At 38.7% G+C, this 405111-nt stretch overlaps 6 protein-coding genes and 1 long non-coding RNA gene across 31 annotated transcripts; 3 read left to right on the top strand and 4 right to left on the bottom strand.

The window, feature by feature from the left end:
• Positions 1 to 402: 402 nt before the first annotated feature.
• Positions 403 to 67415, bottom strand: PARVA (parvin alpha). 2 transcript variants are annotated; one of them, XM_083837369.1, is made up of 13 exons: positions 67049 to 67415; positions 25288 to 25377; positions 25118 to 25188; positions 24376 to 24478; positions 21998 to 22138; positions 19929 to 20044; positions 14426 to 14484; positions 13363 to 13382; positions 11950 to 12011; positions 11200 to 11268; positions 9253 to 9354; positions 8421 to 8493; positions 403 to 5338 (listed from the first exon to the last, which is right to left on the bottom strand). In XM_083837369.1, the coding sequence occupies exons 1-13, from the start codon at positions 67182 to 67184 to the stop codon at positions 5262 to 5264; spliced, it is 1119 nt and encodes a 372-aa protein (XP_083693495.1). In that variant the 5' UTR covers positions 67185 to 67415; the 3' UTR covers positions 403 to 5261. The 2 variants fall into 2 exon arrangements, with proteins under 2 accessions (XP_083693495.1, XP_083693496.1); XM_083837370.1 differs by lacking the exon at positions 67049 to 67415 and adding an exon at positions 35950 to 36244.
• A 5005-nt stretch (positions 67416 to 72420) lies between these two features.
• Positions 72421 to 235003, bottom strand: MICAL2 (microtubule associated monooxygenase, calponin and LIM domain containing 2). Of its 17 annotated transcripts, XM_083839911.1 has the most exons (38): positions 234869 to 235003; positions 231572 to 231733; positions 228564 to 228593; positions 225543 to 225665; positions 208691 to 208864; positions 174284 to 174637; positions 155432 to 155639; positions 154633 to 154749; positions 153430 to 153531; positions 151624 to 151779; positions 150645 to 150745; positions 148769 to 149026; positions 147864 to 147979; positions 146538 to 146664; positions 146216 to 146306; positions 145976 to 146123; positions 143591 to 143790; positions 143095 to 143207; positions 138936 to 139007; positions 138203 to 138352; positions 136935 to 137039; positions 135215 to 135433; positions 134850 to 134951; positions 134122 to 134253; positions 125468 to 125654; positions 124307 to 124395; positions 123973 to 124072; positions 106318 to 106504; positions 103326 to 103498; positions 101279 to 101353; positions 96178 to 96275; positions 92612 to 93956; positions 87057 to 87151; positions 84542 to 84634; positions 82564 to 82657; positions 77626 to 77725; positions 76646 to 76719; positions 72421 to 75738 (listed from the first exon to the last, which is right to left on the bottom strand). In XM_083839911.1, exons 6-38 carry the CDS (start codon positions 174545 to 174547, stop codon positions 75554 to 75556), a joined length of 5676 nt encoding a protein of 1891 aa, XP_083696037.1. In that variant the 5' UTR covers positions 174548 to 174637; positions 208691 to 208864; positions 225543 to 225665; positions 228564 to 228593; positions 231572 to 231733; positions 234869 to 235003; the 3' UTR covers positions 72421 to 75553. The 17 variants fall into 17 exon arrangements, with proteins under 17 accessions (XP_083696037.1, XP_083696036.1, XP_083696028.1 ...); XM_083839910.1 differs by lacking the exons at positions 208691 to 208864; positions 225543 to 225665; positions 228564 to 228593; positions 231572 to 231733; positions 234869 to 235003 and adding exons at positions 127092 to 127172; positions 127602 to 127709; XM_083839902.1 differs by lacking the exons at positions 208691 to 208864; positions 225543 to 225665; positions 228564 to 228593; positions 231572 to 231733; positions 234869 to 235003 and adding an exon at positions 197280 to 198415.
• On the bottom strand, positions 234869 to 237700 carry LOC310901057 (uncharacterized protein). The gene is made up of 2 exons (XM_083840032.1): positions 235862 to 237700; positions 234869 to 235004 (listed from the first exon to the last, which is right to left on the bottom strand). Exons 1-2 carry the CDS (start codon positions 236212 to 236214, stop codon positions 234941 to 234943), a joined length of 417 nt encoding a protein of 138 aa, XP_083696158.1. The 5' UTR covers positions 236215 to 237700; the 3' UTR covers positions 234869 to 234940.
• On the top strand, positions 235229 to 262415 carry DKK3 (dickkopf WNT signaling pathway inhibitor 3). The gene is made up of 7 exons (XM_083840018.1): positions 235229 to 235795; positions 237709 to 237846; positions 238337 to 238420; positions 254816 to 254908; positions 256674 to 256818; positions 259263 to 259419; positions 262045 to 262415. Exons 1-7 carry the CDS (start codon positions 235574 to 235576, stop codon positions 262286 to 262288), a joined length of 1083 nt encoding a protein of 360 aa, XP_083696144.1. The 5' UTR covers positions 235229 to 235573; the 3' UTR covers positions 262289 to 262415.
• Positions 262416 to 265119: 2704 nt separating this feature from the next.
• USP47 (ubiquitin specific peptidase 47) lies at positions 265120 to 316746 on the bottom strand. Of its 6 annotated transcripts, XM_083839921.1 has the most exons (30): positions 316558 to 316694; positions 309599 to 309747; positions 303887 to 303946; positions 300638 to 300841; positions 299675 to 299788; positions 298427 to 298565; positions 296234 to 296330; positions 295419 to 295564; positions 294514 to 294593; positions 293550 to 293699; positions 289489 to 289584; positions 289241 to 289393; positions 288370 to 288537; positions 285849 to 285980; positions 284632 to 284708; positions 284295 to 284350; positions 281762 to 281874; positions 280775 to 280879; positions 279809 to 280016; positions 279287 to 279402; positions 278159 to 278278; positions 276036 to 276807; positions 274216 to 274391; positions 273959 to 274039; positions 272753 to 272868; positions 271261 to 271379; positions 269416 to 269546; positions 267571 to 267618; positions 267350 to 267480; positions 265120 to 266570 (listed from the first exon to the last, which is right to left on the bottom strand). In XM_083839921.1, exons 3-30 carry the CDS (start codon positions 303941 to 303943, stop codon positions 266396 to 266398), a joined length of 4080 nt encoding a protein of 1359 aa, XP_083696047.1. In that variant the 5' UTR covers positions 303944 to 303946; positions 309599 to 309747; positions 316558 to 316694; the 3' UTR covers positions 265120 to 266395. The 6 variants fall into 6 exon arrangements, with proteins under 6 accessions (XP_083696047.1, XP_083696046.1, XP_083696051.1 ...); XM_083839920.1 differs by lacking the exon at positions 309599 to 309747 and having other exon boundaries at positions 316558 to 316746; XM_083839925.1 differs by lacking the exon at positions 303887 to 303946.
• Positions 316618 to 378759, top strand: LOC310901058 (uncharacterized protein). The gene is made up of 4 exons (XM_083840033.1): positions 316618 to 316955; positions 318055 to 318106; positions 327293 to 327358; positions 328398 to 378759. The coding sequence occupies exons 1-4, from the start codon at positions 316782 to 316784 to the stop codon at positions 328439 to 328441; spliced, it is 336 nt and encodes a 111-aa protein (XP_083696159.1). The 5' UTR covers positions 316618 to 316781; the 3' UTR covers positions 328442 to 378759.
• Positions 323180 to 326615, top strand: LOC310901060. Of its 3 annotated transcripts, none has more exons than XR_014585556.1 (3): positions 323180 to 323662; positions 323869 to 324006; positions 324841 to 326615. It is a non-coding gene; the product is annotated as an uncharacterized lncRNA (long non-coding RNA). The 3 variants fall into 3 exon arrangements; XR_014585557.1 differs by lacking the exon at positions 323180 to 323662 and adding an exon at positions 323705 to 323756; XR_014585558.1 differs by lacking the exon at positions 323180 to 323662 and adding an exon at positions 323710 to 323752.
• Positions 378760 to 405111: the final 26352 nt, after the last annotated feature.

Raw genomic sequence — 405111 nt, forward strand, 5'->3', positions numbered from 1 at the left:
GATAATTTTAACATTTCACTAACATTTTCTTAAATTTTAAATAACAAAACTACCCTGAAGAAAATTGCATTATAACCAGCTGAAAAATCCTCCCTAAGGAGCTCAACATAGCAATATCAAAGCAAAGGCATGCTTTGCCATTTTGAGTCAAATACAAAATTTTCCTGACCTGCTGCTGTTAATCATTTTGAGCATATGCTTACATGTCCGTTTCTGCCAACCCACTTTCAGCTGTCACCAGCCTCCACAGAAAATAATAAACACCGAGTACACCCACAAGGAGGTAACTGAGAATGGCTTAGATGCATAGAGAGGTCTGGAAGTTCTGGGAACATAAAACCATACAGCCTTCCTAGCTTTTTTCATATATGTCATACTTTGGCCCAACAACAACATACAGTGTTGAATTTCAGGTGCAAATTTTATTGTGGATCATAACAAAAGTTTCAGAAGAAAAAACAAAGGAAAAATCAGCAGTGGAGTGTCACTTACTTACAGAGTACATAAAAGAGATTCTGTGAAAGCTACTAACTCTGTAGTTGAAAACAACACAGCTTAATTTAAACTAAGCATTATTTTCAGATACACACCTTAAGAAGTGAAATTTGCAAATATTGTTTTTTCTTGAAATTGATCTTAAGATTTGGAAGCAAATATTTAAATGACACTAACATTGCTGCTGTGTAGCACTGAACTATTAAACAGAAAAAAAAATTAATTATTACTAAAAGAAATAGGCACACAGAAAATATTGTCAAAATACGTAACATTAGCCCTAGTAAATGTCAAATGACTCAAAAAATCTTTGGAATATCTGTGGTTGTTGAGGTATGCAAAATTTTTTGGAATTTTCATGCTACTATCTCAATTTTTCCTGTGATACAATAAAAATCATACTTAAAACTAATTATAACTTCCTACAGTTGATTTCTTCTTCCCTTACTTGTACTTTAAAGAGAAAATCCACATTCATTCTCATAGTAAAATGGCAAAGGTAACACTACAGAAAATCCTGCAAGAGGTCTTTCAAGGGCACTGTTCTCTTTTTGGGTGTTTGGCATACACACAGGCCATGCATGGTGGCTGTTGTGCTGGGAAGACAAGAACAACATAATCTAGACCTAAAGCTAGTATATAGTGTATTAAATATCATAGGTATCTTTCTCTAATGAAATGAAACTCATCACTTCTAAAAGGAATTCTGCTTTACAATATCGTGAATTGCAGTAAGGTATCTGCAAAATTAAGCTCAGACAGGAATTTAAAAACATACTTCATGAAAATAAGTAAGGATAAAGGTCAACCAGGTATCATTTATGTCAATCAATATAGTTTGCCTGAATGCAAACCATTCCCAAATACTGTAACCCTCTGTAAAAAGAGAAAGGAACAAATGCTCTGTTCACCTAATGGCACTGATTTACGTGCCAACAAGCAACTTGGTCCGCTGTCAACAGAAATAGATGAGGACCTTATCCAGCACTTGCTGGTCCACTTGAGCTCCTAAACTATGTAGCTGCAAGAGCTACTGCTCCCCCTGTAATAGGGAAATATCTACTGACTAAGAGATGTGAAGAACTACATATCCTGCAGTCAGCTCATTCAATAGGAGACTCAGTGAGTCCATGCTTCATCAGAAACACAGAGCACTACAACTGGGCTTGATGTGTGTGTCTCAGGTAAAATCATGCAAGGATTTCTTTGATACCTTCTTCTAGGGCCTGTTCTTTATGGCAAATAAAAGCCAGTCAGCTTAGAAAGAAACATGGAAGGAGCTGATCTTAAGATATTAGGATTTTAGATAATTATTTTGACATCTTTTTGATATACTCTAAGAATCTGTAGCTCCTCTTTGAAAAACTGATTTCTGTGTGGTTGACAGAGCATAAAAGAATCCATCAATAGGGAGATGTTGCCCGCCTGTAAACACAAAACAAACCCGGCTACCATACTACTGCGATGGCAAATAGATGGATTAGAAGTAAGGGAAGCACAGAAAAATGTTCTTTTGGCAGTTTCATAATGCCCCATGAACAGAAATGTTTACTGTCTTTCAGTTCCTCACATCAGGCTAACAGCTTCCTGGTTTTCAAGGGTCTCAGCAACCTGTGGGCCTTCAGATGACAGAACACTACAGACACAATGGCCAGGTGCATGAGACCCAGATACCACCATGAGATCTTAAAGGCAGCCCAAAGTGCTGAGATAGCACCCTCAAGATCAGCGGCTTCCTCTGGAGTCAGAGAAACATGCTTCTCCAGGTGACTGTTCATATTTTACATAGGCTAAATCCATTGATTTGGATCTATTTAAGCATTTAGAGTCATTATAAATAAGACCAGGATTGACCTAAAACTTAAACAACTTCTATCCTAACATAAATTGTGAAGGCAATTCTGTAGTCATTTGTACATTGACATACATACTGTGTAACGAGAATACAAGCATCATAGGTGTGAGCAGAATTTGGCCCAACTAACGTAACATTTTAGTTCCCTGCAGGAAGGCGCTGGCCTACACTGATTGCTGAAGAGCCAACTACCTACAGTAGTATTCTATATTTCTATAATATTCTGTATCAAGGCAATAAATATTAGATATAATCTGTATATTAGATTTCATATTTATTTGATAGCTATTTAAATCTATACTTTCAAAATATAAGCAGTGAGCCACTCCTACCTGGCAGCATACACTATTTGTGTGAATGTGTTAAAATTATCACATGGGCCTATATTTACACAGGGCACTCTTGATTATATAGCACTTATAATTTACGTAAATTCTTACTACAGGACAGATATTTGTGTAGAGGTTGGATGTTGTTTAAATGTTTCCATGATTCTGCATAATTGCATTTCAGCATGAGGATTTCACAATTCTGTGTCAGCTTTATGTTTTTTACAGGTGGAAAACTGAGTCTAAGAGACTTCAAAATCTCCAATACTGTTACACCAATATAACACAGAAATACATGTTTTCAAGTCCAAGCGAAAAACAGTTTCACTGTTCCTAACCTTTTTCTTTTGCATACATAAATCTCCTCTTTAAAGAAAGTGCACTCCTGGAAACAAGGACAATCAAAATATTTTAGCATTGCTAAGACTTTAAAGAGTGTTTCAACTGAGGAGGATCTGCAGAAAAAAACTTCATACATTTGTTAATGAACTACTACAATTACCATAATCTAAGTCTGCAAATGGAAAACTTACATGTCAGACATTGAAATAAGCTGAAATTGCAGCTGGTATACGTGAGAAGCTCCATCTCATTTTGCTCAAAAAATACTTGGTTAACTCCTATTGTGCAGCTTCTCAGAAAGATCAGTAATATTAAAGATATAAAGCAAACGTTCATTTTGACAAAGGTCCAGTTATTTACCTATCATAAAAGGCAAATAATCATTTTCTGTACCTCTAACTTCAGAAACTCAGTTAAAAAAACATAGAGGTAAACAAATATTTTAATGAAAATATTTAGAATGTATGTGACAACAAGATATCAACTTCTGAGTTCAGAGAATATCCTGATATTATCCTTTGAATTAAGTAATGACTTTTCTTTGCAAAAGTTGGTATTTCCTTATTGAGATTTATTTATTTACAGAAAAATTTCTGTAGCCCTCCAGCAGAAGTCAATATCATCTTGATATTTAACGTAGTTTATGTTCACCGAAGACAGAATGTAATTGCTTCTCTTCCCTTTATACTAATGTTGCACTGGAAAGCACTAATTAAAAATAGAAGCCCTAAAAACTGAAAAATACGTTACGCTTTGTATAATAAATAACATACAGCTGTTACATACTGTTCTTGCCAGCACTACATTTCTTCAGACCAACAGTCTTAAGAGCTGACAGACTTCCTTTCCCTTTCACCTATACCAGTTTTGCCATAATTGGATGACTATTCAAAAGTCTCTCTCCTGCACTAAGTAGTCCAAAGACTTCTAAACAGTAGGCCAATAATTTCTGCCTAAGGATTTTTTTCCTTACTCTGTAACCCAGGATCCCAAGAATCTTTGATTGCATTGAAACGCTTCTATTAGAAAGGTATCTAAAACTAACATCAAGACTTCTAACAAATGATTAATTTACTCCTCAGCTTATACCAGTGCAGGTTTTAACGATTTATACTCATGCCAGGCAGTCTCTACAGATTCTTTATGGAAACATAACTGGTGCTTGACAGCAGTCTAAGGGAAGAATCAATTCCCATTTGTCTTTTATGTCTGTTAAAAATAAAACTAAAACCAAACAGGTTAACAGCTTACGTTTGGTCATGATTAGAAAAAAATATTCTTTATAGCCATATAAAATGACCAAAGAATCTTACACTGTAACAGAATCTTTGCAGATGGGAGTAGTTTTGACCTAAAAACAGTGCTTTTGTATCTGAAAGGCTATAGGAATGTTTCTGGAAAATATATATTATTCTTTATGTTGGACATTAAGCAGCAAAATACATTAATCATAAATTCAATCAAAGGAACAGATTCTAAATCTTATTTAGCAATAAATTTAGATTTAAAACCTGGGAATCCTGTGTTCCAACAATTAAAAGAAAAACAAGTCATTCTTTTACTTTCTAATACTATGCTAATAATACAAATAATATAGGGAAACTGTATTATACAGGTGTGCTATCCTGAAATGTGTACTTTAGGAAAAAGAGAGGAAGAGAAAGATCTCTTCCTTGAACAAAACTAAGTGAACAAGCTGCAAAGTGTATTTGGTGGAATGTTCAATAATACATATTTAAAGCAGAGTATCACATTATAGTAAGTCTGAAAGAATAAGTAGCAACTTCAGTTTGTACCCATAAAATTCAAACCTAACTAAATAAATTAATCAGATTAAGTGCTTGAGAAAGTCTGTTCTTTTTAGCTGTGATGTGAACAGTATTTTACTGTTTCTCGCCATGCATATGTGTCATAATTAGAATACAACCATCTTACCATGGAGAGTAAATATCCTTCCCCTCCCCAGATCAGAAAAGATATACGTAAAAACGTTAAAATAAATGCTTCATACAGAAACTTCCTATGTTTGACTTCAAAGTCTAACCTGAACTAAAGTTACTAAACACAGCCTTAGCTTTAAACCTGCTATGAAAATAGATGTGTGAGAATAGTCAATTAAAGATTCTTCAGATAAATGGTTTAGCTCCTTTTAGGACAAAGATGCAGAGAAATACTGATGAAAAATACGCTAGTTATGACGCTTTCTTTGTTAAGACTCCTTTACGTCCCAAATTAATTCTTCACTCCACGTTCCTGTATTTGGTAAACAAGTTGTATAGTACTCTTAGTGTAGACTTCAAGTCACAATTTACAATATCTAGAAAAAAGACAAGGAAAAAACTATTAGTAACTTTATAAGCCAAAACTTTATAAGCCAAAAAGAAGTGCCCCTTCTCTATTTCCTCTCTTTGCTCAGATTCATATCCATAAACATTAGAATCACAAAGACAGTAAAAAAGAGTAGAAATATAAGCAAATAACATGTAAACTGTCAACTCAAAAATAATTTTCTCAACCACTTTCAGTTAGGGAAATAAATGGCTAATGCTGATGATGTAGAAATGCAACCAAATTGTAAAGGCCCATGAGACAACTTGTACATAGTATCACACATACTGACAGGACTGAATCTTCAGTTAGTTGTAGCCAAAAAGTAACAACCTCAAAAATAAATAAATAAATAAAATAAATAAAAAAACAGGCAAAAACAAATTGAACTTTTCTGTATAGGGATTTTGCAGGTCTTGGCCCATACTGGGCTGCAACTTCCTTTATTAGGCCTAATTTTGGCAAGATAATTAGATGCAAGGTTAAAATCTGAAAATTTCCAAAGGATCTAAAAAACTAGGTATACAAGTGCCCCTTGAAGACTTTTCTGAAAATGCTTTAGGTTAGCTGATGTACATGGCTGAATCAGTTGTTAGACACTCGACATCTAAAGTAAATTATTTATGTGAAACAAAAAGCTAATGAATACCCGCTGTTTCCAAGGGAAGTTGTTGAGAAAGTCAATATTATTTCACAAGAAATCTATAAAACAAACTGACATGTACTACTATAGCAGTCTACATTAGTGCTTCAAGGGATATTCAATCTCAAATAGGGACTTAGAATTGCCCATCAGAAAGGCTCCATCTCTTTCTGTTGACTGTATAGGAACTCAATCTCCCAACTTTGGTCCTTGGAATTGGCCATGAAGGCAGAGGGCAGATGGTGTGCATACTCCCACTGTTCTCAAAGCCTCCAAGTAAACCTAGTAAATTGTGTATGTAATCACCAGGTGGTTTTGTCCGTTTTGCCATTATATTTATCTATACTGATGCTTCTCACAGATTGCAAAGGGGTTGTACTTTGAACAATACATCCAGTCACAGCTATGCATGGTGTCCTAAAGTATGCTAACTGAAGGGCTAAAGATATTAGCAACATGGCACACTGACACCTATGGACAAAGTGAAAACAATCAAACCTAGATTTAATGATTAAATTATGCATGAAACAATGGTTTTGTGACTCTTAATAAACCAGATCAAAAATGCTTACTATAAAATGAAGAGAAAATGTTAAAAGCTACAGGAAGGGCATGTTGCCCCACAACATCGTGTTACACTCTGTATGTAACACTGTATATATCTCAGGAAGTTTCCTCTTTGATGCCAACAGCAAGCTGCATAACACTTTCATTTACTAATACAGAACTTCAAATGAATGAAGAGATAAATTGACAGGTATTTGCCAAGTCACCATAAAATTCCACCACCACAACAGAATTCCACAGAAAGGTCCACACTAAAAAGCAGTGTGCTCACATAGGAAGATGAGTTATTTCCATTGCTAATTGTGTTTGACTAACGTAAAACATTTTACCAGTTGAAATTTTCAAAATGAGAAACTTAAGTTTGGCTTTGATGTACATGTTTCAAGAAGTAATCTGAAAAAGCTCAAACTGCAAAGGAATTTGTTATAGACTCAGTAGATTAATGTTCTGGCAATTTTTAAAGTAAAAGGTCATGGAAAGCTTTTTAAAAACCCTTTCAATTATATTGCAAACAAGCCAAATAAACTGTTGACCCCATAAAAATCATTGGTTTTCATACTCATTTACTTAACCACATTCTTTTTTCCACTAAATATGTTTTTCATATTCTGAAGCACTTTTCAGCATTTTTTTTTCCTCAAGAACCTCAAAGAAACAGTGTAGGAATTTAAAGAGTATTTAGTATACACTTCTGGGGTAAGATCCTTTTCAATACTCTTTTGCTCACTGGAAATTTTAAGTGTGGGCATTGTGCCCAATGTAACAACACATAAAACAGATGTGTTTTTCCATTCACATTGGGCAGGAAGTTTCATATTAAGTATTTCAGTAATTGCACAAGAAATGTCTTAAATATGCTGAAATATCCTTATGGCTTGATTTATACTGGAAAAATTAGCTGTCCCCTAGAGCAATAAATACCTGAAAAATTAAATGCCATAAGAATTTTAAACCTCCATGGGGAGTAAGGGATCACAAGTACTCTCTGTTTTACTTGGATCCCCAGATTTCACTATTTCCCCCGTCTCTTTTTGACTTTTTCAAACATAAAAATTTGTGACACAGCCACCACTGGTGTAGTTAAGCATGATTGTGGATAAGAGTTCAAGCAATCAACAGAAGTGAAAAAATAGGCTGAGTAAGTCCAGATTAAATGCACAAGCAGCATAGGCTTACTCCTGAGACAATTTTTGTGTGTGCATGCCTACTGTTGTTAAGATGGAACACGTACAGTGAATTAACGGTCTTATATCCAGCCTGAAAAGTTGGATTTAAACCTTGCATTTATATGACTGAGGAGGAGTGGAATCCTGGTCCTGCTAATGTCAGCAACAAAACCTTCACTGAAGACATGCTTTACTTTCAGTTTCTAGCTCTAAATCTGATTTAAAATATGCATGATTAGGTCCTGCACTCAAAGACAGCTAAGTGAACATTTGAAATTTTTCTTCCACATCTACATCTTTTAAGAAAATCTTTTAAGTTACACCGGAATACTTGAGGTTTAGTATAAAGATGTGGGACAGGGGAAAATGGAGCAATTGGAGCAATTCATATTTGCAAGTGACACCGTTCACAATTACTTTCTTCTTCTTTCATTGGATATCTGAATACTACTGCATGTGTTTGGTCAAGCAACTCTTACCCTGGTCACTCAAGAAATCAAGCCTTGCAACATTTGAACAAGTGTATCTATCAGTCACATAAAATGCAGCACTACCTGAGCACTTCAAAATGCATCTTGCCTTTCTCTCTTGTATTACCATTTTAACCTTAATTTATTCATATCACAACCTCATGAGAAAAGGTCTGGATCCAACTCAAAATTTTAGAGAGATACCACGAAAAGTAGAATAGATACCTTCTGGTCTTGGCTTTGGTTTTTCCAATCCACTATCTTGCATTAGCTCAAATGCAAAGGATACATTGAGGACCTAGTAATGTAATATAAGAAGTCATTATGATGATCTATAAACAGTATACTATAAATGGTTAAAAAAAAAAAAGATGCTTGGAAGGGGAAAAAAATAAAAATCAGGGCTCCATATATCAATCCAGACAATCCTTTTTTTTTTTTCCTGTGTGGTGATGGTGGTTTCAAAAATACAGAAATAATTGAAAAATAACATCTGAACTAATATTTCACATAGAAAAAAAAAACTTAAAAATAAGAATAACCCACTCCCCCAAGTTTAAAAATTAGAACGTGATGGCTCATGGAGTGCTTGTCTTGAACAGACATTGGAATTGCTTGGATAGCAACAGACACTGCAGTAACGGTTGGTCTTAAAATGATGCATAGTACATATATGCCTTCATGCTTCCAAAAAACATTAAACCTTTGAAATGTCAAATTCTTTGATTTTTAGACTCAAAAAATCAGTTCTGTCATCAATTCATGTGTGTAATTCTTTACACAATTAATGGACAGTAAGTCTGGCTCAATGACAGCCTCACACAATGGTTGCCAAAATTAGTTAATATTTGCTAGACACCCCATCATTAATATAATTTTCCCTTTTATTCTGAATAAGCCTTAACACAGAGATCTGAAAAATGTCTGGAAATGGTTACAAGTATAGCCCTCTTCTGATTTCAGCTATTTACATGAGGCCTATGCAGGAAAGTTTGTATTGTCCTTGTACTACTAGACATTATTTTTTTTTCTGTTAAAAACAAAGAAATATAATTACCTTTTGTTCAAAACTATCAGGAGTCAAGAAAAAGCTGTGGAGAGGAACAAAATAGCCTTCTAGGAGACCCATTAGCAGGACTAAATACACACCATCTGCAAACTGTAGAAAAGATATTTCTCAATATATTTTCTGAATACACATGCAGAATAAAGTTCCTGGAGAGAGCAGTGGTCAGTGGGTTTGATCTATGCCTTTGCTTTTTATTCTGCTGGTTCCAGGCTATCAGAAAAGACACCTCTCAAGCTATCAAACGGCACGCACTCCCTGTGCGGAAGGAAGCAGAATGAAGGTGCAATCTCATGACCACACAGAAATTCAGTTTGTTGAAGGAAATAAAGGAACAAAGAATCATCTTCTATGTTTTGCAAGTTTGTGTGAATCTATTTTCAGTGTATGCAATTACGTATAGAAGATAACTAATTGCTATGATACATGTTCATATCAATCTAAAAATTAGTAACATCTCTAAGACTTTGTTAAAGGCATCTCACTCTTAACCTTGTAGCATCAGGTCTATCAGTACACTGAGATATTCTCATAATCAAAAAAAAAAAAGCACCCTTTAAAAAAAAAAGATGGAGAGCAACATTTTGCTCAGTCAGATAATGACAGGACAAGGGGGAATGGTTTTAAACAAGAGGGGTGATTTAGATTAGAGGTTAGGAGGAAATTCTTCACCCAGAGAGTGGTGAGGCACTGGAACAAGTTGCTCAGAGAAGCTGTGGATGCCCCATCCCTGGAGGGGTTCAAGGCCAGGTTGGATGGGGGCCTGGGCAACCTGATTTAGTGGGTGGCATCCCTGCCCATGGCAGGGGGGATGGAACTAGATAGATGACCTTTAAGGTCCCTTCCAACACGAGTCATTCTGTGATTCGATAATTAGTGATGGACTTGGTGGTGTTATGCTGACAGTTGAACTTGATGATCTCAAGTGTCTTTTCCAACCTAAATGATTCTATGATTTGGCCTTCCTGAGGTAGCTCATTTTCTCTCAACTGATAGAAATAGTCTCTCATCTTAGAGAATGTTGTTTCGGATACACACTTAAGGTGTTTCTCAGCACTTTTAAATAATACATTTTTTTTTTTCCAAAAGTAAACAATGCAATATGCAGGCATAGTGACATCTTTCTGAAAGCCCTTACACATTCTTTCCATCTAAATCTCAATTTTACCTTTGAAAAATCTCTATCAGAGTGATAGCTATTCAAATTAACCCTGTTCGTAATAACATGAAACATGACATAAAATAAACCCTGTCTTGAAAACACCATTTTTTCTGATAGTGTGGATAGCATCCTTCCTGTCTGATCTTGTAATTTTCTTATGGTAACTGCTGCCAATTGTTCATATAGGGATTTATTAAAACCACAGAATAAAATTTTTCTTTTAGCTTCTTTCCACCCAATTTAGCAGCTTAGAACAAGAAAGCAGACTGTGTACCACATTATTTCTGTGGTGCAATCAAGCCTGCAGACCAGCTGTACAGCTGCCTATACACTTGAGCAGCTTTAGTCTCAAGGATGTATCTCACTAAATAGTCATTGCAATCCTATGGGATTACTGGCTTGTGTAAAGGTAGGCAGGAAACAACTGTTCTGCTTGAAATTGTATCAAACCAAGCAGACAGAGCCTGACCAAAACAAGCACAGGTTCTCCTAACAGCACTTACCAGCACCCAAGAGGTAGCATCTGCTAAATAATTTTTATGCTAATGAAAGTGAAAAACTGCTCTAAGAGAAATTTAGCTGCCCTTATGATTTCCATGCTTAATTGTTGAGGGTTTTACTCATATGAACATATTTAAAATTGAAGGGCTTCCCAGTGAAGTAACATCTTAGAGTCCTATCAATAACAGGTCAATGGAATTTGTGAATAAAGATGGAGTCATAGCGCATAACAGTGCAAGCATCCCTCCCCTTCACAATAGGCTATAAAATCCTACCTGGGTCTCCAGTTCAGTGACCTCCAAATTCAATTTATTGAGATGCTTGTTCACAAATGTGATGAGAGTCTGAAATGTGAAAATAGTTTAGTGAAGGTCTATTCAGTAGGGCAGCAGTTCCTTGCATGGAATGAACTCCACTCAGAACAGAACCTGCATGAGCAAAGAGACTGCAATACAGTATTTTTTTTTTAAGTTTTAAAACTGAAATACTACATTAAAAAAATCTTTTGTTGTTTTTTGTTTTTTTAAGAATGATGAACAGAAATAAAGTGAACATGATGTATATAAATAAAAAATTCAGTTTTGTAACAGAAATAATAATAATTCAAAAAAACTTGTGGCAGAGTGTAGGGAAGTGGGTAATTGGACTCAACTCAAATCAGACAGCAACCAAAATACTCTAGGTCAGACCCCTGGCAGTTGTAAACTGTATAACTCTTTGGCAGCAGTGAACTAAATCAACCCAGTTGAGTTTTAATCAGCACATACTTTGTGAGAACTCACTTTTGATGAAAACTTTGATAACTGTATCTTTTTCTGCATTCCAAAGTTAATTTCAGGCTGCTAAATATTTACAAAAACTAACATTATATTCATGAATTTGTATTTTTATTTTCAGCATAAAGCTTAGTGGTATTTAATGTATACAAACCATGTCAATGGTATATTATATACACGCACATGCAACATATACTCACACAAGCATGCAGATACATATTATGTATTTTAAAAATAAATATTTCTAACCTTTTTTACTACATTGAGCTTGTCTGGAGCATGGTCAAATAAAGTGTCAAATGCATCTCTTTCTGAAAAAAAAATCAGAGATGTTAATGTACTTAGCAGCAGTTGTCCAGATGCAGGATAAACACTTACTAAAGCACATACTTATTTAAGACAAGAGTCAGCAAAATGTTTCAATATAGTCTCTTTGTATTCCAAGTACCATATATTTTGCATATTTCTCTCTTGCTCTAAGTTGCTATTGTTTAGGGAAAGCATCGTTTTCAAGTATGACTCGGATTAGCTAACAACCTGTTTCTCAAAAATGAGAAAAGGGTGGAATACATATACATAAAACCCTGAACAGCCAGATACTGGGAGTTAGGTAACCAACGTATTTTGTTCAGAAGAACATGAGTTTACTTCTGGAGTCACATCTACAGAGGAAAATTTTCCACAGGGGCCACACTGTGTATGTATCACTCAGGGGATTGCATTGTGGAGTGCTACACTGTATTAACCACCTCAGGCAAGCTTACAATTATACAGCTGCAAAACAATCTTTCTTATAGATGTTTTTGGACCATTCTGATAATGCAATTTAGTACATGATTAGTAGGACAGGCAACCTAGGGCAGAATGACTGCAACAGTACTGCGGTTACCTTCTGAAGGTGAAAAAAGAAAAAAAATAACCTTTTCAGAGAAATTTCCATTTGGACAATCTGAGTGATAGAGAATGACTCCAGAAAAAGCTACGTTCATATTCCTCAATGAAAACTGCTGAAGTACATCCAAAGGTTATTTGTAGAAGGGTGACTTTAAAGGAAGTAAGACTGCACTGGGATATCATGGGAAAAATGTCATGCATGTAGCTTTTTAACTCAGCAGTAAAGCAATCATTGAAACAATATAAGAAACAAATGCTAAGTTCTTGGTGGGACTCCATCTAAACTCCTCATATGTGTTTTCTGTCGGCCAGGCGTTTGGCCAGTCTCAATACTAATCATGAAACATTCTAGGCAAATGAACCTGCTGAATAAAAACCCAAAGTCAGTAAAGTGTAAGTAGGTAACATATGCAAGAATGCCAACAAGTACAGCAGTTGGTTTACCATAACACATCATTTCATATTATGCTGTGAGCTTATGACCATTAATACCATTACAATAATGCTCTGATGTTAAACCATAAAGCATCTGCAAATTAACATGTGCTGAAAAGTACTGAAATGCGTTTTAAAGATGGTCAGACTGATTTTAATGCTTTTCTCCCTTTGTTAACTGTCACAACAGTCTGTGGCACATATATTCATATATTTGCCAGGTCAATTATAAATTCTTTACTTCCTTGCAGTTTGATCAAATAGACCACCCGCTGCAAAACTAATGTCTACTCTGGATGCCTTAAGAAAAAGTTAACAATCAAATGAACTTACCATGCCTTCCTGAAAATGCCCTATGGAAAAAAAAAAAAAAGTTATATATATAATTCTCTTGCAGACATTGTCCTGCAAAATGAAACAGCATATGTGGCCAGATCTTCAGCTTGGTGAAAACTGGAGGAGATTCATGGAATTAAGAAAACCTTCATTAAGTTACTCCAGATGAGACTCCAGATTTAGTCTGGAGATCATCAGCATAGTATCTCCTGGCTTCACAAAAGTTTCATGGAAAGGCCAGATCTCAGGTTTCCCACTGCTGAACCAAATCAGCACACCTTGCCAGTGAAGAATACTTTTTCATGTTAATTTTCTGAAAACTTTCCCTTTGCTTTAAAGATGCATTTGTCACATCAGCTGCAATACAAATTGCAGCCAGAACAATACTTGGACTACCTTATTAAGAAGTACAGCATTTTGCTCTAGTTGATCCCTCATACAAATATTACACAAAAAAATCCATAAAGGTTAATAAAATCATTAGTCTGGATTCTCTCCAATCTATAAGAAACTAGGATATTCTATGATTGCTTTCTGTTGGTTTGGAATAACTTTTCTGTTACAAATGGCTTGATGAGATGACATGTACAGGGCTTACTACTGTCACTTTACATCCCCAAAGTCCAAACAACTAAAAAATAGTCATATTGCACTCCTTTTTGACAGAATCAAGTTGTTCTTTATCAAATAAATACCAACATAAAAGAGATACATCTTGTTTGTTTGTTTGAAGGCATTCTGAATACAATAATACGAAATGCAATAAATGCAGAAATAAATAATAATAAATATAAAATACAGAGATTTTGAATATCTTCACTCTGTCTTCTCTTTTATCCTGGTCTCCTGCTTTTAGTCCCCTAGCTCTGAATTTCCACATCCTTTTGTATTTTTAGATGCATGTTTGTAGCTCTTGCAAGGACTGAAATACAATCACTGGCTGATGCATCATCTTCCTTGGAACCCCAATACCAAAATCTAAATATCAGCAAATGCTTGAATTTCTGAGACACATCTGTGTTCAATTACTGAATTGCTGGCAAAAGTGGTGTTGACATACTCAGTGTTACCAGTTATTTCCTCTTGAATTTGACGAGACTGGAGGATTCCTTCTCGTTTCTGGAAAAAATAAAAAAGTGACATTTTTCTCAGTAAGGTTTAATGCTTAGGGTACAGTAAAAATGTATTTGTGATCTGTTTGATTTGTATAAACGTAATTAGATACGAAATCTACAAAATAAGAACTTTTTAAAACAAACTTAGAGTAATGTATTATTTCTCCTTTCAAGTATTTCAAAAAACTCTCTTGTACAGTAACAAGAAACTTGAAACTCCACCTGTAGAAGGAAGTATTTCTTTTCCTTTCTTCATTGTTCTTAACTCACTTTTCTTTTAAGGGCCCCAATTCAGCAAGATATTTGAAACACCTAAACACATATGCAAGTCTTTTAGTAGATGTATATCCTGGTGAGTTGAATTATTATTTCAATGAATATTGTGGCAGAGGGTGCCCATACTTCATCTTTGGTGAAATCTTGCTCCTAGGCTACCTGTTCTTTCTGCCCTGTTCATACACTTTTTTTTTTTTTTTAACCTTAGTGTTTTCCTTTTCTGACTTCTCTCAACACAAAGGGCTCTCTTTGCTTGTGATGGAAAACCAAAATGTAGGATAATCCGTTCACTGCATGCTCCAAAGCCTGGCCATCTTTATGTTAACATATGCATTAGCTCCAATGCTCTTCCAATGCAAGAAGCCCTTCATACATGGTGGTTAGCAGCCTGTGCATAGAAGTTGTGCACAAAATGGCAGAAGCCAACTCAAATGGTTGCAATTTAAGTCACAAAACGAAGGAGTTGAAAAGTGTGACATTGTTTCCAGGATGAAGATTACAGTCATATGGTGGTGGTATACATACCACACATGTTTTGCCTCACTTCGTGTTCTTTCTGTTAATTCTATTCACTGGAATTAGTAAAATTTTGCAATACAGAAAGAAATGCCAAGCAAATGCTGACGGCTGCATATAAAGTCTAGACATTAGGCAATTATTCATGATTCTTCACTCCCTGTCACACAAGGAAATGAGAAAAATAAATTTATTGTGGTCCTAGACTTGCACTCCATGTAGAAAAGAGAAAAGCAGAATAGCATTTTGGAAAAGTCCTTCATGGCATGTGAACTGCAGCTACTGTTCTTCCCTGCTTTGGAGAAGATAATACATCCCTCACCAGAGGCAATCCTGGGTGTATGAAGCGCTAAGAATTTGGCCAGGCTTATGTCAATTACTTCAAAACTGCATTAATAAAATATATACAAGGATTAAGCTTACTTTCAGCAAGAAAGTCACACATAGCATCCTCTCAGGTACTTCAGAGTGGCACTTAGAACAATCCGAATTGTCCTTTTAGACAGATGACAGTTTCAGGGGGGTTTCTTAATATTTTTTAAAGCCCTGTTACTAATTATCTTGCATATAGTTAAAACACTTTCAAGGAGGAGCTCTAAACATTATAAAGACAGAGTGGTGTCCTGTGTGTTACATACTGAACGGAGCATAGATCAGCTGCTGACGCCCCTTCTGTCATATGTCTTTAAAGTTTGAAGAAAATTTGCATCATTTAGGGCTATCTTCATCTCCAGGTTGTGCAGACAACAAATAAGCATTTGTACTTGAAGTTACAGTCTAGTTCAAGTTAAAATTACACTCTGGCTTTTTTTTTTTTTTCCCTCTTAGCTGCAGGGTGAACGGAAGATTTTATTCCTTCATGGTGATTCTGATGAGCCAATAATGCTTTCTGGAGCAAAAGCCCTATCACTCCGCTCTCCTAGAGGGGGTGAGCATCACAGCAATGGCAATTGTATTTCTCAGTGCTCAGTCTGCCGATATAGGGAAGAAAAAGGCTTCTAATACTCTACCTCCACTCTGCAAATGTGCAACACGGCCTAAAACATTCTCTAGTATCAACATAAAACATATTTCACTTTTTGATAAACTGATATTAATATGAATAGGAATTCTGAACCTCTATCCTATTGTTGACAAAAATGGAATTTCCACATTGCCCAAACAAAACATGCATCTGCTGGACACCAGCCTGTGTCAAGACAGGCTTTCCTATGCTTTGTACTTGGAAGATGACTGGTGAAAATGTCCCAACAACATGAATCAACCTCAGAAATACTAGTCTAAGTACCTCCTCTATGCAGGCTGCTTCCCATACGTCTTTTTCACTTTTTAAAACTCTTAAACTCAAAATTGACCCTAACACTGATATCACTTGTTGTGAAGTTGTTTTAAACTTGACAGAGAATGACACAATATTCCCCAAAATAGAAAGAAATGCTAGTGAGGAGTGAAAGACTGCTCAGCAAAGTTCCATAAAGATGAAAGGGGCTAGAACTGAAATAACAAATGACAAAAATGAACTACTATTTGAAACATACTGAGAAATAAGGCATGAATTCAAAGATTCCCTGTTAAATGGAAAACCTGGACACACATTCCAGTGACCACAGAAGACTTTATTCGGATAGGCTTAGCGTTTTGCTCCCTCATAGCTGAAAGACTGCACTAAAGGCCAAGATTGTCCTAATCACTTATTTTAATTTGGCAACTATTCCTAGAATGACAAAAAGAAAAATCTGAAAGCTGGGTAGCATGTCTAGACATGGAAAGGGTCTCTTCACCTCTGTTTGCATCAACTGTACATCATCAGTTTTCTATAACTGAGGGCCAACTGCTTAGTTTCCCACACGAAGTCCCACTTGGAAAATCTTCCCGATGTTTGAATGGGTTTTCCCTCTGTACTGTTGCTACGCATTTAATCTGGTGGACCGTGTTTTATAACTGCCCCACCAAGACGAAGTGCAGAACCATTCTGGAGCCTGACACCATTTGTCATAGGTTCAAAAAAAGATTTCCTGGGAACCTGCAGGCAGTGCTGCTCAGAAATGATTCAGACTCATTTTCAGAGAGGCTGTGGGACCAATGCTATCAGATTAAGCTTGTAAAATAGACCTTTCTCTGCTCCCATTATTTTCCTAGCTTTCCTTTACAGTGGTTTGTGCACCCAAGAACTGATTTCCCCAATATTCAGAATATATTGAAGCCACCCTGACTGCTCCGCCATTGCAACTTTACATTCTCTGACTTACAGCTCTTGCACAAAATCTGTCATTTAACCATTTGAGGATGGCAAAATAGAAAATGAATAAAAGAGACAAAAATGACAGCAAGATCCAGCTCTCCGCAGAAACCCTCTCTTGTTTCAGTAGAAAAGACCAAACAAAGCCTGGGCTTTGCTCAAACTTATTCATTCTATCAGTATGGAAGGAAAGAAAAGCAATGTAGCAAAACAGCTATGAAAGGTCCAAGTATCACAATTTTTCATAAACAGCTTAACACACAGATTTCATAGGACTCTCATCGCTAACAGCTTTTGTACAAAACAGCCAAAGAAAACAAGCTTTCATAAGAACTGTGCTGATTACCTGTTGGGCATCAGCACATTTTTTATTTCGGAAATATCTTTGTATTTCAGTAAACTACACTCAGCCAACACAGCAAACATTTCTGGCATTTCTAGACCTAACAAAATCTTAATATAAATTAAGGCAGACTTCCTTAAAGAATTCCTCAAAATTATTTCTTCTGTTACTTTTCTTTCTTTACCACTCCCTTTCTCAACTGTATAGAATAGAATTTAAAACCAGCTACCAGAGTCTGTTGAGCTTCCCTAGGCATGACCTTACTTTACAGAATGGGTGAGGGTTTAGAACATCAGGTGTTTAAGTTTGAACACTAAATTAGGCTTTAGGTTTTTGATTAAAAGTTTCATTGAGATCAAAGGGTATATGATGAATAATAAAGAACCAATCCCATAGGATATGAAAGACAGATTTAAAAAATAAAAATTAAAAAACACCCTTCATTAAAAAAAAATGAAAAATGTCTTAAGTACAATTATAGCAAGAATACTAGCCCCCACCCTCTGTTAATGGGAATCAGCATAGCCTTGGAGTTCCACTGATTGGCCTTCCTCAAGGACTGGGTCTGCAGGGCGAAATCTTCAACAACATAACTTGGATTTTATTCTGGTACAACTGCTTTCTCTGCAATCCACTGGCGCCTAAGCTACAGCTGTGTAGCTAAGAGGCAAAGCACTGAGCCAGATTCTCCCACTACTTATTGTTTTTAAATTGGTTTATCTCTACTGACTTCAGTGGATTTGCTGTTGAACTACATTAGCCTATTAAACAAGAAGAGAATTACGTCCATTGATTTCAATGGGAATTTTGTCTGGACATACGGAGAGAGAGCAGAATGCAAGATCTGGTTCTTTATTTAAGGACTGTGTTATTGTTCTTTTTTAGTTTCTTATTCCGAAGATGCCCTGACTGCTGCACCCTTTCTTTCTTAAGCTGGTTTTGGTAGAACTTTGACATAAACCAGTGTAATTAATATATTTAAAATATCTAAAGGAAACTGTTTGAGAATTATGTTCCTCCATAGTCTTAGAGGCATAACTGCAGATTTTCTGGGGTTATCTCTCACGCTCTGAAACCCACCAAGTAAAATATGACAGTCAGTGAATTGATTATCAGATGTCACTGATACATGTACCAGAAACTCTCCTTCAAATTTCTCCCCAAATTACAAAACTCGTCTGCTGTGAATGCAGTAAGAAGTGGTTACTTTCTCAGATCTTGCCCACATTTTCAGTCACGCAAAAACTGAGTAACAGCTCTTTGCACAAGATACTTAGGGATAACTTCAGTTAAAAATATAAATAATGACAGTTACAGGGCGAAACAGAAAAGCAAAATTAGTTGGAGAGAAAGAAAAGAAAATTAATTGGGAAGAGGCCAAACAAGATAGAGCAAGGACAAGTCCAACAAAGTAATATAATAAACAGAATAACATGAAGAGTTTGGATGGACGTGGCTCTAATGAGGAGACTCACTGACAAAAAAATTTAGTTGTAGGGGTTTTTTGCATGCTTATGAGAAAGCTAACACTGTAATCAGAATAAATTAGCATGCACAAGGCTGGAAAAGAATATTTAGTCACCTAGCGTGAATCTGAATGTAATAAACAGTGACAATTCATCATTCAGTGCCAAGAATGATTTGAATCTCTACACAAGTGAGAAGACTGTCAAAAATGGGAAAAATAGTAACTCAAGAGATGTATTGAGAGATAAGAAAACGCATTCCAACAATAATAATGCTTCATATATTTTTCATGTCACAGTCTGGACACTTCACAATCAAAATATGATATTCTGAACCACAGCTCAATCTGGCAAAGCATTTCTGCCTTTTTCTGGTTGTAGCATTGTCAGCAAAGAAGACGCACGTGTGTTTCTTGTCAGCCAAGGAGAGAGACACCCGTGTGTCCAGACAGAAACTCTAGACGTCTTTTTCAAAAAAAAAAAAAAAACCAACAACAAAAAAACACCAACACCCAAAACAAAAACAAACAAACAAAAAACCCACCATCAACAAAAAAACCTCAGTCAATTTCTCAACGCTGCCAGAAGCTGTTTAATACCTCTCTTACCTGCACAACAACAACCTGAATGGACACGTGATCTGGGAGTCTGATTGGTGCTCGAAAATACTGTGATAATGCAACCAGAAGATGAAGTATTGCTACAAGACTTTTAGCATGAACAGCTGAAATAGATATTAAAAGCACAAGTTACAAACTGCAAGCAACTAGGGCACATATTTTTACTTTTTAGATTGTAGGGATTATACGACTCTCCTCCTCTTGCCACCTGGAGCCAGGGGCACTTTTAAGGCACCTCTCCTTTATTTGTCTCCTCCTGCTCAGCAGGCCATGTGGTAGCTGCCCAGTCAGTAATACACATCAGCACCAAAACACTAGTTTTTGCAATATATCTGGATGCCATAGGCTTCATGGAAACCTACAGTTAAACCAAAAGCCAGATTTCATGTACGACAGCTTAAGTGATCTCTATGCATTTTCCTTGCCTTTCTTTTTATTCCCTTTATTTCAATAAGGATATGGACTATCAGAAAGATATTTTTGTATTCATAGCATGCGCTTGTTCATTTTTAAGTTTCACAAAGTCTGCAGGATGATAAACGAGCCTATTTTGGCAGAAGCCTTACGCAATAACTTACTAAACTCAATGACTCAAACATTCCTCATGAAGTTGTTATAGTTCTTGTTATTGAAGCCTTTTCACAGCAGGTTTCATATGGGTAGTTAACACTAACATGACTTACAAGATATCAAAAGCTGTACTGTAGGAAATTTTTAATCAAGTATCAAACTACTGGCATCAAAATGAATCCTAATTCTACTTCTTATTACTTTTTATTTTTTTTTGATTTTGCACTCATAGCCTTCCGCAGAGTAGTATTCCAAAACAATCTTTGATAGCTACAGTACAGCGAATTTTACGTATGAACTAACCAATAACAATTACCTTACTTCACTGTACAGCAGGATCAGATTCACTAACATATCCTTCCTCATTATTGTCCACTGCAAGCCTCGACTATGCAGTAGAGATTTCTCCACCTATCCATACATATAAAACGTGACATCACTGTCAAATTTTTCTGGGGTGCCACTGGTAGGAAAGGAGGCGCCTTAGCAGAATGCTAAAAAGATGTCTGTCTGCCTAGCATCAATGTGTGCTACAGCTGCTCCAGCTGCTGCAGCCTATCTTTACTTTAGCTCTAAAAAACGTGCAAAACATTAAATGAAAACTAGAAGTTAAATTATCAGACTGCTCCAAACACCCTGCATCCAGCTGTGTAACAGAAAATGCAAAAAAAAAAAAAAAAAGGGTGGGGGGAAGGTTGGAGAAAGAAGGATGCAGGAAACTCAGTGGAGCCATACAAAAACGAAAGTCAGTGATGCCTAATGTTCATTCTCCCTCCCTGGAACTATTTTTATCCCTATCGTAGATTTGTTGTGGACAGAACATAAGACACAAAACAGCTCAGCTCAGGACAGGTATAGGAACTGCTATATACTGTTCCAGGTATCCACCAGGGCAAAATGATTCTAGATACCAAACAGATCAAGAGGCCTGATTTTCTGTAACTGTTGATAACCTGCTTTCTGCAACACATATCCATTAAAATGTCTTGTGTTGGTCATTTCTATGTAGATATTATGATGTTCATTTCTAATGAAATAGAACAGGAGGGGACAGTCCTAATCTTGATGAGGGTTTTGTAATCAAAATCAGTGGCTCAGATTTAGTCTTAAACAATCAGAAATATTAATATCTATGTTGTACATCTTAAACAAATGCAGAGTCCGTGAACCTAACTCTCCTTCAGCCTAGCTACTACATTTATGTACATACTTACCCCTTTCAGGAAACCAATTTATTAACAGAAAACTTAAGCTGTTTTGCATATGGACTTAAAAGTTTATTTAAATTGGAGATTGAGCAGTAGGAAAAAGGGCAGAGTGTACTCTATGCGTTCACCCTTTTCTTTACCTCCTACTGAAGAGCAGCTCCTACCATAAATACTAGGTTTCAGCTCTCCCATAGCATTGGATATTTACATATTCCAGACTGCAACTACAAACTCTCAGCTGCCAACTAATGGGAACAGCATACAAAACAAGCAACTTACAGTCAACGTTCCACTTAATGCTTCTTGGCGGGAGTTTAAGGGTTTCATTGATCTTCTCAAGCACTGTCTGCAGCTTCTGTTTCTGAGCAATTTCAGATTGAGTAACTTCAGCAACATTCAGCTTCTCACTTTCAAGTTTCTCTGAAGTGATAATAGAAGTAAAAACAGCTAGTCCATGAGGGACATCCATGAGGAACACAAAAACATTGCATGCAGCCAGTTGTACATTCAAGAGATATCAGACTTCCTGTTTTTAAAATTATCTGCTTTTGCTTCCAGAACCACTTTCCTGTGCTCTTCTGAACTTCTAAAGAGACAGTCCTTTATTTCCCCATTGCCAAGGGGAAGGCCAGATATTAATTAATTCCACAATACAGGCTAATAAAAGTTTGTTGCAAATCCCTTTACGGAACATCAGACTGAGAGGTAAGACCCATTACTTCTATTGTTACCGGATAAAGAGTATTCTGTGTGTAACTGACTTGCACAACAGACAATTAAACCTGGGAGAGACAGATACCAACTTTAAGAAGATCTGTGTCATCAGTCCAAGCCTCATTGGCTTTTCGAGATGTACAAAATTTACCTGGCTTACTTGTGATAGAATTGAACTGGCACCACATTCACAGAGGTGAAAGAAGCAATCAAGAAATCTGAAGAAATATTTATGGATGAATGAAAGCAACTAAAACCTTGAGCAATTGATTTCCATGTAATCACAGCCCTTTTCTGTACTCAAAATTTGCAGTAAGTTTTGAATTATTTTACAAATTTTTTGTTAATAATTAGTAGAGATTGCTAGGCTTATGTAAACTCAGCCTAGATTGCTTTAACCAGATTTCAGAAAAATCGATAAAAGTCTGGCATGAACTGTATCTACACAGTAGCATGTAATGGTTTAGATAGATCAATTGAAAAGTAGTATCTTTTTCAAACTACAGAAAATGTGAGCATGAAAAAGGTTTCAGTTAACTGAAGACAGATTCAGGTGTGCAACAAGAAAACACGTAACCTATTTGCACACGGAGAGGGAAGTATGTGATGTTTGCGATGACTCAGAAGGACACACCCTGCTCCATGGATTTAACAGAGGTGTAAGAAGAGAAACAAGCTCCATTATAAAGAGTATAAAAGACACTGCCACTGTTCCGTAAAACTGTCACGAAACTCATAACCATTAACTAGGAAATAATGAAAATTTGGTGATAAAGGTTTCCTCACAACAACACAGAGACAAAATGCTTGGTCACCTATCAATTTTCTTCTAGAAAATAATATATTATCAAGTTTGGTAAAAGTTGACCTTGCTCTCACTGATGTCAACTGAATATCTTCCCAAAGACAGTGACTCTGGGCTATCAGTCTATGTATCTTGCCTAAAAAGCTGTTATTTCTATGGATTTCTTGTGTCTCCACAGAAATCAGTCTGTGCAGTCTCACAAGACCAAAGCCTTACATATTGTAGATCCATATCCGATCCATAAGAAATTAAGGATAATGGAAAGGATTCCACTGAAATCAGTAAGTGCTGGATCAGTATATACATATTTAGCGTCAGGCTGTAACAGCTATGCATTGGGGGGGGGGGGGGGTTAGGTGAAGTCACCGAAGGTCTGCCTATGAGAATCAAATTGCTTCATTCCACCACCATATATCCAATAGCTTAACCATTCATAGAAGGGAATAGTCTACGTAGTCTTTATTAGAAGTGCTTACATGATGTTTCAACATTCATTTAAGATACTGAAAAGAAATTTACTGGAGACTTTACGAGCTGTAATAACTAAGAAAGTGGCTTCTAAGCCAACAGTTAAAAAACCACATGCCAGCTCTGCATTAGTAGTTTCTTTTCTCTGTTTCTCAACTGAAGTTCAGTCTGTGGTCCATTGGGTATCATTACCTCAGTAATGTTAAGAGACAGACCTCAAATCAGAAAGAAATTCCAACTTTCCAGAGGAACTCCAAGATGTGAATAAACTACAGTATGGAACCAGCACAGATTAAAAACATCCACCATTGTACTGAAAATACCCTTGCTTTTAAACTTACTTTCCACTTGTAACACGGTTAAGTTTTGTACAGCACATATGCAGATAATAAAATCAGAGTGAATGTTGTTGCCAAGACAAGAACCCCAGCACTCTCTAGCACCCCAGGTAGGCTTTATGCTGTTCTCATCAACTACAGAGCACCACACATTGCACTGTGGCTATGAGGACTGTGCATACAGCCTATTGCTCAAGGGTCTCGTAATACAATGCTATTTTTATGTCACTTAGTGGCATAACTGTAAGATGATACCAAGGCTCCTAAGTAGGAACAAGTGAACCACTTACTGACAAAGTGTCCCGACACCATGCATATATATTTTTTCTTACCAAATAATTTCTGCAATACTTGTCCATCATACAGGTCTTCAGCTAAGTCTTTCACAATAATCCTCTCTCCTACCAACACATCATTAATCCAGTCAATTAATACCTACACAGGAAACATAAATTTGGCAGAATTATACACTATTCATTTGCAATTTAAAACACATGTCATTTTGTACAATGCTGAAAATATTTAGCAGAAGGAATACCAAAGCTGCAATGCCTCAAAATACAATCAGTCTGAAATCCCATCAGAAGAAAATAAGGAGGACTCAGGAAGGACTTGTCTGAGGTGGCTGCATCTATATACCACAAGGTCTAGATGAATGTAAGATTGAAGCATTGCTTTCTGATGTGAAATCTGTCATTTGATTTCAGTAGTATTTTAACATTTTATTGCGTAGCTAAAGGTTTTGAAGCTGACTCTAATGAAGCTTCCTCCTGTAAGTTGTAACCCCAAGAATTACAAAGACTATGAAGGAGGTCAATGTGATTTTACACTGCAGGGTGGGATAGGAGTAAGAATCAGAACTCAGGATTTTAATTCAAATCATTAGTTTTTTTGTGCCTTGTCTAGAGAAAGAGACCCCAAAAACTGACCGGCACAGTTCACTGGGATATATGCACCATGTAGTTTCATTTAATTAATATCTAAACAAAGCTTTGAAGCATGCAAATGAAAGAGGCAGGGACAGCATTAAAAATAGTTTCACTTTCAAGAAAGTGTTTACGTGCTTTTCATTACCTTCATTAGTTCTTGTAATTTTGGGTCATTTCTTGAATTTGGATCAACCATTGTTCGGACTTCATTTTCCTCTGGAAGGTTTAAAAGGAAGATATTAGAAGCTATTACAGGCATGACACTTTATTTTACATCAAGCTTTTATGTTGAGATGTAAAATTGTTGTGAATTACCTAGCATAGTGTCCTCAGGGTCTAGTTCGAATGGAATCGGACTGAGAGGTAAGTTAATGGCATTTATTCCTTCTTCCTGTAATTCAGATACTAGGAAATAAAAAAGAAGAGCTTGGTCAAATTTCAATTCAATTTTACTTTTACTATTTCACTCTCACTAAAAGTAGTATTAATTGTATTAATTTCTTTATGAGAACATGAGTCTATTAGATAAGCCACTGGGTGTAATTACAGCAATAAAATACAGCTAACAAAAATGGGAGGCCCAGACAACAAAACTTCACTTGTTCAAGCAGCATGGATAATGGTACTGGAATCAATGTAATTTCCTCAAAGCTTTCTCAGGAAAAGGCCCATTGTCCTCAAATTTTAAATGCCTCGCTTGCGTTTTAATGGCCCTGACATTTTAACACTAATGAATCATTTTAGCTGAGGGAAATGATTATTGCTCTCAGCTACGTCACCCTTGCTCTGAAGGTGCTTCAAGTTTAGCTACTTAAGAAGAGCCAGGTCTGGCTATATATCCACACGTGAGCTGCCAGGCTGAATATCTATTTAGGACTGAAGGTGCAGTCGCAGCTCGTTGCTCCAGGAACACAGCCCCCTCCATTACTCAGGTCAGAGACCAACTAGAGCAGACTTGTGCCCTCAGGCTTTCTTTTGCAGAAACCACAGCAACAAGACACAGGGGGAAGATGATGAACCCTCAATAGTACTGCCTTAGTGTAGAGTCCAGACACAGGTTGGGAAAGAACCTGGACCTAGGAACGAGGAAGTAAACCAAAATCCCAGTTTGGACACTGCCCACAACTGCCAGGAAATATGGACGAGTTCTTACGCAGCCAAACTCCCTTAATGCTGCAAAAATCAACGCCTTCATGATGCATGCTCTGAGGACATAGGAACAGAGAGATCCAGAGAAGTAATCCTACCACTAGTTCTTTACTGTAATCTGTTTTGGACCTGGTACAGTTCAGAGCAACTTCATTCATGCCTCTGGGTGACCCAATCTTTAACGGGTTTCAAAAAAAACATTCCTTCACTACCCAAAAATGTCTCTAGAACAGAAGATAGTAAAATCAAACAAGTCAATACACTGATCCTACAGCTATGGAAGGATGCATAGCACCATGCATGGAGGGTGCCCACTTTGGTGATCAGTCAAGATTGCTTCTACTTTGTAACCAAGGAGTCAGTGCAAATTTGACTTACAGAACCAGGAAAGAGGTTCACTGTCTTCTGAATGACACGTAACTCAAGTTGCTTTGACCACTCATTTTGCAGTATACAGATCTCTTCAATAGAACTGGTTGCTAGTATAGCTGATTCAGTCTGAGTTCAAACTTCCTACATGTGTCCTAAAGATTCAGGTGGCTGTACAACAGCCTCTTGACATGAACTAAAGTACATTATTAATGTGCAGATGCAGATTCACTATCTAACATTTCAGTTTTGAAAATGACACAAACACACACACAAAGGTTTGGAGAAAACAGAAAAGTAGAAAATAACAGTAGAGATCCTATGTTTTGTTCCTGGACCCAAGACTGCCTAATAAGTAAGCTTTTGGAAAATGGATTTACCTCTCTGCCTTAACATCTTGTGTGCAATAAGTATAGATAAATTTCACATGAATGTTGCAATAATGAGTTAGATGGTGTGATAACAGTACTTAAAACTTTCTAAATATTTTCTACACTTTGTGAAATGTTTTGTGCTCTGCCAGATGAAATGCCTATGTGCATTTCAGGAGTCTCTGCAGCTGTATTCAGGCATCTGTGTAAGATTCATAGCAGTAATGGCTGTTAGAATGCTTATTACTTTTAATAATATGAAAATAACGGAAAAATCCACTACCTTCAAAACTAAGACAGTTGCTTCACACACTCACCCTGCTTGTGCATATCTAAAATGCAAATACTGAGCAGCTCTAAGGAGTAATAAAATAATGTTGACAATAATAGTCCCCTAGATTGTTGTATATCCTCTAAAACTGAAGGCTGAGAGCAATGGACCAAATTAATCCCTCGTGTAACTCCACAGAGTTCCGAAAAGCTATAGCAAGGATGAATTTGGTCTAACATGTACAATCTCAGAACTGTTTACACTTCATGGCAATTTTTTGAAGTACTAGCACTCCTTGGAGAAAATCACGATTGGTTTTATTATCTACTTTGATTTTTTTTTTTTTCATTTTGGTTCAAAATTGTTAGGTACATAAGAACATCAGTGGATAGAAAACCTCCAGGTGGAGGTCTTTCTGTTCTGAAATGTTTAGTTCATGAAGGACAACTGCACAAAGGTTCCCTAGGCAGAAAGCTTTTTTTCACATTGATCCCCAGAGGGAGCATAGTAAATAAAAGCCTTTCAAGCCAGCTGGCTCCACAGAGTTCTCCTATCCCAAATGGCTGGATGCTCTCCTTGGGCAAGAGCCTGGAGGAAGGAGACAACATGTTTTCCTGGTGCAGGACTGTGGAGGAAACTTGTGGCTCCTCTCGAAGAACCACTGGCACAGCTCATTGGCACTTCTCCAAGGAGACTGAGCAGACCTTTCAGGGCTGAATGTTTTGTAAGGCATTCTTTACAAGGTGGTCACCCACTGACAGCCCCTATTTTTGTCCTCCAACATGTACAACTACTACATTCTACTTCTAATAACGTGACCTTCGTCATATAATCAGAGTTTCTGATAATAAACAAAAAACCCCATGTCTTTGCATGAAAAGGGAATATAAAATACAAATAAAATTGTAATAAATACATAGGGGACTCTAATACATTGATCTGTTCTAGAATGCATTGCAAGTGCTGCATGTATGGTACATACAAGTACTGCTTTGCAGTACACAGGGATGCACAATTGGTGGACTTGTTCCCCTCAGATGCTCACCCTGATTGCAAATGTTTCTCGTGCCTGCCTGTGCTATATGCAGAACCTACCCAACCCAGTGCCAGATGATGAAAGATCCCAGGTAGATTGTTTGCCAAACAAACAGGACAGTGACACTCCCAGCTCTCCTCAGACGCTGACTTCTGCAGTGCACAACACATGCCCGAAGCTGCCATTAGTCCTGCAAGAAAGACCCCTCCTGCCCTCCCGCCCCCTGAAAGCAGAAAACATGATGGAGAAACTCCGACCCCAAGAGAATCTTTTTCATTTCTTCCCCAATACTGAAACGACTTACCACAGATTAAGAGCACTACTAAAAGAAGCAGGTAAGAACGCATGCGTTATATTAAGTTGTACATAATGGGAGAGAAAAAGTATTATGTAACGCAACCTTTCTTTCTAAGAATTTCCATCAAAAAAATTCCATGACAAACCACTATTATACACTTAGGTGTTTATAGAGGAACCACAAAAATGCAGCTAAGGTTACAAGCTTGCGTAACACAGTTTCAGCAGAAGAATCAGATTTTCAGCTGTTTTTCATTAGTTTTAATTATTTTCATCAAAATCACTTAATTTACTATTTTAATCATATCATTTTTTGAAATACTTTGACGAGTGACTTAGAGCCTCAGCAAGACTTCCTCTCTGAGTCTTACAGCGCAAAGACTCAGACCCAGAAGGGAGGAGGGGACACAGCTACAGTGGTTCATCTTGACCACACCAGTCACCAGGAGCCAAATCAGCGCAGGGGGACATGGGGCAGCTCTTCTGAAGGAGAGCATCCACAGGGCTGTCCACTTGACATCAGGTCTGCTTGGCCACCACATGACCCCAGCAATCAGGGGTGACAGTGCTCTTCTGTTCTCACTTGCCCTGCGGCCCACATGCAGCCCAGTGCATCAGCTACCTTGGGACCAGTTGTGCTACTTATACTGGCATGATTAGGGGCTTTATATTTGTGGACCTCAGAGGAAAATCCACTCTTTCTTTTCTCTTTTTTTTTTTTTTTTTTTTAAATGACAGTGCTCAGCGGTTGTACTTTTAAAGCAAGACCCTTAAAAGCAAGGGATTACTCAAGGCTCAGACAAACCTCTGTGGACTAGCAATGGTGAAGGTCCCAGTTTTTAACTCTGGATAAGGAATGGACACTTTTCTTCTAAGACTTCTGATTAACTTCCACGTGCCAAATCTGTTATGATGTAATCAAGCACGACTCCACTGCTATCAACTGTCAACAGACTTCCTCATGTCACGCCAGCACCAAATTTGGCCCCAGAGCTGGGGAGCCCACAAGCTTATATCAACAGCAACTACGGCAGCTATTTTAAGCTGGATAGAGTTCTTACTGTTTTAGATGCTCTAGGATTACAAGGTCATAAACCTATGCTATCAAATCCACACGGGTGCTCTGAGCCAGACTTGGCCCTTTGATGCACGCATCCAACTGCCATTGAAACCCTTGGAAGCTGAGCACATCTGAAAGTGGAGTACTGCCCATACGGTTTAAATTGGCTTAATTCCTCTAGTACATGCAGCCTGTTGCTCCACATTGTATTTATTAGACAGTTTCATTTGGGTTTTTTACTTGTTTATTTTGTGTGCTGAAGGCTTTTTGCTGCCCTGTTTAGTATTCAGGGCTTAATGTTATTCTGATTTGAATAGAAAACATATTATTTAACTGAGCTCAGAAATGCCACATCACCCAATGCACTCTGTGGTTTAGATGTATTTTAGCATATCTGCCCAAAGAATCATAAAATAAATACAGCAAGATGTAGTGTTAAATGGCTGAAGCACTCGGAGGAGAGACCATGTCTTTCTCGTTAATTGATTCCGTACTTGTAAAACTAAGATTACTCAAGTTCTGCAACACTAACGGATCGATTCCGAAAGTTTGTGATTACCTAGAATTGAACACTAATGTTGAGGGAGCCCAGTGCCATAGGACTTCTAACCTCAATCTTTAAAAATAACGAAAAAAGATTTAAATATATGCATATACACCACATAACTACATTAATCCCCACTTCTGCAGATCTTTAATTGCCTTTTTTTTTTTTTTTTTTTAATATAAAGCTTTTCCATTCAAGGTCTTGTCTGCCATTTTTAAGATTGTAAATAGTTGTTTTTTTGTTTTTTTTTTTGGGGGGGGGGGGGGGGGGTGGGGAAGCTGAGGTTTGTTGGCATTCACATTACTCCAGGAATATAAGTTTCATATAAAAAGTCAAAGGACAAACCACCTGATTCGTAAACTACCACGGCAGACTAACTTTAAGTGCAGTGTCTCTATCTTAAGCCACTTTTTCCTGAAACAAGCACAACTTGGAAGGCCAGCTACAGACATCACATTGCCAGAGTAACACTGGATATTTGTATATATACACCCACATTCAAACATGCATGCACATGCTACACACATTTATGTGGCCAGAAATAACAGCCAGTTTAGAAACATGCTGATTTCCAATAGGAAGTATCTTTGCTGCTCTTGTTCAGAGTGATCTGTTCAATTATAGTTGAGCGAAATTTAGATGAATTGGTTTTGGTTTCATATTCTCTTCACTGGGTACAAGTTTCTGATAAATGCTCATGACCTTGATGCCCTGCTTTTGTAACCACTTGTACAGAAGAGCAGATTTACTTCTACTGACTTGAGAGTCTGCAACACAGACCTGTGTAAAAGAGTTTATCTGCACAGATTTCCATGGATTTATCCTTTTTACACTAACTCACTGGCTCAGTGTGATTCCTATTCCCCCCCAACATACTCCACTTTTATACCCTGATATAACTCCAACAGAGTAATTCTGACTCTGTACAGGCAAATATGAGAAGAGATCCAAATTACCTAAGATGGTCAGAGAGAGAAAAAAAGACAGTGACAACATTTTCAGAAAGTCCAAGTTTAAGCTTTTACAGAATGATACTGTTTTTTCAAGCAAACGTATGCAATTGCTTTCTGGACCATCCGAAATGTTATTTTCTAATGTTTGTGTGTGTGCATCTTATAAATCCACAAAGGGAAAAGAAAATATTAATCTAAAACGGTACTGCCTAATTTTCTTGAATACATAATTCATCCAATATGGATTTTGGCAGCTCAGCTTTAACTCCGAAACAAAAGAAATCCACACAAAAGACAATAAATCTGCATTACACATGGTACTAAAATGATCCAATTGATTTATAGATGTTTACAAGTTTGCAGAGTGTGACACAACGTCCACCAGAAATTCAATATTCACAGCACAAAACATCATAAACATATGTCTGCAACTACAAAGGGACCTTTTTATGTGGGGATCATTGTTAAAATTGTCTTCAGAACATAAACCTTAAGTTGTAAATGCTACTCCCCATTTATTCTCCAAGACATAACAAATGAGGAAAGAAAAGCAGAGATATGTTTGTAATTGAAAATGTTTCTCAGGAAATGATCTGTACAGGAACATCATTCTCATTCCATTAACTGCTGACTCCAAGCCAACCATTTGTAAAAGTAAATAAATATGCAAACTGGCTGACAACAATGTGCCTGCCTTTAATGTTACTGCATTAGTACCCCATCTCCAAAAAAGAATCTATTTTCTTTTCTCATTTCTCCATTAAACCAAACACAGCATATACACAAAAAGAATGGGAGAAATGCTCTTCACAAAAAAGAATGGGAGAAATGATACAATTTTATTTTCATGTGTGCAACACAAATTAAATGCTTATTGCCCTGAACTTCCCTGAAAGTCCAAAGCAGCTCCAAAGTACTTCAGTGCCTATTTTGCTACACCTTTCTTTTTTCCAATTAGCAGGAAAAACACCCTCCATAGACTGACAGATCTCTGGTCTGAGTAGGTAAAAAACAACAGAATAGGGAGTTAACCCAATCCTTTTAAAGAGTACATGTGATTTTCTGTGCTTCGTCACAAGTAGCTTCCTTAAGCCTTATGTGCTTTCATATTTCATTTAGGATGAAAGTTCTTTCTCAGAATTTTCCTGCAGTTTCTAACAAGTGGTGTGGTGTTAAGCTAAAGCAGATGCCGGTCATTCCATTCATTCCTTCAACACATCCCCACAAAACATCTTTTAAAATACATAAGCAGCATCTGCAGATGTTTTGTAACGACTCTCCCCCTATAGAAGTGTTTTAAATACGACTGAAAAAAACCCACAAGACTGCACTGTGAACAAAGGCAGACAGGAGTTCAAATGACTCTGCTTTTCCCCCACTGAAGAATAAACCATGCCCATGAGAAACACTGCAACTGTTCCAAGCTCTTAGCAGTACATGCTGTGCTAGATCTGATCCCTGCCTGAAAACTCCTAAAACAGTCTCAGATACACTTGTAGGGTCCTTGATGCCTGCAAGTTGTTACCTGGTCTGCACCCTGTAACCCTAAATCCATTTTTTTAAATTGAAACAAGTCCTCTGACACCTATGACTTCCAATTTATTGAGATACTGCACATCTCAAAACTATACAAGGTGGTTGGGGTTACATAAAGACAGAAGGGAGCGTGTTTGTACCCTCCACAACAAGTCAAGTCATTGGTCTATCTCGAGTTATGATAAATCTGCAGCTAGCAACATCCAGAAAAGAGTCAGAGTCCCCCTAACCAAGGGGAGGGGATTGTTCATCCTGTAAATTCACCAGCTTGCTGCAACAGTTTTTTCAAACTATGGTGGAGCAGAGAAGCAGATTTTATAGGACTGACTGTTGCCTCATGTTCTCTCAATCACCAACCAGCTAATATAGTAGCTCTTCCAACATCAACAAGAGGCGCTCATGCAGAAAAGACAAAACCAAAGATCTGTTCCAAGAAGTCTTTCCCAGCTCGACAAGTTCTAGCTATTCCTAAGAGAAAACCCAAAAATAGTCCTTAGGAATGTAAGGGCACACTAGTAGCAAGCTGAGGATTTCCTGAATTTCTTCTTGTGTGTGTAAGCCTCGTTTCTGAGGGAGAAAAAAGTGTCAGACCCATAGCATCTCAATAACCTAGATGACTACTTTTTCTTGGAAGAATTAAAAAAAAAAAAAAAGACTACATTCACTGGAAAGTTGAAGTTCTTTTTCAAGGACTGAGAGTTGGTTTACTTATCACACATGGCCATAATTTTCAAGCTGTAATTCCTACAACTGCTTGTGTTTTAATATAAACATCTGGTCATCTTCAATGAATGACTTTGTGACAAAGGATCAAAAGATTTGTAGTAAGTGGCCAGGTATTTATACATCCCAGAATGAAAAACAAACAACAACAACAACAAAACAAAACACACACACCTTGATTTCTTCTATGAGTTTCTTGTGCTTCGCAATCTTTCTTCAGTGTCAAATTCAAAGGTAAAGTTTGAGGGTGATACCAAGGCAGGACAAGTAGAAGCAAACACAAAGAACATGGGATAAGAGTGACCCAAAGAAATTAAAATTTTAATGGATACAAAAATGTAGATTTATTACATTTTTGTGTAATTTGTAGCTTGCAGTCCATGCTTGGCTACTTTCTGCATCAATCCTGAACATCTAATGGTGGTTCTCAGATTCAGTGCAAATGAGAATTAAGTGTGGGACCTAATTCATTTCCTCCATTCTAAAAGTTTTAAATTTTCTGCTATATTTAATATTTGTGCCTAATGCACAGATGGTTTCTAAAAGTCTATGCAGCGTGTCCTAGGAAATTCAAGTTTCTTGTCAAGGACAGAATCAGGATCTAATTTGGGAATAGGGATCTAAAGACAGGCCTTCAATGTGAAAATAGTAAGCTGTGGCTTTGACTGAACCAACAGAAATACTGCTATATTCATTAAAAAATGGACTGGATTTGATGGAGTGCAGAAAAATGAAACCTTAAAATGACAGAATTATATCTGATAGCATATACTGAAGAGTGAAGTGCCTCTTGGGGTTCTCTCGACCAGTGTGGAGGTTGGTGTGCATTGACAGCAGAAAAACTTTAGGCTTAGACTGCTACAGAAAAGACTACAGAAAAGGTAAAGTTGTTTCTGCATCCTTATTTCATTTCAGTGTACATCATCAAGATTGGATCCTTCAGGTGATCCCTTTGACATGCAGAAGCTCTGATGTCTGACAGTCCCTGAGAAGATGGAAGTCGTTTGAGGACCTTGGTCAGCTTGCCAAGCATTTCACCTGACTGTATTTTAAGAGAATACCACAGCCAACAGTGGTGTGATCAATAGCATGGCTGTGGCATTCTCCTAAAATGTAGATACATAAAAGTGCAAGATAATGATGCAAGACAAGATTTTGGTAGCACAAACTGGAAATTACATTTGGCTTAGGAAAGCACAGGTAGTTAGTTCTCCATTTGCACAGGAAATCAACCAACTCCCACAGTCTAGGTTCAAGTCCCTTACTCCGAATTAATCAGCTGAATATCCCACCAAGAGAGGAAAACAGCATTATTCCTACTGTACAGCATGGAAAGCAATGCACTTCTAGATTAAGGGATACACGTCTCCTTTCTAAAGGCACAAATTACACTTGTAAAATGGAAGCTGGGCACTTAGAAACACAGCCTTAAAAACCCATCTATAATGTTACAGGAGGGCAGAAGCAGAATGGACACTAATACCCATACCTCTTGATTCCCAAAGCCATGCTGTAGCAATGAAGTCATCCTTCCTTTCATAAAACCAGCAGTAATGATTTTCATCCAGCCTTGGCCTTGCCCTTCAAGGGCACTGCCTGCTACCCTCCTGTGCATTCCTGATCCTGCTCATTTCCTTATAAAACTCAAACAGCTGCTCCAACTTCCAAAAGCTCCATCTTAAAACAAAAACAAAAAGCAAAACCTTACTGACCTACTCATCTGATTATGGTGTTCACATGTTTCTTATCACACAATGAGATGCAAGAGATGTAAGCACCAGCACTGCAAGGGTAAACCCACAGCTTTGAACTGCACATGCACTGAAATCATCTACTTGCTACCACCTGTCAAGCACTGGCAGACAAGAGAAACACATCTATGTAGTGTTCCTACCCGTGAAATGTATTCCATGGATCCCTAGCACTACCAGGTTATCAATTTCAACATGCAAAACCTTCATACCAGTAGTAGCTCTGGTACAGCATTTCCCACTTTGCATGTGAACACAGGAAAAAATGCAATTCAGGTACCCAAATAACCTTATATGGATTTTCCTTTATAGCACCAACACATTTCCCATAAATACCATGCAGCCTTCAGTTGTTGATGTCATAAATGATCTTATGTTACTATTCCTATTAAGAAGTGTTTATTTTTTTATGAAAATAAAATTTTCATTTTATTAAGCATGAGTATTAAACTCACCTAGTGCATGGCACAGCGCATTTGAAAATTCCTATCTCAAACATGCTTTCGACTACAAATGACAATTTTCCCTGGGTGGAAATTCAGCTGATAAAAATCACTATTTTCACACTGAATCCAGTACTACTTAAGGACTGAATTTGTACCAAACTGAATAGAAATGCATATTCACATAAAATACCACTAGGATGGAAGAGTTAATTAAATTACTCTCATATTGCAGAAATATTTTCAAAGAATAGCATTCAAAATGAACAAAACACTATTTTCTTCCTATACTACCCAGGAAAAGTGAAGTCTGACAAGGGCAAGAAGATGATAAACTCACAGTCGTCTATTCAAAATATTACAAAACATAAACAACTATCATTAGCAAAAATACAAAGTCAGAAGTAATACTCCCTAGGTATCACAGAAACAAAGAAAAAATAATTGACTGAGTCAGGTCTAGTCTCCTACCTTTAGGGCAAAATGCTCCACAGCCCATCATAGGGTTGCCAGGCCACCCTCATAGTGCATCAGAAGGAGAACTGCAGTCTTTCAGGTGTTTGAAGCCCCTTGCTCTGCAGGCCCCTTTGCTGCTGCTCTTCAGAGAAGCTGTTTTAGCTTTAGAGACTGTTTTCTAACAGAATGGTCCAAGCAAATCACAACTCTCAGCTCAGAGCATCGCCTCAGAACAAGTGGCTGACTGCCTATATAATTTAATATGATGCCACATGAGACTCATAGACCATCTGCAAAAGAAGCTAAATCTGCTTTTTGCAGCTTGGTAAGTTGCATTCTGAGTGCTGGGATGCAGCTCTGTGTGCTTTTGTTATCTGTCATATAACTGAACAAAATGATCAAATGGCATGTATAAAGCACACGTTTTTACCGATCTCGTAGTCAGCTTCTACTGTAGATAAGTTGTTATTTACAATTCCCCTTAAAGCATAGGAAAGGTCTGGGCACACAGATGACAATATTGCAAGTGATTTATTATTTTTTTTTTGAAACAAAGGCTGGTTGAAGACTGAATTCAACAAGAGGTACAGAATCCCTGAAGCCTGTTGTTAGAATTGAGATGCGTGCATGAGGTGAGCAAATTTGGGTCCTGATCACAGTACTCTTTTCTCTATAAATACTTCCCTACTAAATACCAAATGATTAGAAGAACTCAAATGGAAGGAGATTAAGCTCTAAAATGGACAAAAACATATGAAAGAAGTGGAGGAAAGGATAGGCACAAGCTATTGAAAGAATAATAAACTACTGGTAAGAGATGAACTCGTTTATGGGCTATGAATCCTTCCAAAGAGGGACAGCAATCAAAAGACAATCTAAAGCAATTACTTACTGAGGATAACAATCAAATTGCTATGAAGTGGTCTACAAACTAAAACTTTTCACAAGCTGTGAAATGGTTAAGTGTCTGTTTCAAACTAGAGCCTAGATGAGGAAAGTGACACATCCTGGCTCACTTCTAAACAGCAGAAAGTGGTTACCTTTCTAGTTGCCAGCTTCACTTAAAATACCAGTTGCAAAAGGCAAGTATGGAGAATCATGAGATACTTAATCATCCAGGGTTATTCAGCTGTGCTAGACAACAATGCTTCCCCTGGTTTCATTTCACACATGATCCCCCGAAAGAAAAAAAAAAAAAAAAAAAAAAAAGATACTGAGCTCTCATCAGGGTCCTGAAACCCCACTCGCTGCCAGTTCTGGAAAGTCTCCAATACACATTGATCTGCAGTTACCGGGTCACTCCTAAAAGTGACTTTCCCTCGCCAACAGCCCTATTCTATGTTGTAGTAGTTATGTATTACTCACAAGTAGTAATGGGGCTCCCCACTCCGACTCCTGGAGTCCCACTGCTTTTCAGCACTGGGAAACTGGATTGCTGAACTGCTGAATAACAACAGCATTCAATTACAGGACAATACAGAGCTGGCAGTTCTTTACCAAGCTTTTCTTCTCCTAATTTCTGAATAGAATCCTAAGTATCCCACATGCCTCCCAGGCAGGATTGCCATAATAATGTAAGTACAGTAAGGAAAAGCAAGTTCCACTTGAAACCATCAAGAAGGATGCTGAAGATATAAATATCTGTGTAAGAAAATTCACAGACTCTGAACCAACAGCAACCTGCATCATCTATTAAACTTATTTCATAAGTGACTAATTATAAAGTGACACTTTTTTGCATCCACAAAAAGCTATTTTTTCAAAAATAGTAAATGAAAGTTGTCTTTTTTACAAAGAGTTTTTGTACCTACAGTAGTAGCCTAAATACCATGCCCATGTAACTTGTTTTAATAGGTATAGTTTCAATAGGGTAAGAAAGCTCTGAATTAGCTGAAGGAAAGCTGCTTTCTCAAAGGTCATAACCTGGTGAGAAGTTGACAATAGCAGGTCTGAAGCGCACAGTTTGGGGACAGGAACACTGAGGAGAGGAATTTCTGATCACACTCTCCACAATCCATTTTCACTTGCCACAAACATAAATCCAAGTGGGACTTAATTTCTAACTCCCGTAATCTAACAATAACAACAGCAGCAACACAATCATCATTCCAAAAGTCTGTGCCTCCCCATTCCCTCAGCAGAGATCACTGCAGAGAAAAACAGCACATTGGTAAGATGCTTTGGGCCTAGCGTTTCCCAAACTGCTCCTAAGGGTTCACTTTCAACCCCACAATTTTCAGCCTTGTAAAACCAGAAGTATAGCCAGGGAGGACTGAAGTCTTTTTCAAGTGGTTTTGGCCATCAATACAGGAAACAATTCAAAGGCAACATGACACTGATAGCTTAATTTGTGAAAATGGATAAATACCATATCTGCCACATAGCACATTAACCCATGTAACAAATAAATACAGAAATAGCACTGCAATGCTTGGTTAAAAGGTTTTGGTTCACAGAGGAGGAAATTTAATTAAAGCATGTAATGTCAATTACTGTCGTTTGTAATTTTATTTTGCTTCCCTAGAAACAATACAGATGCAGGATTCTAAAGCTACCTGAATGTTTGATGCAAATGGGATAAAATTATCTAGCTTCTGAGAAAATCCAGATAGTAGTAGGAAAAAAATGCATTTTTACCTAACCTCATTCATGGATCTTCTTCAAAGTGTTGATTACATGAGGACTGACATGCCTCCAATTTAAACATATAAGCCAACAACCCAGACTGAAACAAGACTTTTATGTTTAAAAAATTGTGTTAAGTCATCAGAAAGGTTGGGAGGGAAGCGGTGGCCTAATTCTCAGCTCCTGTAAATGGGCACAGCCTTACTGAAGCCAACAGAAGAGCATTGATCGATATCAGAAGAGAATTTGTCTTACTGTTTTTACTGATTGATTTTAATAGGAAAATTACAAGAACAGATCCTTAATGCTTCTGTCTCTTTCACTCTGCTCTGAGAGTGAAAAAGTGACAGAGACCTAGGAGCTATGTAGAAGACTCCAAGTATCTCACCACCACAGTAATAACCATTGCCAAACCTCTTCTCAGTCCCTTTTCTCCTTTGCCATACGCAATGTGCTGAAGTGTCAGCATCCACTTCTGTTTTTATACAAGCTGCTTTTCAGCAGTAAAGCTCAGGGCTACACAGCAGTATGTTACCTATACCATATTCTCTTGAAGTTAGGAAAAAGTACCGGAAAAGGATGAATGAAACTTACTGTCGGTGAAACATTAGATTTATTTCGACCTTGCAGAATATCATCTGAGCTACCACTAGCATCAGCAGGAGAATATCCACTGTAAAGACCTCCAAGCCATTTTCCTTTAAGTAGGACCACATCTAAATATGGCAAGCATGCCACCATTCAAAATCCTACTTTCCTCAATAGTGTAGTACTACAGTAAAATGGTGATTAGTATTACAGGAAAGAGCTAACAAAAGAAAGAGGAAAGCAATCAGATACTTTAATATGTCTCCAAATGATACACATAAATTGTGTCTATCAGGTTTCCCCAGGCTATTTTAGGAGTATGCAGAACACAAAATGATGCAGATTCATTACAAAAGTCTAAATCTAATCTACTTGAATTTAAAATGCCAGGAATCACCTACAGGAAGGATGAGAAGGCAGAACTCATATGTGTAACAACATAAGCAGAAAGAAGAGTCCTACAAACTGGGCGTCACATAAAACGCTCAGTTACCGAGAACTTATGGTTCAGATCTCTTGCAGTGCCAAACTCTATCAGTACGTAACTCCAGCGAGGGAAATGATATCTCCAAACAGGCTTTCTGCCTTTCCCAGTCCTCACTAAGATGATATGAGGCTGGCATCTGGGACTTCGGGGGTGGCTTTGGGGTATGAGTGACACCGTTTTGTCATTGAAGGTCTCAAAGGTCTGCTACAATGTTTGAAATCCAGCTATTGAACTCTCTGAAATATTCTTTGATTTTCACAGTCCACTTACATGAGGACACATACGATATAAAACTTTTTGCATGCTGGGTCGACGTTTCACTATGCTGAGGAAATCCTCTGCTGTTCCAACAGGCCTGGTTTAAGGTCCCTCCACATCACTTTCACAACCAGCACAAAACCCTACAAAACAAAGCCAAGAAGCTGCCCTAGGACAAACAGCCCTCTTTACCAGGGCTAAAATCCAGAAATGATTCTCTCCAAAACAGACTCTGTAACGCAGAGGGGTGTGGAGGGTGAGGGGGTAAATATCTGAGTTGTATCTTTAGATGTGCGAATTATCAAACTGTGTTCCTCCCAGATAACATATGGGAACACTGGCAAATGTCTTTCAAAAGGGCCAAGTCCAGCTAGACCTAGGTGACAACTGCAAAAAATTAGACTATTGATAAAAACAAAATACCATTGACAGATTTGAAGATACCCTTGAATACCATTGAAGATCCCTGTGGAATAACAGCTCCCCCAGCATGTTACCATTATTTATAATGCACCTTTGCCTGGTGTGAGTGTTAAGATTTTTTTCCTTAAACACACAGGAAAAAGAGAATGATGTTATAGCTATAAATATACACATTTCTTTATACCTTGTATCATAAACAAAACCCTTACTACAAACGTGTGCAAAGAAAATCTGATTATTTGGAAGGCTCAGTAAGACAGCCTCTCTAAGAGGTTTCATTCCCTGCCATCAAATCAGGTTTTACTCAGGTCTAAAATTTTCACCTGGAGCCAGACTCGCTGTTATATGCTCACATTTTAAACCAAATGCTGGAATTACTTTCCTTTCATTTTCTGTGTAAATTATGCTGGATTGAAATTTGAACTCAACAACACTACTGAAAACAGAGAAAAGACTTCAAAGTCAGCAAAATATCAGCACACAAAGCTCTTATGTAAATCATAACTCCTGCTGATTTCTCTCATGACACAAAAATATTACTCAGCAAAAGTAAAGGCAGCAGAATTAGCTACTGAATAGTTTGCTCAGTGTTATGATATAGTGTTCCCAGTGAAAAACTAGTGAACTGATTTACAAGGATGTCCAAAATCAGCTCAAAACTTGTGCCAGAGCGCGGAAAAAAAATCCTTATTTATAGACCTGCATATTAACAACCCGCTTTCTTTCTCTTGTCTCTGCCTTCCATTTAAGTATTCACATTACTTGAGTTGGATTTCCTTTAGGTCTGGGTCCTGTTCACTAAACTGCATTAATACACCAATTCCATCTCGTGATCTCCTTTTCTAGAACGTTGCCAAGCTGGCAATATGGTTCCTGCAAGACTACTTTCCCTGACATGCAGTAAGCTATTTATTGACACACCACTGTTCCCATGCCGTTCTGCACCTAAGCAGTGAACTGGATAGCAGTTCCATATGTTGGAGCTGTTACACTTCTATAGAAAATTGTATTACTTTGGGTAAATAAAAAGCTAGGAGCAGCAGGAAAAATATCATAAAAATGAAGCCGAATTTGTTTCGTCCTGCCTCCATCAGCAAATTTGGTCTATGACCTCTGCACATGAGTCATGCAAGCACTTTAAAACTTGCAGTGATTTATCTTTTCAGGATTGGAAGTTCAAGGCTTACATTTCTATTCCCCAACCATACATTATTTTTCTCCATACACAATTTCTTGATAATTATCTATGAGCTAAAATACATAGGCATCTTTTTTTGCCTAATTTGTGGTGCAAATTAACCCAAATCATTCATCTCAATAACCAGTCTCTGTGTTCTTGGCAGAATATAGCTGATGTGTAGGTTATTCCTGGAACCATACTACATAGATGCTCTCATCATAGTTTTAGTCATGGAAACAGGCTTCTACCAGGCATTGTTTGTGAAAAAGGAAATTCCCGGCATATCTATCAGAAACAAGTAGTAGTACAGTACACCACTTTATAAATAAAAGTATCTAAATTTTATGCAGCGCTCATAATTTTTAATACAGACCACAGATGTTCTACAAATCAAGTAACGCTTGTTCGAGCACAGGGCTCTCGTCCCACTCCGAAAGCACGTTCTCTATTCACAGTCCCTCTACAGCATGGCTCCTCTCCTCCAGTCCTACATTCATAAACAGATGAAGAGCAACAAGTCAAAACACCATATAGGCACCAGCAAAACAAAGATCTCCTCGTCCATCACATGCATACAAACTACTGAATTTCACTCTCAGTACCCTAACTTACACTCATCTGCAAAGCTAATTGAATCTTGTTAGCATATACCCCACCATTTGGTGCTGTCCTGGCAGTCAGCACCACTGCCTCACTTCACTGAGACAATCCCAAATCAAGCAGGATTGTTTCTGGACTTCTGCAGGCCATTACAGAACTGCATGAAGACATTTGTGAGATGTCTCCAAGAATTCACAGTGCTTCCATTATGTGGGCATACTCTGGAACGGTGAGATAAAAGGTAACTCTACAGCCCACTGTCAGAATTTGGTATTTCTTATACGTATTTGAAATCTGAATTTTAATCCAAGAATGTTAGTGTCAGTGTTCAAAGCACACAGTCCATTTGAGGAGCAATGTGACAGTCAGCACTTGGGAGACCTAACACTTCACTGTGTGGTCTTACTGGGCTCCTACTTGAATTCATAGTCTGCTTTGAAGAGACTACTTTTCAGTTTCTGTACACGTTATCAGTTGGGGTGTCAGGTCCACAAACCTGTGTTTTTCTGTGTTCTATTTGACCTCTACCATAACACTTGAAAAACAAGATTAAGAGGAAGACCTCATAGTAAAGGATAAAAATCAAGCTACTACATCAAGATCTGTCATGTTGACTGTGACCTCCTCTTTTAGATTACCCTCTAGGGACCATGTTAGGAATTACTGTAGTGGTTATAGCTGCAACTGACTAAGCACTCATTGCTTCCTGAAAAATTTAACAAATAATCTCTTCAGTGAGAGAAGATATTAAAAATAAATAAATAAAATCTATCACTACAGCTAAATTCTATAGGGGCTATATGTTCTCTGCATATGCCCCTAGGATATTTTATGACAACAAAATCAAACTGTCTAGCATCTAACTCCTGACTGTATGGGGTGCCACTGTTCTTCCCTTGTTCTCTCTTCAGATGGCCCTGCACACATAACAAGAATGTTTCCCATCTTACTTCTCTAGAGTACTAACAGCGATCAATATTTCTGGTTTATCTAACGGGCAGTCTCTGGGCTCTTGCAAACCACTTGTTGGCAGCTTAATTTAGATGGAAATCTGTATTCATCCTTAGCTTTGCTTTAAAATTCCTTTCTGAAATGTACAGACTTTAACCATCTGAGTATTTTTTTCTAGTCTGAATGAGTTAAAATGCAGGTGAGAATCCCCTGCTGAATCAATGATCAGCTCAAGCACAAAATCTAATCCCTCTGACAGATCTGGACTCAGTTTTAGAGCTCTACTACAAAATATTACATCTGTGAACAAATTAATCTTAGTTTTTTTCTGTTAGCTCTCCGGATATAACCAGGGACCTGAAAGCTTCTGTTTTTCTTCAAATATGTCCATTTTCATTAGTACTACAGAGCATGTCAGGCAAACGCTGCCCTTCATTACTTGTGCAGACCAACTGCAATTAACAAGTATGTTATAGTAGCCAGGACGGTGTCTAAAGCCTTTTTCCATAGCTGTGCTTGCTCTGTAGCATTAACAGGAAGAAGGTAAGAGGTAAGCATCTGTTGACTCCAGGCACAAACAAGGGTCAACAAATCTCTGCTGTTAAAGAACTACAGTGGCATTACAAGCCTCATGATATCACTCTCATGTAGATAATGGTCATTATCACTGTTTTATGGATAACAAAACAGACAGAAACGAGAATTTGCCTGCACCCTCAGAACAGAACCAGGATCAGCACTCCAGGGCTGCTGGCTCCCAAACACAAACTTAATCCATTTCAGCACCAGTCAGCCCCCGCCCCTGCCTGAATAAGCTTCACCAACATGCCATGGCACCACTTTCATCTCACCCCCTTTACCGTGATGCAAGCTGGATGCCTCCTGAACACGCCTGTCACCTTGTCCATCTGTCCGTTGCCCCCACCCCTTGTTTGTTGTCACCTTTCCACTCTCCCACCCCAGTGCTGCTGCTGCCACTTCCTCCCCACCTGTGCTTTTGTGGCTCCCCCTTCTCCACCATACAACCAAAGGCACAGAGCCAGAACTGGTACGTCCAACAAATCTCCTTTTCCAGAAGGTCCCACAGGGAGCAGAACCAGAAATTAAACAGCAAAAAACAGTGCCCTGTGCTGCCAATTCAATTTATCGGATTTTGAATGTAGGTATTAAAAAATATTAAAAGGGCTATTAAGTCTCTCATGCCCCACTTAGTGGCACCTTAAACTGAACAAACTTTCTGCCTTAGAAGCCTATTTACTCCTCAAAAGGAAGACGAGGTGACCGCTGACTTTACATTAGCAATGACACAGGTTGTGTGGTCCTCAGCGTAATCTCAAGCCTCCTGTGATTCCTCTAAAATATCTTTTCCTGACCATTTTTTTTAGAAGTATTAAAAAAAAGTATTCAAAAGACAACTTGCTTAGTCTATGCTTCTAGAAACCAGTGCTGTCAGAATTAGGTTCAAAAGCACTGCACTGGCAAGAGAAATACACTTAGATTGATCAAGGCTTCAATGAAGGCTTCTCGTAATAAAGTGAAGAAGAATAAAGTTACCTTTAACAGTAAGAGCAATCTACCATTTTGTTGAAGAGTACCCCCAGTTAACCCATTTTCATGAACAAACAGGAGATTTCCAGTTTCCGGGCCCTCACACAGTAAACCTGTTGGTTTATAATTACTACTCTCTTTGCTTTGCCAGGGCAGGGGGAAAAGGGCAGGTGAGATGTCGTGCGCTACCACAGTAGCACCTGCATGCAAATGCAGAGATATCAGCTTAGGGTCTCCGAAGGGAGCCACTTGCTCTAAGTAAATGCTGTTTGACAGCAGCTCCTAATAAGAGGAAGGAAATGAGAGAGAGAAAGACAACTGATAGGAGACAAAAGGACTTTACAAAACAGGGCTTTATTGCTTTTTGTCTGTAGCATTTTCTCTTTGTTCTGTTTAAGCGCTGAACCTTCCAATTCCAGATACTGCACAAAAGAGATACCTGTCTAAGAAAGTTTATTTCAATCTGGAACTGTCTTGCAAGATGCCTCACAGACTCAGCAGTCCATTATTAGGAGTAACAATGAACTACCTCTAATTAATTTGGCACAGCCTTTGCTTCTGATACCAATCAAATCAATATTAATGGGGAGTTTGTGCTCTCTCATTACAGCACAAAATGGGTACCAATCTTCTCAGGAAGATTTTTGGACAGTAAACTGTGTTTGAGGTCAGTGTAGTTGGCTTCTTCCCACCCACCTCCTATTTTTTAAACAGGATGGAAAAAATATATAATGATGTGCTATTTAGTACCTGGATAAAAATCTACATTCAGGCTGCCTACAATGAAAAACTGAAACTAGTTCAATAGGAAGAAATCTCAGGCTAAGAAAATAAAGATTTTAGTAGCTCACAGAGCTCAAATTAAACACTTAAATAGGTAACACTAGATATTTCTCATGCTGCCTCACATTTCTCTATTTATTTTTATCTGCAGGATCAGGCGTTAGAGAGGGAGGCCTGGTAAGAATTGCCTCAGCCATCATTCTTGGTTACTTACATCTGTGGTCAATTTTCCACACTTTCTTCCATAAAAGGTAAACGAGGCACTGTACTTGCAACAGGATAATCTAAACAATATGAACAATGTTACTGTTAAAGACCATCTGGCTCATCAAGCACAGCTCCAGACTTTTAACTCCTTGAATAAAGTGTGGAACCCTGCAGTGTATTTTTCTTTTTTCTTTTTTTTTTTTTATCTAAAAATCATTTTTAAAACAATAAAAGTAGAGCTCCTGCAGACACATGGGATCCGGAGCGCAGGGAAAATTTTTCTCTTTTTTATCCTTCTTGTATCCTACACATGCTGCAATCCAGGCTAGAGACAAACATTCAGACGTCACATTTTTCTACAAAAAAAAAGCTCTCTTAAGTGTTTTGCAAGAAAATTCTGTGTCTAGCTGGTATGTGTGGGGTTGCATTTCAGATGGGAGACAAGAGGGTTAAGTATTTCATAATTCACTTCAACTTAATGGCCTGATCCTGCCACTTCTTAAAAGGTAACAAAAGTCAAAGAAGGGTCACCAGAAATTAAAAGAAAGAAAAAAAAAATGTGGGAAGGGTAAGGGCGAATGCAACCAAAGAAGGCTTTTAATTGTGCACAATTTCTTATCTGGTAGATAAATTAGCAAGTGGCTGGTCCTGGGGAAAAAAAAAATGTTAAAGCAATGCAGGAACAAAATATCCTGGAAGAAGGCAAGCTGGCAGAGAGAAAACTTAGTCCCCCACAAAGACTAAAGCACAGAGAAAGCCGGGGCAAGGAAGTGCTGGAGCTGACTGTACACAGGGTACCAGGAAGCTGGGTCATGGCTGTGTGCCTCAGTTTCCCTCAGCCCAGGAGGACACTGCCAGGACTCACTTCAGCTCCGGGAAGCATCCTGAAACACCGAGAAGCCACGTGCCCGGTACCTTGGAGCAGAACAGCTCCACAGACACATAGGAGTTAAATATCCGTACACATTTAAAAGTCTACACACTTCAAAATGCACTTTTTCAAACTGAACAACAGCTGGAATTAAATTTTGTCATCAGTCTTTGTTCAGTTTTCTCTCAGCTCTAGCTCTGCAATTACCGTGCATGGGGTGGGTTACTCTGCAGCCCCCCATTGCTGGGCTCTAACAGAGGGCAGGGCTTTGGTCCTCAAGAGTTTTTTTCCCCTTCCAAAGAAGTTTTAGTGGCTTTATTAAAACAAAAATTAAAACATAACTGTTTTCTTGAAATACTTTAACGCTTTTTATTTGATTTCTAAAAATATCTTTAGAAGGCAAAGCAAAGAAAATGAAATAGAGCATAGTTGTATTCCTTTTAGGGTAAACAACACAAAAATTAATTTTCATATTCATTGGTTCCCTGCTTTAAATTCTGCTTCTTGCTTTAACCAGAAACATCACCCTATCTGGTTTCTAGGTAAAGCGCCCGCATGACTGAACCTTCCCCTACAGTCAAAGTTCTTCCAGCCACTCCCAGAAACATGTGCCCACAACCTTTTTTCAAAGTCAGAGTACTCTAATTTGGATCTAATTTTCATTTAAGCTATTTTATCATAAGCCCCCTGCAATATGTACTGACATACATATGCTAAATTCTTAGCTTAAAAAATGTTTTTAAAATGCAGTCAGAGCTTTTTTTTTTTTATTTTTAAAGAAAATGTATTTAAAATATGATCATGACTCATCATTTAAAAAAATCTTTGTTACAGTAAGCAAGATAGGTCAGGCAGTTTTATGATTAATAGGGTCAAAAAGCTAGAATTCATATTTAAAACTTCAGCTGCTCATACTGAAACAATTAACCCTCTAGTAAGCACCAACTATACACCAACCAAAAAAACAAAAGTAAAGTCTCAGAGAGAAGCAGTTTCATACAGCAAAACAGTTACTCTGGTTCCCTAAAAAAAAAAAAAAAAGTGAAAAAATCTCTTTATTGATCGAGAGGTTTTCTGGGCATAACTTTTCCAAAATAAACCTTGCTTTTAAGCATGATATGTTAGAGCGCAACATGGATATAAGACATGTCGTAATGGCTATTTTGCTGCAAAACTGCCTGTTTTCTTTTGTACCAACTCTAAAACCCCTTCTCGCTACTAAAGCTAATACTAGGATTTCCAAAAAAAGAAAACAGAACTCATTTGATCAACACAGAATCTCTTGTCAAAACCACCATATGTCAGTGATAACATGAGTTACAAAAGCATCTACCAATTATACACTATCTCTGAGAAAAAAAAAAAAATTTAAATTTCTTTTTCTGCTAACTTGACTGAGAACTCATGATAGTAAGCATGAAATGCAGCTCATGATAGTAAGCATGAAATGCACTGTAAGTAACTACTGGACTTTAATTAGGAGCATTCCACAGGAATACTACTAACACGTGCTGCGTGGTAAGTGTATATGTGCTAACACCGTTCTGCAAAGCCTTAAATTACAAACTTCAATGCATTAAGTTTAAATCTAGTAGATACTGGCACCAATTGCTGGGATTACAACTTTCAACTAAATCTAGAAGTAGATTACTGGATTTGAAACCATTTCTTTAAGACACACCTGTCCGCTAATCCTCCCACCACATTCACACTCAAGCCTTAAAATTTTTCATCTAGAAAGCTCACATGGACTTTCAAATGGAATTCTCAGCATCACTCCTTTTCACCTATCTGGAAACTGAGGCACACCACAATCAAGAATCCAAATCTAATGCAGAAACTTGTGCCATTAAATAACCACTGTTTTGAAAGAGGTATCGTACCTTGTTCCCAGACTTGTTGCTCATTCTCACTCCCACGTGCTCATCATTTCTTGCACAAGCATTCACAGGTCCTTATGGCAAATTACATCAGGAAAGAGTTTCAGATTAAAACTCGCCAACCAATCAAGAAAAAAGGTTACTTTTAACTTATGTCAGTTCCCTGATCCCAATCATTCCAGTCACACAAACACCTGAGTTGGAGCAAGGCAGGGGACATCTCAGGATTTACAATCAGACAGGGAGACTCCATCTTTCACTCTGAGTGTAAGATTAATGTAACTATAACAGGATGAAAGTCGTCCTGCTTTCTAATGTCCTGCTGTGCACATGAAATCACACATCCTCAGGACCCTCAGGATCCTTCAGTAGAGGAGGTGAACAGGGAATAAGCACTTGAAAAACAATATTCAAAAAGATTACAACCAACATCAACAGATGGATCTTCAAAAAGCTCATGGTAAAACTGAGAAACTCCTTACGCAGCCCATTGAAGGTGTCAAAAACTTCATGCAGTTAAATGCCAGTTGGGAAAATTCACCCAAGAAAAGTATTTGGAGAGAGTTTTAGTAAATGTACATACAAAGAGTTGCCAATGACAAATTGTTGGAGGCTGGCAAAGCATTCTGAAGAGCCGTCACGTGTTTCCCCTCTGTTCATACTCCTCTCCAGCTGTACCTCTCTGAACAGTAAGTGCTGAGCTACTTTGGCCTTTGTTAACCCATTTTTGTGTTAACTAGAGAGACAATTGTTATTTTTAAAAATGCTAGTTAAGTGAAATATTAAATTAACAAAAGGAATCAAAATCTAACATTTCTATTTAGATGACAGCCATCAGAAAAGTGCCAGATAATTATACTCATTGGTGTAATTCAGCTTTTCTTTCAAGATCTGGAACAGTAGGATTTCTCTGGAGCCTTTTCCTTCTCTAATGGAACACCCAAGCGGTATACCTGCCTTCTGGTCAGAGGGAATAGAAACCATTCTGGGTCCATACATGTGAATTAATACAGTTGACTCTGTAGCCACTATTTAGGAGCATGCTCTAGGTGGGCACATCTCAGGTAGGGATTTTCAGAGCCAAATAGTATACTTAGCAGCAGAATGTCTGAGTAAGTGCAGCAAAATTCTCTAGTTGGCTTTGAAAATATCTGTCATAATGTTTGCACCTAATTGAAGAAAAAAGAAAGAAGGAAAAAAAAAAGAAAAAACAGAAATTGTTTCCTCCACATCCAGGTCTATTCTCTAATTGAAAAAGCGGTTAATTGCTGTTCTAAATTATGTTAAGCTTACTCATACTAAATCTCACCAAGAAATATCTGACCAACTTTGTATGAATTTTATATGGTAGTATACGCAAGTTGTCGTAAAACCTCATTCCCATGCTCCAGGCCAAGCCAGTGCTGAAGAGCTGCATGGCTGCTCTGCAAGGTGGAAATGCAGTAGAGACAAAGGGAGAACTTAGACGTGCGCTTTTACACCAGGAGTACTGTGTCCCGTCCTGGGCCTCCCAGTACAAGAGAGAGTTCAGCAAAGGGCCAGTAAGATGAAGAATAGCCTGGAGCACCTCTCATATGAAGAAAGGCTGAGGGAACTGGGACTGTTTAGCCTAGAAAAGAGAAGGCTCAGGGGAAACATCTGAAGGCATACTGTAATAAGGTTGGAGCCAAACTCTTCTCAGTGGTGTTCACTGGCAGGACAAGAAGCAGCGGGCGCAAACACGGAAGGTGTTCTGTCTGAACATAACGAAATGCTTGTCTACTGTGAGGGTGACCAAGCACTGGCATAGGTTGTCCAGAGAAGTTGTGAAGGCTCCATCAAGAGCCATGGAGACCTGATCCTGGACAGTCTCTTCCAACCTCACCCATTCTGCGTTTCTGTGACTTCAAGTACACAGTAGCTCAGCAGGGATGCTGGCATGAACAATTGTGAATGAACGGAGACATCACCTGCCTCCTGTTACACTGCCTGTATAAGCCCAAAGTCCCAAGGCCCACAGTGATTCTCCAACTCTGAAATGCTCAGGTGGTTCAGCTACTGATAGAAATTGGAGAGCAGTACAGTCACTGCAGGAATAAAGAACTAAGCAAAGAATTCACCAGGCTATCCATGCCCTCAGCCATTATTTACATGAACAGACATCAAGTAAAATATCTCACATTAAGGAAATCTAAGCCATATACAAGAACACCTTTTTTTTTTTTTTCTTGAATTCCTACAAAGAGTTAGATTCATTTAGAATCCTGTTACTAAGTAAGAGTGGTGTTGCACAAATATGGTCTGGGCATATTTGTTACATGGTGACAAAATATAGAGCACAATAATATGGAGCACAAATATGCTCTGGGCATATGATTTGTTAAAAATAGAAACTATTAAAATTATTTCGTTTTCTCTTTCCTCTTACCTAATGTTTGATATATTTCGTTAAGCATATGAAAATCCTTATACACACCACAAAGTAAATGACATGGCTCCTTTAAGAAGAAAGCATGAAGCTAACACAGATCACTTCCGAATAAGAAGCAATCCTCTCCTTTTGTGGAGATTGAAGTTACAAAAACGAGTGGCCCACACTCTGTAGTAACAGCTATGAAGCAAAAAATAAAAATGCTCATGTTGCTGCTTCCTCTGCAAAGGTGTCAAAGATGGTAACAACAATGCACACTACACTTCTAAAGCCTGGTAAACTAAAAGACAAGAAGGACTCTGCTAAACATAGAATCCACTATAGTGTCTGGATGAAACAAACGAAGAAAGCTTCTGTAGCTGATTGTGCTGTCTCTAGATTTTGGCATTCATTATTTAAGTTCAATGGAAACAGTTCAGCCTTGATGTAGACTGACTCATCCACTTTAACTTCCAATTTCCTGCAAACGATCCATTAGTTTTTGGCAAGTTTCATAGTGCACAGTACTTCCATGAAAATGGCAGTTCTCAAACTCCTCTGGTTTCTACAATGCTTTTTGTAGAGTTTTAATAAAGGCAGAATTTGAAGATACTTATGTCCTTACTGAATGTTATTCTTACCTGAAGGTGTCCAGCACACTATTATCAAGGGCAAATTAATAACTTTGTTCCTAAATGTTCTCTTCAAATGTACTTGTTGGGACAAATCCTACTGGGCTATGCTATACTCTGCGGAAGAAACAGTGGGCATTTATTAGAGATCAGAAGCTGGGTTTAGATGTGTTGAATTTTATCTGACCAAGAAAACCCAAAAATACTCGCTTACCTTCACTTCTTCAAAAAGTGCAGTGTGTACTCTTGCATTCTCTGGGTTTACAATGGCTGAAGTGAGCCACATAATAAGCAAATGTTACTTCTGTTGTATGCAACTTCAATTGTTTTTAAGTTTACCATTCCCTCCAAGAATTTTGTCACCAAGTGGTATCTGAACTATCTCAGTAATTCAAAATGGAAAATAACTGTGGTATCTCCAATGCCACCATTTGGTAGTCATAGATGAATGTGGTCTAGCAAATGGTGACTAGTAAAATTCTTCTTCTTCTATCCCCAGGATATAATTATTTAAAAATGAGAAAGGAGAGTAAATCATTAATGTATATATGTGAAAACAGCTTTCAAAGTACTCAGTAGGATTCCAAATCCGTAGGTGCTCTATTTCAGCTGATATAGTAGAAAACCTTTGCCCCCTAAAATTGTTTTACTGAATTTGTACACCTTGCAGCGTGTTGGGCTGGAGTCTTGTGTTTATCCATGCTCTAAGGATGCTACAGCAAACAGCAGCATGGATTTCCTCACCTCAGCATATCGTATCTTGATCTACACATGGCAATCATAAACAGGTTGCAGTTTCCATGTTCATTCAGTTCCCTAGCCCTCTCTCCTGGGACTGTCAGCAAGCGCAGATAATTAACTGATATTTGCAAGATAAGATATCTTCAAGACAAGATATCTTCATAAGAACTATCCTGATCTCATGCACAAAATTTTACTTAAGTGATACAGCCATCACATATGAATGGATTTTTGGCTGCTATGGGAATGTTCAGATGCAACAAACCAGGCAAGATGGTCTAGTAGCAAAAGAGTTTTATAGAATACAATAAAGCTCCAGAAAGTTTTGAAAAGCTTGTTTTTACATGTTTAAAAGTACCTTGGCATTAGACTAGCTGGGGATTGTGGGAACATAAGTATCTTTTTAGGCACCTAGATCCAGTATGCATTTGGGTGTTCAGAAGATACCTACCAGCTCTACAGATGCCTGTATCTCAGCTTGTAAAGTCCACCAGACATCTAATTCCCTAGTGCTGGACGTGAAGACAGCTACTGAATTCAGACAGACAAACCTGTTTCAGAAAACAGGTGTTTGTTTGCTGGCCTTCTATCTCAAGCTAGTCTTTGCACAAGTATTTCCACTGTAAACAAGGCATAAAAAGAAGATGACAGACCAAAATTAAAATAATTACTACCTACTGCAGAGGGTTTCCTTACTTTCTGCACAAGCAAGGTGGAACTGGATATTTCAGAGCAACGCTAGTTTTCCTTATTTTCCTAGTACGTAGGTTACTATTGTTGAGTTCAGAAAGACCTCTCTACTATCTTGCTGAAATCACTGGGAAGCATCCCCAAAGACTTGTTAAATACTCAAACAACTAACATAATCTAACCCCTTCCTTCCTTTTGGGAGGTGGTGGAGGTATACTCTAATTTACATATTTTGAAAACATCTCATTTCTTGCAGCTATGCTTAAGGTTCATTGTATCTGACGGATCACCTTCACTCTTTGTACGACATTTTCAAGCCTTAATATAGCATGTACCTGTCCTTAAGCTCTGTGCTGTCTGGGTTGATCCATATATGCACCTCTTTAAGCACATGAGTAGTTTCTTATCTACTTGACTTGTCTACTTGAACACTTATTGTTAAGCAATGAATTAAGTGGTTTATCAGATTGATCCCAAGTGCTTAACAACTGAACAGCATGAATTTTTACTCGGTTGAGTAAGATAACTTTTCCCAGAGCTTCATCTCTATCCATGCTAGCTGCCTACACAGCAATCTACTTTCCTGACAAAAGAATAAAATACAGACATTATCTCTCTGATAACTCTTTTTGTTAATGATACTGGAGACCACTGGTTTGAACTGGGGATCAAAATGAAACAGAGCTGGTATACTAGTCATCTAGGGGTTAAGCTAATTTGTTAGTGCCCTTGCTGTTTCTTGCCATCAGCCACTGTGCATCCACTCTTCAAATTCTGAAAAGCACACCAACCTTTAATCTGTGGTATTAGTTCCTTTGACAAAATGGAAGATTATGTCTTTTTCCCACAAGCCTTCATGCAAAGCTTAGCCAGCTTCCATCTGGTCTGGCTAATTAAATGTAAGTTAACATTAAGTTAAGAGCCAGCTCCAGCCCACAGACCTTCTATTCTGCGACTGCAGATTTATTAATTGGCCAAACTATCTGAGTATTTAATTCCAATTTTTGATTGCTTCTATTTTCTTTACTCTCTCATGAAAACAGGGAAATGTTTTTGAAGCCATATTTGCATAATTTCAACTCAGAAACACAAAACACGAAGACATGCTAATAAGATTCTGAGCAGCCATAAAATTGTCATTTTTTTTTCTCCTCTATTTGACATGTTAATAAAGCACTGTCATAACAGTGTGAAGGATCTGCCTATTATGCACAAGACCTGGAATCACTGGAGCTGTACACTTTTAAGCTGGCTGTGACCCACAATCTGGCCCTATATGTACTAAAACTAGGGGTAGTTGTTGTATTCCTTATTCAGTCAAAGCCTTCTTTGACCTTACGGGGCGTTCTGACTGAATGAAGAACAAGGGTTTAGATCTAGTACGGGGAGTTACTAATTGTATTCATGCCCATAGTTAACTTTTGGTAAAATTAATTTGGAAAATTGAAAACACAGAGGAACTAGTAATTCAAAATGATGTTTTGCACTATCTTATTTTTAATATTAACTTTAGGTAGTAAAAGTAATTCTAGATAACCTCTGTTGGTGTATTTAACATCAGGTTTTAGAGAGGAAAACTACAAACTTTAAAACTTTTAAAATAAATAATACAGCAAAGTTAGATTCACGAATTTGTTTTAATACCTGACATTACTTCAAGAAAGATTGTTATTAAGTAGAACAGCTTAAACCTCTTAACCAAATCCTCCTCCTTTTTAACAGAGGCAAGAAGCTAATTATAAAGCAACTTTTTTTTAATATATTAATCTAATATAATGCCTGCTGCAGCAATATTTAAAGCAAATTAATATATATATAACCCAGAAATCTCCTGCCTTGTTCACACACACAAAAAAAATTAAACACCAGATGAGCTTGTTTTAAACAAGAAAAAAATACACTTAAAATTTCAGTTTTGTATAAAAATCTAAACCATATCAAGACATGCAATTGAGACTTAAAAAACAACACAATAAAAACAAACAAAACTAAAACTAACCACTGAAATTGGGAGGGAAGACTGCTCTGTTTACATTTCTTAACCTGCAGAATATCACATAAGCAAATCGCCTCATTTAATCTTTTCCTGCCTCAGTTTCTCCATGCAGACAAGTAGGGATAAAACAAGCATTTCCTCCTTCCTGTTGTCATTCAAAAATTCTCCAGTGTTTAGAAAGGCTCAGACAAAAACATTCTATATAAGTACAGACTGTCAGGAGCTATTATTATGCTGGAAACAAAAATGGCAAAATAATTCACTTCTAAGAGACTCTGAAAACAAAAATGCTGTTGTTACAGAATGCAAGACCAACAAGGGACATATTTTTGATTAAGTTTGGTCATAATATGGGATTTCTAATCAACTTATTCTGCTCTCTCCCTCACCTATCAGATCTTAATGACCTGCTTGCTAAGAACCTCTCACATGAAGCTTTGAATCTCTGCTTTAGTCTCTGCCTAGCTTATTTTACATTTCTGTTCCACAACTGTACACACCAGCTTTCTTTTCTCTGTATTTCAGCCCTGGAACGATGGTCTTTACATCATCGTTGTTACCTTTTACTCGGACAAAAGCACCTTAGCTCAAAATGTCTGATAAAGTCCACTGGGATAACTAGTTCAAAAATGAAATAGGAGAAGGAAAATGCAATCTAAATTCAGTAGTCCTACCCTAGGGCTAACACGGTCTTCTTCCAAAGACCCGTTAAGATTCAGATCATATACAAAACAGCAGACCTGCAGTACAGCAAAATGCTGAGCTTGGTCCTGCCCCTTGGAGCTGGCTGCTATGAACCATTCGCAGCAGTTACTCGCTCGCGCCAGCTTTCCTCGTGAACTGGAGCCACCTTGTGCCCTGCAGCGCACCTGCACCCTGATGTCCGCCTAGGAAAATGCTTATTTACAAAACATGCTGGCATCCTGTGCATGAGACAACTCTCCAAGAATATTCATTCAGATTCTATATAAATTGTTTCATTTGGGGGTAACTGCTTCAAGTCAGTTAAACATCAAAAAAATAATAAAGATGTAAATCAGCTGGATGCTATTTTTTTTTCCAATCCAACACTGCAATAAGTTTTTAAGAAGTCTGCAAGACAGTAAATAACCTTAAACACTCATGGTATAAAGAGGACCACCACCACTATTTTCCAGTTTATTATCTGTTTTTACCTATAATTCAGAATTACAACAAAGCGGTGACAAGAATCTGAGACCTTGAACTGTTTTGTTGCATGTTTTATTTTGCAGTAAAACTATAAACTCTCATCCTCCACAGTAATGAATTTGAGTATTTGAGTGCACAGCATACAGCCTTTAAATGCTTACAAGTACTACAGTTCAGATTTGGCCTCTAGCCAGAAAATTCAAATCCAGCTTTGAAACATCCCCAAAACTCGCAGTTGATTTTTTTTTTTTATCTACAAAATAGGAACCCCATGCATCAAATAGATCTGGCCTTATTTCCAGAGGCTACTGGGACTGCATTCTGACTCGAGGCCAAATCTACCATATTCACATTCTTATATTCTACTTCTAATAGGATCAATATCAAAAATGTTGAGGGTATGAGAGTACTAAGATGATACATATTTCCTTCCGTTCTTAAAGTGAGGATAAATTTTCCTGTTCCGAGTGGGGAGGACGGACGTGATCACACCGTCTTGTAAAATTAATACACATCATTTAAATGCCTGAGATCTGACATTTCTTCTTAAGCCTGAAAGCAAAGGCCACACAAAAACCTGAACTACATAGTTACAACAAAAACTGTTCTTTTACCATTCTTCTTCTTCAGGCACTCTGACGACAAGTTAGGCATATCATCTTTTGAATCCAGTACTGCAATACATTATACTGCATTTACGCTGAGCACTCTGACATTATCATTATCTTCTTTTGTGCCCAACAGCAACTGCAGCTCCTGTAATGCCATTATTGTAATTAAGAACAATCTGAACCATTGACAGCATTGCCTCGTTTGCTCTAGAATCCCCTGCATATTAGTGTTCTTCTAAACCAATATTTCATTATTAATAGTTTGCTGCTTTAGAACCGCCTACAGTTACAAGAAAAAAAAATTATTAGGCCTTAGCCTAACTCAATGGTTGAAGAAGAAACTTGTTAAGAAAAAATAAATGAAAGGCTATACGCTGGCAAACCGTTACGCTTTTCTTTACACACATTGAAAATGGATTCACACCCTGCCAACCTATTCAGGCTGTTACCCAGGTGAGGAAGCTTATTTTGGCTTGCTTCAAAAGGGCCACCTGTACAGATACAAAAGAAAACATCTCTCTCTTCTCCTGCTAAATGTACCCAAAGTACTTCTCTGCCTAAACTCTCCCTTTCATTAATCCAGCTCACAGTTGGGTAAGTAGGGCACAGCAATTTAGACATTCTTGTCTGAGTAATTCTGCCCTTAACACCCACATTTGCTGCACACGCGGTCTGTAGGTTGCCTGTACTCTTGTCCACCTATTGGCCAAGTGTGACGCCTGCTTGTTTGCTGAGCCCCGAGGTGGTCTACCATAGCCCTCCGATTGTTCAGTACTCAAGTCTTAGCCTGTGCGCAATTCCAGGGAAACAATCAGTCGCGAGCTCAAGTAGTGCAGACATAACTGGCAGCACCACGCTGGCACAACGACATGCAACTGTTAGGAGCTAGGGTCAGGAAGCCTATGGCCAGGCATCGAGAAGCACCTTACATTGCTCCTCTGGGGTAAACGAGAAGCTGGAGTGTGAAGTCTTGGCATAAAAGAAACCAGCAGTCATTACCTGCACACTATCTAAAAGAAGTCTGTGTTGAAGTCTATCTATTGAACGTCACTGGTAGCATGGAGCTCCACAGATTTTTATTAGACCTGAACACACAGGAAAGCACTAGCTGCTATCTCCAAAGGAGAAAAACACACACAAAAGTATTTCACAGCTCCCTTTCTCCATCCCATTCCTAGCATAGTTAACTCCACCTGTATTAACTGTTTGCTTGTGCACTGGTGCAGACACGGAAGCCAGGAGGCCAGCTCTAATTAGAGCACTTAAAAGTTCTCTTACCCCCCTGGCAGGCAAAAGAGATACAAGTACTGCATGCTTCTTCAGTACAAATACCAGAGCTGTGGGGATTAATTTTTCGGATTCTGAGTATGCATTCTATTAACAAGTAAAAGCACCCTGTACTTAAGAAACATTCAAGAAACTATAACATTTAGACTACATTTAGGATTTGGGATGCTTTCAAAGCTTTTGCACCACCAGATTCTCTTTTCATGTCTGGGAAATCTTTACCGGTCAGGAGATGGGCAGCTACTCCTCACTCTGCACTCCATTCAGTCTCTGTTCAGAGCCTTTGAGGGGAAGCACTGGTCACTGACAGTTTCTGCACCCCCTCTCAATTCCCTTTTTCCAAGTGGAACTTCACAGGTTTCACTACAAGGGAAGGTTAATCTCACCCACCCCTAGGTCAGTGCCACACACCGCTCTGCCAGGCCACACAAAGGGGAGAAGACAGAACCAGCTCTAAGCTAAGCAGAAATCAGAGGAGCCAAAAGGACTTAAACATGGCTACAACTACCAAGAATGGCTCACAGAAATATTCTAGGAATTTTCTGTTGCAAAAATAATCTAGAAAAACAGTATCAGCAAGATATTTGTGGATAATATGTTGGTTAATACAAACAGTAATAAGAAGTTGTAAAGAGAAATGAAAAGACTAAAAGAAAAGCAATATTGCAAGCTTATAACCACCATGTTCTCCTGAATTTTATATTAATTCCACATACATGATAAGAATGTTTTACGGCACCACATGAAATTATTTCACATGGACTACTACAAAACTAGAAGGAAAGCAGAACATTTGGGAGACTATTGAGCCTTCTTACTTAACCCTGCAAATATTTAATATTTTGAGTAAGATCATCACTTGGTTGAACAGTGGCACAGCCTAGAGCCAGGTGCAGGATTAGGGTGAACAGATGGTGGCTAATCTTCCTAATACAGCTCTGCCAATACAACACACTCTTGACCAGTCACATCCCTGTTTTTCTTTTTCTTTTTTTTTTTCTGGTCCTTGGTTTTCTCTGGCCTGAGCACAGGTTGTCAAGGGATAGTTGCATGGTAGGCTAAGGATTCACATAAGGCTGCTGATTTGATTTTGCTGTTGGTCCAAGACATCTTTTGTTTGTATTTCAGTCCAGTCACCAACGTGAATTAACTCACTGGCTCACTCAACACAACATACACGCCCAATCCCAAGAGGGCTAAGGATATTAAAACCAAGAAAAATTATCTATTAAGAAGAATTAGCACAGCAAACATAAAATGTATGACAATACTTATAAAGGGAAGGGCTCTAAGAGCCCTTTCATAGAGCTACATAGTGAAGAGCAGCAGGTTAGAAGTCTTCCACTCCCTCATGCAGCGACATACTCAAAGAAGCACGGGAGCTTATACAAGCTGGAGAAGGCACAAGGAATACACAGAGAGCACTCTAAGCCTCAGCCCCACCCCATCCTGCATTTAGAAGAACTGTGCGTGAAGCTGGAAAGTACTGCAAAATAGCCTGCCTTCCAGCTCATCCTCTCTCATGCAAAATGGCATCACACTGCTTCCAGCACAAGGGAAAGCAACAGTGCTTTAGCTACACGTCAAACACTGCTTTTGTAAAGCTTCACTTTATAAGGAACCGTGCCCCTACATCTACTTCAATCTTTTTTACCTTTCATCTAGATAATTGGCATGCATCTAGTCAACTACAGCAGAGACTGAAAAGAACTGACAGAGGATGCTGTCACCATGCCTTTGCCACACCTGGCCAGTCAGAGGCACCAGCTTGGTGAACCAGACCAGTCCCACTTCACTCAGTTTAGATCCTGAACCATCCAATACCTGAATCTTTAGACGATCTCCAGAGACCCCTTCCAGCCTCAACCATTTAGTGAGGCTGCAGCCTCTATGCCAGACTCTATGCCAGCATGGTCCAACTGGCAGCTCGTGGCCCACCACCCCTTCCCCACAGAGGGGAAGCAGCTGCTGCAGCAATAAGCACTGCCAACACACTGAGCACCCCTTACCATACCTGCTCACAGCACCCTGAAGAGCTCAGCAGTGACTGCTGCTGCGACCACGGCAGTGCAAGGCGAAGGGGCTGCCAAAGAGAGGGGAATGGAGAGGCATAGCCACAGGGGCAGATCCGCTCCCTCCCCCTGCCCTGCGGCCCTGTCCCTCTTCTCAGCCCCGCATCAGCCTGGTGCTCCCAGCAGAGAGCAGCTGCTTTCCTCAGCCAGTCCCTGCTCTGCTCCTCTCAACAACCCCCATCCTCTAACCTGTTAAGTGCAGATTTAGTTTTATCCTGCATGAAACCTACAGAATTGCAGAGAATTAAGAAACTGCTGAAATTGAGAAAATAAAGGAAATGCAAGGCATATTTCTGTAGCAGCTAACTCACCCACATAATCTAAATCAAATGCAAATAGAGAGTTCAGTAGCTGGATGCCCACGTGCAGGTGTTCCGAGAACAACTCAATTAGTGGCCATACTGGGTCAGCACAGCAGATCAAAGCCCAGGGTCCTGGTCCCCGGCAGTTGCCAGAAAGAGATTCTAAACAACACAAACAGGAAAAGGCAAACCAACAGACCTTTCCGTTGGTATACCTTCCTGATATTCAGGGATTTCATGATTAGGTTTTAATGATTTCTGAATCTGAAATGTCTACCATGGCCCATGTGATTTGCATGTAGGCCAGTGCAGACATTTTTTTCTTTTGTTTAGAATCCACCTAACACCATTTCTGTCCCTCCCTACCCCCCCAAAAATATACATTTCTGGCATGCAAACCATCCTGACACAGTGAGTTCAAGAGTCACACATGGCATAAGCAAAAATCCTGTGTCTCTTTAGTTATTTCAAAAGCAGCTGGCACAACTTAATGATTGAGGGTGCAACAGGCAGGACAGCCAGGCTCTGCATCCTCTTCACGCACACACACGCACGTCACCTGCTGCATGCACAGGTCCTCCCAGCTCTAGCCGGACACTGCCAGGTTGGTGGTGCTGTGTCAGTCTCAGCGCTGTCAGTGCATTTTACATAGCCGGTGTTTTGCAGACCTTTGTGATCTAATCCCTTCACTGATGTTTGCACTTGCTAGGGAATACTCGCCTACAGATAAGCTCAGTTCTGCCAGGACAGCAATGCCTCTGGACATGGACTCAATAACCTCTCTGGCAAAAATGCAGGTATCTGGTGGACACAAATTCATACTTTGAAAGCTGTAGGTGATGCACATGGATCAAGCATAATTGGATTGGGCCCTACATGAATATCTGGTTAAAGCAATGACATTTTTTAGAACAACTCGGGGATTATCTGTCACTTCCGAATGCGTTTCTGAATCTCAGAGGTAATATTTCCACATCTTTCTCTGAACCTCCCATAGCCTATTAAAAAAAAAAGAAAAAAAAAATCCGAGTCTCTTGAAACCAAAACCAAAGAAAAAGCACTAGATAAAACAAAATTCCCAGTGAAATCACGATGAGTCCTTGCACAACCGAAATGCCAGAACTGTTGAGATGCAGATTATAAGAGGAAAAAAGCTAGAAAAATATGCAATATATACAGATAAAGAACTCTAGGTCGTAAATTATCGTGCATAGGGGCTCTTTCCACTGATTGTGGAAGTACAGTGCCTGAAATAATAAGACCTGGCCCTCAATTTAGCCACGTATGAACAGTAACAAATGCTTGACAGTGTCTTACAGATAACAACTAACTGTGCTGATTAGTTTCTGTTTCTTGCTGAGAGCAGTGCTTGTGGAAAGAAGAGGCCTAAGAGGCAGGAAGGCAAGAGAGAGGCAGACCCAAAAGGTACCAGAGGCTACTGCAGTTGCTCTTGCACCTGCACAAACCCAGCAGAGTCCAGTGTGGCTGGTGACAAACAGCTTCCAGCGTGTCAGGGCTGTCACACATACAGGCCCATCTGGAGGGCTACTGCTATGGCAGCACAAGTAACGGGTTTTCTGTCTACGCTGACAGAGGCGTTTCAGAGGTCACGATCTTCCTTTCTACCGAGCAAGCCCTTCAGCCATCAGAGCAGAGGCCTCCCAGATAGCCCCTGACAATTTGGTTTCAAAAGATGGAAACAAACACCCAGTGCTCTCCTCCTGAGTAGTTTCTTCCTTTCTTTCCTTTTCTTTCTGAGTACTGCGGACGTGCTTCGAAACACTCACAGCAATGGAATGACAATCAACAAGCAGGTCAGTCTTCCCTCCATTTTTCTTTCTGCTCCCTATGTTCCTCCCACTTAATAAAAATATTTCATCTGCTTTAAAAAATTTGTTCCAAGGCAATAATTATTTCAAGGGCGGTACTAACAGGTTTGTCCAGAATCAGCTACGCAGCTGGCTACCATGCCTGTGGCAGTACAGCCAAGGACGCAGAAATATGAAGCACAGTGTAAGGGGAAAGACGATTATAAGCACATTTCAGTTGCTATGCACTAAGGTTGGAAGTAAAAGCGCATTATGTCAGACATCAAAAACAACAGCTATTCTGATGGCACAAGAAAGACTAGGGTTGGTGTACTGATATGCTGCAGTAAAAATGGGAAGTTCAAAAGTACTGCTGGAAGAGTGATGATAAAGCCTTCCCCATGCCATTTCTTCCTCAAAGAAAATACTACATGCCTCTCTGAAGCAGCAGGATGAAATTAGCACACAGTAGCCCATTTTCTTTATTTGTGCTATTTCTATCAATTAATATTGATATTAACAAGCATGACAGTACAACATATCAGTTCTTCCAATCTGCAATTTAAATACAGAATCAAATGAGAGCAGCAGCAAAGAAACACCTACAAAGCACTTAAACTCTCTCTCAAAGCATCTCTCACACAAGAAACAAAGAGATGAGCAAAAGAAGTTTACTGATATAAAAGTACCAGTACTACTCAAAAAGAAGTCACTGAAACAGGTCCAAAGAAAATAATTCAAGTATCTCCGTTAAAATTCTGCAGAATACTTCTTGTGTGCTAGGAAATAGATTTATTTGATATTTAAGCACCCATAGCTAGATCAAGGCATGACCTCTTTGTTAGCAAGTCACAAGGCATTTTAATCATGAATTCCAGAAAGACAAAGTTTTTTACTTTGAGTACCTCAAAAGCTTTAACACCCTGTGCCTAGTCTTAATTTGCATGTTTAATTTGTTCAAATTTTGTATTATTCTTTAAAAGAAAGATTAAGAAATTGAAGAATACTATCAAGAAATAGCAAAGACTACAGTATTTTTACACCATTAACATACTTGTCCCTTAGGCACACAGAAAAACACAGACTACTGTGACCTCACATACCAAAATGAAATCAAAACAAAACATACAAAAGAAGAAATATCCTAAGTGGAAGCTAGAAGAAAATTCATTCCTTCTCCTGCCCATCAATGCCAAATAAACTAGGAAGAAGAGCAGTAAAATTACTGAAATTGATGTCATATCAATTGGAAAATTGACTGAGCCCATACAATAAGCAGTAATTGCTCTCTACGCAATTCATGGGCCCAAGCTGTCTGTTTCCCATCTGCTCCTATATAATTTAAGCAATTCTGAACTTTGCTCTCCATTCCTGAATGTATCACATATTTATTAGCATGTCAGGGGCCAATTCTTAAGATTCTCTACTAAGGTAAGCTATTATAAAGAGTGAAATTTCTGCGCCTGTAATTGCCAAGCCAGGAAAATTCAGGGAGGACAATCACACATGACCTCACTGAACCTGTCATGTAAAATTCATAAGATAACATAACACACACCTCCACATCTAAAAAATTAGGTCATTCTGTTCTCTCCTTGCAGTTGTACAAAGATACGCTTAATACACAATACAAACTACTATACGGGGCTTACAAAAAATTGTAATTTGTGGTTGGTTCTGGCTAACACAGTGAGCTCCATCCCGCACCTTACCTCCTGCTAGGTAAGGACTGGGATCCTTCAGAGGTATGTACAATGTGGCTCAGTCTTTGAATGTTTTTCAGGAATGAAAGGGACAGAATCTCACTATAAACTACAAACCATTTTTGCATACAACAGTTCAGCTGTAAACAGGTCATCAAATATTGCAGTAGTATCTCAGCAATTTTTCATAAGACAAAAATCATTAAAATTCCAAACACGGTTAATCATTTGTAATTTTCATTACTTAAACAAAATTTAAATACATTCTAAAGTTGCAGCTGCTCACACTCTTACAGGAAAGACTAAGCTACAATGTTCTCATTCTTGAATTACAGCAGTGGAGATGAGATACTGTAAATGAAAGCCAAGCTAAGACCTTACAAGGCAAGATGATATGAGCAAATGTAACCTCCAAATTTTAGATTTTATTAAATATTCTATAATGTTTAATTAAAACACACTTTATTTTACATCTTAATGTACAACTAACATCTGCTTACATCATCTGTGGTATCTCAAGTAGTGGTATCTCAGGTTTTGGTCAACAACCTGTACTGTGTTATCAGAGAATTTATTTCACTTGTCTAGAACATGTTCATCTCTGACATTGGTGAAATACTTACCACTGCCAAGAACTTTGAAGTTCATAAAGAAATGCTTGCTATATAAAGAAATACTACTACTACAGAAAATCCTTTTTATTATTTTTACCTACTATATTATTTTTAATACTAATACTATTTTTACCTATTATTACCTACTTTGCTACATTTGAAACTATGCAGGCTTTGCTCTCTATAGTCTACATTACTCCTCACCATGTCACTTCAGATCTTAATGGATTTGATTTGGTGAAGCATTTCAGGCACTATCTCTGTTGTTGCAAAATATAAAAAATATGGTTTTGACAGTAATTAAAAAGCCTGTTGATGGCACAAATGCAAAAACTATATACCTATCATATATCATCTACAACAATTAACTACATATATAGCACAGATAGTGCTAAAATGTATTAGTATACTCCCTACAACAGATAAAATATTTTTGCATTTTTTTTTTCCAAACATCTACAACTTTAACATTTTTTTAATACATTGTGTGTGTTAACAGCTTAATAACCACATACATGCCTGTGACCAAGACCTGCCTCTGTGGCGAACCAGTCATTAGAAAGTTCAATTAAAGCAGGAAAACCAAAGAATGTTGTCTAGATCAACAAGCAATCTGACCTCCTATATGAAGTCCACGGTTTGACTTCAAAGGCACCTGAAGCCCTACAAACTGTGGCAGCACAACTTAAAATGGAACCCATGTGTGTCATAGCCTACAAGAAACAAGGGGTCTCATGAACAGTTTGCAAATCTGTATTTAATTCTAGTGGAGGAAAAGTTAGGAAGCTTGAAGAGGACAAGCTTCTCAGGAAGGATTCAAAGCCATCTGAATCTACTAAAAGCAAACAACAACAACAAAAAAAGGAAGATAGCATGGTATCAATCTCACTAGTATATGTGCTTCCACTGAAGAAATGAGACAATTAAATATATGTGGAAATAAAACAGATATTATTAAATTATAAAATACTTTTTCTTCCATCAGCAAATAAACTCCTCACAAAGTTAAAAAATAATTTTCCAAACTACTGTTAGCTTCGAATAAATGTTAGAAAATTGTGAAACACAAAGGACAAGGACAACACCAATGTCATTCCAACCTTTTAAAAGGGCAAATATTAACACAATGAGATAATAAAATAGCAAGTGCAGGTTTTAATCAATACATTTAATATGGACAGAGAACTTCTGAGAAGAACTACAATTTCACAGAATACATCTTCTTTTGTAAGATTACAAGACTGTGGATAAAAGTAACTGATGTCTCTAACAACTTCCTGGAAAGACGTAACTTAATGCTATCTTTCACTGAGGAAAAGAGCCTTGTTTAATATTAATACCACGTATACAAAATTAACTACAAATAGGCTAAATTAAAGATCTCTAAACATACCTACAATATGGCCTCACCACAGATTTTCTTCTATTTCAGTGCCACTAATATTCATCAACACTAAAAGGATAACATAAGAAAGTGGACAACTAATGTAGTTTGCCACCATTTACCATTTTATCAACTTAGTCCATCCACAAAAAACAGAAAAGGCCAAATAACGTGAACAGTCATGCAAAACGCATCTCAGAAAGAAGACACGGTAGTTGCAGAATAAGGGGCTGTACTGTCCAAAGAGGTATCATCCTTGTCTGCAGCACAGGTGCTGCTCTGAAATACTGTGCCTGAAGCAAGGATCTGTTGAGCATAACGCCCTTCTCGCTTGCAAGCAAGGAACTTGCAAAATTGAATACTGTTTAGAAGCGACTGCTACTTTGGTATCTTATTTAAATTAACATCAGCTGTGAAAATGATGGATGAGTAACACTAAATTCCAATTCTCTGTCTCATGGGATTTTAAACAGGCAGATTCAGAAGGGGGTGGATATTAATTCACATGTATTAATTCACAAATAACCAAACCAGTTGCTCAGTGTTCTTCAGAGCTCCATGAGGCAAAGATTTTCAGCACAGCATAATAATTATCAGATCTAATTTTAACCTTTAAAGGAATGAGTACTATTACATGCTGCGTGCGTTACACTGTTTTCAGAGCAGCATGTTTAGAGCATGCTGTACGCCAACATAAACCAACACCTTGCAAGTCACTGATGGTACACACATCAAGTTTTGGGTGTTTTTTGCACAACTTATAAAGCACGTACTCCTGGCGGGCTCCGAGGCGTGCAGCGTCCACAATCAGGTCAAGCCCCAGGCCCGCAGGCCCTGCAGGCCGCCATGGCCCTCGCCCAGCCGCCGCGCTTCACCCACGGCGGGGAAACGCTCCGCTCCTCCAGCCCGGGCACCCCCGGCCGCTCTGCCCTGCCCCTGTCCCGCGCTACGAGCTCGGCACTGCCGGCGCTCGTTGGGACCGAGCCCCGCAGCCCCCCAAGCCCGCCCGGCCCGCAGCGGGAGGAAGGGAGGCATCAGCCGGCCGGCGCCCGCCCGCGCTGCCGCGGCTCCCCTCCCTGACGCGCTGGCACCGGGACTCGGCCCCAGGGCCTCCGCCCGGTCGCGGCGCAGCCTGGGGGCGAGGCGCGCTCCTCCCTTCGCCGCCCGCCTAGTCCCCCCCGCGTCCTCCCCCAGTCAGCCCCTTCCTCCCCCTCCCCGGAGCCCTTTCCTCTCCCCCCGTCTCCTCCTCCCTCCCCCCCCCCCCCCCCCATTTTAAGGTAACTCCCAGGAAACATGCACGCCCGTGATTTTTACCTTCTTTAGCTTTTTTCCTCCTCGCCAGCGTGCCGCCGAGCTTGCCCAAGAAGGAGTCATCTTTCTTTCGGGACGGGGGCGATTTCGGGGTGGGGGACTTAGGGGAAGAAGGGGACTTCTGGGGGGAAGTTGCCATGACGGCCCGGCCAGCGCTCGGGGATGAAGGAGACGGGTCCGAGGCCCCAGTGCCGTGGGAGGCTGCTCCCGGCTCTGAACGGAAGCGGAATTATTTCAAGCATTTGAGGCAGCTCCTGCTCCGCTCTCCCGCTCCTGCCCTGCCTCCCGCCCGCCCTCCCGCTCGCTCGCTCGGCGCCCGTCGGGGAGGGCCCGCTCCCCTCACACGGCGCCCGCCGACACCCGCCTGAGCGCAACGGCCGCTCGCGCCCAGCGATGCCCCTCGGGCCCTCTCGTCCTTAGCGGTCCCACTCGGGGGGTTCAGGCCTGGCGACCTCATTTTACCAGCCTTTTGGGGATGGCCAAGGGTACACTGAGGTGTGGGACAGGACCTCTCCCCACAGTCCAAACTGTCCTCACACCACCTCGCAGGCGAGCTGGTCACCAGCTTAGGCTGCTCTGTCAAACGCACCCATGTATGTGACCTCACACGTGGAAAACATGGGTTAGCATGGATGCCAAAAGTTAAGCACAAGTGCAGATGTTTCCACACTCTGTGATCAACACTGATGGAGAAGAACTCATGAAGGACTCAAGTGCCACCAAATGGTTTTGTGCAACTTCAAGCTAACACATGCAGTTCAGTCTTGAGCACATGCTGCAAAGCAGCCTGTAGGTTACCACTACATCTGTCATCAGAGGAAGAAGACATGATGATGTCCATTTCTACACAGAAAAACAATGACAACAACAACAACAAACAGTTGTAGTGAGACCATTAAAGAAAGGAGTGGGAAAGAAAGATGACCTAGCACAATAGATTGCCTATACCAATCCTTTTATTTGCAGATGGGTAGCTTAAGAGAGAGGCATCTTTAAAACAGCTAATTTGCTCCAACTGGTAGCTAGTTCATGAGGCATCCAGGAACAGTGTTAATGTCATCTGGATGCACTACTTTCCCTTACCACTTAATCACTCGATTAACAATTCAGGCAAAAAGCCACACACACTTCATGCAAATATCTAGCTATCCATTAGGCATAATAAGTGAAATGAAATTACCGTGAGGATATTTCTAAATCAGCTAATAATTGTTGTGTTTTTACAAGCTGGTAACATTGGTTAGCTGATGAGGGGTAGACATCAATGAGTATTTGTTGTATGCAGTTAGTATATGCCTTGGGGAAAAACTTTATTTGTCTGTACAGACATCAGTTAAAAGCAGGAATGAACCCAAGCCACTACCACTCTCATGTTTCCTTGCATTTGCACTGGCTCAAAGCAATGACTGCATCTCTGGACTGTTGTCTCTAGGACACTCACCAAATTTCACACATTACTCTCTTTTTACAGATGTGCTACTCACATACTGTATGGATTAGGATATGAACAGTTTTGAACATTTTTAAATAAAATAATATAATATGAATAAAAAGATTTTTAAGAATATGTTAAAAGAAAGAAACCAACATGTCAAGTAATTTGTTAGATGCATGTGAATCTGTCGCATTTACAAATAGAGAAAAAAACCAACTAAATCTCCATTTGGACCCAAATGAATACACAAAAATGTCAATATAGGGTTTTGTGGGCACAGCAGGAGAGAGAGCATTTTGGCAAGCATGAGTGTGCTTGCTTTTGTACCACTAAATTTTGTGTTAAAGACAGAAAGAACAAACCAGACACACATGAACAGGAATGGGAGCTGGGCTGCACAGCACAGGAAAGTCAGAATTCAACATGCGCTTGCCAGGTCTCACACAAAATAAATAAAAAGACCTAACATCTTTCTTTTTCTGTTTCCTATTTCATTACTCTCAGCATATGTAAATTAGATGTCAAATGCAATACTACTTATTTAATAGTCCCACAAGCTATGGGTAAATGCTTGGCATCACAAGGAGGAAGTAAATTTCAAATGAAATTTAATGTTTAAAATCAACTCTATCAGATCTGGAAACATGAATGCTGCATGCCTTAAGTAATAATGCTAAGGGATCAGAAAAAGAGACAGACCTAAGTTTACCTTTTTTTTTTTTTTAATGGGTTCCTTTCTGAGTTTATTTGCAGTTCTCTTAGATATAATATTGCAAGGTTTTTCCACTTACGATGATTCTCTTTGAGGACAGTTACAACATTTTTTTTTTAATGTATCTTAAATTTAGAACTACATATGCTACTTTTTCTTTTGATCTGGGAATATATGTGGACATATAATCTTCAATTAATATTGCATTCAGCACAAAGGTTCTTATAGATATGCATGAAGTCTAACTTATGGCAGACATGGGAATGTTGATTTTAAATATCCAACTCATCTTTAAATAGTATTTTAACCACAAATAAAAGCTGCAGTAATATGAATTTAGTGGGGATTTTCATTTGGCTAGGTTTTTGTTCTGCTTCCCATGTGGCAGTTGGATACTTTCATAACCATGCTCTGTGATCCCATGCATAGGACAGGACAGCATCAGGCTGCCATTCAGGCTGGCCCTTCTGCATCTGGCACATAGGAATCTGGAGCAGACCACAAGGGCTCTCACCGTGCTCCCTGTCAGCACCTCATTCTTACAGATGAGCCAGCCAGTAGCTTAAATTAATTGTATCCTGATCACATACATGCTATTTCCAGACAATAAAAGAAGGCTAAATCACTATACTTTAAATGCATTTTTATTCACCTGCATATCTGTCTATGCACACCTGTTTTTTATTTCTTTCACATTTCTTTCACTACAGGACTCAGAATGATCAGGAACAGAATCTTGTTTCTGACTGAGGTGGAAGAGACAGGATACATAATAAATATACCCACGATGGGCTAGGTGGCTAGGACAAGAAAAAGCACTGTGTCACCTGAAAGGATACTATACACTCATCATCTGAGATGGCTGTCTCACAGGAGAGAGGTCAGCGCTGATGTTTTATGTGGTTTTTGAAAGTACTCTTTTTTTTTTTTTTTTAAATAATGAACACACAGGCTTAAGCCAAGCTGGTTAAGGCCATGCAGTAAATTGTTTGTTTGTCTTGGAGTTCAACATTTGTCTCCTAAGTGTACGTCCGCACTAGCCTTTTAACTGCTTGGTCATTTTTGGTCATTTCAACAGTGGAAGTGGTATTTTCAAAAATGCTCTAGTGACCTAATGCTCTTCCTCTAATTGCTTACAGCCAAACTCTTCACTGACTTCAGGAAGAACAGAACTAGACCAAAGTCTACCCTTTTTATTTTTTTACATAGTAAAACCCGGCTATCTACTGACCTGCCAATTCTACACAGTTAACTACTGAACATGCCCGCCCTCCCCCTCGGCCCTGAGTAATAGTTAACAGCATTTTAAAAGAGGCTGCTTAGAAGCATAACAAAAGATAATGTATTATATACAACTATGGAGATTAATTATTTGTAAAGTTTCAAAGGAAATAAAGTGGTTTTGAAACTTCTCAGTGAGATAAGAATATCATCATGGCATTTAATGCTTCTGGCAACCTCTGGTTCTGTCAATCAGTTACCTATACATACAAGTCCAAGTTTATATGCACTTACATCTGACCTTGTTGAGACAGTTTTAGAAAAAATCAGTATCATGAATTTTTCTTAATGAGCATCACTTGTACCACACACTTGTGCCTGTAATTTTGTACATCTGTTACAGAAATATTCCTGCAAGAACATTGCTGGCATGCAATGCCACTACATCTCTTTCAGTAGTTGATTGGAACCAGCAAAAGAAACTACCTGGAAAAAAATAAAATTAAAAAAAAAAAAGTTCATAAATTCTAGGGGCAAAAAGAAATCCAGTCAATATCCTACACATTACAAGGCATTTGCAAAGATGTAGGTTCATGAGATGCAGCTGCTGTGAAGACTGAGGGGATAGTACTCCCCAGCTAACATGATAAATCCATTGTGCTGGACTATGTAAATAACTGTATGATCCATGCAATGCTCAGCAGAGAAAGCCTTGGGCCTTCTTAACAGTAACAAAACTTTAAAAGATATACAGAATCTCCAATCTACTAAACCACATCCTGGTATGTGCTTAAGCAGAAAATAAAACAGTATTTCTCCGGAAAAAGACTGCTAAACTAAAGCGAAAATTTTATTGGGAATCACATAATCCTTAAGCTAAAAAGCAAAGATTTCAAGGCACAAGTCCTCGAAGTTTGTTGCGTGGGCCCAGAGAAAGCTGTCCAAATAGCCCAAAAATGTGAGGCATTCCTTTACCTTGAGAGCAAACAGATTGATCTTGAGGCAAATAATGGCTTACAAAATCATTTCCCTGAACTTCCTGTCCAATTGGCTTTCTTTAGACCTATAATCTTTTGAAGAGGGGACAGAGGGAGATGAATAGCAGTAAATTCCTTTACTGAGGGCATTTCTACCCATTTCCTGCTCTGGGCCAGCAGGGCCCCCCAGCTGATGACCTGCTGACTGAAAAGTCAATGTGTCTGTAAGGTTTTAAACACAGATAAAAGTTTGATGTATTATTTCCAATAACCCAGCAAGTAGGTAATTCCTGTGCAGTCCTGAGAATTTACAAGTGGTATCATCAGTGGAGTCACTGCCATACCTGTCTGCCTCTCAGGCACACAGGATTGAAGGGAAAGGACGTGACAAAAGAAGAAAAACCTCAGTTCAAATGTGCCAAAAATTACCTTGAGCTCTGAAGAGAAGCTGCCATCCGTCTGTCATCTTACGAGGAGGGAACTATCTATCAGTTCAGAGTCACTGAGCAGAGGACAACAGTACAGATGCCAATATAAGCTGAAATCTTGCCTATCTGCTTCTCTCATCTCAAGCAACACACTGTCTTGCTCTGTAAGGCTCTCCCACTGGCAGAAAGCAACAGAACAAGAAGACCTAACGTAAGTAAAGTTAAGATTTAAGTTAAGATTTTGATCACCAATTCTCAGTGATCCAGTCAGGGACACTTTTCCTTCAAGTCTTCATAGGCTGTTATTGTTTGTATGTCATATCTTAAGAAATTAGGTTGTCAATTCCTGTGTAAGAATGTAAGGAAGTCATTGATCTTATGGATTTCACACCTCGTGTTAGAGTTGAATACTGTCTAGCTTCAGGGTGTCATTATTTCTAAACTATAAAACGCATCTGTGAACTGCAAGACAGTGTAATTTACTTACCAGTATATGAATTCAGAAACTGATACTTCTTCTTACCCACAGATTTTTCTTAGACACACATTATTACACTGTAAATACCAAGGGAGGGAAATTACTATGGAAATGACTCAGGGACTTCAGAGAGTGAGATACAATTTTATTTCTTCAAATACAAAATTGCTCACATCTAGTCCATTTAGACACGGCCAATACATTCCAGCACATCACATTATACCCAACAATGACAGTGCCAAGGACTGAAAAAAAAAATCCATAAATCCATTATACGTTAGTGAGTCAATTTACAGAAGATTGAGCAGCAAGAGCACTCATAACCAAACGCTCTTAAATACATTTGTAATACAAGTCAGCCATATTAAATTGACCTGTGAACAGTGCACATAACTTCTCATTCTTTTTCCTCCTTTACTCTCACAATACATGAAGATCTGCTTTAAGTTGCTGAAGAGTGTTTTTTTGTTGTTGTTGTTTCTTTTTTTTTTTTTTAAATCGCCTGCATAGTTCATTTTTGGATCTAATCTTGTGAGGTACACGGTATCAGTCAGGGTAATGGTAGCCTGGCAGGTTTTTACACGCAGGAGCAGACACACGAGACTTTCAGTTATGGGTGGAGCATGTTATGGCATGCAGAAAAGTAACTTTTTAGTAAATAATATTTTTGAGGTCCATAAAATGCTTCTGGCTCTCAGCTCCTGTTGACTTTAATATTCTCAACTCTCAATGGCCAAACAAGGATCTGCTATAAGGTGAAGTCTCAGGGCCTGCCTACAACGTGGAGTGGCCTGAACCTGGGCACCTGCAGCGTGGCACCTTACCTGGGCAAGAGGATCAGACTTTGGCAGAGGATCTGCCCCTCAGGACAAGGTGCTTCATGTTTCTCTGAGGCTGCCCTTCCTTCCGCTCTCTGTACAGCAGCAACAGGAGGATGAATGGGCTTTTCTGAGAGTAACAGTGAGGTGAAAAAAATAATCCTTGATTGATATAACTGAGGGCTTCTGTGCTGAATTACCATCCTGTGCAAAGCACTAAGAAAAATGTTTGCTTTAAAACTTAAAAAAATTATGTTGAAAGTACTATGACTCTCAGTTTTCTACAGAGAACAACAATGGATGATCTAGACAGTATTAATCTACTGGACTACATGAGGCTTCTGGGAACAGTAATAAAATCCAGAAATTTTCTCCACAAAACTGGAAATGCCAGCAGATTTCAACAGAGAAAATTTAAATATTTATTGCTGTCCTTCTTGCTTCTACTTTGCGTCAATCTTAAGTAATAGAGTTGGTTTAAAAATCACTCACTGCAATCCATCTCAACAAAAAAATGTAACCTGAAGATCAAAGTATTCTCAGCATATGAATGACGGAAGGAAAAAAAAAACTGATAGTAATTTTGAAACATATTCAGGGATTCTGCTGTTTCTTTCCAATATGAAAGACCAATTATATTGCTAAGGTCCTATAAGTTATATTGTAACGGTATCCCACTAAGATATTGCTGTTTAAATCTTAATTCATATTTTATACTAATAATTACCAAATTGATAAAGCTATCTAGTCTACTATGCAGACCTTTACCTATAAATAACTGTTAGAAATACACTTTTATTTATGGAAATTGCAGACAACATTCAAACTAGAAAATATAATGAGATGATCCTCTTTAAACCGGCTAATAAATAAGTATAAATACATAAATATTGCAGAACAATAGTATGTTCCTTGCACCAATAGAGGTATATTGTAAATCTGTGGTCAATAGTAAAAATCTTTCTTTTAATTTTAAAAAGGATATTTTAAATTTCTTACAATACAGAAAAAAAAAATCATTCATAAATTATTGTGACAGGATTCAGTGTCTGTTACCCTACAAGTAGCTACCAAGAGTTTTTTTAGCTTTTTTTTTTTTTTTGTAACAAGAATGCTTGTAGCTTTGGCTGCAAGACAAAACTCTTGCAAATAAGCACCGTTTGTGAAATAATGTGAACATCAAATCTTAGTCAAAGCATGAGGTAAAATGATATTCAATAATAAACAAACTTTCAGTTTCTCCTTGTTTTTTTTTCAGTTTGAAAATGTAGTGCATCATACATACAGTTGGGAATGTTACCAATCTTAAATGGCACAATTATCTCAGATTTAAGAAAGTACTTAAAAGTATGCTGAATACTAATGAGAATTTCTGCACATTTGCTATGCCAATGTCTATACATGCATGTACAAAAAAAGATAGCAGATACCTCCTTCAAGCAAAAAAATCTCCATATATACTTTTGAGCGGCAATATAAATGTAATTTAAATATACTCACAGCATTTTCTATTAAATGTTTCCATTACAAAACAATATTTTTTGCAAATGTTTTGATGAATTATTCTAAGAGAGATTTGTAACTGCTACACTACTCATGACACCCTATGATACTATTTGTGATATATTTTATGAAACAACTGTAAAATCTACCCTATAGATGCTAATCAGGTCTGGATTTTAAAATTATCATTCAGCATATTTTAGAAAAGATCTTTATCTGTGCCATACAAAAGCTATTTTGAGCCTATAACAGTTTTAAGGATAAGTCACCCATTTGGTGATCCCTTACCATTTTACAAAATGCAGGGAATTAATATTGTTTCAACATCTTGTTCAAAAATACACAGTATTCTAAAAGTTAGAAATACCTGGAAAATTAATTTCTGACATTGCATTTACAATAGTTTTAATGAGTGCTTATACGTAGTTATTAGTCAGAAGACTCTTCCTCCACCAGAAATAAAAACTAATTATTTATTATTAAACATAATTTTATACAAGAAGCTTGCTTTTTGGCCTTTAAATAGTTCATCATTGCTTGGCTGTGCCAAAATATTCCCAAAACCACATACAGAGTCAGACAAACAGATGGAAAGTAATGTCATCTCAAAAATACTGGATGATGTCATCATGTTTCTCAGGAACTCTATTCTCAGCATTAAAATAAAATTCCATGAAAACATCAGAGCTCTGATTTCCCTTTTACAGACCATGATGCCCATCACACAGGTAAATCCAGTCCCATTCTTTATTCTTGCAACCCTTGAAGCTGACAGTGAAGTGACTCACTCTAGTGTAAGCAAAGAAACTGCTTAAGATAACAAGATGACCTTTCCCAAATAAGCTGACTTCAAATTTGAATTCCCTCATAATTCACAAGATAGTACCTCTGTGATTATGAATATTGCTGAAATCATGTTTATTTACATATGGCTGTTTAAATCCCACTCAGCTGATAGCCTCTAGATAAGATAATACTTTCAAAGTGCTGATCTTCTGCTTTTTCTTTCACTCTCTGCTCCTCTAAGGCAGACACTAGTTTGTCCCTTTCTTCAACCACTTTCATCATCTCAGTAAAAATTTCATCCTCCTCATCTAGATCCATCTCATCTTTAAGGCTGTCTAAAAGATCACAAAACAAGAGGTTAGAATCTAGATCACTACGTTGATATGCTTTGCATTTTAACTGTTGTTGTGCAGCAAGAGTTAATATTAGTCATCAAGAAATGAAGACAATGGCAGTTAATATTTTCCATGTTTGGGTTCAGGGACAATTTATCCTGCATTTGGGCCATTTAAGGTTGCCCATTAAGGCCCCTAAATTCTATAGTAGAACTTTTAGCAAAGCTTAGGCTGTGGAATTAGTAGTAAGAGCACTATATACTTACAAAAACATTTATAAATGTTGCCTAAATGTTACACCACAATTAAAATGTTATATGGCAGAAAGCACCTTACTATATCAGGAAATAAACTGTAAGGTAACAACATTTATGTTGGATTTTAAATTGAATTTTTAAAATTTTAAAAGCTCAATTGCAAAATGCAGAATCTGTGAGAAAATTTAAAGCCTGCCTGCATTCCTACTCCCCACACTTCATTTTCTAACAGTGAATGAAAGGACAAACCCAAACTGTAATCCAAAGTACATAAAAGCAGTTCCAAAGTACTGCAGTAACTGGTAGCATCACAGTTAACTTAACCTCTCTTGCATTTAGGTGGTTGAAGAAATTACTTTCTGTAGCTGCCCGTCATCATGTTAGCTGGATGCTGCTGCAGGCACAGCACAATCAGGGGCATTAGGTGTGCTTCTGATGCAATCCAGTGTAAAATTGGGCAGGTTAGCTCAGCTGTCTTCATTCTAAGTCAGGTGAGAAGATCTTACAAGTTGGATGTTGCTGGCTGAGCTGCACTCATAGAAGAGCACAGGAGGAATAACATCAGCCACTCTGCTCCTCAGAGCAAGGAGGCACTCGCATGGACACAGTCTATGGCTGTAGGCTGGAACATGCTCCCTGCTTTGACTTACCATCAACGGCCATCTTCTCTCTCAGCTTTTGTTCCAACCTGCTTTGGTGGTCTTCCAGTTCTAGTTCTTGGGCTCTGGATACAATAAAAAGTACATTAAAGTACATAAAATATATATATAAAATATATATATTTAGTAAAGACATACATATATTAGTATTATTTCAACCAAGACTTTGTGTATTGTTTATCCGGTAAGTTTCTCCTAATTGGCAGTCAAAGCTAAAAGCTTAGTCTCTGCACAGCAATGCCAGAAGCACCAATACCACCTTTTGTATTATGTATTGGATTAAGCTCCCTCTTACATCACAACACTTGGGGCTTTGACCAGCTGTGCCTTGTTGGTGGCACTCACAACAAGATTCTGGACGAGCCTGAACCCTCCCATAAACTAAGAGCCCTGTCAGAAGTGAGTAACGACTGCTGCAGCTCTAATCACCTTGCCACATTGACCAGAGATAGTGGAGAAAATATCTGGGAGTCGCCTATGCCTATCTGCTGAGCCTGTTTCAGACAAAGCAAGGTGAGAAAACTACAACCACAAACAGTGGCACTTGAGACAGCTCTTTACTGTCTTGGTGTATATACTTTTTCATCTCTGTAGTGAATTCCTTGATCTTTTCTCCTATGTCCAATGAAAACTGAGATAAGCTTGTCAGACTACTTTTCTTCCACAGGACAAAGTGCCCAAGTGTTCATTAGGCCTACATAATTAGACCCACACTACATAAAGGCAGAACACCCATATGCTGTAGTGGTTTAGAGTATCTATAGGATTGAAATAATTGAACCACTGTGTGAGGGAACGACGAGGAGGACTCAACTGAAAATCTGTGATCAAAACAGACGGCAGCTACTGCGGATACATTTATTCTATGACAGTTTCAAACTCCATCACACAGAAGGGTGAGTAGATGTCATGTGAGTACAAGTTCCTGTCTCCCCATTGCTTCTGTAGTACTAATGCTCATTCTTACTTACACAATCAAAAGCTCAGACTCGTAACGCATTAATTTATTCTTCTCCAGGACCAGCTCAAACCACTCATGTAGCATCTGAGTTTCATCCTGCGTACCTGAATCTGTTAAAAATAGGAGAGTTGAATATGCATTACTGAGTTTCCTTCCAATGCTTTTGCCACTTAAGGTCACTTTAAATAGTCCTCATTTATAAGGCTAGGTGAGCTCAAATGCAGATTTTTTTCTTCTCTGTGCAACTAATAACAGTAACATCAAACATAACATTCCTGTTTATATTGTTATGCTGTAGTTTATTGCAGTTAAAGATGCATTAGCTTTAAAAGCACTATTGCTTTGGAAGTTAGCTTTTTTTCTTTCAAATATATATATATATTTTAAATATAGTCACTCACTTTCTTTTAGTTCTGCCTTTGATAACATAGTTTCTTTGTTGACAGTGGACTCCAGAACTATATTTAGAAATGGATATCCCACTAACACAGTCAGATTTGGGATATACTTGCTGACAGATATCAGCCTAGTCCCTGATTCCAGTGGGCGTCACATGCACAATCTAATCCACTAGAGATGTCCATTCCTTTGCCAACTGACCTCTAAATCTGTATTTGTTTTAATCAGCAGGAAAGGTTGTGGTATGCAAAAAAATCTATTATTTTGGGGTAGCTTTGGAACAACTGGGGTTAGGGCATCACTGCTAGACATTGTACAGATACATAATGAGATGGTTTCTCTCCCAAAGAGTTCACAGCCTGAGTCCATTTTGCTAAAGAGAAGGACGAATTCCTCTTTCACCAGGTAAGGGCCTTTATTGCTCTAAAACAGAGCCTGTACAAAATCTTTGGCAATGAAGAACCCCTGGGTATTTTTCAGTGGCAGGTCATAGTGTGTTAAAGGGTTTGTGCCCTTTCACATGACCCTTCCCAAACATCCTCCTTCAGGTCCATCCCATATGCTTGCAGTGAGTGTTTGTTGCATCAACAGGATGTAGTTACTGGAGGAGATAGTGACTTCCCTACCTATATTAATCAAAAATGGATTTTTGATTACATATTGCTCTACTTTTCTTTTGCAAACCTGTGAATGTGTAAGCTCATTTTACCAGCTGTATTCCTCACTCAAGCCAGTCAAGAGAATATCTAAGCCCAATGATATTCCTAAACAAGTTGAAGCTGTCCACCTTCTCAAGTGGACACAGTTATGGATTTTTCTCGCAGTTTTTAACATGCAACTTAATTCATGCTTTCCATCATTTTTTTTCACAAAACAAAAGCACTCAGCCACCCTTCAATGTGACCCCAGTACTGATGCAGAATTACAGTCAGGCACTGTCATCTCAGAGAGCCCAGGTCTCCTCCTGCCAGCAATAGAAGTGCGTGGGCCCCTGAGCCAAGGACGGGAGTCATGGTGACTTGTACACTGTTTGGTGATTTCCCATTGGGATTTGCTTTGTTACTGTGAAACAGGATGGTAAAGCAGCAGGAGAGAAAAAGAGCAAAGAAATCTTGGTCTTATTTCTGAGTGATTCCAATAAAGCTTGGCCGTAAGGGATGTGTTCCTAAGGGATCTTCCAGGTCAGCAAGTGGTGATAAAAATGTCTTCTCTAAGTGACTGCCAGAGCACATCTGGCTGGGACGTGTCAATGGTAGCTCATCACAGATTCAGCACAGGGATATAGCGGTAGTATTCAGAGCCTTTGGTCTTCACATGTCATCATCAGAAATTATCATCTGGAACTGATTTGTCATAGAGTCATTAAAAAATTTGCTATTGCAGGAATGTGTATGTCCTGCACATACAGAGGTGACTATTCCCTGTTTGCCGTTGTCTTGATTAGGCAAAAAAAAAAAATATATAATTTTTAAACATTTCCTCTTTACACTTTAAAACCTCTAATAAAAGACAGTGTATCGTAACTTGACTGAGGTACACAAACAGGAATGTGCTTGGCAAAGACGTCACTCAGTGGAAGCTGAAATAAAAATAGCCTTTGTTTTCTTACTTGTTCATCTCACAGAACACTCCCCTAGTGTTCCCAGGGGCACTTTTCCTTGAGCTTTTCAAACGTTTCATAATAACACTGTTAATAGTTATTTGAGTCTGATGGACTGCTTTATGCCTTCCAAGGGCAAAACAAGCCACTGAAGCGTTTGGCATAAGGTAGTAAGACAAATATTTTTTAAACGTTAAAGGAAAAACCATTTGAGAGTCTGTTTTGTGAGCTATGCTGGCTTTTTGTTACAGCATTATTGAAGCAAAACTTTTCTTCTGGTTCGCCCAAATCTCTTGTAACCAAAATCCCACTTGAAAGTTCAATGTTTTAATTACATCATAGCTATTTCTATATTAATCACTTCTGAGGGAAAGACAGGCTGTAATGAGCTTTCACTGTCCAACTTTCATTCCACAGAGCAATGCTATACTATCCCTATGTACAGCAGTTACACAGTAAGGGGGACCCCGAGAGTTTGCTCCGCCTTAGGAACTTCTAAACCTCATGTTCCTTATTCATGTAAGTTGTCAGCTGATGTCTTTGGACTCCGTTAGAAGTTCTGAGAAACCCTGGATATGATGCTTATAAATCAAAAACTACCCACAAGATGTACAGAAGTTTGTTCACCTTCCAAAACACACACATGTATATTTATTTTGTTCTCTCAACACGGAGTTTCTTCTTCACCACTATTCTTCATGATTTGTTTAGTCAACTGATAGGTTATGCTAATTTCAGTGGAAAACACGTTAGGAGATTTTTATTTCTGTATCTTCTTGTAGGCATATCATCTCTATAAGCCTCCACAAAAGTCAATGGAAAACAAAGCAGTTGTACGTTAATGATTTATTATTTGGTATTTAGAATCAAAATAAAGGGAGTAAGGGCCTTGAAAAAATATTCATAGAACTGATATTTCTTTTTTTTTTTTTTTTCAAATGCATTAATTGTTGTCACTACAATTAGAAGATCATCAAAGCCTCATTTTGCTCATCAGTCTTCATGGCAGTTGTTTCACACCCATGCACGTTCTCTTCTAATTCAGCTAAAGAGCAAATGAATAACTCCCCCTAACAAAGGGGCCATTCATCCCCTGCTTACAGAATTATTAGAGGAGAGTTGCGCAAATGTCACTGAAGACTAGTGTTTGCAGGCCTGTCTCTAAATTTGGTTATTCACAACCTTTCCAGCTCAATATTATTGCTGAACCGTGATCGTTTTCTAATTACCTTAATAATACCTATTAAACCACTTGAATTACATAAGCACAGACCTACTTAAATACAACTTAACCTAATAAACACTGGTCATTCATTAAACAATAACGCCCATTATTTTTAAGAAGGTTGAATGGAACATTATACTCACTGATTCTTGCATCATTACATGTGTGTTGTTACAAGCAACAAAGCACTCATGTTTTGTTTGGGAAACTTATGGCTTCATGCTTTTGCACCATAAGAGTTATTGAGACACAGTAACATCCTACATTTCAGTAGCTGCCCTATTTGTAACTGGCCACCTACACGCAAACAATCAACAGGGAGAAAAAATAGTACTTTCACCTTAATGAGGGCAATCCAATTACTAAGGATGGGAAGAGAATGAGAAGCATCAATCTCTTGGCAGACAGCCTTCTTTAGGAAATGCGATTGTCAAAACAGCAAAAACAAAAAGTATCTCTAGACCATTTATCCTGGTATTCTGCATCTATCCCATGAACTAGAAATCTCTTGCCCCCCATATTTTTGAGGTCTTCATAAACCAGCCACCTGTAAAGAAAAAAGCTAAAACACCAGATCCTCAGTCTCTTTAGGACACTTTCTCATAGGTGGTAAAGTGGGTGTTATTTATATATATATATATATATTTTATATATATTTATATATATATTTATATATATATATATTTATATATAAATCATGTTTTCATTTAAGGAAAAAAAATGATGCTAGCCTTTTAAATAACATTTGAAATACATTACTGCTACTAGTTATAGGAAATCTGTTAATAAACGTAGAAGGTTGGACAAACACTCTGTTGTTAAACTGGTTAGTTTGGTGTTAGAATAAGAGTGATAACTGCTAAGAAATATGGCATTAAAACAGCCAGCATGTAGAGATTTTGCTGGGTTGCCTAGCTAAGATGACAAGATCAGGTGCCAAAACATACCTATGTTTGCAGTGTTGTGCAACTGCCTGTCTCAAAAGCATGAGGTTCAGCTTTCTAAAGCAGGGGTAAATAAAGAGACATTTGCAATAGGTCTGTTGGCTCCCCGGAACCCTTTTGGCACGGAAACATACGCTCCTCTGAAGTCCCTCACACACACAGGCCTTTCCCTCACCCCCTTTGTCCTGTTCCATCCTGCTGCAGGAGGTCTCCCCAGCTTCACCCCAACAGCACTGGGAGGACACTATGGACCAGGGTGTTGGCACAGTTGGTTCAGGTGAGTGAAAGCTTTGTCCCAGTCTGCAGCCAGGACAACGTCCCTGCTCCATTCCACCCATCCAGGCGGTGGGACTGCAGGCTGCTATTGCTATATCATGGCCATCACCCTAATCAGATTAATGGCATTTTACACACTGGGAGAAGTCATTAAGGACTCTGTTACTAGGCATGGTAACTGAAACACAGCTCCTGGGAACCATATTGGTTCCCTCCCAAAGATGAAATTAAGCTCAATTTTTAAAAAATGGGGTGTGGGGGAGAGAAATGCAGATTCAATAGCATGGCAACTACTTCCAAATCTGTGACAATCAACAGAATTTTATAATGTTCAGCCTAAGGGTTCTTGAACTAATGGAGTTTGAGGAAAAGGGTAAACAAGGATTTTTGTCATTCCAATCACTTTTTCATTTCACATTTTGCACTGAACTATTTCTATGACAATGATAAAACTCCTCTTATTAAAAAACAAAAACCACCACCAACAAGCACTGTGTCATTTACCTGATTCTCCTCTGAGTTCTCTCTCCAGTTTAACACCAAAAATCTCCAGTGCTCTCTGTCTTTCCTCCAGTTCTTCTAGTTGCCGCTGGACTGCCTGAAAAATTATAAGGTTATAAAAGCTGCAGACATAGTTTAAAAATTCAGTGACAAAAGATGGCCTCAGTGGTTAGAGAAAGAGCTTGAAAAGGTCTCTGAGGAGTCAAGAGATCTGCAAACTCATTGAGTGTATTAGGCACATAAGCAATTTAATAATTCTACTAGGTATCTATCCACATTTTTGTGTGGATAAGATCTCAGGTACTAAAAGAATGTCAGTTTTTGTGAACTCTAGTCTTCCCACTATTGAATGGGAGACAATACCATTTCTGTGTCTTGCAAGGTGTGAAAACTGAACACCTTACACTTCCAGAGGTGCATATTCTAAGATGCTACAAGAATAAACCTCACATAAATATCCAAGGCTTACAGCTAGAAATCTTTGCTATTTTTTTTTGCCCATAGGTTTTTGCTGTTTGTTTTACTCATATTTCACAAGCTTTTGACACAGGCAGGGAAGGGTCCAGTAACTAAGAAGTGACAATCCAGTGGTACAGAAATGACATCTAGATTCAGTGACTCATTCCCTTTGGCATAAGATTTTTTAGAAGTGCCTTATAAATAATGGGTATGAAATGCCTTTAGAAGATTGAATCATCAAATGTAGATGCTCAGCAGTTTCCACTTCAGGCTGTGCTAGGGCATTCCTAATCATACCTTCAGAACAGCCTAACAGACAAGAAAGATTGTTCAAAAAGTTTGGATTTGGTTGTTTCCACAAAGCAGTAAAAGAAGAGAATTTTACATCATTTACATTGCTCAGAATAAAAACTAAAATGTTAAGTGTTTTTTTTCTTTGGATTAGGTACATGTTGTTTTTTTTCTGTCACTGATTTTATAGAAATTGCTAGATATTAGCATTTCTACTGTCTGGTTCAAACAAAAAAGTTCTATCCTTTTCAGTAATATATTTTGCCAAAGGAGTGATGTCTACATAAACAGATATTTCAATTTCACATCTGAAAAACAACTCAATAGCTTTCTTTTTTAAATTTAGTATTAGTACAGAAATAGCAAATAGAAGCTCCATCCAAAACTATCCACCTGCCATAGTAATAAAACAGAGGATGATGGACAACTTTGCCTTCAAAAAACATTTGTTAGCCAAAAATACCCTTGCTATTTATTTCATTGCACAGGAAAACACACACACAAAAAAAAAAAAAGTTAAACATCACATTGGAAACAGTGCAGACAACCCAAAATCATCAGTTGATTTCTTTGGAAAGACAAAACTCTACTCTGCAGTCCCTATGGCATCCATGCTGCAATGCAGAGACTGAGCTAGTTCTGATCACATTAGCTCAGGTATTATTAGCAGCTGAGAAGGAACAAGACAGAAATCAGTATGGGGTAAATTTTTTCTTGGGTTCAGATCAAGATGCTTTTTCAGGATTTTTCAAGGATCAGGGCCCTATATAAAGTGAAGTGACTTTGCAACACTGAAAAACAAAATGGTTCACTTTCACTTTTATGGCAGAGAGGACAAAAGCCATCACTCTATTTTGCCAGTGTCCTGTAGTACACTGGGGTGATAGCACAGCTTCTTGCATTCTCAGGGGATGATATTTCCCCTTTCTCTCTCTTTCCTTAATGATCAATGTGTTCTACTGCTATTGTCAGTCACTACTTCTCTTGGTCTTGCGTTTATGCATAATTACAAAATTGTGACTATCTACTGGGGCACACTTGGATTTGTCACACACAAAGATGCAAGGCCCTGCCACAAGCATCTTACTGCACCTGACATTTTGGGTGGATTTTAATGAAGAAGTCAGTGAGTCCCAGTGAGGAATGAGGGTGCAGGGGCCACATTCACTACCTCTCTCCTCACCAGGCACTCCTGGGAGACAAATGGGACATTTGCAAGCTACATTGTCACCTGTGCTTTGTGAAGCCTCTTCAGCTCCTCTTGTTTAATCATTTGCTTTGTCTCCTTCTCCAGCTTCCTTCTCCTTCTAAGAGACATTTTTGCCTACCAAAAAAAGAAAAAAAAGGAAAAAAACCAGCAATCAGTGTACACATATGATATTAAATGTTTCCACAAGTCTTCCCCAAAATGACAGAATCATTCAGGTTGAAACAGATCTATGGAGACTGTTTAATCCAACTCCCCTGCACAAAGCAAGGTGAGCTGCTGCATGCTGCTTTGGGCAACCTCACTGAAATGAAAATATTCATGTAGGAATGTTTTCATACATTAACCTGCATTGACTTTGAATCATTACAAGGTCTACTGAAATACTAAGTAAACATGAACCATCTCTATCGATAAAAAGGTCACCAAACCAGTTTAGGAAAACTTAACTCATTACTAAAACTGCTTGAATTGTGAATAATTTCTTTGATGTTTAAAATGGGTATTATCCATAGAAATTGGTCTTCCAAAAACTAGTTGGTTTGATCATAATGCACACCCGCGCAGTCTGGCTGAGGGCGGGAAGGAAGAGCAGCTGGCATCAGCTGTGGTTCCAGCTCAGCATCGCCTGGCCTGGCTTCGGGAGAGCCCTTCTTCCCTTCTGCCTGCTCCAGCTGAGGTCCACCCCCACTTCCAGCAGCAGCTCATCTGGGCTGCTTGTATTATGGGAAAAGGGATATATCTGAAAGAAATGGCCACCAAGCACCACTGCCAGGAACAGCAAGGAGCATGTGCTGCGGGGCTGACTGGGGAATCTTTTCATCTAGCTCTTGACCTAAACTCCCTGGAAGTGTTGCAAGGCTGTGGTTTTCCCACACATGAAGAGACAGATTATATGAGTACAGTAGACAAGATGATTGAAAACTGACAAGCCAGGAAGCCACTAGATCTTTTCCCACCCGGTTTTGCCAGTGAAAAACAGTGGTAATGGCAAAAAAGAAGTACTCAGAGATAGCCAAGAGAGAGACAAGGGGGAAGAATGCATCAAAAAATGAGCCACTGTAGACACCATGTGTGTCAGCCCACCCTTTTTCTCACCCCTGTCCCAGCAGTGCTGCCTGTCTCTGCAGCTGGGCTGCACAATGGGCAGTTGCTCCTCTTCAGCTTTCTCCTGTCTCTCATCTCTCCCTTTTCTCTGCCTTTTTTTTTAATGTAATTCACTGTAATATTACGTTATTATAGACCACCTTTCCTGTAACACTTCCACAGTTGACAAAAAGTCTGTTTTTTTTTTGAATCTTTTGAGCTCGAAAGGACCTAAATATTGATTACTCTATTTTCTCCCACAATTTCAAGCAACTGTATTTCAAACAATACATTTTTTAAAGCATATTATTTGTAGGGTATTGTCCAAAATGGCTAAGCAGATGAAAGACTTACATTTGGCTACATGGTGGATAGAAGAGAACTAAAAATGACAATGTGCAATGAAAGCTTTCTCCTCTGGAGCCCTTTTCTTAAAAATAAACTAAAAATGCTCCAGGGTAATGAAAAGATTAAATGATGGTTGCTTCCACACTTGTTGATAACTTTTCCAAAAGTGCTGCAACTGCTCTGCCCCAGAAGGCTTCTGCAACTTCAGCAAGTCCTTATCCAGCAGGGCTGGCAGGACATGCAGCCACATGTTGCTGCACTTCCCCTCTTGGTGCTTCACTTGGTCTGGAGCTGCACAACTGCATTTCCATTCAAAGCCCCACTTAGGTCTCAGCTTGGCTTTTTATAGTGTACTGGGCAGCCTCTTGACTCCCCCCACCCGGCCTCCCAAAGCAACAAATCAAAAGGCCACCTTGCACTATTAATTCCACTTACTGATATTCCCTTTACGGGAAAAAGGTAAACGTATTTCTGATGAGCTATTCAGGCAATAAAAGCTCTTCAATTCTCTTCAAATCAGATGGGTATCAAGAGCTCGCTGGTGATTTAAACCCACTGCTCCAGTGAGACACAAGAGCTGAGTCAGGGCTTGGAAATGTCGGTGTGCAGCAGGCCCTTCCAATGTATGTGATGTGGGTGCGACTTCATAACTCATGCAGCCATGCTGATTAGGGTAAACACAGCGTTTTCCATGCAATCTGCTTGTAGTACCTCACAAATGAAGTTGTATTTCCCCATGGGAAATCTGCATCTGTTTGGTTTAATTTTTTCAATGGTTTGCTTGTTGGGCTACATATTAAATCCACTTACGAATTCTGCTTCACAGTGGTTTCTGTACAACATGTCTATTTGTCCAATTAAGACCTCCTCTGTCAACACTGGTGCAACCAGGGGGAATTACGGATCCAAAGAGGAGAAAGAAATTTTGATGTTCATCCGTCATAGTTTTAATCTGTTTTTCTATCCAAGACACTTAACCTCTACTGAAAAAAATGTTCCAGTCCCCATTTTGAGAAATCATGGTGTGTTTCAGATCAAAGTTGATGATGAATCTTAAATATAGTCCAACTGTGAAAATGTATTTTTGCTTCAGACTAAATGTTACCTTATGTGTTAACGAAGGCTTCGATTCAAATTCATCATCGGAGGAAGAAGTAGAATACTCGGCAGTCTCTTTTCTGACAGTTGGATGTTCACATCCTAAAATGAAGGAACAAAACTATCAGAGGAAAAAAAAAACAAAACTGTTCTTTAACTTATACAGACTCTTTGCACCTGCCCTGAGTTCCACTTTGCAGCACCCAGAGCAATTTGGAAATTTGGTCAACTGTGTTAATTAAATTTTGGTCACTGTCAAAAACTCTGCCTGCATATAATTGATTTTTTTTTCAGGTATTATGGACAAATAAATTAATTCCTTGAGCCCTCTTCATGTAGCATGGTGTTCTGAATGCATTCAACATTCATTAAAATGTATATCTGAAGTTAGCCATATTACCCAAATGATTGTATAAGGCTCACTATACAGTGTAATTGAATGCAAAAAGTCTGAGCCAGCTCTTAAACAAATTACCCTTATGTGGCTTGTAGCATCTGGCACCCATTTTTACTACATGACATCTGCTCAGTGTAAAATAGTTGGCGTCAGAATGTCTGGTCATATAAAAAAATCACAAATGTAATCAGAAGCAAATGGACTAAAAGAACAAGGCTTTATCACACAGCCTCATGCAACATAAATATTTCATTAATTATGTCTAAACAAACGTCACTTATTTTTCTGCTTTAGGAATATTATCACATCATTGAACTGTTGATTAAAATGCCATAATAAGTCAGGAAAATCCATACATCACAACAATGCACTCCATAAGGAAAACTCAAAGGCTGCCTTTGGAAGAAGCATGTTTTCAGAATTATAAATTAAATTACATTTAATTGAAGCAATTTCATCATGCCTGTTTTCCCAGCATCTTGTTTCAACTGTGTGTAAATATTTGAATTTCTTCTTAATTTGTCTAATTCATAGATTCATTCTCTTTATTTAAGAAAATAAAACTGCCTATGGCACATCTGTCTCTATACTTCAACCTGCTACAGGGTTAATGATTAACAGCTGGGCAACATCTTGGAATTGTACATTATTTAAAGCTAACAATGCCATTCTTCTTTGTAACTGCTAGGTAATGTTTGGCTTTCTATGTGCAAGTTGTATTCAGATTAAAATCACTTCCCATTCTTTCAGTGTAAATGTTTCTTCGTTTCCTTGTACTGGATTGCAGCCCTGAAACAAGACTTCTGTCTTAAATTCTAATTTAAAACCTGGATCCAGGAAACACGTTTATTCCAGGGGGTAAAGCAATGAAAGCAAAATGAAAGTAATTTGAGGCAAAAAAATCTGGTTTTAGAAGCACCCAGCCCTCATGCTCAGTGAAGCTGCAAGCTCAAAGTGTCTTTTTGCGGGATAAGCAGGGACAGCCAGACTCAAAGCCTTTGCCAGTGCACAAGATGGAGGAAGGCTTGGGGGGGTATCACAGTCACTATTTCTTTTGAGGAGTAAACTTACCTGCCTTGTTTCTCCCCACGCAACCAAACATTTGCGGTAAGTACCCCGTGGTCACACCACCGGTGAAATCAAATTCCATAATATGCAGTCTGCAAACCTTCCAGGGAGCCCCAGCAGGGCTGGCCACACAAGCAATTACACACTCCTGTTCTTCTCTCAGCTCTGGGAATAAATGATTGCTTCCCTGTGTCCTCCTCTTTGAGCAATATCAATAATTTAAACAGCATTACAAGGTCTAGAAGAAAAGCAGCCTGCTGTAACACGAGGGCACCTGCCTCCTCCTTGGGACTGCAACTCAAGAGCTGTGTTCCTTTCGGGAACTGAGAGAGGGCCACTGAGTTCTCCAAGGACTTCCAGCAAGACCCATCTCACGAGCATGAGGAAGCCAATGTCAGGGCATGGAATTGAGTTATGTCCACAGACCTGCCAGTGCCTATTGGCTATGGAGAACTAAGCGTTAGCACCTTGTTCTGCAGAGAAAAGCCATTTAAATTGCTCCAAAACAGCTCAACAGCCTGTTAAGGGATGCTGCACACACATTTCCAGCATACCTGACTTACAGCTGTCAAATCACAGGGAACTGAACATTGGTATTGAATCTGACAGCATTACAGAATACATTTCAAAGTAGAAAATTGGAAGAAACCTCCAATTCTTGATATTGGGGCTTGGTATCTTCACATACATATGTCATATAAGATAAATTGCATCTGTAAACTACAGTTCCTCACACCTTGGTAATCTAAGGGTGGGTCTCAAAGACACTTTGCCTTGGCCTAATAGCCTTGGCACTGAATGCCATCAGCAGTAAAACCCTCACTGCATTCTGTAGGAACAACTGGACCAAAGTCCAGTGCTTTTGCAAATCCTTTTCAACATATAAATCCAGGCTACTGGTTTTGCTAGGAAACTTGAGATCCTCTGAACAGAGAGGGAGGTGTCATAAGGAAAGGTGTAAAAGGTTACAGCTTCTGTTGGAGGGAAAAGCACTCCTGATTGTCCTGGAGATTTAGAGGAAAAAAACACCTCTGGTGAAACTCTGTACATCACAGCTCACCTCTGCTTCCTGGAGTGGTTTTGTATCGCAGTAATGACTGCAGTCTAAATACACAGAAATTCTTGGAACAGGAACTATTTTTATAACAGCATTTTTATAACATGATGTTACAATAATCTGTTGGCTTTGTCTGTAAGTGTCCGGGATTGCATATTTTTATAAGGTTGGTGGAGTTAATCATTGCCTCTCTGAGTACTTCAGTGTTTTACAGAAAAGAAAGGCTAAAGGACATATCTCTTAGGGCACTGGTGTCCCAAAACAGACAAGAATTTGCATGAAGTAGGAGTTGAAAAGAAAGGCCTGCAGAAATCAATTGGCTGTTTGGTTCCATATCTCCACTTTTCCACAGATTTTTCACGTGGTCTTAGGCATGCAATTTAATTTTGTATTGTTTCAGATCCCTAAAATATAAAATCACTGAAATAAGAGTGTCCTAGATGACATGAATACTGCAGTCACAAAGATTTTCAATGGTACAAAGATGCAGTAATGGGAACCATGTACAAACCTAAAATATTTGTAAGCAATCCCTAAAAGTGCACAAAACCAGCAAAGCAAGATCATAGAACATCTGATTTTCTTGTCATCTAAACTGGTAATTCTGCTTAATAAAATGAGCCATGTAAACAACCGCAGTCATAAATCGTCATAACAACTCTGATCTACTCTAAGGGACAATTCTAAAAATGTATTCGTGTGAATTCAGCTCAATCAGTGACAAAAAATATTCCTTCTGTTTCTTCATGACTGTCAAAAAGCAAACCCTGAGTCACAAACAGCTACCAATAAACCACCACCTTTGTGAAACCACCACCTTCAGAAGGTCTGTCTGTGAGTCAAAGCTAACCTAAACCCTGGATCTACTACTGCGGCTCATTGCAGATGTACCTTACAGCTGGCTACCACATACACACAACACTAAGAGAAGGCAGACACTAAGCTGACTGCAACTCTCTCATGCAACCTGGTTTGGCTCTCTTTAAACTGTTTTGTTTGTTTGTTTGTTTTTTCCTGTGGTATTAAAGATTTTTAGTACTTGTAAGTAAGACAGCTCCTTGGCATTTTTATTTTTTTAATTTCAAAAGGGCAAGATGGCTTAAGTGAGATCAGTTAGTCATCCGATTGATCAATTTTATTGATATTTTTTATTTTTTTTATTTTTAACTGCAGATTGGAACCCAAAGGTGGAATCAAGCAACAACAACAACGAAGCCTCAATGATATTTCTGCAGCAAATCAAAAATCCAGTATTGCACCTACAAACCTCTGTATGGCTGTTTGGGAACACCTGTGTATTCTACAGGCAAACTTACATAGGATTTTTTTCAAATCAATCTCTCACTGAAATCAGTGCATAAACCCCCACTGCTTCAGTAAGAATTGTCCTAGGTCCTGCACAGGCAGATCTCTGCACAGCCCCAAATTTCTAAGCAGCGCTGAGCAAAAGCCAAGCATGGGCAAATGGCTAGATCAAAGCTGTATTTTTTAATTTTTCACAGACTTTGCAATGCCCATATTCTATAACTATAGTAACTTAATAATTCCTCTTTTGGCTTGCACAGCAGAGGAATGCAGCACATTATTAAATCATCCTTTGTTCAAAATTTTTAAAATCTAAATAAAGTATAATATTATTCAAACCTAAGAACATTTTCCATTTTAGTAGGAACAAAACATATCAGTTGTTGTAATACATTTACTTAAGAGCAAGTCAACTTGGCTTAGTCTACGGGTGATGTTATAGACTCAGAAAAAGCCTTTCGTTTGAGACCATAGTGCGAAAAGTGTGAACACTAGCAACTCTCTGTGGCTTCAGAGCAGTCCTTTGCATCCTCTGGCTCAATAGGAAAGCCTGGTTTTGCAAGTTGTTGGATAAAGGAGCCTCCAAGAACCTGATCCAAAAGTTCAGGAATGAGAGCGGGAGTTATTCTATTTATTTCAATGAGTTTCACATCAAGTTCTGAAGCAGAAAGGTTACAAAAAGGATCTGGCAGCTCAAGGAGAGCATTTCAGCGACTTTGCTTACGCTCCATTCCTTGTACATGCATTATTTTATACACAAATTGTTATTTTAATGCTGAGTTTGGGTCATAATTTAATAAAGTAAGGCACAAATGGGTATGCCAATAAAATTCAATAGGTTATTGAGTTAAAAAACTGTGCCTTTCTGTAGTGGGCTTTTGGAAAGATGGATTATAGAGAAAGACAGGTGGGTGTCTCTCTCATACTTCATATTTTATACCTTAAACTGTGCTGCACTTAATTCTTTCTGAGCCTATGCTTAGATTAATTTGGTTGCGCTTTGTATGACATCAATATTTCTTAGACTCATCTGCAACTTTAATATTAAGCTTGCTCTTGCAAGCAAACATGAAAATCAATACCTTTTAATCACTGCCCAAACAGACTCTCAAATCGGTTAGAGCAGGTCGGTAAGGTGCTAATTCCTTGCAAACAAAAGAACAAGGGGATATCAGTGACACCACATAGCTCCCAAAAGCATGCCTATAGTTCGGTCACTAAGGCAGCAGGCAGAACTGAAGAGACACCTGCTGAGAAAGCAGATACACAAAGCAAAGCTTCTTCCTACTGCAGCTTTATTTCTACAATATCTGAACTTGTCATGGAGAGGATAGCAAACATACTCCACATGGCACTGAAGCTTCCAGTGCTAATCCTTCCACTTGCCTGCTTTTCTCCCCTTTTCACAATGCACTCAGAGTCACAGAAGCAACTGCTCTGCATCCCTTTCTGCCCCATTGCTCCTTCTACATCAGCAAGTATGTTTTCCTGTCCCAAACACATTTGAACATTAGTGAACAGCAGACCAAACTTGGGTCCAACATGCTGTCTGTGCTCTGCTCTGACAACATCTTTAATTCCTAATTCTTAACCAAAGATACATTTATTAAATCTTCATATGTAGACAGTAACTCTAAGTTAAACATAAAATACAACAGAAATGGGGTTGCATGATAGTACATCGATCTTTTAAATGTTAAATGCTTGCAATAAACAATTCCATTCAGGTCCCCACCTGCAGAAGGAAAATGTAGCCTGTCTTCTGCAGAACGGTCCCTCACGAAAGGCAGAGATGACACAAGGAAATTCCCTTCTCTTTCACGAACCTTACTTCTCAGTCTATCAAAAAGTGACCCAAGACTACTCTTCTGTGTGGAATCATCCAGATTGTCCCTGGGAGTGTTCTTGGATTCCCGAGATGAAGCAAGGAGGTACTTCTCGTTACAGGTAAATACATCATCCCTGGGAGCCACTGGAGGAGTCTCTTTAAAGGTAAACTTTTCTAAGAGTCCTGGGACATCCTCCATCCTAGTGCAAGGTGATTTCTGAGGTATACCAGTGGTCCTGGAAGGCCTGCTGTGTGGACTGTAGACTGGGAAGAATAGCTCCTTGGTGTATTCACTTGGAGATATTTCTTCAGAGCTGACAGAAAAATTAGATGGAGTTGAGAGAGAATTGCAAGTAATTCCTAAATATTCTCCAGCCTGCTTCCCAGTTTTAAGCTCCTGTGGCTGACTGTTATTTGCTCTGTCGTTATTACTGTTCCTTTGGCTTAGGGAATAGCCAGGAGTACTGGGGAAGCTGAAGTAAACTAGTTCTGAAGAGGCTTTGGATTTGCTGTCTGAGTCCTGCTTTAGTCCTTCTGTAGATAAGGTTAGAGGCTCCAAAATGGACCTCTTGATTGCATTGGCAATGAGCCTCAGTGGTGATTTTGGCTGGCCAGCTGTAGGCGCCTTGGCAGCTGTGTCTGGATTCTTCAGAGCACCTTTCATGTCAACTGGCAAAGCTGGTGGTACATCATCTGCAAATAAGAGAGGCAAATGACGAGATTGTTTGAACACACCTTTTCTCCAGTCAGTATCCTTCTCCTCTGAAATCCCCGGCACTCCTTTGTTTTGATACTGCAGCCTGGTTCCACCTAAGTCTACCCCATTTGACTCATACAACATAGGTTGCTGTTCTGTGCAAAGCACCAGCCTCTTTTTTGCCTCCTTTAATTCTTGCTCAAACTTTTCTTCTGGGTGCCTTGTATTTTTCTCATCTTTTTCTTTCAAACGGAGAGATGGCAGCACTTTGGCATTCCTGTTAAAACCTTGTGATTCAGAGGTGTAATTCTGTTTGTTTTCATTCCAGCTCTGGCCTGTACATGTCCCATTGTCACAATCTATATCTTCAGGCTCCAAAAACTCATCAGCCAGCTTCCCATTACCACAAGGGATCTGTGGAGAACCTCTGGCTCTGCTCTGAAATGGACAATGAGGCACGTAGAGATGGACATCTTCACTCATCTCTCTGACTTCTTTTCTTTGAGATACTGGGCTGTAGGTTTGGACATGTCCTCTTGTAACTTCTGGTGGTTTCTTGTAAGAAGTCAACCGTCAAGTGTAAGAAAAAAAGATAATTGTGGTGTTAGAAAAATATAGTTTACTGTATCTTTTATTTTATATAATATTTTAATCAATTTCAATCTTAACATGATACTAATAATCATAATTTTTTATATATAGATACACACACATACATAGATAGATGACAATACAATAAGAAAAAAAAAGAAAGCTTTTCTCCCTAAAGGGATAATATTTACCTAGGAAAGGAGATCTAATATTCTACGGGAAGTTTTAATAGTCTGCAAATAATGTAATTCATACTAAGAATCTGTCATATCTTTATGAATCACCTTTAATGTTTTCCTTGGAAAGCAAGAGTCCTATCTACAGGAAAATACACAAAAGTCAATCTGCTCCATTCTCCTGTGTACATTTCAGTTGCATCATGTTACAGTTTACAGCAAGCACAAGAGGCCATAATCCATCCTCTCCAACTGCTCTTATAATATTGTATGCTCACATGGTGCAGGTACAAATGAATGAAGTGACCCAGAAATAATGGTAAAATGCAAGATGGTAGTTTAAACAATTCAATTAGTTCTCTTTTATGATTATTTTTCCTTTGGTGAAGATTTAAATTAATTACTCCAATCACTGAAACATTCTGCTGTAGACAGTAACAAGAATAAGCGCCCACATTACCTATCCAACAGACCAAAACTACAGGTTTTTTCCTTCTTAAAAGGGGGCATTTTATCCTCAATGCTATGAGATAACAGATGGCTAGAAGATTTAATTCCTGTTTCCACTTCTACACCAGATTCCCAAATTCAAATGGGTAAAGCCATTAATCTGACTTCTCATTTCCTAGATGCATAGCAAGTCGCATAGGAAGTAAGGTAATAATGATTACTCTCTGCTTAGTAGTTGTATTTGATGACTGAAATTAACACTGGCCAGGATCTCAGACAAAAACATGAGAAACACCAATAAATGAATAAACACCCACTTAATGTTTCTTTAGAGTAAGAGAAAGGCCACCAAGCGATGTGTGTCAAGTGGAAATCGCAGCATGGCCTCATCTCTCCTTGTGTACAGCACAGCCAGGCAGCATTGTGCTGCTCTGCTCTCCGGGGACGCTTCCTTCCTGGCCCTATTGTCCTGGACCGGATTTCAGCTAGCACCATGGATGTTGAAGACTTGATTTTTTTGGAAGGCAGACCCTGAGGTCAAGCAATTTTTATCACTTTAACCCAAGGGCGAGGACAGCAGGCTAGGACACAGAGGACTTGGCCTGGCTCCGAGTCAGGGGGACGGACTGTGCTCTGCTCAGGACTGTTGGTCATGACTTCTGCTACAGTGTCATGCTTGCAACAGGCCCACCCTTCCTCATCCTTAAAAAGCAGAAACTACAAAAGGAAGCCTAGGACTTGTAGGAACCTGAAGATGCTCCTGAGCTGTGGGAGGTGTAGAGTCAAGAGCTTGCTGTGAATTAGGAACAGAAGTCTTCTGCCCATTGGATGCTAGTGGTAAACATCAGATGCACACATACATCTAAGGGCACTAGCAGCCTAAAATCTCCCTGTCTCCTTTGCTAGGTTTCCTCTGGCCAGTGCTATGCAACTGCTTACTTGACACCTCACCTCAGCTCTCAGATCTGCTCTCCAAGACCAGTGCTCGCACTTGCCTCTCGTCCCACAGCTAAGCACAGCAACAGAGGGAGCATTTAAGCCATCTGGATGTGATACCCTCTTACTGCCCCCGTGCTGACACGTGTCCTTGCCCAACACACACCACCTGAAGACCCACCTCCCATCCAGACCTATGAGCATATGGTTAGACCAACAGCTAGCTCAGGAGCACCAAGAGCCAGAGATCTGGGGTTTGCTCTCCATTGAGAAAAAAAACTGTGGCACAAAGCAAATGCCAGTGGCAACTAAGCCCTGTGCTGTGAAGGAAGCCTACATATTGGCTGACACAAGAGGTTAGTGTCCAAATCTCAGCATGATCAAAGTCTTAGTCTCACAGAACGCAAATGTTACTTAGCCATGTGATTTGGGAACGGTTATACCAATCAGAGCATCAAAGTCTCTTTCCTATGTATAACACAGGCATAACTCCAACTTTTGCTGGTTACTGAGAGGACCAAAACTATTTAAAAGAGTAGAGGATGCTCAGACAAGCCTGCTACAAGCAGACAAGTCCCAACAGTAGTAGTGCTTGTGCTACTCTGATCAATTCTCCTTCATACCTGTGTTTGGAACTGATCCTCTCCGAGATCACATTGACAGCTGGATGAGCTCTCCTTCCATTGTAGCCCAGGTTTCTTGTTAGAAAGCAGAGGGAAATCTGCCAAAAAACACCACCACCACATTTTTACTATCATATTCACATTATTATCTTAAATAAAATTCACAATTAAAGAACGACAATAAAAAGTTAGAGTCATCTGGATACAGTTTTACCCTGAAGAGCTGACCTACAGTAATGAAGTTTATAGCCCCACTTACATATGTATGCACACTATACAAAACACATACTGACATTTTCAGCAGTGAACCTGAATTTATTCTACTTTTTGTCTAAATGAAGTGAAGCATCTTGTGAGTTACAGGAAACTTTCTGGAAAAAGCCTCTTTAAAGCGCTTTCAGACCTTAAAAATAGAGACGGTAAAAACAACCATCTATTTCTGAAGCCTTAGTTCTGAAAAATGAAGAGAAGTGTATGGGTTCTGAGAGGGCTGGCTAAAGAGAAAGAAATGAGAAATGCAACCATCTACATGCAGTAAAAACAGAATTAATTCCCTTCTCTTAAATTGGGCTAAGGGGCAGCATGCTGTAGGATCTTCAAGGATGAGGCAAGGTAATTCATTACTATAGGCCTTGAACCAAAACTTAGTTGCTAGAAGAAAAAGCAGGTGGATAACTTGCACCTGAATGGAGTCAGCAGAACTCTCTAATATTTGTGTGTGAGAGAATTGGACATAATAAATAGTATTTGGATGAAAGAAAAGTACACCTCAGCCAAGACATTACCACATCAAGTTTTGACATGAGAAGTCTATTTATAGCTGAATTATCAACTCCAAAACCCAATTAACAGTTCTGAAACCCACAAAGGTTCCCAGTGCAAACTCTGCTTCTTCTATACACAGATAAAAGCTCCAACGGGACAAAAGCAACACACCGGAAAGATGGAATTCATCTCCTACACATGGACTTTAGAAAAGGGAAGCCAGGGAAAGGATCCTATTTTCCTTTCCTCTCACCCTTTTGTTCCCAATCTTGATGCAATTTGTTACTCTTAGTCGAGAATTGAGGGAAACGATGAGCTGGAGTTCATTAAAGCACTCCTGTAGGAAACAGTACTGAGGGGTTGAACTGAAACAAAGCCAGCTTTGTCACTCAGTTAAAAAGGACATCACAACTCTGATCTGCTGCTGGTCTTGCTTTCTTTTTCTTTTGGCAATGAGTTTTCAGGAAGACAGCGAGAAAGAGAGTGAGAAAGAAAAAGCACCCTTCAAATCATTTCAGGCACATTGAGAAAGTCCAGTAATGGTCCTCTAAGAAAACGTCATCAAACTTGAGCTCTTCCATCTTCACTTTCACAGCATACCTCACCCTCCCCCAGTTCTCACTCCCAGTACCAACACAACTCCTCTCCCACTGCCACATGTCCCAGGCCGCCTGCAGAGCTATGACATTCCCACCCCATCCCCAGATCACCTGGCTAACACGGGAGGACTCTGATCCAGCCGAAGTTTCTGAGGTTTTCTGCAATTCCAGAAACAACTATCTCATAGTTCCTCTTTTGCTGTGATACCTCTGGGGCGCACAGCGTGCGGATGGAAATCCTCCTGCAGGTCCTGGGGTTGCTCCATCCAGAGGCTGCCCTCAGACCACAGGGGTCATCCCTCCCCCCTCCCCCCGCCCCCCCACCCCCCACCCCCAGGCACCTGGTAATGAGACTGGGGGGAGAAGCAGCATCCCAGCGTGGCCTTTCCATTACCACGTGTAACAGAGAAAATTACTTTTTTTCTTCTATGCAGCCCCAGGGGTCTGTGGGACAGCAGCACACACCGCGGCAGCTCACAGGGGTGCATTACTGCACAAGGACAGGGCAGCACAAGCGAGAGCAGCACTTAGCACAAAGTCCCAGCGTGTTGCCTTGCACAGAGATGATTGACTTATTCCAGCTGAGGCTCTGAAGCTATATTTGCAGCTTCACGTTAAAAACATGTTATTAGGAAAAACAAAACAAAACAAAACAAATCCTTAGGGCATTACCAAAATCTACTTGGCCTAAAAGCTCCTCGTGGTGACCAAGACAACAAATAAGAGCGTGGCGCTGTCTGTGGCTGCAAGACAGGAATTACAGATTTTGAAAGGCAATATCCTGCCCTGAATCTTTCAGCCAATATAGAAATGACACCAATTTCCTTTCCTTGGCTGCACACCTCATGCTGTTTATGAAACATACGTGTTTTGGGAAATAAGTCTGAAAAGGACACAGATTTTTCTTTAATGTGATTGATGATTATATGAGTTCTTGTAACTAAGTGGATTAAATACAGAAACTAAGACTTACAGTGTTCCTCCAGAGAGTAAAAAATGCCTCTATTCTGTTCCCAGTATATGCTGAATGTACTTTACACCTCATTTTAAAAGTATACTTGAGGTTCAGACACATTCATGTAGCATGTAGCTTTCCTCTCAAAGACTTCTAGCTCCCTCTAGAGCCCTTCGGAGGCGTTAATAAAATGATGAGAAAATTAATTGGCAAACAATTAAGTAATACACTTGCTGAGAACAAGCTGAAAATTAATCGAAATTACGAGTTACCCCTGGTCTTTCCTTCTTTCCTTTCACAGTCTGTCTTTTTTCCCCTCATATCTGGAATAAGCACCATTTTTGTTGGATTTTTTAAGAACTGAGATCAACTAAGGAACAATTTTAAATCTAAGCTTTCAGTAAATTCAACACTTGATGTATACGCCAATCTCCACAGTGTTTCACAGTGCTCAAAGACAGCCCTGAGGCTGACAGATGCCACAAGATTTTTTGAGAGCACCCTGCCCTGCTGGCCCATCCTGGGCAGAGGACAGCCCTCCTCTGGGGTAGGACGCCCACCTAGCTGCTCCAGGGAGGTCCTGCAGAGAGCGGCGAGTCCTTCTCTGCACCTTGGAGGTACAGCCAGTCCCAGGGAATGTCGCCCCATCAAGGCCTTTCTGCCTGTCCATCTGCCACAGCTGCCTCTCCGAGGACAGACTTCGGGGTGTGATGGTTTGCTGAAGTCCAACTTGGTGGGAGCATCTTCTACGGACCATGAAATAGCCCCATGTGTCCTCTACTGATATTTAGTGAATTATCCCAGATGTGGCAACAGAAGCCTTTAAGGGACCATGAAGTCCATTGTGAAAGTGTTCGTGTGCAGCTAAGGGCATCTGACATAGTTGTAAGGCTGGTGCCAAGACAGAGGGATGCATCTTGCCCCCTTTTTTGAGATATATAAAAAAAAATCTTCCTATAACGGATACTTGCAAATAATCTTGAAGCTTCTTTCTGCAGTAAAACCAAGCAAGCCAGGATACCTCTGCTTGAACATTGGTCCCATAATTAGCACAGGCATCCTATGAGCTCTGTCCTGAAACAAGAAACTTCTCCAAAGGCAGCTGAGACTCTGAGCAGCTACAGAAATCCCCCACAGAGGGCAGAGTTGCAGAGGGAAGCTGAGGTGGGGCGACTCTCACCACCGGTTCCCAAAAGCCAGCTGTCTGCACGCCTAGAGACTGTGGCACTCAGTCACATGCACAAACCCCTTCTTTCCACCGCTATGTATTTATGCTTTATACTTATGGGCTGTCAACAGCCCAGTCTAACAGATACAACTGTTTCTGAACAAGTTTTGGGAAGACTTGAGGTGCTGGTAAATGCGCCCAGCTCCACACCACTATCAATAATCCTGCAAGTACCAGTGAGTCCCAGGGGACTCAGGAGAGGTGCAGCATGCAGCTGCGGAGGGGCTGTGTTGAGGCGGGCAGGCAGCCATGCTACAAGCAGCAGAGGTGTGACTGGGAACACATCTGGCTTATCTCGGGGACACAGCTCAGGAGGAAGATCACTTTGACACCACCCTGGCTGCGAGGAGTGACCACCCTGCGTTTTGCAAGTGAATCGCGCACAGACCTGATCGCTATTGAGCTCAGTACATTCCTGTTTGAGTCCCTTGGGCAGAGATAGGTCAGCCTAAATCAAATGAAACTGTCAGAGGAGAAGAACCAGTAATGCTCATTTGGGGAGGGCTGTTAGTACTCCTTCCTCTTCAGTAAACAGAAACATCACCTGTTTTTTCAGCAAATGGTAGAGGATATGCAAATAGGCACCTCCAGAAGCACGTCTGGTATGCAGTGCTCAAAATATTAGACCTATTGATACACTGAACCAAAAGCAATCAGTGCACGTAGGTCTAAGGGCAGAATACACGCTCTGTGATATAAGCACACCTTATTGGCTGAGAAATTAGAGCTTAGCATACACAGTTATGGCAGACATAACTTGCCAGCACTACTCCTTTTGCAGATGCCTATGCAGGGCCACGACCAAGAGCACATTCACACAAGGCCCCACAGCTCCCGTTGTGGGAAAGAGAATTGAAATGCCACTTCTGAAACCCCACCAGTGCTGAGCTCATCCAACACACGTGCACAGATAGCACCCACACTGGAGAGGGAACAGGAGAACTCGGCACCCCTAGCTCCTGCAGCCCCAGGCTCCAGCCTCCCGGAAGACAGCTGCTGGGGATGGGGTGCCTCCACTCGCCACCTGCCTCTCCTCGCCCACTCTGTGTGGCCACAGGCTTCAGACTGGTTTGGGGCAGGTGCGTTGAAATGGCAGTGTTTGCATAAAAGCGCACATGGACATATATACAGTATTGTGAGGTTTTGTCTCTCCTGTACAAAAGCCTGGATTACATAGAGTTGTTAACTTGTCATAGAGTCATTGGTGGATTTACTTAATGGTTTATTCTCTGGTAGCTATGGTGGTAAAAGAGTAGGAGATATAATAGGAATTAGATATGGACAGATAGATGATGTATGGATTACCTTATTAGTCACAAAGATAGGTAATAACCTATGGAGCAATCACATGAAAAAGGAATTTGATCCTTTCAGGACAAGAAAGTGAAAAAAAGAAAGATTTGTTGTGTTTTAGCTCTCTTGTCTCCTTACCTCATGAGTCAAAATCACAAAAACTTTTAAAGAAAAGGACAGGGAGAAATTGACATTTAAGGGAAAAAAAAAACAGGAGACAGTGCAAGTGGAAGATGCAATCTCTTCTTGGGCTGTACTCACTTGTTTGGATTTTTCTTCTCCAATTCTGATACTTAGTTAACGCAGTGGAGTGAAAGCTGTTGGCTCTCTGTAGTGCTAAACAGAAACAGGAGAGAGATGTCGTTAGCTAGCACAGCACAAGCCAGAGAACAAAACCATAGCTCCCCATTCCCTGCCAGGCTGCGCAGCGCCCAAGCACCATGGCAGCACCAGAGCAGCCCCAGGAGTGGCTCCCCTCATGCTGGTGCTGTTTTCCCATGTGCCTGCCCGCTGCACCTCATGTCAGCAAAAGCGGGACAGGAGAAAGCCAGGGCTGGGTCGTAGCGGTTCAAAAGTAGCGCTCCAGACAGATGTTCCGAGGGGAAGCGTGCCTCTGCCTTTGAAACAAGGCCTTTTTATTCAGGAGTCCATTTAAATCGCCTTGTAAAACCCCCCTCTTTTCTGTTCCAATTAGAAATGCATAGAAGGGCATGGGGGTAGTGAGGGACTGGAAGAAATGAATGCTGATGGCTCTTCATTGCAGCAAAATCATTTCTCAGCTCTTCCATCACTGAGGCACAGCCTGGCAGAAGGCTCCTTGCACAAGGAAGGAAGCCAGATCCTTACAGCAGCCCTTTCAGTGCTGTCCAAACCTCATGCCAAGGCACTTTGGGTGATGATGAATCAAAGGACTTGGACATTTTAGCACCACATAGACCTCTTGTATAAAAATCTGCCAGGAATGCCTAGAACATTGTGGTGTTTAACATCACCCTTTTATTTTAAATATGAGATTAAGTCAGTATACCACATTGAAATCCAGGAACTCTATTCATGTCTAACAGGCTTTGGAAACTCACCCCTGTTCAGGCACCAATGAGATCTGAAATAAAAGCTGGTTTCGACAAAGCCTTTTCCACACAGAGAGGAGTGATAACACCAGATGTAATTAACAAATGCAAAATACCGTCAAGTTTCTCAGAGTCCAGCCATAAGCTGTCAGCATGTGGGAGGATCTGAGAATGCAGACATAAATCAATGCTGCACATAAGGCTGCAAGCAGAGAGCTTTTGGGGGGAGAACCCCAAAAAACAGTTTTGCACATCTGCACACACCATCCAGACAGCTGCTCCCTTGCTCCACCTGCATTTTGTATCAGCATGACTGCTCTTGCCCAAAAGCGCAGAGCAGCTTTAGTGCAGGTCTGTGCCTGTAGCACCACAGCTGCCAGCTCAGGACACGCATGCAGGCCCACACTGCTCTGCCTGGGGGAGAAACCCAGCAGAGCATGAGCCTGGCAAAGCTCTGGGGATGCCTTCTGAAGCAGAAGGTCCACCATAGCTTCAACATGTCACCATGTAGTCCTAAAACATGGCAGTCCTCGCTTCCTGCAGCTGCACGTCTTTGGTTGTTTTTAGTCCACCTTTTAGGCCTGACTTCCAGCTCCAGAAAGGAGTTTCCAGTTGGAGGCAGACTGCTCCTAAACCTCTTGCTGCCTCCCTAGCAGCTATATCCTTTCCTCAGTGTGCTTTCTGTAGACACGAATAGCTCAAGCAGCTACTAAGTATAAACTGAACAGAGCAAAGCACTCCAGTGCTTCCAAAAATCACCCTTAGCCAACGTCACAGATATTGCACAGGCTGCTAATAACAGTCCAGTGTTTTACTGGTGGGAAAGCACCCACCTGGCACTGCAAGCTGGGCAGGAAGCACAGCTCCTCCAGGTCCCCGTGCAGCATGACACCGCTGCATCAGCCAAGGTGGGCAGAGCAAGGCACTGCTCCGGCAGCTGCCCATGCCACAGGAGCAAACCACCCAGCAGTGCCTCTGAGCAAACTTTCACTCTGAGCATTTTAGTGCCACCTGCTGCATAAGTGTTTAAGATTCAACCAGCGAGTAAAGAAGAAAGGAGCTTGTAAAATACTGTTACATCATCCAAAAGGCAGAAATCCCCCCAAATGAAGACACTTAAGAGGTAAAACCTGGCCACATTGCTGGCAGCAGCCTCCAGTTCAAAACCTCCCCCTCAATGCTGACTTCAGCCCCTGGGAGAGGCCACGGGCATTCCCCTGGGCAGGGATACTGCTTACCATCAGCAACTTTGGATGTTTTGTGGCTTTCCTCTGGCACCACAGGGCTCCTGGAGAGTGATGCCCACCACCGGGGGGGGCTTGGACAGGCAGGGAGCTCCAGCAGCGAGGTCTCTCCTTCACCCACCTCAGAGTTGGAGGAATCACCGTTAAAATCAGACTCCAGCTCAGAGCTACGGGGAAAAGAAGGAGAGATGGGAAGAAAGTGGGACATTTCAGAAGGCACATATTCCTGTAAGATTTCTGCTACCCAGATTCATACCCATGATCACTGTGTTCAGCACAAAACCTGAAGTCAACCTGCCACAAAGAGAGCCCTGGCTTTCTCCCACATGCCTGGTGACAGGACGAGGGGGAATGGGCTAAAGTTGTGGCAGGGGAGGTTTAGGTTGGATGTTAGGAAGAACTTTACCGAAAGGGTTGTTATGCATTGGAATGGACTGCCCAGGGAAGTGGTTGAGTTGCCATCCCTGGAGGTCTTTAAGAGACGTTTAGATGCAGCCCTCAGTGATATGGTTTAGTGGAGGTCTTGTTAGTGTTAGGACAGAGGTTGGACTAGATGATCTTGGAGGTCTCTTCCAACCTAGACGATTCTGTGATTCTGCGAAACACAGCAGTGAGCCACTGGGACAGCTCCTTGCACAGCAAGTACAAGGAGAGACCATAGATCACCACATAGGCAAGTTTTGGAGTCTCCTTCCTTAAATGTAATTAAACGCATGCCACAAAAACACATACTCAGAGTAACACATGTTGTGACCTTGCCTCTGGGTGGGAGAATAACCTTTGCAGGTGGTTATTAGTCCTTTTTTACGATAATAAGGGGATTTCTTTAAAGGCCAAACTGTAAGGAACATGCACTTTTAGCCTTCTGATGTGACCGCATTCCCAGTGTCATAAACAAGTCTGCCACCATATGACTTGGCCCATTTTTAATGAAAACAATACTGCTAAACCAATTGATAGATTTATTGTGATGATTAATAGCTCTACTTTGAAAAGAGGAGCTTATCCTATGAGTAGTCCTGTTGGTGTGGCAGGAGAAAGCTGTGTCACATTTACATAGTGCTGCCTTGTAGAAAGTACAGATTCATTGTAACAGCCACAAGACAGAGACACACAACAGGAGGAAAAAGCGCTAAAGGAAAGGCAGTGTTTGGGTACCGCTGCCTGCCAGCAGGGGCTGGAATAAAATCTCTCAGGTTATGCAACAAATTTCTGATGGCTTGATTTTGTGCCTGGAGCAGGGAGTAACCCTTGACCAGATCAGATGTTGGCTGCAGACAGTATAAAGCTAGTGCACGTGCCATACACGTAGCACTGACCAGTCCTGTACCTCTGCTTCACCCAGCTCAAACTGGTACTGGGAGACCTTGGACTTAGTTAGTTCTCTGGTTGCGGTATACATACATTTATATATATATATATATATATATATATATATATATGAACTCTTTGATAGTTGGGATCACTTCTGGATTGCGATCACACGGAGGTTGGGCAGAGTGCCACACAAAAGAAAAAGACATGCCATTAATACTGATAGACACATTTCTGTTTTAAAAGAGCAAATGTTTATTTCCCTTGGCTGGCAAGGATGTAAGTGCTGCAGGATGAGGCTTGTCCTCTGATCACTGCTTGATAGGCAGTCATTATTCACAAGTACCTAAAGCATGAATTGAAAAGCTATTTTACCGAGCTAATCATTTTTCCTGCCCCATGCTCACTCAGACCTTGCAATATCATTTGTCACTTGCTATTTCGCTCATCCCCCCCTTGTTAGGCGATGGCTCACCAGCAGGAGCAACACAAGCACATGGTCCCCAAACGAAGGCAGTGAGAGAGGCTGGCACAGGCTATCCTGGTGACAGCGGCAGTGTCAGCTGGGACAGGGACCGGGGCCTCTCTGTGAACATGGGACTGTCACAGCTGGAGGAAATGGATCTGATCCCTCAGATCAGGGGAATGAGCTGGCTCCCATCTCTGCATGCTGCCCAAGTGCAACAGGCATGAAGAGCCTCAGGGCATTAGCGTGGGTAGGAGCAGGCACTCTGCAGCAAGCCACTATATGGCAGCGAGATCTCTCCAACAGACAGGAAACATTTCCCCAAGCTCTCCTTTCCTTGCAGGAAGGAAGGAGCCCCAGCAGAGAGTGATCCTGTCCCCAAAGAATATCCAAACACATGCGGTGGAGCACAAATGTTATTTAAAACCTCCCAAAGGGAACAGCATAAAGTTTAATTTCAAAAAGTGTTACCTTCCACAGCCTATACACAACACCATGAATAGGTGTTTGAAGGGCTTCAAGATTCTAAGTGAGTTTCCTCACATAGTAATAGCTCTCTGTTTGCAACAGCTGGCTTTGGGTTGGCTTTTTTTTTTTTTTTTTTTTTTAATTCTCAGTAAGGAAAACTACTTTACTTGAAAGACACCAATCTAATCATTATTATGGCTGGAACGAACTCCCACAGAATCCCACCCAAAAATACCTAATATATTCTAAATTTACACAGAGATCAGACTTCCTTGGACAGCTCTCCAAGAGTCACAGGATTTTGGATGTCTTTGGGATGGGCAGGCTATCAAACATCCAGAGAGGCACTCGGGTTGTGGAGCTGCCCCGTGGTACCCAGGTAGCAGGCAACCACACCACAGGATGCACCTTTGCCACAACACACCCACTGCCCTAATCCCTGAACTGACATTTTTTGGAAAACAAATAGATGAACCTGGGTTGATTGGGGTAAATATTTTTCTCTCTGACTCAGGCCCCTGTGTGGGATGCAAATGTTTGAAGATTTCCTGCAAAATGAGTCATATGTCTTGGGGGATTTATGGTTGTGGTAAAGAACAATTGTTTTTTTCTGAGAGGTTTTCCTTTTTTCTCTTCCCTCCCTCAGCTGTATGTGCTATACTTTTCATCAGTGCTGCAGAAAAAAAAAAAAAAATCAGGCTTTTTTGTTTTTAAAGGCCTATTTGTAATTTCAACTACCTGCTTGCATCACTGGTGACTATGACTCGAATAGCAAGGAGGTTGTGCTCTGTCATTTCCTCCTCAGGGATGACCCTCACGGTGGTCCACTCTGGAGAAGGTGACCAGTTTTCCAAGTTGTGGCGCTCCAGGATGCTCTTTGCCTTCTTCAGAGAGGTGGGCTCATCGGCCACGGGCTGGCAGCAGCCTAGGAAAAGTACAAAGGTGACAGCAGCGCATTAGGGGTGAGCCAAAGTCAGGAAGCCCATGGGGAAAGACCTTGGCCTCTCCTTTGGGTGGTCCTTGGCCACTGGCAGTGGTTTCTGGGAGCACCAGCAGCCCTGCAGGGTGAGACCAGGTCTGAAAGTTGGGCTTTGTGGTACGAGCCTGCTGGTGTTCACCAACTGGGACACAAATAGATAGAAATGGAAGCAGGACAGGAGGCTTGGAGCAGTGATTCCCCACCCATCACTGCAGCTCTCCCTGGTCTGCTTTGGAGCAGACGCATTGCAGCCACACATCCTGCACCATACCCGCTTTGACCTTGGCCAGGTTGCTTGGCCTGTCCCTCGCTGTCCCCTCCCTCTGCTGAGCTGTGACACCAGGTCTCCAAAACAGGCTGTGGCAGCAGGGCTACACCTTGACTTTGCACAATTCAAGCAGCCACCAGTCTGTCCTGCCTCTCCCCCCACCACCAAAAAGAAAACTGGTGCACTTAGCTTCTGCATTTCTTCTCTCTCTCTTTTTTTTTTTTTGTGCTAGCCCCCTTCTATATACAAAAATAACGACCAGCACCAGAAGCCCAGCTGCTAGTGGTGAGGGTGTCTGCTGTACAAGTACAGGTCTTGCTGTGGCTGGCTGAAATTCCCTTGCTTGTGCTCACAGAATGAGCAAAATGGCTTTGCAGTGTTGTTTTTTTTTTTTTTTATATTACTGTTTTACTGACTATGCTTTTCCCAAGCACCACAGAGCACTGCACTTTTCAAAAGGCTGTGGTGAGCTCTGGTTTTTCATGCTTCATAAAAGCCAATGTACTTTCTTGGCTTGAAAACTCCTCAAGACTTCACTGCTCACAGGAGGCTCTCTTTAATTCCCCTACCGGTGCGTGCGAGCAGCCAGGTGGGCAGGAGGAGCAGCTCACCGCTGCACCATGAGGAGAGGCTCCTGCGCCAAGCCCCCGGGGTGCAGGGGAGCTGCCCCAGAGCTGCTCTCCAGGAAGAGATCCTGCCAGGCAATTTGTAAAATACAGGCCTCCGCATGGCTCAGGGTAACCTTCTCCCTAAAAGCTGCTGCGTTAATGTGAAAATCAGAGCAAACAAAACCTAACAAAAGCTTGCCAGCTGTACCCATGATGGCAATAAGCAGTGCCCGAGGTCACAGCAAGTGGCAATGGAGAGGTTTCTCTGTTCCTTCAGCACCCATAGGCTGTTCAATGAACTGCCTGCCAAGAAACTTCTTGCCATTTGCTTGTAGGCTCAGCGTGTGTTCCCTCCCCCATCCCCTGTATTAACGGTTTTCCCCCACCACAATGCCAGGAAAGAGGATAAAACATTTTTATGACTAACGCGCACAGCTGTAGAACACCAAAACCCATGGACAGACAGACAGACTACCCAAACCAATTACCAGCACAGTTCCCGAATACGTACACATTCCAAGTTAACCAGTCCCTTTGCAACAGCCTGCCACACACCCACATTGTAAGTGACAAGCACAACGGACATGGCTGGTGCAGGACCTCAGGACGTTGCCTGGGCCAGCTGTGCCTCAAGCACCGTCAAATGGGAACCGTCTGCTGAGGGAGGTACATTTCTGTGCCACCTCTTCTAAGGCACCGCAGTGCTCTCCAGTTTGAATTGTACAGCAGAAGCTGGTTTTCTCAGGCATCTGCTAAATGGCTGAGTCCTTTGTGAACACAATAATCTTACATTTGTAGCTGTACTAATCAGATTTAAGATTAGCATCCTGTCTTAAGAATCAAAACCACTCCTTACTAATTTATTTAGTCAATGTTTGCACTGTGACATATGAAGCTGAATAAACTAGGTTGCAGTCAACCCCATAAACCTGGGCTGTCTCAGCGCTTCCGTGAACAGGACACCCACTTGTGCGTGTTAACCCAAACACTGGGTTACAAACCCCATGGGACATTTGAAACAATGGGAGCTGCTGCTGCAGTTTCACACAGCAGGACTGCTCCTTGGGTAACCGGCTTGTATAAATGCAGAGGGGCCCTAAATGTCCAAGGGTCTGGGGCTTTGTAGGTTCTGATGGCACTACACAATTTTACTGGGCTCTCCTAAAACATAGCGCTTGGGCCCTGAACCTTGCCATGACAAAACGCAGCCGCATGGAGTGCTTGGAGCTCTTGCACAGGGCAGATTTCAGTCCTAAAGAACAAAAAGGAACTGAGTACAAGCGCCAGCAACAAGCTGTTGGTGGATTCGTGTAAACACCACAGAAGGAGAGCAGTGGCCAATTCAAACAAAAGCCTGGACACTGCACAGACCTGAACCCACATGTTAATTATTACCAGCACTGCCACAGTAACACAAACAAATCAAATGGGGCATCAGCTCCACCACTGAGGAGCTGTTGCTGTCATTAATTTTAAAGGTAATTTTAAAGGAGTATCATAAAGAAGATGAAAATTATCTGATACAAATGAGAAATTTAAAAATAAATCTGGAACTTCTTTAAAGCACTTTTTTTTAGGGGGGGTGGGGGGGTGGAAGAAGGTCTGTGTGAACAAGTTTCTCCCAAGTCAGCGCAAAGGCTGAGTGTTTACACAAAGGTGAGGCACACACTTGTGCTCCTGAGCAGATGCAAGGTTAGCAGCAGCAGCCCTCCTTGTGGAGCCTCATGGGAGGTTAGCTGTGCTCACTCGGGAGATCAGCTGAATTGTTCAGCACTTCTGGGCTCACAGCAGCCCCCCTTGTGCTCTGGGGAAACTCAAGTTCTTGCAGAAGGACTGAGGTAGACATTCAGCTCCCAATTCCAAAGTGAAAATTCCCACGTAAGCCCCTGGATACCTGAATTTGCTAGTGCTTAAGTCCTCTCAGAGACCCACGCCTGTACATGCCACGCTATCCCACTTCTTCACTAGAAGAGATTAAAATGGCCTTACTGCCGTTCCCAAATGGAAAGGGGCATGGGGGCAGACTAAGCCCTGTGCCTGGGGCAACTGGTGAGGCTGTGGGACCCTGTGGGCTGCCAGTGCTCCTGCTCAGGTCAGATTTCCTCCCCAGGACAGGAGACTTTCTACTAGCAGCTAAAAAACTGAGTCAGAAGAATTGAACTTTATAAGATAAACACACGCAATGCAAAAGCTAAAGGGGCATCCGGTCTCCAGGACGGAAAAGGGCACAGCCCCCACTCTACTGCCAATGTCAACTGGTGCTGTGCCACTGACCTCCATTGGCTGCACTAGATGTTATCAGAGAGAGAGACAAGTCGTCAGGGAACAGACTCTCAAAATAGCATTCACATCAGATCTGACTTCACTTCCATCACACTTACTTTAGATTTCCCAACATCCTTCCTACTATCTTCTGTTTCAGTGTGGCGAAGACCTCTAGCAGTGAGCATGCATTCTCCACAGTCACAGTTTAAGCTGTAGCCCTTACTAATCCTTTGTCAAAACGTTTAATTAATTTATCCAGGGGGTTACAGGCAAGCTATGCACGTGGAAGATGTTAATCTTGTGCTAGCGGACACCAAAGCAAATGTATCACATGCAGGGACAGACAGGGCACACCACGACTGGCCAGTTACAAGTGGAATTGTCCTACTGACTCATGTTAGAGTACTTTAGGTGGTCAAATTCCCTAAACTAGCCAGTGCAAGCAAGCCAAGGAGCTAATGTGCTAATCTCTAGCCCCTCACATGCCCTTCAGTGTTTTTCTGTGAGGGGGCACAGACAGGCAAGCGAGCAGGACAGTGCTCCTGCCTCCGCTCAGCGAGCAGCAGCAGGTGCTCTGCAGCACGCACGGCTGGGTGCTTGAACTGTTTGATGCCCTTGCACAACAGTAACTTGCTGCCTGAAGGGCTGCTGGCGTTGAGAGAATTTAAGTTTTCCATTCCTTATGCTACTGGCATCCAGACAGTGCTGTCCTGGCACTCTGTTTTGTGACACCACCACCCTTGTCATTAACAAGGGCAATGGTACTCATCTGTGCAGTTTCGGAGGCCTGGGACACCTTGGTGGCTTGACAGCTGGTGGTACAGGAGGGACCTGGCCCAAAGCAAGGGCTTAGAAGGGCTTTGCCTGCCACAGCAATGAGAGCAGCTCTGTGGTATCATGAAACCGGCCCACTCACACCTTCCTTTTTTTTTTTTAAAACAGCAAGATGAAACCATATGCCTCAAGTCGAGAGTGGAGCCAGCCTTGGCTGAAGCACTCAGGCTGATGGCTGCAGTTTGCCACCAGCCCACAGCAAACACAGAAGATGAGGCTGTTCTCACCATTTACTGAGGGAATCAACTACTCTATGTGCTGTGGATGGCAGTCTACTGGGAAATGTGTTGCCCACCCGGACAAAGACTGGAATGGGTTTATTCACTTCAGTACCAAACTGAAGCCCAGCAGAACAAAAGCAATTTTTTCCCACTTCAGGAAAAACCTGACGCTATGCTCAGGTGATGTGGATTCAGTTTCTCAGTTTTCAACTTTTCTAAACAAAACAAAAAAAGTTATTTTAGAGGAATTTTCTAAAAGATACAGAAGCCCAAGTCCAACTCAAAACAGTGAAACATCTATTTTAACTTCTCTATCCACTGCTGTCCCTGTTCACAACAACAATCCTCCTTTCCCTGCTTTTCCATGGTTGCCAGCACAGAAGGCAACTGAAGGGTTTGGGAAGTAGTCCTTTATGCTGAGTTACAACTAGAAAACACAATGCATTGATCTAAAGCCTGTCTATATGGAAAAGATTTTGCAATGCATTTTATAATGCAGAACACCACTCAAAACCAAAACACTGGCATATTAACTTCAGCAGTAAGAGCTCAATTCAGATAATAATCCCCACAAAGAGTTGGCCAATTTTAGCAGCTTTGTGTCCTGGGAGCAGCAGCATCTCCACACACAAGCTCTACCGTTGGTGTCCTCAGTGCAAGTGTCTCTCCTCAGTCAAAGCTTTTCTGATCAGAGCTCCTGACTGACTTGCATTGAGAGTAAATAACATGGCTGTAGCGCTGTTGTTGTTTTAAATACAAATGATGGAGACTAGCTGCCTTCAGTTTTTTAAACAATAGTAATACAGTCAGCAACTGAAACAGAACAATTCTACATTCATCTGACCCTCCCACTCCAACAGGATGAAAAAATTGGATCAACAATTTCTCCTTTGTCTGTACTTCAAAACCTCCCTCATCATCCCCACACTGGGAGAGAAACAAGTGTTTTCCTTACAGTGAAAGGATTTAGCTAAATTGCATGGTAAGTGAGCCATGTCCCCACAGCTTGTTCTGAGGGCTCACAGCCAGATCAGTGCTCACTGGAAGGTCAGGGCTGTTTAAAACAGGCTTGGCCAAACAGTCCATGCAGACCCTATGGACAGATTCAGATCTCTTTCCAGAAAACAAACAAAAAAAAACACTTCTACTCTCCATTAAGTGTCTTGCCAGGTTTTCTCAATTCCATGTTTTTCCAGTCAGCCAAAGGACCAGCTCACTCTTGCATTTCAAACAGCCCCATCAGTCTCAAATGAGTCTGTACAGCCGGTGAAGGACGAAGACATCACAGTATCTCTGCAACACTGGAAGGTTTACAAAACGTGGATAGAGGCTTGACTTTAGCTCCACAGGAGTCAAAGGATCAAGGAGTACAAATACTTGTTATTTTCTCGCAGCACCAGTAATCCAAACACCACAACCATTTACTAAATGAGGGTAAATTAGTGATAACGTTTTGACAGTATGGCCTTTGACAGTTTGACCTTCAGAGCTAGTTCAGCCAGCTACTGGCTCCAGGGTGGTGGATTTGCAAGAATTCACCTGTCAGACCATAGCGACTGTGGCTAAGCAGTCAGCAGGGCTGGTTCTTTGGTAATGGCCTGTTTCTAACTGGTTATCAAATCTGAGGAACAAACTGCAGCTTGCTTATTGCTCAGCAATAATTACGTTCCTCTAATCAGGAACATAACAAAGCTTTTGGAGGTCCTCATACGCAGCAGCACTAAGGAGAGCCATCCCGCCATGCCACAGGAGCGACCTCCCTGCATGCAAGTGCAGCATCACCACAAGATCACTGTGACTGCAATTCTCCCCACTACAGGCCTAAAATATTCAGATGCTTACAGAACAACATCCAGTGATGATGCCAGCACCACATCCTAAGAAACATTTTTGCCTTTTTCAGTTGCTTTTTGTAACAGCGTCCCCAGTGGCCTGGAGGGTTTTTGAAAACTCAAATTTCAGAGCTGTTTACTGCTATTCTGTGACCAACAAAAAAACTGAGAGTGGTCCAACCTCAGGCAATCTCCCCTCTGCTACTGTAAAGCAGGTGAATGAGTCACTGTGTTTCTCTTCCCAGTCACAAAGGCTGTGCCAACACAGCAGCGATTTCCGTGTGGTGGGGTACTGAGTTACGTGCTGGTGTCTCAGCCATGTTGCGTCAGCTCAGCTCTGCGGAGAGGCACAGACAATTGTTGCCAGACAATGCCAGCTAATGGTGCATCTGCAGTCAGTTTTGCTTAGCTGAGGGAAACACATCAGTCCTGTGACAGGCACACATACGGAGCCCCTGCAGAAACCTATTGGGAACTATGTGCCACCACACACAGGGCAGAGGAGAGGCCCCTTCCAGAGGGGCCATCTGCACCCTCTGTGACTATCATTTATTAAGGTGTCAATCACTCCAACATCTGAGTGTCCCCACCAATAAAGCTGGGGCCAACAGACAGGCAGCAGCAGCAGTTACTCACAGTAGCATGTCCCATCTGACAAGGCAGCCTGGCTCTCTGCATGGGCTGTTGCTCCTGAGCCACCTGTCAAACTAGCAGCAGGCAGAACGCATTACTGCAACTGACAAGGAGATGACAGGGGCTCAGGGTCCAGCCAAATTTGGGCAGAGCCAAGCACCCGCTGTGGGTAGCTGGGCTGTACAGGCCATTCCCTCTCCCTATGGAGAGGGGGCACATACGTGTGCCACTCACAGTGGCACAAAGCCCAAATAACAACCTCCTCCCCACAGACAGCACAGGGCCAGCCGCCTCAGCCACCAGCTGGCTGCTAAGTTTTATCGGCTTTGCTTCAGAGCTGCTGCTTTGCATGTGCCTCTGCCTGTGTTGGACAAAAATGGTCAGATGCCCCACTGAACCCATCTGAAAAAAACACAAACCAAGCCAGCTGCAGCAGCCAGCAAATCAAGTCAATGCTTTTGTGCCATAAGCAACTGAAAGTGTTCATGTTTATCCACCCTCCTCATCTTCAACTGGTCTTAAACTGTGAGAGGGAAATTCATTTTTAAGCAAGATATGGTGGTATTTCTCAGCTAAGACAAGTCAGACCAAATGAGAGTCATGCACAAGCAGAAAGGGGGAGTAAGCCTTACTGAGCTAACCAGAGTATAAATATGTCAACTAATACAAACTTGGGAAACATCCCTGAAGGCAGATAAAAAACAAAATACAGAAACAGAGACCGAAAAACTTCTAAATGGTATCAACCTCTCCTCTGGGGGCACAAAACTCCCAGTATGCTGGCGGCCAGCAAATAAGCTCCTACATGGAGCCTTGTCCAGAAAACACCTCGTGATTGCCCTGACTGCTCATATCCAGAGCAGTGATATCTTAGAGCCCTGCCCATGTTGTGAATCTGTGTGAGAGCCTTGTTTGGGGAGAGGAAGGAGGAAACCTACTGGAATCAGGTGTCACAACCTGTATTTGGGATATGATGTATTGGCACCTCTGACACATCACGTGTTTGTGACTCACTGAAGCCTGTGGAACAGGAGCAGTACTTACCCAGAGCTGTCACAGCAATTCAGTAACGGCAAAGGGCTTTCAAACCTTCAGATGAAAGGCACTAAAATCCCAGGTGCTGCTGCTGTTATTGTGCCGAAAAGCACGAGCTACTGCTGCACTCCTGTGACAGGGACAAGGTTTGGATGAGCTCAGCTGTCACCTCGCCACCTGGCTGCCAGCCCTCCCAAAGCCAGGGCAGTAGTGCTCAGGGAATAGACCTTTCTCTCACTGAAGCACAAAGCTAACAGATAAAACCCTTCACTGAAGAAGTAACTTGCACTTGCCCACTCCTCCTGCAAAAAACACCGAATCTCAGCTTGCTCAGTGCCTCCCCCCCCATAGGACCTCAGCCTAGCTTGCTGGCAATCCTGAGGCTTTTAGCCTGCCATTAAACTGTGTCAACCTATAATTCATTCACAGGATGAGAGGACTCTGCCTGGCCTTGTATGGAGCTGCTGACTAAGGCAATGACATGAATAAATAATTTTGAAGTGGAGTTACTCATAAACATAGGCAGCTCCGATGGTGAAAGCAAATACCAGTTGGCAACAAAAACTGACATTAAGAAATTCAGTCAGCAGACCACAAATTGATTTGTAGCACACCCAACACACATTAACTGTCTCTCTAGCTTCTTACTGTATAATATACCCCCCAAAATCATTTATGGGTCCTGCTTAGAGTACATCAGTGCTTTAAGCAAGCTGCAGGGGCAAAAGGAAGGTGTCTTCAGTACTGTGGAAGCACAGTTGAAATGAACCAAGCAAGCACAGGGATGAGATACAGAGAAAAAAGTAGTCACCAGGGAAACCCAGCCCATGTGGGACTGTGAGATGGGAACACAATGAACTATGACACCTTCAGCTTGCTTAAGCCTTCGTCTTGCTGTAATACGCTGGCTACCAGCCCACAATGGAGCAAAACCCCAGCTCAAGCCTATTATAACCTCAGCTGAGCCCTGTTGCCTCTGCTTCAAAACATGCAAGGCTGAATGAGAGCATTGCCTGCATTAGAGCTCAAAACCAGACACATCACATTGAGGTATTTCAGATCCACCCTAGAGGGCTATAGGGCTTCTAACAGGATTCCCAGACTCATGTCCTGTATTTATCAAACTTCGATTTTTCATCACACCCAAGAAACCACCAGTTAGACTGCCGTCCTTGAAAAAGGACTTCAGTAAGAGTTATGTTTGACATTTCACAGGTTTCAGTTCTTCCCACCTGTCTATTCCTTTTTACTTCTGCTTGTTTCATTTGTCTATAGAATTCAATTCCATGTTATTGCGTCTAACAAATGGCAAAAAACAAAACCAGCCTGCTCTCCTGTTTCTGTGGAGGGGTACACTGCTCTCAGCGGAAGCGGGGCCATATTACCTGCCTGGCTTCCAACCACTGCTACCTGCAAATGCTTTTGTGCTGCCCATCCCCAGGCCCTGGGGAAGAAGGGGCTTTTCCACCACCCTCTCCTCCTGTCCCCACACCAGCAGCGCATCTTCTCCTCTTCCCCTGTGGACCCAGGCCAGAATCTACACATGTTCTTCAGCATCAAAGCACTTTTTCAAAGCATCCATTACTTACTTGATGAGCAGACACTTCTGAATTCAGGAACAAAATATAACCAGGGAGCTTGAAGTACAAAGCAAGACAGAGCCCAAAGAACACAATGTTTGAATGCATCCAGGATGGTGCATGTTAACACTAACACAAACTATGCAAAAATTAATACAGAGATAAAGGAAAAAGCAACTAACTGAAAACCTATTAGATATATTGAATTTTTATATTTATGGAAATTTGCTTCTCAAAAAAAACCACACAACAACACTACTGTGATAAGATTTTCTATAAATTTTAGAGCAATTGTATATTTTATCAGAGCAATCTGTGTTAGTCTGGTATATTAATGCATATTATAATTGCAAATTCAGAGCACAGCCTCAATGGTGTAAGTCTCTGGAGTGATCAGCAATTTAATGCCTGCTAAAATAATATTTTTCTTTACACAAAGATTCTAAGCACCAAAAACCTTAGAATAAAATATGAATTAATTCCTGCAGAACAAATGCTGAAAGAACAAATGCAAGAACGCAGTAGCATGCAAATTGCTTTGTAATTTCACATTTCAGAAGAACATACTGGAAATTCCAGCCATTTCAAATGGGTTTGGAGCCCACCACCTAATGAGATGAGATCAAAGCTTCTGTTCTTTTTATGTTAACACAGATCATGAAGAAAAGGAAAGAGGCTTGCGGAAATATTTATATGACTAATATGTATACTTGGATCAAGCCTTAATACATAATGTCTTCTGATCTTCAGTGACATGATCTTCCAGGAAAAAAAAAAATCAAGTCATCTGCAAACATGTCATACTTCAAAAATCATAAATATTGATGCAGAATTCAGGGCATTTCAGAACTAATTGTTTTGATTGAAATGTGAGGAATGAGTGAGCAAGAAGTGAATTAAAGCCAATTATAGTAACTAATTGCCATAATGTTGTGGGAAAACACAGACCATAGCCCTTCCTTGAGGCTGGAATACACAGAGAAGCAGCTTTCACTGGCCTTTTATTGCTGCAGCAGTCTAGAAGAAACTGAGAGGAACAGAAATTATTCTTCTTGGTAGAGTTAATGAAAGACTGACATTTGAGTCCAAGCCATTTTAAGAAGTTTTGTCTGTACTTTTTCTCAAATAAAGTATGTTTAAAAACAGCAAGATCTTTTTCATTACAAAGTATTAGCATAATTATAATAAAGGATAGTTACCTTTACATAACTCTGGCATGTTTGCTTTTCATTAACTGATATCCAGGCAGGTAATGCTGTGATGCTCTACAAATGATTAGTCTGGCTTTTAAAAAAAAAAAAAGCACACCTGTGCATTTATTTCCAAATCAAATGGCCCTAGTGGCAACAGAAAAGTTCAGAACTGATTTGAACCAGTATAAAGAGGAAAGAGTGCACAATTCCTGAAGCTGCCAGATACAGCAAACGTCATCTCTGCAGTTTTAGCACTACAACAGTATCTATAACAAGTAGCTGTCAAATCTTAGAAAGCATTGACTATGTCAAGAGGCATCAGTATCACCTGCTCCAGACCCATGGTTTTTGGAAAGGACTCAGCTCAGTGGCAGCTCGAGATCAGAGGAGCAGCCCATTTGCCCTTCCACTAGGCACGGCTGCCACTTTCAGCTACACGCCAGGGCACAGCATTACTGCGTTGGGGGTGTGACTACAACAGCATGTGCTTGCTGGAGACTGGAAGCACCAGAGCTTTCGGAGAGCTCAGCAGAAGGGCAGTAGGAGGAACCAACCCTCCCATTCACAGGGATGAATGGCTGGAGGAGCAGAGACTCCCCAGAAATACACAAATCTTGAACTAGGTTTGTTAAATTCGCTCACAGTTTAATCTACCAGCCCCTTCCTCTAGCAGCATTACTAGGAGCAAACCAAAGAATACTTAGTTTTATTGTGTAATGATTTTGACTGAGAATGAAGGAACTAACAGGAGCTTGCTTCCCTCACCCTGCTCATTTTGTGAGCTTTATTCCTTTTCCATACACTGTGTCCTGTCCTGTCTGCTAGTGCTTCAGGGCATGGACTGTTTATGACTAAGTATATCCCTCTATAGATAGGATTTGTTAGTGATTTGACTTTTCTGGCCTTCTCCACCACCACAAAACAAAACACAGTTACAACAGATCCAAACTCTAACGTTACCCCAATTTCAAGTTATTGTTCTGTTATTTTAGCAGGAATAAATGAAACAGTTTATGAGCACAGCTTGAACATCTGATGCCTCTCAAAGCTTCAATGCCAAACAAGTCATCAACTTTTGCAGACATAAAAACCTCTTCTGACGTTTCCATGCCACTGCCTCTGCCCAAGATTATCAAGATGGAAAAAAAGAATCTGCCATGAGACTGTAATTTGTATGAATAGTATATTTACTTTTATCTGAATTGCTTTGTCCATTGCAATGAAGGAAGTGCCAAGTACTGCCTTAAATGACATTTCCTGCACTGTGTTTTCGTTATGCAAATCATCTCCCCCTGGGACAGCAAACTTTCTACTGTGCATGGTGACTTTTTCTTTGGCAGGACAGAATAGTTCATTGGGAATAACATTTGTTGTTCTTTTGTAATGTTGTCTCTACCAACACTTTCAAAAAAATTTATTCCTATTATTCAAACCAATCTAGTGAGGCTCAGCTTAAATTGACTTAAAAAAAAACACAACACAATCTTTCCATTAAATAATTGGGACTATTCTTTCTGTCATTTATTTCTCCCTTGAAATACAAAGACAGAAATGCTAACTTAAGAGCTGAAGGGTGAGCAAACAAAAGAAGATGATAGGGAGCAAAAGCTTAGAAAAGCTGTTTTGGAGAACCTGCTGTTTAAAAAGTAGAACACCAGCGTTAAAAAACAATAAAATTAAAAAAATAAAAATCATGATAGAACAAAGGAAAGAAAACGGAAAGAAAAACGGAAAGAAAAAGGAAAGAAAGGAAAGTAAATTAAATAAATAAAGCAAGGCCACTGTTATCAAATAATAAGTCACCATTAGCTGCAGCTTCCAGGGCTCCAGAAGATAAAGGGAACTTGCAAGCAGCACTCCAGAGTCAGTAACAAAAATGGAGTTTTTACCCCCAGTTATTAATTGCTTTTCCTGTATGTGATACAAGATTCCAAATGAATTTAACTTATTAACAAATGCCATAAAAGTCATGCTATGTAAAATCAAAACTGAAGGGAAAAGTAACATAAGGAAAAGTAATAGAAGTCAAAGAGAAGAGGACTAGCGTTGTTCGTGTATGCAATACAAGCAGCCTCCACGCTCAGCAACACTGACTTATCATTCCCAGGAAGGATAAACCCCAGTACCAGGCACCTCTTGGTCTCAAGCGGAATAACTAGTGCAGAATATCATAGTCAGGGAACCCAGTGTGAAGGAACACACGTGATTATAATATCACAGTGAGACCCTTTGGGTCAGACCAATAAAAAGGTACTACAACAGCATCCACCAGAAGAGGAATTCGTAAAACAAGCATGAAGTCACCAGGAAATATTTTTAAAAGGAAGAGATGAAACAAGGAGACTTATAAAGAACTACATTTATTTTTGTTTACAGCAAATACCATAAATAAAGCTAAAACAATTTTCACTGTGTGCAAAATACAGAATTTCCATGTGAAAATTTAAATACAGCATTAAAAACTTTAATAAAAATATTCCATTAAGATTGTAAAGTGAAGTCAAGACAGAAGATTTAGGAGGAGAAGGACAGAATCCTCACTGGCCAGGAAGAGCTAGGAAGACTCTGCAACAGACAGTAAAAAAACACAGCAATGGAAAGTGATTTGAAATGGCAGACCTCTACATTACGACCTTCATCTCAAAGCATGCTGAGCTTAGCAATAAAACACATGAAATCTGTAGGAAGCCATGTCCTAACCATTTTTCCATGAAGTGATGCTTAGAATAGAGATGCTTCTGGGTGGGCACAGCAAGCAGACTTTCAAAGTCATCAAGACATTTTAGGTTACCCACACAAAGAGATGCTTTAGTTGTGCAAGCATACAGGTCAGCAAGATCAGGAGCACGGGGCTCTTGACCCTGCAGCTCTTCTACATTCCTGACTGACGTGTGTGAATAGGACAAGTGGCACAGGACGTCTGGCCCTTCCTGCAAGTTGCTGCTTAAGACAGTTCCCAATCACCCTTCCCTTTGAAGGGCATCCTCATCAGGAAAGGCTGCCATGGGTCATGACCATATCAAACAAAACCACAGAGCACTTGCTTTTCAGACTAAGCCCTTGGTTCTTCTTTGGATGCATTTCTCCTTTTAGATTATCATGTAGTTACACATACTGGATCTTATATGCAAAAACACATACAAAATAACTGCACAAATTTATCATGGAGAGTATTGGCAGCCTCTCGTGCAGCAAGATAAATACATTAATCAAAGGGCAAATGGGGCCTCATTAGAGATGATATTAATCAACAAAGCAGCTCAAACCAAAACACTTTGGTTACGTAAACTTGGCATTTTGACATTGAGGACTAAAAATAGCATACATCTATTTCTGTTAGCCCTGCCCAGTATGTTATTTGGGATGGAGGAATGGAACTTGTGTTGCTCTGGCTGCTTTGTTCAACAGAACCCTTTTATATCACAATTTTCCTTTATGAAAGAAAACGAGTGCTTAGAGCCACCCTACTTAAACATTGCTCGCTCACTGAATATTTGAGCTCAATGGAAATTTGCTCATTGAGTGTTTGAGTACAGTGGAAGAAGGTGTTTATGCTAACCAGGAGGAATCAGCTAGCTCTTCTCCTGACCTTATTTTAAATCTTTCCTTGAAAGAAATAAGGCTTTAACTGGTTCTTTCGAGAATGAATTTACTTGCCTAAGTCGCCTGAAAGGCACAAGAAAGTACATGCACAGACACAGAGAGGAAAAACATTCTCTACAGAGAGAACAGACATTATGTTTTTTAGAACTATGAAATCAGCAACAGGTTAAATGATCATGCCAAAGCTCACATCCATTAATATACCAGACACACACAGTTTGCTCTAAAATGGTCTTAAAATAATACAACAAAACCCAACACAATGAAATGCTGTCAAACAACAGTGTTAGTTGCACAATTTGGGAACTGGCAAGCGGAAAAATCACCTGAGAGCAGAAAGGCTTCAGCCAGTGAGCGGGTACAACACCGGAATGATGAATTGGACTAAAAGTAATGAGGGAGATTGACAGAGAGCAGAAAAAAAACACAGAACTTAGCTTGGTTATATAGAAAAGCATCAGAAAGATCACAAAGAAGAATTAGCCAAAATGAAATTGCTTTTTTCATTAAATCATGAATAAGGACAAATAGCTATTAATCTTTCTAACAGAATATTAAGATAAAGAGATTACAAACACATCTAACAATTAGATTGTTATATTCAAAAATCAGCTGCAAAATTCCAGTGGAATATGTAGTATAATTAAGATCCTTCAAGAAAATGGTTTCATTTTGCATATCTTTTTCTGAATTCTGCTGTGGGAATTTAGGGATTTTTTTCTCCCCATTATATAAATCTATAATATAACCATTGCCATCTTTAAAAAAGAAAAACGAAAAAGCTTTCTACTAGTAAGATTCACTTGCTTCAAATTCCTAGGATAACAGATTTTCAAGTTTTTTTTTTTTTTTGTTAAGTTTCTTTAAGTTTTAACTTTCTTTAAGTTTACTATTATGCTCATTCTGCTGAAAAGCAGAAAATTTCCTGTAGTGAACAGCAGGAGAAAACTTCAGGAAAAAATGTTCCATGAGACTGTGCTATTGACAAACTGAAATTAAAATTGATGGTGAGTCTAACTTTATCAGTTAGCAGTTTGTTGTGTTGCAGGAGTAACACAGTAAATCACACTGCAATTTTTTTTCTTTTTTAGAGTGAAACAACTACTGTCTTTAGCAAATAATTAAAAAGTACAGTGTTCCAAAGTAGAAATTTTAAAATGCTATAAAAGAGGTACAAATAAATTTCCTTAAATACATATAGATGCTTACCACGTTACTATAATGTTCACTGTGTCCAGTCTAGCAAAGTTTTTACATGTTTGAGCATTAATGGCAAATGATTTTAAACAAATGCTACCTTATAACTAAACAATTCTTTCAAGCTTTTTTTTCAAGTTCTGTATACATACTTCACAATTTTTCCCCAGACAATATAAGGACTATAAAATGTGAAAAGCTTTATCCTTGTAGTTGAAAAAATTAAGTCAAAGTATCTAGAGGAAAAATCCAGTTGTCATTTATTTTAAACAGAACACACATTTCGTTTTAACACCTATGGAAGAAAACAGCTTTAAACTGTCTTTTCCCACATTGTGTTAAAACAACCAACCAACCAAAAAAAAAAAGAAAAAAAATAAAGCAACCTGCCAGCTCATAAGTAGTACAGTTATTTAAGACCACTAAAAGGTCATCCTCAAACTTTGGTACAAACTCAATGTAAAATTATTTCCTATTATTTAAGCCATATTATTTTGGCTAAAAGTACATACTACAGATGCTTTTCATTTTAGGCTATTCATATTGTCATATTTACGTATTTATCTATTTCCTGTTTAACATCTGAACTTAAAAGGACTTGTTAGTGTTAGGTCAGAGATTGGACTAGGTGATCTTGGAGGTCTCTTCCAACCTAGATGATTTTGTCAACATTCAAGTATTTTTGAGGCATGGAGCCTGCTTACCTCACTGGCTAACCAGGCTGAGAAAGCAATCAGAATTTGGGATGTTCTCAGTGTCTCCTTGCTGTTAAATAAATGTACTTAACCTGCCCCTGATATCTTTTGATGAAGGTAGACCTTGATAAGAGATACCTGAAAAACTTACTTAACAACTGCTCCAGATAACAGACTTTAATCTTTTTGCCATCAGCTTTACACATTGAAATGAACTAAATACTTGATTAAGAAGTAATATCCTTAAAATAAGTTTGTAGGTTTTTGTAGTTTGTTCAAAACTTGTATTCTTAAAGGATTCCAAATACAACAGGACCAGTGCCTGTCTGGAGGCACGATAACCATGATTTCAGTAACATATGAGTATTCCACAACTTGATATTCCTTGAATCAGCTACCTAATGAGGAAGCCTTGAATTGAGGAGTAAGTCATGTCTAGTTACACTACCAGTTCCTTTGGCATGCAGTTTCAATCAAGCTTTCACTCAACTGAGACTTGCTCTTCAGATTTATTTCAAAATGTTAAATAAATTAGTATTACAGATTATACCCACTATCAACAAAGGGTATTTATCGCATGTGAGAAATGTAAAAGGCATGACCAGGAGCAATATGAATTAAGTACGTGGTTTTCTTTTCTTTTTTTTTTTTGAAACATCCATGCAAGTTATAAACCTCATAACCCAGAGCAAAGATGAAAACAAGAAAAAAAGGGATGTGCCATATTCAGGTTTCAAAACCCAGTCATTTTTTTCCATAAATATTCCCCAAATATCTGAAAGAACAAACATTCTTTCTTAGTCCAACAAAAAAAAGAAAGGGGGGGAGGCAGGGAGAAGTGGACGAGAAAGGTTTTAAAAATGTACCTGCCCCCAACGGTCTTATCACAAACAGGACAAAACAGGAAAAGAAAATCTACAAAATATCCTTCATCCGTCTCTGTGTTCTGGAAATGTGTCTGGACACTGCCCTTCACACTCTAACATACAGTACATTTTATATTGAAAACTTTGATTGCACCTAGCTTGTATCAGAAGGAATCTATTGTTTGTTTTAGTCGCACATTAAATTGCAAGAAAAGTGAAAAAAAAATCCTCAAGAAAATAGTGAGGCTGTTAATTTTGAAAATCTGAAAGGCACAACTGAGCACGACACAGAAAAATTTAAACCCTATAGATTTTTTTTGCCCATTCAAGCACATTTTCAAGTGATAGCTCTGCTTCCCGGTACATATGAGTAAGTACCTCTAGAAGAGCACAGAGGAATGGCACACCAAGGCTCAAGAGTTCATACAAGTAGGTATAGTTATATGCATTGTCCCTGAAATGAAGATTGGTAGCGTGCAGAAAACCATGCATCCAGTTAGACAGGCGTCTGGGAATGTCAAGCAGATCCCTTGTCACCCGAAGGGGCCAACTTAGAGTGCCCCTAAAGAAGGAAGTCAGGATACCTGGGGACCTGTCCTCTGGACTGCTAGCAGTAGTTAAAGTGCTTTCTGTGGTGGTCTCTGTAGATTTGGGTTCTTCTTTCTTCCGTGCTTCTGTTGCCTCCTTATAGAAAGCATTAAAAATATATTAAATATACCTCTAAAGTGGAAAATTCAGTTTCTGTTATTGTCTTCAAGTTTTTATATATATTTTCATTTCCAATTATTCTCAAGTTCAACTTTATTTTACAGAGGAAGACCTCGTTTCATTTGAAAACCAGACTATACACGTATTGTACCCTGCTCCAGATAAAGCTGCCTCAGTATTTCTTGCATTAGTAACATAACCCATACATACCTTTCCCTGGACCTGTAATGTCGCTCTTCTCTTTCTGTGTTTATTACTGATTTTGCAGTGTGTAAAATGAGGTTTACAGTAAAATTTACCTAAAAGAAAAAAGTAAACGATGTGACTTTTTACATTTAAAACCACACATTGAAAACCCACTATTTTGTCTATTAAAGATGAAATCAGGATGTTTAATAGTTGGCCAGCAAAAGGAATAGAAAACTGGCCACTGGCTCTGCACATTGCCTACAGCTTTGAATGGGTTTCTTTTACAGTATGCAGTTTTGCACATTTGTTAAATAAGGTAAGGCCTTTTATTCACCTACCAAACAGGTTTAGGATTAATATATAGCACAAGAGCAAAGTTCTATGAATACCAAGCCATATACCAATGAAAGACATTAAGCAGCAAAGTCAAATAACCAGTTCAAGAAAGTCTTTGCTGAAGACTCTCTGGACTGCAAAAGAACCATCCTTGAGATGTTAATCCTTCTGTGGAAGGAGATCAGGTTGATACTCAGATATACTCAAATCATTTAGAAATAGCAAGAAAATTTAAGTACAGCAATAATTTCCCTCTAAATAAATAAAAAAAGCAACCAAACAAAACCAAATAATCCCCCGTCCACAAGCCCTAGGCCACAAGCCCAAGATCTGAACCTCCTGCCCTACAGCTGACTGGAATAAATGGCACTGCTGCTTGGCCCACTACTACCGCTTTCACCTCCTGAGCCAGAACATCTTGAAAGAAAGAATATTCACCCGTCTAAGTTTGCTACTGCTCTGACCTGTCCTTATCAAGTCACTTTATTTAATGGCCAGTAATAAGTGAGAGATGAGGATAGCCCTGTATTGTTGGCAGTCAGAGAAAAAACACCTTTCCACCCCTACCCCCGATTTTGACCTGTAATTGGACAAACTGTATTTTTGTTCCTGGACTTAGTTTCCACTGCTGATTTCTTCATTTAAAGCTCAGGTCTGTCCCAGCCGGCTTCTTTTGAAAGACTAGAACTGCAAGTACAAGGCCTCAAAGATCAGCATGGACACAAACAACATACTTGGCTGACCTCCTCCTGACTGAACTACTTGGCCAGGCCTTTTGCCTCCAGTTCCATTAAAAGCATCAATACTCAGACATTTTAAAATATTCTTAAATAGCTCCTGTATTACCTTCTTCAACATCAAAGGCATAAATTCCTAAACGGAGTGTTGTAGAACATATTTCACACTTAAAGCATTCCCTGTGAAAGAAGTGGCCTTCTGCGCTCAGCCGCTCCATAACATATACCCGTTTTTTGCAGAAATAACAAATGTCACTCCCCCCAATAGACTGAGGGAATTCTTTTCGCAGAGATCCCTGTTAAAAGATAAAAATAGAAATGCATATGAAGCCATTGCACGACGCCCAGATAGAAATTCTTATTAAAGTGGGCAGCTGCTTTAGCTGCCTGAAGTTTTATGCAGCCCCCCCACCGCACATACAATTACAATAAGCATCAGTCAGCTTTTTTATTTAGTTATTACTTTCTGGCTGCAATTCCGTAGCTTTACACAGCAACTCATAAATCAGACATCACAAGGACTTGAAGGGGTGAGCTTGTAACTGGACTTGCACCTCATGTTTACTCAGGTCCAAGAGCAGCATCAGCCCCACACGCTCATTCAGCAACCTGTGCCATGCCGTCCCAGGCACTTCCCCTCATGGCTGCAGGCAGCAGTGCTTCTCAGACAAGGGCAAAGGCAGACCTTGCCAGTCTTGAACAGAGATTCGTTTGAAGCTAAGGAAGCCCTGAAGGCTCAGTTCAGCTCAGTAGTACCGAGCTCATACCCCTGAGGAAAACGTAGGCTTGTGCTTTAAAAGTCAAGAACGAAAAACGTGACAGTCTTTGATACTGGTGTCTGAACCACCACCATGTCCATCACCTGCAGATGTGCTTCCTCCTCTCAGCCATGCTTCTTTTGAGACAACAGCCCAAGCTAGGGCTTGGTTTATTTTAAAAATCAGCTTCATTCCTACCATGGACTTTCAGCATACTATAAATACATTGGATTTTAAAATATGACCCGTATCAACAACATGAAATATGTTCAAAGTTTTTGTTGAATTTGGTCAGTTAACTTGATTTTCTTTTTTTATTGCAACAAACCTTATCTTTTGTGGATAATAATACATGCAAAAGACACAGAAAAATGAATTAAATAGACTAGACACCATTGAGCTTCCCCTTTCTTATTAGAGACAGGTATGAAGAAGTTATTTTGCATTATGTATTCTGCTTGGGTATAGGTCAGTACAGATGAGCATCCTGGCTCTACCACAGCTGCCACCACCTCCCCTTCTTCTCCTCACTTCGTGAGGGGTGCCATGCTTGGGAAAGTGGAGGTGCAAGCTTGGCAGAGCCCACTCACATACAGACACCAGCATGCAGTCCACACAACTCATCTTCAATCTGCCAGCAAAAGAAGGCCTCAGAACAATTTTTTAATGTTAAGTGTAAGTCACAATTATCGCTGTCATGAGTCACACTCTTGTGCTTAAAAGCTGAGAATCCTAAACCAAAACTACCTTTAGTAATCTCATTTTGGTGTGCTGGATCATTCTGGAGCATGAACTACACAACTTTCCAAATCAACAACCATGCAAGTGAAAAAGCATAGAAATGCATTTTTCAAAATATGATGTTAACAGAACAGGTCAAATAGTTACAGTAAAGTGGAAGCAATCAGAGTTTAGTGCTGGCTAACATGTAATTATCATCACTGCAACACATCACCTTACTTAGCTTCCCAATACCTGACATCTCTGAGCAGTGGATGCAGGAGACGGACAATAGGGAATGGGGCAAGAACCTGAGGCTCTGTCCAGAGACTGCTTCTGAATTTAACACAGGATAGCGTCAGAATATAAAAATAGCTTTCTTCAAAATGAAGCATGGTGATTCACCATTTGTATGTTAAAAATAATTGCATAAACATGCACTGTACAAACCTTTCTTTTAGAAGCCACCTTGATTAACAGCTACCTTCTATTACTAATTGTACCAGTAATTACATTTAATAAACGTCTCCTGAAGATTTATTTCATACAGACAAGTAATAAAAATATAAATAGAATATATTGTGAGCAACAATTCCAGCACATCCGCACATCAGCATGTTTTGTCAATATGCATTTGATTTCTTAAGTGTTAGACTAAGATATAATGCTTGAGGTGCTCCACAACCAGGGTCTTAAGTCAGGATGACACTCTGGAAAACACTGCTTTTAAGTCAAGTCGTTGTTTCTTTGTGGGTTTAGCCTTACCAGTTCAAGGGGGGGAATTTGCGGCTTAGGTCTGTGATCATTCACATATAGATTGACAAGAACTTCTGCCATAGCTCCAATTGCACATGAGACCTTTCCTACAGTCATCTAACCAGAAAAAGGAAGAAGATGAAGAACTGAAGGAAGAGCTTGGTTATTCAAGAATTTAATGAGAAAAAGACGAGAACGAGTTGAAAACATGCAAATGAATGCAAGCAACAATAGAGACAGGCTCTGAGAAAGAGCAGAGACAAGTCCAGCAGAGCACAAGCGTGTTCATGCACGATCAGCACGGTCTGGCTGGTGGCCACAGGAGACTTCCAGGCAGCCCATGCACTTCTTGCAGATGATGGAGAAATAGCTACTAGGAGCCAATGCTGCTCCCACAGCACAAGGCTTCCTGCTGTGTCTGCAAAAGGCACACAGCAGCTGAGCTGGGAGCTACTGCCTGGCTATCAGGGATGGACTATCGTGTTAAATTAAAAAACAAATGAAACCACCACCACCACTTAGAATTTTTAGACCTTTGGTGTTATAATTCAGAAAGTGAGGTGAACTCAACTTCATAATGACAGACTTCAAACTGGCATTTCAGGAAACATTCTACAAACTTCTAGTCCCTCGCAGAAACAGTTTGCTGATGCTCAGAGAGGAATCTTTCTCCTCTTCAGTGACTCCTCTTAGCACCGAGGAAAACTTCAGAAACTGTGCTCATGCAGGGAAGACATCTCTTTTAACCTGTTTCATCATACCATTGCAGCCACTATTAAGTTAGGCTGTTTCTAACCAAATTTAACAAACGGGTCTGCAGGAAGATAGCAGTTCCTTATGCTGTGGCTCCAAACACTTCTCAGACAGACCACTGACTGTATGGGCCAGGTTTTCTAGCCACAAATATGCCTGGGGGCTGGAAAAGGAGAAAGCTATGTGTACATGTGTGTGTGTGGCAGGTGGGTACTCTAGTTCTCTGTTCATGAAGAGACTGTGAAGATTTCATAGATTTACATTAAGATTTGCTACCCTAATTCAAGTTTCCTGTAGTGATTTTGATTTTAGTTTTTTAATCAATATCCCACAATCCCTCTGGAAACCCAAAGGCAGCAAGAGCCATCCTGGTATGGCCAGGGATCTGATACTCTGCTTCTAAAGCCAGGACATTTTCCTTCCTAGAGGACCCATGATCTCACATCTTACACTCCACTTGCCTCCCACTGAGCCAAACTTTAAGTCTCATGCTTCTCAGTGAAATGAGTTTTCTTCTGCCACCACAGTCTTGCTAATGGAAGGTTTTTAAAATATCATAAAGTCACTCTGAAGAAAGGAGAAAAATATAAAATGCAAAGAAATGTAAATGCAACTGTATTCATGACACTTTTTATTAAGCTTAAAAACAACACCGTGGGTGTTTTTTCAAAAATTATGGTTAATAAAAATATTCATGCTAATAAAAAATTTAAGTGCAGGGACTTGGGAACATGTCCAGCCCCTTACAGCTCCCCTTATCTTTTGAGTGGTGTAACATAATTAGATTTGTCTTAATATCCAGGCAGACAAAGGATGTACGTGAAGACAACAAAAGCCATTTAAAGGACAAATTTCTGTACTGTTTGGTTTTGCTTAATATAAAAAACCTATTAAAATATTGTTTAATACCTGCACAGCTTGTAGGAAAGTGGCAGAAAAGTAAACTGTTCAGTATATACCCTACCTCTGTCTTAAGTGGTATATTAATTTAGAAACAGATAGTAAAAGTGACATTACTTGCTACTATAGGAAAACTAAGTTCTTTTTTATTATTTAAGATCATAGAAGAAAAAAATTTCCTCTCTAAAATATGCACCTCTGAACAACTTTTAGGCCACACACAACTTACTACCACAGGCTCCTAGGAAAAAGAAACCATTCAACGTCTGTTGAAGCAGAAAGACTACCTTGAAATAGTGAAATGCTGCAGCATTCAACAGTTAAACACTAGGGCTACACTAAAAGTGCAAGTACTTGAATTTCAGGAAAAGTATCCTGGAGCCTGAACTAAACCTTACAATTCGTCAGGTTGGTTGATTTCTGTTCTCCACCCATTGGAGCAATCTGTGTCGACATTAAGGCAGTCAAAACAAGAAAATTGCATGTTTATACATACTTCTAAAAACATTATTAAAAGGAAATGTTCATGTAATGACTGAGTTCACTTTCCATGTAAAAACAAATGGGATTTTAGTTCAATATAGCAACCAAATGATTGCTGTCTGCTCTTGTCTCCTAATCAACAACCACCAACACGAAGATTGTTGGTGCTGACCAGAAGGAAGGGCAGGAAGCAAATGGACTTGAGGACTGATTACATCTCACTTTAGAGAAACTGGTTAATAAGGACACATTACTGGGAGAAGATTGCTACTGGTTTTCCTTAATGAATCAGAGAAGTGGGTAGACGAGAGGAGATCAATTTGCAACAGTTGCAGCAGTGCACCTTTTAAATAGCATTCAATGAGGAAATAAAAATAGCAGGGCAGGGCAGGGCAAGAATCTATAGGGGCAGCCCTGTGAGCACCTGCCATGAGGAGAAACCCACAGAGAAACACAAGGCCAGGGAGCACGAGAGCAGTGCTGCCTTGCAAGGCTCATCATCAGCCCTTATATGACAACAGCACCACCACCAAGCCACCCTGTATCTTCTCTCAACCTCATCCAGCTTATGGACAAGGACTTTGATGACATTCTCTCCCCTTCAATCACCCAAGTGTAAGAACTCCAGTTGCAGAAGAGAAAGTCTGACCTCACATTTACACACCAGAGGCACATTCCTTTAGAGAACTTGTCAACTCTTACACAGCTTAGCTTTCTTCAACTTTCCCCGTTAACTCATAATTCTATATGAAATATGACAGATGATTAAACTTAGAAGGGAGTTTTGATTATTACTGACTAGCATATACTGCCATACAGAACTTAATTCTTAGTAGGTTCAAATGACTGTGTATGTTATGGTGCGTGTCTTTAAAAGAAACTGGAAGAAACAGCATGCATCCATAGAATTCACTTTCAAATGCTCCTTTCAGGATTGAGGCTTAACAACGTGTCTCTGTAATAAGATTAATATTAAAAGTCCTAAATAGTAAGTCTCCTCAGACACCATACTTAATACTATGCCAACAAAAATTCAACAGATACAAAGGATTGTCTTGTCTGGTAACATAATCATCTCAGTACTCACTTGAAATTGAAATGACACTGCTATTTAAATGACAGGAAGGTGCTGATATTTACAAGTCATATCTTACGAAGTCTTACCAAAATCAAACTTCTATTATCTTCTGTTCTTCTGCTGGGAAAAATAAGACAGGCAGCAACACATGGGAACTCTTCCTGTTGGTTTACCAGTCCTGAGGTCCCTTTCCATACTGAAGTCTACACTTACCTAGTGATATCTCTCAGAACAGATATCATACAAATTCAGAGTCCTACAAACCCATCCTCAAGGTAACATGAACACAGACAATTACTAATATATAGTCACATCAGAGAGGTCCAAACACATTATTAAGCTAGCACGCGCACTATTTGAAAGTGCAAGCTGTGCACCTGAAATATTATCTTTTATATACATAATTTTATATATACACACACATCTATGTATATATAATACTGCACATTTAGCTATTGTTTTTAAAAGCACAAGAAAACTTTCACGCTCTGAAAACTGTGCATTCTTAACATACAAAATGCAGGGACATCAACTTAATCATGCAAGAGTACGTACAGATTGCCTGTTATGAAATCAAGACAGCAGCAGGCATTCCTTGAAGATTTCATACTCTTACAGGAAAAATAACAGTAATAAATCTGCTTCTTCAAAATATTTTGCTTTAGAATCAACAAAAGGTAAGCCAAAATGTGGCCTGTGTAACTCAGAGACACAGAGCTGAAGTTAAGTTGCCAAAGAGAGGTAAAACTAAAGTAATGGGTTATCACAGGACTGAATTAGTTTCATAGCAAACAAAGAGGATGAAGAACAACAGCTGGGCACATCCATAAACATCATCACCAGCACATCACTAACACAAAACCACAGTCATGGACATAGGCCCAAAGGGCTACTGAGTCCCTCCCCTCTCCTCAGGACAGGATCAACTTTTACTCGTTTAGTGTGAATGCACATAGGCATAACTTGCTCTGAAAGTTGTCCCCCAGCACCCTGCTCCTTACATTCAAGGGTCCCTTATCCGAACACCCAAGCCTGACCCCAATCTCCCTTTTCATGGTGACCCTTTATCATACCTAGCACAGGCATGAAGCACAGGTACCCGCTCCTTACCTGCGGAAGCCTTGCCCAGCATCAGGGCTGAGTGATCCTGTGCACCCCTCCTGCCCCTGTAAGCAAGTAACCCCTGTAGCAAGGGCAAGACCAGCAACATCACTTGTGTTCACTGGCAACCTTGGAAAAAAACCTCAAGGGTTGGTGTTTTTTTGTTGCTGTTGTTGTTAAATTACTACCTTTCCCACTAAAATATTTACAACAATCCATCATCAGTTGGGGTTCATTTGGATCAGTTTTCTATTATCACATCTGCCTCAGAGTGGGGGAAAGTAAATGCTAGCCTGTTAATTACCAGGCTACTTGAAAATTCTCAACTATGCTGTGCTGAATGCACTATATTTAGACATGTGCAGGGCATATAGTATACAGGAGGACCCGAGACTGTACAAGCCTGTGGAGCAATATACTAAGCATCAGCATGTCCATGTGCGTAGGTATACTAAAGACTAAATGTAGTCCTACCTAACCAAGCAACAATGTACCAAATAAAATGAAGGTACATCTACTGTGCTGGTGACAGAACAAGCTTTTCTAGCCTTAAATGTGCTTCACCCTGCCAAAAGCAGGGTTATAAGCACAAGTATTGCTTGTAACGAAATTAAGAGCCTAGTTCTCATTTGCTAAAGACTAGTTCACATTGATTTTTACTCTTTTTGTAGCACCACAATTTTACTCCAAAACAGAAGAGCAACAGACCCTAACATTTTGAAAACCATTACTTTGCTTTAAGTCCATCAAATATTATACCTCCTAGGTCATAAAATTAAGAGGTGAATCTAGGCAAAGGAATGATTTTGAGGCTGAAGGGGATTAGAGGATTATAGGAGTTAGGCACCTGCTGGGCTTGCAATGTCCTTGAAGGGCTCGTAGCCTATATTTTCCTGGGGAATGAGGGAGGAAGAGAGTCTTTTTGATATACCTCCTAGCATCAACAATATGGTGGAAAACAACCAAACTAACACACCAAACACACAAACACAAAAAAAAACCCACAAAATCCTACAGTGATCTAGACTAATTCCACTAAATAATCCTGCTGAACACCCATCAGACAGGAAATCACCTTCAGCCTTGACTTACCTGAAGTTGGGTAATACTCATGAATATTTCATAAAACTACTGTTATTTAAACACAAGAGCAGGCAGAATGCTTTGGCCTTTCTCCCAGTAAATGGAGACAGTACCCAATTTTGCTGAACAGCACTTCTTTTGTGTGTCAGACAGCAAGGCCACCAGCTCCAGCAGTGCCTATGCTGGGTCACAGCAGCCACCTCCAATGCTTCTAGAAACTTGATGTTTCCACCCTGATGTCCACTGCAAGTCTATTCAATACTGCAGTGTTACCAGCCTGCTGCTACATAATCTGGGTGAAGTAAAGGGAACCTGGGCCTTTACTGGCCCTGAAAAGCTGTAAGTTATTCAACTTTCCTCAATTAAAATCCTGAAACAGAGGAGTTAGAAGCCAATGGCATCTCATCTTTCGCACATTAAAACAACACTGGCATAAGTAGTAAGAGCTGAATACCTCTGATTTAAGTATTATCTAATTGCTTTCATTAAGCATATGCACATTTCCTCTGTGTGAAGCCTGCTGTTACACGGAACTATGTTCTGGCAATTAATCCTCAGAAGCAAATTTAAAGTACAAATAAGCAAACAAAGAAAACAACATTAAAGTCTGCCTGTGCCAACAAGCGCTCATACAATTCTAACACACATCCTCCATTTAAAATAAACCGTATGATCCAGGTTCTTCCCTGCAGGCCCAACTGATAGTATTATGAAAAGAAAAATAACCCACAGCACAATTAACCAATCCCATAACATCCAGTTATATGCACACAACATGGAACTCACTCTCTCCTAGGCATATCTGTGGTATTATCCAACAACAGATAATTGCTGTTTATAATTTTAACATTAAAATAAGCAGTGATGCAAAAATTTCTGAATTTAAGTAAAAGTTTTCTCAAGTATTTACCCTGTTCTTCAGCTTTATACCCAAACTACTTTTAGTGTTGACTTTCCTCTTACAAACATGCAAAATTAACAACAGCGAAGAAAGTAAAGTTTAATTTGTATGTGAAATACAAACTATCCAATAGATCCACTGTGCAAAGGCAGCACCTTCCATCCAAGCTATTTCTCAAGCAACTTTAGCACAAGTTTGGATTTTACAGGAAAAATCTGTTAATAGAGTACCTGTCTAGAAGGAAGCGCAGGGGAAGTTGAACCTACAGATGACGGAGGACAGGCAGCAGCTGAATCATGAGGTAGAAGGCAACAGGGAGTTGGGGGCTGAGAATGGGATAAGCCTTTAGTAGGTAGCTTACTCTGTGTAGAGCAGAAACAGAGGAGAGTTATCCAACAGAGAGTGACATTAGCACAGGTTAAGAGAGTAATTCACAGTCATGCACCAAAAAAAAAATAAAAAATAGATAATGACTACGATTTTCCACCGTTCTTTACTTCTTCATAGTGAGGAGCCATGGAAATCATCATGGCAAAACCTTCACATCAAATAGTATTACTGTACTCAATTTTCTTGCAAAATTGATTGCAGCGGGCACCAAGGTAACATAGCACTGGGAGAAAGCATAACAAAACTCTAAATGCCAAATTTTGCTGAGAGCTACTGCTTACCAGTTCCTTAGAAACTACAAGCTACCTGTGTACACTTACATGCAACATGTGGTGTATTTTAAGTACTCTGACTAGTTCTATGATTTAGATTATGTTTTACCTCAATTAAATTATGCAATAATATTTAAAGCTTTTTAGCAGTTTCAGTAGAATCCAAATGACTCTTCAGATCTGCCCAGGATGAAAAGAAAATTAAAAACAAAACCATGGCAATCTTTTTTCCCCCATGAATTCTCAGATATGTCTTCTAACTCAGCAATTCTGCAGGTGCAAAACCTAATATTCACCTTTGGAAACTCCATGTATCCAAACATTGAGGCAAGATGTGCTGCTTTCTCTTTAATGTTCTTTTTATGGAATTCTCTATTTGCTATGGTCTGAGCTCTTTTCTGCAGTAAGAGCCAGGAAAGGAAAGCCAAGTAGAGGAAAGCCAAGGAGAAGGAGAAAGCGAAGGAGAAAGCGAAGAAAGAGAGAGAGATTTCAGTCAATGTTATACATCTCATCAGAATACAGCAAGTATGCAAGAAGTGTTTTTATTGTCTTAATATAACCTAAAATCAACAGAGAAAATGCCAGCATATCCAGGGAAAATACAGTATACAGATTAATATATGTGGTTAAGAGAGAGAAAGGAAAAGAATTTGCTTGTCACCTGTTTCATTTTTTCCTCCAGGTTCTGAAGACGCTTAAGCACTCCAGAGAGTACAAATGCAGTGGAACAGGCAGATGCAAGATTTTCAGAGGTTTCTGACAGACTGGGCCGGGTATCTGTTTTTTCTACAGTCTTTGGTCTCCTGGCCATATGATCAGAACCATTTAAAGACTGTTTGGGTTCCCTGACCTCGTGTTCAGTTCTAGCTACCACCTGAAACTGGGAAACACTTGAAGTGAGAAAAAAGTCTGCTTTCTGCACTACCATGCAGTATATTCAGCTTTTAAGGATGCTTCCAAAAGCGCAGCACAGTCATGCACTGAACAAGAAATGAGATGTTATCCTAGATCTCCCTGGATCCCCTGGATCTCCTGGATCCTGTGGATCTCTCCACACTATCTACTGCAAGTGTACTACTCATGTCCATGCACTGAAATACATTGGTGCTACATAACTTACAAAGGTCTTCACATCCTTCTTGAGTTTTGCCTCAGTTTTTAATGAATAACCCCAGACAGCATTAGTGGAGAAGAACGTGACAATGTCTCATTCTAGGGTTTTGTTTGTTTTTAGAGCAAACTTCTGTTTTAGCATCACATCTACCTGAAACTAGTCGATCAAACTGTAAAAATACCAACAGTAGTCCCTGGCATAATCCTTGATCTAGTGTGGCATGAGTTGAGATATAATGCTTTTCAGATTTGGAGCACTTTCTGAGGAGCTCAGAATGGGTCTCTGAATTTCTATCTTTATATGAAATAGTTTTTGAAGTAAATAAAACAGCCGGACCAGTTCAGCTTTGCTAAATTCAGTCTTAAAAACGACCTTCCAGTTGTTTTTTTTCATAACAGTTTTCTACTTCATCCCATTGGTCCAATTCAAATCAATACAAACTTTCCAAAATCTTCGGAATTAGAATTAAGAAAAACTAATTCCAATCAACTTGCAGTGTGCTCTTGATGTTACAGAACAGCACATCTGCCTTTAAAATAATAATTCTCAAACAGTTCATGAATATACAGTTTTCATCAAGCTGACCTGGAGATTTCCACATGCAATACAGATGCAAGAGTAGTCTGCGGCAAAATGAGAAGACCACTACAGAATATTTACTGCAATTGAAAATTTTAATTTAAAGTGATTATCAACATTATTTGATACAAGATTGCTTGCTTTAGAAATGCTAAGAGGAAAAATTAAACCAAGTACTCAAAAATTTTGCCCCAAGTATATGATGCTGCACAATGAAGTAGAAAACCTGGGCATTAATACGAGATTTTTCAATGCTCAAGCCTTTAGCTTAGACATTTTGCCAGTTTTCTCACAGTGGAAAACTCCCTTTGCCTTATCATTCATTACAACAGCACAAAGCATCAAGTACATGCACAGAAAATTGTCAGCTATTGCTGTACTTTTCCTGCATGCTAAACACAATTTGGATACTAGATGTGATAACATGGAGATCAACACCTCTAGGTTTTTATGGTTCTTTCCATGCAGCTACTGATTCTTGCAAACATTTTTCTCACCTGGTTAAGCAGGTATAAAACAATGTTAAGCTTTAATGCAATTTTCACAATTCTCAGCTAAATGTATCTGTTAACTCCGCAGATTATATCCAATTATCATTTTATAGATTCTGTAGTAACACAATAACATTGATTTCCCAGCAGTAAGAGGAATGATATGACTGTGAGGTGTTATCTACATGAGTTCCTACCTGCCTTTTTGGTTGAGGTGGAAGAAGATTTGGATCCTTAGGTTTAGCAAAGCGAGGATTAACAGGAGAGTCAGAAGAGACCAGGGCTGGTCTATCTATTTGCTCCTTGTAAAGCATTTTTAAATTATGAAGACAGAGTGGGAAAAAAAGAGACAGTAAATAGGATTCTAAGATCTTCTGAGGCAGAAAGAAATAAAAGCTGCTTTTAAAGAAACAGTATTACAGAGCTTAATCAACATGCTTTGCAGATTTTTGTCCCCTACTCATTTTTATCAACCCTTTTACCATCAAAGATGTACCTAAAATTCAAAAAATTCAGTGTTCATAGAGAGGCTATAATCGGAAGGTAATAATGCGACAAGGTTTCCTTGAACATGGACAAGCAAAGTTCTGCTCAGTTATGACATGCAGAAATCTCAGAGCACAGACAAGTAGCTGGAAAGAGTGCAAACAGCAACGGTTCCTAGACTGGGAAAGTCACTTGACATCTATAAAGCCTACACTTTTTGAGGACTTAAGTATGTAAACAAACAAATGCATACAAGCACAAAGAATTAAGAAAGCCACCACCCTTGACAAAACTTTGACACCTTGCATATCCTTCCTTCAGATCTTTCAGGTGACAGATCTGAATTTGTTTGACTTACCAAGCCAACTCATTGGCTTAAGTGTGATTTGGGGATTATCATTGTTACCATGACAGCACAGGATTATTTTAAAACAGCGCCAGCATTAACAACAAACCATGAAAGTGCTGTGAAACGTTCAGACATATTCTACTATGCCTTCCTTAGGAATGAAAATAAAAGCTGGACATATCTTCCAAAGGATGAGGTTCCCTTCCTATGCTTTCTTTAAATGTTCTACAAAGGAAGAGTCTGCAGGGTATTTAGTTACCTTTACTCACAAAGTACAGGAAAAAAAAAGTTCTTCTGCAATACCACATACAGCCAGACTCCTACACAAAGGAGAAATCCTACAGACTGGTTTACAAGAGATTTCCAGTCTCTGCAATTCCACACAATATTAATATGCACTATAATACAGCATATTGAAATGCAGTTATCTATATATTATTTAGTTATATTTGTTCCCGCAAAATTAAGATGAATACCCTTTAATTTGCATAAAGAATTAAAAACAAGGAAAGAAAACCCTATCCAAACATCTAACAGATCCACTTTTTTTCCCCCTGAGATCTGCATCACGTTCACAAGGAGAGACTACCGTTTAATTTCAGAAATGACTTATGTTCATCTATTACCTACCTGCCTCCGAAAAATTGTATTTGGAGCATTCTCTTCAAACTTGGCCAACAGCTGAGTTGCCATTGATTTAACTTTATTCTGGTTCATTCCTTCTTTGCTATCATTCTGTTCTTTCCCAGCACTTGTCGCTTGGCTTGAAAAGCCTGAAGCCTGCAAGAAAACAACAGACTATGTTTTTCCTCAAGTTTACCTATGAGGCTCGTGAAGAGAGAAAATGACATCCTTACAAGCCAATGATGAAAGGAAATATAGTCCACAGCATATTAAAAATGACACTGCTTAGCATGCAAAATTCACTGAAAAATTATTTTCTTTGGTCCCAGAGCACAGTAAAAAGGGAACATGCATCAGTAATAGGGATGACAAAGCAGAGAGTCAAAAAGGTAACTAAATCAGAGAGAGTGGACAGAAAATACAAGCTCTTCAAACAGAAATTGTTCAAATAACTGAGTTGGAAGGAATAAAACAAACAAACACACCTATACCTTACACATTCTTGGGTCAGAAAAAAAACTGGTGTGATTTACATAATGCTCTTATCTCTGCCAAATTATTTCAGTATGTTTAGCTTGTTTTCCACACACAGAACAGAGCATTCAAAGTTTGAAGGTGACAGGCTTTTTATTCCTACCAAGCACAAAAGGCCAAGTCCCAGCCCCCCAACTTCCACTGCCTCCTCAGCTCTGGTGCTTATCCAAGAACTGGGTATGTGTAGACACTGCTCAGCACTAACCTCCTCAAAGACACCAAAAAGACCTTTTCGACGTCTTTTGTTAGTCTCATTTTCTTCTGTTTTCCCTTCAACCTGAAACAGTAAAGCAAAACTAAGTATATGCATTACTATAACAGCTACCAAATTTATTCAATCTGTTCTTTCCCAGGCATTAGATCCACAACCAGGTAAGTGTGGTCTTGTGGTCTGGCCTCTGTTAAATACCATGACCATGGGTGAGCAGTGCCAGTGCACCCCTCGTTAGGCCCCCCAGCTCAGCAGGATCGCTCCTTGCACAAGAAGCCCTGCTGGCAGTAGTCATGTATGTAACAGCAGCCCTAACTGGGAGCTCCTACTGGGCTCTGCTGGGGAAAAACCTACACTTTGTTCAACAGAGGACCTGCAAGCCTTGTGTTTGCCTATTCCTCCTTAAGTACCGATGACTTCGTAATTCATAAAGCATTAGCACACTCTTGAAGAAAAAGGCATTTGAGCATCAGTTATTCTGTGAATTTTAATCTACACTACATTGGTTTCCAGATAAATATGACAATCCAAGAAAACTCACTCTTCCACTATAGCTCTGCATCTCTTTCAACTCAGATATCTGCATGCAGACCACGTTTTCATAGTGCAAACATGTCCTTTTTTTTGGAGCAATTGTTGTCTGCCTCAAACGTCCATCTCTCTTGCAGGGTTCCCCTTCCCAACTCTGGTTTTACACAGTAGTACTTAAGCAAGCAACCAGCCTATTTTGTGCTCAAGCTATGTATGAAGCTATGCATGTATGCCGTCATTTTACTGGAAATTACACAAACAAACAATATTTCACACTCAGTTTGCATGAACTTGCAAAATAGTCAATACTTAAAAATTTGTGTCTTTCCTTATTAAATTCAGTCTTTAAGAGATGGCACAATTTATGTAGTTATGACATGGGGGCTTTTTGTCTTGTAAATGTCATGTTAGTTTATATTTTATGAACAATAAACCACATTCCACTTATTTGCATTTGCCCACACTGCAACTCAATGACTGCTCAGCTAATTAAAACAACAACAAAAAAAGAATAAGGAGACAAAGATCAAAGAATACAGGCTTTCTTTTTACATATACACTGTTTATAATAAATCATTATGCAGTGAATAGAAGTAATCTCAAACATCTTCTGGGCAAATACCGAAAGAATCAGAGGACAATATTTTGATTACTTCACATGCTTTGGTACGCTGTCTTTCAAGCACCAGCTCTCAGTAATCCAGTTTTACACTACCTATGATCATTAGTCTACCACGAAAAAGTGAACAGCATAACAACACAATGTATTCTGCATAATAATCTGTACCACATAAAAGCAGAATTTGTCTAAGTGAATGAAGTAAACAAGATGTTGCCTTTCAGAAGCAACATAAAGGACTTTTATTAACTTATTTACAAAGAAGTGAATAACAAAGCAATTTAATTGCCTAGCAAAACTCCAAGAAAGAGGATTGTGCCCTTTGTTGTATAAACACCTCGATTCATTTCTTAGTCCGGAGCACAGGAAATCTCAGTTCCTCGCAAACTCTGCTGACACTGGTAGGAAAATGGAAAACATTACCGAGACCTGTAGAGGCTGCCAGGGCGGCTACTGCCACACCAGCTCCAGCCTCCGCTTCCTGTTCTCTCACCAGTCACACCCAGATAAGGATCCCCTGTCTAACCAGATAAAAGAACAAACTGGATGGTGCAGAGAGTTCAGGAAGCGACACATGACACTACGTTACCCCAGGTGGGTTTGGACTTTCTGTGATACACGAGTGCTCTCCTACTGTCATACCTGGATAGTGCTCAACACCACTCTGTGCAGGGCAAAGAACCACAGCACTGAAGCCACAGCCATACTTTAACTCACACAGTTGCTTTCCAAGGAGCCTCATTTCCCAGATAGTTTCTGACGGTTATGGCATTTGCAAATCTCTGTCCGAACTTGATCAGTGTACTTCTTGCCAAGCTTCATGTCCCGCCCATGACAAGGCTGCAAAGCCTCATATAAAGTAAGCGGCCTTGATAGTCTCACTCCCCAAGCTGATTTGCAAAATATTGCTTCCCCTTCTCCTTTCAAACGAGCCCCTGTGGTGTGAAACCAAAGGGGCCCATCAGGCAAGTTACCTCATGCTTTCATGTAGTGCCAAGAACTACACCTCCTGTTATGAGACAAGACATATTTCATGACAGGAGGTTAGTCAGAGGGCTGTATGCTTTAGTAATGGAAAGCTTTCCCCACTACCAAAAGTCTATTTACTTCTGCAAATAACTCAGAGAAAAATAATAATATTGTGGTCATGAAAAAAAAAGTTTTTCTTCTAAAGAAGTCACCCACAAGAAAAGGCAATGTTTATTTTGCCTATTTAGTTTCTCACTGCTTGGTTAGCTGGGAAACGTGTCACTTTGTTTTGTGTGTATGTGGGTGGCAGGGAAAAGTTATTTCCTCACAAGGATATATGAGGTTACTGGGCAGCTGACTGTCCATTGGTTTTGAAAGTATGTTTGGGGATGGAAAAAATTTGAGATGTAAGTTAACTCTAGGAAATATTTGGAAATTCTCAAGTAGTTTTTCAGACGATTGAGAAGAACAAAAACAACAACAACAAAAAAAATCAATCCACATTTCTACTGCGACTGAAAAGGTAAGATAGCAACGAATTTAAAGAGCAACATATTAAAAACATTGAGACATGTAGTACATACATGTACACCTGTAAGGACACCAAACAAAAACGAGTAGGAAAAGTGTATTTTTGCAGGCAAAAATTAAGAGTATTTGCACTGACAAATACTGAATGAAGGAAACAAAGATCAACAACAACAACAACCCACAACAACTAACTTAACTTCTGCATATCCCAGGAAACTCGAAACCTGGAACAGTTTTGCATTAAGCTGTATTTCAGAAAACACGCAAGTTAAATTCATTCTGGTGGAGGAGTATGGGCTGCTGTCTAACTCGTGTTGGTTAATCTGCATCAGTTGGATTAGAGCAGTCTCAGAGAGACACTGCTGCCTCAGAGGCAAGTTTTGCAGACACTCCCCATTTAAAATTAAGTTAAAATGAATGTAGGTTTGGCTGTGAAAGCGAAGCCCCTCCTTAAGGTCTCCCTTCAGCAGAGGCCCAAGTTAATGAATAGACAGAGTGTGAAAGTTTATTACTGAATAATTTAATTACAGTAACTTTTAAATTAAATCATACAAAACTTTTGAAGTTATAATCCATTCAGAAATACAAAAACAATACTCCCACTGCACACAACCCTATGTCAGAAAGTATTAATTCCAGTCTCCATACCCCTTCAAAGCCCTGTAATCTTTAATTGCAACATGTACAGGCATGGATTCGTTTCATACAAGGACATAAACAGGGCATGTCAGTAAGTTTTCATTAATATGTGACAGGGAGAGAAAAGTACATGGGTATGTATGAATAGATCATTATCTCAGTCATGTTAGTCAGTCTTGCCCATTGTTTGTCACCCTTGCAGGCTTTATATTTATATATCTAGAAGAGTTTGAAGGGCTCTCAATAGCCATACCCAGGGAAATTGCAGACTTTCTTTCAAAACAACCAGAAAAAAAACACCCCCACAAAAAAATATACACTTAGCATCTAGCATTACACAAAACCTCCTAAAATGCCTTTTGAAAAAATTCCAGAAAGAAAATACAAGAGACAATACAGGTAAGAGAGCCAAGATCTCAAACATTTAAAGTTGAAAACCGCAATTTATAAACACACCAAATAAAACATCCTCCTCCCCTTCCTTTTATCTTCGCTGAAGAAGATTGACATGGAGAATTAATACAATTTCTCCCCAAGTACACAGAAATTCTCACTGAGATTAGAGAAACTTGCATTCACAGAGAATGCTTAACTGTGTTTATTATTAATGCTTCAGCAATTTGACACTGACAATAATTCAGTTTTATCATTACAAACACCATAAGGACTGAGTACTTGCATGTGTGTTATTTTTGTTTACTCTGGAATCTTATTTTACTTTTTTTTAATATGAGCACAAAATCTCCTTCTACAGGTCTTTTAATACTAGGATATATAAAACCCCCTTGTTTCTGAACCTGAAAGTTTATTTTCGTCTCTTTAAAAGACAAAAAGATATAGGGCAAGCCTTTCTTCACAGCTTACCTTCGGTACTCGTTTTCTTGGTAAAGTTAAATTGATGTAATTATTAAAGATGAAATTTGATGATTTTGCTGAACAAAGATCATTATTTTCTCCATTTCGCTTGTCCCCAGCATCTGTTCAGAAAAAAAAAATCATACAAGGTGTGGGGTGACTTTTTAAAAGAGGAAGAGAAACACCAAGGAATGGACATGACTTAGGCTGTCATCCTTACAAGAGGATGACCTGATACATTAACTTAATGATTTCAAGCAACAGTTATCCAACTGCTTCTGTTCTCTGAAACCACCAACGGCCTCCAAAACCCTGGTCTCCCATCAAGTTTTTCCCCTCTTTCCTTTTCTAGGGGCAAGGTAACTATTGCAGACACGTTCACGTGCCAGAATCACTCAGCTGGGAAGGGGCTCTTGGCTCAGAAGCAGTGCCTGTGAGCAGCCTCTATGAAGTGCTCCCATTCCCCATACCTGGGAGAACTCGGTGCCGTCTGGATTCAGCTTACCTACTGCCTGCAGAGGTGTGCCCCTGAAAAGCTCGTAAAACTTGGAGAGGTACATGACCATACTGAGCTTGTCGGGCTCCCCAGCTGATCCCACCTCCTTCCCTGTAGTCACAGGGGGGATCCCAAATTCCCGCTCAGCAACATCAAATGCCAGTTGGTTGTTTTTGACAACGTCTTCTTCATTCAGAGCATCAAAGTCTCTGTAGGGAGAACACACCGGCATCAGCGGCCGTTTGCTGCCTGCTGACCTTAGAAACACACAGCGCTTCCTTGCGTGTTGGAGGGGTGCAGGACAGCACCACGAGAGAGGGCATGGGTGTTTCACCAGGTCAAAGCTACAGAGTCTAAAAGTAAGAGCATCAATATGAGTTTTCTTATGAAAAAGCGTAGCTTTACCAAAAGGGTCATTTAAAAGCTATTTCACGGGACAGGATTTTGATGTAGTCTCAGAAAAAAGGATTCCCTTATTTATGAAAAAAAACAATTCCTCCTCTGAAGTGCTAATAAACCTCTTTACTCTCCAAATACAGCTGTGCTACTACAAATTTCACCTGTTAGCAATTGGTTCTTCAGTTTTTATTAGTTCTATAAAGCACCAAAAGCCATGAGTAGTAAATTTACACTAGCATTTTAGAAAACAAACGTGATATACGTGTGTGCATGTACACACACGCAGGCACTACATTTCTTTTTAAGGCATTACACACACAGTTTGAACGAGGAGCTCCTGTCTACGTCAACCAGATTTATTAGTGCACTAAATAAGTATCACACATCTGGAACTGCATTACCCATTCTCTAATCCATTTTCTATGGGACTTATTTTAAGACTCCAATCCCTTGAACAGCTTCCAAAATTCATGATTAAAATAAACACGTGAATAAAGTACAAAGCTCCAGGCAGGGTAGTTTCTCTCTCCTCATAAGGAGTGTGAGCTTTTGAACCCCCCAAAGAATCTCTCTCTTCCCACCACCCCTCAGGCCTGCTTCTGGAGCCAGGGGGTGCAGGCAGCCCTCTGCCCCAGCACTGCCTCCTGCCGGGCCTGCCTGGCTCTCATCTGGCCAAGTCCTTCAGCAGTCCCGTTTAACACAAAAAGCCAATGAGACCAAACACAATGTTAATAAAACAGCAGGATGTCTGTTAGCTCAGGAAGATAAATCTATCAGCTTTCTAGAAAGCATTGTTTAAGAGGCATACTTTCCACACACAAAGATCAATTTGCTTTCTACACTGTCTTCTGTGGCAACAAAACCATTCATAACCCTCATTTTTTAAAAATAACCTGAGGAAGAAAAAAATAAAGAAAACAACCAAGAAAATTTTCTTACAAGGCTAGCACGTCCGCACGTCCTCAGGCAAAGCTATACAAAGAAGTACCCTGGGCATCATTCCTTTTTTTTTTTTCATCCCACACACTATCATACCTCATGAAAAAGTTCAGTAATTTCTTTCATTTATCCACTGTAAAGGGAGGCTGACAATAATTCATCCACAAGTCCTAAATCTGTGGGTGACTAACCTATATAGGAAGGCAAGAAAATGCATCCAGTGCATTTTGGAGACCCGGGACAGGACAGAAGAGTGGCCTCGCTATAGATATCATCAAGCAGGCCCAGTAACCCACTGCCAGCAATGGCCATTCCTGCCATCTGTTACACATCAACCCTCCTGTATCTAACTGAAAAACCTTGGAAAACATTCATATATAAGAAGTCAGGCCTTGTACAGTGAGGACCCCTGAATCACAGTAAAAGGGCAGATGCTGGCACAGGTTCAATCCCTAAAGCAGTTAATTTTCAAGGGCCGTCCCTTGTTGCACAGCACTCTTCTGGATAGAGAGCTGTGCAAAGCTGCCACTTCCCACGGCACCTCTGCGGCCCAAGGTTTGTCTACACTACTATTGTCGCAACCACTACAGCTCGTCAAGGACAACTCATTTAAGACTCATCCAGGTATTTTTGGAACTCATGACAGTGCCATTATGGCTGTGGTTTTAAGCATACCCTAAAAAACAGTCTTCAGGGACCTAGGAATACAATTCTCACATTCTGCAAGCATTGCAATTTTTGTTTTAAATAACCATGTGACTCCCACAAACATGATCAAAAGTCATAAGGTTCAAAGCCTTCCTGGCTTTTTAAAAGCATATATATTTCATTTTAAATGGCATGCAAGGACATGCACAGAAAAAAAAAAAAGGCAAAGCAAAACCAACCCCATTTTCCTGTCCCCCAAAGCCAGCCATGGGTGTGCATTCCCTTGCAAAAAAACAAACAACTGAAGGAAACTGTAGACTGTCATTGTTATTCTGGCTGCTCTTACACTATACTTCGTTGAATACTTAATATACACTACACTTAACAAAATCTACAGATGCCACTTACATGAGGTCAGGTCTGAAGTGATGGATAATTGCACACAGTGCAAGGCCACTTTTCCAGGAGGTAGTCAGGTCTGTGACGCTAACATTACGGTACCCTTCTGTCTGTTTCTGACACCAGGTCAACAGCTTGTTAGGCCGAATATCCGACTCTGCAGTTAGTTGAGATCAAACATTTCAATCAGTTTTTTTATGCTCAGAAAACTCCAAATATTAAGCCACACAAACATGAGATGTCACATACCATGTCTTGAGAGATTCACAGATCTTCTAATGGAGCTTACTCTTTCAAGAGGACATTGCTGTAACTCATTGGTAACAAATAACTGTCTCACCTACAAATAAAAGTGATTTGTAACACAACATCAGAATTGCTTGGAGGAAGAAAAAAGATAATTTCTTTCTAGGTTAACTTTATCAACAGATGGATCTGAACTAAGGAATCTCCTGAAGATCTTGTTTATGCACTACTTGTGGCTGTATATCTCGTGGGAGAATCAAAAACAAAAACAAACACAAAAGAACAGGCATCTGTGATTTTACAAACAAGCCTTTTAAGCACTGACCTGGTGAGGTCGAACACAGCTTGAGTTCAAGTTCGGGTATCTTGTTCCTGGGTCAATGGTATACTGGTCAAAGTTCTTGTTAATATTTTCAGGTGTGGTCTGAGGCAAGAGTCGATAAATGCTTTCTCTTATAAAGAAAAAAGATGCAAAAGATAGTGATTATAACATATTTATTATTTTATGAGTATCTTATTTTTTTGCAGTTACCTGAACCTTTATTTTGAATTCTGCCAGGACAAGCATCATGCACTACACGTATAATGCATCCACACCATTTCTTATCCCTGCTCAGCAAGAGAAGGATGCCAGACAGAAAAAGGACAACAAAAAGACAGACTTAGAACTTATACCCATATTTTCCTGAGGCAGGAAGAGAGCAAGAAGAAGAGAAAGAAGAAAAATTTAAAAGGAGGTTACATCATACAGTCATCTGCTTTTGCTTTAACCTTCACCCAAGGAGTAACTTCTTTACCACATAACAGCACTAAATTCTACAATTCCTATAACCACCACAGCGTTTTTTATTATGCTGTTCAATTTCCCATTTGGGACTATGCTGTGTTTGAGTCATCCCACACGCTTCTATCTTAAAACTCCTCAAAGAACTGTACTTAGTAATGCTCCTACTTGCATTACCACAACCATGACTATTTCTACTGCGTATCTGCCCCTAAAACAGCAGGGCAGCTGCCGTAAGGACCCAAGTCAGCAACTTCAACCACTGACCATGGCCACACCAGGATTACTGGTGTAGTTAACAACAGGATTTTGCTCTGTTCAAAAAGACATTACACAGAGAAGCTTATGATTTGGCATTAAAGCAATTCATCTTTGCCACGTATTTATCAATCAAAATAAAGAGGGTGCCAATTGCTAAAATGTAAAGTTAAAATGACAGATACCATTTATGAAGGTCATTGGTTTTAAAGTATTTGTTTATACATGTTTCAGGAAAAAACATTTTTTTCCTAATTAAAAATACAGGTGCTGAGATGGTTGAGGGATTAGTGCTTGACAAATAGCTTTGATTTTTTCCACTCAAGTATTATACTTAATTCTAGTCATTCACAATTTAAATTAGTGATTTAGGCCCACATCACACACATTGCTCAATCTCTGTATCAGTGTTCAGGAGCTTACGAAACAACAGCCTAGCGCCATCGTAAATTGTTAGTAACCTAAAAGAAAAGGTAATTTCAACCCGATGCCATTGCAGGGAAGCAAAATATTTCTCCTATTGGCATTTCATCTTCCACTGCCTTCTACCAACACTACAGCTCCTGAAAATGCTTTGAAAGCAACAGAGAAGACAAAGGCAGTACTCACCGTTCAGCAAGGATTTCTAATGGGGGTTTTCCTTGAGCCCAGCTCCGCACCATCCATACAGTATCAAAAGCAGCTAAGAAGCCTCTTGCACAGCCAGTACCCATTGGCCAGAAGGGCTGTAAGAAGCATTTACATTTTAGTTCCTTGTATTTCTTGACGTCTTATTGCAAAAGTAACTTGCCATGTGAATTTGGAGCCTAGGGTTTCATACTGTCTTAGAAAAGCAGGCCAGAAAGAGTTAAAATAAAATCTAACCAACTCTTTTAGTTTTTAGAGGTTTCTCTCCTTCGTGTCTTATTTAAGAAAATACTTTAAAAATATGCTATATTTAAAAACAAGTTTCTTAACTTCATAAGGTAAAGGCTGGGGAAAAAAAAGACTGAATAATCAAAAATCAGTTAAGCTAAAAAAAAGGGGGGGGGAAGGAAGGGAGAATGCTTTTCTTTTCATCTCCTAATGTTGATTTTAACTGATCTTTTCAAACACTTCAGGATGTCACCGTGAGTAAAAGAAATATATATACATTAGCTGTAACATACACTTTTCACTTCAGAAAGAGAACGTATTGAGGCAAAAAGACTGCAGTAAAATTTGGATTAAGTTTTTCCCTCTGATTGAAGTCAGGAGAGTTACACCATGCACCCAAGCTGAGGACACACAGCTCATAGTTTTCAGACAGAAATAAAACTTGGATAAAGCAAAAAAATCTCAGCCAGAGACTGCCAGCCAAGCATTAGTTATGACATGAACTACGGCAAAGAGAAGAGAAAAAATCCTATTCCAAAGAAGGTACCATTGTTTCAGAACATGTAAGAGAAAATAAAGTTTATTTTGCAAGAAAGAAAGAATGCCTAGATTTTAAAAACAAAGAAAAAACACTATTTGGAAGATACCCCTAAATATACCTCAAGTAAACTATCTCCAACAAGTGCCACCAGGAGCTGATGTCTGTGCCTCTCTCTCACCAGTGCAGCATTCTCAGATGCGTACATAGAGGTAAAATCAAACATTGCTACGTCTGGTTGCCCATAGTGATTAATTGCAAAATCCAAGGATGGCAGCTGGTAGTTGGTTGCAAAGTCAGCAGCTTCGCGGGCATAGGACAGCAAATTGCTCTGGTTCACGTTGTCTCCACAGAGGAGCAATTCAGTATCAATATAGTCCTGCAAAACAGAGGCATGCTGAATTAGATACTCCAACTATCCTCTCTGAATTGCAGCATTGAAGTCTCATAGCATCAGAGTGGCAACTGTACATCTCCTGGTATAGAGAACCAAGGGAAATTTGTTATCATCTCTGAGAAGTTAGTACACAAACACAGGTTATTGTACTACCCCAAACAGGAACTCTCTATGCCAATACTGAAAAGCACCTTTATTTACAATAAAAGACGATAGAACCTCCCAGCTCCTCGACTACGGGTTATTTTCATAACTTCTGTGCTATCAAAAGATGTTATCACCATCACCACAGTGCTTCTTCCTGTGTGTGTGCACCCCACATATGAAACCACATGGGAGCAGAAATACCTACATACTGATGTAATAACATGTTGGTCTCAGCCTGAAGGCTTGACTTAATATTTCAGTAACACCACATTTTAACATGGACTATGGAAGTTTTTCTGCTCTTCTGTTTGGGGCTGTTGGTTTTTGTTTTGTTTTTTTTCCAGACAGTGTGGTAAAGGACCCTGCCTTTACAGGTCATTCTACTTAAAGCCAACAATTATTAATAAGGCAGTTTCTATTTACAGCTTAATTGTGGATGAGACCCTAATCGCAGGGATGATGCCACAGAACTGCTGTTAGCCCAGCTGTCTTTAGGCAGATTGTTTTCTTCACTCAGACATGAGTGGCTCAGGGAAACAACTTGCAAGGCCACAGCCCTTCCTCCCCAAACTTCTCACAGCTCTCATGAGGCTATGCCTACCTACAGGCACCAGCCCTTCAACCCCAGAGGCCACCTACTGCTCTCCCATCACCTCTGGGGTGGCCGTCCTTCACCTCTCCCAGCCTGGCTGCTCTATCCTGGAAGCTGGCATCCTCCAAAAATACTGAAAATTGTGGCACCGAGTTAAGTGGTCCCATCAGAAAGAAACCTTTTGATAGCTCCCTACAAACACTTCCTCTGGGAAATTATACTTGACTGTTTTGGCAACATCTTACTTTGCAAGAAAAATTGACTACTACTGCATTTCCTGGAAGAGAAATTTAAACAGTGCCAAAACACTTTCTAGAAACAACAGAAAACAACCTCCCCATCTTAGAGAAGGGAAAAAAAATAAAAGGAAAAAAATGCTTTTCAAAAGGCCTCAGAAATTCCCAAGTACTTTTGAAAGTTCAGAACATTGTATTTATGGACTCTATGATGTTTCATCAACTTTGGAGAATTGGCATTTTAGCCTTGTGTGGATCTTAACACTTCCTTGTTTGCCTCATGAACACTGGACACAGCTGTGCTAGGTTAACCTTTAAATAAATGAGTTTTTTATTTTCTGGTGTGATGACCACACCATGCATTTCCAAGATCCCATTTCGGTCAGTTTCAGAACTGACAAATTTAGGAAGTATCATTTTCAGTTCTCTACAGAAACTTTGTGCTGCCTGAGGGGAAAAAAAAATGTCACTCAACGGAGTAAGATCTAAGTGATCTGAGCTTTAATTAAGTGGCCTAGTAAGTCTATAAACACCTTCTACAACATGTGGCAACATTTATGCAGATGTTCACACTTAGTCTGTGCCAAGTAACTAAAGTGAGGTTTTACCCAGTATTTTTACATACCTTAATAATCACTCCTTTGTCCAGAAGACTCTGTTTTTTTGCTGTCATCACAAAATAATGAGTGCTATCTTTGTAGTAAACAATATTCTCTAGGTCAATTCCTGAAAGATAACACATTTGTTATGAAGTACAATGCATTTTCTGTGACATTTACTAACAACGTGACTGATGCCCACAAATTCCTTCTTGGGATACATTCATTTTCCCAAGGATATTGGTCTTAACACCCAGGAGTTTATCCCCACATAATTTAAAGATATTTGGCATCCTACTAAGAAATAGTTAACTGCAACCTTACTAATCTTCTGAGGTAGAAAAGGAGAGTAAAGGAAACAACATGCTTTGTAGGTTGCTAGAGCTTTGGCATTGGCTCTAACTAGGAGTTTGAGTGTCAGTTATAACAACAAAACTAACAGATCAGTTGTAAATCAAGAATGGAGTTGCTTGTACTGCCAGTAGGTACATCTGTTCTGAAACCCCTTTTCATACAGCTATATTTCACAGTTTATATTTTAAGTATCTATGGCAGACTCCCATCTAGTTCTTTCCAGTTTATCAGACTTACACATCAAAAAGCAAGAACAAACTCCTCCCAGAAGGGCAAAGCCCTTTTCACAGGGTTTAAAGCTGTTCAGTATGTGAACAGATATAAACAAAACAAACTAAGTCTTAAGGGAAAACTGTGGTCACTGAAAACGCTCTTCTAAAGTTGGACATCGCTGACATTTTTACAGTTGAGAAGAATTTAAAAATTATAACAAGCTATGATGTGGCAATACCCAAGCTAAAAAAAATGCTACTGTACCATAAACAGACACCTCCCTTGGCAGCATTCTGACATCATTAGCATTTTATTATTTGCTTTTAAATAAAATATATCCAAATTAATGCTAATAGGAATGGGAGGGTGGGCCTGCAGATAAAGACTTCCTCTACTGTCTCTTATATTTATTTGTCAAAAAAATGAGGATCCACCCACCCGTTTCCTCTTTAAGGTCCTGGAAGAACTTCTGATTGAAGATGAAAGCAACACCACTAATTTCTTCTACCTTGGCTTCTGCAGTTGTATTTCTGTTTATAAAATTGGCAGTGATAGCTATAGCCAGCTTTCCACGAAACTCCTTTCTCCTAAAACCTGGTAAGAAAAGAAAATAACTAAAAACACTGGAAACTTCACATCAGACTTCGAGGCAGCATCAGTTGAAGGCAACTCAGTCTACTCCAACACTTAATCAAACAACATACAATCAGCACATTTTGTTTTTCCTCCAAAATTCTCTTGAATGCAAGAATTTTCTCCCCAACCCCAGCTGCAAAAGTAGAGCTGTACCGTATTCAACATAGTCTTGTTGAAAAAACAAACAAACAAAAAACAACCATTGAGGTTGGGAGGTGAACTATGGGAAGAAGTTGAACATAAGAAGTTAAGTACAAATGATGACTAAAAAACCAAACAAACTGGAAATAGTGAAGTAAATTTAATGGGGGGGAACATTTTTACATGCTAAATAACAAGTGGATTTTTTTGTTGGATAGGTGGTAAACATTGTATGAAAAAACATGCAAGAAACCAGTAGTTAAAAGCAGCAGAGAAAAATCTGAAAAAATAGAAACCTCTGTAACAGTGCTTAGCTGTACATGCTACTAACTAATGTGGCTTTTCAAAGATTGAGGGTTGAAAAGTATTCAGTGCTTTAACTTTTATTTCTAATGCGAGCAGTTCAATGTGAAATTACGTGCATTCTCACTCCATCCTAGTTAGCTTCCCTTCCCAAAAATGCCTGCTAAGCAGTAATCTTGCAATTTCACATTCAGTTTTTCGTTCTGTGTATTCTCCTTATCCTTAAGTAAATTGTGAAGTAGAACAGGGGGTCCTTAAGAGTATTTTTAGCCAATTGCAGATGGCTTTTCAGAGAATATGCACATTTTCTAATAAGAAATCAATCACCTATAAAATTTTTTCTTTGTGCTTTTTGGTAAGTTTTCGTTATTTCATTGGGATAAATTTAACATGAAAATACTGGCTTCTGTATGTAAACAATCTTTAGTGCACCAAATAGTACATTGTGTTTGGCAGACATAAAAATAAACAGACAAACTATGAAACTAACAAAAAAGGGAAATGGTATATTTAGTGACCTGAAACTAACGTGGATATAATTAAAGCTACAAGGAAGGTATATAATTAGATAAACAAGTTTGTTCATGTGATACAAGAGCAGCTTAACCAGTGTCTCACTAACAAAGACAGCTCAGGCGGTCCAAATTCTCAGCAATGGCTCAAGCTCATGAAGGACATGGTTTTGTGGTTTTTTTTCCCCTTACAGTAATTTATTATCTTTGCAAATTGTTTCCAAAGTAGCTGCTTCTGAGGTTAAATCATCTTTACACAAGACTAATACCTGTGATGCCTTCATTAAAGCTGTCACCTTTTGGTCTTTAGATAGAACATGTAGTGGAAATGTATGGCACAATAGTAAAGATAATGCATTTTGTCAGCCCCCTTCAAGTTAAATCATCATGTAATTACTTAACATTGAAGCAAGGCAATGGCATCATGATATATTTTCAAGGCAATACAGATACAGATGGTTTTGAGGATCAGTAATGATATTTAGGTGATTATTCTGAAGATAAGTAGAAGGTAGCACATTAAAAACTAGTTTTCACAGATATTGGTGTATTGAAAGGCAGCCTGTTACTTTTCGTTCTCGTCTGACTTTCAGGTCTTCCAATGTACCCTACAAGAAAAAATTAGTATGGCTAAAAGCACACATTCACATACCCTCTAATGTGTTCCTGCGGCCATCTGCACCAATAACAACATCAAATTCATACTCTGACAAAGGGTGATCCACAGGGAGAAATTCAGCCCTCCAACCTATCTCTAAAAACATAAAGAATAATATTTATTCATTCTTCAGGAATACAGTAGAGAAGTGTTTTCAGAGTTTGAAGAATGGGCATCAGGATAAATGGTCCATTTCTATTCAAACGGACTCGTGTTCTGCCTCAGATCAGTGCAGGGAAGTTCTGCTGCAGTCAAAGCTATGTTCATGCTGTATTAAGCAAGGCGTCAAGCTCGTAAGCTGACAACAAAAAAGAGGCCTTTATTTGGATCACCTAATGCACTAAACTTCCTTTAAAACTGATATTACCAGACTATACATAAAACACTTAATTCTCACAGAATGTCCCCCACAATGACCCTATTAGGACTGTAAACATGTATAATAACACTAAGAACTGGGCTTTAAAAGAAGAAAAAGAGCATCCTATTCTTAATAATTTTAATTCTGTCTTCTAAATGCAAATTAACAGAAACATACTAATGCAGCTAAATTTAATCTTTGTATTAACACAAAACATTGTCTGAAAATGTTTGTATTGCCCTATTTAAAAAAAGCTATATAATATGCTTTAACGACTTATAACATTTTGTTTGTTCTACCATTGCTACATGAACATTTACAGATAAATAGCATAGTATTTTAATGAAGTAATTAATAAATCTGTTGCTACTACTCCCTAAATTCTAATTGAGAGAGATTTTTCTTTATTTCATAAAAAAAATCTGCATAAGATGGCTGATAAGACTCTGTGCTGCAGTGGGACTATATTGAATGTGAAAGCAAAATGAGACCCTGAGAGCTTAATCCATTTTCAATAACTATATTATCAATCAAGAATTGTTTTTGCAAGAAGATACCACAAAACCAGACCAGACTCCCTACAAAGCCTCAAACACCTGCCAGAAAGCGTAGTGCAAAACCTCAACTTTTCAAGTTGGATCGTATTTTAAGAATTATCAGAGCACTGTCACAATGATACTTATCATGCCTACAATTGCATGTAGCAAACTTCGCTAAATAAGAAGGGCAAAAGATTCCCATTTCTTTATGCAGAATTCAACTATCTTGAGTGATTTCACATGAGACCTGACATAAAAAGAAGTTCTGTGTACAGAATCACATTATTATCACAATACTTTGATTTTCTTGATCTTCAGGAGGTTCCAGGACTTTCACAAATTCTAGATTCACATGAATTTCAACTCCTAAAATAAGTGCAACTTTGAAGAGGATAAGTTGAAGTTGTCGAATACCTGCAAACAGTGAGAAGCAAAGATGTATTTAATATATAAGCAAGCACAGCTCATCAAGTTGATACTCATTGTTAAGAAAAGTATATAGCATTATTTCCTATATTGTGATGAATTCAAGTATAGCGATTGCCACAGGATGTTCTCTTCTGTCTCAGTTTCCTCTTCCAACACAGTCTCATAGGTAATAAAACTCACTTCTGTGATTTTCATAAGCTTTTTTTGTTTAGAGCTTGCCTTCTTAAGGATATTTAAAGGATCTGCATACCCAATACACTGACCATTTTAAGATTGAAAATTTTTACAGCACATAAAAATATTTCCCTGTAAACTATCACACTTCTTTCCTCATTAGATTAAGGGGTGCATCTATCTTTAACATACCAGAATGAATATCAAGATTCTTCATACAGTGGTAATAAAAACCTACTGTTTAGCAATTCCAGTCTAACAAGCTGCTCCATAAGATTGTCATTTGTCCAACTGCCATTTTGCTTGAGACTTTTTTTACTTTAATGAGACTTGTTTTTAAGAAAAAAAGTCTCCTTTTTTTTTTTCCTCCTCTTTTCTCAATGTGCATACATGTTTAAGGCAGATGAGCTTTCTGCCAAGTCATGAAAGTTTCCATTAATCTGATCTCTGTGCTCCTCTTATCTGAACGGGGTCCATGCCCTCAAATACTTACTGATGTGATCAATAGATCCTGCACAGAATTTCCCATAAAATTTCTTTGCTCCCAGTCCCCGGAGGTCATGGATTGTAAATGGCCAGAGATGCAACACATTGTTTCTTGAAAAAGTGTCCCGCTTCTCCACAACGACGACTTTGGCTCCAAGGAAGGCAAGTTCTATGGCAGTCCGCAAGCCACATGGGCCACCTCCAATAATTAAACACTACCAAAGAAAAGAGGGAGTTTTACACAAAGTTTAGTACTGATTTCCAAATAACTTCTAACTTATCTTATTCGTATGACTTGGTATTCAGTCGGACTTATGCTACCAAGAGTGTCTTCAAGTCAACTATTTAAATCAAACATCCAAATTTGTTCACGAGATGTGCAGACAGTTTATGAAAGAGGATAAACTGTTCTTCATGCAGACACGAGATCATCCAACAAAAAGATATAACAAATGACACTACAGAAAGCCAAACACCTTTTAGCATCTGCTTGTACATTTCTAACTCAGATTTAGCATTTCAAAAGTGCTTGCAGTAAACAGGATTACACCTACATAAAAGGGAATGGAAATAAGTGATCTTGGTGCAGGCTTTATTTTATTATTTTTTTTAAAGAGGGAATTGGTGCACAATTGCTGGAGTTGCTAGATAAGCTAGCAGTTTTATGTCATTAGTTACTCTCTCCTTAGAGCGAGGGAGCATCCTGAATGTAAGAGCTTAGTTCAGCCACTGCTGTAAGGCAGGGCATGTCAAGAGAAGTCAGCAGACTTCACCAGAAGCGAAGAACTCAGCATGCCTTACTCCATTTCACACAGTGGATCCTTACCTTCAGGAAGATCATGTTTGTTTCAGGAGTTTAAGTCTAAGTTTGGGCATCCTCAGAAGAGCAACTTAAACTACTACAGAGAATTCTCACTTAAGTTTTAGCTGAGAACTGTAACTTTTCACTGATTAATAAGCAAAGGATTTCCAGAAAGTAACCAATTTAAATCCAAACATATCTAATGTTTACATTTTCCTGACTGATCACTAAAAATTTAGTGGAAACAGTCTTAGAAGATGGACAACACCCGCTCCCCCTACCCCTACCCCACCCCACTCCCCATAAAGCACACAGGCTACACAAAACCTACACCCGTTCCAGTAACAGGCTTGGGCCAGGGAGAGACGAGGTGGGCACAAGCTGAGGGGTGAGCTCTGGCTACCAGGCTGAGCCATGCTGCGTTGCAAATCCGAGGCCGTTATCTCAGAGCCCAGACATGCTCCTGTGCACCCAGCACACAAAGCTAGACGATTACAGTTTCCAAGCAAGCACAGACTGTACCTGGAGGCTCATTAGATACAAGTCTGGTTCCCATTACATTTCTTTCATAAAATGGGATCATTTATTTATCTTGGTTTGTTCATTTGTTTTCAAGTTTAATATCTTAAAAATTATCTGGTACTGACTTTTGTCCAACCAAATTGTAAAAGCCTTGAATTAAAAATGTTTTTTAATTCAATAATGTAAAGAACTCAAGTTCCTGATAAAAGAAAAGGTTCTGCAAGGTGCTTTTGTTGTGCTTTAAGCAAGTGTCTTGTTAACTAGTTATTTAATAAGTCAAAGCTAGGTTGTCGCATTAGCCATGTCCTTGGCTTTCTTCCTCTTAAAAGAGTGTATTTGATTCATAATTCCAGAAGACTTCTCACTGCATGCTAAGTAGTAAGGAAACATCAACAGATGCAATTATATAAAGGAGGAAAATAGAGTGCAGATGTTACCCTGACTGAAGAAGAGGATTGCTGGTGGAGCCTGGGTAAGCTCCTTCTGAACATACTTGTTGTGATTAACATGGGAACTTCGTGTTCTGACAAGCGACTGCCTTCACAGCTACACAAATTTCCAGCAATGTTTAGCAAGCACTTGGAAACATTTTAAAAATAAAGACCATACATGGTTTGATAAGGGCTTTTTTTTTTTTTCCTTTTTTTTGGCCAATGAAGTGTATTACATATAAATAAATGTAACTTATTTTCTTTAAAGCAGTCTTTTGAGATTTAGTCATAGTGGACCTTGCCAAGTAATAAAACCCACACAGAAAGTATTGCTCGTTCCTCCTGGTAATCTACATCATGGTATGTTAAAATTTAAGGAGGATTCTGCCCTCTCCCCTCCTCCTATCATCATTGACAAAGTACCTTCCTAATTGCCTAGAAACACTGTGAAAAATGGTTGTGTATTTGTCATCACATCCATGGTTACCTACCATAAACATCTTTATGTATCTCAGAAGTATTTGTTCTTTATTAGGGATGCTTCCTGCTGATGTAGAGCTTACATTTGGCACTTTGTGATTTTTCTTGAAGCTTTTGGGGTCAAAGCCAGAAGAAAACTGTTGCAAAGGTAATGCCTACTGTGCTCATGCACCTACCTTTATTGCATAGGGAGAGGGGCCATACCACCAGCCAGTCCCTGCCCTTCCTCTCCAGCTCTCCACTTGCAAATTAAGTCACAGTTTCTCTGTCCTGTCTTGTAATCAGCCTAGAATAGCTTTGTATTTTCAGCTCCTGTTTCCCCAGTCTTCAGTTCATCAGGGGCTGCTTCTGAAATTAAATTCTTGCAATTTAACACAGAGCAATATCCTTCCTGACAAGTGACATCACGTAAGCAAGTCTGAAATGATCAATCCTGACATCTAACGAACACACTGAAACAAATGCCAACAGTTTCTTGACATTCCTATCACCATTTGCAGGTCAGCTGTCTTTTAATGGTGCCAGATCACCTCCAAAAAAGGTAAAGGTTAACTTGACTTTTCAAACTGTCTTCTGCAAATTAATCAAAGTAACAGTGGCTGAAGGGAACTGATGAGGAGCTTTTGTATAATTTGTGTTCATACTGGAAACAAAGAGAGAAAGACTTGTATAGATTACAGGGCATCTTTTCCCAGAATGAGATCACAACCAGACTTCTGTGACCTGCCTGAAAAATCAGTATCGCATTGGATGTTAAATACTGTTTTACTACTGAGAGTATGTCATGTAGTACAAGGTAACAGTAGTGGCAGAAGACCTATATACTATGAAGTTTCAGTGAGAAAAGTGTGATTTTCTGCTTGCAAATGTATGGAAATACTCCCTGTCAAATGAGAAGCTTCATTAAATTTAATATCTTCCCCAAGAACAGGGCTTACATTAGAAGACAAGAGCAGGTGAAGGTACAGAAAGAATAAATGAGAAGGGAGAAAACAACATGGTTACTCATTATGTAACAGATTAAAGTACTGATTTAAAAATGCCTAGTTTCCTCCTTTATCCTGTATGAAAATAATGTATTCTTTGCACATATTTCTCTCAAAGATCTGATAAATGTTTAAAATATTGAACACAGCCTCTTGAAGATGAAATGCACGCACTGAGAAAGGGAGCCAGCCGTGACAAAGACCCTAGCCTTGCCACAGCCCAGCACCGTGCCCAGGGGTTCCCAGCCCAAGGGAGGAAAGGTGGGCACCACACACACCCTGCGCGCACTGCATCAGCGGCTCCCCCCGTTCAGTCACCCCAGCACCTTGTCCGCACAAGGAGCAGGTAGAGTTACGTGTATTGGATTCCCTGCACCAGCTGTCTAGTCCAGGCACACGGTAGCTGTCTGCATGGAGCAGACTACCCATAAGCACTAACTCCTGAAGGCAACCATCAACACAATCGCTTTTCATGACAATTTAATGCGAGCTAAACTCACCTACACTTCTTACAAATATCCTGGGTATGAATTATACGGATTACTGATACGACAAATGCAACAATGAACATTATACAATTATGATATGAATTATCAAACCAGCATGCCCATTTACTTACGAGTTAAATTTCTACTAGAGCATTTCTAGAATATTGGTTACAAAATTCCCACTGAAGAGCTCTAATACAAATTTACAGACCAGTAACAGCTGCCTGGTGACAAACTTAGGCCTATTTCAGTTTAACATTATAAATTTTAAGTAAGCCATAGAAATTCTTGTATTTAATAATGAAACACTAGCAAGCACATGTTTATTTTATAAAACTTGACTACGTAAGCTGCTGAGTTTCTATAGTACTGTTAAAAAGTACTGCATTTTTCTGTAAAGCATAAAGCATGGATTGTTTTCCAGGCTCAATTAAAAGGTATCAGAAAGTTTCCCATATAATATGAACACATACAAGATGTGCTAAGTCTCAAGTTTGATTCTCCTCAAAGAAGGTCAGTCTGACAATTAGGGATGCTGCTTGCTCTCTCTCAGTGTGTTTTAGGATGACAGTACCTGAAAAGCCTCCAACAAATGTTTCAACACTGTGTAAGAGCATGTAGTGCTGAGCCTAATGACAGCATGAGTTACCTCTTCAAAGGCAGAATGACTTGTGTGCCAGGCACAGGTTTTTAGTATGATCTCCCATATATTACGTACAAAATAATGACTTACGAAATGGGAGGGGAGGAAAAGGAAAGAGGAAGGATGAGGAGTAGGGGCCTCTTGCATCCCCTCCCGTCCCCCACTACTAAATCCTCAGCCTGAGAATCCAGGCACCTATATCCCATTCTGGAAAAACCATATGCAGCTCAACAGCTGAGAATTTGCAGAATGCCTCCCTCCATCGGTTTTCACGCAGTAAAGCGAGCTTAAAGAAACAACAGATTTTGAGAGAAAGGAGGGAGAGAGCAAGAATAGTAACGTTATGTTCAAAAACAAAAACTACACCAACACTTCAGAGTGAGCTATCCAGTCACAAAAATCTCCCCCACATCAATCTACATAGTTCACAGTCAAGCAATCTACCAGTTGGTAGCAGTATGTGGGTGGGGGAACACAACCAAACAGCATCTCTTTGCACAGTTAAGAACAGACAGAACCCAGTGTAGCTCAATACATTACATTCATATTATCCAACTCCATTACATTCATATTATCCAACTCCATTACATTCATATTATCCAACTCCATTACATTCATATTATCCAACTCCATTACATTCATATTATCCAACTCCATTACATTCATATTATCCAACTCCATTACATTCATATTATCCAACTCCATTACATTCATATTATCCAACTCCAAATCCCTCATTCCTCTCCTGCCTGAGGTACCCAAACACTAAATTAGTTCTGGAAAATAAACCAGTGCTTCATTATAACCCCTCTCCCACCCTTCCTGAACGTATTCCTGAGAAGAAGATGGAAGTTACAGTCACACCAGGAACTCAGAATTTTCTCATTTCTACCTTCCAGCTAGTCAGAGGTGAAAAAGAAGAGATTAATTTGGGCCTGAGTTCAACTGCAGCTTGATAGACACAGAGAGTCCTTTTGTTCCAAGACACACCAGTCAGAAGCACCACTTCCACTCTTCAGTAGAAATGTACGCACATGCTAGCAAGAAACTAGTGAAAATCTTCCACCTAAATTATTTAACTTCTTTTAACTTATCTGTAATATTTACCCAAATCACCATTTGGAAAGCAAAACCCCTAGGGAAAGACCTTGCTGCTAGAAACGGGCACCAAGGGGGGCCTTTCCCCACACACCTTGAAGCCACTGGCTGGTGCCACAGGTGCCCCCAGCAGTCACGGCCCCCACGCAGTGAACGGAGGCTCTGCCCGTCCCCAGTGGGGTCTCAGGTGCGTTCACTGCTGCCGAGAGCAGGTCTGGGACCTCACATGGCCTCAGCCTTCGTGCAACATCAAAGATGCCAGGGATGTATTGAGGATTACTTTGACTGACTCCCCAGGATTACATGCTACATGGATTTGAGCAAGTGTTTATTCATGATAGAGCTAAATGGGATGCAACATGAGATAGCCATGAAATTTAATGAAACAACACATTTTCTGGATCAGCAATGACTATTTCCTTGGAAAGGCTCCAAAGAGAAACAGCTGCATAAGCATCTAAGGCAGTTGGCTACCAGAAGCTACAGCAGGAAGCTCTCTCCACCACAACACTTTTCACTTCATCCGCTTCACTAGATAGGAAAACGCTTCAGGCAAAAATAGGCCTGCTCAGTAGGACATTTCTGACTTACAGTTCATCTCACATTTGTAGTCTCAGATTTTATCACATAAATTTGTTGACAGCCACTGGATACAAAAGTGCACTCAAACACACCCTGAATCTACTGAATAGTCAATAGAGTTTTTAAAATTTGAGACATTATAATTCAAGTCACTTAAAATTTTATATACCACTTAGACAACATTAAGAGTCGAGAACTAAAGCTTTATGAAAAACAAACAGGTTAAGCTCACTTAGGTATGATGCATATAGGCATGATGTGTTTTGTCAGTCTAAACCATTGAGCCTAGTCTCACTGCAGCCCTGGTCAACCAAAGCATTTCAAAATGTGGTTGCTCCCCTAAATCCAACAACCCTATTCAGTTACTCACTGCTTCTCTAGACAAAGACCCCCAGACAAAATGCTTGCCGTCTCCCTTTCTACATGCCAGCCCAGACACCGGCACCAGCAAAGGCCACGCTGCTGTAGAAGCTCAGGTACCAGGCGCGTTACAGCGATGCAAGCGTGGAGCTCTCAGCAGTCCCATGCCCTGCATTGCCAGAGATGCTTGCACTCGTTGCCTGTTGCCCAACTCGTGGAACACTGCCATACCTATACAACTGATTTTACTAAAAGGCAACAGAACGTGACTCTATCAATAACAGCAATGATAACTGTAGATAAAGATGGCTGATTTGGAACGCGTAGATTGGACTAGATGTATAGCATATAGTCCTATATATAGAAGATGACAGCGCAATGATAAAATAATTATTTTCTTTGTTTTTTTGAGAAACAGGACAGATATCAAACCCCAAATTTCTGTGATTTACAGATCTATACTACATGCAAACATTAAAGGAAAAAAAAATCACTCTTCCATCAAAGTAAATGGGGAGTGTAGGAGCTAATTAAACCTGCCCTACAAAAATTAACATTAACCTTACTAATGTTATAAGGAGCTCGTAAAACATAGCATGATAGAGGAAAATACCCTTTTAAAGACTTTTTCATTTAACAAAAATAATATTTAGTTACACGTACTTTAATGACAGGTCTTAATTCTCCAAAGGGTTATATGAGCACTATATTTAAATGCACTACAGATATTTCCAAAATCTACCTTAAAAATACTGTTAAGACTAGCTGGATCTTGCTGAACAGACGTTTTTGGACACCACAGAAATACCACTGTTGGGGTAGTTCAAAGGCAGCTGGGAACAGCAAGGCTTGTGCACCTCTGATTGCAACCAACCACAGCAACAAAACCTCGGCCCGGCCCAGGAAGCCCAATGTCGCTATCCATTTCTGCTTTCAATCCCCCCAGTATTTTCTTCTCTCTACCCTCAGCTGAGCACTTCATAAATACACAGTTCTGTTGACTTCTGCCAAAAGCACTTGTATCAGTCAGTAACTGGCAAAAATGGAGATGCTGCTATCTTTTTCCTTAAAAGACTGCGATGTGGATTGGAAGCTACCTGATCAAGGCTGATTTGGGGCAGAGCTCTCTCCCTCAGTGCTGCGCCCTGCAGTTGCTGCACTTGTAGTTGGACACGGTGCAGCCCAGGGATCAGAGGAACTATCTTGATTGCTCAACATTTTTCTTTGGACAAAATGCCAGACATGAAACATTAGAACATTTATTGCATTCATTTGGCTCATCTTTACGAGGATTTTTGAAAGATAAGCTTCTGCATGGAAAAAAAACACATGCCTTCATTTTTCCTGGACGAATTCAGACATGCTTGTCCATCCACCCTCTCTGTCTCTAGGATATACGTACTAATATTAGATTTGTGCATAAAAACCTGTTCATAGTTTGAAATTAAAACAATGGTATGAAAGACATCTGAAACTTATAGCCTGCTATGCAACACACTACTGAGAGTCTACATGCATTCAGTTTACTGGAATTTCAAAAGTTGCTTCACTGATGCAACAAAGCTGACAGGATTTTGTTTTATGGAGCTATTCTGAAGAGCTCTCTCAGGACGCCTTGGTTGTATTTAAGTATCTTGACTTTATCTCAGAGCTTTTATAACAATTTACAAAAAATAAATTAAAAAACAAACGCAGCTGTTGACATGACACAAAAAAGTATCTCTAGAAACTTTCACTTCCCCACCAAGACACTTAAGAGTTTCTGAAGAAAACCTGCATATCATCTGACAAGAAACCTTATACTGTTTTTAATAAAAGGATTACATACCTGAAGTCAGGCAAGTGTTTTAATCCAAAAATTTCCTCAGATTTTTGCACAAAATAAACCCCTAACATCCTTTGGAATTAAGAGTGTATTTGCTGTTTTCTCACCTGTATTTCTCTGTAATCAAAACAGGGGAAAAAAGGAAAAAAAATAAAAAGAGGAAGAGGTGGCTTTCCTTTCTTTTCTGGCAACTTTGGCTAGTTGCTTAAACAGTCAGAACGAAAACAAGATAAACCTTGCAGAAAGAACATTGTCTGACTATCCTGGACACGAATACAGTTCACAGCATTTACATACCCTGCCATTTTTGTAGGTTTACGCTTGTAACATTGAGATAATACTTTAAGGCTATCTTTAAAAATGTCAGAAAAAAATATGAATCTAGAAACAGAGAACTGGAGAACACAGATAAGAAGTGGAGGCACCAACAGCCTCACTCCGGTGCACAGCAAAGACTTCAGCAGAGACCAACTCTTCGAGTCCTGCGAGCCTTGTGAGCACAGACACTAGTGAGATTGATAGCAAAAGAACAAGATGAATCCTCTACATGGTTTCAGAGTTGGGGCTTAATGAACCGTCCTGACCAGCCACTAGATGACTTGTCTACAGACCCAGAGGAATGGACTTCTCATGCTTGATGGCATCCAAAGCATGCACACAAGTTGGTCAGCAACCATGTAGCTTTGCTGCAGGATGAAGTTGGCAATATACTTAAACGACAAAACAAAAACGACAAAACAAAAACGACAAAACAAAAACGACAAAACAAAAACGACAAAACAAAAACGACAAAACAAAAACGACAAAACAAAAACGACAAACGCTAGTCTCGTTTGTCTACAGAGCTGAAATATTACACTGAACCTATACATATATTTTTTTTTGACTAAACAACAACTGCAACAATCTATGAAATCAGCTAAGCTTCAGCTTCAAAAATGGCTTTTTGATGCAAGTGGTAAGCCAAGTTATTTCACAGAATATTTTAAAATATGTTCTAAAATTCATTTTTATATTAGGCAAGTTATTAACCAAAACCCAATTAAGACCTGGCTTTCAGAAGCCAGGACTGGGTAAATAAGCTCACAAAGGAACCATTAGGTCTGGGTTAGAATCCACATTTATTTACTTATTTTTAAAGGGCTGAATCATTTAATTCCATCATTTCTAACTTTCCTAAGCAGAATGACTGTACAGCAGTGTATGGCAGCTCCAGGTAAGCACAAAATGTAAAGCTCTAAAAGTAGCCAGCAATTCTGGGTTCCTAGAGCCTATTTTCTTTCAAGTCATCATCATGCAGTCTTCAAAGACCTTCATTTTCCAGTGCTAGCACTCACAGCCACTTAATTAGTAAAGCTAAATACTGCTTTAACTGGTCACTTGCACATGCCAATTTATCATAGGTAAACAATGCTTTTTTATGTTTTTATTTACAATTTGCAAACACTAGGAACTGATCAACCACCAGCAATGCTTAGCACTGTATTACCTGACGGTGTCGACAAGGCAGATGGACTGGAACAGTTTGCGGAATTAGAAAATGCATCCTTACCGTAACAACTTTTAGGAGAGTTTCCAATAGCACAGAACATTGACAGCACTCACGCAGAAGCTACGAACCACCCTGGTGGCAGGATATACACCACAAAAATTAGGTTTTGCCACCCCTAGTTTTTATTTCCAGAATGTCTTTAGCTAAAACCAAAGGCCCATAACAGGGCTTATTACTGAAGGAAGGAGCCTTGCAATATAAAATATTTAAAAGGTGAAAAAATATGAACAGGTATAGGCCTTGAAGCGAGGGGCAGAGTTGAAGACACGACACTTGGCAGCAAATGGCACCTCATGAGGTCTAAAAGTCTGTTTTACACCAGCAGCCAGTACAACAGAAGGGGGGAACAACACGCAGAGCAGACTGGTGTTTGTTTACACAGCTACTTATTAATAACTGTTTTCACACTCGAGTCTGGGTGACGTGCAGACAGCAGCACCTGCCTGAGCAGCACCGGCTTCGCTTGTTCCGCTGCTCCTGGTGCTGCCCAGCCACGGCCTGCCTGCGCCAGCCACCACGACCCTACCATCACAGCAGCCCGCACTTGTTGGGAAAGGCTTCCTGCCATGCGCAGCTACTTCCCATCCCACTGCAAACAGATAAACAAACCAAAAATGACCTGCGAGAAACGCCTTTGCCTTCTACCCAGCACTCGCTGATCAGCATAACTTGTTATGAATGGTTTGGGTGTGGAGCCCTGGGCAGGAAGTTCACTGCCATCCCCTGGCATGTTTTCTAATCTCAGCTCAGTCTCCCACGGGGCGTTTTTTTATCTGCACTGTAAATCCAGCAGGGGTGGCAGGGAGCACAGGCAGGAAGGACAGTGGGCACTGCCCATGGAGGGGAGCATTTGCTGTTGCACAGGTCCTTTTAGAGCTGCTCTTGTAACCCATTCAGAGAGGCAGTGGCAGTCAGCAGCATGACACTAATTCTAAGTGTGGCATAACCACGTTTCCTTCTAAATTTGGATCTTAGTCAAATGAACAAATCCAGAGAGTGATGCAAGATGAGCCAGGCAGTATCTCTTGGTCAGTTTCTTTGGCAGAAACAGGCATGACCTTGGGAAACACAAACTGTTCTCCAGTACTGAAATAGGAGCAGCAAACATCCAGGGCAAAACGCAAGTTTTGCAAAGCCAATCCAAACTGATCTAGAAGCATTAGCTGGACTATTAGAGAAGGTGAGTCACGTAACACTTCGGTTGTACCCTAAGTAACTGTAGCAGCATGCTTCGGGTCTTCTTTAACACAGGTAAGTGAAGGTAGCTAAGCTTCTCCCCAGGCCACGCCCTCTAAGCTCAAACTTCCTGCTCTAATTTATCTGCCGCTTGCCTACAACATGTACTCCAAATTGGGCAAAATATTTTAGCTGGGGAGAGACCTGCACCACCTAGAGGGGAAGGAAACCAGCCTAGCTCTCAACATGCCACTGGCACCCAAGGTCAGCTCTCGGTGTGTTGGCACTACCCGACAGACCAGCCTCAGTGTGGTACTGTAAGCGGCAGGTCCTTTTCTGCCCCATACACCCACCTTTAGCTGGCTGTTCCATTCCTTTCCTAGTAGTGTCAGAGTTCTACAGTGGCTTTTAGAAATTGTATCCACCTGATCACAGATAATTTCAACTTTTCAAACTCTTAAAATTCTGATCCTGCCTTTCAAAGCACCTACAGCTCATTCCAGCTTGGCCACATTGGCACCCCCTCAATCCAGCACCGAAATTTTCATTAAATAAGACTAATACTGGTCCAAAACAGGAATCATTGAAATGACCCTTAATGCATTTCCCCAGCCTGGCAGCAAACTCTTGCTAGCACCGGTGTAAAACTGGTTCTCCGAACAGACATGGGAAACTCAGAAAGGACCTGAACTGCAGGAGACATGAAATTGCTTTATTGTCTGAGATCTGGGTTTTTAGCAGCCAAGTGCTTAATCACTTCCTGGTAGAAAAAGTTATGCATTTCCTCACTTATCGGTACACAAACATTGCCAGAGCAGAGCTGGAAGCGTTGCTAACAACAAACCCGTAACAACCAAATCTGGCACGCGGGGCCCTCTCCGGAGCCAGGAGTTTCTGGGGCCTGACCCAGCGTGGAAGGGCTTGGGGGGCTGCGTGGGAGCACCCCTCACCCGACACACAGCTCTGCCTGGTGGGCACACACGATGCAGCTGTTTCACACATGCAGATCCAAAAGCACTACAAAGCCCCAGCTGCGGGAACACGCCCTGCCATCCTGCCATAACCTTTTGTTTCATTCAAACTTAATTAAGCCACTTGCCGGTGACAACAGCCGTGTTTTGTGTGAAAGTAACTGGGTGCCACTCCCAGTGGGAATCTTTACAAAATATCTAGGAAATCAGGTCAGGGCGGGACAGTTCCCTTCTGCCGATTCCTTGCAAAACCATTAGCAAGTGACAGAGGAATAGCATGCTGCTGTTAAGGAACAGATGTAAAGCTACTGTTATCCTGCAAGCAAAAAATCTTATTTAGGCGGTCTGACTATGTTACTTTGGCCAGAGTTCACTGTTTTTCATGACTGATTAATCTGAAAAACCGTGTGTTTGTGGAAGTGTCTGTAGGATAATAAAAATAAAGTGATTTCATTACCAAATCACATGCCAAACGTTTGCCTTTGCTGACGCAATTTGGCCCAATCTCACAGTTTAAAACACTGCTCAAGGAGTCAAATATTTTGGTTTGTTTTCAAAGAATGCTGTCTGCTGTGTCCTGTCATCACCCGAGCTTCCCCATCCCCTCTCTAAAAATCCTCAGAGAAACAAAGAATGTGTAGACAGTGTTTAACAACTGTGGTTTCGCTGCACAGCCAAAGGTGGTTTTCTGATTTTAACCCCCACCTCAAACCAATCTTCCTTACCTCTTATTCACATTACTCCTGTATCTTCCACTACTTTGAAATATCTGTAAAAGTTGCTTGTTAAAATTTCTAAAAATAAATTTACATTGGAGATCCAGTGCTAAACTTTAGGTGCCCTGTCCTAAAAACCAAAAAGCAAAGAAGCACAATTACCAAAATAAGCAGCTTATCTTAGTATACCAAACACCTGAGTGCCACTTCAAGGCAGCAGAATATGTGGCACTTAATATCCCCAACTGCTCAATAGTCCTGGATTCTACTCTCTAAGCACTATACATTTATATCCTGGTAAGGTTTAATACAGAAAAATCAAAATAACTGCCAGGAGACATAAGGCATAAAGGCGAGGAGGTTGCAGCTGAATGTGGTTTTGTGATAAATCACAAACTTTCATTCACTAAACTTCCTATAAATATGGTACTCAACTTCTAGTTTCAAGTTCTATGACCTTCAGAGGAATGCATTTTTATTATGATAAAGGAGTTAGCGATGCTACCTAATAAATCTTATCTAAGTTTGGTGTGTTCATTATGAACCCTGATTATCAGGTTTGGAAATCTCCCCATTTTAAATTATTATTCTGAAGAGACCAGTATGTACAGCAAAAGGGATGTACCATCTGGATCTTTGTTCTTTAAAGAATAAACAGGTTGAAGTTTTCATTATAATAAGGATATTTTTGAGTTGGAGCACAGCTGGCACTCCCTTCTTTCATCTTACAGTTCAACTACACTTTTTAGAAAAAAAAATATTTGTTGCAAGGGCCACAATCACAATGTTTGAACACACAACCTCATTGAATTTTGTACCACTATGTACAGCACAGGAGAAACCTGGCTGAAATTGCGAGTTATTTCTGAAGGATTAACAAATGCCCGTGCTTCAGAAAAAAATGTAGGAAGCCACACTACCAGCAGTTTTACACATGCTGGATGATTTGATTAATGAAGAGACAAGTATTTGTTTAGCACTTCAGAATAAGGTGGAGAGAGGGGAGAGGAAGACATCCAGCAGCCAACCTGGTTCATTCACTACCAGGAGCAAGACTACCAATTAGGATGTTTGTAAACTGAGGACTGACAGAAAGCCAACTTCTATTTAATAACAAGGAGAGAATCTGGTATCCACTCCTCATCCTGCTGCTTAGCCTACAGCTATGTAACACAGCAGCACCCAGCACAGCTCGGGCTTACTTTTTGCTTTCCCAACTCTGTGGGAAGGAAAACACCAGATGAAGTAGGTTTTATTAACTCCCAAAGCATTCATCTGACAGTCTTTGGAAATGAGAACAATATGAAAAGGAACAGAAGAGGTTTGGCAGATAAAGACAATCCCATTTTATCATTTGCGGGTGCACCACCATGGTTAGTACAGGGAGACAAGGCTCTGAGCTAGCACTGAGTCAGGCATGAAACCTCCATCCCCATTTCTGCCCCGAGCTCCTTCTCAGCTGACTCACACCCTGGCCCCCAACTCCCCTCCAGCCACAGGCTCTCCTCTCTTACACCTCCTCACTAAACCAGCACCCCACCAGAGGAGCCCACAGAACCTTCCTGCTGCACAGCAGAGCTGCCAACACCACTGAGGCTGGGAAGGACTGACAGCACATGGCACTACCTGAGAAGAGCCACTGTGGTTTTATGCAAGCCCTGGAACTGTAGTCATAAGTAATTTTTGAGTCATTCTCTTGCAGTAAGTTTCCCAACAACAGTTTTTGGACAGGAACACAATCTATTATAAAACAAGATTTGAAAGACCACATCCAGGAACAAGGGAAACTACTGAAGCCAGCAGGGACTGAGTTCAAGATTGTTCCATCTGCTTTGCAGGAATATGCGTGCTATCTAAACACGTATCCACACGTATACTTTTAAATGCACACACATACATATTTATATACACAACACTTAGAAGTTCCTAGCTCAGTTTTATTTACTTGCTTTATGCTAACGTTGCCTACTTAGGCCTTAAAACCAGCAGCTCAAATTGTACCATGCTCTGCCCAGATAGTGCCCAACGTGGGGTCTGCAGCACTCAGGGGCCCAAAGCTGCACACAGGAGCCTGCTGCTACCCCATCCACATTCACCACCACCCAAAACTGGGTTCACCCAGAGACAAATGCTAGAACCTATCGAGCCAACTGATAATTAAACAATAGCTCCTTAAACAAGCCTTAGTTCTCCTCAAGTGCAAGCATCTGTTTTGAAAAAACAAAACAAAAAAACAGCATATGTACTTGGAGCAGAGGAAAATAAAAGACAACACCACATCCACATGCTTTAGAGAATCAACACCTCCCTTCAGTGCAAGTCTGGGATGTTTTCACATGCAGTGATCTCAGCTCTTCTCAAGCACAAACCTGCAGTCATGGGAGAGCCAGAATTTCAGGTGCACAGCATAAGCCAGGTCCTGCCCTCTGATACATATGCATACATATCTAAAACATCAGCTGAGGGCCTGCTTTATATGCACATGTTCATGTCTGTATCATTTACACAGGTAAACTGCCAGTATACCAAGTGTTTGAAGTAAAGAACCTCCTCCATACAGAGAGGTTCAAAATCAATGTTTAGAGCCCATGTTAAATGTTATATGACTTGAAAAGGCTAGTGAATACACTCTGCAACTAGCTGGATGAACTCTTGCTTCTTACCGTATCACTTCTTACCATATCACGTTGTATACGTTAAAAAATTTAGAGACATTTGAACTTCTAGAACAGTGAACAACATTTTTTTCCAATTGTCTAGCTATGTTCTACTTCACAAAGAAAGAAATAATAATTACAGATTCTGAATGCATTCCTCTGAATTTACTAGTAAAAGATGAAAATGATGGAGAAACTTTACCAGAATAAATTTATGCTCTTTTTCCAGATAGATCTGAAAAAGTACAGAAGGATTTCTAGTTTTGGCTACCTAGCGCAGATTTCTCTTTTCCAGTAATATTGGTGAACTGTGCAAATGCCAAGTCCAGAAACAGCAATTCAGAACAGTATCAATTCCCATTCTACATGTTTGTCATGGAACGAAGTAGATCTATGTATGTTAAATGTTTACCAAACAGGATTCCTACAGCCTCAAAAAAAAAGTTCCTTTTTGCCACAATTTTCAGCATGCTTTTCTGCATTGTTTTGTTTTTGTTTTGGTTTCTTCTACAAAGAAAGAAAGGAAAAATTAAAGTCCACAATAAGTCAACTCTGAAATAGCAGTGGGTTTGAACTTCTTGAAAATTGTTCAACTGTTTTTACTCATCCAGCTTAAAATCATATCATTGTAGAAACTCTGAAAACTGTATTTGGCAGTGTTCTTCAAGAGCAGTTAAGACAACGGCTTCTTGTTATTTAGTTGAAGTGGAACATTCTGTATGTAGGAAACTTGTGTATATTGTTACTCTAATAAGAGTAACCTAAGTGTAGCTGAAGAGTTTACAAGCAAAAAAATCAGGAAGTACAGCATTTTGCTCTTGAATACTGTGCAAAAAGTGACGAGCTACTGGGTAAGGCAGCAGGTTCTTGTTTTCTGATTTAAAACAAACAAAAGACAGCAGACACACACCACAAGGAGTAGTTTACATTCTGATTGTATTCTGATGTCTCCTTCAAAGATGGAGAAGATTGTAAGAAGTCAGACTGCAAAACCATAGCTGAGAAGAACTGTGAGCTGCACAATCAGCTACAGCACTCGTGGCCCAACCTCATATAAAGCCTTCAAGTAATTTTTTAATTTTTAAATGATGACTATTAGCTTGGCTGTTTACAGAACTGCAATTGCAAAGAGCTTATTTTGTGATGCTGCTTTAACAATAAAGATTTTTACTCCAGCTGATCACTTCAACCAGATCCCAGCAACTCCACTGGTGAGGTGAGCACTGGGCCCAGCTGCCAGGATTTTATCTGCTAAATTCTTGTTTGCCTGCTCCTCTACTAAAAATGGTAGCTGGCATAAAATGCAAGAAAAAAAACAAACTGAAAATCCCCAGCTGCACCAAAGGAAAATCGTTCTGTGCATACTGTAGCCTAATGTCTTTGCACTGCTTTTTCGGTTGGGTCTACCAGCATTTCTGAGAATTCCTTATCTGCAAGTGGAGCTGTCAGTGGACATCACAGCAATGTTCAGGGAGTCTGCTGCCTTCTTGCAACGTGTCTCCTCTCATTCATGTTGCATACATAGGCTTTCACAGTAGACTGTGATTCACGTGCGAGGAATGTTTGCTAGATATCCCCACAGAGCCCACAGACTGTGGTTACTGCTTTCATTTGCAGCAATCTGAAGATTCGTGTTTCTCTCATTAAATCAGTGATGACACATTGAAGTGCAGGTCCAGGCACAGACCACATTCACAACGAACATCTAGGTATTTCACAGAACATCTATATGCGTACTGTTCATACACAGACATTCTATATTCATCTGCAATTTGATCATACGTACAGCATAGATACGTCCATTAATTTCTGCAAATATTTACACCATGCCACTAAAAATAAATCTTTACTCTCAAAGAGCAGAAATACCATACTTTCAACACTGCTGGACGTGTTGATTAGCCTCTTACCTGACAACCTTGTAAAGCTTTATACAGGCTATATTTTATGCACCATGACTTCCATGAGTCTTCTCACTATATATAGAAATTAATCACTTGGCTGAAGGACTTTGCAGAATCAGGCCCTGGCTTTGTGATGTCACACTTGATTGAGCAGGGTTTCATTTTATACTTCACATGGATCTTAAAACTGCTTTGTGTTGCAAATACTTCCTCAAGCTAACCATGGAAATTTGGACTTGGGACTGTATATGCAGGTGAGGTGTATGTGGATTATCTCCTATGATTTGTTAAACATCATACACATTCTCATTCCTCCCCTTTCCTGTCTGTTTTTATCACACAGATGCTCAATGACATGTTAAAGCCTTTTCAAAAGATCAGAAAGGGAGGGAGGAAGCACAGATCAAAAAGGGAAGTGATGGGAAAAAGAAAAGGAAAAAAACAGAGGCAGTCAGGAAAGCAGTGCAAACAGATGTAATGGCATACTTTGTTTTCTAAAGAAACATGCTGTACAGATATTACATTATAAAAAGTTAATAATAGATTATTAAAAATGAAATATATAAAAACAGAGGCCTCTATATGTACAGAAAATAACATGGTATGCTTCTCCCTGATGCTTTTGGGTAGTCTCAATTCAATGACTCAAACAAGAGAAATCTTCATCACTGTCTACTGATTCCATAAAATAATACTTTAGTGATAGTTCAAACTAAAAAGTCTGGTTGGTGTCTAGGTACCCCCCAGGGTGCCCTTCCTTTCTCTTCTACTGCAATACAGTCAAGTAACTTCTTAAAACCAGACCTTCTTGGAGCAACTTTTAGCTATCATTTCATAGTAAATAAGTGAACTGCTCTCAGACAAAGCTATTAAGAATGATCAGTCACAGAATAGATGGAGTAAGATGGCATGAGCTAAAGCATTTTGTTCCGTTTTAACAAGAGTTATACCAACTTTCAGTAGTCCCCTATCAAAATACAGTATTTTCACGCTCTGCTGAAGAGAAGATCATTTCCTGTCCTTTTCACCACCAAGCAGACCACCTCTTTCAGTAACTACCAAGTACCAATCATCCACACTGTGTTTGCTAAAAAGCATTTACATGCAAGCGTTTAAATCCTTAAATAACGCAGGATTTTCTTTTCCTGTTATTTAGCAACTAGAACCAATGCTAGGTGACAAAGACAGATCTCCCAAAACTCCATGAAGCAGCTTCCAAAGAACAGTTTAGTGCTGTTGAAACACATTTGATCAGCTCTGGTGTCTTACAGCATGCACCAAGCAGCAAATGGGGGAGCCTGCTGACTATGTCGTGACTGACACCTTGCAAAACTCTGTTTAAATGACGCAAGTAGTTCTTGTGAGCCTGAAATGAATGTACGCTATTGACTTACGAGCTTACATCTCATGGCTGATCGACGCTGATGTCTAAAGAGGCACAGAAAACTTGTCTGCTGTGACTGAGGTAGACTGTAAAACAGGGTGCTTTTAGGACTACTCTGACATGCTGTACGTTTCCAGACTAAAAATATCTGAAAGCCTGACAAAATTGTTTGGTATTGGTCACAGTTTCAACAAGTATATTAAGGGGAAACTTTGCTTTTGTAGATAACCGAGTTTAAAAGGTTCTAAATTATGAAATCTAGAAATGACCTTTTCCACTTACCTTAGTGTTCATACAAGATTTTCCACGTTTGTACTCTTTGTGACTTGCTCTTTTATCAAGCTTGTTCCACAAAGCTTTGGCCTTCCATGTGGTTACTCTTGACTTCAGTTTGGTGTAAAAGTTTCTATTGTCCAAAGGATCTAATTCAAGTTGGCGAGTGAGAATATTGAAAGCCTGAATGGTACCTTTGCATGTTGATGCTTGCACAAAGTTTTCAAATATCTGTCCAGCTTGACTGTATTTTTCATCATCGTTTTCCCCCATGTTCTGGAAGAAGTGTTGAAAACGATTAAGCTGGAACTCTCATAGGGTACAGGTAACCAACACTAGCAGGTACTTCCAAGCATGTTATGCCTAGAAAATACAAACATAGGTCATGTTAAAGCAGGTTCTATGAAAAATTAAGCCCGTAAATTGCATATCCAATGCGAATAAAACACAGCATATGACTGTTGGACAACAAGGTACAAAAGGTTAGCAAGGGTATTTAAGATGTGCTACAAATAAACCTACTTGCACTGTCATGACAAGTACTTCATGAAGACTGTTACAAAACTCCTACACACAAGTCTATTTCAAAATCAACCTGCTTCACCTGAAGTCTGAGAATTACCTTAATTTTTATTCAGTGATAAATGCTAGCTAATGGATTAAGAAAAAACAAATGGTCAGATGCTTTTCCTAATCAGAATTTAAGCCACAGCAAGTACATCTCTAGCAACATTTTGGTCTTTAGAATCCTTAGAAATCTGAAGCCAAAAGTCAATGCTATTTTAGGGAATTTTCTCCTGTTGTACAAGCTAGTGGCAAGAGCACAGCTTAGCCAGAGCAATTCAGAACTGGCCCAATCACTTACCACAAGCAAATGCACACAACAGGCTAAGCAGAAACATTATCACAAGGTACACCAGAACTGATGAAACAGTATACAAGTAAACGCAGAGAACTCCCCTTTTTCTAATTCTTGCCAAAATGAGAAATGGTTTGGTGCTGTACTTTATGGAAAGGAATTTTATCTCCACACACTAAAACCCAAGTTATGTGTTTGGAGTCTTACCCTGTCATGTGCTAATGATATAAAGTAATGATGTCTGGCCCACTAAGTTCCACTGGCTTTTCCGAGTAATATGATCACTGTCAAACTGTGCCTCATAGTCCAGATAAATACCCTTACACTCTGTAAAAGCAAAGCTATTCTAAATTAACATAAGTTTGCAAGAACTGAAATACTTTCATTGGGGTACTCCCTCATCCTTCCTTAACCTTGCTCTCAAGTCTCTAATGGGGAGTGTCTTAAAGTCAGCCACAGTCCAAAGAAAATATCCAAGTGGATTTCACATTTTCCAAGAGAATTATTACAGGTTATGTATAAACTTGTTCTCAGAAGAGGGTCTACCTGAATTCAAGTCCTGAGATTTAAGTCATATATTCTTTTTCTTGCTATTAAAGAATTATCTACCAGCCCAAGCAACCAAAAACTAAATCAATGCTTGCCTAACCTCCCACATAATTAGTTATTTTGCTTGGAACATCATCTGTTGGCTGATAGTTTTAGAACAAATAGTTAGAAGTGCCTTTGAAGTTACACTTTTTAACACTGTTCACAAACTACTCATTCTCTGCTCGCATTTCCTTCAAAGAAGAAAAGAGAAAATATAACCAGTATATTTAAGTAACGCAGAGACCTACCGTGTCCATCTTACAATCCTCTAATACAGAAAAATACTATGCAACATATTAAAGAGATTCCATGGGGAGATATAAGGAAGCATTTGGAACACTCACATTCCCTGGCTATGCTCAAAATAAATAACCTTTGTGTGCACATCAGTCTGCTGTTGGTTTGTGGGTAAAACAAATTGGCAATGTTAAGAGTTTGTACATTTTCTTAGAACAAATGTCATGATTAAATATGTAGTGCCAAGAATAAGTCAGGAAATTTTTGTTTTCCCCTCTGAATACTTCATTTATAGTATGCTCCGTGCCCTTTTCTGAAGAGTTTCATGAAGTAAAAGTACAAAAAAGTACAAACATTTTGTATGCTCCAACTTCCAGAAGGTTTAATTTTTCAAGAAACTGAGTGCATTGACTCGAGAGGAGTTGAAGATGTCCAGCACCTCTCCAGGTTCAAGGCCTTGATTAATGAGCACAATCCTCCAACAACTGCATGCTGGCAGGAGGCAGCCTGGCCACCAGGACACATGGGCAAGGGGGTCCGGGTGTGACACTCACCAGTGCTTGGGAAGGCAGAGATACATAGTGGCTTTTGGGTATATAGGTACCCCAGGATTTTAGAACAATTAAAAAAAAAAGATAAAACACTTATTTTATGTAATTTCCATATCTGCTGGAGAGATTTTTAACAAAAAGCCAAAGCATTTTTCTTTTCACTTCAAATAGTTACAAAGAGCTTCTTCCTGACTGTCGAAGTGTCAGTGAAATGCTGCACTATGGACAGTTCAGCCAAGCGTGTGGCAGCCAGATTAGGTTTTCTTCGTGGCTTTAAACTTGCATCGTTATTGCCTCAGCACTACAAGACTTTGACCTAACAGCCATAAAACAATACTTCCTCCCCACTGTTTTCAATAGCTCACCACAAGATTGTTATCATGCTCATGTAACACAAATATCTTTAAAACTCCAGCATAATTGATAAGAGTTCAATCACAAACTCTCAAATTTAATTTCTTTTCTGCACACAGAAAGGAGACTTACAGCCTCAGCTGTTTCCACCCAGCAAGGAAAGGGCCGGGGGGAGCAGGAAGAGAAAAAGCTAAAAAGTAGAGCCATATCTGAAGCAACCTAAAAGGAAAAACAGCAAGTGCCAGGGCTGGTGAAGAGGAGAGAGCCAGCAGGAGCGACTGTGGGCAAAGTGAAGGGCAGGGAAACATTTCTAGCTCGATGCAAGCTAGTGGAAGCATGTGGTGCATAAGCACACAAATGCACACAGCAGGCCTGGGCTTCCCCTGCCTTTCCTCTGGGGGAAGAGAGCAGCCAAGAGACCTTCCCCAGGCTTAAAACTTTCCTCCTTCAACACTGCAAAGCCATGACTGAGGCTGCTTTTGATGGGCATGAAATTTTCTCCACGTGAATTTCCAAAAGGCTCCCATCTTGTCCATACTGAGAAGCAGCAACTCAGCAGACATTTGCTCACCAGCTGAGCATTTCTCCTTGCTGCGTCACAGGTCATGTTCTCCAAAAAAGCCTGTTTGTGGTCAGAATGGCCAGATGACACAGGAGACTCTGGTTACTGGAGTTTCTGGTTTGCTGGAAATACCACTTTTTTTTTTTTTCCGCATTAAGACTGTGTTGACAGAATGACAGAGGAAAATGGTGCTGTAAGGATATGCAACTCATGGAAAAGTATATGCTTTCTTCTGAGGAGTCAGCGGTCTTTCACTGCAGTATTGTGCATAACTCACTAAAAATAATGCAATGAGGACCAGAAGTTGAATGGAGTAATTAACTACGGTAAGTTTTGTGTTCCGTAATCAACTCAAACACTTAAAGTGTAATACATAAGCTGTTTACCTGTAGTGGGAAAAAAGCCAAAGAAAGAAACAAACAGAAGTGTTTGAGGAAAATACAGGAGTTCTTAAGAGGACCATCATTCACCCTTTTTCCTCCCTCACCATACAGATCATTCATGTGATGAAATACAGGTCTGAAAATCTCATCAAGGTGAGTATTGAGGCTGAAACCACAACTTACGCTTGTCAAAGTGTCTGTTGAACTTCTTCTGGAAACACAAACCAAAAATATAGTAAGTTAATCTGAAATTTTACTCAAGTACTGCAATAAAAAATTAGACCACAGAAAAGAAGAGAATTAGAGAGCAGGAAAAAGAACTGTTTGTCTAGATTATTAAGTCAGAACTGAAGCATCCACATGCTTTGGTAGTTTTGGGTTAGATTCACAGCTAACAATAGGTCCCATGCATGATGCATTAAGTGCATATGAGAATTTGGCCTTCTACAGAGCTTCCCATGCTATTAGGAAGCTCTGGAAGGCTCCCAGACACGAGCTGCAGACACTGAGAAGCAGAAGGGTTGCATTTTTATGATAAGTTATCCCTTTCTGCCTCCAGTCAGGGAGGAAACAGGAACATGACATGAGAGAACTTGACAATTGCTGTTCATCCCTGGTGGTTACCCAAGGAGAAAGTTTAAAAAATTGGAGAAAGGACAGAAAGAAAGTGGAAATTAAAACAATGGTGCATGTACAGACATAAATGTATGAAAGCAAATGCCTGCAGTCTTGGCTAATGCTTCCTTTTTGTGGAACAAGCTCTGTTGCTACAGATAATTTTGAGAGTAGCAAACAAAATGTTAGGATAATTTCATGAATTATCACTCCCTAAATTGATGTACAGAGCTAGTTCACACCTGCACATGAAACCCTTCAGCATAATACAGCAAACAAAGTTGACATACAGGAGTCATTAAATGAAAACGACTAACTTTTGACAATAATACCATGGTGAAGCACTTGTCAACAGTGTTTTGAGGCAGTATGCTCTCAAGCTTTGTTTTTTTTTGGAGGCTTAGTTGTCCCATTGGAGAGATAAAGACCACTAATTTTAATTCAAACTTGCAGCACATTCAAGTCCTTCTTTAGTCTCCTAGTGCTCTTTGTCTAATGCTTGAGAACAAGTTCCTCAGGGAGATTGGAAAGGAATTAAATTCCTAGCATTTCAATACTACTAATCCTAATTCTGTTTTCAATACAGCCCTAATTCTGCTATGTTTACTGAGAGCAAATTCTTTTAAGACTAGTTTGGCATGCAGGCTACAATATGTTTACTGTTTGCTTAAGGTTAAAAACATCAACAGGAATGAAAGAGTGGATTCTGCAGCATCTGTAGTAATTGTTTACTTTGGCGCTTCTTCATCATCAGTGAAAACTGCAGTATTTCTGCTCTCTTCCCTAATACAAATGTCTAAAAATCTCAGCATCATTACAGTAAGTGACATTTGCACGTGAAACTGACTGCGTTATGGACCATGTAGGCTTTTCCACTTAGTTTCTACTCACACTACACACTTTGCTTTCATGGTGGCCATTTTAAATACAAATATTTCTATCTGGAGGAAACACAGCTTTTTGGTGGTTTGGTTTCTTCGCATGTTTTCCTGGAATTGACATTATGTGATTCTGGTAACAACTGAACCTCCCTTGTTTTGCTTATAAAACCAGTTAAAACACAAAAAGTACATTTGCCTAAAATACTCATTTTTTATTGGTGACAAAGAGAAAACACATTTCTTGAGATACACAACCCTCACAGAAACATCAATGAACAGAAATCGCTTCTGAACATAGCCTCATGAACAGCCTTTCTATATAAACAGCTAAATTCTTTTTCTGTATTTTTATAAGGAGCTGACTTCCACAGAACTCCTGCAAAATAACTTCTCAAGCCAAGTATGGAATTCAAAACAGTTCCTACCGAGACTCTGTGCCTGTGAACTTACAAGGTTACCGTACACGCTATCAGCTTGTTTTGCCGAAGTCATATGAGACGTTTCAAACAGCCTTCCAAACGTGTGCTGCTGTGCTGATTTAACCTGCTACATCTGGAATCAACCCAGAATATAAAACAGAGCTGGAAGCACTTGCACAAGCACACTAACACTTCGCTGTGAATATTTTTGATGCATACACAGGAAGAATAAAACTAGATGATCTACCAGTAGGATTTGATCTGCCACACAGATTAAGTCACACTGCACACATTTTAAAGTTGAAGACTTTAAAAATACTCCAGTTTATTTCTTGATGTTACTGGTCTGAAGTTTCCAGTTTTACAGTGCAAATATGCTAAATCATTGACAGAAAAATGAGATCAATCCCTTGAGCCTGCAGCTTGCACATGCCTCCATTCATGCAAACATACAGCATTGGCATGGACAAGGCACAGGATGCTGCCCAAGGCCTGCACATGTAATCCCAGAGACGGAAGCTCAAACATCTGCACCTGCTGGTGGGGCCAAAGCCACCCTGCATTTGCTCTCATACAGCCACTCTTGCAATGCAGAATTCTGACAAAATTAAACAGAAAACTTGCAACAGTGTGGGTTGCACCATTCTGCCGCCTGCATGAGAAGTCCTGTCCTAGGAGCATCACTGAAACCCCCTGGGCACTCATTTTGCAGAACACAGGCACAAGTATTTCAAATGAACAACAATGCATATTTTTTCAGGTATCTGTATGCAGCACGTACTCAAACTACTGATCAGAAATACAGATATATGTAAAACTCACTCCTCAAAAAATAATTTCATTTTTTTTTCCTAGCAATGGTGTTATACTACCTATACCACCAGAAACTGCAACTCTAAACTTTTAAGTTAAATGGTTTTGAGGGAAAAAGATTCTCTAGCCCAATTATTATTCTTTGGTGTTAGCACAATGAAGATAGTATATTTATTTTACACAGATTCTGACTTAAATATATTTAAGTGCTGCTTATACCTTTATTATCTGGTTTTAATTCATGTTTTACTCAAAATACAGAACAAAACTATGCAATGTTTAAAGTTACTGTAATGGTAAAAACTTACAAATGTTTTATGATCAATTCTGTTTCCTTGATATTACTGTTTCATATGGTAAACACCTGCAAAACATCCAAGTTGCTGTCCTTCAGCATCTGTTTTATAAACCTTTTTAACTAGACAAAGAGGCATGTTGAAGCACAACGAAAACTCAGCATGTGTGGACGGATCATCTTAAGGCTATTTCAGGCATGCCGCCCATATACAAATACTGAGATCTGAACCAAACAGTAACCTAAGGAGGTTAAAGAATCCTAAAGAATAGACTAAGGAGGCTTAAAGAATCTAAATTTTCTCAAGTAGGAAAGATGTGTGTCCCTGCTGCAAGCTGCGTGGTAACAGTCATTAGCACAAACCTGCTAAAACAAGGGCTGGCTTCTTCCATGGATCTCCAGAAACACCAAGCTTTTATAACCGTCTTACTGGGACCATCAGAAATTACAACAGAGCCTAAAACATGATGATGGGAACACTGTTGCTGCTCTCTGGGCACCATTATGGGGCAGGGGTTAAGGTGAGGTCCCCACCGTACAAGCTAGTAGGTGCTCTTTGCTGGAGCAATTTGTTATTTTGATTCGCCCAGAGCTTGTTCGTCTGATACAGGTTCACAGGCTATGCCCTGAGGTAGGAAAGCAGAAACTCGCATCTCACATCATTTTGGGAAGGATTTAAAAACAAACAAACAAACAAAGCAGAACAAAAAACCCCTTGAGCCTGGGTGCATTAAACCTTGGATGTATTTATCTAGCAAGAGCATCCCCATGCATGTGTTTATACACAAGTGGAGTGCATTCAGATATACTCAAGCTTTTTACACATCGTTACAGCTGAAATCAGCTAAACTTTAGCCTCACAGTCATCCGGGCTTGCCACATACCCTAAAGCTTTCAGGCAGGTGGGTGGACTGGAGAAAAATGTGAACAAGTACACAGTGATGATATTTATCATGAGCAATAATTTATTGCTGATTCCTTATGATGAGTCATTTCCCGTTAAACTACATGTGTGCAAGAAAGAACTTCAATGGCTAGTAAACCAGGACCATACACGCAGGTCACTTCATGTATGCATGAGCTGCACTCAAACATGCAACTTCAGTCATTGACTTAGTTTCTTTGCCTAAAAATTATGCTTTCCTAAACAGAGTTAATAAGCAGGATGGACAGATAATATTTCATGAAACAAAAGTACCAATTACAGGACAGATTGATTTTGCAAGAATTGTTCATTGATCAAAATCAGGTAAAAACCTAATCCTCAGGATCTGGTTCTGTTTTCTTCATACCATCGCCTTTATACCTTGTTATTTTCATATGCACCAGTCTCCTCTGTAAGGCACAGTGAAGATTACCAGAATTTTAACAGTCACAGAGAACCATAACATTTGGATGAATATACATTTCAGAGAATTTAGTTGGCCAAGATTAATGCACACCTAAGGGTCACACATTGCTTCGTGAGTTTTCTAGATAGACAGTTAAACACAGAAGTATTCAGCTTGATGGGTTTTCGTTGTTGCTGTTTTGTTTGCTTGTTTTTAAGACAGCAGCTTACAGTGAGTATTTAAAAACTTATTTCTAACGGGGTGGTAAAAGGTCTATTAAAGGGTCCCAAGTTTCCATATGGTAAATATCTTCACAGAAAACTTTAGGTGATTAAGCCACATTCATTAGGGGGTTAATGTTATACATAAACAAGATACTAAAACCTCACTCTTGTTTAGACTGGTTACAAGAAAGAACATTTTTCAGCGCTGCTGTAGTAGATTAGAAACACAATATAAACAACAGTAGAAAGTTTATGCTGATGTTTTTCCTAGGTCGGCATCACAAGAAAGAAAGAAGTATGCCATAAGGAATTTAACATCAGCCAGCAAGTAAGCACACCTCTCAAGAAAAAGCGCCTGTTACTCAAGTTAAATGATGTTATGAGAGAACTGCCAGTGAAAACAGTTAAGTGGACAAACTTTAAGCTCTTTGCAAATCCTGCCTTGTTTTTCCCGTGATGACACAATTTCAAGCTCACACACTAGAACAGCTGAGGTATAACAACTTAGCACAGAACAGGCAGCGGGTTGGATGGTTAATCAGCACAAGATTTTCCACTTTAAGTAGGATGCTAGGACAGGGGTCTGACAGCTTCAGACAGCGAGTAAGTTTACCGTTCAGCTACTGTAGTCACGTTCAGCAGGGAGGCGGCACAGCCAAGCGTGCTGAGCAGGGGTGCAGGGGATGCAGAGGGAGCTCCCATGCCACTCAGTGCTGCACAGCCGCTGCACCGCACTCCCACTCGCAGCCCCGCATCCTCCTCTCTGCTCCTCACCTCCAAGCCACAGGGAAAACTCTGATAGCACAACTGTGTCTGAGAAGCATGAAAAAAATGCATACCCACCAGCTGACAGAGCCAGGTCAGCGAAATCCCTGGTGTAGATGCAGCTATACCAACAAAACTGAGCCACATTTAGCAGCAGTGGTTCCTCTAATAGAGCTTTCCGTTTGTACGCAAGGAGACGTAATTACGGAGGTAAATACACCACGAAAAAAAAAAACAAATGCATGGACCAGGAAGAAGCAGACTCTTAGTCAGCAGTCATGGAAATCATCTCACTTTGAGAACAGGGATAATCCAGAAGGACGGGGCAGTGAGATGGGCTGTGAGCTCACACAGCAGTGCCCGAGGTGGTGCTGCCACATGTCCAGCACTTCTCCCAAGCAGAGAGCATGGGGCGAAGGGGCCACCGGCCTCCACAACTTACTGCTTGCTCCTGTGGGAGCCCCACGTGCCCAGACACAGCTGTCCCCTTCCTGGGGCCACTCTCAGCCCAGGGGACTACAGGGTAGACAAAGGCAATCAGCACTGCTGCTCAGACTGAATTGCCCAAAGACATTCTCTGGAGAGACCAGAAAGTGCCTTGCAGTGAGGGAGCAGAGAGCAGGGGATATCACAGTGAGACTGTCTTTTGTTTCCTCTTGGGATTTCTGTGAGAAAGGAAATAACTGTTTTTTTTTTCTGTTTTTTTTTTTTTTTAAACCGAAACCATGAAGTGATAGCTATGCTGAAGCAAACTGCCCAGGGTTTGTCTGGGGGAAAAGAGGGAGGAAAAAGAAAGGCACCAACAGAATACCTTCAAAAAACTCTCAGGAGTACATTGCAGAGTGTGGATCTCTGGTTCATGCGTCTTCTCTCCAGTACATTTCCCTCTCATTACTGGGGCTGCGGCAATTACCCAGGAGCTGAACAGGGGGGAAGAAACAGTGCAAGAGCTGCAAGACACCAAGGGCTGCAGGCCTCAGTAATTCATTTGGCAGAGCTGCCCTCATCTGTAGACATCAGACTTTCAGATCAGTAACCAGAATTAATCCACTGAAAACATAGATGGTACTGCACTGCCAATCATCAAAGAAATAAAACATTCTGAGCAATATTTTCATATGTATATATACACTCACTTTTAGGAACCACGTTCAGCTGTTATCATTTGTAAATGCAAGCTAGCACACACTACTTCCTATGGCTTATAAGGGTATTAAGATGATCATGTTGCTCTGAAATCTATGGGAACTGCAATTAAGCTAGAGAAATAAAAAAATAACAACAGCAAACTAGTTTTGAGTTGCAGCTGATAGGCTCCTTGGCTAGAATACTGTCAGGTCACCACCAAATACCAGCCACTGATCAACACTGGAAACTGTGAAGAAGCACCCAGAGAAGTCAGCCAGAGGGTGGTGGAAAACCAGAAAATTTAGGTTGGACACCAAACTATGCTCTAGGGGACATTTACATGAGAAGACAAAAAAAGAAAATTTACTTGGATCACTTAATGAATGTTTTCTTTTTCTGGTCCTTGTAAGCTGGACCCACAGTTACCAGAATAGATCAGAAAAGACATTGCTTCTCAAAGTAGAAGCAATATTTTTGGAAGAAAATATAAAGTACAATTTCTACCATCTCCCAAAAACTGAAGAAAAACAAAGTACAAACAAACTGACAAAAAAAAAATCAGATCCCAAGAGTTAAAAAAAACATCATCCATTTCTGCTGCAGAACAACCTTCTCAAACCAACAAAATACATCTCAAAACATTATTTGGGAGGAAATCCATCAGGAAATAAAATAACAGTGGTAATAAAATGTTAGAATCAATCCCTTCAAAAAAGCTTTGAGGACAGAATATAATTAAGCAATATCAGAAGAGATGACGAATATATCATTGTTTTCACAAGGCAAGCTGAGAAACGGTCAGTTAGAATTAAATTAGGATTCATCTTCTCCAGTGCAGAAAAGTATAACTAGAACATGTGAAACACCAAAAGAGCATTTAATAGTAATTGTTCATCATATACATTGTAAAGACCTGTTCCAAAGGTCTGAGGTTTAAACTTTGTCCTATGAACAGTAGTGAAGATCAACAACAGTGGATGCATCTTCTTAGGCTTAAATATGTAGAAGATGACTAATGAAAAGTCTGACGATAACATTTGTTATTACAGTTCTTTCATAGATAGCTCAAACTACTTTAATATTGCCCAACTTTTAGCGACTAACCAAGAAAAGAGAGAACAGACTGTCAGATAAAAGAGGCAGAGAAACAATTTTGGATATAACATACAAAGGAAATACGGTGAAGTTCTTAACTTTACAACTATGATTAAAAAAACACACACAAACATATTCAGTACTGAGACTGCAACATTCATTGGCTTGAACTTGTATCTGGTTACACATCAGCATAGATTTCTCCCTCTCTTCTGCATACAGGTAAGCAGTATGGCTTTTATTTCACTGAAATGCACAAACAGATCTTTATCTAACCTCAAGGTATCATGCTTTAGTTCACTGGGAATAGACCTAGCTAATGCCCTGATACAGCGGGTGCCTTACTATTGTGGTTGAGTATTAACACAACCAGTGCCCCAAGAGCAATACTGCACAACCCAGCATGGATTTCGTTGCAGCATCTTTCAAAAGGACATCACTACACAGGGCTCCGAGTGCTCATAAACCCAGGAGAACAGCACAGACAGCCTTCACTTGTGCTGCACTTTCTTAGCTTTTTAATTACAGACTGCAGTGATCGGTGTTTGGCATCTCACTCTGCCACTGCCATACCAAGCCTGCCTTCTGGACTCAGGATTGGCACACAGGTGGCTGATGATGAAGAGGTGCAGACAGAACAGGGTGGATCCACGTTTGGAGCAGCCCCAATTCTGTTGTCCCTCCCTTCACAGCACAGCGATGGATGCTGGTGAGGATGGGCAGCTGAAGGACCCCATTTAACACTACTCACTTCACTACTCTGCTGCAAAGAAAACCCACGCTAACAGAAAAACCCCTAAAGATCATTTACCACTTTGTGAAGCATTGATGGACTGGGGGGGGATGATATATACAAATAACAAGAGAACTTTAGAGGTACTGTCAGACACTTTTTGCTTTCCAGCTTAGACTTTAAAAAAAAAAAACCACCACAGATACACAAAATGTTTTGTTTCAAACAGTTGCTTGGATTACTAAAGGCAATGAGCAAGTGATAAACAGCATGAAGTGAAGATGCCCTCTGAAGTAAAAGCTGAACCATGACGAAATGTAAAATTGCAGCATTTCCCCTTTCAGTTTTGAACTGAAGTTAAAAACAGGTTTTTCAGTATACACTGCACCCAAAGGCACGTGATCACAATTCTGGTTCAGGTATTGTGCACTTACTGCATGGGGAGGGGGGGAGCACACGCAGTTGGCACACCAGGACCAAAAGGTATAATTTGCACAGTATGAGCTCACTCCCCTCAAAAAAGAGAGTAAGCATACAAGCTAAACCTCAAATTAAACCATCTGTAAGGAAGAAGTATAGGACAAGTTTAAAATGAGCTTATATCAGCTCTGAAAGCAGTATGTTCAAGGAACGGTGCTTCCTTTTGCATGTAAGTCACACTACAGCGGAATACTATCTGAACAAAAACTCTCAAACCAGTAGCCAAAGGAGAAAAATAAAATTTGAAAAGCACAGTAGTATGAAAAAAGCTTACATAGGAGTCAAGAGACTTCCATAATGCATTTCTACATCAGAAGCCCTTGCAAAAAGCAGCCAGGAAGTGACTGCAACAGTCACAAATCCATTTCTTTAAGGTATAGCATGTGAGTTTTCACCCATGCCCTCCTTCCTGCCCAGCACAGATCGGCATCAACTCCATTAAGTTCAAATGCTCCAGCTCCCCTGTGCACAGATTAACACAGCAAAGGTTTTGAACATCAGTGCCTCCTTGGTGGTGTTTCTGGCAGCTAGGAGGATGAGAGGGTTTTCAGACCTCATGTTTCTATCAAAGCTAGACTGAGCTCAAATTCTTCACTGATGCTATCAACTTCAGGGAGTTCCTTTCAGACGAGGTCTATCAGACATACTGCCGTCTGCATCAAGAGAAAACTGGCTCCTTTCTAGCCAGATTAACCTGCTACCTTAAACTGCCACATTTAAAACTACATACATGCACACCCAAGGATATTTTACAGTGCTTGTGCTTGCGAGTGCACATCCCAGGGCTCCTGCTGCCACTAATGATGTGAAGCCTTTCAGGAAAACTTGTTTGTCGTATTTCGCACGATGTTGTATATGTGCTCCGTGACCCAAAGTCCTCCCACCGCATCACCTATAGTTGGGGCTCTCTCATCTCTGCCCGTTGCTGACCACCAGTCCCGGCTGTGACCTGCGCACTGCTTCTGTGGGAGCAGCACAAGCACTCCCAGAAAAAATTCAAAACAACCGAGTGCTTGCTTATCAGATGCCCTAAGGCAGCAAGTCAGTCTTGTCCAGAACAGTTTATTCCTAGTTTTCTGTGATGGACATAGAGAACTTTTCAGTTATTTGTACCAGTGGGAAAAATAAGCTTAAGATTCTATACATTTGCATTAAGTAAGGAGACTAAAGGAAACTATAAAGAAGTTACAGATGCTAAGTTACTTCAGTGGCCACTACAATCTCTCCTGTTGTTGCCCGTAGAATGTGCACATGAAACGCTGCTTTGAATACATAAAGCTGGTCTAAGAGAATATTGTGGGGAAAAAAGTGCAGAAGGCACTTCATTGGCTTCCTAACATCCAGTGTATCAAATAATTGTGAATCAACTTCTATAGAACATATTTCTCCGAGGCATCTTGGCAGTGTACAGCAAGGCACAGACAACTCACCTTGGTATTTTCAGATCAGATTGTATTCCACACAGGTCAGTACATAAAACAGGCAAAAAGCACCCTTTCTTCCTAAAATCAGAAGTTTTGTGCAGGCCCCTGGCAGCCCAACTTCCAGCAGCTGGGGCAGCTGCGCTTATTTGATTACCCCTTTACCTTAGGGCAGACCTGTACGGGCAGGGCTGCTCCAGAGCTGCCATGTCTCACAGCACTCTGGCAAAGGTCTATTAATTAGAGGTCTTAACCAGCAGGTTAAAAGGTCAGGTTTGAGGACTGGTAAATCTGCTTACGGCACACACCCAACAGGCGGGGCCAGCAATCTTACCCAAGGACCTTCAGCACAGCCACTACTAACCTGCCTCCAGTTCTCTGGATCTACAAAACACCCGAGCAGGCAGGAGAAGTGCACTGTGCTTGCAGGTGCTGCCTTTACAGAGGAGTCCCTCAGCCCCTGACAGCCTGCCGTACCCTAATAGGCACAAATACTTCCCGTGGTAAGAGGCATAAAAAACCCAGCATGCTTCCAGTTCCCCACAGAAAACCCAGATTGTTAGCAACAGGTACCAACACAGCTATAACAGGAGTTCCCAAATGAATTTCACCTCATTTTTGCCTACAAACTATTTTTTGATCCCTACAAGGTTGCTCACCCACGTATCTCATGGCATAAGGCTGAAATTTTACTGCTGGAATTTTTATCCCAAGTGGTAGGAATATAATCTAGACTATAGACTTAGAGGAGAAAAAAATAATGGGAAGAGGAACAGGTAAAGGCAAAAGATCTGAATGAGCAAGTAAAATACAACTTTGGTGGAAGAAAAATATCTTTGGTGCAAGTCTCGCTGCCACTTCCTTGCTTACAGAAAGTCCCTACAGCTGCTGTTAACTGACACTGATGAAAACCTTCAGGTCAAAGCACCTTGAGTGAAATTTTTAAACATGTTCTACAAGAAGAAAGTTCAGCTGCTTCAACCTTTCCAATGCTAAGGGGTGGTGATCATTACACTGTGCCACTGCTATAAAACGAATGCAGTCATCTACAGTTGCACCAGAGATGGCTCTGCTGAAAATAGGGGAGGGACTGCACCTGCTGGGGCGTGCCAGGTGAAACTTCTCGGCATCACAGCATATGACTATGCATGTATTCTGGTACATCAGTACTCAACCACCACTGTGAAAATAAAAGGTAATTTCTCCTTATCTCACCCCCGCCCCTAAAACACAACAAAAAAAGTTATCTGTATGAAAAGAGACAGAACACTGCAAATGATGTTTAAGAAAACTTAACAGGAAAAAAACCAACATCCACCACTCTACTTTGTAGAAGTTCCAGTAATTCTCTCTTTCTCACATGCATTTTCAATAAATTTCGCATGGGGGTTAACATATTGGCTATAGGATAGACAGGTAGGTAGATAGACAAGGAAAGCCTTCACATTCTTTGTTTATCCATACGTTACTTCAGTAGAGCCAATAAAACTGAAAAGAAGTCATCCACAGGCTTTGTGATCTAGGAGAGTGAGAAGTTTGTCACAGACCAATACTTACTTCTTGTATGCAAATGCAGACCTGCTGCACTATGTATGACATTCATTTATTTACCTTAGAAATCAGTGAACTAACAGTGACACTTAAATCATTATATAGCTATTTTCCAGATTATATTGGTAGTTATATTAGCTTGAGGTTTCAAATGAGCCGGATCACCTTAGGCACAAGTATCCTCTTAAGGCTACATCAGTCATCTCCCACTGAATGTTTTACTTGTCAAAGAACCCACATTTTACCTCAAAGAGCAAAAGAGTTTCATATCAACATGGTTTTGTAGAACTATCTGCTTTACCTGGCCACCTGAAGGATGCATATAAATCCGTTAGAAAAAGCTGAGTCAAGAAGCTATCAAACAGTGCTAATTCATTTGTGTACTTTGCTGCCAGGTTGAACGTTGGAGGTACCTTATATAACAACACATAGAGGTGTCTCACCCTCCTCTGAAATAGCTATGCAATTCCTTTTGTTCCGTACCAATGCATGATGAATACAGTAAATGGGAGACAAACATTTTGACTCCATAACTGAGATTGAAGATGCTCCTACACACAAGTTACTAATCATTAAGTCAGGTAGTAGCTAAAGAAGCAGCTATACGTACGTTCAGTTGTGTGTATTTAAATGCATGCACAAAAAAGCCTTAAGATATGACCAAACTACTGCATATGTCAAGAAAAACATTAAAAACATTACTGGATCCTCTACACTCATGTATTAAGGAAACAATCACAGCTCCTTCCTCAGCAAAAAAGGAAATGCAAAGAAAATAATATTCCACTTTGCATTTTTACATAGACAAGTATAAGCTGAAGACCTTGCAGATCTCCTTTCCAACATAAATACAGAGAGGAAAACTCTCCATTGTAGAGATCCATCCCCAGACAAGAAGTAAACCCTGACAGCAGCCTTCTGTCCAAGCAAAGGGCCAGCACCCACCTCTGCTGCCCACACCCAGGCCTCTGCCAAGCTCTTGGGTACACCACGGCTCCCCTTTCCCATTCCAGCACCTGCTGCTTTGCATCTCCCACAGCCCCCTTCCTCTTAGGACTGCCATCAGGCTCAGGACACCATAATTCAGCGTCAGAGTGCCCAACTGCCTGCAGTCAGCATCCTGCTGAGTCCACCTGCAGGGGAGAAGCGGTGCTCCTGACAGTACAAAGCCACCCCCCTCTGCATGCTATTCCATGTTTATCTTCACAACTGAGATATGAAGTAGTCATTAAAATTACTCCCCAGAGAATATTAAAGGCTCCTCAGTAGGCACAAAGGCAGGTTGGCCTAGAGCATATTAACCTCTTTTCCTGTCTCCTTATCTAAGTATCAAAGTCACAAAACGCAGCTGAGCTGTAGCACTCATTGTGTCTTACTGTGCCGTGCAGAGCAGCTCCGCAGTATGTGTGGGGGATATTACTCACCACCCCGCTGCTGCAGTTTCATCTCAGATACCTACTCCTAAATATATACCAGGTACACAGGACAAGGCCCAGCACTTCAGTAAATATTTGGCACGTTGTCTCAAATTACCTTTGACACACAGGGTTATTTATACATCATGGCACACTGCATGCCTCTGTGACAAGATAGCATCACATAATACTGTATGTCAGGAATGCAAGCAACAGATTTAAGCCAATCCCCGCTTCAAGACACTTTTACTAGGAGGCCCGTCACAAACTGAGTAATATCCGTTTTATACACTGAAAAATGTATGCTATTCATTTCCAGGAAATAAAGTCAACCACCCTAATCCTTCCCCCCTCTTATATACATCCCCATCAGAACAACAGAAAGATGTTTCTTCTGTCTTAATAGGCTCGTTATTGGGACATACTGAGTCCTTTACACAAGACTTATTCTTCCTAATGCATTTGCTAGGACACCTAATGTTGACTCGGTGCAAGGGCAATGTTTCAAAGAGTAATTACAGCAAGAGGTATTTGGTTACACACACTCACTATTGGCTTTGAATATGCACCAATAGTTCATATTTACGGAGCTTGTTTCCAAGCCTTAAACATGTGCACATTTCTGATATTCATTCAACCACATTAATGTTCTGAATACAAATACCAAACAGGAGTGTCAGCTGTTTTTTTTCTTTAATCCATAGATAGAAATGGAAGGAGCCTTCGTTTTGCATTCATCTTATGAAGCAACACCATGAAATCTGAAAAATGGCTCCATAATTCAGTATCTGCTGTCCCTACAGCTGTGCAATTATCTAAACAATTTTCTGAAGTGATAGCAATAAAGCACATGTGACAACCACAGGAATTCGTAGCACTCTCTGAAAGGGGAAAACCTAACACAGAGAGAAGGGTATGAGTTTGGATCTGAGAGAACACTCGTTCACATATATTCACAAATCTTCTCCTGCTCTGCTCAGACTGCAACTTAAAATTATTCCCCATCTCAGCACAAGGTGACACAGCATGAAGAAAATCCGTAATAAAAAGCCTGACAACAAGCACATACAATAGATACAATAAATGACCCTCTACAAAAGGAAGCCGATATCAAGAGTAAGAAGAAAACAACAACTACTTACTACCTTGTAAAGTTCATTAAGGGTAATGTTTAACCAGAGGGGCTTTTTTTCAGCTGGAAAGAGTGTCAGCAGAGAAGACTGCATTACATTGCAAGATGAACTTCTAGCTTGCATTTAGCAACTGCCTTCAGAGACCGCATTTGTTTCTCTAAATCCATCTGTGCTGATCCCTGTGCACACAGGTCTAAAGGACAAGACTATTGCACATCCCTAACGCTGCTAACAGATGGGACTCACCTCAGCCAGTAACACGGATTACAGTTATTGCAATACACTCAATCTTTTAGATACAGTAAGAATTTCACTATCTGCCAAACACAAGTCTTCTCAAAGATCGAGGGGAAAACAAGCATCTCCTGCTCCAGCTTTTGTTGTTATTATTTTTCTTGAATGGTTAATGATTTGTAGCTGGACTTCTTCATATTTGATTTGAAGATGGTGGATTACAAAGGAACATCTTGGAAGATTTAAAAACCTTCCAACTGGCTATTGGAATTGACTATTCAAGTAAGACAACAGCAAAATATGTTATCTAAACTAAGGAGCATTTTGATGCACTTAGTCTTTCAAAAGTAACACAATACTTAAAAACAACCCTCTGTCTTCTGCAAATTTTATGGATATGTGATACAATTACAGTAAGACCATTTAAAGTTGGTTAAAAACATACCCTCGTATTCCCAACAACAACAAAAAAAAAACAACACATGGCTTTGGAAATTCTATTTTGATGCCTGGCTATGTCAGTTACACAGAAGGATAAACTGCAACACCCCCCTAGGCATTACTGCAGTCTACACAGGCAATAAGCTGTAGGCTTAAAAGGTCTGAGAAGGGTTTATCATGGACTAACAGATCCGAAGAACCTGCTTTTTAAGAAGCCAAATCTCTGTAACACACATTTAGACACACATCTAAATCGGTGAAAGCCGCTTGATTGAATGTAGCAAGTAAAGTAACCACTGGCATTATTTGTCCAAACCAATGCTAATGTTGGTGATAAGAACAAAAATTTAAATCTAATCTTAATATTCCCAACACAATTCAATTAAACCATCTGTCTGAAGGAGTCAGACCCAAAATAGCTAGCTTTTGAAGACCAATTAACAAAATGTAGCAAGGTTCCAGGTGTAGGAAAAGTGTAGCAAAGAGCCAGGTAGGTCATCTCTGAAGACATGGGTTGTCTTCAGAATGATTCCCTTCTCACAAGGTCTTACCATTACATCTCTAAGATGGGGGAAAAAAAAAAAAAAAGAATAAATGAACACAAGTTCAGACTTTCCTCCTAGTTGCATCTGAGTTACCAGGACACTGAAATAAACACAATCAGAACTTGAACTGAACATGAGCTAGGGCAGTAACATCCATCATAATTTGTGTCGTGGTAGGATCCACCTTTCTGACAAGGAACTGGGCTTCCTCCCCCTGCCTCACACATTAGATTGCCCCCGAACATTTAGAGGAGAAAACAAAACAAAATCCCTCACTAAATAGCAGTCTGGAGCACAAAAAGGGCTTGATAGCATACACAGCTCAGATTTAAACCCAAGGCAGATTTTTTTTCCTTTCATGGAACTAAGAGTCTAAATATGACTAAAGATCATTTTAGGGATGTTTTCACTTGCTTGTAAATGCAACTATGCATAGATGAAAGAATCATTCTTAGTCATCTTCTCCACGTCAAAAATAAACCCAGCAATTTCCAGAATGTGTCACAATACAATATTAACTGGGTATCTGCAGTCACTGAACCAGTGGATGCTTAATAGCCTTAATTTAGAATATCTCTATTTTCTGGAAACAGGCTAGTGTATGGTGCTGGAATACCCCGAACTACTAATACCACTTCTGAAGGAGTCAATCTGGCAGCATAAACACCTCTAAAACTGGTCCTAGTGACAAGCAAACCAAACAGCATGCCCTCCCTTAGCAGCCAGGGTGCCAGACGCAGAGCAGAGGCTGCATTTTTCAAATTTATGGCAAGTACACGAGGACTCTTCAAACAGAAAGCTTGAAAAGCTGCATCAAAGAAACAATTTGCTCACGTATGCTGTAAATGTATATTATACAAGTACACGTGTATTATACATATATATATGCGTGCCAGGCTGCCTGTAAAGACACACAGAGCAACCCCTCAGCCTTCCTGTAGCTCACTCACCCTGGATGCAAGACACAAGTAAGCTGAGAAAACAGAAGTACCATACAGGAAGGCAGACCTCAATTTCAGTCACCTGACAACGATATCATTTTTAAGGGAAACAAAATACATCATGCTCCTCAGAAGCAAAGCCTCTTCCACTAGAAAGCTAGTTTTCCTGCTGACACCAGGGGAATCAAACTAAGAGGAAGGACTCCTGAGGAACAGATACACGTTACCAAGGACTCACAACAAATGTTACAGCCACGTGGAAGAGTCCCAGTGGGAAATATATAGCATTTGAAAGTTTTCCCTTGAGTTTTCAAGATACTAATTATAAAATACCAGAGCAGTGAGACAGCTGGAGCAGATACAAGGTACGTGCTAAAAGAGGTGAAAGACTTAGAGCATATTCGCAAAGAAACCGGATAGCAATCACCTCTCATTTTATGGTTTCTTACACTTAAAGAACATCCAGCCAAAAAATAGCCTCTCTCATCTCCACAAGGAATGGGGCATGGACACCAGACAAGAAAAACTCCGCTTCAGAGTACCTTAGAAAAATAAAATCTTTTTAGTCAATACCTACTTCTAGATCCTTGACAAAACCGAAGGAAATCTGAACTCCTCACAAACAGCAGTGCAACCACCACCCAGCACTGAGCTTATCACACTGCTGTACATCTGTAGGGCAACAGTAAGACAACTAAGAACAACAACAACAAAAAAAAATAATTCAGTTTAAAACAGAGGTGACTTCTCATTTCTGAACACTTAACAAGCCAGTAAAGAACTTGTCCACTTTCACAGATAAACCAGAAGTCAGGCCATTTGCTGCTGGCCATATGGCAAGAGGAATTTGACTGCAGCATCCTTGAGTTTTGCACTGGAATTTCTTTTCTCAGCTGCACATTATTAGCTGCACCTTCAATACCTTCTTCAAGTAATACGAAGATAAGAGCAGCAGCCAATATCAAGCAGCATTTTAAAGCCTTTATTCATCAGGTATTAACTCGATAGGTTTATTTAATATGGGGGATAATACATGTTTTGCTAAAAAGCAGGACTGAATAAAATGCACCAGCTGAATGTCACAGAACAGCCTGCCAGCACGCAGTCTTGCTGTGTGAAGAAGATGCAGGAAAAGGCCCCAAAATTTCTAAACTTGAGGCTTTAGATGAAAAGAGACCTTTACACCTGTGCGACACAAAGGTGCACACACACAACACTCACAGGTGACACTCACAACAGCTGATTTAGAGAATATTCATGTTCTGTGGCATGTGCTGCTGGTGATCCCAGCCCTGCATTACTGCCACTGCAGGCTCTGCTATCTGCCCGAGGGGGGAGGCAGCAGCAGCGATAAGGAGGAGGTGGGGTAAGATTCAAGTCAGGGGAGTAAGTGGCTCATTACTCTCTGGGCAGCAAGTAAAATGGTTACAGAGATAAAAACAGCACTTGTATTTTAAAGACAACTTCTATTTTCAAACAGAGAATGGTAAAATTATTGTACTTTTTTCAGATTTTAAAGAAGTGAAACATGACAAAAAACAAGACTGAACATAAGATTCGGTCTAAGTAAGACTCAGATCAAGGATATGTGGAGGGTGAAGTGAGTGAGTATAATTTCAATTCTCAAAGCTTTAACTAGCCTCATAACATGCAGAGAAAAAAAAAAAAAAAAAGCTATCTCCAGAGCCAGGAGAGAAGTTTGCTGATACTTCAGTACAATTCTTTACAACTGAAGTTTCCATACAATCCGTTCTCTGGAAATGATAAAAACTGCTGTGTTTAGTGAAATAGCCAGATCCTTCAAAGTAATCATACATGGACAAACACTTAGAGTGCTTGTGTAAATGATAAGAGACATGAATTCCAGTTTGGTCGTTGGATAATCTGTTTTCCACCCATGTAATATATTTAGCAACCAACACAGAATGGCGAAATGAGGGAAGCAAGATGCCCTCTTTTCTTCCAGATGAAGGTACTTCGTGAACACCAATTAGATGTTAATATCCCTGGGAGGCAAGTGTGACAAGTCCTATTAGGCCAGTTTAAAGATTAGGACACTGAGTCACATAGTGAGATTAAGAACTTCCTCAAAACCAACAGCAGAGCCAGAAAGGGGGTAGCTACACCCCAGCTAGGCATGGCAGCAGGAGACTGCTGTGCTCTGCCTTATTACAAGACCTGGAGTCTTTAGAGAGAAAAGAAAAAAAGGGAAATTAAAAGAAAAAAAACTGCTTATATGAAGTTTCCTGGCCATGCCAACATGCCTCAGTTTTGACCTGCAGGGACCATCTTTAGATGCAAGAGCTCAGTTCGGTTTCCATGCTCGGATCACATTTTGGCTGAAAGTGCCAGCAAGGCTGCCAATTGTAAACGGTTTTTAAAGTCGGCAGAGACCTCCAGATCTTTCCCGATAAGCTAGTTAAAGAGAGAACTGAAAACTTTTTGATACCGGTTCAACCGTGTAAGCCTAGGGGCAAATAAATCTGCACTCGCCAGTCTTCAAACCAACCCTTTGCCAGCTATCTGCATTCAAGTCACATGAACTTACACACAAAAAACCGGAGCGAACACGACAAGACAATTAGTCTCGTAGATTAAGACATACTTCAAAGCACAAAGAAAAGCCCAGCAGATGCCACGTTCAATTAGCCCGGAAGGTGAGCAGAGCAGGGTGTCACGCTCATTAACACGCTCATTAAGACGCGTCCGACCTAATGGCCCCCTTCGGTATTGCAGGGCGTTCTCTCGTGGCTCTAGCAGGGACTCTCGAAACCGAGGGCTCTCGCTCCTTCTCCTACCTCGCCCTAAGCCCCCCGCCTGGCCACGGCCCTGGGCCGGCACCGCCGGGGGAGCGCCGCGGCCCCGGCCCTGGAGCACAGCGGCCCCGGCCCGCCCAGCGCCGCCCTCGCCCACAGCCCCCGCCGAGGGACAGGGACCGGGACCGGGACGGCCCCGACCCCAGCCCCGCTCCCGCCGCACCTGCTCCGCCCGCAGCAGCGCGACCCTACCGGTGGAGGCGACAGCGGCGCTCCGCATGCTGCCCGCGGCTCGGCACGGCGCGGCTGGGCACGGCTCTGCTCGGGGCGGGGCCGGCGGCCGGGGCGGGCCGGGGCGGGCAGCCCGGCTGCCTCAGCCCCATGCGAGCCGCCGCCGGGCGCCCGCGGGCTGGCAGCAAGGTGTGCGGCTCCGCCGAGCGGCTCTTCTCTGCGCCCCCTCGCGGCCTGAGGGGGCCACGGGGACGGGGTGGGTCCCGCCGGTGCTCTCGGGAGCTCCCCGGGCGGCGCTGACCCCCGCGGCTCCCCTCAGAGGCATCGGCGAGGCCGCCACCTGCGCAGCACCGGGCAGCGGCCCGTCCGTCACCGCGTCTGTCACGGAGCGAAACGGGCAACGCGGACACGGCTTCGGCTGGCTTAGGTGGGGTATTTGGGGAAGCTGAGAGTTGTCGTGTACGCAGAAAGGTTAGGGCGGCGAGTAAGTAGAAGGCTACTGGGAAGAAAGTTCAAGAACGGTAACAGAGCTGTGCTCGCACTACACTGCTTGACTTTCATTAGCAACAACACCTTGCTGATAGTGGAGGCAAGGTTTTACGAAAAAGAAAGAACACAAGTAGCACTCACTTGAACTGCTGCAACAGGAGGATAAAATGCTCTGCGGCCAAAGCATCTGCTATCTGCGTATCTACTAACTTAACACTTTAAAAACCTCAGCAGGCCTACCATTTCTTTAAGTGACTGAAAACAGTCAGAAATATTTTGACATGTGCCACACACACTATACCTTAAGTGACCTTGAAGAAGCCTGTGGGAGCAGGACCCTTGTCTCCCATGCCATGAGCTACCTGACCTTTTTCACATTTGCCTGCTCTGAGCCAAATTTAAAGCTGCTTTGGATAGCATGGAGAGAAAGCAAGTGTGAATGCAGCCCTACTTATCCACACGCAGCTGAATGTAACACAGTCTCTAAGGAGCCAAGCATCTCACCACTTCTCTGAAATAATTTGTCAAGGTCAACAACAATAATTTGTCAACAATCCTCCACATTTAATTGCGGACAATACCTCTCATTTGGGTCGAAATTTGTCTTCTAGCTTCTTGGGTCTTGCTTAGCTGAACCTAACTTTTATTTGGTCATTAACTTTTGAATTGCAGTATGTTTATCTGCTTACTTAACTTTGGGAGAGTAAGAGTACTTTTTTCCTCAAAGTGATAAAAGCTAGAATAAATAAAAGGTGCATACCATTTTCCTACTATCAAAAAGATAATGCAGCCTTGAGGAACACAAGAACAAGGAATGAGAAAACTCTCTTAGCAAAAGTAATCTGTAGTTAGCAAAGGGGCAAGTGCATAGTAAAGAAATAATATCAATGTGACTTGAACAAAGTCTTGCTAGTTTCAGTCCAGCATTAGAAGTCCCATGAAGGCAAGATTCCTCCACAGATGGCCCAGAAAATACAAAGACAAAATTAATTGAACCTTTCCTGGGAAGTATTCCCAATCTCCCTCCTTTAGGAAAGATGCTCCTTCTTAGTTAGGAAAGATGCTTACAACTTTACCAGGTGCCCTCTTCCCTTCGCTCCTCTCAGAAAAAGTTAGTAAGTCTCTAAAAAGATAACCCTCTCCTGCCAAATCCTTCTGGAATTTTAAAGCACTCCCTGTAAAAAGGGAGGCATGTCAAGGGCTGCAGAAAGACCACCAGGGACCTTGCTATTCTAATGACTCCGATTAGTATGTTTACTGATTGTCCCTAAATACATGACCTTTGCCAATGGTCAGAAGATAAATGTATATTTCACACTTCCTAATCTTAACTCTTATCATAACCATCTTTTAAAATTATGTTTCATTAGATGTTACTTAATCGGAATTAAGAAATTCTTTATCACAGTCACACCTACCTCTTTCCAAAGGAAAACATGGCTTAGACACGATCTAATCTCTCTGGGGTAAAATGAATACACTTCACTAAAGATTAGTTTGATAAATACTAATCAAGAACTACAAATTTGGCATTACATGTAGTTCTGTTGGCTACTGTAGCCCACCCTCCCTTATGTCAAGTGTGGGACACACAACCATGAAATAAAACAGTGACTTCCCTCAGTGCTGCAGAGCTTCCCCTTCCATAACCCGTTATTTTTGACAGTGCCGCTGCTTGTAATTTATTTATTTATTTTTTTATTTTGTCAGTCCTAGGCTGTTCTCCCCCTTTTAAAGGACTTGAGAAAGGAATTATAATAGACCTTATGAAAAATAGTCCAGCCCTATCAACTCGCATAAAGTCACGCCTGTAACGCTGCCGTAGGGTGTTCATCCTCTCACTGTGGCTGACGATATAAAGCACTCTCCTTCCTGACATGTGCAAGCCTATTTATTCAAATTTTGGTAAATGTAATACTATCTACATATCCAGCACAATAAAATACCTTCTTATGGTATTTAAATGATTTGTCTGCTCTTTTCTTATTAATTGTGGATTTCTTCAGATTAACTCGACTTTTTCATACAAGAGATGCTCTGGTTGTTAGTGTTGCAGCCTGGGTCTCAGGAGACCAGGCTGAACTCCCTCCTCCACCACTCACCTCCTTTATGACTTTGGGCAAGTCATACATGTATCGAGTGTATTGGTTTGTGATCTATAGGGTGAATGAAGTAAGTCTTCTCTTCCTCATGGGGTCTTATGAGGGTGAAACCTTTCTATGAAGGTAAGAACCTTGACACTCTACTACATCCCATGATAGGCCACAGGCATTTTCCCAGCTTATGGTTTGAAGTTTGTCATCATATTCATGTCTGCTGACAATCAGTTAAATACAATTTTATTTTTCTTTTTAATGAGCAATAAGCCACTAGAGAGGTTCTTTTAAAGGAATTTTGCTTTATAGATTGTGGAAAAGAAAATAGATCAAAGGAAAGGAAGCTGATTTCTTTATGCGGGAGCATGTAATTTTCCAGGAGCCTGGAATAGCTGGATTTTCTTACCACATGTTCAGGAAATAGCCCTTCCTACCCGATCCTGAATATATCAGATAATACCCTTGTCATATAATGAAATTACTGTAGTGTGAGACGCTTTATAAGAAATATTTCTGTTCAAGTTTCTAAACACATTAATGAATTTATACATGTCTGCTGAGGAACAGTTCAAAACATTTTGGTTCTCTGGTAAACAACAAATATTTGTTTCTTGATTAAAAAAAAACAGAGAAGTATCAACAAAACACACCTACCTTATTTTCTAGCCCTCTTCCCACAGACAACTGTTCGGGAAGTTTGGGGGTAGGTGCCTCATCACCCCACGTTCCTCATATTAGCCACATACAGCTTCTGCTGCAGTAACAGTAGTAGGGCTCCCCTACTTCCCCACCCCAGCACAGAAGTACCAGGATTTTTATTGTTGCCTATATCCTTTAAGAGAGTGACTTCTAAGAAACTATCCCTCAGCACACCCAGCCAGTAAAACATTTCCAGGCTGGTAACATTAGTCCTTTTTAGGTCTGGGGCATGAACTGGGGTGGGTTGGTGGTTTCTTTGTTTGTTTTGGTTTATTCTTTTGCTTTCATATGTGAATGTTTTTGCTGTTATTTTGACAGAAAGGGGACAGAGCTTATCTGAAACAAGTTACAGACACAAGTATAGGAAATTTTACTTTTTCGATCACATCTGCTTGCTGGTTAATCTCCCTGAAGCTAAAATGGGTTTCATTAATACAAAAATATTAATCATACACCAAATCTGAGCACAGGATAATATCTTGCTTCCACTATCATTCTATATTAATTGATCCATTTCCTAAGACACTTTGACAACTGCTATCTTATATAGACAGTATTCAGCTTGTCAGCACTGGCCTCTTCAAAATCCAAAACTTCCTTCTTTGAAAGCAGAAGAATGAGCCTAGCAGTCTCTAAGATAGTTCTCATTTTAGTAAGGCATAGAATTATCATCCCATATTTATTCCTACAACAAAGTCTCATTTTATAATGTCATTGCATTTCATGTAAAGGATAATGGCACCTTTGGTAATGTTGTTTTAATCACAAATCATAAAAACATTTCTCAAGTTCTGAAAAACAACAACCAGAACCTTAAGAAGTTTGAAATTTCTTTTGGGACACATATCATGTTGTAAGGTATATTTGAATTTGAAAAGATTTTACAGATAATCAAATAGGTGGACATAATGAAAGGTACAACAAATTGTTATTCAAAAGAATTAAATTTTCTTTTCCTTTTTCTGTCCTTGGTGAGGTCAGTGCTTTTAAAAGATTTGGTTGTCCAAAGGAAAGAGGTATGTTTGGATACTTTCCCTAAGGAATATAATAATTATTGCATTAAGAGTCTTCATTTCATTAATGCCAAATCCTCAGTGCCTTAAGGGCATATTCCACGGATATTTTATATTTTCATTTCTGACATTTGGGTTTGTGTGCTGAGATACAGTTTTGATTCTGCTTTGATTTGCAGAAATCACTACTCTGAGAAATGCATATCAAAGAATATCAAAGGCATAGACGTATTTCTCCTCCTGTTGAAATAACATCTCACTGTTGGTAACATCTCACCAACTTCAGAGAGGAAAGGATCAAGTAATTAAACATTGTTTTACATGGATTCCAAAGGGCTTTGGATCAGGCCTCATTTTCCTAGCCAGTCCTTTGCAGCTGCGTTGCCTTTGATTCTGCTGACAAACGACTCCCTATAAAACTAACCAACCAAGCTCAACGAAGCTGATAAGATTTCCTTCCTGCAGTGCTGTGCTAACACCTTCCCTGAAAATGTACTCTGTTTGGTCATACTCGATTTCAGATTAAGACTTTGCAGAGCAAAGTGAAACTTAAATGTCAGCTAAAGTGATAAAGAAATTTAAGTTAATACACAGTCTTTCAAGCCAAATAATTCCAGGCCATGTACAGCTGGTAAACAGATTCTGCTTTGGTAGGGTGCTAAAACATCTGCCAAAGCTGGTAACTGTCAGATGCTTAAAGGATGTCACATTGTAAAATAGCCAGCTAGGTTGTTTCAGACTATGTCAGGAGAAAATATAGTGATCTGTGATAAAGATTTGGGGGGAAAATAAAAACAAACAAGCAAGCAAGCAAGCAAACAAAAATACAGAAGGCTTGAGTGTTTAGCACACACCCACATGAAAATAGTTCCTAGAACGTGACTGTCAGCAAATAAAAGGAATCTCTGTAAACACATGCTTAACCATTCTGTATGTCATCAGCAAGTACCTGAGATTATTTCTTGTCTGTGGGAAATCTGTCAGAGACAAAGATCACTTTCCGGATGCTTTGATGCTAGCATATTAAATCTTAACAGATACTTTATTTTTTAATTAAATGTTATTTATGTTTTGTGGGTGTTACTGAACAAAGTCTTCCCTGAGTGTCATTAATGGAAGAAAGAAAAAGTGTGAACTGGTGAGGACCATCGTGTTAAGTCTGAGTACCGAGATAGTCTCTGGTGATATTTCTGGGAAATTTAATGTTTATCAGACAACTGAACTCAAGGATGAAACTACCACATTTCTAATTGTCATGCTTCCAGTTTCACAGACAAGATTCTCATTCTTCATTTTTGAATTAAACACTTCTAGTTAGTCTTTCCTATGGTAAGTGTTTCTTTAATGAGTATGAGTCCATCTGCGTGAGCATACCCATGTTAGAATTTTAATGGTGAATCTCTTTTTTCTCACTCTCAGGGAAGGAGGTACTTTCTTTGGTAATTCCAGAATGTACTTCAGGAGTTTCCAGAGACTGATCATTTACTGTGTTGCATTATGCTGTATTAGAGAAGAGATGACCTCACTTCTCACGCTTAGCCAGGGAGGAATGGCTAGGAAGAAGATCTATTCGGTTTTTTAAATTATCCTATGCAAATGTTTCTAACTCGCTCTATGGAGATAACAGAAAACAATCAGCAACTGTTGGCGATCAGTTTTACCTGTTGTACATTACTGTCTGTTTTGACAGCATAAAATAAATAAATTATATGCATTCAAACCCTCTTTGATTAAAATATAAGGTTGCTAAGAAACAAGAGTAATGCATCATTAATGCCCTTTACAAGCAGCATTTATATAGAAACATGAAACTTAGCCATGGTGCACTTGGAGACTACTACAGTGCAACCAAAAAGCAGATCTGTGATCTGTGCAGACACACAAGAGACTTGTGTTTTAAGGTTGTGAGTTATATGTCTGTAATCACTATCTCAGCCTTAGGAAAATTATCCTTGAAAGACTGAACTTCTTGTGTTTCTCCGTAAAAAATAAAACAGTGCTCTCAGGAATATGTTCTTGAAAGTTTAATTGCTTTTTAACTACCCAGTGCAACTTATGTTTTTCTATTTTATATCCAGCTACAGCAGCACTGATAGTTTCTCTTTCTTATCTGATCACAGCAAAAATGCAGCTTATTCTCCTTTCCATGTTTTCATCCCCAGTTTCTTAAACAGGGCCTAAAGTCATTTACCTCTTTAACATTAAGCTTGAATAACCTAATTATCACATAGTCAACTTCAGTTCTCCCTGTTAAACTGGCCCCTTTCCAGAACTGTCAGGTTTCCATAAACCTATACAGAAGATCTGTGCTTTACACCATGCCTCTGCTCCCAGAGGAGCTCAGCATTGCCATGCAGATACAAGCCACGTGCAGACATCAGTGCTACCAAAACCCATCTGCCAAATTCCAAGTGCCTCAGGAAGACATAACCCCCTTCAGCACTGCTTAGAAGAGGGATGGAAAACAAGTGCTACAGCCCATGTGGCAGAGCAGGAGAAGTTCTACAGCAAGCATTTGACACATTGAGACCATATATGGAATAAGGCCATGGTCATTCTTCTTTCTGCCATAAGCTTTGGAGATTTCAAAGATGTTGCAGGTAATTCAGCCCCTACTGTTGCCTCCCCATGAGATAACAGGCTCTGCAGTGCCATGCTTCCTAGCACCGCTTGGCTATTGGCTTAGCATTCAACAGAGAAGTGCCACCTCATGTAATGCCACCAGCTGCCAACGTAACACTTGGAGGCTTGTTGGACAGCCTCCGTTCCGTTGTTTGGTTTTTCATAGCTCATGTGATCTCACTGGATCACAGCACAAGCAATATTGTTCTTGAAAACCTGTAAAATATTTTTATGAACTCCACGATTTAGTATTTAAACATGTCACGTTAGTAACTTTAAACAAACAAGTGTAGCTTAAAGAAAGACCTTTTTAGAGTTGCACTGCCTGCCAATAGCTTTCCAGTCTCAGTGCCAGCATAAAAAAATGGTATTCTTTAATTAAAAAAAAAAAAAAAAAGAAAGAAAAAGGTCCTGTGCATTTGCAAATTTGTCAATAGGGCAGTTGGCATCTTCCCACCCTTCCTGCTCATGTATAGTCAGAGTTTGAAATATCAGATTTCAGCTGGTAAAAGAGGATCCTGAATGCATGGAGAGCAAAACCACTTTGAACTCTCTGGAATGGTAACAGCAGCACTTGGGGAGAAAACAAAGCCTGGGCACAAGTGCATTTTCATAACAGCTGAAATGAAGACATTTAACAACTGCCACATTCCCAGAGGAAATCCTGTTGAGCAGGAACTTAGCTCATCAACTTGTTGTATGATGGTTCTACGTTTTTCACAGAACTGACATTTCTTTCAAATGCCCTTTAACAGGTTACTTAAAATTCATACATGAGGTTGACCCACGAAACGCGGCACAACTGAAGTCTTCTTTTGCCACTCAACCCTCCTGATGTGAAAGCATTTCTTTCTTTGTGCGTGCAAAGTGCTTCTTTGCTGTATTGCATCCTTGCAATTTCTTACTGAGCAGCAATTATGCTGCTGTTTCAACACAAGCATCTGGCATCAGACATTCAACAACATACTGTTTAAGAAAGTATAAGCTAAATACTAAAAGGTATGTCAGTATTTTTTGAAAAATCAATTTGAAATAACTTCACAGGATTCAAATTGTTTCTCTATTTATAGTGGTACAAAACTTCCTGGTGACCTAGAGATCACAGTCTGGCCTTTCACTTTCACCCACACAGCCAAATATTTATTGTTGGACAACAAAAATAATTTTATACATACCTAGGTAATTCATTATTACATTTCAATAGAACACAGCCCCTATCTAACAGACTATTTCAGAGAATGGTTTACTGTCAAACGTTAGAGATGAAACTTATTACAAAAAGTTCTAGATTTCAGCCAGATTTCCATCTTTAAATAATTGAGTTAAATGAGTCGATTCCTTCATGAGCCTTGCCTCTTCTCTTATCATTTACTCCAGATAGTGGAATTCCACTAGGAATTCTTTTAGTGTACAGGAGTAGTACTTTCAGCAAACATGTAGATTTCACTGTGTACTCATGGAGAGAAAGCTTATGTGTAATTTTCTATTTCACAATATACCCCAATTTTGGAAACATGCCCACTCGTGCCTTCTGTTTTCCTTAAAACATTAGTCATATGAAGCCTCAATAAGCATCTTAAACTAAACTCATGTCTGCATGTCACTATTTATAAATATGTAGGTGCTTCCCTGGAGGCAACAGAACCTATAATATTACTACCATTTACTGTTACTTATATTTATTTTTTTCTCTCTTAGTAAGGGTTTTCCTACAGCATTTTCTGGTTTCAAGTTTCAGTTCAGCCTGCCCTTGGTACTGTACATAGTACCATTTTCACCCTAGCAGTTCTGCACTCCAGCCAAGGAAGGTCAGCTGAGAACAAGGGGTTGGAGTGTCTCCCAGGGCCTGGCTGGGTTGTATTGCTAGCACTTCTGTAGACAAATATGCTAAGTTTAATGAAGTCAGTGGAAAGACTCCTGCTGGCTTTGGTTTGCTTTGGATCCGTCTGTAAGTTAGGAAAGTTTGATTTTAATTCCATTACCTGACCACAGTTTTGTTGCTGTTGTTGTTTTTCTCCTGTGTTAACAACATACCCCTCTCTAAACAATGACAGAACTGGCCTTTTCAGTCAAATGATCAGTTCCTCAGTGACTTACGCTATAATATGACCAGACAGGGATCCTAAGATTGCTGCTAACTGAAGAGGGAACAAAACATCTCCTTTCTGGTTTTGTGGTCAAAGCCACTGACTTCAAGTGAATTGTATAATTTCCTACCATATTTTGTAATTCAGCATGTGTTAAAATGCCATTCTGAAATGAGGGATTAACTGTTATCCTACCTTTACAGAAGAACAATCTGAAGACAAGTCATAGTCCTAGAATAACTAAGAAAATGACATGGAAACTTGTCAAGGCAACTCACTAATTTTAACAATGATAGAAGCAGTATTAACTGAGGAATTCCTGGCTTCTGTGTCCTGTTCCTTGCTCCCTCCATGTGTATGGCATACACATACCATAACACAGAAAAAAAGCACATTGGAAATGCACAGTAAATCAGGATTTTGTCAGTTTAGCAACGGTAACATTAACGAAATATGTATTCTTGGAATTAAAAACATAGACCTTGAAAACAAGAAGGCAGCTATCAAGACAGCTTATTTTGAAGTTTAAAATTGCTTAGTGTCCCTGTACACATTTGTCTGAGTACGAAAAAGATGTAAAGAAAGTACTAAGTAATTAAATCAATGTGCTTTTTAGTTTAAAAAAAATCATTAAAAATACTGGCCTTTTAAAAAGACAACATCGATGCAGTCATGTATCACTAGAATTTGCTTTCTGAGTAATGATTTTCCCTCCAAACATTTTCTATTTAAAACCCCCCTTAAGCCTTTTGCAATATGTTTCCTGTGCAGACATACCACTTAATCATCAGAAAATGACTCAGCCAATCAGTTCAGGAGCTTCCTGGCCTCCAGACAAACTGAGGATTCAAAACTAGGGAGAAAATTACAAACATGCTCAAAACTTGACTGATTAGTCGAAATACTGAAGCTTAAGACATTTTTTAATAGATCAGGAATATGTTACAAGTTGTTCACCTGGTAGCACTAAAGCACTTGTTCAGCAAGAATAAAAATATTTTGCTCATTCAAAATGCTTTACATTTCTGTAATTGCTCCACCACAATATTATATTTCAAAAGCAAACAAACAGGCTTTTGACAGAGGTTTGTGATATGGATAACCCTCCTGCTGCTCTTAGGTCTGGGGTGCACATTGTTTTGAAAAAATGCTTGATCATTTTTGCTTAAATAAAAAATCACCCAAGAAACACAATTAAAGACATATCATCATTTTCAACTTGCTTATTTACTGACACATTGCTAGTTTTTCAGCTCTAGGATATCAGAGATCTTGCTATATTTTCTAAGCACAAAATGAATGCTGGCAAATATTCATCCATATATGTCATCCAGCATATTTGTCTGAAAAAAAGATTAGAGGTGGAGCTGTAATACAAAGCATAAGCAATCTCAATTTTCCTTTCAAGAGCAGAAGCATTAACAAAAAATTAAGGACGGAATTTCATCCTAAAACATTAAGTAGTCCACTAGTATTTGCATGATTCATCATGGCAACAACTACAGAATTTCTTCCACACTCTACAGTACAAGAAGAGCAGTAGAAATATTTCCTTTTACCCAGGTGTTGAAGCACCATATTTCTGGCATTTCAACCAGGTTTGAAGCCAGCCCCACCTACATGTGTTGTCCTAACCTGTATGTACCAACAAAGTAATAAAACATTCCTAAGTAATTCGTGTAATCTCCTGAGGGACCCAATCTGCAAATAAATATCAAGTCTCTAACACCTACATAAAAATAATAGTGTTTACTATACTATTTACTCGCATTACTAAGGGCAGTTTTTCATTTTGAGGACTCTTGAGACCTACTCTGTTTTGTAGCTGTGGATGCTGAGGCCCAGGGAAATAACATGCTCATAGTAATAGCACAAACCAACAGCCAGACTGAGAATGTAGCTGAGATGTTTTTACACCTAGTCCCAGTTTTGACCTTCATAGTTTATCTACCAACCACTTGTCTCCATCATTTTCAATTGCAGATAGAGAGAACAAAGTTATGGAGATAACATCATTTACTCAAAATCTATCTTTCAGATAGCAGCTTCTTTTCTGTTACTGTTCAGATACTTCTCAAATCTGAGGCAGGAAGGAATAATCACATACAGTTTACAAAACCTTGATCTATTAAGCATGAGAATACCCATAATCAATAACAAGAAAATTATCCTCATTTGATTTTTTTTTTTAAATCAGATAGAATAACTGGTCTTTCTCTAATTCCAGTGCTTTCTTTCAAGCAAACTTTTCAAGCATGATGGAATTGACAGAGGGACAAGGTAAATATCAACATACAAGGGAGGGTGATTGAAATGAAACCTATTTCATATTAACTCAAGTAGCTTCATATTAAGTCTTAACAAAGGATATACCATTTATGGCTGCATGCAACGCATGGCAATACATGCCCCCATCCTGAACTGACCTGATTGCAGTCCAAAAGTGGTTGGAAAAATAAGAATGCTGTATCATCTGACAGCCAGCGTTGTTCTGATAAACGTCCGAGGTCACATTCCAGTGCTATCATTGCTGGCCTTTCATCTGCAGAAGCTGTTCTCTCACTTTCACAGCCAGTAGTACAGCAGCAACTTGAAAGCAGCTGAAAAATATATAAGAATAACTACCATCAAGAAAAAAAAAATCAAAAGACTAGGATATTTTCAGCTAGAATTGTAGCTTCAGATGTGTTAACATCTATTTCTACTCCAAGTTTTGTTTAAAGTATCTTCCCTTCTACATCACTTGTCTTACTGTGGGTTCTGTATGGAAAATTAACAGAAGGTGTGAACAATGAACTAGCGCTTACCAAAGCTTTGTATGTCTCAGTATCAACACAAGGCCATGATCTATCCTTTCTCTGGCAATACAGGTTCCACATTGCTCTGCTTCTCATATTAAGTGATATTGTTATGGTAATAATGAAGCTGCCTGTCAACCCTGCAAAATCTAGATATGTTTTTGCTAAGCCTTCGTTGTTAATCACGAAAAAAAAATTAAGGACACAGGCAGATTCTTAGGTGAGATATGTCTCCCTCTGTTTTGTGAGCCAAAGTTCTTTCAGCATGTCCTATATGGGACAAGGTAACCTAGACTTCTGAAAAACAAAAATCTTTATAGCTCTACGTTATGGATGTATTTGCTGGAAGGGAAAAGAGAGATGCGTCTTCAATGTCATCCCAAGTTGTACTGCTGACCCAGGGAAGGTACATGTCACCCTTGCCCTATAGCTGCAAGAAGCTTTGATTTAAAATGTTGTTTTAAAATAGATTTGGACAACTGCCTAAATCTGAATGCCTGAGGCTTTGCTCTTCAATAGAGGGGAAGAAGGGAAAAAGGAAAGAAGGAAAGAAGGAAATTGGATTAAAAAAGAAAACTCCCCAAATAAATATAGGTGAAATAATTGTGCTGAGACCTTGGCAAACTCTATCTCCTTTCAAGTTATTAGGAAATAAGGATTTGAAAATTCATGCAAGCCAGCCATATATATAATTATATAATATATAAATATTATATATTATATATTTTATTACATATAATTATTATATATAATAACTAAGCAGTTTAACAATGTACCTTTTCTTTAACAAAAAATCATTATGCAAATGCATTTTTTGGACTAGATGGAGTAGAGTGAGATGTGTACAGTATAGAAGAAAAGCAAACTAATATAGGGCACCACTGTTACTTCAAAGGCCCCTATTTGTATTGTGTTCTTAAATAACTTCCTCATCCACTTTCAAAGAAGGTTACTTGCCTAGTTTTTCCTTTCCAGCTTCACCTTTACTATGATACAGTAAGATCAGAATGGATGCAAAGAGCAAACCAGTTAGAGTTCAACTTGTTCACATCCCATCCATAGATGATCCAGTGTACCTCTCCTGGGAGGTTCTTCTCTAACTTGGCCCTTGAAGAAGTCTCACTACCCCGAAGAGGCAACTCTGTCTCGTCCAAACCTGAAGAGATGCAGCATGAACACTTTTTCTGCATACACAAAAAGTTCAGAAGACTAACACCCATTCAGCTTCATCCCACTGCTACCAACTTCAGTGGTGCAGCATCAGATCTGTATCTGGGTGATAAGAACTTAATGTCTTACATATTATATATTCTGAATTCTTTGATGTTCTTTCAGGGAAGTGCTCAGATATAATAAACAAAACAGTAAGGCTGTAGTTATGTAGTTAGAACAGGATAAGTGATCTCTGAACTCAGTTATGTAACTTGTCTCAACTTTCTGTGTCTATATAACCAACACAAATGTGAGAATTAAAGGAAGTCATGGAAACAGGGTATAATACAACAGTCACATGCAACTAAATTAGCTGATCTGGATCTAGCGAGAGAAGCCTAAGAAGTGACTGTCCTGGTAGCTAGGAGTTACTGCTCCCTCAGATGCAGCATCTGACCCACATTGTAAATATATCTTTGTACATACAATAATTTAAAACTAGAAATTTGAAATCAAGAAGGACATATGCCATTACTCAATGCAAAGAATCCGTAATAGGATAATGTGACTAGAAAGTTTTAAAAGATTATAAAGTGCTGTTATCAACATATTGACTCTAACAAAACCTTTTAATAGTGGTGTCTGAGCAGGAAGCGAGGGAGGAATCACAGTTATCCAGTCTGCAGTAAATAAAGGTGTGGCCAAGTGTTAAGACATCCAGGGTGGTGACAGGGTCAAAGCCTAGTGCTCTTCCACAAATGGTAGAAAGAAAATGTTCAAATGCTTGACATACTGTTCTCAAATGAGAAGATTCAAAAATAACCCAACAGTCTCAATCTGAAAGGATAAAGTAGCTGAAAAATAATTCCATATAAAGAAAAAATAAAATCAGTAAATTCAGTAAGTGGTTGTATTTAGAAAACCTTCGTGACAGGTTTTTTTTTGTGTGTGTGTGCTTTTTTTTTTTTTTCCCTTCCTGGTAATTAATTTTTGCCAAACTTCCTCCTTCTAAAGATAAATAGTGTAAAACAGGCAGTTTCTCAGTCACGAGAAACAAATACAAGACTGCCCAGACTTAACAGAAAAAGTGAAAGGCTGCTCTGGATCATGCACAGTAGCTACATAAGGGAGCAAAACTTGATATTGTGGATTTCCACGCCAGAGTAAGATCAATCAGAAGAAATAATTTCCTGTTTTATTCATAGAGTTGATATCCATGACTCTGGAACAGCCAGTCCAGGTTTATACTGTCCCTAAACTAACTGACCCAAGAAGAAACAAACATGACCATAAAACAAACAAAAGCTGAACACAAAGCATGACAAATAATGTTTAACAAGTCACAGCAATATTTTGTCTTTTATGAAGAATTTAAATCTTTTAGAACTTGCAGTTAAAATTCTGAGGGATTTTTCTGAATTAAGCTCTGTTCTTGTCCCATTGATAGATTCAGTTTCTGTACATTCTTTATACAAAGAGAATCATTTAATTAGATTCTGCTACATTTATTCCTATGGGAGAAGACTATTCACCTGGGGAAGTGTTCTTGTCTCAATCACTGCTGACTAATATGCCAGAATAGGCTGTGCACATTGAACAAAATCCAGCTTGTGAAGAAAGCCATTTTTAAAACAAACAAAACAGCTATGATTGCACACAACATGACAGATTTTTTTCATTAAGAAGCAACACAACAGATCCATATCAGCTGGAGATCCTAAATTTAAACCAAGCAGCATCAGGTTTCTGACATGCATTAAAAACACTTGTACCTCAGTATTTGTTGGGACTTTTACATCTGTAGTTGCATGTGAAAGTAAAAAAGGGAATTTGAAGGGGAAAGCTAAAAGACCCCAGAATATTTCTGCATCAGAAGTGGGAAAAGGGTTCTAATGTTTTCTTCCTTAATTTTTGAGAAAAACCTAGCACACAGGAGCTTCTGAAGAGCTATAAAGTGCAATTCTACTTCCGAAATCCTGCCCTCTGTAAAGAAAGGGTTGGTCTTGGGACAGTGCTGTGGCAGCCTGCCTAACTCCTCCACTCTGCTACAGCAGGTAACCCACTCATCTCAGAGAGGCAGCAGCAAAATTTTATGTTGCTCCATGACATAACCTCACACATTATATAAGTAAATATATGTCTGTATGTATAGCCACACAGAGAAAATATTTATACTGCTAAGCATTTGGATTATGAATGCATAAATAAAATGAAGGCTACTGGAGCCACTATAAACTATCAGTTATACTAGTTTAAGTATAGCGAGATGTATTATACAATGTGCAAACTTACACCACTTGCTCGAGCTGTGTCAATACCAGAAAACTGAACTGTGCTTTTGGGAAAACAGTATCTTCAGTAAGTACCAGTAGTATCTTAATCCTTTTAGTATGGCTCTGATACAGTGATCACCAAAATGTAGGGCAGGCCTCTGAAGTTGTTGGATCAGGCTCTAATACTCCTTTAGATCATAATCCTGCAAAAATTTAACATTTACAAATAACTTTATCATGTGAGTAGTTAAATGGGATGTTGGAGGATCAGGGTCAGAACTGGAACATTCAACAGATTCCAGCTTGGGCTATATCTATCAAGGATACAACAGAAATAAGGTAAAAGTTAAAGTGGCTTCTAATCAAACCTCATTCTTTGGAACATGCACTATTGGAGGAATTAGTTAAGCTTAAGTTCAGCCACAACTATTCAGTCCTATCAGCTTCAAAGGGTTTTAATCAGCATGCAAAGCTAAGTACATCTGTGAGAGATAGGGACCTGGGTCATGGCAGTCTTACTTCTGACACAAATATTCTGTATTCTGCTGTGACACAATGCCTGTTTTAACATTTTCCCCCTCTGTTTCTAGGTCTCCCTTTTTTTAAGTCTTCATCTTCCAAATCATCAAGCAGGAGACATCAGCTGACACACTTTTCTTCTTCTCTTTCTGCTTTTAAATCCCCTCTCGATACCTCAAAGTGCAAATACTGGGAGGATTTTACCTGTAGCAACAACTAAGAAGATGTTAGAAACAGGAGAGCTGAAAGATAGAAGCTACTCTTTAATTTAAAAGTTACGCAATGGGTGTTTATAGCCCTCAGCTGAGCTAGACTACCCTGCCCTTGCCATCTCAAAATTTTTGGTTCTGGCTTTGGCCTCCTACATTCTGTGTAAAGCACTGGAAGTTTAATTTAAGGGAAAAGAGTTGTATTTCCTGAAAAAGCTTTGTATGATTTTGCAGGGGGAAGAAGAAACTGAGTAGAAGAGGTGTCCAAACAAAATAAGTTCTAAAAACACAGGCAAGCTATAGGTGTGTTAGGTGAGAATATTTTCTTGGTTGCTGCTACGTTTGATGTTACATAATTAAAAAAGATTATCTAATTCTCTATGGGTGTATCCAACTGGGGATCTGCTACAGCTCTGCTGTGTTTAGTTTGGCTTTTGTCATTAGAAAGTCTTTGTTCTGTAGCTTTCACGTCTTCTTTCACAGAGGTAAAATAAGGTAACATTTTAGGAATAAACATGTACAGAAAAGTGAAAAATGTCCTAGAAATATAAGAGGAGAAAATCAACTATTTGAACCTGGCATCTGGTTTGCTCAGTTTATACATGAGAAACGAAGGCTAGTTATTGCATACATTTTTACTTTTTCATTATGAAGAAAACAAGACCAGAAAACAAAACAAAACAAAGCACTGAAATAGCAATTACTGCTATTTTTGTAGATCAGTGTACAATCAAAATTGAGATACTGTTGAAAGAAACACCACGCAAGACTGGAGTGTGAATGGTTTTTTCTGTTGTTGTTGTTCATAAATTCCTACCTATATGAAAATTAAGTGTAAATATTCAGATACTGAACAGAGCAAGTACAAAAGGAATGGTCCTTACCTTGTTATCAAGAATGTAATTACATGCAGAATCTGTCCTTCATTAAAAAAATATACATGCAATAAATACTTTCACCGGCAATACAAATACTTGGTATGAATGCTTCTTTAGGAGTTATAACTTCCTGTTGTCTTTTATTGTTCATTTTTAACTGTTGCATAATGGTAAACTCCTTTTTTTATAGGCTGCAGTGATTTGAAGCCTGTAAAAGTGACATTAGGAAATGAAAACTACTTTACAACAGCATGTCCCTGCAATCAGAGGGTAGCTTCCGCAGCAAATTCACAGCTAAAAATGTCTTCTATGTTTGTATATTGATTTCACTACTGGTAAACAAATAAAAGTCCCCCCCTTTTACAGATGTCTGCTTCAAAATTCAAGGTTTTGAAGAAACCTTCACTTGAAAGTCATTTTAAATATTAAGCATCAATAACATTGATCTTGAGGTCTTGTAAAGCTACAGAAGTCAGAAATACAGTAGCAGTTGTTAAAAGCAGAAAATAAGTCATAATATAATAAAAAATACGTCATTTCTAAATTATGTTGGTTCAGATCATCAAGATCTGATACGTGCCTAAATGCTTACAGAACGAAGGCCTATAGTAGACTTTTTCCAATATTTTAAGCTAATTTCTAAAATTTAGTTTATACAAAAAAAAAAAGGTGCTAATTATGTTGGTATCTTTCTACACTTTCATACTGAACAGACAAGGGAGATGCTACCATTATTTACTATGGAAAACATAATGTTAATTAGATTATGATAGGAAATTCAAATGCTAATTTACTAGTTGAAAATAAATGTAACAGGGCATAAAAATAGGTTTCTGCTTCCAAGCTATACAACAGTCTGATAAGAAAAAAAACTTCCAAACAAAAACCTGAAAGTTTCTTCTTTTTTTTTCTTTTTTTTCAATTCTATAGCTAATAACTATTTTTCTAGTTATCCCTTAAAATATGATGTTCAATGTAAGAGGTTCCCAGGAACCAAAGACCACACCCATTAAGTAAGCTCAAATATCCCTGGTTTAGAAAAACTCATAAGGAGGAGGTCATCTGACCAACCCATAAAAACAGATATCACTTTTATAGTTGTCAGCTAAATTATTAGTCCCATTTCTAGATGTGTTGAAAACTACCACGTGCCTAAGATGTCAGCCAACAGATGTGACTAAAGCATCAAATTCATAAACTGAAATTCTCCAGTACAGAAATCTTGCTCTCTTGCTTATCTGCTAAAAAGCGACAAACTGTGTATGAAATATCACCAATCCCAAGCATTCTAAAATCACGAATCATAATCAGATTATTTTTGTCACAATAGATCTGCTTTTAATTCACTTTTTACCTTCTGAGCTTTTCACATGCAACTGAGCAAGTTATTAAGTACCCTTCTGCAACCACAAGAGCTTGATAAATAAGCTATTTTCACATTAATTCTCAGAAAAAAAAATCCAGAAGCTGGAGTTCCAAAAAATAATAATAAATAAATTAACAATCATGATACTCATGATATTGTGAAATCTAGTGTTAAGGCCTAGAGAAAAATGAAGTGATACATGACATCTTAAAAGTTTCTGTATTTACACACACTGCTTATTTAATTTCATCATGGCATGTCAACTAGGCCCATCCAACAATTTTAGCATGCATGATAAAAGGGATCTTTTATCGAAAGGAAGTAAGGTAAGACAAGCAGGCTAAAAAACAGACTCCTGAGAGTTCAGAAGGAAAAAGAAAGCAATTTGCTTGTCCGAAGTATAGGGAAAGCCCCATTTAACTAAACTCCCAGAAGGAAAGGTAGCATGTACATAGCCTGAGAAATTCCATCAATGGCACAATTTATTCTCTTGATTTCATCAAATGGTTAATGACTGTAGATACACGTAAGAATGATCAGCCACATTCTGTTCTTAGCTGTAGTCACACAACCCAGACGTGAGCAACCAGAGCTCAACCAGTGGTTGTTTTTTTAGATCATTTGGTTCAAACGTTCGTTTATGTGCGTATAAATAACAATGGTTTGTATAAATAAATGGTTTGTGTCCCATATTTCTTCTGCTGCTGCATCCCAAGCCATTCTTGTAAGACAGATTCAAGGTACTGTGGAGATGAAAACAGTGGATACAGTGGGGATTTAAGTGGACTCCCTGCCTCCCTGAAGACATGCTGCAAACACAAGCCATAACTGCCCAGCCGGGTCAAACGGGCTGTGGTCCAGCCCTGTCCTCACACATAGCCTCCATTCAGTGCAGCTGGATTTCACAAGAGCGACTAAGGGCAGAGCGCAGCCGTTGTGTTTCAAAACATTTGCAGAATGATTGGACATAATTCTTTGAAGAGGATTTAATTTTCTTAATGGGTTTGAGTAAATCATCAGCCTCCACAACTGCATGGGGAATACCTCAGGAGACTTCACGCGGCATACTTCAGCAGAGCAAAAGTGCACAAAGTCATACTTGTTGGACACAACATCTCAGAACAGAGTGAGCTGTTCCTCTCAGATTTCTACTGCACGGTGTATTTTTAAAATATTGAACTAACCAATCCCAATGACTTATTTTACTGTACTAGAGACTAGAACTTTTTTCTCAACAGTATAGTTAATATTCCTTCTCACATGAGCATTTTAATATAAACATACATATGAAAGTGCTTTCATCCCTGAAGCCAAATGAAGGTGTTCTTTTGAAAGTGGAAAAGTGGAAACTGTAAGCAGATGTCTCTGAAGCCAGCTTGCTCTTAGTGCTCATTCAGCAAATACCTTCTACTTGCTTGCTTTCAGTGGCCAAAGATCTGACTGCTGTGCTCTGAAAAATGCCCGTCATGGTGCCTGGGTGAATTGCAATGGTCACGAGTCCATCAGTTCTGGAGGCCAAGCAGAGGAAGCTTGAGTTAGCTGTGCCATTCCCCACGTGCCTCTCTCTGCCTGACTCACCTTTCTGATACTTTCCCTGCCCCAACTGGTCGACTGGTCATACTTGCACTCTGCCCCCTGCTCAGCCTATCTCAGCAAAACCCATATCTCAGCAAAACCCATATGTTAAGCAAGCAGCTGTCTGTTGCAATTTCTCAGTGGGAAGCAGGAGGCCAATGGAGACCAAGGGCACCCTCTAGAACAGATCAAAAAATCTTCCTAAAATGACCAAACCTGTGACCTTGTTATAAAATCTGACTGTCCTGAAAGGATAGGGTTTATTCCTCACCACCTCCTGTCTGCCAACAAAGAACCTGACCCCTTCAAATCAGCACCAACTTACATGGCAGGGAGCCACAGGAAAGTTAGCACTTCAGGTTAGCATTCCCTTTCCCCTGCTTTAACCTTTATAATCAAATATCAAAAAGAATGAAAACAAACCATGGCTGCAGTCATTGGCACATTACATTTTCTGTTATCACCAGCACATTTTATAGGTCACGGTTAGGCCAATGAAACATAACACAGTGCTCTTTTCCCACTCCCCCCAACCCCCCTTTTTAAATTTGAAAGCAGGTATCTTCTTCCAAGCTAAATACTTTTAACTACTGGACTTCACAGAAAAAGAAGGTCACAAGCTGACTCATCAATAGCCATAATAAATGTGAAAAAGATCCTGGACATCAGATCATGTAAGTTATATGAATGCCAGGTATGAAAGATGGTCACCACCCAAGAAAACAGATGTATGTGTTCTTGAGGTTTACCATGATTTATGAAGTAATAAACATCTTACAGCAGAGCAAAATGTCCTGGGCCTGATCATCCCACATATTATCACCCACTTACATCTATATACATCTTTTATGTACTTGTTTTACACCTCGTGCACAGAATGAGCTCTCAACTAAATGAGAGTGGATAAGGGAGTCACTTTTATGCCACTTTGTGTGAGGCATAAACATACAACAGATTACTTTTACAAGGTGACTTTCTGTTTTCACTGAAAGAGAGGACAGTAGTTAAAAAATCTAAGAAATAACTGTAAAGATGCCTTCATCCAAACATTTTATATTCCAAGCATTTAAAATACTGAAAAGGTGTCCTTTGTAGTTACTATCTAGCACCACCAGCTGGATGCTCTGAGGAACTAAGACCTAGATTTTTACTGCTTAAAGACGGAAATACTAGCAAAGTGATCTTATGGTCCTGTACACTATTCTTCTCTTGCTGGTAAACTATCAGCTGTAAATACCTGGCACCGACAGCACGACAGGATGATCTGGCTGAATTTTATTCATTTTGTTCAGCAGCAGCAGTCAAGTGAGATCTTGGGTATACTAAAGGATGCCCGTCTGTATGCTTTGTGCCTCTGGTGGGATCTCATGCCAGTGAAAACAACACTTGCCATGATCCTGCATGGAAAGGACCCGTCCATCCCACCTACTCGCACACCCCTATGGGTGCGAGCATTCAAGCAGATTTTGCTTGGCCTCATCTCTCCCAGCCGTACCAGCAGTGTGCTCTGAGCAAGCAGCTGGGCACTGTGTGTCAGGTGTGCCAGCACAAGAACAATGGTTCACTTGGGCAGATTGCTGTAGCACACTGTAATTTCCTGCAGGGCTGTTTCTAACATCTGGGCTACCAGAGGATGCTAACAACCACACAGGAAAGTAAAGGAAAAGGTTTCAGATATCTAGATAGCACCTCACAGGATTTTTTTGTGAACCCCATTCCAGTCCAGTTGGAGTCTGGCAAACTAGCACTTAGTTATAGTGATAAGTACTTGGCATATAGCGCACCTTATGTGGAGTACACAAAGTGAGCTAAGCAGGAGCTAAACTTGTCATTCCATTTTACCCGTTGGCAGAGAAGTGGGTGTGGGTAACGGAATATACTAGAAGTGGGTAATGTAAGATATGCAAAAACATTACTGCTTAACACAAAGCAGCACAAACATATCAATCACACAGCAGGCTGCTGCTGTCCTTATTCCTCTGCCAGCTATGACGAATAGCATGAAAGGGAATAAAAATGACCTCCTGTGGATTCAGAGTAGGTGTGGTGGTGGCAGGAGATTGCATCTTTACTCCCAATCCTGGAGGCAAAACCACTGTGTACAGATGTCCTTTTTGTCTGAAACTGGATACTCCTCTGTACTTAAAAGACAAAGTAGCTCTGTTGCAAGCCCAGGATGGGAAGGATGAGTAAATGCCTGAGATATGATGTTTTATGTCCAGTGAGCTCAAAGGCATCATCCCTTTCTCCTGTGAGTTTTGGTCCAAGCAGAGTCAACACCTAAAGCTTTGCAAGAATCATTTTCCCTTCCCAGACTGGACTCCTTGTGCAACACATGCTGAGGAAGCAGGTCAAGTGGCACAGTGACATGGACTGAAAACAGAAAAGGATTAGTGAGGCTGAGTCTTGTCGTAGTAAGCAATGATTAACTTTGTGGTTCTTTGCTTTTGACATTCAGATCATGTAAAATCATGGCATTATTTCAGTGCCAGCCAGACTCAAGTCTGAGCCCTTCCCTTCATAACAGACACCATGGATGAGACAGATTGTACCAGCTGAGTAAAAAGCAGAAGTTGAAAATGAGTAAAAGGTAGTCATAAGAACTTCTGCTTTGATGGAAACTTTGCTATACCTGCAGATAAATAAACTATAAAATAAACTATAAAATTTGGCACAAGAGGAGCCCAGGACTGGAATAGCAGGAATGTTGCAGATCAAGATTAAAGTGCACTGGCAGAGCTACACGGAGAAACATGCATGGCACCTGTCTCCACGGTGCCTGTCTTGAGCTAATGACGTTAATCTCCTGGTTTCATAACCACAGTATTCAATCTCACATTTTAAAACAATACTTTGTAGATTTTAATGTAAACTACATTGAGGAAAATTTTGCTGAGGAAAAACATCATGCATACATGTAACAATACAGCTGAATAAGGAAGCAACACATATCCAGAATTGTGTTCATACATAAAGGATTTTACCTATTCTTAAGGATATATATCCATGCATGCATGTGTGTAAAAATATCTGCTTTCTATGTGCTAATAATAGCATAAAAATGTTTAAAAGGGAGATGATGTTTTATAGTCCCAATCAACTGAGGTGCTGCACAGTTCCTTTCAGAAAACCAAAAATCCTAGAATGTCTGCATCCTGGATTTTAAACAGACATTCTTAGCCTTGGTGGGATGCTGGAGAATCTGAAGCCCTGCTTATAAATATCTGCAGCAGGCATCTGATTAGTTAGATGCCATTATCTTATTCAACCATCCTTAAATAACTATTACAGCCACTGATCCTTTCTAAGAAAGAGAAGTAAGAAGGCATTAATTGGGTGACCATTACATGAGTACTATATTTTCTTTAGGACTGAACGTACTGCAGGTTTTACTATGCTGTATTCCTTCCTGAAATATTCCTCACTAAGCCCTAACTCTGTTCATGGAAAAACTCCTACTAATTTTAGCTGGTCTAGGAACAAATTTTCTTTTTCATCAGCTAAGAGCAATTTCGTCAAAAAGACAGGCAAGAGAGTAGATAGAGTATTTTGTAGCCAGGTCTCAAATAAGGATAACCATGTATTTTCACATTGCCTTTACAAGTTTTGTCTTGAAGACAATAATGAATATTTATAAACATACCAGCTTTCAAATCCCAGTGAACTGCTTCTCCTTATTTAAAATACATTCTGAGATAAGCAGTACCTTTAACTGTGGGAAGAGTATGTCAAGCCTGAAAACTTTTCAGTGCTTTTCATTTCTTTTAAAACTCATTCAGAAAATGTGTAGACAAACCATCAGAGATATTTTTGCTAATTTAGGCATAATGAACTGAGTAAACACTTCAGTGAGAAAAAAATAGTCTGTCATTGAAAGACCACATTAAATATTGGATGTATTTTTATAAAACTTGTAAAATCTGAAATAATTTCACAGATAATAGGAGGTTCCTACGTTTGCTGTTTTCTTTCTGGAAAACAACAGATACACAACTGCTGTTAAACAGTGGACAGACAGCGTCCTCGTACCCCGGAGGAATGTCTTCAGCTCAGTCACACCCACTAGATGGAGCTATTTCCACAGCACATTCCTGCCTAGCACTAGCCTCCCAAGAAGTGTTCATCCAGTGCAGTGCAAATGTACCAGCCCCAGCTCATACTCACATTTCAGATTCCCAAGTTTTGCACAGGAATAGAGTTAATTTGTTATTAATACAGAGAAATAAGATGAAGTTCAAGACAGACTGGAGATTTTCCCCTTTAAAAAGCAACAGATCCAAATCAGTTTTTTAGGTTAGAAACAACAGATGACCACGTCTGTGTATCACATCTGTGTATCAAAAACGCACACAAATGCACACAGATTTGCACACACAGAAGTGTTCAAGAGCCTAAACAGAGCAGAGATCCTACTGCTGCTTATGTGGAGTAAGTGCTCCTACAGTCTTTAACAGATTGGTAATTCTTAAATGTGCAAGATTTTGGGTACAGACTAAGTTTTCAATGGCATTTGTTTGGTTTCAGTTAAACTCAGAACTTAAAAAAGAATATTTCAGGTTTGCTTGAAAATTAGACACCTTCATTTCACATGTGTATTCTTATATGCATGTGGTGCACAAAAGACTGTACAATGAGCCAGAGAGCAGTGTATTAAGAAAGCAGTGTATTAAGCAGTCATCAATTACACTAGAAAAGGCAGCAGAATGCATTAATGCTACTTGCTTTATTTATTTTCAGTGGTCTAATTTCCCAGGACTCCTTAATACAAGCTACAGAGATCAACTAGCTGTGGGGATTAACCAGCTGCAAGAAGTGTGGCCTTTTCTATCTGGTACTCCTAGTTCTTTGAAAAGAATATTCATCCCCAGTTTAAATCTCCCATGGCTCACTTTCTACTGTGTGTTCAGCCAAGGCTGATTTGACCATGTGTAAGAGCCCAGCACTTCTTTCAGTCTGTAAGAATCTGGTCAGTACTTATTCTGCCATGGGGTCCACAAGAATGGGGAGTTATAGAAATGCTGACCTTTAAGAGGTGTTATTTTATGTACAGCTGTTGACTTCAGAATTGAAAATATTACTTATTTCCACCCTAGTGATATGTTGCACAAGCTTGGGGAGCTTTGGGGATCTGCTAGATCCACTCACTTTCTGTTTGCAAGAACACCACATGACAATGATTTTGAAACATTTCTGCATTCTGTTTTACAACATTTCATCTGTTATCTCTCCACCTCTCAACCTCTCTGTGTTCCTAATGTGTCATACCCAAAATAACTGAGAAACTAGTTGTTTGGTATTTTTTGAAATCACAGTTTGATTCTGTGAACCTCAGGGAAACCAGGTTCTACACGAATTCCACAGGTCCCATATGAATTTTATATACTCCATGGCACAAAACAGGTTCCAGATGCCTAGGAAACCATCATACATACCACTGAGCTTACTCATTGTATAAATGTTATCTTCATTAACTATTTATTCTCTCATGTCTACTAGATGAGAGTACAGGAACCTACGCCTCACCATCAACAGGGCCACATTGCTCTTTTTTTTGCCTCACCCCTTCTCACCCCTTTTCCATTGCACTGATAACTGTGGATTTTTGCCAGCTGCAAGTAGTTCTTGGCTGGCATTTGAGGAATAGCTTGGCTGGTGACTGGGAAAAGTATGAAGGGATGATCTACCAGAACAGATTAACTCCTTGGTCTCTGCTTTATTTCTCTGACACAACCAGTTTTCCTTAAGTATCACTCATTCAAATTCCCTGAAGTGCCTTCCTTTCACCCTCTCCTAATTTGTTTATTATGAAGTATTTCAAATGGCAATGTAGAGGCATGCATTAAATTAGAGTCTAAAATACAGAAAATTAATAATTAATAATTAAATTAGAGTCTAAAATACAGAAAAAAAATAGAGCCCCGTCCCATTGTTTGTATACATCATGAGTAAGAAAAATGGCAATTTATCATAGCCTGAAGTTTTTCTGAAACAAACCATCACTCAGCAGTTGATACAAGGTCAATTCTGGACAATTTTCCAGCATTGGTGATATAACCCAATGAAACTGCCAGAAAGAGGTGTCTCAGACAAGACTTTTGGCCAACTAAATCAATTTTTTTACTATAAGGCAAAATGGTCTTTATAAAATCAAGTTTTCAGATAAATTTGGCCAGTCTTTTTTTTTATTAGTAAGTGGACACTTCTTCATACAGTAACATCCCATTAACTTAAAAAACCACTAGTGCCTTCAAAGTATTGTGGGGAGCATGGTTCATGCTGTTCAACAGAAATTCTCATTTTCACAGCTCCTTATCACACAAACACATCTTTATGCTTCCATATCATTCCCACCACAGGCTGAGGGGGGCGGGTTGGTTTTAATCAAACAAGTGAAGAGCCTACAACAATTGTTTTGAGTGTCATTTAAAAGCCAGCCTCACCAGCTGAATAGATCTAGAGACACCAATCATAACGGATCAATTAGACCCAGTTCTGACCCAGGCTTAGGTCCAGGAATGAGCTCAGTGTGCTGAGCTGATACGTCCTTAGCCCATCCCTCTCCTAACACTACCTAAATTTCAGAGACATCTGTCCATGCCAGCCTGAGCCCTGAAAGGGATTCAGAAATGAAACAAGAGGCAGGCTGTAACTGAAATCAGTTCTTCATCTGATAGCTAGAGTCTTTTTTTTTTTTTTTTAGCTTTCACATCATCTCCAGAATATCCCTGGTAAAGATCTGTATGCCACACAGGTGAAAATTAAATATCAGGAGAGTAGTATAGGTGTGCTACATTCATACTATGGTTTCTAGTTTAATGGCACACTTTCTGTGTCCAGTCACAGTCTCAAAAGTAGAGCAGCCTAGAGAAAGAAAGGAGAGGTCATTCAAAATACAAACATACAGGAACGACAGACCAGTCTGTGGAAACATCTGTATGCTAGAGCTGGCAAAAAAAGTATAGAGTAGTAACAGCCAAAAAAACAATCAGAATGGGTGAAATAACATAGTCACAAAAGTAGATAAATTATGGTATAATCCTGTGACAGAGATGCATAAGCTTGCAGCAAATACATACAAATCCATCCACCTGTGTGACTTATGCTGGGAAGATATATATGCATGTCAAAAAGTCATAAGAAAAACTTTGCTATAGGTAAGTGTGTAACTTTAGTAAAGTATATTAAAACCTTGAAATAGATGGGTTATTAACCAATCTTTTTCCCTAGACAGTGGCAATACTGGAGCCTTCTGGGAAATGAGACACAGGGTGTGTCTGTTCATTGCCGCAGCTGTATCACATATATAGTATATGATATATAAGGGATGAAGGATATAGCATGATCAGAACTTGTACTTTGCTTTTGCAGAACTTAATGAATTAATAACACCTTGAAAGTATTTGTCTGACTGAAGCCTTGGGAGCAGTCAATCAGAAATAAGAAAGGATGCAATCTTGTGGAAGACAGAACCTGAAGTATAAATGCTTTACTCCAGCTAAGTTACAGTGACACCTTCCTAGGCAGCTCCCAGCCACAGGACTGTGTGCCTTACGCTGTGTGAGTCCAGAAAAACAGTGAAAACTCAACTCACAAATCACAAGGCAGTTGCCTGGAAATATGTAGGAATAAGATTTAAAAACCATTGTCATTATTGTAAATCTGAGCAAAATCCTTTGTACGTTCATTGGATCTTTTGTTCTGACACGGAGGAAACTGAAACTTCTTCCTGGGACATTTATTCTATTAAGTGATTTACTTCAGTAAGTACCTAAAGCAAGATGTGTTTTCAGGACACAGATAAAATTATCAGGTAACATGGTCCAGTTAAAAAGTTAGCAAAAACAAATAAATCAGATTTTTATTTCCTTTTTTTCCTATTTACTTTGAAACACAATTTTGTTCCAAAGTAGAGATGCCAGCAAAAAAGGAGTACTGAACAGAGAACAGAATTATCCCATGTTCCTGCAGGGCTTTATTTCAGCTCTGGAGGAATTGCTTTCTGCTATCATTACCTTACAGGTGAGTAAGCTTATAGAGATCCTTGGAGCTGTCAGCCCCCTTTGCAGATACCAAACTCCTGTTTTGGAGGGGCACCCCAGAAGGACAGGCTCCACACAGTCCTTAGCTTGAAGTACAATTGGAAGGACATTAAAACCTGAGGTATTCACTCTAGCTATCAAAAAAAATCCTTGTAGTAAGTACAGCAGTTCAAGATAAATGTAGGAAACTGTTCTACCATCAGATGAAGCTGCATTAAAACAGAAATCACCTTTTAATTTGCTGGATTGTAATAGTAAAGAGCTGCTGTTATATACCGCATTTCAACATCAGGAGGCATTGTTCACAACAAACACATCCAGCATAGTGCACATATGAAATGGTACACCAGCAGAAGCACAGATGTAAAGAAAACAAAGCAATTACTTTAATTCATTATTTATCATAAGACACAATATTCAGAAATTCAAGAGCATCATAGGTGAAAAGTATGAGATGGGAGGTACTGACCTAGTAAATGATTCACTCATCCTGGGAAAATCCACAAGACAGACAAGTCCTTCATTGCACTGTCTCCATGTAGTCGTCTCACATCCGCTCTGCCCGCATTATCTCATCTCATTAGAGCATGATCTAGAAAGTTAACATGGCTTGTTTTAATGCAGGCTAACAACCATACTGAGTCATCAGTTTATTCCAAAATATGACTGATAATTGTATGTCAGTGTTCAAATCAGTCAGTGATTGCCTGGCTCTGTTGGGCACATCATTAATGTTCCCTCAGTTCCCCAAAATTTTGTCTTTGGCACTTTGCACCAATGGTCATTTCTTTTATTCATGCAATTATTTGGGGAAAATTATGGGTGTTTATTCCTTTCTCACACAGGAGCATGATAAAGTGGACATTATTAATGCTTTTGAGAAATTCTCAATTAATTTTATTTGAGATCAGTATATTCTCTCCTTTCACTAATTCTCTCTTTTCACAGCTTGTATTTTTAGTTCCAGTTGTCCCCTACAGCTAACAAACATGTTGCTTCTCTGCAGGCATCATTATTTTATTATTTTTCTTTGTTTAAAGAATAATTACATCATCAGTCTTTTTTTTTTTTTAATTTTCTGAGATCCTGTTTGTAAATGATACATTTGTTGTACTTCTTGCAACTATTCTTCCTTTTCCTGTCTTTGCACAATATAAGATAAGCAACAGGAATGTATCCTCAGGGCTTGCAGCTCCCTGGCAAGTCATATTTTTTCAGCTTTCATACTCAGTGCAAAAGCTATAGGCTTGTCAATAATGCTGTTTAACAGCCTGTGATCCTCTTCATCTGTTGCTGTGCAGCCACACATCTACCAATAACATTTATGGCACCTGGCAACAATGGCAAATCATTCCTTCTCCATTTTAGTTTCTTTGGCGTCACCACCAAGGCACTCCTTTCAGCTGCAGTGCTGCACCATCTGCTGTTTGTAAAGCATCACATTTTAGAGCTTATTTGTAGTTTCTGATTATTGGTTTTATCAGTATTTCAAGAACAATGACAACCTTCATGTTCTGGAAGGTTTTGTCCCAGTTGTTTTCATGGGACCACTTCTACTTTCACAGTTTTTGTAACAATACAGCAAATCTTGCAGCCATTGCTATTCATACGCCACTCTTCTAGCACCTTTTACCACTCCTTTAGGTCGTTTGTGGTGTTAATGCCACCTAGATTTTATTTTGTACAGGGCTGATGGCTCCTGTTCCTAAGATGTGATCACAATAATTTATTTTCTCTTTATAGCACAGTATCATTCTTGCCCACTCTGTTTTTAGTACTTAAAAATAGTTGCAAAACAAAGTACTTGCTGTAATTTTGGTAGTTTGGCCTTTGCCTTTGCTCACAGTTCTGAGTTTTAAATAACATAGGATTTGTGCCTTCATCAAAAGTAGAATGTTTTCTTGTATTAAAGTATGCAGAAGTATTCATTTTTTTAAAATCCAGGTGCTTATATAAACTTTCCCATGTAGATGACCCAATCCCAATTTTGTTATTTTAGTAGGTTTGTTTTTATTAAAGAAGCAATAAAAATTTAGATTCAAAATCTGCAAAATATAGTGCAGTCCATTGCTTTAAATTTTAAAATACCTTGTATTTAAAAGAAAACTATTTAAAAATATTTTTGTGTGCATAAGTTTGTATTAAAGCTAATTGGTCATAACAACCCCAATAGATTACAGATAATGTGCATTTACAGAGGGATATACAGTAATACTTTTTTTTTCAAATTATATTCCATATGGATTATTAACTTTGACCTTCATATTTCAATAGAAATTTAAGTAAGCATCTTGCCAGAAGTACAGTGGGAAAAAGGCTAGAAAATATCAGCTGAACACACATTCGACACAGCATGCTGTTTTTAATTCTTTCATCTTATCTCAGAAAGTACATCTCAGAATATTTATGAGACTGTTGCCAGCTCTTGTTGCTGTTTTTGCGAGGGGGTTGGAGCCAGTGAGGCCAGAACTGATGCATTCTACCAACTGCCACTTTTTAGTAGAATCTTGATCTGATGTCTCCCCCGCTTGGGGGTGAGCAGCAACTGAAGCGCTGAAGGAAAGAGGGTGCACTGGGACATGCGGAGAGCGGCACCAGAAGGCCTTTCCCAAATCTTGATGGGTCTGTGAAGAGGCTACCAGGAGCCACGACCTTCTCATTTTCCTGAGCCCTTCCTGTTTCCTCAAACTTAACTGAGATCTTGAGTCACCAGTGATCATTTCTCATCAGAAAAGGAAAACAGCGTAAGAAATAGAGAGAATTGGTTTCTACACAGTCAGTTCTTGTTCTGTTGGCTTCAATAACAACCTGGAAAAGCAGGTGACATGGGGAAATAGTATGCTAAAGTAAAAATATATAACTGTGAAAAAAATTGATCCTGTAGTGATTCAGAAACTCAAGGACAGCAAGATGAAGGGAGCACCTGTTATTCCTTTATGAAATACTTTTCTTTGTTCTGAATCATTCAACTTTTTTTCTTGTGTTCTTTAACAAAGACCATATGCAAGTTAATTATCGGTGTATTAATGTCTTCATACTTGCACTAGTGATTTGGAAGATACACAGTCAGCTGAGAAAACTGGATAGTCCTAGGTTTAGCACATGGATTAGAGAATCCTTAATTTATGAATTTTAAAAGTAATATCTTTCCAAATGAAGGACTCATATGTTTTTGTAGCCTTGGGGAAACAGCCAGCTGTGAGTGGCTAACCTTTATTGTGGGATTTCTGTTTTCTGCTATGTAATACACAAACTTATTCACCATTGCAACCACTAAAAATGTGGCATGAAGCAGGAAAAAAAAAGGCAGTACCCATCCTTGAAGAAATACTAATTCAAACAAACTTCATTTCCATAATGAAAAAATGTACAAAAGACCGTAATTCAGAATGACATGCAATTTAAAAACAGGAAATATTGGAGCTGTTCCTCTTACATGGATATAAATCATGACAAATCTGTTAAAATCTGTGAAAGGAAAGTACAATACCTGATATCAGCTTGAATTCCGTTCTGTCTTCTGTGAAGTAAATAAATGCATAGTGCTTTAGGATGTTAGATACACAAACCACAGGTTGAATTACTTTCATAAGTCTTAAGATATGGTTAGAACAGGAAATAGAAAATCAGAATATAGGAATGACTCAATTTCGTATCAGATTTTATCAGTGTTTGCATATTTCATTTTGAAACTGCAATGACATTAAGCTTTGACTACACACTAAACTAGAAAAATTAAATAATGATGCTCAGTTATAATGTACTATGTAGAGGCATTGGAAATGTGGTAGAGAAAGACTACACACATTATAGAAGACAATTTCTTTGCTAAGTCTTAATCAATTATACCTGATGTTTTTGACAATGTTGTACTATATAGGTCTGTATTTTTCCTGACATCATAAATATTTAAGATATGTGGCTAGATGGGAATTGACGTAGCTTCATTAAACCTACAAGATGGAAGGCTGGATTGCTTCTATGATTAGGCAAACGCATGCACAAACTACTGGCTAGTGAGTCATCTATGAAATCGTTGTTGCCAAGCAGCTAACTTTGTGTGTATTTTGTCATTGCTTACATGCTTATCATTTTGAGAAAGGCTTGAGGAATAAATGGCTGTGACAACTTTGGGGGATTTATTGAATGCCTAGAATCTGCAAAGTTCTAAGTGGATAGCTGATACCTGATCTATAATGTTTTCCTAACACATCTGTTGTCTTTGGGGTTATTGGTAGCAAGTGCAATTTATAGCATCAAAGAGGGAAAAACCTGGCCAGCATGACACACATTCTCTTCCAAGGGATGAGAAAATTTCACCTTCATAAACAACCAAAGCACTAGTATACATTATATTCCCCATATTTTGTTAAAAAAGAAGCAAATAAACCAACTTTTTCTTCAAATTAGATGTCGCTTTTTGTGTATTATATATATGATAAAAGTCTTCTGTTTTTCACAGTGCATTTGGTTCTTTCTTCTATGTCCTTTACTTCATACAAGCACATTTTATGTTTTCATATTCCTTTAAACTAGCTTCAGGATTCACTTCCCTTCAGTCATTTGCTTTTCTGAACCAGCCTTTTTTGTTTCCCTGCTTTTAGCTTCGCTATTTTGTCCATGTGACTTTCTCTTTCATGCGGTCTCTTTCAAGTACTTTTTCTCTGCAACTCCTTCGCACTGCTTCTCTCTTCCTGTGTCTCAAGCCAGTCTTCTCACCACCCCTTTCAGAAAACCTCCCTACTGCTCTAGTTGTTATCTTTATAATTTTCCTTATGTGAGTTCCTGTCTATCTTACTTCAACCCATTTCATCTCTTAATTTATTTAGTTCCTTCTCTTCCAGGTACTTTCTTCATGACTGTTGGCCCAATTTCACAGCAGTTCGCAGAATGCCCATTCCTTGATTCTCTTGTCCCAACTCTCACAAATAGGTGTTGTGTCTGCTTTTAATATAGTTTCAAGGGGGAAAATAGCAACTGTAGCAAGGTAATGAGATCTGTAGTAAGATTTAGATCATACCTACCTTGATGTTGCAAAGTGCTGAAGCTAACAGGAATAGTCAATAATTAATGCCATGGAACAGACAACAGAATTTGGCTCTAAGATGTCTTTTCTCTACACATATCACCCCTACACAAAAAGGGACATGTTTCTCTCAACTTCCATATTAAAACCTTGATTGGATCAGTAACTGGCAAAGGAATGCTAAGTGGAAAGAGTTGGTCCATCAACTTACTCTTATTAACCTTGCTTACTATCTTAGCTGCAGCTAACTGAGAATTTTATAGAGTGGGTGGCTGCATTAGGGAAAAAGGTACAAATATAGTCTGGAAAAATTGTTCTCAGAGCCACATACCAAAAATCTTCATACAGCTTACAGCCACAAAATAACCACCCTTAAGAGCAATGAGAAGGGAAAACAGAGGCACTCAGTATGAGCTATAAGCCTGCCAGAGATCTCAGGAGACCCACACTATCAGCTCAGCAGCCCAAGCTATATCACTTCTTACTACAATAGGGAAATGCAGTCACCAAGCAGTCTCTGTCTTCATGACAAAGCCCCAGAATGGAAGCACCATTTGAATGCCTGCAAATTGTGTTAAGGACAAACACTACAGAAAGTCAAAAAGAAGTGATTTGTCCAACCAGCCCGAGAAATTCTATTTTAAAGAAAAATGCACTATTTGTGACAGACCACAAAAGGCTTATGTCTTCTAGCTTCAAAAGATACAGCTGGGACATCACAGGTCAAGGTTCCCTACAAGAATGAGGCAATACGACTCAACCCTGGCCTAGAAGGATGCTCTCTGATTATGAGAGAATAGCTTAATATTTGTTAATATCCAGCCTTCTAGCTCTTGGGAGCTGATATCAATGAAACTATCAAGTATCTATCTACGACAAACTGAGCACACCAAAAACTTTCAACCATTACTTTCTGATCTGAAATGCACTCTAAGAAAGATCTGGATACAGAGATTCTGCATTTCACTCCCAATTATCTTAACCACCAAGTCTTAAAAACATTAAATGCTACAATAGTGCTCGTGATAGTGTTTGCACCTACGGACTGTCAGTTTATACTCCTCCCAAAAAACACACGTGCACATTTCTGTAAAAATAATTACACGACCTTTCAATTTATGAGACAATATTGTACTTCATAAGTAGCTGGAATAATTTGGCATGTGAAAGTTTCGAGATGTAATTTGATTGTATGAATACACACAGCAATACATTTGAGTAACAGTAAGATTGCCATCCACTGCCATGGACTTGTGCATTACAAATACAAAATAATACTTTCTAAAAACTTTCAGAAACTTATTGCCTAAGGTCACTATTTTTAAATGAAGACAATGGCTTGCAGTGGCATTTAAACTACCATTGGGCGTGTTCTAGAATACAGCAGTTTGCCTATGCATGTAATTTGCATTTGTGGTTGTTCAAAACTTCTCTATACTGGAAAACTCCTAGGGGTAGAAAAGAGTCCTTACCAGGCTCTGCGGTTTGCATAAGTCAAAGCAAATTCAATATGCTGCATTTCCATGGTCTGGAAAGCAGATAGAGTTTAGAGGTTTCATCTGGTTTCTTGTTGTCACAGCTCTAATAACGTCTGGTGGGTGACTCACTGCTCAATCTGTTCTGGTCAAGAGTAACTGAGAAGATAACAAGGCACACCATAAAAATAGGCATTGTTGATTATTCAGACCTTCACCAGTTAAAATTGGGAGCATATCAAAAGGAAAATACAGTCCACAGAGCAATAAAAAATGAGATCAAAACATGTTCATATTTCAAATGCATAGCTGCTGTCTTGCTAAATAATGCACCATCAAATGCAAACAATATTCCTATTTGCATAATTCTATTTTTTCTGAGTAAATTACAGCTGTCCCATAATGACAGTGTTTGAAAAGGCTGACAAGGATTTACTGTATGCTGTGAGGTTAATATTTCACAGGTCCTATAACAATCTAACCTCCAGAAAATTTTATGATCATGCACAGGAAGGCCAAAAGAAGATAATGGAACTCCACTCTAACTTCTGCAACTAAGAAGATAAAACTTTCTTTCTTATCTAAGAAAATAAAACTAAACAGACCACAAATCTTGCCTTCTATCTATTAAATAAAGGCCTGCAAGGTGGTCACCTACGTCTGAAAGTTATTCTGGTTCTGACAAGGTGCAGAGTTGACTACAATAACGGTTCAAAATCAACTCTATGTGTGATCCTCTTACAACCTTAAACAAGGTCTTACTGCTTTGCAATGTAAACTACTTACAGAACAAAATAAATTAAACTAGAATGTAGCACAATTACTCCAGAATAGTATTAAATTAGGAATTTTCAGGAACAGTAATTCCAGAAAAACTCTGTTGATAATCTTCTCATTGCAGTCAGGTTTATCCCAAACGTGTTAGTATTTCAGTGTCCTTAACGCCTATTTATTTCAGCAAAACCTGAGAAAAAATATGACCATTTAATGGTTCTGCTCTAATAGCTATGAAATCCCTAATTCTTTCCGATATTTTCCTAAAACTCCTAGATCTCAGACTGAGCTTAAAATTTTGATGTATGTTTCATATATGAAGATGGTCAGAAAGTTAAACACTGAGCTGATTCAGCAAAATAACTCTGTGGGTTTTTATACTAGTTATTCAGTCCTGACATTTACAAGTTTCCATATTGTAAAACCTCATGTAAGTAGAAAAAAAATTTACAACTCAGAGCTTTGTAAATCCAAGCATTCTTATAAAACAAAAGAGCAGTAAAAAGAGTAGCCATTTAATAATGTTATCACATCTTTATCTGTCTGGATAGTCTCTCCCATAGAAAACCATTAACTGCTACTGTACTAATAAAACAATCATTTTCACATGGGAATTAAATACTGCTGACATGCTAAACAGTAATTTTCAAGATTGTGGTATGAATATTCGAATTAATTTTAGGCCATAAGCATTCAGTTTGCCACTTGTTATTCCACCTCCTCAGTTAGCTGCACCAAGTCTCGTTTGCCCCTGGCTGCTGTCACAGCTGGCCTTTCAAGCTGCTGTCAGCAGGGACTCAGTGGCAGGGCACAGTCTCCCACAGGATGCCAACTATGATCATCCACTGAGGCCCCGTCACTGAACTGGGCAGCTTTCCAATGGATCTCATACCTAAATCACCATTGTCCAAAAGCCACAACCAGGTACTTTGGTGTGGGCATCACGCACGCTTGGGGAGTAAGGGAAAGGAGCACTAGAGAGGGTGACAGCTGCGGGTGCACACCATTTGCTCCGCAGGTGATGGGGTCAGCCCAGCAGCTGGGTGACCCCTCGGCAGCACCAGCTTGGGACCCCAGCTTGACCGCAGCCACACAGCACAGCCTCCTCAGGGGAAATTCAAAGGAACTGCCAAGACACATAGTGCTTAAGATGGAAGAAACTGCTAATGTCACTTGTTAGTTCCCTCTCCTAACTCCGCTCAGCAGAGTTCTGGCTTTCGGTTTTGGGGATTTTTGCCTGCTGGTAATAGATTTCGTCTTTGCTGTATTGTTATCTGATGTTGTTTATACTTACATCCTTCAGAAGGATGCCTTTTCTTTTCATAGATTAGCCAGACATCTTGCTACTCTTTTTTTCTAATTGATTGACTGCTCACAGTACAATTGTTGGAAAGGGAAAAGAACTCAATTAAATGGTAAATGAACATTCAAAATAACAGATGTTTGAAACACTGAACACAATGTAATGTATGTCCTTTAAATGAATAAACAATGTGTGGGGAAAAAAATTTGAACATGCATGATTCCCTACCCTACCAATTTCAGGAATGTGCTCTTTTGTCTCAAAACTCATCCAAGCAGAAAGTGGTTTCTATTCTCCAGAATCACCAATTCGGATGATGGCTATCTTTGACAGGAGTGCATTCACCATGGCAAGGGAGCATTCTTGCCTCAAATTCACCTTAAGGTTCTTGTACTGAGGCTGACCAAAGTCTTTCAAACTCTTTTTGTGTAGTATCTCTGGGATTTGCTTTTCCTAACTACACTTCCAGCTAGAATTATGCCAGCTTATTTTATCTTCCCTGAATTCGTTACTTAATGTCTAAGACTAAATTATATCTTGACAAAAGATCATATATGTTTTTGTATAATGCAGTTTTGTATAATATACCTTTCAGGAGATGTTCTCAAAACCTTCAGATACTCCTCAAAGAATATTAAACGTCTTAATGCTAATTAAGTGTCACCTGTACACTGTCACTGGCAATATTAATAAGCTGGTTTAAGAGAGTAAACTGGAAATCTAACTATAAAGACTGGAAAGAGGAGTATGTTATCTAAATTGCACAATTTTTTTATATGCTGCATTTCAAGCAATGTGATGGAATAAAGTTAATTTGTTCCAGATAATTCCCAACACACTTTACTCTTAAATTGTGTAGTCCAAGAAGTTAATATTTCAAAAATATCAAACTACTGTAATAAATTGAGATTTATGGTGTGTCCAAAAGGAAACCTTCTGTGGCACTGAAAAAGTATGAACTTCAGAATCATTTAGGTTGGAAAAGCCCCTCCAATAGTATGTTTCTATGATATGTGGGAGCTAGGAGACTGGAGGAAGGGTTTCCCTCTGGGGACAGACGGGGCCTAACAATCTCCACGCCTCTCTACTGCCTTTCTGCTAGAGCTGTATGAAGCTTCTTCAGTCTGCCAATAACTATGGAATTTATATTGGTGTTTATCGTAATTTGCAGGAAATGTTCAGGACATATATGTTCTGCAAAAATACTTTACTATTACCTCTCATCCAGGCTCCAAAATAAAATGAGTTTTCTCTTGGCACAACATTGTTGCATCAGAGCAGCCGGCCGACTACAGCTGAAACCATCTACGAAATTCTTGAGGTGCAGCATGGACAGGAAGAGTAACGTGGAGGCTGGGGAAGATGCACACAGATAAAAAAAATGATGATGTTGTCTGAAATTTTGGGTAAAAAGATTTGGAAGGAAGTCATCAGAGAGAGTATGGCGCTGGCCAGCCAGATGCTGGAGGTATCAACTCTCAGAGAACTAGCTGGTCCTCAGAGTCGACCACATCTACTGATGAGCCTCGCTGAAGACTAGAAAGCAAAATACATAACGGAGATATTGTGGGGCAGCTCCCACCATCCTCCTCGCATTAAACGTGCCTGAAAAATCAAGAGAGGGAAGCCCTCGGGCCCGAAGGGTGACCCCCGCCGCCTTTTTCCCTCAGCACCCCTCCCCTTCCCGCCGGCCCGTCCCTTCCCGCCGCGCTGGGGCGTTGTGCCCCCGCCTCGCTCTCCTCACGCCCAGGCCTGCGAAGCCGCGGGGGGCCGCGGGGGCCGGGCCAGCGAGGGACTGCGGGGGGCTGCGGGGCTGGCGCTGCACTGCAGAGCCGCCTGCTGCCGCCTCGCCCCGCCCCGCTCCCCCTCCGCGCTACCAGCCCGCAACCGGCACGGGGAGCGGCGGGAACGGTGCCACCGGGATGCGGCGCGGAGCGGCACGGGCCGCGGAGCCGGAGCCGGGTCCGCGGCGGCGGCTGCTGCTGCTGCTGCTGCTGCTGCTGGCGGCCGCGCTGGCAGCTCCGTGCTGCGCCGCGACGGGGGACGGCGGGCGGCGGCGGGCCGCCAGCCTGGGCGAGATGCTGCGGGAGGTGGAGGCGCTGATGGAGGACACGCAGCACAAGCTGCGCAACGCCGTGCAGGAGGTGAGGGGGCGGCTAGGTGGGGTGGGGTGCCCTCCCCGCCCCTTCTACCCCGGGGCCGGGCCGCACCTGTGGACAGCGGCGCGCGGCGCTAACATCTCACCCGCCCTCGTCAGAGCCGTTACCGCCGCCGCGCCTGAGGGGCGAGGAAAGGTGGCGGGCGGCCCCAGCTGCGGGAGGCGACGGTGGCCGGCTGCAGCGGAAGCGCTGCCCTGCTGCCGCCGGCGCTGCTCGCTCCCGCCTCCGGGCTTGCCGTGCCGACCGCCCGGCTCCCCCGCGCCGCCCCCGGCCGAGCCTCCGGGCCGCCGAGTCTCCCTGCCGCCGCTGCCCCGCGCTGTGCCGTGCTGCGCGCCAGGGGGGGCGCTGGAAAGCCGGCCTCGCTGTGTGAGGGCTGGTCGTGAGGCAAACGTGCGGGCAGACATCTGCCTGAATCCTAAAGCAGGAGCAAAAAAGGACGTGGCAAGGGGAGGAGTGAAGGGAAGCCTTACTTTAATGTTGCGCAGCAGCACCTAAAACGCCAGAGGTGATCGCAGATAAGGATTCAAAGGTGTAAGACAATCCTGAAGATGTATGTGGAGAAGCAGCTTATTTTTCACGTAATTCCGTGTCTTGATCTGAAGTTACTTGCCCAGAATCACACAGGACCTGTTTCAAAGCCAGGAACTGAATCTACGACCCCAAGCCATTGTCTCACATACCAGTCAAAGCACATATTTCTGCATTCCTCCCACTTCTGGGCTTTTTCCCTGTCATGTTCAAAATCTTCCTTCCAAGTTCTCTCTTTCACTTAAAATTAAGTTATGTAGTCCAAAAACCCTTTTACTCACAGGCCACGAGGGATACAGACCTTTGTTTACAGTAATTAGATCATTTCTGAACTTTTATTGTTATCCAGATGGTTGCTGAATTCTGCTTGTCTTCCATTTCATTTAGGCTGTAAACACATTGAGACAAAGCATTAAAAAAGCATGCTTTACAATACAAATTATATGCTTAGTTGTAAATAAAGATGTAGTTAAAATGTCTGCCTATTTTACTGCTTCTATTAAAAATGTTTATTCGGGATTGAGGAATGGTCTGTATACAGTACAACAGATGGATTCTCTGAGCTGCATGGGAGCAGATAAATGCTTTGCTCTTAAAAAGGTTTGCAACTGTCAGTTAAAGTAGATCCCCCAAAAAGAGAGATTTTTGTCTTGGGAAAAATTCTTTTGTTCACCCTGGCTGAACTTGTGGCCTCCTAGCTCTGTCACAGTGATTGCAAGTAACAGACATGAAACAACTTGCTCTAAGTTTGTATTGTTTACAAGGCTTATGCCCTTTTACTGTGCTTGCTCTGTTTTCTGATTCAGAGAACACTCTTATCACCTCTTCTGCGCCAAGTCTTCATCTGGCAAACAAAGAAATGGGAATTGAAATAAATAGAGAATTAAATTCTGGATGTGTGCACCCTGACCTATAGGACTTCTGCTGCCTTCAAGGGGCTTTGCCTGTGACTCTCTCCTGCCAGAATATTTTCTCCCCTTTGTCAGGCGGGAAAGTGTGTGTGAAGCGGTTAGTGTTTTTCTGGAAAAAATAGAAAGCCAGACTCTTAACCAGTGTTGGCCTGTATAGATAGCAAATTGTCACTCGTCTCAGCACACTTTTTCGTCACAGAGACTGACTTCAGCTCATTATTTAAATTGTTCAGAGCTCAAGGGCTTAGATCTCCAGTGTTTCTTTAGTCCATTAAAAGAGCTGCTGTGGTTGCTGTGTGAAACAGCTGAGTGAGTGCTCCCATACAGAGGGATCTATATTAACAGCATCATACAATTAAACAGGGCATTACTGAGGGCTGGAAAAGATATGTTGCTTGTTCTCTTTGGTGTAATCATTTCAGCTTGCTAATTTTCAGTTGGTTTATTTAAATTTGGCAGATGGAAGCTGAAGAGGAAGGAGCAAAAAAACTATCAGAAGTAAACTTTGAAAACTTGCCTCCCACCTACCATAACGAGTCCAACACAGAAACCAGAATTGGTAATAAAACTGTTCAGACTCATCAAGAAATTGATAAGGTATGAGAAAACGTACATACCAACCTGTTCATTCTCACATGACCTTTTCTTCAAAAGTAAAAACGATTTTGCATGTTTTGCAGAGAAGCATGAGAATTTGAAGCATAAACTTTCCTGATGATAATTACTTCTGGATTTTATTGTATCTTATTTGCTTGCCTGATAGGTTTAGGAGCATATAACATAAAAGTTTAATGTAAAATAATTACTTTGAAAAGAAATGCATACTAAATGTAGAACACAGGTATGGCAATTGCATAGGTAATGAAAGAATGATCATTTCTCACTCTGTTAGCTTCATTACAGTGATGTTTCAAATAGTTAAGGAGTTAGCCTTGTCATCTACTTTTTTCCTCCAAATAAGGATTTTGCCTGAGTGCCAGGAAGATGGGAAATAGCAGTATAGGAATTACAGCTGAATACGACTGAGAGTAACAAAGGGACATAATTTAAAAATGTAGTTTGATTTATTGTTCTTTTGCCATATCAGGTTACAGATAACAAAACTGGATCAACAATTTATTCTGAGACAGTTATTACATCTATAAAAGATGGAGAAAACAAAAGAAATCATGTAAGTGAACACATTTTTTCCTCTTGAAAGTTAAACAAATACTTTAAATTCACCTGTCTGAAGAAAGCGATATAGTTCGTGGATTGGCATAGCCAAATTTCTGAATGTTTTAAAACATAAAACTATTCATGTAAGCAGTCATAATGTTTTTGTTTTTGTTGTTGTTGTAGTTTTTGTTTGTTTTTAATTAGTTTAACTTAGGAAAACTATATTACAAATTTGTAGGGGAGTTTCAATGTTGCAGTTAACTGAGGTGCTTGATCTGAATATTGAATTTGTCCATCAAACGTAAGTATTGTACTCAAATAGCAAAGATAGTTATACAGCCCTTTCCAATGACTGTGAATAAACCCTCACTATAACAGTGCTCCATGGATGCCCTGTCTGTGCTTTTGGTTTTCATAGCAAAATTGTTTTATAGACTTTTAACTCTAGAAAATAATCCCTATTTGTCTGTTTTGAGGAGTCAGTGGAACAATATATGGCTCTATTTGCTTTTCAGCCTTGGCTGGTGGTGAGAACTGGTTGTAAAATGTCACTTTGGGGAGGGGGAGAATGGAGGACAACTCCCTTTACCTCTGGAAACACGATTGTTCACAGATTCAAAAAAGTTTAAAAGATTAAGAATATTCTTTACTCAAGTCTTGCAAATACAGGTACATTTGCTAAACGACAGTAGTCTCATTAGAAGTTCCTGTCCTGAATGCAGGCTCAGGATGTTTCTGAGAAAGACAGGTGGTAAAAGTGGATGTATCAGATGATATCATATTTTTCTATGAAAATAATGTCATTACCCACAGAATTCATGAGAAAATGATTCTACATGTACAGAATTTTTCCTGACAGATCTTTTGCTTGGTAAAGAACCACAATGAAAAGCAGAGTGTAGTGTAAATACCATCTACTAGCTCCTCCTATGTCTGTCACTGAATGCCTTGTGGCAGCATAGCCTTTTGGCTAGTGGATTCTGAGTATTTAAATGATCTTTTCTTATACTGATCACATTGGTTTAGTATTTCTGCCAGACTGATTCTGCATCTTCCATGGATCAAGTTGTTTTTATGACCTACTGCAGGAATCTGTACCCCTGTGTTTTCTAAGTTCCCTTTTGCTGTTGATGCAAGTGAAGGGTTTTTTTGTTTGTTTATTTGTTTGGATTTTTTTTGCTTATGACTGAAAGGAATACTTATCTCCATTAACCTTCCTTGTGCTGCAGATGTAAGGGAATGTTTGGATAGTCATCTGGTTTTAGTCATCTGTTTTTTACTGAGATTTATTACTACAGAAGACAGTACATTTATATGTGTATTTTCTTCAATCTTATGAGCATCTGAATTCCTAGATATGAGCACTTAAGCTTATACATTCATCATGAAAATTCTAATTGGCGTTTGTAGGCAATAACTAGAAAATCAGCTTTTGCCTGGTGGCTGTTTTATATTCCACCTGAAACTGATCCTGGGCACCCACCCCCCCACGCTCTCTCTACACCACTCCAATTCATAATAGATCATTGCACTTTTTAGTTTGGTTTATCATTTTCCTTTCACTCCGAAGTCAAAAGGCAGACTAGATTAGTAAACTAAACTGTCCAGCAATTATAGCAAATCTCAGATATACTGCTGCAGCAACAACCAGATGTTAAGTCTTGCAAAGCCTCTGCCGTTGAGGGCGATGGTCAGCATGTACTAAGTTAGAACAACTGTTAGGTTTTCTTCAGATACTTTTATGCTCTTACTAGGACAGGACTTGCCAGTGTTTCCTCTGGTAGCTGGCTTTGTCTAACTAATAGTTTATGATGTAGTTTAGTTTAACATGTCCTGGCTTATTTTAGTCTAACTTCCTTCCAGTTCTCTCTTGAAAGTTCTCCAACTATTTTATAAGACATTAGAAAAAGAAAAAAATATGGTGGTAGTTCCTATTTTATTAGGTGTAAATCCTGAAATGTGAGCATCTTCTCTGCTGTCATCCAGTGACTAAGATTTCCCTCTTTCAGCTCATGTTTTTATACTGCTATTAAAGTTGGGAATAGCAAGTAGCAAAATTAAGTTGCTTGTGCTTTCTTTTTAACTGTTTGACAAAGGTTATAGATTTAATGGTAAGTCAAGGTACAAAATAAATTGCAAATATTCTAAGGTACAGTTTGGTTTTATAGAAAGTGCTAACATATTCCAAGATGCTTTTTAATAATGAAATATGTGTAATGAAGGCAACTTAAATATATTTTCTTTTTTTTCAAACAATTATGGTCATCATCTTCAAAACCAGTGTACAGAAGCAAACCTTTCAACTTTCTTAGCACTGGGACACAACACTAGTGTTGTTTCTTAATGTATTTGGCTTGCTTGTTGTATCTGTTTGTTCTTCACAGCTATAAAAATATTTATAAGTTAGCTTTCTCCAATGATCATACAAAGTTCCTTATAAGCTTCGTACACCTAGTGAATGATATTATCTATGTTATCCTTATGGGAAAGTTGCCCCACTTAATAAGGTAGTGCTGTGTCCAGAACCAATATAGTGATTAGTCTTCCAGCTAAATACAACTAGCTGAATAATTTTTTTCTCATACTTCATGGTGGCAGACCTCATTGAACTAATGATTGCATTAACTTCATCTAACATTTAGATTCTGGGGAGCTTTCTTCAACATCCTTTCTGCAGCAGCTACTGAAACAAAACATTTGTTAACGTTTATTTGTCTCTCACTCTTTTGACCTTTGAGCATGCCCCTGGTACAAACACTTAATTTAAAGGTTGCCAAGTTAGAGAAAACACTAAATGGGAAAAGAAACCAACAGACATGTTTGATTCTTGTTTAAGGGGACCAGGCAGATCTACATATATTAATGTATCTAAGAAATACCTAACAGAATCAAATCTAAAAATGCTTGAAAACTTTAAACATTAAGGAAGAATATACTTAGGGTACTGCTAGGCTGCAGAACTATTCTAGGAGTAATTGCATGAGATTGAGAATTGGAAAATTTGGATTACAGCTGGAAAAACATGCTTCCAAGGAGAGATCTACCAAGTGGAAGAAAAAAAAAGTTCAAATTAAAAAGTACCATTGCTCAGATCTGTCAACTTAAGACAAAAATATTGGGAAAATGAGTTAAAGGCGTTGCCAAGAACTTTGCACCGTCTCCTTACGTCATTATTACATATGTTAATTTTCATATGTGAGGTGTTAAGTGACATTGTAGGATGCCTCAGTCACTTTCCAGGCAGCAGGTTTTCCAGACCACTGGAAGGTGGAAGAGTTATTCTACTTCCTGGCTGCTTATTTTAAATGTTAGCAGCAAAGTAATACATGTATAGCTCTTGTATTCTGTGGGCAGTTTGAAAGGAAAACCTTTTGAAATCTTTTTGGAGATTATCTCTGTGGGCCTCTAAATACAGCTAGTATATGCTGTTCTGTAATACACATCCTTGATACCCATCAGTGATTCATCCTGCTGTGTAGTGTAACACAACAAGTGGTTTGTATAGTTGTAGCTGTAAGTGTTGATGATCATTTGAAAAGGGGCAGATAGTGACACTTTGTTCTGAGATGCTGGTAGCAGAGGCTGTGAGGAGCCAGCCACTGGGAACTGGCCTGCTGTTCTAATGCTATTCAGGTATCCTTCAGGTTGGTGCCTCTTTAGAACAACACTTCTGTTTATTTTCACTCAGCCAAATAAAAGAAATAGGCACACACTATCACACAAACTCAGCTTTTATGCTTGTAGGGAAACTGAATGCTAAAAGCCAAACCTGCCTTATAGGTTCAGTTTATAGGCTTGGCTTGTAAAAGTTAAGGATTTGCACAGCTCCTGCTCTTTAGGTATATAATTGGGTGGTAAATATGAGAATTCATCAAACACCTCAGCAAACAATCTACTCTAAAATGTACAGTCTATATAATTTATTACAGTAGTAATTAATAATAATCGCAACCCCACAACCCTCATTTCTCATTATTCTCTGAGCTGAGTTAGAAGCTGCTGAAATCATTGAAAGTTTTTTTCAGTGATACTTTTGGGCTTTGAATCCATCTGTCTTGCAGTAATAAATTCGCATTGTAACCAGAATCAAATTCAGCACTGGAAAAGCAGTTTCATGGAAAAGAAATTGTGCCTACTTTTTAAATCACAGTGCCTCTGCTATCCCATGTCCTCCCACAACAGGTAGAAATATACATTATCTATAATACATATAAATAGTGTATCTGTACACTATGTACATGTATATATATATTACAGAAAAATTAGACATAATCCCGTACACATGCATATTCCTCTCTCAGACATTATTGCTTTTTGGCTTTGCATCACAAAAGTATTCTCTTTAGACTATATTCTTTGTTACTGAGTGGCTCAGTTGATAGTATTTTGATAGCCAGAAGGCTATCGGTATTTTAAGCTCCAGAAGAGGAACTAGACCGCTTGCCATTTCTGGCACTGAGACCTCATTCTCAAGAGGTGCTGCATTATTTGGAGGCGCCATTTACATTCCCAGACTAACATTCATTTTCTCGGATGTCAGTGAGGACTGACAAGTTACCAGCATAGATGTCAGGCTTTGATCCATCAGTCTTGTATCACCAAGGAGGCCAAATGCAAGCAATAGGTAGCTGGATGTGCATGTTTTTATGCCTGTGTAGGGTTTTACATCCACTTGCTTTTAAGATTTAAGGTTCAAATATTCTATAATTTACTTTCCTGGGAACAGAGCCTAGCATGCAAGTTAACGGAGTAGCTCCAGTAGAAAGCTTGGTGTAGAGTACAGAACATAAAGTAACAGTGCTTTTTATTACCATGTGAAAGTCAAAATGTTTTCTGGTTTGTTGACTAGTTCTATTTCAATTGTGGTACACTAGCCTAGTCAATGAAAAGGAAGCATGAACAATGAAAATGCAAGGAGACAAAATTGATACTGGTAAGATTTACTGCAAAAAGATTAGTTGCTTTTCTTAGTTGCATTTGGAGTAGTATTTTATGTAAGTTCTAACTCAAAGCCACTGTACCTAAGATTTTTTTCTTGTCTGTATTCATCTGATAAATAAAAATAGCAACTTTTATAGCAAGTAAACTCTAATAGAAGTACATCTGGTTGCTCTCAGTTCTCTTCCTTGCAACTGTGTTTTGAAGATGCTAAAGTTTCGGGAAGGTGTACTGGGGAACTGGAGGAGTATCATGCATTTCTCAATTAGCTTTGGCTCTATTAAAAACATTGCTTTCTTTTGCCTGACATTGTTGATAGAAGCTCTTCAGAGCACAGCTGTACCTTCTCATTAGTTAGAAGGTACAGGTCGTGTTTCTTTGTGGGAGAGTAGAGAGGTGCCTCCAGTGTGGTGTTGTGCAAGGTGCTTGCTCTCTCTGTGAACAGGTGGGTGTGTGCCTGTATACACATGTGTATTTAGCACCAGCCTTCTGCAAATACAGCAGCTGATTAGTAATTTTGAATACTCCGGTGCTTAGGAAAGAGAACCTGTGATACCAGGCCAGGTTAGAGAGTGCTGTCTGGATCCCTGCAGCTCTGGACAGGGAGTACTGTACCACTGTGGAACTGCTTTTGCAAGCTGACTCGACCTGTTCTGGAAATGACTGTCTGTTTTTTTTACAGATTAAATGTGAGTTTGACCCTGATGTGTAACTTTAAGAAAGTGACTGGAGAACAAAAGCTCCAGAGTCATACAGGTTTATTTGTAGAGATAGAATAGATAGCAACCCTATTTTAATGGCCTTACAACATTTTTAAGCCTTTAAGTAAGAGACTTATCTTTACTCTGGTAGTAAGATAGTAAAAAGAAATAGAAAGTAATTAAACATTAACTTCTGGGGTTCTATTTCCCTCTTCAACTTGTAAGACAAGGTTTTCTAGAGAAAAATCTGCTATAAAAGGCCAAGCTGTAGCACATCTTAACCAAACTTGCAGTTCTCTGTGATTATCCAGAACTGCTAAAGTTACTGCTTGATTCCTATTTGAGCAACATATATGATTTCTCTAAGCATGTTCTCAGCCATATGCAAGAGTTGCACTCTTTGAGATCTGTACTGCTCCAAGGAGAGGAGTTCCTACCAGTGCTGAAGTGAAAATGAACTTTGAAAATTGAGAAAGAAGCATTTGTGGAGTGAAAATTGCAATTTGTCCATCAGCAGCACTGCAGGAGAGCAGCTGATGGCAAAAATTTGAACATCCAGGATCTTAGTGCTGATGTCTGCTCCCTGTGGTATGTTAGTATCTCAGGGAAGATACTTGTTTTGGGCATCCCAGGTTTACATTTGGGTCCCATTTTTTTGTTTCATTTTTTACAGAACTTCTAGTGTCTGGTGACTTGCAGTTGACAACCTTAAACTATCAATAGACACACTAAGTGCATTACTGGATTGAAATCCTGGTCTGTCTGTAGCCAAAAGTCTGATAATATCTAAAACTGGTAGTTTTTGTATACTTAATCATTCAATTCATTAGCACTTTTAGTATTCTTTTCTGTTAACTGCCCAGTCTGCTCTGTTGGCATCACTTGTTACACAAATCTTCACTAGTGCAGTTCTTTTGAAATCACTCCACCCTTTAGGTAGTTCTTAGTGTAGGAGCAGATAAAGGCAATTTTCACTTCCTAGCTAATACTTTGAGGGAGAATTAATGAATGAACCCTGTCAGTTTTTCAAGTTTATATACTAAACAGTAACTTGAATACATTAGTTTACTATTAGTTATAATGTAAGCTGAAGCTTTTTGCAAAAAATGCATGTGGCATTACACATCTGGCAGTCATTTAAAAGAGAGAACTCGAGTTTCACAAGCCCTTTGTAAGCAGAATATCTGCATGTTATTGCACTCTCTTTTGCTAATTGCTGATTTTTAAGTAGTACGTCTCAAGCGCTTGCAAGTCATAGCTTGCATTTTAAAACAGAACACCTTTTGTAGGCAAGGTTCCCATCCAGTCCCAAACCACCTAAATTCCTGCAGCAGAACTACTGAACAACAAGGTTCAGACATTCTGAACATTTGGCTGAACCCCCTTTTTTTCTTCTTTTCAGTTTCAGTCCTGACAATGTAGTGGATGAAGCTGAAGGGAAGGTGCACGTAGCTCATGGGGGCAAGTAGCTTCGGTTAGAGTGGGAAAGGATGTGGAGGTGGGTACAAAGGGAGAGAAGATAAAGCCTAAGATGAGAAAAAATGTGCAATTAGTATTTTGAATTGCTCTTATTCATATATATTTCTGGAGTACTTAGGATATGTATCTTGTTTGTAGAGCAAGGGACATAGTCTTCTTGTTTTGAAAGGTGTGATGGAGTGTGGATGTAACCATCAGTGTTCATATATAACACTGTAAGCACCAGATGCTTCTTACTGATGCAAAAGCTATGAAGAGGTTTAATTTGCTCACGGGTGATAGAATGGCCTTACTGTGAGTAACAGCGTGTCCCTAAGACCAGAAGTTTTACTGGTCATGTGATATTTGCAGGACTATTGCCAAAAAATCTGAAACTTAGCATCCGTGGATGGAAAGATGTGTCATTAAGGAGTTTGAAACCCTTGTGTGTCGCCTCTGCTCCTGCATGAAGAAACTTCTCCAAGGAAGAAGGGTGGGAAAGCTCTGTAATAGCCAGCTGAGGTGTGTGTCAGAGGCTGTGTCCACATCTTTGTTTACTGACGTGAGTCCATTCTGATCTGGCTTGTTTTCTCAGAGACAACACTGTGTAGAAAGTTACGGGTCTGTGCAGAGAATCCACACATGAATGGATAGTGTGTGCAAACAAGATGGTTTTGTAATACTATAGGGCTGCAATGGCCATGATGCAGAGAAAAGTGAGACCTCAGTTTCCATGGACTCAGATATCATGCTTGGTGACCCTGAACAAACAAGCAGGTGTAAACAGCTGCTAGACCTTGTCAGAGTGAAGAGAAGCAAGGTGCCTTTTGCTGAGAGATGGGACAAACCAGGCAGGTGTTTGAGCTGAAAACACGACAACCAAAGGTCAGAACACAGATCTTTATCACATTTTTTGGGCTTAAATAGTGGCTCAGATTTACAGGCCAAGAATTTATGCAACAGCAAATGGGTTATTCCTAATTAAAGACATCAAATCCTGTTCCCATTTGTGTCAGTGAGAGTCTGAAGTAATTTGGATAATTTCAGTGAATTTACTTTGCTAGTAAAAAAAGTAGTAGCTAGGATTTCTTTCACATTTCGCTGTTGTGCTAGCTTAGTGTAAGTTTTCTTCTGTCAAGTTTGGCAAAGAAAATTGTGTTGTGCTAATTAATATTCTGAAAGTAACATTCTTGATTAGTAATTCAGGTCAATGCCTGTGTTTGGGGATGTTTAAAACTTTGCCAGAGCCTTGTGTTACAATGTAGTATTTCGTTTTTCCAGTTCAACTCCAAAAAACAAACAAACAAGAATATTTTTGTGCAAAATCATATTTGCTGAAGAACTGCTTCACCATTTTTTTTCTATCTGAACTCTTACCCTTTGAGTAGCTAAATAACGAAGGGAGAAAGATTTTCTTGGAATAAATTTCTCCTTACCAAAAATAAACTATTACTGTAACACAATCACAATGCCTAGAATTGGTTCAGTGTTCTAGGTGATTGTGTTAGTAAAAACACAAGAGCAAATCAGGAAGTTTACCCCTAGAAAGCTACAAAACAAGCTTTCTCTAGAAGAATCAATGCCCATCTGCATTACTCATTGTCCATCTGACAGTCATACACTACTTCTACAACTTACAGCAATCTTGTTAGTGGTGGAAATCTGACTTGTCTGAAACCTTCCATCTGTGGGGAGGTATACATCATGTTTAGTCATCTACTTCTTCCTTGTTTGCATATGGGTTGAAAGAACTCTTCTGCAAAAAAGCCACAGTAAGGGAGTAGTGAGAGTAAAAAGAGCAACTGTTTACTTCTTTGGTTTCAGTACAGCCTTCTTATACCTCATGTGTTGAGTTTAGGCTGTCAAAATGTTTCTTACAGGTCATGTCTAAGTTATAGGTAAATATAAAAACAAATCATCAGGAACGTTTTTACTTTCAAGCTCTACTCGATCTACCTATTTAGACTAAGAGAAATTAAATATTTTTTCATCTCTACGAGGTAGCAGAGAGAGTCAGGAGAATAAATCTTTCGTGTGGGCTGGTGACAATTCTGTGAGCTGCTGACAGCTCTTGAGAGATCATGGTATGGACTGTCTTTAGACAGCAGTCAGAGTTCATCAGCAGTATTTCCTTTGGCCAGACACATGTAGCAAAACGAATCACATTATAGGAACAGATTTAAAGCAAAAGAGATTTTTTTTTCCAGTGGTTTTGCTTTACATAGTTTTAATGTGCTGGCTCCAGCAGATGCTTATTTGATTTTGAGCTGAAACCACACTATCTAATAAACCAGTAAACTTTATCTGGTAGGGTACCAACATGTAGCAAAGATTTTAGGAAATAAATGTAAAGCATAAATGTTTTTTTATTTTTTATTTTCCTTTACATCTGTTATGATCTTAGAATGATTGAGATATAAAAAATAGAGATAAATGGGCCAAACATGCAGCCGGTTTACATCTGTATTATACATATGTAAGGTGGCTGGGAGGTGGGCCCAGTAACACACAGTTCCATATGCAATAAGCCTAAGTTTTTTCTAATCTTTCCCTGAACTATAGGAGGGGAAGATTAATTAAAATCATTAGAATTAAATTTGTTTTACACAAATGTGAGTAGGAGGAGAACAAATGAACGTGATCTGTGATTGCTTGATCTTCTGTACAGTTGTTTATGGTCAGAAAGATGTGCAAGATGCTGCTAGTCCAGCTTGATGATGTTTTGTACTATGATTTACTGAGGTAAACCGTGACAGTTGGAGGAAGGTGGTGAATTGATCTCTGTTTCTGTTTAGTTTCATTTCATCAAAAATTTGGCAAATGTGAGGAAAAAAAGCTCTGTAGAGTGGTGTCTTCAAATGTATTCCCTTGATAAATGCATTTATATGTCAGCTGAATAAGTCTCATTCTTTCCTTTCTCCTGTCTAATTCAAAACTAGCATTTTGGTATCTTTTGTAGAGAGAGTGTCTGTCTGGCCTAATGAGGGACTAAGCCACTTTGATAATTAGTGCTGAGGAATACCGTACCAGTGAATGTGAGCTATCCAGTCATGGTGGTTTACTACTGCAGTTAAAGAGAGAACCCCCCTCCATCTTTTCTGCCTGTCCGAACTCTTTATAACAAGTCCATAACTTCTGTTCAGTAGGTAACATACTCTAATATATCATAATTGGTGAAAAGATATATGGGATGGGAGTTTCAGATTTGTTCACTTATAATTCTGTCTGGAGCTGACTCAGAGCCTGTTCTGTGAATTTACATCACATGAGGAATCCCTGAAAATTGTTCCCTTAGAAAGGCCACTTCTCCCAGGGAAAGGAAGAAGCATCTCACAGCATGTAGATAGCTCACATCATAGTATCAGTCAAAGGAAGACCTTCGTGGCCTGAGTCCAAGATATTTCAGAGCCATCAGCAAGGGAACTCCATCTTTAGGCAGACATTCATCTCATCTGTTCTCAAAATCCACCAGTGCTGGTGACAGTTTATTCCAATGTTTTCCTACACCAGCTATAAGATCTCTGATGATGTAATTTAAACCCTTTCTTTCATCTATAGCTCATAGAAAATAAATTATTCCCTTTTCTCTAGAGTAACAGCAGTCATCCACACAGTCAACTCTGCTATAGGCAAAATCCATTGTAGATGAATTCTTACCATGTATTTCTGTTCGAGTATTATCTTTGGCTGACATCTGAAACACAGTAAGTCTGTTGAGACTGTAAGCTACCAAGTGTATCACGTAAGAACAAAGCACCTAAGATTCAGGGTTTTAAGTAAGTTCTGTAATGGATTGGGTACAGATTGGCATCAGCAAGGAGCTATTAAGTACATAAATCCTGTTTTGTACTGCTTTTCTTTTTGCACAGATGTTTCACATCCTTGCTGTGTACAGCTATTCTGGAGTGTTTTGTTTTTATAAATTTTCAAAATGTACATAGTTTGGTAGTGAATCATGGAAACTTTGTAGCTGCCAACTGTAGAGAGAAAAGAGGCCTGCATTGAAACTCAGCCTCAGGGCACGCCATTTCATGAGGGCTGTACTTTGTTTGGTTACTGACTATTTAGAAATAACGGCACTTTAGAACTTTGTGGCACAGTTGTACAGTGTTTCTGTAACTGTTACTGTATCTCAAGACATTTAGACTAGAAACCAAGATTTTCTAGACCGCAGGGTTTTAGACACACCTTTTAGTTAATCAAAAGTGGAAAAATTGTTCTTCAATTAATAGATCTTCAGGTAGATGCATTTTTCTATTAGGACAATTTATACAAAATCATTAGGAAAATTTTGTTTAGATACATAAAGTCATATTTTCACCTCATTTGATAATCTCAAACTATGCAAAAAAAAGCTTTTCTTAATATGGAGCAATTAAACATGGAACATAGGGCTATTGGTTTTGGGTCCCAAACTGTCTAATTCTTCAACTTCTAACTATTCTTCAAAATATTCCTTCCCTAAGTATAGATTTTAGTGTCCCTATGTATTTAAAAAAGTCGAGTGAGTATATAGCATGACACTGAGTTGCAGGAAGGCCTGAAGGAAGATTTTGCTGGAATTTCTACCGTCCTGCCCTGCCTATGGCACACCTGACAAACAGGAGAAAAGCTGGACAAACATGCTATAACCTGTCCTGCCTCCTCTAGGGCAAGTGTGTGGGATGAGAGGAGAGTTCTGCTGCTGCAGACAGCTCCAGCAATATGTAGCCCCATACATGTATATTTCCCACATAGTACTGGGATGTGACTAGTACCATAGTTCGCAACTCACGTTTGATCTTTTTACTGTGTCTTTTTTTATAACACTAGTCCTTATTTTTATGAGTGCTATGCACTTGGCAGGACAGCAATAAGACATTTGCTCTGCTGGAAAGTATTACAGAGGTTTTGAGATATTTAAATCTCATTAAAAATGAATGCATTATGTGCCCTGTCTAGACAACTAAGAGAGTAAGAGCTGGAACACTACTGCAATTCAGACTGGTAGTAGTTTCCATAAGATGGTATTCCATTCTGTGTACTTCGGTCATTTTCCTAATATGTGTAATACACGTAGGATATAGAACAGGTTTTTTGCTTTTTTGCTTACTACTCAGCAGCTTTTGTCATCTGTTGGAGTCATTTTCTAATTGCTGCACCATCTTTTTAGCATTGCTTCCTTTGTTGTGTATCTCCGGGCAAAACTTCATTACCTCTCTGATGTCAGTGAATTTTGTCTCGTTACTTTATGGCTTGTGAACCTGAAAGCCATAGAAGGTTAGGAATGATACCTTTGCTCCTTTCTCTGCTTTCTTGGGTTCTAAGCTAAGGTATAAAGAGCCTGGAAGGAAAGGAGAGCCCATGCCAGGCAGTCATTTGCCTGTCCCAGACAAATATAATTTGAAGATACGAGAGGAGTGAAGAGAGAATTTGGTTTAAAATTATCTTTGAAAATATGGGAGGGAGGATGAAAAAGGGAATAGACCAGCTAAACATCACCACTGTATTTAAAATCAGTGGTTCCATTTTGAAAGTCACACAATATAAGAATAGTCTTGAGCATATTTTCTTGACTACACTTAGGGTGTTAAATATATGCAGTTAATTAGGAGCAAAGGGGGAAAAAAAGAGGAAAGTGAAATGAACATGATTTCAGTACATAATATATCACCAGCAAAAGGGAATGTTAAGGTTATTACCATAGCGAGGTACAGAAACCAGATGAACGCTGCAAATGAAAGGTTTCTTCAAGAAAGTAGATTAACTCTGTCTGCGTAGTTCTGCCTTTGTAATTTCAAATTGGACGTTCTTTGCTTCTCCCTCTTTATCCTTAGAGTGTTACATGAGCAGAGGATAACGGGGTCCACACCGTAGTTGGCTACACTCACCAGTCAAGGACAGTCTGCCAGAATAGCCCATAGTGCCTTCTAGGTCAAAGGCTTGTTATTGGTGAAGCGTAAAGATCGTTGTATCACACTGAAAGAAAACTTTTTAGTTCTGTGCCTTTCCATGCACATGTAAACATTCAAACAGAAGGAAAGGACCCTTGTCAAAACCTGTTAATGCTTACACCATGTCTGACTTGAACACTCTTAAGCTGTCTCACACAGGCATCTGTTTTGGATTTCTGGTAGTTGTGTTACAAGCATGCTTAACCATCAGTACCATCAGTCATTTTTTTAATCTCACATAAGGAGCCTAATCATTCCTTAAGAAAGCAATTACAGCTTTGGCATAATGTGCCAAAGACAAGAAAACTGAAGTTTCTTTCAGCGGTAGTTGTTTTAATAGTCTAACTCAAAATACAAAGAACCTTTTCCACAAATTTCAGTATTTTGTTCTTGCCTCTGTTTTTTTATTTTTTTTTTTCCCTTGAAGGTTTTGGAACAAATTTCAACCCCCAAATTACTTTCAGGTGTTGCAGGATAGTCACTGTAGGGTTCAATATTATAATAAAATTCTACAGGATGCTAAGTATGTGCTTACAGGTACTACACTCATCTCCATCATGCCTTCTATTGTGTGTGGGTCCTAGTATACTTATTAATAAACAGGCAGTCCTGCTTTCGCTCTGTATTATTCTTTAGCACTTCTCAAACAGTGTATTTCTTAGCTGCCAGGTTAAATTATGCTCTGCTGCATGTCAGAAGCCAGCACTGCCTCTCCCCAGTTTACACGCTGTTGACCCTGCAAAAGCAAAGCATTCTGAAAAATAACGTAGTTTACAGAATCCCACAAAGAACATGGATTGTTCAGAATCCATTGCAGCTGATGAAGATGCTTAGTTTTGTTCCTTGTTTTGCAACTGTTGTGTCTCAGGGTAGCCTGATTAGAAAAGGTCTGTTAAGAAAGAAAAAAAAAGAACAACAAAAAGAAAAATGGTCACACATCTGCATGTATAAGAATTATTGGGTTTTGCATTGACTGTGGATTATAAAAGCTGAATGAAAGAAGCTGGTTTGGAGCATGGCATAAAATTTCACAGCTTTAAGAAAGCATATGAAAAGAAGCTTATTCCATGCCAGGAAAGAGAACTGTAAAAGGATTTTTTTTCCCCAGCTGAAAACCTCATAATACTTGGGGTCTGAACTGGTGGGACACAATTCAATAAGAGGGGAAAGGCAGGGGACTCATTAGTACAAGAGAAAGCGGTGACTGGAGAATTGCAACTTAGATGTTAGGTGGTTTTAGAGCTAGAGAGAGGGTTATTGCATGAGCTTAAAAATGATTATGGCAAGATTTCTTCTCTGTGGAAAGGGACAACTGGAAAAACTTACTACATTGAGACTTGGCTGTTTGCCTGAAAGTGGATGGAAGAGGAATGAAACAGTATAGTTTATTCTGAATATGGTTTATACAGGGGGATTCATAAAAGAAGCTGACAAAGCTGTGGGTAGAAAATTGGCCAGAAAGAGCATGGCAGCTAAGGAGGAGAAGTGGCTAACTACTTGGAACCACAAAAACTCAAAGATACTGTAGAACACTAGGATTTTGACCCACCTGATTATGTAGCAGCACAAAAGCAAACAAGAAGAACATATATGGGATAATGAAGCTGCAAAAGCATTATGATAATATATAACAGCCTAGACCCACCGATAATCATCTCTTAAAACAGCTGAAAGGACTGCTTAATTATAAACATATAACCCGCATGTAACTTCACTGACTTGAAAAGAATCAGGCTTTGGCTTCTGTTCCATGTCCTGGATAATCAAACTCTTTGAAAACATCTCAGATGGCCAAAATGGGTAACTTAAACAAAGAACTGTTCTTCATGCAGAGCAGCCTTGTCTCATACAATGCAAGAAGCTTTTATAATGTTAAATATGGAAATCTGAAGACAGTATAGCTGCTTTGTCCTTCAGTGATTATAGTAATTTAAAAGCTTCACTTAAACTTCTTGATGAGTTAATTTTCAGCCCAGCTGATCATACAGAAACAAAACCCAGCTGGGATGGCATGGAGAAAGTCAGTTTGGGGAAAATGATCTAAAAAAAAGTAAAAATAAAAGCTTAGTAAAAACTTTCAATAAAGGTTGCATAAATGACAGTTAGGCTGCACCAAGAAGTGAGATTAGTATCTACCAAGGAGCAGTCAAGTTATTTCTTCAGAGAATTCAGGGATTTTTAATTCCGTATTTTGTACTGAGTAATAACACAAAGATAGCATCAGCCTTGTGATGGTACAAACCAGTGATGAAATAAAAGTGACTTAGACAGGAATAGTGCTAAGATTTATTCTTCTGTTGGCTTGATAGTTACCTGGAGAAGACATTTTTAGAATAGGATTGATCACTTGATTTTTGAGAGGTAATCACTAGATGTGAAGAAAAAAAGATGCCCTCCCTGTGAACCAGGAACTTCAGGGATACACAAACTATACACTTACTCTCTGTACTGCAGATTCTTCCTCACTGACATACCTAAACAGCCTGCAGAGTTGTTTTGTGCTTTAATTACGGTCACCTCCCAAATAAAAATCCCTGGCGAAGAATTTCTGGTCAGTATTTGTATGTTAGCCCTGTGCAGCACAAACAAAAAGCAAGCACTCTCTACCTTGGTGCTGGTGGGACCTCTGGGCAAAGAAACTTCAGTCGGAATCTGTGATTCAGATGGGAACTCAGGTGTCCCTCTCACAGAAACAGTTTTGCTAAGGCCATGAAACGCTTCCAGGTTTGAAAAGCATGCCCAAACAGCCTGAAGCCTGTTGAAACACCTTAGCTGAGTAGCAAAGGCTGATGCATTAGGGATTCATCTCCCTTTGGGCTGTCATTGCTTGCCTGGGGAAGCTGGCCAAGCTGCTGAGTTTCGGAGGTCAGCACTGATGTTGCTGGGGAGGAGGAAGGAGGACAGCATAAAGCTGCCTGGCCTGGGACCAAGAAAGCTGTTGCAGAATGATCTCCCACAGAGCACAGATACTCTTGGCTGCTGCAGCTGCTGTAACGTAGACTCTTTCCCAGTCTTGTCCCATTCTAAAAACCAGTAAATAAGTAAATTTTGATTGAACTCTTAATACAAGTAAAATAGCTTTTATGCAAATGTCTTCAGGTTGTTTTTGTTGCTCGTTTTTCCTCAAGAGAGCAGAACAAAGAGAATTCATTTTCTGGAAGTCATTGGTATTAATATTTACACAAGATGTGAAGCCACCTAATGGTTTGCAGCTACGTTGTTCTATTACAGAACTGTGGTTGTGTGAAAAAACAGAGCTTTTTTTTTCCCTCGAGTCCCAAATAAGAAATACAATCAATCAAGACCTTCTTTCTGGTGTTTCAAGGAGAGGTATGGATTTCCATCATAGTGGCAAACTACACTTTTTTTTTTTTTTAGGAGTGTATCATTGATGAAGACTGTGAAACAGGGAAATATTGCCAGTTCTCCACTTTTGAATACAAGTGTCAGCTCTGTAAAACCCAACATAAAGTAAGTCCTGAAGTGATATGTGATTTTATGCAGTCTTTAAAAACTTACTATGTAAATTCTTGTTGTTAATGTCAATAAATTAAAATAATTACCTAAGAAGATGCACAGCTTTGTGTATTAGTAGATGCGTAGCATTTTATTTTTTTTCCCCTGTTATCACAACTTTGTTTTCCCTTGTTATCACAACTAAGGTTACATTATTTGAATATGTGAACCTTAGGAAGCAGTAAATCCCTGTCTCTTGAGATAACAGAAGTGTTTTTGGCAATAGCTATGCTTCGGTTATCTTGTGTAGGTGACAGGTGCCTGAGAAGCTCAGGCTTCTTCTGTGGTAAAAAAAACAATTTAAGAGCAATCAGCTGAAAACAGCCTATATCGACCTGTCCCTTTTCACCTACATTCTGCTGATGGCCTCTTGTGAACCAGTTGTTCTTCAAAGCATTTACAGGCCATTAAGTTGACATTGCTGTAAAATCCTGTAATCAATACAATTAAAATCTTTTCCTGAAATGATGTAAATTATGTAAATGGTTTAAATGATTTAAATACTTGATAATTTCAGGGAGCTGTTTTGACTTTAGTGGATTGAATGCGTGCTTAAATGGAAGTCCTGAATTATCAATCTTCTGTCATTAGGAAAGCTCACTCATACTTTAGAAAGTGTTAAAAGTGATCATTTTTCTTGTTAACATGGAGTCATTAAAAATCAATTGGGATGTAACTGAAACCAAAAGCCCTACTTCTCTATGCAGTGTTCAATAGAGCATTTGTAGAAAAAAGTAAAAATTTGGTCCTAGCTACATTCCTGTTGCACAGTGAGTTCAGTGAAGTGAACTGACTGTGAAGTGTGAAAGTAAAGGTGGCTGGATCAACTCCCTGACCTAGACCCCTCACAATCATAAGATATTTGTCTTTATAATTAGCATTGTAGTCCTACTTTTTACCCTGTGTTAAGTACCTCCTGTGGGATCCACTGGAAAAGAAATTGATTTCGTATGGCTTCCCAGACAGGGCTTTACGCAGACAGAAAAAAGCTGTTAAAATGATGACCTACTAGGAATCTTCAAGATGACAATCAAACTACCTAAAAAAACAAAATGTCACAGTGCTTTTGCTGGGTTGATTTATTAGGTGTGTGTATAGCTGAAACACAGGGACAGTTGTCATACAAAGTTATCCTCAGGTAGAGATTTGCACTTCCGATTTTCTGATTTTTTTTTTCAGAGATTTTTTTCTCTTGATTACAAATGAAATCTGGTTCTTATTACAACTGAAAACTGGATGTTAAGATGTTTTTTGCTTTGCTCTTTGAAAGCAATCCTTCTTAACAAATTGTAAAGTACGGCCTGCATTTAACATTGGAAAAATCAGAAATGGTTTCCATTGATAATGTTTCATTTATTAATTTTCTCTCCTTGATTGCAAAAGTTTGGCCTGAAGTACACATTACACTGCAGGATGTCTGGCTGCTGACCAATTTTCATATAAATGCTAAAAAACTATTCAGATTTTGTAAGATTGTAATAATAGTATAGAAGGGGTGCCATTATTCTACTGTAGATGTTCCTGTCCAGTAAATACTTTGGTGTGTGCTGGAAGTTGAGAACCTAAGCAATTCTGTTTAAACAATGGAAATGTTACATTATTTAAACCACATTCATGCAGCTGTCTTCAGGAGCAAGGTATAAATCCACGTTTAGCTGTATATTGGTACAGGCAATTAGTGCTAGAGCGACAGTTGTCACATGCTTTTTCCATTCGCAAGCATTGCTCACGGGATGTTGAATGCTGTGGAGACCAGCTGTGCATTTGGGGTGAGTGCAAGAAAGCCACTTCAAAAGGAGAGAATGGCACCATTTGTGAGACCCAACAAGACTGCAACCCAGGAATGTGCTGTGCTTTTCAGAAAGGTACAGTAGTTTTGCTTTTTATCCTATTCATTTTATAATACAGGAGTGTTCATATTTCGCTCTTTCGCTCAGGTGAAGCAGATAGACCTCTATGGAATCAGTAGGTCATTATGCCTTAGCCTGGGGCATGCACTGTGTTAACTTCATTATAAAAGCTTTAATAGAATTAGGAGTGAGAAACAGCCTGATAGGAGCGCACAACAACAAAAGAAAAGCACACTGCACAGTAGAGAGAGGAACAGAACGAGTAGTACAAAAATATGATGTCTTAAAAGTATCGTTTAAAAGAAGCAGAGGTCTCTGTTAAATTTTCATTCAGCATAGTAAAAATAGAATTTAAAATGTATTAAATTAGTAGACCATCAAAGTCAGACTACAGATAGTCTTCATACTTGAGAGTTTTATATGAGACTTCTAAGGGTACTGTGCACTATGCGTTACTGACTGGACAGACAAGTGGAACGATGTTCCAGATTATGCTGTCAGTCCACATGGGAACATGAAACTTGATTTACAAGGGAAAGGAAGGAGAGAACAAGATACCAGACCTGACATCAATCCTAAATCCTGCCTGGTCAGAGTCCAGCTTGTTACTGTTTTCTACCCACTAGTTCTTCACAGCTTTTACTCTAGTTCACCATAATTTAGTAGTAACAGGATACAAGTCTAACCCTCTTTCCACTCCACATAGGTACTTTTCTATATTGCTTTTTTTCTGGCTCTTGCTATGAGCAGCAGATGACTTTGTACCTTCACCAATAGTTGGGGTGCCTGTCCCACAATCAGCTTGCTAGTGGATCAGGCTGGAAGGGTACTTCAGGATAATGAAGGAAAAAGCTCATTTCAAACACCAAATCTAAAGGCAAGTGGGTCTGTTCAGCTTTTCCTTGTTAATTCAGAGCATTACAGAGCAGACCTTCCAAGTTAAATTAGACTGGTTTCAGCAAGTTTTGTTGAGAGCAGTTGTGGTTTATTTTCCCCTTCATGAGATACCATCTTAACACATCTATGTTTTGCTAAGCTTTACTAGAGATTTCTCTCTAAATGCTGATCCTGAAATGAGACAAAGACCACTTCTATAAACGCCTATTACTTTCCCCATGTAGGTCTTCAAACCTCTGCTCACGTTGCAAAGTTGAGTAAATCAGGAATACACATCCATTAGTGTCAGTAGTACTAGGCTTGGCTATTGTGAAGGTAATAATGGCTTTTGTAGTTCTGATTTCCTATGGAATTTGAACAAGCTGTCTTCATGATTATTATAAGACATTCACAGTAATTTGAGTATAAGTTACTGCTTGGCTTGAAATGAAATTCAGTACAAACATGGAACTCAGGAAGGAACAACACAATAGGTAAGAAGATTGACTAAACTTAATGGAACACCATTATTAAAACTTATCAGAGCTGTCAATTAACAGCAAAGAATTTTTCTTCTTTACAGTTGCCTGTTTCAGCAGTGCTTCAGGTTTTCAGGTTAGGTGTGAGTGGAAGTTAGCCCTAACCTGAAGGCCTTTCTCCATCACTAAAACATTGCAAAAAGTTGTCCTAATACAGACTGGACTGAATCTACATTTTTTTTTTATTTAAAAACTGTAGTAAGCTATGGAACATTCACTATTCAAGATAGAGCCTGTTTTGGAATTAGGAACCAATGAATCATACACATTAGAAGCGTGTATGTAATTTGTATGTATGCATATATTGATGACGCTCATTACAGAAAAATTCAGAGCTCCCTCCATTTTATTGTGCCATACCACAAAAAGTGAGGTGAATGAAGACCAGAAAAGGGAGATTTGAAAGGAACATCTGGAAGACCTGAATTCAAGATAGACATGAAGTTACTAGCATCAGGAAACCCAAAACCATGTGTTATTCTATATAATTCCTTATACAGGTTGAAATGACCCCTGTACAGAAAAGAAGGATGCCAAGCCCCTAATGCCAGACAGCTTTACTTACTATAGAATTCTTAAAACAAATTAAATGGCTGAGTTGTAGGTTTTGTAACCTGGCTACTCTAGCCTGAACAATTGCATTTGAAACCTCTGAAAAAAAAACGAATAGTTCTGCAATAGAGATTTCTACATTCAGATTTTAAACAGTATGCATTACAGTGAATCCTTTGCAATGTCAGTAGTTGCCTTGGGTTTAGAATAGTCTTTGAAATCTCCAGCAGAAGGAGTTGTATGGTACCACTGTATTGACAGTACTCTCTTTGTGATGAGGCAGGAGTGGATCTTACTCATTCAGCATAAACTTAACGTGTCTTACTCCCACCTAGTGGAGAGAACATTAAGTTATGGCTCCCTAATATGTAAGGGGACTTAAAAAAACAAGCCCATCTTTTTACTTCTTGTATATAGACATATATAGTAGGTCATCTCAGTTTAGCAGACAGTTAATGACTTCTCATAAAATTAATCTACTCTGGCATGCAGAACTGCTATTTCCTGTGTGCACTCCATTACCTGAAGAAGGTGAACCTTGCCATGATCCTTCAAATAGACTTCTCAACCTGATCACCTGGGAACTGGAACCTGATGGAGTACTTGAGCAATGTCCATGTGCAAGTGGCTTGATCTGCCAACCTCACAGGTAAAGATCAAAACTGAGCAAGTAAACTGCTTGTATAGGTTTCTTTAAGATACAAAACTTGCAGATTCTTTCACACTGTTTTGATGGCTTTTCTCATCAGTAGCTTTGAAATTTTCTCAAACTTACTGCTTTGTCCCACACACATGTGCCTAATTGAGTTTGGCAAAGCCTTATTTCTAGTGTGAATGAAGTTTGTATCAGGCTGATACTGCTTTTTAATCAAAGTAGTAGTAACAGCTGTTTTGAAGCATCATTCTGATTTCATTCTCCATTGTACAGCTCTTGCCCACCAATTTTCTGTTAGATTGGGCTTCTGCTCAATGCTTTGCTTGCTTACATAACAGAAACATGCAGTAGGTATGAACAGGCATGTTTCTGTACTAATGATTAGCTTTACAGGTAATTTCTATCATAGCAAAAACAGACAACTTTGCTTATATTTTCCTTCAGTTTCAAACTAGCCTGAGAAGCCAGTTTCCCTACTTAGATTTGCTGTTCAGACTTAAAACACTTCATACTGTAACAGACCTTTTCAGCAATATTGTGAGTTTCATGGAATATTCAGCAGATTGACTCCATATTTTTCTGCTAGAAGCTAAAACATTTAATATATCATGGCTTTAATCGTTCTTTAAAAGGACAGTTATTTGCATTATTAACAGTTCCATTAGGAAAAAGTGAGATCACTTCAGTTTTGCACTAAAAGCATTATTGGAATACCTATGTGGTACCTGTGTAATAAACTCCCCAAGTTTGTTGCTCCACTGCTATTTTCATTGCTTTAACTTCTAATAAGACAGCAAAGCTGTGATAGAGATGTAAATTATACGTAGATTAAAATTTCTCTCCTTCTGTGCCCAATTCTTTCTACTTCTAGCCACAAGAATTACCTGTTTAGGGTTATCACACACAGAAGTACCATACATATCGGTATGACTCACATGGACAAGATAATGCTGCTTCTTTGAATTTACATGGTGAACTTGAAGATTCAGATAATGTGTTTATTAAAAGGAACAGCCTGTCTCTGCTTTAAGTGACCCTTGACTGATTATTAGTAACTGATAAACACACTGAAAATATCAATTTATATCCTAGAGAATAAGAATAGTCTACCCAGATATGAAAGTCGTAGAATTTCTAGAAAGCAAAAAAAAAAAATCAAGAATTTGAAACATACATGAAATAAGCTTTAAGAACATCTTTAGTTCATTTACTCTTGGTTTCCAGTGAAAGAAACTGCAGCTTTAAGCAGCTGTTTGAGGAGTGCCTAGCATGACCAGTAGTCACCTTGTGCTCTTAACAGAGACATGTGGCCCTGAATTGTCCCATGCAGTACAAAGAAGCAGAGAGGGATCTGGGGGTTGTGGTTGACAGCAAGCTGAATATGAGCCAGCAGTGCGCCCTGGCAGCCAGGAGGGCCAACCGTACCCTGGGATGCATCAAGCACGGCATTGCTAGTCGGTTGAGGGAGGTGATTGTCCCGCTCTACTCTGCGCTGGTCTGGCCTCACCTCGAGTACTGTGTGCAGTTCTGGGCACCACAGTACAAGAAGGACATTAAACTGCTGGAGAGTGTCCAGAGGAGGGCGACGAAGATGGTGAAGGGCCTAGAGGGGAAGACATACGAGGAGCAGCTGAGGGCACTGGGCCTGTTCAGCCTGGAGAAGAGGAGGCTGAGGGGGGACCTCATCGCAGTCTACAACTTCCTCATGAGGGGGAGTGGAGAGGCAGGTGACCTATTCACTGTAAACACCAGTGATAGGACCCACGGGAATGGTGTTAAGCTGAGGCGGGGGAAGTTTAGGCTGGACATCAGGAAGAGGTTCTTCACCGAGAGGGTGGTTGCACACTGGAACTGGCTCCCCAGGGACGTAGTCACTGCACCGAGCCTGTCTGAATTTAAGAAGCAATTGGACTGTGCACTTAGTCACATGGTCTAAATTTTGGGCAGACCTGTGCGGTGCCAGGAGTTGGACTAGATGATCCTTATGGGTCCCTTCCAACTCGGGATATTCTGTGATTCTATGAGATGTATAGTGTTCTATTCCCCTGCCAACAAGTATAAATCATTCTTGTTCCCTTTTAAGTTCCTACACTACATGTGGGATGTTTGTTTGCAGGTAACTGGAGACACTTTTCAAAAACAGCAAATACAGCTACTGCATTATCCTATTTAAAAACAAGTACATAATACGCGGTTTTCTCAACTTTGCAGTTCAATGACAAACACTAACTTTTTTGCATACCTTTCAAGCTACAGAATCTTAACTTGGTATTATGACTAACAGAAAGGACTAGTCAGGATTGCTTGTGGCAGAGGGGACAGATTGTGCTGAGGTCCACTCTCATCTTGTGTCCCAGTATCAAACATGTTCTGCTATTAACAATTTGGCTCCAACTGTATGTAGAAATCTAACTGTATATAGAAATCTCATTTTAACTCTCCAGCTGTCAAGCATGTAAGAATCAGATTATAAAATTGTCAGATCCAACAAAGATGAACTTATGCACCTAGCATGCTTTCATGTGTGGAGAAAAAGAAAAATCTTATTAAGGATTATTAAGGACAAAAAGAACATGAAAAATTGTACTGTATGACCAGATATCTTTCTTTTTTCAACAGCCACGGTACTACATCTGTGTGTGAACTGTCCTCCAATGAAACCAGAAATAATGAAAAAGAAGATCCCTTAATCATGGATGAGATGCCATTTCTGAGTTTGATACCCAGAGATATTCTTTCTGATTATGAAGAGAGCAGTGTCATTCAGGAAGTACGTAAAGAATTAGAAAGTCTGGAGGACCAAGTGGGTTTGAAGTCTGAGCCTGATTCAGCTCATGACCCATTTTTGGGAGATGAGATATAAAGTCCAAACTCCAGTTTAGTTATTTCTAGAATTTTTTGTCTAGTGTCTTGCTTATATGAACCCTAAGTACATACTGCTGGATAGAAGTGCAATAAACATCATCTTCATTAAGCATCCTTTTCTGTGCAAACCCGCATGTTCAAATTATTGTTGAATTAATTCCATCTTTGGACCAAACCTTCCAAAGACAAATAAGATATCAGTGTTTCTTTTGGATTAGTACTTTTCCCTTGTACAGTAAAAATAAATATATCAGAACTTGCACTCATTAAAACACACACACAAACATACATAATCTTAAGTTAATAGGAGCTATACAAGCTACCTTTGAGTATTTCCTGCACATACATGTGGAATTATTTTTCTGGAACAAAACCAACCGATTTTACGCCATTTCAGTGATTTTTTTTTTTCTTTAGGAAGTATGATAGGTGAAGCTGCAACATACAGATTTTACCTGCCACCGCCACACACATCTTGGGAGGAAGGATGGAAAGAAAGGCTGCTTACCTTTTTAGATGAATATACCTACATCTTTTCAGCTGTGTACAATGGAAGTCAATCATTCTGCAGCAAACTTCAGTATGACTGAAAAATGGTGTTCCATAGCTACGGAGTATCCCTTGAGTTTTGTACTTCCATAGGGAAGTATGACCCCACTGCACTAGAAAAAGTCTACATTTTTTCCATATAAGTAACTAATGGTGTGTACTTACATGCATACAAGAACAAATTGCTTTCTGTATAGGAGCTTTCAACTTGACTGCTCAGGGCTTTATTTCTCAGGGGCAAAATCTATTATTTAAAATTGCAGAACAAACAGCTAAATGGGCTGAATACAAGGAATATAGATTCTCTGTTATACACTGAATATATAAATATCAATATATAGAAGAATAGCTCAGCTGTAGTTACAAGGCTATTCCTAAGCTAGAGCTAAATACAGTGCCACGTATGGCAGCTTTCTGCACTATGAACACACCTTCTTGCATAAGATCAATTGAGGGTTCTGTAGACTACACTCTGTTATCACTTAGTCTTCTTGAGAGATAAAGGCAGCAAACAAACTGATTACTCTGAGCAGCGAGTCAACCTAAATTGCTTCTTGTTCATGTTCAGAGATTTACACTTCTCCCAGTTGACTATCTACATTCAGAGAAGATTCTTAAAGTGGTTCATGCTTTTAATACACTTCATAGGTATTATAATCTGTGTGTAACAAAATATGAATATCATCATTACCATTTTAACAGGTCATTGATTTAAGAAATCAGTATCAAGCTAAGAGCAAAATCTGATCCATCAAACTCCCTGGCTCCCAGCTATCTTAGCCATTTGCTACGATGGCTTTTACACTGTTAATGATTTCTGGAGGTGTAGATTTCACTATTATTGGACATGTTGAAGGATGTCATGAGGCTCCAGACAAATAATTTTTCATGGAGCTTCTTCCCAAACATCATCCCCTACTGCTTAAGTCTAATCTGACAAAAAGAGTTGCAGACTCCACTACTAGCCTTCAAGTCTTTCACCACTTCAGGTCTGTGAAAGCTTTTCAATAAATTCCTTGAGTGGCAGAATTAATGTGAATAATTATCATTATGAACAAGAAGGTTATTTCATCAGAACAGCCTGGCTTTTAGTTTAAGGATTCTCTTCTACCACCAATTCTCACCCCAACACATACATGTGTTCTCTGACATGGTACAATGAATTTACCTTTCCTTCTATCCCAAGCAAAATTCCAGTGCTTTAGAGACAACCCTTCCATACAATCAGAAGGCGTTAAATTTCATTGTGATTTTCCTGTTAAAAAAAGTACTTAAGAAAGCAAGGACTGTCCATAAACACTACCCTATATAAGGATAACATTATACTCCCTTCAAGTTTCCTGATGCCTCAGCCCCTGAATTAATCAGAAATCAGATTAACTCTGCAGAAGTCTTACTAATTAGAAACTCAAGGTTTTTTTGTTTGTTTCTTTAAAATGCACAAAATCAAAATTATCAGAATGTAAAGCTGATGCTGCAAAATATCTTCCCAGATAACCCAGAATATATTCCAATACGAATACATAGAAGGAAGTGTACCACTGGAGAGGTAATCATTATAAGGATACCTCTCTGTCCTCTATCCAGCTTTCAATCAAGACTTACAGGGTTAAATTTTTATTTTTTTTTTTTAAAAAAAGTGTTTAACTAAAGTTTCCTAAATGGGGCTAGAGATGAAGCAATTTTTTGGAATTCTTTAGTTAACACTACTTCTACCTCTTCCAGCAACTCTAAGGATCCCTCAGCAGCCTATACACACGTAAATGGCAGTTTAATGAAGCTGTTCTACCTACTGGATGGTACCCACACCATGCTTCCTTCTGCTTCCATCTCATTTGTGTGGGACATGAAGTGGCACAGCTTAAACAGAAAAGGAAGAACGAGGGAATTCCTCTGTGCAGCAGTGCCTGACTCTCAAGCTGCTGGATTCCTCAGGCTTTTTAGGTTACTGTGTATCAGCAAGCAGAAAACCAGAAGTTTGGTTCTTCAGACTCCATTTTTTCTCTCTGGAGCAAAACTTAGCTGCCAATCATATCCCAAGCTTAGCAGTTTCGCTGGTAAGGAATTCAATTCTGAAAAGAAAACAACTGAAGAAAAATGCAGTGCAAATATAAATCCAGAGGAACAGCAGACAAGGTTCAAAATAATTCCCATAATACTCTATGTATGTAATGTCCATATATACACAAATATACAAACAGGCTTACAATTCTGACATTGCCTTGGAAAAGTCTATTTCCATGAAATAACTCTGCCATTTTTTAAATAAAAACCACAGCATTTAATGAGTAAAATGCAACAGAATGAACAAATGTTTTATTGGCATGTTCATTGTTGTAAACAGCATCTGGCATGAAAAAGTTTACCAAAATTTTTTGATTGTTATAAATTAGGTGTTTTTTCAAAAACTAAGGAGAATTGTTCTCTATTGATCTTTATGGACCAAAGCAAAAAATTGCTGTTCCTAGGCTTTGCAGTGAAATCATGTTGACTGCATAAGTCTTTGCACCACAAACTGAACTACCAAGTTTATATGTTGAGGTGTTAGAGGTTGCCCACATATTTGACTACGAATAGCTATTGAATCAACTCCAGGAAAAAATAAAATGACTTTCAGCAGGTGGAGAAGATGTGAACTTGTAATAGTCTCAAAAACAAAAATGTACAAAAAAGTAGCTAAACAAAACAAAAAACTTCATTAACAAGGGGAATACAACCCTAAAGTACCCAGCATTGTCAAACAAAAAGAATACAAATTTAAATAGGCAACTACACTTTCAAATGTACACAATGAATGCTGATATGTGAAAAGAAATACCATGGTAAATAGCTGAACTGCAGTTCTGTTAAATGGCTAGGGCAAATTTTATTTACGCATTGGATGCAATATAATAGAGCTGCTCATTGGCTTCTGTAACCTGTTAAAAACCAAGTTTACCTTTCAACAGCATTTCTGCAAAAATGAAGTAACCCCTGGCTGGCAGCTTTCTACAGACCTCTCAGACCACCTGTTTTATGGGAAAACATTCTCAAGACTTAGACTTGTAGCACTTCCATTACATTCCATTACTTCCATTACATTTTAACCCTTTTTTGCTGCTTTTCCATAACCAATGTGTTAACATTTACTTCAGACTGTCTGATGAGGTAACGTGTGTATCAGTGAAACAAACAAAAGGATTCTTTCATGGCCTTTGCACAGCTTTTATTATTAAGCTATGAGTATCCTGTTTGAGGCTAGTTTTACTAGCTACTATGTGCACACTGTCCTCAAAAATTTCCACTCATTCCCCTCCCCACCCACTTTTTAGTTCTAATCTTTTATTTGCACATCCCTTTTAGCTTTACAGTACATTTGACTATAGTGCACAACATGATTCCAAGTCAAACAGTGACCCAACGGGGCACTGCGCTTCTGATTGGTAACACAGCCCAATCAGTGCTGGTGTCAGCGCTTTACACCTAATGAGTGTCCTGCCGTAATGGCACTACACAGTAGTAGTGAACCTTCTTATTTTAGACAAAAAATTCCCCAGGGAAAATGCTATAGCGAGTATCAGTCTTGAGTCAAATCTTTATTTGGTGCTCCATCCAGATATATTTTTAGTGCTTTCTCTTTACGAGGAGAGTAGGTTACGCGGTGTCCAGTTTTCTGGAGCCTGCTGCTTTCTTTTTTCATCAGTTCATTTCTCTGTTCATCTGTTAATTCCATTAATTCTTCAGTTTTATCCCTAAAAATAAAAACACATGTTAAAAGCTATGTTAAATTTAATACAATGACAATTAGATTTCTGTATTTTCTCTCCTATTAGAGCAGCCTAGTAAAGTAACAAAACTAAGCATAATATTCCATGCAAATACTTTTCCTCTTCTCCATTGACTAACATTAATCCAAAACTGCTTTTCAAACAGCAACATTCAGTATTTTAATAGACAGCAGACTCAACAGAAAGCAGCAAGAAACAAGACTTTATTCAATCTAACTGATCACTCCTGTTCTTTGTAAACAGCTACGATTGACTGTTCTTTATCCTGCCACAGCCCCAACAGCTAGAAGAAGCATGTCAGCCAGCCATTACTAGAAACTACCAGCTATTCTCCCAAACAATTTCCTTCATTAATGCCAGTATGTTATCAACCAGCGTTTCCTCAAATTTACGAGAAGTACTGTAGAAGGAACATGTTAATTACGTTCCACCCCCCAGTCTCCAAATACAAATCCAAATACACACAAGCATAGCAACTATTTTTTGTATTCTGTATTATTTTCAATGATTTCAGAGAAAGAAGTGAGTAAAAGGGAACAGTGTTTGTTTTCTTAAAATAGTTAATATCTAGTTTTGCAGGAAATTGAGATGCATACATATTCTGGTTCAATGTTTTCAACCATCTACCACAAGCATTTTTCCTTCAAGAAAAAGGAAGAATATTTTTAAGCTTCTATTGATTATATCACCCCTCAAATCTTAAACAGATTTTTTGCATTACTATACTGTAATAAAATACATACCTATAAAATATTACTGCACCATCATCACAAATGTACAGAGGCCAGACATTCAATGTTGATACTTTAGGATTCCAGTCCAAATCCTGGTGGATCTCTAGTATGGAAATGTCACATGGAAACGTTCCTCTACCCTGAGAAGAAGCAATTATTTACTGAGTAAAATATACAGTCACACATTCATGCCAATAAAATGTAAAATAAATAAATAAATAAATACTTACCTTTGCAAACTCTATATTTTCCAAGGGTATTCCACTTACTTCACTCAGCTGTGAAGTGGAAAAAAATGATTGATTTATTATTCCAAAACAGTGTTAGCCACATCTACATAAAGTCAATAGACCTGCCAAATCCAGAAGTAGGTATTTTTCAAATTACAATGTCACACAAGTGACACTTGCTGTGACAGAGTTTCATCAAGTTTGTCTCTTTATAGGGAGGTGACAAAAATTAAAATAGAAACAATAACATCCAAGTTCCAAGATACAGAGTGACCAGCTGCCTCACTTTAAACCTCTAGGTCCAGGAGTCTTTGTCAGTTTCCCTGTATCCAATGAAAGCTACTATGATCAAGTGGACCTGAGAGCAAGTGAATTCAAAATTTGTACACCTAAATTCCATCTACATACACCTGCACTTCCTACCATGATACCCACTCACCCCTTACCCAACAAGCACCTTTAACTGCTCTCCTCCCTTGCAATTGTCCCTTGCATGCATCTCCCAGTGCACAAGGTGCATCATCCCTCCTGTCTCCTCCTCCTACTGCCTACTACCCTTCACAGGATCACACAGCTCTGCCTCGAGTGGCTGCAGTGATGTCCCCTTTGCTGAGCAGTTGCATGGTGCACACAGGCTCACTGTCTGGCCCTTAACTCAAGTGCAGGCCGCAGTCTTGTGCCCATGGCAATGCACACACTAAATTAGATAGATTTTTATCCTTGGCTTCTTAGTCCCCCAAAATTTGGAGATCTCCTTTCTAAGATTCTTGCCTCCATAAACTGCTGTCAAAACAGGTGTGTTCGTTCTCATCATTAAATCAATGAAAAAAGACTAACAGCCAGTAAAATTTTCCAACTCCCCTTTCCTTAGGAAACTAGGCTAAATAAAAAAAATACTAACAAAACCTAGAAAAATTCCTGAAACACATTAGCCTTACTCTACTAACGCAATTTGGCTGAATGGAGAGAGCTGACTGAACATCTGTTACCACAGACGTGTCAAATTGAAATTACTGATGTGAGCAAAAGTTAGCAGCATTCCTTCCAAGAGGCTTTAAAGTTGCTCCCTGCAAGAAAGGAAAAGCCAGCTCTCACTTCTGCTAAAAATGAAGACACAAGCTGAATGATGTTCCTTTTCCCAGCATATATACAAACCCCTATCTTATAAATGATGAATAGGATTTCTGCTGTCATCACCATCCACAGTGGGTTTCTTTCATCTTGGTATCACTACATATAAACAAACATTTCTAAGAAGCCTGCAACAAACTAGACTAATAAAAATTCTCAATGAGATACTCTGTGAGCATAGCACATCTGCTTGCCTATTAGAAGGTTCTGATCTTAAGAGAAAAAAGCATACTAAACCCATATTTATTTCTAATTCAAATACAGTTCAATTTACCTGCTACAATTACACTGTCCCTGAACAGCAGCTCAAATTCAAATATGATGAGGCACAAAGGTTTAGTATTTTGGAATAATTTTGGAATAGCTTGAAAAAAACAGGATGACAATAGCTTAATTTTTCTTTCATGTGTTTTTCACGGATGAGACAGAGGTTGAGTTCAATATTATGCTTCCCGAAGTTCAAGGTATGACTTTTTTTGCATGCATTCACCTGAATACTCTGACAACTGCCCATTACATGAAACTAAGTAGTAAAGGTGCTGATTCATATATTTTTGGTGATAGAAATGGACATATTCTCAGTTCCTGCAAAAAAAAAATACAATCACCAAGGAACAAGTTTATGTAGCTACAATACTTCTGTGCTTCCCAACAGAAGACATCAAAAAGGCTTTCAGGAATCACAAGAAACTTGCATCGTGTTATATGTTTTACCTTCTCTTTTAATTCCTCAACACTGCTGCTTTCTAGCACGACTTCCTGGAAACAATCTAGTTTCATCTCTGATGGTCTCCATCGTCTTGATAAAACTGCAAGCTGTGACATGGATTTCATCTTTTCTACTCCTAAGAAAGAGAAAGAAATTTATTATATTAACGTCACAAAATAGCTTATTTAAAATTAGGGGTTTTCCATAGTATAAGCATACTCAAATATGGAAGATTGCACTACATATACACATATGAACTGTCTATTAAATATTAAGTAACCCAGCCAAGTATGTTGAAAGATGTTGAAAGAAGCCTACCAAAAAAGAGGTGGGAGAGAACTGGGAGGAAGGACCAGGAATTCTTTATACTCTTCATTGTTATCTCCTCATTTCAAAGAATTTTTCATAGGCAACATCTCTTGTGAGTAATGCCATTTATTCCTCTTCAGGATGCACTCTTCTATCGCACCCACCTTTGTTACACAGAAAATAGCTAACCATCCAACCAGAGGCTGACCTCCAGACCTTGCATTTGCATTACTTTCCTCTGAAATCTGGTATTTATTCAAGTGCTTCACTTTCTTTACCAAAATAAAGCTTTCCACATTTCACTTCTAGATTATACAAATTACAGAATACAGTGGGATACTGCTGAATTTTCTACAACTAGATCAAAGTAGCATGCTTTTTGGAAAGCCTTAGTTACACAAAATATTACAGAATACTTGGAAGCCCTGTAGTCTATAAAATAGTATTAACTATAATATTCTGTGAACTAGGCGAGCTGCACTAGGCTAAGAAGTAGTTACCTCAAGACCCAACTCACCACACAAACAGCAGAACAATTAACCTAAAACTAATAAAAAAATTTAAACTGAAATTTTAATTCAGGTGTGAGCTGATAGATATTTCCCTAGGAATAATCTACAGGACAGCTGAACCTCCCACGTTCATTTCAATTTCTTATACTTGTTTTGACACAATTTTCTTAAAGATGTAGAATACCATGACTGACTACAGCTGTCCAAAAGAGCTTACGGCACTGGAATAACAGTTCTATTAGACTTCCTTAAGGCAGGTATGCTTGTGAAAGTTTCTGAGCAAATGGAATTCACATTCCACATCTATTCATCAACAGACATGTAAAAGGGAAAACAGGTTGGCCTATCTTTTTCCCCTTAAATTACGCTTTTGCATACAGAATCCAAAATTTAAGGGTATATACAAAGGTAACTTAAATGCTGTATTTTTAGTAATATTTAAGCAAATGTTTTAAAAAAATCTGCTAAAATCTAAGTCCATAATTATTCTGATGAGTGAGGTCTATTCAAAAAGTTAGCATTTTAGAACAAAAAACGTGTTTTTTTTCCACTTCTGTCTGGAAACTAAATTACTGAACAATTGTGCTGCCTTATAGAAGTTATATATGTACACGCACACGTATTTACAAATGTCACCAATACCAGTTCAAAAATTAAATACAAATAAAAGCATAAGGTATAGGCAGACATACTGCTACTTTTAAGTACAATGAAAACACAAAACTGCATACTGTGTTATAGTATGTCCACAAGTTTCCAAACAACTACATAAAATAATGCTGTTAGACCTTTAGTATATCACAGCCACAGGAAAACTACACTTGCACAGTCTCCCACAACTTCATGCAAAGCTTTTATTTTGAATTCTTTTGCTTCTTCTCTTTTTTTTCCTAATGAAATGCTATTACAATTTCAGTGTTATTAGACTTAAAAATATAGAGAAAGGGAAGCATATTTTCCAATATTCTCTAAATAAAAAAAATCTCTAACATGATCTTTACTTTTCTCTTCATGGTATATCATTATTACCATCAAGTATTTCTAGGAAGACCTCCCAATTGCTTGAAATATTGATATCTTCTTCATAGATATGATAATCCAGAAACACAGTGCCTGGGTTCTTCCAGGTTTTCTTTCGTAGACGAAACCTGCAAATAAATGAAGGAGAAAACAGTAAACTTTTATCTTCTCATAACCGCTTAGCAGTGCCACAGAATTAAAAATTGAATTTTTTTTATTTTTTTTTTGACAGAACTGAAATACAACTCATTCATACAGAGTATGGGCTAGGTTTATCAGGTATGATTTTAACATTCTGAAATAATCCTGACAGCAAGGTATCACCATTGGCTGGTAGTGCTGCATCAACCAAAGAAAACAAGCCTGTGTATGCTTGTTCAGTGCAAGAAATATAAAAGGACCACCTGGAAGAAGATAACAGTTTCTCATACAGTATATGCAGAATATTCCCAAAGGCTTCCAACAGTTATCCCTGCCTTTTTTTTTTTTTTTGATGTGATTGTGGAAGAAGTGGAGAGGAGGAGGATAAGAGCACTGGTATCTGGTTTATACACTTAGTTCTACTGCATCAATACAGTCAGAAGATAAAATAAATAAGCTTTGAATATTGGTAAATAATGACATGAACAACTAAAATGAGATTAAACAAAGTAAAAAATTAATTGTAATGGTTTTCCTGCACAGAAGTGGTCAAATTTTGTCATGTGCCCTATAATTATAGGGCATTAGACAACATAACCCTAGCATGGCAGACAAAAATCCTTTAGCCAAGTCATGGCGCGGTAAGGAGAAATACCTGGTCCACATCTAGGTTTCTATTTGTTATCTCAGCAGGAAAGGACCACTTTGTCATCCAGGGTTTCACTGCAGCCTGACTTCAGGTATATGTTAAGGCCCCACCCGCTTGCTTACCAGATCCTACTGTTTTTACAAGTTTTTCTTAATTCCAATTAATACACCGTGTCAGGTAATCCGCAGTATATGCCACGTAATTTGAAATTGACAGCAAGGAGTATGTGGAATCAAGACCTCAAAATGAGTTCAGCCTTGATAAGATAACTGATACCCTTTATGGATAAAGGAGTGGAAAGATGGTACTGGATAAGTACTGTAATCAAACCCTACGATAATGCACTAGACAGTTTTGCTGCAGTGATTTACACTGGACCTGCATCTGGAGTCATGAATGCTTTTTTGTGAACTGATTTACTTATTGCTATTCTTTCTGAAGAAAATCATTCTTACAGAGAACAGAACAACTCAGATCTAAACCTGTAATTAAGTTGTACACAGGCATTTCTACATCGATATTATTCCCTCTATAATTCTACATGAGATGAAAGCCAGAAATTGCTAAATTGATGCTTGCAATTCACAAATCCAAATATGAAACTAACTTATTTCTGCTCCATTCCTAATCTCCTCTCTCTCACAGGAGAGGAAATAGACTTTAAAGTTGTATTTAATCAATTAACTTCAACCCTGACTGCAGTCTCTTTACCTGTCAATCGTTAAGTCCAGGCCACACTGTTCTCGAAGCTGAGGAAGCAGCTCCTCTTTTGACTGTCGGACAGTCATTCCTTTAGCAAAAACCGCATCTAGAAGAAACTTGCATGGCTGTAAACAAATAGAAAATGATTAAAGAATTTATTAGAAGGGGAAAAAAATATGTAAATTTGCCTTCTGATCATGTTTTGAGACCAGTCCCATTTACCTAGCTAAATGATCATTACAATGCCTTTTTGTAAACAAGGTAGTCTGATTAGAATTAGTATTAAAATTGGGATCAAATTGAGTATAAACCATGTTTTGACAGTCAAAATCTGAATGCAAGCCACTGCAGAAATAGTGTCTGGTCTCTGAATTACTAATTGCTACTATTATATTAACGTTTTAAACAATTTGAAAAGAGCTTTTAAAATTTCAAATAAGCTTTTAAAATAAACTACACAGTAATAAATATGCCACTTTCTTGAGTTTCATTGGTAATAGAGACCAGAACACCATGATTAGAAATAATTTTTAAATTATTCTTATTGCCTGCTATTACCAGTACAGCTTCAGCCTCTTATGATTTATTAATATATAATTTTCAGTTTTATCCAAAATGTAAAATCAGAATTTAAGGGCACAATAAGTAAACTTTTAAAGACTGCATTCTGTATAGTAAAGTCAACTTCTATACTTTTCATGTCCCAAAAGATGCTACAAGCAAGCGAGCTGCATTATGGCAAGAGACGCAATATTGTTTCCAGCACTCCTTCAGGATTGTCTTATGCAGAAACTAGTAGTATCTAGCTAACCTACCCAATAAGCATTGCCTGCCCACCATGATTGTAACAAGTTATATTTGTACTTTATTATTGAAAACTGCAAAAATAAACAAAGACAGTTTTTTATTCGGAAAGAATAACACATGATTTTCATAAGTTTAATGAAAAAGTTATTTTCATTTGTCCTCTATATACATTGTAGAAACAAAAACATCTGAAAAGTATACTATAGATCACATTCCAGCTGCATACATTGAGTAACATGAACAAAAATAGCCTCTAATTCCCTTACTTAATCAAGAAAAAATTACAGTAAAGTACAGAGAAAAGAGGGTTCTTTTTTTTCTCTTCAAGATTTCAGAGAAAATCTTGGCTAAGGCACTTAATAAAACTTTCATGAATCGCTATTCATCTTGAAACAATCAACGCCTTACCTCTGGTTCATTTACCAAAAGCTGATAGACTTTGACTCTGTATTCACCTTTCTTAAGGGCTCTTCCAAGTCTAATAGTTATCTATAAAGAGGAAGGAGTATCTGTTAGTAACTACCAACAAAATTACATTTTGTATCGCTATCAAGACAAACGTAGTGATTTAACCTATAAAGTAATTAAAAGTTGTAAATTAAGTTCTTTAATTTGGAATATTGTACCGATATATTTTTAATCATTCAAAATAACTTCTGAATAACCTTATTGTCATCAGAAAACGATGAAAGGGTCTCATTGAGCCGAACACTCTCAAACTCTTGATTGCTGGCATAGACTCTAAAGACTTTGAAGTGAGAGGATGGTACTCCAACAAAGGGCTCCAAATGTTGCTTGAAGGCAGACAGTGTAATTCTTTTATCAACATGTACCATCAACCCTAAGTAAAAATGAAGATGAAAATGGCGTAAAACACTGAGATACAAAAAAATGCATTCTAGAACATGACTTCCATATATTCAGTCATTACTTGCAGCAAAACAGTACAGAGAAGTTGAAATTCTAGTTAATGGCCACATTTACATTTCATCTGATGAAGGTTTTACTGTAACCCTTACAAGCTTTGCTGTATTTCACATGGGCTGATAGTCTTGAAAGGACTAAGCAGTCCCAAAACTGCCCTGTTTTGCAATCGGTGGAGTACTGAATGAAGAATACATTACTTTGCTTCACTAAGACTACAGAGTCAATCACACTGAGCATTTGCAGATAATTCCCTACAGGCTTCCACTGGCTTGAGAGAGAGACAGAATCAGCACATCTAACTCAGCACATCTGAGATAGGGATGGCTAGGCACAAGCCATAAATTCTTCTCTTGTTTTCAGGATTAAAAAGTTTGGTTCTCTCTGTTCTGGAAGGCCACATGGTACCACAAGGGAAGCTCAAGTTTACATTAAGGAAGTTCTTCACTGAGCGATTTTTTATTAACGTATGGAAAAAACATTCTGGTTATGTGAAATTTTGAAACAAAGTAAGTGATTTATCTTCAGAAAATGTGTTTCTTAATATTTGCAATATAGACTTCACCACAAACTACACTATGATCATTGGGAATTAGAAATACAGTATGACATAGCTTGCTACATGAACAATTAACTAAATTATAAACCTGTTCATATTTAAGTAGCTCAAGATTAGCCACAAAGAAAAGTCCTTCCATCAGACATTTTGTTCAAACTCTTTAAGTAGTTGCTATCAAATCTCTCTCAATGTGACTTGAAAAATGAAAATGTTTCTTTACAAAGAAAATAACAAAAACATTCCTTATGTATTGTTACATCAGGATTTCTGGATCGAGAAGAAAACCTTTGCCTTTCAAAATATTTATCTTGTATCCTGTTGTTCTTTAATTATTCTTATGTTAATTATAAATCATACATAGCTACTGAGCACTGTTTTAAAATTTTATCTTTTTAATGAAAATTAAAGTACTTAGGGTCTTACACTGAACTTATACTATCACTGTCACAATTTGCCATAGGCTTCATTGTACCTACTGTGGCTCAATCAATGTAAAAGCAACAGTCTAGTGAATTATATGATCAATATCAAGTGTATCTGTATCGATTATATTTGAATTCTCAGTTTTGAGTTTTCAGTTTTTTAAATCTAAACGTTAACAGAATTACTGCTCTGTGAACCACAGCAATTAACTTGATTCTGGAACAGGTAAATCATCCCCAGAAAATGCAATTATTTTTCCTCTCACTAGAAGACAACTTAGCTTGTTCTTCAGAAGATACCTTCCATATAAGGAAACAGATGTATCTTAGATAGATGCAACTTCAATTCTTAAGAACAAAAAGACATGCAGTTTAAGTACAAATCACTGACTGAAAGACGAAAATTAAGCTAGGTTTTAACTGACCATGACACATTTCATCCTCGCACTTTCATTAAAGTTAATTTTACATACAAAAATCAAACTTTTCAAAGCTTTCATTACTTTTTAACAGAGCATATGAATTAAAGTAATCTAGACTTTACTATCATTTAAGGCACTTAATAATAAAAAATACATACATTTTTGCCCTTCTCCTGAACCTTCATCTGCAGTGTAGGGTTCTGACTTAAAGTACATATATTGTGCTTCTCCTCTACTCTTGCCACTTTCATCGTATTCACTGTCTGTTCCGGAATCTTCTTCTGCTGTGTCCCATGTTTCTTTCTTCCCCTGATTTGCTTTTGATCTCCTACTACTTGTGATACTATGAGAATCAAGTCCATTAGCCAAGGGAATTGGTGCATTGTCCACATTGCATAAAGTATCACTACTATGACTAGAGCTAAGGATATCACTGTCTACTGAACTTGTACTCCTATCATTATTTACATCCGAATCTGACCGTTCCTCAGACTGGAGATTTTCTGGATCAGAAATCTGAATTTGGTTTTCAAGTTCTCTGTTTTCTGCTGATGAGTCTATTTCATTTGAAGGTGATTCAATATTTTCAAAATCACTGGCTTCTGTGCTTTTGCTGCTGTCTCCATTATCACCCTCCTGCTGCTGCTGCAGGGACAAACTTTTAAGCTTTTCAGTGCTTTCTTCCAGAATCGCTTCTACAGATTTCATGTTGCCTACAGGTCCTTTTACTCTTTCAGAGGCTTCATCCAAGTTGCCTGAATCTCCACTAGGCTTCTGATAAACTGATCGTCTAAACTGAGATCCAGGAGACTGCTCTGGTAATGAAACATATAGTCTGATTGTATTTGCATGACGATCCAAAAGTTTCCATAAATGAGAATCTGTATATGCCACATGATGATCTAATGACTCCGAGCTTTCAATAAATACCTGAACATAAAATAGCAGTGTTTTTATCATGTAGTACTACATTAAAAGCTACAAAAGCAAACAGATAGGATTGAGCGCACATTAGAAATAATGTCAACAAGCAACATCATCTTTTAGCAACCATTTTAAAATAGATTTTTAGAGACAGAAACTAAGAAGTCCATAGCTTAAGTTTTCCTTACTTTCATGGTCACATTAAGATTGGAGTGACTTGTAACCAAACTAACCAGCTGCAATAAGCACTATTTGGAAACTGAAGCTTTATGTTTAGAAGTGTACTCGGGTATCACTTCAATGTACACACTTCATTTGTACAGTAACACTAATTACAATAGTAGTGACACCAACAACTACAGATAGTCTTTATTTTTCTAGTATAGCATCATAAAAAAGAAATATTTAAATGCATACATGGGTAAACAACAAGGCAATTTAGAAAACAAGTGATCAAATTTCTCTTTTTCCTTTCCAAAGACCACCATGGGAAATGAAAAGTTTTGTACTAACTGACTAACAAGTCAATGACACTGTTTTGCTGAATTATAAACTAAGGCCTTCACTAATTTTTGCTCATCCAGGATACTGTGATCTTCAGCCTTAATTTCAAACCCAAATGATATTCAAAACTGCTAGATGTGCTATTGCTACTATAGTGAAGAGACCAACACTACAGATGGCATTTAATTACAAATATTATTTAAGCACTAAGTTACTCTTTTTCTGAATGCAACCCCTCAATACGCTGTAACTTTTGGTTAGCCCTGAAGTTGTCTGGCAGTTGGACTAGATCTTGAAGGTCCCTTCCACCTGAAGGATTCTATTATACAACTATAATCGGAAGCGTTTACTCAACATGTTTTTAGAAAGTATAGATTTGGCTAGGGGGATTTACACAGTAAAAGTTACTGAATTTAAGATGAAGACCCACCAAAAACTTGCTCTTAGCTTTGAAATTTGCCTATTAAAAATTAACTCTGAGAGCAGGCATAGCTGTTGAGAATGTTTAAAACCAATTTGGGTTTCATAGTTATATGCCAACCCTTTTGCCCTAAGAGTTGACTTTTAAATCTCCATTGTAAAGTTTTTAGCCATCACTTTAGCCACAGAGTATCACACAGATTTCTGATTTTGCACATGTGCTACCTTGTTATGTACACTAGGTTTTATATACAGCCTACAGAATTCATTGGCATCACAGTATTTGCTAGTTATCAAAAAAATACAGTACTTTGTACTTCAGAGGAAAGTAAAAAAAACTTTTCCTATAAACTCCGTACAGACATTCCTACCTGTTACAACACAACAGTGAAGTCTATAAATACATGAACAGTTCAAAAACTGGAGCACCTACCTTGTTGCTTCTAAAAAAGCCTTCAGCTTTCAGCGTTTTGCTGGAAACATTCAGAAGACGCAAGTCATTGTAGCAACGTTCTAATACTACCCGCATTGTTTCAGCAGGCAGGTGTGTAGCCTAAAATAAGACATTCAGTGTAAGGTAATGTGCATTATTATATGTGTTCCAGTATTTGAAGATTAATCATATGGAAAGGAGAAGGTTTGTTCATTGACTTAAGACTTGTAAAGACCAGGAAGGGGTGTGTGTGTGGGGGGTGGAAATACATCCCAACATCCTGAACCTGTTCAGTCCCAGTTCCTTTCCTCCATCCTTTGACACACAGTGTTAGTTTTTCCATAAAATCAGAGGACTAAAATGGCTCAACAGAGAACTGGCATAATGTGAGAGACTAGTAATAAAAGGAAGCAGTCCCATTCTTTAGGGTATAAACCCAGTTTTGTGCACTGTTCACTTAACACTTAGCCAGCTTGAATTCAAAGACAGAAACTACATTTCATAATGAATATTATGAAGTTATACCCACCACTGAACAAACTTACACAGAACTGATTAAGTAAAATGGTTGCCTTCTTCCTGTTCAATGGAAGCAGCATTGGCCCAAGATGGATTCCATGGCCTACAACCATCTAAAAATAATTCTACATCTTAAGTAGCAGCTGGGATGAAGAGGTGGGCTTGTGGGGAGACTGAACAGCTTTAGATGTCAAATTTAATTACTGAAGCCAACAGGGAAAGTTGCACGTTGTTTCAGTTATATGGTAACAATTCACTATTTCTGCTGCTGATTGCATAAATCAGGGAGGTGATTGAACTTACTAATCCAAATGAATATCAAACTTCACTCTTTAGCTTCTCCAAAAAGCAGATTATCTGGTAAATTAGTAAGAAACAGGGCCAGGCAGTGGCTAAGCTTGTGGAAAAGCCAGGGTAGAACTATGGACAGAAGAAGCAGATTGCTCCTTTTGGCAGACAGGCTCAACTGTAACTAACCAAACCCTGTGACAGGATACACAGCATAAATGAGCTGTAAAGGGTGCAAGATCTCATTTTATATACATATGAGATTTTCAGTCAGAATGATTTAAAATTCTGCAATAAAATTCCCAAACAATTGTAAATTACCTTTGAAATTAGCTGTTTAAATTCTGAAACGGTTTGATTCAAATACGCTCGTACACTTATTGGAGGAGCAACAGATTCAGTCCTTAGGTCAACTACGTGAACCTTTACCATGACCTCTGTAGGGAAGAGAGGAAAAGCAAACCCACAGACATATGAAGAAAATTCAGAAGGCAAAGAAAATATACATATAGTTTTCCTGATATACTGGCTAGGGGGGTTCATTAAATACATACAAATAGTAAAGAATTTGAAAAGGGGTCCAATTTCAGAAGTTCATTTTCAGATCAACTTTAATGCCAGAAGCAAAAGAGTTCCAAAGTTTGACACATTTTAGCTTACCTTAGGCCAACTTCAGTAAGAAGCATGATAGCAACACAGCACAGTATGTGCTTTGAGTACTGTACTAAATTTTATGAAATCAAAGTTTTTCTTCTCTCACACATTACACAAGCTTTATTTTCACACCACCATGCAATACATAATTTTAGCCTATTTTTGTCTACATATAATTACATGACTTACCACCAGGTTTATAGCACTGGAAAACTTGGTCAGGTCTTCTTGTTTCCAATAGTAAGTCAAACATGTACGTTGATTTGACACCTCCAAGTAATAAACCCATTGGTGTATCCTCTTCTCCTTCATACGATCGTTCCAAGTAGTCATGGAACTCATCATATTTGACAAGACGACAGCAATCTAAAGGGACAGCCTCTTCTAAATCCATTAGCTAAACAAAAAAAAAATAATTTAATAATGGCTTACTTGTGAATTTAGTTTTTCCTCAGTATGTGCACATCCAAGAATACTTTGAATCCATGTAGTTCAACTGTGTTTAGAACAAAACATGTACGCATACAGTATGTTACATACACACTATTTTAATTATATATACAGAAACTTGCATCAAAATCCAAAGAGGGAAATGTAAAAACGGGCTCCAGAAATACATTCGTAGGTATCAGTTATACCAAAGAGCATCTCAGAGGGCTGACGAAGTCATATGCATCTTCCACTCAAAATCCTTGGCTGCACTCTGAGCCAAAGATGCATAAGGCAAAAACTAAAGAGTATAGGTAGGTAAGCAAAAATACATGCCTTCAACTTCTACCTCCTTGCGGAAGGCAAAAAAATTAAGTGACACTTCGGTGCCAACTGGTGTTATTGTATTAGCTATGGAGGAAGTTTCTTGAAATTTCTCTTATTACAAATCCAATGCAAAATAGTTAGGGCAATACAAATGAACAGAATTCTCTCAGCTTACTGAAGCTACGGAGAGTCTACCAGCAGCTCTTAATGTAATTTTACAATAAGGGTCATATTGCCTAACGCAAGTCAATAATTCCAACCCCTCTTCAAAAAGTAAAGACAAAACCCGAACCCACAAACACCCCCACAGCATTAAAAATTCAAAGACTGAAAATACAACAGCAGAAAATGTGTGTGAAAATATTACATCTAACAATTTTAATATTTTGTTATGCATACCTTGTAAGCTATTTCCACAGCTTCCTTCAGTGTCCTGTCCTTATGAACCTCTAATTTGTTCTCCATCATTATTTGTTTTGTAGGATGCATACAGAACAATTTAATCTACAAAACAAAATAGAGAAACTAGCTTTCAGCTGTAGGAGAGTTTCCTTTCAGCTGCAGATACAACTGCAGATAGGAAACGTGAAAGGCACAGTAGATAGCACTATTGTATGTATGTGTGTGTATATATATATATATGTGTTTTTATTTTTGGCTATATGTGTATATATAATATTTAATATACATAAAATATATTTATATAATATATATATTAAATATATTTAACATATATTTAAAGATACATATATGTATATATATCTACAAAAGTCTAACCTTTTGCAATCTGGGATATAATGTCAATGATCAGAATACCTTTAAACTGCAGACAGAGTACAAATTAAAAATTAAAACACTCCCTCCAAAACAAAATGCACACAGGGACAATGAGTGTTAAATTCCTTTACATAACACACTAAGTTATTTTACAGATGTAGAAAACCTAACAGTCAATTGATTCTTAGGAAGACCAGCTGACAGACATGCTTGTATGTCTTAAGTGTCCTGTTCTTATCTAATCTGTGGTCAAAAAATCTTTTCCCTCTTTCTGTCAAAGAATTAGTTTAAATCAGTTTATGAAAAATTTCACAACACAAAGGGTCACGATATGAAAAGATCTTCTAAGTACGAAACACTTTACATAAAGCACTACATACTTTTGGGAATTTGGAATTTTCATTTTGCTGAAATCAAGTGATCCCAGGCTAGAGTTTTTTTTTCTAGCAGGTCCCTCTACTCTGTATAAGCTTCCAGTAGGTGTACATTTCATTTTAACACACATATATTTAACACAAAAAAGTCCTTGCACTGTAGTTACAATTTATAATTTATAGTAGAAACAATACATAGAAATGTATCGTTACATTATTCAGCAGAAATTCTAACCTTGCAAGTGTTGCGCTCTATTTCCCGTTGCCTCTTTTCTTGTTCTTCCAATTCTCTCTCTTTCTGTACTAATTGTTTAATGTGGTCTGGATACTCATGTGCCTCAAGAAACTCTGTCACGAATAAAAAAAAAGGAAAAATTTCCACTGTAGGGTAACATCTTAGGAATTTTGGACATATTTAATTAACTTTATTGGCTTATTCCTTCTTCACCTAAACTTCCCACTCAACCGTGTCCTGTTCTCTTTTTCATGATTTAAATGGAACTGAAGTCAGCCCTTCCCCTTGGGGATTATAAGTCAGCGATAGCAGAAAATTTTATCGGCACAAGAAAATTAATATTCCAGTATCAGTAAGGGAAGTTTTACTGTTGTAAAGAAATACTCTAATAATGATGACTGCTCACAAGACTGCTTTTATAATAAAAGTCTGTTGTAGAAAGTGAAAGAACTTAAAACCAAAATATTATCTGTATTGTGATAAAATATAGCAGTTAAAACAGCTCAGTGTACTTCATGATAATTTGTTACATAAAAAAAGGACATGCAATACTTCACACTGAAAAAGAACCAGTTGTCTCACAATCCTGGTGTTATGCTTATCACAAGCAACTTAGCAAACAAGTTTTCAAAATTAAGAAAAGGGTTTGGTGTATACAAGAAATCTGAAATAATGGATTTAGTTTTTTCATTTGCTTGTTAGGCAATTATCAATCTTAAAAATATATGGGAAAATCTATTTCCAAAGACAGCTCTTGACCCAAAGATTTTCTTTATTGGTATTTAAAAATAAAAGTTATTTTATCTTTACACGACTTGAAGTCACTCGTGTTCAGAATAAATATTGTTTGAATCATTTAAACACTGAACCAATATTATTATTTTTCTTAATACTTACTACTTTATTAGTTGATACAGAGCTTTGTTTTAACAGTACCCTCCTTGTGCTAAATCCACTTAAAATTATATAAAGTATCTACTTCAGATACTGCTACTTTAAAACTAACTATATTTTTAGAAGGCAGCAAAATTGAGTTTAGGGGATAGTTAGCTTTTTTTCCCCTTCCTACTTCCTCAAAGAAAATATCATGGTTCAACTTTATGGAGAAAACAGTAAAAGATAAATATTCCTAACATGTCTCAAAGTACTCTGTCTTATGAAATAGATTTCTGCAAAAAATAGATGTGTTTTGTGTTTATTATGATGCTGGCATGAAATGACATATTTGCTCCAAGAGATTTAAAAATATACCGATACAGAAGCAGTTACAACTCTTGTTAGTTTTAGTTTTTCAATAGATTCAGCTTAAGCTTTGATTTTTAGTTTGTATTCAAAAAAAAAAAGTCATTAAAGCTAATTTAATTATCCTTGCACTTCTAAATTCTTTCCTTATTCTTGCTAGTAGTCACCCTCAGCATCGTGGTTCAATTCAAAATTTTATTAAAAAAATGAATGGAAACAGAACCATTCATGTCCCCTTTAAAATATTTACAGCAGCAAGATAAGATAAACAAAATGCTATTTTCAAAGATATTTTTTACTCCCTCCTCCACTGGACATAAAATTTCACATATATGCACGAGTAGGTCATATGATCAATATGTCAAATGCTGGAATTCAACCTCAGCTCAAAACCAAAGCTCTATTATACCAAGCTTTCACTTACTACTGCAACATTTAGGTATGCTCAGATTTTAAATGAGAAACATGGATTTTTTAAGGAAAAATATTTTTTTAAAAGATCCACAAAAGACAAACAAATTCTGAAAGATTATGGTTATTAGTATTATGAGCAATCTAACCCTACAAAATTAATCTAACCCTATTAAAATCATTATCTTGAAATTAGGCCTCCAAAGAGATATTCCACTTTTGAAACCAAATTGAGTTCTCATTTTCTGTTGGGACATACTTGAAAGAATAAACAGCCTGCCCACTATTATATGGGGATAGTCATCCTCTAAACCTTGGTGTACTAAATTAGAGCATAAAAATAAGTGGCATAGTTTAAAAAAAGTGGCATAAAAAACAAGAAATCCCAAAATCTGTTTTTCACTGTGTAGTTTATAGTATTGTCCCTTACCTCCTAACAAACAAAAAGTAAGGGCTGGTTATAAAATGTTAATCTGTCATTATTAAGTTCTCATTTAAAATTTATAAATTTAAAAAAAGTTCTCATTATTGACTCATTTAAAAGTCAGTATTTTTATTCTATTATCAAGCACGCACTAGTACATTTCAGTGTAGTTTGTGTCACCCAGCATATTTCTCTTTCAAATCCACAATATAGAAAATACTAAAAAAATAAAAAATCAGAAAGTTTACTTTGTGATGGCCTCCTAATGATCACAAGGGCTTACTATTAAGAGTAATGAAAAGCGGTAATAGAAGGCTCCCTATATGAAAGCTACTTTATCTTACCCTAAAAATACCGATACCACAACCCTCAAAAAAATTAGGGAGATACTATATTAATGAAAGTCCTATTCCTGAAGTAGAATCTTACTAGTTAAGAACTACAAAGCATACTTACTTGCATTTCTGGCTGGATCCTTCAGTCTATATATTAGCATGTATGCATTTGTGGAGCTAGTAAAGAAAAAAAAGTTACCTGAATTTATCAGATAGAAGGACAACATTCATTTCAAAAGCTGGTTTGCTCCCCCTGCCCACCCCATAAAGAACTATGTTGTACATATCTTAGTAACATGCTAAGCAAAAATGATTTTCAAAAATAAACACCATGCTATTTTAATCATCTTTTATTCCATCCACTTCTATTTTTCAGCTACCGTGTTAAGCACATGCATCTTGGCCAATCATTCGATTATGCTAAACACCAAAAAAGAATGCAATATTGCAGTACTAACCTGGCAAAAGCACTGGAATAATAGCCTCTGCTTCCAGAAGATCCACCATATGTTTTCTTAATATCTTCCTGAGTTATCTAACAGAAAATCAATTTATTATTTGAGAGACTTGCAATAATCAATATGCATTAGAAAAAATGTCATTACATATCAACCCAATATTAATTTTATTTTATTTTATTTTTTTTTAAGTATTTCAGATCTGCTTATTTGCTGAGTGAAAAAAATCCATTTCAAAGTGATCTGCCTCTTCATTTTACTATGAATTTAACAGATCTACAAATACACTTCTCTAAGCAAGGAAGTATTCTTAGCATATATATGAAAGCCAAATTCTAAATCCAACAGTCTGTGTGTGACTAAAGGCTTCTTTATAAATCATCCCTCCCTCAGCATCAACACTTTATGGCATGTCATGACAATTCACCATAAAGCCTGGTAAATTGGAGCCTATTTCTTACGAAGTTTCTCTTACAATAGAGGGAGAACTACACTTAAATTGTCATGGAAAGAATATCCTACATTACACTTACAGAGAAAACTAGGGAACACAGTGAAACTGAAGGAAATAAACAGGAGAGCAATCAAAGGTTGAAGACCAATTAACTGTTCCCCTTATATGGGCTAAATCAAGATCCAAATGACCTAGCGTCTCAACTGAACCAGGTAGACTCAGCTGTAATACCATCCAGACACCTATTGTTACGTTCTGGTTTTACTGCATGATTTCTGACTGAAATAGATCATGCCTCAGACAAAAGGACTAAAATTAAACCTGACTTGCAACTATAGACCACATAGAAGGGGCTACACTGAAAACTGGCGTCATAGTGTAATTCACAGCTAGCAAATGACGTTGGCATGCTGATACATGTTGCTACCTGCAAGTGGAAACTGTTCTTTGACTTACACCACAATGCTAAAATTCAGGGGGGGTGTGGAAGAAGAGAACTGAAAAGACTCCAACCTCAAAAAGATAGGGGCTAAAATCTGTAACCAGCACTGACAGTAGATGGAAACAGAACTGAAAGGGCAGGGAGAGAAAATGACAAAGAAGTAAATACAACTAATAACCACCCCTCACTACAACATACAAAAAACAACACAAAGAAAATCTACAAATCATTTAAGCTAATGAAACAACTGTTAAACACAAGTGAAAAATACAAGCTCATTGGTTCATTTATGGGTACTTAAGGTAGCGAAATTGTTCTTACCTTGCTAACGTGCTGATCATTAAAACTGTACCATTGGTCATCACTAAATGATTTTATACAGGCATAGTAATGGCCACCAGCAGCACTTCCAGAATGAACCATAACAGAAAAGAGCTCATACAGTAGAGAATTCTGAGGAGAAAAGAAAAAGTTTTGATAAAATATATTAAGAAAAGGTAACCAAATGATTTTACAAAAACAATTACATGAACCCAAGTATATAAATAGTTGTATATTAAAAAACTAATCTGTGTAACAGGTATACATTACTGCAATGTAAACTTAAAATTCAAGCTACAATATGCTAAATACTATACAGGAGTATATAATAATAGAAATGAAGAGAAATTTCCCCTTTGTATGGTGGAGAGCGACAAGAAAGACCAAGTAACTTAAGTCATGGAAGCATGTTTTTTTTTTTTCCTGAGATACATGCCTTTTTTTCAAGAACCGGCTTAATGCATTAGTGTTATTTCTTTTCTGAACAAGCTCTGACTGTGAAGATACACAAGAACAGAAACATATACCAATTTATTTCATTTCCATACCCAGGAGGAAATAGCAGAATAACACAACACGGTATGAACTTGCATTAAGCATTACTGAAAATAATCCTCAGGCTAAAAAACAAACCCTGAAAATGCATACTACACACGTTTAAAAAAAAATCAGTAACACCAAAGAGGAACCATCAAAACAATTACCAATGCCTTTAAAAAAAATCAGACTATTCCTAAACCATAGAACAGTAAGTTTTAGAGCAAGTACTCAGTTGAAGGATGAACATTTTCATTAGGATGGCAAGCAGACTCAGAACTATATTGGTTCATTCCAAATACATATGCATCTATTGTGTTTTTGTAATTCTTAGAATTTGTATGTTACTTCTTTACCATATCGCTTAAAAGTTTTTAGTATTCTCTAAAAATTATCCAAAATTAGCTTTCTCATGCTAGATAGGTATTAAGCATATCTCCACGCAGGAAGCAAAGTAATGACCAACTTGCCTGTAGCTACAAACTTTAGGCTTATTTACTATCATCTCTCTCTGCATTCTCCAGTACTTCTTTTTGCGCCTTAATGTATAATGCAAAACAGTAACAGCTTTCAGTATTCACTCTACATTAACTTCTCTCACAACACTCCGAACGTGCTGTCTAAAAACTGTTTTCATCAATGAAAGGATATGTATTAAGGACATACCACCATTGCTGTGTAGACATTCAAAAATGCTGAACAATACTGACTCAAATAGGTGTTACAAGAAATAAGTATTTTTAGATTACACAGAAGAAATACTTTAAATTATACTGCATCCATTAACATACCTTAACCCAAAAAGTTGGCAAGGTAACTGTTAAGCCTGTTTTGTCTTGACAAGCAGTTAAACTTACTGCTAGTTGGCCAAAGCTACTGTCAAAAGCAGGCCTTGACATTTGCATCAGATACATTACAATACTCTGTCCTTGTTCTAATCAAGCGACTATCAAGTAATTTTTTTTTTCAGCTAGTGGACAGTAGTCAGAACGCTCAAAAAACCCTCTCAAATGGTTTGAGGTACATGCAAAGAGGGACAGATGTACAGTTTAAAATGCAAGTCTTTCAGTATCAATGAAAATTAACAGTCATGGCCAATCAGCTTTCTAACAAGTCAGAATAAAAGCTATTGGCCAAATTTCCAATGTGTTCACTGAACGAGGGTACGTGAGGTATCCACTGTAGACATCAACATAAAACTTAAGATTCAAAGAATTTTCTACTGGCAAGAAAACTCAATTAAGTTTCTCTAAGATCTTCAGCAATTATGTCCCACAAAAAGATGACTGCTAACCTAGGCTGACTGGCAACCCGATTTCTTTATATTAACTACGGATGAGACTGTTTAACAGTTCCCCTGGCCTCATCTGTATCATTTTGCCATCAGTTGCATGCTTTCCTTTGCCGTTGTGTCAATTTTTGAAATTTGAATAAAAATGCAGGCTTCTCTTGTGTTAAGTAACAATTATTTATAATTATTTACATTTGTGGTGGACTGACTCCTTTCAACAACTAAGCAACCACCCAATCACACCCTCCTCTCCCTGAGTGAAATGTTGGAATTAACCAGAAGAGCAAAAGTGAGAGAACTTGTCAGTGAAGATGAAGAGAGTTTAGTAAGTGAAGGAAAAAAGAAATGATGCAAAGGCATTCACTCACCGTCACCAGGTCGTCAGAAGATCACCAGCTTTAACTTACTGAGGATGACATTACATGGCATGGAATACAGCTCAGAATATCATTCTTGTCAATTTGGGTCACCTGTCCCAGCTGTATGCCCCTCCCAGCCTCTTGTCCACCCCCAGCCATACTCATGGCATGGGAAGAGCAAGAAACCAAGTCTTGTCACTGTACAAGCACTGTTCAACAGGAGCTAAAACACTGGTGTTTTCAGCTTTAGTAACAAATACAAAATTTGGCATCATACAGGCTGCTGCGAACTTAACTCCACAGCAACCAGACCCAGAACATTTTTTAAACATACCTTTTCACTGCCAACTTTAGAAATTCTTTCTGCTGCACTATTGCTTTCAAGGCATATTCCTTCATCAACTCCATCATCATTAGAAAAATCATTGCTCATCTGATCACTGTGACAACTGCCTTCATTTTCTGCTCCACTATCAGTGCAACTTTCAGTCTGAGGAGATTTCTTAAAAAAAAAAAAGACAAACACTACTGTTATACAACATTTAAAGTTACATGGAACAAGAAATGAAAACGTTTGCAAAATGGCAAGCTTACACCAGATACTAGCCTATTCCATTTACAAAGTTGATTCAAATACTTGTAGGTCTAATATCAGATAATAAGTCCTATTATACCCTGTTGATCAGAACTGATTTGACCAGAAGTATTTTCATCCACAGTAAAAAGATGTCTTCCATTCCAACTCACTGGACAGGGTCAACATATTACAGTAAGAACAATTAGTGTTCTATTAATCATTAATGTTTTATGGACTAACTTCAGCATTCAAAGGTTCAAAACATTTTCATTATCACTTGTAAGCAAGACAGATTCAAACACAAATTTAAGTATGCTGCATGCTGGATTTGCAGGATGTGGAAAAGCCTAGCAACTTGTGCTTTTCAATTTCTCATGAAGATAAAAAAAATCAGAAATGACTTCTTTATGGGAAGCATGGAAATCCTGTATCAATTAGAGAACATGCTTCCTTTTCAAAAACAAGGAAAATCCATATATATATTAAAACTTCACATTAAAACACTCATGGCTAAAAGAAATTTTATGTAGATGAATGTTAAAATGGCTTTATTAGACTGACGGTTTGATTTCCTTAATAACGAGCTTCAATAAAGTTAAAGACTTTTCTCTGAAACTAAAAACTTTACCTCATCTTCGACATCAATGAAAATACTCATGTCTAACTCCTCAGGAAACGTCATACGATCATTGAGTTTAATTCTGTGCATAGTGGTATAATCAAAGTCAAATCTCTTCAGCTGTAATGTCAACAGATATGGAAAATGCAAGAACCGCAGGCCCTAAACAAAGTAAAGACAATTATTATTTTACTACCACTGTCAGGATCAGTATTTAGCAAAAGTAATTTTCCACAAATGATCTGGACAGTGCTTACCTTCCTTGCATCACATTTCTTCTTACACCGCTCACAAAAATACTGATTGGGGCCATCAAGAATCTCAGGCTGAATGAAAGCATGCAGTGCTTCTTCCTAATAAGGAAAAGATGTCACCTGATTTTTAAAAAAATGTTTACTGTGTAGGTATAAATCAGAATGTAAGTATGGTGATATAAATAAAAATTATTTCAGTCACTGAAAACTACAAAACTTGAATGACAGATTTTGATACTTCCTTTAGACCCCTCAAAAACTGAATGAAGTATCATTACATGACATTATATTAGTGGTTTCACTGCTTACCACATATAGTAAGCTGTGCTTTAAAAAACATTATTGAAGCTCTTGAGAACTTAATTATTTTGGAGCTGTATAAATATCCATTTGTTTTTCGATCGTTTTATCAAGAACATAATAATCCTCAGGTTTACTGATTTATATCTCTTCCAATTTTCTCCTAAGTAATCTTTACACCAAAGTTAGTTTTGATTAGGATATTTCTTAATACAACTCCTATTCTAATGCATTTCACAATCTTCTATTCTTATTACTGATAGTTTTCTCAACAAAATCAGTGGTAAAACTTTTATGCTGTGCATTCTATCATAATGTACAGCCCCCCAAACTGTAAGACTACTTTTAGAGTAACTGTTACCTTCAAGAGGTAATTGTCAGGTAGTCTCAGAGCTACTGAAGATTTCTAACATTCCTAACATACACACTTCAAAATATACCATAGGGGATGAAGCATTAGATTAGTACGTTTTCATTTGATCTTTCAGTTTAATATTTTTTGTAGGTCACAGAATCAAGAGAACACAGGTTGCAAGGAACTTCTAGACTATCTCCAGTTCTTAATGTTCGAACACTTAGCACAGTAAGATGCCACAGCAAACAGTTCAAACTAATTATCGTTTGGCTAATGATAGGCCTTTAGGATATAGTTTTCTCCATAAAGAAGCATTATAATATAGTCAGTGGTTCCACAGGTATCTTACTGCAAGCATTTGTTTAAAACCTGTGAACAGGTGGAGTAGAATCTTTATGAAATGCTACACAATGAATGAATAACAATTAGGCAAAACTTATTGGAAAAAACTATAAACAAATTTCCATCTCAGATTTTCAGAGTTCATCTAGTTTTTCCATGTCCAAAGTATACACACAACTAAAAATACAAGACCTTGTTACCAACCTAAGTTAGATTTCTAAGACATATTTCCTTTTTTTAGTCATCTATTTTCAAATTACCCTTAATAGTTTTAGTTTGGCAATGACACTACACTGAAAGCAAGTTCATGCAGTTCTCATTGTAATTCTACTTGCATCCATTCTTACACCCTCAGTGGAAAAGCTAACAAAAGATGAACACTAACAACACTTAAAACAGATGTATTTGCCATACCTCCAGACTACTGGTATTAACACTAGTTGTCTAGTGTTATAAAGCATTTCCGCTGCTTTCTAGTATCAATTTCAGCATGCCAGCTAGTTTCTCAATGCAACCACTCCTCTCAGCTGTTATCTGTCAATACTTTTATGGCTTAGAGTTAAAAAAAAAATAATGAGCTTCTGTCTAATGCTTTTAAATTCAGGCATACCAGTAACGACAAAATCAATATGTGAATTGCTGCTCCTGTTTACCCACATATAATTAGAAGCTATATATTATGTCTGTATCTCTACTGATCTCCAAGAGACCACTTAAGGTTTTTTAAACCACGTCCTCTAACTCTGCAGTTACTGAAAAAAAATATTAAATCTTGAGATACATACTGACAAAATCTCAGTGCCTGAATGAAGTTATAGCTAAGCAGTTTTATTATATGACACGAACTTGGGGAATAAAGAAACAAAAAATCAAAATGCAAACCTTAAGAACATACTGAGTATTTTTAGAATTGCTCCATATTAGGAAATAAAACATAACATCATCCTTCCAAGAAGTTCTTCAGTGCTGCCATTTACGAAGTAATACATGTATATTTATAGATAAATGCGACATTTCAGGTAGTACACAATGTCGAACAGTGGGATAATACACTTTACGTGGCATTCTACAGATTAACCTTAAATTCATATATCCATTCTCTCATAAGAAAGTAATGGAAAATCACTTACCTCTAACTAGAGTTCTTTGAAGGTAGTATCCTCCTTAGATCCCCTATCTTGGGTTGTGTCGCCTGCTGCAAGTTCCCTCAGGAGCTGACTAGCAAGGTCTAAAAAGTTTTATATTCCCTTCTATAAGCCCTATTAGCGCATGTGTGAAGTTTTTGATCTCTCACATATACCCTTTTACCTACACCTACTAAATCACCATCTATGGATCAATGGAGGATACTACCTTCAGAGAATTCCATTTAGAAACAGGCGATTTTTCCCTTCTCCAAAAGCAAGTATCCTCCATATCTCCCCACTGCTGAAGACTACAAAACTAAAAATTATATCTGCTATAAATAAGACAAATGCAGGGAGTAGAATCAACTGAATATAATCAAAGTAGGAATTAAAAAAAAAAGCTCAAAAATTGAAGCATCAGTACAAATTGCAACCGTGTAACTCCGTAACAAGTCTTAGAAGTATTTTCCTCACCGTAGAGTAAACCCAGTAATTGCTGATTTACAGGAGAAATATCAAATGCTACCGAAAGTAATCCGTATTTAAATTCTTGATTGTTCAAGTTTCCTTCATTTTTACAAATATACAAAGAACTTTTTTACGGCATTCTGCTATAGACTTCTTCCGTAGTGAAGAAAATTTCAAGCTGAGACATGTAAAATGTATTGTTAAATGCAGAATGCACTTATAAAGCAAGGTTTTCATTATTTTCTTTAATAGATCAGAAAAACCTCCACTGAATAAAAATTACAATAAAAATCTTGTTTTGGGAAATATTTGTAGAAATGTGTTAAAATGTGAAAAGGGAAGCAATCTATACAAAAGGTCACAATCACTGGAATTGCAGCTCAAAACACAGCTTCGAATAGCTGGATATTTCTGGGTATGAAAAAAATTTACTGCAGTCCTAAAAAGAATTCAAAAGATTTCACTAACTTGAATTCTTTTGTGAAATAAATGTCCTTCATATCTTTACTGCTACTCAAGATTAGTATTTAAAGCACTAAGTATCTTGAACCTACATTGCAGTTTAACCTAATTCTGATAATTCTTTTCTTAACAGAACACTGTTAAGAACTACAGACTTGTGCTTAAAAAAATGCCAACATGCTAAAAACAAAAGGCAAAAATACTTTGTCTATAATAAATTACCTTGGTAAGCCAATTATACAACAAGTGATTGTTTAAAACAACCTTTACCCAAAGGCTTCAATTCATTCTTACTCTTTCTCACAACTCCACCAATATTACAGATATTTTAAGCCACAACAGTGGAATTTCAGTTTGTAATGAGGTCTTTTCAGGGGCTAGGAAAAAATAAAAAGCTTTCTCAGATTTACTAGTATATATGCTTGCCAACATCAGTAATGCTGGAGCAAAAGCGATCAAGAATATCAATATACAATAGGATTTATTTTTCATTATTAAATTGCTTGCTAAAAGCATATGGTATTTCAGATGTGAACTTTAAAAAGCACAGCAACAATGGTGCAAGTAAACTAAAAAAATTCTAAGTCAATCTTCTGTTCCTCCACTAAGATTTTCAACAATGCTATTAAAATTTAGCAGATTTCTCAATAAAGAGAACAACCCAAAGAAAACTTAGAGATCTCAAAAATATCTCGGGCCAATGATGAAAATTTTATCTGGAAGAAAATAATTGATTACTGAAGCCCTAAGGCAATAAAGTTGCATTTCCCCTCCCCTTATACATGCACCAGTAGGACTCATTGAAGGGTAAAAGAAAAAACAAAACAAAAAATAAACCAAAAAGCCAAAAAAAATCTTCTAGAACTTGCTAGCTGGTTCACTGCACAAAGACGAACACCCCAAGATGGAGTATCTAGGATGATACTTACCATGTAACAAATTATACCACTGTCGCATTATGTATTCTATGTGTGTATGGATGCACTATTAGTCAGCATAATAGTACACACCACGCTAGCAAATGCCTGGTTGGAGCCATACGGGCGGATGACCAAAGGAATATCCAAGTAAGTGTCAATTCTCCAGCCTTCGTAGCCACATTCTAGACACCTTACATAGTCTTTCAGTTTGCCTTGATACAGCTGATTTATAAGATCGGCCTGAAACAGACAAATATTTAACAGTGCTTTAAACAAATGTAAAACAATGTTTCTTTAGCTTTAAAATAATAATTAAAAAAAATCTTGTAAGTCTTAACTGCATAGCTATGAAGTTAGAATTGTCACTTCCTAGCAGGACATCCATCTCTTGATTCTCTCCCCTATTCCCCTACTCCACCATTGCAGAAAATGTGTAAAAACAGCTTCTCAAAGCATGTTACATTAAGCTTCAAGGTATATTTTATGGACACATCTTAAGAATGACTAAAAAAACTACCAAAATTAAGTCTGTTTTTTAAAAAAGCAGGCCTGATCTTGCAGACATTTTTAACACTGATATTGCAATCTTTCCCTGCATCTCTGGAGGGAGGTGAAGAAAGATAGAAGAGAGATTTGCCAATCTACAAATATGAAAGTTGGCCATATAACAACTTAGCTACTTATCAGAATGTAGAATGTATTATGAATATACTGTCTTCTGTGTTAGAAGAGTGGGCTTGAGCTGCAAGAGCCCACAAATATAGCTAAAAAATACTGATAGCAAGGAAGTTATCACAAAAGGGGCTACATAAGCACTTTCAGTGCTTCAAATAAAGAATATCCAGAGTTCAGAATATTCCACTTTTAATTGAAGATGAAAATAGAAGTAACATTCAAAAATGTTTTAGTAGCATAGGTATTATACAAACAAGAAAATTGGCAACTACTAAGTACAAGATTATTGGCAGTCTACAGATTTTAGAGCTCACATTTTTCACAATCATCCTTAAAAAAACACACCACCGAATGAGTGGAAAAGTTTTGATACAATTACCTGTTCTGTTTGCTTCCATTTCTGCTCCAAAGCATCAAACATGACTCTACAAAGCTCCTGTACATCATGTTGCTGCCATGCTGTTAGAAATTGAAATTTATTTTAAATCAAGAGAAGTTATTTACCCAATACTAACTGTAGTCTGAGAATGCTTCCTAAAGCTATCAGTTTGTTTTTAAGTCTCTTCCAAGGTGTTTACAACGTTAATCACTATTGGGACAGCATTCAATTCCACAAGCAGTTAGCTTTCAAATTAAATTGGAAAAAAATAGGCAACCAACTTGCTCTGTGTGTATAAACAAGAATTCTGTATGTAACAATAAATAAGTATATGGAAGTGCTAACATACACCACTCTAAATTATAAAATAAAATGGTTCTGACTTATTTCATAGTGATTCTCCAGAATTCAATGAGGTGTTTTCCCCATACTCCCCATTAAGTGTAAGAACACTGGTTGTGTAATTACTCCATGGAAAAATTAACAGGTTATGGAGAAAAATTATACTATGTGCAAAAGAGTTTGATTTCATGGAATTCTCAATATTATTTTCTAGTTCACTGGAATACATGCATTTGACACTCATGATTCAAAACAGATGCAAGTTTCTCCTGAAGAGATACCTTTTTTTTTTTTTTAAAGAAACAGTTAACATTTACAACTGCAATGACAGCTTAGTTACGAAACTAAGGTATTTTACTTTAACGGCTTAAACCCCTCAGATATTTATTTAAAAACAAAACAAATCACAACCAAGCAACAACTTAGGCCATTTTGCTTCCATCTGAAGTGGATTCTAATAACCATTTTTAATTATTTAGATATTTTTCCCCACCAACAGCACGTTAGGCCCCTAAGAGGCAATTACTGAAGTAAATCACACAAGCTTAATAGCTGCATATTACCTTCACTGCTATCCCATCCAAAACTCCGTGTAACATCTGTTGTTTCAATTGCTCTTTTTTTGCTGGTCTGCAGTAAAACAAACAGCCTTTGAAGCTGGTATGGGATACTTGTCACGGGATCCTCTTCAGATTCTTCAAATTCCCATCTATTTGCAACATTAGATATTTAACAATTAACAATGACTTGAAAATATTACTCAAAAAGACATTTAAATCAGCGCTTATGCATTTCAAGAGGTCTGCCAGATTAGATGTCAACTGAAGCTCTGTTATTGGGAGAAAGTCAAAATAATTCTCCTTAAACAAAATTGCTTTCCATTTCTTCAGTGAATGACAATGCTATTCATTAAATGTACAAACGTAAAACGAACAAGTAAAATACTTTTGAAGCCATTCACTGCACAAATACAGACATGAACTCCAATTAGTATCACACTCCTTTTGAAGTTGGATCTTTTCAAGATGTGGAGAATTCTTTAAAAAGCTTGTCTATGCCACACCAATAATATTCTAGTATTTCAGCAAAATCTGATGGTGTTAAGCAGGTAACATACACTAGCCTATCCAGTTTGATATCAAGTATTAAAAGAAATCTTCTTCCTTTCCCCTCAGGATAACTTCTCTACTCACTTTCCTGCATTCTTGCATGTTATCCAAACCATTCTATCCACTTTGGAATCAAGGTTTGCTATTAACATTCAGATGCATTTCAATATTCAAAAGAGAAGACGTTTAAAAGGTTTTTCTACCACAATTTATCAGGACAGATAGCATATACTATGATACTAAGATCTATTTTGATCATGTATACTCACTTATATAACGCATTTCTAAATTCAGGAGTCATGAAAAGCGTTTGTAAAAGGCTGTTCAAGTAGCAAGTCATTGCTTGATTTACTAGACCCACATAGCCTATAAATACAAAAAGAATGATATGGAAATAATGTAAAAAGATGCCACATCACATAAAATATATTGACAATAAAACAATTGTGATTATGTTTACTCAAGAACTACATCCAGCTGATGTCATTTGTACTACACAAATTGAGGCAATATTACAATTGCTTACTTCAGTAAGCTTTAAAAACACAGTTTACCCAACAGAGATATTTTCTCTGAATTACACAAAGCTACTTAAATCATCACGAATCACATTTCACAATAATAAACAATATTTAATGTTGACTTCTCCACCAATGGAGACATAGATAACACTAAACAGTTTTAATAGTTAATTTAAGTATTTTACAGAAGTCTAGAATTTGTTAATAAAAATTTTGTAAAGTAGCTTGCTTATTGCCTAGCTGTCAACTACAAAATATCCTAGTTATAATGTAATTACAATTTGTATCAGTATTGGTTTGTATTAAAGCCTAAGAGCTATAAACCGAACATCTTGAGTGCCAATGCACATACATCTTTTTAAATCTTCAACAGTAACTAGAAAAGCTACTAAAAATTAGTGGCTTTTGTTAGCTGAAAAGGGAGATATCTGTATTAACCTTACTGTCATTTTAAGACTTTCTCCAAAGTATATAACATTAATAACAGCTGATAAGCAAGCAACATATACTGAAGCATCATGTAATAAATACACTTATTCATACACTGAAGCTCTTAGTATTAAATACATCTCAGTTTCATATTAGTAATGAAAAGGCAGCTACTCCATGCAAAACAGAATTTTTCTGAAGAGGCTAACTTTGGAAGCGTATATTTTATTTATTACTCTGTACACAACTCATCTTCTTAGTTTTGTCACACACAAAAAGTTATGTGGCAGATAAACATTCCTATCTCAAAAAAATCTCGAGCAAGAATGAACTGGTGTAATATGTCAGCTTTGTATCTGCTCAAAAAAACTTAGTACCAGGAATTAGTCTTATTACTGAGCTACAACTTTATGGACACATAATAGCATATACGAAAATAAAAAGCAAATGCTAATGCATGCTGCAGGACTTGGATCAACAGCTCAGCAAATGGAATAAGAACACCTGCCTTGAACAGGAGGGTTGGACCAGGTGACCTCCAGAGGTCCCTTCCAACCTCACTATTCTAGTGCTTCCCCAGAAAAAAATTACGAGCTGAGTGCTTGTAGAGAAGACGGGTAAGAACATGAAGTAAGAATCTAGAATAGTATGAAAATTGACAGGGGCGTTTCCAAACATTTCATGCGTGTTATGTTACAAGAATTTAGCATATCTGTCAATCTTCATACACAACTAGGGAGTGCGTATCTTGATAGCAAAACAGAGCTATGACCATGAAAAATATGAGATTCCAGCAGCTTCTTTTACTCCCCCTTCTGGCAACCACTTAAACTGTGCAACATTTCCTTTGAGCCAACAGACAGGGAAGGGCTGCAACACACAGACCGTGGGAGGTGGCAGCAGCTGCTGGCTGGCTGGGCAGAGGCTGCGTTGTCCTCCCCTCTCTGCACAGCTAAGAGGGATCTCCCCTGGCACTGAGCTGCGCTCCCCTTTCCAGAGGGAGTCTCTGCTCACTGGTGAGGTGCCAGGCAGTGGACAGAAGAATCTCTTGGTAATCACAGTGGTAGCAGGGAAACCAGAACTGAGGGGCTGCAGGAGAAAGATTATAGCTAACACCTGGAGTGCAAAGATTTGGGAACAGCCCCTCTTACAAAATAGCATCAAGTACTCATTAAGCTGCAACTGAAAACACAGCTTGGGATGAGTACTTTTTGGTAATACAGTCACAACTTCTCAGCCACGGACACAGCAGTGGATTAATACAGAAACGGAGGGTCCCTGACAGTATGAATTGCACTCGCAATAGATATGGATGAGACAGAGCTCTTCTGCTTCCATAATGTAAGGATGTCATAGAAAATGTGATGGAAAATGCATCAGCATGGTGGTTCCCCCTCCCCTCCCCCCCCAATAAATTGGGGTTTCTTTTGAAAATCCTGAAGATGCTGCTATTTCAAAGTATACTAAAATAATAACAAATTAATAATGCCTTTACAAGAGAGAACATTATACCTGTGTCTGATTTGCTCAGGACTGAAGAATATGAATAGCTTTGACTGACATAATCACTGGTACAGCCAACAGAGCCTTCTCTTGGAAGTGGGCCTATAAATCTGTCTTGCACACAGTCATCTGTTGTACCTGATTCCTCCTAAAACATAAATGCAATTATTTTATGCAAAAATTAAACTTTTTTTTTAACTGAAGTACCTAGAAATTTTATTTCTCTCACAGCTAAGAAATCAATTTAATATACCATACATTTTTTACTTTTAACACAGCAGATTTACAGTTGTTTGTGTAACATTCAGTTCTGCCCTCCAAATTCCCAGCTCCTTCAGAAAGCATTGTTTGTGCTAGTGGAAGGAAATACCCTTTACAATACTGTATAATCAAATAAAGTATTCTAATGCATACAACAAGCAAGCTTGCAATTTATCATCTCCTATGTCTCAAGTTTATGATACTAAAATGCAAAATAGAATTTTTGTTCCTTTTTTTTTGGTATGAAAACTACAATTCAGTACTCCTTCAAAATCATCCTCAAATTCTGACCTTGGGTTTTATTTTATTTTTTTTTCTTTTCCAGATGATGAAGTCCATAAAAGGCTAAGTAGGCCTTATGCTGACATAAGAGCTGAGTAATAAACCTCCATATATCACCGGTCTACCTGATCCCCAATTTAAATAAACTGTACCTATGTTTATCTTTTACTACATCACATATTTGAGGAACAGCAATTTTCCAATATTTTGTTACAGCAGACAATTGCTTGCAGAAACACTGATCACTTTTTTATTTTTAAATAAGGTAAAATTGGAAGCAGATAATTCTGCTGTTGATACAGCACTACCTTTTCTGAAAATTCCATGAGTGGCCTAACATTGCTTTCAAACAATCACAGGAAAAGGAACAAGTATAATTAAACCTGTATTATTAAGACTTATCTGTAAACATGTCAGATTAATTATATAATCTTACAAAATTATCCATAGCAAAGCATTACATAAATACTTGACAAGTATGAATAAAAAGTAACAATAAATCATTACTAGTGGAATTGGTCTTAATTCAGGATAAACCTAGAAGCATAACATAGCAATCTAAAAGCCTGTTGAGGTTCCTGAGGTAATAGCTTATCAAATTGGGCTATATGTTTCATATTTCATTTTCTGACATTATGACAAGAGCAATACACATAGCATACATCTATCGTCCCAGCACTATAGCTTATGTAGCTGAGTGAAGATTTTACATACCGATGTTATATGAGGTTGCTCACCATCTTTGTCTGTCAAATGTAGAAAATTCTTCTTCCCTGGCTCAAAACCAGCATCAAGAATAGTTTTGTCACTGTTCTGATCTATCGGAGTCTGTTAAAAAAAATAAAGCGCTTTATTTTTTTAAACAGATTTATATGCAATTAACAGATTCTGTCCAAGTACATTGCTTGAAGTAGCTTCTAGCACACTAAGACAAGATGAAACAAAACATACTCATTAACACTGGAAGAACTTGGGGGCAGTTTAAAAGACAGTTTAAACTAAGTATTATAGTACAGTTTAATACTCAGAAAATGGACAATCTATTCAGGAGCCAAGACATTGGCCTGCAAAATTCCTGCAGAACAGTAAATCCTACAAAGCCTACATGCACTTTGTTTTAAAAAATTAAGTTCAGCAAGCACACGCATGTCTTGAAATAAGCTATTTCTTAAAAAAAATCTTCTAAAGTCTTCTAAATGCATCTCTGAGAATCATATTAACCAAAAACAACACTGATTTACAATAAAGCACAGAAATAACAGTCTTTTTTTGGTACAATACATTCAGACAGGTATAAGAAACACGGAAAGTTTCTCAAGACCACAGGAAACTGAGAAAGGGGGTTAATTATCATAGGAACTATTACTGAAAATACATACTGAAAATGAAAACTAGCATTAAATCTGAAGGATATTAAGCTTTGTTTACTGATTAAGTATGTGTATCAATTAAAAGCACATTTTGAGATTAAAATGTAGATACAGAACAGTAACGTTTAGCCAAATCAAAATAGCAGTGTCAGCCTGCTCTGGTGCACATACTGCAAGTTTTTGTTAGGATTAATGAAAAAAATTTAACTATGAAATACGCACTAGGCAATATGGCTAACATTTTTTCTGTAACGTGAAGCCTCAAATGTTTGTTATTAACAGGAAATAAAAAGCACTTTTGCCATACCGTATCAGTTACATTATCTCCATTTCCCCACACTAAATCAAAGGTTCCATTCACATAGCCCACTTTTGAAGCCACATCTTCAAACAGCTTTTTAAGCAGAGTGGAAGCTGGAAGGTTCAAAGTAACACGTTCATTCACTGTCTTTGAATTTGTGGTATCTTGTATTATACACAGCACTCTGGGCTCCTCAGCAGCACTTTCCACCTAAAATGACAGCAGGCAACAATTCATTGAGTAAAGCTAACAACAATTCAGATCTTAAATGAAAAATCAAAACAAGATTTCACCAATAAAATGTATTATATTTTATGACCTAAGGATCCTAGAGGACTTAGTTCTCTTATGTCTGCTTTCATAAATAAAGAACCCTTAACTTTTGGAAAACCTATGTCAAAATATGCTTCATTTTCACAGAACAAGAAAGAATCTGGATGGGTGGATCAATACATGGTGAAATAAACTGCTCAAGTTCAACACACAATTTTAGCCTTTAAGCAGACAGAAGATTGTCGAATCAGGAAGAGACTTTCAAATCATCACTTCAAGCTCCTTTAGCTTTGACATGGTCCTAAATGCTGTTGAGATAGAAATATACCTTTTATCATTTCTCGAAATGCAAATCATATCTCCAAGCTTCCAAATAATCTTGGAAGCTATCCATTAAAACAAAAAGTCTCTTCATCAAGCCACCATCAATTTTCTTTTACCACATCCACTGCTGGGTGAGTCGCAGAAGAAATTCTTCTGCTTAAACACAGTAAGAAAATTAACATTGAGCAATGGCAACTAGGTAGTTCTCAAAGCACAGCAAAGTAAAGAAATCTAAACCAGCAACTTCAATATATTTGAACTCAGAAAAGTAATCTTGAGTGAAGAATGCAATGGAATAGAGGTAAAATTTTATAAGCCAAGAAAATAGCATTTTCCTAACACTTTCCATCACTGAAAAAAAAAACAGGAAGTCAAAGATCTGATGAAATACAATCAATCATCTCAGTTATCTAAAGGACTTGCACTTCTAAAACAGGGAATAACTAATATTTAGGTACAGGTCACACAAGAAAGCATGAGGTCAGTAAAAGGAAGAATTGGTCCCCAAGGAGTCAGCCTTTTCAACTTGTGACACAGAAAGTATTAGTAATGCATGTCAGACCACCCAAATCTCACTTCATGGCTAAATAGCACACCATCAAGACAAGAAAGGCAAACAGATACATGCAGCACTATCGCCACTTTCAGTGGATAAAACATTAATATACAGCAAGAACTGTGTTCATGCTAAAACCATCAGCCATGTCAAACATCTAGAGAATAAACCACTACAAAGAGCTAAACAACTTTAATGTTCCTTATATTTCTACATAATCAAACTCAACACAGATGACCAAAGTGGTACAGTCCCTTATGAAAGGTCTTAAATACCGAACCTCTTAATTTAAGAGGAACAAGCATTTTAGCTGATCCCTCTGTTCTCCACAATTTCAAGATCAGCCAACAGTCTTCATGCAACTCAAAAATGAAACATTAGGTAATGGCAGCATCTATTCCTAGCACCAGGAGGAAAAAGTTGATAGAGACAGGCAAATACAGCCACTTCTTCCCTATCCTAATCCAGATTGTGTTAGCTTGCTTTAGACTGATTTTTCTTAATTTAAAGCCCAACTTCCCTTAAGAATTTAAAGTACAATAAGTTTATCAAGGATACTGAAGATTTCAACACAGAACATTAGCTGCATGCTTAAAAATATGCAATGTACCACTTCCAGCAAATCTGCAACTTGTCAGCTTCATACATAACCTTGACTGCAGAATGCAAGGTTTATGAACTACTTTCCAAGAAGACATACAAAACTACCCCTGAAACATTAGCTACACATTAAGGAAACATAGTTCAAGAGTAAAAGCAGCTTTGATACATGTAGACTAAAGTTAAACTTCACTAGTGATTACTCCTCAGAATGTGTTCTTTCCTTTATGTTTTCCAGCACAGAGCACCCCCCCCCCTTTTTTTGATCAAACAATAGGCATACAATTTGAATCTTTCACGGTATGGTTATGAAAGAGAAATTTATGGCCCAGTTCAGTAGTCCGCTTTCCTGATTCTTCTGGAGAAGATCATCAGGAGCAAAAAACCAATAAACTCATAAAAGCACCTCCCATTCCAGCCTACAGACCTTGGCTTGCTCTGGGTCCAACAGGGCAGAGCTTAGAGGCATCTGGTACTACTCATACAGCTCCATCTAGAAAAAAATATGTTAACTCTAGTTTTAATAGCTCACCACATTAATTATGTACTGACCCTACATGAGTACAGCAGGAATAGATGTTCTCCATTTGAGATTCAATTTCTTTTTGTTCTGCCTTCTCATAACCAACACCACCATTCCCTTTCCCTCTGCAGAAGATACCTATATTCATAGGTATCATTCATATATTCATTCAAATCCTCCTACTCAAGCTTTCTCCACTGCTTTTGATAATAAATCAGCTCTGACTCATACAGAAAATAATTACACTCATAGTATCTGACGGATGGAAAACTCCATAAAGGAAATAAATTATAGAAGATTACAGAAGATTTGCTGGTTGGGTTGCTGGATGTTCCACGCCAGACAAATCCTCTCTTCCTCATTCAGACATAATTCTGACAGACTGAACTGGTTTAACTCAGGGATAGCATAGCAAAAGATATTAAGCCATCATTTGAGTTTTCACTGTTTCAGGCTCACAGTAAATAGGTGAAGCAAAGACAACCTCAGTGCAACTCTGTTCATATCTAACTTTGACATACACCATCTGAACTATCAGACTACGCAAACATCTTATTTGGGGCTTCTTAACAATAAAAATACTGTAAAAGGCAATACTGGCCAGTGATCAACCTCTGAACTACTCTGCCAGACCATTATCAAATCAATTCCACAGGGTAAACAAGAAACCCGATTTTTATCACGACATAATTTGGTATCCAATAACAGCTACACAATCATATTTTTTTGATAAAAAACTAGCAGGCTACAGAAACACAATGTAAAAGCATATGAACATAACAGCAGAAGCTTCAAACTGAGTAAGACTGCATTTAATATGTTCATAATCTTGGTATTCAAGAACATGCACAAGAATTCAACAGCTCATGCTCCGGCTTAGAATGTTCATTTCTCAGCTCATGCTTAGAAATAAGTGCTACAGCATCATGCTGTTACTATATATCTTAGTTATTTAATAAAGTTGATTTCATCTGTCTACCTGTGAAAACTTCTTCTTCATTTCAGCAAAGATACTCTGTCTGCAACTCCAAAACATATCCTACAGTATATAAAAACAAAATTAACAAGTCATAATTCTTTAAAATAGTAACTGTTTTTTTTTTTTCCATGAAATCAGTTTTATAGTGTAAGTAAAAGAATTACTAAATTCCAAACCACCACTTGCAGAGTAACTTGAAAAGGAACACCCTCCAACCATTTTAACAACAGAACAAGTTCTCTATTAACATGTTAACATTTAAATCATTACCGAGTCATCACAAAATGTTAGTAAGTTGGGATGTAACCACAGACTACATTTCATAAAGTAAAAAAAGCAAGTGTAAAAAAACAATTCAGGAAGTAAATTCATACTATAAATTCCTTTGTTATATTAAAAAGGCCCTCCAGAGGTAAACATTTTACCTGAAATGGCTCTAGTGCAAGATTAGCATATAATCCTGTAATTCAGTTTGGTATTGCATTTATAAATTACAAAGGTAGCCAGTTCCATATGAAGCTGTTCCTTCATGGCTCAATTATTTTCTCTAGGAAAGTTTGTATTAGTATGAACCCATTTTGAAGCATTCAACTGGAGATAATAAAGGGGTGAAATTACTGACTTCCCTTATTCCTGAAGCTCTTAAAGAAGAGTTTTCCGTAGTATCTATCACACCACCAAAATGCACCAATAAGCATTATAATCTGTTTTCCAACTACAGACATCAAATTAATTAATCTGAAGCACTGATTTTTTTATTTTTCCATAAAAGAAGAGAAAATGAAGAAATTTGTAAGTATGCATGACAGTAGCTTAGTAACTTAAGTTGCAGACCCTCCACTGCATAAACAGAAAAGCAAATGGCTACTTAAGGCTGCAGTTTGAGAAACCATTCTATGATTATTTTACCACAGAATTCTTCTCAAGTTAGTCTTTTGGTCAAATGGTTGGGATATTCAAAGTATGTTCTATATTATATTAAAAAATTGCAATTTCAAATGTTAACCTTCTAAAATATTAAAACACTGATAGTTTCATCCCAAGTCGCTCCATCTCCCACACGCTCCCATTTGTATAGAGGAGACGAGGTTCTGAAACCTACACGTAGGAATTTTCCGACCACGTTTTACGCCAGTCTTGGAAAACAGCTTTTATAATACTAACATGTAAACAACAAACAGGTTGGATATTTGCAGACATTCCAGAGAGCTGTTCTACATAAGCATTTTCCTCATGTACCTTACAAAAAAACATATCAAATTGGTGATCTATATGGATATATGTTGATGCAATATTGACATGCAAAAGCACAGTGGTCTTAACACTGCTTTTAGATGTGGCTTGCCATTTTTCAGCTTTGAACCACTAAGTTCATTAAAATTCCACAGCAGGCATTTTACTAGCCTTATGTGAACCAAGTGCGAGAAACATTTTGTTTTCAAACGATGGAAGACTCTCCCAAGGTTTTAACTCCTGTTCCAGTTTTTATAAAATTTTCAGAGATTGAAACTTAAAGCTAAGCTCAAACTTCATGTACACTACTTGAAGTTTTTGAATTCCATTATTGCAAACGGAGAAGAAAAAACAACAGCATGAATCAGTAAGCAAAAATTACAAATTTCAAGTCAAGAGTTTAAATAACAGATGTGCAAAGTTTGGCTGCCAAGCAAAGTTAATGGCCTATTGTGACTTAAAATGATCACTAGTTTCTAATGTCCGCGCTCTATAAATAATTCTCACAAATCATGTTACAGAGGGAACACAAAGAGATCAGTAGCAAGTAGCAATGGTAAACATGTTCACATTCACAAAATGACTTGGATGATTAAGCCTAAAGCAGCAATTCTCAAACATCATGTAGCATCAGCAACTTAAGACCATACAAAATGCATACAAGTGACTATTGTCCATCATATTACTGCTAGACAAATTTTGGAGTGTGCATTCCAAGTCTGTGTAACTGACTGGGTGCAAGCTTCCAGCAATTAAAAATATAGTTAAATTTGGTAGCTTAAGTCACAAAAAAGTAGTCTGATTTTACCTCTGAAGTATCACTACGTAGAAACATGTAGACACTACAGTTCAACTGACCAGAAGTTTCAACTTTTTCAGTGATAACAAATTATTGCAGATCTGCCCCTTGAAAAACCACAACTATATTCCAGCAGTTTGTTCACCTGCTCCAAGAGGTCCAATCCATTGAACTGGACAAGGCATATTGGCAGCGCTATGTTTTGCAGAGAACAGGAAGGCCAAAAACTTTCACACAGCAAGCAAAATCACAGAGCTAGGTTACCATCTCCAGTCTAAAAGCTCCCTTCACCTTGCACATTCTGAACTATGGATCTCAGAGCCCTTACAGCTCACAACTCACTCATCCCCCCAGCTGGGCTAGTCATGTTCCATGCTTTAGCCAGCCCTGCAAAACTCTTCTTTAAAGGCCAGTTTCTCTGATACAGCCAGGTAAGCAGGTACATCCTCCTGGAAAGCAATAAAGTGGCTAAAAAATATCTTTGGAATGAGCAAATCATCAAACAGAAGTCCTCCACCACTTCTGACATTGCTGCAATTACTAACCTACAAAAGAAAACAGAAATCTGACACGTACTCGACTGCATTTTGGAGGAAAAAAGCAACTGTTTGAAAGAGAGTTTACTGAGTTAACTCTGTCAGAGCATCATGAGCTGTTACTCAACACAGGTACCTCTGCAGCTGTATTGTAGTTAATTAGTGAAAAGAAGCACCTAGAATTCATTATGAATGTCTGAACCAAAAAATATTTTTATAAGAAAGCATTTTACAGTACAGTTGTGGTAAAAAAATACACTTTTTCTAAACACTAATATAATGAGCAGAATCATTCTGAGCTCTTAACTTGATGCATCTCGTCCTACAACTTCTTCTGAAGCAAAAAAAACTTTTAGACCTTCCTTTTTGCTAGGAACAGGAAGGAGACGGGAAAATGAGAAGGAAAACTACCAAGTGGATTAAAAAATCTTGGAAGTGATACAATTGTTTTAATTTGAAATAAACATGTTTTTAACCTCACTGTTTATCAACTTTTAATACCCATTTACCTGTGCTGGATTAAAAGTTCCAAGTAACTTCTCCACCCCCACAATTACACTTAGAGATTTCAAAGGCATAGCGCAAGGAGATCTGCAGAATCACAGAATATCCTGAGTTGGAAGGGACCCATAAGGATCATCGAGTCCAACTCCTGGCACCACACAGGTCTACCCAAAATTTTAGACCATGTGACTAAGTGCACAGTCCAAACGCTTCTTAAACTCCAACACGCTTGGTGCAGTGCCTAATTCCCTGAGGAGCCTGTTTCAGTGTGCGACAACCCTCTCCAATTAGAATTTACAAAAATACTTTAGAAAGTTGTCAATAGAGTCAAAATATTAGGCTCAAAATCCACACAGGCTGGCCCAATTACGTCCCCCATTACGAAGCTTTAAGTCTAATTTCAACCTTGTGAACCTGGTGCTAACTCTAATGTCACAAACTGCTCCACTATTTCAACTCAAACATTTGCAGCACTAGATCCTTGGTTATATTGTTCCTCTCTGCTTCAACCTATAGCATTAAGCTATGTTTTCATCTCATGGCTTTTGATATACTTTAAAAATAATTAAATCAATACCTAAATGAGATACCTAAAATCACTCCAATTACACAATAATCATGATACACTTATGCAGTAATACGAACATATATTTTGGAAACTCAATATGTAAGACTGATGAATTTACAATGCACTAAAAACACTCCACACGTTTGAGGCAGCTTGAAGACTCTGAACGCAGCAATGCATCAGCTATACAAGGAGTTAAGGCTTGAATAGCTTCAACTGCTGCCAGAAGCAGCAGTCTTGCTCCCACCTGCTTACTTCTACCCCCACTATGTCCCCTTCCTTGTGCTGGTATAAATGGTCATGCACCTACATGTTAAGCTACCTCAGAATAACTAATGCTTCTTAAAATTAATCATTTCTGGTTAGTTTTTCATAGAACCATTCAGGTTGGAAAAGACCTCTAAAATCATCTAATCCAACCTTTAATCTAGCCCTGCCACGTCCACCACTAAACCCTGTCACTAAGCACTATATCAACACGCTTTTTGAAGGGATGGTGACTCAACTACTTTTCTGGGTAGTCTGTTCCAATACTTCCCAACCCTTCCAGTGAAGAATTTTTTTCCTAATGTCCAACCAAAACCTCCCCCTTTTCAGTAGGTTAGCTTTAATCTGAGTCAGTCTTCTAGTTTCTTAACTGAATGCTTAATTCTCCTTGAAAAGCATCAAGCGATATACCAGTACCACGGAGTAATAGTAGCATTTTAAATATGCATATTACATATAGTATACTTAAATTACTAAATACCAAAACCACCTGAAAGCACTGCAACTGTGGGTTTTTTTTTTGTTTTTGTTTTTGTTTTTTTTTAACCTGAAGACTGAAATTACACCCTCCATCCTTTGGTATGAGTCTCTGTAAACGTCAGTGCTGCTTTACAGGAAAAGATGAATATCTCCCCCTTCTGCTTTGAATGGCCTGGAAAAGCAAGAAGTGTCATTACTGCAGCAACCACATTGCTTTCACCCTCACCCTGTGTCTTCCAGCCTGCTGTAGATAGAAGATAACTGCTGGAAAGCATGGAAGAAGGCTGGAGCCATAATAGAGACTGATGGCCCTGGCCAGATGAACACCAAGAATGCTTTTCTCTGGTGGATGACCTGATGCAGACAGAAGAGGAATGCCACGGATTTCTGTAGCAGGGTCACTACATTCTTGTTTGTTTTGGAAAATAAGTTTATGTTTTCCTCTCTTCTGTCTCATGTAGATTTTGGACCGATTAGTTGTTTTCAAAGACCAACTCCACAGAAATGCTTCTCTAGTAACAAAGCTTAAATTAAAAAAGTTACTGTTTGTTCCCTCATTGAAGCAGAGCTTGCTTATAAACAGTCATTCATGGAATGGCCAAATTACTATTTTCTATATACGCTTCCAAGTCTAACATAACTTTCTGAACATGTCCAAAAACACACAGTCTTAAAAATATTGTGTTATTAGGCTAGCAATTACCTTTGATAGTTTGTTCCTACTTTTGTGGATTACTCATTCATTTGTAAAAAGCATTTATAAAAGTAGAAATGACAACCAGAAAAAGTTGGTATGGGGCCAGAGTAGTACATTTACCCAGGGTGTTTAAAGCACCCTGAAGGATACAGAGGACATGTCTGATGACAGCTGAATTAAGGTCAAAACCTTTGTTTTTCCTGTATTACAAAGGCTACACTCTAAGTTCTGTATTTTAAAAGACTTTATAAATATATCGTTTTTAAGAACATGTTAAAGAACCACCTGTCTTTTTACTCTTACACTCTACTGGTCCTTTAAATCTGGTAAATTAAAGGTGATTCAAGATTAATTACTTCTCTTAAAAATTAGATGCAGCAACTGTCAATAAAGAAAGATGACAAATGTTTCCTCGTCACCCTACAGTTTTGACACAAAAACAAGAATGAAAAGAACAGATAATCAATGGATAAAGAACACATCTTCCATAATAACAGATCAAGTTTTAACATCTAAACCAGTTAAACACTGGACATTTTGATAACTTCACTCTTGAATCATTTAATTTCTAGTATTTTGTATCCAGACTAAAACAATGAGAATTAAATGTAAATGAAGTTTTACATACTTGCAAACCGTCTGCCAGCCTCTATACATCCCTTACAGTACAAACTTCATATTTGGATCTGAAACAGCCTCATCTTTCTACTGCTTCCGTTTGTTTACATCCTGTCTGCACCTCACTTTATCACCACGCTCATTTGTCTTCAAAAAATTCTGAAAAATCCAAGAACACCGTGAGATACATATTACACTTTTATCCATCGTATTGTAATCACATCATTTGTTTCCTGTGTAGAGTCCCAAAAACAGTGGGTATGCTTTCACACTTGCTCACCATTCCATAAAGCCCAGGCATACCACAGACTTTATTGAAACATTTTGCTACCATGCCAATAATCTAAAGGACATTTTTCTGGATTAAGATTTACAAATACAATGTTAGCATGAAAACAAATCAGAGTGAGGGGAAAGATGGATTTTTCTGTTTGGGTAATTTTGAAATGTAATTTGCTTTACTACAAAATTACTGGAAAATATGCATACAATTATTATTTTTTGGGGGGGGGGAGGTGGGGGGGAGGGACAACGGACAGACAGACATTTGAGATTAAAAGACAGGAATCCATAGTTAATTTTTAATTCTTTCTGTCAATCTGCTGCTGGTGAAGAGGAGAATCTGGAATAGCAAGGTGGACCAGCACAGATTCCTTGCGCAGTTGTCTAGCAGTATGACATGGAACAGTTACAGTTAAGAACATAAGCACCCATGAAGCCTGGCCATAAACTGAATCTGCTACCAGTACCACAAAGGATTGCAGGGAGAACATGGAACACTAAAGCAGAATAACTCCACAGAAAGCATACCTATGACTATGTACAAGGAAGAACCTAGATGTTTTCTCCATATAGTAATCTAATCTATCAAAATATTTTACTATAAACAAGAGAGGTACTACCATTAAGTTTTACCTGCTTTATTTTTTCTCTAATTTCAGTCATTATTACTGATCTCAACATAATACTTATACAAATCAGTAAGCTAGTCTGCCTTGAGTTCCTTTAGCTCCTGCAATATTGCACCAGACTTCTTCAAAAATGCAACAAAGCTCAAAGTGAATCTGTTTTCAGACATAATCTACAGTGAAAACTTTCACGGTATATCAAATACATTTCTTACACATCTTCTAAAGCTAAAATTCACTAATCCTACAGAATTCATACATGTCACCTCATTTACTTGAAAGGCATCTTATTGAGAAGACACACTTAACATTCAGGTTCTGCTCCAACACCACTCCTTTTGCCATGCAACAATGTCCTTAGCAACTCAATATGCCCTTTCTAAAGGGTTCTGGTTGTGCACCTAGAGAGGAATTTACCTCAGATGAAGCATTCTGAGGAACTAGGGTACAATAAGGAATGCTTAACTATTTTACATAACTGCTCATCTAAAAATCTACTGTCATTTTTCAGAAGCACCCAAAGTAGCCTTACGGCCACACAAAGAGAGCAGTCACAATCCTCACAGGCTGAATTCAATCAAGTGATTTTTACCAGTTTTATCCCTTAATTCTCTGAGAACAAAGACGCATCCTTTTTAGAAGTTATTTCAAGTGCCAGTGCTGAGCAACATCATTTGTTTGACGCAAGCTCACTGCTTGCCAAACACTGCAAAAACATGAACAAAGAATATACTACACACTTTCACAGTGGCTAAAACTGTGATCAAGTTGGACACCCTTCTACCTGAAAGCTTACGAGAAAAGTTTAAAGGTATCAATACTTCAGTTATACTGCAACTGCAGTGTTTTGAGAATATTGTTTTATTCAAGACAAGAAAAATACAGTAAAATGCTAAATATGGTATGCTTTCAGGTGAACTGCTTATTCATTTTCAAAAGGGTAAAGTGTAAAATACCAGCTTTAAGTGTTTGCAAAAGGAACCAAAGACATTTTCGAACTGAATAAAAAGGCTGAACATGTAACTCAATCGCTCAGTTTTCCAGCAACATATCTTTCACGCTTAAATTTCTTATATAAACCCCAAAATATTTTCAAATATGGATAAAAAAGCTGGATATATGAGTAACTACACATATTTTGGGCACTACTGTATCCATTAAAACATACTGGGAGAAAGGTTTAAAATAAGACTTTCTTTCACAATTTAATTCAGACAAGACCAAAACCTATAAGTCAAAGGTAACAAAGTCAAAGTGCAGGTCTACTTAAGTTCCTTATGTTAATAACAATATACTCTATCAGCAAAAGGAAGTTGAATGACTTATCATTGTCATTTATCAATGATACTTCCTATCCCACTTATCAATTTGTGGGATAAGAAGATTCTTATTTTAAATAAAATGATCTACACTGATCTAAATCCACAGGTACTTCAGTTTTAAAAACAGAAAAACAGAATTATTGGACTTAACCTATTTAAGAATGACAACTAACAAAGCGTTTAAAGTTTTTTTCTTGTATACTGAAATTCTGAGCTGAAGACGGTTTAGAATTTCATACTGACAGACATTTATTCTCTGCCCCCACATAATTACTTCACAGCTCAGAAGAAAGTCTATTACTTGTTTGATGAACAGTGTGTAACTGCACAAAAAATGATTGTACTGTACTCAATTGATATAGCAACTTTAATCACTGGTGACCCACACTAGCTAGCAGCACTTACAGACTGAGGTTCCAGTATCGAGTAGCTACCTCTTAGGCAAAAACTTATCATGATCTCAAAGTGCCATTAGATAATTATCTTGATCAGTTCTCCCGTACTACAGATTACATACCCAGATGTATACAGCATGGGGAACTAGTGTGTGACTCTGAGAAGCTCAGTGATTAAACTAAGCATGGAAAGACCTTGTGTGCTACTTTCACATCTCATTCACCAAACTACAGTACTGAGTATCACACAGATAGTGTCTGTTTGCAAGGAACAAATGACTCAACGGACTTCTGTTTGGATTTTGTTTCCTAAATTTGATTTCCCCATTTGCTTGGCCAATGAAATAGTCAGATTTTCACAATCACACCTTCATACTTTACGACCAAAGCTCACAAAAAAGAAAGTAAGGACTAACTGATATGCTACCCAAGCAGTAGTTACTTGTGGAGTATCTTAACACACTGGAATGAAAGAACCCAGGTGTCATCAACACTGAAAAGAACATCCCTTCACTAAAAGAAGTGCAAAATATCTTACTCTGATTCCTGTTCTTCTAACAAAGCTAATGCGATACCCATCAAGAAACATCTTTTATTTGTTCAATGCGGGAGATTAAAATGGATTAATTAGTGTAGGGATGAAAAGACTCACGTTAGTTAGCTGAGAAAACTCACACAATCTTTTGATTAAATGGCAGCAAGTAAAAAAGCATATATAGTTATTTTGACAAGTGTACTCTGTCAAGTTCATGCTGGAACTTGTTGAGAAAGAATCTGCATAGCTTTTAACTAGTGGCATAGACATTTCGGAAAGTTTACAGCAGAACCTACTTTTTATATTGACTGATCCTATGAGCCTGGGCAATACTCCCTAAGTTGACACATCTTGGTCTTCAACAGGAGTTTCTGTAAAATTTACTGATCTTGTCAGTAAACAAACATGTGATTCTACCTTTCTCGCCAACTGTGTTGATTAGAATATTGCATTTCTCTCTATTTGAGGTAGATTTGCCAAATGTAAGTTTCAGGTCTACTTCTCAAACACTGAAAGTCATTGAAGTGTTTTCCCTTCTAATAGCACCATTTTCTTGCTTCCATGGCTATCTTTATATGCCTCTTCCTCCCTGGATAACTGTTTCACTAAACTAATGGGGGGAAAATTTACACCAAATAGCAAAGCAATTCTTAAAGAATGTTTAGCATTTACTACTAGGGTGCCCTGTATGTGACCCAATGACTTCTGTTTTACTGAATATAAGAACACTAAATTGAGTGCTTTACATTTCAGATGAAGAGAGAAAAGGAACTGAGTATTGGAAGGAAAGGAAACATGGAACAGTTTGTACAGAACCCTGGTCTCAAGAGGAGGAATACTTATTCCCCCCATCATGAGGAATCATTGGTCACACAACTATTGAAACAATTATGAAAGTGTTAGGCAGTGAGTGGCAGAAATGCAAGAACTAATTTACTAAATGCCTGTATAGCTTGGGCAAAAAGCTTAATATAAACATTACAACACTCAGCTATTAGAAAGTGCTTTAGTACAGCTGTTCCAAATGAAGAACTTTATGCCAAAGTTATGAGCAAGAGAAAATTAAGCCCTGATTACCTGTACCTTAGCATTGCAAGCTGAATCTAGGCAATGCCCAGAAGAAATTTTTCTTATACTACTATAAGATATTCAAAGGGCAGCAGTGGAACTACTAGTATTTTGTATTCATGAAAACACAGTATTACTCCTTAAAAAATCTAATAAAAACAGCAATCTGAGCTCCTGTAAGCGCAGATATACAAACTAAGGCTTCAGAATAACCTAATACTTCTCTTCCTATTCTTCCAACAAAGGCTGTTAACATTACAGATGCCTCCTATTACCAAATCTACTGTGGCCTCACATAAGCTTGTAGACAAGAACCAAATCCCTTTTCCCATCCACTCCTTTAATTGATTAGTCATTCCCCAAGATCAGCCTAAAGCAAACTTCAGATTTTTCTTGCTCCTTTACACTGGAATGTAAAGGAAAAATATGGTTGTGTACTCATCTTTGGCAGACGTTGGTTCACATCCCAGTTGAATCTTTGAAACTGCACAAGACAGCCAGCTAGACAAGCGATAATTACTCAGCCCTTTGGGAAGGGAGAAAAACATGGAACTGTAATCCTTTATCCACTCCCAAAGGGTAGAACTGAAACTCCGAAAGACCTGCTTTGTCTCCAGCTGCTACTAATGGCATAATAGGAGTATTTAGAAGGTGGCTGTTGAGAACTCAGACCTGGAGAATTCTGTTTACCCGTAACTCAGTGTTCTCTGCAGTGAGACTATTAGTGAATCTCAAAAGGACTTAATATGAATGCTGTAGCGTAATATTTCTTAAACTTCTATCACTGAAATAAAATGAGTACATACTGAAAAACACTTGAAAAGTCGAAGAAAGTTCTCTTACATGTATCATCAGAGGGGCTTAGCACAAATAATCTGTTTTTCTCAATTTGATTTCTTATATTCTCAGAGAAAATACCATCAGCTTCTAGAAATTTCAAAGTCTCATAGAACTGATGTTGTTCCATTCCAGTTACTTACAAAAAGCATAGGGGCCCAGTGAAGAACATGAAAAAACATGCTAAGTGGCTCATAGTAGCACTATCTAAGAAGTTTATAGATTTCATGCTCTATGCTTAAGATATCCATATCTATAATCACATATATTTTAAGTATTCATCTTCTTTCACCCGTATTTCCCCTCTCTGCAGAGAGAAGTGCATGCAAAATCCCAGTCCAATGAGTCTGTTAAAAATACTCATCTGAATCATACATACATTCTGAATACAGCTTTAAAGCCAACAGGGATACTATTAATACATATAACTAAGGAAACAGCCTCAGCTAAATTCTTCTATTAATCACCTTGCTGTTCCAGTTAACTACAATTGCCACAAGGTTTTTCCTGCCAGTCTCCTTTGCTTTTACATTTTCTTTTTTTTTTAATTACTTAAGTACACTAGCTCCTGTTTTCTACCCCTTTTCCTAAATTTTTGTAATTTTTTAAAAATGAAATATTTAAGCATACTAGCTACTACATTCCATCCCTTAAGTTTCTGGAGATCTTCTTCCTGATAAGACTTAATGTACTCCTTTGAATCTTAGCATGTAAAAACAAAAAAGGAAAAGAAACAAGAGGTACACTTGTCCTGACTTACCCGTACAATTCTATGCATGCAATTTACGTCTGAAATTCAGAATTTTATTTCACAGTTGCTCCCAAGGATACCATTTAATGATCACCACTTCGTTTTACTAAACTCTACAAAACTGAAGCCCTTACCCCCGACACAAAGCCTCACAGACTAGTTACACTCTGTTCAACAACAGGAAGGGTTTGAATAATTTAACAGAAAAGTAAAATTGAAAAGTCAGATAAATACGTAAGCCTACCTGCATGTGAACAAAAGTTTCTGCTAACATTCCCCTGTGAACAACTACTTCCCACCATGTCACACCACGGCTCGAAGACTCCTTTCCCTGAGCAGTATCTCTCCTACTTGACACGTGTCATTCGCCTATCGCTGCAGGACAGAGACTTAGCCTTCCTCTTCCACGCAGGCTCTTATCTTTAGTCTCTGGCCAAAAACAAACCTTCTCCCTTCCTCCCAGCTGCAAGGCGGCGGCAAGGGGCCTACCCTGCCGCAAACACGAGCCACGGCTGACTCGGGCCGCGCTCCCTCCGCAGCCGCAGCTCCAGTGCCGCGGCGAGCCCTGCCCGGCTGCCATTTGGCACTTCGGCCCCTTCTTTCTTTTCCCTTTCCCCTCCTTCCCCTCCCCTCGGGCACCCGGCAGCCAGGACCTGCCGTCCCGCGGCGCCCCCCCCCCCCCGACGGGTCCCGCTCCGGGGGCGGCCCTGCACCAGACCCCGACCCCGGGGGCGGCCCGGGCCGTAGCCGGGCGCAGGCGCCGCCATCCCGCCGGGCCCGGAGGCGGCAGCAGGCAGGCAGGCCAGCCGGCCTCCCCGCGTGCCGTGACACAGTCAGGTGTAGCGCCCCGGCCGCCCCCGGCCCCGCCGCGGGCCCAGGCCCGGCCCCGGCCTCCTCTGCTTTTCTTCCGTTCCCTTCCGTTCCCTTCCCTTCGCTGCCCTCCCCACGCCGGCTCCCGTTCCCCCCTGCCTCCGCGCAGCCCCCGGGCGCAGGACCTCCCGCCCCCTCACAAAGACGGGCCCTCCTTCTCTCCCTCCCCGCACGGAGCCGAGCCCGGCAGGGCCTCCCGGGCGGCCCCGGGCGCCCCACACGCCCCAGGGGCCGCCGCCGCCGCCTCCCGCTACCCACCTTGCCCGCGGCCCCTCCACCTCACCTCTTTGGGGACGAGCTGGTTCTCCTCGCTGGGCACCATGGCCGGTGGCGCGGCGCTGGGCCCGCAGAAGGCAGAGCCGAGCGTCGCCGTCGTCGTCAGCAGCGGGAGGCGTGGGGACGCCAGCGGCTCATCCTGCTCCTCCTCCTCCTCCGCCGCCACCGCCCCAGCCGGCGAGGGCAGCGCCGCAGCCCCCACCCCCTCAGCCACTACCAATCAATGAGAAAATGGCCGACGGCGGCGTTCTCGCGAGAGGCGCCCGGCCCATCCCCAGAAGCGGTCACAGCCGCCCGCACACCCTGGCTGGCACTTCGGCCCGCCCCTCCCAGGCTGGGGTGGCGGCTGCTCAGCGACTCATGTTCGCTCTTGAGGAGCGCGTAGTCCCCAGTGGAGCGCGCAGTGTGAGTCCTACAAGAGGCCGCGTGGCAGAGCCCGGCCCGGCCCCGCTGCTCCCCCGCGCTCAGGGGCCGTAGCTGCCGTCCTCGGCCCCCGTTCCCATGCTCCATAGAGCGTCTCGTCGCTCCAGCCCCGCCGGTACGGAGCGGGGTGCCCCCTTCCCTTTTCCTTTCTGGATTTACGGGACACGAGGGAAAGAGCAGTAGATGATTAAAGTTAAATTGTGCTAGGTAAGTGGGAAGGCTGCACGTGAGGCTTCATGCCCGGCAGTCGCCCCCGTCAGGCGTGGCAGAGGCTCGATAAGGGCAGCCGGAGCTCTGGCTGCGTGTGGCAGCAGGGCGGGAGCGGCCGCCACCGCCTCAGCCCTGAGGTAACGGCGGGGCTGTGACCAGCCGCGGCGTGTGCTGCCCTTTAAGTGAAGGTTTTTGTTTATTTGTTTTGTTTTGTTTAAAAACTGTGTGTTGCTCGCTCTTTCTGCCCTCTTAGGTGTAACTCGCCCTTAATTGAGTGTGGGATTTGGAGACCAGGAGAAAGAGCAAAAGAGATTAGGCCTGACCCTACTAATACATGTGTGCTTTTCTTGGTGCCCAGAAGTTGTTCATGGAGTCATGTTGTGAAACTAAGTGTGTGTTCACTTAAGTGTAAACAGTGTCAATCCAGGGATAATGGAACACTTTCAAAAGAAATAAAAGGGTATTTCTGTGGTATCAGTTAACTGTTGCTTTTTTGCCTGTAGCAGGTCTAAATATATCTGGTTGGCATGTGAAAAGCCAAATATTAATCTCTAGAATAAATAAAATGTGTATTAAAAGAAAAATAATTATACTGTAATGTCTACTTGACTGTGAAATAGTTTAGGTGGAAAACAGTTAACTAATGAAGAATGGTAGGTGATAGTTGGACTTTTTTTTGAGAAATACTTTATTCTCATTATTTTAGTGTCCTCTTGTGGAAATGTACAGAATTGAGGATTTTTTTTTTCTAGCCTTTTGCAAAGAAACTTTACATTTGGGGCTAATTTTTGAAGCTTACTGTATTGGAGACTGATGGAATTTTATTGTAAAAACTACAATTAAGTGACCTCTTCTCTCTTTTCATTTTTAGTCTGCAGTGTGTAACTTCTTGGCTTCTTTTCTGTCATCCTGCCTTCCAGAAGGTGAGCTAAGAAGCATGTTTTGCAGTCAATATGTAGTTGGGGACACTTAAAAAAAAATTAAAAAAAAAAAAAGCCCTTCAAAGAGGTCATTTCTGACAATAGCAATGTCAGTAGTTTTATTTTTATGTTAGAAGCATGCTGCGATAGATGCTATGTTTCATAGTTTCCATTAATTCTGCTCCTGGAAATAAGCACAAATATCCCTTTGAAAATTTACATGAAACAATTTTTCAACATGTTTTTTTTTTATATAACTTAATGGGGTCAAATTGTTTGTACAGTAAAGGCTGGTAGGCCCTTTGGAGAGGAACTCTTGCCTTCTGGTTTTAAAACATGTAGCCCCTTAAAGCCACTCATCTTACTGAGACATTTGAGCACTACTGCAATGAAATCAAGTATCAGTATGGGAATAATGTGAGTCTCTTGCTTTTATGGATACTTTGTTAGCACAGGGTTATATAGATAGCATTAACCATTTAAAAGGGGGAAAACTGTGATTTTTTTTTATATAGGAAAGAAAGTATAGAATTAATGAACTCATCTTCTAGAGAAAAGGATTTTTTTATTAATTCAGCTGTGTTGCTGATTAAAAGGATTTATCTTTCTTTTAAGGGGGATTTTTGCAATTATCTTGACAGGAGAAAAGGTAGAATTGCAGAAAAAAATTAAAATTTTATCAATGTTTGTAGGTATTTGGAGAAGCACAGCCTTCTAGTGATCTTCTGTTGTCCAGCAGTATCCAAAGATCCATGAAATTAGCAAGCAAGTAGTTGAGTTGAAAAGCCAGACCAGAGGCATAAACTTGCAATAGAAGGTGATAAAATCATCAGAGTACTGGGTGGCACTGGCAATGGAATGTGACCATCATCTGAATGTTGAGCTTAGTGTTACTTTTTTTGCATGTGTCTCTTTCAGGGACCAAAAATTCTGAAGCTTGAGGGATTCTTCCTTTTGCATTAGGTACTCAAAAGCTTTCAGAAATGGTATATTTGAAAGTTCTTTTTCTGAAGTGTTATGGTTTTTTTTTTCCCTGCTCTTTGAGCTTAACAAGGGGCAAAGCCATGGGACTCAATGACTTTAAAATATATTGCTCTGTTGGGATAACGAGATAGCAACCACAAATACATGTCTACTGGGTAAGAGTCAGGATTTCTTTTTTTAAAGAAATGCTGTTAGATCCTCTTGCCAGCCTTATACAAACATCTAGTGTTGGATGGGTACGTGAAACATCTTGAATGAAGTAACAATCTCTAGTTAATAATTATATCTCCAGAAGCTTTTGTAATTTGTGTGTTAGAGTGTTTAATCTCTTTATATGAGCCTTATTAAAGAGCAATATTCAGAACTCAGGTTTCATGAAGGGAATCTCCTAGTCCTTTATAAAGACTGATTTAGCACACCACAGGTTGTTATTAATACAAAAAAAGAACAATCAAATTATCACACTAAAAAGTGTGCTGGATTTGTGATTACAGATAAATTTTTTAGCCTATCAATTGTCAAACTATTGTTCAGAGACTCATTAATGAGAGTCACAAGTGCTGAAGTCAGATTTCAGTTGGTGACACTTCACTAGTTTTAGTCAATACAGAACTTATCACACTAATGCATGAATCATGTTTATGGGAATGTAGTTACACAAAATCAATACTAAATAGCAGGTCTTTATTATAAGCGATGGTGAACTTAAATTAGCCTGTGGGAATCGGCTACCTCCCACCTCCACAGCCTCTTCAAAGTTTATGCTTTAATCATTTCTCCTTCTCTGTAAGAATGCTCATGCTCCTGTCTCAACACTTATGTCCAAGGCTTGAAGAGTAATGAAAAAGGTTTCAAAAACTAAATGGAGGGAGTGTTGCTACCTTGTTCAGATACATCTGGTGGTGTGCCAAAAATGCTGGGGGTGTAAAATCTTAAGAAAACAAGCAGATTTTGGAATACGAACTGATGTTGTCTTTCCCCAGGTAATGTTATCCTACCTTTTTCAAACAGAATGTGTATGTAAAGAGGATTGTGTAAATGAATATCATTGACATCTGCTCTGAAATGCTTCACGTTTGATTTTTCATATAGGCTGTTGGTGGAAGATCATTTCCTATTTCAAAAGTTGCTGGCCTTATTTGTAGCTTTCCTCAGTATTCTTGTGTTAAAAAATAAAAAAAGTCCCAACAACAACAAACTGAAGTTTTCAAACCTTCACAAGTTGCTAATGAATATCAGAATGACATAGATGTATTTGCTAGCACAAGAAATGTGGCCAATGTTGATACAGTGTTCTTTTAGACCTCTTCTTAGGTGTCAGCACTTTATGGAAAACTAGCTGAAAGCCTCTCCCCTTTTCAGTCTTTGGCAAGTCTGCCTCTACTGATAGAAAGAGATGTGTGAAAGTTCAGGATATCAACCCAGCCATTAATTGCATTGCTTGTTACTTTGCTGTTTGTGCCTTGAGCAACTGTTGCAGAACATGAAAGTTGTGAGGAATTTCTCTGAAAATCTTAGGGTATTATTTTGCCCACTGACTGCCCCATCCAGTCCTTTCAATTTAGAAAAAAATGAATCATCCTTTGGATTGATGAGGGGAGAACACGAAGGAATTAAGGTGAACAAGTAGAATTAATGCAAGGTAAAGAAGACAGTTACAGAATTCTGTACCTTTAAAAGTGCTTTTTGCTGGATTTCTATTTCTGGGATAGAAAGCTTGGATAGATAGCTCTAGATTTCTTGGATAGATAGCTCCCTAAATATGAAGCAGGCCAGTAAGAGGCTAAAGAACAAATTGAGATATTTAAAAAAGGAACACTTGTTACTTTTAATCCTCTTGCAATTGTTGTTAGAAAGGGGGTTTTATATTCTAGCATTTTGGATTGTTTCTTGAATATTTTGAGGCTCAAGAGTGGGAATAAAAGTACTTAAATATAAGGCATCTTTAATTTTCTGTGATCTGTAGTTTTCCATGTCGAAAGAACTGTATGCAGGGTTTTGGGAAATAAAAACTATTTCTACGAGTGGAGAGTGCTGTGGAAAACATAAGCCTTAAGTGGGAGATTTGCTATGGAAAAAGTGTTCTTTCCCTTCAGAAAGACTGTCATAGGAGGTACTCTTGAGTCTAGTAGGTGGGTAGGCAAGCAGCTTTCTGAAATTAAACTTCATAACATTAAGAAAAAACACTCAGTTTTAAGTTGAATGCCAAACACTGTTCTGCTGTTCTTAAACTGTTTTCTGCTTTAATCTTTATGAGCATGCATGTACTTTTCTGTCCTCTGACATTAGCATGTGCCAAGATCTTCTTAATCAAAACCAGTAGAGGATTATTTTAATTAATTATTAATCAGCAGCCAATATTCACTGACATTTTGTTAAAGATTATCTTCTTACTTTGGTTTCAAGACAGTTTTCAGATATTAGTTTAGGATATTAGTTTTCTTTTCTGTGATAGCATTAATCTTGTTTGTGAATTCTCACCTGGGTTCTTAAATGAAATGGCAGTTCTTAAGAGAAATAGAAATCCTGCACAGAATTTTGCAGGACCATGAATTCCTTCATTAATTTACATCATCTTGACTTTTCAACATTACGTACTTAAAACTACAGAGTAGTTTTTAACACTAGTAGTCTGAACAAAACAGTTCCGGGGGTTAGAGCTCTTGATGTACTTGTCAAAATGTTTCTGGTGTTACTGGGAGTAAAACATGCACTAGCAGGCTGATTTCCACTTTGTGGTGTGAGTTTGGAAACAGATGTGGGCTGGAATCATGTGGCATTTGAGGGAACCCAACAGATCTCACACTGACTTTACTGGCTTAGGCTCACGGCCAGGCTGCAACTTTTCTGTCTAAAATGTGTGCAATAGCTGGGAAATCTGCAGTCTCTCTATATGTGCAAGACAGTAGAGATTACTTCATACATCCTTTCTGGAATCTGGGCTGGTATGGTATCTAACCCCCCTCCTCTAAGGCTGGGGGTGGCAGGGGGAAGGCATCTCCATGATCAGCAACATAGCAAAGGCTTACGTGTAGGAAAAGAAAGGGTTGCCTTGAACGCATACCATGCTGGTAATGTCAGTCACTGAAATGGTCCTGTTATGTCAGAGGTTCAGAAAGAGCTTAGAGTGACATGGATGGTATATTTTAAAACACTTACGTGCATGAGGAGAATCACCCTAAGAGTGCAAAGGCAGCACTGAATAGGAGAATGCAATGTGCAAAAATCAGAGCAGCTTAGCTTCATATGGAGCCGCCCTCAGTGTAGACACTCACAGTATTTGTCGTTGCCCCTGGGTCCAGGGGAGTTAAATAGTTCAGTTTTGCTTCAGGGGTTCCCAGCGATGCTTTAGATTAATTCAGGTGACATTTAATATTACAAACAAGTGCTAATTGTATCGCTTACAGCTGTTTGGGCAAGCAGGGGGTGTTTTCCCATCCTCAGTGAGCACAAACAGAGCATTTTCCTCATCCTGGACATCAGATCCCAGGTGGCCCCTACCTGGGTGGAACGTTTCCCTCCCACCTCCTTTGGGGTGTCGTGATTACCAGTGTCACACAGTAGCTCCCAGCTGTGTTACCCCATCCCCTCACTGAGGGGAGGGAAGGAAGCGCAGCATTTTGCATCTTTGGGTGTGCAGTCTCGTGGTGCTGGTAACCACAAGGGATGCATGCCCTGGGTTGCCTCATGGTGTGTCTGCCTTTGGTCTCGCCTCCCTGCCCAGAAGACCTGCTCAGGAGGACAGCAGGAGGGGGCTGTCACCTCTCCCCATTTTTCTGTGGATACTGCTTAGTGACCATGTTTGACACCACTCTTTCTGCTTTACTCTGTGCCTTTGCTAGTCCTTTCTTCCACTGGTGATGGAAGAAACTTTGTGTTTGGGGTGGAGTGGAGTTGGGCTGTTTAACTGTTTGAGGATTGCTGGGGGGGGGGGTGATTCCTCAGCTGTGGGTCATTCATTCTTTCAGGGCTCCCTCCTGTCTCATCACTGTGTGTCTTTCAGCTTGTGCAGTCTGCAAAGCAAACATCATGTCCCCGCAACTCATCATGTCCCCGCAACTCACCGTGTCCTGCAGTGAGGCATGCGTAAGGCAGCTTTTATGTTGTACATGCACGGCTGTTGGGAGGCCTGGTCTAAAACCTGTGGCTGGCTCTGTGGTCCTCCCAGCTCAACCTTGTCCTCATTTTGCAGTCAGCTGTCCCCTTAACATCTTCAGCTTTCTGGGGCCATAACGCACAGTATGCTATGGGGGTTGCTGAACTTTCTTGCGTGAATTAATGTAGCTTTTTACCTTTGGCAACAGCAGAGGGAGCTGCCAGAGGTCTTGCATAGTATTTCAAATGTCAGCTGCCAGTATTGAGCAGCTGCCAGCACTGCAGCTCTGGCAGGGGGAGTGTTGGTGTGGACACAGAGTGAGTCAGGCTGGGCAGGAACTTGTGTACACAGTATCTATCCTGAGACTGGTAAAAATCTCCCAGCAAGTTGTCTCCTGTGTTGCTTGGGTCATATTTGAGGAAATACTACTGGCTCTTGACTGAATCGGAATCACAGGTGTTATGTATTCAGAGTTGAATGTAAGTAGTTTGTCAGAGTGTGGAGTCCTCATCAATAAAGTTATCTTGTGGAATTAGTAGTCTCTAGAAGTGAAAGGTTAAAGCAAAGCAGTAGGTAGTGAGTCTTAAGAATGTAGTTTCTTAAAAACAATCTCATGTTTGCATATATTTCAATTTTAATGTTTTTATTGACTTTTTCTTTTAAATGTGTGCAATACATCTGTTAGGTGGACTGAGTTAACATGGGAAAACAATAAAAAATTGTAACTACTGTCCCTGTTTGTTGTCACTGCCTTTATAAGAAGATGCCTTTGGAGAGCAGATGTGTTTCTTCAACATTTGGATCAGAACTGACTCTGAAATGTGTGCGTATGTTAATTTAAGTCTCCTAATTGCTGCTAGCATGGGATGTTAATTTCTTTCTGTACTGTTACTTCTTTGCACTGAATTGTGTCAACTGTTGTAAGTTACATGCATACCTGCTTGCCTATCACCTGTGATTTAAGCCTTGTTTGTTAAGTGGGCCTAATAGATGTAAGCATGTCTAACAGATGTCCAGATAGAGGCAAATTCCAGGTTGTTTGGATTCGGTTCAAATCCATTCATGGGGCTTGGCTCTTCAGCAGAGGGTTATTTTACGTGGTGAGGTTAAAGGAAGAGGGTTCATTGGACTTATTGTTTGGCTGGTTAGTGAAGTGGGGTGCATCTGTGGAATGCAGGGGTGTGTGAGTTACAAGGGTCTCTATGCCTGTATAGATACAAGATGCAGGATACTGCGGTATTTGCTACATCTTTTTCTTACATAGTGAATCTATGACCGTCTTGGCACAGGAAATGTGCATCTTTCATTCCCTATGACTTTGCATGTATGCTGGTTTTGTACTCCTTATGGTAACAAAGACTTATACTAAGATGCCCAAATCAGTTTTACAATACTAAAAGCTATGTAGAATTGAATTTGGATAGTACCGGTAATGGCAACACTTATTGGAAATTGAATTCCAAGTCCGCTGGTAGGAATGCTGTCTACTACGGCAAGAATAAGTCAAAAGCATGCGTGAAGTTTTTGATGTCCTAGGTTTACCGTGTACGGGAGAACTTGCATTTACTGTAAAGCATTTACTGTAAAATTCTATTCTGCATCCAAGATCTAAGATGTATCGTGAATTTAGGATTTCTTTCTTTTTTTTTTTGTCTAGGAGCATTTTCTGAAATGGATAAAGAGGCAGCCTCAGATCATCAGAAGATTATTTCATCAAAACTGCCCAAGAAGTTATAAATAAAGATAATAGGATAATACTACTTTCTTTTACTTTTTTTCTTCCTGACTGCAGATTTCTAGGAAAAATAAAAGCCTGACCATTACATACTTTTTTTCTGATAATACCCTGACCATTCTTTTTTCTGTTCTTCCTTATTTTATTGCTGCTACTTCAGCCTCTTCCTGTGCTTGCTAGTCTCAGGATTTTTCCAAAGACAGGCTGAAACTATAATGACCAGGTTTTTGTTAATCTTCTCTTTATATTCTCATGTTGTTTATTTTCATGTCTTTGAATTTATTCAGAATGACCAATATACTACATGTTTCAGGAATGAAGCAGTTAATTAATGAAGCTTTTACTACCTCATAAAAACATGCACAATCTTGGCAGCCTTGGGATGGTAGTTACTGCCTGCAATCACAAAGGCTTTGTTGCCACATTTCTATAGAGCTAAAGTAGTTTAAACGATCTTTAGAGTCCGTTTGTATGTTCCTCAGCAGTAATAGCAATTTTACAGTGCCTCTTTTGAAAATTGACATGGCAACTCTTAATAAATAATCAAAATCTTCTATGCTAAAATGAACAAAAATGTTCACAAAAATGTTTGGAAGCTGTTTTCATGATTTAATGTTTGGAAGTAAGAAATTCATAGCATAAGATGATTCTCAACGCCAGACTGCTAGTTGGATTTTGGTTCTTTGGCTGCTTAAGCCATGGCTTTTCCTTAGGATGAAGTAATGAGCTGCTTTGTTTTAATTTCAGGAAGTGGAAGGAATGAAAGCAATAACAATTTAAACAGGATGGCTTTTTTCATCTCCAACCAAAGATGAATTTGGGGAAATTTCAGAGTAATTACTAGTCACTTTAGATGTTGTGCTAGCTATTTCAAATACGTTATGTGCCTGAGAATAATGTCATTCATTGCATGTGAATAGCCTAATTATTTTTTTTTTTTCTAGGCAATGTTATGTTGTAAAGCAGAAGTTACGTAAGATGTTGTTTCAACCACAGAGTTAGTTTGGTACTAGCATGCAATTAGAAGAAATCTTGTTAAAACTGTAATACCTGTGGGACATTCACAGGCAGAACTTAAGAGCTAGACATGAAATAAAACAGAAGACAGCATTTCTTACACAATACTTACTTTAGCTGTATAAAGTCTGGAGATGTGAGAAGTATGATTTCAAATACATGGTTATGTTGTTAAGTCATGTTCTTTCCCTGTCATTGTTAAATACTTAGAATGTTTAATGTATCTGAGTTTTGCTGCAGCCTTATATCTTCTAAGTAGATGAGATGTGTAGTTTTGAACTATCCATTTACATTCCATTAGCTATCTTGCATTATCTTACATTTGGGGTGGGGAAGGGAACAGTTTTACTTATACACTCCTTTTTAATAAAGTTATCTAGTACTGAGCAAACATTTTATCATAGCTGAAATATCTGAACTTAGATTTGTATCAGGTATGCTAGTCCTGAGACAGAGTACGGATGAATGCTGCTATTTTGAACACAGAGAAGGAAATCTTTATTTTTTAAAGACTGAAAGTAAGTCGGGCAATCTTTCCTATTGCAAACTAGATGTATGTATGGAATAAAAGAAGCTAGATGTTAGAAGCCTGTAGTGAAATATCCTCATGTCCTTTTGCTTCTCTATATTTATAACATACCTTTGTCTTGTAAAAATAAACCACCTTATGACTTGAGTGACTTAATGACCTTTTCTTGACAGCAGATTTAGACCCTCCTTTATCACTATCCAAAGAGGTTCAGTGTGAGTAGATTAACATCTCTACGTGCAGAGAGGCTATTTTTATTTTAATAATATGCTCTTAACATCATATTAGCAAGGTTTCCTTGTCTGTAACGAACATTGTAGCATTATCAGAAAACAGATGGAAAGAACATTTCAAATTTCAGGTATGGGAACAGCAAGTCATAGCTGCATATGAACACTGGAATTACTGTGTGTGATGTAATTCACAGTGTTTAAAATATTGCATTTTCAATTTAACTTAATGGCTTTCCTCTTTTCTGAACTTTCCCAGTTCAAGCAAGAAGAAGGGATTAAACTTATTTATTTTATGTAAATTTGAAGCTTAGCCTGATGATAGAGAACCGTACAGAAAAAGGCATGGCAAAATGAGAGGCAAATCCAAAAAGTTTGCAAAAGAATGGGAGACCCGGGGTGGGGGGGGGAGGGGGAAGGAAATTAGATTTCTATAAAACTAGAGAACCTGGATGCATGTGAGCAAAAACCCTTCTATCCATGACATTGATCATAAAACAAACATCTTTAAAAGGTATAGACTACCTTATTTTTCTTTTGTTTCAGTACGCAAAGAAATTTTTGGAAGATACAAAACACTTCTCTTTCTATTTTATAGGAGAGAAGCTAGAAGCAATAAGGCTTGGTACTGAAGTAGATAATGTGATAATCAAGAAAGCTTTTGGTAAGAAAATCTTACAAAAATGCCAAAATGTTAATGTTAAATTGAAGCAAAGCCACTTGCTGCATTTCTTCATCACAATAGTCTTTTGTTGCTGAGAAAACTGAATGTAATGTACTGAATCACATAGGCAGCTCTAGGTGTCAGACACCTTGCAAGCAGGAGGTTCTTGACTCTGCTGTGAGCTGTTTTGGTGCTGGAATCAGAGTGAGTTTTGACAAGAACAGGAAATTGCATAAGGATGTCTCAGGCTGTTTGCTAGTAGCTAAATGCCACTGGAATAAATATCTGTACTGGCAGTACAGAGTCTCTTTTGTCATCTAGTCTAGCAACACTGTAAATGAAAACTTAAGGCCTAGGACATGAATTCAGAGAGGGAAGCCTAAGGGATAAGGGAGCTTTTAATATCAGCTTGGAAATATGCAGTAGTTATGTTCACAGATAAAAGCTTTCTAAATCCAGTAGTTCTTTCTGCAAGTATTGCCATGTGATCAGTATTTCAGTAGACAAAGAAATGTTGAAATCCTTGTCCCACTGCACCCCTCAAAAAAACCCTCCCACCTCTCCTCTCTAATGCTGTAGAGGTATTTTACGGTTTTCTTGGGGGGTCTTTGGACAGAGAAACCTGTGATGAAAAGAGCCAGGTGCCTCAGTGTAATATGACATCAAGATGGAGATGAGAAAAGTTTCTCAGCATGCGTGTGTGTGATACAGACAGAGCACTTTTTTAGTTCTGACCTCAGTCACTTCTTTATTAGGTAGGGAAAGATTGCCGACTGCCTTGAACAGTGACTAAACCTCTGTGCGTCTTGCAGAATTAGAACAAGTGATGATAACACAGGAGTGCTTTCCCCATTAGAAGCTACTGGTGATGGTTTTGCATTTGTTTAAGGCGTATGTAAACAGTTGGATCCACTAAACAGCATCTTACTGCAGGGCTAATGTTTTCCCAGGAAAGGGGAAATCATGTTTTCACCAAGTCAGATATTTAATGGGGTAAACTACATTCATATGCTGCTTAATTCACCTTGTTTCTTTGCAGTGAAAGCTGATTCAGATGCTGAGTTTTCCAGAACACATGCATGAATCCAGTGCCAGAAATCAGGAGGAAAAAACATACCAGGAAATTAATAAGACAAAAACATCCTTGTTGTTTCACTGCTGAGCAAACGAAAAGGAATGTATTTACATGCATTTACTGGAGGTTAAGACTAACTTGTTATTTAAGTATACTAGAATGTAGTGAGTGGGTTGGAAAGAAATACGCTGTTATATTGAAATTAGTACAGTTCTAACAGATAAAGGATGCTCGATTACCTTACTGAGGTCTCTATTATCCACAAGCCTTCTGCACAATAACGTATGCACATCTCTGTGCTATATTCTGTCTGCATCATCAGCCAGTTAAGAGGTGTTATTAAGAATATACCTTTTCATAACTTCTGATATGGGAATGGTTTAATTAGATTCTTAGTTGAATAACTGAAGTTCAGTGGCTACATTTTAGTTTACACTAATGTTAAGTTCTGCAATTGGAAAGGAAGGTCAAGTCAGTAGGGAAAGATTTTGTCAACACTAAAAACTTTTATGCTGATCTTCTATGATACTGTAGGAATTGTCCTTGATTTTATGTCATGTGTATGTCTTGGGTATGTTGAAGTCCTTTAATAACTTAATCTAGGTTAAACTTAAACCCTTTTTTATTGTATTTTTTTATTTTCAAGGTCTACCTGTCAAGTCTTCATTTCTGTGTAGCTAGAAGAGTTTTGACTTTATTCTTGAGAAAGGGAGAATAAGAGAAACAAAGTTGAGCTGAATTAAGCTTAGTCGGATTTAGGTCAACCAACATTAAAAGAGTTTAAAGTATGAAAAGGTAATTCCATGTTTTCTTGCTATTTTAGAAAAACAATTTAACACTAGTTCAAAAATAACAAAGGTATTATGAAAGTGTTATACTTGCCTTCTTTATCTTATGTTTTTGTGACAAATAGATTTTTTTCATTAAAAGAATTAGCTTTTGATTTAAACATTTAAGCTATTTAAGTAAAGCTCTTATTTACTATTACTTGTATGTTTTCTACAGAGGGGTGTTTTTCTACGAAGTTGTCTACAAATTTGAAATTCAGTATTTTACTGCAGAGAACACAATTTTTCTTCATCTAGCAATCTGTACCACCCCTATTTTTTTTAATCTTAAGATGTAATCTTACATACTTAAGGCATAGCTCCAACAGAACAGTGAGAAGCTGCTCTTCTGTTAACTTTGCATTCTGTCTTCTCTAGGTCTTAGTGAAATACTAAAGGTTCTTTACTTCTCATCGTCTGAAGATCTTGTTTTTCAGATAAGGCACTTGTACTTCCTAGTTTCTGACTTGCTACCAGTTTTGAGCGTGCTAAATAATCAAGAAAGGATAAGGTATAAAAACACACTTTGTTCAATTTGTAAAATACAATAACTTCAGATTACTATTTATATAGGTATGTCAAATTCAGTGTTGCTGGTAGAAAGGAAATCATGCACTTACAGGTTAAGAACAGATGGGAAGGCAACAAAGAGTTTCAGATAAAGGAGCAATAGAAGAATGCAGTTTCACAGCTCTGTTTTTGTGACGTCGATCAGTTTTTTTGTGCCTATTCCATTCATGGTATTAGTGCAAGTAACCTGTTCTGTAAGCTATCACTGATTTGTGCGTGATGTCTGTAGAATACCTAGGCTAGCATAGTCACCAAGGTCAAAGTACAAACTTCTGTAATGATCTACTATTACAAGCTTGCTATTTACAGTAAACTTTTTTTTTTTTTCTCTGAACAGATGTGTGATAAGCCTTTTACTATTTAAAATAGGGTAAGAGTAGCTGAAATGGAAGGCCATACTGAAAGGGGCTAACATCCTTCACGGACAAGAGTTTAAGTGAGGCTTTTTAACAAATTGCACTTAAACAGATTTGGTGAAATACTGATGGCAGAAGCATTGTTAAACAAGTAAGGTGAAGATAACATGGGAAATAGACAAGGCATGAGAATAGATTTTTAAATTTGGGGTAGTTACTATCAAAGTACAAAAAAGGTGCTGTTATTCTTACTTTTCTACACTTCTACTCACTTCCATTGTGCCAGATTATCTGTTTGGCATTTTGATCTACTTTTGAGAGAATTTTTATAGAGATAATATTTTGTTTCTTATATAGTGACATTTTAAGAGTAGATCTCTTTGTTCAGTTAGCACAAAATGAAGTGGAATTTGGATATTTAGGTATTCCTGTAATAGGATTAATAGCATGAATTATTTACTCCTCTAGCTTTTTCTTTAAGTACAGTACTCCTCAGAAGCTTGGTGCTCCAACCTTATGGAAAGGTCAGCTTATTTATCCATTTTTTTTTTATGGAGACTTTGCAATAATTTGGTAGCACTTTGAAGCAAACAGTCAGAAGGATGAGATCTCTGTTAAATCAGGAGCATTTAGATGGTCTCTTCCATATAAAGCAGAGTTAAGTAGCCCAGGTTGTAACAGCTGTGTGGTGCTTCTATGAGGCTGTTTTCTCAGGGCTGACGGTGAACCAAAGGTTGCAAAGGGAATGGAGAGGAGGTGGGGTGTCAGTGTGGGAGCGAAATGACAGCAATTACCCTTCCTTTGAAGGGATTCTGCAGATCCTGACCGTTTCTAAAGACAGAATTCTCAGTAAAAAGTTAATTGGCTGCTCAGTCGTGAGTTTGTGTAGTGGAACAGAAATCTTACACTTTATAAAACATCTACTTGTCCATGCAGACACGTCTTCTGTACTCCACAGTTCTAATGCTTCTGAATTTTTTTGAATAGGTCCAAGAAAACAAAGTAAGCTCAGGTGTGTAGGAGAGGCGAAACAAATGAGGGGAGACTAACACTCAGAGATGAGATATACAGATAAATCACATTAAAGACAAAAACTTTTAACTTTAAAGGGACGTTCTCAATATTGACAGTGTAAGGCTGCTTTGCAAGTGAAATACATCTCCCTAGTCTGTTTTTTCTAAAAGCTCTGACTGCAACAAAGATAAAAATCTCAAGTTTCTCAGCTGGATAACCAGTATCACAAAACATAATAAGCGTATTTTATTTGCAAATGTAGGTAAGCTGACACATGCATGCCACTTCTTCCCTCCTCTCTCCCCATACCTTCTCTATTCCTAGGCCAGAAGCATTCATATTTACAAGAATTACAGTGGTGATTCAGAGCATCAAAGGATTCAGAGACTATTACCCATGGATTCAGGGTAATAGGGGGAAGAGAAATATAATATATTCTAATCTCTCGTCAAACATGATTTGTTTTAGGCAGTGCTTTCAGATTGAATAAATGCATACAGCATTTGGAGACTAGACACTTTAAGTATATTGAATTCAAAAAATCAGGTGGCATTGTGTAGTGTAGGTGGCATTGTGTAGAATGCCATGTGCTTTAAAGAAGTGAGTAGAATGCCTCCTGGCTCAGTATGCTTCCAAGTAATTACTAAGAGCAGATCCTGCTGCTAATTTAAACAATCTAATTCAAACAACAAAACCATTGTCTAATTATACAGGGCCAGATTTTCTGGTTTAGTTTCCTAGCAAAGAGCTCTTCTTTGAGAAGCCTAGGATAGGATTTTCCCTCTTCTGCCTGTCCTGCAGGGTCTGGGAAGAAGAAGAAGATGTTCTTGGCTCACACAATGCATGCTGGGGTAGTGATGCAAGCTAATATGTCACGCCTAGTCTTCAACTAGTAAGTGCCAAAGTGTCTGATAATTGAGCTTGTGCTGCTTTTTGTTCAAAGATAGCAAAACATTTTACATTTGTATAAATACTAAAATTACTGAATTACTGAATACTGAAAATTACTGTTACTGAAACATGCACAGCAAGATGGCGTGTTATACTGTATTTCAAAGGAATAAATGAAGACCCAGAGCTGTAAGACTAACACAGCAAGAGTGAAATCTAACATAGTGTGGTAATGATGTGCAAACCAGTGGTCCTCTGTCTACTAGCCAGTTACTGTAACTGGACAGTAACAGCTTAATTTTATTTTTCACTCCTGATGATATAACAAATTTCCATATTTGGATAGAAGAGAGGTTACTGTCTGTAGCTTCTATTGTAAACCCAAATAGCATGAAGCTGTTTCTGATGTGAGGGTATTTGCAGGAAGATGTGGATTTTGCATCCAGGAAGAACAAGCAATTTTCTTCTAGTAATTCAAGAAATCTTTAGACGTAATAATAAAATTGATTTTTAGGAGATTTTCAGTATTCCCAGGTGAAAGTTGAATATGCATGCAGGCTCTATGGCATATGTTCATTATAATACTATAAATTTTCTTCTTACAAAATTAAATGTTTTCTTCTTATAAAATTAAATGTTTATAATTTTGATTTTATGCATTACAAATTTTAAATGTGGAAATAGAAAACTGAAGTATTCTATTCATACAAGTGAAGTCAGAATATTTTGATCTTATTAAAGCTACTTTATTTATTTTGAAAAGAGATTCCTGCTGAAGATGTATAACATTTGTTGAGGTGACATTTCCAGCTGGAAAAATGTGGATGGAAAATTTCACTCTAGATGTAGTTACAGTTGGCATTTCTTTAGTCCATGCAATTAAATTCAATCCCTCTGTAGGTGGTCGTAGTTGGTCTTAAAATCTGTGTGTGCATGTGAATTAGGGACAAAACATAAAGGAATTGTGTTAATACATATGTCATGGTGAGAAAAAACATGCGAAAATATTGCTCTGTATTAAATGGTCCCCGTTTGGTCTGGTCTATGAACATGTCGAATGTCACTAAAAGGGACTAATAATAAATTTACTTAATCGTGATTTGTTCCCTTAACCTCGCTCACATTATCCTCAATGCCAAGGATGGATGTAAGTAATTTTGAGAACTGAGTTATATGCCTGATCATACAAAATCCTTTGCATCATGAAAAGAGGTGGGAATCACTGATGTTTAACATAGACAGTAGGTAGTAGTTCTGCTCTCATTCATACCTGAAATGCAAGTTGACATAGTTTTGAATTTACTTCTGCAATATTGAATGTTCTGTTTGCTTCTGAATTAATCAAAGACAGAGCTATTAAGAATTTTTAGTTCTTGGACAGTATTATGCATCTCTACTGTGTTTTCAGAAAGAAGAACCTAGTTATGTGGTGGAAAAGTGAATGTCCTTTGGGCTCAGACTGTTTTCCAGTTCACATCTATGTTAATTCCTTACCTCTTTGTCTCAAACTCCCAATCACTTGGGATAAATCTAGAAAACTAAAACTTTGGTTTTTAAACATTTCTCTCACAAGATGGCAGCATTGCTTCAGGGAATAAAATTGCTTTCGCTGTTTAGGATGTCTTGCAGTTTTTAATACTTCCCTTTTATACCATATGTGGGAGAAACTGTGACAGGTGTATTCATCTGCGTTAACTGAATTTACATAGCAACATCGGTCACAAGGTTGGATGAGTTTCATTCCCTTGCTGCTATATTTGCAGGCTTTGTGGTGAAAGTAAGTTATTGGAGGACTATAATGGGTTTTGTTTTTTATTGAAACTGTATCATTTTGATTCTTTGTCATTATTAAAGTGTCTCTAGTTAACACTGTTGTTACATTTCTGAGAGTTTAGCTCTACATGAACCTGGAATTCAATTACTTCAATTGCACTAAGCAGAAATATTTTACAGGAATTCTGACTTGGGATTCACATATATTTCCCTTCCTGTCCACTGAGTGCTTTTATTCTTTCAGGACTTGATCCTACTTTTGGATGTCAATGGCTCAATAGGGTAAGTCCTGTAAAGGAGACATGGACAGCAAATAAGAGGAAAATAAAGTCATTTTTTAATCTTTCATTTTGTTCCCTACATAAATAATCAGGAATGATGAAAGAGCTGCATTTTGAACCATTAGAGGCATTCATCTCAGGGCAATCCCTTTACTTGATTTTAGGGCAGCACTGGTAGACTTCTAAAGGAATTAGGTCTAGTTTATTTCTGATTCTTAAAAAGGTCTACTAAATGGACTCCCTTTTTACTCCCTATGGAGTAAAAAGCTGGGACGTACAGGAATTCTCACTGCGCTATCTTGGATGCAGTTGAGCTGCCCAATATAAATTTTTTTCTTTAACCATCATTTTGCTTGTGATTCTGATTTCACAGCACAAGTTGATAGCTGAAGGATAATATTTTCTAATTCATATGGCAATTTTATACCTCTGTTCAGATATTCCACCTGGCAAAAATGCTAACAAGACAATTTTCATTTTTAAATCAGGAAAGCATTTTCCATGATTGCCTGGAGAAATATCTTTTCTACTTAAAGAACTGAAGGAAATATACTTTGCTATTTTGAGTAGCAACATTCATTATTTTAAGGAAATATTGGGTGGTATGTTAGAGCACTTTAACAAAAAATATTTTAAGTCTTGTATTTTCCTTTTCTTGGAGACTCTGCTGAGGACAAAAAGTAAGCTTGCCTTTCTTTCCACTTTTTCATCCAACATTTAATATATATGTGTTTTACTTAGAGGAGGTCACTTTGCTTACACTTCGAGGACTAAGGTATGATTACTCTGCAAATGTAATGTTTTATGAACAGCCCAAGTTCTTCAACCTTATGTTTACAGAGATTAAAATTATTATTTTTATACTTTCCCAAACTGCAATGTATAAACTGTATATTTAGTTTCTTCTTTAAAGTACGTAGAATTTTTTATTGGTGCAGTTCAGCTGATTTCCAGTACACCTTCCAAACACAGACTTAGCATTAGCATTATTTACTTTCATGGCTTTGAACCCAAATATCTAAGATTTCTGAGGTAGGAAAGACACGGATGTAAATGATATTAAGAGAATGAAGTCAGACCCTTGTGTGATAAAGGATGCTGAATTCTGCTTTTTTCCTTCATACCTCAGCATAGAGTCTAAGTAAACAGAAGAAATACATGATAGTATCATTTGTTGAGAGAGGCTGGTGTCTTTACCTTTACAACATCTCAGAAAATATGCTAGTTACACTGAACTGGAACACATTGACAATAAGGTGTGTGATAGCTTCTGAAAGGTAGGTTCAAACACTGGAAGTTGTTTTGGTTCCTCTGGGTCAGCACACCTCCATCAGTCCAGCTCTATTTCTTTGAAGAGAACATGAATCTAGCCTCCTGGTCACATGAAGTCTGTGATACTCTTCTCCATGAGCACTCTGCTGATTGCTCCCTCACTCATCCTGGCAGTGGAACAAGTCTGGACTTAACTGCTTACAAAGGAAATTGAAAGGCATTCTGCTTTAAAGAGGAAGATCACTCTAGGGGTAGTCTGTAGCAGATAAATGAGAAATTTTGTTGAAGCAAACTAAATAACTGAGGTTATTGGTGATGCAGTGCAGTATTGATCACAAATTCAAATCTAACCCACACTGTTACAAGTTAGTGTAATTTAGTATTCTGTGTGAGATTAGTTTCTCCACTTTTGAGTGGATGAGAATTCTCCTTATAAATGGGTCTCACTGATCTAATCAGCAGTCATCATATGTGTGGTCCTTTGTTTTAGAATTATTTATGAACATGTTTAAGTTAGTTTATTTTTAAAAAAGCATTTAAAATGTGTTTAGCTTTTACTATGTGTTTCAGAGCTACTTAAAGGCACTCCTGAAAGACACTGGTGAATGAGTACTTCTAACCTTTACAGTGACACTTGTAAAACAAAAACAAAACACTTCTATGAGTTAGTTTTTATCATTTGTGTTAATCCCATAAGCATTTGTTTACCTGACCGACAAACAGATGGAAGACTTTATTTTTAAGGTCTCTAAGGTCAGTACTTTTCACACATGCTAATGCAAAGCACAAAGACAAAATAGATCATGTTCCCTCCAAGTCTTATCAACACATAATAGAAAAGCATGTAGGAAAAAGCAATGTACATCTCAAATGGATTATTGAAGTGCTGACAATTTTATTCTCACTTTAGTGTGGCCTGTTTATTTGCAATCCTAGAATAAAATTCATCCAGGTCTGTATTATACATTCTTCATAGTGTAGTTTTGTGTTTTACCACTCTTGAAAGCCTTGTTGATTGACTAAAAGTTATTAGAAGTAACATACAGAGGATGACAGTCATCCCCATTTTCAGTACCTCACTTCAGTCCTGAAGGAATTTACAAAGATGCTGTTGAATATAACCAGACTACTCTTCCTACTCAGTATTAGAGACAGTAAAATATTCTGCTTCAAATTCACATCCTATTTTACTTCTCTGTGATTTAAGGATTTATGTTGACACTACAAAGATAAGCAGAGATGAACATTTAAATTAGATTGGTTCATATCCTAACAAAGGTTCATCAGTAGAAAATAGTTTCTTGAAAAGCATGCATTATGTTGTAATGTTCATAAAAATGCTTTTCACTATCTGAGTATTGCTCAAAATTACTGGCTGGATCTGCATTTGGCTTCTGTTTTATTGCAAATAAGATGTAATAGAACCCTAACTTGTGATCAAAGCTCCTGACCATTATATAATGTGAATGTCTCAAAAGACATCTTACTCAGAAATCGGTAACTAGACATTTGGCCAAAATGTCATTAATATTTTTTGTCAAAAACCTAATGAGAGGAACATATCGCGTATTGTTAATTACAATGTTTCTATTACTAAAGGAAAGGATTTATTATTACCTTTGAGGCAGATTCTACTTTCTGCTACAACAGACGTGGAGTAAATTTAAAGCAAGAAAGGAAGGGTAAACACGAGGTATTGGTTGGAAAGATTTCATATTGGCATGTTTGAAATTAGCATTTGATTTCATTTGATGTGTGTATAAATTTGTGAGTGGTATAATATGTAGTAACTACAATGCATATTAACTAGTCCTAAGCATTACCTTTTATATTGGCTTACCTGGAAAGTAGCAAGATAAATCATTTTCATGCTTTCTGCACTACTGCTAACAAAAATTTGGTGATTTTCCATTATTTGGATGGACATATCAACTTGACAGGTGAAAGATTGTAGATGGGTTCAGTTGCATAGTTGAAGATGTATAAAAGAAGGAAAAATATTAACTCTGAATAACAGTAAATTGGGAGATACTGGAGAAAAAGCTGAAGGGCCTTAGAATGTAAAAAACAAAATGAAAAATCATAAAGAAGTTTGCAGATAAAAATGAAACCAGGAGAAAGGACAAAGGCCTCATGATATCTACATGAATCATGAATAATGGCAAGACTGGATAGAATATTTAGGGATATGTGATTGGAGAAAAAAAAGTTCTTTGAGAATATTGGGAGGCTGTCACGTATGTGGGCAGAGGAATAAAACAGGAGGATTTAGGCAGTGTTCAGTTTTTAAAATGGAAACTTAACTGAGAGAAGTCTTAACAGCCCAGAATTCATATAGGCCATATAAGTAGGACTTCATACAGTCCTAACAAGCAGCAGATCATTTTGCTCAGTTTATCTGCAGGCCTATGTGGAAATAACATATTTAAGAATCACAGGAGCTTTTTCAGCAGATTTGAAGCAGGAATAGAAGTTGGACATTTGAATGCAATGGTTTAATTGTTTATGGTAGGGTTTGCAGAAATCCTAAATTATAAATACCTGACACTGAAAGATACTTGCAGTGAATTTTCTTGTCAATGTTAAAATTAAAATAAAGCATCTGACAGTATTGTAATTCTTAAGCTGAATTAGGCTGAAAAAAAGAATGTCTTAAAATATTCTGGGGGCAGTTATTTTTGTTTCTCTCCCGATTTTATCCCTGTGCAGTAATAAAAGCTGAAAAGCAGAAATGACTTCTAGTATTTGCACCAGAAGTAGTGAGCAGAAGGTGCACATAGAAGGAACTGTCAGAATAGAGAAGGCTATTTGCTTCCTGCCCTGAGTACGGAAGGCTATATTAGTTAGCCTCCACCATTATTAATAACAAGCTTAAGTGGACTGATTAGTCAAAAATAAAGGGCAAAAGGGCAGCTATTCAGTGGCAAAGAGAGTATCAGAAATAAAGGCTGGAGGGAAATGAGGAGAACAGTTTGGAATAGAAGAAACGGTAGCTACATGGCACATGAACTGTTAAGGAATGCTAAAATAGAAAATAGGGGTAAGACGCAACATGATGGGAATGTGAATCAGAAAATTGGTGGGCATGGAAAGAATAAAAACAGAATGGTCATGGAACAGTGACTGTGAATGAAAAGTAAATGCAAAGGAGTTAAAGCATGAAAGGAAGAGAATAAGAATCTCTTATGTAAGAATAAACGATGTTATGCTCTGTGTGATCCCCAAAAGGATTGTCATAGGGTATGGTCTGTGGTGTCTCAAGGAAATCAATCCTTCCTGCCTACTCAAAGGAAAGCCCACTAGGATTTCACGTAAGACATCTCCGGCTAAAGTAGAAAAAGCCAGATAAATCCAAATTGCCCATGGATTAAGAGAAGCACCTGTAATAACGTGCTGTCAAACAGTTCCAGACTGCATTCTTTCCTGTGTACGTTTGTAGATACCACTTCTGCTTCTGGCATCTTCCCCTGCTGTATTTTGATTTCCAGGGAACCCGTTCCTGCAGGGTAGCTGTAGGAGGGCCTGTGTTTTTCTCCAGCACTTACCTTGGTTTAGTTATGGTTAGCTCCTCTGGTCTGCTGTCCTAGCTCACATCCTCAGCTGTTTTGGAACTGACCTGCTGGTAAGTGTGTCTCAAGTACCCAACCACATGGCTGTGTGTGCTTGGAAAGGGAGAGAAGAGGTTGGGTGGTTTTTAATGCAGAGTGGAATTGGCATAGAGAGCAGCAGTTCTGACACAAACGGAACATGTCCTTCTGTTTCAGTTTTTCAACTACGATTAGCATATTTAAGGTAATGTTATTAAATTATTATAACGAAAGCAAGAAGTGTGCTCTGAAGGCTTCTGTGCAAGAATTCTGCTGCAGGTGCAGGGACAGCCTTTGTACTGCCAGTGTCAGAGCAGGAAGAAATGGAGCTGTGTACAGCTGATGGATGTTGATGCGTGACCTTGATACTTGCATTGCCAACAATGAAAGTTTGCAGGCAGCATATTGTATTGAGAATGTTTGAAGTAAGATTGGAAGAACAATCTACTGAGAAACGGAAAACTTGGCTGTATTGTAATATAAACAAGCGCTAACACCTGGTGTGTGACTAAAGACTGTGTTGTGTTTTTTTTTTTTGGAAGATAAACTCTCCTCAGACATCCAATATCTGAAATAACTTTTGGTATAATAGATCACAGTAGGCAAATGCTCTGTCTTTTGTTTACATTTTTGAGAGACATTGCTCAAAAGTATTAGGTGTATAAAACAATATAGGTTTGTAGCAGTCTATTTAACGTGCAAATCCCTAGCCCAAAAATGAAGTGTTGTAAGACCATAGTACCTTTTATAATATCTCTTGAATGAGTAACATGTAGTGGTGCAAGTTGTATATGGCTCAGATTACCAGCGGAAACCTGCAATACCTTATGTCATGATATATGCATATAATAAACTGAAATTCTGTTTTAATGCTGATATGTAGAGTTGAGTAACAATGAGAGTCGTGGCATAAGACACCTGATATTTATATTAAATATAAAGTAGTATTTTAACCATTTAATGTTTCTGGAGACAGTTTCCATGAGCGTTCAATGTTACTCTGTTAGCTGAGCTCTGAAACATGTTATTTATGTGATATGTAGTTCAGATTTGTGCCATTTTTTTGGAAATATACCTCCTAATTGACCAACCAGAAATTCAGTGCTGAAATCAAAATTAAAGCTAGTTATTTCGAACTTGTGATGAAAAATAAGAACTTTGCAGGCTATATTCTGTTTTCGTGGTAAGCATTTGAAATAAACATTGAAGGTGCAGTGAAGGCAACGCTATGTGGATTACATCAAGAATTTAGATTCCTGACTGTGGAGATGGTAACTTAAAACACAGATCATGTGAATAGTTTTGTTTTGGCTCAGACCAGCTGCAGATGTAACATTAAATATTGCATTGTTTAAACAGGCTAAAACCAGAGCTTTGCTGATTATGAGTTGTGATGATTCTGGTGCGCTTGCTGAAATAAGTTATTTTTGGCAGGAAAGAAAGAAGATAGGACTTGGGATCTCTGCTGAGAAGCTATTTTTGTTTGTTTAGGGAATAGGAAATTGAAAGCAATATTGCAACTCAGGATAAATCTAGCATAAAAGAGCAAAGATAAAAACTGAGATCAAACTGACCTCTCTTCAGGAGAAGAAATTGGGCTGATGGAAGAGATTATTTTGTTTGAAAGAGATCATAGCAATGCTTGCTTTTGTTTTTGATTGGATTGTAATCTAGTAAAGGCAACCAGTAAGATCTTCGGGGGAAGTTTTGTTGAGCTCTCAAGTATAACTTCTTGTACATTCTGAGGTCACTTCTTAAAGCACTGTTCAAGGTCACATTTACAGCCATGTCACCTGGTTTTTGAAGCCGTGTGTGAAATTTTTATAGTAATGAAATGTCTGTTGTTAATTTAAAATACAATGATAATTTGTATAGATTTCCAGTATTCTTTGCTATTGACTGATCTTAAACCAATCCATTAGTAAGGATGAAGTAAGCTGTGATTACGTGATTTTATGTGATGCTGTTTCAGCATTGGTACCAAATGTGTAACCAGTGGAGGACTGAAGTTATGAAATGAACTTTCATAAGTAAGTAGAGCAAAAGGCTCGGAAATGTAGCATTTGAAAGTGGATCTTGACAAATTCAGGAGAGATATGTATCGCTAGCTAGGATGTTCTTGAATATTGTAAATGGTTTGGAAAGAGTTGTTAGAGTAAATGTCTTTTGTTTCTAATCAATTATCTGTTAGTAGAGGATTGCCACTACTTATGTGGAGAGTTGAAGAAGTATTCTTTCCTCTGTCTCTCCCTCATGCATTTTTATTTTTGCATAATTATGTTTAATTTCTTTGCTTCATCTTCACTGGGAACTATAGAGGGGAGACTGAACAACTCTGTTGTTGTTCCTAGATGACTTTTTCAGGATGCTGTTTGTTTTCCTTCCATGCTTGGCAATGCCATCTGGCTTGCAGTCCTCAGATTTGAGGGGCGTAAGGAAATCTCTTCCCATTCTCTTTTCTTGTTTAGGCTGGCAGAGAATGTTGGATTTTGATATTTTTCTGTGTTGTTTTGTTTTAAGTTCAGTTCCTGGGCTCAGTTCATCTATTTCACTGTAACTCCTTGACAGTGCACAACCTGTAGTGCTGCTAAATGTCCTTGCTCCTTATTTCTGTTTTATGTCTGAAGGTATTTTTCGTCTTTTATGCTAAAGATATACTTTCTAAACTGTGAGTTTCTTTCAACTGTTATGGATGAATGGGTAGAATTGGCGTTAGTGTTAAATATCTTTTCATTCAATATCCACTATATGTGTTTAGGACTTGAGGGAAAACTCAACTCAGTGATCGAGGTAGTCCCTCTCATCATTAACACCCGTTTTCTGCTAGATCTCTCTCCTGCAGTCATACAAGCAGCAAAACCAATATTGTGCTTTAATCCTGGATGCTTTAAAAATTTGGCTTCCAAATTTTTGAGTAATTTCTATGTTGTGCAAAAGTTCAGACTGTACACCCTCAATCTATATTATGTGACTGCACCAGTAATACCACCATACTGTTTAAAGCCAGATGTCCCAGCAAAGGAACTACAGTTCCAGGGAGAAAATGCATGAGGATCAGTGATCTTGAAACTATTGCAAAAAGGCTTTCAAAATCTAATAATCCTAACACTTTTACTTTTCAGGAAGATCAAAGCCCTCCTAGCATTTCAAATACCTTTCACTTTAGAAAGTGAAGATTAATATGTAAATGTCAAGGATTTGAGTTAATTGAATATGAATTACTTTCTGAATATGCTACTGTTAAGTGTTTGAACACTAAGGACATTGAACTTTCCGTAACTGATTAACAATTGGTTCATTAATTAAAACTAGAGATTGCATGACTGTTGATGAACACAGGATGTTTTCAGATGCACAAAAGTATGCAATTTTTGAACCTGTTTTATTGCTTTCATTTTTGATGGTGTGGTATAGAAATATGTGGTATCACAGAAATGTTTTCCTTGTAATAAATGACTGCATCAAAACTATAAGGTAAAGCTGAAAGATAAATATAGATTCAGAGCAAGAAGAGGCTCATCTGAGAAAATGTGTAGCAGATGTTTAATGGATGCTGTGATGTGACAGCTGTTTTTCTTAATTTTTCAGTATATATAAATACAATAACATATGTTGTATCAGGTAAGGATAAAATGTTTGTGCTGTACAGCTGTCCTTGCTGAAGGATAGCCTTTATCTCATATAATTGTATTTACAGTTGTATTACAATAGAGCTATCTACTAATGGGATGATTTGGTCATAAATCCAAAAGCCATACTGAGGCTAGTACAATGCTGAGGGCGTCTTGTGTAAGTCTGCCCTGGTGCACTTCATGGTCACCATCTGGAAAGATGCCAACTAGACAGAAACCAGCTTTTGTGGGAATAAACCTAATTTGCACAGGGGTCACACACCAATATAAAATACTTATGGATGTATCATTGGGAGTCATTACCAATGTACCTTATTGCTTCTTGTGCCTCATTGTGTGTACTAGCTAAAGTGGAAAATCAAGTGACAGATTAATGCTATGCATTTGCAAAACCCCTGTGAAAGGAGCAGACGCTGTTGCCCATAAATTTAAACCTTGGAAGGGGCTAACATGGGTGAAGGTGAAACAAATATTATGTTTATCAGCATATTACCACAATCTACAGGGCCTGATTCTTCCCTGCAACCTACATTTAATTTTAAAAGCATACTGCTGAAATCTGTTTTGGAATTATAAGAGGTCTTGGGCAGGGAATATTAGTATTTTTATTCCTGCAGAATAAGTCATCTAGTGGGAGGAATGAGGTCTGATAGCTGGCTTCGGTGCACTGTTACCATGGCAAGTTTCAAACAGTTCCTGTGTGGATTCTAGTGGTTTTGTGCACTTGCTAGATATTAACACTGTTAGTGAGTGAATTATTTACTTCAAATTTCCTGGCTTATAACTTGTTAGTTGCAACTTCAGGGTTAACTTCACTCTAACTCTGGCACTAAAGTTTGTCTCTGAATGCATGGCTCCTGATAAAGCCCTTTGAGATGTACAGTGGTGTCCTATACTTAAATAAATATCCCTGAGAAGTTTGAAAGGAACCCAACTTGGGAGCCTCTGGCATACCATGAGATTTTTGAGAGTTCCCAACTGATGGTTTGCCAAGACTTGTTCAAGATAAATTAGATGGGTTACATTCATGGGCTGTGACCCATATAAGAAAAAACAACTTAAGAAATTATCGATTCTTGGTTTAGAATGTAAGCACTTCACTTGTGTTACTTACGTTTAAGAACTTTTGGAAAGAGATATGCTATAAGCAGATTACTAAGCACCTTGTAAGTAGATACCTACTTCTGTTGGTGAACTGACTGTGGTGGGACAGACCAACCTGGCAAGAAGGTTTAAGCTGGAAAATGTCATGTGGAACATGTGGAACCAGGTAGATAAGGCTCCAATTTGCGAGGTCCTGCATTTTTGCCACCTAACCTTACCCATAAAAGTGGCCTAGAAGAAAGCTGCAGAGGGACTCTGTCAGGGAGTGTAGCCATGGAACAAGGAATAATGGCTTTGAACAAATGGAGGGGAGATTTAGATTAGATGTGACGTGAGGAAGAAATTCTTCACTCAGAGCACAAAGCGCACATGGGAATTAGGGCTGAAGATGCACCTTGCTTCTGTTCTTTTCCATAAAGAATAGAATGAAATTACCTAAAAAACAGTGTTAAAAGTAAACCCAGGGCACAGGATGGGAGGTACAGGACAGTCCCTGTGGCTGAGGGGCAGCCTTTCTCTCTGGCAAGCCAAATGGCCCAGGGGAGCCAGTCCCAGAAAAGGGGGCCTCAGCCCCCCCAACCTTCCTCCTTCTTCCGTGTGAGGGCATCTTACAGGCCGCTTCCAACACAGCCGCCTTTGGCCACGCATGGGCCACTCCATCACAGAGGCTTGCTGAGGTCGCAGTGGCCACCACTGCCCCCACTTTGCTGCGGGCCCTATAAAACAGGCCCCCTGCAGCTGGCCCACCATTCGCTGAGCTTCTAGGCACTCTGACAGCCAGCTTGTGTGGCAGGAAGCCTAGAAGCAGCAAGGCGAGCAGCAGGCCTCCTTGGTGTGTGAGGACAGCGATGCAGTTTGGTGAAGCACCAAGAAGGAATGCACCTGACCAGGAGACGTGTCATGGGTGGAGGGATAGTGCTGGTGGCACAAGAGACAGCAGTGCCCAAGGGACCTCTGGCACCCAGCCTACAGACAGATACAAGCAGTACGGTTGGCACCGCAACAATGTGGGGAACAGGCCAGCCCCTCAAACACCCAGTGACAGCGGGCCTGGGCCTTACCATAGGAGCAACAGTGACATGGGACGAAGGCAGGAACATCAGGCAGACAGCTGTGGGGAGCAGAGGCGTGCCCATAATCCGGAACACAGTATGGGACCCAGTAATGGCCGTAAACCAGATGGCAGCGTCAGACCTGTGCATGAAAATCAACCGGATGGTGGCATGGAACTGGACAACCCCCTGGTTCGGCACCCTGGCCTGGAAACATTCCAGACGGAAGGCATCCCATTTGGGCAGTCCCGGGCAAGGACTGGCTTAGCCTTCTGCCCAACACCGTGGAGCCCATGGAGCTGGATCCACCAGATGTGGAGGAACGGATGAAAGTGGATCCACCTCTGCCAGAACAGACTTGGGACTGCTGCGGCATGTCTTTGCGCTCTGCCATCCGAGAGCACCAACAGCAATGCAGGAGTGCCCAGCGAGCCCCATACTTGTTGCTCAGGCTCCATTGCAAGCATTAGCTTGGAGCCACCAAACACCACGGACATCCCGCAGGCTTGCCTTCGAGATGTCCTGGCAATAAACAGCTTGTTGCCGATTCTCAGGATTTGTGTGAGTGCTTCTTTTCTGAGGGGAGAATCGGCTAAAGTTGTGCCGGGGGAGGTTTAGGTTGGATATTAGGAAGAACTTCTTTACCGAAAGGGTTGTTAGGCATTGGAATGGGCTGCCCAGGGAAGCGGTTGAGTCACCATCCCTAGAGGTCTTCAAAAGATGTTTAGATGTAGAGCTTAGTGATATGGTTTAGTGGAGGACTTGTTAGTGTTAGGTCAGAGGTTGGACTAAGTGATCTTGGAGGTCTCTTCCAACCTAGATGATTCTGTGATCCAGTTGTTGGAGAGAGAAACTAGGATACAAGTTGAAGAGCATTAATACATAAAGGCACAAATGAACATGGAAAACAGGAGCATTCCGTACAAGGAGGAAAAAAGGGAAGCAATGAACTCTGTGGGTTAGTGCTCAGACCATGGCACCAAAGAGAAACCTGGGAGGTGAGCCCTGAAGACAGCTATCCAGCCTGCTGTGGTAAGTGCAGTGGCTTTGCAATTACTCATGAACTTCACAGAGGTGTCTATTTATTTATTTATTATACAGTATTTACAGATGAAAGAACAATAAATACACAGTTCTGGTTGGTATGCAGAACATTGTGTCACTTGGACTTCCAGAAGTCGTGAATTAGAGACAGATCTGTGGAAGGACACATTTTTGTCTTGCTGCTGTGTTCCCTGTGGTCCCACCTGCCTCCATGGCAGTGTGAAAAAGAAGAGCTCTGGCTCCAGTGTTTTTATGGCTCAGGTTGGCAATGGATCAATGACAAGTTGCAGTCATTGTATGGGCTTTTCAGGACTTTTTGAAAGTTAGAGGAAAACAAATGTTTGTCACTGAAGTCCATAGCTTGATAGACTCTTAATATGGGGAGGAAGCAGACGTTGCATGGTGATGTATTATCTCACATTCCCTCAATGGAATGCTCTTTTACTGCATGTCCTACATTGTTGTATGCAAAGAAGTCCTAAGCTCAGATTTTCAATTCTGTTATAGAAAGAATAGTGTTGTCTTTTCTTTTTTTCTAGGCAACAGTGCATGTGTTTGTAGAGAAAAATATTTAAAATATTACAAATAACTTCTGAGCAATGCATAGCTGTTTGCATTAAAATGGAACTACATGAGTGATGAATGTTGACTTGGAATTACAGCCAATATGGTAATGAAATAAAGCCACATTAGATGCAGGTAGTTTGCAAATTGGGGTTGTTTTCAATTAAATGATCTCCCTGGCTGATCTGAGGAAAGAGGCATGTCAGTTAATCAAGTAGGAAGAAGGACTTTTAGACAAATATAAACTAATATAAATGTTAAATAATGGATTAATTCCATACGTACATAGGAGTGAATTCCCACTAGTTGACAGCTGTCAAGACTATTTTGGAAAATTTGGTTATAAGAACATCGATATGTTCAATTTCTGTCATTCTTTTTTTTTTTTGACTACATTTATTAAAAAAAAAAAGCAACTATTCTCCTGCTCTTGTATTTTGGGGAAATGCTATAAGTAGTTCTATTTGCATAAATTCCAATAATGCATCAGTATATCACTATGCTTATGTTAACCAAATACATTCTTAATTAACTACAAGTTATTCACATGGTAAATAGCCAAATGTATTGGGCAAATTCTAGATCAGTTTTGACTTTCTATACCCTTAAAAAAGAGTAGGCATAAGTTATATTTGAAAGGATATCTGGTGTATCATTAGAGTTTAAGTAAATGAGTAATTTTTACCTGAAGTTGTAGGAGAACCAAAATGCATCACAAGCTGCTGTGAACCAAGGATGCTTCTCACATTTGTATAATCCTGGCTGTGTTCTGCTGATGAATTCAAACCAATGTTTTGCCACCATTGGGTTTGCTCTGACAGGAAATTTGATTGGGGATCTAGGTAACTATAGAGCATCTGATGTATTTCTTTACCTTCCTTAATTAAAATTAGTTGTTTTTTTTTTTTTAAGAAAATGTTGTGGAAAACCTAGAGGGACTGAATGGGAGCCTTGAAGACAAAAACTCATCCCTCTGCAAGTTTCGAAACTCAGAACAATAAAAATTTCTGCAGGCATGGTGAAGCAGAGAATCAAAGAATAGCAAGTCACTTTGACAGGAGGTCAGTCACTTGCAGCTAGATATAAATGGAACCTGAAATCTTATTGTGCCAACTGGGTCCAATAAGTGTTTTATTTTCCAAATAGAAATTTATCCTATGATGTGCTTAATCAAATACACCCATTAAGAAGCCACTCAAACAAGCGCTTAGCCACTTTTTTTTTCAGTAACTGGCTTTTGCAAAATTTTTGTCTACATTTTTTCTCAAGTATGACATCATATTACCAATAAAAAACATTGTTTGAATGACAGAGTTACAAAATTGACTGTACAGTATGGGTGCCATAAAGCACTAGTGAATAGAACATAAATTTGTCTTCCTGGCAAAATACACCAGACTCTCCATAAAAGCCCATATAGGTTTGTTGGCCATGGCTTCTCACTGTCTCACTATTTATGGAGTTACTTATGCCTGCAAATGGTGTTTAAAATGCTACTAAATCAAATCAGCACAGCTGTTCAGCCACACCAGTGCTAACATGGGGGCAAGTAACTTTATAGGTGTGATGGTGGAGTGTTGGGCTGCAATCCTTTTTTCAGTAAGGATATTATATTGTACAATTGCCTGGGACTTAAAGAGGTATCGTTAAGCCACCTCATGTTTCCCCCCCCCAGAAAATCAAGTGTAACTCTCAAACCTCTTGCTCTGGCTTGATGTCCTCTGCAAGGCTGTTGTCTATTGCTCTTTGCAACTGGGAATAAATGGGATGTGGTATTTCTGTAGTCACACACCATTTCTCTTGGCATTGAACACTATAGTTGAGAAGTGCAAGTGGAAGAGGAATTCCCTTACTGCCAGAGGGAACTCCAAAACTGAAGAAGGCTGAGCAAGGTGATTCACAGATTTTTGTTCTGTGGCTTTCTTTTTTGCGTTGTTTTTGCTGTAGACTATAAATCCTGTGCACGCTATTAAAAGGGGTCAGAATTTAATTTATAGGTGTGATTCAAAGCTTGCTGAGGTTTGTGGAAATCTCTATTAAGTTTAACAGGGTTTGGATTACATCTTAAAAAAAAAAAAGTGCTCAGGAGCGCTCAGAAAGAAGGGGGGAAGTAGAAGTTTTCTCAGGATACAGCCACTTATCATATATCTGTCACTGAAATAGGAAAAAAAGGTGGTTACAAGTGTGATTGTCCATCTCTTACAGTTCCATGTTAATGTTATCTCAAAATACTGTGAGCCTAATGAGTGATCATGTGTGATTATGCTTTACCTGCTGTTATACAATAAATGGAGGCACTTTTTTGCAACAGGGATATTCATAAACGAGATTTGGGAGGATGTCCCCTGCAAGAATGTCCTTTCTAGTACAGAATGAACCAGAAATACTACTGGAATTATGTAGCTCATTGAATATACAAGCCTTTTGCCTATCCTATGGCTAAAAACACTGGTATGTGTTTTCTGCTGATGAAAATGCACCCTGCACCACTGACACTACTGGGCCATATCATCACATTCTGAAAAGAACCTGCTCTGTTTTTATTTGCAGCTGGTATTTAGTTGTAAAGGTCCCACATGGGACTTGGGCTCAGTTGTCATACATGCTGAAGAACTCAAATGGTAAGATAAATGCAATGAAAGTGTACCAAACAATCATTAATGCTAGTCTGCATCAGCTTGCCTTGCAAAAGGAAAGTGCTCCTTAAATCAAGCATTAGAAATAAAGTCCTTTTAAAATGAGAAAAAAAAAGGTAAGTTTTAAGCTTGATCTTTAAATATATATATATAAATTAATGGTCTTATAATCTCAGGCCAAGACAGACTTCGGTAAGTATAATGGAACATAAGTACATTTAGTTCTGCTGGTCGTAAAAGTAAATTGTATAGCTGTCAAGTTGTGGCATATATATGAAGTTCTGAGTAAAACCATTGCTGGGAGTGATGAAATTAGTATGCCAAAGTAAATGAAAGACTGCAGATCCATCAAGTGAACCTGTTAAAATTCTGAAGCAAGTTTAAAACAGCACAGATGCCTTGACCATCTGCTAAGAAATGTGTGTGGACATAATTGCATGGAACAACTGTCATTTCATTAAAAAATAAACAACAAAAAAAAACAACAAAAAACACCAGCAATAATAATAATAAAAAAAAACCACTAATTTTTCAGGAAGTATGCAGCCAAAGGAAGCAGCTAATTGCTACTTCCAAAGTCCATAGCCTTGAAATAGCTGCATATTCGTTGTTCACCACTTGGTTCCAAATGATGTGATCTATTATTTGCTCTTCTTTTGTGTGTAAGGATCTATGTCCAGCCTGTTCTTTTAGAAGTTGGAGCCTCTTACAGTTTAGAATGCCTGAACTATACATCAGAGTTTATCGCAAAAGTAGTGAGATACTCTTAACTGTAACATTGCTTCCAGGGCTTTGTTTCTGTGTCTTATATCACTAGAACCTTTGGCAGAATTATCTCATTGCATTATGTGTCAGTTTGTCCATTATTCTTTTTACAGAGAGTGTGAGATGATGGGAGTATTGCTATCCCTATAAAGTGCATGTCAGAGTTGTAGAAGCCACAAAGATATATTTGTAAATAGATAAGATGTAACGGAACCTAATGAAGGCAGCAGATATTTTCTTACACTCAAGCACACCTTAACTGATAATTCTAGGTATTAAATTCACAAGTGGCTGCAGTAAATTTCAACCCCCATTTTAAAGGAGTGATTTTTCCCTCCAGGTTTCAAAGCACAGCCACACTTTTCATTATAAGCTCAATTTTATATGGTAGAAACAAAAAGTAAATATTCTCTGACTGGCCTCCATCAAGTGATTAAATGTTCAAGTGTGGAGCATTTGCTGTAAATTGTTCCCAGTTGCTGGGTTTGTCATAGTGCCTTTGCTTATTTGTGATTGTATAGTGAAAAAATTGGAGATATCTAGGTAAGTAGGTAAAATAGGATTGCTTAACAGACATTTTTACGTTTGTCTTTTACGTTTCTGTTATGGAGGTGATGACTTTTGCTCTCTTTATTTTTATTTTTTGGAATCAAACATATTTGCAGAGGCTGGATTTTCAAAAGCAAGATCCATTGTAAGCAAAGTAAATTGAGAAAACAACAAAACCATTTACAGAAAAAATGGTACAGCTGGAGAGAATGTCTGGACTCACTCTGAGAGGGATGTTTAGAGGTTTTTTTTTTTTGTTTTAGTGTTTAAGCAATTTTTGCTAGTGTTACTTTAGCTTGAAGTCATAACCTTATCAATTGACTCTAGCTTACTAAAATAGATATATAGACAGATACATTCTAAAGTGATCCGACTGCTTCTTCGATTCCTAAGTGTATGTAGTTAGGAGGCCAGTGACCTGAAGTTCTGTTTTTTTCCCCATTGTTTTCTTTTCCTTATGTTCTTATGTAGTCATTGTCTTTTTGAAGCTGTCATTTAAAAAGTTGAACTTGAATTCCTTTTGAAGCATAAAGCTGGTTTAAATATTGTATATATGTTATTACATTATTATTGTTTTTTTGGTCTTATTGAAGTAACATTTTCTGTAACATTGTAAAGGAAGAAACAGTGAATGCAGAAAAAAAAATACTGTCAGGCCCGTTTTCCACACAGACATCTTATAATACCAGTGACATGGGCCATTGTAGCACACACGTTTAATGGCTTCCAGGGCTAATTTGAATACCTGGTTCAATATTTGAACTTTCTGTTCACATTTTCTGTAAATGGTGGCACTCTTTCAGGAAGGAAAGGCAGGATGTTTGCTTGTTCTGCACCATATTTGTGGCTGCATTGCCAATATAAACAAGCCATGGCTCGTGGTGAGTTCTTCTGGAATTTGTCCTCAGATCTGTGGAATGCAACAGAGCAGACTGGAAACATTTAAAGGTATTCTGTGGGATGACCCATGTCATGTTTCCTCTGTGAACTTTTCCAGGAAATCAAATGAGTATGAAACCATTGGGGGTTTATTTGTGTGCGTGTGCATAAATTACAACATTCGTCATCCTTATAGATCAATAAATCAGAAAACCTTGACTGTAGTGTCTGCTGCATCATACTTAAGCAGAGTAATATGTTTCATATAGCTAGAAAGAATCTACAAACATGATGGCTGTGACAGATATTTAATCTTATTCAGCATTTAAGGACAATTAGAGAAAGAAGTGCAAAAATCTAATTAGTCTTGAGGCAAGTCTGTTTGCATATATAAACAGTCTTTGGGGTCTTAAATCTCTCTTCTATTCTATTTACTCCTTCCTCAAAGATAACTTGTATGCCATTTAAAACTGGTTTTTTGGATGCAGGTGCACTGCTGTAGTACAGGCATATTTTAAATTTATGTTGAACATTGAAAGAGACTTGAAATGGATCTTGACTTATTTATGCTGTCAATATTTTGTGAAAATGAGAAGTTTTCAACAGATTTTACTAAAAACAATTTCCCAGTTTTTGAACATCTCTGAATACCACATTTGTAGTTCACAACTTACCTAAGGTTATAAGAAAGTGTATTTCATGCTTGAAATACAGTGTCACCATGTGCAGAGCCAGATGCTGCCACAGTCTAAATGGGAAAACATACTCCACAATATCTTAGGCTATGAGCACAGGCTGCACTTCCTGACAAGAAGGAAGAAGAAGGAAATTTTGCCTCTAACAACCACTGGTAAGTTTTTGCCTGCTCGTATCGGTCATAGGCCAGGTTAGGGATGGTTATGGATACATCTTCATTTCTGACTTCCAGAACTTCTGGTGTTCCCCCCCTCTTCCCCAGTAGTTTGGCAGACATTATTTTGGTATCGTATAGCTTTTTTTTTTTTTCTTTTTCCTGGAAACCGTTTCCAATGCCAATATGTACTCACTAATGCTTTCAGTTCTCATTCTTCAGATTTCTGGAGTACAACTTTTATTAAAAACTAGAAAATATACTCCAGAAAGGTCTCCTCTGATTCTTAGCTGCAAAGATTTCTTTCAGATTGTATGTTAATTGCTTAATAAAGGCTTTTTATATCATCTCCAAAACATTATTTGCTGCTCACCCTTGAAGATACTGCATCAACTGGACTGTTGTTCAGATCTCACTTGAATTACATTTCTGGTTCTAAGATACATCTTGTTAATTCTCCCATTCCCAGTACAGAAGCAGAGAGGAAGCTTTTGTGATCCAACATAATCTTTTTTAAAACAAGTTTTTGACTAGTAACTATCTACAATGATTTCAGTTTTCTTTGTACTAATCCTGATGACCAAGATCTGTGCTAAGAGTTGCCTTTTTGTTTCCTATTGCTTAAAAGTGTTTTTAAAGACCATGTCATATATTTCAGTGTTCTGTACTTATAACTATTAAATACGGTATTATTCCAAGTTCAGTTTTAGGACAACTGTTGTCCACTTTGTGTGGTGATCTATTTTTTTCCAGTGTGATGATGGGGGCTGCCAGTATTGTAAGTATTATTTTAAGCTTCTTGTAAAAACTCAGGTTTGTCTTCATCATTACGGTGTTTATCTGACATGGTCAAATAACTGCATCTCCTAATATTTAGAAACTAAAGCTGATCATCAAGCTTTTTGGTCTAACAAAACCTTCCTTTTTGATGTTGATCTTTTGAGAAATACCTTGTTTCTCCCATTGTTTCTAATATTTTGGTATTTCACCAGAAGGTTTGCTTTTCTTTTTTCTCTCTGATTTCCCAGGAGGTAAAGATGGCATATTTTTATATAAATTGTATATCAGAAATTTGCTGATGAGATTGTGGTGTGTATGTTTGTGCCTACCCACAGGGATTATTTTTGAGCTAGAGGTTTCTAGATCAAGTTACAGAATAGGCACCAGATGGTCTGGAATTATTCTTTGACAGTCTATAGATAATTAAACATTCAGCAAAAACTACTCTGTTTTTAAAACAGAGCACAGTCTTTCACAAAAGCAACATATTGAGTTTTAGCTTTCTTTCCATAATTTATATATTTACTTTTGTTACCTTACTTACTATTTTTCCTTGCTGGTTCTTGCATCTATTTTAGTAGTCTCTTGTCTCCTGTGGTACAGGGGCTGGTAGGTGCCTGGTATACTACATTTCAGTCAAGATAAGAAACGAATAATATCTTTGTGGGCTATAGTTTTGTTTATTTTTCCAAACCTTTTTTTTTTTTCTGAATTACTATGAAGGGAATAATAGTAAGATAGTGATGTGGCCTGCATTTTCAGCAATCTCTACTTGCCAGTCGATATCATGGGACAGAGAGAGATGGATCTGTTCCCCAGCACCATGCTACAGAAGGTGAAACAGATTGCAAAAACTGTATTAATTTACTTTTATGGGACTGATTTTAGGTTAAAATATAATTCAGTTATATTCTGGCTCAGACTAAGCAGTGCCTTGAAAACAATATTCTCCTTTTTTGTTTCTGAATGTGAACCACTAAAGTTGCTACCTCTGCAGAGCAGAACTTTATAATCCTGTTTGAACCTGTAATTCAGCCTGACAGTTCTGACTACCTGTAGTCAGAGACACATATCAAGGAATGAGCATTTGCAGTCATTTCTTAGGGGAGCAGGTTCTGGTCCTTAAGGGATAGAATCAAATCAGAATTCTCAATGATATTTTTCTCTGTCACACAGTTAAATCAATATTAAGTAATACCCACTATTAAACAGTGGATGTTATTGAACAATATCATTTATTCAGTTTTGGAAGCATTCTTTTATTGTGAAGAGTGAAGTTCCTTCACTCTCGAATTTAATGGCCGCAATGCTGTCGACATATTTTTATAACACAAAAATGAGCAAATACCAGCAAAAAATAAGAAACATTCTTTCTCCTTCTTAGACATGTCCAAAGATTGTTCATAGTATTGTCATACTGTAACTCCTTAAAGCTTGACTTAGATTGTTAACTTAAGATCTGATTCAATAAAACATTAGTCTTCTACAGAGTTAAGACCATGCTTATTATACATTTTGCTGATCAGCAACCAGCACATTCTTCAGTTCTTAGGATTAAGCTTCAGAAGCAGATATTGGATCCATATTATCCTGTGGTTTTTGCACAGAAACGGCTAGGTAAGTTAAGAAAATAGTTACTGAACCTCGTAACAATGAAGTACAAATATCCAAAAGCCTGTGTAGTGATTGGCATCTAGCATGCTGCTTCTGAAATCTCAGGTCTTTTCATGGTATTTTGCTGAACTTTGAAATATGGTGTGCACTGGGAATAACACCGTAGCTTTGGAACTTGGTGAGTGTGTGATCATCCTTCAAATACTACTTTAAGTTTTTTTTTACTAATATTCAGAAATTTTCTTACTACTGAGATTTTTATTTTAATGTCACACTTCATCTTCTGCTGAGTGTCTTATACCAGTATGAACTATGTCTGCTGAACCAGCAACAGCTGTTGTTACAGAGCTAGAGAATGGTACAGGAGAATGCTCCCACCAGAAGACCTTTGAAACTAAGACAGTTTTACATGACTGCTGCTGATGTTAATGGTGATACCATCAGGGATGCAGCTGTAAATGAAAATAAAGGAAAGAGGAATTTTGGGGTTTATCTCTTTCAGAATGCAACTTTCCAGAGACATCCAAGTAGCTTCTAGAAATATGAATAGGGTACTGCTGGGCTTATCTTTTCAGACAAGTGATTAAATATGTATTGAATTCTGAATGCAATGTTACTACCAACTTCCCTTAGACTTCCTGTCTTTCTGAAGCTAGGCATCTGTCTCTCTTTTAAAGAAGTGAGGCTTAAAGAAAAATTCCTTTGGGAGTCATTGAGATGGTTAGGTGCTGCCTTGAAAATGTATTTTCATTTGCAGTTGATGATTGGACATAAATTGACCATAGCAGTCAAAGACACAAAGGTTTCACATTGTTGCATGTATATTTGCTCAGTTATCAAGATCAAGTTGCTCACATTTTAAATATTTATAAATTACTTTAGAAGTGCCTTAATACATAAAAAAAAAAAAAATGATACACGTCGTAAGTGAAAGTTATTTTTTATAGTACTTCAGTTCTGGAGGCCTTTGGGGCCACACTATAGCAAAGGAAAGTTAGCTTTCAACAGTCTTTTATAAGATATGATTTAAAGCGTATTCAAGTCACTGAGAAGACCTCCTGCTGACTTGGGAGTCCAGAGGCTACATGCTGTACTAGGAGTTCTTTCAGGTTTGACTGTGAGGGGTATTTAACTGGAAGAAAAGTGAAGTTTGGCAGCAACTAGAAGCAAATTCAGACATATAGAAATATGCAATGCATTGTTTTCAGTGTAATTGAACAGAAGCTGGACTTCATAAGCTTTCTGGAATGCTGAAGGTGTTTTGTTCAAGTTGCCTTTTAATAAAATATCACGTACATAACACCTTGGAAAAGCTAGTTGGGCAAGATCTGAAAATTTATGATTCTTTAGCCTAAAGCATATTTTATTTTAATCACTGATCTTTGGAACAAATTCTGTTGTAAATAAAATACAGCAGTGATATATTATGAAGGCAAAAAAACTTTCAGTAGTACGGTGCCAAAGCAAAAAGTTAAATAAGCTTTTGTTTTCAATAAAATAATTTTTCTCCCCACTGAATGGGGAGAAATGTGTGAAAGAGCTTTCTGTTGGATCACGGAGTATGGTCAGTAAATGGCTCTAAGCAATATGAAGCACTGAAAAAAGCATTCTGGATACAGGCAAGCAAGGCAGGATTTTCAGCTAATCTTTGGATGTTAGGAGCCAGTGCCCAGGATTTGCAGTATCAAATACATAGTAAGCATTGACAAAAGACAGAAAAAAACAAAACCACAGCAGTACAGTGTGTTGAGTTTGATTATAACTGTTTATCTTTAGGAACCAGAATGAGGACTTAATGGCAGGCAGGAAAGAGGAATGTCACTTTTTAATCTATTCACTTCCTGTCATGGCCACACATGTCAAGAAAAAAGTATGATATTCAAATGATTTGTGTGAAGAGAACAGAAAATGTCTCTTTCTCCAAGTCTCAGATAGTTCAGAGGAAAAGCTAGGAAAGCTAGAACAGCTGTGGTTGTGTTTTTTTTTTTTTTTTAAGTGGAGGGTAGGGAGAGAGGTGAAGGGGGGTTAGAAAATAAAATTCTGACACTGCCACTGCCAGGTCTGGTTCAATATGCTGCATCACTTATCTAGTCCAAACCTTGTTTATTTGTATTGATTGTAAAATCAGCATCCTGTATGTATAATAACTGATTTCCAAAAAAAGGTTTGCTCTTTTTGGTGTACAAATGCTCTGTAGGTCTATGGTGATAGCTGCTGTCCCAATTTACAAGTGAGATGTCTCCAGTACTTATTTTTAACCGTTAGTCTCACAGTTGATCCCCACAGCAATACTGCCAAGTGCATGATTGCAGGTAACAATTGTTGGCTGTGCCTGCAATGCAAGTGCTTAGCTGTAAGGTTAATGGTTGTAAGAATTGTAAGATTCTTATTTTTTATTTTTAATTGTTAATAATTGTAAGCTTTAAGTACTGTGAAGCTATAAGTGTTCTGGATTTGAGAAGTTCTACTGTAGTATGAGTAAGCAGAACATATTTCTTCAAAATACAATGAATTTGTTACACAGACATCTACAGCTGTAACTCAGGTGAATTTTAGTAAGGGAAGTACACTCAAAAGGAAATATTGTTGGATAAACATTTAAATTAGTTATTCAGGAGTCATTAATGGCACGAGTTTATTATCAGGCAGTCCACATTTGCTTCATGTTTATATTTGTACTATACGTACAACTGAAAAGGCCTTACTATTAGATTTGCAATGTGTAATGCTAATGAGTCTTATGAGAAAATGCTACAAATTTACATCATGTTAGTTAACATGATTTAAAAGGCAGAAAAAGGTCTCAGGAGTTACTGGTTAAAAAAAATGCAGAAAGGGGTGTTTGTTAATAAAACTTCACTTCCTGTGGGTGTTAAAATATTACTGTATTGGCTAAGTAAATCTTTACTGTATTGGCCAGTAAATCTTAGTGAGGCTAAAAGTCAGAAGCCTACTGTTGTGTGGTGCACTTGCAGTGAATTTTGTCATCTGTAAATCCAAGTTCTATTTTTTTAAAGGTCAAAACTGCCAGGAACCATCAGTACACATAGTATTAACTTTCATTATTTCCATTGACATTGAAAGAAAAGATACAAATCATGGAGTGTTTCCGAAGTTAGATATAGTATTACTGTCTCATAGGTCCTTGAGTCTCTCCTATGAGTCATTTATATTTGTGTGCGTCTGTTCACATCAGTACAAATAGAACCTGTACTTGCATTCCATTGCTGATGAGACTGAGGAATTGAATTAAGCAGGAAGGGTGTGTTTTAGTCCATGCACCACTGTCATTTTAGCCTTGTTGTTAGGGGAGTGGTGGTTGTGCAAAACACCCTCTGAAAGATAATTGGATAAATGCTTCTCATCCCTGGTGGGGCTGAGCTTTTTAACTCAGCTGTAACTTCATCCTAGTGATTAAATTTATGTCCTCCTCACTGAGCAGAAAAAGGCTTAATAACAGGGTAGTTTAAAACATTGTCCAGATACAATGTACAAAACCAACAGAAATGGGAAATAAAATGAATGAGGGATATTTTCTGCTCCTTCCATCTTTGCACTTGAGTTTCCTTAATCATGGTGGGGAAGTCTCTGCCCAGTGTTGTCCAGCACTCCAATTTGTGGGAACAGTCCTGCATGTAAATTTGTCAAACCTGTATGGCCAATGTTTTAACTGAGCAGGTTAAAGTGAGCCCTCTACCCAAAGACCTCTGAGCTCTGTTGTCCACTAGGTCATGAATTGCCCATCTGGATTTTCTAAAAATGATTGGTTTACTGCTCTGAGCTGGACTGATAAGAGCTGTCAGCCAAAATTAGGCTAAAGTGGAAGTACATAATGGCCTTCATAATGTTGCTGGTTTAAGAAGGCATAAGCATCTCGCTATTGATCCATGAACACTTAAATGGTGATTGTGTTTGTTGGCCACAAGGTATTTTGAAGGTTGGTAGAAAACATCAGGGAAATATTACTGTAGGGTATTGGAATAGCAGCTTATGAGTGGGTTGTCCTTTAACACTGGCAGTGTTATTCTGAAAGATGTATAAAATACTCTTGTGAACCTCAGGAGGGGGGGAGAAAAAAAAAAGCTAATCTACTTTGAACTACTCATATAACCATTAGAACTAGAACTGTGTTCTCTGAGTTGTCTTAGACATCCACAGTTTGTAGATGCACTATCTCTGTTTCTGGAAATTTTAACTCGACCATTTATGCCTAGAAAAACTTTATAGTAAATGAACAATAAGCCCAGAAATTTTCACTCCCAAATGACGAAGAGCATGGTATTATAACTACAATGTGTATGTGCTATGGATGTCCAGGATCTCTGAGGCATGTGCCCTTCATGAAGTATACTTACTGTATAGCACTATCCAGTCAACAGTATAGCCTCATCTGTCTAGAAAGGTAGCAAAATACAGTAATTTCCCTCACCTGGCCTGGATAGGACTGGGGAAAAAAACATGTCTACAGTAGCTAGAAACAAACAAAAAAGCTGTCTTCACTGTAGTTTCATGTAACTTAATTCTATACTTATTTTTTTCCTTATGGTTTAAGCTTTAGCTTTTATGAGCCGAATAGTTAAATGTAAAACTGAGCGAAAGTTTCTGTGCTTTGCCTGCTATAAATCTGACTTCAGTGATGATCACTGAGCTGAAAGTCAGAATGGGAAGTTAGTTCCAACCTTGCACATACAAGGCTCATTGGGAGGGTCACAGGTATTTCAGCCTGGCTTTTTCTTTCAAATTATGTTTAGCAAAATACATCTAAAAGTGTTTGCCTGTGAACTGGAAAAAATCACGTGTTTGCAAAGGTGGAGATTTATACACAGTGCTAGGCTGAATCTCATGAGCTGACGTTCTGATTGTTTTGAAGTATTGTATAATTTTTTTCTGAACATAGATCTGTATGCACAGCACTTTTCTCAACACTTTTCTCAAGATTGTTTCTCTTTATGTATCCAGTTCTTAATAATTTCATAGACTTTGAGATCACCAGTTCCTGTTAAAGTTGTCTAGCTTGACTTGTAATGCAGGCTGGAGATCTGTGAAGATTATTTTCTGTCAGGTATTCAACTTCTGTACAAGCTTTGGGTCACCTATTTATAAAGAACAAAATCTCACAAGAGAATCTGAGCAAGTTGCTTCAACAGTTGGTTAACATTTCTGAAAACTTTTCATTTTATCTATAATCTAAGTATGATTGGTGTTGTCTCTGACCATACCTTTTAGTACTTCATATACTTTTTTAAACTAATCGTTTTGTAGGGTATGAAGTTCACAGGAAATGACAGCTCTTAAAAATGAGTTCCACACATTATCTTAAAAATCTAAAACCTTGCCCAACTAAAGCATAGTTCTGGTATTTGCATACACAAAATCTGAATTAATTTTCTCTTCCTTGCAGTTTTTAGAGGATAAATAAACCTCTGACATTGGTAAAATTTTACAGTGGAAGGAGATTTTTTTAAAATACCTACAATAGCTAAACAAAGTAGATAAAAGTTGTAATGAAAACACTACCCTTTAGCAGAGACCTTTTTATACTGAGCCTTAGCCTGGAGCACATTTTTATAGCTGAGTTACAAACCTGTAAAACAATGTTTCTTGTAAAGCAGAGCCAATGATCTACAATAGCTGAGAGCAGACTTTATGGCTTAAAACATCCTAGAATTGGTCTGAATTGCCTCATGCATATTTTCAGCACATAAATTCTAGAGTTATGTGAAGTTTCCCTGGTTGTTTGATTCTCTGGGGGACCTGTTTTGAGTGACTGATGATTACTTGTTAAATTCAGCAAAATTAATTCCGTTCATAAACACGTTGCTGGTGAGGAACTCTGGAATCATCTTTAAGAAACATTATTCTTTAAACAAAAAGGGAGCCTGTTTTATTTAAAATACTCGCTAGTCATGTAAGTCACCATCTTGATATCACATCACAAAAACTGTAGATATGGAGAGGACCTTGTTTGTCATACACTGCTCATTTTCTTCCTCATTCAACTGTTCTCTCTGTTATTGCTTTTCTACTGACTGTTACTTATTTGAAAGCTTCTGATATTTAAACCACTGTTAATTTATGAAAAGGTAGATTCAAATAAATAGGATGTATAAAATGGGGGCTCATTCAACTTCAGCTTGGACAGCTAATTGTTCACTCAGGCAGAATTTCCACTAAAATCAGTTCAGCTGAGCAATGTAAAGCTCAAAAATCAGGCTATCTTAAGTAGCAAGTGAAAAACCATGCCCTGCCCTAGGAAAGCTGTTTTATTGTGCTCATGGCATTGACATGCAAAGAAAACAAAGCCAAAATCCTATTTCTGTTTTAGCTGGGAAAAAAAAAAAAAAAGAAAGAACAAGGAACCTTTCCTACTCTTTGCTTTCCCAAAACAGGAAGGAACATCAAGGGACATCTCTTCCCATTGAATTTCATAGCCTTTGTTCATTTTCCCATCTCAAGCCTATGGGGATGGGAGAAAACAGGCCAAGCCATACCAAAACAAGTCTGGACAATTGCCTGGATGCCCAGAGAGTGCCCTGCCAGCTGGTGCCTGTGGCTCGCTGGTGGGATGAGCAGGAGGGCAGATCCTTCCAGAGCACAGCCCGGAGCTGTGGGGCTGCTGGGCTGGCCACAAAGCAAGTCCATGCATAGTAACCCCACTATAACCCCTCGCTGGGACCTAGGCAAGCAGGGCTTGAACACTTCTTAATTTTTTTTTTTTCCATGAGGAAAAAAATCTATTCCAAGTCGGATGATTTCAATATGTCTGTAATTGACTGGGATTCAGGCTAAGATGGTGACAAGGAAGGGAGTGGAATTGTCAGTTACTTTTAATGAAACTTTTTCTGTGGCAGATTTAGAGATATGAAACCACAAATGAGACTGGCATATGACAGGCTTTGCCTGCAAATGCAATATTATGAAGGTAAGCTTTCAGTGACATTCTCTACCTCAGGCTACTGGCAGATTAAGCAAATCATTTCTATTGCTATTGACATTGATGCAGTATTGTCTCTTTTTCATATCTTCTATATGCCTTGTCAGTAAAAATATGATAATTCCCTTCAGAATCACCCAAGGTGGTTCTACGAGGCATCAGAGGGATGGTGAGTCACATCCCTTGCAGCAGAGTGGCCACTTGTGGCTGGACTAGCCTGTGTCCAGGGTACTGCTGATGTTCTGCATTGATGACATGAAGAGCTGTTAGTCATCTACTTCAGATGCATATCTGCTATTCTCGATTGTCTTAGCTATATTTTTTTTTCCCTTCTAGATTCTTTACATTCAGTGTACCGGTTAAATTGCCTCAAACTTCTGTGACCTTCAGTTTTTAAAATGCTTTTTTCCACTTTGATATACAAAGAGAAGCTTGAGTGGGGAGGATTTTTAAGCACTTCTGTAGAAGTTTTAGCACACAGTAGGGGAAAAATGGGATCTGTACATAATCAATGCCAAGGAACTTTTTCTAGAAATTAAATGAGAAGGATTTGTATGCAAAATTGCCAGCTCTGATATAAACTGGATCTAAAGGCAGAGAGGAAATGGCTTAAGAAATATCCTTGCCTGTGGCTATTTTTCAAAGAGTGGGGAGGGTAACTAATGTAATGGCTCACACCAGCCCTACTTCCAGCCCTGACATAAGGAACATATGGCAGTGTAAGGGAAATAGCACAAGGGTGAGACAGGGATGTAGCTGACAAAAACTGTGCTACAGCTGTTTCCTAGGACCTGCAAGGGGTTACGAGAAGAAAAGTGCTAAGGGGGTTTGAACAAAGCCTGTACCAGGTTATAGGAAGAAGCCTCACCTGGTGCCTGAGAAGCAGAGGAGTTGGGGGGGAACCTCTTTTCTTCTGCTCCATTTCTGTCCTGAGCACCTTATTCGGAATGGAAACAACTTCGTATCTAACTCAAACTGCAAAGCAAATTGCTTGAAGGCTATCAGTGTGAGGGGAGAATCTGAAGACTTTAACAGATGTATGAAAATGAACTTTGCACATTACTATGGGGGAAAAAAATAGGCTGGATAAAGTATGTATAGATAATACCTTTTTTATATGTTTTTTGAGACTTCTAATTTTCTCCGTGTTCTAGTGCTGCAGTCACTGCACTCTTCAGAGAAAACTTGGGAAAATAAATCTATCATGACATGACACAACAGACCTGTGACATCTGTTTGAATGTTATTCTCCAGCAATGAGAAACAGTGCATTAGAGAAGCCATGTTCATGTTGTATACTAGTCACTCCCTGACAGCCTCCCTTTTAGTTCATAAAGAGACTGTTAGGGATGATAATGAACCATGCTAGTCCATTTACTAGCATAACAGGAATTATTAACTCTTATAAATGTATTATTATGCAGCTATTAGGTATCAGTTATAAAACTGCTTAATGCCTACATGATTACTTGTGAATGGATTTGGAAGGGACCTAAATTGGTTATTTATTGACCATATTGAACAGCATTATTTATTGGCTTGGCTCAGGAAGGTTATATATATATATATATATATATATATATTTTTTTTTTAGGCTGAAATGAGATTCTAAATTCTTAATGGTCTAGCCAATGTGTATGTTGATTTAGGAAAGTGACTTTTTTTTTCTGAAAACCTGCTAAATTTGCACTAAATTGGTTCTAGACTGAACTGAGTTTCTTTCCTTTCAAGTTCATTACCTAATTACTCTTAATCATGGTACTGAGATAAAAGTGTTAGAAACTAGAGAAGTTGATGCCAGATGCGTTGAAATATCGCTTCCAAGTAGCATGTGGTTCTGTGAGTCAGCAGTAGACAAGGCTATCAGGTATATGCAGACTGTATCACTGTGAAGCTGGGGCACACATCACTTCTGTCTGTCAGCTCTGCTTGGCAGATCATTTGCTGTCTCAGGTTTCTACAATAATTTAGAACACTGAAGTACGTAAACAAGTTTAATTTCATGGGATATAGTCTTCTCATTGAAGTTGATCATATTTATCTTCACTGTATAAAAATAAATTTGTCTTTCTTTTCTGGAAGAGAGAGGCTGAGGGCACAGCCTGCTGATTCAATTGTAATAGAGAAAGGAAAGGCAAGGAAAATAGAAAAGCTGTAAATTTTCGGAGTTGAGTGTTTGCTTCTTCAGTAACATTTAATGCATATTAAACATGTAGTGCATTTAATTCAATAGACATTGCACATGCATATGCTCCTAGAGTATCAGAAGAGTGAAACATTTCCATGTCAATAACACTAGCACTCCTCAAATACATTGGATTGCTTTTAAATACAGAAGACTGCTGACTTTGAACATAATAGTCTGTGACAAGCTCTTGCATTTTGGGGACGTCTTGATTATTATTTTTTTTTTTCAGTAGTAAAACCAAGTTCTTCTTGAACTTGAGGCAGATTGGCACTACTTGCCTTCTATTTTTGGTAAATGCAGAGCTTGGACTTACAATTAAATATTGTGTAAAAGTTTCTATAGACTGTGGTAGGAAGGGTTAGAGTTGACATCATATTGAAAAGACAGAACTTGATAAAATTGAGCATGTTAAACACCTTGAAGAGGTCAGAGTATGCAAGAGCTAATGAAGGTCAATCTTTAAAAGGTGTTGCGGAGTTTAAACAAGCTGATGGATGTGATGTGCTGATTTTGGATGTGATGTGCTGAATCCACTTTCTCCTCACTATTCTTATGTGTCCTTTCTGTTTTCTTGCCCTTGCCTTGCAGCAGGAGACAGGGCAAAGACCACACTGGAGTGAGTTCTTGACTATTACAACAGATACTGAGGGCTATCACTGCTTTAAAAACAAAAGCAATGACAGGAACAAAAGATGAATATTATGTGTTCAGTTCTGGAAGATTCATGTCACTTTATTTCCCCTGGACTAAAGACAAGCTTGTGGAAGATGTGACTGACTTATTTCTAAAGTAACAGCTTCTGAGAAAGGATTTGAAGGCCTACAGAATCTTCACTGGTGACAGAGATATTGCAGGATCATGGTGAGCGTTGGGCCTTTTCCTTGCTGCATTGTTAGCATTTGGTGAAAGACAAAATACAGGTCTGGTGTTCCAATTGTGATAGGCTTAGAAATGCTTGGTAATTCAGGTAAATGCTTATTCTTTTCAAATAACGACTGAACTTTTTAGTTGACAAAATAGTTGCAACCACAAAAAAGGAGAGTTATATTTTAATGATATTTCAGTGTTCGAATCTCCCTTACCCCATTTTCAATGACAACCTACTATAATTTTCAATAAAAAAACATATTTCCTTCAATGTTGAAGCAAATGTGGAACAAAACAAAACAAACAAAAACAAACAAAAAAATCCAAGCCAAATATTTTCAAGTAACTGAAGCAGAATACTGGACTAAACTGAAACCCTCCTCAGCCCAACTTCTATCTCCAAAATGCCTTGAGTTGTCTAGTTCTAATAACTCCTAAATATAGAATCTCATATAATGGATGAAGTTTTGAGGGCTTACTGATAATCTTGTTTTACAAAAATATAAGAATAAGAGAATTTATCTCTTGAAAACCTTTGTCTTAGACATATCCAGGTTCAAGCCTGTGTGCAACTGGCAACTGTATTCTGCAGGCTGCTACATAACATTCTATTCTTCTGCAGTGTAGCTTGCTTTCTCTATTTCGCAGTATAGAGGAGTTAATTAGCAATGTCCTGTTAAATTTGCAAGGGTAGTTAAGACTAAAGGAGAAACTCTAGACAGAAATGGCATGATATGCCAGAAATAGAGCCTTAAAAAAAAAAAAAAAGGCAGGTAGTATGATAATGATATACTTAGAAGGAGGAAAAAAGTGCTAAAGGAATTTTCTAGGAAATGTAGAAGAATTAAATATATTAACAGCACTTTATATCTTGTTCAAACAGTTATAGACATTAGTAGCTTTCTGAATTCCAGTGCATGTAGAAACACCAAGTAATTATCTGTAGGGGTCTCCTGACTGTGCAAAGAATTTCATTTTAGCTATATGGCTAGAGGATTTTTTCATGTTTTAATGCATTGTAGTGCTGTTTTTAGCTCCTTTGTACTGGCTCCTTTCTGTTTTAAATAGAACAAAATGTAATGAATACCACATGGGTACTCCCTACAGACTAAAGCAAAGGCACCACACATTAATGTTACAAGGCCCTGTCACCAGAACTGAAGGATTGTGTCATGTAGCTGGAAATCATAGCGGTCAGATTCTCCATGGGCTGCTGACAGAAAGGAAAATGTAAGATATGCTGTATTTCACAAGTATTTATATTTTCAATTCTGCATCAGCGCTTGTTGCCTATTATTTGCTTGTAGTTCACTGTTAAGGTTTGGGGAACATTTTTCTCAATTTACAGCTCTATTAAACTGATAAATCAATCTCATGTGTGAGGGGAGGCAGTTTGTTGGCATTTGCTTTGCCAACACACTTCTACCCACAATAGATTTCATAGATCCTCAAGGATATAGTAAGAGGGAGGAAGCTCTCCCTGTAACTTAATTTTTAAAACATAAAACCTGTTTCTGGTGCTCTTAGCAAATTTAATGAGAATATTTCTGAAGAGCTGTCATCTGTTAATCTAATATTAAACTTGCTTTGTTTTTTACACTGCTGTTTAACAAGATAGCTGCACTATAGTTTGAGTAAAACACTTTAAAAGAAAAGTCCATGATAGGCTTTTTAAATTGTAATTTAAATTGTAATTTAAAAACTGGAGAAATCAAATATTCTTGGTAGCTACCCAGGATATTTTTCCCACACTGGGTAAATTGTCTTACCACCACTGTACTTTGAGGATTTTCATGTCTCTTCCTTGGCTGTATGCTTACCTCTGGAACAGAAATGCCATTGTGCTTAGAAATATCATGAGTTTTTTGTCTGCTGCGATGCTTAAGTTGCTCTACTATACAACCATTGATTTCAGCAGTGGCAGTTAACTTTTTTTTTTTTAACATAGGCAGGGAGATAATCTGAATGAAATTGGTAGAGTTGACCATACTGTGCAGACTTCCAAGCTCTGCTTATGAGCTGCACAAGAACAGTGCCAGAGTATGAAGCAGAGCAAAGGGGTGACTCTGGGAAAGCAAAGTTCTTGTTGGAGCTTGCTTTCTAACAGGTACAGAAAAGGAAAGGCCCCTTCGTGTTAACTAAAACTAACAAACAAAGCCAAACTCCTTCTGTTCACACAAGTAATTTTGCACAGCCAAGTAGAAATAATCATTTGTACTCTGCTTTCTGTTCTAAAGCTAGTAGTCTTTTCCCTACACAATACAGAGAACTTCAGTGGTGTTAAATTTTGTTTTCTGATCTACTAGCAAAATCAGTTTACTATTACATATAGCCACGTAGAATGATGAATTTGCACAGGCTTTATGAAAGTTTTTTTTTCTCTTTTTTTCTGCATGGGTGTAACTGATGGGAGACCTGGCTGAGCATCTTGGAAAGAGAATGCAAAAACAAAATGTAGAGAAATGTACTCAGACAGCAGGGTTTCACACATAAATAATGTCAGGATGAATCCTTTTGTGCTTACATAAGATTAAAAAAAATAATAGTGAGAACTTTTGTATAACTTCTGCAATAGCACTTTGAAAGGGAACTATTGAGTGTAAAGTGCTTATTTGTTTTCCTGTGATTGCAGAGGGAGACTTAGTGGTCCTTTTCTTGCATTTGACATAATTCACTTCTCTAATATTTGCCTGTGCCATCGCCTTCAGTGTTCTGCTAGACAAATCTGCATCATCAAGTGCCATTTTCATTAGCGCAGTTAGGATGTTGCAGAGAGCAAGCAGGAATCTCTCTTGATCTTGTGGTAGACTGGGTTGTGCCAGTATTGTTGGTTATGAAACACATAAGACTTCTTGGAACAATAAGCTTAGTGTCTGCAGTTTTGTTATCTAGGCAGCCATTGAAAACATTGGGATTGAGTCTGTTGTGTAATATGAAAGTAGAATCTGGAGGAAAAAAAGTTGGTTCAAAATGTGTTTTGTATATACACTCATGAATGATGCAAAGATTGAAGAGAAGAAAAATACCTCAAAACGGAAAATTCAGGTCTGGGTGTAATAAAGTTGTGTTTCATACCCCTAGACTTATTCACAAGTCTCGCTTGACTTCCATATCCGAATCAGTCTTCCAGTCCTTATTTAGAGAAAGTCTGTCAGGGATGGCAGTAAGATTCTCTGCACTTTTGAAAGCCAGGAGCATAAAAAAAATTGTTTAACTTTCAATGCCAGATATGAACAATTTGTACTCTGTGGTAATATTCTAAGGTATTCTGAATTCTGATTTCATACATCTGTGTCTCATTTCATACATCAAAATACATCTTTAGAAAGTGTTGTTTTTAAATCCTCTTTTGTTGTGCCTCCGCACTTGGCTGCTCTGTAACTGTCTGTCCTAAACTGGCTCTTTTCACAACTCACAGTGAATTATATAATCATTCCTTTTCACTGAAGATCAAACAAGAAACCCTATTCTGCTGATTTTAAAAAGTCTGCCTGGTTCTGGTGTGCCTTTGTAACTGCATCACCAGTGAAATTGTCAGAAAACCTAATTAGAGAGTCATTATATTTGGTACATAGTGTGTGAAGACCTATATGGGCTGCATCTTTTGCTATCTAATCTGCTATTAAAATATTTCAATTTCTTGTCATGGCTGAAGATACCATTTCTGCAGGCTGAAACTCAGAAAGTGAGGTCTTGTTATTGGGCAATGTTATTTATTCTGAAACATTTAGGTAGTGGTTACCTATCACCTTAATGTAGCTTATTTCTGGGCTCCTGCTGAAAGGAGAGAATTTGGCCTTCACCAATTCATACTGTTGCTTTCTTTGTGCTGGCATTAGCTTATCTGTAAATACAGCAGCTCTGCAGAGTAAGCTGCAATCTGAGAAAAATGGGGTGCTTCACTTTCATGTGGCTCACTTCCCAGCCACATGAATACTAGAGTTTACAGAGATGAGTTGTTGGGATCTTGCTGCTGGAGAATTCAGTGTGGCATGAGAAACTTGGTATTCTGCTGGACAAAGAAAGGTGTGAGGAAAAAATATGTGAAAATGCCCCGTATATTGAATTATCAATGCTTCTTAGTCACAGAAAGTTTCAGGACAAACAGCATGCAAACTTTGAGGGGTATATGAGACGGCTAAAGATTTAATTTTGAGAGAGTCAGAGATGCTTATTGTGGATAAAATGAATATTACAGAAGGACTGAAAACTTTTCTGAAACTTCAAACTCAGGAAACTCCTCAAGACAGTAGTTGCATTATTTGAAATCAATATGCATGTATCGAAGAAAATCCTTCCTTTAGGGTATACAGGTAAGATGCTGAAGTCAAAACACATGCTGGCCATACAAGTGAGAGGCAACACACACCAAATTACATATTTTCATTAAGTGTGTGGTGCTTGAGGGGAAGGGCAAGGATTATGATTATTGTAATCTATGGATCAGTAGCTGTATTTTCTTGTTGCACAATGAGCACTTGAAAATTGATTAGCGTTCCTGTGCTATAGGCTTCAGATTCACCATTGCTTAAAACAGCCAGTGGTGCTGGCAGTTATTGGCCTGGAAAATGTCACTTTCCAAATACATTTTCAAATTTCATGTCATACATGAATCAATCCTAATGACCTAAACCCTTAAACAATTGAGGCACTTTTTGCAAAACTTTTTGTAATGATCCTTGGCCCATAAGAGCAAACCATGGCACTAAGACAAAGACTTGCTTTCAAAGTCATAAATATTGTAGTTCTTATTGTCGTGGAATCTGTAGCGCATTCTTACAAGGAGTAATCTGCTTGTCACACCAGACTGTACAATCAGTGTTTTGTTTACCCTTTCCCCAGTCATCTTTTTAGCTGATGGCATTGCCTAGTCCAGGTGTGATGCAGGCTTTATGACATTCCTCTGACATGAGGACAATGAGACAATTAACTTGCACTGTCTTTCAGAACTTGTTAGGCAGCTCTGGATTCTGTTGTCTCTTTTCACTGATCTGATCTGACTGCTATGGAAATCATTTTTATGTTGCAGCAGATATTCCAAACCACAAATTGAGCAAATCTGGAGCATGAATTTTCTCATTTCTTTTGTTTATCTAGCCTCTGACACTTAACGTGCTGCTGTGACTGAGCAGCTCTGGGAGTTGATGGGACATTTTCAAACTGTGTACTTTCTGTTAAGGTTTCTTACCATATGCCTTTCACATTGTAAATCACATGTGCCATGTATGTGGTCTGATGAATAACTCAAGTCAAACTAAAGGGGCAAACTGAAGAAGGGCAAAATAACTTGCCTATTCTAGTAATAAGAACAGTGTTTTTTCTTAAGAGATGCAGAGATAGGATTTTCTGTTTTAAAGTTGAACTGCTGTTGCCTACAAGTTGTTACTGTTTGTGGTATGCCTTTGTATAGATGCTGTATCTTTAATAGTCATGCTGTAGTCTGCTGTAAGTGCCTGCAATTTCAGAAAGCTAGGGTCCAAATGAGAACACAGCTGTGTAGCAGATAAAATATATTTGCTCTTCTCTCAAGGAACTTTCTGGGATGCTCACTTTTATATTACCTGCACCTTCTACACATGTGCTGGATTAGGTTTGTCTTCCATAAGCTGAGGGTAAAGAACCAGTGAATGTGGTTTTTGTCTGGTTTTTATCTGAACTTTGTAAACAGGAGCTGTTTGTTTAACACCCCGTTATTCTCCAGCTTCTGTATGCTTCCCCACATACTTTTCTCCCTTTCAGGATCATCTGGAACAACTTGGCATGAGTGAGCTTTCATGGGTCTAATTACAATCCCTTTTCCCTATTGGACTTTCTCCTGAGTATGATGGAAATAAATGATAGTTGTATGGGAAGAACTTGCATTGCACTGTTGATATTGTTACTGTCTGTAGATAAATAGGATACTTGAGTTGCCTGCTAATAATGTGTCAGCTGCCTGTTAGTAATCTTTTACAATATTTGAAATTTTTAGAGATTCTGGGCTGTGGTGGCAGTCTAGTCTGTAATAGTCTGGGAGTTTAAGATGATCAGTTGTTGCTCATGAATGAAAATTAATGTAACATCCAGTTATAAGTTGTTTGGTTTAGGTATTAGGATAAGAGATATACACACATTAGGAACTGGGGAATGTTTCAGGAGAAGAGGAACGGGAAGGAAGGTTTGAAATCTTGATTCAAACGAGGCCAAGCTGCTGGCCTTGAAAACTTGAAAAGTGCTAAAAATGGGAATGACACTGACAAAAGTAGAGGAGCACCAAGGTCAGATGGCTGTGACTCCCAAAACAACCATGGCTAATGGTCAGTACATTGCTGAAAACGCTGGGAAGAAAACAGCTTTACAGCAATAAGTGGGGAAAACAAATCAGACTCCTTTTGATGTCGTTTGACAGTGTGTCCAATATACTTGGCAACAGAGCAAGGGCAAAACTTAGTGCACTCTGCCAGTGCTAGAAGCTTGAGAAATGAGAGGGGAGAGCTGGAATGCTTGGTTTCATATGACAAACCTGACAGCCGGTCAGCTGACGGACCTTGCAGAAAGAGGTAAATGGTGGATGTGATGTTCTCAGTCTATCAACTTCACACAAGTCTGCTGAATGAGATGTGCAGCTGGCAGCATGACATTGTTTATGGAGACTGAAATGAAATGTAACAGAATAAAGTTATTGTTGGAAAAGAGAAGACAATATGAAAATCCTGTGGGTGGAAGTATCACACTAATAATAAACAGGTAGTGTTAGCATTGTGTTACTGCACCCGCCCCCAGTCAGGATGTATATACAGGATAGTGATCAGTGATGTTAAGTAAGACACCTGCAAATTCAGGACAGGTAGTAATAGTGGGATGTTGCAGTTACACAGAATTAATGCTTTATCTATGACAGTACATAGAAGTAAGGAGGTAGTAAATAACAGATTCCCAGAACAACTAGTTTTCAATTTCAGAAAGAAAAGATACCGTTCTGGCTCTGGTCCTGATTAGTGCACAGGGCCAGCTCAAGAAGTATGTGGGAGAGCTGATCTGTAATATCAATTACAAGACAGTTAGGTTTAACACTGCAGCAGGAGAGTCTAAACAAAATAAATCCAGAATACAAGTGTTCAATTTAAAGGAAGGGAACTGCATATTAACGAGGCAACAGGTCAAAAGGAAAAAGCATTACAGGAGGAGCTAAAAGGCAAGAAGCCTAGAGGCAGCCTAGATAATTCTCAAAAGTACTGTATTAGAAGTCAAGACAAACTCTGCAGTGAAATTTGGAAAAAATAAAAAATAGAAAAGAAAAAAAAAGGTGGTCTAATAAAAACCTTATGGCTCAATATAAAATCAAAGTAATTGTCATGTAGAAAGTAATGGCGTTTATAAAGGAAAGTTTGTCCTCCAGAAGAGAACAGGAAATCCATAACCCATACCAGATCAAATGTAACCAGGAAATTAAGAAGGTTAAGAAAGAATTTGAAGAGCACCTTGTAAAGAATATTTGAATTTGTAATTAGGTTATTTAAATATAACAAAAGTAGGAAGATTGCCAAAGTCAGTCCTGCCTACAAAAATGTCTCTAGCAAGGATGCTGGGAATGGTAAACCATGAACCTGGCTTCCATCCCTCAAAAGATGGTAAGCTTGAAAATACGGGTTGAAATTACTGAGCACACAGATAAGCTGTTAGTGAAAAGATCTCCCCTAGAACTGGAGAAACATATGAGAAATAAGAAAATGCTGGGTTTCCCAGTTACTCTTTCAGTTATCTGAAGTAGTTCAAGTGACTGCAGTTTCTATACCAGGTATTTGCACCTGCTCTGCAGTCTCACCCACAGTGACTTTTGTCTGTCTTGCTTTCTCTAGGCTATAACAAGAGAAAAATTGTGGTTTGGGGAGTCATTAGGGAAGTAAATTATGATATTTCTGTCTGGAATCAGGTCAGATAAGGGAGCAAATGGCCAACTGTCTGAAATGATGTAGAGTGTGCAAGCCTGGTTGGTGAGGAAGGACAGGATGGCTCATAGACCAGATGGCAGAGCAATTTTGGAGACGGTCTCCCATACATAGGAGGTGGCAAGGTGGGTGGATGGATGGAAGGATGGATGGGTGGAGACAGAGTCCATAAGTATATGAAACGTCTGTAGCATATGCAGGAGCAAGAAGGATGTGTAATATATGAAGGAAATCAGTTCCTTAGATGGGCATTTTCATGTCTGTTCCTCCTACATGGAATTGTCAATTCCATGCCTGACCTCCTAGGCTGTTACTTGCTTACTCCGTGCCTTTTCCTTTCCCATTTAGTCTAATTCTACATCTGTGCCTATTGTTATTGCATGCATAAATGAGCCATGGATGAAGAGCAAAAGGAGCAGTGAACGTAAAGCAGAGACTGAAGCTGACTTCAAATGTATGGATGATAAGAACTCTTCTGTTCTTAGATATTGCCCGTTTTGGACTTATTTGCAAGCTTACACAACACTGAGCAGCGTCTTGAGAGAATATATTTACCTTTGTAATTGCAGAGGCTGCTTTGGTAGCTAAATAAGCAATGAAGTCAAAAGGTCTAAATAGAGCTCAGGATCTTAGTAAAGTCAATAAATATAAAGGAGGCATATTTGTAAAGTATTCGGACAAATAAACCAAATACGTGTTGTGATTATTATGGAATTGTGAAAGCTAGCATCTCTGGGGTTTTTAAATGTGCTCTTCAAATATGGCATTTATTACCCAGGGGAGGGTTAAACAGCGAATTCATTTGTGACTAATACCATAGACCCATTGAGGAAGCGTGTATGTTTTTGAATTGTATGAATTATCATTCTTATCTAAACTGATTATTGATCATTAATGATCTAGAAACCCTTAGGGCATGGCAGACGAGTGAGAAAAATCCAATAAGCTCTCCAGCACTGCAGAATACCAACAAGCTAAAAAGCTAATATAAGAAGCCTGTAAAACACTGTGTGAATTAGTAAATGATCTGGGTGCTACAGGCTGACCTTGAGTTCTCTCAGCATATGCAGAGATCTACTGAGTACAGCCTTTCTTTTGCAGTTCCTATTTTAATTTATAATATATTGTCTGAAAATAGTTATGATACTAAATGAATAACACATGCAAAAATACTAACCATTATTTAGGACCTTACAAATATATTAAACATGAACATGGCATTCCCTACACTACTTTTTTTTTAATGAACTCAAACATTTTTAGTAACTGGGTATGTTCACTTGTGAAATACAGGCATTGCTAATAAAGACATGACTTTCATAGTTTCAATGCCTGATTGAGTTAAAATTCTGGCGTGTGGCCCCTACAATTTGACATTGAATGGAAAAAGAGAAAGCTAATCTGAGTCTTCTGTCACATGTCCAAAAAGATCATAATTTACTGTTGGCTATCAGATATGTGTGTCTGTTTATTAGTAAGCAAGGAAGGAATGTTTGAAAGAAGTACATTAATAAGAGAACATTTTAGATTTACCAGTAAAAAAAAAAAAAATTAAAAATATCTGAATTTATACTATACGTCATTATATCAAGAGTGATTGCTGATCAAGGGTATCTGGGACTTCATTCAGACAGGATCATATCCACTGTCCAGTGTCTATCCAACTCTTTTGGTGTATTAAACCAAGAAAAGTCTCTCTACTTCTACAGCTCTCTTGAAAAATCTTACCCCTTCTAGTAAATGCCATTTGAATTAAACCACTTCTTTAATTAAAGCATATTGATTTCGATGTAATTTTTATTTCTCCTTAAATAATGCTTTTGTCTAAAATGTTTTGCTTTGTAGGTGTCAGTGGTATCAAAATTGGTGTGTCATCAAAGAGTTTAAATGCATAAAATTTTCTGTAGATCTCATCCGCCCTGTAATAACCAGGCTTGAAACCAAGCAGCCATCAACCCTCTCCTTATCACTGCAGCACCATGAAGGAATCTCGGCTCTGTTGGCAGAGCCAGCAGGAGAGCGTGTCAGCTCTGATTAGCTGTACTGGGCATCCAGTGTTTCAGCAGGGTTGCGGTGCTTTTCTAGCCTGTCTTTGGTAGTTTATCCTTTGATGTGGGCTGTGTCTGTGGTCAAGTTACTGGAATGGTGGAGTTAACTCCTGTTATGATTGACTGCATGGTACAGATGTGGCCTATCTCTGCTACAAAAATCATTTGTATGTAAGAGGAGAAGGAGGAAGATTTATATCCACTGAAGTCCAATACTTCTCCCTTAAAGCAGTACTGGAATAGTGTGTGCTGAGTATAGTACTGGCTTTTGTCCAATGAACAAATAAGATCAAAATCAAATACTGGATAGCATCTCAGTAAGAGAGCAATCTGTCTTAACTCTGAATAAGGAATGGATCACAGAAGAAATAGTGTATGTACATGTAATAAAGATGTATATTATAATATGCACAGTCTTAATCCTGGTATTTCCTCGTTAATAATCGGCTACAGTTTTCATAGCCTCGTAAATTACTTTTGAGTAACATATAAACATGTATTTAAAAAATCTTAGTTCAGTAATACTGTATTCTTTCTGCTTCATAACATTTGACTAATTTTCTTCATTTTGGAATGGTGATTTGTATTTTTTTTAAACTTATCTGCATATATGTAAAAATATATATACTATACAGAATGGTAAATGAAATAAAGCTTCCTGAAAACCTTTCAGATACAAATGTGCGCCTTGTGTTACTTACTATTTTGTCCAGCATAAACAATCCTTTCAGGATGAGATGCCCCAAATAAATTTGCCAGATACCTTTTGAAAATATACTAGAAAGAAGACCTGACCCTGTGAATACAAATCAACTGTGTTTTAATAATCTAAACTTCTTTTAATTTGTGTAAAGCAGTTTAAAAATGTGCCAGGAATAGAACAAAGCAGGAAAAACAAACAAAGAAACAAAAAAGACAGGTGATATGGCACAAGAAGCCACAAATAAGGCTTGATACCAAGGTGGACGTGATAAGAATTCTTGACTGGAGAAAGGAAATAGGTTCTGCATGGTAACTGGGGACTTTGAAGGAGTGAACGATGATCCTCATCTAATAGCATCAAGAACTTGGTCTTCCCTGCATACTTATAGTACCAGTTAAATAAATTTGGTATACCTTGTATTTTCAATAATTGTGTAATGCAGTAAGTGATACCTTACTCATTTTGTGCTTTTGGGGCTCCGATAAGCCACGTCAGTTGTGAGAAATCCTCTGCTTGCCATCTCTAAGAACGAGTTGGTGACTGGACCAAAAATGTTCCCTCCCTTGCATGGTCTGGCAGGTGAGTATCCCTTCCTTCAGCTTTCCAGACTTGTGGGAGGTCATGCTAACTAGCTGGTGTGCAACATGAGTCTAAAGAGGCCTTTTGTTTAATTTGGGGTAGTACTGAGACATTGGTTTTGATTAATGCAGATGACTAATCCATATCTGCTTGTGTATTTTAATAAGAGTCTTACATAGAGATATCTATTTACTGATTTTTTTTTTGAATTTATTTCCTGTTAAAAGAATTAAAATAGTATTTTGCTATCTCTTTGCTGTTGCTGGAATCAGGTTCTGTGTGTTGCTTTTACTCCAACCACTGTCTTTCAGATCAGTTTATATTTTTTTGTCTGATTCTGATACAACCCAAATGTTCTCCCTTTTGCTGCTGGTAAATTATTATTGCCTTAGAACATATTTTTTTCCTGCTTACACACAAACATTAGGATAGACGTGCGGCATTTGGAGAAATCTTTCTGCAACTATCTCTCACTGTAGCATTATAATGCATTATTCTGTTCTTAAAAATTTAAGATAAATAACAGACTGGGTATTATAATGAAGCTTTGGGATTTAAGGATGTAAGTTGAGGTTGGTATAGTACTATGGGAAAAGATGTGTTTTAAGTGGAATTATCAGGCTAGAGGGAGTTTGCCACTAGAGATCTTCAAGGAATTTTCTTAGGGTCAAATGTATGTGATATTTTCTTAACCTTTGTGCAATATTGAAGAGTTTGGTAATGAAACCTGCTGTTGGTATACAGCTGGGAAACATTGTTACTGTGCAAGAGAATTATGGTATAATAAAGAGGAACTGAATAACCTTGAGGACAGGCAAAAGATAAGAAGTGAAATTGAGTAGCTGGAAGAACAAGTTCATGCACTTAAGAGACTGAAAGAACCTTTTCCTTTGAGACAGTAGCTTTTGCCTAACTGAGTCAAGGTTAGGATTTACCAGGTTTCGGGCATCGTTCATATGAAAAACTGCTTATGGCTTGAACATCATGACACTTTAACCAAATCAAAGCTTTTGTACATTTTACAAATTACATATTTTCCTGTTTGTCTTACTTGGATGGCCCTCTTGGAAATACGAGGGAGGTGGCAACACTGCACTCATTAGCACAAGCTTGTTTCACCTGCTTAGCACAAGAAGAAAAGACAGGCTCTATTCACTTGCCAGTCCAAATTGGAGACAAAATTGGAGTCTCAGGAGATTATATTAGGAAGTCAAGAATATTCTGTTGCAAGTTTTCTATAGTTTCCAGTTGACATACTTTCACTATATACAAAGTAACTTAATACTAATTGCAGTACAAACTGCACTGGGAGTCTTACAAACAAATCATCCAAGTATTAAGCTGTGTGGTCATTTCCACTTTCTTTCTGGCAAAAAGAATTATCCAAGTTTTTGGTTGGTTGATGTTTAAGTGCCTTTCTCAGTGTTACACAGGCTATCTCTGACAAATCTGTTCCTCAGCAGATAGGTATCTTGAAGGAGGACTTGAGGGTATGACACTGCTAGTTTTTTTCCCCAGCCACGTTAGGTAGTCTAATACAAGGTGTCGGCTGCCTCAAAAAATGTTCCTTCCTATTTTCCAGGCATGAGAAAAGGCAGTTTCACAGCTGCCTTTTACTGCTAAAAGGGCCTAGTTCCCACTCTTCCTCCATATGCTGCTTCTATCATTGGTATTGTTTCATGGTGAAACTCAACAGATTCTGATGCTAGAACCAAAGAAGGGATGGAAATGCCAACTGGGTAGGGTGGGACTTCCCCTTAGGCCAGCACTGGCCTCCTGGACATGATGAAGCTCTCTGCCCATGTTCATAATTAATGTGTTGGAAATGCATAGCACTGTGCTGCTTATGTCCGTTTTCAACTCAGACCACAGTCTTTGCACACCAATTTTAATTTAGAAGAAAAGACCAAAGAAAATGCATTTGATAGCCATTGTAACTGCAACAGCGGTAACTCGTAATCTGTGCTGACAGTAAGTACTACATTGATCCACAAGGATGGAACCCTGGGAGTGAAATGCTGCCCAAAAGCTGGCTACTTATCTTTTCTGATTCTTTCTTAAATATCTTTCAGCAGTAGTCCTGCAGTGGCATCTTTTTCTGTTATTACTTTTCACAATTGAAAGGCTTTCTCCCCTTCTTATGAGATCTTCTGTGCTGTAAAATAGGTCTTAGGTTTACTGTTGTTTCAAATTCCCTTATACGTTTTTTTTTTTTTTTCCTTTTCAGAGAGTTAAAAGTAATCATTTTTTACTGATCTTTAGCAATCACCAAAATATTGGAGAGTATACAGACTGTGACAGAAAAAAATGTTAAGATGATTCCCAGCTGAGGGTGATGTGGCCCTGTATGGCCATCACCTATGTTTAGGTGTTAGCAAATGAACCACCTTGTTAAGGTCATGGAGTTGTGCCTGGCTGTTGGAAGGACATACGGCTCTTCCTATCATTAAATGAGGATTTCATTTCTGGGGTGCAGACAGTCCTGTTGCCACTGCAGAGCAGTGACCATTCTGTCATGCCTGGCCCTTGGATGTTGCGCACCTCCCTTGCTTGCTTTGTGCTTGGAAGATGCCATTTTTTAAAGGGACACATTATCTGGTGGTGAAAGGTGGAATTGCTTCATAAATCCAGTGATAATAGGTGTGAAGCTGGGCCTCTGTTCTAGTTCTTTAGTTGCTTTTCTCAGAGTTTTATTTTGTGCTTTTATGGCATTCTTATTCAAGGGTAGTGGACTTCTGGAAGTCAGTGTTTGCAATGGAAATTGTGACCTGAAGAAACTCCAGGAGGAAAGCACCGACAATGCTGTGCCAGATCTTGGCAGTAACAAGTGATATTATCACATTAGTGACTGCAGATCTTTTCAGATAAATCCTGCTGTCTCTACGGGACCAATTTATGTTTTGTGGAGTGCCGAAGGCCCCAATTTCCACACCTGCAGCAGGCAGAGCCACCTTTGCCCTCACGTGCAGGTAAATGGTGGCCTACCTGTAGGCAGGGGTGGGTGGCGTGGTGAGTACACCTGGGCACACCTGGCCCTGTGCTGAGGGAACCTGCCCAGCTGCATGGAGCACTTCCTGAGAAAGGGCTCCAGCTTGTTTGGTCCAAAAAGAAGCTTGGTTGTGAGGTAGAAGGTTGTTGGAGGTCTTGTTGCTCCACCTGAAGCTCCAGGAGGAACTTCTGGATCCAGAAGAGATGGAATCAAATGTGATGTCAGAGGAGCCACGGGGGAGAGAAAGCAGCTGTGCAACCTGGAATTGCTGCTGGAAGGTGGTAAGGCTGAAAGCCTTTTAAAACGCTACTCCTTTTTTTTTTTTTTTGGGGGGGGGGAGGGGGGAGAAAGGGAGTGGGAACAAGGTTACCCCTCTTTTAACTCCTAGAGTAAAAGTGGAGTGTTTTGCTTTTAAATTTTGATACTGTGTCTGTGGTGGGGGCTTCTCTGTTCCTCGGAAGCAGGCTGAGGCTCTTCCCCGGGGCTGGCCGGAGCCCCGGGGTGGGGGGGGAGGTCTCCATGCAGGCCGGGCAGCTCCGGCCCCGCTGCCGCGCAGCTGGGGGTGAGGTGGAGCAGCGCGGCGCCCAGAGGAATCGGGAGCTGCCCGCGGCTGCTGCGGATTCCCTGGTGCTGTGCGCCTCTGGGCTTCCTTCACAGGAGGCTAGGAGCCGCCTCCGGGGTCCGGGTGCCGTGGCCCTGCTGGCCGGTAGCTCTGCGGGGACCCCGCCCCTCGTAACGGCCCGCCGAGCCGGCGCTGGGAGATCCGGACACCGACCACAAGATGGCGCCGGCGGGTGGCCGCCCCTCGCAGCCCCGCCCCGCGCCACCGCCTCAGGGTGAGGGCGAGCACCTGCTGTGACTTAGCGATGAGTTTGGAGCTCGTTAGTCTTTGAACAGTAGAAATAATGTTTTTGCACAGTCTAAGAACATAGCCCACTTTAAACTTAAGATGCCGCGTGCGATTTTCTAGTCCGGGACTCTGGGTTCGGTTTCCATTTGCAATGCCACTTTGCCTTAAGGGTGCACGCAAGAGGCTATAAGGAAGCTTCTTTTGAAAGGTTTGACAGCATAAACACTTCAGTTTCTAATAGTAATGAAAAACACTTGATCACAAATTTAAAGCAAAGCTTTCCTGTGTTGTCTTTTTCCTTATACAAAGACATGATAATGTCAACACCCCTACAGTGTTACATGGAGTATCTCAAATTTGTCTGAGAGCAGTATGTGCAAAAAAGCATTTTCTGGGGGAGAGAAGAACTATCTTCCTTTTACTTCTTTAGCAGCCTTGAGATAGGGGAGAGCTGGGTATGGAACGTTAGGTTCTTCCACCTCGCTCCAGAAAAGGCTTGTCATCATAAAGACAAGAAACCCTTGGTGAAGTTTGAATCAGAGGTTCAGCCTAAGCCAGAATTTTATGAGGAATTGACTTAATTCGGCATCTGTCAAGGATAATAAAAAGGAGGTTCTCCAGCCATGCTACTTTTATTCCTGTCTTTATTCTATTTTTATTAACATAGAGAGGGCCTAAAAGGCACGTTAATATTCTGCCTTACGTCCTTACAAGGAATCTTGCTTTCAAATGTAGGGACCAACAGCCTTGTGGATATGAGGTTATGAAATTATTACACCTGAAATAAATTCAGAGCTGGATGATGGTGCTGGAGAGGAGGCTTGAAGAGTTCTTTCAAGCCTGGCAGGAGAAACTGGTCTATAGTGAGAACTGAAAAAAAAAATAAAAATCTTCAGTTATGACTATTAAAGGAATACCTAAAGAAGCTATCTGATGTGAGGAAAATGCAAAACAAAATAAAAATATGCAACTAGCTAATGGCACACAGTCCATTTTTGAAAGTAATCTGAGTGGCTGTGTTTGAACCAAGTTCCCTGTGTGCCCTAGAGAAGCTATTCCAACTATAACCCCCCCCCCCCCCCTTTTTTTAAAGAATTAACCTAACCTTTCAAAACAAGCTGTTGGAATTTCAGGGGTGCTGCAATTAGCCATGTGCTATTTTTCTTATTCGAGGTTACATTTGAATAAATCTGGCTCACAGTTACAGAATTATGTTCTAGGACTCATATTCTGTCACTGCATGATCTTGTATGTTTTATTTATAGATTGCGTGGGTACTTGGAGGTGGGATCTCAGAACGGAAAAGGCTTCTGAGGTCTGCTCTTACCCTTCCCTTTTTCCAAATTTAAGAAATGGTTTTAAATAGCACATTTTATTATTCTGAAAGGGAAGCAGGAGGAGGATCAGTCATCTCTGATTTTGTGTAGCTTTTGGTGATTTGACTTCGAGAAAGAATACTCTGCTATCATGAACACTTATACTGCTCTGAATAAAAGGATATGCTTGGGGTTTTCTTCCTCTCTCTTTTTAGCTGTTGTTGCTGTTAGGAAAGCATGAACTACATAACTGATGGGCAGATTTCCAAACTCTGTGATTGCTTAGCAAAGTTCACATTCCAGAGGAATAACAATATAGAGCACATCTTGATTCTAGTTAAGCCAGCAGTTGTCAAGGGTTGGGTCTTCTCTGTATTCTAGGTTACTTCAGTTATTTCCTGTGCTTCTGGGAGATATGCAAATAACATTTTAAAGGTGTTTTGTTTTTTTTTTTTCTGTTACCATATCCTACTAGATATGAGCAGATGTTGTAGTATTTGCACAGAAGTTTGGGTCAGAGTTTTTATCTGACCTGTTATGCCCAGTCCTCTGGCATCTAGGTCCGGGTGACTTCTGTCACCTATCTTTTTGGATCTGCACTTAGTGTAAATTAAGTCTATCATAATACTGTTTACACTTACCTTAGAGATTGCTTCATGAAATGGTGAAGGAACTTTTACTTCCTTATGGGCAGAAGACCTAATCTTGTTTCCAGTCACAACAGCTAATGAATGTACTTTAGGCTGCCTGAGAACAGAATCACACCCGTAAGAGAGCCAGAGAAGGATCTGTTTTAACTGTTGTGCTGGTTGAACACTAGGTACATTGTGTAAATGCTATTAATAGTGAAAAAAGCAGCTTAATGCTAGGCTTTATTGTACAATGAGGCAAAACAAAAATGTTTGTTTTCTCCCCCTCCTCAAAACCAAAGCTGACCAGCTGGAGATTTACAAAATCAACTGTTACTAGGGAGCTCCTTGAAGAAAAATTAAATGTGGTATAACAAGTAGAGTTTATTTAAAATTGGGAAATTATATTGCCTGTTTCCAAGCACAGTAAGCTGTAGTACTTAGTCCATAAGCCAGCACTGAGAAATACTTGACTGTTAGAGATTCGTGCAGTAAATCTTGTACATTACATGTGTACTTCTTGTTTTGTTGTATAGCTGTAGCTGACACTGTAGTTGTAAAAACAAGCTGGTTTACACTGACAAAGGTCAACCATAGCTTTATTTGTAGGCTAGCACCTGAGATTGCCATGTATCTTTACAATGATCACCCAGTGCAGGGAGCTTGTTTTTCTTGTGCCAGGTACATCAAGAAGTAGTCAAGTTACAGAGCAATCAGGTCTGCAGAGTCCTACAGAAGCTGAGCTCTTTACTGCTACTGCTGTGGCTTCCATTGCTGCTCATCACCATACAGTCTTGCCCTTTCCTTTTCAATGGCTCAAATGTATGTCGGATTACAGCAAGTCAATTCAGAGAGCTGAACTGTCTGCCAAAAATACTGCCGAGCTTGCTTCTTGTTGAGGCAGACAGTACCAGTTCAAGAAAAACAGCTGACGCATACAGCCTGGGCTAGGCAGATCCTGCATTCAGATGTGCATGTGCCCTAAATAATGTCTTCTGAAAAAGGAATAATCATCCTGAGATGGGAAAGAGGTGACTGAAATTTAATCCTCAGTGGAGTGAGGTGGTCTGTAGGGAACGTGCACAGTCTTCTCATACAACTGGATGGATCAACTGGATCCATCACAACTGGATGGAGGTTCAGGCTAGACATCAGGAAGAGGCTCTTCACTGAGAGGGTTGTTGCGCATTGGAACAGGCTCCCTGGGGAAGTAAGTAGTCACGGCACCAAGCCTGTCGGAGTTTAAGAAGCATTTGGACTGTGCACTTAGTCACATGGTCTGAATTTTTGGGTAGACCTGTGTGGTGCCAGGAGTTGGACTTGATGATCCTTATGTGTCCCTTCCAACTCGGGATATTCTATGATTCTATCAAATGGTGGAAGGCTGGGAGAAGTAAACAGCAAAGACAGGAAGCCACTCTGTGCAAGTGCATTGAACTCTTTGCTATAGAACTTTAGCCATGGCTCTAGGGTGTCTGAGCACCACCTTTGGCTCAGGAACTCTGCCTACCATAAATCTCTGGAGGGTGGAAGAATGTTCTGAAGAAAAATTGCTCTGTTTTGACCTCTGTGTGCTTTTTTTTTTTTTTTCCTGGCCTGTTTGCTGCTGTAGAGGATGGGTGCTAAGTCAAACAAAGCCATGGTCATTCAGACAGCAGGCTTAGGAAAGCATTTGGAGTCAGGAGTTCTGCTGCCTCAGAAACAGTTGATCTCCTGTAGGAGATTGGCTATAGACAGCTATAATGCAAGGGACCCCTCTTATGCCCTGCAGTTATATACTTTTATATGCAGCATTTAACACCTGCTGGGTTTTAATCCTCTGAAGTGCTGATTGCTCTTTACCCAGGGATAAGTAATCTGTACTTCAGCATCTAAAATAACGTAGATGGTGGTAGCTGCTATGAAGGAAGCAAACCTTGCCTGGAAGAAGAAAATGGATTCAGTCTTTTTTTTTTTTTTTTTCCCCACTTCCCAACACTCATATGTAGCACAAAGTCTGTGCTTGATATATGGGTATGCATATAGACACGTATGTGATCTCTGTGGGTGGAGAGATGCAGGGTAAAGCTGGAATGCTTACCCAATTGGAGTAGTGAACAAAATTACCAAACTGAAAACTTTGGGGCATAAATGAAGATCAAAACATGAAATAAGAGCAGCCTGCCAAATGCTGCTAAATAGTTCTCTTTGGCAAGGTAATTTCTGTAGGTGTTGATCTTTCAGAAGCTATTTTGAAAGCAGACAGCATTTTGCTTAGCACTAGTACTAGCAGTTAGCAGAAGGTTTATGGTGTCGGGCTACTATAGAGAGGAGCAAAGAATTCAGTGCTACTTGTATTACTTCTCATTTGTGAATTTTCAAGTGCCTTGCATCATTTAAGTCCAGGTATTGCCAGATGTTGAATATTTTCAGCTGCTGCTGAACTTGCTAGGATGTGAGCTCAATTAGGACATAATGGGGTACTGAGCAGATCGTAAGGTCAGCCCTATCCTGACTGTTCAAGAAGCAATTTTGCTAAAATGTGTTATTTTCCTCCTCAACTTCTCCCACATTTGTCAGGAAAAAAAAAATAGAGGTTACTATCTAAACAGAGAAAATCTATACAGGTAAGTGTTAAACAAAGAAGAGTACTTATTAGGAGCGATTATTTTTAGCATTGTCATGGACACCCCTGCAGTCTGGATTAGCATAGTCATGTTGTGATTAATGGCCTTATCAAAACTCAGAAACATTGTGAAACTTACACAAAGCAATGCAATATCCACTACCACCACAGAACCTAGTAACAAAGCAAAGCATGAAACAGTATTTGATGTCCTTAATAAAAACCATCAAGGGATGTTTGCAACTGCATCAGTCTTTGAGGAAAAAAAAAAACAAACAACAGATACACTGACTATGGTGATAGAATAGATAATATATTAAAGAAAAATTAACATATATTTGGGGATATTTATAGCAGTAGGTGCAGGGAAACTTTTCTTCATGAGGAGAAACTGCAGTTGTCTGAGAGCATGGAGAACATTGGGGTTAGAAATCTTAACTCTTAAAGCCAGCATTTATTTTTTTTAAGGGCTTTTAAGGTCCTTAATTGCTAAGGGCCTTTTCAGTATTGTGTTGCTTTAATATTTTTTTTTCATACTTCTATCTTTGCTTTTCATATACCTTTATCTACTGTAACATGATATTTGCGTATCCTTTTAGGTCTCTGTAGTTGGGTCCAGTAGCTTTAGCAGAACCTGAGAATAGAAATTGCCTTGCTTTACCCTAGCTTTGATAGTTATGCTTGAAAACTTCCCCTAGATAATACTAAAAGCAGTTCTTGTAGCTGCTTTAAAGAAGCATCATTTGAGCATCAGTGAATACAAATTTAAGTCCAACACTTCTGGAAAATGGTTGGGAAGCTGGTTTCCAGTGTTACAGACTCTTCTGTAGATCCTGCTGCTTTATCTTTCAGTCGGTTTGCTGAGGTTAAGTGTCTTTCCTTGCCCAGAAAAGCACTATCTTGTTTTTCAGAACAAATAATTTGGCTCTGAAGAGTCAGAGGGTTTTGTGGAACTGATCAAAAGTGTCACTTAAAGTCTTTCCAGATACTTCCTCCCCACCTCTTCCTGCCCAACCAAAAAAAAAAAAAAAAAAAAAAGAAAAAAAAAGTGCTAGCATCCTTCCTACCAGGTCATAGGTTTTTTCCTATCTGGTCACCTCAGTGTGCTCCTAAGGTTGCATTGTGGTTCCCAAGCTAAAGATAATACAACCTAGAAAGAAAAGCAAAACCATAGAAACTGAGATAAAGTATATAACTAGCTTGACACACAAATGGGGTACTTGTACATATGCTTTATTGACATAGCCAAATGTTCTCTCTGTTGTAATCTGCTTTCTGGAGACTGGTAGCATCCTCTCCTGCTTGTTCAGTACTTAGAATATTCTTGCATTTATGCTTGACTTAAGTCAGTATTCTTTGCTACTATTTTTGGATAATTTAATCTGGGTAACTTCTAGTGAAGATAGCTCATACACCTCTTCAGTAGATCTTGTGTATCTTCATTGGTTCTCTTCATATTCTCTTGAGAAATGCAGATATGTGAAAGTGTAAAGCACAGCAGGAAGAGGAGTGTTTAGGATAACATTACTCACTGCTTCAATAATAATTTGGGCTGTCAATGACACCAAGGGATGTGCTAATTGATAGTGTCCAGACAGCAGATCTGATATAAAGAATTTTTTTTATAATGAAATTTTGCATGAAAACAGGGCAGTGAACCATTTCACCTTTATTGCTGCTGTTCTTATAAACAAACTCAAAGAAACTGAACGTTTTAACTCAAGTCAAGTTTTAGCTTTGTCATGGTTGAAGGTCTTCCCTGGAGTACCTATCATTATAGAGTCAGAATTGCTTGGATGAGTCTTTTCAGGTTTTGTTTTTTAATCCATTTTTCTTGTAGCTGTATAGTAGACATTTGAAATAAGTAGGAATAATAAATAACATAGACAGTAATAGCCAGAGTTTCCAGGAATGTAAAACTGAAATGACGATAGCAAACGATTTCTGATTAATGGAACACTTGTGCCTTCCATCATTTGAGGGACTGGCTAAGAGAACTCTGTCATAGCTAAAAGTCTCTCTATCTTTTATTTCCCTTTGTTTTGACTGATCTGGCAGATCTAATAAGCTCGCCAGTTCCTTGGTTTTCCCAGCCCTAGATTAGTAACAAAGGCAAGGGTAGGTGTGACTAAAGTCATAAGAACCAATTTATAATGTCCTCTGATTAGAATGACAAGACTGTGAGGTGTGTTCAGACAAAGGGTGGGGTTTCTTAGAGTAACCTATAGGTTACAGCAGAAGCAAGAGCGTTAATCAAGCCTGATCAACCATTTGTTTTTTAGAAAGGATTTTAGATCAGGCCTCTACATTATTTGCTAGCTGTTTTTTGAGCTTCTTCTGTGATCTATAGCACTTCAAAAATAATGAAACATTATAATTTAGGTTTATATCCTGTAATGAAGACCCTAAAATAAAATAAAGTTAATTAAAAATGCAGTTGTTTTACTGCTGAAGTTAGCATCTGCTAGTCTAAGGCAAGACTTGCTTTGAGTAATTTGACTTCGTAGGTGGAACTTTATTTAGACACATGGCAGATGTTGCTTGTATATTCTGTGAACTTCTCATTTGTGGAAAATCTGGTCAGTTATTTGTTGTCTACACATGGGCTTAGGGTCCATGTTTTTAAAACAGTTGTGGATAAGGGTACTTAAGGAAAATTGTGTGACTTTCAAAGAAATTGTAATGTGGTATTTTAAATCATTTTGTCCATTTATTATGAACGGCACAAAGCTGTGCTGGGAAGGTTCAAACTGGACATTAGGAAAAACGTCTTTACCATGAGAGTGGTCGAACACTGGAAAAGGCTTCCTATTGGGGCAGTTGATGCCCCAGGCCTGTCAGTGTTCAAGAGGCACTTGGATAATGCCCTCATTAAGGTGCTTTAACTTTTGGTTAGTCCTGAGGTGGTCAGGCAGTTGCATTTGGTGATCTTTGTAGGGCCCTTCCAATTGAACTCTCCTATATTTGTGGCTTTGACCTTTTCAATTACTCCAAGTATCTTAGGATACCTTCAAGAGTTGAATTTGAATGAAGAACTTGTGTTTTATATATGTGTCCTGTGAATCAAAATAAAGTGGGGGAGAGAGAGATTTACTGAGATGTGGTGTGAAGGTTTTCCTTATGTTTTGAATTTTCCTCCATAAATGTGAAACCTTGATGTAGCAAACTTTTATGCTATCAATTCGCTTGTCTATGTTCACATTCTTTCTTACTGTGGGGCTTTAAATTTATCTTCAGAGCATGAATTTTGTGTTGTATTTTTCAAGGATGTATGCTTTCCACTAGATTAGCAAATATGGTGGCTATAATACCTAGACCAATATTCTGCTAATGTGCAGGTATGAGTAGGTACTTTTATAAGGAGCTGTAAAGGTGAAACTATGGATGTGACTTCTACTTTCCAAGATAGAGAGGTGATTCTAATTTCAAAAGTCTTGAAGCAGTTTTTAGTAATAGAAGCAGTAATGGTTCAGTTAAATAATAAAGTAAAAATCTGTGCTTGTCACATTAGGCTTTTTTTTTTTTTTTAATTCATTATGAACGGTTTAATTTCTTCTATGGGCAAACGACACAAAATATGCTGGGAATATTGTATGCATTGCACATCTACATAATAATAAAGAACTTTGTTATACTCTGTGTATGCTTGTTCTTAAATCCACAGGCTTTATTGTGATACACATACAGAAATATTCTTAAAATAGACCTCATTATAGCTGCCTGTGTGTTTTGCATAGCCAGTGCTAATTGTTCGAATAGCAGTTACAGCTGCAGTTGTGTTTTTACCTTTGTGTCAGCTAATGATTCCGTATAAAGAATGCACCCACTATTTTTCTCCCCAGCTTCAGCTAGTAAAATCCTCTAGTAATAAACATGTGGAGAGTGTTCAGGTCATTAGTTCTTGGCTTTAGATAAACAAAACCATAAAACTTCTTAAATCTTCAGAACTCTGAGTCAGTGTGTTCGTGTCTTGCCTAGGTAGTTGTCTGGCTTTTCCTTTGCTTGAGCACTGAAACATGTAAGTTTATGTGACATTCTGTGTCGGCTTCATCCCCTCAAAAGATGCTTTTATGATTACAAGATTGCATATACCTGTGAAATAGTAGAAGTCACTAATAAAGCCGTGCAAGTCATGAGGCACAGGTGGCAAACACTATATATATCTTGGAATAGCTTAAGATCTAGGAAGGAGGTTAGTTTTAAGATCCTGTTGCTACAATCACCAGGTGAGTTAGGCCCAAACTTGCAGAGAAAGAAGTCCATGCTGCTGCTGGAATCAAACTAGTACGTACAGCACTAGGATAGAAGCACACCTTTCAGTCGCATACAATCTGACACAAAATAGGTTTATAGGCAGAGATTGTAGAAAAGGCACAAAGGTTGTCTTGTAGGAGTAGACAGTTCAAAGTTGAGAAAAGCAGGGAGATATACAGTATGCAAGATGTCTACAGATTTTAACCACCAGCTCTGTTACAAAATATCGGGCATTAAAGAATTCCGGGATTCACTGTAAGAGGTTCCTGCTGTTGCCAAAGTTCTTAATAACCTGACTACCATACCACCTGTACTAGTGCTGCTGCTGCCCGTGGCCACCATGCGTATAGTGTCCTTGTCTTGAAGGGAGAATCCACTCCTCTCATCTTAGGAAGTAAATGTTTTCGAGCCCAAATATTCTTGTAAGCATGCCATCTGTTCAGTCTCACAGCTTTGGGCATTGATAAGATCATCTTGATTGTGTTCGAAAGAAGGCAGAGGTTGAATTCTGATGTTTCTTCTGTCAGCAAATTGGTGATATTCTGTAATTCTAATACTGTAAACTGGCACTTAAACATCTAATTCTTATCTTATTAATGAGGAGGTATTTTTATTGCTGTAACTGAATGACTTAAAATAATTGAGAGCTCACTGGGCAGGTGGCCAAATCTCTGAGATAGAAAAAAATCTCTGAGCTAGAAAAAAATCAAATCATTTATGGATTTTTTTTCCTTATTCAGTCTACTTGAGCCACCTGCTGATGCAAGGCCTAGAGGTCACAGGTTGTCATAAAGGTGAATGTGAGCTTATTTGAAATGAATCTCATCAAGTTGGCTTAGATTCATATAAAACTGTGCTATATTCTCTTACCACAGCTAAGTTAATCTTTCTACAGCATTTTTGTCAGCCTGAACCATCCGGTTGCAAAGAACTTGCAGAAGGAATTGTGCAGTGAGTTTTATTTTGAGCAAGAAACCTCCCAACTAACTGATATCATTGAAGTATGCTCTGTCAGTATGTGGGATACATCTGTTGCTTGCTTCTTGAAACATTTTTCTGGCTGGGATCTGTTCACTGAGATGCTTGCCAGAAAAAATGCCAGATCCCGGAGAGAGAAAGGAGTACGGAGACTTTATACACAAATGATAGTTGTCACTTCTAAGATCCCGAAGAATGTGCATTTATTGCCTGCAATAAGATCATTTTAATTGCATGCCTGAAGGAGGAACATCTGTGTGATGGTAACTGTGTTTCTCTGAGAAAATGAGATCAGGTGCTTCCCTTGATCCAGAAGCTGGGTTCTAGCTGGAGTGGTAAAGGGTACCAAGGATGCTTCAACTCTTAGACTGTGCACAAAAAGACAAGAAAGAACAGTGTATGGGTGCTGTGTGCTGACATGAAAATCAGATGTGTGGATGTTCTCTCTTGACTTGCTTACTCTGTTATAGCTATGATCTTAATACTATTTTTTTTAGTACGGCGTCGTCCTTGGACACTGCTAAACATAGTGCCATATGCCCATCAGCATAATTCTAGCTCATTCTATTCCAAATCACCTGATTATTTTTCAGGAAGTTATTAAAAATATTCTGGAAGGAAAACACACCTGCTAGATATAGACACATTATTCAAATGCCAGGAGAAAGCCTTCTCTGTATGTACAGTAATGAAAGCACAGAATCTTAAAATAGACTTCTGTGACTTGCATAATAATTGAAACACTGTTTACTGGGAAGGCAGCAAGAATGTAACTCAGGAACCTTCCTTGGCTGAGGGTTTTGGATGAACAAATAGTATATCAAGGTGCTTTAGTTACCGCATGAAGAGTATATTCTGTGTCAGTCAGATGGACCCTCTTTCTCACCATCTGCCTAACAATCACTTGAACTTAATCTACAGGTTATCGAAAAGCCTGCCTTCAGTAACTGGAGAAGGTGACCTTTATCACATTTAATATCTACTGAAGAAAATGTCTGTTAATAAAAGGGTGCTGGGTTTAGCTCTGAAATAATAATGGAGAAGTTCTTTGGATTTCTGCCTTCATTTTGTATAAAACTTCCAATGAAATGCCATCATCTTGGTTGTTAATGTGTAATTGTCTTTTAATTATTGGCTGCTAAGCAGTCACTTATTTTTTTTGCTGTTTTTGAAGGCAAAATCTTCTCATGACACTTTCCAAGTATTCTGGGAAAAACCCGGAAGAAATGAAACTGTTTCACTCTTAAACTGTAGATATATCTTGCGTGTGTCGTATGCCCACCTTAGCAAGTTCATTGTGTGTTGTATGACAATGAATGAAGGTACATGAGAGTCTTCTAGGCTGTTTTGCTTATGATGCCTGTCAAAACAGAACTTTGGAGGAAAGGGAAAGGCAGGGTCTTAAAACCAATACTAAGAGAAATTAATTTGAGTGAATCTCGAGTTCTTACTGTGTGTGTAAAATTATTTAAAGGAGCGAATAGCTGGATCCATTGTATCCTTTGCACCCGTTCTACAGAATAACATTGAAACTCAAAACACATATTCTTCATGGTAAATAAAAGTAGAAACAAGTACTATTTTGCCTGAACATGTAGAATACCAAATACAATCATACTTTCAGTTTTGTAAGCAACTTTGATGTAGTTAGATGCTTTTTTTTTGTTGATCTAATTTCTTGCAAGTTTTTAAATCCTTATTTTTGAGGGGGAGTAATAGCCACAGAATGGGGTGCTTTAGTGTCACCAAAGAAATGTAATATATAAAAAGGTAAGAGTCATTGTTTCCATCTATAACGCTATAGGCTTGATCTGAAAGGGAACATTCTATTAAAATAGCTTCCTGGTGCTTCTGAGCAATCAGGTTTAACAGTATTGCAATTCTCTAGCTGTCAGACAGTCCTATTAGTCTCAAGAAAACTTTCTATCTGCAGTTGCAACTAGGAGAGAAAAGAAGCAATTTTTACAGCCAGCGTACATGGATTTAAAGTTTATATGTGGGTAATGGAAACTGCCCTCCAGAAAAGATAGTGCTATAAGATGAAGACTTTTCTTCTAACCAGTGAAGGACAAAGATATAACTTCAGATTTCTGAATAGTGCTTTTTAGGTGAGTGGCAGTAGAATCCCTTTCTTCATACTTGAATTGTCTATTAAATGTTTGGAAAAAGTCTTGACTTGAACAGACATAATAAAATTTACTGTCCAATAAGTTCCTTTAATGAATGAACACTGCCTCAGTCATTCTTCACTAATAGAGAACACTGTAAATATACAGCCTCTAATTTAGTCTTGCCAAATCTTTGATGTTCCAATCCAACCAACTTCAACCAGTTAATAAAATTATTGGTCTCTGATTTAGATTCATTGTGTTAGCCTACTGGAAAGAAAGTAACCTAATGAAATGTTCAGCAAAGCCCAACAGCAGTGATACATGAATTAGTGGTGTTAAGCCTCCTTTAGCCTCCATCTGTGTTCTCTTTCAGCTCTGCTAGATACTTACCTTGCAGGAAGAAAAGAATGCAGCTTTTGGCAATGGCACCTAGCAAAATTTCTGTTCTAGATTTCTGCTGCCAGTGACACAAAATGTATTTTTAGCAATTTCAGTGGTTCTTATATTTCATGAATAAAAGTAGAGAGAGAATTGCAGTTGCAGAGCTGTTATTTTTTATTTTTATTTACCTCCAACTTGGCATAGTAGCTGCTAGTTAGGTTTTATCTGATTTGGTTGTCTAGCTGGAACTCATCAAAACCCTTAAAACATTGAGGGAATACTTATGGAATGGGGTGTGGACAAAGGGAAGGAGAGGGAGGTTATAAAGGATTTTATGGGAAATCCATTGCTTTTTGAAGGGAATCTGAAAACAGAGACTCTAATCATGATTTCTTTGCCAATTCTACAACTTCAGGTAAGATTTTAGGTGCCAGACCTCTCCTCTGCAGAAAAAGAAAGTATACAATCTTTGGAAACAATGTCAGGCTTCACAGGGAGATTATAGAGCTGTAGTTCATATCTGCAGGGAGAAAACAAGAAAAGCCAAAGCTCGGTTTGAGTTGACAATGGCCACTGTGGGGTTAGAAAATAAAAAATACTTTTTCAAGTATGTCAATACCCAAAAGAGGTCTAAGAAAAACATTGGACTGATATTTGATGAAGATGGTCACCTAACAAGTAAGGGTGAGGAAAGGCAGAGGCCTTTAATATTAAAAACAGGCAAAAATGTCATTAATGTTAGATGTTTAAGGAGGTTCCTATTTCAGGAGGGTTTTGTGTATTTTGCATCAAACTTCAGTGCTCCCTAGATTCCTGTCTGAAATCTGGAGTTGTCTGCTCTTTTTGTTTCTACTAGTTGTAAGCTCAGTTTTAAGGAAGTCTTATTCTTGTGCCCTGATGCCGCTTTAATGCTCCTTCTCTAAGTCAAACGGCAGAAATCAAAGTGAGCTGTTTGAGTCTCTGGTGCCTGAGGGAGAGGAGCCAGCTTTGTTGATCAAAGCAGCAAGCAGGATCATTTACCTGTCTGCAAGGCAGTGCTGTCATTAGAGAAGGACAGAATGACACAGACTAGCAAGGGTTATGACTCTGTCATGCAACCCAGATGCCTTGCTTGGCAACCAAGTACTGAAATATACGTAGCAAGGAGTTCCTACTGTCCCTTCTGTCGATTCTGGGCAGCCTTATTGCTGTAAGCGTAGTCATAATTCTGCTCCATGTCCAATAAACAAACAAAAAACTACCAAACTTTATTTAAAATAATTGAACTCCAGCTGCAGAACAAAATTTTTGATTTTATGATGTTCTCCCACACAGAAATAGTGCAAGAGCTTTCTATCCAATCTGGTATGAAAGGTATTCTATTTCTAGTTCATAAAGATGAATATAAATCATGTGGCATCTCATGTCTTGATTTAGGATATCCATTAAAGATGGATTAAAACTTGAAAATAAATGTTTCAGATGTTTTCTAAAGGCTTGTGTTTTGAGATTAAAAAAAAAAGAGAGAAAATGACACTTGGGTTTTTTTATTATTTATTTATTTATTTTAATTTTAAAGCCTGGTAGAGGTACTATGGTTTCAAAAAGTCTTAATGTCCTACAGGGCTGTAAACCTGCTCTTGGATCAGTTTCTCTCTAAAATATTCCATGATTTCTTTCCTTTTAAAGGACACATTTGTTAGCAATAAACCAATAGACCTTTCTTTTTATTTCATGGTAGGAATATCAAGCAGTTTAGTACTAATGCAGCATACATATGCGGCATTAAAAGTTCCGCTTAATAGGGAAAGAACTGTAAGTTAGCGTGGTTTTTAATCAAACCATACATTGATTTAAAAAAAAAAAAAAGCTTTTAATTAAAATGCTTTTTCCCACAAAAAGCATTCTTTCTATGTAAAAGCTTGGAAGAAACAAACTAGCAAGATTTTAGGCAAAAGTTTTAAAATCAGACTTGAGACTGATGCTTGCCCTCTTTGTTAAAATTATCCCAAGGAAGAAATGAATATTTCTCAATCACCTATTCATTGTATTTGTGCTGCATGTTGCCTAAAGGTAATGGCTTTAAAGAAATAATGTAGTTATTTTAGTCATATTGGGAGTTGTTTTCTGACTGATTGGAATAAACGAGTATCTTCTTAACAGTAGACATGAATTAGTTTGAAATATTTTCTGCTTGTTGTCTATAGTAATACTGTTCTCTAGTCTTTGATCAACAAAGTGATATTTTGTCTCACTGTGGCAGTAGTAATGATGAAATTTTGATCTCAGCCAAGATGTAAGCTATTTCATTGCCTATATCCACACATCAGAGGAGAAAGAGGATTCTTTCTTTCTTGCTGTTGAATTGATGTATGTTGCCTCATTTAAGCAAAACAAAAATAATGAAGCAGTCTTGGCATAGTACAGATTTTCTCCTAGGTTCTTTTTCCAGACACAGAGAACTGGAAAACATGCCTTAATGAAGGAGGCTTGCGGCAGTTTGCTTTTACTCCTTTTGTGTTTGTCACAGCTGTTAAGATATTTTCCTTAAAGCAAAATAACCTCCCAAAACAAAACAAAAAACTGTGAATACTCTTCCTTCTCCTCCTGGAGGACTGTAGTGTGGTGTTTTTTTTTTTTTTTTCCCCAGAATTTTCTGAGAAGCTTAGTATTTGTATTACCCTTGAAGATTTAAGGGAAATTAACTTCTGCGTTCAGGCATTGTAAAAAGAAACTTCCAACTGAAGTTTCAGGATGGTGGTAGAGGTATAGGATGATGTCAGTTTGACTCTTCCAGAAAATACAACAAACCTAAGTTGTTAGCACCACAGAAGTATTGTCCATCTTATTAGTTCTTTTCTTCGCCACAAACTGACTTGAAAACATTTTACTAATAGATACACTAATACAAAGCACCAAAGTTACAGAATTGCTGTATGCTGAATGTTTTAAATACCATCTTACCAGAGTGGAACCGAATGCACTTGTATAAAAACAAATCTAATGAGAGAAATGAATAGTAATGAACTTGTATTCAGATCCTGAATAGCAATCAGAAGGCACTGATAAAAAACAAAATAACCCACAATGATGACAACTCCATAGTTATGGCTACCTGTTTTTCCTATCATCTGAAATGGTAACTGCAGCTATTACTGCTCTTAGCAGCTAGCTGTGTGTTCTGCATCCTGGTATCACTTAGTTCTGTGGATACTTTACAGAAATATTATTTGACTGATGAGTCATCCTCAGAACACAGCATTTTAATGAAATAATGCTTGGCTTGGGGTAGTTTAACTGAAAACTGGTGGAAATTACTTGAGCTGGGGAAAAAATTACATTGGAACTTTTTTGTACTTCAAGTCTTTTACAACAGGAAGTAAAATAAATGAGTATCACTAGAAAATGAACCGAAAATTCGATGCTTCTCTTTCGCTGCTACAGGGGTCCTTTTCTTCACAGAAAAAACAGCAAGCATAAAGTTGTATCTTGTGTCACTGGAGGAAGAAGCAATTTTGCTAAATGTAATTTTTTTTTTTGGTACCTTGTTTTTTTTCTGTTCCTTAAAGGTTGAGTTGTTTTCCTATATTTTCTCATAATCTTCCACCCTCTGTCTACCCTTTGGTCTTTACTTTTCACTGGAAGAACCTAAAATGCTATTTGTATGGACTGTTTACCATGCAAAACAGTATGTGAATCTTCATTCTATATTGTCTTTTTCCTAGGGGTCTTGACTTGAGAAATGCAGATTCAGGAGGAGGAAGGACTGTCATCAGAAAGTTACTAGTAGTGACACTTTACTCTACTTTTCCTTAGGAGTAATGACCCACCAAGAATACATATTAATTCTCAGAGTTAAAATTTTTATTTCTGAAGCATTTCCAATGGAACCATTGTAACACTTTGAAAGAACTGAATTTGCTGAGGCAGGCCCTGTGTAGAAAGCATGAGACTGTAGTAAATAACACCTGAGCCTTGAGCAGAATTTCTGTGGCTAAAAGAACTATGTTATGTCCAAGCTATAGAGAAAGCAAATTCTGTAGCAAACTCCACACAGAACAAATCTGCTATGGCCTATATTGCACTTTCTTATTAACATCTTCTTTTCCTAACATACTGCCACCGGCCATTTATACCAACTGAACGTCAGTGTAAAGTAGATGATGTCATGTTAACTGGTTAGTCTTTCTCTCTGATTTAGAATTTCCCTTTGGATATATATGCCGAGCGACCTTTGAAACAGTAGCAAACATTTTGGTAGGTAGAAACACTGCAAGCCTCAGTAAATTGTCAGTCGAAAATACAGCTAGGTCGGACACCTTGCATTCACTACAGACTTGTGTAAATTGTAAACCAACAAATTTCATCCTTTAACAATAACTACAACAAATTAGAAGGTCCTTCAATGAACAAGATATGAAATAAAGGAACTCAGATGTTTAGCTGATACAAGCTGATGCTCTTTTATGGTTTCAACAGAACTATGCTGATTTGTTTCAGCTGAGTTCTTTGCCCTTCTCCTTATTGTGTTGAAAAAAGGTGTTTTGGTTAGCAGGATTTTATAGCTGTGCTTAACCTGAGTTGCTGCTGTGAAGATGGCACAACAGTTCTGGCCTATGTATATTGCTAATATAACAATACGTAAGTCTGAACGTGAGGTGATGTTAAAGATAAATAAAATTTGTGTTTTAGCACAGTGCTGTTTGTAGATGTCACACTGCAGTTGCCTGAAGACATGTCAGCTACATTATTCTTATTATTAGTTGATGGTTGAAAATTTTAACTTTTCAGCTCTAGTTGGAATATTTTTAGTAAGAAGCTGTTGCAGCTGAAGCACAGGAAAGAGTGTAAGGAAATCCGCATCATTAGACTGGATAGTTGAAAACATACAGCTGGGTATTCTAAGGAGGAAGAGAGGTGGTATGGTTTAAACAGATTGTACTTAACTCTTAAGCCCAAATTGTCTTGTAGTTTTTTGAAAGTCAGCTGCTTGCTTTTCTAAAAGATCTTGTATTGCTGATTGATGGTGATTTATTCCTTGACTGGAAACACTATGAAGTGGCATTAGGAGAGGCAAGTTGAAATTCACACCCTTCTTTGTATTAAGCCTTATGAAATCAGGTGATTTTGTTAAACAAAACGATCGTTCATAGTGTGCGGGCTATTTAAGGCTAGCAAAGGAATAAATTTGCCAGGGGAGGTTTAGGTTGGATATTAGGAAAAATTTCTTCACTGAAAAGGTTGTGAGGCATTGGGTCAGGCTGCCCAGGGAAGTAGCTGAGTAACCATCCCTGGAAATATTCAAAAGACGTGTGGATGTGGTGCTTAGGGACATGGTTTAGTGGTAGACTTGGCAGTGCTAGGTTGATGGTTGGACTTAATGATCTTTGTCTTTTCCAACCTAAATGATTCTATGAATGTGTTTTTCTGACATCCAGTGTGAATTTGGCAAAGGACAAAACAGTAGCCATAATGACAATAGAGTCCTGTTTAGTTTTGAAGTTGACTAGAAAAGACAATACAAGGAAGGGTGAAACCATTTCAGTACATAAAAGTAAATAAATAGAAATGTGTTCTGATTGCAGTCCTCCAGTTTAAAAAAAAAAAAAAAAAAAGGCGGGTAGGGGGAGAGGGGGAAGCCTGAGCACTTTTGCAGTCTGGCATAGGACCATTACAGTAAAAGCTGGGCTAGTGAAGTGCTAAGTATCTGCTAACAAAATACATTTTGTAGCTCTTACATGGTCTGAAGAAGCTCCAGTTCATGTGTGTGTGTTGCGCTGATAAAAATTCAAGCTGTAAATTAAGCTGTAAATGCTATAATTCACAACAGGTATAACTCTGTAGGCCCAGAAATAAATGTATCTGAAGCCAGTTTCCAGGCTGGAAATCTTCCAGATTATGTAACCGCATTTTATTTCAACCTGCTGTACCATCAACCCACAGAAATACAATAGAACAATATTCTCCCTTGCTTCACATAACTCACAATCACCTAAACTTGTCATCTAGACTTTCTGCACAGTTCTAGTAATATTTTCAGCTGCACAATTGCTTTTTCCTCTAAAGTCCTCACTTTTTTTGCTTTCACTCCAGATTTTCATGCTTACACCTTCAGTGGCCCAGTCCTTTTAATATAAGTCAAATCTCAATGAAACTTGTGCTCTATTTCCTCATGTTACAAATATGAAGTTATTTTACTTTTTTTAAATTTTTTTGACCAGTTTAATTCATTGGGCTCCAATACATATGGTAAGCCTCTATAAAAGAGCCTCTATAATATGGTAAGCCTCTATAAAAGTTAATGCACTTTATGCTTCCAGGTTGCTTAGATTTTTTTAAATCCCATTGCTAGTCCCACTTTGGTTTTTCTGTTACTTAGTAACAGAACTTGTTCGTTTATACAGACCATTCAGAGATTTGGTCAAGCCTAGGTCCATCAGTCCTCTCTTCAGTTATACAAATAACTCTCACTTATGCTGTGTGGTTTTCTCTCCCTCTCCTTCTCCCTTTCTTTTCTGTGACTGATATCTGATGGGGCTGGGGTCATTCTTTTGATGTAAGATCTCCAAATTACATTGCAGACTTCAGGAAGCTTTTCAGTAGGTATTTATTTTCTCTTCAGCCAGTGGTGAAAGGCTGTTTTTCCTTTGGCATATGAGAGCTCTCCACTGCTAATTGTGCCAGGTATGATGCAGAATGGAAAAGATGATTTTTAAAGACATCTAATTTTTAAAAGTAAATGCTAAGATATTGATCTAGGTTTTATCCATGCAACCGTTCAGATCTGTTGAATCTGAATAGTTCACATTCATGAACTATTCATGCTTCATCATCTCAACAAGTTGAAGCATGTCTGCAGCCTGTGTTGAACTTTGTCTGACCTGTGTCAAGCACTGAAATCCATTAATTTGTAGCTCCACAAAAATGTGACAAGTATTTGCTGTCTGTTCTCAAAGGGGTGTTGTAAGTTTTATCTAATGGCATTTTAAAAATGCTTTGAGAGCCACTGATTCAGAAAATATGAACTAGAAACTTTCAGTCTTTAACTGATGCAAGCATACTGACCCAATGGTTCTGTGGACGCCAGTTGTTCTGATAATATAATCATGAGTCATTTTCTGACCTTCTTGTGGAGGATGCAACTAATATAAGCCCATCCCAGGATGGGCTGAGATAAGGGACTGCCTTAAAAATGAAATTTACTGCTATGTTCTAATTCCATACTGTAGTGCTGTTGAACATTTCAAAGATGGAAGGGGGTGAACTTGATTTGTTATGCCAAAGGCCATAGAGCATATGTATTCCACTGAAAAAAAATGCAGGGAATGTGATTGTTGTACATCAAAATAATGTGCATGTATGACTCAAATATATACCATCTGGAATATTGTTATTTAGTAAGAAAAGGATCTGGTTGGAACTGCATATGAGATTCTTGAAGTGTCTTTTTTTTAATGGATACCAACCATTTTTTATTTAAAAATAAAATCCTTTTTTTTTTTATATATACTCTTTTGCAGGTCTAAAATCAGGAGTGCCATGTGAAGTGCTAAATACTCTTATATATAAAATTTCTGAACCATATACCAAGTGAGCTGTACAGGCTGGTGGTTCTGTAATGACTGTTGAAATAAGTCTTGGCTTTAACCGATTTTTATCTTTGAAGGCTTCCTCTTGGCTTTTTTTTTTTTTGTAGTTGTCTCTTTTTAAAACAAAAAGAGAAGTCATATGGAAGTATTAATATGTTGCTTACTTTTATTTGACGTTCTTGCAGCACAGACCAGTGTGTCATTCCAGGCCCAATCAAATTAAATTTTTAATTTCTTCTCATAGCGCAAGAGGTATTATAATACCAAAGTAAACTGAAACCTTTCTTGCTGTGGAGTCATTTTTTTAAAAAAAGTAGTACAAAGTTGTTGGTTTGGGGTGTGGTTTTGTTTGTTTGTTTTGGTTATTTATTTATTAATGCGGTGAATGGATTGGAGAAGAGCTTACTCCTGGACATGGTCATGCTTTATAAAAATAAAGTAAAAAAAAAAAAATCAAAACCCTGTAATTCCCCAAACTGAAGACTTTTTCAATTCCTTCTTAAAAAAAACAGAATGAATTACTAACGTGTTCTAGGTATTTTAATGCATATGTTGGTTTGCTTAGACTGTGGCTACAGTACCTGATGAAATAATGTGTTAGAAAATTGTTTCAGTAGTCTCAAGGTGCAGAATCCATATTTTAGCTGAATTACATGCTTGGACATGAATTTGGCAAAATAACATGAACAGAGGGTCTTGAGCATTTACTCTGTACCCAGTGGCTGAATGACAGCTCGCCAAAACTGTTCTTTAAAAAGACTGGAATAATGTTGGTTGGAAAATGGATCAATTAAAACAACTGCTTTCTCCAGCATTATTCTTCTGTAGCCTGTCCTCCCTAGCAGTAAAGCAGAACAATCTGGGTTCCTTATAATTTCTGGACGAATAATAAACTGATCCTACAGAAGTCATCCATTTTTTCTAAGCATCTGTAATTTAATGTAATATTAAGACAGAGTAGTTGAAGTATGGAGTTCCTTTCATGTGAGAAGGGGCTGTGTGTACAAGACTCAGGTTGGGCAAGAGTTATCTTAGAAGGATTATGGTAGGTCTGTAAAATCATAGAGGAAAGGTGACTACTTTTTCTTGGAATAAGAGAGAGTGCAGATTCAAAAAGGGATTACATCAATTTGAGAAGTAAAGACGAAGCCATAGCTAGTGTAACCAGTTGCTTGGTTGCAACCTCTGGCACAGAAAGTCTTTAAGCCATTAAATGTGTTGATGCTTTACCAGGCAAAGCCTGTCAAAAGAACTATTCTTGTCTTTAAATGCTGAGAGATAGACATTGTTTGGAAATAGGATATTTAGTTATGTCAGTTTTTGGTTGACACATTGCAAAGATTTGAGTGCTTATAGTTAAAGACAGAAGAAACAGCACTAACAACTGGGTTGAGAAAGCAGAGATTTTTAGATACTACAAATGATTTCATATTTCCTAACTTTTTTTGCTTCTGAACATGAAAAGATTCAGAGATTGAGTGGCCCACAATCTCTGGAAATCTGCTTCAAGTATATCTGAGGTTTAACACTTAAAAATGAATATACTTGAAGGTGCTTAGGGACATGGTTTTTTTATTAGGGGGCAGGGGGTGGACACACAGCAACTTTGAAAAGAACAGAACTTAGTGCCTCCCTGAGGAACTGTAGATAGCCACTTGCAAAAGGCCATATGTTGCATCTTTTACTCATATTGGTGAGTTGTTGGTCATACAGTTCACTTGAGATGAATTAACTGTGAGAGTTTTGTGGCAAATAAGTAGTGCAATGTGAGCTGCTAGAAGACAGTAGATCATATCAGTGCATAAAAGTAACTGATAAAACAGCATAGCAGAGATCAATTAACATTTAAAGTGATTTTAGATGTTTTGGATGGAAAACCATTTTGGAAGGACAAATGGACAAGATAAGCCTCACAATCAGCGAGAAAGGAAATTACCATCTGGAGAAAAACAACAACAACAAAAACAAAAACAAAACCAAAAACAAAACAAAAACTAAAGACAAATTTTATAGGAACCGTATAAGAGGGATGACAAATATCTTCTGAAGCATGAATCTGATAATAAAGGAGAGGAAGATGCGCACTAATCTACCCCTATCACTTGCAGGTTGCTTTTGTACATAAGATGTTTTAATGTTCCTGCTAACTCTGTTCTGTTCCCTTTGCATGTGGCATGTTTTCACATGGCTTTACGTGCACTGATAGCGCACTCAGTCCAGAAGACAAGATCCACTTCTGTTTTCAACTTGAAATAGCTCTCTCTATCTTGTTCCTGTATCTTCTGGTTTGCTTCATTTCCTTCTTCAGTGCTAGGTGAATGGTTTTGAAATGATACTTCATGGATGTTAGCCATCCAAATGTCATTGAGTGTCTGTGAGTTGGATGCCACCTTACCTTTCCTCCTTGGGAGAGTGCAGTTTGGCAATATGAGATTACAGTAGTTGCTGCTTCGCTGAGTAGTCTTTGCTAAGCAGGGAAAAATAAAAGCCCTGTGTAACCTAAATGAACTGATGATTCATAACAATGTCAGAAAAGGGTGATGTGTAACAGAACTGGTGTAAACTTAAAGGTAGTTATTTTTAAATGGGGGAGGGGAAAGATGACGGAACAAAAGAAAAGAAAGAGCAGATATGGACACTAAAAAGCAAGAGAAAAAGAAAGAGGATGGGGAGGAGTTAAAAATGGCAGAGGAATAAAGATCGTAACAAAGAAGCAGCATTTTTACCTTATGTTCCTCCACCCCACTTTTCATCCATTCACCTTCTTTCCTATTTTCCATTCCTTTTTTTCTTTTTTTTGCATTAGTTCATGTTCATTATCTACAACATCCATGCAACAAATCTGTTACTTCAAAACCCAACTCTAATATGCAAAGGCATCTCTGCAATGCCTGCATGTGTCTTTGTATAATTTAAAGTGAGTTGGTTTAAATTTAGTGAGAGAGATGACTAGGGACAACATATACCAAAAATCACCAGATAACTTACCTGGGAGCTGAGCTCATGGACTTTATCTTCAAAATACAGAAAGCTCTATCTTTTCAGGAACTTAAGAAACAGCTTTGTCACTTGAACTGTTGGAAAGAGCTCATCTTCAGACGGGTTGAATACATACTGAAGAGCCAGATAGTTTTTGATTTGTGTGCATACAGACTTGGATGTCATAGTTTCAAAAAAATAAAACTAGAAAAAAAAAGCCTGCTCAGATTAATTCAGAATTTTCTATATGTATTTGGTTGTCTCTTTCCACAGTGTAAAATTCAGCATTACTTCTTGAATGCCTTTGGAATTTTGTACCATCTTTCCAAATGAAAGATATGATCATCATGGGGGAGAGGGAAGGAGTAATGCAAGAGCATCTATTCAGACTAGATAGTAACAAAGATTTTATCTCCATAAACTAATTGTATTTCAGCTAAGAATCTGAATAGAATGCAGTCAAAACAATGCCAAAACTTGAGCTTTTCTATTGTTCTCTTACACTGCGTAATAAACCTGTTCTTGTAAAATGGGATGTAAATAATGTTGGTTGTGATGCTTCACTACTTTTTTCTTCAAGGACCCTCTTACCACTAAAAATGCACCATATCTTTTTCTCCTGTTGGTACTTTTCTTGGTTTTGTTCCAATTAGATTATAGAAGTAGACTGATTATGCATTTGTATAGTACCTTGCACAAATGAGTCTCAAGTCTAGACTGTGATACTACACAATAAATCAAAATTAGAAAAAAGACCAACTTCTGAACAGCAGACACTTAAATACCTCCAACTTTGTATAAACCTGGAAAAACAAAAAGCAACAAACAAAAACACACGCAAAAAAAGGAACCAAAAAAAAAAAGTTTTAAAAAGACCAGTCCACAATATTATTAGCAGGGATGTGAAAGCCAGCATATTTCATGTATTAAAGCATCTGGAGGTTTTGCTATGAAGTCAAACAGAGTTTTAACACTAGCTTCAGTGAAAGGTAGGCTCAAATGAGGAGACAGGGAATTGCTGTTCTACTGTTGAAGAGTGTGGCTTTGGTGGTAGGAGAATGTAGCCATATATGAAACTATATTTTAAACATGATCAGAAAACTATTGGGAGCAGAGGGCTAATGAACTATTAATATTACTAGAATAAAAAGTTAATCAATTATGTGCTGTTATAAGCAGCTGATTAGGCCTGTGAGACATATTAACCATCTTTTTTGAAACCTCCACAGCACTTATGGATATGCTGGCAGTCATTAGTAACAACACCCACTCGTGTTTGTTTATAAAAGCTGTCAGTTGTTTGTTAACATTTTATATACCTCCATGGAAAATATGACTTTTAATGAGCAATACTTGTCCCTTATCTGGACTGATTTTAGGTAAGTTTTGCTTTAAATTGGGAAGTCCAAAGCTAAGTCCTGGATTCTGCCTAAATAGCCAGGGCTGAAGAATTTGTATTTTGTCACTGCAGGCAGAATTCACAAAGATTAAAGCAAGTCTAGATAACACTGGTATTAAAGGCATCAGTGACATGCACTAACTGCTCTTGGTTTGCTACCAGATGTGGAGCTGCAACATTGAAGAATAAAGATAGGAAACGGAAAAATAAATGATACTATAGGAAAATGGTCATCACAGACCAAGCAGGACAATTGACTTGTGTGATGGGGCTGGATTAGTGTATTCTGTCATTATTTTGTCTTTATATACCTTAAAATTGTTCGTTGACTGGTCTATCAGGTAAACTTGCCTGTACTACTAAAATATTTTTTTTTTCTTAAAATGTAAATGTATGCTGTTTTTCACATTCAAGTGCCTTGAGTTATATTATGTAATTTCCAAAGGAGTTCTGTCATGATGGTCTCCTTTAGCATATCACTGGGGAAATGCTTGCAATTTGGCCCAAATTTCAGTTAGTTTTCAGGGAGGCTTAGAAGACTGAGGAGGCAGTTTGGTTTTTGAGCTTCATTGGCAGAGTTTACTGCAGCTTCCATCAGTGCTGGTTTTGTTTGTGTTTGAGTATCTGTAGCTCTTGCTATTACTGTAGTTTCTACAGCATGCCAGCTGATGGGAAGGAAGAGGTCATTCTGTGTTTTGGCAGGACAGTTGACTGCCTTCTCTCTTGAATGCTAAGTCTTGCTTATAACTTGCTTAAAAATGGCAACCCCAAACCCTAAGTCATCTACTTTTGCTTCTGTTAAGATATTGAAAGGTACATTCCGGATGTTGCAGGGTTTGAAAGCTCATGTGTGCTTCAGAGCAGTAACTCCCGGAAGCTGCTGTGCTTTCCACACACAAGCAGGTGTGATGTCAGTTGAGGGGTGTGACTAATGAAGCAGAAGAGACTTGTATTTACTGCATATGTAAAATTACAGTGTGATCCACAGCATTTGTTACTCCTTGCTTTTGCTGGATAGTATTTAAAATAGTTTCTAGTGTGTTAACAGCTGCCTCGTTGTTCCTAGTACTGGTCATACTAATGTTAAATTTCTGTCTTGAGACTATATTTAAAAAAAAAAAAAGTCATGAAGTCACCTTTTTGCTACCGAAGGCTTTACCTAATAGGAATGGAAAAGATTCTTCTACTGTGCATCTTCCCTCAAATCAGCGTGATGTCCTATTGAGAGGAATTTTGCTTTTTTATGTGTATTTCCAAAAGTGTATATAAGATGTGAGGTGAGGAAGAGAGGAAGGCAGCATGAATATGCTGAACTAATTATGGGTTACTGAT

The sequence above is a fragment of the Anser anser genome, assembly GCF_964211835.1.
Source record: "Anser anser genome assembly, chromosome: 5".
Classification (NCBI taxonomy): Eukaryota; Metazoa; Chordata; class Aves; order Anseriformes; family Anatidae; genus Anser; species Anser anser.

What these genes read in the sequence shown, in the direction of transcription:
- PARVA (XM_083837369.1), bottom strand. Translation starts at nt 67,184, where the DNA reads ATGGCAACTTCCCCCCAGAAGTCCCCTTCTTCCCCTAAGTCCCCCACC. An exon ending in CCCTGAGGACACTATGCTAG is followed by an intron (nt 25,189 to 25,287) that starts GTAATTCACAAC and finishes TAAACCTTCCAG; the next exon opens with AGGAAAATGAAGTCCGAACA. An exon ending in CATTAAGTGGAACGTTGACT is followed by an intron (nt 20,045 to 21,997) that starts GTAAGTTGCTTG and finishes TATCTATTTCAG; the next exon opens with CTGTTCATGCTAAAAGTCTT.
- MICAL2 (XM_083839910.1), bottom strand. Translation starts at nt 174,547, where the DNA reads ATGGGGGAAAACGATGATGAAAAATACAGTCAAGCTGGACAGATATTT. An exon ending in TGTGAATCTCTCAAGACATG is followed by an intron (nt 146,124 to 146,215) that starts GTATGTGACATC and finishes AACTAACTGCAG; the next exon opens with AGTCGGATATTCGGCCTAAC. An exon ending in ATACAATTTTTCGGAGGCAG is followed by an intron (nt 137,040 to 138,202) that starts GTAGGTAATAGA and finishes ATGCTTTACAAG; the next exon opens with GAGCAAATAGATAGACCAGC.
- DKK3 (XM_083840018.1), top strand. Translation starts at nt 235,574, where the DNA reads ATGCGGCGCGGAGCGGCACGGGCCGCGGAGCCGGAGCCGGGTCCGCGG. An exon ending in GAGAAAACAAAAGAAATCAT is followed by an intron (nt 238,421 to 254,815) that starts GTAAGTGAACAC and finishes TTTTTTTTTTAG; the next exon opens with GAGTGTATCATTGATGAAGA. An exon ending in TCTGTAAAACCCAACATAAA is followed by an intron (nt 254,909 to 256,673) that starts GTAAGTCCTGAA and finishes TCCATTCGCAAG; the next exon opens with CATTGCTCACGGGATGTTGA.
- LOC310901057 (XM_083840032.1), bottom strand. Translation starts at nt 236,214, where the DNA reads ATGTCTGCCCGCACGTTTGCCTCACGACCAGCCCTCACACAGCGAGGC. An exon ending in CCGCGCGCCGCTGTCCACAG is followed by an intron (nt 235,005 to 235,861) that starts GTGCGGCCCGGC and finishes CATCTTCCCCAG; the next exon opens with CCTCCACGTTACTCTTCCTG.
- USP47 (XM_083839920.1), bottom strand. Translation starts at nt 316,596, where the DNA reads ATGGTGCCCAGCGAGGAGAACCAGCTCGTCCCCAAAGAG. An exon ending in TGGATGGGATAGCAGTGAAG is followed by an intron (nt 294,594 to 295,418) that starts GTAATATGCAGC and finishes AATTTCTAACAG; the next exon opens with CATGGCAGCAACATGATGTA. An exon ending in CTAAAGTTGGCAGTGAAAAG is followed by an intron (nt 285,981 to 288,369) that starts GTATGTTTAAAA and finishes TTTTCTCCTCAG; the next exon opens with AATTCTCTACTGTATGAGCT.
- LOC310901058 (XM_083840033.1), top strand. Translation starts at nt 316,782, where the DNA reads ATGGCCGACGGCGGCGTTCTCGCGAGAGGCGCCCGGCCCATCCCCAGA. An exon ending in GTCATCCTGCCTTCCAGAAG is followed by an intron (nt 318,107 to 327,292) that starts GTGAGCTAAGAA and finishes TCTATTTTATAG; the next exon opens with GAGAGAAGCTAGAAGCAATA. An exon ending in GATAATCAAGAAAGCTTTTG is followed by an intron (nt 327,359 to 328,397) that starts GTAAGAAAATCT and finishes GTTTCTTTGCAG; the next exon opens with TGAAAGCTGATTCAGATGCT.